We start from the raw sequence: 510,158 nt of genomic DNA, 5'->3' as shown, positions 1-510,158 counted from the left end.
CAAAGCCGCAGGGGATGGAGAACCCTAAGAAGTCAGACCAGGGGGAACCTTAGCAGTCTCCTGGACCAACCGCTCATTTTACAGTTAGGTAAAGTGAAATCCAGAAAAGGGCAGCTCATGAGTAGTTTACTTAACTCCACATGGCTTGACCACCCGAATGGGAAGATCCTTGGGATAACAAGAAGAATTTCCATTATAAGCCTGTGCAGTCAGCAGCCCAGTTTGGACAGTTGATACAGGATATCCATGTTCCAAGTGAACTTCACTTTCTCTCTCATGGTGACCCCCCCTTTATCTTGCCAGTCAGTCTGGAACTCTAAGAAATTCTCCCACTCTGAGCTTGAGCTCCCCACTTAGCCTGATGTAATCTAGCATCTCAGGAACTTTCCTTGGTGCCTTGAGAACCACAAGTTTACGATGATAGAGTCCCAGCTACAGGGCTAGTTGGTTCTGTGGCTGCATTGAATAAGCCCCAACTGGGGGCATTCCAACTCTGCCTCGTAGGCTCTGGGGTAAAATGTGATCCTAGGACTGTTTATAATGCATATCCGGACACTACCTACAGTTATTGAATTGCACTCTCTGGAGGTGCAGGCCAGGAATCTGGATTTTTTTAAGTTTATTTTTGAGGGAGACAGAGACAGAATGTGAGCAGGGGAAGGGCAGACACAGAAGGAGACACAGAATCCAAAGCAGGCTCCAGGCTCTGAGCTGTCATCAACACAGAGCCTGATGGGGGGCTCAAAACCATGAACTGTGAGATCATGACCTGAAGTCGGACACTTAACCGACTGAGCCACCCAGGCACTCCAGGAATCTGCATTTTAACAAGCACTCCAGAAGCTTGATAGGCACAATAAATTTTGAGAACCACTGTTCTGGGGCCAGACACCTAGGACTACTGGTATTTCTGTTTGCTCCCTCTCTCCTAGCAGTATCTTAGGAGAAATCTATTCAAATAAACCCAGAAGGGACCCTTCCCTCTTGCAAGGTCTCATGGATTTAACCTTTGAATCCTCAGTATCCGGAATGTTCAAACAGGGTAGGAGGGCAGCAGCCCCAGACTTTCTTAGGTCTGCAGAACTTTCCTCAGTCCTACCCCCCAGGGAGGGAACAACACAACCCAGTTATGAATAGGTCCTTTCTGAGGTCTGGCAGCCCTGAGAGGAGAGAGGGCCTTTTTGTTGGCTACAGCAGTTAGCGTAAAAGAAGGGCAGTGCTGGGTCTCAAAGCCAGACTTGTGAGAGCCAAGCAAATGTCAAGGTCTCAGGGCAGCCCCCTTGGCCTTCTGCACGGGGCCAGCTACTGCACTGTCTGCCATGTTATATAAAAAGCCCAACCCCAGCCCTGGCAATGAGAGCAGGGTGGGGTCACAAGACTCAGATGGCTTCTTTCTATTTCCCTGTGGGCCATCCTTCCGAGCCTGAGTGCAGAAAAGGCCTATGGAATAGGACCATTAACCAGCTGACAAGGCTCCCAGATTTCCATAGGTCCAGTTCCATTTTAAGTGACAGGATTTTTGAGGTTTGGAACAAGAGGACAGGAAGGAAGCTTCAGCTGGTCAGGTGTATTGTTAAAATGCCCTTAAGATGGCACCAAGAGCAGGCACATTAGACGGATTAGGTGAATCGAATCAAATACTTTAGGAACCTGGTGTTGGGGAGGGGTGGGTAGAGGGTGGCCGTGCCTGTGGGTGGGTGGCAGAATCAAGCCAGACTTCAGAACTAAGTAACTTTAACCCAGAAAAAAAAAAAAAAAAAAAAAAAAAAAAAAGGCTACAAAGCCAAGCCCTCTGAAGGAAATGGATTTGAAGTTCCCTGTTTTCATCATGACCATAAAAGGGTCTCAGTGTATCTGTGCAGAGCTCGAATAGACTTGTCCAGGACATACGTAGCCCCAGCAGCAAGAGCAATGTACAGCACTCCTTGCTTGCAAGTTCTCTCCTTTCTCAGGGCTGCCCTTGTGTCTGGTTATCCCTCCAAGGACTGTGAAAACGAGATGCATTGAAGATTAGGAGTTGGGAGTATTTACTCTGTCATTCTGGGGCTAAGGTCCCAGAGCCGTCACATGGCTTCTTGGTACTATGGAAAAAGCAAGGAATTTGAGGTCAGCAAGATCTGTTTAAGCCCCTGCATTATGCATCTTAGGCAATGAGGAGTCGTGTCTTAGCTCTATTTATCTCCTAAATGCAGCACAGCAGAGCTGGGCTGTATTCATCATCTTGAACTACTGTCTAAAGAGTAGAAGGGGAGTCGAGGGAGAGTGATTTTGACTGAGTGGGCAAACTTTCTGCCATAGATAGATCAGCCACTTTCCATTTCCTGGGCTTTCACCATTCCGCCTGGGAAATGTGAACAATAATACACGCAGGCCTTGCTTCTTGTTCCCTGTGGCCATGTGATAGAATCCACATTGGAGCTTTCCAGGAAATGAAGCTGGTCTTCAGTCAGGCTGCTGAAAACAAGAAGATAAAAAATTGATTAATTCAAATCTGTCTCCAAAGATCACTGATAAAAATGAGCCAGCTATCCTCCTATCTGAAGCGAGCTTGGGTCTCCAGCTACGAAATCAGAAGATGCAACTCAAGAACCTTTCCTCCTCTCTGGCTGTTATCTAATGATAACATGTGCAGCTACTCAGTCCTTATTCCATGTTGCTCTCAATAATAGAAAGGGTCCCTTCGCTTTACACTCTGGCTCACATACAGGCCAGCGCCCACAGCTTCTTGTGTTACCTCATGGGCCTCAGAGCCTTCACAAAGGCAGTTCTCTCATTCACAATACCTTTGTTCCCCTGAACCACTCTAGCTTTTTCTTCTAGCTTCACTTTTCCTATAAAAACTACCTTAATAATTCCATTTGGTTTCAATGAAATAATTCTAGAAAACGTTTCAAAAACTTTTCTAATAAGTATGTGTGGCATCTTTTTTTTTTTTTTTTCAAGTTTATTTACTTATTTTGAGAGAGGGAGCATCAGCAGGAGAGGGGAAGACAGAGGGAGAAAGGATCCCAAGCAGGCTCCACGCGGTCAGCGCAGAGCCTGACACAGGGCTCAAACCCACAAACCAGGAGATCATGACCTGAGCCAAAACCAAGAGGCAGATGCCCAACCCAGGTGCCCTTGTTTTTGTTAAGTGAATTTTGTTTGCCCTTATTTATCCCGAGCAAGAATAACATGCATTGTTTCTCACAAGCAGCAGCATGGTACCATTGAAAGAACAGGAAATGAGGTCAAAAGATTTGTATTCCAATTTCAATATTCACAGTTACCACCTAGATGACTATGAACAAATCACTCAATCTCCTATTCATTCATTCTTTCATTTATTCAATGCCCAGTTTGTACTAGTCACTAAGCTAGGTGCTGGGAACACGGATACTTTTCATAATCTAACAGTGTAGGCAATGAGGTAAGCATTTAATACAGAGTAAGTGCAATGATAAAAGATTTACACAAGGTATTATGGGAACTCAGAGAGACCTAGTACAATACAAACCAGAGCTGGCAATCAGGGAAATCAGAAAACAATCCAGGAGGTGTCCCTGAGGGGGTTCTTAAAAGATGAGTAGGAGCTAGCCCAGCAAAGGAATAGGAACAAATTCCAGACAAGGAGTCTCAACTTGAAGCAAAGTCATAGACTCAAAGTTCAATGCTATTGGCATGAAGGTTCAAAGTAAGGGGTGGGAGGATATGGACTGAAGAGGGTCAGGTCATGGGTAGCATTGGATACTAGATTTCATGGCTTGGACGATCAGCAGTTACTGACGAACATGCTGCAGTACTGATGTGTCACGAAGGTCAAAGCTTGATCAGAATGTAAAATGATTTTTGAGATCATAAAATAGCACAAAATCAGGCCAGAGTGGAAGACAGACTGTATGTTTATCAAAACATTGAGGATCTTTGCTTCATGGCAGTGTAAACATATGCAGCTAAGATTTCTCCCCTGCTGTGGCGGGAGAAAAGTAGACGGACTCTTCTTGCTGGTTTTGGCCAGTGTTTCCCCAAGTGCCTGCTGGTAAAGGAACCTTCCCTTCTACTCACTGCCGTCTCCTCCACTTGTCCTGGGCCACTGAAGAGGTTCACACAGAAGCCTCAGGACCTAGGCTGCCTTTACTGCTGCTCTGTGATCTAAGGGGAACCAGTGAGCAGCTGATAAAGGCAAAGACGGGTGGGGGCGGGGAGGACGGTGAAAGAGAGGAACTTGGTGTGATTAGATATGGGAGCAAAGGCAACTAGAAAGAAGTATCTCCGTTAGTATTCCATATTCTCTTCTCTTACAGGGGTAAACCATTTTAATCCAAGAGCATCACCGTGATTAAGAGTGATCAAAGAAATGATACAGAAACCATAGCAGCTTTGTACTGGCCTATCAATTTGCCGTAATTACTGCTGGTGTGGTCTGTGGCCAGTCATCAGGTTAGGCCCTCATGAGCTGGTGGCATAACTGACCTTTGTTCTAGCCTCATAGCTATAAAGAGGTTGTCCTTGGATCAGGCTTCTTTAGCCTGGGGAGGCAAAGGTGCTACATGAGAGTTGTGTCTACACTCCAGGCTCCTGTCGTGAATTCTGTGGTCACATCGTGACCTAGTGAGATTCATGCCACTCATCTGGTTGAGCTGAGGTGTGCAGCATACAACCAGACCAACCCACTTGCAGAAACAAACATTCCAGACTCCTGGGTGAGCGTGGACTGCAAAGGAGGCAGTCGTGCTTCCAGCAGGTCTGGTATGAATGAACCCTCGTTCAATGTTTTCACCTACAACTGTGGCCACTCCTCAGCGTATGGAAGCTAGTAACTTCCTCTTTTAGTTACCCTCTGCCATTTGTACTTACTTTCCTGTTTCCTTTAGATCTTAAATTTCATTTACCTGAGTGTCTTCCTATCAGTCTGAACTTACATGTCTTAATAAGCCAGGCAATCTTCAAATCCCTTCATGTGTACTACCAAAAACTCTTGCTCTGTAAACACTATTTCATTCTACTGCTGGTTTTAAGGTGGAAACCAAGATGGCCAGGTAATGCACCTTAGTTTTAATGTTTATTCATTTATTTTTGAGAGTGTGTGTGACTGGGGCGGGGGAAGGAAAGAGACACAAAATCCAAAGCAGGCTCTACGCTCTGAGCTGTCAGCACAGAGCCCGACGTGGGGCTCAAACCCACAAACCACGAGATCACGACCTGAGCCCAAGTTGGACGCTTAACCAACTGAGCTACCCAGGTGCCCTGGTAATTAACTTTAAATAAATTCTAGTAATTGTGTGACCATGTGGAAGATGGAACTGAAGAGGATTATACTGGCTGCAGGAAAGACTGAAGGAAGCTGCTGTCACTTAATTGCCAGGACCTTCAACTGGAAGGCAACTAGGGATGTATCTGTCATGAACCCAGTGAATCAGAATCTATAGCTCAAAAGATACCCCAGACTGAATGAGTAATGGCAAAGGCAAGGACTCTGAAATCACATAAAGCTGGATTCAAATCCCAGCTCAACCAATGAAATTACAGGACTCCTCAAATGGATATCATACATACCTCCCTGGGCCTCTCCATCAACAATAAAATGGGTTGGATACACCCTACGTATTAGATGTAGGATATAAATATTATCCTGAGGACCTTCTCCCTAGATGGCACAGGAGCTCAGAATAGTCCAATTAACCTGAAGCACTCAAGTTCATGCTGGGGGCAGTAGTGGAAAGAGATATTCTAAAGTGTAAACAAGAAAACTGAGGATTATTAGTATGAGGAATAGAGAGACAGTGGAAATTAGAAGTTTAATGTGAATAAACCCTAAAGATTGAAATTAGGAGAAATGACCAAAAGGTCAGTGTAACGGTTTAAGAATCAATTCTTTAACTGCCAGATACTCATAACCAATCGGAGACACTTCCTTTGACAATTTTCCCATGTATCTACTTAGAATTCCTCCTATCTGCTCAGCCCACCCTACCCTCCCACAGCCCTGAGATGTGATGATGGTCAGCTCAGTACATTCAGTTCCCCAGAAAAGCAGCAGATGATCTAAGTATCCAATGTGCTTGTGATAAGGTAGGGGGAAAAGGGATGCCTTTTTCCCCCTCCACTGGAATCCAAACTTTTGATAAAGGAGACAGAAAGACATGAGCAAGTTTGAGTGAAATGTTTACATTTATATTGAAATATGCACTAAAACAGAATGAGTTCTACTAGTCAATGAAACTTCGCCAAAGCAGAGTCACAAACTTCTGTTGGGGAGGCCCAGTCAGCTAGCAGCAGTGATCCCCAAGCAGGAACACCAAGGAGAAGCAGGAGACCCACTCCAAAAAGCCTCCTTTCCAGAGACCCCAACTCACTTCTCCCACATGCACCCACACGGATTTTGGAGCGTGGACATGCTCCTCATTTTCATATATTTTCAGTTTCTTCTTCACTGCAATAAATATAAAATTGGCAATGCTCATACACCACAGCACAGACAGTATTTCAGGCTTTTAGCATACAACTGTAAACAGCGACTAGGTTAAAAAAAAGTTTAAAAAAAAAAGTTGTGTTTTGTTTTGTTTTGAAACAACAAGAGACAGAATTATTAAGAGAAGGGCATGAGCTACTCAAGATTTGTTGTGTCGGATTAAGGTTTCTCACAGAAGATTCAGGTTTAGACAGATGCCCCCAACAGTCCAAAAAGACCCAAAGTGGGAGCTACACCACTGCCCATGGCAGTCCAGAAGACGTAGGCAGCAAAACAACATGCCTTAGGTCAGTGTTGGCAGTACATCCTCCACCTGCCACATTCACAATGTGACCGCAGAATCTACAATGCCATCACCGGCTGCCGGCTAGGATATCGGGAATGGGTGGGCAAAGGAATTAAAACTTGCTGGGGGGAGGATCAGAACACCTCTGCTAGCTGTCTGGAAAGTTGGCCCCTTAATCACAATGACAACTAAGACATTTCACTTGGACAGTGCATTAAGTTTACATATACATGAAAAGTGAGCAAGAAATCCAAAGGGTAAGCATTAAGTTCTGTCATTGTAGCAAACAGGGATGTCAAAGAAAAACAGATGAACACTTCCTGCCTAAAGCAGTGCAGAGAAAGCTGGCAAGAAATCAAAGTGGACTCAGTATCTGCACATTAGCAACGGGGCAGACTTTTATTTAAAAGGCTAGTGGTTCAAATACTATTGCTCGAATAGCTCTGGTAGGTATAAAATGTAGTAACACCCGAGGTTTACACACATAAGCAAAGGAGCTGAAGACCAGCTCACAAAGGGATATTTGATTCTTAGTCAAGAGGGAAACTAAAAGCGCATGCTGCAGGAATCACCTAAGGGATTTGTTTGGACGACACTCCCGCCCTCTGACAAACGGAAAAAGACCTGAAGAAATGGTCTTTTTACAGACAAACTTCTGGCTTTATTAAATCTCCTCCTTAGAACAATGCCTAACAACGCCTAGCTAAGAAAGAACCTGTCCTGAAAAACTCAAGAATCCGGGCTACTCAAAACAGAAGAGGGAACTTTAATGTGGGAAACGAGTCTAGTAAACATCACATGTACTTTCTGTCATTAGTGAAGACATGATACATTCAGAAATGTATTAAAAAAAAAAAAATAAAAAGACTAAAAATAAGACGGAAAAAATATTCCTAGAAAGAGGCTTTACAAGAAAACATCAGCCCAAGTTCTCTATCCTTCTCAATCACAAGTGGCTCCATGCTCAAATCGGCAACCCCCTCCAACTCACAAAAGCATTTGCCTTGCAAGCAGATCATCGAGCTTCAGCCTTAGTCACTGAACTTGAACGTTAAGCAGAATCTGTGCAGAGCACGTGTTAAAAGGTTACTCCAGTACCCACCTGGTCCAGTTTAAAGTATCTGTTTGTAGATCCAGTTTGTACATACTCCATAGGTATACCAAACAATAAACCATGTATCATCCCATTATTTTTTAAATGGCAGTTATTGTAGCTCAAGCAAACCAACAGGATTATAAAGAGCTCTCTTGGAAGAAATTTTCAGGTGAAAATACTCTAAGGAGAAAACCTGAAAGTTAAACAAACCTAGTTCTTTTTCACTAAAATGGTGGGATCAAGGCAGAAATGTCTGTTCTGAAAAGCAGCTCCGTTTGTTTGCCCATAAGGAAAGGCCAAATTTTTCTGGACTGATTATAATTTAAAAACTAAGCCAATGAAAAAATAAAATATACATCTTAAGATACTATAAAACTTGAAATAATGTCAAGGCTTATGGAATGGAAAATAGAGTTCTGGGTTTTTTTTTTTCCAAAAAAGGAAACTGTAACATATTTTACAGGAAAAAAAAAAAAAACAAAAAACAAACAGAACTCTGCACATGGATAGCACGACACAGACTCTATGCACAGAACACCTCACAAGGACGAGTTGCACATCAGTAACATCATGAGAGTGACTGACTGGGGACTTACACTTCCAGCAACAGAGCTCCTAGGTCGAAAATGTGTTAAAAGCTTGTAATGTCAACAAGGGCTCCCCCCCCCCAAAAAAAAAAGAGGGGATGAGGGGAAATAGGGAGGAAAGGCTGCATGCATGGGTCTATTATAGACATGATATTCAGCAGCATAAAAATAATACCCTCCGCAGAGTCCCCCAAATGGGGCAAAACCTATCTTCCACTGCTAAACACGGGAAAGATTAACAGAGTGGAACAAATTCACTTGTAACCATAGCATCTCCCATATTTGAGTGACAAGCACGTTCAATCTGATGCTGTAAGTTAAAAAAAATGTGGCAAATACATATGAGTAAAACAAACTAAAAACAAAAGGCTAAATTATGAACCTTAAAAACTGGAAAAAACATCTGTTTTAAAGCCAAGTAGGTGTGATCCTGATCATTAGTATATATGACATAATCCATAGAAAGAAAGGCCAAGAAAAAAATCTTCATTTTGTTCAGTACTTAGGCTTGATGTTGTCCTAGGAAAAACAGTGATAACTGAATGAAAATGTCACACATACAACTAAAAAGTCCCCTTCTGGTTTCAAACGAATTTAAACAACAATCTTCCTTGGCTAATTTTTCTCCTGTGTCAAACAAACCTTCTATGTACAGGACCAGTTTAAATCCCTCCTCCCTTCAAACACTAGATATGAACATCCAGGAACATTCTACAATGCAAAGTGCCTTAAGAAAGAGAAGGATTCTGTAGTGCCAGTGATATAACTGATCTGAGGAAGCTGGGTGCTATTAACACTGATGGGAGCCAGTCAGGCAATGGTGGTTTGTTTCTCCTCAGGTGTTTCCTCCAATAACTGCATGATCAGTTCATGCAGGGGTTTGCAGATCTTTGCGTAGCCCCCTCCCGTGAGATGCAGAAAATCAAACATGTCGTGGCAGGAGATGGCACCGTCCGAGTGCACGAAGCCCCCATCTGTATCCAGGAGCTGAACGTTGGCAAGCTTCGGCAGGGAAACCTTGAGGAGCTGGTTCACCTTGGCATTCTTTTGCCTCAAAGGGTTGGGCTTCTCACCTCGAGGTAACAAACCCTGGAGCAAAGCAGAGAAGAACAGAAGATGAGAAGAGTCACTGGTTTTTCCCTTCTTATTTATCTGTGATTTCAGTTACTCCTAGAAGAACCGTTCCATTTGGCACCTTTTGACACTCTGAGTTCTCAAACACTGGACTAGACTGCTGTTGGTGGAAGTTCTCTGACCATTCCTTCTCAGTTTTTTCACAAGTTCCTCTTCCTCCTCCTGTCCCTTAACTGTTGGTAGTCTTCAGGTCAGGGTCTTGTCCTTGGCCCACTACGAACACTCTAGCTCAAAACCGAACTTGAGCATTCCTGAGGCACTCCCAACTTGACATGTCCGAAAGCAATTCATCATCGTCTCCCCACAATATGCTCCTACTACATCCTCTGTATCAACTGTCATTCTAACATCCCTGAGTCTCTCATTCCACATACCTTCCCTATTTATCATTCAATTACTCAGCTTTTGCATTCTCAGTATTTTCAATTTTTTTTTTCTCCATTCTGATTATACATGCTGCTATGGCTAGGAAAGTTACCACTATTCACTCAGTTAACGTAAAGTCTCCTGACTGGTCTTCCCTTCAATTCATTTTCCCTACAGTCATCAGAATCATCTAGCTCAAATACACATGTATTTATTAATGTTACATGGAACCCATACTACTGCACATGAGAAACAGAGATGGGACAAATGTGGTCTTAAAAAATCAAAGTCACTTCATGTTTGCTAGAATAAAACAGATGTTTTCTAAAATTCATTTTTAACTTATGTGAATCATCTAACTTTTAGATAAATCACATGTCTGTCCTCCCATGGTCCATGAAAGTCTATGCTTATACCGCAAGAGCAAGGTTTTATCATCTCAAACTAGGAATGTCCTTTTATAGAAATTGATCCTATTATAAAATTATTGTCAGACAACCTTTTATTGGTTTATAGCCAATGATACCACATAGCAAGTTTTTGTTATTTAGGCAAAAAACTTTCCACTCATTTCTCCTAAGAGGGATTATTTCACAAAAATAGATTTTCTGTGGGTATTCTACTAAAAGAAAAAAAAAAAAACGCTTCATGCTAAAGTAAGTACTTGGTCATGTCTGCTATAATTTTTTTCACCAAATGTTGGCGCCGTGGTTACCAATTTATTGTGACTATATAGTTCCCTTGTTAAGCGCCTCAAAAATTTCACAGATGAAGTCAAGCCTAAACCCTAGTTTACAGAACTGTTAGAAGTATAAGGCTTTGCATCTGACAGTTAACAAAAAAAGAACTACCCTCAATGCTCACAATGAGCCAAATCTGGCTGAGATATGAGCAACCAAGAAGGATGACCAGTGAACAGCAAATACATACTTGTTCTGTCATTCAAAGAATATCATGGCAGTCAAAGCCGTAAGAAATGATTACACCTTAAGAACAGGGACCATACCTACTGGGATTTTCAAGCCAGGATGAGAAAAGCAGCTTATGTATTTGCATAGCATTTTCCTTAATATGAGAGTATCAAAGGTATGCCATGTGATTTTTTTCCCCTGTAATAATTAATAATTGCTACAATACTGGGGCACCTAGGCGGCTCAGTTGGTTAAGTGTCTCATTCTTGATTCTGGCTCAGGTCACAATCTCACGATTCAGGAGTTTGAGGCCCACGTGGGGCTCTGGGCTGACAGTGTGGAGCCTGCTTGCGATTCTTTCTCTTTCTTTTTCTCTCTTTCAAAATAAATAAATAAAAATTAAAAAAAAATTTTTTTTTAACTGCCAAAACATTATGTTAAAAGAAACAAAAAAGAAAAATATGCTCCCAATCTCTTCACCATGTGACAACTATAGCAGATCATGGAACAACAAGTTTGAAGTGCACAAGTCCACTTATTCACAAATTTTTTCTGATAGAGTACAGTACTGGAAATGTATTTTCTCTTAGGGTTTTCTTAGTAACATTTTCTTTCCACTAGTTTTCTTGTAAGCATACAGTATGTAATACACGTAACATACGAGTACGTGTTAAATGACTGCTTATCAGCAAGGCTTCTGATCAACAGACTGTTAGTAGCTAAGTTTTGAAGGAATCCAAAGTTACATGCGGATTTTGAACCGTATGGGGGTCAATGCTCCTAGCCCCCATGTTGTTCGAGGGTAAACCGTATTTTAAGTAACTCTAAATATAATGCACATATGGTTTAGCATTTGGAATTTTCACTTAAATACATCATAAATCCAATCTCCACACAGTTCTCCCAACTGTCACAGGATTAGTGCTATTATATTCAATGGCTTATACAATTATGGGCCCATTCAGTGATTCAGAGTATGGCCAATGTTTTAGTGTTGCAGACAACACCAGCGTACATCCAATTTAAAAGTCTGGCTGCAACAAAGACTATTTATTTATGGAGAATTCATTCAGCAACACTGATGCAACTAATACATCTTGAGCAACTATTATGTACCAGGCCCTGTACTTCAGAGGTGGACTCTTTAACCACAATGCAATCCTTTCTGGACTAGAGCAAGGATATAAAAAAGAATGTAATAAAAAAATAAAATAAGATATGGCTTCCCAGCACCAGGAAGATAAAATCTACACTCTTATCTAGCCATACAAATCACTACCTGACCTGGCTGTGGCCTCCTTCTGCTCACCAACCCAGTCTTAAACTTTAATCGAAGACAGCCCAAAATTCTTCAAGCACCCTCCTTCACTCACCCAACAAACACACACCTAGGTATATATGCCTTCCATCCTTTTTCCCCCGACCTGTAATGCCTTTTCTTTCCTTTCCCCATTTGTCTGGAGACGAATGAATTCTTTAAAACTAAAGTCAGATTTCAGCTTTTGTGTCTAGAATACACCTATTCTCCCCTTAGCATACAGTGTACTAATTCTCTCTTCATATTGCTACGTCCATCTACCACTAGACCAGACTGACAGCTCCCTGACAGGAACAAGGTCTTATTTATTTTTGTAGGCTCAAGACCCAGAACAGTGCCTTGTACATAGTGATCTTCACGTTTGTTGGATAAATATCTTAACATCATCTCATTAAAAAACTGAATACCTATGAGATTCCACAAAAACATACATTTTTAGTTTTGCTATTTTTAGTGTTGCTAAGAGTATCTACAGATAAACTTTTACACTGAAATAGACAGCTGTTTATCTCTGAGACCACGAAGATTTAATGCTTTAATCTCCACAAAGTGTAGCACTCTCTGATAGGGTAAGACTATAAAGTACCCATCTTCTTGCTAACAGAATCGCTGATGTTTTAGAGACCTCAGAGATTTTAATAAATACACCACATTTAACAGATAAAGGGATGAACAACACACCTAAACTAATCCAAACCCAAGTCTAACAAAAACAGATTTAGGACTAGGACTAGTTTCATATGCAATTTTGAACACTATCAGAATGTTGCTACCTGAGGCAACAAAGACAATTTCCACATCTAAACAAGGATGAGCAGGTAAGAGATGACCCCCACAGCTGGTCTGGGAAATGATGAAACTGGTAAGACAATGGGACATATCAAAGAAGAGCCCCCTCAGGACTATCATAAACTGCTTCCACCTAAACAGTCTCTCTTTCACGAGTGATCATATATCTAAAAACATTCCTCACCTGACTTAATGACATCAAAGACTCTACCCACCAAAGACTACATACCAATACAATGATCTTGGCCTGCGGCTGCCTTGTGTTGATAAGTTGTACAATGGCCTCGATTCCACCTGCTACTTCTTCGGCGGTATTTTCGTGGTTGTTTGTTCCTACCCAGACAACAATGACCTATAATTGAGGGGGAAAAAAGGGGGGAGGAGGGCAGGGATAAAGAGCCAGGAAAAGAGGAATGTTTAGATAAAAACCTAATATTTTGATAAAAATATTTATCAATATGTAGATAAAAATCTTATTTCAAAAATCAAAGGAAGGAAAGATGAACTTGTCAAATGGTAGTGGAGAACTTCAACTGAGCAGCCACCCTCAAATACTGATTTAAGGCCTCATATATCCCAGGATAAATTCCAAGCAGATCAATTCTGAAGCAGTACAACTGTACTAAGAAGAAATGAGAGAATTCTTTCATCATTGTGGAGTTGAGAGCTAACCTCTTAAACTCCAGAAACTGTACAAAAAAAGATAACAAATTCAACTGTATAAAAACACTGCATGTCTTAAAAAAATACTAAAATAAAGTGAAATCTAAGAAAGGCAGGGGAAAATATCTGTAACTCCTACCATACTAGAAGTATCTTCCAGAAAAAAATAACAAAAGTACCCAAGGGAGTGTAACTGGTAGAAGTAAATACACAGTTGTACTCAAGGAAAAAGAGTTGCTGGGCTGGAAGCTGGATGCAGTTTCAAGTTTTTCCTCTTTATTTAAAAAAAAAAAAAAAAAAGCTCAGGTCATGATCTCATCGTTCATGGGTTCAAGCTCCAGGTCGGGCTCTGTGCTGACACTTCAGAGCCTGGAGCCTGGAGCTTGCTTCAGATTCTGCGTCTCCCTCTCTCTCTAACCCACCCCTGCTTGTGCTCTGTCACTCTCTCTCTTTCTCAAAAATAAATATTAAAAAAAAAAAAATTTATAAAGTGGCCGTCACCTAGAGACATACATTTTACTATATGACCCAACGTAACTTTCCACCCTGTCACAAAAGACAGGAACATGGAGGAGTTTTTCTATTAGAAAGGCAAAAAGTAAAATATTTTCAACAAAGGCAACTGTTATCAGTTTTGAGTATTTTTTCTTTGTTTAGGACTGAAAAAAATATGCAGTGTGCCAACTCAGGACATTTATAATGTGTTCAGTTACTGGGAACATGTTTATGGTGAACATTTGTCCACATGTGCTTCAGATTTCCTTCAGAAAAACTTGGGAGGCCTCGACTACACATGTAATGTGTTTACATGGATAAACCAGATGCAAAATTCCTTCCTGAAGTGAATGGTGGCACAGCGGCCTTGGCCCCCTTCTGGGAAGTCTCCCACACACCCTGCTTTCAGGTCTACAGGAAAGCATTAAATCCCTTCCTACCGCTGAAAAAGGGCATTATTAACAATTACCAATACAACCTGAGCAAGCAATGCCCCAAATTCTTAGTAGGCATTTGGCACATTCTGAAGCAAGGACGATATTATTTATCTAAATGGGCACAAAGCAAAGACAATAGCAAAATAATGCTTTAAAAAAAAGTAATTTGTTTCTACTAGCAGTTTCAATTTAACTCATCTTGGGAAAAGACCCAAGATTAAAAGATAGTCTAAAAATTAAGTTTCACTTCACCTTAGGTTTAATGTTCTCCAGTTCTCCATTCTTGAGTCTCCACAAAACATGTCTGGTTGTATCTCCCCCAATTCCAAAATTCAGTGCATGAAGTGGGGAAAAAAGCTCTCGCCATATCTAAAAAGAGAAAAACTGGCTTTATTTCAACTGAGTGGGAAATAAAATCCCTCAACTACAATGTGTCGCGAGGTACCTAAAAGAACAATTTCCCTCTTGTGTGTTCAAATGTTATGTGTTCAAACTTGTGTTCGCAGGGCACCGCATCACTCACTTCTCGGGCAGCCTGCCACCTTGGCCGGAGAACTGCGTCCCAGTGCCCCCCGGTGCCCCTTAGGAGGTACCAGCATTATGCCCAAGGTGCCAGCTCAGTTAGCTCTCCCTTCCCTTTACTCAAGTATCTAAAGGAACAGGATGAAGTAGAAATACGGGAGGAAGAAATTTAGAGTGCTGGAGCCAGAAGGAAATTAAGCTATCTTTTCCTTTCAACTGCCCTTGGAAGAGTGAAAACCTTAAAAAAAAAAAAAAGACGTGGAACAGCTCCCCACAAAAACACACAAAATAAGGAAATGGTCAAACAAAAATCTTAACAATTGAGAATCACAACTAGGACAAATATAAATAGATAGATAGATAGATAGATAGATAGATAAATAAATAAATAAATAAATAAATAAATAAATAAATAAAATAGAGAAGGTTCTCGGAAGCCAAGGCAAAAACGAGAGCGGAGTTACAAACAATGCTAAATTCTGTCTCCTCACGCTTGGGGGCACAAAGAATCCCATTATGTAGGACTGACCTCCCTCATACTCTGAATTGGAGCTTTTCTAAACTGTCACGAAGAAGTCTTTCAGGTTCGGCTCAGAATGAAAGTTTGCTAGCAATGAACAGATTTACCTTCGTAGCCAAGATGCACCCTTGCCACGTCGGCCTTACCTCGTACTGCTGCATTAACTGCACCATGGAGTCCCCCACAAACAGCACATCAGGTTCCTTGTCTTTACAGTCCAGGACAAATCTGTTGTGCTGGTTCAACAAAGAGAGAAATTAGAAACTGGCATCTTCTCTGTGAGACGTCTTTGCCTAGACAGAACAGTTGTCCATCAAGTTACTGTGTTGTTAAACATTCTATTTAGCCTGTCTGTGATTAACTACTGGAACTTTCTTCCCACCCTTACCACACTGATTATTCTAATAGGCTCAAGAAAACTGCAATTCTACTCAAACCAGACTAAAAAAAATACATTTAACATGTTGTTTACAAGTTTATCTTTTCCTCAAACTTAAAATTTTTTAAAAAAAATATTTCAAGAGAGACGACAGACAGATACAGCATGAACAGGGGAGGGGCAGAGAGAGAGGGAGACACAGAATCCGAAGCAGGCTCCAGTCCCTGAGCTGACAGCACAGAGCCTGACACGGGGCTTGAACTCAAGAACCATGAGCCAAAGTGGGACACTTAACTGACTGAGCCACCCTGGCGCCCCTCCTCAAACTTTTTAAGACAGTTTCAAATATACAGAAAAGCCACAGTACAATAAACACCTGTACATCCTCCACCTATATTTGACAATAACATTTTTACTTTATCTGTTTGTTTGCTGAACCATCTGAAGGTAAGCTGCAAATGCTGTGATTCTTCACCTTTCAATATTTCAGCACGAGTAAGGAAAGTCTCCTATAAATCCACAAAAGTATTATCACCTCTAAGAAAATGAACAATAATCCTGTAACATCTAATATTCAGTCCATACTCAATCTTTCCAATTGTTCCAAGACTTGGATAAAGTATTACATCTCTTTTATTGAACTAGGACCCAATCTAGAATCATGTGTTTTATTGGGATTTTTCTTTAAGGGGGGTGGGGAGAGAATGTTTAACAGCCTCCACACTCAACACAAGAGCCTGACACAGGGCTCAGCCCCACAACCATGAGCTCCTGACCTGAGCCGAAATCGACGGTTAGATCTTAACCGACTGAGCCACCTAGAAGACCCTATTTGCATGTTTGTAATGTGCCCTTTGAAAATGTCTGTTAACCTCCAAATATGAGACAATGGCAAAGTGGGACTCAAGCCTTTCTCAGTCTGATCCAAGCCTGTAAGTAGTGGTGACTGTGGACCTAGTCCACTTCTCTCTGTTGCCAAGGCACAAGACGCTTTTATTTATTTATTTTTAATTTAAAAAAAAAAAACTTTTTTTTTAACGTTTATTTTTGAAAGACAGAGCGTGAGCAGGAGAGGGACAGAGAGAGAGGGAGACACAGAATCCAAAGCAGGTTCCAGGATCTGAGCTGTCAGCACAGAGCCCGACAGGGGACTCGAATCCATGAACTGTGAAATTGTGACCTGAGTTAAGGTCAGATGCTTAACCGATTAAGCCACCCAGGTGCCCCTGACAAGACACTTTTAAAATGGATTTTACTCACTGATGCTAAAGGACATAGTTTAAGTTTCTATATTCATCCCCAAAACAAATTTACATGATGCTTTAGGCAACAGACAGGTCTGAATGCTGTCCCTTTTTTTTCAAGCTCTACGTTCAACGATGCTTCCCTTAGTAATTAAGGTACAGTTATGTTGAAGTATTTCTGCTAATATCAGAACAGACAACAATGCAGTGAATCAGAGATACTCATCTGCTCTGGGTGAAAATACAAAAATACTTCTGGAAATAATTTTAACAATTTATTAAAGAGTTGCTCCTTAGGGTGATAGGATTTGAGACCGATTTTCCTTTTTTTGCATCCACGTCTTTGTACACAATTTTTGGGGGGCACCCGGGGGCTCAGTCGGTTTAGCGTCCGGCTTCAGGTCATGATCTCAAGGTTCGCAAGTTTGAGCCCTACATGGTGCTCTCTGCTGTCAGCACGGAGCCCGCTTGGGGTCCTCTGTTCCCCTGTCTCTCTGCCCCTCGCCCGCTTGTGTGCACTCTCACTCTCTCAAAAATAAACATTTTAAAAAATTAAAAAAGCTTTTTAAATGACTGTTGTTTCAATATTTTTTAGTTAAAAAAATTTTTTTTTAAATGTTTGAGACAGAGACAAAGCATGTGCAGGGGAGGGGCAGAGAGAGATGGAGACCCAGAATCTGAAGCAGGCTCCAGGCTCTGAGCTGTCAGCACAGAGCCCGACGTGGAGATCGAACCCACGACTGACATCACGACCTGAGCTGAAATCGGACGCTTAACCGACTGAGCCACCCAGGCGCCCCTCAGCAAGTCGTTTTAAACTGAAGGGATAAGATGGGCAAGAATAAAACTTCAGCTGGTGAGCAGGTACACTTCCACAACACATCACCTCTCCACTGAGGTACTACAGTACTAACTACCTCTCAATACCAATAAAATAGTTCATGCTTCTAGAAGGTCATGGAATTTAAGCTCTGTTGTTCTAAAGGTTCCGGTACTCTATATTTTCTTTTTAAGTACAAAAGTAGCTACAGTAAGTTTGGAAAAATAGAAAGATCAAAGCACTTCAAATTGTATCATCTTAACCCATAACTATTACTGTTTCGGGGTATTTTATTCTTGCTACTAAGAAAAATTATTTTATTTCTTTTTTAAAATAGGCTCCACACCCAATATGGGGCTCGAACCCACGACTCCAAGATCAAGAGTCACACGCCCCACTGACTGAGCCAGCTAGGCGCCCCTCTTCTTGCCATTTTTCCACGTGCCTCTAACATGTCTTTTTTTTTTTTAAGTTTTGTATGTGTTATGTATACCTCCTTCTAGCACAATAGCTTTGGAGACAGAACAGAATATGTTCAAATTCTACTTGTCTACGTTCTAGCCCAGAAAGCAATATAACCTGACACTTGTTTTCCACATATGCTCTTCTGCTGGTAACTTTTTTTTTTAATTAAAAAATAAAAAAGCCTCCATGCTCAGTATGGGCCTCAAACTCATGACCCTGAGATCAAGAGTCTCACGTCTTACTGACTGAACCAGCCAGGCATCCCACACCTGTTGCAGAGTATGGAGAGGAAAGGTTTAGGAAAGAGAGACAGCTTTTGGCTGACACCCAGCAGGTGCCCCATGAACCGTGGCCACTGTAGCTGCAGTTAACACTGCACTAGAAGCATTTTCCTACATAGCTACGTGACTTTCATGACCATAATTTTTAACAGCCACATAACATCCTACTCAACAAATCCACTGACACACCCATTTTTTATTTTTTTCAACTTTTAATTTTTTTATTTTTTTTTATTTTTGGGACAGAGAGAGACAGAGCATGAACGGGGGAGGGTCAGAGAGAGGGAGACACAGAATCGGAAACAGGCTCCAGGCTCCGAGCCGAGCCATCAGCCCAGAGCCCGACGCGGGGCTCGAACTCACGGACTGCGAGATCGTGACCTGGCTGAAGTCGGACGCTTAGCCGACTGCGCCACCCAGGCGCCCCTGACACACCCATTTTTTAAAGTTTTCCTACTGACAGACTTGCCAGTAGTGTCCTCTTTCCTGTGATGAGGAAATGTACACATATCCAATTTTGTACATGTTGGGAATTCCTAGGTGAAAGGAGATGAGCACATTTGTGGATCCCAGATACATTTCCAGGTCGTTAACAAAAAGGGCTGTATCTGTACTGACTCTAGCACTTTATCAGAACTAATTTTACCATCTTGCACCAACATTGGATATTAGTATATCTCCCTCCCTCTCCCTCCTTTCTCATTAATTTAATCTGTACTTTTTGGGAACAAAAAGTGAAACGCTTCCTGTCATGTATTGAGATACTACTTATCTAGTGGTACTTGGAGGATATTTTTGCTGATGATATAAGAAAAAATATCAACGCTTCTTCTGCATTACTTACTACAAATATTTTCCTCAGTCTGCTCCTGAGCCTTTTCCTGGTTAACATGTTTTGATACAATTTGTATTAAATTTGTCTACAGTCAAGTCTTTCAGTATCACCCTTAAATAAATCTTATTATGAAAAATACCAAACATCCACAAAAGCTGAGAAAATATAACAAGCCTCCATGTATTCATCACCAGCTACAGCAATCATCACATGGCCACTATTATTTCAGTCATCCCCTAAACTACTGACCCCTACCCTCAGATTATTTTAAGCAAACTCAGTATACAGCATTCTATATTTATTCTATTTATATTTAGTATACCATTTATATTACTAGTATAAATATTTCATTATATAACCCTTTTTTTAAAGTTTATTCAAGTAATCTCTACACCCAACATGGGGCTCGAACTCACGATCCCAAGATCAAGAGTCGCATACTCTTCCAACTGAGCCAGCCAGGCCCCCCTAGTGTCACTATGCAACTCTTAAAAAAAGTTTTGGGGGGGGATGCCTGGATTGCTCTGCCGGAAGCCTGCTTAAGATTCTTTCTCCCTCTGCCTCTCTCCTGCTCATGCATGCACACTCACTCTCAAATAAAATGGAAAAAAAAAAAAAAGTTTTTTGAGAGAGCGTGTACACAAGCAGGGAGGGGAGGGCAATGACGAGGGAAGATTTAAGCAGGATCCACTCTCAGGGCAGGGCTTGATCTGTTGAACCATGAGATCATGACCTGAGCCAAAATCAGAGAGTCAGACACTCAACCAACAAAGCCACTAAGGTGCCCCCGAGTTTTAAAAAATAACCACAATACCAATGCTACTCTCCCAAATTAACAGAGGTGTCTTTAATATCAACAAATAACCAGTGTTCAAATTCAAGTCATAAAAAAATTTTAGTTTTTTTAAAAGTCAGGATCCAACTTGTCTATTAAATCTTTTAATCTACAGGTTTCCCACTCCCCCTGCCACCTCCCAAATTTACTTTTATTTTTTAATTTTTTTAATGTTTATTTATTTTTGAGACGGGGGGGGGGACAGGGAGAGAGGAAGGGGGAGGGGGAGAGAGGGGGAGGGAGAGAGAGGGAGAGAGAGAGAGAGACAGCGAGACAGAGAGACAGACACAGAATCTCAAGCAGGCTCCAGGCTCCAAGCTGTCAGCACAGAGCCTGATGCAGGGCTTGAACTCACGAACTGTGACATCATGACCTGAGCCAAAGTCAGACGCTTAACCAACTGAGCCGCCCAGGCGCCCAAATTTATTTTTTAAATATTTTAAGAAATATGATCATTTGATCTATAACATCTCCCATAGTCTGGATTTTATTGACTGTATTCCTGGGAACATGTTCATCTGTTCCAGGTATTTCTTGATATGTGGTACACTAGTTTGGCAATACCTCACAGGAAGTACTGAATATCACATCAATACTTGTTTTAATCATGATTTTTTTTTTTTTTTAGAAAGAGTGTGAAAGCACGTGCAGGCAGGGGAGGTGGCAGGGGGAGGTGGGGAGAGAGTGAAAAAAGAGGATCTTAAGCAGGTTCCACACTCAGTGCAGAGCCCAGCACGTAGCTCAATCTCACGACCCTTAGATCATGACCTGGGCCAAAATCAAGAGTCAGACACTTAACCAACTGAGCCCCTTGTTTTTTTTTTTCTTTTAATGTTTTGCTTTGAAACAATTTTAGATCTACAGAAGAGTTGCAAAGATAATACAATATCCACTCAGCTTCTTCCAATGTTAACATCTTACCTAAGTATGGTACACTGGTCAGAACTAAGAGATTAACATTGGTAAATGGTATCAGCCAGAATAGTTTTACTCAGGGGCACCTGGCTGGCTCAGTCAGTAGAGTACCTGACTCTCCATCTCGGGGTTATGAGTTCGAGCCCTGCACTGGGTATAGTGATTACCTAAAAAAAAAAAAAAAAAAAAAGTTTACTCAGATCTCACCAATTTTTCCACTAATATCCTTTTTCTGTTCCCAGGACCAATTCAGGATATCACATGGCATTTACTATATATGTCTTCTTGGTGTCTTCCAAGATGGGACACCTTCTGGGTCTTTCCATGTATTTCATGTCCTTGACCTGTTTAGTATCAGGTGTTTTATAGAATGTCCCTCAATCAAGGTCTGATATTTTCTCATGAATAGAAGGCGATGGATTATTCTGGAAGACTACCACAGAGGTGATGTGCCCTTGTATCGTATCAGAAGGGAGTACACAATATCAACACGACTTATTAACTGGTGATGTTAACATTAATCATTTGGTTAAGGTGGTGGTTGCCAGATTTCTCCACTATACATTTATTATTTTTCCTTTCCATACTGTATTTGTTAGAAACAAGACATTAATCCGGCTCACAATGATGAGGAAATTGAGCTCTACCTTCTGGAGGGAGGGGATATCAAAAAATATGTAGTCAAATGTTAAAAACACCAAAGTAATTTCCAGGGAGATACTTCTGAAGCTAGGCAAATACACTGTTTCCCCTGGAAGTGGTACCTACTAGTATTCATTGATGGACCTTCCCTATAGTAATTACTACTGTGGTGTTGTAATGAGATATATCTTTTCCCTCTCTCCTTCCCTCCTTATTTATAAAATATTTTATTTAAAAAATTTAAGTTTATTTATTTGAGAGAGACACAGAGCACAAGCACAGGAGGGGCAGAGAGAGAGGGAGAGAGAGAATCCCAAGCAGGCTCTGCACTGCCAGCACAAAGCCCGACATAGGGCCTGAACTCAGAAACCATGAGATCATGACCTCAGCCGAAACCAAGAGCTGGACGCTTAACCGACTGAGCCACCAAGGCGCCCCTAAAAGATTTTATTTTTAAGTAACCTCTATACTCAACTTGGGGCTCAAACTCTTCAAGAGTCACATGCTCTATTGGATGAGCCAGCCAGGAGCCCCCACGTTTATGAACTCAAGTTATTTTCTAAGGAAGATGTGTCCCTTATTTCCTATTTATCTAATCACTTATTTATGGCAAAATGGACTCATACGTATTTTATCCTTGAGTTACAAACCAATAATACTATGTTGCTCAAGTTGTCCAACTTTGCACCTGAACGCTCTTTCAGGTGGCCTCAAGTGGTCAAAGTGACTATATCATTAAAACAGACCAGTATAGGGGCTCCTGGATGGCTCAGTCGGCTAAGCGTCCGACTTTGGCTCAGGTCATGATCTAGAGGTTCGTGGGTTTGAGCCCCGTGTCGGACTCTGTGCTCAGAGCCCGAAGCCTGCTTTGGATTGTGTGTCTTCCTCTCTCTCTGCCTCTACCCCACTCACACTCTGTCTCTCTCTCAAAAATAAATAAACATTAAAAAAATTTAAAAAACAAACAAAACAGACCAGTATCACAGGTCTTCCATGAGACATGCTGAGGACATGTCACTGCAGTGATATTCTTGCCACACATCTTTTTCCCCCCTCCTTTTCTGAATACTTGCTTTCTTGCACTACAAGACACTCCTGGTTCATCTTTCATTTTCTTTGCTCTGGCTGTAGAAGCAATCATTTCTCCACGGAGCTCTGGCTCCTTTCATTGGAGAATTAGAAACCAAGATCTGGGTGTGTGTCTGTGTGTGTATATTACATACATATATATTTTTTTAAGTTTATTTATTTTGAGAGAGAGAGTGAGAGAAAAGAAGGAGGGAGAGAGGGAGAGAGGGAGAGAGGGAAAGAATCCCAAGCAGGGTCTGAGCTGTCAGCACACAGCCCGACACAGGGCTTGATCCTACAAACCATGAGATCGTGACCTGAACCAAAACCCAGAGTCAGACACTTAAACCAACTGAGCCACCCATGCACCCCTGGGGATGTATTTTAATATTTAGTAAAATCATCCTTCCATACTATGTAAGCTTTTTTTTAAAGTTTATTAGTTTGAGACAGTGTCCCTAGTTACTACCTTTAATAAAGTTATAAATAACCTAAAAATACCTGAATGGTATTTTCATATATAGCAATGAAATACTACTTAAAGAGAGGAAAAAACTACAGCTCCACTTTTAACATGCACGATATACTGTAGAAAAATACATTAAAAAACATAAAAAGCTTAAAAATATGTAAAAATTCTATACACATATAATTAGAAATTTTATATATACACCATGTAAGCGCACGAAAAATCCCCACCAAATTTAGGATACTGGTTTGGGGATGGGAGGTGGGAAAAAGATTAAAATAAATGATCACTGAGGGGTATACAAAGAACATCAACTCTATTAGCAATATTTTATTTTTTTAGGGTGACTGATAAGCACACAGCCGGTCATAATACTGTTTTTAAAGACACAAACGAACTAGAAAAATTAAGAAAGAATAACCAAGCAATTGATCTATGTAAGAACAGTTGAAAAAATACTAACTACCAATCAAAATAAACTGGTTGACAGACTGATTTTTATGTCTAGGAAGACAAAAACATAAGAATATTATATAATTATCAAGAGTGTAAAAAGAATCATTAAATACTAAAATGTAAAACTTTGGGTACTTAAAATCATAATAGAACTTGTTATTTCAAAGAGGAAATATGGCAGCAAACCAATAAGTGAAGATTAAATATAGTTAAGGCTAAGTGGTGACAGTCTATTAGAAGTTAAGAATATGAAGACACAGTGCTAAAAAACAATGAAGGAGCACTTGGGTGGCTCAGCTGGTTGAGTGTCTGACTTTGGCTCAGGTCGTGACCTCAGGTTCGTGGGCTTGAGCCCCATGTGGGGCTTTGCACTGGTAGTGTGAAGCCTGCTTTGGATTCTGTCTCCTTCTCTCTGCCCCTCCCCTGCTCGCATGCTTGCACACACACACTCTCAAAAATAAATAAACATTAAAAAACAATGGAAAACATCAAGAAGACTCAGGAGTCAGCCTGACAGGATTCCCACTTGCTTTACCTGGGACAATGTGAGCTTCAAAACTGCACTGAAAAGAAGACCCAAGAGTCCATTCCATAATACATTCGGTTTAGGCCAACAATCTTAACCAACCAAGTGATCAAAGTCAGCATCATCAATGAAACAAACGAACGTCATGTACCTTCCATGTGATGCACCAAGGACACCACTTCACTGATATCCCTGCCAAAGATGCAAAACCTGAATCTTGATTATGAGGACAATGACAAATCCAAATTGAGGGATTCTCCACAAAATAAATGGCTTATGTTCCAAACTGTCAATGTCATGAAAAACGCAGGCTGAGAAATATTTCAGATTAAAGGAGAATAGAGAGATAGGACAACTGAATACAATGCGTGATCCCAGACTGGGAAGAAAACTGACAGAAAAACATCGAGACAAATGGAGAAATGTGAATATGGTGTAATACCAATGTCACATTTCCTGACTTTAATAACTATATGTAGTTACATAAGAAAATGTCCTTATTCTTAGAAAATACACTGAAATATTTAGGGGAGAACGGGCACAAAGACTGCAACATCTTCCCACATGGTTCAGAAAACACCGTATGTTGGCGTATACACATACAAATACAAATACAGACAGAACAGTTAGGCAGATGTGGCAAAATGATAACTGGCAGGTCTGGATGAAGGATATAAGAAATTCTTTCTAAAATTTTTGTGGTATTTGTATAATTTTGAAATTAGTTCAAAATAAAAAAAAGCTTAAAAAAAAGAATGCTGTGGAGACACCACTATCTTTCAAAATCAACAGAAAGCAGTTACTATGCTTTCAAAATACTCCTCTGTACCAACATCAGACTGGTGATTACATAGGACATTAGCGTAACATCAGATTTTCGTTTAAAATAATAAACCTTGGGGCACCCAGCGCTTTCAAAATACTCCTCCGTTCCAACATCAGACTGGTGATTACGTATGACATTAGCATAACATCAGATTTTCGTTTAAAATAATAATTCTTGGGGCACCTGGGTAGCTCAGTAGGTTAAGCATCCAACTTCAGCTTAGGTCACGATCTCACGGTTCCTGGATTCAAGCCCCACGTCGGGCTCTGTGCTGACAGATCAGAGCCTGGAACCTGCTTCATACTCTGTATCCCTCTCTCTCTGTGCCTCCCCCGTTCGCACACTGTCTCTCTCAAAAATAAATAAACATTAAAAAATTTTTTTAAATAATAATTCTTGAACACCTGGATGGCTCAGTCAGTTAAGCATCTGACTTAGACTCAGGTCATGATTTCACAGTTCGTGGGTTTGAGCTCACCGTCAGTGCAAAGCTCGCTTTGGATCCTCTGCCCTCTTCTTTCTCTGCCCCTTCTCAACTTGTGCTCACGCATGCACGCACACACGCTCACATGCTCGCTCGCTCGCTCGCTCCCTCCCTCCTTCAGGTCATGATCTCACGGGTAGTGAGTTCAAGCCCCGGGTAGTGAGTTCAAGCCCCGCAGCGGGCTCTGTGCTGGCAGCTTGGAGCCTGGAGCCTGCTTTGGATTCTGTGTCTCCCTCTTTCTCTGTTCTTTTCCCACTCATGCTCTGACTCTCTCTCAAAAATAAACATTTTTTTAAAAAATTAAAAATAAATAAATAAACATTAAAAAATTTTTTTACTTAATAATTCTCGGGGCGCCTGGGTGACTCAGTTAAGTGTCTGACTTCGGCTCCAGTCATGATCTCATGGTTCATGAGTTCTAACCCAACATCTGGCTCTGTGCTGACAGCTCAGAGCCTGGAGCCTGCTTCACATTCTGTGTCGCCCTCTTCTATGCCCCTCCTCCCACTTGAACTCTGTCTCTCTCTCAAAATTAAATAAATCTTTAAAAATTTTTAAATAATTCTTACTGACCATAAAAAATGCCCTTTTGCTGCTTTGGTCAAAAGACTTGGGAAAACTGAAAAGACTCATCTTGGGTGAATACACACGCATTTCCTTTTACCTGAGACATCCATCTGTCATCTCCTTGGATATCTTCTGCTGCATGTGGAATAGCTGCTGGGTTTGAGTCTCCTTGGCTCATTCTACACCTGAGGGGGAAAATGTCTGTGTCATGTTTCATTCATTAACAGGAGTGTTTATTTGTTACCACTTAAATATTACATGTCAGGTTTGAAATAATAATTTAAGTCTCACTGTGGTTTTGCCAAAAACAACTGGAGATTATTTTCAGCAGAGAGGAATTCAAGGACACGACTGCTTAAGTCCCATAAATATCTAGCATCATTAAACTTCTAGACAGGTTTGAATATCATTGAGGAACAGTGCATTAAGTGCACTGCATAGAAAAAAATCTGCTGCAAGTATACACTTTACATCTACAATAATTTTTCGTGATTACATGTTAATGTAAGTACCAAATGACACAAGGAATTAGACGCTTAAGAGTTCAATGAAACCTGCATTAGAACCTTTTAGGCTGCTCAAGTTAGACACCTGAGAATTACTACAGCCATGATTAGAATCCACTACTAAACATCACAGGTAACTACTACAGATTGTGACAAAACTAGTCATAGGCTTTGGTGGTGGTTTCTGACAATGTTTACAAGGTTTTTTATGTTTGTCAGGTCTCCACTAAGAAAATGTTATTAATGACTAACCCAAATACGGCATCTGATAGTGGAAAAGAAGCAATGAGTGAAATTTAGGAAAACTAGAAGTGCTAATCTTTCTAGAAAGACAAAAACACCTGTTTTCAATCAACTCTAAAGTATACATACTAGAGACATCAGGCTCCAGAAATCACTTGGTGCATGCAAAGGATGTGAAAGAAAAAACTGGGGTTTTGTAGCTTACAGAAAAGGGGGCCATTCTCTTTTTCTTTCCCTTGCCATCATCAAATACAGCTAAGCTTTCTCTGAAAGAAGATGGGAGATATATTCATTCAGTAAGTACTTACTGAGTAAACACACATACTGGATTGCCAAAGCAGCAATTTTTGAGAATTAGAAAGTAACAAACCTCTAAACATAAAAACATACCTTCATTCATGAAAAATACATTACAGAAGCAAACCAATTTTTTAGCACTATGCAAATAAATTAGCTCCACTCTAAATAACACTAGGTCTAAAAAAATTAGGCTCAGGGTTAAGCCCATATCTGATTGAAAATGTAAAATACCATCCACACCCTGTGTACAGATCTTCCTCAACTTACAATGGGATTATAATTGGATAAACCCATTGTAAGTTGAAAATATCCTAAGTCACAAATGCATTTGATACACCTAACCTACCAAGTACCACAACCTAGCATACCTGAGAGGTGCTCAAAACACTTACACTGGCCTACAGTTGGGCAATATCATGTAACACAAAACCTATTTTACAACAGAGTGTTGAATATCTCACGTAACTTACTGAATACTATACTGAATGTGATGAACAGAATGGGTGCATAGGTACAGAATGGTTGTTAGCATATGGGATGTTGACCCTCGGGGTCATGGGGCTGGCTGGGAGCTTTGGATCACTGCCACTGCCCAGTCACTGCCCAGCAGCATGAGAGGATCTTACTTACTGCATATCGCTAGCGCGGGGAAAGATCAAACTTCAAAACTGGAAGTACAGTTCTACTGAATGCATACCGCATTCACACCATTGTAAAGTCAAAAATCCTAAATAGAGTCATTATTGTATCAGGGACCATCTGTATGTACTTCTTTACTAAAATTTGCAACTATCAGAAAACAGCTATCTATGAAAAATTATATATGCCATGTTTTATATATACCACCTCCAACCTTTGCAAAATGAGATTTGTGAGTAGGTAATTTAGGTAATTTGTGCAGGGAGCAAATGAAAGTAGGTTTGCTTGACCCCAATAACGTCACATCTGGCCCACTAATCACAAACCAGTTCATGCTGACTCCCTAAAGAGGGCCTTATATCTATCTAACCACTTCACCCAAAAACCAGAAACTACTTGGAGCTAAAAACATCAACGTAAAATACAAGAATTAGATAGAACTGCCAGATGAATTTGTAAAGCTCCAGTCAGATTATGGTATCTATCTGTCTGAGGTTTCATTGTCCAAGATAAAGTATGGAAAAATTAAAAGATGCACAAAAGAAAAAGAAAAAAATGACTAAGGGGGTTAAAACAAATAGTCATATAGAAACATTTAATTGGGGGGGTGGGTTGCTTTTGTTTTTAAGCTAATAAAACATTCTATACCTTCTATACAAAAGTGTTTTTGGGTCTAAATTCAAGTCTAGATTGAACTTTGGCTACACAGGTTAAAATCTGACATGGTGTTTAACAGTAGTTTTAATTTTAAAAATACCTTTCCTGGGGTGCCTGCTTAAGCGTCCAACTTCGGCTCAGGTCATGATCTCACAGTTCGTGAGTTTGAGCCCCGCACCGGGCTCTGTGCTGACAGCACGGAGCCTGGAGCCCTCTTTGAGTTCTACGTCTCTCCCTCTCTCTCTGCCCCTCCCCCGCCCCTGCTCACACTCTTTCTCAAAAACAAATAAACATTAAAAAAATTTTTTTTTAAAAACAACAACAAACTTTTCTCCCCTGCTGATCAAACAGCTCTACTGGCCTTAAGACAGATAAGGTGCAATCAAGTTTTTGCATCTTATGGATTTCAAAATTACATATATAATGTAAAGTACCGCAACAAACAGCTTCATTTTCCACTAATCCAAAAAAACTATTTCCTAAGTTTTTAAATAGATTTTTAAAAACCCAACTATTTCATTAGTTTGTGCTCATTTACTTTCCCACCTGGAGAGACACTTAATACGTTAGGTATTTTGTGAGACAAAAGTTAACGGACACAGAATTAACTGAGAGACCACTACTCAAACGGAGAAGAATAATCTGTCCTACTTTCACTATATGATTATATAATTGAAACTATTGTTCCTGGGATTGCTTAAAGAACAAGGGTGACAAGCTGCAAATACAGGGTGACCACTTAAAAGACAATGCAGGCACTTCAACTTCATTTCAGTTCTTGGGATACCATGTTGAGATCTTGAAGAGCTTCACGAATTTTGACAAACTGGCAGGTGTCTAGAGGAAAGGAGCCAAGACGGTGAGAAATTTAAAAGCGTGTCATATTAGAAATAGTTGAAAGGAATAGCTATGTTTATAACGTGTAGAAAAACTCAATCGGGAAGAGGAAGACACAGGACACACATAACTGTCAAAGTATTTGAAGATTCCGAGGAGGTATCAAGCTTAATTTGTATGTCCCCAAATAGGAACACAGGGCCAGTGGATAGACTGTACAGTTAGACAAATTTCTAAAAAATATGATACAAAATGACATGGCCTGCCTCTAAGTAGACTCCTCCAATAAAGATTCATAGAGAGGCAAGCTGAGCACCTAACAAAAAAAGCATAAAGTGAATTAAAGCATGTGAGTAAAGATTGGTCCAGATTCATGGGGCCCAAACATTTTTAATATTTTAGAATCTTTTTGAAATGTGCCCTGACATATGTATATTTATAAATTAAATGTGAGTGGTTAATCTGTATATGAAATATTAATAAAGTCTATTTTCCCCCTTTCTAGGTAAAAAAATAAATGTAAAAAGAAGTTCTAAATTGTTTCCTGTATTCCAATGGATCATCTTCTGCAATCCCCAGGAGTGCACGTACTCTACATTCAAGACCAATGGTCTATTTAAGATATAAAACCTTTCGGTGACTCAGTCGATTGAGCAACCGACTTTGGCTCAGGGCATGATCTCATGGTTTTTGAGTTCAAGCCCCGCGTCGGGCTGTGTACTGACAGCTCAGGGCCTGATGCCTGCTTCAGATTCTGTGTCTCCCTCTCTCTCTGCCCCTCTCCCTCACATGCTTTTTCTCTGTCTCAGAAATAAATAAACATTAAAAAAATTTTTTAAATGATACAAAATCTTTCTAGATTTGATTTAATTTACTAACATGGATTTTCAGAGTTCCTCCAACAGGTAAACAACTGATGATGAAGAACTTACTATTTGCAACTCACTGTGCTAGGAGCTTTGTTATTTAAATAAAACTGAAGCTCAGTGAGATTTCAGGAACCTGCTCCACGACAGGGAGAGCTGGGATTGGAACTCTGGGTGACGTACCTCCAAAGCCTATTTATTATTCTTGAGCAAAGGACTTTTGGCTCTATATAGAAAAGATATGATAAATTCTCATTTACTAATTCAACTCACTTATATACCCTATTACTACTACCCAAATTTAGTGGCATCCTGATACTGTAAGCAAAATACTTTCATCTTGGTCCTAAAGTTCTTCTTGGGCAAAACGAAGAAACAGAGACAGAAACTGAAGGGGGTAAAATGTCACTTATCTGAGGCTACCAGGCAGGCAGACCTGAGAGAAGACTGCAAAATATTCCCAATTAGCAGTCTTTCCCCACCCCCCCGGCCCCTTAACTATGAATACAAGGTCATCCTTCCTACTCTACAAGGGCAAAGTATCTGAGCAAAAAAATTGTTTCTTTGTGCTTTCAGACACTCGGATTTTGAATTGTTTTGCAAAATCAAATTCTCACAGTGCAGAGTAGCTTTCCGTTTTATTGATGCCTATGGCTTAATAACCTCTTTAAAGAGCAGGTGAAGAAAAACTGAGCCAAAACCCCATGCAATCTCCTTTTTAAGAACCAGGTTGGAAATGTATAATCTAGGGGACTACGCATCTGGAAGATTTAAATAATTTGGGAGTCTGATAAAATAAGCTGTTGTTTTCTTTATAAGAGAAATGAAGAATGAATCAGGAACTATTCAGAACAGCCTATGGTAGGACACAAAAATTGAATGATTTTCGGTTTCCTGCCTCAGGTAGGACAGAGGTAGAACAATACTGTAACACAGCAGTATTCAGAATAGTGAAGCTGTACTCAGTAACCCAACAAAAAAAGTACCAACAGGGAGGGGCATCTGACTCCCATCTCACCTTCCTGATTAATAATAATCCCACTGGGGGGAATTAGAAGTCACTAACTTCTGATCAGAAACAGCAGGTTCAGTTAGAAAAACAAAGCAGAACGGAGATAAAGATGCCAAGAATGAAAGTTTTGTTAATTCAGACTCTATTCTGAATCTCTGATAGTCCATTAAAATGAGCTCTTTGGAAAAATGAAGAGTAAGCACAGCATTTCCGTTTTCTCTTCTTTCTACCTTAACTTGGACTATGACAGTGAACAGAATTTCCAGGTACAATACTTCTACCAGTACGTGGTGTAGCACGTTTAATCAGAAAGCAGTTCCAACAACAAAGAAATATAAATTCTCTAGCTGAGCTGGATCTTTAGTTTAACCAAGAAAGAGAGGGAGGAGAAAAGTTGCACTAAGAATTAAAAGATTTAGAATGTTTCCACTCTGACCTCAGACTCTTCATTTTGTTTCAGAGAGAATTAGCAGGGTTATTCTGAAAGGGAAGGAAAGCCTCATCCGGAATACCCTGCCTCAGTGGGCAGGTGGGTGGGTCCCAGGGTTCCAGCACATCCATAATTTATTATCAAATGCCCGCCCAAGCCAACAAATTAAAGCACAATGATTTCCTCCTCCTCCCCTGCTCCCCCACAAGGAGGCAACCTTTCCATCAGAACAATGTGCCCAGGACAAGCTAAAGACAAGCGTTTGGGAGGCCAAGGCATATGCAAATGCTCAGGAGAGACAATCCTCTGCATTTTCTTCCTCTCCCTCCACACCTTCATCTCCCCCAATTTAAAGCTGTGCGAAATGAAATCCTAGAGCGGGTGCAGATGGTCCTCCCTTTCTCTGCGGACACGCTCTTAAAAAGAGGCCAAAGCTTCAAGTGTTGCTTTTCTTAAGGTTTGTACATAAATCAAGAAAGGCAACGCTGGCCTGAGAGCTACCGAAAACAGAACAGTGAGTCACCGTGCAACGGGTACATCACAAACCTGGCCAGAGGTCCTGGTCGGGTAAATGGACACGGATGGACCAAGTAAAAAGCACCTGAGAAAATCTGTCCACTGGCATTTTAAGCAGCTGGTTGACCTTGGGCTGGGCCTCATCTCTAAAATGAGGTGGGCTACATAGCCTTTGGAGTCCTGACAGTCTGCGGGTTTCTGAATACATTGGAGAAAACCGAGAAGTTTGAAAAGAGTTGCAATTTTTCAACAAAAGGGAGAGGAAAAAGTGCTCGGTCAACATGCAACCGAGTAACGGGTCTGGGCCCGCGTTAAAGGCCTCTCCGACAGGAGGAAAGGGATGGGAAGGTCTGAGGTTCGAACGCGGGGATGGAGGGAAGAGGCCAACAGCTGAGGCCAGAGGCAGCAGAGTTGCTACAAATGAGGCTTGCGGCGGTTCCCCTCCGGCCCCAGAGAACTGGGGTGCCGGGAGGCCTGCGCCAGGGGGTGGGCCGGGGAGGGGCGGCCGCCCCGCCACCTCGTCCCCCCGCCCCATCCCGGGAAAGGCGGGTGGAGACGGCGGCCAGCGGCCTAGCCGAGTCGGCACATTCGGGGGTGGGGTGAGGGCGGGAGGCCCTCAGGGGGGCGGCGAGCTGTCCGAGGGTAGCGCGGGCGAGTAGGGTAGCCACGCCGAGCCGGAGAGAAGGCGCGCGCGCGAGGCCCCCCGAGGGGCGGCGGGAGGTGGCGGGGGAGGTAGTGGCGCGGAGGGGAGGGGCCCAGAGTGGGGGAGGGGAGGTCGCGAGCCTCTCACAATAACACATCGCCGGCCCTTCCGACCCCCGCCTCTAGGCCACCGGTTCCCCGCGACCCTGGCTGCACTCACTCAGGCAGAGGGTCCGTGCGGGCCCCAAGCGGCTGCGGCGTCGGCGGGTGGCGCGTCTGTCGCTCGCTCAGTCCCGGCGGCCCCGCTCCGGCGCGTCCCTCCTCGGGCCCCAGCACCAGCAGCAGCGCCCCCACTTCCGGTTCCCCTGCCACTCAAGCAAATGGATTCCGGAAGTCCCGCCTCATCCTGCGCGGCCCCGGCGTGGCTCCCTGGTCCTCGCTTTCACTCCCTGCGGGCGTTCGCTGCTGGCGCCCAGGTGTCCTGCCACACCCCGCGAGGTTCCCCGCAGTGTTTTCCGTCCTGCCGTCTTTTTGCTCGTAGTCTGCACGAGGTGGGCCCGTATCTTTCCTCCAGCTGCATCCCTCCATCCTGCGTTAATGTAGCCTCGGAGTGGAGATGGCATTCGGGACAATGTGGCGTGACCTCACACTGACGCCATTCCTTTCCCACCCTGCCAGCCTGGCTTCTTTCTCCACCCCGTGGAATAAACCAGATTGTTGCAAGAGAGAGGGAAATAGGGCCCCAAGGTTAATGAGAGAGTCTGCTACATTATGAGTGGAATTTCTATTTCTGTGCTGAATGTACGGATCTGGGGCGACCGCCTCTTAAGGTGATACCATAGGAGGATGGCGAGTTACAGCCTTTAGCTAAACAATCCCTCCAGTTTGGGGAAGACACACATATACAAAGTCAACACTGAAAAGAATATATGCTAAATGCTATATAAATGCGGGATCTAGAAGAGTAGAGAGAGCGAAAGGTGTACGCAGGCTTATGGCAGGGAAGCGTTTGGTAGAGGAGAGCCCTGACCTGGCCCTTTAAGGATGGAGAGGCTCCATTCAGACCTCTGCCAGGTAGTAGGTAGAGCCTTGCAGCGCTCTGAAAAGATAGGGGTGGGGTGGGTAATTTTGCCAGACAAAACCTGTTTTAAAAAATAGTATTCTTCTGGGGGCCTGAAGTCTCAAGATAAATCAAATTGTTTTTCAGATCACAGTGGTTTCAAATGGTTTCAGTGGTTTCAAACGATAGTAAAAATATCAGGCATGTATAATACAAAATAATTTTGTACTTGTACAGAAGGATTCTTACATTGCTAATTTATCTTTCTTGCGGATGTTCACGTACTGTAAGGCACACCAGTAGGTATTCAGTAAACGTTTGTTGTTTTAAATGTTTTATTGAAAAGAATTCATGTTTGGAGAACTCACGAGGCAGCCCAGAAATATATTTGTAACAGAAGAGAAACAGCTTGAATTTTTTCCCCAGGGATAAATCCATAGAATCTGGCATTTCCCCAGGTGTAACACTCAACACACTTGAATGTAATTACTACTGTGATACTCTGTCTTCAGCTGTAGTGTAAGCTCTGAGGGTGCAGGGACTGTATTCTGCTCATTCCCAGCACCTGGCATAGTACCTTATCCATATCAGACTTTAAATACTGCTGAATGAGGAATGAATGATCAAGGATTGAATTTGAGCCCATGTGGAACCCATGGCCTATCTTTCTACTTTTTTGTTTTCAACTTTTTAATTAAGAAACATAAACAAGGGAGGTGTACCCCTAGGAAATACCAGACCTAGTTTAAACTAGCTTCTGCAAATATTTAAATACCTTTATGGCTCAGGCAGTTTTTAGTCTTTTTTTTTTTTTTTTTTTTTTTTTATTTTTGAGACAGAGAGAGACAGAGCATGAATGGGGGAGGGGCAGAGAGAGAGGGAGACACAGAATCGGAAACAGGCTCCAGGCTCTGAGCCATCAGCCCAGAGCCTGACGCGGGGCTCGAACTCACGGACCGGACCGCGAGATCGTGACCTGGCTGAAGTCGGACGCTTAACCGACTGCGCCACCCAGGCGCCCCTAGTCTTTTGATAAAAATCTCACTGTCACTGGAACCCTGAAATCTATGAAGAGTTTGTCTCTTGCATTTGTCTGTTTTAGCTTTCTAAATAAATATTTTTTTTTTTTTTTTTTACCATTTGTTTATTTTTGAGAGACAGAAACAGAGCACAAGCCAGGGAGGGGCAGAGAGAGAGGAAGGCACAGAATCCAAAGCAGGCTCCAGGCTCTGAGCTGTCAGCACAGCCCAAGGCAGGGCTCCAACCCACTAACCATGAGATCATGACCTGAGCTGAAGTAGGACAGTCAACGGACTGAGCCACCCAGGTGCCCCTCTAAATAAATCATTTTCAAAAATAGACAGGGGATATAGTAGAAAGGACCATGAACTAGGCTTCAGGCTACTTCTTGCTCCTGGGTACTGCTATTTTACTTCTTTAAGCCTTTGTTTCTTAGTCTGTAAGATAAAAAATATGGAGTAGATGATTGCTAAGTTCCTTTCTAGCTCTAAATTTCCATCCTCCTCCCAGTTACGTGGAGGAACATAATTCTGGTGACATACACATCCTATCTCACTCCTCCTCACTTCCCCACACACAACCTCCCCTTCCCCCGGGGTCCCATTCAGAATCTGTGTTTCCACACAGTCCCAGTTGGTGACAGGTAAAAACAACTTTTCTGACTATGAGACAAACTGACTGAAAACTATCAGGAGAGCTTGCACTTCGAGTTGTTTTTCCATTGATTATGGGTTTTATGAATCCATCCAGATTCTTTTTTTTTTGAGAGAGAGAGAGTACACAAATGTGGGAGAGGAGCAGAGGGAGAGGGAGAGAGAATCCCATGCAGGCCCCATGCAACGTTCAGAGCCAGACACAGAGCTCAATCTCATGACTGTGCTTTCTGGACCTGAGCTGAAATCGAGTGGAACGCTCAACCCACTGAGCTACCCAGGCTCCCCCATTCAGATTCTTTGGTTTCCCTCGTGATTAAATGCCACCCTAAAGGGAGAAAATCTATAAATCCTGACAAAATGTCTGTGGACTGCTGGAGTCTTCAAGTGGGCAAAAGTAAAAGTGATCTAACATAAACCTAGGACTTCGAGAATGGGAAGTGTTAAGATACTACCCAAGTGGCCTGGAATTTAGGAGACTGCTTGGCATTTCATCACTTACAGTAATGAAACTGGGAGGTTTCAGAGGACCTGGCATTTCAGACGTGGAAAGAGGACAGAAAAGCCATGTGGACTGAATGGACACGTGGTATGAATTCAGGGAATTTCTGTGGATAGAACCCAAGATTAGATGGTTTATAAAAGAGTTTCAAAGTGTTGTTTATTGTTGACAACATTAAGACATGTTTTGACAGAAGAAAACAAGTTCCCTTACATCCTCACAAATAAACACAATCTCATTTGCCTTGATAACCATATATTTAATAAATATTTCATAATTTTCAAATCTCTGAGGTCAAGCCAAATGTTGTTAGAAATACAGTACAGAACATATAATATTATAACATTTCTGTTTCCACCACCGACAATTGTTTGTCATAGGCTTATTTTTGTAAACAATGTGTGTATGTATGTATGTTTTAATATCGTTACAAACTCATGGATTGAAACACATTTGATGTGCAATTCCATTGCAATTATTAAGCTTATTGATAACTAGATTTGTCCAGTCTTTAGGAGGTAGGATCCTATTCAAGTTGCCTGAGTCATTTTGACATGACCAAATGTTGATTTGCTTCCTGTCACTTTAGTTTTTGCCTTTTCTACAGTTTCATAGAAGTAGAATCATACAGTAGGCACTGGTTTGTTTCTGGCTTCTTCTGTTTAACATGTTATTTTTGAGATTCATCCATGTTGCTCTGTGTATCATTAGTTCATTCCTTTTTATTGCCAAATAGTATTTCCTTGCATGGATATTCCACAATTTGTTTATCCAGTTAATTGTTAAGGAACATTTGGTTTCTATTTTTGCTAACTATGAATAAAACTAATATGAAAGTACATATAGAAGTCTTTGTATGGATATGTGTTTTCACTTTTTTGGGGTAAACATCTAGGAGCGGAATTACTGGTTATATGGCAAGTGCATGTTTCCCATTTTAATAAACTGCCCAACTGCTTTGCAAGGTGGTTTACCAGAGTGCCTGGTTGGCTGAGCTGGTGGAGCATGTGACTCTTGACTCCTGGGGTTGTGAGTTTGAGCCCTATGTTGGGTATAGAAATTAGCAATAAATAAACTTTAAAAAAAGTGGTTTATCATTTTATACCCCCACAAACACTGTAAGAGAGTTCCAGTTGCTGTTCATCCTTGACAATACATGGTATGGTCAAATTTTTTTAATGTTCATTTATTTTTGAGAGCGTGCCTGCACAGGCAAGCGGGGGAGGGGCAGAGAGGGAGACAGAAGCAGGCTCTGTGTGGAGAGCAGACAGCCTCATATGGGGCTCAGGGGCTCAAACTCCCAAATTCCCAGATCATGACCTGAGCTGAAGTCGGACACTTAACTGACTGAGCTACCCAAGTGCCCCGGTATTGTCGATCTTTTTAATGTTAGCCATCCTGGTGGGTATGTTATGATATCTCATTGTGATTTTAATTTGTGTTTCCCTATTAACTATATTAAACATCTTTTCATATTCTTTTTGGCCATTTATATTTTTTCTTTTGCACAGTGTTCATTCAACTCTTTTGCTCATTAAAAAAAATTATGATGTCTTATTACTGAGCTGTACAAGTTCTTTTATGTTCTGAATACTGGTTCTTTGTCAAATATATCTATTTCAAACATTTTTCTCCCAATCTGGGGCTTAAGTTTTCTTTTCCATTATTATTTATGTTTATGTTAATTTCAGTATAGTTAATAGGCAGTGTTGTATTAGTTTCAGGTGTGCAATACGGTGATTCAACAATTCTGTACATTTCTCAGTGCTCATCAAGGTAAGTGTAGAGTTTTCATTTTTTTAAAACCCATTCATTTATTTATTTATTTAATTTATTTATTTAATTTATTTATTCATTCATTCATTCATTCATTCATTTCTGAGAGAGAGGGAGAATGCAGGAGAAACAGAAGAAGAGGGAGTGAGAGAGAATCCAAAACAGACTCTACTCTGTCAGCCCAGAGCCCGAGATGTGGGGCTCAAACTCACAAACTGTGAGATCATGACCTGAGCCGAAGTCTGGTACTTAACTGGCTGAGCTACCCAGTTGCCCCTAGAGTTTTCATTTTTTCAATAGTATCTTTCAAAGAACAAAGGTTTTTAACTTTAATAAAATACAATTTATCTTTTTTTTTAATTTATGGTTTCTGCTTTTTGTGTTTTATTTAAGAAATCTTTGCCTACCATTGGATACAATGAATTTCTTCTGTTTTCTTCTAGAAATTTTATAACTAACTTTTACATTTCAGATAGTAACCCTTTTAAGGGTAATTTTTGGGGGTGCCTGGGTGGCTTTTGGTTGGGCATTGAGCTCTGTGCTGACAGCTCTGAGCCTGGAGCCTGCTTCTGATTCTGTCTCCATCTCTCTCTGCCCCTCCCCTGTTCACAGTCTCTCTCTCTCGAATATAAACATTAAAAAAAAAATAAAAGTAATTTTTATGTGTGGTATGAAGTGAAGGACAAAACTGTTTTGCATATGGATGTGCCATTGTTCCAGCCCTATTTGTTGAAAAGACTTTTCTCCAATGAATTGTCTTGGCCCCTTGTTGAAAGACAATTGACTCTATATGTGTGGGTCAGTTTCAAACTGTATATTCTGTTCCATTGATCTCTGTATCTACCGTTACACCAATACCAAACTGTCTTAATTGCTGTAACTATATGGTAACTCCTGAAATCAGATAGTGTTCAGTCCTCCAACTATCTTCTTTTTCAAAATTGTTTTGACTGTTCTCAGTCTTTTGCATATCCGTATATATATGTGTGTGTGTGTATATATATATATATATATATATTTTTTTTTTTTTTTTTTTTTTTTTTTTTTTTTTTAAGTAGGCTCCATGCCCAACACAGGGCTCAAACTCACAACCTTGATATCAAGACCCCAGCTGAGATCATGAGTAGGACACTTGACAGACTGAACTACCCAGGTACCCAGGGGTCCATATACATTTTAGAATGAGATCATTGATTTCTACAAAAGGTCTTTTGAAATTCTGATGGAGGTGAATTGAATCTGTACATCAGTTTGGGGAGAATTCATTCCTTGACAACAATGGGCCTTATGATTGATTAATTTCTTTTTAAAGTTTATTTATTTATTTTGAGACAAAGAAAAAGAGTATGAGTCGGGGAGGAGCAGAGGGAGAGAGAGAGAGAGAAAGAGAATCCCAAGCAGGCTCCACACTGTCAGCGCAGAGCCCGATGCAGGGTTCAAATTCACGAACTGTGAGATCATGACCTGAGCCAAAGTCAGATGCTTAACCAACTGAGCCACCCAGGTGTCCCGATGAATTTTTTTTTTAATTTTATTTTTAAGTAGTCTCTACACCCAACATGGGCCTTGAACTCACGACCCTGAGATCAAGAGTTGCATGCTCCACCGACAGAGTCAGCCAGATGCCCCTGATTGATGAATATTGTTTACTTTGCCATTATTTTAGATCTTCTTAAATTTCTCTCAGCAATAATTTGTAGCTTGTAGGGTGCAGGTTCACATAGTTGATAATTTTACCCTTAAATATATAAAATATATCCTTGGCATTCCTGAGAAAATTTTCTTGGTCTTTGAGAACTCTCCATTTTTGAGAGCCCCGTAATAGCATATAATTTTCTGATGAAGTGTTCTTGAAGGTTTTTTCTAAGTTCTTATTTATTTATTTTGAGAGAGGGAGAAGAGCATGAGCAAGGGATGGGCAGAGAGAGAAGGGGGTGGGGGAGAGAGAGACAGAGAGAGTCCCAAGCAGAGTCCTGACATGAGCCAAAAGCAAGAGTCAGATGCTCAACCTACTGAGCCACCCAAGTGCCCCTCTTGAAGATTTTAAGCAATCACCTAATCTCTGTAGTGACTATGACAATATGCTTAAGGAGGTGTAAGGGACCCCAATGCCAGGCTGAAATGCACACCGTATCAAGGCATCTGGACCCAGCTTTCCGGCTAGGTGTTTTGTTTCATTGCTCACCAACCTTGAGGATAGCTCCATTCAAATATCCACCTTAGTAAAATTACAAATCCTTATATCATGGATTTTCTGCCTCTCTCCCAAGATAAAAGCCCAAATTCTGAATGCCAAGAGAACATGGATATTTCTGCTGTAGTGTGCATCTCCCTCTTTCAACCCTTTGTTTACAAGCCTCTTTCCTTAATTCAATACGAGTTCTAGGGCAGGAGCCTTGTCGCATTTCTCCTTGTAACCCCAGTGCCAGGAAGTGCCTGGCAGAATAAATATTTTTGGTAAGTGATGAATGAATAGAGCCAAGGTGGATTTTGAGGCCTCAAGAAAAGAGAGCATAAAAGCTGAGGGGAGCAAATGCAGGAATCAGTCAGGAATAGGACTCAGCAAGAGGAATCCTAAAAGACAGGCAATACAGTGGGAAATTAAAACTCAGGAGTTAGGGGCGCCTGGGTGGCTTGGTCGGTTGAGCGTCTGACTTCAGCTCAGGTCACGATCTCGCGGTCCGTGAGTTCGAGCCCCGTGTCGGACTCTGTGCTGACAGCTCGGAACTTGGAGCCTGTTTCGGATTCTGTGTCTCCCTCTCTCTGTGACCCTCCCCCGTTCATGCTCTGTCTCTCTCTGTCTCAAAAATAAATAAACGTTAAAAAAAAAAAAATTAAAACTCAGGAGTTAAGCTGGCATAATCCAGCTTAATTCTGGAGGACAGTTTCTTGCATCTTCTCATATGCTTTAAAAGCTGGATACTCTTATGGGTGCCTGAGTGGCTCAGTTGGTTGAGCGTCCGACTCTTGATTTTGACTCAGGTCACGATCCCAGGATCGTGAGGTTGGGCTCCAGGTTGAGTGTGGAGCCTGCTTAAGATTCACTCTCTGTCTCCATCTCTCTCTTTCTCCCCCTCTGCCCCTCTCCCCCACTCACTCTCTCTCTCTCCCTCTCTCAAAAAAAAAAATTTTTTTTTAAAGCGGGATACTTTTGTTTGTTTTTGAGAGAGCACACAAGTGAGTGAAGGCTAGAGAGAGAGAGAAGAGAGGCTCATTCAAAGCGGAGCTCATGTTTTTCCCAAAGCGAAGCTTGAGCTCACCCCATGTGGAACTCCAACTCAGGAACGTGTGATGATGAGTCGAGCCTAAGTCAGATGCTTAACGACTGAGCTCCCCAAGTGCCCCAAAAGCTGGATACTCTTTCTTTGTTTTTTTTTTTTTGTTTTAATTTATTTATTGTTTAATTTACATCCAAGTTAGCATCTAGTGCAACAATGATTTCAGGAGTAGATTCCTTAATGCCTCTTACCTGTTTAACCCATCTCCCCTGCCACAACCCCTCCAGCAACCCTCTGTTTGTTCTCCATATTTAAGAGTCTTTGATGTTTTGTCCCCCTCCCTGGTTTTATATTATTTTTGCTTCTCTTCTGTTATGTTCATCTGTTTTGTATGTTAAATTCCTCATATGAGTGAAGTCATATGATATCTGTCTTTCTCTGACTAATTTCACTTACCATAATACCCTTTAGTTCCACCCACATAGTTGCAAATGGCAAGATTTCATTCTTTTTGATTGCTGAGTAATACTCCATTGTATATATATACCATGTCTTCTTTATCCATTCTTCCATCGATGGACATTTGGGCTCTTTCCATACTTTGGCTCTTGTTGATAGTGCTGCTATAAACATGGGGGTGCGTGTGTCCCTTCGAAACAGCACACCTGTATCCCTTGGATAAATACCTAGTAGTGCAATTGCTGGGTCATAGGGTAGTTCTATTTTTAATTTTTTCAGGAACCTCCATACTGTCTTCCAGATTGGCTGTACCAGTTTGCATTCACAGCATCAGTGCAAAAGGGTTCTCTTTTGCCTCATCCTCGCCAACATCTGTTGTTGTCTGAGTTGTTAATGTTAGCTATTCTGACAGGTGTTAGGTGGTATCTCATTGTGGTTTTGATTTGTATTTCCCTGATGATGAGTGATGTTGAGCATTTTTTTCCTGTGTCGGTTGGCCATCTAGATGTCTTCTTTGGAGAAATGTCTATTCATGCCTTTTGCCCATTTCTTCACTGGATTATTTGGTTTTTGGGTGTTGAGTTTGATAAGTTCTTTATAGATTTTGAATACTAATCCTTTATCTGATATGTCGTTTCCAAATATCTTCTTCCATTCTGTTGTTTGCCTTTTAGTTTTGCTGACTGTTTCCTTTGCTGTGCCGAAGCTTTCTTTTTGATGAAGTCCCAATAGTTCATTTTTGCTGTTGTTTCCCTTGCCTCTGGAAATGTTTTGAGTAAGAAGTTGCTGCTGCCAAGGTCAAAGAGGTTTTTGCCTGCTTTCTCCTCAAGGATTTTGATGGCTTCCTGTCTTACATTGAGGTCTTTTATCCATTTTGAGTTTCTTTTTGTGTATGGTGTAAGAAAGTGGTCCAGGTTCATTTCTCTGCATGGTGCTGTCCAGTTTTCCCAGCACCATTTGCTGAAGAGACTGTCTTTATTCCATTGGATGTTCTTTCCTGCTTTGTCAAAGATTAGTTTGCCATATGTTTGTGGGTCCATATCTGGGCTCTCTATTCTATTCCATTGACCTGAGGGTCTGTTTTTGTGCCAGTACCATACTGTCTTCATGGTTACAGCTTTGTAATATATCTTAAAGTCCAGGATTTTGATGCCTCCAGCTTTGGTTTTCTTTTTCAGGATTGCTTTGGCTATTTGGGGTTGTTTCAGGTTCCATACAAATTTTAGGATTGTTTGTTCTAGCTCTGAATTATTTTGATAGGAATTGCCAAAAGCTGGATACTCTTAAAGGCAATGTCCAAGTAACTGACATTAAATTTCTTTTCATTTCAGGTTATATATTTATTGAATTCTTACTATGTGCCAGGCACTCTACTAAACCATGGGGAGAAAAGATGAGTAAGGTAATATCCCTTCTCTGAAGGAACTCACAGTTTAGTCATAGATACAGATATGAGGATAAGTGATTCTAATATAATATGCAATAGTAGAGGAAAGCATTGAATAATCTGAGAAATGAAAAGGAGGAGTATTTGCCCAACCTGGAGGTGAGGTAGTTAAAAAAAAAAAAAAAAAAAAAAAGAGACTTCTAGGAGAAAGTGAGGCCTGAACTGAATCTTTTTTTTTTTTTTTTTTAAGAGTAGTGTTAGTTTTACAGCAAAATTGAGATGGGGGAAACTACAGAGGTTTCCCATATACCTCCTGCTCCTACACATGCATAGCTTCCCCCATTACCAACACCCGCCACCAGAATGCTACATTTGTGACAATTGATGAAGCTGCACTGACACATCATCATCACTCAAAGTCCATAGTTTACATTAGGGTTCACTGATGGGGTTGAACATTGACAAATGTGTGATATGTATCTATCATTACAGTATCGTAGAGTATTTTCACTGACCTCAAAATCCTCCGTGCTCCTCCTATTCATCCCTCCCTCCATCCCCAAACCCTGGCAACCACTGATTTTTTTTTTTTTTACTGCCTCCATAGTTATGCATTTTCCAAATGTCATATCGTTGGGATCATACAGTATGTAGCCTTCTCAGATTAGTTTCTTTCACTTAGTAATGTGCATCTAAGTTTTCTCCAAGTTTTCATGGCTTAATAGCTCATTTCTTTTTAGTGCTGAATAACATTCCATTGTCTGGGTGGACCACGGGGGTTTTTTTGTTTGTTTGTTTGTTTTTTATTTAAAAAAATTTTTTTTAACGTTTTATTTATTTTTGAGACAGAGAGAGAGACAGAACATGAACGGGGGAGGGGCAGAGAGAGAGGGAGACACAAATTTTTTTTTTAACGTTTTATTTTTTTTTTTTTTTAATTTTTTTTTTTCAACGTTTTTTATTTATTTTTGGGACAGAGAGAGACAGAGCATGAACGGGGGAGGGGCAGAGAGAGAGGGAGACACAGAATCGGAAACAGGCTCCAGGCTCCGAGCCATCAGCCCAGAGCCTGACGCGGGGCTCGAACTCACAGACCGCGAGATCGTGACCTGGCTGAAGTCGGACGCTTAACCGACTGCGCCACCCAGGCGCCCCACGTTTTATTTATTTTTGAGACAGAGAGAGACAGAGCATGAACGGGGGAGGGGCAGAGAGAGAGGGAGACACAGAATCGGAAGCAGGCTCCAGGCTCTGAGCCGTCAGCCCAGAGCCCAACGTGGGGCTCAAACTCACGGACGGCGAGATCGTGACCTGAGCTGAAGTCAGACGCTTAACCGACTGAGCCACCCAGGCGCCCCGGACCATGGTTTTTTTTTTTATCCATTCACATACCAAAGGACATCTTGGTTGCTTGCAGGTTTTGGCAATGATGAATAAAACTGCTATAAACATCCATGTGCAGGTCTTCATGTGCACATAAGTTTTCAACTCATTTGGGTAAATATTAAAGAATGCAATGTATGCTGAGGTTTTGTGAAACAAAACGAAGCGTATGAACGCCCAAACCAAAAAAGACAACAAAAAACCCATCAAAGTGTCTTCCAACATGGCTGTACCATTTTGTGTTTCCACGAGCAACGGATGAAAGTTTCTGTTGTCCACATCCTTGCCAGCATGTGGCATTTGGCGATGTCTGTGTTCTGGATTTTTATTCTAATAGGTGTGTGGTAAAAGGTCATTGTTTTCATTTGCATTTCTCTGATGGCATATGACGGACCATTTTTCATATGCCTGTTTGCCTTCTGTTTCATGTCTCTGGTGTTGTACCTAATAAGTCATCAACATGCTCAAAGTCATCTGGGTTTGTTTCATATGTTACCTTCTAGCATTTTTCTTTTTCTTTTTTTTTTATTTATTTTGAGACAGAGAGAGTGAACAAGCAGGGGAAGGACAAAGAGAGGGAGAGAGAGAATCCCAGTAAGACTCTGCACTGTCAACGCAGAGCCCGATGCAGGACTCGATCTCACAAATCAAGAAATCATGACCTGAGCCAAAATCAAGAGCTGGATGCTTAACTGACTAAGCCACCCAGGCACTCCTAGCTTTGCATTTTTCTTTACCTCTGATTTTCTATAGTTTGAAATTAATATGCCTAGATGTAGTTTTTTTGGCATTTATCCTGCTTGCTGCTTTCCGAGTTTCTTGGATTTGTGGTTTGATGTCTGACACTAATTTGGAGAAATTCTCAGTCATTATTGTTTTAAACGTTTCTTCTGTTCCTTTGTCTTTCTTCTCCTTGTGGTACATTATGCATGTATTACACCTTTTGTAGTTGTCCCACAGACCTGGGGTATCCTGTTTTATTTTTTGTTTTCATTCTTTGTCCTCTTGCATTTTGGTTTTGGAGGTTATCAGTCAAAAAATCCTCAAGCTCAGAGAGTCTTTCCTTGGTTGTGTTCAGTCTATTAATAAGCCCATTGAAAGTAGTCTTCATTTTTGTTAAAGTGTTTTTTATCTCTAGTATTTCTTTTTGATTCTTTCTTAGGATTTCCATCTCTCTGCTTACATTACCTATCCGTTCTAGCACGGTGTTTACTTTATCCATTTGAGCCCTCAGCCTATGCTTGGGCTGTCTCTTGAAACTGTGTTTTTTGCCTTTCAGTATGCTTTGTGTTTTCTTGATAGCTGAACATGATGTGCTGAATAAAAGGACTAGTATCAGTAGGGCTTTAGTTATGTGATGGTAAGGCGTGGAGGAGGGAAGAAGGAAGCATTCTCCATCTGAACTGAATCTTAAAGAATGAAAAGGAGTTACCAAGTGTGAAGCGAGCCAGGTAAAGGGGAGAGGTAGGGAGTGTGCTACAATTAAAGGCTCGAGCAGAGAAGGCAGCAGGAGAAAAATCTCCCTTGCTTAAGATGTCTTAAGACTGGAATATTTTTGTAATGACCTCACAGTAGCTGACTCCGTCGCCAGATTGGGATCATGCCCAAATCAGCCTTACTTTCTTCACGTTGTCTACCCCAGAGCATGAGTTCTCTACACAGGTGTTGTAAAACTAATAAGTAATCATTTCCCAATGACATGGGACCTCTCTGCTATCAGAGAGAGTCACTCTGGACAAGCATAAGTTGGACCCGAGTCACCTAAGACCAGCCTCACTCTTACACTAAAGCTGAAAGAAGGCAGGTCAGTTACCCAACACCAGGCCACATAGTGGTGGAACTGGAATCCAGAGCCAGTTCTGTCTTAATTCAAAACCTATGTTATTTAAACTTCAAACTACCAAAGTAGAAGAGGCATGACCTCTGTGTGGGATGAGAAAAGCCTTTCAAAAGTACTGAGGGGGGGAAAAAAAAGAGTGCCATCAAACTAAGCAGAGGCTTGAAAAGAAGAAGGAAAGTGGGTTACTCAGGTAGGTAACCAGAAGCCTCTGTAGGTTCTCAAGTGGAAGCAGTAACACCATCATTATCAGGGAACTTTAGAGTTGGAGGGAATCTCAGCTTAGAAGTAATTTGTTATTTCTTCAACCTAGAGAACAAAACAGCTCAGGGACCATGGTCAGAGCTTTGTATTTCACTCCTGGAGATCTTCTAGGTTAACAGGAAGCCACGAATCCATACCTTTTCATCCACTCCTTTCGGAGATGCTTAGTGAATGCTTCCATATGTGCCCGTCACTTTCTAGGGCCTTGGGCTACAAGGATCCCTGCCGTTTTGGAGCTTACGTTCTAGTCGGGAGACTTAATAAACGTTAAGCATCATCAGCATCAAAACTAAATCAAGTTCCTCAGAAATACAAGAGAGCTATAAAGTGGTAGGTGGTACTGGGAGAGGAGGGCTGGTGGAGCTGGTAGAGTTCCATTTGTTCAGGCAAAGCACCATTTGAGAAGGCAACTCGAGAGAAGACTGGAAGGAAGGGAGTTATTTGAACTGATTTCTGGTGGAAGAACGTTTAGGGCAGAGGGAATAGCAGCTGACAAGGCCTTGAGGAAGGGTGCAGGTCTGCATATCTGATGAGTGGCAAGGAGGCTGGGGTGTCTGGAGTAGGAGGGGTACGGGAGGCATGGTTGGAAACAGGAACAGGAAGTGATGGGTCCAGAACACATGAAGGCTCTTGTAGACCAAGAGCAGGACTTTGAGACTGAGGACGTTGGGGAGCCATTGTAGGGTTTGGAGGAGAAGCATGAGCCTAGTTTAATTTAATTTATTGTTTATTTATTTTTAAATTTCCATCCAAGTTAGTTAGCATATAGTGCAATAATGATTTCAGGAATAGATTCCAATGATTCATCCCCTATGTATAGTGTAACACCCAGTGCTCATCCCAACAAGTGTCTTCCTTAATGCCCTTTACCCATTTAGCCCACACCCCCACCCATATCCTCTCCAGCAACCCTCAGTTTGTTCTCTGTATTTAAGAGTCTCTTATGTTTTGTCCCCCTTGTTTTTATATTATTTTTGCTTCCCTTCCCTTATGTTCATCTGTTTTGTATCTTAAATTCCTCCTGTGAGTGAAGTCATATGTTTGTCTTTTTCTGACTAATTTCACCTAACATAATACCCTCTAGTTCCATCCACATAGCTGCAAGTGGCAAGATTTCATTCTTTCTGATTGCCGAGTAATACCCCATTGTGTATGTGTATGTGTGTGTGTGTGTGTGTGTGTGTGTGTATATATATATATATATATATATATATATATATATATATATATACCACATCTTCTTTATTCATCCATCCATCCATCGATGGACATTTGGGCTCTTTCCATACTTTGAGCCTACTTTAATTTTAAAAGGATTCCTCAGGGGGCACCTGAGTGGCTCAGTTGGTTAGGCATCTGACTTTAGCTCAGGTCATGATGTCCTGGTTCGTGAGTTTGAGCCCCATGTCAGGCTCTGTGCTGACAGCTCAGAGCCTGGAGCCTGCTTCGGATTCTCTGTCTCCCTTTCACTCTCCCTCTCTCAGATAAAGAAACATTAAAAAAAATTTTTTTTAATTAAAATAAATAAGTAAATAAATAACTGAAAGGATTCTTCAAGCTTCTGGGCTGAGAGGTGACTGTGTGGGAGAGCAAGGGTGGGAACAGAGAGACCAGTCAGGGGGAGGGGAAGGTTATTGCTGAGGCCCAGGTGAGAGACGAGGAGGCTCAGACCAGGCTGGTGGCAATTTGAGGTTGTTTGTAGTTTGTTGCAATCTGCATCTCCCTGCATCAGCCCGAGCCAACACATCCAGAACGTGTTTTTGCATGTGGAACTTTGCCTACCACCGGTCACTCTCTCCTCGGGTTTATTTCCTCTCCCCAGACTCTGGAGGTGAACATGGTCAACCTGACTTTCCTTCCCTGTCACTTCCCAAGACAAGCCACAAGATCTTTCCACTGTATAGATGTCACTGCAAAACCGCTACCAGAAAACTGACAGGTAACAAAAACTAACATGGATGAAGAGGTTATAGAGATTAATTTCGTAGTTTGTGTATTAGCAGTGCCTGGTCTATAGTTTCTGACTGCCTCTATGATGGTTTGGGGAACTTCAAAGCCTTCTGCCTTTGCTTTTATTCTTTTTTTAAAAAATTTAAAAAATATTATTTATTTATTCTTGGGACGCCTGGGTGGCTCAGTGAGTTAAGCGTCCAACTTCAGCTCAGGTTATAATTTCATGTTTCACGAGTTCAAACTCCACGTCTGGCTCTGTGCTGATAGCTCAGAGGCTACAGCCTGTCAGATTCTGTGTCTCCCTCTCTCTGCCTCTCCCTCTCTCTCTCTCTCCCTTGCTCAAAAATAAATAAACATTTAAAAAATTATTTATTTGTTCTTGAGAGAGAGATAGAGCAGAGAGGGAGAGAGAGAATCCCAAGCAGGCTCCGCTCTGTCTGCGAGGACGCTGATGCGGGGCTTGAACCCACGAACCGTGAGATCATGATCTTAGCTGAAATCAAGAGTTGGATGCTTAACCAACTGATCCACCCAGGTGCCCCCATGTCTTTGTTTTTATTCTTGAAGAATGGGTCTCCCTAACATTGACTGTGACCTCTGCCTCCTATAGTATTTATCCTTTTGGGGGTGGCTTTTTCACTCAGCATAATATTTTTGAGGTTCATTTATGTTGTAGCAAGTGTCAGAATTTCCTTCATTTCAAGGCTGAGTAATGTTCTATTGTATGTATATACAATGCCACCCTCCTTATTTTGTCTGTCCATTAATGAATGAATTTGTTGTTTCCATCTTTTGACTATTGTGAATAATGCTGCTAGGAATGTACAAATACCCATTCAAGTTCCTGTTTTCAATTCTTTTGAATATATACCCAGAAGTGGAATTGATCACACGGCAATTCTTTAATTTGGGGGAAACTACCACAGTGTTTTCCAAAATGGCTGCATCATTTTACATTCCCACCTGCAATGCACGAGGGTTCCAATTTCTCAGCATCTTTGCCAACACAGAGAGACCCAGGGAGACAAAGAATCCGAAGCAGGCTCCAGGCTCTGAGCCGTCAGCACAGAGCCTGACACGGGGTTCGAACTTACAGACTGGCGAGATCATGACTTGAGCTGATGTCAGATGCCTAACCAACTGAGCCACTCAGGCGCCCCTCTTTTGATAATCATTCTAGTGAATGTGAAATGGTATCTCATAGAGGATGGCAGGCACAGTGAAACAGGAGGATGGAGTGACCGTTCACATACTGAATGCTAAACGCACAGACCTCCTACCCCTTTTTCCCACTTGGTTCCCTTTATTGTCCATGCAGGCAACTGAAAGAGATTTCTCTGGGGAATCTTGTTCCCAGCAAGTGACCAATGCAGATCACCCCTGTTGTGAGGCCCAAAGCCAACAAGCTCCACGGATGTGGTCAGAGATTTCAACAGCTCTTTAGTCCCCCACTTTTTTTTTTTAATGTTTATTTATTTTGAGAGAGAGAGAGAGAGCATGAGCAGGAGAGGGGAAGAGAGAGGGAGAGAGAATCCCAAGCTGACTCTGTGCTGTTAGCCTGGAGCCCAGTGCAGGGCTTGATCCCATGAACTGTGAGATCATGACCTGAGCCAAAACCAAGAGTCAGATGCTTAACCGAGTGAGCCACCCAGGCACCCTTAGTCCCCCCCTCTTAACCAAGAGCAGAGCAGACAGCCAATATTATCAGATATCTGAGAAAAGCCTCAAATCCTGAAGGCAGAGAACAAAACAAGAAAGCATCTTTTCATGGGAAAAATGTGAATTTCGTGATACCTGAAAAATAATATCATGAAGGGAAGAAGAGAATATATAAGGTAAAGACAATCAAGTACTGGGTGTCCTCACTGCTACTAGTGAGTGTCACTGCCTGGAAGCCTCTCAAAGGACAGAGCTAGGAAATAAACCTATCTATACTAACGTGTATATACACATAGGGTAATTATCTCTCCACGTTCTATCAGTATCTGTATTAAGCTAAACATAAGTTCACATGGATATTTCCTACTGTAACCCAGCACCATATGGTACACTTTCTTAGTGTTTATTGAGATTTCACAGTGCCAGGTTCTATTCTTTCTTATTTTTTTAAAAATTTTATTTATTTATTTGGGAGGGGGGCAAAGAGAGAGGGAGAGAGAGAATCCCAAGCAGGCCCCACACTGGCAGCGCAGAGCCCAATGCAGGACTCAAACGCGTGAACTGTGAGATCATGACCTGAGCTGAAATCAAGAGTCAGATACTTAAGTGACTGAGCCACCCAGGCGCTCCCGTATGCTATGTTCTAGTTTGCTCTCCTTTCTTCTCTGTAGCCGCTCACCAGCAGTGAGAAAACTGGCTCCCACCCTCTGCTAGCCACACACTTACCTGCTCGTTCCCAGTTTGCTTGTAGAGCAGTTTTAGAATTTAGAGTAGTGCAAAGCTTATGTCTAGTTCCTTTCGTCTTTAGTCTTATGGTCTAGAGTCCTGAAAGTGGCTTAAGTCATCACCTCTTTTTCCACACCCCGTTCAGTGAAGTTATGTCACTTATAATGCAGTTAGAGTCTTTTGTCACAGCCTGCATATCATCCCAGGATCTTCCATCCAACTAGTTAATTTTTCTTTTAATTTGCATACATTAAGATGCACTGTTTGTGTTATAAAGTCCTTTTGGTTTTGACAAGTGGATAGTGTCGTGAGCGATATGTTTCTTCACACATAAACGGTGTGAGAAAATGTAAGATGAGAGAGGGCAAGGAAAGAGGACAAGGAAGAAGCAAATAGATGTAAATTTTTGGCAAAGTTCCACTTTCTAAGTTAGGCAGTAAGTTCACTTATGTAAATAATAAATAAACAAATAAATAATAGATAAGACCCTACATGGACCAATGTTAGTAGTACATACGTACCAAGGATTGTGAGTTACTATTATGGTCAAATTGTATGGACTTTCTGTCTCCATTAGGGTGGAAAAGGGGCCATCTGGCTACCACAGAATTTTTTTTAAATGTTTTATTTTTTAGAGAAAGAGACAGAGCATGAGGAGGGGAGGGGCAGAGAGAGAGGGAGACACAGAATCCGAAGCAGACTCCAGGCTCTGAGCTGTCAGCACAGAGCCCGACATGGGCCTCTCGAACCATGAGATCATGACTTGATCCGAAGTCGGACGTTTAAACTACTGAGCCACCCAGGCATCCCCCCCCCTTTTTTTTATGCTATTTGAATTTATTGGAGAAAGGTAGTTTATTTAACAAATGGTGCTGGAACAATGGACTCCCCATCTCAAGAGAGAAGCCTTATTACCTCACATATGCAAAAAATTCATTGAAAGTGATTAACAACTTCAGTGTAAACAACAATAAAAACCATACACTTGGATCTTAGTCGAAAGGCCAATAAGTGGGCACCTGGGTGGCTCAGTCATGATCCGACTTCAGCTCGGGTCATGGTCTCACGGTTCACGGGTTCGAGCCCCATGTCAGGTGCTGACAGCTCAGAGCCTGGAGCCTGCTTCAGATTCTGTGTCTCCCTCTCTCTCTGCCCCTCCCCTGCTCATGCTGTCTCTCTCAAATATAAATAAACATTAAAAAATTTTTTTAAAAAAAGGCCAAAAAGTGATCGCAACAATAATAATTATAGAAGAAAATGTAGGCACCTATATATACAAGACAGGAGACTAAGAGTTATAAAAGAACAGGGTTAACAGTATTTATTTAAAAATGTTTTTGGGGGTGCCTGGGTGGCGCAGTCGGTTAAACATCCGACTTCAGCCAGGTCACGATCTTGCGGTCTGTGAGTTCGAGCCCCGCGTCGGGCTCTGGGCTGATGGCTCGGAGCCTGGAGCCTGTTTCCGATTCTGTGTCTCCCTCTCTCTCTGCCCCTCCCCCGTTCATGCTCTGTCTCTCTCTGTCCCAAAAATAAAATAAAAAACGTTGAAAAAAAAAATTAAAAAAAAAATGTTTTTGTGTGAAAATATTTCATAAACAAAGCCAACAGGCTATTAATATGTTGAGAAAAGTTTTCACAATGCAAAGGGCATATAGGGACTAAGAACTATAAAATGTAAAGAGCTTTAAAAGTTTGTAACAAAAAAAACGAACAACACATAGAAAGGGGACAGAAGGTATGAATGGACGATTCACAGAAGAAGAAATACAACTGACAAGAAAGCATATGAACAGACCCTCATCTTCCCAGCAGTCAGAGAAACACAGATCCAAGTACAATGCTATCATTTACGCCTATGAAATGGGCAAGAATTAAAAAGAATAATCATGCCTACTGCTGACAGTGACGTGGAAAAGAAGGACTCTCATGCTGGTGGAAATATGAACCTTGTTGACCTTTTGGAAGGCAATCCAAGAACATCTGTTAAAATTCAAAATGTACATACCCTTCACCCAGGCAATCCCACTGCTGGGAATCTATCTCATAATAATAAAGGGTAACAATTATGGAGTGCATATTTTGTGCCAGGCTTTGTTCCATGCACAATAAGATATTATCTCATTTAATCCTTGCAGTGACCCTGTGAGGTAAGAACTATTATTATCCTTATTTTATAGTAAGTAATGAGAAACCCCTGGCACAGAGAGATCAAGTGATTACAGATCACAGAGAATAAGTGAGGAACTGGATTTCAAATCTAGGCCGTCTGAATCCAAGGTTTGTACTCCTAACCACCAACTGAACCCTCTTTTCTTTTTTGTGTTGTTGTATTTTTATTTCAATTTTAGAAGCCTCCTTTCATAATAGAAATAAAAGACCAGTGTGTGAGACTAAAGCAGCAGGACATGCACTGCAGCAGGTTTGGCAATGGCACAAGCCAGATGCCAGGAGAATGACCAGCCACAGGAAATATTTGAATAAACCATGGACCGTTCGTGCTATGAAATACTATACAACTATGAAAAGCAATGTGTTAGATCCATACCAGTTGATTTGGAGGGATTTCCACAATGCACTAAGAAAAGCAAGGTAGAAAGAAACATGCATAATCTAATCAAGTTTTTTTTTCTTTTTAAGGCAAAAACAAACCCCTTTAGCAATATGAAAACAAACAACCCAATTAAAAAAATGGGCAGGGGGCGCCTGGGTGGCTCAGTCGATTAAGCATCCAGCTCTTGACTTCGGCTCAGGTCATGATCTCATGGTTCATGAGCTTGAGCCCCGCATTGGGCTCTGTACAGATAGCACGGAGCCTGCTTGGGATTCTGTCTCCTTCTCTTCTCTGCCCCTTTCTGTGCACTCTTTCTCTCTCTCTCAAAATATATTAAAAAAAAAAAAAAACTTAAAAAAAATGAGCAGGCACCTCGCCAAAGAAAATATACAGATTGCAGATATACCTAAGAAAACATGGTCCACATTGTACGTCCTTAGGAAATTGCAAGTTCAAACAGCAAGCTACCAGCACACGCCTATTAGAATGGTCAAAATCCCAAATACAGACAATGCCAAATGCTGTCAAGGACGCACAGCAACAGGAACTCTCACTCATTGCTGGTAGAAATGCAAAACCGTACAGCCACTTTGGAAGACAGTTTGGTGGGTTCTTACAAAATGAAACATACTGTTAAAAATCAAAACCGGAGCGCCTGGGTGGCTCAGTTGATTAAGTGTCCGACTCTTGGTTTTGGCTCAGGTCATGATCTCCTGGTTGGTGGGATCGAGCCCCACATCGGCTCTGTGCTGACAGTGTGGGACCTGCTTGGGATTCTCTCTCTCCTTCTCTGCCCCGCTTCCACTCTTGCATGCTATCTCTCAAAATAAATAAACTAACATTAAAAAAAAAACAGTGGATACAGGTCATTAAACATATGTTCAAACTCATAGAATGTCCATCATCAAGGGTGAACTCAGGATGCCTGGGCGGCTCAGTCAGTAAGTGTTTGACTTCAGCTCAGGTCATGATCTCACGGTTCGTGAGTTCGAGCCCCACATCATGCTCTGCTGTCAGTGCAAAGCCCACTGCAGATCCTCTGTCCCTTTCTCTCTGCCCCTCCCCTGCTCATGCGAGCTCTTTCTGTCTCTCAAAAATAAATAAACATTAAAAAAAAAGAGTGAACCCTAATATAAGCTATGGACCATACATACATGGGTTTTGGTTAATACTGCATCAATATAGGTTCATCAATTGCAACAAATGTACAGTAATGCAAGACGTTAATAATAGGGGGAATGTAGGGGTGAGAGTAGTATGGGGTATATGGGAACTGTGTACTTTCTGATCAATTTTTCTGTAAACCTGACTGCTCCAAAATATAAAGTCTATTAATTTAAAAACAAATCCCCTGATATGTGTCTTTCTGTGTGTTTATGTATGATAGCATTGTGCATTTTCTCTTTTTAAAGTTTATTTATTTATTTTGAGAGAGAGAGCGAGTGCGAGAGAGTACAAGTGGGGGAAGGGCGAGAGAGAAGGGGACAGAGGAACCTTAGCAGGCGCTGTGCTGAGAGTAGAGAGAGCCTGATGTGGGGCTTGAACTCATGAACCATGAAATCATGACCTGAGCTGAGTTCAGATGCTTAACAGGCTGAACCACCCAGGTGCCCCACATTGTGCACTTTCTTAGAAAGCTAGGACAATGTGCCCTGGTTTGGGTGATGAGTGATGGTGGGGACAGGAGGAGGGTGGAAACAGATGCAAATGCACAAACATAACATTCAGGATCCTGAGTCAAGAAAACATCCCAGCCAAACAGGGTGAAAACAAGGCCAGAATGGTCACGCAGACAATCTGGCACTGTATCCAAACTGGTTCATAAGCCACACTGGTTAAGGGTTATCAACAGTTTCTAAACTTGTAAGTGATATGGAGTTGGCACTAAAAACAAAGCAACAACCACCCAAACAAAAGGATGGCCATTAAGAAATGCCCTGTTTGGGGCACCTGGCTGTCTCAGTTGGTTAGGCATCCGACTTCGACTTAGGTCATGATCTCATAGTTCGTGAGTTTGAACCCTGCATCTGGCTCTGCACTGACAGCCCAGAGGCTGGTTGGGATTCTTTCTGCCTCTCTCTCTATTCCTCCCCACTCGCTGTCTCTCTCTCTCGAAATAAATAAGCTTCAGAAAAAAATGCCCTGTTCTGATCTCCCCTATGTGTCCGTGCCCTGCCCATATTTCAAGACCCAGTTGAAATTCTGGTTTCCACAAAGCTCTGATTCTATCAGCTGAAAGAAAACTGTCTCTTTCCTTTGAGCTTTCATAATACTTCACCCCTATCTTCTGTGGGTATCTTATATTGTACATATCTGTACATATGTCTACTATATGGTGCACACTCTGACCAAAATTAGCCTCCTTAAAGGCGTATTTAGTAAGGATGTATTGAGAATGAACTGACATCATGAAATGAGAGATACAATTTGCCACAGGGTTAACTTGAACAAAATTGCTTTCTTTTTTTTATTATTTTTTATTTTTTTTAAATTTACATCCAAGTTAATTAGCATATAGTGCAATAATGATTTCAGGAGTAGATTCCAGTGATTCATCCCCTCTGTATAACACCCAGTGCTCATCCCAGCAAGTGTCTTCCCTAATGCCCCTTACTTACTAAGTCCATCCCACTTAGCCCATCCCCCCACCTACAACCCCTCCAGTAACCCTCAGTGTGTTCTCTATATTTAAGAGCCTCTTATGTTTTGTCCCCCTCCTTGTTTTTATATTATTTTTGCTTCCCTTCCCTTATGTTCATCTGTTTTGTATCTTAAAGTCCACATATGAGTGAAGTCATATGATATTTGTCTTTCTCTAATTTTGTTTAGCATAATACACTCTAGTTCCATCCATGTTGTTGCAAACGACAAACTTTCATTCTTTTTGATTGCCAAGTAATGCTCCATTGTATCTATATACCACATCTTCTTTATCCCTTCATCCATAGATGGACATTTGGGCTCTTTCCATACTTTGGCTATTGTCGATAGGGCTGCTATAAACATGGGGGTGCATGTGTCCCTTCGAAACAGCACACCTGTATCCCGTGGATAAATGCCTAGTAGTGCAGTTGCTGGGTCGTAGGGTAGTTCTATTTTTAGTTTTTTCAGGAACCTCCATACTGTTTTCCGGAGTGGCTGCACCAGTTTGCATTCTCACCAACAGTGCCAAAGAGATCCTTTTTCTCCACATCCTCACCAACATCTGTTGTTGCCTGAGTTGTTCATGTTAGCCATTCTGACAGGTGTGAGGTGGTATCTCGTTGTGGTTTTGATTTGTATTTCCCTGATGATGAGTGATGTTAGCATTTTTTCATGTGCTAGTTGGCCATCTGGATGTCTTCTTTGGAGAAGTGTCTATTCATGTCTTTTGCCCATTTCTTCACTGGATTATTTGTTTTTTGGGTGTTGAGTTTGGTAAGTTCTTTATAGATTTTGGATGCTAACCCTTTATCTGATATGTCATTTGCATATATCTTCTCCCATTCTGTTGGTTGCCTTTTAGTTTTGCTGATTGTTTGCTTGGCTGTGCAGAAGCTTTTAATACATTTTTTAAATGTTTATTTATTTTGAGAGAGTGGCAGAGTGTGAGTGGGGGAGGGGCAGAGAGAGGGAGGCACAGAATCCAAAGCAGGCTCATGAGCTGTGAGATCATGACCTGAGCCGAAGTCAAACGAGAAGCTTTTTATCTTGATGAGGTCCCAATAGTTCCTTTCCGCTTTTGTTTCCCTTGCCTCTGGAGACATGTTGAGTAAGAAGTTGCTGTGGCCAAGGTTCAAGAGGTTTTTGCCTGCTTTCTCCTCTAGGATTTTGATGGCTTCCTGTCTTATATTTATCTCTTTCATCCATTTTGAGTTTATTTTTGTGTGTGGTGTAAGAAAGTGATTCAGGTTCGATCTTTTGCATGTTGCTGTTCAGTTTTCTCAACATCATTTGCTGAAGAGACTGTCTTTATTCCATTGGATATTTTTTCCTGCTTTGTCAAAGATTAGTTGGCCGTAAGTTTGTGGGTCCATTTCTGGTTTCTCTATTTGGTTCCATTGATCTGAGTGTCTGTTTTTGTGCCAGTACCATACTGTCCTGATGATTACAGCTTTTTAACACATCTTGAAGTCTGGGAGTGTGATGCCTCCAGCTTTGGTTTTCTTTTTCATGATTGGCTATTTGGGGTCTTTTCTGGTTCCATACGAATTTTAGGATTGTTCGTTCTAGCTCTATGAAGAATGCTGGTGTTATTTTGATAGGGATTGCATTGAATATGTAGATGGCTTTGGGTAGTATTGACATTTTAACAATATCTGTTTTTCCTATCCAGGAGCATGGAATCTTTTTCCATTTTTGTGTGTGTCTTCTTCAATTTCTTTCATAAGCTGTCTATAGTTTTCAGTGTATAGATTTTTCACCTCTTTGGTTATATTTATTCCTAGGTATTTTATGGGCTTTGGTGCAATTGTAATGGGGTCAATTCCTTGATTTCCCTTTTTGTTGCTTCATTGTTGGTGTATAGGAATGCAACAGATTTCCGTACATTGATTTTATATCCTGCCACTTTGCTGAATTTGTGGATTGGTTCTCGCGGTTTTTTGGTGGAATCTTTTGGGTTTTCCATATAGAGTGTCATGTCATATGTGAAGAGCGAAAGTTTAACTTTCTCCTTGCCTATTTGGATGCCTTTTATTTTGCTGTGTTGTCTGATTGTTGAGGCTAACACTTCCAATACTATGTTGAATAACACTGGTGATAGTGGACGTCCCTGTCATGTTCCTGACCTTAGGGGAAAGCCCTCAGTTTTTCTCCATTGAGGATGATATTAGTGGTGGGTCTTTCATATGTGGCTTTTATGAGCTTGAGGTATGCTCCTGCTATCCCTACTTCCTTGAGGGTTTTTATCAAGAAAGGATGCTGTATTTGTCAAATGCTTTCTCTGCATCTATTGAGAGGATCATATGGTTCTCGTCCTTTCTTTTATTGATGTGATGAATCACGTTAATTGTTTTGTGGATATTGAATCAGCCCTGCATCCCAGGTATAAATCCCACTTGGTCGTGGTGAATAATTCTTTTAATGTATTGTTGGATCCAGTTGGCTAATATCTTGTGGAGAATTTTTGCATCCATGTTCATCAGGGAAATTGGCCTAGTTCTCCTTTTTAGTGGGGGCTTTGTCTGGTTTTGGAATCAAAGTAATGCTGGCTTCATAGAATGAGTTTGGAAGTTGGACAAAATTGGTTTCAACATATTAAAAGCTAGTTCAAAGTAAGTTCTTATAAGTAATTTGTAATTTTTTCTTCCTCCTGGCTTAAAGACTTCTGGTCTTCTCTGCATATCTCTTCTTCCTGGTTCTCCTGCTTCACTTCCTCTCTGCCCCTGCTACGCCTGTCCTATCCATTCTGGACTAGGAAGTGACTTCTTTTATCAGGGTCCTTGTTATGACTGAGTAGTTCAGCTCCCCATCTGTAGCTGCCCAACACTCCTTTTTGATAGCCACCTTCTATCAGAAGAGCTTGGCAGACATTGACATTTTTTCATGAAACACCTATTTTCCAGGGAATGGGTTCTCCTTCCATTTGTCTGACCCTGCAGCTTTGTGTTCTTATCTCTTATCTAAGCCCTTTCTGTTCTGGCCAGGTGCCTCATGGAGATGAGCAGAATAAGAGTCTTTACCTGTGGTGGGAAAAGTAAGTCCTTGATTAGAGTCTGGCTGTGCTCCATTTCCTAGATACTTGTGTCAGAGTAGTCGGCATAACTTTGACTTGGCAGGTTCTGAGCTCCCTGGGGGCAGGAGCTAGTTCTCATTTATGTTGGTGTTTCCTGCAACAGCCTGCATGGTAGCACAGTGCCATCCGCATGGTGGGTTAATTTAGCAACAACTTATTAAGTGCCCATGAGCCAGGCATTTTACCTGATGCTAGGGATATTAAACAAATAACAGTTTCTGCCTTCATAGAAACTACTTGTCTTCTGTTGGAGGTTGGGATCCATGGAAAAACAATGGCAGAGGGTTGATAATTGAGTTGGGTGATAGGCAAATAGAGGATCACTGTATTATGTTCTCTTCATATTTTCGTGTTTGATATTTTTCATGATAAAAAGCCTAAAAAGGTATAGAATGGGGGGAAATGTCCTGGGCCGAATGGGACTCTGATAATTTTTTTTTCTTAAATATGGATGGGGTGCCTGGGTGGCTCAGTCGGTTGAACGTTGGACTCTTAATATCAGCTCGGGTCTTGATCTCACTGTTCTTGAGTTCAAGCCCCAAACTGGGCTCCACGCTGATAGCGTGGAGCCTGCTTGGAATTCTCCCTCTCTCTCTGCCTCTCCCCTGCTCCTGCTCTCAAAAATAAATAAACTTTGATAAAACAATGGATAAAGCAATCAGCCCATATTATGGACTGAATGTATCTCCCCAGTATTCATATGTTGAAGCCCTAAGCCCCAAATGTGATAGTATTTGGAAATTGGGCCTTTGGGAGGTAATTAGGTTTAGATGAGGTCATGAGGGTGGGGACCACGATTGGATTAGTGTACAGCCTCTAGAAGCCTGTAATTCACTTTATAGGCTTAGAAGAGGATTGGTACCTGGAGCTCAGATGGGACTCTATTTTTCTCTTCTTCACCATTTCTAGAATCTCTAGTCCAGAGTGTAGCTTTACCAGGACAAGAGGAAGGATGCGCTGGTAAAATCCTGCCAAGAGGTGCTTGTTCTAGAGATATTCAAGACTTGCCCCAATCTCAAAAGTGGTGGATGAGGGTGGCATCTTGGGATGGGGAAGGAGTTTATCAGTGAAAGGATCAGGGTCCAAGGAGGAAATCAAGTCTTCAGGTTTCTCTGTTTTATGAATATCTTAGCTTTCTCTCAATCATTTCATCAAGTCCAGTGAAGTCTCCAAAGTTTTAGTTGAATAAGTTACTTGCAAACTCTTGACAGTGTTAGAGAATAAAGCTGCTCTTGCCTTTGCCACAACCGAGACTTAATGAATTAGAATTTACTGGGGCAAATTCCCCAGGTGATTATTATAGACACGAAAGATTAAGAACCACTGATTACACCCTTTTCTCTGGTTACATTTAGGCAGCAATCTTAAAAACCTAGAAACTTTTATTTTCATTATGTTTTATTTGATTTGCTTGTCACTTACCTAGATTGCTAGTTATTGTCTCTCTCCCCACATGTAAGACTGAAATCCTTTCCACCTTGGGAAATCCTAAAGGAAATCCAGCTTCTACTTCAGTGAGGAGTCATTTTTAAAATGAATTCAGAATTAGGAATAGTCAATTTTTCTCGCTACCCTCATAACTTCACCCCCAATGTATTAAGGATGCAAAGAGAGCACCTGTCTCTTGTTTTCAGGCAAGATAGAATGTTGCCTATGGCAACCACCAGACCACTTGAGATTTACTGCCAGAGGTTCCCTAAGCAACCCTGGCAACCATCCTTGCAGGGACTTTTCAGGGGGCCAGGGCTATAGATAATCTAGATCCATTGCCTCCCCAGCTACCACCCATTTCTGACTTTTCTTGGGAGGCATTAAGATTCAGAAAACCTATTCACCAGGGAAAGAGCTAAGGATTCTCTGGCTCCTTTGGGTCCCTGGGGGCAAAGAGAGGCTTTTTTTTTTTTTTTTTTTTGGAAAAAGCAGAGACAGCAGCTGCTCTGAGTGAGTATAGGCAAATGGCAAGAATTACCTCCTAGGGAGACTGACTTCCCAGCTCTTAGTCTGGCACAGTGGCATTAAAAAGTCCCTTTTCAAACTCACAGTGGCATTTTGGGGTGTTGCAGAGTCAATAGTTGAATGTTTGCTCTCTGACTTGTGGAGTAAGAGGCACCTTTCAATCTGTTTTTAAAAAAAAATTTTTTTAAGGTTTATTTATTTTTGAAGGAGAGAGAGAGACAGAGTGTGAGTGGGGGAGGGGCAGAGAGAGGGAGAGAGACACACAGAATCTGAAGCAGGCCCCAGACTCTGAGCTGTCAGCACAGAGCCTGACAGCGGGGCTCGAACTCACAAACCGTGAGATCATGATCTGAGCCGAAGTCAGATGCTCAACCCCCTGAGCCACCCAGGTGCCCCTCAATCTGTTTTTTAAAAGATTTATTTTTTTAAAGCAATTTCTACACCCACCATGGGGCTCAAACTCACAACTCCAAGGTCAAGAGTCGCATTCATTACCATCAGAGCCAGCCAGGTGCTCCACCTTTCAATATTTGAACATGCATGGTGAGCAACTTCAAGGTCCAGTGGACACTTCCTCTGGGATGTCAGTGATTCCAGTCTACTACTTTTTAGTTATCTGAAATGACTCTGTATTATGTGAACCTTCGCTGGCTTTTTAGGGCTCACACGCTAACATAGGGGTCCCAGTTCTCTGCAAATCCCCCTCCCTCAATTTTCCTGACAGATCCATTGACTATCTAAATTGTCTCTCTTGGGGCGCCTGGGTGGCGCAGTCGGTTAAGCGTCCGACTTCAACCAGGTCACGATCTCGCGGTCCGTGAGTTCGAGCCCCGCGTCAGGCTCTGGGCTGATGGCTCAGAGCCTGGAGCCTGTTTCCGATTCTGTGTCTCCCTCTCTCTCTGCCCCTCCCCCGTTCATGCTCTGTCTCTCTCTGTCCCAAAAATAAATAAAAAACGTTGAAAAAAAAATTTAAAAAAAAAAAAAAAAATAAATTGTCTCTCTTTTTTAAATTTTTTAAAGTTTACTTATTTAGTTTAAGAGAAAGAGCACAAGCTGGGGAAGGCAGACAGAGAGGAAGAGAGAGAATCCCAAGTAGGTTCCACGCTGCCAGCACGGAGCCCAGTGTGGGGCTCGAAGTCACGAACTGAAAGATCATGACCTGAGCTGAAATCAAGAGTTGGACGCTTAACGACTGAGCCACCCAGGCACTCCTAAAAACTTTTTTTTTAATGTTTCACTTTTTGAGAGACAGAGAGTGAGCAGGGGAGGGACAGAGAGAGAAGGAGACAGAATCCAAAGAGCAGGCTCCAGGCTCCAAGCTGTCAGCACAGAGCCCGATGCAGGGCTCAAACCCAGGAACCGTGAGATCACTCACGACTTGAGCCGAAGTTGGACGCTTAAGTGACTGAGCCACCCAGGCGTCCCCTAAATCCTTCATTTCCAAAACATCCACAGTGCTCTGGCAAGAGTTGCTACTGCTCTGAACTGATCCATTAACACTGCCTCCCACTATGCTGCCTGGCACGGCAGTTTCTGCTAGGGATTGTCACTGCTCTGTTGCAAACAATGCACACTGCTGTCCACGCTGGAAATTGATGCCTCTGCAGGCTGGCACTGCCATGACTCTGCTCTTTCTCCTGGGTGACCTGGGTCTTTCCCATGGGGTTCCTCCTGGGTATCAAAGGAGCACCTACTGATTGGTAGCAGAGTAGGGAGTAATTTCTCTCTCTGTATTATACACTTGGTGGTGGGGGGAGGGGGTGGAATGTCCCAGAACAAGTTGTTTGAGCTCCAAGGTATTATAGAGCTAGGAAAATCCTTCTTTAAATGTCTGTATACGATTTGTCTCTCCGGAACGCCTGGGTGGCTCAGTCGGTTGAGCGTCTGACTTCGGCTCAGGTCATGCATGGTCTCACAGCTCGTGAGTTCGAGCCCTGTGTCGGGCTCTGTGCTGACAGCTCAGAGCCTGGACCCTGCTTTGGATTCTGTGTCTCCCTCTCTCTCTGCCCTTAACCCACTCGCATTCTGTTTCTGTCTCTCTCAAAAATAAATAAATGTCAAAAAAAATTAAAAAAAAAAAAGACTTGTCTTTCCTTTGAGGCCTGGATCTTCAGCTAAGGAGCTGTGGTAGGGTGTTTAACAAGATCAGACTTCATTCTGATGAACAAGGCACTAACTCTTGGTGAACCTATCATGCCTGGCTCTCTATTCCCCTGGGAGGAGGTCTCTCAAATGAAGGTTTCTTGCAAATGAACTCCCTTAATGCCACCCTACCAGCTAGCCAGGCACACCGAGCCATATCTGAGCCATTGGCAATGGGCAAGATGAGATCCCTGACCAACCCTGTGCGGCCATGTGCTAGCCTAAAGGTTCATGTATGCAAGCCTTATTTAATCTCATAGGATCTCATAGGAACTTGAGATCAGGGACTATGATTTCCACTTCTCTTGTGTTTGTAACACTAGCCTGTCCCCAGAACAACTAACAGGAAGCAAAACAAATGTACACGACCCTTTATAATTTACAAAGTACTTTTGTAAACATTATCTCCTTTATTTTTTTATTTATTAAAAAATTTTTTAATGTTTATTTTTGAGGGGGAGAGAGAAGAGAGAGAGACAGAGAGACAGAACACAAGCAGGGGAGGAGCAGAGAGAGGGGGAGACACAGAGTCTGAAGCAGGCTCCAGGCTCTGAGCTGTCAGTACAGAGCTCGATGCGGGACTCAAAGGCACGAACCGTGAACCGTGAGATCATGACCTGAGCCAGATGCTTAATCGACTGAGCTACCCACGTGCCCCAACATTATCTCCTTTAGTTTTTACAGCAAGCCTGTAGTTAGGTTATTACTATCCTCATTTTGCAGATGAGATATCCCAAACTGACCAAGGTCACCAAGATACTCAGTGGCAGAGCCGAGCCTTGAACTGCTATTAACTGCCTCGAGCAGAGGTCTCTGTTCCTCCACTAGAGCACATCGGGGAGCAGCTACAGAGCTTACACCTCAATCTATCTGCAACCTTCCCTCCATTTTAACCCCTGCTTATCCCCCAAACTTCAGCAGGAGGCATGAAAGAGGACTGAGGACAAACCATTTGTATCCCATCCTTTTTCTTTCCTTTTTCAACTTGCCCTCCTATATTTGGGATCCTCCTTGAACCTCTGAGGCCTTGTTATGGACTGAATATGTCCCCCCAAAATTGTCCCAAGTCCCAAACCCCATTGTGATGGTATTTGGAGGTGGGGGCTTTGGGAAGTAATTAGGTTCAGATGAGGTCATGAGAGGGAGTCCCCAGGATGGGATCAGTGCCCTCAGAAAGAGAAAGACAGACTAGAGCTCTCATACTCTCTTTCTGAGAGGTGAGGACACCACAGGATGGCAACTATCTGCAAGCCAGAAAGAACCCTTCTTCCTGGAACCAAATCAGCTAACACCTTGATCTCACACTTCTCAGCCTCCAGAGCTGCAAGAAATAAATTCCCGTTGTTTAAGCCACTCAGTGCATGTATTTTGTTAGGGCAGCCTGAGCTAATATGAACGTCATTGCCTAGTCTTTCTGTCTTTGTTTTTTGTTTCTTTAAAAAATTTTTTTAAAATGTTTTATTTATTTGAGAAAGACAGAGAGAGACAGAAACAGAGCATGAACAAGGGAGGGGCAGAGTGAGGAGGAGACATGGAATCCAAAGCAGGCTCCACGCTCCAAGCTGTGTGCACGGAGCCCGATGCAGGGCTCGAACTCACAGCCTCGACATCGTGACCTGAGCCAAAGTTGGATGCTAAACCGTCTGAGCCACCCAGGTGCCCCATATTCTTCCCGTCTTTGACTTCCAATTCTCTGGTCTGTCATAATCGTGGAAAGCAGAGTATTCTTTGCTGCTGCTTTGATCTTTTTGTTTCTTGGCTTTTCTTCACTTATTCCTGGGAAGAGAGAATATGAAGGCATGAGTGCTGGCTTCATAAGGAAAGAATCAGAAGATGTAGCTTCAGGGGGCGCCTGGGTGGCTCAGTCGGTTAAGCGTCCGACTTCGGCTCAGGTCATGATCTCACGGTCCGTGAGTTCGAGCCCCGCGTCGGGCTCTGTGCTGACAGCTCAGAGCCTGGAGCCTGTTTCAGATTCTGTGTCTCCCTCTCTCTCTGCCCCTCCCCCGTTCATGCTCTGTCTCTCTCTGTCTCAAAAGTAAATAAACATTAAAAAAAATTAAAAAAAAAAAGAAGATGTAGCTTCAGATTCCAAATCTGCTACTACCTGTGTGAACTCAGACAAGTCCATTAATATCTTCAGTGCTCAGACAGGTGGCTTCATCTCTCTGAGGCTCAATTTTCTTATCTGTACCATGAGAAGATTGGAAAAATAAGATCCAGGATTCTTTCTGGTATAGAATGTTCTGATTTTAATCGATTTGAATTAACATCCTAGGTTCTTCCTCTGTTGCTTTCAGTCCCTTGACAACCTAGCCTTCTTTTTTTCAGCAACCCACCAATTCATTCAGTCTGTCCCTCTTTCTAAGTCCTGATCACATATTTAATGTTATCAGATGCAATGCTAGGCACCCTCAAATACACCCAAGCTATTTCCCTGGGAAAGGGATTTTTTTGCCACAGAATCAGCTATAGCATAGTATGGTCTATATAAGCTGTTAATTTTCTAAGACCAGCTTATTCAAGACAAGGAATGTGTTTCAGTGAATCTAGTTCATGTACACAATGAGGAGGTGTTTGGGGCTTGTTGGTTTATATAACTTAAGGTCAAGTGGTCTGTTTGTTTTATTTTGTTCTAGATCATTCCTTTATCCCACTGCTTTTGGTGCTCTGTGTTCAGCCATGCTGTGCTGTCTTCTATGGAAACCCCACCAACCTCTTGCCATTATTTTTCTAGCTTGGCTTGGCTCTACTAGGGGTGAGGAAGTTAAGCAAAATAATGTCACTCCAGTTCTTTCCCCAACTCATACTTCAAATCCCATTCTGGAGGAGATGTAATTCACCATCTCCCCTTAGATCTGTTAGATACTCTGAACAGCTGATCTCATAGCTGCAACACTGATGCTGTGAAACAGCAGCTTTAGCCTCTGCATATTCAACTCTTTTCCAAGTCAACAGTGTTGGTTTGCAAATTGGCTCCCTTACACGGAGGGCAAGGAGAGACCAGAGAAAGAGGCAGACCACTCCAGATCGATAAACAAGGAGACTTATTTATGAGGTTTGTCTTGGGAGGCCACGAGATGAGGAGATATCCACACTCACCGGCCAGAACTGTAAAAGTTCCTAAAGAAGTCTTAGCTGGCTTCAATAGCACATACCATCCAGATGGCCTCAACAAAACCTTACCCTCTCAAGGCTATGTCCTTGGAACAGCTCCCACCATGGAACAGTGGGACAGCAGGCAGAGCATACGTGCCAAGGACAGGGGAAGGGATGAGGAGCCTCTGATTGCCAGGGTCCAGCTTGAGTGCCACCCGGTGGTCATGTCCTTTTGATTAACTCCTCCAACAAACAGAGTACTAAGTAAACACTGAAGATAATTCTGCCCCTGAGACTACCTCCAGAATGAGACTATAAATGACAGCCCTTGAGGTCTAGCAACAAGGGATAGACAGGAAGTAAGCAGACATTGCTACTGCCACAGAGCCGGCTGAGCTTTTTATAACTATGAGGGATTCTTCAGGAACCCCAGGGCAAGGCTGCTGGTTTTCCCAGGAATCAGTGGGATTGGCTCTATGGTCTATTTAAGTCACTGCATACAAAGTGGAGTTTGTTTCTTGTTCATTGAAACTGATGAACGTAAATGGGGAGAATTTTATTCTTTCCTCCTGTGAAAGGCTCCCTTCCAGAGATGTTTCTCATACACTCTCCCTTCCCTGTAGTATGTATTCTCTATAGAAAGAAAACTGATTTTGATTCTGGATCCTAGTCAAAAGTAGTGCAGACTTTAACCCTTCCCACTGTCTTCCCTGAAAGTGTTTCTTGTTACAAAGACCTTTAGTGCTTGGATGAAACACCTGATAATATGTTTTTTGCCCCTTTGTTATGGAACCCCTTCAACTGAGTCTCCATTGGTAGAGAATTTCTCCGTAATGAATTTTTCTTTAATTACAAAAAAACCTAACACCTTTATTGAGATACAGTTTTCATAGCATAAAAAGCAACCCGTTTAAAGTGTACAATGCAATGATTTTGGTATATTCCCACACTTGTGCGATCGTCACTACGATCTAAGTTTCAAATATGTTCATCATCCTAAAGGGAAATGCTTTCTCCATTAGTAATGACACCTCATTCTTTCCTACTGCCCAACCCTGCCAGCCTTAAGCAACCACGAGTTTCCTTTCCGTTTCTATGGATTTGCTCATTCTGGACATTTCATATATGTGGAATCCTACGATTTGTGACTTTCGTGTCTGGCTTCTTTCACTTAGCATACTATTTTGAAGAATCCTAAGCAGGCTCCAGGCTCTGAGCTGTCAGCACAGAGCCCAACGCGGGGCTCGAACTCGTGAACTGCGAGATCATGACCTGAGCCGAAGGCGGACGCTCAACCGACTGAGCCAGCCAGGCTCTCCAATACTTCATTTGTTTTTATTGCTGCATAACAATCCACTGTATGGGTGTCACATCTCATTTATCCACTTATCAGTTGAGTCACATTTGGGTTGTTTTTGCTTTTTCGACTATTATGAATAATGTGTCTGAACATTCATGTACAAATTTTTGTATGGACATGTTTATACCTAGGAGTGGAATTGCCAGGTCATATGGTAACTTTATGTTTGATTTTTTGAGAAGCTGCTAAACCATTTTTCCAAAGTGACTATACCATTTTACACTTTTTAAATTAGTTTATTATTTTTTTAATGTGTATTTATTTTTGAGAGACAGAGACACAGAGTGCAAGCAGGGGAGGGGCAGAGAGAGAGGGAGACACAGAATCCGAAGCAGGCTCCAGGCTCTGAGCTGTCAGCACAGAGCCCGACGCGGGGCTCGAACCCACGAGCCTTGAGGTCATGACCTGAACCAAAGTTGGACGCTTAACTGACTGAGCCACGCAGGCACCCCACCATTTTAATTTCTACCAGCAATCTACGGAGTTTCCAATTCGTCCACATGCTCACCAACTCTTGTCACTGGCTGTCTTTTTTATTTTTGCCATCCTAGTCGGTGTGAGGCAGTATGTCACTGTGGTTTTGATTTGCATTTCCTTAATGACTAATGGTGTTGAGGATATTTTCATGAGTTAACTGGCCATTTGTACACCTTCTTTGATGAAATATCGGTTCAGATCCTTTGCCTTCCTATAACTGGAGTGTCCATTTGTTACAAATTGGATACAGATCCTTATCAGATACATGATTTTTACTTTCTTGATGGTACCATTTGCAGCATAAAACTATTTCTTATTTATACTCTTAATTTTGATGTGGTCCCATTTATTTATTATTAATTTGATCTGTTGTGCTTTTGGTATTGTAGCTACAAAACCATTGCCCAACCCAAAGTCATGAAGATTTGCTCATGTATTTTCTTCTGAGTTTTATAGTTTTAGCTTAAAAATTTTTGTTTTAATGTTTTTATTTTTTTTTGAGATAGAGACAGAGCATGAGCAGGGGAGGGGCAGAGAGAGAGGGAGACACAGGATCTGAAGCAGGCTCCGGGCTCTGAGCTGTCAGCACAGAGCCTGACGCGGGGCTCGAACTCACGATCCGCAAGATCATGACCTGAGCTGAAGTCGGATGCCCAACCGACTGAGCCACCCAGGCGCCCTGTTTTAGCTTTTACATACAGGCCTATAGTCCATTTTGATTTAATTTTTGTGTACGGTGTGAGGTAGGAGCCCAGCTTTATTCTTTTGCATGTGGATATCCCGTGTCCTAGTACCATTTGTTGAAAAGACCATTATTTCCCCCATTGAATTGGTGTGAAGGAAATCACAATTTAATGAGAAGACATTCATTTATTTAAGTAATATTTGCTATGTCCCAGGCACAATGTTAAGTGTTGGATATGGGTTAATGAATTAAACAGATATGGCTCCTGCCTATTTGGGGATTACAATCTAATTAGACAGAGAGCCATAAATGTAATATAAGTTAGACTGTTAAACATGCTACAATGGATTTATAATCATAATAATAATTTTAACAATCATTTCTAGAGCACCAATTATGTGCCAGGCACTATCATTAGTAGTTTATTTATTTTTAATATTTCTTTATTTTGGGGAGAGCATAAGCGGGGGAGGGACAGCGAGAGGGGGACCAAGGATCTAAAGCAGGTTCTGCATGACAGGCTGATAGCAAACCCTGAGATCATGACCTGACAAAGTCAGAGGTTCAACCGACTGAGCCACCCAGGTGCCCCGTTAGTACTTTATATGTAGTAATTTCTTCAACTTCCAGACACTCCTATGAAATAGGTGTTATTATTATCCCTATTTTACAGTTGAAGAACTGAGGCCCAGAGACGCTCATTAATTTTTTAAAGACCACCCAGCTAGTAAGTTGTGAAGTCATTGTTTGAACCCAGTCCATCTGGCTCCGAAGCCTGTGCCCTGAATAGACAAAATGCTCGGGAGACCCAGACAAAAACTGTGACTGGTTTTTACAAGGACTGTGAAGATGCAGAGCTGAGCTGGGCTTAAAGGGAGTAGTAGAATTTCAAATAGCAGTTGGGTGAGCTTCAAGAGTATTCCAAACTCTTGGAATAAATAAGCAGGAGCAGAGGTTAAGGAGAAAATGAAGAATGCGTTTTGATCGTAAGGGAGACTGTAGTGGTTCTGGGTGGGGAAGAATAGAGTGGGAAAATACTTGACATTTCAAAAGCTGAAAAAGAGGTTGGGACCAGGTTGTAAAGGCATCCGAGGATGCTGCTCTGAGAGTCTGAACTTTACCAATGAATCCATAAATATTTGATGCTTGGAAGTCACAGGAAAAAAAAAAATCTCTAGAGAAATCAAAGCTCCTATTAGAGCTTGCATGAAATGGAAGGGGAGAGTATTTGACACCTGCTTTGGTTTCCACAATCAGCTTTTATCCGAATGCGAATGCGGCTCAACTTGGAGTTTGGAGTTGGGGCTAGGACTCTCAGAGCTGAAACCCTAATACCTCATCATATCCTGCCCCAATTTTTACCTTATTTTTGAACTCAGTGTAATAATCTTCACTAAGAGTAAAAAGAAATTAGGGCATTTAAACTTTATTTGGAAAAATAGGCTTAAAAATCACACATGGGTATTTGGAGTTTCTAAAAAGTAGATTATTGCAGAAAATAAAAACAATGGCATGAATATAATTCATAATGTTTTACATTTATGATTTTAAATGAATTTTTAAAATTTAAATGTTTTTATTTAGTTTTGAGAGAGAGACAGAGAGACAGAGAGACAGAGCGCCAGCAGGGGAGGGACAGAGAGGGAGACACAGAACCCCAAGCAGGCTCCAGGCCCTGAGCTGTCAGCACAGAGCCCGACGCTGGGCTCAAATACACGAACTGTGAGATCATGACCTGAGCCGAAGTCTGACGCTAAACTGTCTGAGCCACCCAGGCACCCTGGGAATGCACACAATTTCTTAAGCAGATTGTTGCATAGCAGCGATAGAAATATTTTCCTTACACATCTACTTTAAATAAATTTTAGAAGAAAGAAAAAACACTGGTATTATTATCTTTTTTAACAGACCACAGACACTGGTGTACTGTAAAGTTCAGAAAGACAACAAGCTTTGGAGATCGAAAGCCTGGATTTGCTTCTCAGAGTCGCTGCTTCCTGGCTGTGTGAGTCAGTCATCAGATGGGTCAAATAACCTGACCATCTGTAAGTGGGGGGAATAACTACTTTATGAGGTTATGAGAGCAGGAGGGATTTTACTGGACATCTATGTTTGTATCATGAACCCAAATCCATCCAACTTCCAAAGACTGAGAGATACGTGTTTAGTAAACCAAACTAAAACAGTTACAAGTATCGTTTTCCCCCTCTGACTCTGAAGTGAATTCATTTTCACAGCCCTAATCGTATTCTCCATCATTCCTCATCTTTTCAAGGTGACTTGAGTGATATGTCCTTGTTTACATGCTTTTAGAGGAAAGAAATTAATACTTGAGTGTGTACTATGTGCCAGACTTTAATATAAGCCCCTGTACGTCTTTATAACACCCAATTCTCCTCACAAGCCCATGAGGTAGGAGTGATTTTCCAGAAAAAGAAACCGAGGCTCAGAGAGGGCCTCGTAAATGGAAAAGCCCACTACAAAGTCTAGGCCTAACTGTCAAACCCTTGCTCTTTTTGCTTGTGCGCCGGGCTGCCCTTTAAATGTGCTAACAGGAGGAAATTACTTTTTTTTAATAAAAGTAAGTGGCAATTAACTTCATCCTTAATAATTCTTTTTAAAATGCCGCGAGAACTCTGGGGATAAACGGAGACATCCTTGGGTGGCACAAAGCCACGGCCGCAGACTGTTACCTAAGTCCAAAGTATGGCTGTAACTTCAGCTCAACCGTGCTTTCTGTTTAGCCATACAGACATCCAGTTTCCTGGAGCCGGCTTCCATTTGGATTCCAGCTTTCTGGCTCCTGATGTGGGTTTGTGGTTTCCAACTGCCTGGAGTTTAAACAGAAATGGAGAACAAACAGAGGGTTGCTGGAGGGGTTTTGGGAGGGGGGATGGGCTAAACGGGTAAGTGGAATTAAGGAATCTACTCCTGAAATCACTGTTGCACTATGTGCTAACTAACTTGGATGTAAATTTAAAAATAAATAAATTATTAAAAAAAATAATAAACAGAAAGGACTAGAGGGCCTTGACAGAATGGAAAAAGGAGTGCAGCTAGGCCTCCTGCAGTTTAGGACTTTGACCAGCAGGTGTCTCTGCAGACAAGGGAGAGGGCTCCTTTTCGCCTCAGCAGGGCGAGATGGATCGTCTAGTTTAACTGAGCAAAATTGTGGTGGAAATGAGGCAAACAAAGGTAGGTCGGCTACGTACAGGAGTCAATCCCAACTGCATAAATTTGTCTTAGCCAACAGCTGGAGAGGCTGGTAACAAATCTAAGCAAACCCCAATCTTAAGGTAAGAAAGCCGCTGTAAAGGCAGAGTCCCTATACTGTCTTCTGAACGTGCAAGGCTGTTTGAAGGTGAGCGCTTAAAACTCAGAGGCAATTCCCAAGGCAGGTGAGGCAGGGAAGATGGCTGTTTCATCAGGAGAGATGTGAAGATGAAGGAAAGAGGGGAAAGATGGTTCTGGAGTTTTAGAGCCAGTGAAATAAAGAGCTTCTGTTAGAGATACACCTTTGGAGTGCACCTTTATTTTCTGTGAAATATTGTGAATTCTCAGAATTTTAGGTACACTTATTTATAAGAGAAAGTAAAGGACCCAAACATACCAAAATTTTAATTAATATTTGTTCAGTACCACTGTTTTCATTTAGGAGAAAGAAGCCAAGAAAAAAACTTTAATTGGTATAAATATTAAGGAGTTGATCACAGGGTAACTAAGTGTACCTTTCCTTAAGGAGCAGAACCTTTTGTGAAAAAAAGTTGTTCTGAGTGGATTTTCTTCTGTAGCAAATGTATTTTTCCACATAAAACCAAAGGTGTATCTACCCATGGAAAACACTGATCCTAAAAGATGATAGATACAGTCACATCTAAGAGTGCAGAAAATCTTAAAAAAAAAAAAAAAATCATCCTAAAGATCTTTTGGATGATCTAAAGGGTAATTAATCTAAAAATGCTTAAACCATATCCTAGAACATATGGAAAGTAATAAGGATAATGTTTTTAAGTTTGGGGTCGTAGCTTGAATGGCCCTGTTAAGAAGAATACTATGAGCAAGCTGAACAGAAAATCCTTAGTTTAAATCCTTATTAAAAAGCTTATTTACCTTCTCTTAAGCCCCCTCCCCAAGATGCTTTATAGGAGGAGACTATGTTCTTACTTTGGCTGCCTACACCTGTTTCTAGACACCCAGGGGGAGCATTTGGACACGACTAGGTTGATCTGGGATAGGAGGGGGAAAGGCAACGGGCTCCTGGCGAGGTGGTAACGCAGAACACACAGTCCTCGTGAAGAGAAGGCGCACATTCAGCTCATCCCAAGAACCAGGGCATGCTGAGTGTTTGGACAATGTGATCAAACAGTGCCCTGATTTCTACGTGATGGCGGAATTTATAACTGGCTGATAATTCCCTCGTTTGGGAATATGGGACATGTAAATACGATATTGCCTTTGACATACAAAATTTTTTTTAAGTTACTTACAATGAATTTTATGAACTTTTAAAGTTTATTTATTTTGGGGAGAGAGAGAGAGCAAGCATACAAGCAGGGGAGGGGCAGAGAGAGAGGGGGGACACAGAATCCGAAGCAGGCTCCAGGCTCTGAGTTGTCAGCACAGAGCCCGACGCGGGGCTTGAACTCAGGGACTGCAAGGTCATGACCTGAGCCGAAGTCGGATGCTTAATTGACTGAGCCACCCAGGCGATCCAACGTATGAAATTTCTGAATAATGCCTCTGTGTCAACTGAATGTTCATATAATGTTGGCCTTTTTTTTTTTTTTTTTTTTTTTTTTTTTGCCAGAGCACTAATAAGTTGGGCCAACATAAAGTGAGGGTTGGACTATCTTCAAGGCCCCGACGGCTCTGAGAATCTGTGGAGCTGTGTTGTGAGGCTATAGTTTTCTCTCAGGTTGCTGGTAAACTGCCCTGCAGACAGGCTAAGAGAGCCTTTAAAATCGTAAAAGAGTTAACTTATTACCTCCTACTGCTTATATCACTTGCTGGTCAGACCTTAGCTCAGAACTTTCACATCATTTCTCGAAGTGTCTAAGAGCCTCTCGTATCCATCAGTAACGCCTTGGTTTGCCCTTTCCAAATTCTAGAAACAAGACACAATGACATTAAGGTAGGAAATGTCTCATTTTCATCTCTTCATCTAACTTTGCTTTTCTAGAAAAGAGTGAGTCGCTTATGGAGGCTGACTGGGAGCTGGGTGGGGGCTAGGTCTCGTCCTCCTAGCTGGACTGCGGGGGGCTCTGAGAACTCAGCCCCCAGGCCACTCCTCTGAGTTGACAGCAGGGTAGGAACACACCTACTTCCCTGTTTTCTAAAGTCAGCAGAAGCACATAATAACTAGTAAGGCTCTTTGTGGGGCTACTTACAAGCGAAGCCATCCTAGAGACTTCAGCCAGTTTGGTAGTGTGCTGTCTGTTGATATACTTTGGTGCCAGCTCTCTCGTGCTCTCAAGAACTCAAGTCCTCTTCCCTGGGTCTCTGCTGAGCTCAGTCACCTTGGGTTTCTGGAGAAACCATTTTTCTCACCAGCTCCTACCCTGACAGGGCTTGTAATCCAGTCGGGGAAGAACTCAGGTTCCAAAGGTACCCTGCCTGGGTGTGAATTTTAGTTCTACCGCTTTCTCGTTCTGTGGCCATGGCCAATTCCCTTAATCTCGCAGTGCCTCACTTCCCCTATTTGCAAAATGGCGATAGTGATATAATCTGCTCCATAAGGTTGTTTTGGGTTAGGTGAGTTCACTTACGTAAACTGCTTAGCGTAGCATCTGACAAATTGTTATTATTGACTGTGATTTTCTCCCCAAACCTACCTCAGTCTTGGTACTCAACAAATCCTTATTAAATGCATATGCCTAGGGGCGCCTGGGTGGCTCAGTTGGTGAAGCGGCCGACTTTGGCTCAGGTCATGATCTCGTGGTCTGTGAGTTCGAGCCCCGCGTCGGGCTCTGTGCTGACAGCTCAGAGCCCGGAGCCTGCTTCGGATCCTGTGTCTCCCTCTCTCTCTGCCCCTCCCCTGCTCATGCTCTGTCTCTATCTCAAAAAAAAAAAATAAAAACATTAAAACAAAAATTAAAAAAAATAAATGCATATGTCTAAACAGTTTTCCTTGTTTCTGATGATTTTTGTTGTTCACTGCCCTCCCCCAATTTTCCATGTTCTTCTCATCAAAGAGGATTCTTCAGGGAGCTTTCTAGCCAGGCTTTGTCCAAGTCTCAACAGGACACACACCATCTACTGGCTTCCATCCAGGGAGCATAAAAGATCTAACACACAGCATATGCATTATGGTCATGATTAGGGACAAGCACGATCTGCCTTTTTCTCTTCGGAAATTAGACCCGTGCTCCCCTTGCTCGTTTTTCCTCAGAGGCTTCTGGTTTTTGACACCCTCCAGAGATCACCAGAAGTTGTGGTGCTTGATATTACAATGATGTCTGTGAGTGGAGAAGAGGCTGTAAGGACACTAGTGAGCATGGTTTCGGTGCTGCTCCTGCAGCCTCCGGAATAAGAGCTCCTTTTCCCCTTGCCTTACCAGCTTGCTAAGGTTTCTGTTGCAACCCCCCCTCCCCAGAGAGATGGTGAAACTTCCACTCTGGGACCCAGCACTGAAGTTAATGTATAGCCCCTTATAGAGGCTGCTGAGTGAGGTCCTGAAGAGGTAAGAGAGGCTGGCCACACTCCATCATTTATCTGTGATTGAATGAGCTCAACCCAGGAAAGGGCTTAACTAGGGCAAGAAACTGAGGACCACTGCATCCTTATCCTTATGTGCTAATCAAGGAACCAATTACTGTTAATGGTGTTGGCAATTTGGAACCAGGGAACTGGTGCAAGACCATTGTGGGATGACCTCTCTGTCCCATCCCATCCCAGCCATTACTCACGATCAGACGGGGAACCATAGTGCTAGTAAACATCTACTGGTCAGAGAGAGCAAATATGTGCTCTCCTTCTCACACATTCAGGATGCCCTGAGTGTCCTGTGTTCAATATTGTGCATGCAGTGACCTGATGACACAGTTCTGCCACATAGAGAGACACAGAAGTGGCTAGATCAGGACCGCACTGAAGGAACACATTTAACTTTGGAGTGTTCAGTCTTGTCTCTTCCTACCCCCCCCCCCCCCCCCCCCCCCCCCCCCCCCCCCCGCCCCACCGCCAAGCCTGCCAAAGACCATCTTGTTTTCCATGGCCCAGAAGCCTATCCCTCCCATCCCCACCTAAAGCAGTTAAGTTAATCTACTTAATAAAAGCACTGGGACCAAGAAGGAAGGGAAACCTGGGAGCGAGTGAGGCACCTTGGAGGATGTGGAATGCCAGATAACAGAGGGAGGAAGAAAAAAGAATATGAGATTTATTGCCGGAATTATAAATTTGATCACCGTTAATGTCCTTGGAGAGTCACTGGAAGGATTTTACTATTTACTTATTTATTTTGCCCAACAGACGGTTTTGTCTTTACTCATGACGTGGCTCACTGGCCAACGTGCGCCTCTGCTCCATCAGGGTTATACAAGTGACAGAAATAGGACGCAGGCATCGGACAGTCATCTAGCTATAGAATTGTTCAGAGACGGGGTGGGAGGAAGGAAAATGACGTAGCTTCTCTGGCCCTCACCCACTCAGTGACTGGAATGCATGTTTGGGCTGGTTTCTCCACCCTTGAACACACAAATCCTCATTTCCCCATTCCCCTCTACTGGGTGACAGACGAGGTGGGTTTCGTTAGCAGAAGGAATTTTACTGAAGAATTCCCCTGCCTCGCTCCCAGCTTGGTTACAGTTTCTTCGGTGCTGTAGCTATTCCTGCCTTTGTGGCCTCAAGGGCTAAAGTGGGACAAGGCCGGTATTTTTGGTGATGAGGAAATATTTTGTTTTAAGGGACGCCGGCTGAGTGCTGAACTGGGACAAAGGTCAGAGCAGGGGTCAGGTCAGCCGTTCCAGGGGCGACCGGGGACTGGCCTCGGGCCCGGGCTCCCGGGCGCTGCGGCGGCGGCGGCGGCGGCTAGGAACCGGCGGGCGCGCTCGCGGTGCCCACTGGCTCATCCCCGGAGGGGGGCACCCGGGAGCCGGCGCCAGAGGAGCGGGGCCCACGCGGGAAGGTCGAGCTCTCCGGTGAGGTCACGGTTGCCATGGCTGCGGGCAGTGACGCGCGTCGGCACGTGACGCGCGGTTGCCATGGCGCCGGGCCCCGGCGGCGCGGGCGCCCCGCCTCCCCGAGTGACGTCCGTCAGGCCCCCCCTCTTTTTCCCGCCCCCCTGCCCCCTCTCCCCCCGCCCCCCCCTCCCCGCCGGCTCCCCGCGGGCCCGGGAGGTTTCACTGCACAACAAGATGGCGGCGGCGGCGGCGAGCGGAGCTGGCGGGGCTGCCGGGGCCGCAGCGGGGGGAGCCGGGCCGGCGGGCCGCCTGCTGCCTCCGCCCGCCCCGGGGCCCCCGGCCGCCCCAGCTGCCGTGCCCCCGGCGGCTGGCCCGCCGCGTCCCCCAGCCCCGGCCTCCCGCGGGCCGGTGCCTGCCCGCATCGGCTACTACGAGATCGACCGCACCATCGGCAAGGGCAACTTCGCTGTGGTCAAGCGGGCCACGCACCTCGTCACCAAGGCCAAGGTAGTGGCGCGGCGGGAGCGGGCGGCTGCGGGGCTGCGCGGCCCGGGACCGTGGGTCCGAGAGTGGCGGGGGCAGGAGCGACCCCGCGACAGGGAGGCTGAGGGGTCGGCGCGGGGAGCGGGGCTCGGGGTGGTGGCGGGGAGCGTTGGGGATCGGGGAGACGGACGCGGAGGGGAGTGAGGAGGGGGCGAGCCGAGAGAGGGGAAACTCCGCGGCCGAGGGGGTCGTGGGGCGGGGGGGAGACTTGAGCGCGGAGACCCTGGGGACCGAGAAGCCGGGGATGGGGAGGGGGGTGCCCAGGGCTTTGCGGAGGGTAGTGGAAGGGGCGATTGGAAGGAAGAGGTTTGGAACTCTCACGGAGCCAGAGACTATGAGCTGAGACGACTCTGGAAGCAGCAATTAGGAAATCCTAAGGGAATGAGGGCGGGGGGGGTGGGGGGATAGGAAATGTGGACAGGAGGATGGGGGGAAGACGAGGGTAAACTGGCAGCCGGGGGAGTTAGGAGGGGGACAAGGACATGGACTAGGGGTGTGTGGTGGGTGCAGGGTGCTGGGAGATACGAGGGACCTGAGACCTTATGACAGATGCCAATCGGCGTTTGATCGTCTGAGACTGATGGGTTGGTAGCAGTGGGAGCCCGAGGACAGACCACATTATCCGAGGAGGCGATGAAGAAAATGCGGAAATAAGGAGGAAAAAAATTACTTTGCTTTTCCGCAGGAAGGGGCTCAGGGAACAGAGGCCCAGGGCGCCCCAGGTTCATGGTTGGCACTAGGTAATCAGGGGTTAAACAATTTGGGAGAACTGGGTTGCTGGTTATTTTTAGTTGCTGGAGGGTCTGGAATCATGGGCTTTATAGAGCCCAGGGTGGGCTCTCAGTGGTGGGGGGGGGAAAGCCTGGTGGGCGAGTGAGGAGGTGTATGAGAAACCCAGACCCTGGAGGATTCCACTGGGCCCTTTGGTTCTCAAGGGATTTGTGGAGCTGTAGTAATGAAATTGGCCAAGGTCAATTAGGAAGCCATACAAGTATACATACACAGTTTTACATAGAAGATTTTTCTTTTTCTTTTTCTTTCTTTTTTTTTTTTTTGAGGAAACGGGTAGCACTTTCTTTCCTGTAGCTTTCTTCACTGGAAATACTGGAATCGAAGTCATCAGGAGAAATCTTTGGGTTTTGATAGGACCCACAAAGCCCATTTGTACTCCAGATTTCTTTCTTTGCTCAACCTCTCACTTGAATGAATACTTTCAGTGTAGTCATTCATTATATTTAAAACTGCACTTTGTGTTTCCCCTCAACCCCGGGCTAATGAAGAACCCTTACAGCTGCTGCTGCTTCCTACCAAAGCCACATCAATTCCTCACCTTCTCAGCCTAGCCCCTGCTTATCATCACCTACGTTGTTGCTTTTATGGCAATTGCTTGTTTTCAGAAGCCAGTAGCTCATCTAGGCCTTCTCTCCTGCTCGCTTACACCCTGAAGTTCCTTTTTCCCTCCTTTCTGTCAAAGCCTGCAGGGGGCCTTTTTTTTTTTTTTTTTTTAAACCAGGGTGGCAGGGTAGGTGGCTGTGGAAAATTGATTGGTCAGTTTCACTTCCTCTGGGGGGCCCCCTTCAGCTTTTTTGTCAGTTTTTATCAGAGGGCCTCAAGTCTGCAGGTCTGAGCTGAATGAGGTACCAAAGTCCAGGGTTCTCTGATGTCCCTGTCAGACCCTGAGGGGGACTAGACTCAGCCAAGCTTGGGTGCATCTCTGTCCAGCCCCCTCTCCCCCGCCCCCCCAGGTGTTTACAGTTCTGTTGACTGTTGGCTAAGCCAAAGTTGTGTTTATAAACAGCCCTAGTCGTTCCAGAGCTTTGTTCCTTGTTTCAGGATTTCCTTTTTTGATTTTATTTTTCTCCCTTTCCCCTCTCTTCTCAGTAATCACATTGAGGTCCTGTGATTATTTCGCTCTGACCTCTAGGGGATGGACTCCATGAATTTAATTGGTTGCCTGGTTTATGGTATCTGTGATTTAAAGAATTTTGTGTCCTCCAGCCCTTGGATACACCAAAATATTGATAAAATAGTCTGCGACAGACAGGGTTGTATGTTTTTGTAAACGTAATTGCAAACAGTTGATTCTTGGCTTTATGTATAAAAGAGACGTTTCTGTCTTCAGTAGTCAGCAAAGCCAGTGGCTAATTATGGCTGATCTGCTCGCTTTCTAATTTTCCTGTGTGTGTGTGTTTCTTGGTTTTTCTCTGAGGCCTTGGTATCCTTTAGGACTGCAGCATCTTAAACATTAGCTTGTTTATAAATGGGTGTCACTGTTTATGTCGGTTTTCATCTTTGATCATTTGTGGTATGCCGTTATGTAATTCCTATGTATGGAAATATTCGAAATCCTGAATGAGGCTGAATTGGCTCGGACAATGAGTTGCATGTGTGAGGGGACCACACCAGCACTCATTTGTGTTTCTGTAGCAGTGTGCAATTTCCTAGTTACAGTTACAAGCGCCCTATCTTTTGCTGCTTAAATTACTCTGACGAAGTGAGTGAAGCTTAATTCACAAGGAGTTGTCATGTGCTCTGGGTGAGCGATGAGCATATTTTGGCCTGCTCCATGGTTATCTGAATCCACTCTGGAAGGGATTCTTAAATGCTGACAGCTTAGATGTGCCTAACAGCTGTTGACATACAGTGCGATGGCCTAGTAAGGCCATGATTTGGTTATATAATGGCGAGGAAGGTGCCTAGGTACTAGGTAAATGCAGGAGCTGCTGTTTCAGTAACTCAGAGAAACAGATTTTTCTCTCCCCGTGCACTGCAGCGTTTATCTTACTCCTGCAGTAAGGTCACTTGGAGCCCAAGAGAGCTATTTTTTTTTCATGTCTTTCTAGAATCTATAATTTTCTTTTTTCATGTTTTAGAGGTGCATGATTTTTTTTTTTTTTTTTCTTTCTCCTTTTCCCCCTGTAAGCCACTGGATGGTCTGGGTTTTACATAAAACCATCTTGAACAATTAGACTCTGGTAATTCAGAAGGTATCTGTGTTGGTTGAAGGAGGGTAGGTCATACATGCTTTCTGAACTTCAGGGAAGTATTTATGATCTATTTTTTCTTCCACACACTGCCCATTCCAAGGACTAAGAGGCTAAAAAGTAAACTTCATTTATTGACTAAGCTGCCCTCCACTCAACAATAAGTGGTAAAGCTGGCTCTTTCCCAGGTTCTGTTAACTCTCAAACCTCCTGGAGTAGGGCCCCGGGCTGAATAAAATCAGTAGAGAAAAGGAGATGTTTTCCTGTTATGTTGTGGGTGACTTATGCAGCCCAGCAGTGGTGAGCTCAGACCGAGTACTGTTAGTACTGCGGTGCTTGGGGCATCACTGCGGTGCAGTTACCAGGAGAGAAGGTTCATCTGTGACATACTTTGGTCAGCAGCTCACCCTGGCTGTCTTTGTCCTATCTTCTTTTTAGTTTTCTTTTGGAGAAAGACATTTTTTCTTTTTTTTTCTCTTGTTGAAGGCTTGGTCTGAGATTCTCTGGCTCTCTTCTTTTGGTAGGACACTGTAAAGTATTAAAGACATTAAAAAAAGATTCTCTGCTTCCAATTTGCTTATAGGCTGTTCCCCGTGCCTGATTATACCTTCACTCGTTGGATGAGTGGGGACAAAGAGTAGATCTGTGTTGTGTGCGTTTTAAAAATGTATACGTGACTATAAAAGTCACTGGTCAAATACTTACAAAATGTCCTTTCAGCAAATGTGTATCACTTGCTTGTTACCGGATTGTAGTTAAGAGGTTGGGCTTTGGATAAGGCTGCCTGGGCTTGGATCCTCTTCTGCTTAGTGGCTGCATGATCTTGGGTAAATTGTGTAACCTCTCTGTGCTTGGATTTGCTCACCTGTAAAGATGAGATGATGGTAATACGTGCCTCACGGGTTGGGGTGCTGTGGAGATTACATAAGATAAGATAGGGGATGCTCCTGGAATATGCCTGGCACGCAGTAGGGATACGGGAACTATCATCGGCCGCTGCGGTAACAGAGATGCGTGGGGCATAGCCCCTCCTCTTCTGCCTTTTACCCATTTGGAACAGTTCATGAATGCACATGCTGTTCGTGCAGGTAGATGCTACCTTCATGATATGCTTTCAGGGCAAAACAGTTAGGTTGCTGTTATTTCAGATGCCACTTTGTGATACCGGGGTTGAGCTCCTGTGGACTGTGGGCTAATTTCATGAGATTGACATTTTAAAACACGATTTTCCATTAGTTTCCATTTTTTTAAACTAATCTCTATGCCCACTGTGGGGCTTGAACTCACAACCCCGAGATCAAGAGTCGCACACTCCACTGACTTGAGCCAGCCGGGCGCCCCTAAACTTTTTTTCTTTTAAAGCAATTGTGAGACTTGTCTGCCGAAAACTGACACTGGCTTTTGCTTTGGGCCGCCCCGGATTTTCAGTGTGTTTGTGTAACGACTCCTGGTTACATTGGTGATGGAACAGAGTTTCTTTGAGTATACTTTCCTCCCAGAGATTCACTTAAATTTGGTGGAGGGTATGAAGAAGTATTCCTGCAAGCTGAAGGATGCATTTGCATTTGGGTGCAGAGGGTGCTACTTAGAAGACCAAGGTCAGGATTCTTCACTTTAGATATTACACAGAGAAAACATTTTGCCCCATGACCCCATTCCAAATGTTGAACAGCCGTGACACATCTGTGTGCTGTGTGGTTTAGTGCAAACTCATTTCCATGAAAAGAGCAACTCAGAGTGGGAAGTGGTATTATTTTCACTTCTAAGGAGGAGTGTAATGAAGCGGAGTAGATGATGCTTACACTCATTAGATGGCCGAAAGCAAGACTCATTGGTAAATAGAAAAGAGAATTGTATCAAAAAGGAAATGAAAGCGAGGTTGCATTAGATACCTTTGAGGAGGATAGTTCCATCTTTAGATAATCTAAAAATGACTATTGAAAGATGACTGACTTCATTTTGATGCAGTTGTGATGGGGTTACTGACTTTGTTGAAATTTTGTGAAGAGCTAAGATTGATTTGGACTGGTTTCTCCAGAGTCAAAATACCAGTATTCCACTTTCAACATCAAAGCTGTTTATTTTAACATTCTGACTTTGGTGCCAGCTCCCTAGAAAGTCATAGATCTGGCTCAAGCCAGAGGTGCCCAGACTAGTTATTTCTGTGCCAGAAGTGCTGTTTTCATTTTCCAAGCATCAATCTGGCGAATGTTTTCTAGTTCACGGCATAAGAGAGAACAAAATGGATGCTTTGAAGAGAAGAAGAAATGCTCTCTGCTCACCAGAACCTCTATAATTCTAAAAAACGTCAAAAACATCTTTGCACAGGGATGGAGCCTTTGCCTTATCCATCCATTCACTTGACACATAATTGCTGAATCCGAATGTGGGGTCAGGTTCTATCCTAGGCTCTTGAGTACACCAATAACAAGAAAGAGAAAAAGCCCCTTGCCTTCTTCAAGCTTACTTTCTAATGCAAGGAAACAGACAAGAAAGATGGAAACACACACACAACTTCATACAGTAATGAATACAATGAGGAAAATTGTGCTGCCTCAGGTGTTCTCAAGGAAGGCCTTTCCAAGGTGATGATATTTGAGCTGACACCTGAATGACGAGAAAAAGCCAGCCTAGGAAGGTTTAGGAGACAGAATTTTCAGTGCAGAAGGAATGGCAAGGGCAACAGTCTTAGGATGGAAATGAACTTGGTTTATCCAAAGATTAGACCCAAGGTCGTGGTGACTAGAGCCTAGTGAACAAGGAGGAGGGTGGCCGTTTTATGGAATTGGATATGAAATGGGATTGGCATCAGAGGATATCAAAGTAGAGCTCTGGTATCATCTGATTAATGATTTTAAAAATCCATGCTGGTTATTTTATGGTTAAGGGTAAAAATGCTTTTTCTAATGCATTTCTTCAGATGGGGGCAGCGTTCAGTTTTAACAGCTTACATTCTTTTACACCTATAAGAGAATGACATACATTTTGCATATAAAGTAAACATAATCAGCCAACAATACTTGCTGATTTGGGGGGGGGGTGGCACACACACAAAATCTTAGACATGTTTCAACTCTTTCTTTTCCAGAGTCTAGAAAGGTGGACAGCATGAAATTTAGAATCTTAGGCTTTTAGGGACTATTAAACTAGTTCAGACCAATTATCTATTAGAATCTTGTTTTTCTGTGGTATACTTCTATCCCCCCACCGCACCATTTGCCCAGAATCTGACAGCTAGTTAATGGTGGAGTTGGAATTAGAATCCAGGCATCCCTATTCCTAGTTAACTCTACCCTGATTCACCCAATCATAGAAAACATTGTCTTTGCCCTCTTGATCTTTTATTAAGGAAATAAGATGTACCTACTAACTAAAGTCTAGGACATTTATCATTTCTAGTACAAAAAACTCCAAAATGAGATACCATGATAAGAGGAAAAATTTCCAAGTAGGGAGGAAGGGTAAGTATACCAACACTGTATTTCATCTGTCCTTTGGCATTATTTCACTCTGTGACTTCTGCCATGCACCAGTAGTCCTCCATGGGACTATTGCTTTGCCTTTGAATCCTACTGAGATACCACTTGGAGCCCCCTTGACTTGACTGAGGCATCAAAAAAGCCTTTCAGAAAAACCAAACCAAAACAAAAAACCCCCCAAAAACCCTTTCCAAATACTAAGGAAGTAAAAATGGAAAGCAGTGAACACAGAAAAGGCAATGACCATAAACACAGTCTGCCTTATATAGTTTTCTTTCACCACTATATCTAGCTTACTCCGAGGGAATATGAGTAATTATACTTCTGCTCTGTTGGTCTGGTCTGGTCTGGTCTGGTCTGTTTTTGAAAGTACCTTTCTGAGGTGGACTCCTTCCTTACCAGATCACTACCAATTTCTAGGGCATGGTGCCATCCTTTAACTCAGTAAGAGAACTGGTCACCAAGATACATACCCTTGATGACACAGGTGAGGGCCAAGAGAACCAGTTATCTAGGGCTCCTCTTACGTGGTTCTACTCTCTGGTCCACAAGCTATGCCTGTTCTGTAGGTGAATCACCTCAAGCATCAAATGAGTCCCTGACCTCTCTAATAGTGAGTACCTTGGTCCCTTTTGGCATAGAACAGTTATCCTGTCTCAGACCGATAACATCCAGAGAATGAAAATGATATACATCATGCACTTTTGTCCTAATGTAATAAATAATTGTTAAATAACTGACCCAGGCAATGTCTTTGAGAAGCCTCAGCAGTCTTGGATGAATTAGCTTGAAAGGGCTTGTTTTGGATATATTCAGAATAAAATTCCTTCAGCTACTACCAAACTGTTGGATGAGCTATGGTGAAATTACATTTAGGGATATACTTCTGTTTATGAGGTGTGTGATCCGTTGAAGACAAGAAGTCTCTGGCTGCTACGTATTTCATGTGAGAATTTGGTTTGTCAGAAAGGTAGGAATCAGATTATGAATACTCAGCTTCATTTCCTAGAAACTGAAAAGGAGGGAGAAATATACCCATTGCCTGTTTAAGCTTGTCCGTGTGGGCTGTGCTCACTCACTTGGATACTTTTGGTTCTTATCTTAAACTATATTTAGGTTCTGATTAGGAAGTTCTGAGAAATTTTCAAATTTCTGCTTAGTTTCAGCTCTAGTATTTCAGCTTTATTTGCCAGCAGTGTGCCTAACTTATTGCTCCCTACAGAAGAATTGGATGTGAAAATCGAGGTTGGCTAATCACATTTCTTTTTTTTTTTTTTTTTTTTTTTTTTTTTTTACTTTATTTACTTTGAGAGAGAGCTGGACTGAGCTGGGGAGGGGCAGAGAGAGAGAGAGAGAGAGAGAGAGAGAGAGAGAGAGAGAGAGAGAGAGAAATCCCATGCAGGCTTCAAACTCATGGACCTTGAGATCATGACCTGGGCTGAAATTAAGAGTCGGATGCTTAACTTACTGAGCCATCTAGGTGCCCCAGCTAATCACATTTGGTGAGACTGAATTTTTTTGGGAACAAATTTTTCCTTCCATCCATCCATCCATCCATCCTGCGAACTTTTGAAAAATTAATTGTCAAAAACCAGGAATGGATGATACATGGCACAAAATTCAAAAAGTACAAATTTATATATGATGAAGTTAAGTCTGCCTGCCACCCCAGTACTCAGCCACACAGTTTTTTAGTCTTGTTTCAGAAATCTTCATTAAGCACTTCTCTGTATCAGTCCAAATGCTGGATGCTGTTTGTGACATGCTCGAAATTTCTAAAAATAAATTTACTTAAAAAAAAAAAGAAAATATCTAACTTTTAAAGCATGTTAGGAGGCACAGTGTGATCATGCAAACTCACGAGGGAAGGGATTTTAATCTGTTTGTTGCTATATTCTCAGTGTCTCCTGCAATGCCCGTAAATACTCATGTAGTGAATGAGTATCAGGATTAAAAAAATGGAAGCTGAGTTTGTTTTATACTCATAACACTTTTTAGAGTACATCTTAGAATTTTACTACTGAAATCTCCCATCTCCAGTTAAGATGTTAAAGGAAAGTAATTGTCTATTTTTTTTTTTTTTTTTCTTCACAAATATCTGAGTGAGGAGATTTCACAAGCTTTCTGGGCAAGTAATTATTTTTGGCATATCTCAAACTTTCATTATTAGTATATCTAAAATAAATCCTGCAATTTAAGTTCCAGTCCCTTACTTTAAAGGGAACGTTCTTTTATATGCAGGCTCCCAATGGGTTATTTCCTTGAGAAGGCTCCATGGTAGTACATTCAGTGTAGTATAGTCAGCCAGGGCCTTGTTTTCTCTTCTGCCTCAGAGCAGACTCACCAAACTGTCTTGGGCTGTTAGCACTTTCTGACATAACTTTCAAGTATTTGTTGTTCTTTCTTTCTTTTTTTTTTTTTATCCTAAGTGATCTGATTTAAAAACAAAACAAAACTTTTCTGTCACTGGCTTTTAACTTGAATGGGTTACTTTTAATGGCCCTTTCCTTTAATGGACTAATTCAACTAGTATTTGTTGTGTCATCTGTATCCAAAAAGTAGCAGCTCCCGGTACTGGGAAGACAAGAGGATAAATTTTATTCTGGTCAGGGTAGACTGTAGGTGAAGTTAAAGGAGCAATTCAATGCTTATAGCCTAAACCTGATAGGGGAGGAAGAGGTGTTAAGCATAGATTCTCTTACTTCAGCCCAATTGCTTATTATTATTACTGGGTTTTCTTCTATCACTTGGCCCTGTTCCCCCCCCCCCCCCCATTATAAAAGTAATTTGTATCCATGGAAGACATTTGGGGGGAAAACTCAGGAAATTATAAAGAAGCAAAGGGAAAAAGATCACCCTAATCCTGTCACCTAGAGGCAGTAGTCATTAATATTTTAAGATATGTAATTGGGATCATATTGCTGTACTATTTTATTCCTTTTCTCATCATTAGAAACTGTAAACATCAATTTTAATGTGTGTATACTTTTCCATTATCAGACTACTGTCATTTTTTGAAATTCTTTTCATAATTGAAGGTTCTTCCCAGTTTTTCGCTACCAAATTTGCTGTGATGCCCCTTTTTGCCCACGAGTCTGATGCATTTCAGATTTTTTGCTCAGGATACATTGTTGGAAGTGAAATGACTGGGTCAGAGGATACACGTGTTTTCAAGACGCTTGATACCTGTGTTGCCACATTGCTTTCGTGAAAGGTTGTGCCAGGCTTAGCCTCCGCAGCATGTATGAGGAGGCCTTTTTCCTTTATCTTGTTTTTAATGTTTATTTACTTATGATGAGAGAGAGAGTGCAAGTGGGGGAGGGACAGAGAGAGGGAGAGAGAGAATTCCAAGCAGGCTCTGCACTGGTGTGGAGCCCACCGTGGGGCCCAATCCCACAAACTGTGAGATCGTGACCTGAGCCGAAATCAAGAGTTGGACGCTTAACCGACTGAGCCACCCAGTGGCCTCTGTAATTTTAGTATTTTCATTTAAGATATATATAGACATTCACTAATCTTTTTAAAAGTGTTTATTCTGGAAAATTTCAAACATAAACAAAAGTCGAGAGACTAGTATAATGAACCCCCGTGGACTCATCACCCAGCTTCTGCTGTTACCACTTCATGGCCAATCTTTCATCTGTACCCCTTCCCAATTCTTTCTAGTTTATTTTGAAACAAATTATAGAATCCTATAATTTTATCTGTAAATATTGGTATGTATCTGTAAACGAGGATTCTTTTTCAAAAAATATAACCTCAAGACCATTATCCTACCTAAAACAACAGTAATTCCTTAGTGTCATTAAATATCAAGTTAGTGTTAAGATTTCCCTGGTTGTCACATATACATATTTTTTTTTCTTTTTTTTAACCAGTTATTTGTTTGAATCAGGGTCTCCATGAGGTCCATACATTGTAATTGATGCTCCTTAAGTTTTTGTTTTTGTTTTTAATTTGTTTGTTTTACTCTATAGGTTTCCTCTCCTTCTCTTTCTCTTCGCAATTTAAGAAACACATTCACTAGCTAATCTTTTGATGTAGGGCCAAGGCCTTTCTTGGTGTGTTGATGTCTTGATTGGAGTTCCTTCATCTTGTTTGCGTTAAACGTACCCAGAGTTTATCATCTTTGATTTCCAGTTTGTTTTGCTTTTTTAAAGCAGAGCATTAATTGAAAGGCATTTGTGAAGCAGTATGAGCACAGGATCCCTCTTGAGTTTTATGATTCCCTCCCCCCGCCAGTTTTTTTTTTTTTTTTTTCTTCAACGTTTTTTATTTATTTTCGGGACAGAGAGAGACAGAGCATGAACGGGGGAGGGGCAGAGAGAGAGGGAGACACAGAATCGGAAACAGGCTCCAGGCTCCGAGCCATCAGCCCAGAGCCCGACGCGGGGCCCGACGCGGGGCCCGACGCGGGGCTCGAACTCACGGACCGCGAGATCGTGACCTGGCTGAAGTCGGACGCTTAACCGACTGCGCCACCCAGGCGCCCCACCCCGCCAGTCTTTTCCATCTGTTTCATCTACATCTAATTTGACCTCACCAAGTCTCTTTAAGCATTCAACTTAGTTTTCATAGAAACATGCCTTTCTTTCCTCCCTGATTTCACATGACTAGTAACAAGAGCACCTGGTATAAATAGGTTTGGGGGAAGAAACAACTCTTGGTAAGCATGCATCTCAATGGGTGGAAGCAGAAAGATGGAGAGTTAGAGTGGCTATTCATTGGGGCCAGTTTGCATGCTGGGGTACCAGTGGCTTCCCAGAGTGAAGGGGAAGCATTGGTTATTGGGGCAGGTTGGTTGAGTGGAGGTGGGTTAAGAGAGCTTCTGCACTAACATAAAATTATAAATAAGGGGAGGTTGTTAGCAATTTGGGGACAAGATATTTTATAGAATCTTTTATTTAAAGCGTATACTTCAGGGTGGTATTTTTGTCCACTTCTGTTAGAGTTTGCGTGAACTGAATTGAATTTGATCATGGGCCAGCGATGTTAAAATTTTGGTGAGGAAACAGCCAGACTCTCTAGTTTCAAAGGTTTATATGTGTTCACTGCCAGTGTAGTGTTCCATGGAACAAGTTGACATTTTCATGTAGTAAGTTGTTTTCTGTTCCTGGCAAAAGAAATCTTGGTTCCTATGCCACAAGAAACAGAATTGTTTTTATTGTGAAAGGCAGGAGCAGAGATGTGTGTTTCTTATTTGGATTAGATGAGCACCTGCAGGATTTCTTCTTTCTTTCTGCTTCCTGCCTCCTGTTGTCCTTCCTTCTGTCAAAATGTTCATTAGAATGTTGCATAAAGCAGCGTTCGGACAATAGATGAGTTTTTTTTTAGTAGCTCATTTTTCCAAATCCTCAAAATAATGTTTTTAGTGATTGCATGTTCTTGGCTTACTTTCCATTTCTACATCAACAGTGATATTGTTATTCTAGTCAAATGGGACAGTTGTATTCCAGCAATGATCTCTGTGTGTAAGTCAGCTGCAGAGACACCACGTTCATATATTAGACCTAAATATTTTATCTGTATAGAGTAGTTCTGGTACATAATCGAATTTGAGCGTGGTTCTTTCGGATCTCCTTAAAAGGTTTTACATCCCTTGAGAATAAAGTAACTAGTTTGAAGCGTGTCGTTCGTTGGCCCCTTGGACACATGCAGAAGGGTGGCCAGTGATTTCAGCCTGCTGCCTCTTCTGATCTCATTTTTCTTCTTCCTTTTCAGTCAGCAGCTGCATCCAGTGCCCTGATCTAATTGAGCTCTTAGTAAAAGGGGTACTGTTATACTGAGTCACAACGTCTTATATCAAGGGGGGGGGGGGCTAGATTTTTTTTTTTTTAGGTCAGGACTCCATCTTGGAGTTACATACAATTTTAAAACCATATTTCAGTTGTGTTACCTAAATTTCTCTTCCTTTTCTTATGCTAGTACTTGTGTTTTCTGCTTTTTCAGCTCTTTGGGGAACCTTATTGGCCCATCAAAATTGCCTGAGGCAGTCTTTAGCAATGAATTGAGCATTAGTGTGGAAGTCCAGGCACATGTTGGCAGATTTAATTTTTAATAGCTAGCAATTTTCTTTGGCCAAATCACTTAACCTCATGGAGCTTCCAGTTTTGTTTTTTTTTTTTTGTATATATATATTTTAAGAGCTTTACTGAGATATAATTCACATGCTATACAATTCACTCAATTCAGTGTTTTTAGTATACTCACAGAGTTGTGCAGCCATCAGCACAATTTTAGAACATTTTCATTCCCCTTAAAAAAAATGGCATATACCAGTTAGCAGTCATTACCCGTTTCCTCAGCCTCCTTCCCCCAGCCCTAAGCAACCACTAATCAGTTTTCTAGATTTGTGTCTTCTGGACATTTCATAGAAATAGAATCATACAAAATACGGCCTCTTGTGTCTGGCTTCTTTCACTTAGCATAGTGTCTTCAAGGTTCATATATGTGCTGGCAGAGATGCATGTCAGAATTCAGAATTTCATGACTTTTTATGGCCAAATAATAGTTTTCTGCACGGCTAGACTGCTCTTGGTTTATCCGTTCGTGAACTGATGGGCATTTGCATTGTTTCTACTCTTTGCCTGTTGTGAGCAACGCTGTTATGAACACTCACATACAAGTTTTCGTGTGGACAGATGTTTTTATTTCTCTCGGGTGTATACACTCAAGGGTGAAATTGCCCGATCATGTAGCTCCACGTGTAACTTTTTGAGGAATTGCCAAACTGTTTTCCAAAATGGCTGTTCCCATTCTACATTCCCACCAGGAATCAGTGAGGGTTGCAGTTTTTCTATATCCTCACCAGAACTTTTTTTTTTTTAATTTTTTTTTTTTCAACGTTTTTTATTTATTTTTGGGACAGAAAGAGACAGAGCATGAACGGGGGAGGGGCAGAGAGAGAGGGAGACACAGAATCGGAAACAGGCTCCAGGCTCCGAGCCATCAGCCCAGAGCCTGACGCGGGGCTCGAACTCACGGACCGCGAGATCGTGACCTGGCTGAAGTCGGACGCTTAACCGACTGCGCCACCCAGGCGCCCCTATATCCTCACCAGAACTTTTAATCCGGCCATCCTAGTGGATATGAAGTGGTATTTCATTGTGGTTTTGATTTGCATTTTCCTAATGACTGTTGGTGTTGAGCATCTTTTCATGCACTGATTGCCGATTTGTAGATCTTTGGAGAAGTGTCTATTTCGATTTTTGCCTGTATTTTTGTGGGGTTATTTGTCTTTTTGTTGTTGAGTTGTAAGAATTCTTTACGTATTCCGGGTACAAGTTCTTTATCAGATGATTTACAAATATTTTCTCCCGCTTTTTGGGGTGTCTTTTCACTTCCTTGATGGTTTTGTTAGTAGCACAAAAGTTTTTAATTTTGATGCGCTTGTTTCTTTCTTTTTTAATTTTTTAAAATGCTTTTATTTATTTTTGAGAGACAGAGAGAGAGTGAGCATGGGGGAGGGGCAGAGAGAGATGGAGACGTGGAATCCAAAGCAGGGTCCAAGCTCTGAGCTGTCAGCACAGAGCCTGACACGTGGCTCGAACTCATGAACCATGAGATCATGACCTGAGCTGAAATCGGACACTGAACTGACTGAGCCACCCAGGCGCCCCTGATGCACTCGTTTCTTAATTTGTAAGGTTATTCTAACTCTGAAATTATATGGTCTGTTGTGAATATTTTCTTCTATTTTTTCTCATTCTCTTCCTTTCTCCTACTTTCAAATAGTTCTCCCTTTTCCAGGACATTTTGTAGCCTCAAAGACTGTTTAAAAACATCCGTGTATCTATCTGATACATGTGTCTTATGAAATAATCAAACTTTACAAGTATATGACATAGGAAGTAGTAGTTCCCTTTCTTCAGAGAAAATAGAGAGAGAGAGAGAGAGAGAGAGAGAGCGCGCGCGCGCAGTGGAGAGGGGCAGAGGGACAGAGGGGGAAAGAGAGAATCTTAAACAGGCTCCATGCCTGCCTAGCGTGGAGCCTGATGTGGAGCTCGATCCCAAGACCCTGGGATCATGACCTGAGCTGGAATCAAGAGTCAGATGCTCAACTGACTGGGCCACCCGGGAACCCCATTGTTAACATTTTATAACCAGATTTTCCTATTCACGTGTTAACATTTTATGTTTTTTTTTTTTAATTAAAAAGGGATCATACCACACATCCAGTTTGTTACTTATTTTTTAATTTGAATAATATATCTCTGATCTTCTCCCATGTTAGTACATTTTGCTCTAGTTTCAATCTTTTTAATGGCTGCCGAGTATTCCATTTTATGGATACACTATAATTTATTTAAGTTATACCCTATTGATAGATTTAATGTTGTTCCCAGCTTTTATTATTTTTTATTACAAATTATATCTGTTAGCCTCTCTGCACATGTATATTTGCACGCTTATGTTAGTGTTTCTATTTCATTTATTGCTTTGCATTATTTAATACTCAAAAGACTCAGACTTAATTTTTTTTTTAATTTTTTTTTTTTAACCTTTATTTATTTTTGAGACAGAGAGAGACAGAGCATGAACAGGGGAGGGTCAGAGAGAGGGAGACACAGAATCCGAAACAGGCTCCAGGCTCTGAGCTGTCAGCACAGAGCCCGTCGCGGGGCTCGAACTCACGGACCGCGAGATCATGACCTGAGCCGAAGTCGGCCGCTTAACCGACTGAGCCACCCAGGTGCCCCCAGACTTAATTTTTAAAAATAAAAATGTTAAATGCATTTTTATCGGGTCCAGCTTAGAGTAGAGGTCCCAAAAGTTATGTTTTCTTTTCCATTTTGATACATACGGTGCTAGGATCTCCTTTTGAAACTAGGTTCTTCATTCTCCCAGTAATTTAATACAGTAATTCACTAGAAGAGGGATGCCTGCTTCGAAGTATGAATGCTTCAAGTTTTAAACGTTGCCAAACTGCCCTCCAAGAAAGGCCAAGCTAATTCACTGCACTCAAGAGTGTACCACAGTGCTCTCTCTGTTCTCTTTAATATTGGCAACCAGCCACCTTTTTAGAGAGCCAATCTGACAGGTAAAAAAATAATATTTTAGTTTATACTTATTTATTAGCAAATTATTTAATTTGCTGCTTGGCCATTTGTATTTTCTTATTGGAATTGTTTGTGTCCTTTGTCTACTTTTCTTTTCTTTTTTAAATGTTTATTTATTTTTGAGAGAGAGAGGGAGACTGAGAATCTGAAGCAGCCCGAGGCTTAAGCCTGAGGTGGGGCTTGAACTCATCCCTCAAACTCACAATCTGTGAGATCATGACCTGAACTGAAGTTGGATGCTTCACTGACTGAGCCACCTAGTTGCCCCTTTTGCCTACTTTTCTATTGGGCTTTATGGCCTTTCCTCAGTATTGTGCAATAGCTTTTTGAATATTAGGGAAATTAGTTATCCCTTAAAATTTTACAGATTATGTTTTTGGGTTTGTCATTTGAATTTATGTGTGTAGTCAGGTTTTCCTGTTTTTTTGCTTTATGGCTTCTCATACAGTTTCCGTTCTCATTCTAATGAAAAAAATTTTTTTACCCATTTTTTCATCGAGTACTTTGATGGCTTTATTTTATTTATTTATTTTTTTAATTTTAATTTTTTTTCAATATATGAAATTTATTGTCAGATTGGTTTCCATACAACACCCAGTGCTCATCCCAAAAGGTGCCCTCCTCAATACCCATCACCCACCCTCCCCTCCCTCCCACCCCCATCAACCCTCAGTTTGTTCTCAGGATGGCTTTATTTTTAAATTTAGATCTTTGCTTAACGTGGAATGTATTTTGGTGTGAACCGAATGAGAAGGGATCAGGGAATTTGCTGGAGTTGTGATTTTACATTTATTTTTGTGGTTATTAATAGCTTTCTTCTCTTGCCGGACTGTAAGCTCCTTGAGGGCAATGATTGTATAGTTTTTTTCTCCTCCCTTGTTCTTATTTTCAGTGTTGAGCACAGTGCCTGCCTCATGCCAGGCCTTCCATTTACTGAATGAATGAACCTTTTTCTCCAGATACCTAGCTTATTGTCTCATCACAGTTTCTTGAGTAATTATTTCTTTCCTGATGTCTTTCCTTTATCTATAAAATCTCCACATGCTGGTTATGTTTCTAAGCTCTTTTATTTTTTTTATTTTTTATTTTTAAGTTCTTTACTTATTTATAGAGAGAGTGTGCATGTGCGGGGGCAGGGCAGAGAGAGAAGGAGAGAGAGAACACCAAGCAGGCTCTGTACTGTCAGCATGGACCCCGACACGGGGCTCGATCCCATGAACCGTGAGAATCATGATCTGAGCTGAAATCAAGAATCAGATACCCAACCAGCTGAGCCACCCAGGCACCCCTTTAAGCCTCTTTTAAGTCTTTACTTGCTTTGATACCGGGTGGCTTTAATTATTATAGCTTTATACGACTTATAGCGTATTTGGAAGGTCAGGCTCAAATATTCTTAAATATACCAGTTTGGGAAGCACCATAATCTCCGTTGCTAGCCCTTAGAAAACATTCACTTAAATTACTGATTTAAATGTTCCATCTCTTCCAAGAGGCAGCCTGCAAAGTAGAATTGGTTTGGGGGTGTTACTTATTGGAGTTTTTCTAGGATATGACATCTTTAGCTCTGACTTGACATCCTAAGTCCTTTTTAAAAACTCATTTTATAATCTTGGGTATCTCTAAAAAAAAATAACATTTTTCTCACAATCTTTTAATGCAGAATATACAGGGAGAGGGTAGGTGGCAGAAAAGGCATCAAGAAATTGCGTTGGCACCCAGCTGACAGCAAAGGCAGATAGTGGAAAAATTATTGCTTACAAGTGGTGTACAGAATTCAGTTCAGTGACCTTGGTTTTCTCACCTTGTGCACGACGCATGTCTTTCCTGTGGCATGCAATATTAGATCAATTCATTGCATATGACTTGGGTGAAGTTCAGGTAACACTGCTCACGAGCCACTTTCTGTTTCTTTGGTGACTCTCCTTTTTTCTGTAAAACATTAGAAATTCTTACAGTCTGAAATAGAATATTCTCTTGGGATTTTCTGTCCCGTCGTCCTTATGCAGGAACCAACATGAGGGTCTTCTGAGTATTACAGAAGTTTAATGTCTGGGGAGTGGAGCTAATGGAACAGAGCGTACCTATTGCAAAAGAATCCTTGCTTACTTTTCTGTTGGAACATTATTCCAGAGCGCTTTGACAAAACTCTTGATTCTAAATAATTGCTAATTTACAAGTGTATTTTAGGTGATTACCCATATTCTTTGAAAAATAAAATAGTGGTTTTGTTACGCTTAGACTTTTCCTTAATAAGCCTAACCATGGATTCTAGAAGTATTAAAGCAGAAAAATAAAGTAGGTTTGTTTGGGACCCTTAGTCTCCACCCTAGAATTAAACACCACTGAAAATAACCCTGGAATGAAGGGTTTTTGTGTGGCAGGACTAGTTGACTTACACAATTCTTCCTTTTGCAAGTTTCTGTTGGTGGAAAATGGGCTTACTTTTCTTTTAGTTGTATTCCTGACTTTTCTCAATGCCAGTCTTAACTGCGAGATTTTTAGGCAGTTAACTGTTCCAGCACACCAGTGAGCAGCTTGTTAGTAGATGTTATCTCAGGTTGATTAGGTACTCTTGAGATTTACTGTGCTTGCAAAACACCTGTCTGTGTTTGAGCTTTGCTAGGTTGTTGGCTTTTGTGTTTGACTGAAGATTTGCTCCAAAGAAAGCAAATAGCTGTTGGAAAAAGGGAGAAGGGAAAAGGGAGTCAGCAATTTTCTATATGCTTTCATTGAAGAGATTTCCCAGTGAGAAAGCTCTTGTAGGCTTGACCTTTTTGTGCTGAAGTAACCCGGCATTTCATTATGTATTCCGTTGAGGTTTTGGAGCTCTGTGCCAGAAAGTGCAAACCAAGGTTGGATGTGAAAGGAATATTCAGAGGGTGACGCTCATAGTCAACAAAGTGCTATTTCATAGGCCAGGTCCAAAAATAACCTGCTTGCCATAGGAGAGCAGCACGGAGGTAGTGCTTTTGCTGTTCTGAGCAGTGTTTTAGGTCCAGTTATGTCATCCCGGCACCATTCAAGTCAGGTTTAAGGCCATACCATTTAAGACTTAGGTTTGGGAGAATGTTCTCGGTCACTCTTACCCCACGGAAGAGTTATTTTGCAAGGTTTAGAAGGAGTGCTTTTCTGCCACGTTGGAAGATATTAACATGATTTACTCTTCTCTAAATAGGGGGATGGTCTACGTCATAGCCTTCTAATCGTTGAGACTCAGATTAATGGTTTGCATGGATCCTGTGGTCGATCTGGAGTAAGTAAGAGACAGAATTTAGTTTTTGGTTCAGAAAAGCTAGCATCGGAATGGATCCCTGACCAACCCTGAAGGTTAGGAAATGTTACGGTCCAGAGGTCCCTTCTGGGGGCTTGCAGTAGGACTCTAAAGACAGTAAGTTTTCGGAATTTATAAATAATTTTGAGTGTGGAAATGCACAGCACACAGACTTAAAATAAGCAGGTCAGGAAGTTTGATGAGAAGGAATAAATGAACTCTAGTCACTTGATGGAATGAGACTGCAGAAGAGAACAGTCTGTTAGGTGGTGGTAATTGTGAAGTTGAGGCTGACCCCGGAAATGAGTTGTCAGGTGCACTGTCACCCTCATTAATGGTTCATATTATTGCTCAGGTTTATAGTTGTGTGAAGAGATGACTTTCCAACCCCATCCGGGGCACTAGAGGTTCAAAAATTTAAAAGCTACAGAAGAGTGAAATACAGAAAAGTTTCCTGCCCACACATACCCTATAACCATCCAGACCCCTTTCCCATAGGCAGTTGGTGTTATCAGTGTCTTACGCATCCTGAGATATTTTATGTGTATACAAGTAAATGTGTATCTCTATTTACTATACCCCTCTTTAAAAACAAATTGTAGTAAATTCTACATACTAGCCTGTGTCTTTTTTCACTATTGTATCTTGAGGGTTGTTACACATAACTATATGAGGAGCTTTCTAATTAAAAAGAAATGCTTTACGGTATTCCCATGAAAGAATGTATCTTTTTTTTTTTTTTTAAGTTGGTCTCCTTGTGGATGACTTTTTTTTTTTTTTTTTTTTTTTTTGAATCTTGCTAATGTAAATAATACTTGAGGGGTGCCTGGGTGGCTCATTCGGTTAAGCATCCAACTCTTGATTTCAGCTCAGGTGGTGATCCTAGGATTGTGGGACCGAGCCTTGCATTGGGCTCCATGGTAAATGTAAAGCCTGCTTGAGATTCATTCTTCCTCTCCCTCCCCTCCCCCTGCCCCTCCCCTCCCCCTCTCCCTCTTCCTTTTCTTCTCCCTCTCCCCCTCTCCCCCATTCATTTGCTTGTTGTCTCTCTCTTCCTCAAAACAACCCCCCCCAAAATTAGTGGTTTTAAAGAAATATATTAGGGTTTTATATTCAAAAGTAAATGTTTTAAGTCATAGTAGAAACTTGTTATAGTTATAATAATATCTCAGATCTGTATAACATGTTTATAGATGTCATATTTGAGTCTTAACGCAATCCTGTGAGGTAAGGCCACGATTTTATCCATGAGGAAGGGGCGCCTGGGTGGCTCAGTCGGTTGGGTGGCCGACTTCGGCTCAGGTCATGATCTCCCGGTCCGTGAGTTCGAGCCCCGCGTCGGGCTCTGTGCTGACAGCTCGGAGCCTGGAGCCTGTTTCGGATTCTGTGTCTCCCTCTCTCTGACCCTCCCCCGTTCATGCTCTGTTTCTCTCTGTCTCAAAAATAAATAAATGTTAAAAAAAAAAATTTATCCATGAGGAAGTAGATATCCCTTCTGAACAGTTTTGAGTGGCAGAGGTAGCGGTAGAAGAACCAAGGTCTTCGAACTCCCATTGGTACCTTGTCACTTTACCCAAAATGGGGATGTTCCGGTGGGGATGTAGGGAAGTGGTGGCAGGAGAATAATATGAAATAAACCTGGATGAGGCAAGCTTGAGAGAGAGAGAGAGAGATGGAGAGAGGAAGAGAGAGAGATGGAGATGTATCTGTCATTCTAAAATCAGGATCCCGTTTGCCAGGGCAGAGAGGAGCTGGGTCCGCCTCTGACAGAGACATAAAGGCGTTTAGGCACTGGCAGAACATCACGGGTTGACTGCCATCTTGGAGTGTGTTAGGAAGGTAAGCCGAAGTATGGTGGTTCTTGAGAAACTGGAGGCTTTCAGAGTTCCCTAGGATAGACTGGGGAAAAAAACAGTGTTCAATATCTGTTAAGGGAGTGCATTTGGCGTAGGCCATAAAACAGAAATAGGCGATAATGAAAACAGAGGATTGTCTCCAGACCTTAGAGTCAGGGAGGGGATGATAGTATGCTAATGGCAAGGAGATGGCTGTAAATGTTAGTCGTTTTTGGCCTCAAGACTGAGTACTGGGAGAGGGCCTTCTTCCAGAGATTAGATGAAAATACAGGAGGGCAGCTTAAGTCACCCCACAACTGGACTAGAGAGAGTGAGAATCATGGAGGACAACATCAGCATGATTTATGTTATTATCATATAGTTAATAGTATTTGGAAATGTGAGCATAAGCCTGGTTATCAGCCTCCCGTCATAATTTCCATGTGCTAAGTACTTTCCGTGTTCTTCATGCTTCATGTCATACAGGCTGACTTCTCAACAACTTTGCAAAGTGTCTGTTGTTACAGCTAGTTGAGGAAACTGAGGTACAGTTAGGCAACTTGTCCACGGTCACGTATCTTTTCTGTGGTAGAGCTAAAATTTCTAAGTAGGTCAGTAGGACTCCAAGAGTTTTGTTCTTTCTGCCATACCAGGTGGCACTAGGCACCAAAATTGAACAATGGAATTCTAAATAACCAGAATTCTATCACTGTCATTGTAACTGTTAATATGTAACCAGACACCTTGGCTGTTACAGATGATTTAGGCTGAAAGAGTAGAAGGAATGCCAAGGAAAAATGACCATTGGAGAGGCTAAGGACTGGCCAGACTCACTCTGAACAAGCACATAATTTAAATTGAAGTCATGCTCTTGCCGTGCATTAAGTAGCTTTAAAATTCTCCAGTGTCCCCTCCCCCATTACATTGCTCTTTCTGAAGTCCTTCTCTACAGAGATGATATAGCTGCCACTGAAGACCACAGCTGGTGGTAGCCAGGACCTAGAACTTCTTGGGGTGAAAAGTCTAGGGAATCCATATACAATAATGTAATTATGAACTCTCCTATTGCGAAGTTTGAGAGAGTAAGAATCTTCTTGACTTGACGGATTTTGAATGCTTATAAACTTTGGACTCAACTAGATTTTATTCCCCTCAAACCTTTAACATTATCCTGCAAAATATTGGAGAATACTTTCGATTTACTTGCAGCCACCATTGTAGGGGAGTGTTAGTTAATATGGGAGGTCGACAGTTTGGTGAAATCATCACCTGGAAGCTATGCTTCAGCATCAGTCACTGGCTTTTCTGCTAGGTCACCCCCCTCATTCTCCCCCCCCCCCCCCCGCCCCCAGTCTTTTGCCTTAATCGTGGTGCATCTCAGGCCTTTTTGATTGCACAACTATCAAAGAAACTGACCTTAGTGATAACCCAGGCACATTTCCAGATAGTAAAAATATTTGGGGAGAGAAATCATTCATCTGCATTAGCTAGTGGTATTAGTTCTCTGGAGAAGTGTTAGTACATTTTCCAGATTATGTCCTAGAACATCACCAAGATGAGTGATCATCTTAAGGAAAATGGCCATTTGTACTGCTAGTGTTCTTAAAAAGTGGAAGCACGACAGAATGTGCTTTCTGGATATGTTCATTTTAGTATTTAATATGGGATCAGTTTTATATCTCTCTTGACTGACTTTTAAAACCATGGGTGATTTGGGTTCATTCCACCTGTTTTACTTAATTTCTCACCATCCTGTGATTCTTCCCTGTTTCATGAAATCGCCACGTTTAATCTTTCATTTAAAAAAAGATTTTTTTCTGGAATGTCTATTCTTTGTTTCCTCCCTTCTTTCCTTTCTTCTATTTGTCCTTCTAATCATCTGCCAATATTTGAGTGGCTCCTGTGTTCCAGACACTGTAGCAGGTTTTGGGATGGAGTTGTGGACACGAGGAAGACATGGTCTCTGTCCATATGAGGTTACAGTCTGTCCTGGTGTTACTGCTTCCTAACCTGCCCTGCCTTCTGGGTTTCTTCTTCTTCTTTCTTCTTTCTTCTTTCTTCTTCCTTCTTCCTTCTTCCTTCTTCCTTCTTCCTTCTTCCTTCTTCCTTCTTTCTTCTTCTTCTTCTTCTTCTTCTTCTTCTTCTTCTTCTTCTTCCTCTTCCTCTTCTTCCTCCTCCTCCTCCTCTTCTTCTTCTTCTTTTTTATTCTTCTTCTTTAAAAAAAAACCCTTTTTTTAAAAAAAATGTTCATTTTTGAGAGAGAGAGAGAGAGAGAGAGCATTAGTGGGGGAGTGGCAGAGAGAGAGGGAGACACAGTCTGAAGCAGGCTCCATCCAGGCTCCAAGCTGTTGGCACAGAGCCCGACGTCGGGCTTGAACCCATGAACCGTGAGATCATGACCTGAGCAGAAATCAAGAGTCAGACGCTTAACCAATGGAATCACCCAGGCGCCCCTCTTCTGAGCTTTCTGTAACCCTCTTGGACTTCTTCAGCCCTTGCTGACCCGACTCTTCTGTGAGCTACACTACTTTAAATCTGATTCATGCAGTGGAGTGCTTAGTGACATCTCATACTGTGGGCTAATTGCTGAAGTGTCTTAGTCTCGTCTTACCAGCTAGAGTGTAAGTTCCTTAAAGGCAGAGCCTGTCATGTTCTTTTTTGTCGTCTACAATGCTGAGCCCAAGTCAGCAGGTGATAAAAGTGTTTTGATTCACCCTGCCCTGCTGAATGTCCAAGTTATATTAGAGGTCATTGTGAAGATTATGCTTTAAAAAAAAAATTTTTTTTTTAATTCTTCCCAGTTGTTTGCCTAAATTTGCTGTTTATCTTAATCGTGCTGCAAATGAATGAAGATGGCCCCACTGATTCACTGTGTGCATTTATATTGTTTGCCAGTAGAGAGTTTGTACTTGAGCTGATTATTGCACACCTTCTTGTCTGGTTCCCCTTGTGCTTAATGAGGGATGAAATTCATGGCTAAGGAATGGAGCTAACCTGTTGTTGATCTCTTAGCACTGTGCCTGTAATCTGTTAGGCTTAAATGTCCTACCAACTATTAACTCAGTTAAAATGGGAAGCTGACCATGTAGTAACTTAAAATTTAAAATTGAGCTCCTCCAAAAGATTAATAGGAATGGAAAGTAATCTTTTAATGGGGGCCTACAAAACTTACATTTATATGATATTAGAGCTCAAAACTTCCTGAGCAGTAAGTGAAATATGGCAACGTAACTGTGAAGGAAGGAGGCTGGACCACTGAATTAAATGCTTTTTTCTGAATGTGTCAAAAGCGCTGAGGTAATGGCACTTCAGTGCTGGGAATGAGAAGGAATATTTTCTTTTTTTTTTTTTTTTTTTTTTTGAGAAGGAATATTTTCTTATAGAGTGGGAGAGCAGAGGGTACTGGGAAAGGGAAATGCTCGTCTGCCTACACCTGAAAATGAAGAAGATGAGTGTATTAAATTGAAGGACCATGGAGCTGGAGAAAAGGAAACACTTTTACTCTTGAAGTAATCGTGGTTCCTGACTTGAACAAACCGCTGATAAAAGAATCACGTGACAATAGGGAGATTTGAACACTGACCGGATATTTGATGGTAAGGAATTACGATCTTTTCAGGTGAGATGAGGATTGTCGTGGTTTTATCGTGGTTCTCCCCATGGGTGCAAGCTCAGGGAATTCCTAAACTTATTCCCCACACTCCCCTTTTAGAAATATATATGGAAGTACAAAAGGATGAGATAATAATATAATATCTGGGGTCTGCTGGGGAGAGGAAGAAGTGGTCAGGAGTCTAGATTCCAGTGGCCTTTTATTTATAATTGTTGTGGCTAGCTGATGGGTCCAGCAGGATCATTATCCTGTTTCTCTCTACTTAAGAGTTTCCGTAATAAAAACAAAGAAAAAAGAACTCCACAAAAAACCAAAACACCTAGCAATTTAGAGGTAGAAGCATCAGACACACCCCTCTGCCTTCTTCCAGCTGGACTCCCCAGATTCCTGCCAGTGCTGCCCAAATGGGGTGCAGTGCAGATTTCTGCCCTCTCACATGTGAGCCCGTCTGTAATGCAGCACCACTGAGAGAGTGGCAAGTGTGGTGTGTTACGACAGAGGCCATTCTGTCCATGAGGCTCATCGCTTCTTATAGGGGAAGATACATATAAGGCTCCAAAAGCAAAATCTAATTAGAGAATAGGAAAATGTGGAGTAAAATCGAATGCTGTATTTCATAGTGCTGAGTGGGCACTGGAAATTCAGAGCATGGAAACGAACACTGGATTAAGGATAAGCAATTTTTTTTTTTTTTAAAGGACGAGCAAAGTTTGTATTAGGCCAGTGGACTTTGGGATCACCTTTAAACAAAGTGTAAGAGTTGGATTGCCTCCAGGAGTATGGAGGCAGCATGTCCAAGGAAGGAACATATTATGTTTGGGGAGAGTAGATGAATTTGGATTGGTATATTTAATTAATTAATTAATTAATTAATTTGAAAAATATTTATTTCTTATTTTTTTTTTTTTTTTTTAATTTATTTTTGGGACAGAGAGAGACAAAGCATGAACGGGGGAGGGGCAGAGAGAGAGGGAGACACAGAATCTGAAACAGGCTCCAGGCTCCGAGCTGTCAGCACAGAGCCCGACGCGGGGCTCGAACTCACGGACCGCGAGATCGTGACCTGGCTGAAGTCGGCCGCTTAACCGACTGCGCCACCCAGGCGCCCCAAAAAATACTTATTTCTTTAAGCAATGTCTACTCCCATTGTGGGATCTCATAACCTTGAGATCAAGAGTCACATGCTTTTGTGACTGAGCCAGCCAGGTGTCCCTTATTTTATTTTATTATATTATTTATTTATTTTTTTAAAGTTTATTTATTTTTGAGAGAGAGAGAGAGAGAGAGAGAGAGAGAGAGAGAACAAGCTGGGGAGAGACAGAGAGAGAGAGGGAGACAAAGAATCCGAAATGGGCTCCAGGCTCTGAGCTGTCAGCACAGGGCCCGATGTGGGGCTTGAACCCACGGACCACGAGATCACGACCAGAGCTGAAGTCATATGCTTAACCGACTGAGCACCCAGGCACCGTTATTTTTATTTTTTAAATAAATTTCTACACCCAATGTGGGGCTCGAACTTACAACCCCAAGATCAAGAGTCACATGTTCTACTGACTGAGGCAGCCAGGCACCCCTGGCTTGGTATATTTTAGATAAATGGGATGGGGTGGGTTCATAAAGGACATGATTTTTTAGCTGAGGCATATGGACTTGGTCTTATAGGCTATTTGGAGCCATTTGTGGGCTGGGGAGCCATTTTTAACTCTTAAGGTTAAAATTATTTGATTTGATGATAATGTAGTGTATTCTAAGTCACATGCTTTTGCACAGAGAATATAACTTGACTGTATAATTTAAAAATTCTTTTTCACAAAAGTTCTCTATTTTTGTAGTGCCCCAAAGGGCCATTCAGGGACCAGAATTAATATTTTTATTTTTAAAAAGGGAGGGACAGGGGCGCCTGGGTGGCGCAGTCGGTTAAGCGTCCGACTTCAGCCAGGTCACGATCTCGCGGTCCGTGAGTTCGAGCCCCGCGTCAGGCTCTGGGCTGATGGCTCGGAGCCTGGAGCCTGTTTCCGATTCTGTGTCTCCCTCTCTCTCTGACCCTCCCCCGTTCATGCTCTGTCTCTCTCTGTCCCAAAAATAAATAAAAAAAAAAAAAAAAAAAAAAAAAAAAAACGTTGAAAAAAAAAAAAATTTAAAAAAAAAAAAAAAAAAAAGGGAGGGACATTGAGGCCCTCAGAGTTAGTGACCTTCATAAAGTGTGAGTGAGTCAACAACAGAATTGGGTTCAGATCTGATATATTGGGTTCTGAGCTCCTTCTGTGTGCTTTACTTGTATTAAAGTAATTGTTTTCCATATGACTAAAGCCAGTCATGTTAGAAATTTTTTAATTTGAGATGTGTGGTACATATAGGTAATGTTGACTTTAGGCATTTCCTGCCTTTTCTTAACTACCTTCTTCCTGGGAATTTATATATTTTTTGGCTCTTTATTTTTTTATGTGGCTCAGCCAGTTTTTTCCAGCAGATCAAGACCCAGCACTTCATTTATCCCGTCCTGCCTGTTTGTCAGGTGGTAGTTTGATTGCCATTGATAAATCTGCTCTGTGTAATGTTCTGCTCTGAACTCATGCTTCTAATTGCTTCTACTGTATAGCCTGCTTCCCCTCCACCCTGTAGTTTATAAAATGGGATAATAATCCCAGCCTTTTTTGAGATTCTTTGTAAGAGTATCAAAGATGTGAAACTAATCTACCAGAAGGTACTATAAACATCTTAAGAAACAGTGTATTTCATGGATTTTTCCCCCTGAAATAATGTTTTAATATTTGTAATCAACTTGGTTAAGACATAATTTGCATACAAGGGAATTGAACCATTTTAAGTATTCAGTTTGCCTTTTGGCCAACCATGTAATGCCCACACCATCAGCATGTAGAAGTTCTCCGTTATCCCCAAAAGTTCTTTTAGTGCCCTTTGCATTCATTCCCACCTCCTCTAACCCCAGAAAACCCCTAATTTGCTGTCAGCATAGGTTGTCTTTGCCTATTCTGGAATTTCATGTAAGTGACTTTAACCAGGACACATCAGCATCCTGTGTTTAAGATTCATTCACTGCACATATCAGATAAAGGGTTAGTATCCGAAATATATAAAGAACTTATCAAACTCAACACCCAAAAACCAAATAATCCAGTGAAGAAATGGGCAAAAGACATGAATAGACACTTCTCCAAAGAAGACATCCAGATGGCCAACCGACACATGAAAAAATGCTCCGCATCACTCATCATCAGGGAAATACAAATCAAAACCACAATGAGATATCACCTTACACCTGTCAGAATGGCTAACATGAACAACTCAGGCAACAACAGATGTTGGCGAGGACGCGGAGAAAGAGGATCTCTTTTGCACTGGTGGTGGGAATGCAAGCTGGTGCAGCCACCCTGGAAAACAGTATGGAGGTTCCTCAAAAAAAACTAAAAATAGAACTACCTTATGACCCAGCAATTGCACTACTAGGCATTTATCCAAGGGATACAGGTGTGCTGTTTCGAAGGGACACATGCACCCCCATGTTTGTAGCAGCACTATCACCAATAGCCAAAGGATGGAAAGAGCCCAAATGTCCATCGATGGAGGAATGAATGGATAAAGAAGATGTGGTATATATATATATATATATATATATATGTATACACACACATACACAATGGAGTATTACTCAGCAATCAAAAAGGATGAAATCTTGCCATTTGCAACTACGTGGATGGAACTGGAGGGTATTATGCTAAGGGAAATTAGAGAAAGATAAAAATCCTATGACTTCACTCATATGAGGACTTTAAGAGACAAAATAGATGAACATAAGGGAAGGGAAACAAAAATAATATAAAACCAGGGAGGGGGACAAAACAGAAGAGACTCATAAATATGGAGAACAAACTGAGGGTTGCTGAAGGGAGTGGGGAGGGGGGATGGGCTAAATGGGTAAGGGGCATTAAGGACTCTACTCCTGAAATCATTGTTGCACTATATGCTAACTAATTTCGATGTAAATTAAAAAAAAAAAAAAAAGATTCATTCACTGTTGTTGTCTGTACATCTGTATGGTAGTTTGTTACTTTTCATTGCTGAGTGGTGTATCTGAGTAGTGTCACATTGTGTGGGCATAAGAGGATTAGGTTATGTATTTTTCTGTTGATGAACACCTGAATTGTTTCTAGTTTTTGGCCATTATGAATAAAGCTGCTGGAAACTTGATGTGGAACTTTGGGTAGACTTAGGTTTTCATTTCTCTTGGGTAAACACCTTGGAGCAGGACCACTGGGTCATATAACTATGTTATATGACCATAACCATATGATAGGTGTGTGTTTAGCATTTTAAGAAACTGCCAAATTATCTTCCAAAGTGGCTGTATAATGTTACGTTCTGTCTGGCAGTATCTGAGGGATCTAGTTAGCCATTCTCATAGCTGTATATGCTGTCTTGTGCTTTAAATTTACATTTTCCCAATGACTAAGGATATTGACATCTTTTCATGTGCTTGACAGCTGTGTATCTTTGGTGAAGTGCTTGTTCAAATCTTTTGTTTTTTTTAAGCTTATTTATTTATTTTTTGAGAGCGAGCGAGCAAGCGGGAAGGGCAGAGGGAGAGGGACAGAGAGAATCCTAAGTAGGCTCCATGCTGCCAGTACAGAGCCTGACATGGGACTTGAACCCACGAACCACGAGAGCATGAGCTGAGCCAAAATTAAGAGTCGGACACTTAACTGACTGAGCCACACAGGTGCCCCACTAGTTCAAATCTTTTGCCTGTTTTTAAAAATTGGGTTGTTTGTTTTTTTAATGTTGAGTTTTGAGAATTCTTTGTTCTGGACACACATCATTTATCAGATACATGCTTTGCAAAGATTTTCTTCCATTCTGTGGCTTATCTTTCCATCCCTTCAACAGTGTCTTGTATTTATTTCTGAAATGCTTTATTTATTTTTGAGAGTGAGAGAGTGTGAGTAGGGGAGGGGCAGAGAGAGAGGGGGACAGAGGGTCCAAAGTGGGCTCTATGCTGACAGCCACAAGCCCAATGTGGGCTTCGCAGTCAACTGACAGAGCCACCCAGGCACCCCAACAGTGTCTTTTAAAAGCAAGAGTTTTTATTTTGAATTCCAGTTGATCCATTTGTTCTTTTATGAATTGTGTTTTTGGAATTTAGTCCTTATCCTATCTTTTCATTTTTTAAAGTAATAAAGTCATTTGTCAGAGCAAGGCAAGAAGTCAAACCATATTTCATTTTTATGTCAGGTAATAATCACTAGAGACAAATTATTTTCTGTGGGATCGATTTTTGAATTTTCTCTAGAACAAGATTTCTAGCCATTAAAAGTCGAATGCAGTTCAGATACGTTACTTCATAATAGTTTGAGTGCTTCCAAGGAACTCAATTTGTAAGCTGTTTAGTTACTAATTACCCATCCTTTTCTGTGGAAAGAACTTAAGTTCTATTTTAAGGTGACCTTTTTTTCTGAAGGGGCTGTTGTTGGTAGAAGATGTGGGTTGTAGCTAATGATCATAAAGTTCATTGTGAGAACTTCCTCAATCATATTGTTAATCCTAATTTGTGGCAGTGTTTATCAGTAAAAAGAAATGTAAGCTATTGTTAAATACTGAACTACTACTGAGGGTAAAATGCCTTGTAGCTAAATTTCTTCAACAGTGAAGAAAAAGGAGTTAAGATCAGGACACAATAAATAGTATATTGTTTCCATTTAAAATACTTCAAGAGATAATTACAAAGGCATTGGGGTCTATGATTTTTGGTCTCTCTCTGATGATAATGAAGTGTGTTATAAATTGCATAAAACAAGCCCTCGGAGCTGTTTAAAAAATGTTTTTGGTAGTTACTGACAAATTACAAGAGGAAGGTTGCATCTCAGTGCAGAGGTGATTTCAACATTAAAAATAATAAAGGACTTTGACCTTAGTTTTGAGTCTTTCTCTTGACCTGTTTCTCTGTGAATTAAAAAAAAAATTTTTTAACGTTTATTTATGTTTGAGACAGAGTATGAGCAGGGGAGGGGCAGAGAGAGAGGGAGACAGAATCCGAAGCAGGCTTCAGGCTCCGAGCTGTCAGCACAGAGCCTGACGCAGGACGCAAACTCAGTAGCCAGGAGACCAGGACCTGAGCCAACGTCGGAAGCTCAACCGACTGAGCCACCCAGGCGCCCCTCTTTCCATGAATCCTTAACGCTGCACTCTTATCGCACACTTTTCCTGGACCTTCGTGTTACCATGCTCACTGGCAAAGTTATCAGTGCACCTGAAGAGGTGTTTTTGTTTTTGTTTTTGTTTTTGTTTTGACTGAATACAAGACACTGTGCAATTTCTAACATTACTGACAAGGCCTTTCTCTTAAAAGGTGAGGAATCTTAAGAACCTTAAGAATTTAAGATCTGGGTATGCTGTCCTCCTGAATATTTCTTTCTTGCTTGCTTTTTTTTTTTTTTAAACTTTATTTATTTTGAGAGAGGAAGAGAGAGAGAGAGAGAGAGAGAGAGAGAGAGAGAGGGAGAGAGAGAAAATGGGGCAGAGAGAGACAGAGAATCCCAAGCAGGCTCCGTGCTGTCAGCACAGAGCCCAAATGTGGGGCTCGAACTCACTGTGAGATCACGACCTGAGCCGAAACCAAGAGTCAGACGCTTAACTGACTGAACCCCCCCAGGTGCCTCCTGGTCATTTCTCTTTACTCACATCTTTATTAGTAAATCAGGCCAGAGGGATCGTTTACCTTTTGAAAAAAAGAAACCAGATGCCGCAGTTTGTTTTGGTTGCAAGTATCTGGACAGCTGAATTTCGATTGAGCAGTGATGCTGCCCTGAGTAGTGGGGTGCTCTAGAAACTGAGAGACCTTGCCTGCTACCTGTGTGGTGGGAGATAATGAATCTCTTCTTGCCTTTGTGGGGGAATGCCACCCCTCACTCGCTTATGGTTTCATTGTAGTTACATTCAGATCTTCTGAGATACGGCTACTGATGGTTTTAGCTTAAACGTGTTTGAGTGACAGTTTTAGGGAAAGGGGAGTGTGTTCTGTTCCAGGGACGGGCAGTTTTACTCTATGACTTTAATAAATTCATGTCCAGTGATGTGAAGAATAGTACTGGGGAGACCCACATATAATACATTTTGTTAAGTATAAGTAGTAAAAACAAACAAAAAACCCCAAAACCCTCTGAGTCGTGGTTCATTATAGCAGCTGAAAATTTTAAATACGTTGTAAGAAACCAGTGAAGCTCGTTTCTGATTCATCCAGAGTGAAATAATTTAATATTCTAACTTTAGCAAAGGCAACTAAAAAGCAAACTTGAACCACTTCATGTGCTTTCGATATGTAGGAATGTTTTTTTCATCTTTTCTCATATGTTTTACTTCTTAGTCATTTACTTCCAGTAGTTTCAAATTGGTTGAGGGAATTAAGGTGGTAACCGAGTCCCTACAGTACAAGATTTTCCTGCTGTGTACGTGAACCACTTTTTCTGGAAAAACCCTTCCACTGGCCGTCTTCTCAAGGGCATTTACTTCTCTACCCTTAGTGATTTGAGGGCTGAAGCCTGTGTTTAGTCAGAGATGACAAATGGCTCAATTTTTTTTTTTTTCCCTAGTTTGGTGACCGAGAAATGATTCAGAATTGAAACTGAAGCGAATATGGAGTTACTTGCAGTTACCCTTAAACAGTTGCTGTCTGTTACTATTAGGCGTATTTTGGACATGTGGTTTCCATTTCGATATTCTGTGTTACGTTGCTAAATTTCTTGCCCGGTTTAGACACTTTGCTTTTGAAATTAGGTTGGACGTAGCTTTGAACAGAGGGCCACTGGAAATTGAACATTGTGGTCCATTTGGGGAGGAGAAGTTGGCATAGTTTTACTTCAAGGATTCTTAGGAAACGTTTGATAACAAAAATATATTTTCCAAATGTTACAAGCTTAGGGAGTTAAGTACTTATTGAGAAAAACAGGAAGCTTGTGATTCCTATGAAAATATTGGCCTTTTAAGCTAAGACTATCACTCACTACTTTTTCCTTTCATAATTGAACGAAGATAAGTTTAAAAAAGAGCAGGTTCTTTGTTTGGAGTGCAGTTTATAGCAATTTATAAAGAAAAAAGCAAAGTGCTTTTTCCATTCCTGATTTTACACTCTAGAGATAAGCACTAGGATCAGTTTAGCATATGTTTTGTATCTTTGGCTGTGCACATGCACATATTTATAGGTAGATTTTAGGGGTTTATTTAATTTATTTATTTATTTATTTATTTTTTTAATTTATTTTTGGGACAGAGAGAGACAGAGCATGAACGGGGGAGGGGCAGAGACAGAGGGAGACACAGAAGCGGAAACAGGCTCCAGGCTCCGAGCCATCAGCCCAGAGCCCGATGCGGGGCTCGAACTCACGGACCGCGAGATCGTGACCTGGCTGAAGTCGGACGCTTAACCGACTGCGCCACCCAGGCGCCCCTATTTTATTTATTTTTAAAGCATATTGATTGACTGATCGATTGATTGAGTGAATGAGAGAGACTGCACAAGAGAGGACAGAGGGAAAGAGAGAGTCCCAGGCAGGCTCCACACTCAGCCCAGAGCCCAACATGAAGCTCGATCCCACAACCCTGGGATCATGACCTGAGCCGAAATCGAGAGTGGGCACTCAACAGACTGAGCCACAGGCACCCCTTTAGGGATTTATTTTATTTTGTGCTATTGCAGCTTTTGTAATTTAGTCTTTTTACATATGAGTCTATAAAATCTATTTTATTTCCCCACCTCCAGTTTTCTGTTAGCTTTTTCTTTTTAATGTTTATTTTTTGAGGGGCTGGGGAGGGTAAGAGAGCATGGGAGAGAGGCAATCCCAAGCAGGCTCTGCGTTGTCGATGTGGGGCTCCATCCCGTGAATCGTGAGATCATGGCCTGAGCCAAAATCAAGAGTCAGACAGATGGTTAATGGATCGAGCCACACAGACGCCCCTCTCTCAGTTCTTCTTCATGCCTCAGACCTTTGAAAAGTCATAAGGTGGAGCACGTGGGTGGCTCAGTTGTTTGAGCATCCAGCGCTCGATTTCGGCTCAGATCACGATTCCAGGGTCATGGGATTGAGCTCTGAGTAGGGCTCTTGCTGAGCTTGGAGCCTGCTGAAGATTTTCTCTCCCTCTCTCTCCCTCTGCCCCTCACCACTCACTCTCTCTCAAAACACAAAAAGAAAAAGAAAAAAGTCCTATAAGGTTATTAATGCTTTGCTCAGTATTTTCTTTCATAGCATTTGTCTTAACTTTTAACTTTTGTGCTTTTTCTTGTTATTTAAAAGATTTTATTTATTATTACCTGTCTTTATAAAAAATGCAGATTGCTTCATGAATTTGTGTGTCACCCCCATGCAGGGGCCGTGCTCATCCTCCGAATTGTTTCAGTTTTGGTATATGTGCTGCCGAGGTGAGCACTAAAAGGTTTTGTTTTTTTTTTAAACTGTAGTTTCAGTATGACTTCTGGGTTTTATAGTATCCTCAGGAGAGGTATACTTAGGAGTTTTATGGTATCCTATTTGAACATTAAAAATACTCTAGGGGCTCCTGGGTGGCTCAGTCAGTTAAGAGTCTGCTTTCAGCTCAGGTCATGATCTCATGGTTTGTGAGTTTGAGCCCCGTATCGGGCTGTCTGCTCCCAGCGTAGAACCTGCCTTAGGCCCTCTGTCCCCCTCTCTCTGCTCCTCCCCCACTTGCACTCTCTCTCTGTTTCTCTCAAAATAAATAAACTTAAAAAATATATCCCATATTTTCTCTTAGTGCTTTGTAAATTTATTTTTAATATTTAGGTTTTTAATCCACTTGGAATATATTTTCAGTATAATGTGAGATAAGGATCTGGATTTTCAAAAAAAAATATTGGTAGCCAGTTGTCCTAATAATTTGTTACTTATATACTTATTTGAAATTCTCTTGTTAACATATACCCTTTCTTATTTATTTAATTTATTTAAAAAGATTTTATTTGCAAGTAATCGCTATACCAGACATGGGGCTTGAACTCACATCCCTGAGATCAAGAGTCACATGCTCCACTGACTGAGCTAACCAGGCACCTCTCAACATATATTCTTGATAAAGAGTACTTATCTGTGTATGTGTACTACACGTTTTAATTACTGTCACTTTAGAGAATGTTTCAAAATTTCCTTTTACAGTTGATTCTCCCTCTCTTCTTAAAGGTAGACTAATCATAATCATCAGCGAATAATAATTTGAACTCTCCCAATGTTTGTGCTCTTTTTTTAGTGACAACGTTGAAGAATAGTTATGATGATAATAATACCACCTAATATAGTGCTTCTCAATTTTATATGCACAGAAGTTACCCAAGGGATCTTATTAAAATGCATATTTAAGCAATTGCGCTGCTAGGTGTTTACCGAAGAATACCAATTCAAAGGGATACATGCACCCTGATGTTTATTGCAGCATTATCTACAATAGTCAAATTATGCAAACAGCCCAAGTGTCCATTGACTGATAAATGGATAAAGAAGATGTGGCACACACACGTGCACAGATGGTCACACACACACACACACACACACACACACACACAATGGAATATTACTTGGGCATAAAAAAAGAATGACATCTTACCATTTGCAATGACATGGATGGAGCTAGAGAGTATGATGCTAAGTGAAATAAGTCAGAGAAAGACAACTACCATACGATTTCACTCATGTGGAATTTAAGAAGCAAAACAAACAAACAAAGGGGAAAAAGAAAGAGGGAGGGTGGCAAAGCAAGAAACAGACTCTTAACTATAGAGAACAAATTGCTGGTTACTGGAAGGGAGGTGGGTGGGCGGGATGGGTGAAATAGTGATGGGGATTAAGGAGTGTGCTGTCATGATGCGTCCTGGGTCTTGTCTGCGATTGTTGGATCACTATGGTGTACGCCTGAAATGAATATTACACTGTATGTTGACTGGAACTTCAATAAAAACTGAAAAAAAAGAAGATGTCAAAAAAATGCAGACTTGGTAGTTCTGTCCTTTTTATCACTGGATATTATCCTATTATCTGGATGTACCCTAGTTTATCCATTTACCTACTGGAGGACGTCTTGGTTGCTTCCAAGTTTTGGCAAATGTAAATAAAGCTACTCTGAACATTCACGTGTGGGCTTTCCTGTAGACCTGGGTTTTCAACTCATTCGGGTAAATATAAAGAGCGTGATTATTGGATCATATGGTAAGAGTAGATGCTTAGTTGTGTAAGAAACCACCAAAGTGGTTTTCCAAAGTGGTTGTACGGTTTTGCATTCTCACCAGCGATGAATGAGAGTTCCTGTTGCCGTATGTCCTTGCCAGCGTTCGGTGTTTTCATTGTTTTGGACTTTTGCCGTGCTAATAGGGATATACCCGTATTTCATTTTTTTAATTTGCAGTTCCCCAGTGACAGAAGAGGTGGGCATCTTTTCATATGCTCATTTGCTATTTGTGTGTATCTTCTTTGGTGAGGTTCAGATCTTTTGCCCATTTTTTAATTGCCTTCTGTTGTTTGTTTTTTTGTTGTTGCATTCTAAGAGTTCTTAGTGTATTGTGGATACCTGTCCTTAAGTCAGATGGATGTTTCGTAAAGATTTTCTCCCAGGTTTTGGGTTGTGTATGTCTTTAGTTTTTACCATTATTGATGATGCTTGCCCTTGAGTTGTGACACATAGTCATCAAGTTGAGAAAGTTTCCTTCCCTTTTTGTCTTTCTGAGAGCTTTTTTTCGGGAATGGTTTTCGGGGAATCTTTGAAAATTTTCTGGCTAAATGAATAGATGAAGCTTTGTTATTAGCAAGGCATCCCTGTTTTATTGTAGATACTTAAAAATACATTCCTTATGGCATTGTATTTAAAAACGTAACTGTATATTTAATTCCTAATCTTTGTAAGTAGTTTACTTTTACTCCTTCCATGATCTCTTGTCTCTTTAATGTTTATGTTGATTGCTTGTCCAACATTCTAATCTCGTTCTGGCTTGATCTTTGTGGCTATCTGTTCCTCTGCTTGTCTGTAGCAATCTATTCCTGCAGCAGGTCAGACTTCCACCTCTGAAATCACATATTTGGAAATTTTGCTCTCTGGACACAATTTCCTGTCTTTTTAGTTCTGCCGTTTGCTAAACTCAATTCTCTGATTTCACTGAGGCCTCCAGCCCCTTAAATCCTGCCGGTCTCCAAATTCGTGACATTCTTCCTGGCATCCCTTTTGTTCACGTGGACACAGTTGGTCACTTTCAGTGAGTCAGAAGTATCCTCAGTCCTGCACCTTTGTTCTTCTCTCCCATCTGCCACGCACATCTCCAGCTGTGGATTAACAATACTGCCCGTTTTCTGGGTTCCTGCTTTGGGGCCTGAAGAAATGATTGAATCGTGTTTATTTGTTCTATTGCTAATTCATGACTTCTACCCTCATCTGTGTTTGTGATTCTCTTTAGTAGTCTTCTTGTCTGTAGTTGATTTCTTTTCTCTTTCACCAGAATGACTGTTCTTTCTAAATCTTTACCCATTTTTGGTAAGCTCATGTTTACCTCCCTCTATCACAGACGACTCCATAGTCCAGTAAAGTGATCTTAAAAGAAAAAAGAAAAGAGAAGAAAAGAAAAACCAACAAATTTATTTTATAATACCTTCTGTTATTCAGATAAAGATAAAATTCCTAAGTTTAACATGCCCTTTCTGGTTGTCCAGCCTCTCACCTCTCTCCTCTCTCCTCTCTGAGCCCCAGCTCCCAGCTTCATTGGCCTTTTGTCAAATTCTTCACGTGCCAGACTCCTTCTTAGCATAGGGTCTTTGTGTATGTTTTTCCCTGTGCCAGAGAGTTTTTCTCTTGTGCTGTTTCACTCCTATTCATCTTTGGAAATTCATTTATATGTCGCTTCCTCAAGGAAGCTTTTCCTGACCTTCCATTTGCCTGAAGATAGGCATAGACTCCCCCTGAAATAATAGTGATGAGACTAACCACAACGATAATAGCAAACACATGATGTTTATTGTGTGCCGGGAACTGTTTTAGGCACTTTATATATACAGACTTTTTTTTTTTTTAAGTCTTCATAGCAACCCTATGGGTTAGATGGGTAAATAAATAGGACCTATAATTGTCCCCATTTTATAGGTGAGGAAACTGAAGTGCAGAGCGTTACGTCACTTGTCCAAAGTCACGTGACTGTTTGGCAGTGGAGCTGGGATTTGCATGCAGGCAGTCAGGCCTCGGAGCCCTTGTTCTAAACTGTGCTGTACTGTAATGATTATTATGATTGTGTCATTTTGGTTAATGTCCACCTTTCTCAGTGGCCTCTCAGTTCCTGAGTTCAGAGACTGCCCCTGTCTGGTTAAATTTTGATTTTCCAGTGCCTAGAACAGAGCCCAGCAGTGAGTAGTCTGTGACAGAACGAATCCCCCTTTCTGCTGACTTGAGTAAATAGAGGCTTTGGTGTGAGCGTCTTCAGTTTTCGTCCCTTCTCCTTCCACGCACCAAACCCCCTGGATCGAAAGAATAGGTGAAAAAAAAAAAAAAAAAAAAAAAAAAAAAAAAAAGAAAAGAAAGAATAGGTGCTCCCACTTATTTCAAAATTGAATCCCGCCACCTGTTTACTTCCTGTGTCCTGAAAGTAATATTTGCACTTTGTAATTAAGAACGATTGTAAATGTCCATAAAGTGTGCTGCCTTTTTTCCCTCTCGCACCTTTCTCACTTTCCAGAGGTGGTGAAATGATAATCTTTTCTTGAACATGCACAAACTGTATGGTCACTTAAAATACACAAAAGGGAGTGCGTGAAATATGCACATTAGTCTATGTTTGTTTTTATATTAAAAATTAACTTGCAGTATTGAACCATAGTTTTGCAAGCAGTCACCATTGAGGGCAACCAGGGCAAGGGTACGTGGGATCTCTCTGTATTCCTTTTTATGCTTGCAGGCGACTCTCCAATGATCTGAAAATAAAAGAAGAAAATTTAGGAAACTAGAGAAACCTTTCTACATCAGCATGTTTATCTCTTTCTTCCAAATGACCACATTCGACAGGTCACAGGTGTGCAGGTGTGCACCTTTTGGCCACCGACGGACTGTTACTTCATTTTTTCTTTTTACCAGCACTGCTGCAGGGGAACACTTGCATTCATAGCTTCATCCTTGCTCGGGTGGATATTATATGCACAGCCAAGTTTTAGAAAAGGAGAAGAGAAGGGATCTGAAGACGTGCGCACGTGACAGTTGGCAGACTGTTCCCTGAACCAGTTTATCCTTTCAGCTGCGGTTAGGATACGGAGCCTGTTCTCTGTGCGCTCACCTGTAGTGTCCTGATTCTGTCCCTCCGCTTCTTCTGTGGGACTTGAACAAAATTAATTAGTCCTTTTCCATTTGATATCCCCCTTCTCTTTTGGCTCTCTCCTGTCTGCCCATCCTCTGGCAAGTCCTTCACATCAATAAGACTTTTCTTTTTTTTTTTTTTTCAACGTTTTTTTTTTTTTTATTTTTTTATTTTTTTGGGACAGAGAGAGACAGAGCATGAACGGGGGAGGGGCAGAGAGAGAGGGAGACACAGAATCGGAAACAGGCTCCAGGCTCCGAGCCATCAGCCCAGAGCCTGACGCGGGGCTCGAACTCACGGACCGCGAGATCGTGACCTGGTTGAAGTCGGACGCTTAACCGACTGCGCCACCCAGGCGCCCCTCAATAAGACTTTTCTTAGCAACGGAGTACTTGATTTGGATTTACTTCTCCTGGTGACACCCTCAGACATAGCTCCTGTGGTTATCCCCATTTTACAGGTAAGGACACTGAGACACAGAGAAGCTAAGGGACTTGCCCAAGGTCACCCGGAGAGTGAGGGCTGGATAATGATGCGGTCAGTCTGACTGCAGTCTTTGCTGCTAACCACCACCCCCTGAGAAGGAGTCAGGAAACTACTGCCAGCTGTTCAAGCCTGTCCTGCGGCCCGTTTTCTGTGTAACTCAGCTAACACACTTATTATGTTTTTAAAGCATAGTTAAAAAAAAAAAAAAAAGAAAAAAGAAAAGAGGGGACAGTGTGTGACCCACAGGCCTAGAGAAAAAGTTGACTGATCTTATTACCATTAAATGAGATCGTTCTTGTAAAAGTATTTAGCATAGCGCTGCTATGTAATAATAGCTTTAGAAATATTAGAGGCATTATTACTTTTATTATCAGAACCTCTCTTTTACCACTAAGCTTCTATGTCATCTCTTTTTCTTCTGTGCCTACTGCAAGCTTAGGGCCGGCCCAGAGCTTTCCCTTAACTGCTCTGGGAAGGGTTTTCAGTGCCTTGTTGCTAATTCTATAACCTAACTTAAACACGACTTGTAAGTTCTGTGTCTCATTTGACACTAACTACCCTATTCCCTTACAGATTTCCTATTTGTTTTTGAAACAGGAATATTTTCTGTGTTTGCTTTTTCTTCACTGGTGTACTACTATTAAAAAAAAAAAGTGTTTTTATTCACGGGCATGAGCTGGGGGTGGGGAGGGGGCGGAGAGGGAGACAATCACAAGCAGGCTCCCCGCTGTCGGCACAGAGCTGGGCGCGGGCCTCGAACTCACGAACTGTGAGATCGTGACCTGAGCCAGAGTGGAGAGTTGAACACTTACCTAACCCAGGCGCCCCTGGCAAACTATTACTTCTTAAACCCCTTTCCTACTCTGCTCCTCTGCCTGGTTTGTAAGGGATTGTATTCTGAATTCAGTCCTTGGCACACCCTCCCTACCTGGCTTCTGCCCCACTTCTCTGCCCTCTTCTGAATCACAAAGACCTGCATTTGAGTGTGAGTTCATTATCTTCTGTCTGAGCAACCTGAACGGTTTATTTCATTTCTTGGTTTCTTTTTCTGTAAGAACAAGAGTAGTGGGACCCACTTTAGGATTATGTGGATTAGATGAAACCATGTATGTAAAACATCCAACAGTGTCTCATTTACAGCAAGGGCTTAATAAATAATAGCAATAGGAGTAATGATAGTAGTGTAGTCGTGTTGCCATTGTAACTCTACCTCTAGCCCTCCCCCTTTCCTCAAGTCCACATATTCGGTGGCCTGCTAGAGGTCCACCATTGGATACTTCTCCAGATCCTTTAAACTCTGAGTGCAAATCAAATAAATCACTTATTTTCTTCCAGTCTGTTTCTCCATTTTTGAAAGAACGTACCTTATTCACATTGAATGAGCTCGTTCTTGTACAAATGTTTAGCACAGCGCTGGTACATGATAATAGCTTAAGAAGTGTTAGGGAGATTCACCTGGCTGGCTAACTTGGTAGAGCAGGAGACTCTTGATCTTGGGGTCACGAGTTCGAGCCCCACTTCGAGGCTGGAGTTTACTTGAAAAACAAACAAACCAAAAAGAAATACTAGAGCCATTATTACTATTATTATCCATGTTATTATTCTTCCTCTTATAATTCAGTCTTCCTTTTGCTCAGAACGAGAGCCTCTGCTTTGCCTTCTCTTCTTGGTCCTCCACAGGCAGTTAGTCACCAAGTACTGTTGAGTCCACTTCAGAGGCATCTGCTCACATTCATCCACTCCTTATCGTTTCTTGACAGAGTTGTTGTGTAACCTCCTAATTGGTCTCCTGGCCTCTGGGCCACCTTCCACCTCTCATCCAGATTTATCTTTATCGAACGCAGATCTGCTCACACCACTCAGTGGTAAAGGCCTGAGACAGGCCCCTCTTACCTGAGATAGAAAGCCTGCAAGGCCCATAACACCTCAGTCTTTTATGGCCTCATCACTTGATCCTGGAACCCAGGCGTCCTCCAGGAGAAGATTATGCTTCTGACTATTCTTTGACTGCACCATATACTCTAGAATCTTATGCCTGGCCCCTCCTGTTATGGCTCCTCCTTCATTCTTGGTGCTCAGAGTGCTGTCTCCCCAGCCACTTCCTGCAAATAAACAACCCTCTCCCCCAAACGCCTTGTCCGTCTGGTGGATGCTTGGTTGCCCTTCAGTGGTGGGTCTCAAAGATGCCATCTACTGTCTTCTGCTCTCTCTTGTCTGAACTGCCCTTCCAGGCAACAGTAATTAGTCCTTCATCAGGAAACAGTATAGTGGGGTGGGTAGTTTGATCCCTGAGTTACAGGAGCCAGACTGGCTTGGTTAATAATGTGGCTGCAGAGAACTGAGATGCAGTTGTTCAGCCTATCTGTGCTTCAGTTTTCCAATCTGTAAAAAATGGATAATATTAGTCTTGTTGTGAGGATAGTGAATTAATATAGGAAAAATGCTCTGAATAGGGCCTGTACATACTAAGTACTTCATAAATATTGGCTGTTGTTATTATTATCATCATCACCAAAGCGTCGCTTCCATGCCTCTGTAATGGCATTAACTGCTCTGTGTTACACTGACTTTTTTATGTATGTTTCCCAGTAGACTGTTGCTTCTTTGAAGGCAGGACTGTTGCAATCATCTGGGTCATCAGTATCCAGTCCGCAGCGGGCCCTCAGTAAACACTCAATCAGTTGTGCTGTTTGCTCAGCCGATAATAAAACCCTGGATCCTCCTGGATTTCAGCAGTCAGTACCTCACATCTCTGGAAGTGATTGCTCTCTGAAACTATGGCATTAGAGACACAAAACTGTTAGTATAGGACCTCACTGGGCTCTTCAACCAGAAATTTACTATTACAGCGAAGCTTCCCACTGAAAGTGGGCAGAATGCAGCTGATAGCGTGCTGTCATTGGAGGAAGTTTCTCCCCAAGTAGAAGAGGGCCCCTAATGTCATTTGCTTAAAGGGACACAGTCCAAGGTTAGAAAGTCCACTTGCTATCAGACCTGATTTGTTTTGTTTTGTTTTGTTTTGTGTTTTTGGTTATGGGTAGAGCTGTTTCTGCCTTTTTAACTTTATTCTTATAAACCTGCTGAAGAATGAAATGTTAAAACTTTTCCCTTTTAGTGATTCAGAGAAAGATTTTTTCATTGTAAGCATGATCTCAATGGATGCCAGATATGGAATCTTTTATTAAATTTTTTCTTAAATGTTTACTTATTTTTGAGAGAGAGAGAGAGAGACAGACAGACAGAGTGTGAGTGAGGAAGGGGCAGAGAGAGAAGGAGACACAGAATCCAAAGCAGGCTCCATGCTGTCAGCACAGAGCCCGACATGGGGCTCGAACTCGTGAACCGCGAGATCATGACCTGAGCTGAAGTCGGATGCTTAACCGACTGAGCCACCCACGTGCCCCAGGTCTTTTTTTTTTTTTTTTTAATGTTCATTATTTCGAGAAAGAGTGCTTGTGAGAGCATCTGAGGGGCGGAGAGAGAGGGAGACAGAGGATCTGAAGTGGGCTCTGCCCTGACAGCAGAGAGCCCAGTGTGGGGCTTGAACTCCCAAACTGTGAGATCATGACCTGAGCTGAAGTCAGACGTTTAACCGACTGAGCCGCCCAGGTGCCCCCACAGATGAATCTTTACGGACAAGTCCAGAGCATCAAGTCATTAAGCTCCATATGGTCTGGTTCCACTGCCAACCCCTAGCACCTTGCCATGCCTGGGCTTTTGTAACGGTAACTGATCTTTCTGCCTTTGGGCTCTTCCCTCCAGTCTGTCCTCTCCACTGCTGCCATATTAATCTGGCAAAAGCCCTACTTTTATTTTTCTCATGCATTATGAAAAATCCTCCAAGAGTCCCTCGTTGTATACCCGGTAAGTTCCAAACTGTAGTTTGACATCCAGGATGCTCTATGGTCTGACTCCTGTTACGTTTTCTACCTTCTCTTCCACTGTGCCCTAGAATGCACTTTGTGGCTTCTCTGGGCTAGTGGTGATTCCTGTAATACGAATTGCGTTTTCTTCTCTTATCCCGTTTGGAGTAGTTTCCATTGTGTTCCATTCCCTTCCATGTTCCTTTTGAAATCTTGCCTCTCTTTTCAGATCTGTATTTTAAAAACTTTTTATTTTTAAATAATTACAGACTCACGGGAAATTGTGGAACAGTACATGGTGTTCTGTGTTCCTTTCCCTCAGCTTACCCCAGTGATGATATCTTGTGTAATTGTACTATAAGAAACATTTTAAAATTCCATTTTGAGTAATATTTTCAGTGGTAAGGAAAAAAAAAAACCATGTTTGTTCGTTCCTTTTTTTTTTAAGGCTGGATTGGATTTGTGGAAGTGGTCAGGAATCATTTGGACTCAGGTCTGTAAAACAAATTAGGTGGGTGATCAAGCTGAGTAGTATGGTGTCTGATCCTTAAAAGGAAAAGGGTATGGCCATATGGTATCAGAAGACCGATTTTATCTGCCTTTATGAACTGGCCTTGGAAGTAATTTCAAAAGAGACATTTCCAAAAGTAGAATGGGTATATAATCGTAGTATTCACTTACGAGATGTGAACAGTCTAGTGTGTTGGTTAAGTTTCAGTATTTTATAACCATGCCATTTGTATTCTCTTTTAATGCTCATGTTCTTCCTAGAGATCATGTTTTTATAAAACAGGCTAGTTGTTGAAACACACATTGGAATGTGAAATAAAGAAGTTTATTTTCCTCATATGCTCATTTTTTAAAGGAAGGCAGAAGGTTTGTAAAGAAGCTATTTTGGAAAATATATCCAGTTTCCAAACTGGAACTCTCGTACGCTGCTGGTCAGAATATAAAGTGGCCACTTTGGAAAAACAGTTTGGCTGTTCCTCACGAAGTCAAACACAGAGTCACCATATGACCCAGCTATTCTACTCCTAGGTATATGCCCAAGAAATCAAAAACATACGTTCACACAGAAACATGTATACAAATGTTCATAGCGGCATCATTCGTAACAGTCAAAAAGTGGAAACAACCTCAATGCCCATCAGCTGATGAACAGATAAACAAGATGTGGTATTTCTGTACAGTGGAATATATTTCAGCCATTAAAAGGAGTAAAGTACTGATCATGCAGCAATGCGGATAAACCTTGAAAACAGCATGCTAAACGAAAGAAGCCAGACACAGAGGGCCACACGTTGTGTGATTCCATGTAGGTGAAATGTGTGGAATCGGCACACCGGCACACACACCGTAGGGACAGAAAGTGGATTCGTGGTTGCCAGGGGCTACAGGGGAATTGAGAGGGGAGGGGAGGGAGGAGGGTGACTGCTAATGGGTACAGCATTTCTTTCTGGGGTGATGAAAATATTCTGTAATTAGACAGTGGTGGCGATTGCGCGGTCTTCCGAATATATTAAGAACCATTCAATTGTACGTTTTCAAAGGGTAAATTTTATAGTACGTGAATTACATTTCAAAAACGTTTATTCTCCAGTTGCCAGTATCGTGTTGTGTTTTGGAGTGGTACCTGTTTGCCTGGTGTGGTAGAACGTGTATTTGAGGTTTCCTATGTTTTGAGCTCCAAGTGAGGCAAGAGATTTTCGGGGACAGGGCATAACTCTGCTAGACTTGGGACTGGTAACTGCTCAGTGCCCTATAACCCTCGTGGGCAGAGTAAAGGTAGAAGCAGATCGGATAAGGATGGAATAAACTTCTCTTCAATTCCATGCAAATTTGTTAACACACAGAGAACTCAAGAAGTATTGTAAACAAAGCAGGTTCTGACCTGTTAAATACGATCGGCTGAAGTTCTTGCCATTCCGTCTTGGATGTGAACCTCCCGGATCTTTTTTCATAGATACTGGGAGAGAGAAGTCATGTCTCATTGATGAATTAAAAGGAGAATTTCAATAGGCTTTTTTTACCTGTGGAATTAGAGGTATTTTTGTTAATTTTTATTTTTTTAGTTTTTAAATTTTTATGTTATTTTTAATTTTTTTACGTTTCTTTATTGTTGATCTAGAGAGACAGAGCATAAGTGGGGGAGGGGCAGAGAGAGAAGGAGACACAGAATCCAAAGCAGGCTCCGGGCTCCGAGCTGTCAGCACAGAGCCTGACATGGGACTCGAAGTCACAAACTGCGAGATCATGACCCGAGCCGAAGTCGGACCTTAACTGACTGAGCCACTCAGGTGCCCCTATTTTTGTTAATTTTTAAAAGGTAAATTCAATCTGGTTTTTCATCTAGGTGTCAAATACATTTTTCACCATTGCCATACTTATTTTTGCCATGTTTGCATAAAAAACCTTTTGGTTTTTTTCTCAAATTAATACAGATTAATTACATATGTAATTAATCTCAAATTAATACAGACAGATTACATATGTCTATGGTGTAAAAGTCATGATATATATATAGAAATGGGTACCAAGATAAGATAGTAGCTGTCCTGAACCATTATTCTTTGGCAGACTGAGCTATATGTGCGTTTTAGAAATAAATCATACTGCCATATCTGAATAAGACTTTAATCTTACTTAAATAAAGGTATGACAGATGGGGAGAAAGTAACACAATTTGTCTAATGGTAGGTAACATCCACTGAGTCTTACTATCTGCCAGGCATTGTTGTCAGTGTCTTGCATTCATTATCTCACCTAATCCTCTGGGCCAACTTAATCATTTGACTTAAAAAAAAAGAAAAAAAAAAAAAAAAAAAAGAAAATCAGTACAACATAGATGTTCTTAGTGACTGACATTTTTTTCATTTTTTTTTCTCCCACTCCCTATTTTTTCTTAAACTATTTTTTTTTAATTTTTTAATATGAAATTTATTGTCAAATTGGTTTCCATACAACACCCAGTGCTCCTCCCAACAGGTGCCCTCCTCAATGCCCATCACCCACCCTCCCTACCTCCGCCTCCTCATCCGCCCTCAGTTTATTCTCAGTTTTTAAGAGTCTCTTATGCTTTGGCTCTCTCCCTTTCTAACTTTTTTTTTTCCCCCTTCCCCTCCCCCATGGTCTTCTGTTAAGTTTCTCAGGGTCCACATAAGAGTGAAAACATATGGTATCTGTCTTTCTCTGTATGACTTATTTCACTTAGCGTCGCACTCTCCATTTCCATCCACGTTGCTACAAAAGGCCAGATTTCATTCTTTCTCATTGCCAAGTAGTATTCCATTGTGTATATAAACCGCAGTTTCTTTATCCATTCATCAATTGGTGGACATTAAGGCTCTTTCCATAATTTGGCTATTGTTGAAAGTGCTGCTGTAAACGTTGGGGTACAAGTGCCCCTATGCATCAGCACTCATGTATCCCTTGGGTAAATTCCTAGCAGTGCTATTGCTGGGTCATAGGGTAGGTCTATTTTTAATTTTTTGAGCTGTTTTCCAGAGCGGCTGCACCAGTTTGCATTGCCACCAACAGTGCAAGAGGGTTCCCGTTTCTCCACATCCTCTCCAACATCTATAGTCTCCTGATTTGTTCATTTTAGCCACTCTGACTGGCATGAGGTGGTATCTCAGTGTGGTTTTGATTTGTATTTCCCTGATGAGGAGCGATGTTGAGCATCTTTTCATGTGCCTGTTGGCCATCTGGGTGTCTTCTTTACAGAAGTGTCTATTCATGTTTTCTGCCCATTTCTTACTGGATTATTTGTTTTTCGGGTGTGGAGTTTGGTGAGTTTTTTATAGATTTTGGATACTAGCCCTTTGTCTGATATGTCATTTGCAAATATCTTTTCCCATTCTGTTGGTTGCCTTTTAGTTTTGTTGATTGTTTCCTTTGTAGTGCAGAAGCTTTTTATCTTCATGTGGTCCCAGTAGTTCATTTTTGCTTTTCATTCCCTTGCCTTTGGAGATGTGTCAAGTAAGAAATTGCTGCGGCTGAGGTCAGAGAGGTTTTTTCCTGCTTTCTCCTCTAGGGTTTTGATGGTTTCCTGTCTCACATTCAGGTCCTTTATCCATTTTGAGTTTATGTTTGTGAATGGTATAAGAAAGTGGTCTAGTTTCATTCTTCTGCATGTTGCTGTCCAGTTCTCCCAGCACCATTTGTTAAAGAGACTGTTTTTTTCCCACTGGATATTCTTCCCTGCTTTGTCAAAGATTAGTTTGCCATACTTTTGTGGGTCCAATTCTGGAGTCTCTATTCTGTTCCCTTGGTCTATTTCTTAAACTATTTTGATGCAACAAACATTTACTGAGTTCCAATAAATGAACCCAGCAGTGTGCTTTAGAGCCCTGGTCTTCAAACTGCAGCGCATGTCAAGAGGTATCAAGGCTGGATAGTTTTAAGAGAATCAATTTTCTGGTTCTTAACATACACTTATGCTCTTTCCTGAAATTGATCTGTTTGAAGTCAACACTCACATCATCTTCCTTCTTTCCTACCCTCCCTTTAGTTGTGGCCCTTCTTCCAGTTGACAAGAGAAAAAGCCCTAGTTTTCTTTCATCTTGAATCTCACCATTGTATGTTTCTCTGAGGTATAAAATCCTCCAGGGTTCCCACAAAGGGATCGTGAGAACACTGGCATGAAGCGCGAAGCTTCCTTCTATCAAGGTGTAGACCTTCTTTCCTATGTCTTGTTAAGACCTGCGACTCCAAAAAGGGGAGTTACTTTTTATATTTTTATGTCTACTTACCAGAATTTGTAGCATAGTTGCATTGTTTTCATCAGTTGTATACTACTAATAACACTGACAGAATGTCAATCTAAAGGAAATACGTTAAGTAAATAAAAAATAATTAATTTGCGTATTTTTGTTACAGGATTCCTAAGTATGATAAAAGAAATTATGTTAAAAATATTGTGGAAGAAAAATAGAAATATAATTCAAGGAGAAAAAAGTAATATAACGTTTCACATAAGAAAGGAAGATGCTGTTCTTACAGTTTTAAAATGGAGGATAGTGGGTATCAGATTGCACAGGTGTTCAGATTTCATTGGATGCATTTATTTTTTTATTAAAAAAAGTTTTTTTTGACAGAGAGAACGGGTGTGAGCAGGGGAGGGGCAGGGGAGGATAGGGAGAGAGGCAGAGAGAAGAATCTCAAGCAGACTCTATCATACCCTAGCGCAGAGCCTGACGCGGGGCTCAATCTCACAACCATGAGATCATGGCCTGAGCTGAAATTGAGAGTCGGATGCTTAACTGACTGAGCCACCCAGGTGCCCCAATTTCATTGGATGCATTTAGTGACATAATTGTTTTATTTTTTAGATCTCAGTTTTCAGATTGGCATATATTAATCTATAAGGGAAAGTGCAGCCTCTGTAATGATTTGAAGTTTTAATGAAAAATTTTATGTACCAACTTCAACAATATTCAGGGAAGTGCTCCTCCTGCCCCCAGTTTGGTTTTAGGGAGTGTTTGAGCAAAACTTTTTGAAGAATAGTACTTCATAGGATACAGAGATCCAGAAGAAACCATTTCTGCCGTCAAGTGGCATCGTAGTTGAACGATGGAGTGGGGACATATATACATAATTTGGCTTAAATAAAGCCTCTATTGGGTCATATTTTGCTGCTTATTTAACATGGGCTTTGTGCCTCAGTATTGCATCATGCTTATTAAAATGACCTTTGAATAGTGATTTAGCTCATGTGTGCTCTGTTTCTACATAGGCTATTGTGTAGAACAGAGAGGAATTGTTTCTTGTAAAAGACAGAGGGATAGGAGAAGTGCCTGCTGCACTTACCACTGATGAATAGTAGGGCTTTCTGTTGTTGAGTTCCTGTGGTCATGAAGAAGAACATGAGACTGGGAACCAGGAGACCCTAGTTGTTGTCCTGACTCTACCATAGGCCGTGTGACCTTGCTCAAATCACTCAACATATTTGAACTCTAGTTTCCTCGCATAAAAAGCATTTAAACCAGATAAGCTATAGCTCCAAAATTTAGAAGCCGTCAGTTGATTTTATATATTTTTACACAGTGCGTTAGTTTTACAAGTGATAGCCGTAGCAAACTTTAAGAAAGAGCTGGCAAAATAACGTAGCCGATGGCTTGCTCGTTGTAAGTAATGCTGTGGAGAAGAATAGGGAGTTTTTATCTGAGGTGTGAAGACAGCCTGTCGGATAGCCCATCAGAAGCGTAGTGGTCTCACCACTGGCCTTCCTATTTACCATTTTAAACGGGGAGAATTTTCCTGCCTTTTTGGGAATGAGAACACATTCGACACAGGATTAGTCACCGAGAATCCCAGTTTTAGCTTCATGCCAGTGCCTTTAGTGAAAGTCACATTTTTGTACTGTTCTAGCAGAATGTTAAACTGGATTATAGATTATAGACAGCTCCAGGCTTCGCTCTTTATAGGTCAGAGGTGTAAACCAATACAGCAATTACTGTTCTCTCTTGTCATGGATGGGGGCCTCCTAGGTTCTTTGTGGAGCTAAAGTGAGCTTCTCTGGAACAGTTCCACTCGAATGGCTTTCCTGGGGGCTTATGAGGCTTACATTCTGAAACTGATACTCTTGTAGTACAAGAATAACTACAAACCGATGTGGAATTAGGAGGCCATGGAGGGGAGATGCCATATGTAGCTTTCATTCTCGAAAGTCCCTTGGCTGGTGAACAGAGATTTTTCCCGGCAGTAAGCAGATATTTCGTTATATATTGACAGATCCTCTCTAAACAACGTTTAGAATAGAAGACTCTGTTTCTGTTTTGTGCCTTTGGAGGCTAAGAAGAATATTGAAGTGTGCCGAATTAGCCGGTTGGACAGATACAAATATTATCTGTTGAAGTCCTGTCTGTAGTCTTAAATCTGTTTGTTCTTGAACATGATCTCCGTTGCTTGTGGCCAGGAGAGATAACTGAATCAGTGCTTAATGACTGATTTGCAGGTGTTGTTATCCTTTATTTATTATCCTCAATATTAGATAGTTTGACTGGTTTGCCTTGTTTAGGTGGAGATTTAGATTGGACCCTAAACTGTTTTAACTTTTTTTTTTTTTTTGGGCAGTACAAAATGTGGGGTGAAGAGGCAGGTCTGTCCTTAAAGTGACCAGGCCTGTGCCTTTTGATGCTGAATTGGGAAACCCTGTTTCCTGATAGAGTTTATTGTGTTTGTAGTATCACATCTCTAAGTCAGCAGTTTACTTTTTGTCTAGTAGTATGTCTTGGCTTGTCTGAATGAGTCATAATTAAACCATAGTCACTGGGACTCATAATCTTGTCTAAACAGGAATTATAGTACAGAGATACTATGCCTTGCCTTGTGTAGAACGAGGGTATTACAGGTCTGCTGTGATCACTGAGATAGGTTTTTATAAATATTAAACTCCTTTGGAAGAACTTTAATAGGTTTCTTTATCACCTACCAAAACAACAACAACAACAACAACAACAACAACAACAAAGAGTAGAAAGTGAAAATGAACAGAAAAGTACGTAAAAATAATGGTTACTGTAATTGAATTCTGAAAGTCTCTTTCACCTCCTTGAGTTTTTGTATTGTGTAAAAATGAAATGATTGTTTTGGTTTCCTTGAAAAGATTCAAGGAATCAAACAGTTTTAAAATCAGTTTTGGCATTCCTTTTTTCATTGACCAAAACATTGTCAGGAGTGACAGCTCAGGGCCTGTGGCTTATGATCCACATCCATGATTGGTATTGCTAAGGTTTGCCGTGGTCATTTGACAGAAGTATTTTATTGAGCGAGAGCGGCACTGGGACAGTAGCCTTAAAGCCAATAAACCTGAATTAGGAACTAAATGCAAAGGATACAAATGTGAATAAACATCATTTATATACTATGTTGCGTTCCACGAAGGATTTGAAGTGGCTGACAGGAAGTTAATGTAATAATATTGTAAATTATAACTAAAGTTCAAAACCAGGGAAAAATAGAAATTAGATTTGGAGGCCAAGATGTCAGATAAGAAGCCATGGGCCCCATGGCTGAGCAGCTCAGCTGAATGTCCGTCCTTGTGGTGCCATGGTGCAGAGGCTGACCATGTCATGTTCCAGCCATGGTGAGGCACAGTTGATACATTGAGCAGGATTATGAAGAGTGCAGGAGTTTTTTGGGAACTCCCACGAAAATGTCACCTAGAGTTGGTTTTGTGAGTGGTAGTACTTTTGTTGGGTAGTGTTATATGAGTTGAGTATCACCTGGATTTCAGTATTATTTTTAAATTTTATTTAAATCTCGCTGTGTTGTGTGTGTGTGTGTGGGGGGGGTGGATGGAGACAATCTAGGTATCTGGCTGAGGAGCAGAGGACTGAGGTTTCGCTTTATATGGTAATAGCTTTTGTTGACATGATAAACACGGATTTAATGTTGAGGTGGAAAAAGTGGAAGCGAATTGACGTTTGAAAATTGTTCTATTTCCCTTCTTTCTGTTTTTCTTTTAGTTACTAAGTGTTCTCTTTCCTTAGTTTCTAGACTGGTTTCGCGGCATCTTGGTGGGACGAGAGCAGGGTGTAATTTTTGCTGAGTCAAAAACTGTGTTTCTCCAATTGCGCAGGCTAGGGAAACTCTGATCAAGTACGTAATTTGTTACTTGAATATAGAGGGTGTTTTGGGGACTCTTGTGGGCATATCGTGGTTTTAAAAGGGAAAAATACACTGTTCTAAGGGGCTATATAACCACTACTTTATGACAGTAGCTTTAGATTTTATTGGTTCAACAAATAGCATTGTTGCACAATACGTCATCTTCCAGTGTGGTAGCTAATGAGATACAAAACTGCATAATTACACCAACAGTTATTTTCCTTATAGAGTTTGGCGGCTACTAACTAAACAATTTTTTTACTTATCTTAATTAGCTTAGTTATATGCCATCACGGGAGGAGTCTTCTATTTTCCTTCATGTTGTTGCGCTCCACATTTTTAGTTGAACAGAGAAAGATACTAATTATTTTAAAAGAGGGCTTACTCTTACAGTGTTTTAGTCCACTGGTTGCCCTTAATTAGGATGGTTACTCATATTTAGATGAAATCCAACTCAGAAAGAAATCACGATGAAATACTGACAATATTCAGGTAGCCCGTATGGAGGAAAGCCTTTTAGAAATTTAAAATATTTCAAGGCCGTTTTAAAGTTTATCCTCATTGTTTTTATTCTTCCTTCCACGCGTTAACTGTACGAAGGTTCCTGGTTGTGGGACTGATATTTTGGTGGCGGTCTGTGTTGTGTCTCAAGAGCTTTTGATGCGGGTTCTGACCGAAAAACCAGACACATGTAGATGTACAACAGGGACACCGCTCCAGCCTTCTGTTTCTTTTTTAACTTGTAAGTTAACGAACCATCTGTGTTTCTTTTTTAACTCCTAAATTGTGTTTGCTAGTGTATTTCACGTTTCAGCCAGTAGAATCTAAAGAACGCAAACGGGAGCATCCAGAACCTGTCTGGAAATAGGTTTTACTTTCAGGAGATTAGAAGACACTGTTCAGAGTGCGGTGTATTAGTGGGGAGGAGCGCTTCGGTGGCTGACGCTATCTACCCTGTGTGTCATACTTCGTGTCACTTACTAGCAGGAGAGCATGTTTTCTGGTCATCTTGAAAGTCCACAGGTGCAAGAGAGTGATTTGAGCATGGAGCTGGGAACATAGAGAGGACAGAGGCACACAGGATGAAAGTGGGCCCGTCAAGAGAAAAGCACATATGGATGGAAGAATAGAGAATGAATGGTACATTAGAAAAAGATTGAGGGGCGTCTGGGTGGCTCAGTCGGTTGGGCGTCCGACTTTGATCCGTCATGATCTCACGGTTTGTGGGTTCGAGCCCCACGTCGGGCTCTGTGCCGACAGCTCAGAGCCTGCAGCCTGCTTCCCATTCTGTGTCTCCCACTCTCTCTGCCCCTCTCCCACCCAAGCTCTGTCTCTTTCTCTCTCAAAAATAAATAAACATTAAAAAAAAAAAAAGAAAAAGATTGAAAAGACTTGAAAAAAAGAATGAGAATAAACAGGCTCTACCTGTTGTCTTTTTGGGATTAGGAAAGGAAAATACATTTGTAATTCCTAGGCCATTTGGGGCAAGGGAATTAAATGTTAATTCAAGCTGTATTGTGGTCAGAGTACAGTCTTAAAATTTTTGTTATTCTCAAGGTAGAAAACAAAGTATGATATTCACTCTTGACACTCCTCAATTGGGTGTTTTATTTTTGGGTTTGTTTTTTTTTTTTTCTTTCACTTTGCCACTTTGGGTAAAACAAAATAAGGGAGACTTCCAGAGTAGCCATGGGTTCTTGTAAAAGCCTTTCTGAAAAATGATCATAGGGCTATAAGGTATCTCCTCTCTCTTATGTGAGATCACACCCATCTTTTCAGATATTTTAGGATCAAAGTTTCCCAGAGTGAGTTCTCTAGAACACCAGTGCCCTTTAATGTTTAAATATATGTTGTAGGAGGAAAGGGACCATTAAGTAAGTTTGGGAACTGACAGGATTCCAAAACAAAAAACAAAATGGTAGACACCGTTAGTTTCTGTAGATGTCTGTACAACATCTGAGCTCTAAAATACAAGTGTGCCTTGTGAATCCCTGAAAAAGTCAGTGGGGGTGGAGCATGTAGCTTTTCTGATTTAGTTGCCTGGTATATCTGAGTTACCTGTAAACCTGGCTTTCTGTAAGAATTCTGATTTGCTTTGCTTTTTTTTCCCCCTTACTTTACTTTTCTTCCCCACGCCCTCCCAAATGGGGGGATTCTCTGCTTTCTCATTTCTATATGTGTATTTCATTTGGGGAAACTGTTACTACTAGTTTACAGTTATCTAGCCATGTAATAAATTCTAGCTGACTAAGGCCAGTTAGTGAGGGCTCAGGTGGGCCGTGGGAGTGTTAGAGATGAGTGTGTGGAGAGATGCAGGATGTTGTGTGTGGTCACAAAGGTTCATTGCTGTGCTGGAAACCGCTGACTTCCTTGTTGAGGGAATGATGGGGGGGTCCAAGCCTTGGAGACCTGATAGGTCTCTGAAGGCCTGGAGAGGAGTTTCAGCTTCCTCCCGTATTAGTAGTTTGGGCAAGTTTCTTAACTGTTCCACATCACTGTTTTCCCTTCTATAAAACAGTAGTAGCCACTTCATTGGTACCTTTCGGAGGATTAAGTCAGGTAACCACACGAAGCACTTAGCATAGTCCCTAGTACATAGTAAGTGCTTAACAAACGTTACTTAATGTAAGCTTAGTAGTCCAACATGCAGTTTATTCTCTATTTCATGGCAAGTATGTGAGCACTAGACTACGAGCTCAAAGCACTAGGTTCCAACATTCTTCTTATTCAGTCCACTCACTTTCTATAGGTGATGTTGGCTGTGTTACTCAGCTTGTGGCTGTAGTCACTGATCAGAGATTTGTAGTGCTTTTTTTTTTTAATGTTTATTTTTGAGAGAGAGAGAGTGTGCGCATGTGTGCATGAGCGGGGGAGGTGTAGGAAGAGAGGGAGACAGAGATTCCGAAGCAGACTCTAGACTGTCAGCGCAGACCCCACACAGGGATCAAACTCACAACCTGAGCTGAAATCCCATGCTTAACCGACTGAGCCTCCCAGGCGTCCCTTTTGCCTCTTTTGATAAATGAAAAAATCTCATGCTTTAATGCCTTTTGTAGTATTTTGAAATAATTACAAAATTGCTTTATTTTTTTAAATGATAATACAGTCTTAAAAAAATTTTTTTTTAATGTTTATTTTTGAAAGAGAAAGAGAGCATGAGTGGGGGAAGGGGCAGAGAGAGAGGGAGACACAGAATCCGAAGCAGGCTCCAGGCTCCGAGCTGTCAGCACAGAGCCTGGCATGGAGGTTGAACTCACGGACCGTGAGATCATGACCTGAGCCGAAGTCAGATGCTTAACCGACTGAGCCACCCAGGCGCCCCGAAAATATTATCTTTAAATAAAAAGCGATCTGAATAAAACTGTTACCTGAGGAGAAGAGAAAACATCTGTGTTTATGATAGGCCGTACGAATTGTGGTGTGTGTCCCACAAATATGCACCACAAACATCGTCTCTTAATAGCTGGGCTGTCATGAACCAAGTTTGTTCTGGGTGTTTTCTCTTTCTTGAGCTTTACTTGTGGTGCTGGAATATGAAGACAGTGGGCGTCTATTTATTTATCAAATAAGGTTTGTTACTTACGCTTTTTCCTTTGAACTGTACCCTCACGAAGCGGATTCCGACCTTCCTGTGCTGAGATCCCTGTAGTCTTGGTGGAGAGAGCTAAGGTGATTCTGATCTGGGAGGACCCCCGGATAAATGTAGTGAATGTGTGATTGCCAAGAATTTCAGCCTTGATTCATCTATAGGAAAGACGTACGAGATTATTAGCAAAGGTAAAAGGAGTGGGGAGTCATTGCAGATAAATAATTTTGTAGTAATTTATTCTAGACTGGAGCCAGGGGTGTGTTGATTTGGGTATAAATTACTAAAGTTGGTGTTCTGTGAAGTTTTCTTTGAGTGCTGCTTTGTTTGGTCACGCAGGTTCAGACGAGGCTGAGAAAACAGGAAGATTGTGTTTGGGAGAGGAGAAAGTTGTCTTCGGGCCAGGACAGGTCAATAATCTTATGAGCATCCCCAGACAGGATGTTTCTGCTTTCAAAAATACTGTCTGATATGTAAATTCACACATCTGGTACAAAGTATTCTGGCTAAGGTTTCTGTTTTCTTTTGATTCAGAAATAAGACCAAACAGACCTCTACCTCCGAACACATAACAAAAAGGAGAAATCGCGAAACTTTTCAGACCTTCTGAAGTGATAGGATTTCGGGATCCGTTCAGCATTTGAAAAGCCATGAGAGAACAGAGGAAAGGTGTTTGGCATGGGAATTAACTTGTTTCTTGGCAGGGAGGCCAGGCAGTATTTGAATTCCTGGCTCTGTGGTGGTTCTGTTGTTTTCTGTGCCTGTGTTTTTTTGTGTTTTGTTTTGTTTTGTTTTGTTTTGTTCTTTCTTCTTGATTGTCATCTCTTTTACAGTTTCTGCCTTGGATGATGTCTCCTTATCTAGGGCAATTACCCTGGTGACACAGGAGGCGAATTCATAGCAAGTGGTTGTTTTGTTTAACCAGAACTTGGATTTACAGCTGGTCCTAAGCTGAGCCGTTGACGTTTTGTGTCACCCAGGTTAGGTCTTGATGCTTGCTTGCTTGCTTGCTTGTTTGTTTGGGAGTGACAGGAACCTTCTTGTTGGTATTAGCAGCTTAATGCTGATAATAGGGGTCAGATGCATGTCGTCCTTCCAATGTCACCTCCTTCAACAGATTCAGGGCTGAACGGACGGGACCATAGGTGAGGGGCCGGTGTGCCCTTCCTTATCCCTCTACCATGCATCCCTAACAGCTCAGCTTCCCTCAGATGCTTCCCAGCCTCAGGGAAGCTTTCTCAGTTTATTCTGGCCCAGGTGATCATTCCCTCCATTGAACTCAGCCTGATTGTTTCTGAGTCTCGTGGTGGGTAATCTTGTTGTGCTTTGACTTATATTGTCAATGTTAAACTGCTTGAGAATCAAGGCTGTTGTTAATTTATCATTCCCTATACATTTGACATTGACTACAGATTTTTACCCCCCCCCCCCCCCCAGATTTACCTTGGAAAGTTTTCTTGCTTCTCAAATGGCAAGAGGACCCTTTAGAACTTGTCACAAAAACAGTCTTCACAGGCCGTGCTGTGTTTGTCTGTGGCCTTCCTAACAGACACAGCCAAGATTTTGGGCAAAGAGCAGGCACCACGGTCTTCCTAGATTAATACAACTTTGAGTAGTTTTTTTGCAGAGAAAAGAACAGTATCCTTTTAATTTTCACTACCAAATATTTTATTTTTCCAACTTTTTTTTTTTTTTTTTTTTTTTAATTTTTGGGACAGAGAGAGACAGAGCATGAACGGGGGAGGGGCAGAGAGAGAGGGAGACACAGAATCGGAAGCAGGCTCCCGGCTCCGCGCCATCAGCCCAGAGCCCGAAGCGGGGCTCGAACTCACGGACCGCGAGATCGTGACCTGGCTGAAGTCGGATGCTTCACCGACTGCGCCACCCAGGCGCCCATCACTACCAAATATTTTAAAGATAGAAGCAGATGATGCACAATACTTAGTTATTGGGGGCAGGTAAACAGGCTTACATTTAAAACTAAGATCTTGCATGACTAGTAAATACTGTATAAAACACGTTCTAATTTTGCCACAGCCACTCTGTAACTTTACAGATCAGTGACTTGATTGACACGGTGCTCACAATTTTCCTTTACAGGATTTCTTTCTTCATGAATCAGGGACTTCAAACGTAAAAGTAATTTGCATATTTTAATGTAATATCCCAATTTTCATCAGAGTTATTTTATGGTTTTCATGGCCCTGTGGGAAGCCCTAATTATATAGTGTATATATATAATATTTATAATATATAAATATAATAAGCATATAAATATATATAAATATATGAACACATATATATATACATATATATATATATGTATATATATATATATATAATATATTTTACACAGTGACGGGGCTTGGTGGCCTTTAACAATAATTCTGAAGGAACTAGTGATACCTTATTACAAGTTACCTGTGGTGGAATAATGACAATAATAATGTCAGTTTGAGGGGAAAAAGTCTAAAATTCTACTTCGAAGGAGCTGCTCTGAGCTATTGAGAGGACAGATTTAGATTTTTTTTTTCCCCCTCTAACACATTGTGGGGAAAGATAAAAACCTTTGGGTTATTTCCTAAAATATTTCCCATGATGATTACTATGTTAGGTCTTAAGGATCTTTTCTTCAGGAGCTCTGATTCTTCTACATGTATGTACAGTTGGCATGCTGGCCTTTCTTTAAGTAGAGTCAGAGTGGGCATCCAAAGCTTTGGATGAGTCTGTTAAATAACAAACATTCAACGAAGTAAATTTTTAAAATCAATTTGGCTTGATTGGATGATTCACAAATCAAGTAGCACCCTGTCTAGCAAGTAGAAAGAAGCTCCAAGGAGCTGAACAAATCCTGCTATACATAGAAAAGTCCTTGTAAACTGTAACAATTTCTTGAAACATCTTGCCTTTACACAACAGCGGTAATAAAGGCATCTAACATTTTTGGGCCCTTAAGCACTAGACTCTTGATAAGAGCTTTTGTGTTATTTACACAGCAACCCAGCAATGTAGGTAAGTTACTTTGATCTCTGTTTCACAAATGAAAGAATTGAGGCATAGTGAGTTAAGATAATGAAAACAATTTATAGATCGTAGGTGGCAGAGGCGGGCTCAGATTTGGTGCTGTTAACTGCCGTGCCGTATCTGTATTGCTCTGGAAACATGTCATCGAATCTGATCTAGAAGTTTTAAAATGGCGTTGCAGGAAATTCTAGTTCACAAATAGAATCACTAAATATTGCTTGATTCACACGTGTTCAATTTGTAGTGATTGTTGAGTAACTTTCTCAGCTAATTTAAATCTTCATTGTGTGTTTGAAAATATTATCAATGTCATTAAAAAAATCCCCATTGCCTGTCTTTGTCTTTTATTCAAAAATTTTTTAAAACAGATAAACACATTTTGGGGGCGCCTGGGTGGCGCAGTCGGTTAAGCGTCCGACTTCAGCCAGGTCACGATCTCGCGGTCCGTGAGTTCGAGCCCCGCGTCAGGCTCTGGGCTGATGGCTCAGAGCCTGGAGCCTGTTTCCGCTTCTGTGTCTCCCTCTCTCTCTGCCCCTCCCCCGTTCATGCTCTGTCTCTCTCTGTCCCAAAAATAAATAAAAAACGTTGAAAAAAAAAACCAAACAAACAGATAAACACATTTTGTTTTATATGTACAGTTGAAATTTTGTTTTAATTTTATCATTGACATCATTTCAGTCGTATGGTGTGCTAGCGTTACAACCTTGCTTTGCAAAATTGTTCAGAATATTGGCGGGATTCAGCAGCTGGTGCAGCTGTGTTATAGTTGAGAGATACTAAAGGAGTTTCTCGGGAACCAAAAGTAAAAAAAAAGTCAAGTTTTTGTTGTTGTTTTGTTTGAACTGTTTATAATAGAACTTGCCTTTAGAGAGTCAACACATTTAACAAATGAAAGAGCAGACTCTGGGACTTACATAATTACAAATAACTCTGTGAAGTCTGAAATTTAAATACCGTGCCTTAATCAGAGTGATAATTTGGATCATGCTGGCCTCTTCTTAACAGCTTGTGCTTGTCTGTGGAGCATGTCGTGCTTACTTAAACTACATTTGGGTAATAGCTGTTATGAAAGCTCTACTTCGACGGTTTCTCCTACCCTTTTTTTTTATTACCACCCATACAGATCTCATTGTGTTTGGGGCCACTTATTTGAGGGCATACCAAACATCAATCTAAATATTACTTAATTTTTTCCATCCTAGTGTACATGGTGTTTCTTAAATAAACTTTCCTTATCTTTACTTGCATGAACATATCATTAAAAATATTTTGCGATTTCCAACCTTCATGCCTTTGCCTTGTTGAAGTTTAAAAGTTTCACATAATTTTAGCCTTTGAATTGTTCTCTGGTCTCTGTTTTCAAATAATGGTTCTAATTTTCCTTAAGCAGCAGTGTGTTCACCCAATAAACTTGTTCACCATATACTAGTATAGGATTTAATAGAAGCCTTTCCTCCAGGGTAGACACTAGTCCTGAATGTTCTGTGTAATAACTTACCTTGAACGATGCTATGTTATTGTTATTGTCAGATGTAAATTTTGTTTGAACACTTTTCCCTGGTCCCCCTTAACATTTTACTTTCTTTTTATGCTTCCCAGTTTGTTATTTTTCCCCCAAAGCTCACGTAACTTGACAGGGATGATAAATCTATTTTTGTGAGATTTAACTTCATTAAACATATCCGAGAGTTGAGATCTATTTTGTTTCTCTCTATAAAAGGTGACCTCCAGTGATGAAATGGCTGTTACTTTATTTATATGTGATTCTTTCATTTCACATACTATTGTCAGTGCGTTTACTATTGGTTGAGGAGTTGGTTGGCGTTGGTTTCTATTACTAATTGTTAATTTGCCTCGAGTCCGACCAGTCTTGTTATATCCATCATAATATACTTTTGCCTAAGTCTCAGAATTTTAATCCTATTTTGCTATGGTTCACGGAGGGTAATCATTTTACCTTACAGACATGTAAGATATTGAAGAACTATTAAAAGCTTATGAGAATGGCATCATAAATATAAAAGTAGGGCGAGAAGGACCCAGATCTTCATATTACAGGTTCACTTACTTTGTGATAGTCGTGCTGGGTCACCTGTACGTGTGCTGAGGCGGTGGCCTGACACTAATGGGGTGCAGCATGTGTGTACGCTTTTACCATTTTTTTTGTGAACGGGATATATCTAGTCCTGAGTAAGAAGAAGAAACGCTAGTGTCCAGCTATAGTCTTCCTAATCGAGGACGCATTTTAAAGAATTTCACGCACAGCAGATGGACAGGGAAGGCTTATTTTGAGTCCTGCACAAAAGTAAATTCTCCTAGTGGGGGTAACTGCCTGGAACTTGTCTCCATTTTATGAAAACTGGCATGTAACACACATCCGTGTGCATTGGTGTTATTGAAGCCTTAAAAAATAGTTACAGTTTATTTTTTTTTTAACGTTTATTTATTTTTTGAGACAGAGAGAGAGACAGAGCATGAATGGGGGAGGGGCAGAGAGAGAGGGAGACACAGAATCTGAAACAGGCTCCAGGCTCTGAGCCATCAGCCCAGAGCCCGATGCGGGGCTCGAACTCACAGACCGCAAGATCGTGACCTGAGCTGAAGTCGGACGCTTAACCGACTGAGCCACCCAGGCGCCCCGTTACAGTTTATTTAAAAAGATGACAGTAACACAAGTGTTTGCAAATGCACTGATGCTTTTTGGACATTAGTTTGAAAACCAGCATCTTCAGATAACTAGTTGCGAGCCCGCTCGTCTAAATTCAGGAGGATAAATTCAGGATGTCTAAATTCAGGGAGGATGGAGTCCTCGCTAATGAGGCAGAATCTCTGCCCTGAGTTGGCTTGACTTACAGTGTATTTGTCTTGAGAGAAGTTGCACTATCATTATCAGCCAGAGCGTGGATTTTGGCAACACAGGTTTGTTAATTAATTAAGAATAACTAAAAAGTTGGGTGCCTCGGTGGCTCAGTCGGTTAAGTGTCCGACTTCGGCTCAGGTCATGATCTCAAGGTCTGTGAGTTTGAGCCCTGAGTCGGGCTCTGTGCTGACAGCTCAGCGCCTGGAGCCTGTTTCATATTCTGTGTCTCCCTCTCTCTGCCCATCCCCTGCTTGTCCTCTGTCTCTCTCTCCCTCACAATAAATAAACATTAAAAAAAAGAAAAGAATGACTAGAAAGAGGGGCGACTGGGTGGCTCAGTTGGTTGAGCTTGAGTGTCTGACTTTGGCTCAGGTCATGATCTTGCAGTTCGTGGCTTCAAGCCCTGCATCGGGCTCTCTGTTGTCAGTGTAGAGCCCACTTCGGGTCCTCTGTCTCCCTCTGTCTCCATGCCCCTCCCCTGTTGTGCTGTCTCTCTCTCATAATACTGGAATTTTATCTTCTGCAGAAATAAAAATATTCATCAGGTATAATAAAAGATTGTTTTATGAGTAAATGAAATCTCAATTAGACATTTATTGGTATGTGAAGACGGAATATTTAATCATTAAGAGGCCTTCACTAGGCTTTGAAATATCAACATTTTATATTATGGTAAGATATTCTCTATTGGGAAGAGTACTGATAAATGAGTTTTAATGATATACCCTGTTGTTTAAAAAAAAAGTTTGTGGATTGTAGCTCCAAACTGGAAACAGCCAGCAGATAAATAATTGGTGGTGTAGGCATACAGTGAAATACTATTCAAATAAAAAAGGACGAACTTGAAAGGAATCTCAAAAACATCATGTTGAAAAAAAGCCAGACGCAAACGGCTATATGCTATATGACTCCATTTATATGAATAATAGAACAGGTGAAACTGAGTGATGGTGACGGAAATCAGAACAATGCTTTTTTTCTGGGTAGAAGGATGGAATTGACTAGAAAAGAGTAGGAGGGAACTTCCTGGTGGAAATGACCTGTACCTGGACTAGAGTGATAGTTAACATGAGTACACACATTTGCCAAAATTCATTAAATTGTACCCTAATATGTATGTTTTATTATATATGTTATTTATTGAGGTATACACTTTGTACTATACTACATTTTATACTAGCAATAGAAATGACTAATAATTATTGATCTCTTGTGTACCAGACAACAAACCAATGAAGTAGGTTTTATTAGTGGCAAAGGAGATTGGGTCTTAGCGAATATAAGTAACTTGTACAAGGACACAGAGCCACATATCTCTATTAAGCCAGTGAGCTTAATAGTGACCCTTTGCTGGGTCTATGTATTTAACGTGTTCAGTATTTTCTTGTCTTCTTAAATAGAACATATGAGTATAATTCAAATTTATTGTATGGCTTAGGGTCATTATGATGAACAGTATTTTTGTTCTGAAATGTATAGGATTCTTTCCCATGAATTTAATGAACTAAATGTTTTGTTGATTCTTTTCTAACACTTAATGCCTCTTCCCTTACTGCTACTCTACGAATTTTTTCTCCCATGGTTCCCCTTTTCAGTTTTTTCCCTTTTTAATATGCTGTGGCTGGAAATGAAACTTAATAGTGATTTTTATATAAAACAAGATTGTAGTAAGGACCCAAGGGGCCCTTCTCTTCAATGTCATGCTCGAACCTTTTGATTTATTTATGTTGGCTGCTCAAGAGCCATGAGGGCTGTCCCCCCGTCCGTCTTTCCCCCTTTTAATTTACCTTCTGGTTTTTGGTTGTGTTTTAGTTAGATAATGAAATTAGAGACGTAAATAGCATTTTTGTGTGTGTGTGTGTGTGTGTGTGATGACTTACAACTAGTACTCACACAGTAGGCCCATTGTTTATTTAGCAAATTAGTGTAGGCCAACTGGTTTTGGGCTTAAAAGAAATCAAACTAGAAGTAAATGCTTACCAAATATTGATGCTGAGCTGGGAACTTGCAACTTCCATTCTACTTGAGATGACAGTGTTTTTTTTTTTTTAATTTATTTATCTATTTTTATTTTAATTCCAGTGTAGTTAACATACAGTGTTGTATTAGTTTCAAGTGTATGAGGTGACCTTCGGGTATAGTGACATAGAGGATGGGTGCTTTTTATATAAGGAAACATTTCTAAGTTAGTAGCTTGAAAATAAAATCTTTGAAAAATGTTTTAATTTGTGGTTTAGCCTGACTTATGGAATAAATAATGGCTCTACAGAGTTTTGCAAGGAAGACCTGACAGTGTGTGTACTATATCTATATCTTTACTGAGCGGAGGCCACTCTGCTCATTTTGAACTTTGCCCACCTGACTTTTTGGTAGCCATGGGAGAGAGACTATTTTAAATGTTCAGACTATTAATAGAATCTTAGTCAATGGAAAGATTCTAGAAGGACTCTACAAAAACCAGACAAGTAATTTTTATTATTTTTTATTATTTTATTATTTATATATTAGATGTTATAATTTGAAATCCCTCCTTTCATTTAGTCTTCTCCTACCTCATGTGAAAAAAAGAAGCCCATTTTTATTATTTGGATGAGGTATTTGAAAAGTGGGGAAAAAACTGTTTGTGGTTGTAAATATTCATCATACTTAAATGTTGACGTAGTCTATTCTAATTCGTACTCAAGGGATTGAAACTTCTGGCCTTTCCTTTTTTAAAAACCTGGTGGCACCTGGGTGGCTCAGTCGGTTAAGTGTCGGACTTTGGCTCAGGTTATGATCTCATGGTTTGTGGGTTTGAGCCCTGTGTTGGGCTCTGTGCTGACAACTCAGAGCCTGGAGCCTGCTTCAGAGTCTGTGTCTCCCTCTCTCTCTGCCCCTCCCCAGCTTGTGCTGTGTCTCTCTGTTTCTCAAAAATAAATAAACATTAAAAAAAGTTAAAAAAAAACCAAACTGTGTAATGATTCCATAAAATAGTGACTTAAATTAATAGTTTTATTTGTTACTTGCTGTGCTCAAGGCACAGTACTGAGGAGTATAAACAATGTGTGGCCTAGTCTCTGTCATTACTGTATTCAGTAGCCTAATTGCCCAGGTTAAACTGGGTTACCAGTTTAAAATAAAGTTATTGTCTTATCTTTATGACCAAGTTATTCTGGTAGGAAATGACCGCTAGGAAATATCATGGCTGAATTAACATTGTTAGAGAGTCATGTAGATAGCTTACCATAGAGCGAACTGCTTAATAAGACAGTATATGTTTTGCTTTGTGAGGTTTTGCCATGTGAGAAAGTGACAGTGAGAAACAGGTAATTGCTTTTCCGTTTGTGATACATAATCTTAGAAGGTCTCAACCGTTTTGAGCATAACTTCCCCAACTTGGTAAAGAGCATCTACAAAAACTCTACAGCTAACATTACGTTTAATGTTGAAAAACTGAATGCTTTACTTTTTTTTTTTTTTAAACCTTCTTTTATTTATTTATTTTTTTAATGTTTTTTTTTTTTTTAATTTATTTTTGAGACAGGGAGAGACAGAGCATGAACAGGGGAGGGTCAGAGAGAGGGAGACACAGAATCTGAACCAGGCTCCAGGCTCTGACCTGTCAGCACAGAGCCCGACGTGGGGCTCGAACTCATGGACCGAGAGATCATGACCTGAGCCGAAGTCAGACGCTCAACTGACTGAGCCACCCAGGCGCCCCAAACGTTCTTTTATTTTTGAGAGAGAGTGCATGTAGGGGGAAGGGCAGAGAGGGAGGGAGACACAGAATCCGAAGCAGCCTCCAGACTCTGAGCTGTCAGCACAGAGCCTGACGCGGGGCTCGAACCCACAAACCATGAGATCATGACCTGAGCTGAAGTTGGATGTTTAACTGATTGAGCCAACCAGGTGCTTCCTGAATGCTTTACTTTTAAGTTTGGGAATAAAGTGAACATAGTGCTGGAAGTTCTAGCTAGTGCAATAAGGCAAGAAAAAAAAGGCATATAGATCAGAAAGGAAGAAACAAAATTTCCCCTTTTACAGATGAGATAATTGTCAATATAGGAAGGAATCTACAGATAAACTCTTAGAAGTAATAATGTGTGTTAGAGAGGTTGCAGACTATAGGATGAACATACAAAAATTAAATACATTTCGGTATACTAACAAGACATGGAAATAAATGCAAGTATCATTTACAATCACTGAAATAAAAAGTGATGTTTAAGTGTATATCTAAGAAAACATGTGTAGGACTTATGCTGAAAACTACAAAATGTTGACAGAAGAAGTCAAGGTTAAAATCATTGGAGAGACGTATTGTGCTTATGGATTGGAAGACTCAGCATAGTAAAAAAAAGTCAGTTCATCTTAAATTGAAATACAAGTTTAGTGCAAATCCTATAAAAATTCCAGCAGGATTTTTTTTTTTTTTTACACACAGACAAGTTATAAAATATATGTGGAAATAAAAAGTATCTAGAATAACTAAATATAAGAAAAGTCGGAGGACTCATTCTCCCTGACTTCAAGAATTATATAGCTACGGTAATTAAGATTGTGTGATATTGGTGTAGGAATAGACACGTAGATCAATGGAACAGAACAGAGAACCCAGAATAACAGAATAGAGACCTACACAGATATCCCCAGTGGATTTTTTTCTTTTTTTGTGTGTGTTACAATTCACAAACCATAAAATTTACCCTGTAGGTTCAGTGGTGTTTAGTATATTCACACAGTCGTTCACCACTGTCTTAATTCCAAAACATTTTCTCTCATCTAAAACAGAAATGCCATGCTCATTACCCATTGTTCAATTGATGTTTGACCAAGGTGTAAAAGCCATTCAGTAGAGCAAGAGTAGCCTTTTCAGTAATCGTGCTGGAGCAGTTGGACGTCCACAGGCAAAAAAATTAACTTCGACCTCAACTTCACATATTATACAAAAATTAACTCAGAATGGATCACAGCCTTACATGCAAAACATAAAACTATAAAACTTTTAGAAAAAATAAAAAAATTTTGGAATCTAGAGCTAGGCAAAGAATTTTCAGACTTATCACCAATTACATGATCCATAAAAGGAAAAAATGATAAATTGGATTTCATAAAAACAAAAAACTTTTGCTCTGCCAGAGATTATATTAAAAGGATGAAAGACCAACTACAGACTGGGAGAAGATATTCAACAAAATACTAGCGTCTAGAATATATAAAGAACTCAGTAGTAAAAAAACAAATCACATAGTTAGAAGATCGCAAAAGACATGAAGACACATTTCACCAGATGCCACATACGTATGTGAAGGGATGTTCAAGGTCATTAGCCGTTAGGAATTACAAATTAAAACAACAATGAGATATCTCAAAATAAAAAGTCTAATTAAAAAAAAAAAAAAAAAAGGGAAAAGACACCTGGCTGGCTCAGGTTGTAGAGCATATGACTCTTGATCTCAGGGTTGAGAGTTCAAGCCCCACTTTGGGTGTGGAACCTACTAATAAATAAGCAGATAAATAAATAAGTAAATATTAAAAAAGGAAAAAATAAGCCACGAACATGATTAAGTTTGGTAAATACAAATGAGGCTAAAGAAGAAAACAAAAACAAGTAATTTCACTACCTGTATAAACTTCCACCAACATTCTCTTGTGTCTTATACTTTTTTTTTTTACTCTATGCATTTTTATTTTACACAGTTAACTGAACATGTGTGGTTGTATCCCCCTCTTTTCAATAAGCACTACCATGAGTATTTTTCCATATCACTTAATATTATCCATGAGTATAATTATTAGATGGTTTATCATATTCATTGTATGGATGTACTATAATTTATTCAACCATTCCTCTTTCATACATTGAAAGTATTTCCATCTTGTTGCTATTGCAAATCATACTGTGATGAACATTTTTGGATATAAACCACAGTCAGGATTTCTGATTGCTTTCTGAGAATAGATTCTTCGATGTGGATTACTGTCATTGGGTGTGGGCATCTTAGAAGCCTTTGGAAACTACACATTGCCAAAATGCCAGATTGTTTACAGAAATACCGTTTCAGTTTACGTCCTTTTACACTCCTCTCTTAAAAAAAAAAAAAGTATTTTTTTTATTGTGCTAACCCCCTGCTCTTGAATTTCTTTAGGTTTCCACACTTTATCTTGGCTTTCCTCCAACAACTCCATTCTCTTCTCAGCTTTCTGACATTGTTTGTCTCTGCCCCTTAAAAATTTGGCTTCCCTAAGCTTCTGTTCTCAATCTCTTCGCCCTCTATAGTTTTCTTGGGCTAACTAGAACCAGGCCCATGTCTTTCCCTACAGCTTACACCTTGATGACTTACACCCCATGTCCCTTCTGAGTTTCAGGGCTCAGTTTCTAACTGCACAGTGGATATCTTTCCCTGATGCCACAGCGTATTATCACAAACGTACCTCAGTGTCTAAAACTGAAGTCATTATTTATCTCAGCCAAACACCTTTTACACCTTCACCTTGTAGCAGAAGCCAGAGGTCTGAGAGTTGGCCTAGATGACTCCCTAAACCTTGTTTGCCACTTAGTGTCAGTCACTGAGTTTTAAGGTTCTGCTTCCAAAAGAACTCCCCCATTTGTTACCTCCCCTCCGTGCTTTTTCTCACTGCCTGAACTTAGGCACTCATTTTTCTTATCCTGCTTCAGTAGGTCTTAACTGATAGGCCTATTTTGGGCCTTGTATCTGCCGGTTACATCCTTCATACTAAAACGAGTTTGATCTTTTTAAACCTAGATTTCAGCATGTTACCACCTTAACTGTCTTCTGTCTTCTGTAGAACAAAGCCCATTTTCCTTCGCATGGCATGAGTGAGCCTGGTCTTGATTGCCAAGGCCCCTGCCTGTTTTCCAGCTTTATCTCTCACCATGCCTCCTATGGCTCCCTGTCATGCCGAGCTAGTTTCCTCAGTATATTACATGTATATATAAATTTTTTTTTCCCTGGCCTTTATGCCTTTGCCTATCTTGTTTTTTTCTTCCTGACATGTTTCCTTCCTGTCCTGTCCACTTGCTAGATTTTTTTTTTCATGTTCCAAGATTCAGATAATACTATACCTCCTATGGGAAGCTTTCTTGCCTTCCACAGGAAGAGTTAAGGGCTTCCTCATCTTTGTTCCTGTTGTGCCACATACCCATTTCTGTTTGCCACTTCCTACATTGTTGTTGTTGTTGTTGTTGTTGTTGTTGTTGTTGTTGTTGTTAATCTGCTCTTGGACGTTCTACTGGATTGCAGTATACCCTCTCTACTACTTAAAGCAGGAGTTGTGTGCTTTTTTGTTTCCTCATCATGAGAGAACAGTGACCGACATATAGTAGGTGTTTAATAGATACTTTTTGAGTAGATAAAGGAAGGAAGGAATGAAAGGTTCCATGAATGAAGTGTTTCATGCTGACGAATGCCCAAAAGTTTTAAGTTGAAGGAAAATTACAGAATTTGAGGTCCTAGGGATTTTGAGTTCTCCCATCATCCTGGAGTATCAGTAATCTCAGGCCAACCATTTCCTTTCTCTGAGCTTTGGTTCTTTTGCAAAATGGAGGCAGTAGCAGTAGTAATAGTAATAATAATAGTTACAATAATACAAATGCTTTTTAAACAGTAAATACACTAAATTTTAGGTAATACTGTTATCAGTAATAAAAAGTATCCTGTATGTTCCGCCTGGCACACGGGTAATGTACTGTCTTCATTGAAGTGAGTGGACAGTTACAACTTTGGGTATACATACCCCCAGTTACAAGATCAGTTGGCCTGGGTTTGCTATAATTTGGTTGCCTGATAGAAAACAATCTTGACTAAAAGTAGTCCGTGATGCTTATGGTCTACGATGTGAAATTTCCAGGTTGATGAAGTGTGTAGCTGTGCATAGAGTTCCACGCTACTTTCTAATGTGGTTTGACTTTTCTAACTGTTGTCAGTGACAAACTTGTGTACCATTAGTCTGCCCTGTTTTCCGTGTTTTCTATACGGAGATGTATAGTTAGTGCAGTGATGAGTAACATGTTTTCAAGAAAAGCTATCCTGTAACCTTTAAGTCTAGATGGGTAGATTGAGCATTTAAAGCTGGGGCTTTTTCACTGCTTCTGCATGACTGTATGTTCTTACCAAATGAATCACTTTATGAATATGCATGAGCTTATAAATGCTGCTTTTTAAAAGAAATTTTTGTGTTCTGAAATAAAATTGGTAGTATTTTCCAAGTTTTCTGTGAGAAGGTTTCCATTAGTCTTAGAAATTCTTTGGAAAAAAAAAAAAAGTGTGTGTGTCTGTATTTCCCCTTCCCTACTCATGCTACATTTTGTGATATCTCTGGCATTTTTTTCTCCATTCTTTTTTCCATCAAGTTTCTTTTCTTTTCTTTTCTTTTTTCTTTCTTTCTTTCTTTTTTAACATTTATTCATTTTTGAGAGACAGAGAGAGACCGAGCACAAGCAGGGGAGGGACAGAGAGAGAGGGAGACACAGAATCCGAAGCAGCCTCCAGGCTCTGAGCTGTCAGCACAGAGCCCGATGTGGGGCTCGAACTCAGTAACTGTGAGATCACAACCTGAGTCGGAGTTGGACGCTCAACCGACTGAGCCACCCAGGTGCCCCTCCATCAAGTTTCTTAATTTCACTGTTTCCTCCTTATCCTTTAAGCAGGTGAAATGGTAACAAGTCATTTTAGACTTTTGAGTTTGGGAGATCTGGTAGACACTGGAGCACCCTCTCTTTATTGTCCTTTCTTTATTGTCCACGTGGGGCTTGTGGCAGAGATAAGCCCATTCATGTTTTCACTATTGTATGACTTGTAGGTTAGGGCACATCATCAGAGTGTATTTACATTTGACCTGGAAGTTCAACCCAGTATTGCTTTGGGAAAGTTTTTTTTTTTTTAAGTTTATTTTAGAGAGAGAGCAAGCGAGCATGTGAGAGTATACATGTGTGAGCAGGTGAGGGGCAGAGAGAGAGGGAGAGAGAGAATCCCAAGTAGGCTCTATGATGTCAGCATAGACCTGATGTGGGGCTTGATCCCACCAACCATGAGATCATGACCTGAGCCAAAATCAAGAGTTAGACACTTCACTGACTGAGCCACTCAGGCGCCCTGGGAAATTTTTGATTGTCAAAAATCACCATTGGCAGGGGCACCTGGGTGGCTCATTGGGTTGAGCCAACTTTGGCTCAGGTCATAATCTCACAGTTTGTGAGGTTGAGCCCCGGTTGGGCTTGCTATCAACCTGCTTTTGGATTCTCTGTCTCCACTGTGTCTCTGCCCTTCTGCTTGCGCTTTCTGTCTCAAACATAAATAAACATAAAAAAAAAAAAATCACCGTTGGGTTGTGATCATTGTGTACACCCTCAAGTTAGTACTCAGCCACGTTACGGGCTTTTCTCTTAACTTCAGTACGTAACAGCAGACTGCAGCTCAAAAAAGTCACAGTGGTTTCATTCGTGCCTTAACAAGTATTCACAGTGTATCTTCTTGTAGAATGCCAATATATCCTTTATCTACAGTTCCCTCTTTTGGCTTGCATAGATTGAAAATTCCTTGCATTTACTTTTAGTTCATGTAATGTTAAAGATTTTGTTTCTTTTGCATGACACCATTTTGTTTTCCTTGATAAAGAGTTATTATAAAATCCAGATTTGAGGAGTTGATAGGAAGGGCTTAGCACTGATGAACACAAGTGTTGTGTGAAATAGTGGAAACAGCCTTGGAGAGGCAGTCAGGAAACTCGAGTTCCAGGTCTGGCTGTGCACTGAACTCACCCTTAGTCATCTTGGCTAATAATAACTGAACAATAAAAATAATAGCACCTTATGCAGTGCCCTGCTGTCTACAAAGCACTTTTATAGAGAGTATGTTGGGCAGAGAGATGATTATTCCCATTTTATGATGAGGATACTAAACCGCAAAGAGTAAGAGATTTTCTCAAGGTCACATACCAGGCAAGGGCTAGAACCACGATTGACTTTATTCCACTGTGTCCTTTTCAGTTACTCCATGCTGCCTCTCATTTTGCTTTTAATTGAGAAGTGAGGGGTTGGAGCACATCAGTGATTTTCAAGTCACTTTCACCCCGAGCCCTAGCATTCTGTAGGCTAGCTTCCTGGTTTGCTTGTGAACAAGGAGAGAAACACAGGGAAAGAGGTTTAAAGTGGGCACCAGCGTGACATGTTGGGGTACAGTGGTGGTTGTGCATTTCCAAATGACCTGCAGGTCTTTTTCAGTCTCTTTTATTATTGATGGATGGTTTTATGTCCTTTCAGTGTGAGGGGGGCAAAAGGAGGTGGAAAGGCATCTGGTGTTAACTTTTCTTTTTAATTTTATTTTTAAGTAATCTCTAAACCAAACATGGGGCTTGAACTGACTGAGCCATCCAGGCACCCCTATAAACTTTTTTTTTTTTTAATGGGTGAAGGGATTTCACAGTTCTGAACAAAAGTTTGAAAATGACTACATTAGATGATTTTGAAGGCCATGTTTTAGCCTAGGAGTCTGAAAAATATTGCATCCTTAACTTAGTTAGGTAGCATTACCAGATGGGCCCATGACGACTTTACAGACATTGCAACCTTCCATCAGTTTAATGTTGTGGGGCACTGTTGAAGCCCTGTTTATCCTCCAAAGATAGGCTATGATCAAGCCTCTGTCTTTAGGGAAGAGGCAAAATGTCTGAAATGAGTATGGGTAATTATGTATAAACAAAGAGCTAGATTTGGTAATGCGTTTTTTATTTTTTTTTAATTTTATTTATTTAAGAAAATTTTTTTTTAACGTTTATTTATTTTTGAGACAGAGACAGAGCATGAACGGGGGAGGGTCAGAGAGAGGGAGACACAGAATCTGAAACAGGCTTCGGGTTCTGAGCTGTCAGCACAGAGCCCGACGCGGGGCTCGAACTCACGGACCGCGAGATCATGACCTGAGCCGAAGTCGGCCGCTTAACCGACTGAGCCACCCAGGTGCCCCGGTAATGCGTTTTTTAAAAGACTGATAGTGAGAATCAAAGACTTTGGAGTTGCACTGGGGTTGTTTTAAAAAATGAACATGTTGGGGCACCTGGATGACTCAGTTAAGTGTCCGACTATGGCTCCAGTCATGATCTCCCAGTTTGTGGTTTGAGCCCCGCGTCGGGCTCTATGCTGACAGCTCAGAGCCTAGGGCCTGCTTCCGATTCTGTGTCTCCCTCTCTCTCTGCCCCTCCTCTGCTTGTGCTCTCTCTCTCTCTCTCTCTCTCTCTCTCTCTGTCTTTCTTACTCTGTCAAAAATGAATAGATGTTAAAAAATTAAAAATAAAAAAAGAACATGTCCGTTAACTTGGGTGTCGTGTGTTTCCTACAACCTGTGAATGGTTAAACCTGGCATTTCTATCAAGAAGGAGCTACTGCTGTTTTCTTTATTTGCTTCAGGAGTAAAGGTGTTTTTATTAACCCTTGAAACAGATAACCACTTCCATATTCATTTCTGTGTTTGAACAAAATAGACCTGGCCTTTTGGCTAAAATATTCTTTTAGCTCCTTAGAGATGAAAGTGGTAATTTCCATTTGTAATACTGATTATTTACATTTGCACCCTTTTGCATTCCTTACCTGTCCTCTACAGTCCAATAAGGATTGCACTGACAGGTATGACAGACTAGTTTGGGCCCTGGGGTTATTAAGGAAATTTCAATTCATTTCTTCTCAGTCTGCCTCAGAGGAGAGGTCTATGAAACATCCATGACTTTTTTGACGATACCTTTGACATAAGGGTGGTTTTTGTTACTTTGGCTGATGCATGAAGCAACTCTAGTTGATGTGTTTCTGAGCTTATAGGCACATGCGAATGTCTCCACTGCCCTGAGACCCTCTTCTTTCTACTTACACGAGGCTGTGAAAGCCCATGGCTTTTTGATTCTTTAAGAATTAATTAGTGCACGGAAGTTGGAAATACAGGCTGAAGGAAAAGAGAGCAAGTTTTTTTCCAGCTGGGATTTTTGTCTTACTGTGGAGTGATGTGGGGCTTCCTCTTTGGTGCTTCCTTACTCAGTCAAGCATTTGGCTATTATTAAATAATTACCTTTGCTTATATTTTTTTATGTGAAATTTGCCTACTGGGAAATGCACAGATCTCAAGTATATATGGTTTAATGAGGTTTGATAAATCCTATAACTCACGCCTGAATCAAGATAGAGAAAATTTCTATCATCCATGCGGTTCTCTTATGTTTTCTTTATAGATGGTCCCCAGACACATTCACTTGTGTGATAAAAGGATTCTGACATGCCCAAGTAGGAAACGATCACACCTTTTGTTCTATAGCAACTGGTAGTCTAAGTAATAAAAGGAAAACTTACTCAAGACGAATTTATTTTCTTTTCGTATTGGCAGAAGGTGCTCGAAAGCTACTTCCTTAACTAATTAACAGACTTTTTGAGAATACTTGACAAAGACAGTGATAAGCAGAGCAGCTCTGCTACCTTTGGTATAGAATGTATATCTTAAAACACAGTCTTATATGTGTGAAACTGAGAGCAGCTTTCTCTAGTCAAGTGGTAAACAGAGACCTCAAGCAGCTTTTTTGAGTAGTACGTAAACCAAATCAAAGGCAGAGGGGGTCAGGACCTGACCTTTTTTTTTTTGTATCCCCAGGATACATTCTCCCTATTTGTAAAACGTTAATTACCTCAAGGCTGCCATGGGCATCGGTTAATATCTGGAAAGTTCTGGGTAAAGAGTGAGGTTGTGTCCATGTTGTCTTACCAAAGACAGCGAACAAATTTGTACACGGCGATTGCCCTCTGATAAGCACCACAGCCTCCCATCCCAACTTCTGATTCCATTTTCCTTTTGCACAAACAGTTCTGGTGGTTTAGTGTTTAGTTTTCCACTGCACACGCAGCCTGCTTGCCCTTGTGTAGAAACTGTCCCAATGACCGTGGATGACCCAGGCTCCTCTCAAGGGTGTGTGCTCATGGGAACTGGCCAAGTTGGCTGTTACACTTACTTTTTCTGAACAAACAAATATATAGTTTCATCTGGCTCATGTAGTCAGACCTCTGGTCTGGGAGGTGGTTGTTTCTTTTTGTGTATTTGTTGTTTTTGTTTTAGGTAGTGGTAATTGATGTGGTAGAGGTGGAGCTTCTGGGGGGGGCGGGGGGAGGGTAGCACTTTGAACCCCCTTCCCTTTCCAGTAGACATAATATAGCCTCTTACGGTTCCGTCATATCAGTGAGTACTTAGTTTAGATCCTTTTCTTTTACTAAGGAAAATACAGGGGCAGAAAAGGATTTTGTTTTGTGGCCCTGATGTCAATTAACAGTGATTTCTGGAGATACCTCTTTTTCTGATATTGAACATAGTGTTTATTAGTGTTATTTGTCTACATTTTTAATTTTTTAAAAATAATATCTACATCTAATGTGGGGCTGGAACTCAACCCCAAGATCAAGGTCACCTGCTCTACTGACTGAGGCAAACAAGTACCCCAGTTATCTGTGTACATTTTGGAAAAATGACTTCAATTTCATGCAAAGGAAGGAAATATATCAGCCCTCCATTCTGCTAAGCCTAAAGTTCTATTAGCAGATTAGGTGTCTGGGGCTGGTAATATATGTCTCTGGAGAGCAAGGTCATAGCAAAATGATACAAACGAATGAGTACTGAGGAGTGGAAATGTGATATGAAATGCCTGCAGGCTTCCTAATCTACCCCCACTTTGTTTCGGGGGAGGGGTGGAATTTATGTCACTGTGCCTCATATAAGGCCACCAGTCTTTAGTGTCCCTATTCCTGAAATTGTGTGGGGCATTATGAGGCTTCCGTTTAATTGGTTCAACATGTGTCCCTTGACATGAATTGTCATAATATAAATACTCAAGTGCATAACATGCAGATCAAGAAATAAAACAATATTTCCAGCACACCCAGAAGCCAAGTTTTTATGTACTGCCTCAAGTCAACATATTAACTTAAAAAAATTTTTTTTAATGTTTATTTCTTTTTGAGGGTGAGAGAGATAGAGCTTAAGCAGGGGAGGGGCAGAGAGAGAGGGAGATACAGAATCCAAAGCAGGCTCCAGTCTCTGAGCTGTCAGCACAGAACCCGATGCGGGGGCTCGAACTCACGGACTACGAGATCATGACCTGAGCCGAAGCCTGGCGGTTAACCAACTGAGCCACCCAGGCTTCCCCAACATGTTAACTTTTTGATACTCATTTCTTTGCTTTTCTTTATGGTTTTTCCTCCTAAATATGCAACTTTAAACAATATAGTTTGTCTAGTGTTTGGCCTTATGTAATTGGAATTACACAATATGTATACTTTTTTCACCCAGTTTTGGGTTTTGTCCTATTGTTATGTATAGCTACATAATATTTTCATTGATATATAGTATTCCATTGCATGAATATACCACGATGTATTCATTCTACTATTAGTGAACATTTGAGGTTGTTTACAGTGGATAGCTATTATGCATTTGCCTGTATGAACACTCCTGTATTTGTATACTGGTATGTATCAGTGATAGTTTCTTTTGCGGATATACCCTCAGAAATGGAATTATTAGTAGGTTGTGGGATTTGTTCATTTTCAATTTTACTAAATACTGCCCAGCATTATCCCTAAGGTAGTGGTAACAGCTTATATTCTCACCAGCAGTGTAGGAGTGTTCTCATTGCTCCCCTGTCTTTAACACTTGTTATTGTCAGACTTTAAAATTTTTGGCCAGTGTACTAGGAGTGTAGCAGCATCTCATTGCGTTTTAGTTTGCATTTCCCTAGTTAATAATGGGAACTTGGGGTGCCTGGGTGGCTCAGTTGATTAAGTGTCTGACTCTTGATTTCAGCTCAGGTCTTAATCTCAGCTCATGAATTCAAGCCCCGTGTCGGGCTCTGCGCTGGGCACGAAGCCTACTTTAAAAAAAAAAAAAAAAAAAAAGGGAACACTTCTAAATGAGTTTATGGGCCATCTGTGATGCCCGGGTCTCTTGCAGATTTTTCGATTGTGTTGTCTTTTTTTTACTGACTTGTGATAGTTCTTTAGTATTTTGGATATGAGCCCTTCTTTTTTTGTGCTTGTTACAGATGTTTTTTTGTGACTTGCCGTTTCACTCTTGATGGTGTCTTTTGACACTATTTTGATAAACAAGTTCTTACTTTTAATGTAATGACATTTTATAGCATTTTTCAGTATGATTAGTGCTTTCTGTGTCTTGGTTATGACATAAAATCATGACGATAGCCTCTGATATTATCTTCTAAAATTTTTATTGCTTTCCCCTTAAAACATTTTACATTTAGATTTCTTAAGAGCAGAAATTATTAGGTCACTTACTATTAGTTGATTAAGTGTAATTAGTGAATGAGTATTTACTGTAACTTCAGCTGTGTTGAAGAGCCAGTGGAAAGTATAAAGAGATTAAGGCATGGCCCTTGCCCTAAAATAGTCTGCCTTCTACCTGTGTAGGTGAGGCCCTTAGCAATCGGCATTATATGTAACAACATTGGACTGAGAATCTAGAGACTTCTATTCCGTTCCAGAAGCCTGCTGTGACATTACCTTTGTGACTTTAGGTAAACTCTTTTCCCTCTTGAGGTCTAAATTTTAACTTACCTGTGAAGTAAGGGGCGTGGCCTAAGTCAGTGGTTCCTGATTTTGGTTCTTCAGATTTTGCTAAAGGTCTGGTGAAAAATAGCAAATGGAAGCTTTATTTTTATTTTTATTTTTGTTTTTTTTTTTTATTTTTTTATTTTTTTTTTTATTTATTTTTGGGACAGAGAGAGACATAGCATGAACGGGGGAGGGGCAGAGAGAGAGGGAGACACAGAATCGGAAACAGGCTCCAGGCTCTGAGCCATCAGCCCAGAGCCTGACGCGGGGCTCGAACTCACGGACCGCGAGATCGTGACCTGGCTGAAGTCGGATGCTTAACCGACTGCGCCACCCAGGCGCCCCCGAAGCTTTATTTTTAAAGGTGAGAGAAATTATGCAGTTTTAGCCATGATGAGGCTGCACAGGTTAACCAAAATACCAAGCGTCTTTGTGGGTTTTTTTGTTTGTTTGTTTGTTTGTGTTTTTTGCTTCTTCAAGTATCTTTGGGTTTTTTTTTTTTAATTTTTTTTTTTTAACGTTTATTTATTTTTGAGACTGAGAGAGACAGAGCATGAACAGGGGAGGGGCAGAGAGAGAGGGAGACACAGAATCTGAAACAGGCTCCAGGCTCTGAGCTGTCAGCACAGAGCCCGACGCGGGGCTTGAACTCACGGACCGTGAGATCATGACCTGAGCTGAAGTCGGACGCTTAACCGACCAAGCCACCCAGGCGCCCCTAAGTATCTTTGTTTTTAACTGGCGTCGGATATGCTTTCTGTTTGAGAATTGCATTGAACTGAAAGAAGCTCTGATTGACAACAAAAGTCTTTATTTTTTTTTAAATAATGTTTATTGGTAATTATAGTTTAGTAGATAGTTTTTATTTTTTTTATCTTTTTGTTTATTTATTTATTTTTGAGAGAGAGAGAGAGCACGAGCACGGGGGCGGGTGGGGGGGCAGAGAGAAGAGGGGCCAGAGGATCTGAAGCAGACTCCGACAGCAGAGAGCCAGCTTTCACAAACCGTGAGATCATGCCCCGAGCTGAAGTCAGATGCCCAACCAACTGAGCCACTCAGGCGCCCCTGTAGGCAGTTTTCAAAATGTGGCCTTCACATGTCAACCAAGAGGCCAAAGAGTGAGAAGCAGGGGTAGGGGGGAGGTGTTAATAACTAATGAAAAGTGTCCTTAGCGTTGAAAAAGTTGGGTACCTACTAGTCTATAATGACTTTTAAGGACCTTTCTAACTCCAAAATACTATGAATCAGTGAAAAGATGCTATTTACGGCTTTGCATCAGGAGGTACCCAAATGAGTTAATCTGGACAGCCACCATAACAGAGTGTGTGAAGAGGGACAGAGAACCTGTGGCTGACTGGGATAGTCAGGGGAGGAGGGCTTCCCGGACGAGCTACGATTGAGCCATGTGATTCTTTTACGAGTAGGGAGAGGCATGGAGAGGGAACTCTAGACGGAGCGATGAAAGACGGGACAGTACAAGTCATTGCTGGGCACAGAGAATGAATCAGTTTTGCATTGAAAGGTGATGAAAAGGTAGTTTGAGGTTAGGGCACCAAAGGCCTTCAAACATAAGGCTAAGCACAGACAGCTTTGGAAAAATTAACCATTACAAGTATGATTGTGTCAGGAGGATTCTATTCTGGCTTTTCTAGAACTGGAGGCTTGTGGATATAGGCCAATGACTTTAGGATGTCCTCCATGCTTTAGTATATAGTGCTGGCTGGCCCTGAACAACATTAAAAAAACATTTTTTTAAGTATCTGAGAGGTAACCAGGTAGCATGGCATTATATTGACAGCTGAACTACAAAGCAGGAAAGCTTATTTTATGGTAGCTGTCCATCTGTATCTTTCTGAATTTATGTGTAGAACGAATCCCTGGTAAATCCCAAGATGCTTCTCTCTATGCTAAAAAGTGGCTCATAAATGGTGTTGAATTCTTTGTAAAACTCACCAATCTCAACAGAATTTCTGGTTCTGGAAAAGAAGGATCTTCTCTGTTTATTTTCTGTAGAAAACGACCACTTAGGAATAGTCCACTCTCTATTATGTGTAACAATAGAAAGACATTCTTCTCTGGATGGTATAAAACAATGACTCATCCCAAGCCATCTCTTGGAATTAAGAATGTAATCATAATACACCCATAAATGCCCATGTATACATGCTTAGGCAGTCCCATTCTGCCTTCCTTTTTATTACTCCCTCTTACCCCATTGTGGTTTAGCTTGACTAACCTATTTGCAGCACATTAACATTCTTAGTACAAAACTTTTGCAGCCTCTGATAGGAAAAAAAAGAGGTGTGGAGATGTCAGATTTCATCTCTGACACTGTTTCTTAAACTATATTAGAGATGTATTTTTTAAAAAAAACATAGTAACCATTTTCGGTTGACTCCTCTAACATAATTTAATGAAGGGAGGTTATCTGCCTTGGGCTTCTTCCATAGAAACAGCATTTAAACACTTAAAGGAAAAATTAAAGAGCGCAGTGGCCTTGGGGACAGCGAGTGGGAGCATGGACAGCATAGGATTTAATAAGCTGACAGAGGAGAGAGGAATCCCACGCTAAGTGGAGACAGCCCTGGTGATGTCATAGGCAAGGACTGGGAAGAGGGGGGGTATAGGCGGAGAAAAGAGAAAAGTCAATAGGTCTTGCATACCTCACCCTCAACATCCCTGAGAACATGACAGGCAAGCCCTCTTGTCTCCGGTTTATCAGCTCTCTCCTCGTAGGGGTTCCTGTCACACAGCTTTTATCCCAGGACTGGAAAAGTTAGGCCATATGGGCTTCAGAGGTAAAGTTTTGTGGGATTGGTCAATGCTGATCTGGAAGTTGAGCAGCAAACGAAAATGGTACCATATCAGCATTAAAACAAAATCGCTGAAGTAAGTGTTCTTGAAGAGTAATTGAACACCCGGTTGGATGAAGATTTAGATCCAAAGAGAAAATTTTTAGGATGATGAGTAAATTATTGTTATTTTGAAAAGTTTTGATGTTTATTTTTGAGAGAGAGAGAGAGAGAGAGAGTTAGGGAGGGGCAGAGAGAGAGGGAGACACAGAATCCAAAGCGGGCTCCAGGCTCTGAGCTATCAGAACAGAGTCCGACGCGGGGCTCGAACTCACAAACCATGAGATCATGACCTGAGCTGAAGTCAGACCCTCAACCGGCTGAGCCACCCAGGTGCTCCAGGAGTAAATTATTAAGTGGGAATTTCTAAAAGATTCTGGTACAGATGTTAGAGCATGCTAAAAAGTATACTTAGATTGACAACCTGTAGAGCAACTGGGACTATTCTCGTAATTATGAAATGGTACATTTTAAATAATAAATCTCGACTTTGTACACCATAGGTTCTTAAAAATACCAGTTGATATCTTTGTCTTCCTACCTTTATTCCGTCTAATTTTGGAATAATTTATTTCTGGGTTGCCTTCTGTGGTCTTGGTAGAATTGCGGATTTTACAACATGTTTCAGGAAAGTAATTTCAACAAATGTAAGATTATCTGCAATTTAGTTTTCTGATTCAGCAGCCATAACTATTTGCCAGATTTTTGTTGTTGTCGTTTGTTTATTTAACCCTTACCAACAAGATTTTGAGTAGTTCTGGAATTTGAGATTAACATATTTGTAGTAAAGAAACCAGTGTCACTTTCTGCAGGAAGAGTGGTTTTTTTTTTTTTAATGTATGTAAATATACATATGTGTATTTAACTGAAAACAAGGTTTTTTGACTTCTCTCCATAGAGAACTTGAGTTGATTTTTTATTGTTTTGCCTTTCTCTCCTTCCTCCTTTGTTTCTGTATTAGCAGATTTAGAGTTTGCAAGGATCTAATAGAAAAAGCAAAGAATTTGGAGTCAGAAAGTACGAGGCTCCGGATTCTGGCTTGATGGTAGCTGGGCAAGTTACTTAGCCTTTCTGACCCTCAGAATCCTCACCTGTAAAATAGGATAGTATCACTCATCTCTTGCGGGTTTTTGTATGGATTAAACCAGGGGGAGAAAAGTGCTTAGCAATAAAGGTTAGTTTGTTTCCCTTTGGCAGTCTTTTAAGCTTCAGGGTCCAATTTTCTACTTGTTTTAGAATAAATCCGAATTTTATGGTTATATTTCCATATTTTTCTTCAAAGTCAGGCTTTTTTATGTGTCTTCCTCCCAATTTTTAAAGCTGGGTTTTCTGTCTGCTACTCTGTTTCTTTCTAACTTACGTTTTCTGTAAGGTATGTATTAGTTATTGAAGTATCTTTGAAAGAAAAATGGTGTGCATTTTTTAGTGGGGACCATTGAACAACTTCACAAAATGGTTAACTCACATTCTAAACTCTTAGAGTGTGCCTCATGTCAAATTTCTTAAAAAAAAAAAGTTATCTAAATCTATTTATTGTGATAAACCATATTGTGATATGTGATTATCATTATTGTGATACACCATAACATAATTGTGAGACGTGGGGGGGTGCTGTAAAGATACAACTTTGCTTAGGATCCTTACCACACAAGAGCCTGTGATTGAATGTACATTGGCATGGGCACCTATGGACATTCCCCCCCCCACCATATTCAGTATAGATCTGTTGGTTTGAATTGATGAGGAACAGGAGAAGGGTTTTGGTGAAGAGAAAGCAAATGGGCTTATATTTAAAATCTAAGGTTGTTGGGTTTTTTTTTTAATGTTTGTTTATTTTTGAGAGAGACAGAGTGTGAGCAGAGAAGGGGCAGAGAGAGGGAGAACAGAATCAGAAGCAGGCTGCAGGCTCCGAGCTGTCAGCATAGAGCCCGACGCAGGTCTCCAATTTATGAACCATGAGATCATGACCTGAGCCGAAGTCGGACCTTAACCGACTGAGCCACCCAGACACCCCTAAATTCTCAGTTTTATCATAGATACTTAATTCACCATATTATTATTTTTCATCCCTTTGCTTTCAGTAGGAAGCTATTGCTGCTGTGATAGAGCATGGGCCAGAGGGAAATACTATGGGATTGATGGCATTCTAGTGAATTGTGGATGAGCTCAAATTCTAGAGTTAGACTGAGCTCAAATTCTAGATCCATCATTTACTAGCTGTGTGACTTTGGGTGAGTTATTTAACCTCTGTCTACCTAAATTTCCTTATCTGTAAAAGGAGGCTAATAAATTGCACCCACCTTTGGGGTTGTTAAGAGGATTAAAGGAGATAATGCACTTAAGTGCTTAATAGAGTGCTTGGCACATAAGCTTTCAGTAAGTGTTAGCTATTAGTATTTTTTTATTTGTTCCCAGTGCTTCATCCTTTGTCTTATATTCTGGATATTATATAGTAAAAAAGGAGAGGAAGTCATTGTACAATCTTCTGAAAACTGATCTCAGCGACATAGTAGGAAAGATGTTGGATTGTGATCTAAGAGTTTTGGGTTCCAATCCTGGCTTTAACGGTAACTGGTTGCGTGAGACTTGGGCAACTCTTTCAGTTTCCTTACCAATGAAATTGTGGTAGCTATTCTATATGTCTCTAACATGCCTTCCATTGCCCAAGCCTTAGGACATTAAGTTTATCAACGTTTTTTTTTTTTTTTATTTTTATTTTTTGGGACAGAGAGAGACAGAGCTGAACGGGGGAGGGGCAGAGAGAGAGGGAGACACAGAATCGGAAACAGGCTCCAGGCTCCGAGCCATCAGCCCAGAGCCTGACGCGGGGCTCGAACTCACGGACCGCGAGATCGTGACCTGGCTGAAGTCGGACGCTTAACCGACTGCGCCACCCAGGCGCCCCAGGACATTAAGTTTAATTAGAAGTCTTTGGTTTGGGACCTCTTCATTACCTCATAGCCTGTGACCTTGTTTCCTTTCTCATTGTCCAGTAGGAATTGGACCAGAGCTGGTGGAAGGTGGGATGAGGAGAGGAGCTAAGAGTTTCACTGGTTGGAATGTTATTGCCAGGCGGGAAGAAGTGCTCTTGTGACTTTTAAGATTAGAAGGAAAGAATTGATTCAGGTCTTAATTAATAGTATTATTCTGTCATTTCCACCTTCCACCATTTTATTATTATATTTTGTCAGAATTGATTAGCAAAATGCATTTACCCAGGGGTTGTCAGGGTTCCTGTTTGTAAGGTCCAAACAACATTGTTAGTTACTTCAATCAATGTATGCCCCTAAGGGTAGATTCACCGAATTTACCTGTCAAAGCTTAATTAAGGACAAGCTCCAGGTTGAGTTCAGGCTACTCAAATTCAGGGTTACGTTCTGTCCGTTTTGCTTCTAATCAATGGGTGGTAGGATGTCATTTGGAGAGGATTTTGAATATTTGCAATTTCTGAGGTGGCATTTTGCTGCTTAATAAGTACCTTAGTGTGATTTCTTACTTCGTTTGGTTTTCTTTCTCCACAATTTCTGTAGATGCCCAGATGAAGGCAATAGCACCTGGATAATCAGAGCATATCCTTTGGAGCATTTGTTGCTAACGTGTAGTTTTTGAGCAATGCTTGGCAACTGAAATGGGAATCTTGTATTCCTCTTTCATAGATGAGTCTGTTAATAAGTAGGTTGCTCTGCCTTTCAATTCTGAGCTTGAGTTGTTTCTTTTTTGTATGTGGAATTCGTAACCCTCTTTGATGTCGACCTTCTGTAAAGCAAACAATAGCTGCAGGAGCAAAATCCAAGTAACAGTAATAATTGTTTGTGTTTATAATGTGCTTACCGTGTACCTGGCATTGTGTTGAATATATTATTTTATGAAATCCCAAGAACAACCCTGTGAGCTAGGTACTTCTGTCGTCTCTATATTACATGAAGGAAATTGTGATTGAAGATGTTAAACAAATTGTGCCAAGTGCAAGACTGATAGTAAGTCGTGGAGCTTGATTTCCAAGCCAGATCTGCCTGAGCCAAGGCTTTCTTTTATGTTGTCCTTCACTAAAGACTCACTGAACAGAAATGAAAGAGTGCTGGGCACATGCCACGCGGTTAATTCTATATAAATCCGGTCAGATTCTGAATAGTGTCGACCTGGTAGAGTCAGTGTGAATTTCTCATCATAACAAGAGACTTAACGTGGCAAAAGCCAATATCCTAAGAAAGGAGATGTTAATGCGCCGTGCAGACTGCCGTTTTTGGGGGGAGGGTTGTTGTTGTCGGTTATTGCTCTAGCAACTACCACAAAGGCAGCATTTACTTGACAAGCCACGTGTACTTAAGGCAGAACACTGACTGCTTTTCATGCTGGCAGATCCGTACTCTACCAGCACTGGCTACCTGTGAGGAATGTGAGCAAGTTGGATTTTAGGACAGGAAAAACACAACTTCCACCTCATTTCACAGTAGGGTTCACTTCGGGATACAGACTTTTTGGTGGCAGCGACTGTTACCTTCTGCTTATGATTTCTGATACTTGCAGAATACTTACCTGGCAGATACTGTCAGATGACAGGCCCTCCTCCTTCCTACATGTTCTTCATGAGAGAAGTGCTAGTTGCAAGCGTTTTATTACATTAGAATTCTACTTAATGCCGCTTTAGCTTAGAGTGTGTTTGTTATGAAGTCAGGATCGTGACATGTTCTTTTTTCCTCTTGTTCTTCCTGAGTCTGGTGTTCTTTCCCTCAGTAATGGACTAAGATGCAAGTGTGTTGTGAAGAAGGAGAATTTCTTGCCCAGATGGACCCCAGTGAAAGTAACTTCCGTAAAGAGACTCCGCTTCTGTTTGGGAAAATGATCTAAGATGCACGCAGTGCTTTTCTTTTTTAGAGACGAACACTTTATCCTAATATTTGGCCACTTACAATCAGTCTGTTGCAGAATCAGGAAGTGTTCTATATGTTAGCATGAAGTTCAAACCATAGCCTTTAAACACTGGGAAAGGGAATTGAGGGTAGATGCCAAGACGGGTTTGGAAAAGGCATGGTAAGTTCAGGAAAGTGTAAATGGTTTCATCCGGCCAAAGCACAGTAGCAGTGTGAGGAAGTGGTAGGAGGTGAGAAAGGATAGGTTGTGGGGACCAGACAACAGAGGAGCTTTGTATTTTATGCTAAGGAGTTTGGATTTTTTCCTGTAGATAGTGGGGAAACTTATAATACCTTTTTTATTTTTTATTTTTTGAGAGAGAGAGAGAAAAAGAGGGTATAAGTGAGCAAGGGGCAGAGAGAGAGAGAATCCCATGAGGGGCAGAGTGAGAGAGAGAGAGAGAGAGAGAGAGAGAGAGAGAGAGAGAGAGAGAGAGAGAGAAAGAAAGTGGGGCTTCTGAAGCAGGGCCTGTGCTCACCCGATGTGGGGCCCGTGCTCACCTGGAGTGGGGCTCGTGTTTATCCAATGCTTACCCATGCGGGACTCAAACTCCCGAACTGTGAGATCATGACCTGAGCTGAAGTCAGTTGCTTAATGACTGAGTCACCCAGGTGCCCTCTCATACCTTTTAAGAAGGGGACACATGGAATCAAGTTTGCATTGATGGATTCGTGTGGCAATATGGAGTGTGGATTGAAGGTAGAGAGACTGTTTGTTCGTCAGGAGAAACACTCTTCTAGAGTCTCCTAGTATTCAAGCAGGAAATAATGGCCTGAATTAGGAAACTGTTCTAGGCATGCAGAAAAGGGTGCCCTTTATTCATTCAGTGTTTGAGAAATGTTTATTAAGTTCCTGTTCTATGTCTGACACAGGATTAGTTATATATTGGGTTAACAAGGTGAACAAGGTACAGTTACTACCTCCAGGGAACTTATCATCTGGTGGGAGATTGGACAAGCAACAAAAACTGCCGTTACAAAGGCCAAGTGCTGCACCAGGGCATTTATGACAGCATGTAGACCCTAACCCAGTTCTGGGGGGCGGGAGGGCCTTTTTAGGAGACAGCCAAGTGAAGTTGTACAGCTTCACTTAGGGGTGGGGTTAGGGGTGTTGGAAAGAGCTGAGCTGCTTCACTTGAGGAAATAGTATCTGAAAATGGCTAGAGCAGATGAGAGAAAAACCCTGGTCCTTTTAGGGCCCTGCAAGTCAGTTAGTGTGGCAGGATTGTGTAGAGCAGGGAAGTGTAGAGACAAATGAGGCCAGGGGAATTAAACAGTCACCTGGTAACCCACATGAAAAGAGTTTGTCTAAAAACACATGAACTGTTTTAAGCCAGAGAGTGTCATGACCAAATTAGACCTTTAACAAATATCCTTCTGGCTGCTGTGGGGAGGATGGGAAGGGAGGGGGAGGAATAGGGTCAATAATAAAAGAGGTACCAGAGAGGTAGGGGAGGGTTTGTTGGGAGCAGAAGGAAGAGTTGAAGGAAGGGAGTGGTCAGTTCTGGAAAATATTGCTGGGAAGTCATTAAGATGGAGACTGGGAAGTATCTATCAGTAGGTCAGTTGGTGACCTTAGTGGGACGAGTTTCACTAGAGTCATAGGGTGGGAGGCCAATGCTAGGGGATTGAGGAGTGTTAGGTAAATAGGTAACACTAGTGATTAAAGGCTACTTGTCGTAGAAACTTGGTCGTGATAAGATAAGGAGCAATTTCAAGAAAAGGGAAGGAGAAGGGGTCAAGTGATGGAAGGTTCTAATGACGTTAAAGAGTGTTGATGTGGTTCTATAAGGCAATGAGAACAATGACAATAGACTAATCTATTGGGGGGGCGGGGATTAACATTATCTTGAATCCTTGTTAGTTGTTTCTTATAATTTTGCAGGACAAGTATTATGAATGTTGGAAATTGGAAAAAAATCTGTCTAGCTGATGCAGATATAGTACTTTAGGATTTCAAGACTGGACTAGCTATGGATTATGACTAATCTAGGAGAGGAGATAAAGGTCCTTGGCAGTAACATCTCCATAATGGGAGGTTGGCTAGAAGGATGGTTGTAACTAGGATGGAGAAGACTGAGCCAGTGCTTTGGAAGGTGGGCTGGAGATGAATCAGAACATTGACTTAGAGAGTCGTATGGTTGAGTGGCGTGAACTTCTGAGGAGAGGACGTTTTCCCCACTCACAGAAGGTGGGAGAACTTTGGGGAGAGAGATCACTGATCCCAGATTCTAGTTCCATGTATGAGGAGAATTTGCCAAGAAGGTAGACTTTTTTAGCTGAGCTTCTTTGCCGAGGGATCAGTGAGTACTGTTTTATGAATGCGTTCAGTCTGATTTTCTGTGGAGAAGATTACTGTCAGTTCTCTTCATATGAATGCATTTGGAAAAGTGCTGCTAAGCAACCTGTTGTCTTTTTGAGTGTTACTATAATCTGGTGTCAACGACTAAATGATCTCATTGGGCCAGCTTTCTCCCCTCCAGCTATGCTGGCATAAGTAAGTACATTAATAGTCTTTAAGAAATACATTCATCACAAACCAGGTAATCACTCTGGAGCTGGCCTTGGCAGTGTCTGAATGAGTCGGACAAGTTAGAGAAAATGTTGAGCCCAAAAGCTACTTAAGTCTTTTAGATTTGTTCGGGCAAAGTAACAACCAATGAATCAGCTGTAATTTAATGGGGTCTGATATTACTTTTTAAGATAGATCACTTTAATATGATGCTTTGTCATTAATGTTTTAGTAATCTGACAGCATTAAAGAGAGTTGATAGTCCCTGTTTCATTATTTCTTGGCTCCATGACAGAACTATGCATTAAAATGCACTTAAGATTTTAAAAGGGATGTCTAGGAAAGTAGTTAACAAACAAACCAATCCCAAGTGGGTTGATCTGACTTATAAATTCCAAACAATGTGTAGCTAATTGCAGATAGACTTTATTCCTCCAGGTGTTGTATCAGGTCTCCTGTGTATACCTTTTGTATCGGAGCCCAAGTAGCGGAGATGTTTTCTTGCCAACATTAGGTTTGAGGAAATAGTTTCCAGGACAGGAGTATCAGGATAGTTTTATTTTATGGTGTACTTTCTCTTTTTTTTTATAAGCCTGCTAAAATTCAGAGGTTGAGCAAGAGGCTTTTGAGCTAAAAATGAGCTGATAGAAATTTTTAGCAGCAATGAAAAAACCATACAATTATCCAATGTACATATCTAATATTAGATATACCTTATGTGTGTGTGTGTATATGTATATATATACACGTATATATATATATATATACGTGTATATATATATATCACCCAGTGTCAATTATGTAATGTCAATTATGATGTAATTCTTTTTTACTTGCCCAAACGGTGAGGTTTTATTTGGAAAAAAAAAAAAAACCAAAAAACCCATACTCAGTGTTGCTGTGGGGTGAGGGACTAGGTAGGTACAATTTGAGGAGTATCTTAAAAAGTGTATATTCGTTGGGGTGCCTGGGTGGCTCAGTCGGTTGAGCGTCTGACTTCGGCTCGGGTCATGATCCCGCGGTTCATGAGTTCGAGCCCCGCGTCGGGCTCTGTACTGATAACTCAGAGCCTGGAGCCTGCTTCTGCTTCTATGTCTCCCTCTCTCTCTCTCAAAAACAAATAAAAAAAAAAATTAAGAAAAAAAAGAAAGTGTGTATTCGTTGACTTAGCAGTTTTGGTTTTAGGAGTTTGTCTTGCAGAAATAAGCATAGGTCACAAGAATGTAGCCATAAGAATATTTACCATGACATTGTTGAGATTGATTAATTGCATATGATCTGAGGGTAACAATGAAAATGATTGTTTATTTTACTCATTTTGTACTCTTAGCATGGTCAATTGATGGGATTATTTTGGAAAGACTTTAAATTAAAGCCAAGTATAGAGAGATGATTTTTATTTAAAGTCACATTGCTAGATTGTGGAAAACTGAAGCATTTTACTGAATTGCTTCTTCAGATGAGGAATATTTTTCAATTAAAGGTCTTCTTACAGATCCAACCCCCTCCTGTGTCTCACAAGATTATACTCCTACTGGTATCATAAGCACACAAATATGCTGAACTTAAAGCTGATGTGAAGCCAGCGTTCATCTGGGTCGACTAGACAGCAGTTAGCATCATGAGTTGTTTGTCATTGCTGATCTACCCTGAGCTTGGAGGAATCACAGATTTTAAAGAATTTTAAAGGAATTGAAGTTACAGCTTTGGAGAAGTCATAGACATTTAAGTTTCCAAACTGTAACTAGAGTGCAGACATCTGTCTCTGGCTTAATTATCACACGCTTGCCCTGTTGTTAACAGCTTGGGGTAAAGAAGTGAAGAACCTACAGGTAAGCCATACCTGCCAATAAAAACATAAAAATGCTTTACACTTGGGCGCACCTGGGTGGCTCAGTCGGTTAAGTGTTCAACTTCAGCTCAGGTCATGATCTTGTGGTTCATGAGTTTGAGCGCTGTATCGGGCTCTGTGCTGACAGCTCGGAGCCTGGAGCCTGCTTTGGATTCTGTGTCTCCCTCTCTCTCTGCCCCCTCCCCTGCTTGTGCTCTGTCTCTCTCTCTTAAAAAAATAAATAAACGTTTAAAAAGTTAAAAAAAAAATGCTTTACACTTGGGACTTAAACCAGTTATTCCGGAACTGTTCTAATATTTTAAATTCTATGGCCAAACTCTAGGCATGTTTGGTTCCCCTCTATTTGTAAAAATGTATTTTGTTCGTAAGTCTTTTGAACTAAAAGCCAAGAAATATCATGGCTTGCATAAATCTGGAGTCTGATTTGAAATGTGCCTTTATTTCATATACCTTTGTTCTTGAGGGTTGCATACCTATAGTTGTCAATTTTCTCTTCGATTTGTTCAAAATGGATCACTTAGTAAAATTAGTTCTCTAGCTATACACTTTTAGTGTAATTCAAAGCAAGTTCTTTGGACTGGTTTGGGGTTATGGCTAACTTTTCATTTTTGTATGGCTGATAATTTATACCTTTACTGTATTAAGTAAAAAGCTCATGTAACTACACACTTAAAAATCGTGATTCTGTGAAAAACTTAGGTGATCTCGGAGGTGTGGGAAGAGTGCAAAGCACTAGATGAGATGAGACCTTTCTGTGCCAGGTGGGGGCTTCCTGAGGCATATGGTGCTCAGGTTTGGTGAGGAAATGGTGAAAGCCACAGCCTTGTCCTGCCGTTTCTCCATTTTGTTTCTTTACCTGTGAGATCATGGTCAAAGTCCCTGGCCATCATGGTGGGAATTGAGATTTTAAACATTTGTTTCTGTTTACATCCCAAATCCACCTTATAAAGAGGAAGGAGAATTACAAGTATTTTTTAAACTACAGTTGTCAGTCTGTTACTTACTTTCCTTTCTTTGAGCCCCTGAACATTAATGGAAGTGCCACTATCTCAACTTACTCTGTTTTCTAGGCATTTCTAAAACTGGTGAAAAGGGAAAAACTAATAATTAACTTTAGAGGCTAGTAGAACCATGAAAATAATTGGGTTGTTAAATGGATCCAAGAGACCTTTATTAAGCACCTACTATGTGCTTGATACATTGCTCTAGGCATTGGTTGTTTCCAAGATCGTGAAAGACCTGGGAGGGAGTAAAGAGATACACGAAGTACTAAAGGATGTAGGCGAAGAGATGATCAAACCTGTTCATGTGTTTTCTAGAAGAACTTCTTACACACTTTTTTTCTTTGAGCAACAGTATTCAATTTTGTCATTTAAAAAAGGAATCAACCTTCTTTGTCAACAATAGCCCTGTTGTGCTTTTTTAAGTCGCAGCCTTCCCTGATTGTCCTGATTGGCTGAGATCTGTTGTTCCTCCAAATTCATAGTATTCTGTTTTCTATACACTGTACATTCGTTGCTCTCTGGAAAAATGTTAAAGATCCCAGTGTTCTCATTTTAGTACACTAACATCTTTTTAAAATCTTGTATTCCTAATCTCATTTTCTCTTTTTCTTTCTTCATTTTATATTTAACCAGTGTGTATTTATGTAAGTATATGTATTTAGACATTTCCTGAATCAATGTGAAATATAAATATGTTAACAGTAAATGCTGTATTTGCCTTTTTAGTGGTGTATGTCTTACACCTTTTATTAAAAATGCAAGCCACTATGGAATGAGTCTTTAAGTACAATACCGAACAAAATGCCTTGCATATAGTATAGGGTGCATAGATGTAGATTTACATTTAGTGCCTTGTATGTTTGTTGAGTGAATAATTGATACCCATATGAGATACTCTGCTCCTGGGGTCTTTTGTTTGTCCGCGTCTTATTTGCCTCTGTAGCAGACTGCCTGCCCTGTTAGATCCAGATGAATTGGCTGAGTAAATAAGCGGTATTTTGCTCAGCACATCTCTGTTCATGTGCGTGGATTTATGTCCATCCTGAGACTAGTTGCTATGGAGTCAAGTGCCTGGCAAAACAAAGGAAGACTGGCAGTGAAAGTATCTCAAGATGGGTAATCTAATAATAATGGCCAGCGGTTCCTCTGAAGCTTGTTTCCTCCAGTTGTTAACTTCAGAGAGATGTAAAATTGCTTGTGTTAGAATAGACATGGGTGTTGTTTTTTGACAATGGAATAAAGTGGAAAGGTCCTGATATTGTTGCGGATGAACGTGATACTGGTCAGAAAACACGAGCCCGCCCACGTTAAGTCTGCGTGATCCCGTTGACAACTGAAGAATGGTAGACAGCTACCTGTTGTTTAGTTATTTCTTTTTTTTGTATCGAGGATAGAGAAATGCCATATTTTTCATTCTGTTGGAACTGCCCCTCCTCGTGTGACTGGATTTGGGCAAGTTTATGCGTTGATATTTTTCTGGTCATAAAATTGTGGCTACATTTAAGAGAATATTATTTACAGCCTCCTGACATAGTCAAAGCTATAATATGGAACGAAAGATTTATCATTCATTGTGTTTATTGAATAAAATTTTGTTCCTTGTTTTTAGTTGTAGAAACAAGTGAGTGGAGAGCTTATTACAGTGCACAGCATTTTGCTGGAAACCGTGGATGATGTTTAGGGAAGATCTTTAGGAGAAGAGTACTTTGTGGAGTTTGAACTAACAGACACGACTAGACAGCAGTGTACGTTATCCTCTGCAGCTAGGTTCTTGAGAGGATTAGGGGCAGTCACCAGGGGATCAAAATATCGGCAGCTTCTCAAAGAATCCGGACTGTTTTCTGGACGTGTGGATAACAGTCGCACAGGCAGAAGGTAGGGGTGAGAGGAGCCTGGAAAGCGGGCCTTTTAAAAAGACTGTACTTGCTGCAGAGGCAGAAACAAAAGAGGTAAGTTTTGTGTGAAGGTAAGTGGTAAGCAGTAGCAGGACAAAAAGTGATTGTCCGGGGGCAGATGTATATGGAAGATTGCGTGGGGACGGGTTTTAGAGGATCGTGAAAGCCGGACCCATAAGTCTGAGTTTGGTATGAGCAAACACAGGTTCTTGATGTACTACGGAAGGAAGTGTTTTAGGGAATTGAGGCTGACGGTGATATCACAGGAGGATAGTATATATATAACAGTGGTCAAGATGAAGAGATTAATTAGGTAATGTCAAAGGGATTTTATGGTCATTTATTGAATCCTGAACAAGCACTGTTTGTCCTAAGTAGTTTAATCATGATTTCGTTTAAGCCTCACAACTACCCTGTGAATTAAGTATATTATTGTCTTTACCTTAACAGATGAGGAAGCTGAAGCGCACAGCAAGGGCAAGCAGCTATCTTGAAGTCACACAGCTCAGAAAGAGTAGAGCAATCAGTCTGGCTTTGGAAGCTGAGGTCTTACCCTGTGTTCTGTTTCCCAGAGGAAATAAAACTAACATTCTTTCCTTCTATGTGATTTTTTTTCTGTATGAATTCCCCTTCTCCTTAACTACAACATGGTTTATTGGCCTTCCAACAAAGGTTTGGCTTCGGGATTTCAAGTAGTTTTGCTCATTTTGAACTCTTCAAAATCAGTGACTACTGGTTACTTATAAAAGATACTTTGTAATTTAACTTTTCCCCTCTAAACTGAGACAAATCGAAACAACTTTAGACTGGACTTTAAGGTTGGAGGGCCAGAGGTTAGCTAATGTCATAAATGTTTCCAGTTTGCTGAGTTTACCTAGGTGATATTGTAAACAGTAATGGTTTTTGTATTTATATCTGTTTAAAAATACAATTTACAACTATTAAAAAATTTTTTAAATGTTTATTTTTGAGAGAGAGTGTGAGTAGGGGAGGGGCAGAGAGAGGAGACAGAATCCAAAGCAGGCTCCGGACTCTGAGCTGTCAGCACAGAGCCCAATGCGGGGCTTGAACCCACGAACCATGAGATCATAACCTGAGGCTCAGTCAGATGCTTAACCAACTGAGCCACCCAGGCGCCCTACACCTACTTAAATGCTATAGCTGACGGGAGCTCTTTTTTAAAAGTAGCGTGCGCGCGTACACACACACACACACACACACACACACACACACAATTTGGGTTTCAGCAGGTCACAGGATTCATCACAGATTCCTAATTCGTCCGTGGCCACTCTGATATAGATGTACTGCGCAATTTAGAAAAGGAAGATGCTTGGCTGTTGGTATGCTCTGGGGTCCCTATGTCATTTGTGACCATTGGTCTCTTCGCTGCATGTCTTTTAGGACAAGGGATTAACCTCCTACAGAGGCATTTCAGAGATTTTCCAACTAATGATTTTTCCTCTTAGACTTTACTGTTTGGTTTCTTTGGCAACCAGACCTCCCTCAGCATCCTACGGCTCCTCTTCGTCTCCACTGCTTCTCCTGTTACTTGAGGGTGTTTTTCCCTTGCTCCTTTAGCACTGTACTAGAAGAATATGCATGTTTTCTTAAATCTCTGTTTCTCTTTGCTTCTGAGAATAATTAGAAGGATAGAGAAAGGAATCCCTTGTAGAAGCTAAATAACTTGTATTTTTGGGTTTTAGGGTTCCAGCCATAAAAGGCTAAGTTTATTCTTTTTCTGCATCTTCCTTCCTCCCTCCCTTCCACCCTTCCTTCCTTCCTTCCTGCCTCCCTCCTTCCTTCCCTGCCTCCCTCCTTCCTTCCCTCCCTCCCGCCCTCTTTTTGTTAAACAGTAATAAAGAAAATATTTTCCAGTTAAACCAAACATTTTACAATCAGAATATTTTAGGATGTAGGGTGTAGAGAGAAAAACAATCTGAAAATGACATGTAGTTTGATTATATAGAGTTATGCTGTGATTTGTCTATTTAAAAATCATCAACTGTGGGGGTGCCTGGGTGGCTCAGTCAGTTAAGCATCTGCCTTCAGCTCAGGTCATGATCTCACGGTTTGTGGGTTCGAGCCCCACATCGGGCTCTGTGCTGACAGCTCCCTCTCTCTCTGTGTCTCCCTCTCTCCCTGCCGCTCCCCTACTCACGCTCTGTGTCTCTCTGTCTCTCAATAATAAATAAATGTTAAAAAAAAATTTTTTTTTAAATAAAAATCAACCATGTCTATGGAAAGCACTTTTGTTACTTTGGGGTTCGGGGGAGGAAATAAAAATCTATCCCATTGTTCGTTCACATTTGGTCCTTAAATGATACTTTAAAATTTTTTTAAGTTTATTTATTTATTTGGGAGAGACAGAGATAGCGTGAGCAGGGGAGGGGCAGAGAGAGAGGGAGAGAGTGAGAATCCTCAGCAGGCTCTGCACTGTCAGCACAGAGCCCGATGTGGGGCTTGAATGCACAAACCGTGAGATCATGACCTGAGCCATAATCAAGAGTCAGATGCTCAACCGCCTGAGCCACCCAGGCGCCCCTTAAGTGATATGTTTTGAATCCCAATTCCTTGACCCTGTTTGTAGTAGCTTCACTATCCTGGGCAGAGGCGGCCGTTTCTACTACCTAGAGCACAGTGACAAGCCCTCCTTCTTTAAGTGTAAATGAGACCATTTGTACAGTACCATTGTACAATATATATTGGGTACCACATGGTTGATCCTAACTAGAGTCTTAGTAACCATGTCATTTACTTTGACATTTGGAAATACTCACTTTGGCATACACTCACTGTATTTATTTTTTTTAACATGCTGTGGAGTGAATATGGTGTAGGGAAAGAGTGGGTAAGAAAGGAAGAGGTAAGGGAACAGAAAGAGGAAAGATTGGTGCACAAATGTCTTCCCCTACAGGTACACAAATATATGGGGTTTCAGTATGTGTGTCCCCATATTTGAAAAGATAAGATGACTCCCTTTTCGGGATCTGTAATAAGTTTGATGATGTATGTGTATGAGTGTAATGTATATGTCTGTAGATATGTTTGCTGTAAGGTAGGAATGAATGAAAAGCCTGCTTATGGAAGCAAGAAGAAGGAGGAATTAATTCTGGCTGGAGAAGTCAGGGAGCGCTACATTGAAGAAATTGACCACAGACCTGGCCTTGAGGAGAGTGAATGAGAATTACTAGTTGCTACAGTGGTTAGCATCAAAAAGTGTGGATGGGGTGAAGGGGACTGTCACTGGGAATATGGGAAGATAACAGGTGGGAGGTAGGGTTGGAGCCAGATTGTGAAATACTCTTTGTCTTTATCATTTAAGACAAGGGACAAACACCAAAATATATTTTTGGTTTGGTCTTTTAGATCACTAGATTTGTGTTTTGAGAGTACCTCTAAGTATAAAATTATCTGGAGTCTGTGGCTAGAACTGTACAGTAAATAATGAATTTGTAACTTAGCTATTACAGTAATCAGATAATACCTGGTTTTTCCCTTCCCTCAGTCTTTAGAAAAGTGTTCTGTATAATGAGGCAGTTTTATACAGTGGTTAAGAGGTGGTATCTGATCTTGAACTCCTAGTCTCCCATTTACTAGCTATCTTTTTAACTTTGGATAAGCCTTAAGCTTGGTTTAGTTCGTCTGTAAAACAGGCATAATAATGCCCATCCCAAAGAATTGCTCTAAGATTGGATTGAATGAGATCATATATGTAAAGCCCAGCACTTAACACAGAAAACATACCTAATAAATAGTAGCGATTATTATTTTGTGGCACTGCTTTCATTATAGAAGAAATATTTTGGAATTTGAGGGATTAATGGTTTGGGGAGCCGGAGGAGGAGACCTTCGGTAAGTAGATTAATTAGGAAGTAGACTAATTATGGCTTTATCCCAACAGTGCTTTTAGGTGACAGGGGAATTCAAAGTAGAAGAGGAGGTTTGGCCAGAGAAGAGAAAATGTAATCATTTTAATTATGGATGGGCTGACTGTCGGGTAATGGAGTATATGAGGGTGATGCCCAGGAGGTGATGGTCGGAAATATTTGAGCCTGCAGGCACAGATGTGGAAGTAATCAGTGTCTGCTGGGAGGTACCTGAGTCAGGAAAGAGTGATCGAGTGAGTAGCAGTAAAGAAAACCGATGGTTAGACTTGGGAGCCCGACAGAGATTGTCCCTATTTGACTCTAGGGGTATAGTGCACTAGTCTTTTGTCTTACATTCTTGAAAAAACTAGGGACCAAGAGAAATTAATGATTTCTTTTTCTTAATGTACTGCCAATAAAATAATATCTACCATTATACTGAGGCTTTAGACTATACATTTAAATGGCCTGTGCGTTCAGATTTGCTGCTTTACTCATTCATGTGTACAGGATGGACCCAGCTTTGGTTAGCCTTCCGACCGTTGGGCCTCCCTCACGACATCGTCTCCCCTTCTCCCTCAAAGTGGGGGAAAAGTTACTTCTTTGAACTGGGGAAGCTGTCTGATGTTGGCAGGTGTCCTCCTTCCCAAGTCTAGGCACTTGGCCTCTGTAGTCGCTTTTTATTCGGGGAAGTTCCCACCTCTGAAGTGAGGACTTAGTGTAGCTTTGCTGGTAATGGGCTAGTCGTGATCACTATGGGGATTGGTATGGGGAGGTACCATGTTCCGTTGCTTCCAAGAAGCTGGCACAGTTAATGCGTTCAGTCACAGCCTTCTCTTTACGTGACCGCAACATTAAGAGACACATTGTCTTACTGCCTTCTCATGGGATGTCTGCTGTTTCTAATTAATTTTGTTTTTTTTTCTGAGTGAGAAGTCTTTTGCCATTGTCTTCAAACTGAAATTTAAATTTCAGCAGCTTTTGATGTGATACAATAAAATATTAAGAGACTCAGAAATTATTCTATTAGAACTTGACTCCTGAAACCAGCACTATGTATGTTAGCTAACTTGAATTTAAATAAATTCAAGTTAAAAAAAAAAAAAGTTTGAAATGTTTATTTCCCAGTTGATAGTAGGATTTAAACCTTAACCCCGAGGTGTGTTTTTAGTTACCTTTTTGAATTAAATTGTCAGAAACTCTCTTCCTTGGGTTGAAGATTTACGGCTGTTAATCGTCCTGCCTTATCCGACTTCATGTACCAAAATCTAGAGATGGGGTTATAATTGGAAGTCCACATTAATAGGAAGTTAACAATTCCACAGGGTCAAGTCTAATTTTTCATTTTAAATTACTCCATCCTTTCTTTACTTCTGGGGTACTAACTGAAAATAACTTGGGTTGCCTTTAGTTTTAATTTATAACTTTTTTAGGGTCTCACAGGGCTGACCTTGTTCTTGATTTTTAGGGACTTACGATAGTTTCTATTCGTGTTGAACTAGCAACATCCTGCCTGTTTTCAAGAAGCATAGTGGATGAATACTGAGGTGCAAGTTTGTGCAGACTTTAAATAAGTGTATGGTGAGCTATAAAGTTACAGTGTTAAATTAGCTTCTGGCCTGCCTACTTTGTTTCCAAAGTTCACTTTGCATTTTAAGAGCCCTTCCTGATTTTAAAAGCAGATACAAAGAATTGCATGGAAATACAGATAGATCATCATCTGAGGGACTTTTGAAGTTGGAAAAATAGTGAATGTAGCAAAAGCGAGGGTGCTGTTGGCTGGGCATTGTGGACTAGAAACCCGCATTTCAAGTTTAAACCGTTTGGGTAAGACGACACATTTTCCCTGGTTTATACTCAGATTTTCCCCTCCTTCTCCCCTTACCACTGTCACTCACAACACAGAAAAATCTCATTTACTGTGGTCTTATTTGGAAGAGAGACTAGAGTGTGGATTATTTAGGGGCAAAGAAGGAGCATCGAGGTCTTTTCAATATGAGGTATTTCTGTCTATGGACATAGCACAGGGCTTAGGTCCTTCACAAACGTTTTATAGTTTTCTCTATAAAGTTCTCACATATTTTTGGAATGTTTTTTCCAAGGCTTCTGATAGTCTGTGGCTACTGTGAATGTGTTCTTTGAAAAATTATCATCATCATCATCATCATCGCATCTTCTTACAAATTGATGTTAGTGTATTAAAAAGTTACTGCATTTTCATATGCTGGGATCTCACAATTTATTTCATACTTAGGTTTTATTTATCCCCTCAATACTTCATTTTCATCATCTGTCCATCCAAGGGGTTGGGTTAGAAAGATATTTCCAAGGATCTTTCTGGCGTCAACATTACGTGCATCTGTGATGAGCTAACATCCTTTACGTACTTTATGAGGTGAGTGGGAGTTGTACCAGCCAAACTGCAGATAAGTTCTGTGAATGCAGCCAAACTTAGCTTCGTTCATATATGTCTGCATGTGTTTAACACTCCTTGTATAATGATTCTTAAACATATTGAGGCAAAGAGTAAATACTTAGCATTTTATTATTTTTTTTTTAATTTTTTTTCAACGTTTTTTTTTTTTTTTTGGGGACAGAGAGAGACAGAGCATGAACGGGGGGAGGGGCAGAGAGAGAGGGAGACACAGAATCGGAAACAGGCTCCAGGCTCCGAGCCATCAGCCCAGAGCCTGATGCGGGGCTCGAACTCACGGACCGCGAGATTGTGACCTGGCTGAAGTCGGACGCTTAACCGACTGCGCCACCCAGGCGCCCCAATACTTAGCATTTTAAAAATAAACCTCAGAAGTACAGTTTCTTATTCTGCTTAAAATGGTTTACTGTTCTCACCCCACACTTTTGTTTGTTGCTGTGTTAGTTGTACTGCATATAGTTTTTCTCCTGAAAATACATGATCTTTAAACCATAGTTTTTATAAACATTTGCATCTCAAGTCAGATTTTTTCCTAGAACATGGATTTCATTTGGTGGGTTTCATTAGAACAGGTTATGTTAAGAACGCTTTCTCGCACATGTTTATTCTCTTCCATACCTCTGTTCCAAGGATCCTGTGTGCAGACGTCAGAAGATTCCATTGGGAGGGTGGGTGGTGTTCTTGAGGAACTATTTTAATATAATATTTATTTCTGCGGGGTGGAGGGAAGCAGAAGCTGTGCTTGTCATCTCTGAGAGTGTTCAATCCTGACCCCAAGTGTAAGTCAGCAACAGTCCATTTTTTTATACCTTTCAGAAAGACATAGGCTGTATAAGTTTCTGTCTAGATGCTAGCCAGGAACTTGAACAAATTGAAATGGCTAACTAAATTTAAGTCATGGTTTGAGGAGGGTTCCCCAAAACGAATTCAGGGCAAAGGTTGCTGGAGGTCGTATTGAGGTGGTACTGACTAGTACCAATATGCATGTAGGTACATATGTATGTATACATTTAAATTGTGCTAAAATTAGCATGTAACATAAAACTTACTCTCTTTACCATTTTTAAATATACAGTTAAGAATAGTGTGAAGTACACTTACATTGTTGTGCAACCAGTCTCGAAAACTCTTTTCATCTTGCAAAACTGAAACTCTATACCCATTAAATTAAATTGGACTAAATTAAACTCAAAAGTAATTTTTCATTTTGTATACTTCTTTAAAAAAAGTAACCTCTCCGTGCAGTGTGGGACTTGAACTCACGATCCCAAGATCAAGAGTCACATACTCTACCAACTGAGCCAGCCAGCCAAGTGCCCGTCTATATCCATTTCTAGAACTCTGTATTTTCCCCATCCCCCTGCCCTTGGCTACATTCTGTTTCTGTGAGTTTGAACTGGTAGTTATTTTTTGGAGAACTCGTCCTCCTTTATGCCAGCTAAATGGATTTTGAGGGTAAAGAGTAGAGTAATCTAGTAAAACCAGTAGCCGTTCTCCATAATCACATGAATGTTGGTAGTTGTCAGCCCTGAAATTAGAGCATCAGTAAGGCTTCTGCAACACAGAGTTTAGAAATTGCTACCACTTTTGTTTGTTTGAGGAGGAGGAAGAGGAGGAAGAGGAGGAGCATAGCTGGTGACTCTTTTGGGTACTTGTTACTTGCCTGAGGTTGGAGGAGAGACCTACTTCTTCTGGGATGAAACAAACAGGACAAGTTTGGGTGCATGCAGATGCACAGAGACATAAAAGAAATCGAAGGAATTTTTCATGTGTCTTTTCCATGTCAAGTATAAGATCCCATCATCTGTTGAAAGTTAGGGGTCTACAGTTGGTTAGAAGACTTTTAGGAAGTGACAAAGTTGGGGTTCCTAGGCAAGGGAGTAGAGACCTGGTCGAGGATAAGTAGAGTGATTGTAATTGTAACAACAACAACAACAACAACAACAACAGGAATAGCCAATACCTACTAGTTTCCTGTTCTGGGCCAGCTCTCGTTCTAGGTGGTTCTGTGCTTTAGCCTTCGTAGCAGCTTTATACAAGCAGTTGTTCTACAGGTAGGAAAGTAAGTGGTGAGAGTTAGGGTTCCAATGGCATTTGCTTGCCCCAAGCCCAGGCTCATTTCTCTCTCTGCACTGTTAATGACACTGGGAGTGTCTGTGTGGCATTGAGAGCCAGAAGTTTAGGGTGGAACTTAAAAGGTTGTTCTTCAGAGAAATCGGGAGAAGGGCGGACTGAAAACAATGGATCTGTCGAAAATAGAACAAACATATTGATGCCTTTTTCCCCACCAGAATGATTGGTACCCATGATGGGCCGCTTCACTGTCCGGAGTGAGCTGCCACACCCTTTTTCACTTTGTAGAGAAGAACTTGAATTTATCTGTGGATCCGGTTATGTGACTTCACAGAAATATCTGAAATTGCAAACTCATTTTCTCTTTAAAGCCCGTATGTCTGAAATACGGGGTTGAAGTTAATGCTAGTAAATGCTTTAATTTCTGTCTAGGGGGAAATGAGGGCCTTTTCATTTGTAATTGTTACATTTATTGAACAGGAGTTAGTTGTACTCCTATTTTGTATTAAGAGACTGTGTTGCAAAGTATAAAACACAGTATGCTCGGTTTTTTTTAAACAGTAGTATCCCTTTATTCATGTTCATTATTACTCTAAATAAGTTGTCAAATTTATAAAAAGAAAACCCCCATTTTTCTTAGAATCATAAATTTAAGCTTAAGTTTCTTGTTTGTTTTTTATCTGACATATGTGAAGGTAATTCCAAACAGCTAAAAGAACAAATGGAGGCCAGAAGAGTCTGTGGTACAGTAGGCCAAAATGAATTAAGTCATAACTGAGCTTCTGTGCCCACTTTACTGTCCACATGGACAGGCAGGCTCTTATTAATTTACGAGGGTAAACTCATCTGTAAGATCAATTAATTTCTAGGCTATAGCTAATTTATATGAATATACCCTTAGTACTCACATGCGAAAATTCGTTACTGTTATGGATTAGATTTACATTGTCTAAACCTGGGGAATGTAATTTCACATCCCCCCCCCCCGCGCATTGCATATGTCAAATTACTTGCAATTCAGACTGAGGATTTACCCCCTTCCAGGTTTAACCCTTTTAAACTTAGTAATACCTCCTAGGCTTGATGTATTCTGTGTGCTATCTACCTTGGTAAGAAGACTCTTTGATTTTGATGTTAGGAGAAAAACTAGCAATAAGGTATGAGATGAAATGTAACATAGATGGATTCTGTCAACTTGGTAAACACACTGCTATACAATAGGGGTTTGTTGCAGACTTTTTTCATAAGTAGAAAACTCTTCCAAAAGACATTTTTGAAGTTTTGCTGTGAAGAAAGATTGCTAGTGAATGAAAAGAACCTTTTGTAGACCCCTCTATCTGAGAGCTTGGTAACTGGCACTTTTGGATTCTGTACACAGAGATCCATGGCTGGGAGAATATCTCAGGGTAAAGCTATCTGAGTTTTGAATCCAAAGCCATTAATTTCTTCAATTATGCGAAGAAACCACAGATTGCATAATGGCCTTGGTATTTTGTTGGTATGGAGAGGGTGATCGCAGAAGGCTTGTAAGCCTGTGTTGAGATGTGTGTGACACGTGCCTTTTTTCTGATTTTTAAATTTCACCAGTCTTCGACACATTTTTGAAACTGTGGATATCCTAAGTTAGCAAATCCAAATCAGTGCACAAAGCAACCATTTTTGCCAGTGCCAAATGCATACTTTGCGGAGTTTTCTAATCTGGGCTCCAGAGTTTATACATAGCAAATTCTCACATCTGCCAAGTTCTGTTATGACCCAGAGGGGAGGAGAGCCACGTGGGACGAAGAATCTGGAAATGCATACTGCCCATAGGGGAAATGGCATTTTGGAATTTGTTTCCATGTGGATTTTCTCCTCCTAGACCACTGTGATGCTTAGCAGGCTGAGCTGGAAAGTTCATGTTGCACAAGATGAAGAACAATAACTTGTCTGTTCGGTGGCTTGCTGTTAAGTCTCTTGCCAGTGCCGACTAATAGTTGTGATAGCCATTTCTCCCCTGGGATGTAAGAGTTTGGCTGTCATCTTCTGGGGAATATGATAATTTGTTGCCATTGCTTTCAGCATGGTGGAGAGATCTAACATTTAAAGGCTCTTATCCCAGTGGCTTACAGCTTTTCCCCCTTCCCTGCCTCCCCCCCCCCCCCCCCCCCATAAACTGCTGCTGTTTCTTTTGAGCCTTGGCTGTAACTTAAAAAATATAGTAAGGGCATCTGTTTCATAAAATGCACATGAATATTAAATCTACTTGCATATGAATATTAAATCTAATTGATTCATTTTCATTTTGCCAAAGAGAACTTGAATTTATCTCTTACAAGACATGGGCCTCATTTTTTTTTTTTAACCTTAAGATATTGACACTAGAAATTGTTTGTTTTCTTTGCTTTTCTTTTAAATCAGTAAAATGTCCTTTTTCTTGGGTTGTGGTGCAGTTTTAAATCATGTTTAAAATATGCATAGGGGCACAGACCCCAATAGGGTTTAAAAGACATGAAAAATCTGGGATAGAAGTTAGTATGTCTAATAAATTTAAGTTCCCTCGGATGGCTTTATAGGAAGTGTATTAATATTTTCCAAAGCGTTTCCATTCAAGTGCTAGATTTTACATAGCTGCCTTTTAAAAATATAAATGTATTCCTGAAATTATTTATCAATTAAAAAAATTTTTTTAATGTTTATTTTTGAGAGAGAGATGGAGACAGAGAGACAGAACATGAGCAGGGGAGGGGCACAGAGAAGGAGACCCAGAATCCAAAGCAGGCTTCAGGCTCCAGGCTTCAGGCTCCAGGCTTCAAGCTGTCAGCACAGAGCCCAACATGGGGCTTGAACCCACAAACTGTGAGATCGTGACCTGAGCTGAAGTCGGACACTTAACCGACTGAGCCACCCAGGTGCCCCATTTATCAATTTTTAATAAGTAAAATAACTTAAAATGAGTGACGAGTAATTTCTTTTGCAGTAATGCAATAGATTAGATGTACAGAGAAGCCCCTTCTGGTCAGAACATTTTAATTTTTTTTTTTAACGTTTTTTCATTTTTGAGAGAGAGACAGAGCGTGAACGGGGGAAGGTCAGAGAGAGAGGGAGACACAGAATCTGAAACAGGCTCCAGGCTCTGAGCTGTCAGCACAGAGCCCGACGCGGGGCTTGAACTCACGGACCACGAGATCATGACCTGAGCCGAAGTCGGACGCCCAACCGACTGAGCCACCCAGGCGCCCCTGGTCAGAACATTTTAAAAAGAAGCTGGGGAAAGGAAAAAATATGTGAACACATATATATGTAAAATGCTGGAGCTTGTGTACAGTGAAACAGTAGAATGTCTCGAAAGGGCTAGAAAGCGTGATTTCATAAGGTAAAGTAAGCCCCGAAGATGGTGCTTATGCTGAGGGTTTCTTACAGGATTAGAGTAAAAGAGATGAGAAGAGAAAAAGAATAGTGTCCAAGCAGAGTAGTGGGAGGTCATACTGGAGACTGCCTGTCGAAAAATGGGACCTCAGAAAGGTGACGTCCTCGGCGGATAAAAGGTGCTCTGCATGCAGAGACTTGCTTTCTAATGTCTTGGATCTGGATGGAGGGGGGAGAGAGTCTTTAATGAAACTGCCTAAACAGAAGCTCACACTCACATGGATTTGCAGCCAGATTTCATACTATCCATGAGGCTTTGAAAATCCCATAAAGTGATAACTGAGTTGAAAGTACTCCCAGTTGCTGGGTCACCTGTGTGGCTCAGTCGGTTAAGCATCCGACTCTCCATTTCTGCTCGGGTCGTTATCTCGCGGTTTCGTGAGTTCAAGCCCCACATCGTGCTGTGCACTGATGGTGCAGAGCCTGCTTGGGATTCTCTCTCTCTCTGTCTCTCTGTCTCTCTGCCCTTCCCCTACTCGCGCTATCTCTGTCTCTCTCAAATAAATAAATACAATTAAAAACAAAACAAAACAAAAAAGGAAAATACTCGCAGCTGGTTATGATTCCCAAGTGTCTGGGAGAATAAAATTCAGATCCAACAAGGGAGCACCCAAATATATAAAATACTAATAAACATAAAGGAACTAATTGATAACAATACAGTAATAGTAGGGTACTTTAACACCCCACTTACATCAATGGGCAGATCATCTATGCAGAAAATTAACAAGGAAACAATGGCTTTAAAGGATACACTGGACCAGATGAACTTAACAGATATATTCAGAACATTCCATCCTAAAACGGCAGAATACACAAGTGCACATGGAACATTTCCAGAATAGATTACATATTAGGTCACAAATACAAAAAGATTGAAATCGTACCATGCACCGTTTCTGAACGTAACAAACACTGTGAAGCTAGAAGTCAACCACAAGAAAAAATTTGGAAAGACCACAAACAAACGCAAACACTGGAGGCTAAAGATGTGCTATGAAACAATGAGTGGGTCAACCAGGGAATCAAAGAAGAGATGAAAAAATATATATGGGAAAAAAATGAAAATGAAAACACAATGGTCCAAAACCTTCAGGATGCAGGAAAAGTGGTCCTAAGAGGGAAGTATATAGCAGTAGAGGCCTACCTTGAGAAGCAAGAAAAATCTCAACTAAACAACCTAACCTTACACCTGAAGGAGCTGGAAAGAGAACAACCAATGAAACCTAGAGCCAGGAGAAAGAAGGAAATAATAAAGATGAGAGCAGAAATAAATGACCTAGAAACTAAAAAAACAGTAGAACAGATCTTTGTAGAAACACATTTTATAGAGTGACCTCAACAAAATTTTATAAATAAAATGGCAAGAAGTGTGAGCTTGCACAAGAAAACAAGCAACTATGAGTTAGATTATTGTTTCCAAAGAGGCCTCAACAGTATTTCCTGACCAATGTCATGTGCTCTTCTAGAACCTTGCTATTCTACCATCAAGAACTAGTCTGCTCCTTTCCATTAAACCTGGGCAGGTTTTTGTGACTGCTTTTTTTTTTTTTTTTTCCTCCAGAAGAATCTGACAGAGCTGACATTATGTGATTTCTGAGGGTAAGCCATAAAAATGCCACACATTTGTTCCTTATTCTCTTGGGATATACATTTTAGGAACACATCCGCATGCTGTGAAGAAGCCCATGCAGTCCACGGGGAAACCCATATGAACAGGAACTAAGGAACTAAGGCCTCAGGCCCATGACCCCGGCTCAGCTCCCAGCTGACAGCCAGCATTAACTTGCCAGCCTTATAAGTAAACGTGTTGAAAGTGGATTCCCAGCCTCTGTCACGCTGCTTTAGGTGATGCCACATAGAGCAGGGACAAGTTGTCCTTTCTGAGCCCTGGACAGATGGCAAATTTGTGAGCAAAAGAAATGATTATTGTTTTGATCCCCTGAGTTCTGGGATGGTTTGTTGCACAGTGACAGGGAAAACTAGAACATCAGTAGTAACCATCAGTCTCATAGGCCGTAGGTTTTTGAAGAAATAAAAGAGGGAATTAAAAATATGATATCATGGGGGCGCCTGGGTGGCGCAGTCGGTTAAGCGTCCGACTTCAGCCAGGTCACGATCTCGCGGTCCGTGAGTTCGAGCCCCGCGTCAGGCTCTGGGCTGATGGCTCGGAGCCTGGAACCTGTTTCCGATTCTGTGTCTCCCTCTCTCTCTGCCCCTCCCCTGTTCATGCTCTGTCTCTCTCTGTCCCAAAAATAAATAAAAAACGTTGAAAAAAAAATTAAAAAAAAAATATCATGAAGAGACTCAAAATTGATGAGAAAGATACGAAAGAAGAGCTCAGTCTCAGTAGAACTTCTTAAAAATAAAAAACAAATGAAAAACACAATGGAAAGTTGATACAGTTTGGGTAAATTTGAAAAGTGAACTGGAAGATAGATCTGAAGATTTCCAGAACTGTATGAAGAGAGGAGCTGGGGCACATGACGTTTAGTGACAGAAGGATGAGAAGATACCACATATGTCTGACTAAGTGGTTCTCAAACGTTTTGATCTTAGGACCCTGTCCATTCATAAAAGTTGAGAACCCCAGCTTGCTTTTGTGTGTGTACGTACACTTATAATTTGTTCACGTTTCTGTATATACATTATGGTTCAATAAAAAACTTTTTTTTTTTTAATTTTTTTTTCAACGTTTTTTATTTATTTTTGGGACAGAGAGAGACAGAGCATGAACAGGGGAGGGGCAGAGAGAGAGAGGGAGACACAGAATCGGAAACAGGCTCCAGGCTCCGAGCCATCAGCCCAGAGCCTGACGCGGGGCTCGAACTCACGGACCGCGAGATCGTGACCTGGCTGAAGTCGGACGCTTAACCGACTGCGCCACCCAGGCGCCCCAAAAACTTACTTTTAAAAAAAGACAACATAGGGGCACCTGGGCGGCTCAGTCAGTTGAGTGTCTGACTTTGGCTCAGGTCATGATCTCACGGCTTGTGGGTTCAGGCCCTGTGTCGGGCTCTGTGCTGATAGCTCAGAGGCCTGGAGCCTGCTTCCGATTCTGTGTCTCCCTCTCTCTCTGCTCCTCCCCCACTCATTCTCTGTCTTTCTCTGTCTCTCAAAAATAAATAAAATGTAAAAAAAAAACAAAAAAAAGGACAACATGAAGAGTAAAAAAGTAAGGCACAACCTGAGAGAAGATGTACTGATAAGGTTATTCAGAATATAATATAATATAATATAATATAATATAATATAATATAATATAATATAAGTAAAGTATATATACAGAATATAATACATATAATATGTTATAATTATAGCATATATATGATATATTATATAATATATATATACAGAATATAATAGAATATATTCTGTTATTCAGAATATAAAAGAACTCCTCAAATTAAAAAGAATAAGATAGGGAAGAAAAGGAAATAGGAAAGTCCTGAATAAGTTGATTTCACTGGAGCAGGAACAAATGGTCTATGAATGTATGAAAAGATCCTCCATTCTTTTAGTAATCAAGGAAATGCAAACGAAAACAGCAAGGAACTCTTTGCCTCCTTATGCCCCATCAGACTGGGAAAAATTAAAAAATAGTAGTTGTTGCAGATGATAGAAAGCAGTGGGAACACTTAACACTGTTGGATACAACCATTTTGGAAAACAATTTGGCTTTACTTAGTGATTCCTAAGTATACACCCTAATGAAACTCTTACACTCATGGCCCAGGAGACACGTATAAGAATATTTAAAGTACTGTTCATAATAACTAAAAATGCAAACAACTCAAATGTCTAGCATCTGTAAAGCAATACATAAAGTTGGTGTATTCATAAAAGGATGACTGTTTAGCCCAAAGTGAATTAGATACCTCTTCATGCATTTCTTGCAGCAATTTTCTAAATATAATCAGTTTTATAAATTTAATCCAGATCAAAAAAGGTAGTAAAAAATAATAAGTATGATTCTATGTACATAAAGTTTAAAAACAGACATATCTAAGTAAATAATATGTTGTTCAATGATACGTATATGGTGAAATCGTAAAGAAAAGCAAAAGAATGATAGCATAAGTTTTAGGACAGTGGTTATTCTGGGGTAGGGATGGAAATGGAAAAGCACATAAAACACCATGGTTTGTATATGACCCATCTTGCAGTTAAAATTTCTATGAGTGTGTTGTTGAACCCCATGGTAATTCTTTTTCTAAGGGAGGAACTTTGGTAATGCAAACGCTAGTTCTTAATTAATTTCTTTGTAGGTGTTCTTGATTATAAAAGCCTCCAATAAATACATTTTGATTTTTTTTTTTCCACAGTTGATGTCAACCTTGCTAAGTAGGGAGTGTGCCCAGGAAGAAGATGAAACTGGGAGGATTTATCCCCAAGTTCAAGTTTAGTTGTTGTCTTACAATGAGAAACTAGGCCTCTTTTCCTACCTGTCTGAAAATCGGCTTACCGTTATTAAAAACAAGAGACTATTTCCCAGTTTATTATTATTATTATTGTTATTCGCAGCACCACCAGCAGCAGAGGCACTCTTTTGCCTCTACCCCTAGCCTGAGTCTGCTGTTGGTTAAAAATCTCCATGCATTGACATCTCTTCCTTTTTCTAAAGGAATGTGAAACCCAGTAATTACACACAGACCTGACCTAGTTTGGAGGAACCAGAGGACAAAGAAACCCTAGTTTTCTTCGTCCTTTTTTTGGTTAAAAAGCAGAGATTTGGGGAGGTGAGGGCCAGAACATCTTCTATCTATGCTTTGAAAAGTCTGACACATTTTGTCCCTGCTCCATATATTAGAAGTTTCCCCTTGTGTACATTGCTTATAGACTCACGGACTTGATGGTGTTGAGTTCTTTGCATGTCTGCTGACCTGGAGATGTTCGGCCATTTCCCAAGGAGACAGTGGCTGAAAGAATCTACTGATTTGTTTTTATTTTTGATTTTCTTATTTTATAGATTTGATTTTGTAAGCACTTCATCGGTCCCTTTTTGTTTGTTTGCTTTTGTTTTTGTGTTTTATAAAGAAGTAGTTGGCATCTAAACATACGCATTTGCGTGAATGAATGAATGAATTGAAATAATAGCTTGGATTAGGCACCCCATTTAAGCATCACTGTGTTTGCCTAGTGACTGTTACTCCACTTCTTAGTTACTTTATTTGTTATTTTGCTAAGTTGGTAGGCAATCTTTATCCCAACTTTTAATATTTGCTTTCTCAATTGATTTTTTCAGTAATAAAATCTGAGTTCCCCTTAAGCCATAGGCAAAAATGTTTTTGGTTTGGTTCTTTAACATTTGCTAAATTGCAACTGGGTTCTGGTCCTCCTAGGTCCTATTTCGGGTGCTTGATACTTTATTAAGCCCATTGTTTTGTTTCCTAAGTATCAGCCTTCACAGAGTAAGGTAAATGTGAATATCTGGAACATCAAGAACTAGGAGGCAAGACAGTGTGCACAAGGATAGACATACAGATCATTGGAGTAGATTCGATAGTCTAGAAATAACCCTTGTATTTATGGTCATTTGACTTTTGATCTAGAGTGCCAGGACGGTTAAATGGAGAAAGAATAGTTTTCTCAAGAAACAGTTCTGGGACAACTGGATATCCACTTGCGAAGTGATACTACCTTTGCAGGTGACAAAAGTAGGCATGCTTACTTTTAACAGTGAAGAATTTACCTGTGTTTTTACGGAAAGGGTTTGCCAGGATTGCTGTAAGTAGGGCCAGAGCTTTTGTCATGAAAGAGCTTTAGTTCTCTTTTTATGCTTGAATTCTTTTTGAAGCTCCTAGATTTCTATACCATAAATTATGGAAGAGATTTCCTTGGCCTAGAATTTCTTAGAGATGAGAGTTATGTACGTCATAAAGGACCGTGGTGTATTAGTTTTCCTTTGTTGTGTAACAACTTACCCAAAATTAACAGCCTTAAGAGAGCACACATTGATTATCCCCTGGTTTCTGTGGATCAGGAGGCCCGGCACAGCTCAGCCTAGTCCTCCACTCAGGGTCTCATAAAGTTGCAATCCAGTTACTGGGTAGATTGTGTTCTCATCTGGAAGCTCAAATGGGAAAGAACTCCCTTCTGAGATTGTTCAGGCTTTTGGTAGACCTGATTTCCTTGTGACTTTATGAGTGACTTTTTGCTGGCTGTTGGCTGGAGGCCACCGTCAGGTTCTAAGGATGTTGCCTATAGTTCTTTGAGATCATCCGCAGTTGCTTTTCCTATGGTCTTCTCAAACATGGCCACTTACTTCAAGACCTCCAACTCGAGTTGGATGTGAGGGAAGAGATGACACAAAGGTGTGAATCTGTGTATCATTGTATATGTGGTATCAGTGGAGTTTGGCCACCCTAGGGTCTCTCTGCTACATATTATATGACTTCTGTAGAGAATATTTAATTTTGAGTCTTACCCAGTGAGTCACAGATGACAGTCACAGATACCTTCTAAACAAATACCAGTTTGACAAGGTAGAGCTGGTTGTAGTGAAGAGAATAAACCTTATAGTAACTGGCATTATGTTAAGTGGAGGAAAGTTGAGGTGTTCATGAAGCATACCCACAGAAGTTGAAGAAAGCAGTCGGAGAAGAGGTGAGGTGCTCGAATAGATTTTCTCTGTTACAACTTTTGCTGACTTATTTTTTTAAAAAATTATTTATTTATTTATTTATTTATTTATCTATCTATCTATTTATTTATTTATTTAGAGAGTATGCAAACAGGGGAGGGGGCAGAGAGCCAGGGCGAGAGGGGGGCGGGGGGAGAGAATCCCAAGCAGGCTACTTGGTGTCAGCACAGAGCCCAACGTGGGACTTGGTCTCACAGACCATGAGATCATGACCTGAGCCGACATCAAGAGTCAGATGCTTAACCATCTGAGCCACCTAGGCGCCCCTAAACCTTTTCTGACTTCTGATGTTGTCTGTCATTAATTCCTTTATGAGCCAGTTTTCTTTGTTTATTTTCAAGAATAAAATAAACAAAATCTAGTTTTCAGAGGCGGGAAAACATAGTAGTTCAGGGCTTGGGTCTAGAGCTCCACTGCTTGGGTTCAAATCCCACCTCCACTGTCTAGTATTGTATTATCTGGGCAAATGACTTCACTGGTGTGTGCATTAGTGTTTTATGGGAATAATCATAGTACTTCATAGGGTTGTTGTGAGGAAGAAGAGCTAATGCCTGTAATTATTCATTTTTTCCCAGGGCAATGGTGATTCCATGGTTATATTTTTTAAAAGAGTGTGAATCCTTTTAAGATACATACTGAAATATTTCCAAATGAAATATGGTGATGAAGTCTTGGGTGAAATTGGTGGAGGTAGAGAGCAGGCAGAATTGGCGATGAATTAAGAATTATTGAAGCTGATTGAAGCTAATTATGTTACTCTGTCTACTTTTGTGAACATTTGAAGCTTTCCATAATAAAAAGTAAAAAGAAAGGAACAATACCATGGCACACATTAAGTGCTCAATATATGTTGTCTATTCTTATTATGTTTATGTTTAATATATTGGAATTAACTTGTCTAAAACACAAAGAAAAATGTAAAACTAAACTGGACACTTTAGTTTTTTAATTTCTAAGACTTTTGCTATAGATGGAAACTTTATCAAATTTGGATAGCATGTCCAAGATCTTAGACTTGGATTTTTGTTTTTGCTATTTGCTTCTTCCTAGTTAAGTTGTATTTTATGGTTTACTTAGTTTGACTTAATTGTGGCTGGCATCACACTTCGTTTATAAAGTCTACTGTGGTTTCTGTAAGTGGGATTGAAATTAATATCAGTATTATTGATTATTTAGTGTAATTAGTACCAATGGTAGGAGACATTGACTTCACCATTAGTGAAAATATTAGTAGCAAATGCCAGGGTTTTCCTAGGCAAACAGTGTTGTTACACTTTTTGTTTAGTGTAATGGCTGCTTAATTTAAGTGAGAAAGGTAATACTTTTTTTTTTTTTTTTTAATTTTTTTTTTTAACGTTTATTTATTTTTGAGACAGAGAGAGACAGAGCATGAATGGGGGAGGGTCAGAGAGAGGGAGACACAGAATCGGAAACAGGCTCCAGGCTCTGAGCTGTCAGCACAGAGCCCGACGCGGGGCTCAAACTCACTGACCGCGAGATCATGACCTGAGCCGAAGTCGGCCGCTTAACCGACTGAGCCACCCAGGCGCCCTGGTAATACTCTTTAAGAACTAATTCAGTGAGGTTATCTTAGCTGTAGTAAATGAAGCTTTTTTAATATGGTCTTACATTATAAAGCACTATAAGAGTAGGCTTGAAATATTTGTATTTTTTAATAAAGAATTTAAAAAAATTTTTAGAATTTACATCCACGTTAGTTAGGATATAGTGCAACAGTGATTTCAGGAGTAGATTCCTTTTTTTTTTTTTTTTTTTTTTTTAATTTTTTTTTTCAACGTTTTTTATTTATTTTTGGGACAGAGAGAGACAGAGCATGAACGGGGGAGGGGCAGAGAGAGAGGGAGACACAGAGTCGGAAACAGGCTCCAGGCTCTGAGCCATCAGCCCAGAGCCTGACGCGGGGCTCAAACTCACGGACCGCGAGATCGTGACCTGGCTGAAGTCGGACGCTTAACCGACTGCGCCACCCAGGCGCCCCAGGAGTAGATTCCTTAATGGCCCTTACCCATTTTGCCCATCCCCTCTCCCACAACCCCTCCAGTAACCCTCTGTTTGTTCTCCATATTTAAGAGTCTCTTATGTTTTGGCTCCCTCCCTGTTTTTATATTATTTTTGCTTCTCTTCCAATAAAGGAGAATTTTTAAAAAATTTATTTATTTTGAGAAAGAGCAAGCAGGGAGGGGCAGAGAGAGAGAGTAGAAGAGAGAGAATCTCAAGAAGGCTCTGCACTGACAGTGCAGAGCCCAACTCAGGGCTTGATCCCCTGAACTGTGAGATCATGACCTGGGCCGAAATCAGAGTCAGACAGTTCACCAACTGAGCCATCCAGGGGCCCCTTGAATATTTTAATCATTCAAGGTTGAGAGTTATCTAACTAGTGATTCTGATTTATTTTATATGAATGAAACTTAGAACTTAAAAACATTTTTTTGAAAGAAGCGAATTTGAAAGAAGAAGAAATGTTGGAGTTCTAATTGGGAACTGGCACAGCGAGAGCCTTTGTGTTGATAGCTCTGCTTTCATGTGCATGCAGGCACACACTTATGTCATTGACAAGTATGTCGAGGACTACAGAGTTGGTGACTTGCCCGAGATTTGCCACAAACATTTTTAGTGATAGAGTTGGGAATTGAACTCTACATCCCAGCTCTCCGTCCAATGCTCTTTGGCCATCCCATTTCCAGATTGTTGTCTAGAACCCAAGGGTTCTAAAAAGTTTTGTCTGTTTCTGAACCTTTTACCCAAAGTTAACCACAGTAGTTGTTTTCTTTTTTCTTTCTTTCTTACGTATTAGGGTTTCTTTTCTATTAGCAAGATTTTGTTCAAAGGGGAAAAGATTCTGCTCCTGTGTATTTTAGTTTTGATGTCTTTCCTGCCCTGAGCCCTTTATTCCGTACCATCTTCTCAGAAAAGTACATTTGATTTATTGGCGGGGTTTTGTTGGACTTTGTTTCAAAGAATGCCATTGTGTCCTCCATAGAAATCTGTGACCCAAAGACCTCTGGAAAATTCAAAAGGACTTTTAAACATGGAGGGATAATTATTTTTAGTATGAAATTATTATCAATGAACGTTTTATTTCCTTCCAGTTCTCTACATTCTCCCTTTGTTTTCTCATCTCCTAAATCTCAGTCCTTGTGATTTTCTGGATGGTGTTTCTCATGAGCTGGTGTTTTTAAAGCAGATATTTATGCACATATATCTATTTTAAATGAAACTATTTCTGATGTCTGGAGGTTTTTTTGGCTCTCTTTGATAGTAAGTTAGGGTCATATCAATTTGCTTAAAAATAGTCTTGTCAAGACCAAAAGAGGGCCCAAAAGATAGTGTAATGGGTTGGGCTTTGCTGAAATTGTGGATACTTTTAATGATTAAATAAGCCCCTCACTGTTACTAACTGTAGTCAGTGTTTGAGTCAATTAGTACACAATTATGATTACTTAAAATCTTTGATGATACTTTAGAAACTTGTCAGAATTTTAGACTTGTACCGTAATGTCAGATTAGGACTGTCGTAGAAGGCCAGAATTGAGGACGCATGTAGTCCTGCTAAGGGAAAGGATAAGCAATCTTATTATATGTCAAGTCTGTTATTTCAGGTACATGCTTCATGTAGTTGTGTTTTGACATTTAATGTGGATATAAAGATATTAACATATATGGGATATATATATAATAACAATACATATGATAATGAATTACATTTTAATAGAACATTTTTTCCTATTTTTCTCTGGCAGTGTTAGCAGTAGTCTTCTTCCTACCTTTAAATGTCAGAAATTTGAGAATTAATTAATGTTTACCATTAGGCTTTCCAGAGGAATGATTTAAGTTACTTTACTGTCCAGCACATGAAATACAAACATTAATTTTGGAAATGTAAGGTCTATCGATTTGAACATGTGATGACCATTAAATGCAAGGAGCTCGTTGAAGCCAGAAGCAGTGCGAAACACCATCACACGAAATATTCCCATTTTGATGGAATCCCAGGGGGGCATTTTTCTGCCAGCACTAAGGGTGAGCTGTGAAGGAAGCCCGTCAGAAGGTACTTGGTGCCGTGTTCCTAACGAGCACCGGGAAGCTGGCTCTTGAATTCTGGGCTGCCACAGGGAGGAGAGCGTGGCGTCATCAGTATTCAGGTTAGGAAGCGTGGTTGGACACAGATGTACATCCTGGACGCAGGACCAGTAAGTTTCAGAATCGGAGGATAAGCTAGATGCTCTCTGGTGATGGAGATGGCTTCCCGTGTTCCCTTCGTCTCCATTACCAAATAATCAGACGTAAGAGATGAGGAATTTAGGGTAGTTTTCCGGCTGTTATTGTGTTCCCTTGGTTCGCTCAACTTTTGCTACCACAGGCTATCTTACTAGGCCTTGGAGGCATATTAATATAGTTTAAAACAACTTAAAATATGAACTGTTGCTGACTTTGTTCACCAGGAACAACACCACCATTGTAAGGTTAGCAGGATGTTCAGTGTAATAAATCTCCATTGGGGAAGTTTAAGAAAGTTACGCCGTGCCAGTTGAATTCAACTTTCTTTCCAGCTGGTGCTTTAAAAAGCTCTGAGTGTTCTAGGTGCTACATCTAAATGTGCTTAACAGTACACAGGCTCCTTGACAAATGCCGTTCTTGGGAAGAGCACAATCCTTCTATGAGTGTGTGTTATTTTTACCTATGAGCTGGCACTCCAGGAAAGAGTGGCGTGTACTTCATTAAGAAGATTCATCTTGAAATTCATTCAGCTTTCTGCCTCCTTCTAACCTCACAGTTGAGGTCATTGCCAAGTTTCACCCACATGTCTCATCTTTCTTCTCTGGGACTAAAATTCCATCCTTCATAGCTTCATTCTCCACCATAGCTTTACGTTTTCCCTTGGACTACCCGCTGTTCCTTGTTTGTCTTTTATTTTAGAACATTCCTGTAACAATTCATATTTTTTCATAATACCATTTTCTTAGATCTTGTTCTTTGGTGGCCACTTTCAATCATCGGAAGTTGCTTATTAAACCACTGAGCTCTTACCCTTTTCTTCTCCATCTCTTGAATGCTTTTTTGCTCAATCCCTCTATGTTCAAAGCATCTTCTCTTTGCCCTGCATTCTTCAGTCCCACTCCCTCTTTCCTGCTTTTTCCCCTCCTGCCCTTTCTCATCCTTGTAAAATAGCTCCCTAACCTTGGAATGAAGCCATCAATCCCATTCTGAATCTCTCTTTTAAAGTTCGAAGCCATGGTCAACTGAAAATAGATACCCGAACATGGACGGGGCACTGATATTTGTAAAGAATTCTTCATTGCTGTGATCAGCTTCTCCTCTTCTCCACTCCTTTTTTCCCTTTTGAATATCTTTTTATTCAGTTCATTTAAATGGGAAACTTCAAGACCAGAAGTTGATTTAATGTTCTAGAAAGCATACAAAACGTTGGCACTATGTAAACGTTGAAATGACAACAGCGATGGTAATGCCAGTGTGGCTGAGAGAGTTGCCATTCCATTAGAGATAGTCTGAGGGCTTCTGCCCTCCAAGAGGGTAAATGTTAACCAGATGGGAATTATTGCAACTGAGAAATCATTTTCTTTTTGTTTGAAAAATTTCCCTTCTACTCCTTGAATTCCAAGTAATCACCAGAAAATTTCCATCGATCAATTATGTGCAATATAGCCATGTTCCACCTTAGGAATTTTTCCAAGAAGAATGCATGTTTCATGGTAGATTTTCTCGCTTCGCTAAGCTCGCAATTCTCTATCCTCCAGACATTGTAAATGCGCAAACGATTTCATTGTCACCATTTAGTACAGCCCAAACTGAGAAGTATAGAAAAATAAGTCACCTAAAGACCTGTTAGATACTGCGAACTATTTCCTCAGGGGTTCATTGAAAGCTGATTTACCCTCACTTTTGGTGGTCATGTGGCGGCCTCCTGTGTGGAGTTGGCTGGGATCCTAGCATCTCAGTCATTCTTTAGCCTTCACAGCTTTATATTTTTCCAGAAACAGTTGTGATTGGTATGTAAAATGGATAGAATAATCAGTTCCTCCCAAATATATGTCTTTGCTTTGCCTCTTTGAACTTGATTTGACTATTTGTTACAAAATAAAATATGTAGTCCTTCTTGCTTGGTTCCGGGGCAGAGGTCAGGATTTCCCAAGAATATGGCCAGCCTGCATCCTGACAACTGCCACATGGCACATCATTAATCATGGCCAGTTAGTGCCTGGCAGGTTTAGCTTTATAGTCCAGCTTGTATCTTGTGATGGTTTGGAGTTTCATTAAACCTGTTTCCTGATGACAGTTCTATTTTCCAGTATTTTAAAAGAAAGAAGTTTGTGTGTGTGTGTGTTTAAATCAAGGCTGATTGCAAAAGGCATTCACATTCCTTTTCTGGAAGCTGTTCGTAACTGGGAATGCATCAAGTCCTACAGAAAACAGTTTGAGTGACTATATTTTCAGCTTTCCCAAAGATATACGATTTAAGATAATAGGAAAGAAGTTAATTGATCACATACAATGATGCCTCATGGCAGTTGTTCTCAAAGTTTGATCCAGAGACCCCCAAAAAAGAGTCTCCAGAATTGTTTCAGTGAGTCTCAGAGGTCAAAATTGTTTTCCTAAATATTTAAACATTATTCTCATTTTTCACCGTCCTTCTCTCACAGTTATACAGTGGTGATTTCAAGAGATTATACATGATAGATGAGGTAATTACTCTGATGGCTGGTCAGATGTGTGCTGTGTGTTCTAGTGTTCTAAAATTTTCTGTTTTCATTTCTGATTTTAACCAATTTCTAAGTAAATCTTGACAGATATTACTCATGTTAACAAAACTTCTTTGAAGGTCTCAAAAATTTTATTTAAAAAATATTTTTTAATGTTTATTTATTTTTGAGAGAGAGAGAGAGAGACAGAGTGTGAGCAGGGGAGGGGCAGAGAAAGAGAGAGAGGGATACACAAAATCTGTAGCAGGCTCCAGGCTCCAAGCTGTCAGCACAGAGCCCGATGCAGGGCTTGAACTCCCAGACCATGAGATCATGACCTGAGCCGAAGTTGGAACCTTAACCGATTGAGCCACCCAGGCAGGCTTGGTCTCAACAATTTTTAAGAGAAGGAGTCCTGAGACCCAAAGTTTTGTGAACTGCTAGCTTAATAGTGGAAAACGTAATTCTCTCTCAGAACCCTGCTGAGAGTAGCCTCCAGCCGGCTGCACCAGGGCGCTGCCTTAAGCCAGTCAGTTGTTCAATAAACAGTTTTTAATGGAATTAAATTGAGTTCTTGGAATGTAACTTTTCAGACCTAATTTAAGATTCTCTCCCAAGGCAGCGTTTGAGCATTGAGTGCATTGCGCCCTGCCAAGTTTCTTCAATTAGCAATAATCGCGCCTCGGATAAACCTCATTGGCTACGATACTGCCACTGCGCAAAGCTTGCCAAGTTTCTTCGAGATCAGTAACTGGCAATCCTCAACACTGAGTCAAGTCTTTCAGAAGTCATTGTCATGTAATACCTGCTTTAACTGGCATCTTACTGGCATCGTCTAACATGTGGGCCACGTATATGATTTTAAATTTCCTAGCAGTCATATTTAAAAAAGTAAAAAGAAACAGGTGAAACTCATTTTTTTTCCAGCTTCAATGAGGTATAATTGACAAAATTGTAAGATATTTAAAGTGTACAATGTGTTGTTTTGATATGCTCATATGTTGTGTAGGATCCCCACCCCCCACCTCCCCACTGAGTTAATTAACATGTTCATCCTCACATATTTGCTATTTCTTTTCTGTTGGTTGTTTTTTTGTTTGTTTTTGGTGAGAACATTTAAGTTCTAGCCTCTTGGCAAATTTCAATAATACAATAGTGTTATCAGCTATAATCACCATGTTTTATATTAGATCCTCAGACCTTATTCATCTTTTAAATGAAAGTTTGTACCCTTTTACCAACTTGTCCATATTTCTTCCCCCAAGCCCCTGGCACCCACTTTTCTACTTTCTATTTCTGTGAGTTTGAATCTTTCTTTTTCTTTCTTTCTTTCTTTTTTTTAGATTCCACATATAGGTAATACCACGTGTATTGTGGTATTGTGGTTGTCTTTGTGTCTGTCTTACTTCACTTGGCATACTGCCCTCCAGGTTCATTTGTGCTGTCACAAATGACAGGCTTTCCTTCTTTTTTAAGGCTGGATAATATTTCATTGTATATATGTATGCTGCATTTTCTTCATCCATTCATCTGTTGACAGACACTTAGATTGTTTCCATACCTTGGCTATTGTGAATAATTCTGCTTAGGAATACGGAAGTACAGATATTTTTTGAGATCATGATTTCACTTCCTTTGAATAGACACCCAGAAGTGGGATTGCTGGGTCATACGGTAGTTCTGTTTGCAATTTCTTAAGGAACCTCCATATCGTTTTCCATAGTGATGGCACCAATTTATATTCCCGCCAGCAGTGCACAAGGCTTCCCTTTTCTCCACACCCTCACCAGCGTCTTTGGTAATAGACCCCCTAACAGGCATGAGGTGGTATCTCATTGTGGTTTTTTCATTTGCAGTTTCCTGATAAATTATAATGTTTTGGCCACTTGTATGTTTTCTTTGGGAAAATGCCTACTTAGGTCCTTTGTCCATCTTTGAATTGGGTTATTTGTGTTTTTTCTGTTGAGTTTTGTCAATTCCTAGTTTATTTTGGTTATTAACTGCTTATCAGATATGTTGTGGTCTGAAAATATTTTCTCCCATTCTATAGGTTTCAGTGAAATTAGTTTTAATAATATATTTTATTTAGCCTGGTATATCTAAAATGTTATTTCTTCATGTAATCAATATAAATTTATCGATGAGATCATTTATATTCTCATTTTAATATTAAGGCTTTGAGATCTGGTATATATTTTACATTCATAGCACATCAATTTGCACTGGACACATTAGTAAGAACTAAAAGGGGCAAATAGCTATTCCTCCCCCCCCCCCCCCGCTTCTAGAATGAATAATGAAGAACTGTGACTTTAAATTTGGCATGATCTGAGTTTAATTTTTTGTCATACCACATGCCAATGAAAAAAGGAGAGTTTGCTGAATGGAAATCTCTTGGGTAGAGACTCCCAGCAAGCTGTATCTGTTCAGCAACATATTTGATACGGTGCCATGTTTAATTAATATTAGTGTCAGTTCATAAAATCCTGCTCCTTGTAAGAGAAAAGAATTCTATGTAGAACAAGAAACTTTAAGAAATCTATGGTCCTTGGTAGTGTGTTGGAAGTTTCCTTTTTTCACTTGTTACGCTTTTTATATTTAAGTACAGGGATGTGATTCATAGATTTTTCAGCACTAAAATTTTTTTTTAAATGTTTATTTTATTTTTTTTTGAGAGAGAGAGAGAGAGAACGTGAGCAGGGGAGGGCAGAGAGAGAGGGAGACACAGAATCCGAAGCAGGCTCCAGGCTCTGAGCTGTCAGCACAGAGCCCGACGCAGGGCTCGAACTCACGAGCCTTCGAGCTGTGAGATCATGACCTGAGCCGAAGTCGGCCGCTCAACCGACTGAGCCACCCAGGCGCCCCTCAGCACCAAAATTTAAACACATTCTTTGAGAGTTTATCTTCTGTTTACCTAGCAGTTAACCTTTTGTTGTGGATGCATTTCATTTTTTAAGCAACTGGGGCTGAGTAGGGGAATGCGTGGGTGACTCAATCAGTTGAGCATCCGACTTCAGCTCAGGTCATGATCTCACGGTTCATGAGTTCGAGCTCCGCGTCAGGCTTTCTGCTGTCAGTGCAGAGCCTGCTTTGGGTCCTCTGTCTCCCTCTCCCTCTGCCCCTACCCCACTCACAAGCTCTCTCTCTCTCTCTCTCAAATATAAATTAAAAAAAAAATTCAAGCAACTGGCATGTACTTTAAAACGTTTATTATGTAGTCACCAGTAATCTGTAGCCATGAAAATTCATGATCATTGATCTCTTCAGGTATTCTTAAAATAATCATACCTGCTCGCCAGCTCCTTTCTCTCTGACTTGGTAGCTTCTCTGTTTCATCGGTATTTTTCCATTTTCTCGAAAATCTCCACTTTTCAGTTTGCAGCTAAAATTGGAGCCAAGTAACATGTGTGTCCTCCTCTCTGGTGTTAGTACTTAGTGTGGAGGGCGGGGAGCCCGGCCTGCCATGAAGAAGCAGAGCTCGCTGTCCCTGGCCCAGCCGTCAGGATCAGGTCTTGCTGTGGGTTCCATCTTATGGCTTGGTGTGACTTTCCCAAATGGAATGCATTTTCCCTGCTAGCTACATTCCTTCCATGTTCTTCCCACATCAGCTGGAAGTAACCAGTTGGTTCTGGATGCTGCCCACAAATTCTTAGCTCTTTTGCTTCTTGGTCCCCTCAACTTGCCCCTCGATTTAAGGGACTGATGTTTTTGAGATCCAGGATTATGTTGTTGAGTAAAGCAAATCTCATTTTTTCCAAGGAATGCCTGAAGTTTAAGGCTTGATTCCGGAAAACAAATCACGACAGCAGTCCCTATAATTAATGTGTATTGCGTGTTTACCACGTGCCAGGCGTTGTACTAAGCAGGTTGCATCCATTAGCTTAGTACATCCCCGGCAACCTTTAAAGCAGGTTCAGTAGTTGCCCACAGTTTTTAGGTAAGGGACATAGAAAAATTAAATAGTGGGGCGCCTGGGTGGCGCAGTCGGTTAAGCGTCCGACTTCAGCCAGGTCACGATCTCGCGGTCCGTGAGTTTGAGCCCCGCGTCAGGCTCTGGGCCGATGGCTCGGAGCCTGGATCCTGTTTCCGACTCTGTGTCTCCCTCTGTCTCTGCCCCTCCCCCGTTCATGCTCTGTCTCTCTCTGTCCCAAAAATAAATAAATAAAAAAAAAAGAAAAAAAAAAATTAAATAGTTTGCTCCAAGTTATACATTAAAGGGCAGCTCCAAGATTTCGAACCCAGGCAGCTTGACATCAGAGTCCTTCCCCTTGACACTGTATTCAGCTGGTAGGCAAAGCTTTGCCTATGTCTTGTTGAATCTTGAGTCTCATTGAAGAGTAGACAGGAATTTGATGTTTTAATGTATTAAAACCTCTCTGCTTCCGCCTTCTAAGAACAGATTATAGTTAATGCAATTTTCCCTCAAAAGACAGGGATACATTTCAGTACGTAGGACCGTATTCCCTTTATGTGAAGTCAGATTGCTTGTTATGAAATGTGAAACTACATCCATGCTATACCGTTATCTTTATTAAATTAAAAATATTTATTAGGTGCACAGAATATAAGATCTTAAAGCCAGTTTGTTCTCATAGGTGATTAGGTTTGGTTTTCTCTTTCCCTTTATGAAAATCTTACTGCTTCAGAGAGCCAATGAAATTCAGAATGAGTTCACGTGAATTAGGAGGCCCTACTATATGACTCCCCCAATTACAGTGTGACTCAGTATTCTCTTGGGTGTGAAGAAGTACAAAAATATGGTTAAATGCATTAAAAGCCCTCATTAACTGTCTTCATCCTCGCCCCCCATTACTTTTTCAATGCCATCCATTGGTAGGCATAGGCAGGTTAGGGGATTTGAGGCCCAGTCCTTGGACAGTTGGTGATCAGCAAAACTAGCATTGCTTCCCAACTTTTTGTGTGTTGTGGCATACGCAGAAAATGATCATATTTTCTCTGGGGTAGACAGATGAGGTTTCTTGAGGCCGGAGGTGATCCACTGCCCCTGACCCATGGCCTTGGGTACACTTGTAATCCATTTCTAGCACACCAGTTGGAAAGCTCTGCCACGGCATATGGCTGCAAGTTTATAAGCATGTTACGTATATGAAAGTAATCTGTAAAGTATAATGTGCTATTTTATTAATAATTAATTAAGACCCAGATACTTGTTATATAAAAAGACATTGTAAACTGTGATTTTTTTTTCCCCCCAGTTGTTTTGGGAGCCGTTCTTAGAGAACCAGGTGCAGATGCCAGACTAATTGCTGGAGTTAAGGTCCTGTGTGTGATATATGGCACAGTAATGAGGAGAAGTAGAAACGCTAACAGTCCAGGGTGATAGGCAGTCAGATGTTCTACCACTGAGCTATCCCCGCTAATCTGGGGTGATTTGGTGCAAGGCTTCTTTTTTTTTTTTTTTTTTTTTAATTTTTTTTTTTTTAATTTTTTTTCAACGTTTTTTATTTATTTTTGGGACAGAGAGAGAGACAGAGCATGAACGGGGGAGGGTCAGAGAGAGAGGGAGACACAGAATCGGAAACAGGCTCCAGGCTCCGAGCCATCAGCCCAGAGCCCGACGCGGGGCTCGAACTCACGGACCGCGAGATCGTGACCTGGCTGAAGTCGGACGCTTAACCGACTGCGCCACCCAGGCGCCCCTGTGCAAGGCTTCTTATAGGAGATCAGACAGCTGGTGAGATTTGTTAACGGTTTTACTATTTCTCCTGTAAGATTTCCTACCCTCTTTTCTGCCTGTCCCACTTCTTTCTTTTCTCAAGTTCCGCTTTGTTGGTAAAGTCTTTCTGTAGGTCAGCTTCTCCCGTAGGTGAAGGTCACACTCGATCCTCCTTTCTACCGTCATAACTTGTACTTGGCTTTGCCGATTGTGTTTCCAACGTTGTATTGTTGTCTGTTTCACACATGTCTTTCCCCAACTAGATTGTGAGTCCCCTGAAGTTAAGGCTGCATCTGATTTAATTGTAGTAGGCTGAGCTACATCCAGCTCACTTTATTACTTTCCATCATTAGGCAGGGCTTAAATGTTCTTTGAATTGAGCTGAAATTTGTCTCCCTGGGCCTTTCTCCCATTAGTCTTCATTCTGAAACAACTCCAGAGTTACTTTTATGTTAGTCATTCTTACATTTGAATCATCTCCCATGTATGGTTCTTTATAGTCTTTATTGCTCTGGACTGAACATTTTTATTGTTGAAATTTTGCTTCTCTGGTTTTTCTTTTCTTTTTCTTACTAGTAAACTTCCTTTCCCTCTCTCAGTGTGGGGAATCACAGAATTTTAGTATTGAAAGGAGCTAGAATTTACCTTGTCTTGGTCCTTCATCAAACTAATATTCTTTGCCTACTTGCTGATTGACTGGGATGGAGATACAGATATTTTGGGGCAACACAATATTTTGAGTATTTCATTCACTAGGAATGATGACAAAGTTTAGATACAATGGATTATAAACGTTCTTCATCTTTCATTCTGTTTTAAAATGTACCTGCTGCTGGATGTCTTAAGAATGATGAGCAAAATAGATGTTTGATGCTGAAGGAGTGTATCTGCAGTACAGAAAGAGCTTCAGATTTTTATAGCATTACCGTTAAGAATTTGACTCTAAAGTCCACCTTCCTGGGCTTTAATCCTGGATCTACCACATGCCAGTTTACATGACTTAATCTTGAGTAAATTACTTAATCTCTGTATGTCTCAGTTTCCGTACTTGTAAGATAAGGTTAACAATAATGTAGGGTACTGGGAGGTTTAAATGATTTAGTACTCGGAAAGCACGAAGAGCAATGCTCGGCGCCCAGCAGATGTTCAGTGTATAGTGACCGCTGCTGCTACCAGCCTGTTCCACCGCCAGGACTGTGGAGTTACGCAAGCATCTGGTGAGATGTGGGATGCATCCGTGTAATTTCTGGTCCAGTCTTACCGACTTATCATGTACTTGTGATCTAAGCCTCTTATCTTAATAAGAGGCCCAACATCTCATGGCCCGCATCAGAGCATGATTTTCCCAGAATGAGACCACATCTGTGGAGCACTGAAGTATTTTGTTTGCCATAAGGTTTTACTGTAGGAGTGGTTTAAGAAATGGCAGAAACACCCATTAGCTTTTGGAGTCTGTTCCTTTGAAACCAACTTGCTAGGAATACATTTCCTGACTTTTTAAAAAGTAAATTCGTTTTCTTCATTGACGTTCTGTAAACACAATACTGGCAACTTATATTTTGTGGAATATAATGTGTTCAAGTGGATTTAATTTTCCGTAGTAAACTGCTTTTAATAATGCATCAGAGTAAATTTTTTTCCTCTGTTCTCAGGTTGCTATCAAGATCATAGACAAGACCCAGCTGGACGAAGAAAACTTGAAGAAGATTTTCCGGGAAGTTCAAATTATGAAAATGCTTTGCCACCCCCACATCATCAGGCTCTACCAGGTAGGTTCCCTAGTGGGGTGGCGTATGGCAGCGAAGAATCCAGGATGGTCGTTTGATGTGTATAGGTGCCTTTGCGGAAAAGGTGTCTGGGTGAACACCTCCAGCTTTTCTTGGTTTCTGTGTTCATATGTTTATCCTCCTGTTTTCCCCACCCTTTTATCTCCACATTCAGCACTCATGTTTTACCTGGCTCTTTACTAATAAGCTCTACCTTACCCATGTAGGCCTTTTACATTTGTTCTTTAAAGCTTGGGGACCATTCTTTGTGAGAATTACACAAAAAGATTATTCAGAAGACGACAAGAACTGATTTATGTAGGTCCAAATCCTAAAACAGAATGGGAAAGCCAGAAGGAACAGAGAATTCTTAGGGATGAAAAGCTACAGGTGAATATAACATTATCTTCTTCTAACATCACTTAAATGCTCATTTCTGTGATCCTGGTATGACATATGATGGAAAAGGATATTTTAACTATGGCCTCTTTGGTCAGTCAGAACCCACCTCTTCTCTAGTAGGGTCCTAGATTACGTTTTCTGAGGTAGCATTTGATTATTTTGGTAACCGTGAGATTGATTTTGTGTAATGGAAGAGATTTCCCTTCTAGTTTTCTTACCTTCCCGAGAAGCATGCATATTTCATGCCACCCTCAACAATTCCCTTGCTTTACTGCAAAAGCAATAAGTCTAATGGCTGGAATTTCAAGCCAGATAGGAAGAGAGGACCTTGCCTTAGCAGGCTGGTGGAAGAGATATTTTGGGAGAGGTGGGGCTTTGGGGTGCTTCTCAAGTTGCAGTGTGTTGGCAGTCACAAGCTCTGCCTCTGCATAAGGCCAGCCCTGCTTGCTGCTTTCTACCAGAACAGCCATCACCTAGTTGTTCAGGAAGTGGCCACCCACTCGGTTCATTTGCTGCTGTTACTCTGCAGTAAAGGTTACTGGCCCAGACATGGCACCATGTGTAAGGGTGGAGGCACAATGGGCAGGCTTTCAGAGTCTATTAACTTTATGGAAAGGAAAGCATGTTGTGATGTTAGTGTGTGTGGTTAAGGCTACAGCTTTAGGGCTCTTTTCTGGCATCAGCTGTTCACATAATGAAATGAATTAGATCAGCAGGAGCCGACTTGTTGAAATTTATCAGACCAAATTCTGTTGAGCCACACCTACGTTGTGCCCCAGAAGCAAACTCGTGAAAGCTTCTTGGTGTTGCCTGAAGACTTAACGTCTGCAAACTCGGAGGTGTCTAACCTCTGTTTCCTTCCTATCCTGATCAACTGAGTCAACTTCTTGACCTCACTTTTTAAAATAAATCATCTTTAAATAATTGAAGGGTTATTAGGCCAACTTTCCTCAAGAGGTTAACTTGGAGGTATTAACCTTAGAACTGAATTCTCCAAGTTTATCTTTCTTACCCAAGATTTCATTAGCTTATAAAGAAGTCTCAGTTTCAGGCATGACTTTGAACAATGCGCTCTTTTAAGCTTTAATTTTGCTCTCTGGCAGCTAGTATTGTTAATAGGGGATTCTGAGCTGCCAGGGTGAATGGCTGTCAAATTGTCTTTATAAATAGTATCAAGGTAGTTTTCAGGTCATTTGCCAAATCGTCAATTTGTAGAGGAAGCCAAATACAGGTAACTGTATAGGAAAGTTTTTGAACTACTGAAAAATTTAAGAGTAAAAGAACATTTATAGTCAATAAAAGACCACCTGGGGGTACAAAGGAGATATACGATTTTTTTTTTTAATGTTTATTTATTTTTGAGACAGAGAGACAGAGCATGAACGGGGGAGGGGCAGAGAGAGAGAGAGGGAGACACAGAATCGGAAGCAGGCTCCAGGCTCTGAGCCATCAGCCCAGAGCCCGACACGGGGCTCGAACTCATGGAGCGCGAGATCGTGACCTGAGCTGAAGTCGGACACTTAGCCCACTGAGCCACCCAGGCGCCCCAGGAGATAGACGATTTTTTAAAATTTTCTTTTTTTTCTTACTCAACACCTGCATATATGTAGAGCATTGACATTTTGTTGTGTTAATCAACATACAGGAAGATCTTGGAAGCAATGCATGTAACAAACAATGAGCTAATACTACCAGTATATGGTTTTTAAAAATTAAAGAGAAAAAAAGTACAATACAGTTACTAAATTGAAGAAGTAATGTGCACTCATGTGACAGATTACCATGAAACCATACCGAAGAAGAGAAGAGATTTACTATTGTAACACATAATGCTGTTACATGATATTGATGTGTAAAGATATCAAAGGTCAAGTAACTGGGAAATAATTGAGCAAAATAATTACCAATGAATTATGGGGCAAGTCTAAAGCTGTATTGCCCGGTATGATAGCCACTGGCCACACATGGCTATTGAGTATGAAAGTGTAGCTACAGCAAATGAGGAACTGAAATGATAATGTTTTGGACTACTGGGATAAATAAAATACTAAATTTTAAAAATACTTTTTTAAAACTTATTAATATGGCTGTTAGAAAAGTTAAAATTATATATGAGGCCTACGTTGTATTTCTGTTGATCAGCATTGCTCTAGAATGATACGGAATAAATGACTTATGGACAGTGTTTCCTTTGGGGGAATAGGATGAGGGGGCTGGGAAGAGGAAAATCTTTGGCCTTTTGTTCATATACCGGCATTTAAAAAATTTATCATGAGCACATATACTCATACATTACCTTAAAAAATATTTAGTGATAAAGCTAAAAAAGGAAGAAAAGACTGCCAACACAATAAAACTAAATAAAAAAGGCAAAATAGAGACCAAAACAAAATACAGATGAGTAATTTATATTGCAGTGTTGAATATTTACATGATTCTTCCCAATTTTGAAGAAATGGATGGCAGGGAGGAAAGTTGTCCTGTCCCTTAAAAAAACATATCCATATGTGATTTCTATGCACTTCTTAAGTGATTCCCACCATTTTCCCTAGGCTTTTTTTGTTTTGATTGGGTCTTGGGGGGAACATTTTTGAACTTGGAAGTGATCAGTGTCGAATGTGAATTTTCTGGTTTTTGGCAGCTTCTTTGCTTCTCAGTTTTGTGGAGCTTACGAGATTGCAGAGGCCTCATGAAACAACAAAACGTCCGTCTCAAGTAGTAAATCCTTCCTACGTTTAAGAACGTGAAGGGATCCCTGTTTCCCCCCTTTCTTCTTGATAGCATTTATGTGTGTCTCCCCTCCAGTGTTTTAAGTTTCGTGTAAGCAGTAATGGTTATTAATATTTCAGACAACAAAAGAGGATTCATTAGTTTCTCTTCCCATGATATCAGCCTGTCATTTGTGTCACTGTCGCTTTCCTGCCTTTGTACCAGGTTATGGAGACAGAACGGATGATTTATCTGGTGACAGAATATGCTAGCGGAGGGGAAATATTTGGTAAGTACCTCTATTGCATTCTTTAAAGAGCTATTGAGCACACTGTTGCAAACCTAAAATAGCCATTCAATGAGTGGCTGTCACGTGATGCTGTCCTTTTCAATCAAGAATTTTCATTTATTTTGGTTTACCTGTTTAAGTCCCTTCACCCTCTTTGTTTCCGCAGCAGAGGTGTTCTGTTTATTTCCATCAGGTGGTAACAGTTGGGATTAAAGATCTGCAAAAACAAACCTCCCTACTGAACATACAGCAGGTGCCTGCAGCCAAGGGTCTTTGCTATTGCTACATCTGCCTGGGGTCACCTTGTGTGGCAGAACCCCCGCAGTGTATGGGTCTCCGTTTTGTGTGAAGGAGCCCCTTGGAGCCAACAGTCTCATTCTAATGCTTTCTTTAAATTTTGTTTACATATAACATGTAACTGTATTCCTTACTGCATGTTCCCGGCTCCCTTGATGATTCTTATAGTTTGGGAGGTTCCGTCTGCAGTAACTTTTTTTTTTTCTTAAACACTTAACACAACATCAGAATTAAACAGTGGGATTTGTTACCAGGAAATCAGACTTTTTGAGGTGGTAAAAACGGGCCAAAGGAAAAAAAAATTTTTTTTTTTTTTGTAACAGTGATAAATGGAGTCCAGTAGAGGTAAAGGCTAAACTTTTCACTTTTAGATTCACATATCTTGTTATTTTTAATTTTTTTTGTTTGTTTGGTAAGTAACTACAGAGAAATGTTTCTTCTTTAGGTTCATCTAGTTTATTTATTTTTTTGGATTATGTTTTAGTTTACATTGTGGTCAGATTTTTTTTTTTTTTAAGTTTTTAAGTGTATTTAAAAGTATGAGATAAAAAAAAATAAAAGTATGAGATAACTTTGAAAGTAGAATCTTCTTTTTTTTTTAATGTTTATTTTTGAGAGAGAGAGCATGCACGCAAGTGGGGGAGGGGCAGAGAGAGAGGGAGACAAAGAATCCGAACCAGCTCCAGGCTCTGAACTGTCAGCACAGAGCCTGATGCGGGGCTCAAAGTCAGACGCTTCACTGACTGAGCCACCCAGGGGCCCCTACAGTAGAATCTTTTTATTAGCGACTGGTCATTTGTGACTGTATGGATTTTGCATCTGTGTGTGTTAAAACTTTTCCTTGAAATTTAAAATTTGGGCCTAAAAATCTTCAGAGTCTTTTTTCAAGGGTGTATTTTCATTTCCTAATAATATTTTTAATTGACTTTGTGTATGTGCTTGTGTACAATAGTAGTCTTGGGAGAAAAGAGGCCATGTCATCTTAATATTTATAATAATCAAAGACTCAAATCCATTGCATATCAGATCTACCTTGCTCTTCAGAAAAACAGTTTTTAAAAGTACAGAAAGGTAATAATGCCCTGGTTAGAGATTCTTTGTGGAAATGTAGCTTAAGGCATGAACAAACAGAATAGTACTTCTCTTGGTATTATTATAAAAGACCTAGATGAAAAAGAAAATGATGTATTACCTAAATAAATCATTGTGACTGCACAGGGATATGACTATTGCATGAGCTCAGGTTTTTAAAAGGATGGAAAGGCTTATAAAAGATGAAAAGATGGGCATGATCAAGAACATGAACTTTGGAGGCAGTTCGACCTGGTTTTGAGTCAGCTACTTGCCCCCTATTTGCTGTTTTGATTGGAGCAAGTTATCAAATGCTTCTGGGACTCAGTTTCATGGTCTGTAAAAGTGAAGTCTTTAATATCTGCCTCACAGTTGTGAAGATTAAACGATATCACACAAATAGATCCCTAGCACTTTGCTTCCTTCACTTCCATGTCAAAGAACAACTGGGCAGTTGACATCTGTCATGACAGGATGAGGATCTCCGCTGACCCGCTTCCCAGTGAAACGTGAAAAGTGCTGAAAACCCCCAAAACCATGGTTCTAAGTGTGAACAGCAAATGAAGACATTTATTCAAGAGCATCTATGAAAATTTGGTAAGAAATGAGGCTGTGGTTTTTAAACCATTACTTCTCCCTCGTCAACTCAGGGGGAGATTCCAGTTCAGACTACAGCACCCTCCAACTCTAACCTAGACTAATGGCTCCTGGAGGAACAGGACATCAGCATTCTCTTCCAGTCCCCAGCTGCCTGTTACCGCTAAGTCCTGGGTGAATGTAGTTTAGGAGCAGGGACTCCCTTCTTCTGCCTAGCCTCTAGTTGTAGAGTTTGGTTGCAGCACACTGAGACTATTGGAGCCCAGACTGTTCTTGCCTCAGATTGTAAGTTGGTAGTTCCATCCCACGAGACGAAAACTGAGAGGACCCCAGACTGTGCCCTTCTCCTTCCAGTGAGCTCTCTGCTCCTATAGTGGGAGTGCCACTCGGAGGGAACTTTGCCTTTGTCCCCCACAGCTCACTTCAGACCCCTGGCTCAGAGATTTGCCTCAAGAGAGGCACAGACCTTAAGACATAACTCCTAATTTGTTCACAAAGGAACTGACTTCATTTGCAGCAGAATATGAAGAAGTTCAAGGCTAAAAGCATTCATAAGAACAGTGGAGGTTGTGGTAAAGGCATTTGAGAGGAGATTCAAGGTACAAGCTACCCCATAGGAGATCCAGGGAATAAAACATCGAATGAGCCTTCCAGAGGTCTGAACAAAAGTCAAACACTGATCTCAGAAACTATTCCTTCAAAGGAATCAGAATTTGATTGTTTAAAGACCAATTTATTCCCCAGGGCATTGTTGAAAACAATAGAGCAACCAGCCAGCAATTATTGGAGTTTAACAGCTGGGTGTGGTTAAGGAAAGACAGGAAGAGAGCCCTCCCCAACCATGGAGATCCCGGGAGCTGAGGGTAACTGTGGATATACCAAATCTGTGCTTCCCTGTGGAACAACAACAGAAGCCGAACACTATGGGAGAATAAACTTCACTGACACAGTCCACTAGTCACGAAACAAATAAACAAGCAGATAACAGTAACATGTGCTGGAAGGGGAGAAGTGTACCAGTACCCAGAGGTGCTATGATATATTATCTGAAATGTGTAGTTTCCAACAACAAAAAAAATATGAACCATGCAAAGAAACAGGAAAGTATGACCCATGCACTGGAAAAAAAGCAAGCCAAGAAACTGTCAGAGACACCAGACAGTTTCTTTAAGGTAGCCGTTATAGACGTGTTCACAGAAATAAAGGAACTCAGATTGAAGTGGTCAAGGAAGATATGGTGACAGTGTCACATCAAATTAGAGTTTCAATAAAGAAATAGAAATCATTTTTTAAAAAATGAACCAAATGGAAGTCATGGAATAGGAAGGTAAAATGACTGAAAGAAAGAATTTATTAGAGAGGCTTAACTGTAGATTTGAACTGGCAGAAGACGAAGCAAACGTGTAGTGTAGATAGATCGATGGAGAATATGTAATTTCAAGAAGAGGGAGAAAAACGAGGAACAGAACTTAAGAGAAACGTGGGCACTAGGAAGTGCAACTACATAAGCCTAATGGGAGGACCAGAAGGTGAGAGAGAAAGGAAAAGAAAAAATATGAGAGGAAACGATGGCTGTGAACTTCACAAATCGTAGAAAAATAATAACCTAAATATGCAGAAAGCTAAACAAAATCCAAGTAGTATTTTTAAAAATATTTTTATTTATTTTTGAGAGAGAGCACAAGAGGGGAGGGGCAGAGAGATTGGGAGACACAGAATCAGAAGCAGGCTCCAGGCTCTGAGCTGTCAGCACAGAGTCCAACGCGGGGCTTGAACTCATGAACTGCGAGATCATGACCTGAGCCTAAGTCGGGTGTGTAACCGACTGAGCCACCCAGGTGCCCCAAAATCCAAGTAGTATTAAACACAGAGATCTTGAAACAGTTACATAGTGAAAGAATAGTGAAAGTCAAAGACAAGGAGGAAATACTGAAAGCAATGAGAGATAAATGACATGTCACTTATAAGGAACCCCATTAGGTTAGCAATGACTTTTTAGCGCAAACAATGCAGGCCAGAAGGCAATAGGATAACATTTTCAAAGTGCTCAAAGGAAAAAACAAACAAACTATGAACCAAAATCTTACAGACACCCATTAGAGGTGTCTTTCAAAAACGAAGGCAAAATAAATACTTTCCCCGAAAATCAAAAGCTGGGAGATGGGGCGCCTGGGTGGCTCAATTGGTTGAACATCCGGCTTGGGCTCAGGTCATAATCTTAGGGTTCATAGGTTTGAACCCCCCGCCTGTGTCAGGCTCTGTGCTGTCAGTACAGAGCCTGCTTCAGGTTTCTCTCTCCCCCTCCCCAATTTGCGTGCATGTGTTCTCTCTCTCTCTGTCTCTCTCTCTTTCTCTCTCTCTCTCTCTCTCTCCCTCTTAAAAATAAAAAACTGGGAGAATTCCCAGATAATCAAAAACTGAGGGCTCCACTTTACAAGAAATACTGAAGGAAGTTCTTCAGGGTAGAAGCAGGTAACCCCATATGGTAGTTTGAGTCTACATAAAAAAATAAAAAGCACCAGTAAAGGTAATTATGTAATTGTAAAAGACAGGCGATGCATACTTTTCTCCTTTCTTCTCTTAACATATTTAAAAAGCAGTTTTATGAAATAATGTATATAAAAAATGCATTCCCTATAATGCAATATATATGTAATATATTTGCCAGTAACAGCCCAAAGGAGGTGTGTGATTAAAAACTACACTGGGCTAAGGAACTCACTACAGACGGTAAAGAAAAATTATAACAATGTATTGTTGGATCTGTACCATTAATTGATGTCATGTTTATTGAACAATTATTACAAAAGGGAGTAAAAGGAATAGAGCTATAAAGAAGTAATAGTTCCATATAGTCACTGCAAAATTAAGATAATATAAACTAGAAGCCATTTGGATAAGATAAAATATATAGGGTAAGCACTAGAGCATTCACTAAAAAAATGTTTTTTAAATTATAAAAAATTATTAAAGAAATTGAAATACTTCATTCGAAAATATTCACCAAATGGGGTGCCTGGGTGGCTCAGTCGGCTTAGCTTTTGACTTCAACTTAGATCATGATCTTGCAGGTCGTGAGTTTGAGCCCTGCATGGGGCTCTTGGCTGACAGCGCAGATCCTGGAGCCTGCTTCAGATTCTGTCTCTCTCTCTCTCTCTCTCTCTCTCTCTCTCTCTCTCTCTCTCCCCCTCCCCCTCCCCTGCTCATACTCTGTCTCTCTCTGTCTCTCAAAAATAAACGTTAAAAAAAATTAAAAAACGTTAAAATTTAAAAAAGAAAATATTCATTAAATGCAAAAGAAAGCAGTAATGGAGGAATAGAACAACAAAAATTACATGAAATACAAAGAAAATAAAAAATAAAACGGCAGGCATAAATCTGACTAGGGTTGACCCTTGAGGGTGAGGGACTGTGGACCCCCTTCCCCACCCCCACATGCAGTCGAAAATACATGTTTAACTTTTGATTTCTGAAAACTTAACTACTAATAGCCTACTGTTGACTTTACTGATAACCTAAACAGTTGAATACATATTTTGTATGATTGTATGTATCATATACTGTATTACTATATTATTACAATAAAGTCAGCTAAAGAAAATCTTACTAAAATCGTAAGAAAAAATACATTTACAGTACTGTATTGTATTCATTAAAAAAAAAATTCACCTATAAGTAGATCTATGCAGTTCAAACCCATGTTTTTCAAGGTCAACTATGCATTGGTAATTACATTAAGAGTAAATGGATTGAATAATCTAATGGAGAAGCAGTGATTGTTAATAAATAAATAAATAAATAAATAAATAAATAAATAAATAAAGTTAAAAACATATGATCTGAGGCACCTGGGTGGCTTAGTTCGTTAAGCATTTGACTCTTGGTTTCAACTCTGGTCATGATCTCAATTTCATGAGTTTGAGTCCCGTGTTGGGCTCTGTGCTGGCAATGAGGAGCCTGCGTGGGCTTTCCCTCATTCTGCCCCTCCCCCACTGACACTGTCTCTGTCTCTCTCAAAATAAATAAATAAACTTAAAAAAAAAAAAAACCCACATGATCCAACTGCGTGCTATTTACAGGAGACATACTTTAGATTAAAAAATACAAATAGAGTGAAAGTAAAAGGATGGAAAAAGACATATTATGCAAACAGCAACAACAAGAATGCTGGTTATGTTGATATAGACAAATTAGACTTTAAAACAAAAAAGACTTTATCTTTGCTTACTAGAGGTAAAGAGGAACATTCTATACTAATAGAAGGATCAACACATGAGGAAAACATAATGAGTTATAAACATTATATGTCCAATAAGGCTACCAAAATACAGGGAACAAAATCTGACAGAAATGATGAGAGAAATAGACAATGATAATGATGGTAGTTGGAGGTTTCAATACTCTGTTAGCTAGAGCTAGCACATCTTTAGAACAGGCCACCTAACAACAACAGAACGCATTCTTCACAGGTGAACCCAGAACGTTCTCAAGGATTGATCGTATACTTAGCCATAAAACAAACCTGAGTGAATTTAAAGAGTTAGCAATAATACAGTGTGTGTTTTCCAACCACAGTGGAATGAAACTAGAAATGAAGAGTGGGAAAACATTTGTGGATCTCACAAATATGTGAAAATTAATATAATTTGAAGTAAACAAAGTCAATGAAATCAAAAGCGAATTCAGAAAAAAATACTGTGGAGATGAATGAAAATGAAGATACAAGATAGTAAAACCTATGGGATGCAGCTAAAGCAGTGCTTAGAGGATGCTGATAGCCGTAAAATGCCTGTAAGGGCAAAGATCTTAAATCAGTAACTTAGTCTTCTACCTTAAGGTATTGCAAAAGGAAGAACATACCAAGCCTAAACCAAGCTGAAGGAAGAAGACAATAAATATTACAGCAGAAATTAATTAAATAGGAAAAATTCCTAGAAAGTCCCAAACTACTGAAACTGATTCAAGAAAAAGTAGACAATATGAATAGATACATCAAGTAAACAGATTGAAGCAGTAATCAAAAAACTACATGTAAAGAAAAGTCCAGGACCAGATGGCATCACTGGTGAATTCTACCAGGCATTTAAAGAAGAATTAGTAGCAATTCTTTACAAACTCTCCTAAAAGAAAAGAATAGGAATGGACACTTCCCAACACATTCTGTGAGGTCAGTCTGTATTACCCTGATACCAATACCAGACAAAGACATCACAAGACTACTGGGCAATATCTCTTATGACTGTGGATGCAAAAATCCTCAACAAAATAGTTAACATATAAAAGGAATTACACACTATGACCAAGTGGAACTTATCCCAGGAATGCAAGGTTGGTTAACCATAAAAAAATCCATTAATGTAATGCATCCTATCAAGAAAGAAAAAACAAACATGGCACAATCATATACGATGCAGAAAAAGCACTTGACAGAATCCAACATCTTTTCATGATAAAACCACTATCCTCAACAAATTAGAAATAGAAGGGAACTAACTTTTTATGTTTTCATGTTATTTTTTCATGTTTATTTATTTTGAGAGGGAGCACATGTATGAGCAGGGAAGGGGCAGAGAGAGAGAGAGAGAGAGAGAGAGAGAGAGAGAGAGAGAGAGAATCCCAAGCAGGCTCCGTGCTACCAGCACAGAGCCCGGTGTGGGGCTCCGTCCCATGAACTGTGAAATCATAACCAGAGCTAAGATCAAGATTCAGATGTTCAACCAACTGAGCCACCCAGCTGCCCCTCCCCGCCCCCCCCAAGGGAACTTTCCTAATCTGTTAAGAGCTCTACAAAACCCATAGCTAACATTATACTTAATGGTGAACAACTAGATGTTTTCCCCCGGCAGTCAAGAATAACACAAAGATTTCACCTCTCTCCACTTCTGTTTAAACATTGTACTGGAGATTCTAGTCACAGCAATTAGATAAGACAGACCTATAAAAGGCATCTAGATTGGAAAGGAAGAAGTAAAGCTAATTCTACTCACAGATGACATGATCTTGTATATAGAAGGTCCTAAAAAAATCCACTGAAAAACTATAAACTATATAAAAGTTCAGCACGGTTGCAGGATATAAGAGCAATATATCAATCGTATTTCTGTATTCTTACAATGAGTGATCTGAAAATGAAAGAAATAAAACCATTCAGTTTACAGTAGCATCAGTAAGAATAAAGTACTTAGGAATAAATTTAACAAAAGAGATGCAAATATTATAGTCTAAAAAGTACAAAACAGTGTTGAAGGAAACTCAAGAAGATCTTAATGATTGGAAAAACATCCCACGTTCATGGATTTTTAACATCGTTAAGATGGCAGCAGTGCTCAGACTGATGTGTAGGTTAAGTACAATCGCCATCAGACTCGGAGCTGACATTTTTGTAGAGATTGACAAGCAGATTATAAAATTTGGGTGGAATTATAAGGGACCCAGAATAGTCAAAGCAGTCTTGAAAAAGACCCAAGTAGATCAGAATTGTGCAGCCACAAGTCGAGAAAAGCTGACAGCTACCCGAAGCTAGAAGAGGCATAGAAAAGATTCTCCCCTAAAGCCTCGAGATGGAGTGAAGCCCTGGTGATACCTCAGGTTTGGACTTCTTGCTTCCAAAACTGTGAGTGAATAAATGATAATTCTTCTGTGTTATCTGTGGTAATTTGTTTCAGCACGCTGGGAAACTCATACTGAAGACCGGATTTGGGCATAATTTCACAATATCTCCTCATAAAATACCAGTCATCTATAAAGGAGAAAATCAATTACCAGGTGTAGTTGGTGGTTAATATTAGCATCATGTGTGATGAAGGTATTAAAGAAGGAATGCAAGAACTGCCCCTTCTGATTCTTGCTGGAATCAAGTAAGGGGAATGAGGTGTTTCAGAAATGCCCTAGCCTGTTCAGAAGATTTCAAGATGAGAGAAAGCATGGCATATTTCATATTCTTTAAGTTGTTGAGTATGGTTTAAATATAGGCCGTATCTGAGAAAATGCCCGGAAATGAGGCTGGTAAGATAGGAAAGGCTCAATAAATAATGAAGGGCTTTGAATGACATTTCTGACTTGGCCAGTTTCCCTATCGCACCTTCTCGTTGCACTGTATCCTTTCTTAGTAGGACTTATGTCACTTGTGGTTTTACATTTATTTTTGTCATTATTTAATGGTTTTTCTGTCTCTACCAGACACCGAATTCCAGAAAATCAGGGGTCCTGTCTGTTTTTGCTCACCATTGTATCTATCCCCATGTCTCTTCTAGCTCTCCAGTTCATACTGATGAACTCAAATATTTACTGAGGGAAATGATCAATCATTGTTTATTGAATGAATGAGTAAATGAGTGAATGGACACAGTTGAACTTTACCTTGAATTATTGCCATGTGAGGAAGAATTGGGATGGAACATGCCAATGCCAGTTAGGAAGGTATACGTTAATGTCTGAGAATGATGAGGGATTGAAGTAAGATAGTGACTTCATGTCTTTTATTTTAATCTTGAAATACAGGTATTTTTATCATTACTTCACAAAGAAACTGAGATTCAAGGAGGCTAAGTGATTTCCCTAAGGTGTAACTAATTGCCAATACAGCTGAGATTTAACCCAAGGGCTATCTGACTCCAGAGTACATGTTTTTCCCCATTTACCAGGCTGAAGAATCTGTTCGTCCATATAAAAAGACTTCAATTAAGTATTCTGGGAAGAATCTTTTATTACAAATACAAACCAAATTTCTGTTTTTAAAATTTGGGTCATGGACACAGCAGCAATAAATATGAAGTATTTTTTTACTCTCTTGTTATTAAATCCCCATTGAAAGAGATGGTGAGACAGATTTTTTTTTTTTTTAATGAGTATTATTACTGAGATTTAGGCTCAGGCAGTGGCTCATTTACAGAGCTAGTATTTATAAAGTAGCGGTCTCTCCTCTCCTTCCTTACATAATAACAACTCCATCTTCTCTTTTTAAGGTATTTGTTTTATCATTGTTAATATAAAAAAAAGTGGCCAGTATTCTAAATTTTACATTAATTAAACATATCAGGGGTTTACTAAATCTTTTGAAAATGACATTGTTAAAGGAGAAAATGAGTGAGAGTGTTTTAAGATGTTTAGATTTCTTACTGTGCTAGTGTGTGAGTGGCAGTGTCATTTAGTAAGAGGATACAAGAATGAAAGACAGATTGGATGAACTGTGCTACTTCGGACATGGAGTCTGAGGCACCAGTCTGCGGAAGTTGTGCATTGAGTCATTGGATACCACAGTCTGGAAATCAGGGATAAGGTGGAGCCTAGGATACCATTTCATCACCAGAGAGATAGTAGTTGTCCACTGATGTGGAATCATGCAGAAAAGAATAGGTTTAAGGGGCGCCTGGGTGGCTCAGTTGGTTAAGTATCTGACTTCGGCTCGGGTCATGTCATGATCTCACAGCTCGTGTGTTTGAGTCCCATGTCGGACCCTGTGCTGACAGCTCAGAGCCTGGAGCCTGCTTCCGATTCTGTGTCTCCCTCTCTCTCTCTGCCCCTCCCCTGCTTGCTTGTGGGTGCACATGCATGCACGCACTCTCTCCCCCCCCCCCCCCCCGCCTCTAACATTTAAACGTTAAAAAAAAATAGGTTTAAGGATAAGACCCTTAGTTAGTACCATCAGTATTTAAGTTGAAGGTAAGGCCATGAAGTACATGAAAAAATTGCTGTTGATGAAATAAGATTGAGGTATTATAAAAGACAAGGGGAATAGGAATTTCAAAAAGGATCATTACTGAATGGTGTAAAAGGTAAATTATGATAAGGACTGAGAGATAGCCTCTGGCTTTGTGATAGACATGTTCTCAGTGCTCTCTCTCTTTTTTTAATTAATAATTTATTTATTTTTAATTTACATCCAAGTTAGTTAGCATATGGTGCAAAAATGATTTCAGGAGTAGATTCCTTAATGCCCCTGACCCGTTTAGCCTATCTCCCCTCCCACAAACCCTCCAGCAACCCTGTTTGTTCTCTATATTTAAGAGTCTCTTATGTTTTGTCCCCCTTCCTGTTTTTATGTTATTTTTGCTTCCCTTCCCTTATGTTCATTTGGTTTGTATTTTAAAGTCCTCATATGAATGAAGTCATATATTTGTCTTCCTCCAACTAATTGTGCTTTGCATAATACCCTCTAGTTCCATGCAGGTACTTGCAAATAGCAAGATTTCATTCTTGATTGTTGAGTAATACTCTGTTGTGTATGTGTGTGTGTATATATATATACACATATATATACATATACGTATATGTATATATATGTGTATATATATGTGTGTGTGTGTGTGTGTATATATATATATGTATACACACACACACACACATATATATATATACCATATCTTTTTTATCCATTCATCTGTTGATGGACATTTGGGGTCTTTCCATACTTTGACTATTGTCGATAGTGCTGCTATAAACATTGGGGTGCATGTCCCCCTTCGAAACAGCTTACCTGTATCCCTTGGATAAATACCTACTAGTGCAATTGCTGGTTCGTAGGGTAGTTCTATTTTTAATTTTTTGAGGAACCTCCATACTGTTTTCCAGAGAGGCTGCACCAGCTTGCATTCCCAACAGCAGTGCAAAAGAGCTCCTCTTTCTCTGTATCCTTGCAAACATGTGTTGCCTGAGTTGTTGATGTTAGTCATTCTGACAGGTGTGAGGTGGTATTTCAGTGTGGGTTTGATTTGTATTTCCCTGGTGATGAGTGATGTGGAGCATTTTTTCCTGTGTCGGTTGGCCATCTGGATGTCTTCTTTGGAGAAGTGTCTATTCATGTCTTTTGCCCATTTCTTCCCTGGATTATTTCTTCACTGGATTATTCTCTTTCGGGTGTTGAGTTTGATAAGTTCTCTCTAGACTTTGGATACTAACCCTTTATCTGATCTGTCGTTTGCAAAGTCTTCTCCCATTCCGTCAGTTGCCTTTTTGTTTTGCTGATTGTTTCCTTTGCTGTGCAGAAGGTTTGTATTTTGATGAGGTCCCAATAATTCACTTTTGCTTTGGTTTCCCCTCCGTGCTCTTAAAGAGAGCTGTTGCACTAGTGAAGTAAGAATAGAAATCAAAATGTTATGGGCTGCAGTGTGAGTGCATAGTGAGGAAGGGGAAACTGAGAGTTTTTAAGAATGTTTTCTAAAGTTGATCATGTAACCTATTAATAACACCATTTAAATTGTGTACTGTAACTTATTCAAATATATGTATGTAAACATAAATGTCATATAATACATTAACTGTAACCTAAAGTATATACAGATTAGACATTGAAAATGATGAGATAATAGAAATCACAGGACTTCAGGCAATGACAGAGTGAAGACGTTGGCAAGTATTCCATCTAAGGAACAAATACAAAAGTGGCAGGATTGTCAAAAATAATTGTTAAGGCTTGGGGCTCCTGGGTGGCTCAGTCGGTAAGCGTCCGACTTCGCCTCAGGTCGTGATCTCACGGGTTCGTGAGTTTGATCCCCACGTCGGGCTCTGTGCTGACAGCTCACAGCCTGAAGCCTGCTTCGGATTCTGTGTCTCTCTCTGCTCCTCCCCCACTCACACTCTGTCTCTCTCTCAAAAATAAATAAACATTAAAAAAGAGTTAAAAAAATTGTTAGGGCTCTGAAAATGAATCAGTGGCAAACATTACATTGAGAAGCTTTAATTCATGAAAATCTTTTGAATTTGTGATGAGAATAGTGGGAGTCTTTGGCTTTGTTGCCTGAGCCCCTATATCCTTTCTCTTCCCTCCCCAGCTGAGCTGGCCTTAAAACGAGCAGCTTTGTTCTGATTTGATTTGGAAAAGAAGACAAAAACAAAAAATCAAAACCTACTCATGCCCAGTCGTGTTGTCAGTAAAAACAGCAAGTTTGGGACTTGCTAGCTAGCAGTTGTGATCTTTCTGGGGGCAGGCCACAGAATGGTCAACTAACCAGAAATTAAGTTGGGAGATCTTGTTAATGAGAGAGCCACAACGGGATAAGATAAATTCTTCATTCACATCTGGCTTACTGGGGGACTGGCATCTTCTGGGAAGTCCTGAGAAAGCCCAGCAAAGAGTAAAAGCTGAGGCTGACGTTGAAGCTTTCTGAACTTTGAAATGCACTGCTGAACTCACCAGTAGGTTTGTGGTGGAAGGTGGTTTGATCACTAATCAGTGTAGACATAGGGATGACGTCAAGGAAGCCATGCTAAAGAATAGAAATAAGGGAGGGAGGGTGCCTGAGTGTCTCAGTTGGTTAAGTGTGCAACTCTTGATTTTGGCTCAGGTCATGAGTTCATGGTTTGTGAGATAGGGCCCCATGTCGGGCTCCATGCTGACAGTGCAGAACCTACTTGGGATTCTCTCACTCCCTTTTTCTCTCAAAATAAAGAAATAAACATTTAAAAAATAAACATAAGATTTTTTTTTTTTTTAATTTAGCAGGAGGAATCAATGGCTACATACCACAGGGAGACAGATTCTCAAATTACTTCCAGCAAGGTTACTAAAAAAATAAAAACGAGTAAAACAAAAGCAGCAACAAAAACAACAATCCTCAAGAGGCAAAATCATAATCCAGAATTGGCTAAACGTATTAACTATAATATACAGTTTTATTAGAAAACACTGTAGATGTTGACCTGGGTGGCTTAGTCTGTTAAGCGTCCGACTTCGGCTCAGTTCACAGTCTTAGAGTTCATGGATTTGAACCCCGCATCGGGCTCTGTGCTGACAGCTCAGAGCCTGGAGCCTGCTTCAGATTCTTTGTCCCACTCTCTCTTTGCCCCTCCCGTGGTCACACTCTGTCTCTCTCTCTCAAAAATAAATAAACATTAAAAAAAAAAAACCCACTGTAGATGTTACAGAAAAAAACCTCAAACATGTGATCTGTATTCAGGAAGAAAAGTAGCCAGTAGAAAATTTCTCCGAGTAGGTCTAGATGTTATTTTTAGCAAAAACTTAATTATTATAAATTTGTTCAGACAATTAAACCATGTCTAAATGGAAAATATGATGACAATGACTCAACAAATAGGAAATCTCAGTAAGGAAACAGAAACTATAAAAACGAACAATATGAAAATCCTAGAGTTGAAAGTGTAGTAACTGAACTGAAAATGCACTAGATGTGTTTTGTAGTGGATTTGAAGTGGGAGAAGAACCAGCAAACTTGAAATACCAATAGAAAAAAAATCTAGTCTGAAGAACAGAGAGAAAAATCATTGAAGAAAAATAATCAGAGCCTCGGAGACTGGTGGGACAAGATTAAGTATACGAACATATTTGTAATGGGAATTCCGGAAGGAGATGAGAAAGAAAAAGGGACAGGAAAAAATACTTGAAGAAGTGATGACCAAGAACTTCCAAAACGTATAATAAAACATTAATTTACAGTTTTAAGAAGCTCAGTGAATCTCAGGTGGGATAAACCCAAAAGGCATCCACGTCTAGACACATATTGTCAATTTGCTGAAAGACAGAGAATCTTGAAAGCAGCAAGAGAAAAATGACTCATCACATACAGGGAAGCAACATGATTTACAGCTGAGTTCTTACCAGAAAAAAAAAAAAAAGAGGCTAAAGGCAATGGATTGACATATTTAAAAGGCTGAAATAAAAAACCCCCAAAACCTATGAACCATAAATGCTATATCTAGCAAAACTGTCCTTCAGAATGTAGGCAAAATAAACACATTCCCAAGTAACCAGGGCCTGAGAGACCTGCTGTACAAGGCATCCTAAGGAAGTGCTCCAGTTGAAAGGAAATGACACCAAATGGCAACTTATATCCATAGGAGGAACTAAAGAAAATCAGAAAAGATGAATAGATAGGAAATAAAAGATTACATAAATATATTCTTTCCCTGTTTCTTCTCCTAATTCTTTAAAAGACAGAAAAGGGCTTAAAGAAGTATTTATAACACTTTATTTCTGGATTTTGAAGATATATTGATGTAATACAAGTACCTAAAGGAAGGTTGAGGAAATGGAGCCATCTTGGAATAAAGTCGCTATATTTTACCAGAATCAAGTCAGTATTAATTGGAAGTAGATGCATAGTTATAATCCCTCGAGCAACCACTAAGATAATATCAGCACCCTAACTTTGAAAGACAGTGGTATAAATGACTCTTGAGAGAGTTGACTATGATGGGAAGTCAAGAGAGAGCATTGGTGACTAAAAGGGCCATTGGTTGAATATGTGTTGTCTTTTTATTATTTATAAAGTTAATTATAAATCTATAGTTAATTTGAGGGGAAAGAACCAGTAGAGCCAGAGGGAATGTAGATATAAGGGAGAGAGTGTGATTTAATGAAGCATTCCTCAAGGAGGAGTTGAAAGCTGGTGAGTTTGTAGAAGTATTTGTTTGAGACTGATGTTTGGGGGACTAAAGTTTAGAGTCTGACTTCCTAATACTAGTGTTTGAAAAGTAGGAAAAGAGTTTGTATGCTGAGATGAGATCACAGAATAGCATCTAAAGGAAATGAAAGAAGTAGATGATAAGGGGACAAGCTGAAGGACTCCTAGGCAGCATTGATAGGTTAGCATTGTTGGGGATCTTCATTTTGTTGGGACTCCACTTGTGGCTTTTTTAATGGGTTGTTTGTTAGCAGTAGTTGGCAGCTTAGGTATAGGATTGAAGAACATAGTTGGTTGGTTTGATCCAGAGTTTTTGCAAGGTTGCTTGAGGTGATGAATCATGGTGCTTGCAAGTTTCTGCTCTAGATGTAAAGATTATTAGCTGGGAACTTTATCCTGATGTTATTAGCAGATTATGACACCAAACTGTTTGGGACAGTAGTTGGCTGTTTGATTCCAACTCAGTTTCACATTTGCTGAAAGAGTTGTAGTGCCTTTCCCCTTTGTGGCAGTCATACTGTATCTAAAATATTATCTTCCGTTTTGAGTTATCATACTGCACGAGGGACACCAACCATAGGAATGTGATAAAGATAGCAGTGTTTGCAATGGTTGGCATAAGGAGAGGGATAGAAAAGTCTATGGAAGAAGTGATGGTTGAACAGAGTTTTCAAGTATGAGAAGTTTCCTGAGTGGAAATCGGCTTTCTGGACGAGTAATATAGTAAAGACTTGAAGGCATGAAACAACTTGGTATATTTAGGGAATTAGAACTAGTTTTTTAGAGGATTAAGTGATATGCTGGTGGTTTTTGAATTATTCCAGAAGTTCTAAAGCTTCTTTGGAAGTGTCTAAGATGCCTTCTCTGAGATGGTAGGTATGTAAGGCACAGTTTACAGGTCATGCTTTCCTCCAGATACTTTCAGCCACCTCCCATTTTTCCTTCCTGTTCGACAAAAGCATAGTATCTCCCCTTTTAAACCTAATATGCTTATTGGATTTCCACATAATATTTTTAAATAAATGAATCTTTGGCCACTATAATTTTGTCCACTCTTAGATGATGGCCATGGAAGGACTTTAAGCAAGGGTCAAGACACAGTCCAGCTTCTGTTTTAGAAAGGGTACATTGGTGCCAACATAAGGGTGTATTTGAGGGCGATGAGATTAGTGTCTGGGAGAGCACTTAGGCTACTGGCAATGAAACTGATGAGAGCTGTGGATTATCTGATAAGTAGTGGCGTTGGGGATAGAGAAAACGGATTAGAAGTAGAGTTAAACAGAGCAGCATGGTTAGTGGGTAAGAACATGGATAGAGTCAGACTGCTGTGATTCGAATCCTAATTCTTCCATTTAAAGCCTTGGTGAGCTTGGGCAAGTTTTTAAACCCCACTGCCTCTTAGTGTCTTCCTCTTTAAGATGAAAATAAGGATGTTGGTGCTGATGGTACCACTTATCTTAGAGGTTGTTGTAAGGATTGTGTGTGTGTGTGTGTGTGTGTGTGTGTGTGTGTGTGTGTGTTTTAAAGTTTATTTGATTTGAGAGAGAAGGAGACCGTGTGAGTGGGGGAGGGACAGAGAAAGAATCCCAAGCAGGTTCTATGCTGTCAGCCCAGACCCTGATGCAGGGCTTGACCTCAGGAATCACGAGATCATGACCTGAGCCAAAACCTTGGGTCGGATACTTAACCGACTGAGCCACCCAGGCGCCCTAGGATTGTGTGTTTTTAAAGTGCCTCATCTGTGCAAAGACTTGTACAGCATGTGCATAGCAGCATTATTTTTTTTTATTAAAAAAGTTTTTTTTTACATTTATTTTTGAGAGACAGAGAGTCAGAGCACAAGTGGGGGAGAGGCAGAGAGAGGAGACACAGAATCTGAAGCAGGCTCCAGGCTCTGAGCTGTCAGCACAGAGCCTGACTCAGGGCTCGAACTCACAAACCACAAGATCATGACTTGAGCCAAAGTCGGACACTCAACTGACTGAGCCACCAGGTGCCCCTGCATAGCAGCATTATTTATAATAGCTGCAAAGTTGAAGTAAGTCACATTTCCATCAACTGATGAATGGTTGAATAAAAGTGGTATACCCATACGATGGAATATCATTCTGTGGTAAAAAGGATCAAGTACTGATGTAAGCTACAGCATGGATAAACCTAGAAGACCTTGTTCCGTTAAAGAATCCAGACACTAAAGACCACGTGTTGTGTGAGTCCATTTATATGAAATGTCCAGAAGAGGCACATCTGTAGAGACAGAAAGTAGATTCGTGGTTACCATGGAACAGGGGTGTGGAGAAGTAGGACTAACTGCTTGTTGGTAGAGGGTTTCTGTTTGGGCTAATGGAAATATTCTAGAATTAGATAGTAGTGATGATTGCCCAACATAGTGAATATATTGAAACCACCAAAGTGTACACTTTGTTTGCTTGTTTGTTTGTTTGTTTGTTTTGAGAGGGGGGCAGAGAGAGAGAGAGAGAGAGAGAGAGAGAGAGAGAGAGAGAGAGAGAGAGAGAGGGAGGGAATCCAAAGCAGGATCTGCACTCTAAGTGCAGAGCCCAACGTGGGTCTCAAACTCACGAACTGTGAGATCATGACCTGAGCCAAAACCAAGAGTCAGACACTTGACTGAGCCATCCAGGTGCCTCCAAATTGTACACTTTTTAAAATAGTTAATTTTATGTCATACTAATTATATTTCAATTTCTAAGAAGTATTTTAAAAAATAAAAAGATTCTTACAGGGACCTGGGTGGCTTAGTTAGTTAAGTGTCTGACTTCGGCTCAGGTCACGATCTCATGACTTGTGAGTTCGAGCCCCACATCGAGCTCTGTGCAGGCAGCTCAGAGCCTGCAGCCTGCTTTGGATTCTGTGTCTCCCTCTCTCTCTGCTCTTCCCCTGCTTGTGTTCTGTCTCTCCCTCTTAAAAATAAATAAATAAATACATAAATACATAAATACATAAATAAATAAATAAATAAATAAATAAATAAATAAATAAATATTCTTAGACTATCACCTGGTACATAGTAAGCTCTCACTGGCAGATGTTATCATTGAATAATTGCAATGTTGCAGGTTCCTGTCTTGAATGCATCCAGCTGAATGTGTAGATGTCCCCTGGTCTCCATCCATCACTCTGTGGGAATTAGGATTGGGATAACTGAAGCAAATATGTTGATGCTTATGCTGCTTGCTCTGCCCTGTATACCACAGTCCTTTGTCTCTGACCTAGAGGGTCTCATGTCTTCTGCCAGCATTCATGCAGCTGTGGCATATTAACTTGTTAAATTCTGGTGAAATCTTAGATCCTCTCAGTACTCGACAAAGTGCAAGGGGGAGTTTTGTTTTGTTTAAATACAAGACTTGATCTTAGGGTGGAGTTAAGGAGACAGTAGTGAGCAGGATGAGTCTGAGTATAATCAATGTGGAAAAGATAACCTGCACAATTAGGTCCATGAGTAATAGGAGGAGCTTGAGCTGTGAACACGGGGATTGGCCCTGCTCAGAGACGGTGGAAGAAGGTAAAGGGCATATGTGGCTGTAGATGGTTTTGTAGGTAGAAGAATGTGAAGTAAGGTATACCTCCCACCTTCTGTCTAATTTTCTGCCTCAAGTAGGAGGCCAGATCAGCACCTGATGGTTAAGGGTGAAAGGATAGGAACCTGGATGCCTGTGGAGGAGGTGAAATTAGCTGCTCCTGGGAGTGACAGAAGGGTGTGATCAAGGACAGCTAGGAGTTGATGACAGGCCCTAGCAATGGGAAACCATGCACTTGTTGTTCCATTATATAGGATTGAATGATTTTTATCCTCAGCAGTACTCAACAGCCTGTGGGTAAAGGGGGTAAGAAAGACATTTGGATCGATCCAGGATTGGTGGTTTATAGAACATGTGCAGAAGAAGAGAGACATTTGGCAGAAGAGTTGAGGCCACTGACAATAAAGTAATTAATGTCTGGGTCATTGGGTGTGGGGTGAAAGGGGGATGAAGGCACCTGACATCAGGATGAATGATCTTAAATAGCAGGAACTGAAAAAAGCTAGAGGTTTAGATGAAATGGAGAAGGAAGTGTGTTGGGCATAAGAGGATCAGAGGGCTCACAGTCTGAAATTGCATTGCTTGATGCAGTAACCACTGGCCACATGTTGCTTAAAATAAATAAATAAATTGAAATTTTATTTCAACCGAACCGAATTTTGAATCTGACTTACTGTACATGTAAAACTGAAAAACTAAGGCAGTGTGCCAAGAGTTTTAGGCCAGCTGAGAGAGTTAGCTAATTACAAAGTTAGAGCACAGTCTCCAAGACCACCCTCACTTCTGACACCAACTGCAAGTTTGGAAATTTCCCAAAACCACCCTTACCTTTGATAATTTGCTATAAAGACTGATGGAATTCACTGAAAGCCATTATAGTCACAGTTGCAGTCTATTACAGGGAAAGGATACAAATTAAAATCAGCTAAGGGAAGAAGCACAGAGTCCGGTACTACATGAGCAGTCCTAAACACAGAACTTTTATTTTCTTCTCCCTGTAGAATCAGGATGTGTAGCGTCAGCGTCCTGACATTGTTGTGTAACAGGATGCACTGAGGACTGCCTGTAAGGAAGCTGACCTGAGCCTCTGTGTTCAGAGTTTCGTAGGCGTGATTGATTGATTGATTGATTGCCCATATGCTTCATCTGTGCTCCAGGTCGTCTGTTATTGCGTGACCCAAAACTCACACCCTCCATTACATTGTTGGTCTTCCTAGTGTGGTCAGCCTCTACCCTAAGACTAGATGAATATGACCACTTCCATGTTAAGTCATGTTGTAAGATTGGCATGAACCAAGCCCCCTAGGTAAACACGGATGCTCCTGTCACTCACATAACATTCTAGGGGCTCAGAGATGACCTCTCGGAAGCCAAGGGACAAGGCCAGATCTTCACTTGGGGCAGGACCTATTTCTTTATTACACACAGTGTAAAATACCTTTTCATTAAACACAACTCTTTTTTTGACAAAATTATATTTCACCTAGATTGTAGACAATTTAGTGTCTGAAATGTGATAGGCCGTAAAGTACACACTGGAATTTGAAGTAGCATCTCATTGCTAATATTTATGATTGGGTTGGGATTGATGTATTGGGTTGAATAAAATATAAAACTTTCAATATGAGTGATACTTTTTGCTTTTAAATTAAAATTTTTTTTAATGTTTATTTTTGCGAGACAGAGACATGGAATGAGTGGGGGAAGGGCACAGAGAGAGAGAGGGAGACACAGAATCTGAAGCAGGCTCCAGGCTCTGAGCTGTCAGCACAGAGCCTGACGCGGGGCTCGAACTCACAAACTGTGAGATCATGACCTGAGCCGAAGTCGGACGCTCAGCCAACTGAGCCACCCAGGTGCCCCAGATACTTTTTGCTTTTAAATGTGACTACTAGAAACTCTTAAATTATATTAAAATGGCTCACATTATATTTCTATTCAACATTGCTGATCTAGAAGGTTATGTTAAGAGAGAGGGAAGTATACTATTGAAATTTAAAATTTCAAAGGTAGAAAAATATTACGCAAAGGCAAGTTCAGGATGTGGCCAGAGGAACAGTTGCTGAACTTTGAGGGAGTTATAGGTCACTGGAGATGAAGAAGATTCAAGGAGTCATGACGCTAAATTGTCAAATAGATTATCCTCATGGCTGTTGACATTTCCTAAGTAACTGGCAGGATCTGGGTGGAGCAGTAGACTGTGATGTAGGTTTCTGTGTCTTTGATACATGTGAAGGCAAGAGAAGCAGAAAGGGGTTTACCAGATATCCTAGCATATACCTTGGTAGTGTGAAGGTAGTGGGGAGTTAGAAAACTTCCTGATTACTTGCTTCTTAATTCCTCATGGAATATTGTCCTTTCTTTCCTCCGGAAGCCTATAAAGGAATTTGTGGTCTCAGAACAATTGGTTGAAAGGCGATTTCAGTACGAAGTGTGAGAACACAAGATACAAAAGCCCAGCTATTCTCCTTTGCCCTTTAGTTGCTACTCAGCTTTCATGACCCTTCTCAAACGTTATACTTTCTGTGAACTCTGCCCTGATTTTGCTAGAGAGTTAATTGCCTATTTCCTTCTTCCTTTGAACATACCTCCACTATAAAACTGTTTGTAGTTTTTCTTTCTTTCTCCGTGTGTGTGTGTGTGTGTGTGTGTGTGTGTGTGTGTTTCTGTGTCTCTCACTTGCTGTAGGTAGTATCACTGAGGTACTGACACTAGATTGCTGACACTAGATTCGGTAATTTAAACAACAGTCTCTTAATTGATCACCTTTCTTGTGGTGGTTCCTTTGCCAGATCCTACTCATTTTCCTGATATCTAAATTTTGGAATACTCCTTGGCTCAATCCGTGGACCTCTTTTCTTTTCTGTGCCCATCTACTCACTAGTTAATTTTGTATGACCCATTAAACTTCTGGCTCCTGAATTTTAAATCTCCTGCTCTATCCTCTGAACTCTAGATTTATATATCCGAGTGTTTACTTGACATCTAGATTTCCGATAGGCCTCTCAGCCTTAACCTGTGCAAACTGATGTCCATTTACCAACTTTCTCTTCTCAGCGGTCTTCTCCATCTCCATAATGGCAACTCCATTCATCCAGTTGCTCACATCAAAAACTTCTAGAAAGTCACACTTAATTTTTCCTTGCTCACACTTCATGCCAAAACTATCAGTAAATCTTGGTGACTCAACCGTCAGAATATATGCCGAATTCAATCACCATTGCCACCAATACCAGCCTGGTCTAGGTCACAGTCCTAGGCTGCTAGGATTACTGTAGCAGCCTTCAACCAGTGTTCCCTGAATCTGCCCTGATTCCACTATTTCAGTGAGGGTGATTCTTTAAAACTGAAAGTGAAATCTTACCACTCAGCTACTTCTGTTGTCTTTCCCATCTGTTTGGAAGAAATGCATAGTCCTTTCTGTGGTTTATGAAACTATATCATCTGGTCTCCGGCTACCTCTCTGACCTCAGGCCCTAGTACTCTCCCTCTTTTTGCATTGGCATGTCTTTTTTGTTCCTTAAACTCTCCAGTATGTTCTCACTGTAAGTCCTTCATATATTCCATTCCTTCTTCCCGAAATACTCTTTTCCCAGATAGCTGCATAGCTCGCTGTTCCATTTCCTTCAGATATCTTATCAAACGTTACCTTATTAGAGAGATCTCTGCTAGCCATGCTGTCTACAGTCTCACTTTGTCTGCTGGCCCACCGCTCTGTATCTCCTTCCTTTATTTTCCTTCTTGGTTCTTATCAACAACTGACATATATGAGAGTAGAGACTGTACAGTTTTGAGCCTTGCTAGATCCCTAGCACTTAGAACAGTGTCTGCAGAGAACACATGCCCAGTAAATATTTATTGATCGGCTGGATGAAAGACTAAGTGAATGAAAGAATGTCACTAGACTGCAGAGCGTGGCATTTGAATTGTATGCGCGCGTGTCGCCGTTTGATGCGGGCTCTAACGCGTAGTAAGTAAAATTGTTTGATTGTGTTGCAGTGAAATATAACCAAGTCAGGCATGCAATTTTCATGTTGTTCCACAACAGGTATTTTAGTTAATGAGTTTGATGTGGGGGAAAACACCTTTTTGTTTTCCGGATAGCTGCAGAGAAAGATATTGAAGGTTATAAATTCTGAACAATTTAATAGGCTTCAATAAATGGTTATTGAATGAACATTTATGACTCATCCATTTGATTTGTTGAAATGAGTATTGCGTACTATTCAGAACCATATTACAAAGGGGCAGCCATGACAATGTGTGTCTGTTTAATTTTACAAACAAAATTGAGAAACTGGTTAGTTTGGCAAACCACTACGCTCATAATTTAAAACTTCCCCAGTATGATTTCTTTAGATATATATCCCCAAACTTCCTATCTGAGACCATGAGGTCATAAATCCAGCATTTTATCAAGAAAAGTTTCCTGAATACCAGGCAGAACTCGTGGGCATTTATAATAAATTATTAACAGCAGTTTGTTGAAGTGTGCATGATTTATCATAGACATTCTCGATGCTTTAAAAATAACATTTCCTAATGGTGCCAGCATGTATGGAACCTGGAACTTCTCATAAAGCCATTCATTTATGCTACTGACCAATTGGGCACAGAGTGGGAAAGCCTGAATTGCACAACCATGAATAGCAGATAATGTGATAAGTGTTTCATCTGGAACCTTGTGTTTGTTTGAAAACGCTACCACATTTATTTGGACAAACTGCTACATACCAGGTTTGCGATTTGTTTATAACATGCTTTTCCTATTTAATCCTTATAACCTTTGGTATATCTTTACAACTAAAACACTATTTTCCCACTAAATTATTTACTCCCTTTGGCTATAAAAGCTAGCTGTTTTCTCAGGCTTTACTGACAGAAGCAAATAACTGTATCACTGAGCTTCATTTTATCACTCTGAACTAAGACAGTTTCCTTCTGTCTCTTCCCCAATTAATTTCCCATTCATGAGTCTTCATTTTTTGTTTTATTTTCTTCATATCAGCTATGACTGTAGCATTTATGCTTGCAACCTGCCTAGGATATGTGAGGAAGCCACCTGTGTTTAGTGCTTAAAAACTTAGTTTGATGACCTTACTTTACTGCTAAACACCCATTCATAGTTGTGTGATCACACTGCCAGTTCTACCATTATGTGAAAATAAATGCCCCAGAGAATCATCAAAATATTTTTACTGCATTTAATATATACAAGTCCCAAGGGAATATGTTTGCCTGGCTTCTGTATTAATATTTTTCCTGAGGGTTCTCTGAACTGTTTCCTCCCCCTTAACCTTCTTTGGAAAATGTAGTTTCTCTGACAAAGCAAAACTGCTAGAAAAAATAAGGATATTTTAATCATAATACTTAGAAAGTTGACTTTATATAAAGAGATTTTTATCACATATTTGGAATTAGTGCTTTCAAGCTTTGATGTTTTTCAAAGATATTTTCTGGGCTGGTATGTGTGTGTGTGTATGTATGAATATTTTCTGGGCTGGTGTGTGTGTGTGTGTGTGTGTGTGTGTGTGTGTGTGTGTGTGTGTATGAAAGAGAGACTGAGATTGATCCCATTTTATCTTCTTTTTATTTCAAGTTTTATTTAAATTCTAGTTATTTAACGTATATGGCAAATTTGGTTACAGATGTAGAACCCACTGATTCATGACTTACATATAACACCCACTGTTCATCCTAACAAGTGCCCTCCTTAAATACCCATCACCCATTTAGCCCATCCCCAACCCACCAACCCCTCCAGCAACCCTCAATTTGTTCTCTATAGTTAAGAGTCTCTTATTGTTTGCCTCTCTCTCTTTTTCCCCCTTCCCCTATGTTCATCTGATTTGTTTCTTAACTTCCACATAGGAGTGAAATTGTGTGGTATTTGTCTTTCTCTGACTGACTTATTTCACTTGGCATAGTGTACTCTAGCTCCGTCTGCATCATTGCAAATGGCAAGAGTTCATCGCCCTTTTTGATGGCTGAGCAATATTCCACTATGTGCGCACACACGTGCACACACGCACACACACACAACGTATTGGCTATTGATAAAAGCTGCTATAAACATTGGGGTACACATGCCCCTTTGAATCAGTATTTTTGTATCCTTTGGGTAAATACCTCGTAGTGCATTTGCTGGGTCGTAGGGTAGTTCTATTTTTAACTTTCTGAGGAACCTCCATACTGTTTTTCAGAGTGGCTGCACCAGTTTGCATCCCTACCAACAGCGCAAGAGGGTTCCCCCTTCTCCACATCCTCACCAACATCTTTTGTTTCCTATAGTGTTAATTATAGCCATTCTGACTGGTGTGAGGTGGTATCTCATTGTGGCTTTGATTTGTATTTCCCTGTTGATGAGTGATGTTGAACGCCTTTTCATGTGGCTGTTAGCCATCTGTATGTCTTCTTTGGAAAAATGTTCATGTCTTCTACCCATTTCTTAATTGGATTATTTGTTGTTTTGGTGTTGAGTTTGCTAAGCTCTTTATAGATTTTAGATACTAACCCTTTATCAGATATGTCATTTGCAAATATCTTCTCCCATTCTGTAGATTGTCTTTTAGTTTTGTTGATTATTTCCTTCACTGTGCAGAGGCCTATAATACCAGCAAAGAAATTGAATCAGTAATCAAATATCTCCCAACAAACCAAAGTCCAGGGCCAGGTGGCTTCCCAGGGGAATTCTACCAGACATTTAAAGAAATGTTAATGCCTGTTCTTCTTACACCATTCCAAAAAATAGATATGCAAGGAAAACTTACAAACTCATTCTACGAGGACAGCATTACCTTGATTCCAAAACCAGACAGAGACCCTACTAAAAAGAACCACAGACCAGTATTCCTTATGAACGTGGATGTAGAAATTCTCAGTAAGATACTAGCAGATCAAATCCAACAGTGCATTAAAAAATTATTCACCACAATCAAGTGGTATTTATTCCTGGGCCGCAGGGTAGTTCAGTATTCACAAATCTATCAGCGTGATATGCCACATTAATAGAAGGAAGGATAAGAACCATACGATGGTTTCAATAGATGCAGAAAAAGCATTTGACAAAATACAGCATCCATTCTTGATAAAAACCCTCAACAAAGTAGGGATAGATGGAACATACCTCAGCATCCTAAAAGCCATTTACAAAAGATCAGCTAATATCATCCTCAGTGGGGAAAAACTGAACTTTTCCTCTGTAGCAAGGATGTCCACTCTGACCGTTGTTATTTAACGTAGTACTGGAAGGCCTAGCCTCGGCAGTCAGAACACAAAAAGAAATAAAAGGCATCCAAATCAGCAAGGAAGAAGTAAACCTTTCACTATTTGCAGACAATAGAAAAACCAAAAGATTCCACCAAAAAACTACTAGAACTGATAAATGAATTAAACAAAGTCGCAGGATATAAAATCAGTGTACAGAAATCTGTTGCTCTTCTATACACCAATAATGAAGCAGGAGAAAGAGAAATCAAGGAATTGATGCCATTTACAATTGTCCCCAAACCCATAAGATACGTAGGAATATACTTTAACCAAAGAGGTAAAGGATCTGTACTCTCAAAACTATAGAACACTTATGAAAGAAGCGGACGCAAATGGAAAAACATCCCATGCTCATGGATTGGAAGAACAAATATTGTTAAAATGTCTATAGTACCCAAAGCAATCTACGCATTTTATGTAATCCCTATTGTATTTTTCAGAGGCTAGAACAAACAATCCTAAAATTTATATGGAACCAGAAAAGACCTCAAATAGCCAAAGCAGTCTTGGAAAAAAAGAAAAAAAAGCAAAGCTGGTGGCATCCAATTCTGGACTTCAAGCTGTATTACAAAGCTGTCATCAAAACAGTGTGATAGACAAAAACAGACACGTAGATCAATGGAACAGAGTAGAAAACCCAGAAATGGACCCACAGCTATGTGGTCAGCTCATCTTCAACAAGGCAGGAAAGAGTATCCAGTGGGAAAAAGACAGTGTCTTCAACAAATGGTGTTGGAAAAACTGTACAGTGCAACAGGCAGAAGAATGAACCTGGATCGCTTTCCTACACCATACACAAAAATAAACTCGAAATGGATGAAAGACCTAAATGTGAGACAGGAAACCATCAAAATCCTGGGGGCAGCAACCTCTTTGACCTCAGCCATAGCAGCTTCTTACTAGACATGTTTCTGGAGGCAAGGGAAACAAAAGCAAAATTGAACTATTGAGAATTCAGCCAGATAAAAAGCTTATGCATAGCGAAGGAAACAATCAACAAAACTGAGATCATTGGTCCCATTTTATTTAAAAAAAATTTTTTTATCCTGTTAGCAAAGAGTTTTTTTTTATTTTATTTTTCATTTTTTTAAATTTACATCCAAATTAGTTAGCATATAGTGCAACAATGATTTCAGGAGTAGATTCCTTAGTGCCCTTACCCTTTTAGCCCATCCCCCCTCCCACAACCCCTCCAGTAACCTTCAGTTTGTTCTCCATATTTATGAGTCTCCTCTGTTTTGTCCCCCTCCCTGGTTTTATATTATTTTTGTTTCCCTTCCCTTATATTCATCTGTTTTGTGTCTTAAAGTCTTCATATGAGTGAAGTCATAGGATTTTTGTCTTTCTCTGACTAATTTCACTTAGCATAATACTCTCCAGTTCCATCCACATAGTTGCAAATGGCAAGATTTCATTCTTTTTGATTGCCAAGTAATACTCCATTGTGTGTGTGTGTGTGTGTGTGTGTGTGTGTGTGTGTGTGTATACATCACATCTTCTTTATCCATTCCTCCATTGATGGAAAAAGACATTTGGGCTCTTTCCATACTTTGGGTATTGTTGATAGTGCTGCTATAAACATGGGTGTGTGTCCCTTTGAAACAGCACACTGTATCCTGTGGATAAATGCCTAGTATTGCAATTGCTGGGTCGTAGGGTAGTTCTGTTTTGTTTTTTGAGGAACCTCCATACTGTTTTCCAGAGTGGCTGCACCAGCTTGCATTCCCATGGTCCCATTTTAAAAGCCATTATGTTAAAAGACACATCGCATACAGTTTTACCTTTATAACCATTTTAAGTAGATAGTTCGGCATTAGTTATATTCATGTTATTGTGCTACCATCACCAGTGTCCATTTACAGAACTCTTTTTGTCTTGCAAAACTCAAAGTCTGTGCCCATTAATCACTAACTTCACATTTACTTGTTTCCCATCCCTTGGCAGCCCCATTCTACATTGTCTCTATGAACTTGACTAACGGAGCCCCATTCTACATTGTCTCTATGAACTTGACTATTCTAGTTACCACTTAACAGTAGAATCATAGTATTTGTCCTTCTGTGACTGGCTTGTTATACTTCGCATTATGTCCTTAAGGCTCCTCCACGTTGTATGTATCAAACTTTCCTTCCTCTTTAAGGCTGAATATTATTCCGTTGTGTGTACAGACCACTTTTTGTTTATTTATCCACAGATGGATACATGGGTTGTTTCTACCTTTTGGCTGTTGGACAGAATGATGTTATGAATATAGGCATACAAATGTTAGATTCCATTTTTAAAAGCTTTTTAATATAAGCATTTTCAAATATATGTAAGAGGGAAGAGAATAGTACAATAAACTCTCATATGCTCATCATCCAGTTTTGACAGTTACCAACATTTTGCTGTTTTTGTTTCACCCTTTATCCCAACTTTTTTTTGGTTAAAGTATTTTAAAGCAAATTTGAGAAATCATATAATCTCACTCATAAATATTCATTTACTCACTCATAAATATTTAACATTTTCATATATATATTAATATATATTTTTTCATATGTATATATATATATATATATATATGTATATATATATATATGGAGAGAGAGCGAGAGACTTTAAAAAACTTTACCATAATACCTAACTCAAGGTCACCAATCCTGTCTTTTTCTTTGTTAGCTCTTAAAACCTATGCAATAAATTCTCTATTTCAAATGTTTTGCCATTTTAGAATATATGATTATAGATGATTTGTATTTAAATTTTTTTAATGTTTCTTTATTTTTTGAAGGAGAGAGACACAGAGTGAGAGCGGGGGAGGGGCAGAGGAGAGAGAGAGGGAGACACAGAATTCGAAGCAGGCTCCAGGTTCTGAGCCGTCAGTACAGAGCCCGACACGGGGCTTGATCTCACGAGCCATGAGATTATGACCTAAGCTAAAGTAAGATGCTCAACCGACTGAGCCACCCGGGCACCCCACGATTATATATATTTTAGATTCTAGTTCTCCCTTGACATATTCTGTCTTTTCATCTTTTTTGTATATCTTGTCCTATGTTTTCTTTAACATAATAATTGTCATTTTGAAGTCCTTGCCTGCTAACTCTGAGTCATCTTTGGTTTTGCTTTAATCTCTTGACTATTGACTTCAATCTCTTGACTATTGGTCACTTTTCCTGCTTCTTCCCATGTTTAGTAATTTTTTGTTGTTTGCTAGATATTAAGGGTGACATGTTGTAGAGACTCTGGATTATGTTATCTTCTGTGGTGTTGAGTTTGTTCAGGCAGGAAGTTAAGTTACATGTGGATCAACTTGATCATGCTGAGGGTTGGTTTTAGGCTTTGTTAGGGTGGTTTTATGAGTTTTACTTACTATTCCTTTGGCACGGTCCTTACTCCTAGGGCTTTGTCTAATGAGGCCTCAACTGAGTGCCTAGAATATTCACAGAGGTCTCTCCTTATAAGCTAAATCTGAACTCCATCTCCTGAATGCTATGGGACATCTAAAAATTTCTCTGTAGCTTTCATTCTCCCATCAGTTTTTTTCTGCTAGGCCTTCCATTGTCTTGCTTTGCATATGTGCAGTTTGGGAGTTGGCCACGTACCTGAGTGGAATTTCTATGCTAATTGTTGGTGTTCCTTTTCTGCTATCCCACCACTCAAATTCTAGCTGTGTTACTAGCCCCTAACTCTGATCTCTTTCCTCTACCCTAACCTACTTCTCTTTGCTTGACCTCTGTCTCCCTAGGTTGTGGTTTGGGGTGAATATGGGGTTTACCTCTTATGCTTTCTGTGAAGAATCATAGTCTTTTGCTGGTTATTGTCCGTTGTCTGCAAATAGTCCAACTTTTATAGATGGTTCAATATCAGCTACTCTTTCATAATCAAAACTAAAGTCTACAATACCATTCTTATACCCAACAAAATTAATAGTGTTTTCTTCTAATAAATAAAACAGGGCATGTTTAGCTCTCTCTACTTGTCCCAAAACATCTTATTATAGTTTGCTCAAATCATGATTGTAGCAAAGCCCATACATGCATTAAGTTGATAAGTGTCTCAAATTTTTTATCATTTGTAACAACCCTAACCCTCTCCGGCAGACGTCTACACACTTATTTCTATGCCATTTATTTGTTGAAGAAACCGGATCATCTTGTAAAATTTCCTGCATTATGGATTTGAATCCTTATCGTGTCAGTCCGCGTGTTCCTATAGGTCGCGATTTTGTGTAAAGTGGTTTGGTTAAATACAGGCCAACATGGGGGCGATGGGGACAAGACCACTTCGTCGTCTTCCTCTTGCATCATCTCAGGAGTCATGTAATGTCTGGTTTCCCCACTTTTAGTGATGTATAAAGTTTTATAAAGTTTTTATAAAGTTTCCCATCAGACCTTGACGTAATGGTTTAGCTACCCTTCTAATTTAGTTGCTTAGACACATATTTCATTAGAAATTGCAAAGTTGTCATTTTCTGATTCTCTCATTCCTTCTGTGTACTTGTGAATTCTAATTCTTTTGTGGAGAACTTTGCCTATAAACTGTTTAGAAAGTGTAGTAAAGGCAAAATAAGTGCTTGATTCTTTTCCTTTATGTATTAAATTTCAGAATGATGAATTGGTACCCTACCAATCTCCAGTGGTGACCAGAAAAGTTGATTTTATTTGTAATATCAATGTGAATTTATGACTCTTAATACATTTGATGTGTGTCAGTCCCTTGAGCCATTAGTCTTTTGATGTTTAAAGTTTTCCACTTGGGCCAGCAGGAGCCTCTTTAAGTTGACACCTGTGTCCTTTTGACATGTTCCCATGTCCTTTTGATGACTTCCTTGCTTTTAGCTAAGCTATCCCAGGCCCACCCTGAATATTTCTCATCTCAGACCTGGAATCAAACCTGTCTTCTAGGGGCTGTGGTCCTTTCAAGTGGAAAATAGCACATAGAGACCAGAATCTGTGCCCTAGGGATGCTTATTACTGCTGCCGGTCTGTCATTGCTTAGAGGCCTTTTCAGGGCACAGAGGTAGGAGATCTGTATCGTTTATATAGAGAAAAGTAAAACACGGGTTTGTACTAACATCCCAATTGAAATGTAAGATTTCAGTCTTTTTAACTTCTTGAATATTGTATATTTATATCTTGTTTTTCTTATGCTGAAAATTGTGGTTCCAAATGACTTTGCGTATTACATATTTGATATGAGTGAATGAGGGCAATATTGATTCAAAACAATCCCAGTATTATTACAAATACTAAGGAGACTGGTTCTTTTTTTCCTTAAGTTATATCCCATTAAGGCAAAATACTGTGTCACTTAAAAAAATTACTCTCTGATTGGTTATGTCACAATTTAACTTACAACTAGGTCCATTTTTTCCCAGTTAGGTTTCAGGTGTCAGAAATTACTTTTTCTTCTGTTTGATTAAACTGTGAATTGTTTGATTTATTTAAAACATTACGTGTTTCCAAGGTTAAAGCTATAAAACAGTACATTCACGAAAGTCAAGTTTCCATCCCTTTTTCATCCCCCTGTAAGTAACCATTTTTAGAAATATTTTACTTGACATTTCTTCTTTTAGAAAACATATACGCATGTATATACATGCACATTTGTATTTTCTCTTCCTTCTTGCAAACAGAGGCACACCATACATATTTTCTTACACCTTGCAGGGATTCAAGGATAGAAACTCATCGATGGACCATGAAACCTTAGTCTAAAAGGGAAGACACGCATGTTAAGAAATAATTGTAACACAGCTGTTCACTAATATTATAGAAATATCTAGAATAAAGGCCATTAGACACAGATTTTCTAATTTGTGCATTTTCTTCTAGGGTAGGTGAGTAGGTTAGGAAAAGCTTCAGATAAATGACCTTTCAGCTGGCTTCTAAAGAATGAGCTTGATTTGGAGCCTGTGAATTCTAAGAACCAGGGAATAGCCTCAGTATTACAAAGTTAGCCAACCCACGTTTGCTAGTATATTAGTGTAGCAAGTGAAACATTTGCATTACGTAAGAAATGTCTGAAGAGCATTCTTTTTTTTGAAATTTTTTAATGTTTATTTATTTTTGAGAGAGAGAGAAAGAGAGCACGCAGGGGAGGGGCAGAGAGAGAGGGAGATACAGAATCCAAAGTGGGCTCCAGCCTCTGAGCTGTCAGCACAGAGCCCATTGTGGGGCTCGAACCCACAAACTGTGAGATCATGACCTGAGCCAAAGTCGGACACTTAACTGACTGAGTCACCCAGGCACCCCTGTGTGAATAGCATTCTTGAAAGGCCTTTCAGAATATATGAGTTTCTGTTTCATAGGCTGCCTGGGCTTCACGCTTAGTCTAGAAGTATTTTTTTAAGGAGCTACAAGAAAACAAATCCTCCTTTATACATTAATGTGAAAGAACTTCATATCAAAAGAATAGCCTGTTTTTGTTTTAAAAACTTAACATAAATAGTACTTAGTTTACAAACTTTGTTTAGTGGCACAATGAAGAATTAAGGAAATATGTCTTTATAAGTTTATAGACTTTTCTGTCATTGATATTTCTTTTTTTTTTTTTTAATTTTTTTTTTTCAACGTTTTTTATTTATTTTTGGGACAGAGAGAGACAGAGCATGAACGGGGGAGGGACAGAGAGAGAGGGAGGCACAGAATCGGAAACAGGCTCCAGGCTCCGAGCCATCAGCCCAGAGCCTGACGCGGGGCTCGAACTCACAGACCGCGAGATCGTGACCTGGCTGAAGTCGGACGCTTAACCGACTGCGCCACCCAGGCGCTCCTGTCATTGATATTTCTTGAGGTAATCTGTAGTTATGAAGCATCGATCATCTGCAGAGCATTTTTTTTAATGTGTATTTATTTTTGAGAGAGAGAGAGAGAGAGAGAGAGAGAGAGAGAGAGAGAGAGAGAGAAAGAGAGAAAGTGCAAGCACAAACGGGGGAGGGGCAGAGAGAGGAAACAGAATCCAAAGCGTGTTCCAGGCTCTGAGCTGTCAGTGCAGAGCTAGACGCGGGGCTCGAACTCATGAACGTCAAGATCATGACCTGAGCCAAACTTGGACGCGTAACCAACTGAGCCACCCAGGCACCCTTGCAGAACATTATTTTGTATATAGTAAGGAGGCAGAGGGAAAGATAGAAACAGTTCTAGGCATATCTTATGACTGTCTCACAAAGAAATTGTGTTTCCTCAAGACCTTTAAGGAAGAAGTTTAATTTACTTGGGATAGACCGAAGAAAACATAGTGTGCTTTTTGTTTTTTTTTTTAAATTTTTTTTTCAACGTTTTTTTATTTATGTTTGGGACAGAGAGAGACAGAGCATGAACGGGGGAGGGGCAGAGAGAGAGGGAGACACAGAATCGGAAACAGGCTCCAGGCTCCGAGCTGTCAGCACAGAGCCCGACGTGGGGCTCGAACTCATGGACCGTGAGATCGTGACCTGAGCTGAAGTCGGACGCTTAACCGACTGAGCCACCCAGGCGCCCCTGTTTTTAAATCTGCAGGAGTATTCAGTAACGAGAAACTCCAAATAATTCTGTATCCCAGTTGCAGTGGTAGTTCATGAATGTACAGGTGTGACAAAATGAGATAGGGCTCTACTCACATTGTACCCGTGTCAGATTCTGGGTTTTTTCTATAATTATGTAAGATTTACCCACTGGAGGAAAGTGGGTGAAGGGTACATCGGACCTGTCCGTACAGTCTTTGCAACTTCCTGTGAATCTGTGATTATTTCAAAGTAAAAAGTTTTTTAGAAGCGTATTACTCTGGCAGTTGTTTTGAGAGTAGATCGCAGGGGGCCAAGGACTGAATCAGGGACACTCGTTAGGACCAATGTGACGAGCGATTACAGTGATCCAGGAGGGAGATAGTGGCTGTTGGCTAGGTTGCTGACACAAGGGTGGGGTGGAGGTGGCATGAGGGATTTTTGAATTCTGGGTATATTTTGAAGGTAGAGCTAATGAAATCTGCTGATGGATTGGATGTGGGTGTGGGAGAAAGAGAAGGGGGTGACAGCAAGGTTTTTGGCCTGGAAGCCTGGGAGCATGAAGAAAAGAGATAGCAGCTAGGAGTACTGGGGTAGCTCGGTCTGTTATGCGTACGACTCTTGATTTCATCTCAGATCGTGATCGCAATGTTCATGAGTTTGAGCCCTGTGTCAGACTCTGTGCTGACGGTCTGGAGCCTTCTTGAGATTTTCATTCCCCCCTCCCCCTTTCCCCTTTCTCTTTCTCTCTCTTCCTCTCTCCCTCCCCGCTTGTGCTCTCTGTCTCAAAATAAATAAATAACCTTAAAAAAAAATGATTGCAACTAGATGTAGGAGTAAGTAAAGCAGGCTGCTCTAAGGTAGTTGGACTCTTGGCAAGGAAAACAAAGTACCAAACCTCTGTCCCCCAGTCCTCGGCAGCTTGGGGCCTGCAAGAGTTAGGGACCTGTGATATTACAGTGAGTGCACTCTTGTTAACCTCCCCAGCAGCTGAGTTCTCTTGGCCTGGGCCTGGCTCTTCTGGAAAGGAGCATTTGTTTGATAAACAGGAAGTCGTTTCCATGGGTGTCGAAAGAAGAAATGATAGAGCTGAGTGGCAGAGCAAAGAACGGGCAGCTGTGGTTGGCTTGGAGTTGGCAGAGACGTTCTCAGGTAGCCACCTAAGCTGAGCACATGGGCCCCTTTCCCCCCATTCTAGACGGGGCTCTCTCTTTATCATGAAAAATGAAAAGTTTCTGCCCTGTTGTTTGACCTGCTGTCAGGGTACAGTCATTTTCAGCTAGTGTTTTGGGTCAGTTAGAGTCACAGACTTAGCAGACAGATGGAGACGCTCTCTGTTTATAGTGGAAAAGTGACTTATTTTAAGAAATGTTGGCTCCCCACCACCATCCCATTAGTGGCCTGCCTCTGATACTGCAGTGAGGCTGAGCAAGGGAAGTTAAGACCGCCTCGTGTGTATTTTTGCTCTTTGAAAGGTTAGAATCTAAATGTACCACAAGATATTTCTTCCTGAGTCAGATTAGGACAAAATTACAAGCAGTGAATTCTGAAGCAGACTTTCTATGCGTGCCTGCTCTCATGCCTTTAAACTTCAGAATTCATTCCCTCCACTTCTAAGAACTGTGCTCCTCGCGACGTGTGTGTATCACCCGGTGTCACTGACGTCTTCCCAGTTTGTGAGGAAGAGCAGATAAAAACGATGAAAGAAGTCCAGTGCCGCGTGTGATTTGTGGTGATTTACACTCCTGCCTTTTGATAAGAGCTTGAAACAGGAGGCCCATTTTCTCCTTTCAGCTGAGAGTCCCCTCGTCCTTGTCTCCGCTGCCGTGGTTGGAATGAAGCTGTGATAGACAAGAAACTTGAAATTGGCCCCGGAGGTAGAGTGGCAGCTAAGTAGACAAGTAGCGAATTGTCAACGAAGGACCCAAAGTGTGGCAGGGCTGGAGCGTGGCCCGGCTCTGGGCCGGGGGCCGGGGAGCCGGGGGCATGGCTGCCGTGTGGGAAGTTGGGGACTGAGGGTGGGGTTGTGTGTCGCCCAGTGTTTAGGAGAAGTAGCTCCCCGAACCGCCTGGAAGAAGCAGAATGATTCCTTAGCGCTCCTTGCCCCTGGGGTTTATCCCCACACAATTCAGAATGTGTTTTACTTTGAATACTGAGTGGTTCGGGAGCCACTTGGTTTCTTTCGCATTCTGAGGTCACCCCAGTATTCATCCAAATGCCGTGACTTTGTGGCAAGTCCAGGCTGGGCCGCGGCTCTGGGTTTCTTTGCTGGAAGTTAAACATCACACGTGAGCTTGCAGCATTTTCACTGCCTGCCCGTAGGGCACACTCCGACGTGAAGCAGCCATTTGCCCCCTGGCAGCCGAGAGGCGGTTTCAGCAGGGGCTGGAAACCACGGCAGGCTGCTGGCTTCCTGGCACACCCACCAGCTCCCGTGGCTTTGCTCTGAAAGCAGGCTAACAGGGATGGGAGGGGGGGTGGCCGTGGTGGTGGTAGCAAGACGGGCCAAAGTGAAAGCGGAGGCTGGAGTCTGAACGGTATAGAGCCGTTAAGATGATCCTGGATGGCGGAAGAGCCCAGTGCTCCCAAAGCTGAGAAAACCTGAACGTCAGACACAGCAGCTGGAAAAAAAACATCTGATGCTCGCAGCCTGCATGGTAGAAAGTGATTTGTTGATCTTTGCATTCGTAGCTGTAGGGATACCGTAGGTGTCTTTGGGAAAATACTATATAGTTGAAGCTCTTTCATCCAGCGTGCTGTCAAAAATACCTTTTAACCAGAAACACGTAACAGTGACGATTGATGTATATCAATGCCTTTAAGCTCTGCAGAATCCCGGCCCCCCGCCCCCCGAAGAAGCAAATGCTTAAATATTCTTTGTATGGTACTGAGTGGGCCTTCATAAAAACAGCTTTTTAGGGGCGCCTGCGTGGCGCAGTCGGTTAAGCGTCCAACTTCAGCCAGGTCACGATCTCGCGGTCCGTGAGTTCGAGCCCCGCGTCGGGCTCTGGGCTGATGGCTCGGAGCCTGGAGCCTGTTTCCGATTCTGTGTCTCCCTCTCTCTCTGCCCCTCCCCCGTTCATGCTCTGTCTCTCTCTGTCCCAAAATAAATAAAAAACGTTGAAAAAAAAATTAAAAAAAAAACAAAAAAAAAAACAAAAAAAACCCAGCTTTTTAAATGTCCTTGGAAGTTAGAGTTCTATCATATATGGTGACTCGTAATCATAGTACCAGTTTATTCCCAAACACGCTATCCTTTCTTTGGCCACAGCATGTAGCAGGGTTTATTTCCGTTCAGCAGATCAAGAGGTGGGGATATTGGCAGCATAACCGATTTGTCCAAGGACAACCAGCGTGTCATTGTGGAGAAAAAACGGGACTAGGCTGCATTCCACCAGCTCCTGGCCTGTGTAGCAATTTTGAGAGCTTTCCAATCGTTTTAGGAAAACAAAGTACTTAGAAAATATAAAGAGTCTTTTTTTTTTTAATAAAAGAAAATCACTTATTTTGGAAATCACGAAATTAATCGTTCTGTTGTATTTAAGAAGCTCTTTGATGTGTTCTGGTAATTAGTATTTACTGCCAGACGAATGTCTCTTGGGCATTTTAATTAATGGGTGGCTTGGCCAAATGAGCTTCTGATGGTAAACCTTCATAAGGGTTTATTTTTATGTTTCTCAAGAATAGCTGTCTCTTCAAAGCCCTTTAATTAGACAAAGTTTAGCAGCTAAAACATATTATTAGAATAATTAGGCCTTGGGTTAAGAGGAATAGGGGGTCAAAGGAGCAGGTACTGCTAGAGAGTGGCGTCCGAAAATAAAACCTAGCGTTTCACATGTGATGGATGTCCCGTTCTGTAACAGCTTACATTAAGTGACTCTCCCTAGTTAGGGACTTTGTGTTGTTTCAGGTTCATGTGACAGATCTCACCTGAAGTGTAAATACACCAGAGTGCACACCCGTTTATCACTACCTCTGAACTCCTGGAGAAAGTGGTGGTCTAGACCTTAACCCTCTAAGCTAAAGGCTTCCTGTTTTCTTTCTTGTCTTCTACTACCTTGGTCATCGTGGCTATAATAAGCGATTGCTTTTTTAGGAAAATGCTTCAAAGAACTGGCGTAGGAGCCACTTGATAATACTAACAATTACAATAATTCCATTGAAGGGTCTTTCTTAATAATTTAAGTGATGCTCTGAGACGCTGTTCTTAAAATTACTGTAGTATTTGATCTCCAATATTTTATGCTCTTTGTGGTCAGAATGCTCTTTGAATTATTTGAAAGTCTGCTGTATGGATGGATTGGCATTTGGCTCCCCTTCTTCACACTCCACCCCGTTCCTTGTCCTAAGCCCTCCATCTTGGTAAGCACTACGAGGGCGTATGTTTTATCTCAGACTTCCTCTTTGTGATGAAGAAAAGATCTATCCGACTGGTCCTGTGGGTGATCAAGATGGTGCCAAAGACAGTTGGGTAGGAAGATTGAAAGTACTATCATTGATGAGCAGACAATAATACACTTGTTTATATCGTCTGATTTTTTACTTTCCCAGTATCTCAGGATGCTTACGATGGCAAATGTGTCCTTCTCCCACCTAGATTGGTTAGTTTAAGGATAGTGCCAATGAGACTATTGGAGGTTTTAAGTAGAGCAAGCTGTCTTGCCAGTGTTTCTAATCTCATCAGCTGTTATGATCTGGGTATGTTGTTAGATGAAGAAATGGGTTGAGGATTCACTGGTTCAGAATAAACCTGCCACTATTAGAAAAAAAAGTACTTACTTTTCTGGTACTGGTAATTAGCACTGGTACTAATTGGTATTGGTACTGGTAATTAGTAATTCATGGTATTGGCTATGGGTCAACCAGCTCATTTTTAAATATAGAAGATAGTTTGATTTATAGTATTACAAAGTTTATCACATGTAAAATCTTTTGCTATTCCTTAGTTAGCCACATAGCCAATGAAATAATTTCACTGAGGTGGTAAAAGCTTCCTTTATTTTCAGTTGATGTTGTCTGTAAAAACTAACAGCAGTTTAATAAATACTTGAAAAGCACAATAAATGCAGACGGAAAGATACCGACATATTCCAGTATGATGCATTCCAGAGTATAGTCACCAAATAAGTACATTTTTATGTTAAACTTTAAAACTTTAAGTGGAAGAGATATTAGCATCGATGGGCTCCTATATAAAGCTTTTTTCCCCCTTAGCAGTGACTAACTTCTGTCTACTCTTCCCCCAAATGATTGATTATCGTGATTCTGCTTTTTGAGTCACGCGTTAGCACAGGAAATATTGCTGATTCTTATCTTCATGTATATGTTTGCTGTGTGTATGTAATCTTTTGCAATGGAGATAAGAAAAAGGAGGTGTTGAATGTTATGATTTTCCAAAAATACCATTAAAAGCCTCAGAACTTTTTTTTTCCTTCTTACAGTAGAGCATATGTATTCTTATGCATAGTTATGTATACTTAAAACGGTTTGGATACTGCTTGCCGATGGGTTTTTATAGATACAAACTAGAGCCACCAATGTTGCCATTTGTTTGTTTCACTTCTTCAACTGTTTATCTGGTAGGCCCCCTTGCATCCCTCCTGGAGTCTACCTTTTGAAATGATACCAGTGTGCAAAATGAGAACTGACTGTGCTCTTTTTCACCACAGACCACCTGGTGGCCCATGGCAGAATGGCAGAGAAGGAGGCCCGTCGGAAGTTCAAACAGATTGTGGCAGCTGTCTATTTTTGTCACTGTCGGAATATTGTTCATCGTGATCTAAAAGCTGAAAATTTGCTTCTGGATGCCAATCTGAATATTAAAATAGCAGGTGAGAAGTGTGTTGAGGATGTGAAATGGGAACAAAAGAACTTTTCCTTCAAGGTTCTTAAGCCAGGGATTGTCTATTTCCATCTCTTCAGAAAGAAGTAATGTGAAAATACAAGATTTGTGTGTTGGGGAGGGCTTGAAAATTGATAAGCTCTAAAAATACATTTATGTTATTTTTCATGCAGTATTAGATGGAACTAGGCCGGGGAGCAAGAAGGAAAAGAGTGATGTTTAAAGTTCTCTTATTTTGGGGGCGTCTGGCTGGCTCAGTCGGTTAAGCGTCCGACGTCAGCTCAGGTCATGGTCTCTTGGCTTGTGAGTCCGAGCCCCGCATCGGGCTCTGTGCTGACAGCTCGGAGCCTGGAGCCTGCTTTGGATTCTGTGTCTCCCAATCTCTCTCTCTGCCCCTCCCCCGCCTGCACTCTGTCTCTCTCTCTCTTAAAAATAAATACATATTGGGGCACCCGGTTGGCTCAGTCAGTTAAGTGTCCGACTTTGGCTCAGGTCATGATCTCACAGTTCATGGGTTCAAGCCCCGCGTCGGGCTCTGTGCTGACAACTCGGAGCCTGGAGTCTGCTTTGGATTCTGTGTCTCCCAGTCTCTCTCTCTGCCCCTCCCCCGCTTGCACTCTGTCTCTCTCTTAAAAATAAATACACATTGGGGCACCCAGGTGGCTCAGTCGGTTAAGTGTCCGACTTTGGCTCAGGTCATGATCTCACGGTTCATGGGTTCGAGCCCCGCGTCGGACTCTGTGCTGACAGCTCAGAGCCTGGAGCCTGCTTCAGATTCTGTGTCTCCCTGTCTCTCTGCTCCTCTCCCACTCACACACACACACACACACACACACACACTCTCTCTCTCTCTCTCTCCCTCTCTCCCTCCCTCCCTCCCTCCCTCCCTCCTTCCTTCAAAAATAAATAAACATTAAAAAAAAAGTACACTTAAAATTCTCTTATTTTCGGGGCGCCTGGGTGGCGCAGTCGGTTAAACGCCCGACTTCAGCCAGGTCACGATCTCGCGGTCCGTGAGTTCGAGCCCCGCGTCGGGCTCTGGGCTGATGGCTCGGAGCCTGGAGCCTGTTTCCGATTCTGTGTCTCCCTCTCTCTGCCCCTCCCCCGTTCATGCTCTGTCTGTCTCTCTCTGTCCCAAAAATAAATAAAAAACGTTGGAAAAAAAAATTAAAAAAAAAAAAAAATTCTCTTATTTTGGTTGACAGTCGTTTTTGAATAATAAGGAATAAAGTGTAGAATAAAGCGGTGAGAACAAGTGTTAAGCTTGTATACTCCATCAGCTTTACTTGAAGAGGTGGATTTATGGCACTGCTGGTATAGAGCATGCTTATTGTGCAGACTGCAGTTTTATGATAATTTAGGAAAAACAGATCTTCTATTGGTTTAAAGGCAGTCGATCTCTTTGTGTGCTCACATTTCACTCATCTGTTCATCTGAAGGTGCCTAAAAAGTACTTTTCACTGCCTCGATCTGCTCCTACTTCAGTTTTAATGAACGATCAGCATTTGCCTAGCCAATACAAGCTCACCACCTATTGATAAAAGAAAGTGGCTGCAGTCTAGACAGAAACTACAAACATGAGTAGAAACCAGTTTTTTTTTCCTGACAGTTTTCAGTATTGCATTGGGTGTCCCTCATCTCACGGGTCAAAAGGGAGGTGGTGGGGGGGGGTTCATATACAAAACGGTACAGCTAGAATGTAATTGCCCTGGAAGCCAAAGTAAAAAGCAGTTCTAGAGACTTCCCTCCTTAAAAGGGTGGGAGTGGAGAGTTGAGACAGTGTTCTATTACAGGTTAAAGTACCTGCGTTGTACCCTTTCAGGTTGGTGACTCTACAGACTGTTACGTGTAGATGAGTCTGTCCTCTTTCCAGGCTCTGCTTTCACATCTTTGGGATGTCACCTAACTTTTTATTTACCTATGTTATGCTGATAGATGCACGGTTGTTTAGTAATTTCACATGGTTGTAAACTCTTGGAGTCCTGCATTTGCCCAGTACGTAGTAGACAAGAAAGAGATGCTTTCTTTATCTTCTATAAAATTGCATTTTTCCTTTGTCCTTATGTCTGTTTTCTGTTCTCCAAAGCTCTCTAGACTCTAGCAGTTCCCACAGAAGTGGGTAGTATGGAAAGACCTGGCAACTTCAAACCCTCTTTTGTCATTTTTCACTGGAGCTTCAATTAAATTAATGGGAATAACATCTACTAAGCGTCGCAATCCTTAGAAGTATAATAAAATGTTGTGTTAGTTTCCTATTGTTGCTGTAATAAATGACCACAAACATCGTGGCTTGAAACAATATACATTTATTATCTTACAGTTCTAGAGGTCAGAAATTGGAAACGAGTCTTTTTTTCTTTTTTAAAAATGTTACTCCGTTTTTTTATTTTAATTTCAGTATAGTTTTTTTAATGTTTTTATCTATTTATTTATTTATTTAATTTATTTTTTTTTGAGAGAAAGAGAGCACGCAAGCCAGAGGGGCAGAGGTGCGGGGGGAGACAGAGGATCCAAAGTGGGCTCTGTGCTGACAGCAGTGAGCCCGATGTGGGGCTCAAACTCACGAAACGTGAAATCATGACCTAAGCCAGAGTGAGACACTTAACCGACTGAGCCACACAGGCGCCCCTTAATTCCAGGCTAGTTCATATACAGTGTATATTTAGTTTCAGGTGTGCCCTGCAGTGATTCAACAATTCTGTACATTACTCAGTGCTCATGAGAACACATGGCACGCTTCACGAATTTGCGTATGTCATCCTTGTGCAGAGGCTGTGCTAGTCTTCTCCGTATCGTTCCACTTTTAGTCTGTGTGCTGCTGAAATGAGCACCTGAAATGAGTCTTACGGGACTAAAATTATGGCGTTGGTAGGACCGAGTTCATCTGGCGTCTCTGGGGAGTCCATCTCCTTGCTTTTTTTAGCTTCTAGAGGTCCCTGTGCTCTTTGGTTCTGGAAGTTTCCTCACAGCACTCACGCTCCCATTGTCACATCTCCCACTCCTGCCCCGATCCCCTGCTTCCTCTGAACGGGACCCTTGTGGTTACAGTGAGCCCTCCTGGATAATCCAGGATGATCTCCCCATCACCCGTTCACATCAGCAGAGGCCCCTTTTTGCCGTAGGTAGCACACTCACAAATTCAACGGGGTAGGATGTGGCTGGCTTTTGAGGGGTTTTATTTAGCCTGCCACAGATGGGATGGTAGTGTTTTTTGGATTATTGATTTGGGTAGTGAGCTAAAGGAAGGCCCTCTTTTTCTTCTCCAGTTGTATTCTACCTTCACTGAACAGAGGTTGAAGAATTTTTATGCTTCCTTGGTTCTTGATTTTGACTTTCGAACTATTTTGATTTAGTTAAGGGAGATTAGTATGGCTCTTTGTTTTTGTTTGAGAAACCGAGTGTAAAAGCAGGGGTCAGTGATAACTGAAATTAGAAACTCCACGGACAAATACTTGGGTGGGAAGATTTTTAAATGCTTTTCTTTGTTAATAGTTCAAACAAATCCGCGTAGTCACCATCAGAGTCTCTACCTGCTGGTGTATAATTACAGACTCCTAGGAATGCTGGCAGCCAGCCGTGTGCTCTCTGTGTTAACACATACGGTGAGAGTTTTAAGTTTATTTAACCAGAGTCTGCATTTTCATTATTTGTTTTGCCAAGAATGCTGAGCTCCACTAGTTTTGTGCCCTGCTACAATATCTAACGTTGTCTTTGCTCGTCATGCCATCATTACATCGTCCCTTGCCTCCCCATCCACGGTTTTGCCTTCTCTGGTTTCACTTACCCATGGTCACCTGTGGTCCAGAAGCCGATGGTCTTCCTCATATGTCAGGTATGGTCAGAAGGTCGGTAGCAGCCCAGCACTATGTCACGATGCCTCGCTTCACTTCACGCCATTCACCTCACTTCATCTCGTCACATGGGCATTTTATCATCTCATATCATCATGAGAAGAGGAAGGGTGAGTGCAGTACCGGAGGATATTTTGAGAGAGACCAAATCACATAACTTTTAGTGCAGTATATTGTTGTAATTGTCCTATTTTATCGTTAGTGATTGTTACTCTCTTACTGTGCCTGATTCATCAATTAACTCTACTATAGGTATGTGTGTATAGGGAAGAACATAGCATATAGGGTTCAGTGCTATCCACAGTTTCAGGCGTGCACTGGGGGTCTTGTATCCCCTGTGGATAAGGGAGACTATTGTCCTCAGTTTCTCAATCATTGCTTGAACTCCCTTTCTTATACAGCAATTAGTGGAAATTCCACTTCTCCTCTGCTAGGTGGTCTCTGCTGTTAGTGGGCCAGTGGGAGAGACGCTTCTAGTTGAAGTTTACTACAGCCTGACGAATTTTGGAGAGGTAGATTGGGTGATTGTGACAGGTTAAGATCGGAGAAGTAATGAAATCAATTCTAAATGGGATTATTTTCTTTAATTAATTAAAAAAATCTTCGGAGCGCATGCGAGTGGGGGTGAGAGGCAGAGGGAAAGAGAGAATCTTTTTTTTTTTTTTTTCCAGTTTATTTTATTTTGAGAGAGGGAGAGACAGAGAGAAATCCAAGTGGGGGAGGGGCAGAAGAGAGGGAGAGAATCCCAAGCAGGCTCCATGCTCAGTGCAAGATCATGACCTGAGCCAACATCAGGAGTTGGCCGCTCAACTGACTGAGCCACCCAGCTGCTCCTCCTCCTGGGGTTTAGAATTAAAAAATTCTTCTTAATGACAGTAGCAAACCTGTCTTGTATAGAATTATTTAAAAGATGTTTCGGGGGGCGCCTGGGTGGCTCAGTCGGCTAAGCTTCCGACTTCGGCTCAGGTCACGATCTTGCGGTCCGTGAGTTCGAGCCCCGCGTCGGGCTCTGTGCTGACAGCCTGGAGCCCGTTTCGGATTCTGTGTCTCCCTCTCTCTGACCCTCCCCCGCTCATGCTCTGTCTCTCTCTGTCTCAAAAATAAACATTAAAAAAAAATTAAAAAAAAAAAAAAAAAGATGTTTCGGTAATTAGTAATCCAGAATAAACATTGGTGGTTTTCAGAACAAAGAATTGTATTTCTGAAAGGCAAACTTACCAAGTGTACAACTAAAAATGTGTAGTGGTCCTCTGAACACATACCTATTGTTAAAGGTTCTTTGTTCAGGTGTCATGGGCAGCAAATGCTTAGACCTCTGGAAAGTTAAATAAACCCAAATTACATTTATATATGTGTGTTTCACGTATATGTGTACATATGCACTATGTTATATGTGTATGTATGTATACAGCACTTTACAAAGCATTTTCACATGTATTATTTAATTTTGTCATATTTGGCACGCAAATACAGCTTATTTAGAAAACATTAGAGTCTCCAAAAGATACACCTTTAACTTTCCAAAATTTTGAATTTCTTGTAAAGAGCACTCATGCAAATCTCTTTCATGTGGAGAGTCTAGCACTGGGAAAGAATGGGATTCTTGGCCTCCGACCTTCCACTTTTCGTGTCTCGGACACGTGAGGATCCACAGAGGAGCCAATTAAATGGGGCGGGGGGAGCACAACACACCTCTCTCAGCCTATGGCCTGCATTGCTGAGTGACAGTGTGTTCACCAGCTACCAAATTATAGTCTGATACAATAGAAGAGATGTCACAAGGCACGCCATGATTCATTATCCCATTAATTGTACAGTCTAATTACCACAGAAGTTCAGAGGATGAAGAAACCACTTTAGTTTGTAAAGTTCCATTAGACTCTCAGTGCCACAGGGACTGTAACCACATCCTGTGTGTTGCCCTCCCCCCCCCACCAGCCCCCCGTGGACTAGCGTATGCCTGTCCTGTAGTAGGTACTCAAAACTTTGTTGACCTGAACTTTAGACTGGTGACAAGGACATAAATGTCCTATTGAGGACATAACATTTGAGGTGAGTGTAAAGGATGAATAGAACTCTTTAAGTGTAGGTGTAGAGGAGAGAATTCTAGTAGGATTAGTCAGTCAGCAAATGTTAATTAAGCACCTGCTATGTGCAGGCCCTGATCTACGCACTGGGGATACAGCTGCAGGTAGAGTAGTGCCTTGGAACTAGCATTCTGCTGGGGGGGTAGGCAGTGAACACATAAACAAATAAGCCCTCATAAGGACTGTGAAAATGGTGAAATCAACAGTGTGCTAGAATGACTTTGTGGGAGAGAGAGTGCTTTTAACCAGGATAGTCAGAGCTTTCCAAGCAGAAGGAAGAGCAGTACAAAGGCCCCAGAGAGGTGAATTTAAGTTTGACACGGTAGGAGAAAAGCTGATGTGGCTGGAGATGATCTCTAAGCGGGGTGTGGAAGGAGGCGGGATAAGAGAGCTGGCAGGGGCCAGTCCATGTGGAGCTTTACACTCGTGCTGAGGATTGGGGCTCATGCTTGGTTACGGTGGGAAGCGGAGCCGGAGAAGTACGGGCAGCGGTAGAATGGACGGGGCGTATTTGCAAGAAAGGTAAAGCAGCTTGGCTGGAGGGAAGGTTTAAGCAGGGGAGTCCCGCCTGAGAAGGCGGGAGAGAGGCCAGACTGTCAAATGGAAAAAAAAGGCGGGAGCGGGGTGAAAGGACAGGGAGAGCAAATGGGAAGATCCGTTCAGAGGCTAGGAAATGGTGAAATCCTGTACCGAGGTGGTGATGGTGGACGTGAAAAGGAAGACGACACAACAAATCCAAGAGCGAGCAAACGAAGACTTTCTGTGGATGGTTGACGACTCACGTATCTGGGCCAGGAAGAGGGAAGTTCCAGTCAAAGACGTGTGTGGAAATGGAGAAATCAGATTTTCTTATTGACGGAGTATATTAGGCTATCAAGGGAAAATGGTGTTGTCTTATATTTAATGCTATTTGAAAGCAATTTTAATACTTGTCCCCGAAGATAAAGTAGAGAAATTTCTATATAAGAGATTGCCTAAGAAAAGACCTAAATGTGGCTGGCTTACTCCCTGAAGCAGAATTATTTGAAATACTCAGACGTTTTGAGAATGTTTTGAAAATTGTGGAAACTTTTTTTTTTTTTTTTTAACCTAAGGAAGTTGGAAACTTTTCTCTTGAAATGTCGACTCCTAGAATGGTCTCCATGAGATAGTTTCCACTCGGGTGTTATTGTTTTAGTTGGCAGTCAGTAGACAGCAGAGATGCGGAGCACAGCTACAGCAAAGCCAGTGTTTTGGAAAGAATTTCCAGAGTGCACGGATTTAAGGTACTGTGGAAATTTTTGACCTTAATGCGGTTGAGATCTAGACTGTTTTATCTTTTAAAAGTGAGAAACTGTAACACTCCATGAATCCACTGACTCTTCCCCTTCAGTATGAATTTGCTGAGATACAGTCACATAGGGAACACAGGTTGTGAGCCTCGGGTTTCTGAGAACCCTTCCCCAGTGTGGTGGTTGGTGTCTCACAGCCCATGGAAAGTCGTTCCGGATATTCACCACGGCCGTCGCAGAGTTTGTATCATGGTCGTAACACCTTTATTTAGGGAATCTCTCAGTGCACCTCCCTGGCTACCGAGTAATAACTGGAGACCTCGAGAGGCCCTGTGACTTTCCTGAATTCCCGTCACACTAGAACCTGGGCGTCGCAATGCCTCAGAGCCTGCCCTCCCTCTGAAATGATGTGTGAGCCTCAACTAGAAGGTGCTAACGACTTTCATGTATGTTGACCCTTGGGAATACAGTTTGAAAAATGATCTCTTCTGGTTCCTGTTCCTGAGACTGGAGCTTACAAAAACGAAAAATTGACACACTCTCATTCGGAAGGTATTTTAGGGACACACGCGGTTGATTTATTTTGTATGAAAAAATTCTGAAGTGAAAATTCAAATGAACAGATTTTTGTCAGTCATGGTTCCAGGTTACAAGTGAGGTCTTACTGATCTTGAAAAGTGACTGCGTCCTGCTAAGATCAAGAAGGTTTTCTGTTTACAGGGCCTAGCTCACAAACAGCTATGCTACCAGTACAGAGGCGTTGCTTCTCAGATTCTCCCACTGTGGTTTCCCTAACGTGGAGGGGAATGAACTCACACAGGGTGGGGGTCAAGTGTGGGATTGATGACCTACCTAGCCTGGAATGGTTCACTTTTTTTTTTTTTTAATTTTTTTTTTTTTCAACATTTTTTATTTATTTTTGGGACAGAGAGAGACAGAGCATGAACGGGGGAGGGGCAGAGAGAGAGGGAGACACAGAATCGGAAACAGGCTCCAGGCTCCGAGCCATCAGCCCAGAGCCCGACGCGGGGCTCGAACTCACGGACCGCGAGATCGTGACCTGGCTGAAGTCGGACGCTTAACCGACTGCGCCACCCAGGCGCCCCTGGAATGGTTCACTTTTTAAATCACATGCTTTATTTTAAATTCATGCACGTTTTGTTTTCACCTCAATGTCCTACAACATTTGTTTTAATATTAAAATTATTCAACTTTATTTAACATAGAAAAAATTAATATTCCAGGAAGATGTGTTTTATTTAGCCTATGGTTTCACATAACTCTTGGCACACTGCAGCGTTATCCCTGGGGGTATATAAACATACACGAGTTCAAGAAACCTGAGAATAAAGATTTTCTTCCCCCAGCTACAAATTCCTCTTACACAGACTTTTGCACTTGCAAATCATTTGGGGGATAATTAGAAGTCTGTAAATCAAGTAATGATTTAGGCCTCCTCACCCTCCTTCAATGGAATAGTTTGAGAGCCTCTGAGGGTAAACCAGGCGGGTCTACCTGCTAGAGGGGAGTGAATGAGCACACTTATCACTCAGTCGGTCCCTTTACTGCTTGGGTGAAGCCGTTGGCTACCATGGTAGTTTTGACTAGGATGCAGTTTTTTATCATATTTTATTAAATGTACCTCCGTAATGGACCATTGGACAATACAAAGCATAAGGGACACGGATGTCAAAATTCAGTTAATGGAAATAAGAGTAGTAATTCAGCAGTGCTTCGAGACAAACTTCACCAAATGCAGGAATTGTCTTCATTTGATCACTGTTCTCTATAGCGCACACGGTCTTTGTAGGACTTCAGAAACCACAATTTGATACACACACGCAAATACACATACGCGTGCACAACACGATATCCAATTTGCTTTATTGGGAAGAGAGACTATCCCAATATAGAGATTATCCCAATATACAGAGACTATCATAATGTATTATTTGCACAGAGGTACTAAACTTGCTGACCCATTTTACCAGTTGCAACCAAAACATGAAAGTGACTCAGACAGGTTTGTTCTTTAGGTTCAAAATGTAAGCATTTCAAATACCAGGGCGTGAAAAGTTCTTGGCTGTTTCAGACATTATAATCTCAATATGTATGTGGCTTCCCAACTAAGTATGAGATAACAATTTTAAATTAATATAGTGAGTCACTTTTAAAATGGGAAACATTTCTCTTGTTATAATGACTTTTAAAAAAAATAGAGGTATGCTTGACATATAACATTATATTAGTTTCAGGTATACAACATAATGATTCAGTATTTGTATATATAGTGAAATGATCCCCACAATAAGTCTAGCTAATGTCCATCTTTACATAGTTACAAAATCAATTTTTCTTGCGATGAGGACTTTTAAGATCTACTTTGTCGCAACTTTCAAATATACAGTACAGTATTACTATAGTCACCATGCTGTCTGTATATTATATCCTCATGATTTATTTTATAACTGCAGGTTTGTACCTTTTGACCCCTGTCACCCATTTCACGCAACCCCACCCCCCTCCCCCCTGCTTCTGGTGACCACCAGTCTCTTCTCTATATCTATGAGCTTGTTGTTGGTTTTTTTAAGATTCCACATGTAAGTGAAATCATAAGATATTTGTCTTTCTCTGTCTGAGACTTACTTCACTTAGCACAATACTTTCCAGGTCCATCCATGTTGTTTTGAATGGCAAGATTTCATTCTTTGTTATGGCTGAGTAATATTCCGTTGTGTGTGTGTGCATGCCCTGCGTACATATACATACATACATATACATACACACACACACACACACACACACACACACACACATTCTTTATTCATCCATTGACAAGACAGGTTATTTCCTTGGCTATTGAAAATAATGCTGCAGTGAACACAAGGGTGTGTATATCTGTTCGAATTAATGTTTGCATTTTTTTTCAGGTAAATACCCAGAAGTGGACTAGCTGTGGACCATATAGTATTTCTGTTTTTAATTTTTTGAGGAACCTCCGTACTGTTTTCCATGGTGGCTGCACCAATTTACATTCCCCCCAGCAGTGTACTGGGGTTCCCTTTTCTCCACATCCTCGCCAACACCTGTTATTTCTTGTCTTTTTGCTACTAGCCATTCTAACAAGTGTGAAGTGATATCTCATTGTGGTTTTGATTTGCAGTTTCCTGACGATTGGTGATGTTGAGCATCTGTTGGCTGTCTGTATGTCTTCTTTGGAAAAATGTCTATTGAGGTCTTCTCATTTTTTTACTCTATTGTTTTTTTTTGTTGGATTTACTCAAGTTCTATGAGTTCTTTATCTATTTTAGATAAATATCATATATATTATCAGATATATGACTTGAAATATTTTCTCCCATTTAGTCGGTTACCATTTCCTTTTGTTGATTTTTTTTATAAATATAAATATTACTTAGAATGAACTTTTAAATCAAATTTTAATAATATACTAATATAAAATAAAATATCTTGCTTAAACTTATTTCTTTGTCATAAATCATGCAAAAATGAGAAAATTATTTTTTAAATGTCTTTTCTGGGATGTTTTTAAGATAACATATTCCTTTGAAGGGAGTTTGTGAGTCAAAAAGTTGGAAAATACCGGATACCTATATAGTGAAATAGGTTACAGTTTTCTTTACATTGTAGTTCACATGTAACTTATTGGGGTTTGGGGATCAAATTGAGAGATTCTGTGAACTCTTGATAGACTCTTCTTCAGGAAGGCCTCTCTTCTCTGTCTATTATTTACCACTTGCCCCTGAATTTTCCCCTAAAACTCGTTCTCTGCTTACAATTATATGGTTAGATGTGTAATTGTGTCATGTGTGCCTCCCCGCAGGACCGACTGCTCCATGAGGGCAATGGCCACGTATTTTGTTCACCTTGTGCCAAGAACTCATTAGTGGTTCTTCAGAAACTTGGGGAGTACCCTACTCCTGTTACATATTTGTACGTTACCCTTTAGGCAGGTTGTTTATATTTCCATTTGGTACCTTTAGTGTCTGTTGAGTATTTAAGGGGACTTTGATTCGTCATGGTCCATAAAAGGCACACCAAAATTTTGTATAGAATGCTCACCTGTCAGTGTTGGAAACTTACCTGATTGAATGATTGGACTTTCATTGTTCTGATAGAATTTAGAATTAGGACTATGTATGTATAGTATGTATTTAATGTATTCAGGAATTCCAGTGAATATTGTTTGCAGGTCTTAGAGACTAAGTATCTTATTACAGCCTTTCCCTTTATATATCTACTCAATACTGAGTTTGATGAAAAGATCCTGTGTTGGGGAGAGGTTTTGTTTGTTTGTTTTTTGTTTTTATGAGATGGGTTAGGGTAGTGTTATCTATAACAGAGTGGGGAGGATTGGTTTATTATCTCACTTAAAAATAGCCGAGTTCAGTGATTCTAACTGCTAAGGTATTTTAAAGCTTTGGGGGGAAATTCATAAGTCATTCATTGAAAATGCCAGTGTAATGCTGGTCCAGCCTTTTTGTTTTTAAACTTTCATCTTCCACAGAGATAGTGTTGTGCTATATAAATATATAGTGCTAAGAGTAGGGGAGGGTCAGAAGGTCGGTCAGATCAAGTGGCAGATACATACGGAGCAGTCCCATATATGACATAATAGCGGCACCGACAACAAAAGGGGACCGTACTGCTTCTGTAATACGTTTTCAATCCCATGAATATTGTCCTCTCCCGTCCTCTGATTCTGACCTTCCCTGGTCTCTTAAACTAAACGAAATATCCCCCTCCCACCACCAAAAAAAGCTGATTCCTTGATTTTTTTTTCCCTCTTAAAGGAATTTCTCTTGTGTATAAAATGCTCAGGCTGTGAGTCAGTAGTTTTTGGCATCATTTCTCTGTTAGCTCCTAGTCAGGAAGTTCAGCCAGGGGTTGGAGTGATTGCTAAACACTGAGGACTTCCCAAGACCCATTTTTAAGAGTGAACTAATAATGTGACTCCTGGGAACTTCGAAACTCATCCTTCCTCACTACTGTAATTCTGAGATTCACACAGTTGGCTTTTGTTTTGCGCAATTCCAAATAACGCTTTTGGGTCACATGATTTCTAGGCTAGTAGTATTGTATAGGAGAAGCAAGATCAGTTCCTTATCTGTGCTGTGTTCCATTTTCACAGTCCATATAACAGTCTAAATGTTGTTGATACAGTGTTCTTACTGTGGTGTTGATCTTCGGTCCTTTGAGTCATTTCTAGCGAGAATAAATACCTGACAGCTGTCTCCTCCACCCCTCCCCTCCCCTCAGTCCACTGGGAAATTAATCAAAGGCCAAAATAATTTCTCTTCTTGGTCTTTGTAATTCCACGTGGGGGATTAGGATTACGGGTCCTCAGCTTTCATATGTTACAACATGAAGAATTTTGTGTTTTCTGGTGAGGGTGTTTATTGAGGATCAATAAGTATTTTCCCATTTTACTTTGTCCCTCTCCCCCCTACTTCTGAGCAGTTTACTTAGGACGGCAAGGAAGTGAAGCACAAGTTACGCTTGGAGGGGTTGCCTGTCAGTTTTAGCTTCGCTGTGTTACTTTAGCAGACTGGCTGCAGGCTAATCTGTTTACATCTGTTTTGAGTTGCTCCTTGGTCAGCCAAAAAAGAAGTGGAGGGTATTGCTCTGAAGTGGTGGACCAAATAAGAAAATTTCCTGTTGCAGTTGTCCTGATTTTTAAATTAGTGCCACTCATTCTTTCCTGTTTCCCCCTTGCCACATAGACATACCCCGTTGATGATCTGCTTACTTTTAGGGATACACTATCACCACCCTGTATAGCCTCAGGCCCCTGATCTCGCCTAGAACAAAGAATTTCAAGTCTCAAAACTGATAGTAAAGCTCTGGTATTTAAACCATCTCTACAAGACAGACATATGGTTCAGATTAAAGTCTGCTGCTCTGTATTAAGAGAAAGGGATATGAGATACCATTTCAGCCTGCAGACAAATGCTGACCAACCAGGGTGTTGGGGGTTGGAAAGAGACTTAACAGATTACGATAGGAGCCACTTGTGAGTGGAGAAATAAATGACCGTGGGCCACATGAAGAGAGCAACTCCACCCATATGGCTTCTGTTGTGTGGGTGTGAGTATCCATCTTAACCAGTTTCTGCTGCTGTTTTCTTCGGTAACTCTTGAGACTAGTCATCATTTTAATGTTGAATCTGTAGATCATGGGGCTTTCCCGTTGCCAATAAACGATCGGGGACGTAAAGTATCGTTACGGGCATTTTTGTACCAGAGAATTTTCTGAAACTGTTACAAACTGGTCACCGCCATATGTGTGGTTACCATGTGATCATTCATACAAAGTCGTAACATCATTGACTGTGTTCCTTACGGTGTACTTTTCATCTCTGTGACTGACTTATTTTATATTTGGACATTGGTGCCTCTTAATCCTCTTCACCTATTTCGCCTATCCCTCTGCCCTCTTCCCCTCTGGCAACTACCAGTTCTCTGCACTTACCTGTGTGTTGCTGTTTTTATTGTTGTTGTTTGTTCATTTGTTTGTTTTGTTTTTTAGATTCCACATGTGAGTGAAATCATAGGGTATTTGTATTTTTCTGGCCGACTTATTTCACTTAGCACAATACCCTGTAGATCCATCCATGTTGTCACAAGTGGCAAGGTTTTGTTCTTTTTTATGGCTGAGTAATACTCCATTGTATTTATATACCACATTTTCTTTCATTCATCTATTGATGGACATTTACGTTGCTTCCATATCTTGGCTACTGTAAATAATGCTGCAATAAACATGGGGGTGCATATATCTTTTTGAGTTCATGTTTTTGTTTTCTTTATGTAAATACCCAGAAGTGGAATTGCTGGACTGCATGGTATTTCTATTTTTAGTTTTTTGAGGAACCTCCATGCTGTTTTCCAGATTTGGCTCTCCTGGTTTACATTCTCACAAAACAGTGCATAAGGATTCCCTTTATTCTACATCCTGGTTAACACTTGTTGTATCTGACTGGTGTAAGGTGATACCTCATTGTGGTTTTGATTTGTATTTCCCTGGTGATTAGTGATGTTGATTATCCTTTCCTGTGTCTGTTGGCCATCCACCTGTCTCTTCTTTGGAAAGTGTCTATTCAGGTCCCCTGCCCATTTTTAACGGCAAGAAAATATTACAAAGGCTGTTGCCCTTGAGGTTAGTGTCTATGTTTTCTTTTAGGAGTTTTATGGCTTCAGGTCTCACATGTAGGTCTTTAATCCACTTTGAGTTTATTTTTGTGTATGGTGTAAAAAAGTGGTCTAGTTTCATTCTTTTGTATGTAGCAGTTCCCATTGTGTGTTCTTGCTTTCTTTGTCATAGATTAATTGACCATATAAGTATGGGTTTATTTCTGGGCTCTGTTCTGTCCCATTGAGCTATGTGTCTATTTTTGTACTAGTACCATATTGTTGGATTACTGTAGCTTTGTAATATAGTTTAATATCTGGGATTATGACACCTCTAACTTTTTCCTTCTTTTTCAAGATTGCTTTGGCTGTTCAGGGTCTTTGTGGTTCCATACAAATCTTAGGATTTTTGTTCTAGTTCGGTAAAAAATACTGTTGGCATTTTTACAGGGATTGCACTGAATCTGTAGATTGCCTTGGATAGTATGGGCATTTTAATAATATTAATTCTTTCAATCCATGAGCATGATATATCTCTCCATTTATTTCTGTCCTTTTCCATTTCTCTCATTAATGTCTTACAGTTTTCAGAGTATACAAATTTCAGCTCCTTGGTTAAATTTATTCCTAGGTATTTTATTCTTTTTTGATGTAATTGTATATGGGATTGTTTTCTTAATTTCTCTTTCTGCTATTTTCTCATTAGTGTATAGAAACACAGTAGACTTCTCTATATTGATTTTGTATAGTGTGGCTTTACTAAATTCATTTATTAGTTGAAATAGTTTCTTGGTGGAGTCTTTTAGGGGTTTCTATATACGGTATCGTGTCATCTGCAAATAGTGCCGGTTTTACTTGTCTGATTGTGACTAAGCTTTTCAGTACTTTGCTGAATAAAAGTGGTGAGAGCATACATCCTTGTCTTGTTCTGACCTTAGAGAAAAAGCAAAGTTAGCTGTGGATTTGTCATAGATGGACTTTATTATGTTGAGATATGCTCCTTCTGTGCCCTCTTTGTTGAGTTTTTATAATGTATCGATGTTGAATTTTATCAGATTATTTTTCTGCATCTATTGAGATGATCATATGATTAAAAAAATTTTTTTAATGTTTATTATTGAGAGAGAGAGAGAGAGAGCGCGCGAGCAGGGGAGGAGCAGAGAGAGAGGGAGACACAGAATCTGAAGCAGGCTCCAGACTCCAAGCTGTCAACACAGAGCCCAATGTGGGGCTCAAACCCACGAACCATGAGATCATGACCTGAGCCGAAGTCAGATGCTTAACCGACTGAGCCATCCAGGTGCCCTAAGATGACCATATGATTTTTTACCTGCATTTTGTTAATGTGGTATATCGTGTTGGTTGATGAGTATATATTAAACCATCCTTGCATCCCTAAGATGAATCCCACTTGATCGTAGTGAATGATCCTTTTAATGAATTTTTCAATTCAGTTTGCTAATATTTTGTTGAGGATTTTTGCCTCTGTGTTCACCAGGGACCTTGATATGTAGTTTTCTTATTTTGTGGTGTCATTGTCTGGTTTTGGTATCAGGGTAATGCTGGCCTCTGAAGTGTTCCAAAACATTCTGAAGCATTCCTTCCTTTGCTATTTTATGGAATAGTTTGGTATTAATTGGTAATAATAGGTATTAACTTTTCTTTAAATGTTTTGTAGAATTCATCTGTGAAGCCATGTGGTCCTAGACTTTTGTTTGTGGGGAATTTTTGATTACTGATTCAATTTAATTACTAGTAGTTGATCTGTTCACATTTTTCATTTCTTCCTGACTCATTCTTAGAAGATTCTATGTTACTAGTAATGTATTCATTCATTATACATTGTCTGATCTGTTCGGCAGGTAATTTTTCATAGTAGTCTTTTATAATCCTTTATACATTTGTGGTGTTGGTTGGTACTTCTCTTTCATTTCTGATATTATTTATTTGAGCCCTCTCTTTTTCTTGATTAGTCCGTCTAAAGGTTCATCAATTATATTTTTGTCTCTATTTCATTTACGTCTGCTGTGATCTTTGTTATTTCTTTCCTTGTACTAAATTTGGGCTTCATTCTTCTTTGCCTGGTTCTTATAGGTGTGAAGTTAGATCGTTTACTTGAGATTCTTCTCGATTCTTGAGTGAGACCTGTGTTGCTATAAAATTCCCTTTCAGAAGTGCTTTTGCTGCATCCCAAAGATTTTGATCCCATGTGTTTCCACTTCCGTTTGTCTCCAGGTATTATCTTATTTCCCCTTTGATCTCTTTGTTGGCCCCTTGGTTGCTCAGTAGCATGCTTTTCTTATAATTGATTTCTTCTTTTGTAGCGTTGTGACGGGAAAAGATGTTTGATAGGACTTCAGTCTTCTTCAGTTTTTTGTGACTTGTTTTGTGATCTGCCCTGGACAGTGTTTCGCCTGCACTTAAAAAATACTGAGCACAGAAATTCTTTCTAGGGCTTCGGTTCAAAACGACAAAGAATCTATAGTTAATTTTTTGAATATACGTTGACTCTATTCCCTTTTTTGCCTTCAGTTTCTGTTATTTTGTTGTTGCTATTCTTGCATTTTACTTATATTGAAGTTGCCTCTCTTCAGTTTTTCCTGTATCCTGCACCAGTGTCTGGTCTAACAGCATTCTTCTTCCTGAGCCTTGTGAACTACACTTTAGCTTATGATAGTGTAGCTGATTTTACTTGTGCCCCCTAACTAGGATGGTCCACGGTTGACGTGAGCTGAGGAGACTGGGTATTCTGGTATATTCTCTAGGATGATGTAGTTCTAGAAAGCAAAGAAAAAAGATAGTTATTGAATACAAAGTGACTGTGATTTTAAAGAAATAGGCTCTGTCCATTCTCTGGCTTGTTACCTATGGGATTTGAATAATTAAAGGTTATAATCAGAAAATAAAATACATTCCACACTTAGGGGAGAGTGAAGATTAATTATCTGAAAGATTTGCCAAAATTATGTCAACTCTCAGTTGTCCAGTTTTGTCTGTTTGTTTCAACTGTTGTTTTTTTTTTTTTTTTTCTTTTTTCCCTTCTCTTCTGGTCATCCACGTTTTTTTGACTTGCTAGTATATCAAGTCTGTGTACCTTAGGTTGGACATATTGAAGGAAAGGAAGGGAGATCTAAATCTCCTTCCTGGTGTTGTTCTTTGTTAGTAACTCTTGTTAAATTAGGGGGAAAGGTAGCATTATAGAAAAAATGAATTTTTAAGTTATAAGAAATGTGTCTTAGTCCATTCTGGCTGCAGTAACAAAATACCACAACCTGGTTAGCATATAAATAACAGAAATTTATTGCTCACAGTTCTGAAGGGATTATATAGATCCTTCAAATATTTACTCCTTTTAAATTGTATTTGAGTACACTGTAAACTTTATGGTTGTATGTAAATTCTTCATAGTTTGTAGGATTATGGTTGTCTTCAAGAAAAACATCAGTGCAATCTCTGTTTTAACAAGTAGCTCCCAGGTCCTGTCTTCTTACCTGTTCACAAAGAGCTGCTTGGAGTCCTCACACATTTATGTCCCTTTTGATGCTTATCTCTATTTGCCTCTTTTTCTCCCTCCCTCTCTGTCCTTGGTTGATCAGTGAACCGTTTGTAATATATTTCTTGAGTGCCTTGTCTTCTGCCAGGCACTGTTCTAGGTGGTGTAAGAAATCAGTGGTGAGAAAAACAGCCTGATCTCTGCTCTTCTGAGCCCTGATGACGGTGGAGCTTAGATCCCAGTGAAATTGTCCTGCATGGCAAGAAATAGAAGTGGGGAAGAAAAAGGATCCTATTCTTTTCTCCATTTTCCTTTTCATTATGGAATACTACACATATAGACAGAAATGTCAATTAACCATATATATATACTTTAACGAACCACTATAAAAGGAAAGCCCTATGCAATTACCACTTAGATCAAGAAATGAATAATTTCATCAGCCTAGACTGTACCTTCCCATCCCGACTTCATCCTTGCTTCCAAGAGGTAATCACTGTGTCAATTTTTGTGTTTTACCACCTGTGTAATGCATCCCTCAGGAGTTTTGCTCCACGAAGTGCCATATTTATCGGATATAATGTGGAGTGGGCTCATTCATCATGCATTTTGCTTGTTCTTGAACTACGTATGAATGGAATCATACTGAATGTATTGCTTTGTGTCTTACTTCACTCGACACAATGTTTGTGAGATTTATCTGCGCTTGTATAGCTGAGATTTACTCACTTGTGTTTCTTTATAGTGTACCATGATACGAATACACCAGAAGTCATGTTTTCATCGTATCTTTTGATGCATATTTGGATTGTTTTCAGTTTGGACATTCTTAAGCATTTTTCCTTGTGCACTCTTAAACGTTCATGTGCATTCTTAAACATTTAAGAGTCTAAACCGAAGAGTAATGTTGCTGGGTCATACAGTGTGTCCATCTCCAGCTTTTGCTTGTGATGCCAGCTGGTGTCGCGTGTCCACGTGTGCTTCCACTCCTGTGTGTCCTCATCACTCCTGGGTGTTACTACACATCGTAAGTTTTGCAGTCTGCTGAGTATGTAAGTGAGTGTGTAATCTCATGTGGTTTTAGTTTTTTAATTTTTCTCTCCAGTAATAAGACTAGACTCTTTTCCATGTCTTTTGGCCTTTCTTTTGTCATGTGTCTGCTTCAATAAGTCTTTTGCCTGTTTTTCTAGTGGGTTTTCTTTGTTACTGAGTTACAGGAGTTTTTGTTTCAATAGTAAGTATATGAGTCTTTGTTGTATGTTACAAATATTTTCTTTCATTTTGTGGTATCTCATTTTACTCTTTTTAAAATGTCTTTCAGTGAGTTGACATTTTAGTGTAATTTTAATGTAACCAAATTTGCCATTTTTTCCTTTGTGATTAGTGCTTTTTGTTTCTTGTTTAAGAAATCTTTCCATCCCTCGAAGCTTTAAAGATCTTCACTTTTATTATTTCGTAAAACTCTTGTAGTTTTACCTTTTGCATTGAGTCTGTGATCCACCGGGAAGTGACTTAAGGATATAGTGTGAGGAAGGGGTCCTATTTAATTTTTTTTTTTTTTTTTTACACATGGAAAATCAGTTGTTCTTATGCCATTTATTGAAAAATTCAGTCTCGGGGCGCCGGGGTGGCTCAGTTGGTTAAACATCCAACTCCTGATTTCAGCTCAGATCATGATCTCACGGTTTATGGGTTTGAGCTCCGCATCAGGCTCTGCTCTCAGAGGGCAGAGCCTGCTTGGGATTCTCTCTCATGCACTCTCTTTAGCTCTCTTAAAATAAATAAATAAACTTAAAAAAAAAAAAGAAGAAAAATTCAACCTATATCTCAATCATATATAGTGCCTACCATTCTTTTCAATGTACTGTTTTTAAATTTTTTTTTTTTTTTACATTTATTTATTTTTGAGAGACGGAGTGAGACAGAGCATGAGTGGAGGAGGGGCAGAGAGAGAAGGAGGCACAGAATCTGAAGCAGGCTCCAGGCTCTGAGCAAGCGTTCAGCACAGCCCCATGCAGGGCTCGAACCCATGAACCATGGAACCATGACTTGAGCCGAAGTCCCTCAACCGACTGAACCACCCAGGCTCCCCTCAATGCACTGTTGTTAATGAAACATGCAGTTTGTATGCCTCAAGCCACTAGGTGACTTTGGGAATTACATACACAGAGCAAAGGGTTGATAGTCAAGAATAACATGAAAAACAGAATATAATAAATAAGGAATTTGGAATAGTTATGGGATGTACATTTACCTCAACATAAACATACATAAAATGATGAAAATGCAGTAGGGGTATGGTCTTTAAGGGCATGTAGACTGGCATTGTTGGCTCTGCCTTGTTCTTAGGAATTTTTTTTTTGTTTTTGAACTTTAAATTTGGGCATGTTGCTTAACAAACCTCACTTACCCAGACATAAAACAAAACTTGTGCTCATCTTAATGAGGTAATGGATACGTGGTAGTATATCACACAGCACTTGACAGAGTGTCCTTTACAGAATGTCTCCTGACTTTATTCTGTGTAACTGAGAGTGCTGCAGGGATGGGAAGGGTGCCGCTGTGACAGAGACCGGGCCAATCTGGTTCTAGGTCTCCCCAGGTGCCCGGCTCCCTCCAGGGTTCGCACCGCCCAGCTGCGTGGCCGGGTGGCTCATTTCCAAGTACCCTGAATGAATTTCCTAGTAGTTCAGAGCGATTATTTATTGGTTGTGATCAAACTTGGTAAGAAATGCCTTATTTTGTTCACCGTGTAACATCTGGTGATTCAGAATGAATCTGCATTGTGTCCGTAGTCCAGTTCTATGACTTAGCATTTGATTAAGACAAACTTAACAAATAGAAATCCTGAGGGGAACTGATCCCACTTCTGATCAAGAGTAATTATGTGCCCATACTTTTCCCCCAGGCACAGGTTGCAGACTACCGGGATGACGTTGTATGACTGCCGCAGGCCCCCCTTTTCCTTCTTTGAAAGGCTTTGCTCCTGTCTCAGCTTCCTTGTAATGATGTTTTTCTGGTTTTTGCCACATTCTCTCTCTTCCTGCACCTCAAGTGTAGGAAGTACTTAGGGGTGTGTTCTAAGCCTTAATTCCCAGCCATCCCTTTTACTTCACTTACTCTATCAAAAGATTCTTATTCATTCAATCCTATGGCTCGGTTCCTCAGAACATCTCAACTTGAATTTCTTCTCACCTCCTTTAATTCCAGGCATAACAAAATTTTTTTTTTTTCCTTCCCAAACCAACTACTACTGATGAGGTCTTACCCACCCAGATGTGTGTGGTCCTCCTCTGTACTTTCTCCTCCTGCTTGTCACATGTGTTTGTCCAGAGTCTGCCCTCAAGTCCGGTCCGGTCTTTTCTCAAAGTAGTCTTTGAACTGTCTTTCTCATTTCCATTACTTCTGCTTCATCATAGGCCTTCCTCTTCACCTCACATCTAATCTAGTCTTGCTTTTGGGTTAATTTTACTGCATCACCTGTCTGCTCTAAAAGTTCCAGTGACTTCTCATTGCCAGTGAGAGTGGTCCTCAAACTTCTTCAGAAATAATTTTGTTTTGTTCGTTTGCTTACATTCAGATGTCTAAATTATTTCCAGGAGATTGAATAGGGCTGAGGTAAGGTTTGTGGATCACTCTACATTTCTAAAAGTGCATTGGTGATTCTGATGTACAGATAGGATGAAAATCAGTGGTTGGGAGAGGACAAGGGGATGGAATGGGTGGTGCGTGTGATTGGATGTAAGTAATTATCAAGATAAAATTTTTTTATTGTGTGGTAGATTCATGGCTGCTTGTTGCATCCCAAAAATAACTATTTCTAGAAGAAAACACAGCGATGAATCTTTGCGACCTTGAGTTAGGCAGTGATTTCTTAGATATGACACCAAAGGCTTTAAGTGACCTTAGAAAATCTCAGTAAATTGAACTTCATAAAAATTAAAAACTTGTATGCATCAAGGACATCATCAAGAAAGTGGGAGAAAATTCTTGCAAATCGTATCAATGGACTTACATCCAGAGAATATAAGTAACTCTTACAACTCAATAATAAAAAGACAACCCAATTTAAAAATGGGCAGAGGAGGGGTGCCTGGGTGGCGCAGTTGGTTAAGCGTCCGACTTCAGCCAGGTCACGATCTCGCGGTCCTTGAGTTTGAGCCCCGCGTCGGGCTCTGGGCTGATGGCTCAGAGCCCGGAGCCTGCTTCCGATTCTGTGTCTCCCTCTCTCTCTGCCCCTCCCCTGTTCATGCTCTGTCTCTCTCTGTCCCAAAAATAAATAAATAAATAAATAAATAAATAAATAAATATAAATAAAAATGGGCAGAGGACTTGGATGGACATTTGTCCAAAGAAGGTATACCGATGGTCAAAAACATGTGAAACAGTGTTCAACATTATTAGCCATCAGGGAGATGCAAACCAAAATCATAGTGAGAATACCACATACCTCAGTAGAATGGCTGTAATTAAAAAAAAAAAAAAATGACAGTAATAAGTGTTGGCAAGGATATGGGGAAACTGGAGCCCTTGTACATTGCTGGTAGTAATGTGAAGTGTGGAGGCCACTTTGGATAAAAGTTTGGTCAATTCCTCAAAAGTTTAAAACCATACCAGTGATTCTGTTTCTAGATATATACCCAAGAGAAATGAAAATATACATTCTTCTTTTATATGTATGAAGTTTATTTTATTTATGTTGCAAAGGAGAGAGTGAGAGCAGGGGAGGGGCACAAGAGAGAGAATCCCAAGCAGGCTCCACGCTGTCTGCACAGAGCCAGTTTAGGGCTCCATCTCACGAATCCAGGGGTCATGACCCGAGCTGAAATCAAGAGTCGGACACTTAACCGATGAGCCACCCGGGCGCCCCAAAAACATACATTCGCAAAAAATGTTCAAGAAGGCTCATAGCAGCATTATTCATAATACTGAAAAGTGGAAATAACCTAAATGTACATCATCTGATGAGTGGAGACATAAAATGTGGTGTAACCGTATCATGGAATATTGTTCAGTGATAAAGAAAGGACCAGAGTACTGATTGATAGATGCTACAACATGGAGGAACCTTGAAAATGCTAACGAAAATGCTAACGAAAAGAAGCCAGACACGAAGTCTGTGTATTGTGTGGTTCCTTTTATTGGAAATGTTCAGAATAGGCAAATTCAGAGAGATGGAAAGCTGGTTAGTGATGGCCTGGGGCTGGGGTCATTGATGGGAGAGTTGGGGGGAAGTGGGGAGTGACTGCTGCTGGGTATTGGGTTTCTCTTTAGCATGGTGCAGATGTTCTAAGATTGAGGTGGGGGTTTTACAACTCCATGAATATACTTGAAGCCACTGAACAGTACACTTTAAATGGGCAAATTTTATGGGATATGAAGTTTATGTCAGTAAGGCTGTGGAACAAAAATCTGAGTGGAAACAGGCCATGTGTGTCCCCACCTGCCCCATGCGGCCTGCACAGCCCAGCAGCGGGGAGTTACTTCCCAAAACCCCCAGCAGCACCCGAAATACACTGGTTTGAGTTTTAACTGCTTTTATTTTTCCCCTCCGGTCTTCTTAAAATGTGTAGCAAAATGGGGGCACCTGGGTGGCGCAGTCGGTTAAGCATCCGACTTCAGCCGGGTCACGATCTCGCGGTCCGTGAGTTAGAGCCCCGCGTCGGGCTCTGGGCTGATGGCTCGGAGCCTGGAGCCTGTTTCGGATTCTGTGTCTCCCTCTCTCTCTGCCCCTCCCCCGTTCATGCTCTGTCTCTCTCTGTCCCAAAAATAAATAAAAAACGTTGAAAAAAAATTAAAAAAAAAAAATGTGTAGCAAAATGCCCCCAGAGGTAAGCAGCTGAGAGAATAAGGAGGAGGTTCTTTCCCTTCCGGTTCTTCAGTCCCTGGAGTGTAGGTTAGAAGGAACTAAACTTCCACAGTAAGTTCCAGATTTAGTATGTTAATGCCTCGCGGCTTCTCCCAGATCAGTAACTGAAATTTTCAGAAAATCTGTTGTAGCCGAAATGGACAGTGAACTAGCCAGAACTGTAACTTCCCAGCTGCACAGCAGTATTGAAGATGCCTGTGAAGTACTTGTGGGGAAGATCAGACGGCGGTGTGTGTTCAGCGAAGCTGTGAATTTATAGTCATGTGTGTATTGAAGAGGGAGGGTGGGTCACACTCGGTTAGGTTCGGTACATTAAAGAATGAATTGGGATACCTCGGGATCATTCACTAGAGGACTCTGGCTTTAGTGGGAAGAAAGAACGTGTCCCAGCAGGCACGGAGAGGTAGATTTTGCTTAAATGTGCAGTTAGGAGTGGGAACAGTACGTGGAATGGTTACAGGGAGACCCCTTGACAGGTTTGCGGGACGAGAGGATTTTTTGCCTGGTGTGGAATAGGAGGTGAGGGCAAGCAGATGGGGGGTTCATTGTTGCATCGTACTGAAGTCTTGCTGTCGGTCATTGGGTCCAGTTGTCGCAGCCAGCCATCTGGTAGTAACATGCCGTCGAAGCAGGTGCTTCCCCAGGTGTGGATCCCCGTGGTTGTCAGGCCCCGATCAGGTCGCTGGTTCTTGCCTGCTCGCTTCTCCCGTCAGTGCCTCCTGACAATCATGGCTGAAGCCATTGTTGAAGATGGTTCCCTTTGAGAGTGTTTCCTTTGTAAAGATTTCCAGTTTGATAGAATTAACAAGCTCATGCCATGAAGTTTGTGCTTTCCCCTCCCCAGCAGTGTAAATGGGTAAAAATGTCATTAATTTTAGAGCATTCATGGTTCATAATGTGAAATGTCCTATGTTTTGAGCTGCTTTTTAGGAAAAATTTAAACCTACTGCTTTTAATTAATTGCTTGGCGTATTGCATTTTGCATTCAAAATACAAAATACTCCATGATTCTGTCTTCTGGACTTTGCTGACCAGTCAGAGCAACATGAGAGCACACCGGTTATTACAGACTCCCATCTGCATCGTTCTTCCACATGGTACAGAGGAAGGCCAGTCATAGAAAAGGACCCGATGAAGGTGTATGGAAGCCAGTTGACAACAAGAACAATGGAGGGTCCTTTTCCTAGATGATTCCCAAAGACACCTGTTTGCTGAATCTCGTTTGTTAGGATTTTTAACAACGTATCCTCATGCTTGCAGAAAAAAAAAAAATCTTAATAGAGTTTAGCACATGTAGGCTTTAAGAAGTAAATTAAAACTTATTGGGTGTCAGAAGTTGTAGTTTAGTTGGTAGAGCTTTAAATGCAGTTGCGTTCATAGTCCACATTTCTTAAGTACCTATTGTGTTTAAACACTGTTAAATGAGGTAATTTGAGAGAGTCTGAGATGAATAAGTTTTTGAAAGGAACTAGAAAGAGAGGGTGTTTTTCAGGAGCTAGAAGAATAAGGTCTATATATATGACAATAACCCAAATAAGGGAGAAATACAAAGTAATAGGAGAGTACAGAGAAGGTAGAAGGTATTTCTTATAGGAGATCCAGGAATGCTTGGCAGTAGAGGCATTTATTTTCCATTGATGAATGAGAATATTGGATTTCTTATACCAGAAGTTGTAAATGTTTCTACGAAGCCCCTAGTGATCATTAAGTTAATTTTAGAACTGTAGACAGGATGCCTAGGAGGTAGAGGCTCTAGTGGCTGGCCAGCTGCCATTGTAAGGATGAGAAGGCTCCGGGAGCCAGAAAGTGACAGGAGGATTGGCCTAGTGATTTTATTGCCAGTTCATTCAGTGACCCTTTCTCGAGTCCCTGCTATGTAGGAAAGCACTGTGTGGAAATGGTTAATTAAGTAAAGCTGTATCCCTCCCATCCACGCACTGGCAGAGGGCTTAAACACATAATGCAACTAAGTATAATATAAGCAGAGTAATTGGGATGTAGAGGCACAAGTCAAGGGCTATGGAAGCACAGAGGAGGAAGCCATTGACCTTGTCTTTTGTGGGGGAAATCAGTTAAGGCTTCATACAGGAAGTAATATTTGACTGGGCCTTGGAAATAAGTGGTATTTCGAATGTGGAAAAGAAAGGAAAAGTCATGGCACAGAGAGGAAATAGCCAAAGGAAGGCACGTAGACACAGGATGTGAGTCGTCTAGCAATGCTAGAATGGCCAGGAGAAGTTGGAAGGGTGGGTGGGGCTGGGGACAATGCTAAGAGGGATAGACTATTCTGTGAGCTGATGGGAACCACCAGTGTTTTTGAGTGAGGAGTGATCTGGTTGACCACCACTGTGCTATGAATGGGTGGCCTAGAGGGAAATGAAATAGAGGTGGTAAGCTGTGCATGAGTCTCTGTCAGAATAGGGATATGAACTAAGGTGCTAGGAATGGAAATACAAGAAAATGGATTCAGGCCACACTTTATTACCAGTTTGAAATGGGAAATGAGAGGGAGAATGGGGACTCCAGTGCTCTTTGTAGCTGGGCTGGTAATGCCGTTAACAAACACTAATGGGAACATCACTGAAAGAACAGATTCGATTTCAGAAAATGGCCAGTTTGAGCTGTTTCTTCCCAGATAAGTATTAGAAGCTCATGTCAGGACCTTGAGAGTGGGTACCAGGACCAGAGATGTAAATTTGGAGCATTATTACCAAACAAATGATAACAGAAGCTGTGAGACCAGAAGAGTGGACCTTAGAGCAAGGAATAAGAGACAAAAATCAGTGCATGCCTTGTAAGAAAACACCTGCCCAGGTGGGAGGAAGAAAGGAGCAAAGCAGATAGCAAATGGAGACAGAGTTGTCAAGGGAAGTAAAACCAGGGAGGGGAGAGCAGGGGGTGCTCTGCATTTTCAGGTGCTGTGACCGTAGGGAGTGTGGCTGGCCCTGGGCGGGCAGTGTTCTAGGCTGGGCTCCATACAACTTGCTACCTAAACACGTGCACACAAGAAAGTGTCTGGACTCAATGGCTGTCTATCCTTTGGCCTGCCATCCTTGCCCATTTTCTCCAGTCCTCCTCCGCCCCCCATCTCTCTCATCTGCTCTCTCTTAAAACAGTGGGACGGGAAGAAAAGCAGGGGGCAGTTGAAGCACAAAAGGGCTTGGAGTTGAATTGTAAGCATTCCTGTTTCAGTTTGTAAATAAGTTGCCTACTCTTTCTTTTGAATAAGCCACCTTAATGATAATGACGTCACTTTGTCTAAGTTTTCAAGTCATTGAGTCTCTAGTGGTCATAAATGTGTTTGTCCTAAGAAGTAAAAATAACATGAAAATTCTGGGTCCGGGTGAGTGGGCTTACGTGTAGTTACGGGTTCTGATGCGGTCTTAACACCAGTCGCTACCCAGTATTGTTTTTGTTCTTAAAGGAACAGGTGTGCTTGCTTCACTCAGCATGGGTTATGAAAGGAACAGTGTTGGTTTTGCTGACATAAACCCATCATGTTTACTTGTAGTTAGCCAGATATCTTTCGCGTTCCAGCTCATCCGTATCTCCCTTTCACTGTGATTCGTGTTAAGTTCAAGTGACTGGTTGTATAATTTCTTTTCTATTTTATTATTTTTTTAATTTAAATCCAAGTTAGTTAACACATGGTTGTGTAATTTCTAAGAGTCCTCTTTTCTTTAAAAAAAATTTTTTTTTTTTTTAATTTAATGTGTGTTTATTTTGAGAAAGAGAGAGAGAGAGCATGAGCAGAGGAGGGGCAGAGAGAGAGGGAGACACGGAATCCGAAGCAGGTTCCAGGCTCCGAGCTGTCAGCACAGACCCCGACGTGGGGCTCGAACCCACGCGTTGTGAGATCATGACCTGAGCTGGAGTCAGATGCTTAACAGACTGAGCCACGCAGGCGCCCCTCTCAGGATCCTCTTTTCACATTTGATTCTCAAATTTCATGATCCAGAGCCTTTATTCAGTGACTAGAAGCTGGTATGTTCAGGGCTGAGATAACATGAGCTATTTGTCTTTGCAGATTTCGGCTTCAGTAACCTGTTCACTCCCGGGCAGCTGCTGAAGACCTGGTGTGGAAGCCCTCCCTATGCCGCGCCCGAACTCTTTGAAGGAAAGGAATATGATGGTCCCAAAGTGGACATCTGGGTATGTACTGTCTTCTCTTAGACCCCATGGTGGTCCTCACCCTCGCTTGCTAACAGCTGTCTTCCCCCCGGGTGACCCCTAATGCCACATGTGAATTGAGATCTTGACCCGTATTCTTTGAATTCCCGGTTCTTGGTGCAGAGTCTTTCCTCCAGCTCTTGTGTGGTGGACCCAGCCACAGAAAAAAGCTCTGCCTTTTGCATCTGCAAAAAAAAAAGCCCAAGAGAAGCTCGGATGGGTGCCCTCGCTAGGAACAGACATTTTCTCTGTTGGTGCCACTTGCCTGCTCCCCAGAGGTTGAGTACCGAGAGAAATTCTCGTTGTGTTACCCCAAATTAATGTCTGGAAGCGAGGAAGACCATTAGCTATCCTGAAGATGATTGGCCTGGCCAATGCCCGTATTATTTCTCACACAGACGGGGGGAAAAGGTGGCTCCATCATCTGGTGCACGACTCGCCGTCATCCTCACACGCGTGCCGTAATGGCCTCTTCCGTCTCCTCTGATGCGATTAACTGTGTGTCCTCTCTGTTTGGGATGCAGAGCCTTGGAGTCGTCCTGTATGTGCTTGTGTGCGGTGCCCTGCCGTTTGATGGGAGCACACTGCAGAATCTGCGGGCCCGGGTGTTGAGTGGAAAGTTCCGCATCCCATTTTTTATGTCCACAGGTAAGGGAGTGAGCAGCACACAGCAGTGACTGGGTTCACGGAAAGTTACACGTGCTGAGTTACGCAGGAATTGAGGGATAGACTACACATGGCCCGTCCGGCAACCTTTCTTCGCTCCAGTTGGCTGAACTGGCGTCTCCAGAAGCGAGGTTCTCTAACAACACAGTGTATAGACTGTGGCATCAGAGGGCCCTGCCGAGTTGGCCTGAGTTTGGCTCCGGGCTCCGCATGTAGCTGCTAGTGTTGTGTGGCCGATTGCTAAATCCGTCTGAGTTTTGGTTTCCTCATCTGTACGTGGCTGGCAGGTTCGTGAGGACGTTACTACGAAGACTAAGTTAAGTGACTTACGGAAAGAGTCAGTGGGCCCATCACATAGTTGCGAGGCAGTAAATACTCCTGTTTCACCCCTGTCCTTTTCTCCCCCTCTCCCACCCTTTTTTGGGATATTTCCATTTCCTGGGGCCCCATAGAGATGTGACAGTAAGGGACAAGGATAGAGCAGGCTTTTCGTTTCGGCCTTGCTGCGGCTGCATTTCCTACTCGCGTGACAGTTACCCACCAGACTCAAATAAAAAAGTATTTTTTAAATGAGTGGGCAGTAGGGTAAGTAGTTTTTGGAAAGATGTAACACTTTGAAAACAGACACCACACACCCAGAATGTGCAGTGTTTTATCACCATTTATATGCACATGAGAACAGTTTAGAAACAGTGCAGTCAACAACCTAGTTCGTTTTACTTCGTCATGTTTTCACTATAAGCAACAGCATACAGAGTGGATGGCCCGTGGTTGGTGATGCAGTAGAAGCACATGGGAATTGCATTTTTGAATAAACAGGAAACTTTTTCTAGATTTCACTTTAAGTCTCCTTAGAATTAATGGCCTAATATTCTGTGTGATAATGAGAAGTGCTGTGAGAAAAGGAAAATAGAGAAGGCTCAGGGCTGGTGGGGAGGGGAGGTTATTTGAAAAGGTACACCCAGGGGGCCCGTCACTGAGAAAGTGACATTTCAGCACAGACTTAAAGAAGGTGAGGGAGTGAGCTCTGCGGTCTGAAGTTGAGCTTTCCAAGCTGGGGGAGCAGCCCGGAGGCCGCTGGTGCAGAGGCCGCCCGGAGGGAGCATGCTGGTGTTTATGGAGCGGAGAGGGGCGGGGGGTCTGTGCTTGGAAGGAGTGACAGGGACAAGAGAGAGATGAGATCAGAGAGGCAAGGGGAGCTTACTTTGAGGGCCCAGTCACTTAGTGCAAAGACCTGAGTTTTTACTTAGAGTGAAATGCAGAGAATCAAAGCGTTTTAACAGCGGACTGATCTGATCTGATCTGACTTGTGTTTTTCCTAACTTTGATTATCAAAATTTTCAAACACAAAAAAATGTCAAAAGCTTTTGAGTGTGATATTGTTTTAAGAAAATCACTTTGACCGCTCTGCCTGGTTAAAAGGCTTAGGGGCTGAAGGCGGGAGACTTTTGCAATAATCCAAATGAGAGACACTGGCGGCTAGTTCCCAGACAGGGTGTGGAGGTGGAGATGGTAAGAAGCGGTCAGATTCAGGAGATAGTGCATATTGTGGCAGGCACCAGCCAGAGCATTTTACAAACATTGACTCATTTCGTTATTATACCAACGAGATGCGTAAGACTATCACCTCCATTTTACAAGTGATAAAACGGAAGCCAGGACACGTTTAGCAGTTTTGCAAAGATAACCCAGCTGCGAAGGGGTTGGACTAGAATTTGAACCTAGGCAAGTCCAGTTCCAACAACACTTGTGTCGGATTTGACGTGAGGGAAAGAATAATTAAAGGTAACTCCAGGGGTTTTGGCTTGAGCAGCTGCCAAGGATGGATTTCCTGCCAACAGAGGTGAGGATGGCTAGGGAAGAATACTTACTGTTTGGAGAAATGTTTTAGAGGAGGTCTTTTGAGATGCCTGTTACCCACCTAGGCTGAGATACTGTGTAAGCTGTTGGGATATAAGGCTGCAGGTTAGTTGAGAGTCACGGGCTAGGGATGTCCATTTGGGAACCATCAGTGTAGAGATAACATTCAGAGCTAGAGATGAGATCGCTTTATAGGCAGTGATTGTAGGGAAGAGGCCCAGGGATTGATCTCTGGAACGCACTAACAGAGATCAGGAAGACGAAGGATTGGCACAGGGATCGCTAGTGGAGGCAAGCCAGAGGGTCCGCGGTCCTGGAAAAGAAGTGAGGAAATGTTTCAGGGAGGAGAGAGTGAAGAATTGTGTGGGGTGCTGCTGACAGGTCAGAACAGATGAGTGAGAGCTCATTGGATTTAGGAACGCGGAGCTTAATCGATGACCTCGACATACAGTGTTGGCGGAGGGCCAGGAGCAAGAACTGAATTCATGTGGCTACAACAGAAAAGGAGTGGGAGGGAAATAGCAAGAAGAAATGGACACAGCCATTCCCAATTTTACTATAAAAGGAATCAGGGACGAGGTCCAGTGGACGGCTCTGGCCGGCCACCAGTGATCATGCCGTCATCCACTGGATGTCCTCCGTCTTTGTCTTAATGACTGGCCAGCAGTAGTTAGCACTTAACCCCTCCTCACTTTCTTTCTTCTGTACACGTAAACTGTATTATGTTCGCATAGTATTAGGTTCACAGCAGAAGTGAACACAAAGCGTAGCCAGTTGCCATCTACCCTCGTCCCCTCACACTCACGGCCTTCCCCACCTTCAGCATCTACACCAGAGAAGAGTATCTGTTACAGTCCATCAGCCTACATTGACACTACACCAGATGATCCTCCCAAATCCATAGTTTACATTAGGGCTCACCCTTGGTTTACGTCCTGTAAATTGGGACAAATACGTGGTGACGTGTATCTACCGTTGTGCTGTCATACAGAGCAGTTCCACTGCCCTAAAGCTCCTCGGTGCCTGTTTACCCCTCCCCCCAACCTCTGGTAGCCACTGATCATTTTACTGTCTCCATCGTTAACTTGAGCCTTTTCTAGAATGTCATGCATAGTAGTTGGAATCCCCAGTACTATGTATGTAAGGTTCCTCTCTTTCAATGGCCCGATCGCTCATTTCTTTTTAATGCCGAATAACATTCCATCGTGTGGCTATACCCCAGTTTATCTGTTTATCCAGTGGACGACTTGGTCGCTTCCAAGTTTGGGCAGTTGTGAATAAAGCTGCTCTAGACATCTTGGGCAGGTTTTGGTGTGGACACAAGTTTTCAACCCTTTGGGCAAATACGAGGAGGTGTGATTGTGGATAAAATGGAAGAATATGTTTGGTTTTGTAAGAAACCGCCAAACTGTCTGTTAAGGCGGCTGCGCCCTTCTGCCTTCCTCCCAGCAATGAGCGAGAGTTCCTGTTGCTGTACATCCCCCCAGCAGTTTGTGTTGTCAGGGTTGAGGTTTTGACAGGCTCATAGATAGATGAGTAGTAGTTTCTCATTATTTTCATTTGCAATTCCCTCGTGATGTATGATGAGGAGCACCTTTTCATATGGGTGTCTGCCATCAGCCTGTCTTCTTTGGTGACTTGTCTGCCCAAGTGTTTTGCCCATTTTTAAATCAGGTTGTGTATTTTCTTATAGGTGAGTCACTCCTTACTTTGTCAAACACTTTTTTCTCCCTGCTTCTCGGATGCCATGCCCTCCAGTGTTCCTCCCGTCTCTCTGGATGCACCTTCTTTGTCATCTCCCCCAGTTTTCTCTTTCTCTGTTCATCCTTTCAGGCTTTCTTCTTTTCCACCATCATTCTGAGCCATCTTATTTACCGCCATGGCTTCGGTGATGACCATGACTCTCAGTCCCCAGTTAATGTTCCATGAACTCTCTGGCCCAGACCTCTCCTTTGGGACGAAGGGTGACCCAACCAGCCTGTAGCCACTGATCAACTTCACTTTTATGTCTTGAATTCACATCAATAGAAACATTTTCAAAACCGACCTTAAGTCTCCCCCTCCCTATCCCTCGTTCCCTATCTCAGTGAATGGCATCACCATCTGAAGAAGGCAGGAACCAGCCTCATTCCCCCTCCTCTCTCACCATTGCCACAGCTGATCAGTTACTAGATCCTGTCCATTCAACCCTCCATACCTATCTTCTGCAGTGGCTCTTGCCTAGATTAAAAAATAGCCAACTAGGGGCGCCTGGGTGGCTCAGTCGGTTGAGCGTCCGACTTCAGCCCAGGTCGTGATCTCGCAGTCCGTGAGTTCGAGCCCCGCGTCGGACTCTGTGCTGACAGCTCGGACCCCGGAGCCTGTTTCAGATTCTGTGTCTCCCTCTCTCTCTGACCCTCCCCTGTTCATGCTCTGTCTCTCTCTGTCTCAAAAATAAATAAACATTAAAAAAAAATTTTTTAAAAAATAGCCAACTAAATGGATTTCTGGCTCCAGTCTTGCCCCTCCCTAATCCATTCTCCACACTGCTACAGGAGCACATGTATAGAAACAAGCAGTGAACATATACACGTACACAAGTCTGATCAATCCATTTTCCAGCTTAAACTTTCCAGTGGCTTGCCTCTAGGCTAAAGTTCACTGGTTAATGTGGCACGAGCATTGACTTTCAAACACTTTGACCATGACCTTAGTAAATAATGTGTTATACTCTGACCTGGAACACACAGATATCCATACTACTGAACAGAGGTTGTTTTTTTTTTTTTTAAAAAAAAAAAACAACACATGCCCTTACTATGATGTGCAGTACACCCCAGTATATTTTACATTAAAAAATGCCGATTATAACTTCCTAGATTGATCTCGTGACTGCTATTTGAAAAATAGTGGCCTAGAAATACCTTATGACCCAGTGCCTGCCTGTCTTTTCGACCCCAACTTCCTTTCTATACCTAATCAGCCCGACTTCCTTCTAGTTCCCAGGACAAATGATGTGCTTTAGAACAGTTCCCTCTGCCCAGAATGGTTCCTCCTCCCCTAGCCCTACTCCACCCACTCCTCTGTTCTAGAATAAGAAATTAGATGTGCTAGAAAAAGAAATGAGGTAATTTCTACCAGTCTTCGGATCTGGGCTTTTTTTTTTTTTCTTTTATCATGGGACTTACTAAACTTTATTGTAATTACTTCTTTCATTGCACATCTTCCACAGCAGACCAAGCTTAGAGAAAATAAAGATGAAGTGTGTTTTTTTCACAGTTGTCTACATCCTCCCATAGTATCTGGCATGTAACAGGACTTAGTAAATAGGAAATAGTAAATAGAGTCCTGTTTAAAATCCTCCCCTGGCCTGCATTTGCACTTAGAATAAAGTTCAAAAAGCCATTATCATGATGGCCAACGAGGTACAGCCGTGATTGGCCCTCCTCTTTAATCTTATTTCCTGCTACTGGTCACCATGGGTTCTGAGTGCCAGTCACTGAGGCATCCTTGCTGTTTGTCACACTCGCCAAGCATGAACATCCCCGTTCCTTCAAATATTCACACAGGCTTGCTTCCTCATTTCACATGAGGGTTCTGCTTAAAAGTCCCCTCTGAGAGGTGCTTTTTGACTACCCCTCATCATTCTCTTTCCAGAACTCTTCTTCATTTTTTTTTTTTAAATTCATTTTTTGATAGAGACAGAGCGTGCGTGGGAGAGGGGCAGAGAGAGAGGGAGACACAGAATCCAAAGCAGGCTCCAGGCTCCGCGCTCTCAGCACAGAGCCCGACACGGGGCTCGAACGCACGGACCGTGAGATCACGACCTGAGCCGAAGTCGGACGCCCAACCGACTGAGCCACCCAGGCGCCCCTCTGCTTCATTTTTTTTTTTTTACACGGCAAGGACCACTGCCTGACCTCACTTGTTCATTGTGTCCCTATCCCCACTGTCTCTTGACTGCAATAAAATTTTGTTCACTGCTGTATTCCTAAGGCTTAGGACAATGCCTGGGTCCTAGTAGGCACTCAGTAAATATTTGTTAAATGAATGGATGCCTACCTAGGTTCGTTAAAATGCTAACTATCACAACTCCTCCAGCATGTACACTTGTATTCAAATAATAATAATAGCAGTAATAGTGATTTACATTTCTTTAGGGCTTTTGAGTTTACAAAATATTTCTTATACTTGATCTGATTTGGGCTATATAACTTTGCTCTGGAATTGGTATTGATACATACTATTTTAGCATTTTGCCAGTGAGGTTTGAAGGCGGGGCTTGACTTGCCTGGAGTCACACAGGTAGTAAATGACTAACTTGGTCCTGTATTCGGTATTTGTTTGACCGCGCCACACTGTTGCAAAGAAAGGGCAAGGTAAACAAACCGCTTCCTCTGCTCTTCCAATGTCCCCAGTATTTCCTGCGAGCAGCTTGGATTCTCTCTGCCCTCTACCCCCACTCCTTTGCGTCAGAGCAGAAGATTTTTACTCCAGCCTCACCGGAGCTGGCTTCGGATAGTGGAGCTGGTAAAACTGACCATGCTGTCAACCACATTGTCTATTGGTGCTTAGAAATAAACTGTAGAGTATTTTAACGACTTAGAAAGAACTAATATTTGTAATATAGGTTAACATGAATGTGTAAAGGCTCAGAGAATGTCAATATTATTATCCTAAAGGTGGCCACTTTTTAATTCTGAACAAGTAATTCCCTAAGTAGGAGTAAACATTTTCATACAATTAAATACAGAAAACGAAAAACAACCCAGCCTAGGAAATGAGGAGACAATTGCTGTGTTACCAGGATGAGCTCTCCTGCCCTCAGGGACCTACATGTGCTTGGCCTTGCCTAATAGCATGGGCCTGAATCCCACGGCCCAGCAGACAACGCTGTCAAAAGGACAAGGCATAGGAGAAAATGAACTCATAGGCCGTTTAGTCTTTTCGTAGCTCAGACACGATAGTGCCGTAAAATTTCAAGATCACCTGAAGGAAGCCCAGCGTCTGTTCCCGAGCCCCGTTTCTGCTTACACCCCTAGGTTCTGGGTGCAGGGACACCTCACCACAGAGCCGGAGTTAACTCTTTGTCTAAGGCTGGAGCCAGCTACTTTCCAGCCTGTCAGCTTGGCTCTTACCATGCCACAGAAGATACCGTGGTCGAGGAAGGCCCTAAAGAGCCAGATCCTTTCTTTTCTCAGGCTGTTGTCATAGGCTTGAGCTGAGTTGATCCACTTTTCTGCCTGAAGGATTTGGACGCTCCGGCAGAGCCGCGATTGGTTTCTAAATTAGCACTCGGGAGGCCAAGTGGGTAAGGCCGCACCATCTAGCTTCTTCTAGCTAAGTCGAATTCCAGAATATCTGCAGCTGTGTGGTGTCCATGCTCTACAGATGGACACAGTTAGTTCAGGAATTCTAAGCGTCTCTTTATTGTCAGTAATGTGTGGAATGAAGTGTCCTCACAATTAGTGGATATTTCTATGCCTGGTCTCATATGTTGGATACAGGCTTCCTTCCGTGGTCATCCCAAGATCCACTGAAGACGTGCTTCCAAGTTGGAGCATAGCCGTATAAATTTAAAAGAGGGTTTATTTGAGGCTGAACAATTTTGTACCACCTCGTTTTACAATTATATGTGTGTCCTTTTCCCCTCTCCCCTAGAATATAATAAGCTTCTTTCTATCAGAACGGTGTTCCACACGTCATCATCTCCCATAAAACCTGTCAGCACCCAGTAGTGTATACACATTCAGTAAATATTTCCTAGTGAAAAACCGAATGATCACCACTTACCAGTAGAATCTTACAGCAGACTCTTGGGTTTTATTATTAAACAGATAGGTAATTCACTGATGATCCAAATCATTCACTGGTCTCACGCGCTTTTGTTACATAGGTTATTACGTGAATGACCAAGGCAAGCGACTTCTACTTTTAAAAATGTTTTGATCTATTACAGGGTTGGCTTCCTATGTCTCAAGTGAAATAAGGTTAGTCTAGACCAGTGTTTTTGGATTAAAGTTTTCAGAGCTTCCTGGAGAGTGGTCAGGGAAAAACCTTGAGCCGAAACTATGGAAGGATTAAAAGTTGAAACTTGCGGCTTCTCGAGCTGTCGCAGAAGATGAGCCGTTGCCTGGCCACATGTGTTGGCAGCTTCTCTGACACTCCCTCCCAACTGAGGGAAAGCCAGCAACTTAAATATCTCGAGCACCAAACTCATTAAGTGCCAGTATATTTTTTTAAACCATCAGAGGCCTACTTCCTAAAGCCTAGTTTGTCTTATTCACCAGTCATGCTACCTGCTAGCACATATTGTAAGATCAGTCATTTATTTAACTGAAGGAAAATTAATTTGCAGTGGAAAACCTGCCGTGACAGCAAGCGCAGAGAGATCTCTTGTGGACAATATTTTTGAGTCCTTATTGATTAGACTTCATTGTGCCGTAATTAATTGTAATACTGCATAAGCACTTCATCACTGGGAACGCAAGACCCAGGCTTACATAATGCTTCTGATGGAGACTGTATTGTACAGCCCCTGCCAAAAAGCTTGCACTTCAACGCAGCAGCTCTGCCCTGATTGGCTCCCTCATCAACATCCGCACAGCATCGTGCTTGGCTAAAAGCACTTTGCTTAGAGGGACCGGGCCAGGAGATTCAAGTCACTCACCCGCCAGTCTCCATATCCGAAGGGGCTCAGCATCCTCAAGGCGGCTCTCATACATTTTAGGGTATACTCCACTGCCGGTGAGAAAATCCGTGTGGCGCTTTCGTGTTCGTGAAAGCAGAAATCACAAATGGTGTCAGGGAGGAGGCTGGATCTACTCCAGAGTTAAGCAGGCGTCCCCTAATTTTACCTATCATAATGGGAAACCATGGGTAAAGACTGGTGCTGCCTTACTTATTATTCTCACTTTCAAGCAAACCGTCTCCGAGCTTATGTCAACCCCTTGGAGGAAAGTAGAGAAAGGGAGGAAGTTCTAAGTGGAAGGACTCCAGAGGTTTAGGTAATACCTAACATTCATTGAACGCTTTCTTTGGACCAGGCGCTGTTGCATTAACTCGTTTTATGTTCAGAACTACCCCCGTGAAGTAGGCTGACTACTGTCATTTGATAAGCAGGAAAATTGAAGCATGGTAAGGTTGAGTAACGTACCCCAAATCACACAGCTGGTAAGCGGCAGAGCCGAGATTTGAACACTTGCAGTCTGGCTTCGGAAACCACCTGACTGTCTTTGATGGTATTTGAATTCCCAAGAAGTACGCATCTGCCGAGTTATTCCAGGTGTCAAGAGAGTCCTGGGACGGATACCTTTGTCCATGTACATCTGGATTATGTATTGAAAAAAGAGTATCATGTACTCTACATTGAACTCTGGAGTAAAACTAAGGCAGAATTTTGTTCTTCTCTAAGCATTGACATTAGTACTCAAAAACCTCTTTGAATAATGCTATGACAGTACAAGCAACAAAAACTTTTTTACCGTGAACCTCAAACAGGACAGCCTCTAGTGAGACCCTCTAGCCGGCGGGGTGTCTCCCAGGTCGGGGCCGGAGATGATTGTCGGCCTCTCCAGCCTGTAAGCCAAAACCCCCTGATCTCTGAAGCTTCATTCTGCAGCATCCCAGCCACCTAGGAAAAGTAGCACCAAGGGAAAGTTCAAGAAAGAGGTGGTGGTTTTCTAATAAATGGAGATACATGGGCCACCCACTTGTTTTCCCATCAGTCTGGAAAAACTGCTGAAACCAAAGAGAAAAGTTTCTCCTCCTAAGCTTATTCATTCCCTCCAAGAAGATTTTCTGACCCGCCCCATCTCTGTTTGCTCACTTGTGCCAGGCTACCTTCCTTGGGCCTCTGTGTTCAGCCACAGAACGTGTCTCACAGGGTTTAGTTATAAGGAACTTAACATTTATTCCAGAACATTCTGATAACAATTTGCAGAAACTGGTGGTGCTGGGATCTGTATTCAGATCCGGCACTCTCCATTTTCTTGTCTGACCTCATACTGTTGGACTGTTCTCCTAGGAATTTTACTGAATACTTCAGTCCTGGGACTCCCAGTTTTCTTTCCCCAAAAGAATGGAAAGCAAATGATTTCAAAACAAGACATTTTTTTTTCCTCAATGCCATTCTAACACAAGAGGAGCTGATCTCAATGCTTGTTTTTTATGAGTCATCTAATTACAGCCAACACTGTTGTAGATTGGGTTCCATTACAGTTAATTTCAAGAACATGTATTTTCTTTGGTTATGTAAAACTGTGGTATTGCCTATTTCTTTAAATAAACCCCCTTAACTAATTTTCAGGTTGGGGATGTTTATATATTTCTGTTGTGACGGTAATGTTTCACAGTTGAATTTGTGGAATAAAAAGCCTTCCGATCCCTACAGCACCATTGTTCCAGCAATAGGCAGTATAACAAAATTTCACGGCAACAACACCAAAAACATGGGTTTTGCATGACTGTGTTTAACATTTATGCAGTCTCTGAATGCATCTATAGGGTAGCATATTCAGTGTATTTACACATAGAAATAAATGTCTTATTTCAAGACCATTTGTCTACTGTGTTTAGATTTTAAAATAGTCACCATATAAAGTAGGTTTGACCTTAGCTGACAGCTGACAAGGACAGGGTTTCCTTGGGTGTATTTAAAAAATGTCACTTCTAGGTCTTTGTCTTTGGGCAGAGCGAGGGTCCCTAACTCAGGCCAGCTTCTTAACCAAAAGAAGATGTCTTGGCAAAAACGCCTCTGATTTCTTTTTGATTTACTTTTTAATTATTTCTATAGGCTCATAATGTTATAAGACAGACACACTATTTTCGCTGTGATTAAGACAGGACTAGGACATGATGACAGACTCTCTTTTCTTTTCATTATGAAGAACAGTATGTTTTGTGCATGCTTTTCCTTTTGGGGAAAGGCAGATAGCATTAAAGAGGAGCTTGTGAGGCACAAACATGTGTCAGTCCAGAATATGTACAGTAAGGACTCTGGTCAAAGCCATATGGCTCCATCCAGAGACTGTCCTTGTGGACCATTCATCTGTCTTGTCCAATTTGTCTGCTATCATAGTATCTTTTCTCCCCCAGACTGGTACCCAAGCTAGGCAAGGCAAATGGCTAACAGAATCTGACAGTATATGACATAGTGTCCTTCTTCCAAAAAGCGTTAAGACTTCCGTGCCATTTAATTAAAAAAAAAAAAAAAAATTACAAGGTTATTCATTTTCCAGGCAGCAGACGTCTTAGAGACTTTAGTAGCCAATTTATTTGTGTTTCCGTTCCAGATTTTGAGATTTGAGAAAAATAGAGCCCTCTTTGCAATTGGAATTGTGCTGGGGAATTAAACATTTTATTAAGAAGTTTGTTACAATTATTGAAGATAAAGAACTCTCGGGCTGAGTGCTTTGGAATTACCTTTGAACACACCTGGTCTCGACCAGAATGTCCTCACGTGAGATGCCTTCTCGTGTCCCCTTCCTCCAAGCACCTGGAAGAAACAGGAATTTCCCGAGTAATTGCTTCTTCCTTGCATTCTTCCCATGCCTCCTGGCACACAGATGTCTTCTGTTCCCCCGGCTCAAAGCAGTTTTATGTGGTCAGAAAGAATCTATGACTCAATTTCTTTCAGACCACTCCTCTGCCCTCAGAGCTGAAAGTGATTGCCTTGCCCTGTCCCATACTTTGGCATCACATGAAGGGCTTTGGCGATGGTCGGCATTCCCTCCATCTGTAGGATCGGCCTGAAGATTCTGATGATTCAGTTCCGCAGATCCCTGCCCACCCCTTCTCCTTGTCTGTGGCGCCTGGGTTGAGGAACCCTATTGTTTCTGGCTTTCCAGCAGGCTCCATCAGCACCAGCAACAAGAGTGTGTACACGGAGTTCGCTCTTGGCTGGAGCAGTGAAATCATCACCATCCAACTCGCCATTCTCCCTCGATGTTGTTTGCCAGTTAGTTTGTAGCCTCCTGACCATGAATGTTTTATGAACTTGGCTTGTAGGTGCCTCTATCATGATGGAACCCGTGGTGATTACATGGCATTTGATTATCAGAAAAGGAAAATTGATTTGCTTTGCTTTTTTTAAGGATATGCTAGCTACTAGGTAGAACATCAAGCATCAATTTATTTTAGGTGCTATATGGGTTACAAACTCTGGCCTTGGAGTAAGACTGACCAGAATTTGTATCCTGGCTTTGCCTGTTATATTCAGGTCAAGTTTCTTAACTTCTGTGCTTTTTAATTTCTTTATCTGTAAATGGATATGATGGTAATAGGCGTTTGTGAATTAAATGCTTAATTAACTTCAAGTGTTTCTTACTCTGCCTAGCCTCTAAGTGCTCAGTAAATGTTAGTAATTATTATTAAATCGTATTTTTGAAGGAATTGGTCTATCAATCTTGCATTCTCTCTCTCCCTATGGTGGTTTTGACTCTTTTCTCTCACCCTCACCCTGTTAACGTGCAAAAGATACAGTGTTAATTCTTGCAGGCACATCCACAGGGTTTATGGAGAAGACTTAGCTGCTAGGTGTTGTTTTATTTCATTGCAACAGAACCTCGATGCTGAGGCCCCGCCTGCACGCAGATGTCTACTCGAGCGCCCGTCTGATTCACAGGTTATATTCTCAGAGAACATCAGTGAGTTAGGGACCCCGTAACTCAACTTTGTGTGAGACAAAGGACCCTAAAGCTGCAGGGGAAAGCCCTGGAAACCGTCTGAGCTAGGCTTTTGCCCCCAAACACTGCCACATCTCAGTCTGCTACAAAATGACAGTTGTCTGCTCTTTGTGGTGTGAAGCGTGGAGAAGGCCCGTTCTGTTGCGGTTTCTCAGAATCCGATGAGGAAGGTTGTTTGAAGGAGCGGTGGCCGGCTCGTCTAGCGTCTCGTAGTCCAGTATCGTGTCGGCATTCTGGGGGGCGTGTTCCGTGTCGGGTGTGGTAGGCGCTGCGGCCGCACAGCTCAGGCAGACCCTGGCTCTGTCCTCGCATCATGCTGGGAGCCCTTCTGATGACATCTCAGGTGCGCCGGCCTCTGATTAAACATGTCTGGTGATAATGATGCTATTTCACAGGACGCGGATCATTCCCTTTTCACAGTTACATGGTTTTCAGGCCTGGAGGGGGACTGAGGAGTTCATCCTACCTGGTTGCTTCTGGACTTAACTTTGCAAGCGAACTCCTACTCAGAACACTAACCTGAACGGTGGATATAACATCAGCCGTACTGCACGTGTGGCCCTGCTCACCTGACGGCCCTTCTCGCTCCCCTGAGAGGCCCCCTTCTCAGATCCCTAAGACCCTGGCCCAGGAGTTTGGATCAAGTCTCACAATTAGAAAGATGTGTCCCAAAGTGAACTTGCTACTTCCTGATTATCTCGATCCAGGCCCCTGGAGCAGCATGGTGTCAGTCCACTTTGTTTTCTTTATAAAAGCCCTTCCCATACTTGAGGGACACCCTGTACACCCCTGGCTGCTGCACACACACCTTCTCTTCTCCAGGGTAGATCAACCCCGTAGCCTTTCACCTGTCTTCAGGGGCCATGTTCTCAGACTTTGAGTCCAGAAATTGAGTTTTCATTTCTTCTCCTGGCCTCAAAATTCCCTTTAACTCTCTTTGGTGAATTTGACCTTGGTTTTTAATTCCCCTTCCTCATCCTTTACTTTAGCGCCCCCACCCCTCCACTCCCCAGGCCAAATACTTTCAACCCCTTAGAGAAAACTGTTTATTATCAAGTTTCAAAAAGAAGGAAGGTGTTCGAGACCCGGTCCTCTCCGGTGGAATTGCGCTGGCAGTCTCCACTAATTCCCATTTGAGGACCCAGCCCATCCAGCAGCTCTCTCTCCAGAGAGTCATCCAAACACCCGTCAGTGCTGCAGGGTAGGGCCTGAGCGGAGCATCCCTGTTAGCATTCTGTGGGCAGATCGAGGTTCAGGGCCCACGGCCATTCACACTGCCGGGGTCGGGGTCGGGGTCGGGGTCGGGGTTGGTGTCCTGCACGGGGCAGATTGAGCCGGCGGCTGCAGGGACCCCTCACTGGGCTGGCGCACACCAGCACTTCGCTTCGGTCTCCTTGCCTGTCCAAGGGAGGGATCCAGGGATGGGGCCGTTTTTAACATTAAACTAGAGCACTTTGGCAGCTGGAAAAGTTGATGTGTGTGCCCTCTGATCTGAGGCCCTGTCTTCTTTCCACTCATTTGAATCGACTGTCCCGTGGTTTATTGTGGAAGTAGGTTTGGGGCATTGATTGCCTTTGTCTTCACCCTCTGTCCATATTTTCTGTAGAATGGTGTGTTCAAATCTAGCTTGAATTGAATTTCACGAGCTGTGTAGGAAGTAGGAGTTGATGATAATATCTGGCTTTCTGCATTTTGTCATGTTTTACCATCTGTGCAACACATGGAAAGTGAGATTTCTGTTCCTTTGCACGCTGGATATTCTGGAGGGCACACGTGATAAAAACTCTGGTCTCTTAGGTATTTTCACTGTCACCAAGAAGCCTTAACCTGGGACCCGTAGACTTCAGAGAAACCCGTGGCATGATTTGGGGGCTCCTTGAACAGACCGAAATTACGTGCAATTTTTGTGTGTATAAATTCTTGTTCGCATTTTTCTGGGGAATTTCCAAGGCATCTGAAATCAAATAGTGATGAAGGATGGCTGAATTGTACAGCTTTCAGGATCCCGAAATGAGCTAGCTACATCTTCAAAGCAAGGCTGATTATATTGGTGTCGATTTCTTTTGTTTTTAAGGAAACTACCTTGGAAATCCTGTCTTAAAGCAAGCCTGTAACTGAACGTCTTTCTGACTCGGTCATCTGGTAGAGGACTCACCTTTCATGCACCACACACTGTGTGGAAACTGAAAGAAGACAGAAGAGTGCCATCTAGAGGCCCTAACCATAACTTCACCACTTTCGAATCCGGCACAGGCCTCCCCACTACCTGGGGGTCTTTACTTGTAGTAACTTTTTAAATTAAGAACATGTTTTCCCTCCCAGGTGATAGCAGATCATAAAGGTGTGTGTCAAAGATATTTATAATCTGTACCATTGCTGCACTTGTGGGGTATAGCCTGGCTCCCCTGGAAACATAATTTTAATACAAGTGTAATGTGGATGGCGTGTACTCTGTTTCCTAGGTTCTTTCCTAAACCTACAGGTTTTAGGGTCTACGCTGCGTTTGGCTATATTTTTAATTATAAGGCAAGAACAAGTTGGTGCCTGCTCTAAAATCATTTTGATATAGGGACCTTCCTTTTTGTATTTTCTTTCAAAGTTAGAGTAAATTTAAAATGGAATAAATTGTCTTAATTATTCTCTGTATTCCTTTTAAGATGGTGATTTAGAACAGTGTTTGCCAAATGGTGCAGAAACTGTGGGGCTGCAGAGTTGAATTCACTCCGGAAAAATACATCAAACAGAATTAATATCCACATGAAGGGTGGTCGAGAGCATATCTGTTTAGTCCCAGCCCTGCCGTTACTCTGCAGTGTTGAGCACGTTCCCGTGTTTCCTCTTTTATAAAGGGGGCTAATAATAGAAGCTAATTTAGGACTGTTGTGAAGATTCAATGAAATAAAGTTGGTAAGCACAGTGACTTGTATACAGAAAGTCTTAAAATCAGCACCGATTTGTCCTTGCTCTTACCACCGGCCAGTTTTATCCTTGGGACCGCTGTAATGAAATGGAAACAGACAGTTTTGAGACCTATATCTTACAGGGAATTTCACAGGTGTTTTTTTTTTTTTTTAAAGTATCTTTTTTGTAATTGAAGTGTCACTAACATATAATACCGTAGCAGTTTCAGGAGTACAACATAGTGATTCAGCATTTGTGTGCATTACCAGTGACCACAAGAAATCTAGCCGCCTACCATCTGTGACCCTGTGAAGTTGCTACGCTACGTTTTTGAAGTTTTTATTTATTTAAGTAATCTTCACACCCAGCATGGGGCTCGAACTACCAACCCCAAGATTAAGAGTCGCTCGCTCTTCTTCTGACTGAGCCAGCCAGGTGCCCCTAAAGTTGTAACACTATCATTACCTATACTCCCAATGCTGCATATTGCTTCTTTGCTTCCTACTTATTTTATAACTGGAAATTTGTACCTTTTATCCCCCTTCCTCTATTTCATCCACCTCCTCACCCTCCCTCCCCGGAACTATAGTTTTAAAAAGCATTTTCACGAACATAATCTTGTTTGATTAGGATTTCCGTAAATATTCATATACTCCATAGCTATTGATTCAGCTCCTTTTAGGTATGAAAACCATCTCTGCTCTTGGGGGTTTGATACTGGAAACATCGCTAAGAAAGACCTGGGCCTTACACTGTGGTCGGGGTAGCTGGACAACAAAGAAGTAAATAAGATGGTTTCCGAAGAAGTCATTTGTGTGGAGGGAATTAGTGTGGTGGGCTAGAGTGACCGGAGGCCCACTTTCGACTGAGTTGGTGGCCAGGGAAGAACTCTCTGAGCAAGGGGCATTTAAGTTCTCTCCTGAGTGGCAAGGAGCCAGCGGTGTGAAGGTCCAAGGAAGCAGCAAGTGCAAAGGCTACCGTGGGGAGTGTGCTAAGCACGGGCACGGCCCAGAGAGATTGCCGGTGCCGCTGGAGCTCCGTGAGCAGAGGGAGTGTGGCAGAATGTGAGGCCAGGGGCAGAGACGGTGGCCTCTGGGTCCAGGACTTTGGACTTCATTCTCTGGTTGTGGGAAGAGACTGGAAAGTTGTAGGCGAGGTCGTGCTAGCTCAGATTTATGTCTTAGACACAGGCCCTTTGCTTCTCCCTGGAGACCAAGTTGTCAGGGAGCAAGGGTGGAAGTGGAAAGACCAGCTAGGAGACTTTTGCAGGAGTCTAAGCAAGAGATGATGGTAGCCTGGACGAGGATGTTGAATGAATGGCTCAGGAGCTCGGGTCCCGTCCACAGCCATGCGCAGTCCAGAGGCAGCATGGCGCGTGGTTAAAGGGCGCCAGCCGAAGCATCGGACTGTCAGCTTTGGGATCTGACTCACTGTGTGATCTCGGCCACGTGTCTTGACTTCTCCGTGCCTGTGTTTTACCATCTCTAAAACGGCAGTGACGATAGTGCCTTCCTGCTTAGGACTGCTGTGGGGATGAGGTGAGAGAAGAGGAGTCGTTCCAGGCTCCAGAGACCGTGTGTTAGTACTGCTCTTCTTATCATCGCCGCCGTCTTCGACACAAGCACTACTCCCGCGTCGTCCTCAATACCCCCAGCTCGCAGATGACAAAACTTAGAGGGTGGTTTTGAAATCAGAATATAGGTTCCTTGATCGTGAGTCCATTGCACTTTCTGTAACATAATATGTAGTATGAGCCATCCAAGAAAATACTCATCTGAATCTCCGTAGTTCCGAGCCCAGTTGTGTGCCCTTGTGAGTGTTTAAGTAAACATCGAGAAGATGATAAGTAAGGCAAGCAACAGAGTCTCTGTGTGGGGTAGGGAGCGTCCTGTGCCTCTCCTCCGACACCTTGGACCACTGGAAATTTAGATTTTGAGGCTGGAAGAGCGCTCTGGACACCACGCCAGAAGCATTAGTATGCACGTAGTAATATATATAGGAAGGTAGAACTAAATGCTTTGAGAACTTCGTAAGATACTGTATCTCTTTAGAGGACACTCCATTATTCATTAATTGTGTTAAGTGGGGCTGTACATCATATAAACAAATGAAACTCATGGATTATCCCTAGACTGTCTGGTCAGACTTTTAACGAAGGTGTTAACCCCACTGCCTCTTTCCTCCACCTCTTCCTGCCTTTGCCCAGTCCCTTGTGGAGTAAGTGGTGAGGTGAGGAGCAAGAGAGACACATTGGAAGCAAGGAGCTGGAAAATCCATCTGCTTGCCTTGCCTCGAGCTCCTCGGCTGCATGGGTACCTCCCTTGTTGAGACTGAACAAGGGACTGAACAAGAGACTGAGCTCTTCTTGTCTGTTGCAGAGTGTGAGCACCTGATCCGCCACATGCTGGTGTTAGACCCCAGTAAACGCCTCTCGATGGAGCAGATCTGCAAGCACAAGTGGATGAAGCTAGGGGACGCCGATCCCAACTTTGACAGGGTGAGCTGGGTGCTGCTTGCCTCAGGAAGCTCCTCTTAGAGCTCCAGCCGTCCCTTTTGCCCGAGATCGTAATCAGGCCAGGACCCAAAAAGATGGGTGCTGGGAACAGACTGTTGTGTGTTACTCAAGCAGCAAGGGATGCATGCCAGCAAGAGGGAATTTTTAACCAGCTGAGTTGCTGGAGAAGAGAGATACCAGTCCCTCCTGCTTGTCCCCAAATCATAGTCCCTCCTTGGCTGTCGAAACAGCCCACATTTCTTGCTGCTCATCTACCATGGGGTATCTCCTTCCTCTTGTCTTTGTGTGTTCGGTTCGGTGGCTTCTGTAGCATACCTTTATTTAAACCATTATGGCCATCCCAAAGGACCTCAGGAAAATGGAGGTCTTGTCTGCCTGCAGCTGAGTGTCTAGGACTTGCTTGCTCAGGGTTGTCTGAGGCCAAAAATATCCCAAGCTAGGGGGCATGGAACAGCCTGTTTATTATATACGGTATGCCATCTTGACATGGTGAATTGGGGCTTTGATAGCTTGCCTTTTTTTAATGTTACAGTTAATAGCTGAATGCCAGCAATTAAAGGAAGAAAGACAGATTGATCCCCTGAACGAGGAAGTCCTGTTGGCCATGGAGGACATGGGACTGGACAAAGAACGGACACTCCAGGTATCTCTAAAGGAGTGGAGAACAAAGTAAAGTGTAGCCACTTTCCCTCTGTCCTGCCCTTTCCACGTTTTCTCCTTCCTGGGAACTTTAGTCTGTTTGTTTTCTTCCTGTTCTTCCTCTGCCCCTCAGTGAGCCTTGACCAGGAGATGCTTGGTCTTCTCCTGTACCATTGGAAGGGTTTTGGTTACTGACATGCCATTTCACCAGGGTTTTCTACTCTTTTCCCTTCTCTCTTGTTAGTCATTAAGATCGGATGCCTACGATCACTATAGTGCAATCTACAGCCTGCTATGTGATCGACATAAGAGACACAAAACCCTGCGTGTCGGAGCGCCTCCTAGCTTGCCCCGTGCCATGGCCTTTCAAGCACCAGTCAATGTCCAGGTGGGCAATAACTCCAGTGACCTGATTCAGGACAAGTAACACAGGGGAGGAGGGATGGGTACCCACTGCTCACTAAGTCTAAGAGAGTTACCTGTTCTTCCTTACCTCCATCCCCTCCCGTCTGTCATCTCTTCCTTGTCAAGCAGAGGTCAGAACCTTTCTTTGCCAGAGAGGATGGAAAGATATTCCAGTACTCAGGATGGGCAACAAGAGTTACTTTTTTTTTTTTTTTTTTTTTTTTTTTTTTTAAGAAACAGTCAATCATTGAGAGGGACTATTTTCTCTAAAGAATGCTTCCTTATTGTAGCTCCTAAGGGCAGAAGAGCCAAAGACTCAGAGGTAGAAACATAGACCTAAGCAATCAAGAATCCTTTGAAAGACCATTGTTGTTTCCCTCTAGCACTTGAGGTAAGGGTATATACATATGTTCCACTTTCCAGGCGGAGCAGGCCGGTGCCACCATGAACATCAGCGTTCCCCAGGTGCAGCTAATCAACCCTGAGAACCAGATTGTGGAGGCGAGTAGTGACCTCTGATGGGTGTCAGCCCAAACCATTTTCTTCCCCATATTTTTGCTGTTTTTCCTGGCTTCTTATTTAGAATTACCTTTCATTTCTTTTCTTTTTTTTTTTTTTAAATTAAAAAAATTTGTGTGTGGGGGGGGGGTGCGGTGCGTGTGGGTGGCTCAGTTGATTAAGCAACTGACTCTTGGTTTTGGCTCAGGTCACAATCTCACAGCCCCACATCGGGCTCCACACTGACAGTGCAGAACCTACTTGGGATTCTCTCTCTCCCTTTCTTTGCCCCTCCCTGCATGCGCTCTCTCTCTCTCTCTCTCTCTCTCTCTCTCTCTCTGTCCCTCCCTCCCTCAAAATAAATAAATAAGCTTAAAAAATTTTTTTAATTAATTATTTGTTTTGACTTACTTTTGATTCCTGATTTGATTGTATTTCTTTCCACCACAGCCGGATGGGACATTGAACTTGGACAGTGATGAGGGCGAAGAGCCCTCCCCTGAAGCGCTGGTCCGCTATTTGTCAATGAGGAGGCACACAGTGGGTGTGGCTGACCCACGGTGAGTATCCGGCCAACAGCCCTGACTCTGAGTGCCTATCGCGGTTCCTTTTTCCTGCTTTATTGTGTTTCCCAGATGAGATCGAATCCAGTGGCCACGACATGTGTGCACCCAGTTCAGTGGCCCTGGTAGATACGTGGTAGGCCGATGGCCGCCATCATGTCGGTTAATCCAACACCTTGGTGAAGAGCATGGTAGCATCTTGGCTCACAGATGGGCTGTGAGTCCCCGCAGTCATCACACTGACTTGGCTCTAAGTCACATAAAAGTACCCCTTAAAATTCATCTGAGACTGACATCTTTCAGACATGTTGTTTACCACGTGTTCTAACGTAAAACTCAACTAGGAAGGGATGACTAATGATAGGGCGTAATTTATGTAAGTTAAGAATTAAACTAAGTGAACAAGCATCCAAAACCGTACCAAATAAGTACCAGTTTCCCAAAACGTTTTCCCCAAACAGTCCCTTAGCACGATGCCCTCACAAGGGGAAATGTACCAAAGGCTGGCTGCGTCTGTGTTTGTTCTGCATTTGAAGACTTTCAACATTAAAAATAGCCTTACCTCTTTTCTGGATATTTCCTCTACTCTGTTGGGAAGAGGAGGTTAGAGCAAGAGTCCTCTTGAGAGTTCAGTTAGGGGCAAAGCTAGTGTTCTTATGAATTCCTCTTTCCTCTGAGCGATTTCCAAAAAAGCCTCCCGAGGCCTGCTGATTGCTTGCTTTACGTTCCTCATTCTCGGCCGGTGATCAAACAGGCAACAGGGGAACATTCTGGCTCCGAAGACTGTCAGCTGCAGAGGGGTGGAGTCCTGTGTCACTCTGTCAGTGGAAAGATCTCTTATTTGAAAGCATGCTGTAAACCTCACTGTTGGAGCATGAGAGCCCTGCACATCCACTACTTATCTGTCCCATCAGGCACTGACAGGAGTAATTACATTCTTTCCCTGGTGAATCAGTCGCTACTTCGGGAAGCCATTGTTTCAGTGGATGGTCTGTGTCCTCCAGAAACTTGCTGTTCACCTCCAGGCTTTGAAAACCCAAACTGGACCGGTGCCACTATTTCCTCTTGGCTCAGAGCTGTTGGTTGTACATGAGAGGTCAATGAAGAATAGCAAGCCCCAGTCCCAAACAGTAGAATGGCAGAGAGCCAGATTCCATACGCTAGGCTTCTCCTTGCTTTGGGGCCTTAGAAGTACAAATTGAGGAGGAAAGGAGACAAGTAAAATATGTTGTGCTGAACTTAGTAGTTTCATCAGTTTGGGGATCCGAGTAAGAGCATTAACCCACCTCCTCTGTCATCCTGTTTCCTTCCAGCACGGAAGTTATGGAAGACCTACAGAAGCTCCTGCCTGGTTTTCCTGGAGTCAACCCTCAGGCCCCATTCCTGCAGGTGGCCACTAACATGAACTTCATGCACAACCTGCTGCCCATGCAAAACTTGCAACCAACTGGACAGCTTGAGTACAAGGTACCTGGATGTGGGAGAGGACTTGCCCCGTGGAGAAACACATTTGAGCTTCCTCTGAGAGCCTTTGAGGGACCTCGCCCAGGATTTAAGGGTATCCTTATAGCGAAGGCTGATTTCTCTTGCACAGCAGCTTGGGTGACAGGGAGGATCAGTCTGTACATACTTGAAGGATCCCCTCATTTCAGTGGGCCAGAGTACTGGTCTTTTCTCCCTCCCCCTTTCCCCTCTCACCGCTCTGTCCTGCCCACTTGTACTTGCGACAGGAGCAGTCCCTCTTACAGCCTCCCACCCTACAGCTGCTGAATGGAATGGGCCCCCTCGGCCGGAGGGCATCGGATGGAGGAGCCAACATCCAGCTACATGCCCAGCAGCTGCTGAAGCGCCCACGAGGACCCTCCCCGCTTGTCACCATGACACCAGTGAGTAGCGGCACAGGGCCCGACCGACTTTCTCAGAGACTTTTGATAAAGAAGTTGCGGGCCTACGGCTGGGAACCCAAGGTCACCAACCTAAATATTGGAATGTCCTCTTCCTCTAACGTCTGATGCTCAGCGTATTCCCATTTTCTTCAGGCTTGTAGGATTTTCCAGACTTAACGTGTGGCGAACTCCTTTACTTAACCAAACAGTCGCTACACTGAAGCCTGTTTCCTCAGTGGGCCACTTACAGGCCCCCCCCCCCCCCACCTTGAGTGCTGCCACAGCCTCGCAGGCCACAGTGAGTCACAGTGGCCTGACTTACACAGCCCTCACCCCGTAACTCCTCCCTGCCAGAGGGCGGCGCCTAACAGTTTTCTCTAGAACGCACTGTCCTTTACACTGGCTTGCAAGATTATCTTGTCACCAGCCCTCTCTCCTTGATTAACACTACTTCACATTTTCGGTACAACCTGGATTAGTCGATTATTTGGCTTCCATAAACTCTAACCTAGTCAGTTGGCATCTCTCAGTCCCATCTTTTTTATTTTATATGTATATATAGAGATACACGCAAGCACACATAATGGTAACCTTCAAAGATTCTTTTCCTTCCCTGGGTTCTGGTTATTTTCCTGTCGTAGGTAAACTCATTCTTTCATTCATTCGTTCAGTCCTACAGCACCCCATGATTGGGTGCTAATTACATCCATAGCCCTTACTAGGTTTTTAGGGCTGTGCTTCTCAACATACCTCTTGTTGAGGACCTTTTTCCCCCTTCAGTCCATCATGGGATTAATACCTTTGTAAAATACAAAGAAGTGAATAATCAGAGAAATAACAATTTTAAAACATACAACATACAAGGCTAGATTGTCAACAGACAGAATTGCTCTGTTAAATTGCTATAAAGGTTTCTAAAAGCTTGCTCTGTATTTCTGTACTAACTTTACCATGGATTGGTAACAAAACACTTTGTGGACCAACACGGGTCCGTGGGCCACACTTCCAGTAACAGGGCTATCGGGAAAAGGAAGGATCGACATATGTGAAGTGCCAGAATGATAGTAAAAAGCCATGTGTCATTAAGTGCCAGAGTGAGTGTTGTGGACTAGGCGGTGGCAGAGGCATTCAGGGAAGGACAAGAACAATGTAGGTTATGAAGGATCGGGAACAGCTCTGTGGGAGGTAGAGTGACATACTCTGTCCACTGTAACTTTTTGCCAAGGTCACTAACAAACTTTTGTTGATAGATCTGGTGGGCATTTTTAATCTTTTTATCTTTTTGGATCTTCCAATCGTATTAGTCACTGCTGACCATTTTTTTCTCTTCAAAATACTGTCTTCTTTTGGCTTCTGTGATACTACATTCTCATTTTCCTCCTGCCTCCCCTTTTCCGGTTCCTTTTTCTGCTTGTTCCTTGAAGTCCGTGAAACCCACATTTTATCTTAGGCCCTCTTTCCATCTCATTTTACACACTCTCTCTGGATGATCTTGTCCACTCGCATAATCTCAGTTACCGAGTGATTCTTCAGCTCAGAACCCTCTTCTCTTCTGCATTCTCCACTTCGCACAGCTGACTGCCTCCGGCAGAGATTTAGTTGGCTATGCCAGAAGTCCTCACAATTTTAATTCGACATGTCCTCCAATGACTGCGTGTAACTTGTTTCTCCTCCTGGGTGACAGTGACTGACACTGTTGTTCTCCTGGTTACACAAGCTAGAAATGTGGGATCTGTCTTAACTCTTCCCTCTCCCTCATCCCTGTCTCAAGTCAATTATCCAGCACCTTACTTCCGTCCTCCACCGCTCCTTCCGGAAGCCGCCGTCATCCTTTGCCGAGATTGACACAGTGGCCTCCTAACTAGCTTCCTTGCCTCCGGTCTTGTCCCCTAATCCCCACCACCAGTCCTTCTCACAATGCAACTCGAGCAAGCTAGCTTTCTAGAGTACACATTTTATTAACATCATGTCCCTGCCTGAAATCCTTTAGTGATTCACCGCTGCTGCTCCTCAAAATATACTTCTTAATGTGGTATTCAAGGCCATTTATAACTGACCACCATATCCCTCTCCTGCCTCGTCCATGGCCACTTCCTGCCTAACCCTGTTCACTCCAGCCTCAAGGAACTATAGTAAGGGATCTGAACACCCTAGCAGTATTTAAACATTGGAATTACTCCCAAAGTTTTTGTTTTGTTTTATCGTGGTCGTCCATTAAGAAAAAAAAAAAGAAAAGCTCTTTTGTGATAGTGGAAGGATGACATTTTGCTCTAGTGCCTGAAGTATGGTGATTATGAGAGCCACCAGGCTGTGAGGAGCTATGAAGGGATGTTCAGCACGCCCATCCTCATGCAGATGAGGACGTCACAATAATGCGTGCATCATGGTGGCTCTCAGTGCACGTGTGTGTTTGGGTGGGTGACAGCTATTTTCAAGCATTGACTCGCAACTGCACAATTACATGTGTACTAAAATGTGCTGTTAAAAAACCTAATGCGTGCATCGTGGTGGCTCTCAGTGCACGTGTGTGTTTGGGTGGGTGACAGCTATTTTCAAGCATTGACTCGCAACTGCACAATTACATGTGTACTAAAATGTGCTGTTAAAAAACCATCGCGCTTTTCTGGCACTAGAGACATCTGAACACTGGTGATAACATTAATGTGAAACAACAGGTCAGTGCCTAGACATTCCAGGTAAACAAGCTTCTACTGTATTTTCAGGTCCTCAGACACCTGCAGGCCTGCTCTTTTCTCTCAGCCTAGAAACCCCGAAGGCTGTGGCCCTTTTCCTCCATGCGCGGCCAGCTCCTGTCTACCCTTCAGGTCTCAGATGAAGTGTTACATCCCCCCGAGATGCCGTTAGAGGACTTGGGCATGCTATTCTGTAATTATCTGTTTACTTGTCTCTGTCCTCCACTGGACTGTAAAATGAAGGCAAGAACTGTATTTGTGAATTCACATTTTATCCTGGAACATAGTAGGCATTCAGCTCTTTGTTGGATGAATAAATGAATGAATGAAGATGACTCAGAGGAAGAAATCCAAATTAAAACCACCTGAGCGAGGTAAAAATGGAACGCTAGAAGGGCCTGTCAAAGTCCTGTATAACCCAGGGGTCCTGGGAAAGTTTCGTAAATAAGAAAGTGAACAGAAAGGCCTGTCCCACGTCCGGTGTCTAGAATAAGAGCTCCTACGGAAGAAGCGCCACCTTGAGCTTTTCCTTCCTGTCTCTCTCCAGGCAGCGCCGGCAGTTACCCCTGTGGACGAGGAGAGCTCAGATGGGGAGCCAGACCAGGAAGCTGTGCAGAGGTAATGTGACATCCGGCAGTGCTCGCAGAGCGTCCTTGGGCAGGCTCCCCCTGCAACCAACGAAAGGTCGCTTCAACATTTGTGTGGTCTCTTTGCTCAAGCCAGATGGCATGTTCCTCCCCACATGGAAGTAACAGAAGACTACCCAGAAAATGTCATTTCTGTAAGCACCACTGGAAGTCCCCTAAGTGACAGCAATAACCATAAGAACTTTTTCTCTCCTCCCTCCTTCCTTACTTGCCCCCTGCCTTCATATTTGCAACTCCGATAGTATTCACCAGGCGCAAAGCCTGCTCCTACCTGCCAAGAACTGTTTACTGAAAAGGAATTGGCGATCTGGGATGACAGTGATCCTAGCTAGTCTGGCCATGGACCTCTGGCATGGACTCTTCCTTTCCAGGAGAATGAATGCCTCTCGTACTGTTTGCCGTGTGCTTCTTCCATCCCCTTGTACCAACAAAGAGATAATGACAAAAGAATATGGGATTCGGGCCAGGGACAGATGCAGATATCCATTGTTTGCAGAACCTTGTTGAGAGATACCTAACTCGCAGAGAACGGCAGTGACCATCAGGCATGCTGTACTGTTCACTTTACCTCAGCCCCCGTTAGCCGTGGTCTGCAGCCCCGTGCATGCCCCCCCACCCCCCCCGTGGGAATTGTCTTTCTTATTTCCCGGGAAGGGCCCGGGGCGGGGGTGGGGGCGGTTTGGACCAGAATCCAGCATGTATTTTCCCAGAAACACAGGTGTCCTTCAAGATTATATGTTTTTCCCTTGAGGGAAGTTGAAATAAAATGGTTTTCATGGGCTCTCGGGGAAACTTTGGGTGTCTTTATCAAATGGGTACGAAACCGCTGATGGCTTTCTCTTGGGCCAGTTGACATACCGCTAATTACTCTATAGTCCGTTAACTGTTTTTAGCTTAAATGGGCAAAGTAGTTAAGAATGAAGCAAGACCACTTTTTAAGAACCTGACGGCTGCTGGCCAGTACTCTCTTCTTACCCCCAGCAGCTCTGTATGTGAGAGCTGCTGTTCAAAAAGAACCTGGTCCCATTTGGAAAGAAGAGTGGAGAACAGGGTGTTGGCAGGCGGGTCAGCCAGTAGAAGAAAAATTGTGCTAACCTTTTTTTTTCTTTTCTTTTTTCCCCTCTTGATGCTGTCGTTTCTATAGTTTGCTGATGGGCCCTGCTGGTGTCCTGGAAAAAAAAAAAAAAAAAAAAAAAAAAAAAAACTAGGAAACTTCCTGCCTTTCTACCATAATTAATTAGATAGTTGCGTATCACTTTATCTTCTTTGTCTTGGATTTTACTTCCTCCGGCTCCACCTTCTTTTTTCTCGAGACCAACATTTGAAGGGTATTTAGATGGGGTACATCAGCCCGTCAGTGCTGATGTAATGGGGAGGGATAATGCTTCTTCTGTGCACACCCAGGAAGAGCAGCAGTGACAGGAGGAAGCCGTCAGCTAGATGAAGGGGGGCCCATAGCTTATGTTTGCTATTGACTAAGTAGTGGATCCAATAGATCATTAGAATAAAAGTCATTAGCTTGTCAATTCCTAAGCTTTTGAAACTTGAGTTTTTCTCGCCTTGCCTTTTTTTCCCCTAAAACCAATTCTGAACATTTCGTGTGGTTTCATTTCTTCATCCTCTAGAGAATGTGGTTCCCTCGGGACGATGCCCGTGTTTCTTCTCTGATGATTGACTTACAATCATGGGGCAGGAGGGAAGGGGGGTCTTGAAAGCGCTCAGCCACAGTTGGAAGGACTTACAAGTGAGGACAGTCTCAAAACCCAGGGGCCATTGGGATCTAAAGACTCCATGGAGCCCTTCTGAATATCTCTCTTGGCTCATCTCTAGGAATAACTCTTAGGGCTCATTTCCTCCAACTTGGATTTTGGAAATTTGGAGGGCAAAGAGGAATAAAATTAACAAGTGGGAAACAAATTCTTCTTTCAAATGGCATGCAGTAAGGAAAATCGATCTTCTTTGTGAGCTCCCATCTGTTTTCTCTCTTCTCTCGGTGGCTGCTCTCAGGTCCTGAATCCAGCCGCTGCAGCGGTAAGCCAGCTTTTGTTGGCCAGCTGAACGTGTCTCACTTCCATCCAGCCAGGGATCTGTTTGCCGCTGAGCCCTTTCTGAGCTCTGGCACGATTTCATTCTGAGTGCTTTGGATGAACTTCTGATGCTTCTTGCTGAGGAACATTCCTGTCTGTCTTTTTTACTATGAAATGTGTTCCTGCCTGTTGCAGGTACTTGGCAAATAGGTCCAAAAGGCACACACTGGCCATGACCAACCCTACAGCTGAGATCCCACCGGACCTACAGCGGCAGCTAGGACAGCAGCCTTTCCGTTCCCGGGTCTGGCCTCCTCACCTGGTACCTGATCAGCATCGGTGAGTAGCCACATGAGCTACGTGAGCTCCTCGAGGCTCATCGGGCAGGCACCCTCCTTGCTGTGCTTCCAGTGACGGTGACCCGCACCGAGGCTTTAAACAGCATCCTGAGCTCACATCTTCTCAGCTCCTTTCACTAAGCAGTGCGCAGGGCGGTACGAGATTCTTCTTTCCCTTTCCCTTGTAGACATGTTTATGGTCTGCAGTTGATTCTCGTGATTCTAGGTGTTGACTCAGAGATGAGATTGAACTTGAAACCTGCAAGGAGGCCAGCTGGAAACGGGAGGATTTGTAGCCATATCGTTAGACTGGACCCTTAGTAACCCGTCACCTTCCAAAGCCTGAGCATTTCTTACCATGTCACCACTGAACAGTGAGCTTGGACATGGAGGAAGGAGCATCCCTTTGTGAATGGTGGAGCAGAGATACTGCATTCTCTTGAGTGTTGTGCTCAAGAAGTCATTCTTGCAATAATATTCTGAAGGCTGAAATCTTTTGCTAGGTCTCTGTTACATTTGTAATTCATCCTCTTGAAGAAATAACAAGCTTAAGCTTCCTGGCCAAGGAAACGTCATAAAACTGAGTACAAGTAAGCCTGGGAGCACAGGGGAGTGACCCCTGCCTCTGGCTTAAGAAGGTGACTACCTTCTGCAGACACCTCGACGACTACAGTTCTTAGCTGTGTCCACCCCAAAGCTGTCCCCCGTCTCATGGGCCACACTTTCCAAGCCACCACCGATTGCTAGAGCTCATTTTATTTCCATCTCGTTGGGAGGATGGTGAAAGCAGCCTTACTTGGGAAAGTTGAAAAGCAGTCAGGTTCCAAGGAAAGGAAGTTTGTGAATGCGTTGTTATTAAATCTGGTCGCCAGCTCACACTGGCGAGTTTGACAACAGTGTTTTTATTGTGACTAGTTCCCCGTCAGGCGTCCACACAATCAGCAGGGACAGGTGGACTCTGTGCAGACTGAGACATAATCAGTGCTGCGTTGGCAACTCTGAGAGAAGGCAGATAAGCTCTTCTAGATGACCGTGAATAACAGTAAAAATGGTCCGGTAGGGACTAGCAGGAATGGCGGCTCTCAAATAAAACGGTGTCCCTGGCCCGGAGAGACAGTGTTGTTCCCAGGAGACTCTCCCAGGACCTGCGCTGTGAGGGCACTGCACGGAAAGGTCCTCGGAGTAGTTATTGGAGGGCTGCCTCTCCCCACCCCACCCCAACCCCCACCATAAATTTTCTGTGATTTCTCAACAGCTCTGAGCTCTCCACTGTTACCTAACAGAACCTCTGTCTCTTTGTTCCTCCTTGTTTCTGTCCTCCCTGCCTCCACAGCCTGACAGTTTTTTAGCCTTTGTCAGGGTCTGCAGTTGAGCTGAAGTCCGTCGGGTGTCCCGACTTGATTGAACGCACTCCTCAGGAGATAGTCTTCGTGGGGAAACGTGAAGATCGGCACCTGCCCCACAGTCAGCCTTTATCGCGGAGTCTCGGGCCTGTTTATGCTTGTTTAGTGAGGAGGGCCACGGTGGCAACAGCCCCGTTTGTGTCACGGCTCCCTGTCAGGGCCTGGCCCGCTGAAAAATCTGTCCGCCGTCTGCTTTCGTGTGGACGCTCTCGGTAGAGTGTTTCAGGGGTTTCCTGTGGTCAAGCGAGTTTGAATTGGAATGAACGTTCGATGAGTGGCACCTTGTGTGAGGTGGGGCACTGATACAAACTGGTGTGTGCGGAGGGGGTTACTATAAAAATATGGCAACACCAGAGACCGAAGTCAGTCTTCAGAGGAAAAGAGAAACTTCGCAAAGCCGTAAAACACTGGACATGGGCGGCCGAGACAGATTATTGAATCCCTCTCATTTTCTGGAGGAAATGGTTTAAAAACAGCATAGACATCTGTTCTTCCAGGGTATAATTCATGAAGTCCAGCGTGGGGACAGAAGAGGGGTCTCCTCAACCTTTTCAATCCTGAAAGTGTATAATTTAAAATTAAAAAAAAAAAAAAACTTATTTTAAGTGTAATTTAAAAAATGAACACAGAATGGATTTTTTTTTTTGAGGCGGGGAACCAAGTTCCTGTTCGAAAAGTGTGGTGGGAATATCAGCCTCATAGGAGGCTGTCCCGAGCTCAAACATGATTGCTGATAAACGTAAAACAAAAATCGGTCTTGTCAGTGCTTCCGAAATGAGCAACTACATCGGAACCGTCCCCCTCGAGTTTCTGTGCCCGACTGACCTGGGTCAGTCCTGAGCTTCTGGAAAAGTCATGAAACACCTGGGCCTGGGAGTTGCCACTCTGACAGAAGAGAGTGGGTTTTGTGCAGTCAGGTCGTATTCACCACCCGGAGAGCACAGCTTTCTGAGGGAATCTGAAACGGGTCCAGTGTCAGAAAATATTGAAAGCCTGAGGCTCTGATTTTAGGAGAAAACAGTATTCTTTGCCTGCTTTGACTCCAGACCCTCGAAGTAGAAACAAGACTAGGAAGTACTGAGGTGTTCCTGGAAAGAGGCTTTCGTGATTGCTGCCTCTGGAGTGTGTCTGCCAAAGTCACGTGTCTTTTGTGTGACATCTGTGTGTCCATGCTCCTGTCCTGCGCGCACCTCACGCACCTCCGTGCCGAGCTTCGGGTGGAGCCTGACCCCAAAGTCCTCCTTCGCGAAGGCAGGGCAGAGGGCTTTCCCCCGCGGCCAGGACCCCTGACTGCTCTGCACGCAGCCATCAGAGCCTCCGAGGCCCTCCCCATCTGCATTGTATTTGAGCTCGCTGCTCACCCTGCTTCCTTAGCCTTGTTCTGCTTCAGTCCAGAGCGAGCAGCTAGCCAGGCGGTACAGCATCTCACCCCTGGTTCAGTCTGATACCATCTCCGCCCTGGACCTGAAACCCTGATCCTCTCCATCAGCTGCTGGAATGCTGCCTGGGCAGTCTTTTATCTGCTTACCTCAACCCACAAACATCTCGTTCTGATTAGGTGACAAAGGTGTTAGCTTCTGACTCTGATGCTGTCATTCTTTCTCTCTGTGAGATACTGGCTGTGCTCTGACTGAGCAGTGGGGTTTTGTGGGCAGTCCCCACGATTCCTCTGTTGTTAGGGGGCTGCGGGGAGGCATGCCGCTCTGGGCAGTGAATTTTCACAGCGGGCAACCTTATTTGCATTGACCGGTTTCGTGTGCAGGATCTTGAGGCCCACATTCCTTAAGAATGTGCTGTCTCCATCTGGGGATCAGAAGCCCCCCCCTCCACTTTCCTCCCACATGAACCTCCACCCTCCACTTTCTGGCACAGAACCTATGACTTCCAAGCCAGGCCTTTGCCACAAAGCTGACTGTAGTTTCCTTTGGGTCATACAGAGAGTACTGCTCAGGGAAAACTGGGTCAGATGGTGAATTTTAGGTTTCGAAAGACGCTAGAGAGTCCCGAGTATGAAAACAAGAGCCCCCATACAGCTTGGCCTGAGGGCTACGGAGAGGCTCTTCTCTCTGACCTAGTGTATTTGTAAGAACTGGAAGTATTTGATTCCAGGACCTCACCGGGCTTGGAAATTAAGCCAGCTCAAGGTAAGTGGACATGGAAGATGTGCAGCTGGAGTTCTGTAAAGGGCAGCAGGCTAGGGAAATGGCTGGCCTCTGGAGATGGCCTGGCAATGGCGTAATACACAGACAGGGCTGCACGTGCAGCCAGCCATCTTTGCGTTCTTCTGGAACAGCAGTCCCTGGGTGATGTGGTCAAAGTCCACATCCCTCGCCCCTGACCTTCTCTTCCCATGTATTTAGCTCTACCTACAAGGACTCCAACACCCTGCACCTCCCCACGGAGCGTTTCTCCCCCGTGCGCCGGTTCTCAGATGGGGCTGCAAGCATCCAGGCCTTCAAAGCTCACTTGGAAAAGCTGGCCAACAGCAGCAGCATCAAACAGCTGCAGCAGGTAATGGGAGAGACGGCAGGCACCTCTGGAGAAGCGTGGGGAACGCAGAGCAATAGCGTGGAGGACCGGGGTGGCAAACCTCGGCCCTGTTCGTGTCAAGGTTCAGATCCGCGTAGCTTCCCAACGTTCTTTGCTTACTCCCTGGTATGTACAGCTTTCCCCAGGATCAAACTTGCTCAGCCCACGAGGGGTCTGGGTTTTTCTCCTGTCAGTGTAATGTTTAGAGAGGGACTTCCGGGCTTGGATTTCAGTGGGAAGCCCCAGAGAAGATACCTCTAAGCAAGCTTGGCATTCTGCTCCTGACTTCCGGGCACTGGCCGTTGCCGGAACCTGCTCAGTGCTGTCACCGCCCAGCACACCCTCTGGTGGGGAGGGAGTGGCGCTCCCAAAGGAAGGAAGTGTACCTCCAGGCTTGTGTGAAGGGCCACCGTCCTTCCTGCCTCTCTGATGACCAGGCTCCAGGCGACGTGTGCTTCGTATGCGGATTGCACACCGGACGCTCTCTCTCACACACGGGCCCTTCTTGGCCTTTTCCGTTCACTCACCCAACACGGAAGGTGAATATATCGAGTACACGAATACCCGCATACGTGCGTTAGTTGCTCTCTGAGGACCCCGGTCCTCTCTCGGGGCTCTTTCTGCCCACGAGACCTCGGGGGGCAGGTCTGCATCTGCTGACGTCGCTGCATGGGGTGGGGGGGGCCTGGTTGCAGCCCACCTGTATGAGCTGCCTTTCCCTTCAGGAGTGTGAGCAGCTGCAGAAGATGTACGGGGGGCAGGTTGACGAAAGAGCCCTGGAGAAGACCCAGCAGCAGCACGTGCTGTACCAGCAGGAGCAGCACCACCAGATCCTCCAGCAGCAGATCCAGGTGGGCCTCCGCTCTCCGCTGTCTCCAGCTTGTGTGGGGCGTGAGGCTTTTGGAGGAGGCCACGCAGGGCAGAGCGGACTTGTGTTTGTGGTTGACGCGTGTGAGGAGAGGTAACCAGACTTTCCGATGAACCGCCAGAGCATGAACCTCAGTCACAGACCGCTGTTTCTGTTTCTGGCCTTCCTGGGAACAGCTCCGATTCATCTGCAGGCTCACGGTCCTTCTTCTCCTTTCCCCCATATGTTTAGGATTCTATCTGTCCTCCTCAGCCTTCTCCACCTCTCCAGGCTGCATGTGAAAATCAGCCAGCCCTCCTCACCCACCAGCTCCAGAGGTAACGAAGCACTTGTTTCACGCCCAAGCCGCTGTCTCCGTGGCTCGCCGTCCTTGGCCCGACTCGTATGGGAGACTTGGACTGACTGTAGCGTTCGTCTCGGAAGAACATATATGAAAAGTGGAGAGGTCGACTTAAACGTTAGCTGCCTCCCTGAAATCCTGACTTTATTTGGTCCTTGTGCCACTTCATTTTCTTAGCCCCACAGGCATAGTAATCTGGCAGCAAGACAGGCCCGGACACAGGCCCACAGTGACCTGTGCCTCCCTTTGTGAAGTCTGGGAAGATAAGACGTGGGTGGGTCCTAAATACACTGTGGTGGGTGGTTTATGGATATTTTTCTAGCCCGGAGTCTTATCAAAACTAAAAAAAAAAAAAAAAGTTTCTGCTTATGCGTATCCTGTGACTGAAAGTAACATCAGGGGTTATATTGTCAGCTCAGGAAATTTACTTATTTATCTGGTTTCGTCTTTTGGTTTTGTTTTGTTTTGTTTTGTTTTGTTTTGTTTTGTTTTGTTTTTAAGGTTACGGATCCAGCCTTCAAGCCCACCCCCCAGCCACCCCAACAACCATCTCTTCAGACCACCCAGTAATAGTCCTCCCCCCATGAGTGGCGCCATGATCCAGTCTCACGGTGAGTGCAGGGGCTCAGACTGAGCCATGAAAAGCCACCTGGAGAAAATCAGTCCTCGTGTTGAGTGCGATAGGATTTAAGGGTATAGGCTCTGGAGTCAGACTGCCTTGGTTTGAATCCTGGTCCCAGCACCTCCTTAGCTGTGCAGCCTCAGATAGGTTACTTAACTCCTGCATGCCTGCACTTTTCCAAATGTAAAAGAGCGAACATAATAGCATTTAAAGAATAAATCTGAAAAGCACTTAGAAGTCTTTGGCACAAGATAGTTCTCGATAAAGGTTGTTATTAATATTTTCGATAAAACCCCCTCCGACCCTACCAAATAAAAAGCTGCTACCAGAACCTTCCCCATTGTCGTGCCTCCATTTGGTTCTCCGTTGCACGCGTGGGATCCTCTCTTGTGGGTGTTTAGGAGGAGGGAAAGATGAGTGTTCCCTAATTGGTATGGGTCTTCAGAGACCGGCGATCTGAGGATTTAGTGTTGCCCAAACTGATAGTCTCTTAAGTAACGCCCCACGGTGTAGATCCCCTGAAGAGTCTGAATTGGTCTCTGGGCCCTGCCTACTCAACGTGGGGTCCCCCGACCAACAATACCAGCAGGAAAAGTAGAGTCTCAGGTCCCATCTCGAGCCTGCTCAGTCACAGTCTGCATTTTAGCAAGATCGCTGGGCCATTTGCATGTACGTGTGAGTTTGATAAGCACTGCCCTAGATCAGAGCTACTCAAAGAGTAGTCTGGGACCAGCTCTCAGACAACTTACTTGAAAATACAGATTCTGGGGGTAGGACCCAGGAATCTGTGTTTTACCCAGCCCTCCAGATGAGTCTTCCACACGCTGAAGTTTGTGAAGCACCGATCTAGATGGCATCTGGTTTGAGTGTCCTCATTGGCTTCTGCTGCCTCCAGCTGGCACGCAGCCCAGGCTTTTGGTGACTCTAAGGTTCCTCTCTCTCCAGGTGCTGCGTCGCCCTCCCAGTTTCCGGGCTTACCCTCCCGCAGTGCTGTCTACCAGCAGCAGCCTGAGAACTGCTCCCCCCCTCCCAGCATGGCCCTCACCTGCCTGGGCATACAGCAGCCCGCCCAGTCACAGCAGGTGACCATCCAAGTACAGGAGCCTGTTGACATGCTCGGAGGCATGCCGGGGGCCACTGCAGGCTCTGCCGGGCGGGGCATGTCCATCAGCCCCAGTGCCAGTCAGATTCAGATGCAGCACCGTACCAACCTGATGGCCGCCTTCAGCTATGGGCACCGCCCCCTGTCCAAGCAGCTGAGTGCCGACAGCGCGGAGGCCCACAGGTGAGGCTGCCTGAAGTCGCCAGCCATCTGTCTAGGTGGTCCGGGTGGGAGGAAGCCCCTTAGCAGGGTGAGAGGGGAGAAGGGGAGGAGAACTCATCTGGCTGGGCTGTGCCCGTCTCCCCCTTTCTAACGTCAGGGCGGGTGGCTAGGGGGTGAATCTGAAACCCGTTTATTGACAGAGGAGGAAAATGACAAAGCTGCCTTCCTCTGTGTCTGCAAAGAAGAGAATGGCCCTATTAGAGGAATTTCTTAAAATTCCAGTTGTCCCTTGTCTGTTTCCTTAGGCTTCTTTCCCTCCCTGCCACTCTTACTCTAAGAGATTGGTGCTTTAGTCGCTCCGATAATGCTGTACAATAGGCCAAGTTGCCGTCTTCAAACGGGAGCTGGATCTGTTTCGCACACAGCACCCCGTGTCTCTTGAAGTTCCCGGAGAAGCGAATGAGCGGGGGTGGGGCCTGCACGCCCACCTCCCCTGCCGCACCCCACTTCTCTGTGGCACCCCAGTTCTCTGTGCCGGGGGCTCCCTGCTGAGGAAGAGTGGTAGCTGGCCCCGGGGGAGTCTAGCGCTCTCGCGACGTGGATGCCTGGTACTCACTCCCTTTTGTGTCTGCAGCTTGAACGTGAATCGGTTCTCCCCTGCTAACTACGACCAGGCGCATTTACACCCCCATCTGTTTTCGGACCAGTCCCGGGGTTCCCCCAGCAGCTACAGCCCTTCAACAGGAGTGGGGTTCCCTCCACCCCAAGCCCTGAAAGTCCCTCCACTTGACCAATCGCCCACCTTCCCTCCCAGCGCACATCAGCAGCCACCGCACTATACTACGTCGGCGCTGCAGCAAGCCCTGCTGTCCCCCACGCCGCCAGACTATACCCGACACCAGCAGGTACCCCACATCCTCCAAGGACTGCTCTCCCCCCGGCACTCACTCACCGGCCACTCGGACATTCGGCTGCCCCCGGCAGAGTTTGCACAGCTCGTTAAAAGGCAGCGGCAGCAGCAGCGGCAGCAGCAACAGCAGCAACAGCAGCAGCAAGAGTACCAGGAGCTGTTCAGGCACATGAGCCAGGGGGACGCTGGGAGTCTGGCTCCCGGTCTCGGGGGACAGAATATGACAGAGCGCCAGGCTTTATCGTATCAGAATGCTGACTCGTATCACCACCACCACACCAGCCCCCAGCACCTTCTCCAAATCAGGGCACAGGAACGCATGGCTCAGGCTTCCTCCCCCAGCCCGGCCCACGGGTACGCTCACCAGCCAGTGCTCACGCACTCGGAGAGCATGGAAGAGGAGGACCCCTGTGAGGCGGCCAAGGATGGCTTTCCAGACAGGACGAGCCCCAATACAGCGACCAGAGGTTGCCGTGACAGCACCCTACTCTTGAGTACTGGCGGACCCGGGGACCCCGAATCTTTACTGGGAACTGTGAGCCACGCACAGGAATTGGGGGTACATCCCTACCGGCATCAGCCACCTGCTGCATTCGGTAGAAACAAGGTGTCCAGCCGAGGTAAGAGTCCCTTCGATGTAAAAGTCCCAGGCCTGTCTGTCCTCATTCACCTAACTCAGTGATGGTATCTTTTCCCAGCCAGGGCTCTGTGTTCCTAGGAGGAAAAGAATTCCTGAGAAGGCCTTCGGGACCTTCCAGGGGAGAAATATACAGGGCGCAGTACCGTTTGCTTTCAGAAGAAAGAGGTAGCGATAGAAAACTAACACTTAGATAGCACGGCCAGTGGGAACAGTTCCCGTTTCCCCTAGTCACACCATGACTTCTAGGAATCCAGAATTTCCTGTCTTCAGGAACACAGTCAGCCAGCGCTAGGGGAAGTATGACTTCTTGTAAGTCGTTTGGACCAAGAGTCAAAAGAGCACCTCCGTTCTGGACTCACCTCTGTCACGAAGGCGATAACTTGTCGCTTAATCCCTTGGGTTCATATTTTTCTCATCTGTGAAAAATGGGCAGGAGGAATAATGGCGCACGAGAGAAGCGCGTGCTGCTCCGAAACACGATGTAAACGCGAGGCGTTGTTACTACTCCGCTCAGCTCATCCGTGAGCAGAATACAGAATATCACAGCATCGTAAGGGGCCCCATGTGCATCATCCTACTTCGCTTTATGTAACGGATGAGTGCATTCGTTTCCATCCTGAAGGAGATCAGGATAACCAGCCGTCGGTCATACTTGGAAAATCTGGTTCCGTTGGCATCCTAGACACAACCTGCCCCGATTCCGTCCCCTCCACACGGATCATGGGACATGAGTTAATCCAGGAAAGGTAGAGCCTGGAAACCGAGCGGATCCCCCATCCTTCCCCCTCGGAGCTACCTGCGTCTTCTGTCCTGTCCTTTAAGGTCAGTGCACAAACTCCTAGGGGAATTAGGCTCCATGGCACAGAGTCGGACCGAAGGCCTTGCTCCGAATCCGTTTATGAAGAGGACTTGGCGCTTCCCGGCTGTGCTTACTGATGCGCCGATAGGGGTGGCCATGTGGTTGCATAGGACAGTTTAAAAATCCTGGGCTTTGGACCAAATGGGTGCCATCCAGCTTAGAGGCCTGCATCAGGCAGGCATACTGGATTCAGTTGTGGCTGCTGTGTTTGTAGGTGGACAAAGGATTGTGGGAGATTCCGGAACCAGGTCCTATGTGGAATGGCTGACAGACCTGGTGGGGATGTTTGAGCTTAGGGGAAAAGAAGACTAAGGAGAACCATCGTATCTACCAGGGGGAAGGAGGGATTAGACTCTTTGGGGTCCATATCACGGGCCAGGACCAAGAACAGGATAGAAGTTGCAGCAAATAAATGTCAACTCCTGGGGAAGACTGTAATAAGAACTTTCCAGAATAAGCTACCCTAGCGCCTCGGAGCCTCTTGTCACTGGGAGTGTTCCAGCAGAGGCAGGGTGATAGTATCAGGAATAGTGTGGAAAGGCTTCCTGTGTGAAGGAAAGCTTTCACCAGCTTAGCATCCTATATTTGGCGTAAAAAAGAGAATGGCTAACATCTCTACGGTGTCATCCATGTGCCAGACACCCACTGCTATTCGTGCGGAAATTCATTTAATCCTCATAACAACCCCATGAGGCAGTAGCTCTTCCTGTCCCCATTTTACCAGTGAGACAAATGAGGCACAGGTTATGTAATTCGCCCCCAAGGTCAACTGCTGTTAAGTGGCACCGAACCCAAGAGTTACTCTCAGCTCACTGCAGCAGGTGCTGACCCAGCATGTCCCAGTGTGCGAGGCAATGAGGAAGGAGCGAAGCTGGAGCAAATAGTGTAAACCCCCTGCTCCCCCCAACCTGCGTTGCCATGTATGAAAACACCTTTGGAAATGTTTTTCTTCAAAGATGCTAACTTCTCTTCGGTTTTCCCTCCTGTGTGACTCCTGTGTACGGAAAGGCCAGGGGGGCTTATCACCTGTATCCCATCATTGTCAGAGTATCGCCCCCCCATTGCCGGGGGGGGGGGGCTGGTCTACTGGGTACCTAAAGCGAGGCAGAATGTAGCTGGTTGGTGCGAGAGCTTTGGGAACACCAGATGGGGGACAGAAGGTTCTCAGTCAGAGGAGTGGGGTTTCCAGCATTAAGTGCTCTTTGAGTTGGGTCTTGGTGGATGGAGAGGAATTTCCCATTTGGCTGGAGCGGAGATGCAGGGGGCGGGACCAGTGGGTGGGAAGGTCTCTGTGAGGTTTGCGGGGGTGGGGGGGGTGGGGGGGTGGGGGGGGCAAGCAGGCTTGACAAGTTGGTGGTGTAGTGCACATCAGGGAAATAGTAGAAGCTAAGGGCAGGAATTTTCTTTTTTTTTTTTTTCCACTTTTAAAATGCTAATTTATTATTTTTTAATTTTTTTAATTATTATTTTTAATGTTTATTTGTTTTTGAGGGAGAGAAAGAGCATGAGCAGGGGAGGGGCAGAGAGCAAGGGAGACACAGAATCCGAAGCAGTCTCCAGGCTCTGAGCGGTCAGCACAGAGCCCCACGCAGGGCTCGAACTCATGAACGGCGAGATCATGACCTGAGTCACAGTTGGACACTTAACCGACTAAGCCACCTACGTGCCTGTAAAATGTTAACTTATTAAAGTTTAAGACAATTACATATGGTATAATAGTATACAGTGTGTTCTTTTTTTTTTTTTTTTTTTTTTTTTTTAACATTTATTTTATTTTTGAGAGAGAGCGCACAGGGGAGGGAGGATCCAAAGCGGGCTCCGCGCTGACAGCAGAGAGCCCGACATGGGGCTTGAACCTGAGATCATGGCCTGAGCGGAATTAATAAGTCAGACGCTTAACCGACTGAGCCACCCAGGGTGCCCCTACTGTGTGTTATTTATGCAGACACAAAGGGAAACTGGCTATTAAGTGAAAACAGAAATTGTGTCCGATAATAAATAGAACCAAAGTTCACAGCACCAGTGAACATTAATTTGTCTTTAATCCACTTTACAAATTGTTGGTACCTGGGCAGAGGTTTTCTAAAATCCAGAGCATGGTCTAGATCCAGCAACAGGTGCCTTCCCTTCCGGCCAGAGCTTCATGGTTGTGATTCTTGTGACAGATCTCCCCTACCTCCTCTCCTGGCTGAGCGATCATCATCCCTTGCCTGCTCCCTCTTCCTTCTCCCTACCTTCTCCCATCCACCACCATCACCATTCTCCCCTACAGCCCTCTCTTCTTCTCTCTGGAGGAATCTAGCCAGAAGCATATGCCTCAAGCTCTTAGCTCAAGATTCCCCTGTACCTGTTGCCTCATTATCAGTCTTGCCAGCATCTCCCCCCCAGAGTCCTCTTTTTTCTTAAATGTACTTTTCCTGACCTTCGATGTGAGCTTTTCTGGAAGCTGTAATAGCTCTTGCCCTGCTTGCTAGTACATTGTGGAGATTATTCTCCCTTGTGTCTACCCAGTTGGCTCTAAACTTAACTCTTTAACTTAGCTACAAGGTATGCCCGTTCATGCTTAAGTACCATTCACTTTGCCTCTAGCATCTGTTCTTGTTTTGTGACTTCTGAAGCCGCATGTACAGTTATCTTTAACAAATGAAGCTGCAGGCTTATTACTGTGATTTTATAATCCAGTGTGGTGAGGCTAACGTGACAGGGAAACGCATAGCCTCAGAGAGGCCTGATGCTGCTCAAGAGTTAAAATCCCCATTGGGAATGTACACCTGTGTGTTTAAAATGGTGTCTTATCCTCAGGTGGCCCCATTGTCCTTGCCTTAGCCCGAGCTGCCTCTGTGGGCCTGCCATATAACCTCTCCTCCCTTTCTCTCCCTGCGTAATGAAGCTCATGCCCCCTGAGGGAAGAATGGAGTTCCCGTTTGTAGCCCTTCTGTCCCGCGCTCGAGGCTCAGGCTCGCAACTCACAGCCACCCTGGAATATACAGGTCACGACCCCTTTTACAGTAGCAACTGTGCCTCCACCATCTTTTGCTGCTTTAAGCTGCCATGATTCTATAATTTTAAGAACTTGAGAGCTTGGAGTATTACATTACCAAAGAACCATCAGATAATTTGCTGTCGCTTTTGCCAAGAAAGGTCATAATGCTATTCTCCCAGCTCACTACAGGCCAGAGGGGGAGGCTCAAGCTTGTTTATCTCTCTGGACAGAGAGGAATGCCTGCTATTTCCTTTAATGACCCTTCCACCTCTGTGTAGGTACACGCTAGTTCCCAAGCACTTCATCAGTTATTTCCACAACAACAGATGCAATCAAGTTCACTGAATGACAAGGTTGCACCAGACAGGATTGTAGGTGCTGTGGGGAGTGAGTGCAGGGATGAAAAGATAAAGACCCTACCCTCAGGAAGCTTTTACCCTGCCGGGGGAAGGCAGGCAGGTTCATAAACAGCGTTACCCTGAAGGGGTACAGGATGAGCGCCGTAAGAGGCATAATTATTAAAGAACGGAGCTAGAGCGACCTTCTGAAAATTTCTTCAGGGTAGATGAACAGTGATCACTGGTGTTAGTCAAGGAAAATTGAATGCCACAGATCAGCATCCACGGTCACCTCTTTCCTTTATGGCTGCTTCTACCCGTCATCGTGGGGCCAGGCCCTGCTGGGGCACTGGGCAGGCAACGTGCCCAAGGTGTGTTTCCAGCGTGCCTTCCAGGGCTTTCCGTGTACCCTGCTGCCTGTCATCTCCCTGTCTGTCACTCTGGAAGGAGAAATAAGCTTTGTCTTCCCTCTGTGGTATTACATACGCTTCATTTTTTCACCTGGCAAATAAGTAAGTACAACAGCATGACCGGTTTACACAGTGAGATTACCAGCTGGACTGGCAAAGAACCACATCCTCTCCCCCGAGCCTCGTCGGCTTCAGCAGCTTATCTGCGGACTCAGGCCCCACGGAGGGTGAAACAATGACAGACTGGGCCGGGTTCACCCCTCAGAACCTTTAAGAGGAATCTGTACCCAAGTCATTTCTCTTCTTTTCTCTTAAAGCCCAGTAAATGAGTAAGGGTGAGTCAACATTGACAGATTCAATAGAGTGTTGTGCAAGCCGCCCCGAAGTTCCCGGGCAGTGGGTGGTGCGCACCGCGTCCCTCTGTGTATTTGGCCCCTTGCGTGATCGGGTGCGCCCCCCCCCCCCCCCGCCCCCGGACACTCTTGGCTTCGACCCTGGTCAGCACCTGAGGACGCTGCTCCCGGCGGTCCTCTTTCCACCAGTATTGGTGTGTCCTTCGGTGAGCTTGACCGTGCCCCTAGCTGCTGAACTGGCACAAGGCACCGAAGACTCAAGCCTGGGTCTCCTGTCCCTCGGTCACTAGGCTAGTGGCCTTCCCTGCCCTGCACACACCCCCTCCCACTGGTCAGTAGAGTACTATGGAGGGTCACAAAGGTCTAGAGACTCAGGACTCAACATTCTTTTTTTTTTTTTTTTCAAAAAATTTTTAATGTTTTTATTTTTGAGAGAGAGCACAAGCAGAGGAGGGCCAGAGAAAGAGGGAGACACAGAATCCGAAGCAGGCTCTAGGCTTCCAGCTGTCAGCACAGATCCCGACGCGGAGCTCGAACTCACGGACCGCGAGATCATGACCTGAGCTGAAGTCGGACGCTTAACCGACTGAGCCACCCAGGCGCCCCATAGGACTCGACATTCTTCTTAAAAATAATACTTTACTCATGCAGTCCTTTACGATTTAAGAAAGGGCTTTTGGCCCTTGGTGTCTTCTGAGCCCCCTGACAACCCTCATTCTTCAGATCGGGAAATAGGTTAGATGGCATACACTGTCGGTGATGGGGTTGGACCCTGACTCCGAGTGTTCGGATTCTACCACCTTACGTTCTCCCATTTATGCCTCCTCCCCTCTCCTTTGGCACCTGGCATGCTCTCTCCCAAGCCAAAGAGGCCAGCCTTTCCGGATCTCTGATATGTGGATCAGACCGAAACTTTGTTGCCTAACTCCTATTAATCCGCTTTGTTTTCATCTAGTTTTAAACTTAACGTTAGTAAGTTTTCCTCCTAAAAAGAGGAAATTAAACCAAACTCGTAAACCAAACTCTGGAAATTAGAGTGTCAGTAACTCATTTGTTAGCTCACGTATGGGTAAATTGTGCCCACAATTCTGGACGCAGGGTATCCTCGTTTGTTTTCGTCAGCTGGCTCGGCACACCCTGTGCACTCAGAACCAACACCTCTGAAATGAGTGTAAATGACCCCAGGGTTTGCTGGGCTCTTTGAGCGCACCAAGCACTTTCACGCCTTTGGGTAAGTCCTGCTTTCCCGATAGACTGAGACCCAGGGAAGTCAGGGGGTCTTGCCCAAGCCCCCACTCCTCAGGAGTCCTGCGGAAGCCGGGATTCCAGCCTGGGCCTCTCTGACCCCCAAACATGTGCTCCTGAGCTCTAGGCTGGGGAGTCAGGAAGGCTCACTGAGGCATTTCTCGAGCGCTTTCTGGCTCTGTGTGCCGGTGCTTGTCAGGCATGCTGGGCCCAAACTTGAGGGCCAGGAGGAGAGCAGACAAGGAGAGCAGGATCCAGGCGACCTTCCCCACAGCAGGAAGACGAGGGTGGGTGTTTGGGTTTGGAGAAGCCTCATTCTCAGAAATAAAAATAAACTCAAAAAAAGAGAGAGAAAGGAGACTTAGCCTACTTAACAAATAAACTCTAGAGGAGGCCTCTAGAAGAGGTGGGAAGGAGCCGGATATCAAGAACCAGAACGTGTACATTTTGTTAGCTTTGCTGTTTCCTCATGTTTAAGGAAATCTTTAAACAGCAGAGCTCTTGTGTCATCTTTGGCAGAGCAGGGGGGGGGGGGGGGTGCAACCAGCTGTGTTATCCGGAAGGAAAGAACCCCAGGGAACTGAGTGTTTGGTGTTAGCTCTCAGAGAAGAGAAGACAGGCATTGGAAAATGCTCCGAAAAAGTAAGCAGCAGCTGTTTGTGTGGCTTCTTGGCGAAGCGGACCACAGAGCCAGTGTCGCACCACTTCCTGCCCATGGTTCTGTGGGCCCAGGGCGAGCACGTGAGCTGTGCCCAACGAGAGGAGGCGGGCCACGTGGGGAAGAGGAGTGAGGACTTGCCCACCCGGCAAGTCCTGCTATTGGCTTTCCTTTCTCTTCCTGTCTCTTCTGGCTTTTAGCTTCGATAGCAAAAGAATTCACTTCTTTTCTTTGGCCTCTTTGCTCAGAGAACTTCCAAAAGATTTCTCACTCGCCATCACCTTTGGCATTTGGGAAGCTTCCCTCCTCTCCTTTTCCTCCCCATGCGTCGCACTACCAGCAATGTGCACGTCAGCTGGTTCCACTCCCTTCCCCACCCACCGTAACCCCTGAGCCAGGCCTAACCTTGACTGTTGTAGGAGGCCATTTGAATCTGGAGACCTGAAACCCTGTACCCAACACTCACACAGCACATTTTACTTCCATTATTCAAATAAACATTGGAAGGGCATGGTTAGCATTAGGGCCGTGTTTCCTATTAAGAACTTTTTTAAAACCTGGTCTCGCCAAGGGGGAGTTCATCAGAAGATAAGCCCAATAGTTGCCAAGGAGCTTTGACCAGAAAAGATCAAGCAAGCAAACCACACATATGTTCAGGTGCCAGGCTCTTAAGGACCAGAGCCAAAAGTGTGACCAGGAGTATCTGATCAACTTAGCAGTGGGCCTGGTATTCTTCTTGACCACCTTTGGTCAAGAGGAAATACTCAGTCCTCTTGAATGCTTTTCTCTCCAATATCTAGTCCAGAGGGTGCATGACTCTGGCAGGATAGTAACCCATATTAAGAGAGTATATATTAATATCAGTTAAAGAGCTAACTATTAGATAACTCTTGGCTATAGGACACTGTTCTGGAATACTAAAGGCTCACACGTGCATAAGGTACACTTCTTGTTCTCAGAGAACTTACGGGCTAATAAGAACAACCAAGACAAATACACAATTGAAAATGACGTCAGGAATAGTGTTAGAGTAATAAGAGTCCTTTAAAATTTTCTGACATTTAAAGGAAGCTAAGATCTTTATCTGCTTGAAGAGAGAGTTTCATAAAGATGTTAACATTTGAGGGGTGCCTGGGTGGCTCAGTCGGATAAGCATCTGACTTCAGCTCAGGTCACGATCTTGTGGTTCATGAGTTCAATCCCCGCATCAGGCTCTATGCTGACAGCTTGGAGCCTGGAGCCTGACCTGCTTCGGATTCTCTCACTCTCTCTCTCTCTCTCTCTCTCTTTCTCAAAAATAAACATTAAAAAAAGATGGTAACATTTGAGATGGACCTAAGAAGATGAGTTGATTTAGATTGGCTGGAATGGAAGAAGCAGCAAGCCATTTCCAGAGAGAGGAACAGTGAGGGCACCTGCATGGAATCGAGAGTGGGTGGGGAAGAGTTAAGCGCTCCCATTTGCACATTGACGCATGGGGGAACGTAGTGTGTAGTACTCACTGGAAGGTAGGCTGGGACAGCGTTGTGACAAGGAGCTGTTTGGGCTACCCTACTTAAGAATTAATCTTTCTAGAGTAGCGGTAGAGGGATGGTTAGCGGGGGGATGATTGGTAATCCAGGCAAGAGGTGATGGGGCTTTGGCGGAAGCAGTGAGATTGGAAAGAGAGGGACTGAAGTGACCAACATTGCAGAGGTAGATTCTTCAGGCTTAAGGTGATGTGGAACCAGGAGTACGGAACCAACAGGCACCCTGCGAGCTCACACCCGGAAGGTTAGGAAAATAGGGAAACAAGTTTGTCTGAGACACGGCCTGGGGTCAGGGTGTTGATGAGTTTGGAACTGGGCATGGTAAGTGTTAGGTGTCTGTTATTTCTCCAGGGTAAGGTTAATACTTGGAATTATGGATCTGGAGCTTATTAAAAAAGCATTTCAATAATTCTTTATCTAGAGGCAATATAGTTGAAGCCCTGAAAATAGATGATATTACCAAAGTAAGTGTGAGGAGAGAGAAGAGGTCAGGGTGGAAATGTAAAGAGTGGAGGGGCCATGGAAGCAGTCGGGGACAGCAGTTCAAAAAGTAGAAGAGGGGACTGGGCCGATCCACTGAGGTGGAAGCCAAGGAAGGAGAGACAAGACATCCACAGGATGGAGGCCATCCTTCCAGGCTAGAGGTTCCTGAGAGCTCCACGGAAGATTCTTATGTGCACATAGGTTTGGGAAATAATACTGCCAGGCCAACAGAGGAGTGAAAAAAAGAAAGTTTCCAGTGTGACCCAGTCACCTGCCGTTCGTTGTATGGGCTTTTTCTCGTGAGGATTTGTGATCCCTCCATAAAGAGGCTCCTATTTGCTGTGGGACTTGGGGCTGGCAGGCGGGTCCAGGCTCCTCTAAGTACCCTGAGCAGCCAGCTGAGGGTTAGCAAATGGTATACACATGGTCCTCACCACTGCTGATTGCCTCTGGCAAGACAGTTCTTTGATGGGAGTGACAATATCGGGAGAAACTCTAGGTCCGCTGACCCTGTTTTGCTGTGTCTCCTCAGAGTCTGTGATAGGGAACTGCATGGATAGAAGTTCTCCGGGACAAGCAATGGAGCTGCCGGATCACAATGGACTTGGGTACCCAACACGCCCCTCTGTCAATGAGCACCACAGGCCCCGGACCCTCCAGAGACACCACACGATCCAGAACAGTGATGATGCTTATGTATGTTGGCCTCTCCTACTTCTCAGAAGTGGGATCCTACTGGTCCCAACCTTGCCAGCAGTCCTGTGGGGTCACCTGTGCCCTTCCATTCTTCCCAGCCAGAATCCAGCCTCTCTGGGAACGATGCAAGCATGGCTTTGAATCAACTTCAGAGACCAGTAGAATCTGTGCTCTAAACTTCAGACCAAGGAATCAAGAGTAGTTGCTATCTGTTCCTTCTGGTCTGAGTTATTGAACTTCTCCCCAGACAGTCTAAACTCCAGCCCAAGCAAGTGAACCCATAGACTTTTGGTTAGTTTTCCAACAGTTCCATTGAATGATTCAGATAAAGGGACCTAACCCAGATCAACCGAACTTTGCTTCCTCCCGTAGCAACTAGCCACATGTAGCCATTCAAACTTAAATGTATTTAAAATGAAATAAAAATTTAGTTCCTCAGTCACGCTAGTCCCATTTCAAGTACTCAGCCACTTGAGGCTCGTGGCTCTGTGCCAGCAGGACAGATGTAGCATGCCGCTGTTCTCTCGGAGAGCACTATTGGACCGTCCAGTCCTCAGACCCAGGTCCTCTTGGTGAAGGGGACAGGTCAGAAATCTGGTTTTGGAAGACCGTGTGGTTGTCAAGGGCATGTGACCATCTGCTGAGGTTCACCATGCATCCCTCACCCCACCCACCCCACGGGGAAGGTGGGGCAGCTTCCCGCACTGTGACCGCCGGATGGCACAGCTCGGGAGCAGTGCCTGAGGCTGCCCTGTGCCTGGGCTCTTTTAGAGGGAACGGCTGTCACTAAGGGTCACCTGAGAGTGGCACGTTCTCTGGTATCCTGACTTCTTTTCCTAATTGTTTTCTGTAGGTGCAGCTGGATAACTTGCCGGGAATGAGTCTCGTGGCTGGAAAAGCACTTAGTTCTGCCCGGATGTCAGATGCGGTTCTCAGTCAGTCCTCGCTCATGGGGAGCCAGCAGTTTCAAGATGGGGAAAATGAAGGTGAGGGGCCTTATGCATGGGGCACCCTGGGGAAGTTTCTGGAGGCACCCCCCCTGCCATCTTCACTAGGGACTGTTCTCCTCTTCTGTATATAGGGTTCAGGGGAAGATAGGAAGCCATAGCTTCCCCGAGGGGTGTGGACACAAAAGCCTTCCCCACTTGTCTCCATCGAGAATGGGTATACAAAGAAGCAGGCCTTCTGGTTGAGGGCAGGGGTATCACGTTTGTCTTTGTAAAGCTTTGATAAGATACTGCTTTAACAACTATCTTTCTACCTCTGATTAGAGGGCATTGTATCCTAAGGGACTATGTCTGCCTCTTCTTAGAACCAGTAAAGGAAGGTATCATAACAGATAGAAGCGTAGGCTTTGGAATGGACAGGTCAGCAGTAAATCCTGGCTTTGCGCTTTACAGGTTCCACGGACAAGGCGCTTAGCCTTTCGGAGCCTCAGGGTCCTCCTCTCTAAAGTGGCAGGAACAGTAGAGCCTATATCCTAGATTGTGCTGTGTGCTTAACGAGTTTACGGTGCTCAGAACAATGCTTGGAGCACGAAGAGTGCCCAGTGACCCGTGCCTGCTAGCACTAAAATGGTCTCCTCCCTTGGAGAGCTAAGTCTTTCTGAGGGCACTGCATGCTGTCTTCGTCCACACTGGAGTAGTGATAGCACTTGAGGTGGGAGACAGAAGGGGAATGGGGCCGAGTGGAGCCCTTAGTACGGGAAGAATCCTGGCCCAGCCCACAGCCTAGGACCTGCTGTGAGCTAGAATTCAGGGTGGGAGCCCCGCTCCAGGGTGCTCAGACTTCTCTTCCTGCCGCCACCCCCGCCACCTACCACCTCCCTGCCGCCCCCCTCCCCTGCCCCGCCCCAGCTCTCTGCTAAGCTCGCGTGTTCTTTCTGGTCTTGCAGAATGCAGGGAGAATCTAGTTGGTCACGAGCATCCGGACCTGGCTGACGGCAGCCAGCATTTAAATTCCTCTTGCTATCCATCCACGTGCATCACAGACATTCTGCTCAGCTACAAGCACCCCGAGGTCTCCTTCAGCATGGAGCAGGCAGGCGTGTAACAGGAAATGGAGAGTGAGTATCTCCCCGGCCAGGGCCAACCCAGCCCTCCGGCCGAGGGCCAGCCCCCGATCCTTCTGTGTGTGGTGGCCCGTGAACTAGGCCACCACTCCCCTCTCCGTCTTTGCATCTTCGTGTTCTGTCACGAAGCGCTGTGCTGGTTGTTCGGGGAGGGGGGGGGGGGGCGGCGGGCAGGTGGGGAGCATACAGGAGAAATGCTGGCCATAGTCCCTTGGTTTACTTACGGGGGTAAGACGCATGTGGAAGGTGCCGTAGCCTGCCCAGAGACAGGAAGTGAGCTGCGGCTTCGGAGGATGGGGCGCCTCTGGCCAGGGTAATAGGGGAAGGACAGTCCTGAACTCGGTCCTGAGGCAGGAACCCCGGCAAGAAAACCTGTCTAGCCATAAGTTTTCAAGGCCATACTGCAAGTGGAAGAATATTCCAGACAGCGGAGCTGTGTGATCAGAGGCCAGTGGCAGAAAGCAGGTAAACTGAGCAGCTGGGCTGGAGGTAGTATTGCTTTTGTCTTGGAAAACTCTGACAGAAACCAGTGATGAAGGTTAAGCCGTCTGGCAAACCCACCTTCGCGCCTCAGCATGGCAGATCCCTTAAACTACCTGAGGTAAAGGGAGCCAGTTGCGTTCCGTGAAAGTGTTCCAACGAATGTTTGAGCCTCTTGCTCCGAGCTGATTCTCCTGTGTGTGTGTGTCTGCTCTGTTGCAGGTTTGTGTACAGCTCGGGAGTGAAATGACTTCACACCAACAGTATCTAGCAGCATTGCGCCAAATTGCCATTGTGTTTCTGTCCACCTAGAGCGTCACGGCTCCTTCCCTCACTTTGGTTCATCAGTGTGCGGTTCTTTCGGGTTCTGAGGGGGTTTTGCCATGTTTGCTTGTATGACCGAGTCACCAAGGAAATAAACAGGATATTCGTGTTCGCCACCTTTTGTGAAAGTGTATTTGGTATATTTGAGTTGGAGGTTTGGTTTACTTTGTTTTTTTTTGTTTTTGTTTTTGTTTTTTTTGATATATTTTCTTTCGGAGGTGATTTTCTTTCTTTTTTATTTGTTTCTCTCTTCTTGTTTTTTTCTTTTTTCCTTTCCTTTGCTGAGACAGAAGAACAAAGCAGTTAAAATTATAGAGGCCAGGAGACCCAGAGCCACTCCCCTGCCCTGCGTCCCCCCCACAGAGCACCTCCATTTCTCCATTTCCCTGCATTGCTTGTCCACAGGAGCAACTACTCACAGATAACATCCTCTGGATTCTTAGTGGCTGGGGGAAGGGAGAGAGGAAGGGGTGATGGCCCCTGGCGCTTTGGAAAACAGGAAGGAGAGCAAAAACCAACAAAAAAGAACCGCCGAGTCTGGAACCTAAGAAGGTCTTGACCGCCCGGATCCCATGAAAAGCTTGTCTGGCCTGGCCAAGAGCGTATCGGAGCGTTAGTGTGGGGGCCGAGAGCGGCCTGGCCTGGAGGGGATGCCAGTTAGAGCATCTCCCTCCGTGTGAGCCTTCCCGCTGCGTAACTCAGCTCCCCTCTGACAACCTGGAAAGTTGGCTGCCTTTCCCGTCCTGCTGGTTCCACCCACAGACTGAACACCCAACAGTGGTTCACTGTGCTTTTCGTGTCCCCTTTGCTTCTCACTTTATATTGTGCTGTACAAGGATTGTTTCTTCACACGCACACACGCTTGTTCCCTTCAGCCTCTGACACAGACAAAGAAGAACAGGAGGTTGCCTTCGGCCCCGCCTCTCTCCTAACCTTCTCCTCCTCCCTGGGCATCCTCAGCCCCTATTTTAATTCTTGATCATGTAGGAATTGTTTTGGGTAAATGTTGATATTATTGTTATTATTATTATTATTATTATTATTATTAATAAGTAAAAACAAAAGGAATTTTTGTTTAAAAGAGACATGTTTAACCAGATTCTGTTCTATTTGAATTGTGACTTGCACCTTTTGTTCAAAGTGTTTTCTGTAGACCTTGTAATTGTGAGCAGCTCTCACTCGTGCCAGTGACAGGTGTAGTGGTCTCCTTCCCTCCCCCGGGGAGCGGTCATATGCAGTAGCTACCGTTTGTCATTCTCTTTGTGTTTCCTCACTGTTAGAAACCAAAGTCTTCTCTGCTGGCTGGGGGCTGACAGAGGATCTGATCTTCAAACCAAGAAAGACATGTTAAATGTTTTGACTCTCGATCCTTTTTCCTGGGAAAGGAGAATGAAGGGTCCCCAGGCCCCTCCCAGTCTTTCACCCTGAATTTGCACAGAAGAAAGCGGGTGCCCCGCGTGGCCGTCCTGATGTTGCTGACAGGATTCCCGTGCGGCTCGTCCGTCTCACTGATACCGGCAGCTCAGCTCCTGGACCCGATGTCCCTCGAGTGGATTTCCGCACTGCGAGAGAGAGCCTTTCTTGGGATCTGTCCCGTGTTTGCACGGTCCCCAGTGTCTCCTCCGCTTGGTGAGGCCACTGACTCCTCACCAGAAGGAGGCTGCCGAGGAGACCCGAACAGCCACCGTTGGACTTCTCTGGGCTCGTTCCAGCTCCCATGCCCCTAGCCGCCCCCTCACACACGTGCTCGGCCTGTTGCGTTTACATGGGACTGTGCCGATGGAAGAGTAGGCTGCCGTCCTCCAGCAGCCAGCCAGGTGAAAGCCAGTGAGCCTATTAACCGTGCCATCCCGCGAACTACACTTGTAAAAGATCATTGCTTTGTATTGTAGTAACCAATAAGCGCAGTATATGTTGAATGTATATGAACATAATTTCCTATTTCTGCTCTTTGAAAATGTCAGAAGTATTTTTTTCTTTCTCATTTATGTTGGACTAAAAATGGATTAAAAAGATCTCCAGACCCAAATTGTGGCAGTAAGACTTTTAGTCCTTTTTGTGACGGTGGTCGTGGGCAGCATACAGACTTATAACTTAATACCTTAGTTGGACAGTAGGGGATTGTGAAAATAAAAACCTGTTCATAATCTTATGTTGATAATGCTACTTGCCTTGTGGTTCAGAGTCTAGCTGAGAGAAGCATCCAGGCGGGTGGAAGCTGGAACCCGGGAGGCTGAGGAAGCCTACAGAGCGCTGGGCGGAGCTTTGAGCAATCCATTATCTCACCCTGCCTGGTAAAGCTAGCATTCTCTAGAAGCCTGGACTCAGCCCACACTGTGTCCCCACTTGGACCCTGTCCCGTCAGAAGGGAGCATTTGAGTTTGCTGAGTCAGATGGAAAACCGATTCCTTGAGAGGGTGCTTTTAAGGCAGTGGAAGGAGGTCCTCAAAGACCTGGGGCCTTTCTGAGGTGACCCCAACCAGCCCAGTGATGTGACTGCCCGGTAAGTGTTAGGACACGAAGGGGACTTTTCCTATAGCTTTCCTCTTTTTTCACACCTGCATTCCAGAGGGCAGGGTGGAATTTCCAGCCTGGTCCCAGGCATGGCTAAGAGCTAGCTGGTTGAGGTTCTTCTGTGAGGAAAGATCACTGAAGCTGGAAATACGAAGCTTGTAGAAAGAAGAGTAGGAAGAGGGCATTTACGAAAGCTTTTGCACCCACAGTGCACCAGAAAGTCACTGTGGGACTGTTGGGAATGGAAAGAGCCTTCCAAGAAGGATCTTCTAGAAATCCTCTGAGTGTGTACACACGTGTGGAAGCCTTGAGGGAGGGTATCTGGAAGCACTCGGTGACCCACCCGGATGCCTTCCACATCTTGTAATGACCTTTGCAGTTGCGTCCCCACCATGAAATCACCAGGGTGCCTTTGGGCCAGAGGTGCGATGAGCTTCCGGACGAAGTGGGCTGCTGCCCTCCTGGATAAAGACCAGAGATCTGAGCTCTAGAAAGCAGGAGCCGTGCCCACAGACCCTTCCTGGACTCTCCTCCTGACTTTGCGCCGTGCCCCACCCCACCCTAACCATGAGGCAGGGGTTCGGAGGGCTGGTGTGCCTGCCCCGGTGCCAGACCTCGGCCCCAGCCGCTCATACGTGAGCCACCTGCACCTTGGTCTCCTCCTGAGTAGGAGGGCAGGAAAGAATCGTGTGTGTGTGTGTGGGGGGGGGGTGACAGTGCCCTGCCCCGGGGCCTGGGTTGGGGCTCCGTCACCAGGAGCTGCGACAGAATTGCCAAAAAGGAATTACGGGCATGGGGGCTCCCTCCCCCCCGCTCGGTCTCAACCATCCCAATCCCAAGTCTCTGGTCCTGACCTGCAGCACCGTCCTCTCCGTTCGAGCACAGGGCTGGATGCTCGGAAGTTACTCCTGCATTTCCTCCCAAGGCCCGCTCCTTCAGATGCCCCTTTACCATCCCGGGGACCCTTTGCCGTGCCTGCTGTCACGCATCGAGTAAATGTTTGTTGAGTGTCTGTTATGTGCCAAGTCTAGCAGGGGACAGAGTCCTCCCAGTTCAGAGTGACCAGTACGATGTTGGGACACAAATTGTGAAATGAGTCGCTAATCATTCTGAGCAAAATCCACTCATGCAGCGAGTTAGCAGCACTCCCGGCTGGCCCCTTGGCGACACGCTCCACAAATGGTCACTCTGGAGGTGCCGGAGATCAAGGAAAAAGCACGCTGGGACGAAGGGCCTACATGGGTGGACCTTTACTACGCAGCTAGTGCAACCCGTGGGCACCTGATGCCTCCAGCAGGGACTGGCTGGACCCCTGTCTGACGCTGAGATGCAGAGGACTTGCTTCCTCTCCAGACTATGAGTAATGAGGGGCTTGGACTAGTTTGAGGCAAACCTCTTGCAATGAAATGGGGCAGACACACTAGTGAGCAAGGGCAGTAGAAAAGAAAACATCCCGCCTGTTAGGATGCCATCACCAGAACTCCCTAGCCTGACGCCTTGCGATCCCCGAGCTGGGAAACCGAGAAGCCCCTGATCAGAACACGAGGTGGCCAGCCAGGCCTCCTGAGTCCTGCTCCTGATGGCACCAGACACCAATGGCTGGAAGCCACGGGCAGCTCTGAGCTGCCATCTACTGCTAGGCGAGACAACAGCGAAAATATCTGACTGCCCAGCCTTCCAGGGACGATCGTGAAGGTGCTTTGGCCACTGGCGAACTACACAAATGTTGGAATTCGGGTTAGCCATCATGAGCACTTAAGTAATAAACCAAAGAGAAGGGTGGAACAGTGGCAGGTAGCTTGAAGTCCAGCCCGTAAGCTTCTGAGTCCCCCACATGCTGGCTGGGGCGAGCTGCATGCCCAAAAAGAAAGGAGCCTCTCTTGGCCTGAGACACCAGGAACTGCCCCCAGGAGGGGACCAGCCTCCCCCCCGGTGATCTTTAAGCCTCGGGCGGAAAGCTGGGCTGGCCAAGTGGCAGCCCAGGCCAGCTGCTCAGTGAGACTACCTCCCTCTCTGCAGGGCCCCGTGGATCCCTGGGGCTGGGTCAGCGCAGGAACAGAGGCCCCACATCTCGGCACCCGCAGGTCAGAACCACACAGAGAAAATGTGAGTACTTGCCACTTCTGCTTCTGGAAGCCGAGGTCTTAGCTCCGGCCTGACCGTGCAAGTTGTGTTCTGTGGGAGCCAGGGGATAGAATGCCAGAAACTGGGATTCTGGGACACAGAACTGTTACTGAATGCCAGCTACCTTTCAGTTTTGCCACGGATGTTCCGATGTGGTGCTTAAGACAACACACATTTATTACCTGAGTACAGTTCTAGAGGTCAAAAGTCCCAAGTGGGTCAGACCAAGTTAAACTCCTGGTGTCAGCAAAGGCTGTAAGGGAAAATATGTTTCTTCTTCTAGCTTCTGGAGGCCACCCACATTCCTTGGCTTGCAGCCCCTTTCCAGCAGTCACATTGCTCTGACTTGCGCTCCTGTCCTCTCTTCTGACTGCTTCTCCTACCTCCCTCCTGTATATTTAAGGACGCTTTTACTGATATTGGGCACACCTGGATAATCCAGGAAAACCACCCACCTCAAGGTCCTTATAATCACATCTACACGGCCCCTTTTACCATGTAAGAGTTACAGGCTCCAGGGATGAGGACCTGAACATCACTGGCCGGGGGCGGAGGTGGGGGGGGATTGGGGAGCATTATCCTGCCTGCCAGACATACTCCGCATACTGTGACTCCAGGAGATGGCATGTCCCATCATTTTCTTCATTCAGCAGATAAGGGACTGAGGTGTGCCGAGGTTGTGTAAGTTGCCCGGGGTCACACAGCTAACTCGTGGCAGAGCTGGGACTCCAACCTGGGGCTGTCCAGCTCCAAGCCGCCTTGTCTGAGGTGAAGGGCAGGAGACCCGCTACAGTGGCAGAGGCTTGGGGGCCCCGAAGCTCCGGGACCCGGCCAACAGCAGCACCAGGCAGGTGTTTAGAGTAATTTAGGGAGTGTCCTGGGTAGATGGTGCAGGGCACATTTCCATCCTGGGTCTACATCCAGAGAGAGCTGGGTGCGAAGTCCAGTCCTGCCTCTAATTTGCTGAGAGACCAGACACCTAGGGCAAATTCGTTCTACTCTCTCCAACTTCCTCATGTGTGAGATGGCAGGGAGGAGAGAGCCTGGAGGGGTTGATCCCAGTGTCCCTCTCAGCTTGGGTCCCGCACAGGCTCTATGACTCAGGGCCCATCGTCGGTGACCTGGTGTTGGAGGTCCCGGGCCTCCCGAGAGGACCCGTGGAGGACACTGCTGCCAATGCCAGTGAGCACACAGTTTGCATTCACAGGACTCCCCCGGGGTCCTCCGACGACCCCGGCCATTTCTGTCTCCATTTTACTGAGAGGAAACCGAGGCTCAGAGAGATTACATAACTGGCTTGCGATCCTTCTCCAGGATTTTGCAAGTTGGAGGAGGAAGGAAGTGAGAAACCAGGTCTCCTGCCGCCTCCTACTCCAGAGGTCTTTCCCCCTGCACCGGTGACCCCTGAAGGCTGGTATACATTCTCACCGTGTGTGATAGAACATAAGCTTGAACAACGCAAAGATATATATGGATTCAATCTAAGAGACTGTCCTTGGTTCTGACATTATGTCCTTTTGTGGGCTGTTAAAAAAAAAAAAAATCATTTCTTTTTTGCAGAGCTGGTCCTGGTAGACGGGGGTCTGGGTGGGTGGCTAAGGCAGTGGGTAACGTTTTTACATGACAAAAATCAAGAGCTGGCAACTCGCAGTTGGTCTCTAGAATTCATTTTGAAATGCCAGGGCTTCAAAATCTCAGTCTGGGAGCCACTGAGCCCTCCCTCTACACTCTCCCCAGGCCACTCCCTGGCTCCACGGGGTCCCCTTAGGCTAAGGGTTTGGGAGGTCTGGAAGAGCCTGGAGAGAGGTATGCTGACCTGCTGGGACAAAATAGAAAACAGGGTGTTGGTGGGAAGACCGTCTGCTGCCTTTGCAGGGGAAGGGCAGGGCGGGTGCAAAATAATCTCCTTGGAATGCAAGGGGACGGTGGGGAGGGCATCTCCTGAGTGGAGGAGTCCCGGCCATCCCTGGCCAGCTGGTGTCTCTTGCCTCCTTCCCTCCTCTCCCCGGCTGCACTGGCACGACAGACACTGGAGGGCACATATCCCCCTCCCCCTCAGGAGAAGGGATGGGTCCAGATGACCCCGACCCTGAGGACCTGCGAGCCTGCAACCACCCTGTGGCCCCCGCCTGAACCCTTGATCCCTGGCCCTGCAGCCCCCGCAGCTTCCTGTTTGCCCACTCTATTTGTCCGGCCCCAGGGACAGAGCTGATCCTTGAACTCTAAGTTCCACATCGCCAGGACCAGTGAGCAGCAGCAAGGCCTGGGCTGGGCTTATCAGCCTCCCAGCCCAGCCCCTGCCTGGAGACATAAATAGGCTAGGAGAGCTGGCAGCTTAGAGACGGCTGGAGCCCTTGAGGTAAGTGCTGCCATCGGAGGCTGGGGCATCCTGGCTCCAGAGTGTCCCCATGCTGGGACTCTGGGTTCTGAGACCCTCTCCCACTCTGTTCTGCCCCCACCCCTGGCTAAAATGAGCGGGAGAGCACTGGGCTCCTCCACGCTAGAGGCCTGCCCCGCTCAGCCGGGACCCTCTTCTCCTCCAGGTCACCCACGTCCCTTCAGGATGAAAGCCGTGGTGCTGACCTTGGCCGTGCTCTTCCTCACGGGTAGGTACCCCGTGCCCCCCAACTTAGGAAGCCAGCCTTTGGCAGAGGGCCCTTCTCCCTAAGTCCCTGTGGGCCACCCTCCTGGGCACAGGGAGCAGGATTTCTCACCCCCTCTTCCCTGCCTCCAAGCCTGGCATTTCAGCGCCGATCCTGGTCCAGAGCAGGCCTGATCTGGGTCTCCCCTCTCACCCGCAGGGAGCCAGGCTCGGCATTTCTGGCAGCAAGATGACCCCCAGTCACCTTGGGATCGAGTGAAGGATTTAGTTACCGTGTACGTGGATGCAGTCAAAGACGGCGGCAGAGAGTATGTGGCCCAGTTTGAAGCCTCCGCCTTGGGAAAACAGCTAAAGTAAGGACCCAGCCTGGGGCCATGGGCAGGGGCAGGGGTTGTGCTTTCTGGGGGACAGAGAGGCCTGTGGGAAGATGTAGCCACAATGGCCGGATCACCTATTTCATGGGCCCCATAGAAGGCATGGAACACAGGAATGGGATCCCCCAAATGACTGTCATCTCAGAACTCATTTTAGGGAGAATAATATGTGGTAGTGCCGTAGCAAGGGGCAGATCTGTGCTGCCGGCTCAGCAATCACAGCGCCTTTTGCCTGCAAGTGTAACCCAGCCCCTTCCCGTTCTTAGCTACCTGACCCGCTCCTGCCCAGCAACAGGGGTGGCCGTCTTCAGAGACGACGACGGCCTGGGAGTGTGGAGACGAGGTCCTTGGGGCCCAGCTTTGGGGCCAGGCAAGACTGGGCAGCAAGCCCGGCTTCGTCTCTTACTAACTCCTCAGTCCATCAGTACAACGGGACGCGATGGCGATGGGAGCACGGCAGGCTGCCGTGGCGGGGACCGTGTGTAGGGCAAGCTAGGCTGGGCTCTGGCCCCCGGGCTGCGGTACGTCGACAGGTGCCGCTCAGGGCTCACCGCAGGCGGCCCCGGGGCTGGCCCGGGGTGCCCCGGCAGGGAGGCCACCCCTGAGCCCCTCGCTCTCCCCGCCCCACCCCTTCAGCCTGAAACTCCTAGACAACTGGGACACCTTGGGCAGCACGATCACCAAGCTGCGCGAGCAGATCGGCCCGGTCACCCAGGAGTTCTGGGATAACCTGGAGAAGGAGACGGAGGTGCTGAGGCAGGAGATGAGCAAGGATCTGGAGGAGGTGAAGCAGAAGGTGCAGCCCTACCTGGACGACTTCCAGAAAAAGTGGCAAGAGGAGGTGGAGCTGTACCGCCAGAAGGTGGCGCCGCTGGGCACGGAGCTGCGCGAGGGCGCGCGCCAGAAGCTGCAGGAGCTGCACGAGAAGCTGAGCCCGCTGGGCGAGGAGCTGCGCGACCGCGCGCGCACCCACGTGGACGCGCTGCGCGCGCAGCTGGCCCCCTACAGCGACGAGCTGCGCGAGCGCCTGGCCGCGCGGCTGCAGGCGCTCAAGGAGAGCGGCGGCGCCAGCCTGGCCGAGTACCACGCCAAGGCCAGCGAGCACCTGAGCGCGCTCAGCGAGAAGGCCAAGCCCGCGCTGGAGGACCTCCGCCAGGGCCTGCTGCCCGTGCTGGAGAGCTTCAAGGTCGGCTTAATGGCCATCGTCGACGAGGCCACCAAGAAGCTGAACGCTCAGTGACGCGCCCGGGACCAGAGGGGGGCCGCCTCGGGCTCCCCTGGCCTTCGATCGGGTTCTTAGAATAAACGTTTTCAAAGCGGGACGCCCGTGTTGGGCTGCATTGTTTTGTTTTGTTTTTGTGTTTGTTGAGGCTTCAGTTGTGATTTTTAAACAATAAAATGTGCTCCAAAAAACTATAAATTCTTTTTTGGGGGGAGAATGGGAACGGGGTGCGGGCGGCGGAGGGGACGTCACCGTGCCAGGGCCTCTGACCAGGGGACAGGGAGCCGGAGCCCATCAGCTCGGAACCTGGGCCCCTCAGGGTCCTCATGCGAGGACCCGGCCGCTAGGAGTGAGGTAGTGGATGGAGTCCCCTTCCCGAGGAGGCCCAAACAGAGAGGAAATCATAGAGGACCATCAAGGTGACAGACAATCCAACGCGGAGTAACCTGAAAACTCCTCCTGCGGGAAGAACCGCAGCCCTGTTGGAGAAGGGTCAGGAAACAGGGCTGGCTTTGCTGGGAGAAGTGGGCTCTGGCTGGGTGGGGAGTGTCACCCCCCACCCCACCCCCCCCACACACACACAGGCCAGGCCAGGAGCCCCGCCAGCACTCTGGCTCTAGGTGGGCTGGGGTGGGCCTCAAGGAGCCCCTGGGGCTGGAAGGATTAGGGACGAGCTCAAACGAAGAGCTTAGCCTCTGCTCCTTCCTTCTTGATGAATTCCAAAAAAACGAGGAAACAGACGCTTCCCTTTTCTTTTTTTCACAAGGGCAGCATGCCGCTCCTCAGGGTCCCGCCCTTTCCAGAAGCAGCGGATGTTTCCTCCAGCACAGCTGTGTAAACCAGCCCTCCCCCGCCGCGGGGCTCCAAGCCTGAGTCAGAACAATAACCCCCACCTGATTACAGGTAATTAGCCCACTTTTATTTCTAAGATGTATTCACATCCGTCATCTCACTGCATCCTCCCCCAAATCCTGGGTAGACCGCCACTACATCCATGATACTGATGACAAAGCTGAACCCGGAAGTCACAGGCCAGGGCTGAAGAGCTGGATGGGTTCGGTAGCCCTTTTCAGACGCATTCTGGGTCGTTTTTTAAAAAAGCGTGTGGTCAGGCACTCGAGTTCACACGGCTGTGCACAGGCGCATGCACGTTCTCAAGCGCACACTCCTATGCGCAGCCGGCCCCCTCTTCACACTCAGGTACTTACCCCCATGTGCGTGCCCAGATTCACAGATCAGAGATCTGGGCAGTGCCCTGTTGGAACTTTCCCTGCCGTCTCCCCACGGGGCCTTTTGCCCCCTGCCTCTCCCCCCATCTCCAGCACGTCTTGCAAACTTCTGGATAAAGCAGTGGGCTTTTTAGTTCCTAGCCACCAAGAGCCATAATAGGTGTCAAGCCCAGATCTGGGTGAGAACACTTTCCAGGTGTGGGTGCTGGGATCCCTGGCCCGGTTGGGCCAGAAGAAAAGCCCAGGTGGATTTCCAAAGGGAGAGCAGATGTCTCCACATGGGGCCGGAGGTGCTGATGTCAGCCAGATGTGCCAAGGAGCCCCCTGACACCCAGCGTAGGAGTAACGGAGTGTTTTTCTGTGTCAGCTGAGCAGACTATGAGCAGCTGATCTGAGCTTCAGGTCCAGCTCTGCCATTTGCCGATTCTGTGACATTGGGCAAGTGCCTTCACCTTTCTGAACCGCGGTTTTTTCCTTGGAAGAGCGAGGGCCTGCCCAAGTAGTCTGTGGTTCTGGGACTCCCTGACGTGAACATCTGTTGGGGGGCGGGGACACAAGGGAAACAGCCTCTGTTGGGTAACTTTGGGTTCCTTCTTAGTTCCTGAGACGCCGGGTTCCCCCGGCTCCAATTCTGGTCCCAAGGGGAAATCAGCTCAGCCTAGAGCAACAAGGATGACCATTCACAAGGTACTTTGATGTGCCAGGTGCTCTGCGCAGCCTCACTCATTCATTCAACAAATCTACAGTGGAGGTGGCGTTGTTGCACCCACTTAACGGGTAAGAAACTAAGGCTGATATAAAATGATGGCCCCCAAGCCACAGCCTAGTTGTATCTTATTCCAGCCACTCCCCATCAGCCTCCTTCCCTCAAGTGTGGCTGAGAGGGCCAGGCGGCCTGGGTAGTGCGAGTCAGCTCCACAGAGCTCCACAGACAGCAGTGACAGCTCTGATGACGGATGGCACAAAGATGCCAGGCACCGTGCCTGGCACAGATCACACACTCAAGTCATGTTGCACAGCATCTGACAGTTTATCAAAGTGTTGTCGGACCTCTTACCCCATCTTCTCCTCCACACAAGCCTGTGGAAGCAGAGTTCTCCTGCCTCCGTGTGATGAGGAAACTTGGGCCCAGACACCACCCGACTGCTAACGGGTGCGTAGGGCACTGGCCCCAGGCCGGCTGAGTGGGACGCAGCCCAGCGCCCACCCACAGAAGAGCCCTGGCCCATTTCCACGCCCGAACACACATGGCATGCGTGGGACGTCCCACTCGCGGCAGCTTCTCATCCAGTTTTATTGGCAGGGCAGGAGGCTTGGGGGTGGGCCAGGTCTGGGGTGGGGCGGAAGGTGAGAATGCCGTCACTTTCAAGCGACTTTTGGGATGGCCCAAGGAGCCAGCGGGCTGGGTGGGCAGGAAGACGTGGTGCGTCAAGGTCTCACTTGGCTTCAGAGGCTGGCGTCGGTGTGACGGCAAAGGTCGAATCCCAGAACCCAGAGAACTTGCCTGTAAGCGTGCTCCAGTAGTCTTTCAGCGAGCTGAAGCGACCGGTCACCCAGTCCCTGAGGGTTAAATCAGTAAGGGGAAGCAATGGAAGTGGGGGTAAGAGCTCACGTGAAGGCGGCGGGGCCCCTGCCGTATCCCCACTGCCTCTCCACCCTCCCTCTCAACCTCCTCCAGCAACGCCCCTGACACCTCAGGCCAAGACCCTTTCTGCTGTCACCTCAGGCAGAAGAGATGCTGGAGGGGGTGATGGGACCCTAGCACAAGTCTAGCTTGTTTCTCCGAGGTGGGGCAGACCTCTGTGTCACCATGGGTCTGAGGCCAGCTGGAGGGGAGTGGTTGAGTGGGAGATTTGTAGAGCCTGGGCTGTCATTCTGTTCGAGGCAAATGATGCCCTCCAGGGTTGTACAACCTGGTGGCTCTGAGTGGGGTGGGGCAGAGGGAAGCAGTCTCTCTTTTGGAAAATCCTCAGAGGATGAATTAGCTGTGTGATCTGGGCGGCGGGGGGGGGGGGGGGGGGGCGGAGGGTGGGGGCGGTTCCCTTAACCTCTCTGAGCCTCCATTTTCTCATGTGCAAAATGGCACAAACAATACCCACTCCACAGCCGGTTCTGAGGACTATGAAATTCTGTGAGCGCCTCAGCTATGTGAATGCTGGCCAATTCGCAGTGGAGGTGCGGAAGGGAGCAGGGGAGAAGAGAGGACTAGAAGGCAGGGCAGGATGGGAGAGGAAGCACAGACTAGTTCACATGGGCCCCAAGTCTTGGCACAAGGCAGAAAGACACACACACACACACACACACACACACACACACACACCAGGCTGAAAATTGGATTGAGTGGGACCTCCCAGCCAACCTCCACCAGAAAAAGGGAGTGGGAGCAAGAGCTAACAGGGCCTTCCTTAGAGCCGTGCAGAGAGCCTGGAGAAGGGAGGGCCCACAAAGGGAGAAGAGGCCAGGAGGAGATGAGGGGAAGGAAGGCTACAGCCCGCCTCCATCTCTCCAGCCAGAGAAAGCCCTATGAGGGCCCCGTTCCACAGACCAGAGCACGGAGGCTCGGAGAGGCACAGGTCCCGGTGGGTGTGGCCAAGCCACGGCCCCACTGCCCGTGCTCTGCTGAGTCAGAGGCGGGAGGGAGCCCAGAGCCGGCGCTGAGCACCGAGACGTGAGGGTGTACCTGGCCTGCTGGGCCACCGGGAACTCCCGCATGGTGGTCAGCGTGTCCTGGGCGGTCTTGGTGGCATGCTGGACGTAACCCTGCATAAGGCCCAGAAGGGAGGGGTCCTCCCCCTCTATAGCTCCTGCCGGGAGAGCGGGGTGGAGTGAGATAGACTGGCCTCTGGGGAGCCCTTCGCCTCCGCCCAGCCACCAGCCAGGGTGTGGGATACTCAAGCCATTCCCAGGTCCTCCAGGCAGACGGCTGCCCGCCCCTCCCTATCCCTAGCCCTGTCCCCAAGAGCTGCTTACGGGCAGAGGCCAGGAGCACCAGGAGGGCAGTGACGAGAAGGACCCGGGACTGCATGGCACCTCTGTCCTGCAGGGAAGTGTCTTGAGAGGGGTACCCCAAGCCCCCCACCTCTGGTCCTCCCTGGGGAGGTGGTGTGGCTCCTGCCGTGGATCCTGAGCTGGGTCAAGCCAGGAGGAGAGAGGGCCTGGTGCCAGCTAACACGGCAGGTGAAGGGCTTCCAGCCAGAGGCCTCGGGCAGAGCCAGGCTGGGAGAGAGCGCGGGGCCAAGGGCCGGAGCAGAAAACCCACCAGACCAGGAACCAAGGCACCCGGGTTCCGGCCTGGTTCCTGCCACTAACACGTTGTGTGACTTGGGGTAGATTCCTGTCCCTCTCTGGGCCTCGGTTTTTCTGTCTGGGGTAGGACTGGGGTCTAAGGCTTCTTCCAGTCCTAAACACAGAGTGAGGGAAAGTGCACGGATTTGGAGCCAGTTCCGGTCGTGCTGTGAGCAAGTGCCCTGCCTTCCATGAGCCTCGGTATCCCCCAGTGTGCAACTGGAGGTGCTGGCCGCTTCTCTAGCCCCGGGGCTTCCTTGGCTCCAGTAAGCTCTTCTCCAGTTTGTGCTGGCCGCTCTGGGCAGGGACCGTCCTCTGCCCCTCGCCATCCTGCCTCTCCTTTCTCCCTCACCCTCCTCCTCCCCAGGGGGCATTACCTGGAGCAGCGGTTTCTTGGGATGAACTGAGCAGGCAGACCTGAGGGTTCTGACCTGGTTTATATTGTCTCCAGGACAGCGGGCACAGAGGGCCCAGTAAGCTGGGCAAAGGTCACCTGCTGATCAGTCTAGACCAGGGCCCGAGGCAGGGTGCCCAGATGCAGCCAGGTTTGCTGGGAGAGTTGGGAAATCTCTAGGTGCCGCGGTGACCACACTGGTCTCCTGCTACCCCTGCAGCCCAGAGGGGCTCAGGGACTAGGCATACCCCATTTCCTCCAAGCGGCCTGGCTCCCCAGGGAGAGGTAGGGGAAAGGCATTAGGGGAGAAGCCAGGGGTCTCTGGGCCACCGCAGCCCTTCACACATGCCTTTCAGGTCCCTCCCCGCACCCCGCCCCCTGGGCCCTGGAAACAGCCTGGAAGGGGTGGGGGCTGGATTGAGAAGGTGATGGGCTTCTTCAGGCTTGAGAACAACTCAGTATTGGGGTGGGGTGTCGGGAGTGAAGTCACCGAAGACCTATGGGCAGAGGCTTGTGTGGGGAGGGGAGACACAGTTGACTCCACACAGCCCCCTCCCCTGCATCGACGTCTCTTCTCCAGGAGCCTCTCCAGCTGAGCCCAGGGCAGGGGGTGGTGGGAGAACAGCACAGGCTGCTCTGAGCCCAAGGCCTTTCCCCCCCTCCTCCTCCCCTTGCCCTCTGGACCCACTGATAACATTTCCTGGGGCAGGAGCTGGGGTTCCAGGCTTGGGCCTTCCCCAGACAGCGACAACTGGGACTGATTGCCAGCGCTGAGCACCTCTCACCTCGGGCCTTGGTTTCCTCAGCTTTGAAATGGCAGCCCTCGGAGCCCCCTGGCTGGGAGGGGAGCTGGAACGAACCGAGGTTGTGGTGAGGCCAGTCCGGTGGGGAGAGGGGACAGAGGAGCTCTGCAGGGGCTGTCCAGGAGAGGACTCAGGCTTACCTTCCTCGGGGTAAGGTGGCCCTGGGCCCGCAACAGGAGCCATAACCTGGATAGCAGGATCAGGGAGGCTAATAAGACTTTGAAGCCAAGAAATCCCAGGTTCAAACGATGCCTGTGACTCTTAAGTCATATGACCTAGGAACAGAGACCTAATACCTCAGAGCCTCAATTTGCTCCTCTTGTAAAAGGGGATAGAATGCTGATACGCCAAGAGTTGTGGCACAAAGTAAATGAGGCATGTACAAAGCAACTGGTTCATGGAACAGGCTTGATAAATCTCTTTCTTCCTCCCAAACACCTTGTCTATCCCTAGACAGCATAGTCTGAAGGCAGGAGGAAATAGGGCTTTTGAAAGCAGGCAGCCATCTTCTCAGGAAGAAGCAACTAACTCCACGGTGTGAAATCAGAGGCCTGAGAAAGAGGCCTGGCTCCACCCTCAGAATTCTTTGTTTGCTAAGACTTGACCTTTCTCCATTAGAAGTTCATTCCTTTGACTTAGATCTTGTATTCTGTTAAAATGCATATAGATTTCTATGAAGTAGATATTAACGTCCCATTTGGTAGATGAGAGACCTAGGGCTCAAAGGGGTAGAGATGTCCCCGAGTACATACAGCACATCACTGGTAGAGCCGGAAACCAGAATCCGGGTCTTCAAATACCAATACTGGCAGTAGGCAGCTTGGAGCGATGAGACCCTTGGAGATTTATCATTCACTCAGACCTTAGAGTAAATCAGTTTCAGATCTCTTCCTGAGCACAGATTTTGGTGATGGGGTGGGGAGGAAAGGAAACTGATCAGGTCGCTGAAGGATCTGCGCACCGGGGAGGGTAGAGAGCAACTTGTGCCCGTGTCACTCTTCTGTTCTGGCCTGTCCCTCGGCCCCGGAGGTGAAGGCCACAGTGGGAATCCAGGGTCCAGGCTGGGTCAGAGTACAAAGTCCTCGGTCCCTGGGCCTGCTAGAATGGGCTGGCTGGATCCCTGGACCCTCCAACTCTCTTTCGCTGTGTGTGGAGGGTCTGGAGGAAACTGTCCTCTCTCTCACATGTAGCAATGGGCCCCCTGAGGCCAGGGAGGTCAGAAGATGGGGGCAGAGAGACCCAGCAGGGTCGGGCTGAGCTGGGCAGAGAACCCAGGTGTGTGGGCCCATGCAGCAGGGGTGTGGCATGCCATGAGTCCTGGGACTTTTCCTCTTTCAAAGGGCTTGGCACAATTGAGTGCCCTCCTGACAGCTCTGGCTTGGGTCTCAGTAGGGCTATCTCGGGAGGGGCCCTCTCAGGGGCCAGCCTAAGCTGCCTCTCTCTCCTTTCTCTCTCTCTCTCCATCCCACGCTGGCTCCCCTGGGATGAGGTGGCTGCTCTGGGCCTGGCCCGCAGACTGGCTGTAAGGAGTCACCAGTGGTGGTAAGGAGGGGGTGGGAGGGAGGCTTGAGCAGCTGGGGCCAAAACTGGTCCTCTAGGACCAGTCCTCTAGGACCGGCTAGGCTGACTCCTCACTAGCTTCCTTGCGTCTGGGCGAGGCTAGCACACAAGCCTCTGATCCATGCCCCTGCCATTAGGCTGGATGGGGAGCCCCGATTCAGCCCTGCCAGCCAGAGTATCTGGTTCCCCATGCCTCTCCATGCGGGAAGTTCCTCCTATTATCCCACCCAGATCCTTCCTGTAACAACAACAGGAGCTACCCCTCTTTAATTCTGCCCTGGGAAGAGGGCCAGAGTGGAGCATCTGTGGGGAATATGTCCATGTGACTTGCCTGTCTCTGGCTGGTCTTGAGCTCTCCCCTCCTGGCTCTGAGCTCTGGGCTGACCCCTGGTTTTGTCCCTGTGGGGTGGACAGGAGGGTGGCTGTAATGCTGGACTTTCAACCTCATTGTATTACCAACCATTAGGGCCATCTGTTGCACACACAAGGAGAGCGAGGCTCAGAGAGGCACATGATTTGCCCAGCATCACATGGGCCCCCTGTGTCCACCAATGGGGCCGTCTCTTGTCTCATAGGGTCAGGTCCTGCAGGAGAGGCCAGCATCTGTGCCCAAAGAGAACCAGAGGCCCAGCCGGAGGCCGAGCCCGTGGCTCGAACGCTGTAAGACTGGACACTCGTTCTTCCCCTGTTCCCGGTGCAAATCTGTTTACAGACTGATACAAAACGTGCCCACTGACTTGGGGAAACATATGCATTCAGTAATGGCATCCACCCACGACATGTCAGGAAGCAGCACACCCCCCTCGTGGTTGTGGCTGCTCGCACAGGCCGGCACCGGTCCCTTAGCGAGATGCCTTAGCTTTGTGCCCACAGACAGCTGAAGTATTTGCACACTTATGTGAATCTGTGCACGTCCTGGCAGATGCTCTCAGACATGCTCAGCGGGGTACAGACACTCCCAGTGTGTGTACGCCCAGGCAAGTGAGACAGGACCTGTCACATGCTGGTGGCACCTGTTGTTCACACTCCAAGTCCAAGAGGTCAGGCTGCAGCTGAGATGTTCTTGGTGACTCATTGCTCTTTTCATCTCTGGCTCCGGGGGAAGGGATGGGGGCACTGAGCACTGACCTTTGCACCCACCCGAGACTGGACTGTGCCTGACTGGGGAGCAGGAACAGGAGCAATAGGCCAGTGTGGCAGGGAGGTAAGGCTTGCAGGGTGAAATGTGACTAGTGCTGTTCCTAGACACTGTTCCCAGCGTGACACAGACTGTCTCACTGATTCCTCATTATTCTACGCCCAGCTGAGGCAGCTGAGACTCAGAGAGATTAGGAGATTTTCCCGAGGTCATGTAGACAGTAAGTGGGGAGCCCAGACGCAAACCCATGGAGTCCGAGTCCAGAATCTGAGCCCTTCACAACTACCGCGAGATAGGGACAGCTGTCCAGGAAGGCGGGGCTCCCTGAGACTGGAGGCGACCATGGGCAGTATGGGGACACGGCAGGGCACAAGAGGCTGAAAGGCCTTAGCTGTCTTTAATCCCATGAGACATCAAGCCACTTCTGGAGTATGAAACATGGAGGCCCGATAAATCAGGGTTAACACAACTGTGGGCTGTCGTGATGGCGGGTGGCCAGGAGTCCACCCGCGTGTCGGGCCCTGTGCTCTAGGATCAGAGCCAACAGTGCAGTGGGAATGAGTTTCCTCTCACAGTCACTGCAGGTGGCACGGTCTAGCAGAGGGGCCCATGCAGAGCAGGCCGCGTTGTCTTCTTGGTGGATGGCTTTCTGTAATCGTGTGTATGACCTCATTGTAGAGAACGATAGAAGTCTCCTAGAAGACCTCCTGACCCCATCCCCCGGCCCCCAGTGAGAAGTCCCCTAAGAGGCTCAGGTCCTGAGATTCAGCACAGGCTGACTGCTCCCACCCAGGGAGTGTGGCTAAGCTTGGGAGCCATTCCCCCTGCATCGTACCCCACCCTGGTGATCCCTAGAGGGCTGGGCCTGACTCTGCCCTCTCTCTGGAGGGATGAACATTCTACTGGACCCCCTGCCAGGGCCCCAATCAGGAAAACAAGGTTATTATTAATAACAACAACAATGACTGTGTAGTGCTTATTCTGAGCCAGGCGCTACACCCATTGCACGAGCAACAGCTCATTTATTATGCCCAGCAACTCCGTGTCCGAAGGAGAAACTGAGGCTCAGAATTTGGCCAAGTTGAGTCACTAGGCCAAGGTGGCACAGCTGGGCAGCAGCGGGACATGAAGCACACTTAAAATCAACCCCTTCAAGGGGTGCCTGGGTGGCTCAGTTGGTTGGGCGTCTGACTTCAGCTTAGATCATGACCTCGCGGTTTGTGAGTTTGAGCCCTGCATTGGGCTCTGCGCTGACAGCTCAGAGCCTGGAGCCTGCTTCAGATTCTGTGTCTCCCTCTCTCTCTGCCCTTCCCCTGTTCGTGTTCTCTCTCTCTCTCTCTCCCTCAAAAATGAATTAAAAAAAAATTTTTTTTAATTAACCCTTTCAATATGGGGTTCTGCCCACTCCACCGACCTGCTCACTCGCCCTCCTCCTGGGCACACCTTGACCAGAGCTCTGGATCTTAGCTTGCTGTCCCTGTGACCCTGGATGTCCTAGTCTAGTGTCTGGTGCTCTGAGATGGAGTCAGTTTGGGAAATGTGTGGGGCGGGGGGACTCTTTCCCCTGAGGCAGACAGAGGAGGTGTGAACTTTACTCCCCAAACCTGGCTCAGATCCAGAATTGTCAGCAGGGCCCCTGGGGCATCAGTCCCTCCCTGGCTCGGGGGTTCCCTGGGCCTCTTGCCTCCCACAGCTCATGGCTCCCCACCCTCCCTTCATACTGGGTGGGGCATGAGGACAGAACAGCTTCTTCTGACTGCTACCCAAGCCTCAGTCCACTGTCAGCTTCCACGTTGTCTTAGAGTCACAAAAGTCCAAGAGGCTTCCTGGGAATGTGTCATCTTCCAGCGTGGAGTCACATGGGGGAGGGAGGCAGGGAGGGCAGGCTGGTGGGAGTTTAAATGGCTGGCTGGCTCCGAGCTTTGGTCAGTTCGGACAGCAGCACAGGTGGAGCTGCCTGAGAGCCTCTCCCGTTGCGCCGTCTGATTCCAGAAAGGATCCAGTGCAGCCCGGCGAGAAGCCCAGGATGTTCCTGAGGGCTGTGGTCCTGACCCTGGCCCTAGTGGCTGTCACCGGTGAGTAAGAGCTTCCTCTGGATGGGGCTCTTGGGCAGGACCCTCTGCCACATCGAGTGGGCAGGATTGGAGAGTCTGAGGCCCAGGCAACAGGACGGTTCCAAATGCCTGTCATCCCCCAGTTGGACACAGAAGGCTGCCCACTTGCCACTCGGTTCACAGGAGGGCTGGCCTATTGAGAATGTTCTGCCCGCTGGCGTGAGTGCCAGCCCAGTTTCTAACTTCCCAGCTTCTAACTAGGGAAGCACAGAGGAGGAGATCAGCGGTCAGGCTCCCCCACCATCAGCTGGTCTGCAGCTCAGGGCTGGTGCAGAGGGGCAAGGAAGGAGATAGGTCCTCATGAATCACTGTCTGCTTCCTGCCCAGGTGCCCGGGCTGAGGTCGGTCCCGACCAGGTGGCCACCGTGGTGTGGGACTACTTCAGTCAGCTGAGCAACAATGCCAAGGAAGCCGTGGAACATCTCCAGCAGTCTGAGCTCACCCAGCAGCTCAAGTAAGAAAGACACAACTTGCGGGGTGGGGCTTCTTAAAGGCCATGCAATGCGGCAGCCAAGGGCTGAGCTCAGAGGCAGGAGACCTGGGCTTAGGATGCCCACTGCCCTGCCACTAACTCACCCAGTGGCCCTGAGACCTCTGGATCTGGGATCCACATGCAGACAGGGGGTTGGAGTGATAATCCCTAAGGAATCTTCTGCTTTAACCTTCTAGACTGTGCCAAATGGCCACGTCTTAGCATTGAGATGCATGGAAGAAAGGGAGGGAGGGAGATGTCACGGGAGCTGGGTCCTAACACATTCCAGAAAGACGGGCCCCTGGGACATCATGGGAAGGGACGTGGGGATATCTGGGGAGCCTGTGAGGACAGGCATGTGCAGGGAAACCAGTATTTTGAATCCGTAAAAGACACTGGAAGGGGTCCAGAGCCTAACATCCTATCAATGAATGTGATCTATGTCACAGTGCATCTGTGCTGGGAAGGACTTCAAAGTCTGCCCTTTCTAGTTCACAGATAGGGAGGGGAAAGCAAACCCCTGGAGGTCCCATGATAGGTGGGTATTGTGACTCAAGGTCAGGGGGAGACTCAGAGATAAAAGATAATAACTTAGTCTATTGCATCCACCCTCTCAAACCATGGTCTACCGCAGGGAAGGCCACAGAGCCGAGCTGGGTGAACTCAGTACCCTTGAACACTCACCTGTCTTAGGCAGGTACATAAGGAGACAAGGTCCTGGCACGGAATGCCAAGTGTAACGGTGGCCCTCTTGTGTCCTTCCTCTGTAGTGCCCTCTTCCAGGACAAGCTCGGGCAAGTGAACACCTATGCAGATAACCTGCAGAAGAAGCTCGTGCCCTTCGCCACTGAGCTGCACGAACGCCTGACCAAAGACTCCGAGAAGCTGAAGGAGGAGATTCGGAAGGAGCTGGAGGAGCTGCGGGCACGGCTGCTGCCCCACGCCAACGAGGTGAGCCAGAAAATCGGGGACAATGTGCGCGAGCTGCAGCAGCGCCTGGGGCCCTACGCGGACGAGCTGCGCACCCAGGTCAACACTCACGCCGAGCACCTGCGGCGCCACCTGACGTCCCACGCGCAGCGCATGGAGACCGTGCTGCGCGAGAACGTGGACAACCTGCAGTCCTCACTGACGCCCTACGCAGATGAGTTCAAGGCCAAGATCGACCAGAACATAGAAGAGCTCAAGGGGCATCTCACGCCCTACGCCGATGAGCTCAAGGTCAAGATCGACCAGAACGTGGAAGAGCTGCGCCGCAGCCTGGCTCCCTACGCGCAGGACGTCCAGGAGAAGCTCAACCACCAGCTCGAGGGGCTGGCCTTCCAGATGAAGAAGAATGCCGAGGAGCTGAAGGCCAAGATCACGGCCAATGCCGAGGAGCTGCGGCAGAGGCTGGCGCCGGTGGCCGAGGACGTGCGCGGCAAGCTGAGGGACAACGCCAAGGGACTGCAGGAGTCACTGGCCCAGCTCAACAGCCACCTGGACCGGCAGGTGGAGGAGTTCCGGCGCAACATGGGGCCCTACGGCGACACCTTCAACAGAGCCCTGGTGCAGCAGTTGGAGGAGCTCAGGCAGAAGCTGGGCCCCTACGCAGGCGGGATGGAAGACCACCTGAGCTTCCTGGAGAAGGACCTGAGAGACAAGGTCAACTCTTTCTTCAGCACCCTCAAGGAGAAGGAGAACCAGGACATGCCTCTGGCCCTCCCCGAGCAGGAGCGGGCGCCAGGCCCTTTGGAGAGCTGAGCTGTCCCTGGTGCTCCCCTGCTACCAGGAACACCTGCCCTGCCCGGCCACCGGTCTGTGTGTCTGTCCCAAGGCAGTTCTTGTACAAGCTTGAGGACACATGTCCAGTGGAAAAAGACACTGCCTCTCGCTACTCAATAAAGCTGCTGAGAAACTAGTCCAGTCTGGTCGCAGCGTGTCTTCTCGGTGTTGGTGGGCCTGAGCTGGGCGAAAATCACGGCTTGGCAAAGCTTGGCAGGGGCCGGCAGGGGATACTTTGAGGGACACCAAGGGCTGGGGGGATGAGATTGCAGGAGGGGTGAGGGCAGGGAGTGCTGAGAGGGCTTTCGAGGGTGTTCTAAGGAGAGGTGGAAAAAGATGTCACACGTTATCCAAAGACGAAATATTCACTTAGCCGGCTCTACCCACCCTTTTCATACATGTTCTGACAATGGGGCTCACTCTCTCGTGAGTTCCCAAGTACAAGAAGAATGCTCTGAGGTTTGGGGAACCTATCTTTTTATGAGAGGGGCTCACTCTCTCGTGAGTTCCCAAGTACAAGAAGAATGCTCTGATTTGGTTTGGGGAACCTATCTCTTTATGAGAGGATGTCCAAGATATTTTAAGCAAACGAAAGCCAGGTTCTGGATGTTATGCATTATACAACCCCGTTAAGAAACATATGTATATTTGTATGTGAATGTGTAAGGAGGTAAAAAAAAAAAAAAAAAAAAAAAAGTCCGTTAATTCAACAGCTAGACCTAAAATTCTTCTCAGAGAGAGAATTGTATTTGGTACTCCATGCTGGCTGCTCAAGAGGAAACGTTAAGGAATAGGCTGGAAAGAAATGGATTCTGTGCATTCCCCGTACAGGCATTTGAGGCGGTGGTAAATAGTAGGAAAGGAAGGGAGGTTACAGAAGGGAAAATAGGGAATGAGGAATGTCCAGTGGCAGAGTGTTATAATACAGGCATTGCAATAAAGCTGATACTCTGCGCTCCCTAGTGCTAGGTGCTTTTAAAAAACACAGTAGAGGGGTGCCTGGGTGGCTCAGTCAGTTAAGCATCTGACTTCAGCTCAGGTCATGATCTCACGGCTTGTCAGTTCAAGTCCCATGTTGGGCTCTGTGCGGACAGCTCAGAGCCTGGAACCTGTTTCAGATTCTGTCTCTCTCTGCCCCTTCCCTGCTTGTGCACCCTCCCACCCGCCCCCGCTCAAAAATAAATAAATATCAAAAAAACAAAAACAGGAGCACCTGGGTGGCTCAGTCAGCTAAGCATCTGACTGCGGCTCAGGTCATGATCTCGCGGTTCATGAGTTCGAGCCCCACGTCGGGCTCTGTGCTGACAACTCAGAGCCTGGAGCCTGTTTCCGATTCTGTGTCTCCCACTCTCTGCTCCTCCTCCACTCACCGTTCTGTCTGTCTGTATGTCTGTCTCTCTCTCTCAAAAATAAACATTGAAACAAAGCAACAATAACAACAACAAAATCCCCTAGCCCCCCATGGTATATGTACATTGACTCATACACTCCTCCCAACAAACTGTAACATTGAAGATACAGCAGATAAGGAAAAGGCAGTTCAGAATGGTAAGGTACATTAGGTAACAAGTGGTGGAACGGAGTTTCAAACCCAAGCAAGCCATCCAGCCCCCGAGAACCCCACAGAGCAGGGGCGATGCCCACCACACAAGGGGCAGATGGGTTCTGCCGGATCATATTCGATTCTTGATATCTGACTTCCACGGGAGAAAGAAATCTGAAAGCTTAGGTGGTAAATTCATCAGGGTTCATCTCAGAAAGGTGAGATATTGCTTTCCACTTCATATATTTTATATAGTATTGGGATTTTAAGATTCTATTTAGTATTACCTTTTTACTGTGGTAAAAAAAATACACACACACACACACACATATATATATAACATAAAATTTACCATTTTAACCATTATATAATTCAGAGACATTAATTACATTCACAATGTTGTACAGCCATCACTGCTATCTCCAAAATTTCTTTTTTTATTAAAAAATTTGTTTATGCTTAATTTATTTTTGAGAGAGAAAGAGAGAGACAGAGTGTGAGTGAGGGAGGGCCACAGAGAGAGGGAGACACAGAATCCGAAGCAGGCTCCAGGCTCTGACCTGCCAGCACAGAGCCTCATGCGGGGCTCAAACTCACGAACCATGAGATCATGACCTGAGCCGAAGTCAGATACTTAACCGACTGAGCCGCCCGGGTGCCCCTTTCCAAAATTTCTTTATCATCCCAAACAGGAAACTCTGTATCCATTAAGGAATTCCACATTATCACCCCCACGCCAGCTTCTGGTAACCTCTACTCTACTTTCTGTCTCTAGGAGTTGACCTGTTCTAGAGAATATGCATAAGGGAATCATACAATATTTATCCTTTTGTGCCTGGCTTCTTTCACCTTTCACTTACCATAATGTTTTCAATGTTCATCCATGTGGTAGCATGGACCGGAATATCCTCCTCCTCCTTCTCCTCCTCCTCCTCCTCCTCCTCCTTCTTTTTTTTTTTTTAAAGGCAGAATACTATTCCATTGTATGTATAGACCACATTCTGTTTAGGCACTCACCATTGATGGTGAGTCATCAATGGGTTGTTTCTACCCTTTGGCTATTGTGAATAATGCTTATTATGCTATTTTCAAGTCTCTGCTTTCAATTCTTCTGTGTATATATCCAGAATCAGAATTGCTGCATCATGTGGTAATTCTGTTTAATTCTTTTTGAGGAAACGCCATATTTTCATGCAAATGTTTTACATTACCATCAACAGGGAACTGGGGCTCTTTTCTCCTTACCCTCTCCAACACTTGTTATTTTCTATTGTTGTTTTAATAATAGCCATCCTAATAGTATTACTTTAAAAACTATAAACCATCAAACAAACAAATAAATTAATAAATATTCACCAGAGCTACTCCAGGATCCAGGCTTGACCACGTAGCAAGACTGAAACACTTAAACCCAGAAGACATGTACTTAGAGTCCTCTGCAAGTGCCGGGTAGGGGGTGTTTCCTGGACTTCTGCACAGCCCACATCAATATCGCCCAGTGCAGTTTGTCCTGAGCCCAGCACAATCTCAGGCCTGAAGCTCCCCCAACCACCTGTGGCCCCTCAGGTGACCCGGATGTGATGGACTCCTCTACAGACATGGGCTAGTGCCCCCAAAGAGTGTCAGCCAGCCCTGGTGTGGGCTGGGCTGAGACGCTAGCCACACACCTGCACCCATCCCCAAAGCTCAAAGGTCAGAGGTCATTTGAGAACGTCAGAGAGGTCACTAACCCTGAGGTGTCTGGTGATGGAACGGCCTTGATTAGGGAGAGGAGAGCACAACAAGGCAAAGGAAGGGTGTGGGGCCTGCTCTCCTCCTGAACCCACAGGGCCTTACTGCTATTGAGGGATTGTTCCAGCCCAGTCAAAAACAGCGGGGATGCTGTGTTCTTTTGGTGTTATCATAGAACACCCCGTGATCCCAGGATGGGGCACACAGGTGATGGCATGCTCTGGGGAGAGAAACCACAAGTGTGGGGTTATCTGGGACTTCTCTGTCTGAAAGCATGGAGGACAGAACCATGGTTATCTCACCGTGTGGCAATTAGCAGCTAATAATGGAGGGAAATAGAGACCCCAGCATTGCCCATGTCAGAAGAGTGATAATTTGAGGGGCACCTGCGGGGCTCAGTTGGTTGAGCATCTGACATCAACTCAGGTCACAATCTCACGGTTTGTGAGTTTGGGCCCGGCATCGGGCTTGCTGCTGTCAGCACGAAGTCTGCTTCGGATCTTCCGTTCCCCTCTCTCTGTGTCCCTCCTCCCACTACTGCTCACGCTCTCACTCTCAAAAATAAATAAAACATTGAAAAAAAAGAGGATTTGAGCAGCTGGTTCTGAGACGGTAGGCAAGTGATGCGGTAACTGAAAAACTAGGACCTATGCCCAAAATCATAGGACTTGAGGTTTGGAGGGAATCGCCTTGTCTCTCGGGCCAATTCCTTGACACTGTTTCTAGCAAATGAACACAACTCTACACAGACAGGTACCCCATTCCTCCACCGTTGTGTGTACAGACTATGGTGGCCAGGCTGCCACATGGCTCCGAGATTGATCCTCCTCTCTGGCTCATGCCCTGTGTGGTCTCTCTCATGGGTGGAGGGCTGACCTGTGTGATCAATAGGCTATTATGCAAGTCACGGTGTATGACTCCTGAGGCTAGATCAAAAGGGCCTTGTGGCTCGCACCTTACTCTCCTTTGGATCACTGACTCTGAGGGAAGACAGCTACTCTGTTGGGAGGACACTCAAGCTGCTCTGGGGAGGGGGCCACACAGAGAAGAACAGCAGCCCCTGCTCAACAGCCAGCACCAACTTGCCAGGCACGTGAGTGAGCCACCTTGGAAACAGATGTGTGGTCAAGCCTTCAGATGACTGTGGCCCCAGCCAACATCTTGCCTGCAACCTCATGATATATCCTGGACCAGAACCACACAGCCTAGCCACAGACCCACAGCAATTGTGAGAGATCATACGATGTTAAGTTTTGGGGTGATTTGTTATGCAGAATAGCTGACTAATACACATGCCTCACGCAGTGCCTGGCACACAGTCACCGCTCGGTTGAGTGAATCAATCCTGTTTAGCGTCGAACACCTCCACTGACAGCCAACTTGCCATCTGCCCAGACAATTGATTTTATGTTTGAACAACTCTGTTAAAGATTGTTTTCTTAAGTTTATTTTTATTTATTTTTGAGAGAAAGAAAGAGAGCAAGCAGGAGTGGGGCAGAGAGAGACGGAGACAGAATCCCAAGAAGGCTTCACATTGTCAGCACAGAGCCCGACGTGGGGCTCAGACTCACCATCTGGGAGATCATGGCCTGAACTGAAGTCAAGAGTTGGATGCTAAACCAACTGAGCCACCCAGGCACCCCCTCTGTTAAAGATTATTAGATTTAAACTTGTTCTGTCTCAATACAGCATTGGTGGTACTTTTGCTTCTCTTCTGAGCCACAGAATAATTATAATCCCCTTATATATATGTTCTGTCCACAGGAAGCCTACCCAGACACTCCTCGCATGGAGCCCCAAGCCTTGTAGACAAAATTGAGCCAGAGATGTGCCATACTTCACCTCTGCCTTGGGATGAACAATTTCGGTTGGTTTCTGAGAAGGGAGAGGTCTCGCCCATCTTGTTTATTCTCATATGATCAGTGCTTCGCACAATGGCTAGAACCTAGCAGGTGCACAATAGATATTTGTTGAATAAATTAACAAATTTAATGAATCTTTGTCTCATGCTCAGTGGTACAATACGTGTGTATTCATCTTTACCAGGTCATGCTGAATTGTTTTACAAGCTGATTGCACCATTTTTTTTTTTTTCAACATTTTTTATTTATTTTTGGGACAGAGAGAGACAGAGCATGAACGGGGGAGGGGCAGAGAGAGAGGGAGACACAGAATCGGAAACAGGCTCCAGGCTCCGAGCCATCAGCCCAGAGCCTGACGCGGGGCTCGAACTCACGGACCGCGAGATCGTGACCTGGCTGAAGTCGGACGCTTAACCGACTGCGCCACCCAGGCGCCCCTGATTGCACCATTTTTATTTATCTCTTCCAATACTAGGAAAGTTCTGGACAAGCCGTCTAATTTCCTTACTTTTTCTCTGATGTCTTCCTTCTCTGTATGCTCTCCTTTCTGGTGGACTTCCTCACCCTCTACTCAGGTTTTCGTTTCTGCATCCTTATTTTTAATTTGCAAGATCTTTTTTATTTTTATTTTTTATTATTATTTTTTTAACGTTTATTTATTTTTGAGACAGAGAGAGACAGAGCATGAACGGGGGAGGGTCAGAGAGAGAGGGAGACACAGAATCCGAAACAGGCTCTAGGATCTGAGCGGGTCAGCACAGAGCCCGATGCGGGGCTCGAACTCACAGACTGCGAGATCATGACCTGAGCCGAAGTCGGCCGCCCAACCGACTGAGCCACCCAGGCGCCCTGCAAGATCTTTTTTAAAAAAATCTGTGAATATCCTTTTATAATACCCTATTCCTATTTTGTCGATGTGATATATTTAACTCTCTGATGATATTCATGGTATTTTTTTTTAAGTAGGCTCCATGCCCAATGTGGGCCCAACACAGGCCCAACATGGGTCTTGAAATCACAACCCTGAGATCAAGACCCAAGCTGAGATCAAGAGTTGGACTCTTAACTGACTGAGCCACCCAGCTACCCAATATTCATGGTATTTTTAAGTGTTCTTTCTGTATAGCTTTGATTTTCTTCAAGTTCTTTTTGAAATGTTTGTTTTGGGTCTCTATCTTTCACATTAGGATCTGTCCTCAAATAACTGGTAATGTTTGCTTGTCTGCTTAAATTTAAGAGTCAGGATTTTAAAGCTGGTTTGAAGCTCCAAGTACATGAGTGGCACTCATTGGCTGTGAGCCTCACTGTTGGATGATCCTCTGGAATGTTTAGTTGGGGAACTCCTAATGTAGAAATATTTAGGTATTTCCTTTTGAGTTGGTCATGTGTCCTTAGGAAGTTTCTCTCACTTTCCTGCCTGGAGGGTAAAGGCCTGGATACCAGTGTTCTTGGGGCTCAGTGGAAGAAGCAGGATGGGGCTCAGCATTCAGAGGGCATCCTTTGATTTAATCCCTTTATTTCTAGCATAGCATCCCTGTTCTCAACTCTGCCTTTCTTTTTTAGTTTTTCCCTTTTTAGAAAATAAACCTCCAGTCTTTGCTAAGGTGAGATAAAGGAGCTAAAGTTTTACCCGCTCTTTAAATAATTTTAACCAATCTTTCCTATTTTACAACAGCCTCTTCATTCACCTCTAGTGGTAACTGGTGCCTTGCGTTCAGGGCTGTTATGTATGTCTGTACAAGCTGTGCACTGCCCAATTCTGAGGACACCTTTCTCACACTATGGACATTATTGAATTGTGTATTGTTTATGACAAGTTTCTGGCAGATGGCAGTAGTGTGTCTTGAGAAGGAGGAGGTTAGTTCTAATTCACACACAGGTGCAATGTAGGCTAGCTGCAGATCTACTATAAGTCCTTAAGCCTTTTGTTAATTCAGTGCAATAAAAAAAACGTGGGAACTCACCTTTCCCCACTGCCAACTTACGATCCGCTCTCTCAGGACTGCTGAATCAATTGCAAAGGGTCTGCCTATTTTCTACCTTTACTATCTTGCTGGCACCTTTTCGTCTATCCTTCCTGGTCCTATGGGTCTAAGTCTTTTCTTAAAAAAAAAATCTCTTTACCATAGTTTGAGGGAGGTTTCAGAAAAAAGTGAAATTAGATACATGCATTCATTTTTCCATGTTTATCTGAAAGTCCACAAAAGTAGCATAGATGGAAGATCATTGAGAGCTTTGTGGTGCATCTATGCCTCTGAAGTCTAAGCCACTGGTTCCAACCTACCTGGGAGGTCTTCAGAATTGTTGCAAAGGGTTTGTGAATAGGAATGTATCTGCTCAGAAAATGTTCTCCTATTTAAAAATTATGTTAAGGCAATAACCATGGAATGCATGCATTTAGCTATAAAGATGTCCACTGCAGTGCTGTTTTAAAAATCAAAAACAAAACAATGTAGAAGGGGGGGTTGTTAAATTATTGGTATGTCTGTATTCACCTCCACTGAAAATCATATTGTGAGTGAACATGTATTGACATGGATGTCTAAGTATGATATGCTCTTGAAAAGGTAAGTCGGGTTACTGAACAGCTTGATACTATAAAAGTGAATTGTCAAAAATGAATGTAAATATATGCCTAGATAAAAAAATATGGAAGAATATACAAGAGCCGATGGTGGAGTTATGGGTGATTATATATAATTGTGCTTCTCTGTATTTTAGACTTTTCTACATAGTACTAGTCTTTTACATATTAACAAAATAAAAAACTATTAATGTTAATATTTTAATAGACAGGACTTCCCACTTCAACATGCCAAGGCACTCTTGGTTCCAGCCATAGATCTTGTCAGGCCACCAGAAGCTTTGATACTTGGGCAACCTTACCTCGATCTTATGCAAAATTGCCAATGACCAGGGACTTTTTGCTACAATTCTAAGGTCCCTGTATATAAAGTCCCACGGGGATATTTAGTTAGCTATTCTGTGTTTGGAAAAGCTTTATTTTCTGTTTGAGTCTGGTGCGCTTCCTTCTTCTGAGTATGACAATAATGTAACTGATTGAATTTCTCGCTTCATGGGCTTCCAGAAAACCCAAACCAATATGAAGTCAACAATTACAATTTTCTCATACCTAATTGCCTCTGTGATTGTCTTTTAGATCTTGTGTCTTATCAGATTATGGTTTTGTGTTATTATTTTTATTTTCACTGGTCCTGTCACCACCACCACCATCATCATCATCATCATCATCATCATCTCAATTTTGACTGCCAGTAGCCTCAGATCTTTGGAGATGGAAAAGGGTATGTGTAAACAAAACCCAAACAAATAAACAATGAAAACCCTTATCTCTGTTGGCACACCAGCACTTTGTTGACTCAGAATGTGCCCAGTACATTTCATGGTATTAGAGTTCACGTCACTGGCCCCACCAAGCTGTTGCATCACCAGCAGGTGGGAATCTCTCAGACATGATAGATCATGGTCTGTGGAGGGTAAACAGGTCACAGTGACAAGGCTAAAGCCGTAAGGACTTGTTGTTTTGGCCGTAGCTAGAGCTGGTTCTATCTCTGCGAGGACAGGCAGGAGAGGAGGAGAACAGAGGGGGGCATGTTAAGTATGGGATAGGATAAGGAGGGAGAGGTGGACTCCACTCCCTGTGGTAACTTGACAGGTGTCCCTGGGCTTGGCTGTCCTTCCCCTGGCTGGCCCTGAGCCGCTGTTCCTGTGTCTACATCAGCTTACACACGGACCCTGGCTTCCCCGTGTTTCAACAGCCCTTTTGTCCCAAATTGTAAACCCCTTGGGATGAAGGGGCAGGATTTGGCTTTCTACTGAGCACAGTGGGTTCCTGGCTTCTCCCAGCAAGGAGTGTAGAGGCTGTTGTGGTTCCAGTCCCAGGAGCAGGGTTCTCTCATCCTGAGCGTGAGGTGGTGCATTGAGCATGGACTCCAAGGTCAGACAGACCTGGGATTGGTGCAGGGCAAGACCCTGAGCAAGTGACCGAATCTTTCTGAGCCTCAGTTTCTCTGTAAGTAAAACGAGGATAACAATACCTACCTTGGAGCGTTACAGGTAGTAAAGGTAAATGTTGGGCACATGGCAGGTGCTCAATAGAGGAGTCACTGTGATCAAGTTTTTCAAATCCTATTGGGCTCAGAGGGCAGGGACACTTGCAGGTGTTTCGTAGGCTTTCTTCCCAGGCTGTTCCGCTGCTGAGTGCTGGCCAGACTAAGCCCTCCCTCATTTCCCTGCCACCCCCCCACCCCCCACCATGCTACGATGGCATGGCTTCCTGCCTCCATGCCTTTACCCCTGCCATGCATATTGCTTCTTCCTTTCTTCACCCTCTGGAACAAACCCCTTTGTCTTCAGCCTCCACTTCTTGGCCTTTGCTGGAAGCTGGTCTTTGCTCAGGACACCTGGTTTCCCCTTAGCCTTCCTTTGTGTTCTTCAGGCCTGGCTGCTGTTTCCAGACCCCTAAATCTTTGAGGCTGGTTCTATCTGGCTACATTCCCTACTTGCGCTTAGTGCTGATTTCCACGTGCATGGAGACTGTGTGCCTGGCTCCTAGTTGAGCATCTATCTCTTCTCCTGGGAGCTTGCCTTCGTGCAAGGGATATTAAATCCATGTGGAAAATGCAGCCAAATGCTCCCCTCTCAGCTCCTTGACCTCAATTTTGGCATCCTTTTCCTCCATCTCATTTCAGGTGACCAAACACCTGAACTGCTCTGCCTCTAGCATGTTTCTCTCCAACATCCCCCTTGCCAGGCACATTACCAGCCCTCTGTTTTCTCGCTGCCTCCCTCACCCCCCCTCCTGGGCTCTGGCCTCACCCTCCACCCTGCCTAGTGCTTCAAGTCTCTTGCTGAGATTCCCTGAGATCCCCTGTCTTTCTCTTTCATTCCTCCAGCAAAACCTCATCCAGAATCAAGCCGGCTTCTGCTTTTCCAGCTTCACCTTGTGGAGCCCTGTTAGAGAAGATCCTGCTCCAATTTATACCATTGTGAAGTCAAGGCCTCCAGCTCTCAGTGGGCCCGTGGCTAGGGTCTGGTCAGCCTTCTGTGAGTTCCTGCTCAAGTCTCTGTCCCCTTCCCCAAAGCAGCTACCCCAGGGATGCTCAGGTCCCTTCCTTTCTTCCTTTCTGCTCAGGTCTCCATGGCCTGGAGCTTCTGCATCCACCGGCCCACCGCCTCTGCTTCTGCTGGGCTCATGGGAGCCTCTCATGTACAAAACCCAGGGAGACGCCTCACTCAGCCTTTACCTTCCTTTCTCTTTCCAGCCATTTGACGTGGAGGACTTCTTGCTTCTTTTTAAAATCTCCTAATGAACTATTTCAAGCACACAGGATAGTATGACTAATGCCCACGCCCTCTTTACCAAGATTTGACAAACACTAATGTTTTTGTCTTTAGAATTTTTTTTTTTTTTTTTTAAGAAACAAAATGTGGCAGAGCAAAAGTGCCTGTTGTTCCTCCCCCCATCCATTTCCGTTCCCTCAGAGCTCTCATGAGCCTGAGGCCGGTGAGTCTCCCTTCCATCCACGGTTTTATTCTTTCAAACCTAAGTGTGTATAAATGTGTACAAATCATGAGCAGTGCTATTTCACATGCATGTTTCACATGTTTCACATGTTCACATAAGAATTTATGTAAACAATATAAAATTGTTTGTATCGTCTTGCAATTAGCTTTCTTTCACTTTACATTGTTTTGGGGATATATCCCTGTCTCTCTCTATATAATGTATTCATTGTTACCAGCGAATATAGTACTCCATTCTGTGACTATACCAGAATTTATCCATCTGTCTACTGATGGACATTTAGGTTTTCTTTCCTTTAAAAATTTTTTTAAAATTTATTTTGTATTATTATATTATTATTATTTATTATATTATTATTATTATTTTCCTATTAAAAACAATACTTGGATTTCCCTTGAGGCCTAGTGTGTATGCAGTTATGGTAAGGATTCTGTATTTCCTGAGGTACAGGGAATCCACATCAAGTTTGTTGCCTGTTTTTCACATTTCTTATTTTTCTGTGATTCTATCCATTTTGAGAAAATGGTACTAAAATCTCTCAGCAAATGTGTTGAGTTCTCTTTGAGCCTCAGCAGTGTTTTGGTTTATGTTTTTTTTGTTTTTTTGTTTTTAATTTTTTTAACGTTTATTTTATTTTTGAGACAGAGAGAGATAGAGCATGAACAGGGGAGGGTCAGAGAGAGGGAGACACAGAATCCGAAACAGGCTCCAGGCTCTGAGCTGTCAGCACAGAGTCCGACGCGGGGCTCGAACTCACAGACTGCGAGATCATGACCTGAGCTGAAGTTGGCCGCTTAACCGACTCAGCCACCCAGGCACCCCTGGTTTATGTTTTTTGAGGGTATGATGTTAAGTTTTATGGTCCTGGTAAATGTTTTATCCTTGATACATTTTTTCTTTCTGTTAATCCTCTTTGCCCCCAAGCTTACATGTTCTGATATTATATTGTTATATATTCATTCTTTTCATTGTTTTTGTCTGGTATGTCTTTAAAAAAATTTTTTTTAACATTTATTTATTGTTGAGCAACAGAGACAGAGCATGAGCGGAGAGGGGCAGAGACAGAGGGAGACAGAATCTGAAGCAGGCTTCAGGCACAGAACCCGACGTGGGGCTCGAACCTACGAACTGCGAGATCAGGACCTGAGCCGAAGCAGGATGCTCAACTGACTGAACAACCCAGGCGCCCCATTGTCTCGTATGTCTTTTTAAAGTCCCTCTCCTCTGCCATATTTTTAGCTTTTCTTTGATGTTATAGTTTCATTATGCCCCTTTAAGTAGTAAATGACTGGAATTTTTTAACATCTAATTTTTATAAATCTAATTGTTACCAATAACAAGAGTAAACTCTTATGCAGCACCTACTATGTGCCAAGCTTTGCTCTCAGTATTTTTATTTCATTTGTTAATATATTAAAGTGCTTATTTCTCACAGAACCTATGTGGGAAGTACTATAATTATTCCCAGTTTGCTAATAAGGAAACTGAAGCACAGAGAAGTTAAGTAATTTGCCTAAGGTCACAGAGCTAATCCATATCAGCATTGTTACCCACAAATGTAGTTCCAGAGCTGATACTCTATGGACTGGTTTAATCTATCCCCTTCTATTGTGATTACTGATTTGTTTCTATCATATTATTTTGTATCTTCTATTTACCATGGGTTTTTTTTTTTTTGCACCTTTTATCTTTCTGCTCGTACTTCTACTGGTTTTGTTACGTTCCTTTAAAAAATAATCGTATGCACTTTTAAATTTAGTTTTTATTTTATCAAACTACACAGTTTAAAGAATCAAACAGTTCTCCAAGTTGGGATAAAAAAGTAAAAAATCCTGAAGCTCATCCCCGTTTTCCACTCTGCAAAAACCTCTTTGGGATCTTAGCAAATTCTATGTTATTACTCTCTGATTTTCCAGTTTTAGGTGTATCTTATCTTTAGGCTTATGATTGTCCACTATGGCCAAAGAAAATGGGGTTCTCTTTCACATATACACACCTTACAAACAACACACACACACACACACCACTTCCTGTCCCTGCCTTCCAATTTATTATATCATAGGTCTTTTTTTTTTTTTTTAAGTAGGTTCCACACTGGGCAGGACTTAAACTCACGACCCTGAGATCAAGACCTGAGCTGAGATCAAAACCTGAGCTGAGATCAAGAGTCAGATACTTAACCCACTGATCAACCCAGTTGCCTCTATTATATCATAGGTCTTATTCAAACTACAATATCATAGCCAGTATTTATATTATCATGATTATGTATATGCTGTTCATATGTGGTTTATAATGGTAATTTTTCCAGTACTTTTTTTCTACTTGCAGTTAATAATTGTCTTTTGTTGTGGTTTATTTGATTTTCTATACGTTTCAGTAATTTACCCCCAGATTCTTACCCAGTTGTGTAAATTTGGAATATAGGGAAGCAGGCTAGGGAGCAGAAATCAAGCATACATATGAAATACATATATATGGAGAGAGGAAGCAAACATAGCAAAATATTAATTACTATATTATTAATATACAATTAATAAACTCACCTAGGTGGTGAGTTTAAGGATGGTCACTGTACTTTCAACTCTTCTGTATGGTTGAAAATTTTCATAGTAAAATAGAAGAAAAAAAATGAAGGTGATATGAATCCGTGCATCCATGAGTCACATTAGGATGGACCATCTTGAACCACAAAGAACCCCCCAAAGTGTTTCTTTTTGCCTATTTTCTTGGTGTAGTCATATTTCTCAGGAGAATGTTCTAGTCTCCTTCCTGGAGGGTAAGGTCTAACTGACCAACATTTTGGCCAAAGAGAAAGGTGATGTGAAGGGAGGCATTTCATAATTTAGTATATAAAGTTTTACTTAAATCCTCTTTTTTTGGGGTATAAGAATGCTGGCCCCAATAACCTTGTTTTCTCCAGGCCAGAGACCCCTCTTACCCTCTCTGGGAATAAACATCTGGTTTCCTGCTGCTTTGGGGGAAGGTCAGTAATCCAGCTGAGTGAAGTTGGGGAGGACATCTGCTTTTCAGACAGACTTGCAGCCACTTGCCATATCTTTAGCTCCATTGTCATCCATGTTTCTAGAAAGACCTATCACCTCTTATGTCTGAACTTTTGGGGCATTCAGTGGTACAAATCAGGGGGTTTCTTGGGTTTCTCCAATGCTGCTGTAAAACTCATCTTTTTAGGTGTATCTAAAAAGATGCCCATTTGAGCACATGGAATCTTTCCAACTTCCAAAATATCCTGTCTCCTATTCTCTTTGTGAATTTATGCATTTTTTAAAGTGCCCTACAATGCGGCTTTATTGGGATTTCAAGAAAAGACGGCAGGCTAATGCATGCAATCAATCCACCATCCTTTACTAAAAGTCAATCTGATGTTCTTTAGTCTCATTCCCATATACTAGTTTGAAAGCTATACATCCTTTGTATTCTTTTAATGGGTTATCCTTAAAATTTTAATATTCTTGCTTGACCTAACAAAGTCTAAAAGATAATCAATATCCCTATCTTCTTGCTGAATAATGCAAAGACTGTAGAATGCTTTAACTTTGATCTCTGCTTTCCGATTTTCTAGGCTACTTTGGTCTGATATTTGAGATCCTCATTGTTTATATCACTTCCTCCAAAGTAATCCCTTCAGCAATACATATTTATTGAGGCCCCCTGCCATGTGACAAGCGATGTTCTAAGCACCGGAAACACAGCAGGGAATAAGACTAAACTACATTTAAAGGTATTTTATGTTAGTTTGGACTATATGAAGTTGCCAATACTGGACCAAATTTTAGTTGCAAAGAAGTAATTTTAAGTGTATGTATGTTTAAATAGATAACACACATTTATAGAAAGTCATTTAAAATCATGAACACATTTTCAATTTACCTAAACATTTAATAATTTCGTTCCTTCCTCTGTTTCTATTTGTACCCCCACTCCTCTCTGAGTTTTCTTTCATTTTTAGTGAGGATTTGTGAGTGATCAATGCTCTAGGCTCTTCTCGGAAGTTAACTTGTTACATTTAAATAATAATAGTTCACTTGAGTATAATTCTTGGTTGGCCATTAATTTACCTTTGGTTTTTTTGAAGATGTATTACTCACAGATCAGCTGTCGGTTTGGCCATTTTCATTTGTAGTCCTTTCTCTTTGGTTGATTTTAAGCTACTTGGTCTTTGATGTTCTTCACACTCATGACAATGTGCTTTGGTCTGGATTTTGTTTTCATTTATCCTACTCAAGACTCAAGGATGCTTCCTGCAGCTGAGAATTCAGGTCATATCTTTCTTCAATTTTGAAAATTTCTCAGCTGTCTTTTTTGGAATATTGCCTCTACCAAAGTCTCTCTATTGTCATTGCAGAAATCCTGGTAGGCATGTATTGGACCTTCTCATTCTGTCTTCCATGTCTCTTACCTTCCATTTCATATTTTCCTTCTCTTTATGGTTTTTTCTGGGTGATTTTTCTCACGTCAGCCTTCTAGTTTACTCATTCTTTCTCCAACTGTAGACACATGATTTTCTTTTCATTTTAATGACTATATTTTTCCACTTCTAGATGGCCCATTTAATTACTTTTCTTTTTGACAAATAATGCAAATACATCTTTCAAGACAAAGAAAAAAAAGATTGCACAGGTCACTACTAAACATGCTTGGCTATTTCAATGCCATGTTAAATACCTTTTGGGGTTTTTTTTTTAGTGCATGTGAGGTATATATTTGCTATTGTTTTTTAAACAGACTTCCATTTAGGCCTGGTGAGAGCACTATAAACCACATAAAATGGATCCATCATGAATGCTTACTCTGTTTTACCCCCGTCCCTGGTGTGTTCTGAGACGGAACCTGGGAACTGCGGTCACACTGAGTAACAACTGCTTTACCTCAGTTTACACCTGAGTTATTGGAAGACAAGACTGAAGGAGGACAGTTTGCAGCAAGTTTGACTTACCACAACCATTTTCAGTTTGGGATGCGTTTATTAAGAGGTAACTCCATAAGTCTGGAAATTCTGTATTTAGAGTAAGGAGTCACTAATGTCCCTTTAAATGACAGGTCACATGAGGAAGACTGCCCAAGAAATCTTCTCATTTGGTGCATGTTGAGATTTTATTTGAAATCCATATGCTTGTGTATTTCATGTGTTCATAGCAAAACTGCTAATACAGAACATTAAAGAATAAGGTACCTTTTAATATTTACAAATACACATTTTAAAATTATTTTTACTTGATACCCAGATTATGTTGGCAATTCCTGGATTAAAAAAAAACCCAAATGGGTAATTCTCTTCTAAAAATTCAGCTGAGAACATCGATACTAAGCAACAAAGAAACATGAAGAAAAAGGAAATGCAAACAAGTTCATGTGGAAATTATCTGGTTTAAAATATTTCATAGCTGGGCCCTTCTCATTTCACCACATCTGGGGGTATAAAACGTTAGGTTTTCCCACTATTTGGTGATGCCAAGTTTGATCACTTGGTTAAAATGATCCACCAGATTTCTTCATTGTAAAAGCACATCTTAGTAATTGGTGAGTCATCCATCTGTGGGGTGATACTTTGAAGGCATGTGAGCATCCCTTTGCCCAATAATTTTTCGCCTTATGGTTTTACCAGTCATTGATGATCCTTGCTTGAATCAATTATCTGAGATTGGCAAAAACCGTAATTTTTAAAAAAAGATTATATCATCCCATCTACATGTAGTAGCTGATTTCTTCCATAAGAAAGGGCTTGTAGGAAACTTGTTTTCACATCCAAAGATGCAAAACAAAAAATGTTTAACCTGAATGTAATGATAAGGAAACAGTCAGTCAAATCCAGAACATTTAATAAGACATCTCCCCTGGACTCTTTGAAAGAAGTGAATGTCAAGGGTTAGGGAGTACTGTTCTAAATGAAAAAAGACCATAGGGGCATGACAATCTGATATGATGTGCTGGATCCTGAATTTAAAAAGAAAAATAAAGAAGGAAAAAATAGATACAAATGGCATTTTGGGAGAATTGGGAAAATTTGAATATTCAGTATATGTTAGGTGACACTAAAGAATGTTAATTGTCATGGTGTGATAATAGTATTTATGTAAAATTGTCTTTATTCTTGGGGCGCCTGGGTGGTTCAGTCAGTTAAGCCTCTGACTTCGGCTCAGGTCGTGATCTCGCGGTGGTTCATGAGTTCGAGCCCCACGTTGGGCTCGGTGCTGACAGCTCAGAGCCTGGAACCTGCTTTGGATTCTGTGTTTCCCTCTCTCTCTGCCCTCCCCTGCTCACGTTCTGTCACTCTCTCTCAAAAATAAATAAACATTAAAAAATTTTAAAAATAAGGATAACTTCTTTAAAAAAAAAAAGAATTGTCTTTATTCTTAGGAGATGTTTGCTGTCTACCATTATTTCAAATGGTTCCACACACAAAGCTTGTAACACATACACATGTGCAAAGACCGCCAACCAACCCAAATGTTACAGAAACTAAAACCATATGATGGTAGCAAATAGGGAAGCACGAGTGTGTCTTGTATCCACCTATTGTATTAATGTAGATTCAGTCAGAAAAAAACAGAAGCCACTCTATGTATTTCAAGTATGAAAGGCTTTCATACAGAGAATTAAAGGTTGATAAAGCTGTTGGAAGTGCTGGAGGAGTGACCGTCTCAGCTTGTGCTTGAAGGAGAGACGCTCAAAAAAGTTCACCTGTTAGTAGCTACAAATGAGAAGCTCACCTAATTGTGTTAGTCTGTGAAACCAATGGGTGTGCTTCTTAACAAGGTCATCCCGAAGCTAAGACCCGTCTGTCTGCCTATGCATCTTCCGGCAACTACCAGTGAAGAGTAACAGTCTCTCCTCTTGCCTCTCACACTGACTCTAACCTAGGCCTATGGGAGAAAGGGGATTCTGGGAAATATGGTTCCAGGTGTCTCTTCTGCGTTACGGACAAGACCTTGGAAGGGGTGGTGATGATACTAACTTGCAAACAGAAACTATAGTGCAGCTATGTTTTATATCATAGCCTCTCCGAAAACCAATAGAGTACGAAAATGCTTTTTCAAAAAATATATGGGAGGATATGCATAACATGAAAATCATCATTAAAAAAATGTTCATTTATATTTGAGAATGGGGAAGGGCAGAGAGAGGGAGAGAGAATCCTAAGCAGGCTCCACGCTCAGCACAGAACCCTACACAGGGCTCCATCCCATGGCCGTGAGCTCATGAACTGAGCCAAAAGCAAGAGTCGGATGCTTAACCGACTGAGCCACCCAGCCACCCTGAAAGTTATCATTTTTAAGTGCACAACTATTCAATGGTATTAAGTACATTCACATTGTTGTGCAACGACCACCAGTAACTTTGGCATCTTCCCAAACAGAAGCTCTATGCCATTAAACAATTTATCTCTTTGTCCTCCCTCTCCCAGCCCCTGGTCACCTCTAATCTACTTTCGGCCTCTGCCTATTTTAAGTACTCCATTTAAGTGGACGCATACAAGATTTGTCCTTTTGTGTCTCGTTTATTACACTTAGCGTAATGTCATCAAGATTCATCCATGTTATAACATATATCAGAATTTCCTTCCCTTTTAAGGCTACATAATGCTCCATTGTGTATCTATGCCACGTTTTGCATATCCACTGATCTGCCAATGGACAGTTGGGGCTGTTTCCACCCTTTGACTGTTGTGAATAATGCTGCTATGAACATGGGCATACAGATATCTGCTCTAATTCCCGCTTGCAACTCTTTTGGGTGTATACCCAAAAGTGGGATTGTAATTCTAACTAATCCTAACTCATACAAACTAAGTCTGGAAAAAAAAAAGAGAGAGAGAGAGAGAGAGAGAGAGAACATAAGTTCACCAAGGGATAGGAAATTTCAAACTGAGGGAACAGCATGTATGAAGGCTGAGGGTCCTGAAAGAGACCGTGTGCTTGGAGAATGCCAAGGGTGTTGTGTGGTAGGAGATGAGACCAGACTGGGTTGGGATGAGCCACAGCAGAGAATACACTGAGTAGGCAGGACTTCGGCAGGGAGACTTGTCTGAGGCTATGGATGTGATCGAGGTGAGAGGCAAGAGGCGCTGTGATGTGACTGGTAGTAGAAATGGAGGAGAGGGAACTGATTCAAGGTACATTTAGGATAAAAAAATCAGGAGTTCAGGAATGTGTGGCTAAGTCTATGGAGTGGGAGTGACGTCAGACAAAGGTCTGGGCTCTCTGGCTTCCCCTCCTCCGAAGCCCTGTGGGTGGAGTATTCCTGTGGGAAGAATCCTCCTCTTGCTCTAATTCTTTGGACCCAGGTGCCTCTGACCATCTCATCTTCCCCCTGTCACATCTGACTTCCCAGCAGTTCCAGGATTATTTCATGGAGGATGGGAGTGTCCTTAACTCTATAAATCTGGCTCTCGCCAGGCTGCCTGAGTAGCCAGTGATGGAGCCGGCCAGAGCTGCTCAGGCTCTGCCGGGCCCCTGGACGTCGTCCCCGTCTAGCTGGGGCACAGGGCCTCGGGCAATTGAGTAAGAGCAGGGCCCTTAGCAGAGAGGCTCTTCTCTGTTGGTGGGCCAGCTGGCTGGTCAGTGGGACGGTTGAAGGTCACAGGGCTTGGGGGGAACTGGGTGAGGAGTTCGGCCTCACTCCTCACTCTTCTCCTGGAGAGCCCCCCTGATACCAGGGCACTCATTAACCCTCTGGGTGCCAGGGAAGGGCAGGAGGTGAGTGCTGGGAGGCAGCTGAGGTCATCCTTCTTTGAACCTCCACGTGGTATTTACTCAGGGCAACTGTTGCCAGAGGCCCAGGCCCCTGGAGTATAAAGCTGAATGTCTGCTCTCTGTGCCCAGAACCGAGCAGGTGAGCAGAGGCTGGGTGGAGGGATGTGGGTCAGAGTCCCAAGGGAGGGGACTGCAGGGGTCTCAGCAGAGAGCTGGGGGCAGAAAGTAAGGACCAAGGGCATCCTCTCGGAGCACTCTGGCAGGATTGCTTTTTCCCCCGTGGGGTACTCCATAAGGTGTACCCTACGGTGGGAGGCAGGAAGGTGGGTGAGCAAGGGGGTGGGCGGTGGCAGAAGCGGCTGAAGGGGCTGCTCCTGGGGGCTTGGGGGGTGGGGGTGGGGCTTTACAAAGCAGTTAGAGCTCCACACTCCATGCTGTGTGGCCCAGGTGATAAAGAAGTCCTCCTCCCCGAACCCCCCTTTCCTCTCCCAGCCATGCTCACCTAGATCAGCCCTCGTCAGCCCCAACAGCCTTGTGCTCCACACACCCCAGGGAATGGTTAACAGATGGGGCAGGTTGCCCCTGGAGCAGGGTCTCTGGTGCAAATCTGGGAGATGTCCCTTCCTTGGCTTACTTCATCCTAACCAGGCCTCGTTTCATCCTCCTTCTGAGTAGATAATGGCCAGCATGACTGCACTTCTGACCTGGGCTTTGGCTCTGCTCCCAGGTGGGTCTCGGCCCGACTTCGACGCGGAGCGGTGGGTGGAGACTGGACTGATGGTCCCCCATCCACCCTGGGGAAGGAAACACAGCCCCTAACTACCACATCCCTGTCCACAGCGCTTGCAAGTGCCCAGACACAGAAAGGCTTCTGGGACTACTTCAGCCAGAGCAGCGGGGACAAAGGCAAGGCCGAGCAGGTCCAGCGGCAGACGCTGGCATGGGAACCCACGTGAGTGGCTAGTAGGACAAGGGGTGTGGGTGCAGGGAGGAAACAGCTGAGCTGTGGTGTGCCGCCTCTGATTCCTCAACCTCCTTAGTCCTCACTGGCCCAGAGGAACCGAATTGTGCTAGTTTTATCCCGTCCAGACTTCCTGGGTTGTGCAGCCCCCTCTGCCAGCAGCAGCGCCCCCACGTCCGCCTTGCTCTCACTGATGGCTGCTGCCCCTGTCCGCTGAGGGGTGGGACCCGGGAGCTGCAAATACCCCCCCCCCCCCCCACGTGTTCCCAGAATGAAAGGAATACGCGAGAGTCCGGGTGCCTCTGTGTTTCCGGGCGCAGTTTTGGTCTGGATGTGCACGCGCCGTGTGTGTTCGTACTTCCGTGCGAGGGGTTGTGTGGTTGGCCCGCAGGTAGGACTAGAGCCACGGCCCTGCATCCTCGGTTTCCGCAGATGATCAGTGAGTGATGTGTCCGCAGTAAAGGCCTTGATGGGGCTAGAAGTCTGACGACTTGCGTGTCTGTCCCCTTCCCCAGGAGCCTGAAAGACAGCCTTGAGCAAGACCTCAGCAATATAGACAAGCTCCTGGAAAAGCTGGGCCCTCTCAGTGGGCAGGCGAGGGAGCCTCCTGCGCTCCCCCAGGACCCGGCGGACATGCGGCGGCAGCTGCAGGAGGAGCTGGTGGAGGTGAGGGCGCGCCTGGAGCCCTACATGGCAGAGGCGCACGAGCAAGTGGGCTGGAACCTGGAGGGCTTGCGGCGGCAGCTGAAGCCCTACACCGCGGAGCTGATGGAGCAGGTGGCGCTGCGCGTACAGGAGCTGCAGGAACAGTTGCGCGTGGTCGGAGAGGGCACCAAGGCCCAGCTGCTGGGCGGCGTGGACGAGGCGCGGGGCCTGCTGCGGGAGCTGCAGAACCTCGTGGCGCACCACACGGGCCGCGTCCAGGCGCTCTTCCACCCCTACGCCCAGCGCCTGGTGAGCGGCATCGGGCGCCACGTGCAGGAGCTGCACCGCAGCGTGGCCCCGCACGCCGTCGCCAGTCCCGCGCGCCTCAGCCGCTGCGTGCAGACGCTGTCGCGCAAACTCACGCTCAAGGCCAAGGCGCTGCACGCGCGCATCCAGCAGAACCTGGACCAGCTGCGGGAAGAGCTCAGCGCCTTTGCCGGCGCCCGCGCTGATGGCGCGGTTGAAGGGACCAGCCGGGACCCCCAGGTGCTGTCCCAGGAGGTGCGTCAGCGACTCCAGGCCTTTCGCCATGACACCTTCCTGCAGATCGCCGCCTTCACCCGTGCCATTGACCGGGAGACCGAGGAGGTCCAGCTGCAGCTGGCGCCGCCCCCTCCAAGTCACAGTGCCTTCGCCCCAGAGTTTCTCCAAGCGGACAGTGGCAAGGCCCTGAGCAAGCTGCAGGCCCGTCTCGAAGACCTGTGGGAAGACATCAACTACAGCCTTCACGACCATGGTCTCGGCCATCAAGAGGAGCCCTGATTGTCTACTTGTCCAGGCCCACTTCCAGGCTTCTTGTCAGAGCTCAGGATCTGAGCCCCCACCAGGTGTGGCTCAGTCCTTGACAGTGGCCTGTTGGGCAGAGGGTGGAGGGCCCTGCACAGGATAGGCGTGGCCACCAAAGGGACTGTTGTTCCTGGAATATTCAGCCTCTTGGCGATTCCCCCATCCGGATGCATTATACTCACCAGGCTTTGCAAACCCAGCTTCCCGTGTTCATTTGGGAATCCTCATAAGTTGCTCCATTCCAGGATGGTGGGAGTGGGGAGGGAGAGAGGCATTCTGTGTGCAGGTAATTTTGTGCAAGCCTGTTGCCATGGTGCCGGAAGCCTGTGCCTCTTCTTCCTGGGACTTGACTCCGATCACTTCTGGCCGCCTGGTGGCCGCCGCTACAGTTGGTGTACAGAGAGGAGCTCTTTTCTCGCCAGGGCTGCCATGACAGCTTCTGTTGGGGAATGGAAAGGGAAAAGGGAGGAAAATATGTAAGAGCATATGAAGGTGTGTCTATACCCCTGCTGGCTCTGGTGCCGGTGGGTACAGGTGCTGGGGGCTGTGATGAGAGGGAGCAGAGCCTGTATTTCCTTATATAGCTCTACATGGAAACAGCTGACCAAACCCTCCAGACTCTGTGGGCTTCTTTAACCCACAGGGAAGCCTACTCTGTGTCCTCTCCATCTGGGGCCCCTCACTTCTGACTCCCAGGCTGAAGCCTAGACTTCTGATTCAAATGAAATAGAGGTGTATGGTGGATGCATATTTGTCTGGTGTGACTCTTATTTGGGCTGTGTCTGAAAGCAGTGGCCTCGCACCCATCACTCATTCCAGTCCCTCAATGCTCTGTCTCATGGACCCCCTCCCAGTCCAGGTCTGTCGGAGGGTTCTGGCTTTAGCTAGGCCCTGCCTTAGATGACTGCTGTCTGTCATGCCTGGGTGTCGGCCTGGGTTACAGACCCTTCCTCTGCACCTGCATTGTTCGCCAACCTTATCACAGGATAGTGTGCATGAATTGCAGGCTCCTGAGATGGCCTGTCTCCCTTGCTTCTGCTGTTCCAGATTTGAATGGCTTTTTTATGATGGACCCTTTTCTTGGGACTTCCAAATCTTAAGCCCCCGTTCCCCATGTACACACTCACTCAGGGACAACAAATGTCCTCGTAGATCCTTCTGGGAACTTGAAATTAGGGATGGGTGAAGTGGGGGGAAGAGGAAAGGGTAAATACTCCCCGTCTGGCTCCTTTGGAAATGTCCTGTCCAACACCTTTTCCTCCCCATGCAGCCTGCCTGGCACAGGGTTCTCAGTACCCCATATGAATTTGGCCTAATCATACCCACAGGCTGGACCTCTTCCCTGACACCCTAGATTTAGCAACAGAACTGGAGGAGAGGTGCCCAGGGAGAGGAGATACCAGAAAGGAAAGTTTACCAAAAAAAGAGTTGTTTTTGTTGTTAATTAGGAAACTAGGAGGGGTGAGTCAGCCGGGGTTTGATGTGTTGGGGATGAGGGGGCGGGAGTAAAAATGAGGGCTGTGTGTTTGAGGTTGGAATTTGGGCAGGTGTTTATAAGGACAGAAATCGGGAGTGAGAACAGAAAGGGAGAGAGGGATTGAGGGACTGAGGGAGGGGGATCTATAGCCAAAGCAAATGTCTGGCCCAACAATGGAGTGGAGCCAGAGCCCAGGTTGGACCGCACCTCCTTGTGGGTACGGAGGGACAAGCCAAGCCTCTTGCCATCAAGGCTCTTGTATTTACGGACAATAGTTAGAACCCTGTAGGATGGAGCTATTGCGAAGGAGCCAAACAGTGCCCTGGGTCTGAGAGGACGTCCTGCGGGGAAGCAACGCCTGAACTGAGGTGGAGGCAAAGCCTGAATCCGGCTGGCTTTGGAAGTCTGGACCATAGAATCCCAGCAGTGAGGAAACCTTGCCAGACACTGTTCCCTAGGGTCCCAAATCTGCGGCCTCTTTAAGAAAAGACGGGGCGACAGCTAGCGGAAGTGACGGGAGGGGGTGGGGCCACGAAAAGAGCGGAAGGCGGAAGTGGGGGCGTGAGCTGCGCGTGGTGGCGATGGCGGCTAGCGGGGCTGTCGAGCTTGGGGCCGCGGCGGCTACTGCAGCCCCCTCACCGGCCCCGGCCCAGGCTCCAGCCCCCGAGCACTTGTTCCGGCCCATCAGCGCCGAGGATGAGGAGCAGCAGCCCACTGAGATCGAGTCGCTGTGCATGAACTGTTACCGCAACGTGAGGCGGGGGCGCGGCCCCGGGCGGCGGGAGGTTGAGCTGAAGCGGGGAAGGGCGGTGGGGTCGGCGACCCAGGTAGGCCCAGTTGGAGACCCGGAGGCGAGGCACGCCCGCGGGTCGCTAGACGGGGAACTGGAGCTTCGTTGGTTCTTTCTAGCTGCTTTCTGCTTTCTCAGGGCACGACGCGCCTCCTGCTCACCAAGGTCCCCTTCTTCAGAGAAATAATCGTGAGCTCCTTTTCCTGTGAGCACTGTGGCTGGAACAACACGGAGATCCACTCGGCAGGCAGGATCCAGGATCAGGGAGTGCGCTACGCTTTGACCGTCAGGACCCAGGAGGTGAGAGGAGCCTAGAGCAGGTAGCCTAGTGTCCAAGAGAGGGCTTGGGGACTGGAGTCACAGCTCTGGTCTAGTCGGCGCGGCCGCGAATGAATACCTCTAGGTGCCCAAGCCTGAGTTTCCTCCTTTGTAAAATGATGTTGGTGCTGTCAGATGTTCAGATAAGGCTTGTGAAAGTGCTTTGTCATTTTATTTTGTCAGAGGGAATGAAGTGAGTAGTAGTTGTTATGAATAGTATTCTCAGCATTTGGGCAGCTGGGCTCATGCATGGCCTATTTGGTGGGAGTCGTCCGGACCCCTGCTATGGACAGAGGAAGAAACTGCTGGGTATTTCCCGAGAAGCTGTACTGTTGACCTCTCTGGACTGAAAATTTTTCTGCCCAGGACATGAACAGAGAAGTGGTGAAAACGGACTCTGCCACCACAAGCATCCCGGAGCTGGATTTTGAAATTCCTGCCTTCACTCAGAAGGGAAGTAGGTATAAGATCAGGGTGGTTGGACTGTTCATTGTTCATGCCTAACTACAATCTTGCTTTCTTGCAAGAACCCTAGTGCTGGGCCTGGTGGCTAGTATATGGGTTTGGGTGTGGTATTGCTGTGGTCTTCGTTGGTTCAACATAAACTGAAAGCTAAGATAAAACAGCTTGAGACAGTAGAGTGTGATAGACTGTAATGTGCATATTACAGAATGTTAGCGTCACTGTTGTTACACATGAATAGAACCTTGTTCCAGGCCTCCTCATCTTACAGTTGAAATCAAAGCCCAGAGAGTTCAAGTGAATTGCTCAGAGTCATACAGGCATTTGATAGCATAGTCAAGACTCTCTTGTCTTTTTTTCTTATTTACTAGCCCTGACCACCGTTGAAGGGTTGATCAGCCGTGCTATCTCTGGCTTGGAGCAGGATCAGCCCACACGAAGGGTAAGCTGGGGCTTTCTGATTGCAGCAACTCAAGCAATAACGACATATATACATATATATACATATATACATACGTATGTATGTACGTATATATATATATATATATATGTATGTACGTGTATATGTATATATATATGTGTGTATACGTATATTTATGTATCCAAACAGAGTGTTCAGCTTCCCATGTAGCTGAACTGTCTCTGATTAAATGTTGGAGAACTTTTGGGGGAAGCACATGGTGATGCTGTAGCTGCCGGGATGTTGTCTATTTTGCATCTACTATCTTTTCTACTTCCCTTTTCCCAGTGTAGATTCAGACCTCATCTCAGACAGGTAGGATGATACTACCTCTGAAGAGCCTTTCCTAATCCCCTTGGGTTCATCTCTACTTCCTGAGCGTTCCACCGTACCTTATATTTATTGTAAAGGAAGTAATATAATTGCATATTTAGTCATGTGTCTTCCTAACTGGCTGAGGAGCCCCGTGAGAGGACTCTGGTTTATTTACTGTTGTATTTCTAAACTGGCGTGAGAGCCTGGGCTCTATACATGGTTGAATGAGCGAGAAATTGGATCTTGTTTGGCACAACCAAACTTACATGCTGTATCTTCTTGTGAAGTCTGAGTCTCTCTGTTAAGACAGGTGGTGACTTCCTGATGGAGGTGGTGTGGGATTGACAGGGAGTGGGGTCTGTCAGCAGGGCCAATGCTTTTTACCATCTGTTCATGTCAGGCAAACGAAGAAGCCGTAGCTGAAAGAATTGATGAGTTCATTGTCAGACTGAAAGAGCTAAAGCGAGTGGCCTCTCCTTTCACTCTGGTGAGTACTGAGGAACTCTGGGTTCCCTAAATTTAGGGGACGAGAGACCCTTAAGACTGGGATTTTTCCACTGGTGCCGGAAAGGTCTGATGGTAGGTGGAAGAGCATGTGTAATTTCTTGTTGCAATGACTCCCTCCATCAGATCATTGATGATCCCTCAGGAAACAGCTTTGTGGAAAACCCACATGCTCCCCAGAAAGATCATGCCCTGGTGATCACACACTATAACCGGACTGTACAACAGGAAGAGATGCTGGGGCTCCAGGTAAGTAGAAGGAAGAAGCCGGCAGAATGCTCTGGCATTATCTTCCTCTCGGGATTGCTTGGAATCAGTGGAATCTTCCTTTGTCATTGCTGCCCTGCGTACCCTATCTCCGCATGTCTGTGTGTCTCTTAGCTCATGTCAAGACTTAGGATAAACTAGGGGTGCTTGGGTGGCTCAGTCGGTTAAGCGTCCGACTTCGGCTCAGGTCATGATCTCCAAATTCATGAGTTCGAGCCCCGCATCAGGCTCTGTGCTGACAGCTCAGAGCCTGGAGCCTGCTTTGGACTCTATGTCTCCCTCTCTCCCTGCCCTTCCCCACTTGTGTTCTTATCTCTCTCTGTCTCTCAAAAATAAATAAATACAAAAAAAAAATTTTTTTTTAAAAAGACTTAGGATAAACTGTACAACAGAGGTTTCTGGTGACTGTGATCCTATCTTAAGCTCTGTTCTTCCGTGGACTGGGGCTTTGCTTCCTGGTTTCTCTGTTAAACGCATATGGCCAGCCGACATACACAGGCCAGAATATTTTCTCTCACTCCGAGGCAGGGTGTTGGGAAGCTGGGGTGTATGTGCCAGCGTGTGATTTGTATCTCTGCTACGCTAGGCTGAGGCACCAGAGGAGAAGCCAGAAGAGGAAGATCTCAGAAACGAAGTGAGTGCCATGGGCTGCTGCGGAGGAGGGAGCACAGCTGTGGGCGGAGACTGGTGCTGCTCAGTCCCTCACCACCAACGCAGGCGGTGACTGCGTGCTTGTTCACCTACTGCGTGGTTTTAGCCGGAGCTGGGCTCACCCTCCGTCCCCATGTTGTGTTCCAGGTGCTGCAGTTCAACACAAACTGTCCAGAATGCAATGCTCCAGCTCAGACCAACATGAAACTAGTTCGTATCTTTTGTCAGGCAGTTGGGCTGCTCCTCCTGTGACTCGGGCACCAAGAGCATATGCAGGCTGGGGAGGAGTCCTCCCTTCAGGGAAAGCATGTGTTTTATTCCAAGCGATGAGGAAGGTGTTGCCTTTGATGAGACTGTGCACCGTGGCTTTTGGGTTCAAAGAGAGCATGAGGCCATGGTTTTTAGGGTCCTGTGTTTGACCTGAGTCCTGTCTTCAATTATCTGTGAACAAGGATTGCCGTGGGTTGCAATGTTGCCTTCTTCTGTAGAACTGTCTGAGTTAAGCTACTGCTTGTGACCTATTTCCTACAGTCCTAGGACTAGCAACTGTGTTGAAGGTTTGGATTTGTTCTTCCCCAGAAGGTGCTCTTGCTATCCTGGAAGCAGACTTCCTTAACTCCCATCTTCCAGAAATCCCCCACTTTAAGGAGGTTATCATCATGGCTACCAATTGTGACAGCTGTGGCCATCGGACCAATGAGGTAACCCCTGTTTAACTTTGATCTGTCCTGAATCTGCTTTGGGATGAAGTGGGAGGAAGTTAGGTCTTTCTCTTGGATTTAAGGCAGGGTGAGGAGTCCTTGAAGGAACTGGGAATTAAGAAAAAAAGTTAGAGATACTGTAACTCATTTAAGACATTAAAGATTGGTTATATGGAAGACAGAGGTGTGCTTGCTCTTTTTTTTTTTTTTTTTGAGAGACCCTTTTTTTGACCCACCTCTTAAAGGATTGGAAGTGCAGGGAAACAGATTTTGACTCAATAATAAAAAACTTTCTAGCTCTTTCTGAAAACAGAATTGCCTGCTTTGGAGGGTTGTACATTACCTTTCCCTGAGTGTACCTAAGCATAAGCTGGTTAAATTCTTACTGTTTTTAAAGCTATTTAAATTCTGAACCCAGAATATTGTAAGGTGCATCCACATGTTACATGCAGTTGAAAGTCCCTTTCAACCTGAAGAGTCAGTTTTTTTTCAAAGGCAAATTTAGAGTTTGGTGGCAATTTGGGGTAAGTTTTGGCAGGCTCCTGGCCGGCTCTTGGTGGCTTCAGTTTGGGTGACTGCCACCCCTGCTAGTTTACAAGGCCCTGTCCTTGGTAGCTGTTAGTGGGCCTGATTGGAGGTCTAACCGCCCCCCCCCCCCCCCCCCCCGCCCTTCTGAGGTCTCCCAGGCCCCAGGGGAGGATCCCATCTTCTCTGCTGCTGTTCCTGACCGCTGTTGTCTGTGCAGGTGAAATCTGGAGGTGCAGTAGAACCCTTGGGCACCAGGATCACCTTCCACATCACACATCCCTCAGATTTGACCAGAGACGTGCTCAAGGTAACATCCTGCTTGGAAAAGTGTCTGTCTGCCTCGCATAGCTGTGTCTATCTAGGGGAAATTGTCTTTTTAAAATTACATCCTGGGATCGTGTGGTACCACCTAACTTCCCTGGGTTTCAGGATCCCTGAGTAGAGTTAATCCATGCTAGGAAGTACAGATTCAGAAGGTGACCCATAAACTCTCTCTGATGACTTGGCAGCTTTATGCCTCCAGTGTCTGTAAGGGCTCTTGTCTCTGGTCTTTAATGACAGGATACTTGGCAACTTGGAGCCATGACTCAGAATGTCGCTTTATTAGGGTGGTTCCATTTCTGTGGTTTACACGGAGAGGCATGAGCCTGGCTTTAACTGGAGAGTCGGAGAGAACGGAGCAGGTTTTTCCCCAGACTGTCACTGGCAGTATTAATTTGGCAGGAGGACTCTGGTTAGCTTTTTCTAAGAGGCTTCTGTTCTCAAGCCTAATTTGACTCTCATCTCCCAGTCTGAGACGTGTAGTGTGGAAATCCCAGAGCTGGAATTTGAACTGGGAATGGCCGTCCTCGGGGGCAAGTTCACCACACTGGAGGGGCTACTGAAAGACATCCGGGAACTGGTGAGTTGCCTGAGTATAGCGCAAGGCCGCTTCAGCAGTGTGGCTGTGAGGAGGGGGCTAGAAGGCTTCACATGCCCTGGTTTTTGGAGCTCTTAATTGGGGGTGTCTTTGCCTTAAAGCTGATTTTGAGAGACTTAAATATTAGTTTGGGTTGTGAAAATAAGTTGACGGGAAATTCTGAATGGAAACTCTCAGGCTTACCTCTGGAACAATGTAGGTATTTTGTAGTTTTGGGTAAGTCACTCATTTCACTGTAAAATGCGGGGAGGAGGGTCCTTCCAGAACCTGAAACTCCCCAACATGTATAGGCATGTGTGTTGATTTATCCCATATATTTATTCTCTTGAGTCATTTCACTTACCTGATTCTCAGTCATCAGGCATTTTGTTTTTATAAATTATACTTTGCATTTCTTTTTCAAACTGGAACGAGAGTTTGTGCCGTCAGGACATTTTATAGTTTGTGCTTCATATTGCCAGTTGTCATCTTGGCAGGTTAATCTCTGTATTCTTAGCAGTGGCCGCCTAGGTCAGGATGGTGGTGTGGAAACGTAGGCTTCCCCGACTGGGCCCCGTCCTGCCATTCCCCACGAGCTTAATGGTCAAACCTGGTATTCTAGCAGTTTGGATGCCGATTATTGCAGGTGACCAAGAACCCCTTCACACTGGGTGACAGTTCCAATCCTGACCAGATGGAGAAACTGCGGGAGTTCAGCCAGAAGTTAGACCAGGTGAGTTGATTCTGGCCCTTCGGTGCGTGTGGTCCTGGGGTGCCAGTGGGCAAGAGGCCGCATACCCTGTCCTGCCACCTTCTAAACATCTAACCAACTTGTTGGGGATTCTCCTGGTTTCCGATAGGCCGTGTCCTCTTCTTTCTTGGTTTTCTCCCTTGTTTCGTTGGAGCGCTTTAGTAGCTGCAGTTGGGTTTTTCATGTTTTTCATTTATACTACTTTTCCAAGAGTTGTTTTTTGTTTTTTTTTTCGGGTTTTGGAATACTCTCCCTCCTCCCTTTTCCAAGTAGCATCCTGTTGTTTTAAGGATGTAGTGTTTTTTTTTCTCATGAGAATGTTGATGTTGGTTTGTATTTTTTTGATGTTTTATTTTCCTTGCATAGTTTCCATTTCCTTTTAAGTTTTTTTTTTTTTTTCCATTTAACTTTCTGTCTTTCAAAGGTTGGGGCTTTGCTCGGGTAGCTGATAGTCCTTGTCAACTTAAAAGCAGAGGGCTGAAACACCAGCGTGGAGGTGAATCTCACTCACATCGGGCTCCTTGTAGGGGGAGTTAGCTTAGCCCTTTGTTGAGCTATAAAACCCCAGTGCCAGTGTCATGAGGTTTTCCCTCTTGGGCTTCTCACCCCATCAGTGGGTATTCCATTTCCTGGCCTGAGGAGGACAACTTGGCTGGCAGTGTTCTGAGAGCTGAGTGTGGGAAGAGGGCTGGGTATGTACGTCTGTTTCTAATAACAGCACGTTCTTAACCTCCCGGTCTTGCTTCCTGCCCCTCCATCCTTCAACTAGGCTGGCGCCCCCTAGGCCATAGTGTGAATCCTGCAGTTTTCTGATGGGGTGGAGGGAGAAGGGACCTATGTGGAATGGGAGATGAGATCCAGGATGTCACATTGCTTCTTAAGTAACTTTCATACAGCCTTTATTTTGGGTCTTCTCTGCTCCACTTTGAGAGGTACCTCATTTCAGCATTTCTAAAACTTGTGGGGATTCTGCCAAACCCAGTAAATTGGGTTAGTTCTTGTCTGGTAGACCAGCCCCTTCTTACTAGAAGGGATGTAAAGTTTATGTGCTGTATTCTCTTTCGTTTAGATCCTTGAGGGTAACGTGAAGGCCCACTTTATTATGAATGATCCAGCAGGAAACAGCTACTTGCAGGTACGGTCGACCTTCCCTGATAGTTAACAGAGAACTATTTTCTGACCTTCCTTGAATATGTATTATTTCTCCAGAAGCTGGAGACGTGATTCTAAATGAACTGCTTTTTATCAAGGAACCTCTTATATATTAGAATTTGAGACCTCTTAGAATTTGAGACCTAAGGAAGTGGGGGCAGGCAGGAGAGACTGTAAGTGTGTGTCAAGGGCGGGGGGGGGGGGGGAAGCTGCTCCTAGGCTCCTTCTTTCTCTAGTTTAGCTCTTGTCCCTAGCAATGGAGTTGTCATTTTGCTGCTAATCTAATGGAATTAGATTTTGCACAAATCTAATTGTGGAGTGAGGAGCAATGGTGCCTTCTCCAGAGGCTGAAATAGGACACCGGAGAGGCTTTAAACCGACTGGAGAGATATTCTGGTGATTTATAATAACTTTAACATTTATTGAGCAGTTTTTGTTGGTCAGGCAGAACTGTTTAAGTTCTCTCTATGGTTAAGACTGTTGCTATACTCTTCATAAGAAGGTGCAGATAGAAAGTTTTTTAGACAGACTGTTACCTAATTCTGCCTAGGGCTGGAGGGTCCCATTCTTGGGACTCTGTTGGGTTCTGTTGCTGCTCGCTAGTTGAGACTAGCTATGGGGAATTGGAGGCCTTTAGAATAAAAACACTCATTAAGTTTTTGGGAAGGCGGGAGTTGGAAGCCACCTGGTGGGGTGAGGGGGCAGATAGCTGGGTGGCACAGGCACTGATTGTCTGTCCTTGACCTTGCAGAATGTGTATGCACCTGAAGATGATCCTGAGATGAAGGTGGAGCATTATAAGCGCACGTTTGACCAAAACGAGGAGCTAGGGCTCAATGACATGAAGACAGAGGGCTATGAGACAGGCCTGGCCCCACAGCGGTAGTAGTGGATGGTTCCCGAGCCCACCTCCAGTGCTGCCCAGACCAAGGGGCTGTTTATTAGTATTGGGAAAGGCTGGGGGTGTCCTCCCCACCAGGCCTTGCCCATGTTGGGGGGAGGACACCTGGTCTGAGTCAGAGATGTGGGTGAACAGTTTGTCACAGAAGTGCAAGCCTGTTGGACCGTATTTTGGAGGTTTTGAATTGGCCTGGGAAGAAACCCAGAAATGAACCATGGGGCACGTCATCATCGCTTTTTTTCCTGTCGAGTCTTTACCCTCCCTCCACATAATGCTCTTGCTAGGGTTGGAACTCTGCAGATGGAAGACAGCAATATCTGGAGTTTGGGAGTTGGTTGGGGAATAGAAAATACTGGCTTTCAGCAGGAAAAGAGTCTTCTGAGGGGAGGGAGTCAGCACAGGAGAAGTTCTCATTAAAATGATGGCTTTCCAGCAGGATTGGCCTCTGAATTCACTCTGTCCTTGTTTGATACTATGCTGGTAGAATTCAATTTCCTGAGGAAAATTTTTCCCCAGGGTAGCCAATTTGGGGATTGGAGCTGACATTTCATTCATTCCTTCAGTAGATGTTTGAGTGCTTCCTTTGGGCCAGGCATACCACAGAACTGAACAAAATAAAGCCCTCCAGCCATGGGGCTTAAAGTGGACTTTTGAGGTCAAGTCCATAATTCCTGCATTTGCTTTACCAGATGCAGCTAATAAACTAGAGGGCAGAGCTCACACAGTGCCACTGGGCATAAATTTAATCCTGCTCAACTGCCCTTTGGGGTCGATAGGGTTGGGGTCTGAGCTTGGGACTTGGCAGGCCAAAGTGAGTAGGAAGGGAGTGCTAGAACTGGAGACATGGGCAGGAGATGGGTTGATGGGGTGGAGAGGGTGATACTGGTAATGCTTGTTGGAGCAGGAGGAGGAAGCATTCAGATGCCTGCTGACAGCAGGGCAGAGGCAGGGCTCTGCTGTTCAGTTAGATCCACCGAAGTGGACTAGAAGCCAGCACAGGGCTGTGTCTGGAGGGGGACCCATGGGGCCCTCCAGCTAATGAAGCCCTATATCTGTCCAGTATCCCCCTCCCACAAGCCCTCAGAGACATAGTCTGCCTTCCTTCCTGGGCCTGAACTGGACCTCTCGGGATAAGCCAGTGGCTAAAAGTTCATGCATGCACCTATTTTAATACATGTAAGTATTTTTGGAACATGTAGCCTGAATTCTGAGTACTTACAAAGTATAACAAGCCTTCTTGACTGATATACTGTCACAGACTGACAAAAATTTATCATAAGGAAAATACACGAGCTAATATTTTATTTCAAAAACTTTGGATTTACCTCTTGCACCTCACTTTCCTAGCCTCTCTTCCCAAGGGTCATGTTTTGGCTGTGTGAAGTTAGGGCAACTTCCTTAACCTCACCAGGCTTCTGTTTTCTCATTTGTGAAACATACTTGAGAATTAGAATTCAACCTCTCTAGCTTCCCTGGTTTGCTATGCTGAAAGTAGAAACAAGTCCTTTTCATTGGAAAGATTCTAGGCAAGCGACAGTTAGGGGCCACCTATGATACCAAACACGGGGAAGTTCACGGGTTGGAAACCATGTTTTTTCATAGTAATTACACTGGGTTTGAAATTCCTGACTTCCTCTCTTGAATCGTTCTTAGAAGCCTATTAGAGCTAAACCTATTAGAGCTAAACCCCTCCCACCTAAACCTATGCTAATACAAATAACTGGTAATGTGTACTGTGCGCTAGACACTTTTCTAAGCACTTCACGCAGTAATAGTATCTCGTTCCTCCCAACCATGCAGTTAGGTGCCATTCTCCCCATTTTGTTAAATGACTTGCCCAAGGTCCTACAGCTAGGAGGTCAACGGAGCCCCGGCTCCATACTCTGCCCCTCCAGGGCCCCTGTCCTTGACACTGGTGCTTCTGAAGTTGCCTTGGGCAGAGATCTTGTTCGGGTCGTGGTGGTGGCCTCGTGCTGGTGGACCACCTGTTGAAAGAGCAGATGGATAGACGCACGCAAAACCATCGTTGCGTTGGCGGAGGGACGCCGGACGTGGCTGCGCCCCTCGTCACCCCGCGGACGCGCTCTCGTGTCATCCCAGGCCGTTCTCACAGCTCCTCACCACTTCCGGTCCCGGCCCCGCCTCCTCAAGGCCTCTCCGTGCGGCTTGCGTTCAAGAATTTTGTCCCCAGCGTCGAGCCGTCTCTCCGCCCCCGCCGCTGCCATGGCGGCAGCTCCGCCGGTCTCCAAGGCCGAGTACCTGAAGCGTTATTTGTCTGGGGCGGGTGCCGGCGTCGATGGGGCCCCTGAGTCGGGTCGCCGGCGTCGCAGAAAGCGGCCGAAGCCTGGCGGGGCCGGCGGCAAGGGGTGAGTTGGCTCTGGCGGGGCGGGGCCTGAGGCGACTCGCCGCCCCTCTCCCCAACTCCGCCCTCGGCCGGCGCTTCCCCCTCTCCGGGCCGCCCGCCCCGCTCCTCGCAGGGCTCGTCCGGCCGGAGCCCGCAGCCCCGCTCTGGCGCCCCGCGCCCCCCTCGCGCCCCTGGGCGGTATCTTCGACGTCTCCAGCCCGGCTGTAACTTTCCTCTTTTCCCGCTCTCGTAGCGTTCCGTCCACTCCAGTAGAGAATGAGTATCTTGCCTTGAGAATAATGGTGGAGCTCATCCAAAGCCTCCGTGTTTGGGTATTTAGGGCCCAGAACCTGTCTGTGGGGTTCAGCAATCCCAGGGACTCCGGTTCTGAGTGAGAGACCTATGCTTACTTCCTGATGGTCTTCACAGTGTTGCTATTAACAGTTCTTGTCATGCACCAGATGCTGTTCTAAGTACTTTAGACGTAGATGAATTTATTTAAGCTTTATGATACTACCACGAAGTTGGTATTCTTAATATCCCCATTTTTCAAATGAGAAAACTTTGTAGCCCGCGGTGCTGGGTTGAATAGTGCCCTTCCCCCGTTCACGTCCCCTCAGAGCCTCGGAATGTGATATTCTTTGGAAATAGTGCCTTTACAGATGTAATTGGTTAAGATGTGCTCCTAGTGGATTACGACGGGTGCTAAATCCAGTATGACTGTGTCCCTTTAAGAGGAGGGAAACTCGGGCGTGGGGGGAGGCATAGGGAGAACACAGCCTTGTGAAGATGGAGGCTGAGGTTGGACTGGGTGTAGGCTGCCCCTAGCTAGAGTATGCCTGGGGCTATCCGACGTCAAGGAAATGTCCTCCCTTAGAGCCTTCCCAGTGGGCATTACCTTGCAGACGCCTTGGCTTTAGACTTCAAGCCTCCAGAACGGTGAGGGAATAGTTTCTGTTGTTTTGAGCCACCCACCTTGTGGTACTTTGTGAGGCAGCCCTAGGGAACCAATATGCCCAGTTCCAAAGAACAAATCCATTTCCTTTCCTGATCTGATTCTTGCCTACTCTCGCTCTCTGCCTTCCTGCCCTCCTGACTTGGGTGGATTCTTTGGAGACAGTGCCACGTAGCGAAACTAGCTTGGGCTTTGGAGTAACACCACAGTTTTGAGTCCGAGCTGTGCCACTTTGTGAGCCGTGTGGCTGTGGGCGGGACACGTCTTCTCTCTAAGCCTGTTTCCTCATCTTTAAAATAGAGTAATAACTGGAGCGTCTGGGTGGCTCAGCCGATTGAGCCTCCGACTTCAGCTCAGGTCGTGATCTCATGGTTCGCGGGTTTGAGCTCCACATCAGGCTCGCCGTTGTCAGCCTGTCCGCACAGAGCCCACTTCAGATCCTCTGTCTTCCTCTCTCTGCCCCTCCCCCGCTGTGCTACCCCATGATAAATAAAAGAGAGTAATAATGATAGCATTTTATGGTTATGATTAGAGGTGTATAAAGTAGAGGTGCCTGGATGTGTCAAGCGTCTGATTGTGGCTCAGGTCATGACCTCACAGTCGTGAGTTCGACCCCTGTCTCGGGCTCTGTGCTGACACCTCAGAGCCTGGAGCCTGTTTCAGCTTCTTTGTGTCTCTCTTTCTCTGCCCTTCCTCTGCTGGCACTCTGTCTCTCTCTCTCTCTCAAAAATAAATTAACATTAAACAAGATTTAGAGATGTATAAAGTGATACTGGCTTTTCAAACAGAACTGTTCACATTATGGCAGTCATTGTTATTTATTTGGACTCATCCATGGTTTGTGTGACTGACGTTTATTCAGTACGCACTTCCTATGCCAGTTACTTCAGAGCGTTGAGGATATCCCTGTGAATGAGAAGGCCTAGTCCCCATTCTGGTGGACCTTATTGTTTAATGGGGATACAGGCTTTAAACGTCTAATTACACAACGAATTGATTTATTTTGTTTGCATTAATGCAGTGAAAGTATTCCAAGGATGTGTAACACGGGTTCTTAGTTGAGGGAAATAAGGGGAGAAGTTAAGGAAGACATGCTCCGGGAAGTTAAATGTATGCTAGGATCTTAAGAATGAGTAAGAGTTTTCCAGTAAAGAACGAGAAGAGTAGGTCAGACAGAGGGAAGGAACTGCTTATGTGAAAACTGATGTGGTAAGGAATTTGGTTCATTCCAGGCACCAAAAGTGAGGTAGTGAACTTGTGGAGGCAGGGGTACCAGATGAAGTGGGCCGTATAGGCAAAGACTGGACCTTGCAGAATCTTGTAGGATTTTGAGCTCTATGCTACAATCGGTAGTGTTTGTAGGCTGTTATCCAAGATTGATTCTTCTTTTTTGATTTTTTTTTTTTAACATTTAGAATGCGGATCGTGGATGATGATGTGAGCTGGACATCTATTTCCACCACTAAACCGGAAAAGGAGGAAGAGGAAGATGATGGAGATTTGCCTGTGGTATGTATCTTTTGAGTCTGTGATGAGGACTTTGAAATGCAAGCCTGTCTCTCAATCTCCATTCCCGGTACAGGGTAGATTTATAAGGGGGAACGTTGAGGGCAGAAAAGGGGTGACACTTTTCAAAGAGCTATTTTTATTTATTTATTTTATTTATTTATTTTGAGAAAGTGAGAGAACACAGGAGGGTCAGAAAGAGAGGGATAGAGAGAGAATCCCACACAGGCTCTGCACTGTCAGCTTGGAGCCTGATGCAGGGCTCGAACCCATGAACCGTGAGATCATGAGCTGAGCTGAAGTCAAGAGTCAGACACTTAACTGACTGAGCCACCTAGATGCCCATCAAAGATGCTTTAAAGTAGTCTTCTTTGATGATGCCTGTGCACTGTTTTCTTTGTTTATGGAGGGCCCTGTTAGCCTGGGAATGGGAACTAATCCCAGAGTGGCAAAATTTCTCAACATCAGCAATAGAATATGTTTACGATTAGCCATAGTTCAATTTATTGGAATGTACCTTGCAAACAGTGTTCAGGTTCAGTTACAGGAAACTTATTTGCTCCTTGTTTTTCATTGATTCAACGAAGTTTAAAATTGTATACTTTGGTCGAAGTATTGCGGATACGTAGGTTAATAAAACCTAGTGTCTGTACTTTAGAGATGATACCCTAGATGGGAGACAGAATTTCAAATAATTTCAACAATGTGATAAATGGTGGAGAGACATTTCACATATGTACCAAGTGCTATTAGAGCACAGGGAAACTGGCACATTTTTTTATTCTCCTGGGAGATTCTATTAAGGAAATAAATAAATATCCAAACTGAGTTTTGAAGGATGAGTAAGAACCAAGTGGGCAAACGGATAGGAAAATAATCTTGAATTAGTACCGTCATGGAAACTTTGCTGAGAAACAAGGTGAAAAGGAGAGCTGTTCTTGGGCTGTATTGCACTGAAGTTGTAAAAATGAATTCCTGATGAGTATATTGAATGTTGATGTCTAGCATATTCTGTAGTACATCATCTAAGAAAAAATTTATCAGTAATTAGAAGGGAAATAGTGGGGTGCCTGGCTGGCTCAGCCAGTAGAGCGAGTGGCTTTTGATCTTAGGGTTTTGAGTTTGAGCCCCATGTTGGGTGTAGAGATTACTTTAAAAACAAAAGAAAAGGAAGAAGGGAAGTAGTGATCATAAGTGACCAATTTAGTTTCAGTCAGAACCAGTCAATTAATGTTTACAACATTTTTTTTATGTTATAAAAGCAATACATAATTTTTTAAATGTTTATTTTTATTTTTAAGTAATCTCTACACCCAGTGTGAGGCTCGAACTCACAACCCCCAGATCAAGAGTCACATGTTCTACTGACTGAGCCACCTAGGCACTCCAAAAGCAATACATATTAATTGTAGAATATTTGGAAATTATAAGAAAGTTTACAATTCTGAAAATAATACAATAATCACTTATACTGTGACTATCCAGAGATGGCAACTGCTCGCATTTGGATGCCCATCTCTTTACTCCATAGATAATACAGACTTCTGTTTTATTTATTTTTTTAAGATATAATTGAGATCATACTGAATTATGGTTTTGGAGCTTGCTCTTTCATTTAATAATATGTTGTGAATACTTTAGTAAGATTTTAAAATATTCTTTGAGAATGTGATTTTTAGTGGTTTCAGTGGTAGTTCATTGTATACATTAATTTAACCTGTCCTCTTACTGGACGTATGGATTGTTTTCTGTTTTGAAATATAGCGCTTTGAGAAACCTCTTGTGCATAAATCATTGTAGAAATCTGTTTATTTCTTTATCCCCACAAAGTGGAATTAATAGGTTAGGAAGTATGGTCCTTTTGAGCTGTATTCTCGTATTGTTTTCCAAAAGGTGGTACCAGTTTCTCCTTCCCCTACAGTTGTTTGAGAATGCCATTGTCCCCATTTCTTCATCAATACTGGAGCATTATTTACAACAGCAGAAATAATAGTGAACTTACGCCAGTTTGCAGGTGAACAATGGTATTGTTTCTTAGAAAAATAGTGAATACTTTTTTTCCTATGTTTATAGGGCATTCGTATTTTATGAATTTTTTGGTATTTTTTCCATTGTTTAGAAAATTGGACTTAAAATTTTCTTTCATTGATTTGGTGTTTATGTAATACAATATAGTGCCTGTCTTACCTGTTATAGATGTATTTTATTATTTGTTTTTTCATTTAAAGTAGTTTTGACATTTAAAAATTTTAATTTCTATAGTCAAGTCTGTTAATTTTCCTTTACGATACTGTCTTTTGCTCTTATGATTGCCTTAAAACCTGAACGAGGAAGGCTTTAGCTCCACTCCTCTCTACTCCGGTTAAAACAGGTCTTGATTATTGAATTCATTTTTGTTACTGCAAGACCATTGCCACCACCAGTAACAATGGCAAAATAATTAGGACAAGTACAATAGCAGTGGGAGCACAAGAATAATAGGTGTAATTTATTGAGCATTTACCATGTCCCAAGCTGCTTAGCTTACATGAATTAGCTCACTGAATCCTCATAGCAATCCTTTGAGTCCTTTCACAAATGAGGAAATCGAGGCTTAGAGAAAATAACTTGCCAAAGGCTGCACACATTTTCAGTGGCAGAGCTGGTGATTAGATCTCAATTCATCTTGCTTGAATTCAAGCCTGTGCTTTTATTACCTGGTGAGATATCTCAAAACCAGGTTACATGAGGAGTGATGCAGAGAAATAGAGGTGAATTATGACCTGGGTTTGGATTTCAGTTCTGCCACTTGCTGGCTTGTGACATTGAGAAATTTACTTAACTTCTCTGAGTCTTAGTTTGTTCTTTATTAGTGTGGAACCTTTCTTTGCAGGCCTGTTGTGAGGATTGAGTGAGATAATACAAGTAAACCCCAAACACAGTACCTGGCACATGGTTGCTACTCTTTAACTAGAATTTATTAACACCAGCCATCTTTGACAGTCTGTTTTGTGGAAAGGGCATCAGTTGCATCAGGGTCAGAACTAGGGTTACTGGAAAGAAGTTACAGGAAAGTCGGTACAGGTCCAATAAAACTAAGGACTTTCTAGCACTGCCCCCAAATACAATGCACTATCTTGTAATATAATGAGTTCCCTGTCTGTAAATTAATTGGGTCCCTGTCAGGGAGGGACTGGGTGAGTGATCATTTATCAAGGATACAATAATATTCCAGATTTGTTTGGGAATTTCGATGATCTGAAATGTTTTTATCCCTTAAAGATTCTGTGATTCTGTGTACTTCTTAATGATTTCTTTTGGTTGGATTTAAGAAGATCTGTCATTGTGACTACCTCTGACAACAAAGGTTTCATAAGGAGCCTGAAGCCCTTGATGAGTGATAGGAGTGCCAGGGAGCCGGCCTGTATTGTCACTCTGGATATAACATAAAAGTAGAAAGGTGAAAGGAATTTAGCTTTTAGCTTCCCTGGGGCAGTTGTGCACCTGACAGGTTGATAAAGAAGGTTTGTAATGAAGAAGTTCACATTTGGAGGAAAATTGATTAGTCAGAGAAAGATGTATAATTAAACTATCCAGTGTCAATCAGATAAACATCTCATAGGACAAACATAACTGAGGACCACTACATATTTCTACATGTTTCTTCATGGCTGTTTTGGACTCGTGTGTGCCGTGTGCATTGAGAATGGGAATGGTGATAGCTTTAGGTTCCTGAAACAGTAGTGCTCCTTGACTGGATCCTGTGGATTTTCTCAACGTAAGTTGTCCTAACTCTGACAGGTGGCTGAGTTTGTGGATGAGCGGCCAGAAGAGGTAAAGCAGATGGAAGCCTTTCGTTCCAGTGCCAAATGGAAGCTTCTAGGAGGTTAGTTTCAACAGTAGATAAATCTAAATTTCCCATTTATAGGGGAAGCCTTTTTTTTTTTTTCTCTACACTTTTTTTTTTAGAGGCATATATAGGTTGTTTTAGTGTGTGTCCTTAATCCTGAAAAATACAGTGCGAAAAAGAATTCAGAACTTCTTCGGAGGTAGCAAGACATGGGAATTGAGAGACCAGGTGTCCCATTTTCTCTTCTATTTCGGCATTAGTTAGGGTTACTAACTTAGGTTACACATAAGTCAGGAAGTGACTTATGTGGGGGCCTTGCAGTAACCACTGACCTCTGGCCCAAATAGGACAGCACTTAGTATATAGTTAAGTCTTTATTCGTTCTTCCTTTAAACATGGGTATTTTGCAGTGCATTATCCTCCACTTGCCCACTGTGTACCCTCTCCCTAGGCTAATAATTTAACTCCCTATTTAAAAAGTTTTTGAGTTCTTTGAGAATGGACAAATGACATTTGTTTGTCATGTCTTGAGTGGAGACAATACCTGTTCTTTTTAAAAAAAAATTTTTTTTAATGTTTATTTTTATTTTTGAGAGAGAGAGACAGAGAGACAGAGTGCAAGCAGGGGAGGGACAGAGAAAGAGGGAGACACAGAATCTGAAACAGGCTCCAGGCTCTGAGCTGTCAGCACAGAACCTGATGCGGGGCTCGGACTCACGAACCGTGGGATCGTGACCTGGGCTAAAGTCCGCCACTTAACCGACTGAGCCACCCAGGTGCCCTGACAAGACCTGTTCGTAATTGGTTTGGTCTTTCTCCCACCTAGCATAATCAGGAATCTTGCTTCTGTATAGCCATTTAACTCCAGTTTACTCTCAACACTTGCTCCTTTTTCACACATGCAGAGTAGTAGACGAATTAACTCCTAAACAAGATTTGTTCTTTCTGTTTTATATTTTGTGCTTATGTTAATTATCCTACAATTCTGATAAGAAAAACATGCATAACAAAAGTGACTGTTGGTTATAGGTTAGTGATCACTATTGCCTCAGTTACTTTTCAGTATATTATTATTATGTTCTGTGAATTAAAAGTTTATTATCAGTATGTATTCTTTTATCTGAATCTTGTTCACTCTTACTATTTTGTTTTTCTCTGTGGGTGTGTTTCTAATCTTTTCCATAATCCTTTTTTCTTTTTTCTTTGTTGTTATTTATTTTTTTTCCACAGTCCTTTTTTTCAGAGAATCTTCATGTCTCCATATTTATAGGTCTAGGAAGAGATACCGAACCCCCACCCCATCACCCTTGAATAGTTGTTTTTCTTCTGCTTAACTCTCACTGCTCCATCCCCATTTGTCCCTGGAAATATCCTCTTTGGTCTCTGATTCTTACTTCCTTTTTGTAAATATCATGGAATTTATCAACGCCGTGGATTAGATTTGCTGTCAGGTGTCCCACAGATATCAGTACTTTTCTCTGAGTGGTGATTGCAATCAGATAGGACTATTTCCCAAAGCAAAGGAGTTGACTTGGTTTAATTCATCCACTTAGCAAGTATTTATTGGGTCCTACCGAGCATTTATTTGAATTTGGGATGTGGAGCTCAATGATAAGAAATACTGGATTTTGGAAATGTCCTGAGTTGCTGTAAACATTTCATTCTCTTATACCTTTGAAAACTGGAAGTTTCAAACTCTTTCCTCAGCTGCCTAGTTTAAAAGATTGCACATGGACTCTACAGTCAAACAGATCTGGAATGGATCCTCTATCACTTATTAGCAGTGTGACTTTGGCAGTAGGACTTAGTGTTTCTGAGTATCAACTTCTTCATCTGTAAAATGGGATAACAGTATTTATCTTTCAGGCTTGTGAGAATTCAGTGAGGGAATCCATATAAACCATGGACTTGTAATACGTGATCAGGAAATGCTGATCCCTCTTTTTTTCTGGTGCTCTCCCCCCAGTAAAGAGCATGGTGACATTGATCAAATAGTTAATTACATTTCATTTTGATGCGGCACAGGCTTAGTCAGTCTGCATTTTGAAAGAAGAGTGAGTATAAACTGTGTGTTACCTAGTCTAAATATCAGTAGGAGCCTCTGACTGGGAGCTCTGCACAGGCACAGTTTTGGGAAGAGCATTGGATTGAGAGAGGATCAGGGTGTTAGCCTATCTCTTCGTCTTAGTGGCTGTGACCTTTGGTAAGAAATCACTCAGTTCCTTGGAGCCTCTGTTTCACATGTCTGTGAAACAAGGATACCTGCCCAGTGTACCTTAAAAGGTATAATATGAAAAATGCATTTAAATGGCTCGTTAGGCAGATAGGAGAGGTTATTTATTTTTTTCTTTAAAACATTTTTTTAAATGTTTATTTTTGAGACAGAGACAGAACATGAGTGGGGGAGGGGCAGAGAGAGAGGGAGACACAGAATCTGAATCAGGCTCCAGGCTCGGAACTGTCAGCACAGAGCCTGATGTGGGGTTCGAACTCCACGAACTGCGAGATCATGACCTGAGCCGAAGTCGGACACTTAACCGACTGAGCCACCCAGGCACCCCTAGGAGAGGTTATTTTTAAGGTATTCATGAGTGAATGCTGGTTTATTGCCCCTAAGCAGAAGATTTCTGAGTAGTTTTGAGATGTTTGCTCCTGGGCCATCTTTTGAAACTTTGCATATCAAGGGTGAATAGGGCATTTGTGGGGATCTTACTTTTGCTGTTTGTGTTTAGGTCACAGTGAAGATCTGCCCTCACACAGACACTTCCGTCGTGACTCCCTGGATTCATCTCCCCCAAGGAGGGTCCGTCACGACACCCCGGACCCATCTCCCCCAAGGAGGGTCCGTCACGACACCCCGGACCCATCTCCCCCCAGGAGGGTCCGTCACGACACCCCAGAGCCATCTCCCCCCAGGAGGGTCCGTCACGACACCCCGGACCCATCTCCCCCCAGGAGGGTCCGTCACGACACCCCGGACCCATCTCCCCCCAGGAGGGTCCGTCACGACACCCCGGACCCATCTCCCCCCAGGAGGGTCCGTCACGACACCCCAGAGCCATCTCCCCCCAGGAGGGTCCGTCACAACAGCCCGGACCCATCTCCCCCCGGGAGGGTCCGTCATACTTCTCTGGATCCTTCTCCCCTCAGGAAGCCTCATCGTCATTCTTCAGGCATGTCTCCTAGGAGAACCCATCATGACACACCAGATTCATCTCTTCCTAGGAGGGCCTGTCACAATTCCTCAGATAGCTCTGTTGCCAGAAGGGCTCAAAATAGCTCACCTGACACATCTCAACCTAGAAGGACTCATGACTCCTTGGACACATCGCAGCTCAGGAGGGCCCATCATAACTCCCCTGATTTGGCTGCTAGTGTCCCTCATTCACTGCCCAGACCCAAAAGCAGTAAAGGCCCAGAGAGAGCTTCTAGCAAAACTTCTCCACATTCGAAGGGGCGGGGACCATCTCACACATCAATCCCAAAGAACAGCAAATATGAGTATGACTCGGACCTCTCTCCTCCACGAAAAAAGCAAGCAAAATCCCATAAGCATGATTCTAAAGGTAAGCATTTGATTGTCCATAGAGGGACTTATTCTGAGTGCTTTCTTTTGGACCTTTTACTTCTTGTGGTCTTTAGAAATGAGAATGGCATTTCTTTGGAGAAGAAGTTTTAAAACTGTAGGGAAATAAGGAGAGGTTGGGCTGAGGGGAGTTAAAATTTACAGTGGCAAGGGGGACCTTTTTTTTTTTTTTTTAGTTTAGTTTTATTTTAAGGGGGAAAGGGGCAGAGAGAAAGAGCACACGTGCGAGAATCCCAAACAGGCTCTATGCTGTTAGCACAGAACCTGACATGGGACTTGAACTCATGAACCTTGAGGTCATGACCTGAGCCAAAACCAAGAGTGGGACGCTTAACCAACTGAGTCACTCAGGCACCCCAAGGAAGACATTTTTATATATTTTTTTGTTTTTTCTCCCCACCCCATGTGAAAATACAACATGTTTGATGTAGAAACTTCAGGGTGTATAGAAACGTACAAAGAAGAAAGGTACAAAATTCGTTGAAAGCCATTTGCTCTTAGTGTTGTGGCCAATGTTTTTTAAACCCTTTTTCTATTCATTTTTTATATAGTTGAGCCCTTTCTATGTAGTATATACATGTTATATGTGTAATCTTGCCTGGTTTATTCATTTAATGTTACCTTCGCTGTGTCATAAATTAACGTGGTCTTTATTGGTGTTCTGTTACATAAATGTACTTAACCATTTCCCTAATAGTGCATATTTTAGGTTATTTATAAATTTTGTTTTTATAATTTTAAAATGAACATCCTTGTAGAGAAATCATTGCTCTGTTCGGGATTATTTCCTTATCTACTTTTAGATAGATTTCCTGGAAATTTAAGTACTTCTAGGTATGTTTCCTGGGAAACGAAGTAGAAATTGATTTGTTAGTTAAGGGGCATGTGTGGTTTTAAGACTGTGGATATCCATTGCTTCTTTGGGAGGTGATTTGTGATGTTTCTGTCTACAACTCAGGCCTGTGCAGTGAGATTTGTTTACTCACTAGGTACTGTTTTCATTCATTTTTTTTTTAAATAGTTTTTACTGTTTTATTTATTCTTGAGAGAGAGAGACAGCATGAGTGAGGGAGGGGCAGAGCGAGAAAGGGACACAGAATCCGAAGCAGCCTCCAGTCTCTGAGCTGTCAGCACAGAGCCCGACGTGGGGCTTGAACTCACGAGCCGTGAGATCATGACCTGAGCCGAAGTTGGACACTCAACCGACTGAGCCACCCAGGCACCCCTGTTTTCATTCTTAAATAAAATATATCGTTATCTTTTAGTCTCTGACATCACAGTGTATTCTAGGCAGTTGTAACTTTTGCCACAGCCCTGAGATCTGAGTGTGATTGTTTCTCCCATTCTGTGCTCAGATAAATATGACATAGGTGAGTATGTTGAGGCCTCACATGCTAGTCACAGTCACTAGTAACTTGGGAATAGAAGCCCACATCCTGCCTGTTGGTTGTAAAAGTTGTGTCTGACTCTGCTCTTTTCCCATGTCATCTGTACTTGTGTTTAGGACAGTGATAGCTCTTTAGAGGAGGACCAAATGAATATTGGACATTAGCTTGATAAGTTCCATTTTTAAGATTCCACCAATGGGATTAAAGACTTTACTTTTTAATTTCTAGACTCTTCCCCCAGCCATAGGAAATTTCATACAAACTCTTCGCCTAGGAGATATCAGAGTCACATGTTGGACTCTTCCTCCTACCCAGATGATAGTCGGAAAGCCTCTGATTCAGATCTTTCTCCTCCACGGCAAAAGCAGAGTTCAGGGCACAAAGATTCTGATTCAGATCTGTCACCTCCACGGAATAGACCTACATACCGGAGCTCTGATTCTGACCTGTCTCCACCAAGGAGGAAACAGAGGGCCAAATCTTCTGATTCCGATCTGTCTCCACCTCGAAGGAGTCAGCCTCTAGGAAAGAAGGTAGGAATTTTCAGGAGCCATACCTTCTCTTAGAGTGACTGCGCTTTTCTATTTCTGTACAAGTTTCAGAGATACAAACCAGAGAGGGAGGGGGTAGCTCCTGGTAGAGTAAATCTAGTACAGAGTTACCTCTGGAGCTCTTTGCTCCTTCTGAAGGCAGGACTGCCTGTGACCCAGCCCGGATGAACTTGCAAATACCGGTTCCTAAGTAGCTTCTGACTTTATATCCTCTTTATTCCACAAATGTCATTTTTTAGTGGGTCTGGAAAAACTTCCTATTTTCTCATGAATAAACTGAGAACTATAGTTTACAGAGTAGAGTTTGGAACAAACTTTGTGTTAATTGGATGACATTCGAATCCTCCTGCTTCTGCTTACTGTCTATGATATTTGAGCAAGATATGTGAGATCTCTAAGCCCCAGCTGCTTCATCTGTAAAATGGGGATAATAGTAGTATATACTTCATGAGGTTCTTGTGAGAATTAAATTAGCTCGTATAAGTAAAACTCTTAGCACAGTGCCCAGAACAAAGTCAGACTTTAGTGTAAGCAGTTGATTATTATAAATTGGACTACCAGTCTCCATTTGCAGATCTTAAGAGGCATTTAGAATATAAAATTACTTTTACGAATCATACCACCTGGGAAGTCTGTGTTTTATTTTAAATCTGTGATGAAGCATGAATTGCCCAGAACATCTGCATGAACTTGGAGCATTTGTTTTGTAAAGCACCCCAGTGCTAGGAAAAGAATCTTATTCCAGTGAGTTGGTTAAGAAAGAGAATAATAGAGCCTGTAGTATGCACGTTTACCTCCAACCCAGACTTTTCAGGCAAGTCTCTGTAGTCCACATGGTCCTGGCAGCGTGTCCCTGGCCCAGGAAGTAGGGTTCTTCTTTTCTGGGAAACAGAGTGAGGTCTGTGTTGCAGCTGGACCCCTTGACATTTTAGGTATCTGTTTACTTCATGGATAGTTTCATATTAAATTGAGCACATTGCTTAAGGATACCACAATACACTGTATACTCCGTTTATGCATTGGTTGGTTATCTTGCTATGAAATAGGGTTTAGTAAGAGGGTTTGATTTGGTCACAACTTGTCATTATCCTGAAATATATCCACAACTGAGGGACCTTAGACTTGCTTGAGTTTGTAGTTTAAATGGAATATTTTATTAGTGTGGGTCTCTACTGAAGGGCTTAGAGCTTGATACAGGCTTCTGATCAGGTGACCTGAGAATGTGTCTTCATGTCTACAGTTTATATACTGAAAAGTCAGAACTATTTAGATGCTTAGCTTTTTCTTTAATATTTTGTTAGTTTGTGTTTGTGTTTATTCTTCAAACTTGGTAGTACTATTAATTTGCCATGAAGTTCAATTTTATTTCTTTTTTATTTTGTGAATCTTGTGGTCGATAATGAGAATACAAAGTTGGAGTCGTTTGGTTTGGTTATTGCTCATCGTCAGGCAAAAATGCACCTGTCTACCCTGGAGCCTGCTGCTACATCGTCTCATTAATGTTGGATGCTCCCTTTTCCGTTGCATAGGCTGCACACATGTATTCTGGGGCAAGAACTGGGCTGGTGTTAACTGACATACAGCGAGAGCAGCAAGAGCTCAAGAAACGGGACCAAGAAACTACGGCGTTTGAAGGTAAAAATGAAAATGCAGAGACCAGTCGAGGCTCATGTAGATTTTATTTTATTTTTTTAACGTAACTTCTTGTATCTGGTATTTTAAACTTTTAATTGAGATCAAATTTCAGCTCTGGTTTTATGCATTATTTTAACTTCTTAGTGGTCCCAAGTGGTTCTTTTCTTTCTTGACAAAGGTTAGTTAGACGTTGGTAGGAACTACTTGTAGTCTGGCTGCAAAAGTTTTTATTCAGCATCAGAATCCCACGTTGATTTCATCTGTTAGAATATTATTCCCAATTCTGATACCTGGGTGTTTATCTTTAAAAGTATAATTTTCCTTTGCAGCTGAATTCCAGTATGCCGAAACTGTATTTCGAGATAAGTCTGGTCGTAAGAGGAATTTGAAACTGGAACGTTTAGAGCAAAGGAGAAAAGCAGAGAAGGACTCGGAGAGAGAGGAGCTGTATGCTCAATGGGGAAAAGGGTAAGAGAACCACTGAAATGGAGAACAAGACTGTGCTGACTGGAGTAGGTCATTCTCTACTTTTCTGACCAGTGAGTTAGTTCGTTGCACCTTCACAGGTGTTTCAGGAATGGAAGGTTCAGTGTGCTCGGTCTCCCTCCTAAGATACTGGGGTACTCCATATTTGGCATTGGTATTCTAGTTTTGCTCTTTTCAATATTTGGCCGACGCTGCTGGGAAAAGGAAGTTCCCCAAATGTAGCAGTATGGTCCACTCAGTGTGAGTGCAAATGTTAAATGGGACAGCATACACTCTTGGTTCTTTTTGCCCAGGCTTGCCCAGAGCCGGCAGCAGCAACAAAATGTGGAGGATGCAGTGAAGGAAATGCAAAAGCCTCTGGCGCGCTACATTGATGATGAAGATCTTGATCGGATGCTGCGAGAACAGGAAAGAGAGGGGGACCCCATGGCCAACTTTATCAAGAAGAATAAGGCTAAGGAGAACAAGAATAAGAAAGGTGAGCCTTCTGGGACTCGTCAGAGATGAAGGTGACTTGTGTAAAGAGAGATAGTCTTTAGCTTGATGATACATAGTCAGGTGCAGAGAAGGCTCTCCCATACAGTTTTTTAGGTTCCTTGTATTTGGAAATTTGCGTTCAGCTCACTAGAGATTTCTGTATAAAATTTTTGTTCCCACTGCCACCTGACTCTGGATTGAGTTATATAGGTAACTAACTTCTCCCTCTCTCCTCTCACCAGTGAGACCTCGCTACAGTGGTCCTGCCCCTCCTCCCAACAGATTCAATATCTGGCCTGGATATCGCTGGGATGGAGTTGACAGGTAAGCCTGAGTATTTCCTACATTTTTGTTTTCTTTTCCATCTGACCCTAACCTTTCCTAGCCGTTCTTACATCACTCTACACTCTGCCTCATTCTCTGTTCTAACCACAAAGTTAATAATATGCAGTTTGCTTGCTTCTGTTTCTGAGGTCCCCAAATCCCATTTCCCATGCTTAAAATATTCTTCTTCCTTCTCCGTTTTTCCTTTTCAAAGTGTTTTTTTAAAGCTCTGGACAAACAGCTGTGCTGCTTCCGATAGGATACCCTTTGTTGTTGACATTGGTCACTTCTAGAGATGTTTTCTAAGGTTTAGAGGGGATGAGTGATGGGCGGTAGTCTGGAGTCTTTCATATGTTGTATCTTTAAAATGTAGCCCTTGAACCTTCTCTTCACTGACTTAGGAATGAGTTACTTACGATATCTTCCTGACCCCTACGGCCAGCATATGTACCCATTTACTCTAACTTACTGTCTGTTGTGTGCTTCTGTTCAAAGTCTGCCTCTCTGTTTACATGGTAGATCCCATCTCCTCTTGCTACGGAAGGACATTGTTCTAGCGTTTACCATAGTGGTTCTCAAACTTTTTGATCTCAAGACCCCTTTATACTTGAGAACGCCAAACAGCTTTTGTTTATATGGTTTATATGTATTAATATTTACCTTATTAGAAATTAAACTGAGAAGTTTAAAAAGTGTTTATTAATTAGTTCATTAAAAGCATAATAAAGCCATTATGTTAATATAATTACCATATTTTTTAAGAAAAATAACTATTTTCCAAACAAAGAAAGTAGAAGAATGGCATTGATTTACCTTTTTGCAAATCTCGTTAATGTTTGGCTTAATAGTCGATAGCAGGATTCTGCATTGAGTCCGTTGCAGTTTGTTTAGTTGGAGTATTGAAAGAAAGCTTAGCCTTAGAAAATTCAGCTGTGGGGCACCTGGGTGGCTCAGTCGGTTAAATGTCTGACTCTTGATCTCAGCTCAGGTTGTGATCTCAGGGTCATGAGCACAAGCCCTGCATTGGGCTCCGGGCTGGGCATGAAGCCTACTTAAAAAAAAAACACACAAAAAACCCAGCCTTATACATAGGTTGTTAGAAAAGGAAGGTGTATTATATTTTGTACTACACAGAAATTCAACAGGTGATAGTTTCTTAAAGGTGATTTATAACATGGAGTCTGAAACCATATCAAAGAACTTTTAATACTGTTACATTAAAATTCTTCTTTTTTTTTTTTTTTTTTTTTACTTTGTAGGGATCTTTTGCCAGTGCGTGATTTTATAACATCATGTGCTGGTCATTTGGAAAGTAGTGGCTTGCTGAGTTTTTCAGACCTGCCAAATGTTGACATTTTTCATTATACAACATCAGTGATTTGTACTTGTTAACGTTACCTCTGATCTCATCACCAAAATCTTAATAGGAAGCTAAAGTTCATGGTGGCGGATCCAAGTGTATTCAAATTCTAATTTATGCTTAAAGTCTTGAATTTTATCATTGGTGACAAGTGTCAGTTGTTACTGAAATTAAAGCTTTTTGTACAATAACTTTTTTGTAGAATCCATCAGATTTTGTACCTAGAGGATCAGGTCCTCTGTGAATATAGAGTTTTACTTCTTCCTTTCCAATCCAAATGCCCTTTGTTTCTTTTTCTTACCTTAATTGTACTAACTAGAGCTTCCAGTGCAGATGTTGAATAGAAGTAGTAAGAACAGACATCTTTGCCTTCTTCCTAAATCTTAGGAGAACAACAGTCAGTGTTTTACCATTAAATATGTTGTAAGCTATAGGTGTTTTGTAGATTCCCTTCGCTGAGTTGAGAAGGTTCCTTTCTATTCCTAGTTTGCTGACAGTTTTTTTTTTTTTTCCCGGAATGTGTGTTGGATTTTGGTTCATTCTTTGATCTATTAGTTAGTTATTTAGGAATGCATTGTTTAATTCCAAACATTTAGACTTCTGTAGTATCTCACCATTATTGATTTCCAGTTTAATTCTGATGAGGTCAGAGAATATACTCCATAATATTTTGATCTTTTGAAATGTATTAAGATGTGTTTTATGGCCCAGTATATGGTTGACCTTGGTGAATAGTCCATTTGCATATGAGGATAATATGTATCCTGCAGTTGTTTGGGGGAGTGTTTTGAAAATTAATTTTTGTATTTTTTTAAACATAAACTTTTTGTTTTGGAATAATTTTAGATTTATAGAAAATTTGCAGATAGTATAAAGAATTCCTATACACTCCTCATCCAGTTTTATTATCATTCATTGCATTTCCATGGTACATTTATTTATCAGAACAACATTGGTATGTTGCTATTAATGTACCAGATTTTACTTGGATTTCACTAGTTTTTTCCAGTAAAATCCTTTTCTGTTTAGGATCCCACATTGCACTTAGTTGTCATTTCTCCTTATTCTTCTCTGGTCTGTGACAGTTTCTCAGTCTTTCTTTGCTGTTTGTCACCATGACAATTTTTTGGAATATGGTCAGTTATTTTGTAGAATGTCCCTCAAAGTGGGTTCATTTGATGTTTTTCTCATGGTTAGACTGCGGTTATGGGTTTTTGGAAAGAATGCCACAGTGGTGGCATGCCCTTCTCATCACATCATTTAACCGGTACCTGGTAACAACAGGACATCCCTAGTGTTAACCTCAGTCACTTGGTTCAGCTGTAGTGAGTGTTTGCCAGGTATCTCCATTTTAGTTATTCTTTTTCCCCTTCCGTACATACTTAGTTCTCTAGAAGTGAGTCACTGAGTTTAGCTTGTACTCAAAAGGTGACCTGTAGGTGGCATAGCTACATTTATTATTTGGGCTTTTTCTATAGGGATTTGTTTTGTCACCCCATCTGCTTAGTCAGTTATTTATTTATATCAGTAATGATTCATGCATATTTTATACTGTGGATTGTAATCTAGTAATATGTTATTTATTTTGTTATTTATTTAAGTAAATTGTTCTGTTCTTTAGCTACTGGGAATTCTTTAAGGTGTCCCTTTTGCATGCCCTGTCCTTTTATTTTTTGAGTACTCTCTGACTTTCTGATACTGCAAGATGCTCCAGGCTCATCTTGTATGTTCCTTGTCCCAGCCCTAGAATCAGCCATTTCTCCAAGCAGCCCTGGCTGCTTTTAATGGATAATGGTATTTAGAAACCAAGATCTGACTGCTAGAAGTACTTGTTGCTGGGGTGTCATTGTTTCTAGGCTATGCCAGCAGACAGAGCTAGGTAGTACATGTCTAGTAATTCATGTACGCACACATATTTGTTATTATTTCTGTACCTACTTATCTGTACGTATGTGTCTATATATGTACATGTTTATGTATACAGATTCGTAAATATGAATTCATACTAATGTTGACTCTAGTGGAGTATTACCTTTTCTTCCGGCTTGTCTGTAACTTCCCTCTTCAGCATTGAGAAACCTAGCACCCGCATGTACCGTCCATTTTGCTCATCTCTGTATACATGTAAAACAGTTTCAGAATTGAGAGATTCAGAAGTCAGAAACAGATTTCCAACAAAAATATAGTGTAGTTACTTTTGTTACTACCCTTATAATTTCTAGTGAAAGAACCATTTTCCAACTGCCCTGCCCCAGTACTGTTATGTCATACATTTGTAATATAGATTCATTTGTCATAGTCCCCGTCTATCCTGGGATCTCCTGACTTCCTGGGTGATTTTTCCTTTTTATAGTTTGCTTATGTTAGTGTTTATTTTTTATTGTGTATAGTTCTGTGGGGTTTGACAAATGCATGGAGTCATTTATTCACCACCCTACTACTGTATGGAACAGCTACATCATCCAAAAATTTCCCCTGTAAGTCCTGTTTTAGTCAGTTACACTTTGTCCACCAAACCCTTGTGATGAGTGCTCTGCTTTCTGTTCCTATGTTTTGCCTTTTTCAGAGTGTCACAGGAATGGAATCATACAATATGGAGCCTTTTGAGTGACTTCTTGCACTTAGCAAAATGCATGTAAGGTTTATCCATGTTCTTGCATGAATATCCCATTATGTGGCTGTATCAGTTTGTTTATTCCCCAGTTGAAGGACATCTTCAGTTTTTAGCAACTCTGAATAAAGCCGCAGTAAACATTTGTGTATAGATTTTTATGTGGACATAGTTTTCAGTTCATTTGGGTAGATACCCAGTGATTGCTGGAATATATGGTGAGTCTATGTTGAACTTGATAAGAAACTGCCAGTTGTTTTCTAATGTGGCTATACCATTTTTTGTTACACCAGAGAATGAGGATTCCTGTTGCTCCATACCCTTGCCAGCCTTTGGTATTGTCAGTGTTTTGGATTTTAGGTGTGTACATTTAGTATTGAATTTTAATTGCTCTGTTATCTGTTTAGCTAAACCTCTCTGCAGTTTTCTTTTTTAGTGTTTGCTCTAAGGATTACAGTATGTATCCTTAACTCATTACAGCCTACTGGGAGTTTATAACTGTACTGTTTCACATGAAATACACAAACCTTGTATGTAACGCTGAGGTTCCACTTACCCTCTGTTCTATGTGCTATTGTTGTCATATATATTACATAAATGGTATAGACCCCACAATATAGTGTTCTAATTTTTTAAAAAAAGTTTATTTATTTTGAGAGATAGAGAAAGCATGGGTGCGGGTGGGTAGAGAAGGAGAGAGCGAATCCCAAGCAGGCTGTGCATTGTCAGTGCAGAGTCTGATGTGGGGCTTGAACTCACAAACCATAAGATCATAATTTGAGCCCAAGTTAGATGCTTAACCGACTGAGCCACCCAGGCACCCCTCCAGTGTTCTAATTTTTTATTTACAGTTATTTAAAAAGAAACCTGGAAAAACAACAAAATATATAAGTATTAATATTTAATATTTAACTCATGTATTTGCCATTTCTGGTGCTCTTTTTTTTTTTTTTTCTTTAAACAACTTTTAATATTCCTTTAGTGTAGGATTACTGGTGACAAATTCTCTGTTTTTGTTGATGTGAAGATGTCTTTATTTCACCTTTAATTTTTAAAAACTTTAGTTTTGAAATAATTTTAGATAAGAACTTGAAAAATTAGTACAGTGTGTTACAGCGTACCCTTTACCCAGCTTCCCCCAACGATAACCTAACATAACCATAGTACATTACCAAAATAAGGAGATTGACATTGGCACAATTCTATTAAATTAAAGACATTTTTCTCACCTTCATTTCTCAAGGATAGTTTTACTGACGTATTATTGGAGGAGGTCATCAAGATGACATTACCACTTGTTGACCCAGAAGCTGGACCCAGGGCAGTCAGAGGCCTCTTACCCGCTCTCTTATCCTTGGAATGTGTGTCCTGCCTACCCTTTTCAAGGTTGTAGCCTTGAAAGAGTAAGGTGTTATTGAGACCACCTGGGCCAAATATGTGGCTGAATCCAGTTAAGGCCTCTGTATAAGTTTTTGAGATTCGCCAGGTGGCTGCCCAAGAGAGGCTTCATATGTAAGTTCCCTTGCCTATTAAACTTGCCCCCTATCAATGTGGAGTGGCCTGCCTCTTTTTTATTTTTGTTCTCTCCTTGCCCTCCACGTACTGGGGCCAATTTCAGACTTCCCCCAGGAAGCTCACAAGGTTGTGAACCAACACATAGAACTCTGGATTGATAGTATCAGAATTCTGTGACAGTTTTGTCAACGCTTTAAGAAAGTTTCATCATTTTCTGGCCTCCACTGTTTCTAATTAGAAGTAAGTCCTTAGTCCTCATTTATTTTATTGTTACTCCCTGCCCCACATTGTAATATATTGTTTTTCTCTGGCAGATTTTTCTTCTTGTTTTAGGTTTTTAGCCAGTTTATCATGTACCTCAGTGTGGTTTTCTTTGTATTTATCCTGCTTTGGGTTTGTTATGCTCTCTGGATCTTTAAATTCATGTTATTCACCATTGGGAAGTATTTGGCTATTTTTTCATCAGTTATTTTTTCTGAACTACTGTTTCTTCTTCTCCAGTTACGTTATTTTCCACCACTTAATATTATTCCGCAGAGCCCTAAAGTCCTGTTCATTTTTCTAGCATCATTTTTTCTGTCTGTTCTTAAGGTCAGATAGTTTCTGTTGATCTGTTTTCCACTTCATTGACTTTCTGCCATCTCCAATCTATTAAGCCCACACAGTGAATTTTTTGTTTCAGCTAGTTTATTGTATTTTTCAACTCTAGAATTTCCGTTTGATAGTTTGTATTTCTCTGCTGAGATTTTCCATCTGCTCATTCATTATGAGACATTTCCCTCTTCCTTGAGAATATTTATAATTGGTGCTTTGAAGTCCTGTTTGCTCATTGTAACATTTAGGTCACCTCAGGATTGGTTTCTATTAATAGCCTTTTCCTTGAGTTTGATTACATTTTACTATTCCTTGACATATCTGGTCATTTTTTTTAACATATATTGGATACTGTAAGTGATACATTGTCAGAACTTGGAATTCTGTTATATTCCTGTGAAGTATGTTGATGTTTATTTCCAGTAGACTGTTAAGTGGGTGCATTTGAGCTCCAAAAGCTGTCTCCTTTGCAGTGGGCAGCAGCTACAATTTCTGCTCAGTTCTTTCAATTTCTAGCTGCTGCTTTTTCACTGGGCCCAGTGTGGTTCCCCTGTGCAAGCACAGTTTAGCAGTTAGCCAAGGATTTAGGTGCTGTTTGTGTGTACATTGCAGGGTTCATCTGTTTTGTAGCTTCCTCCCCTTCAGAGTTTCCTTCCTGATTTTCCAGCTGCTCTGCCTTCTTTGCACTGATACCTCAAGCTAATAAGCCTGTGACTTTCTGCCTCCATGAGCTGTGCAGACCGGGAAGTGCCCTCTGGCAAAAAGCTCACAAATCTTTTTACAAATGGACTCATCCAGGTTCTGCCTGCTTTTGGTCACTTTCCCATGCCTTCAAAGAATTTTAGATACTTGCACTTTCATATTTTGTCCAGAATTTATAATCGCTGTCTGCTCAAGTTCCTCTGCTGTGACTGAAATCCATTGCCCCACCTCCTATGGACCTGAGGCATTGTCTTCTGTCCCCCAAGCTGCCATCAAAATCTGAGGCTCTAGTTCCTGATACTGGGTATCCTCAGGGTGGCTGTGGTTTCAGGCTAGCTTACTACTTTGGTTTGCAGTTCACTGGATATAGGCTCTTTGGTAGCAGGACATTTTTCAGAATGCTGATTTGTCTTATAGCCAGAAGTGGATCTTTTTATAGCCACAACCCTAGAGATTTTCCCTGCTACACTGAGGCCATCCTTTTTTTTTTTTTTTCCTATTTAAAAAAAAATTTTTTTTGGACCCACACTCAGAACTCTCCCTGACCTAGTATTTTCTTGATATCTGATTTGTCTCCAGCTCTCCCAGGAGTTTTCTTCCACTTAGCATTTTTTCTTACATCTTTCCTTTTAGTTCCCTTTCTCATCTTTGTTTTCTTTCTCATTATTCACTCTTTCGTCACCTCTTTTAGTTTGTCTGGTTTTGGCCCATTGCAAGTGAACATTTCTAGAACATATCTGTAGTTGGAAAAACTCATAAGGTCAATTAATCTAATCCCATTATTATTTAAAAGAGAAGCAAGGCCCAGATAAATCTAACTACTTACCTCGAGTTATTTAGCTCACCTGAAAAAGCTGGAATTAGAATCCTGGGCTCCTGGTGCTCCTGGATGGCTCAGTCGGTGAAGTGTCCGACTTCGGCTCGGGTCATGATCTCACGGTTCGTGAGTTAGAGCCCTGCATCGGGCTGTGTGCTGACAGCTCAGAGCCTGGAGCCTACTTCAGATACTGTGTCTTCCCCTCTCTCTGCCCCTCCCCTGCTCGCACTCTGTCTCTCTCTCTCTCAAAAATAAATAAAAACATTAAAAAAAAATTAAGAATCATGGGCTCCTGATTCTATAGTCCAAGGCTTTTCTACTGTGCATTCTCTTGTGGTTTGTTTTTTGATTCTGTGGGGTTTGGTTTGTTATTCATATGTCCTTCGTCTGTATGATCATATTAGTGTTGGTTCTCTTAAGTACTTATTCCCCAGGGCAAAAAACAGTGGTTTCCTTGGTGCTCTAGAATACCCTGCATGCTTTTGAGGTTAGAGATGGAGCTGTTTGTAGTAAGCTTCCCTTCCTAAAACACTCTGTTATTCATCCTACTCATCCCTTAGGGAGGGTGTTAGGAAAGAGGGAAGGAAGCCTGTTCTCTCCATCAGTTCAGTAACACTTAGCAAAGATGTGATTACTTGAGGCAGCTGTGTACCAGCTGCTGAGCTCTCACAGGTAGTGATAGTCCCTAAGCTTAGGAACTTACTTTCCATCTAGAGCAGAAAGACAAGTAAATAATTTCAATACTACTTGCTAGTATTACTATAGAGGATTTTCAGGGTGCTTGGGAGCACAAAGGTAGAGTAAATTCAGCCTTGGGAGAGTGCGGTTAGGGGAAGCTTTCTAGAATATACATGAGCTTTGTCTTAAGGGGTATCAGTCGCCAGCCAACATAAGAAGAGGAAGGAGGTTGAAGTGCGAAGTCATGAGGGTATGGGACATCATAGTGTTATGGGGGGGCAGTCGTAAGCAGTTTGCTACTGTTGGAGAGCGTGAGGTGTGACGTGGAGTGTATGTGATAGATTGGAAAGGTAAGCAGGGGCCTGGTCACAGTAGGCTTTAGAAGCATTTGTGATGGGTGTGGCCTTCACCCTAAAGGCAAAGGAGGGCCCTTGAAGGAATAACAGCAGCTTTTTATATTAGATAGATGAATCACTAAGGCAGTAATGTGAAGCATTTGAAAGGCACACATCTGGAAGTGGAGAGACAAGGTAAAAGGCTATTGCAGTAGGTCAGGGTAAAGGAGGTGGAGTTCTGAACTGTAGGGAAGTGTTCAGGGATGAGGTGTCAGGACCTGGTGGCTGACTTGGGCAGAAGGAGAAATCACTGGATTTGACAATAGGGAAGGTCACTGGCGGCCTGAAAGAGAGCTAACTGTGCCATGGTGAGACAAATGCTAGGTTCCAATGTGTTAAGGAGTGAATGAAAAGTGAGGAGGTGTAGACAGTGAATACAAGCTCTTTTAAGAAGTTCAGTTTAAAGTCCCCAGCTGCATTAGCCCTTTAGCGAGAGAGTCGGCCTGTCCTCTGAAGCTTTGAATCCAGGCATTGACTTCCCCTCTGTAGCTATGAAAGTCCCAGGTGGCATCTTCTTCCAGTAGGGGGCCATTTCATCTATATTGAAAATCTGTTTAGTGTAACCACCTTCACTGACTGTCTTAGGTAGCTAGATCTGTTAGATAACTTGCTGCAGCTTTACACTGGCACTTGCTGTTTCACTCAAACTTTTATGTTATGGAGACAACTTCTTTGCTTAAGTCTCACGAACCAACCTCTGCCAGCTTCAAACTTTTCTTCTGCAGCTTCCCCACCTCTCTTAGTCTTCACAGAATTGAAGAGACTCAGGGCCCTGCTCTGGATTAAGCTTTGCCTCAAAGGAATGTTATAGCTGGTTTGATCCCCTATCGAGACCACTCAGACTTCCTCCATATCAGCAGTAAGGCTGTTTTGCTTCCTTATCATTTGTGTTTGTTGGAGTAGCACTTTTAATTTTCTTCAGTAACTTTTCCTTTGCATTTACAAGTTGACTGACTGGCGCAAGAGGCGTAGCTTTTAGCCCATCTTGGCTTGCAACTTGCCTTCTTCCCTGAACTTAGTCTTTTTTCTAGCTTTTGACTTAAAGCGAGACGTGTGATTCTTTCTTTTACTTGAACCCTTACAGGCCAATGTAGGGTCATTAATTGGCTTAATTTCAATATTGCTGTGTCTCAGAGAATAGGCTGGAGGAGAGGGAGAGAGATGGGGGAGTGGCCGGTCAGTGGAGCAGTCAGAACACACACAACATTTATCAACTGAGTTTGCTGTCTTACATGGATGCATTCGTGGCACCCCAAAACAGTTGACAATAGTTTCGTTAAAGATCACTGATTAAAGATCACCATAACAAATAATGAAAAAATGTGAAATATTGCAAGAGTTACCAAAATGTGACCCAGAGGCACGAAGTGAGCAAATGCTGTTGGAAAGTGGCACCAATAGACTTAATTGATGCATGGTTGCCACAGATCTTCAGTTGGTAAAAAATACATTCTGTGAAGTGTCGTAAAGTGAAGTGCAATTAGAGAGGTGCCTGTAATAAGAATTCACTAAATGTTGTGTAACGAATGGATAAATTATAAGATGTAGACATCAGCTGAGAGGGAGTTGGGCCTGTAGAGTAGTAAATGTTTGAAACAGTTGTCAAAAGAGTGGCAGAAGGGTCTGAATAAGAACTAATAAAAGGATGAATGATGTATTTTGGCTTTTTGATTCTATTGCATATGCCTTACATATTTTCACATGACTGCCTTACTTTCCTCCTTATCTATTAGGTTGTGAACTCTTCTCTTTTTTCAAAAATGAATGTCCAGTTCAGGATTCTGGCTGATCAGTGTCTCTTGATTGCAGATCCAATGGATTTGAACAGAAGCGCTTTGCCAGGCTTGCCAGCAAGAAGGCGGTGGAGGAACTTGCCTACAAGTGGAGTGTTGAGGATATGTAACTTTTCTGAGGCTGTGGGGCGGCTGTGGGTTGTGGTAGTGGACATAGGGCAGCCAGACATCCAGCTGTAACAGCTGTCTATGCTAGTAATCAGGGTCCACACAGACCAGCAACCTGAATGCCAGTTTTGACTACAGAAGAATATTTTGAGACCTGATGTTTGGACTGAGGCACCTGTACTTCTCAGGTGTTCCAACACTGGTGATTGCTGGCCTTCAGAGGAAGCATTGCATTTTCAGTGTCCCAGAGTTTGTTCTTGGTTAGGGTTTTTCTTTTTTAATAAACATACATTTATTTTTTCACAATCATGCTCTTAACTGAGTATTCTGTTTTTGGGAAGAACACAAGCTAATGTTGAACCTCCATGGATCTTGGAGGGTGATGGTTGGATTTTTCATTAATCTAGAAAGCAGTGGGAGTAAAAACTTTGGCAGTGATAGTTCCTTCCTTTTAGAAAATATGAATTAGTGCTAAACTAGACTTAGGAATAGAAGTAGCTGTTTAGAGGCATGGTGTATGTCAAAGGTAGTGTCACAAATTAGTGGAGAAGAAACAGATAATGGCGTTTAGAAAATTGACTTATATATGGACAACAATAAAGTTGGATCCCTACCTCACACCATATAAGACAAAGACATCCCAAAGTGATGAAAGACCTAAATGAAAGGTAAAATGTTTAAACCAGTAGGAAAAATCAGAGACTGTCTTTGCGACTTTGGGGTGAGGATAGATTTCTTAAATGAGATCCCCAAAGCACTATCCATGAGATTTGATACCTTTGACTACTTCGTAACTAAAGATTTCTGGTCAACAAAGCATCTCATAGTCAAAGTTAAAGATGTGTACAGATTAGGAAAAAATATTTGCGATGTTTAAAACTGACAAGGGATTGCATATATAAAAGACTGAATATAGAAAGTACTACTGCAAATCAGGAAGAGAAACAAAACACAAGATAAAAATGGGCAAAGAATATAAATAGGTAAAATCTAAAGGGAAAATCAGAATGACTAATAAGTATATTACCCCATTGGTAATTAGAGAAACGCAAATTAAAATGTTAATGTGCTTCTACTTTATATCTATTGGTTTGGCAAAAATAGGAGACTGAGCTCTCATGGGAAATGAAAACTCATGAGGAGTTTCAACTGGTACATCCATTCTGGAGACAAATGGGCAACACTTCACTGGAATGAAATAATACCTGACATGCAGTATTACGTAGTTTTTAAGAGTGTGGTTCTGGAGCTGTACTGCCTGAGTTTGAATCCCAGCTGTGTCTTTTACTAATAGTGTGACCTCGGTAAACCACTTAACTTTTTTGTGAAATGGAGATAATAATACCTACTTTGTAGGTTTATTGTGAGCTTAGAACAGTGCTTGGCACATAGTATGTGTCACAAAATTGTTAGCTATTATTATTATTATTGTCTTCCTAATCATCAGGTGTTGATAGCCAGCTTCCAAGATTGCCCCCGATGATCCTTGACCCCTGGTATTCAAGCCCTTTGTAGTCCCCTCCCATAATGAATAGGGCTGTCCTGTGTAACCAGTAGGATGTACCGGAAATGTGTTACTTCTGAGGCTAGGTCATAAAAGACATTGAAACCTCTGCCGTATACTTTCTTGGATCCCTTGCTGTGGAAGAAGCCAACTGCTATGTCATGAGGACACGCAGGCAGCCCTCTGGAGAGGTCCATGTGGAAAGGAACTAAGACCTCTCACCGATAGATGGCACCAAGTTACCCATCCCCGTGAGCAACCTTGGAAGTGGATATTCTAGCTCCATTCAGACCTTTAGATGAATGTGGCCCTGATCGACATGTTGACCACGGCCTCATGAGAGCTCCTGAGCTAGAATCACCTACCTCCGAATTTTTGACCCAAAGAAACAGTGAGGTAGTAGGTGTTCACTTTTTAAAAAGCTTTATTGAGTTATAACACACATAGTATACACTTAACTCATTTCCCATGAGGTACGCTTCAGTGGTTTTTAGATATCACAGAGTTGTGTACCTATCACCACAGTTTTTAAAACATTTTGATCACTCTGGATGTAAGAACTTTGAATCCATTAGCGGTCGCTGCTCACTTGTCCCCAGCTCTCTAATCCCCTGGCCACTACTGATCCACTCTCTGTCTCTTTGGATCTGCCTGTTCGAGACATTTCGTGTAGTATGTGAATGGGACTGCCCTACAACATGTGGCCTTTTGTGTCTAGCTCTTTTCACGGAGCGTATTGTTTTTAAGTTTCATCTGTGTTGTAGTACATCTCAGTCCTTCATTCCTTTTTATGGCTGAATAATATTCCCTTGTATGGATAGCACATTTTATTCACGCATTAGCTGATAGACATTTGAGTCATTTCTACTTTCTGTCTGTTACGAATGGTGCTGTTGTGAATATTTATGTACAAGTTTTTGTATGGACATACACTTTCATTTCTCTTGGAGTAGGTGTGCTAGGTCCTAAAGTCCATGTTTAACTTTTTGAGGAACTGCCAAACTTCCAAAGCAGTGTATGACACTTCCAGTTTCTCCACATCTTTGCCAACACCTATCAACTATCTGCCGTGATTCCAGCCATGTTGGTGGGTGTGAAGTGGTATCTCACTGTGGTTTTGATCTGCATTTTCCTAATGCCTAATGTTGTGTAACATTTGTATATATCTTCTTTGGAGAAATGTTCATTCAAATCCTTTGCCCATTTTTCAGTTGGGTTGTGTGTCACACTTACATATGTGCATGCACACGCACGCGGGCACACACACACACACACACACACACACACACTCTAATGTAGAGTTCTTGATATATTCTGGTTGCAAGTCTCTTATCAGATACATGATTTGCCAACGTGTCCTCTCATTCTGTGGCTGTTATTGTTTTAAGCTGCTAAGTTTTGAGGTAATTTGTTATACAGCAATAGGTACCTAATGCATTAAGTATGTATATACTCTACATCAGAGCAGCTCTACTTCTGGCTGTATCCTTCAGTGAAACTTGCAGATAGATCCACAAGGAGTTACATAAAAGGATGTTTATCTGTGTATAGTTTGGGTAGCAAGAAGCTAGAAGCAACTTAGATGTCTGTCCCTGAGGGAATTGATAAGTAAAATGTGGTATGTGCATAGGAGAGAATATAAAAGCAGTCAGACGCAAGCAGTTAGGAACTGCTGTGACATGACAGACTCCAGGTGAGGAAAATAAAGAAGAATTCGATTTACAGCAAAAACCAGCTAAGTAAATTAAAACACAGTAAGCAGCATTTTTTCTAAGGAGGATCTATACACCTTAACACCCTGGAATAGTCTGTAGGAGGGAACAGAATGGGACCGGGATGGCGGTGGATGGGAGGCAAAGGGAAACAAAAGCGAGGCCTTACGTGGATGAATGTGATCGTGTGTCCTGGGCTCTGACAGGTGGTCACCTCAGTCCTGTGCCCCTGAGGCCCTGAGCACAGATCCAGAAGCAAGGTCTTGCTCTACCAGAATTGACGTTTTGCACTGTGTTAGGCTAAACTGCCACGACAGCCACCGAAGGGGCTACCTACCACAATAGAAGTTTCTTCTCCTTCCTCACTCATGTAATGTGCAGGGTAGTTTGAGATTGGCATAGTGGGAGGAGCATTCTCTGTTTGGGGGCCATTTAGGGACCAAGCTGATGCTGATGCTAACACAGCCTCCAAGCTTGCTTTGGGTATTGTCATTTTAGTGAGTTGAGCAGAGCCAGGCAGATCGCTTGGGAGATGCAACAGGGCAGCTCTAGAAGCGGCACAGACTTCGACTCCTATTCTGACGGCTAGAACTTACTTACATGGTGCTCCTTAATGCAAGAGAGCCCCAGAAATGCAGTGCACACCCAGGAAGAAGGGGAGAATGGATTTTGTTGGACAGCTCTAGTGTGCACATCTCAGGCCCCAAAAGAAAGGCTGTCCGTCCTCCAGCCATTTGATACATATGTGGATTTTGAAGCAGTGTTGAAATCTAAAAATCCCAAAGGGACTCCATCCCTTCTCTTAACTGGAGAGCCTGAGCTGGAATCATTGCCAAGTTGGAGAGGTCTGTTCCCCCAGCTGTAGCCAGTGGCTGTCAGATGTGTAGGCAGAGAGGTGGAGGTATGTTAAATAGGAAACAAGCTCAGAAAACAAGTTCTACAGTTAGCATGATGCATAGTTGGGACTTGAACCCAGAGTCCTACTGGGTTGCGCTCTGCCTTGCTGGTCCTTTGGCTCCTTGATGTAAACATTTTGTGAAAAGGCCCAAGGTTAGAACGTTAGCGGTGAAACTGGTGAAATCTGAATAGAGTCCAGAGTTTAGTTCCTACAAAGGCGTGCAATGTTCATCTCTCAGTCTTGACAAATGTACTGTAGTCACGTAAGAGGTTTAACAGTCGAGAAATTGGGGTGAAGAGTAACAAAACGAAACTCTACATTATCTTTACAGTTCGCTAGAAGTTTAAATTTTTTCCAAAATAGAAAGCTTATTTTACAAAAAGTCCTCAGTGAATATAGGCCCCAGATCCTATTCTAACTTACTACTTCAGAGTTTATGCTTTTGTAAGCTGTTTTGTGAGCCATCCCCTTTCCTTGGCCAGAAGTGGCAGTGAGTACATTCAACTCCTAGCCGTTTGTCACAACTCTTATACACAGCTGGGTTTTATTTCCGTATGGGCCCAGGTTTTAACTTCATTTTAACGGGGCCCCACACTTTCTTAGGAACACCTTGCTTTAGGAGGCTGTTGTGGACTGAATGTTGTATCCTCCCGCCCCCCACATTCCCATGTTGAAATCCTAGCCCCAGTGTGATGATACTAGGAAGTAGGAATTTTAAGAGGTGATAAGGTCCTGAGGGTGGAGCCTCATGAATGAGATTAGTGCCCTTGTAAAAGAAACCCCAGAGAGCTCCCTTGTTTTCTTTCTGCCATGTGAGGACACAGCGAGAAGCTAGCTTCTGAACCAGGAAGAACCTCATCAGATACCAAATCAATCTGCTAATATCTTGATCTTGGACCCCCAGGCCTCCAGAACTGTGAGAAATAAATGCATGTTGTTTAAGCTCCCCAGTATAGGGTATTTTTGTTAACAGCATTTTGTTTTGAATGGACTAAGACAGGCTCAGATGTTTTAGAAACCTTAAACCACATTGTTTTTTCCTTAACAAAGGAAACTATCTGTTTTCTTTTTTTTTTTTTTTTTTAAATTTTTTTTTTTTCAACGTTTTTTATTTAAAAAATTTTTTTCAACGCTTTTTATTTATTTTTTTGGGACAGAGAGAGACAGAGCATGAACGGGGGAGGGGCAGAGAGAGAGGGACACACAGAATCGGAAACAGGCTCCAGGCTCCGAGCCATCAGCCCAGAGCCTGACGCGGGGCTCGAACTCACGGACCGCGAGATCGTGACCTGGCTGAAGTCGGACGCTTAACCGACTGCGCCACCCAGGCGCCCCTCAACGTTTTTTATTTTTTATTTTTGGGACAGAGAGAGACAGAGCATGAACGGGGGAGGAGCAGAGAGAGAGGGAGACACAGAATCGGAAACAGGCTCCAGGCTCCGAGCCATCAGCCCAGAGCCTGACGCGGGGCTCGAACTCACGGACCGCGAGATCGTGACCTGGCTGAAGTCGGACGCTTAACCGACTGCGCCACCCAGGCGCCCCGGAATCTATCTGTTTTCAAGCAGAGACTTAGGTGGAGGGGAAGTAGATAGATTTTATTGCAGGTGAGCTCTGTGTTTGGTAGGCACTGGTGAAAATTTACGAATTTCTTCTCCCTCCGATTTTTCTGCCTTAGTGTATGTGAGCACAGCACATCCTCCAGGGCAGAGACCTCCAAGTCTGTTCAGCAGGTGGCTGGCTGTCATTCCCTAGGCTGACTACTAGAGGGCAGTGTGATATACCTTTTCCTGACTGGGGAATGGAGGCCTCTGGGTCTTATCCGTGTTTTAGCATCTCTCAAGGATATAGGTGGCTAAATTCAGTTGCCTATTCCATGTCTTATCCCTCTTTTAAAACCAGAAACGTAATCCTGTTTTCAATATGGTAAGTATTTTTAAGAGAGAGACCTGGTGTTTAGACTTTGATGAGATTCTCCCTTAGGCTTTGGATACTTTCTCTACGTGGAAGATTTTGTTTGTTTGTTTTAATCAATCCAGACCCTCATGTTCTCCTTCCTTTCCTGTGCCACTTTCTCCACTCTGAAGTTTAGACTTACGCGGCAGTGAGCAATACTCAAACCCACTGGATTATACACTTTAAAAGGGTAAATTTTATGGTATGTGAATTATAATCTCAGAGAATATAAAGGGAAAAAAAGCAGCAGTGAGCAGACGCTGTAGCTCAAATAGAATGTCATTAATTGATGGCACTGACAAGAAAAGTTTTGATGCTTTGCCATTCATTCATTAGTTAGGGGGAAATAGTCTGACCTCTTTTTCCCTCAGGAGTCCTGGAACACACTGACCTTCTAAGACTCACAGTGCATCCTTCCTTTCTAAAAAGGTTACTCACCCTTGCTCAGTTAGTTTCAAAGAGTTGTATTAGGGTCAGGGTGTGACTGGGAAATCCCAGGGGGAAAACTGAGTCTGTGCTATGAGGTAGTTACGGTGGGACCTCAGTTTTAAGGTTCGATATGGGTGCCCAACTGTGCATTTTTGCATAGGTTATTTGGGCGGTTTCTTTCTCCCGATTATTATTATTTTTTTGGGATTTTGAGTCCTCTTGTCAAAAGTACTTCTGTTTTTTTTTTTTATTTTTTTATTTTTTTATTTTTTTTGGGACAGAGAGAGACAGAGCATGAACGGGGGAGGGGCAGAGAGAGAGGGAGACACAGAATCGGAAACAGGCTCCAGGCTCCGAGCCATCAGCCCAGAGCCCGACGCGGGGCTCGAACTCACGGACCGCGAGATCGTGACCTGGCTGAAGTCGGACGCTTAACCGACTGCGCCACCCAGGCGCTCAAAAGTACTTCTGGAGCCGGCTTTCAGGCAGCTGGACTGGTCTGTAAAAATAGGCAGAGAGATTATGGGGCCAGGCTGGAGCTGAATTATGTCTGCCCCACGACGCTGGCTTTTTTTTTTTTTTTTTTTGGCCGTATGCAAACATTATTGTATCTGGGAAGACAAATTTCCTTTGTACCTGAATGTTTTCCTTTGCTCAGTAGAGAAATTTTGTTTGGCTCCCATTTGCTGCTGTTGACCTTGAGCTTACAGAGGTTCAATCTTTCAGAAAACAAGGGCATGTAGGAGGTCCTGGTGGTAGTTTGTTCCTGAGGTGGTGCCTGCGAACCCACACTCTTGAGGGGACAGAGAGCAGTCAGCTGAAAAAGGAGTGTACCTTACCCTCCCTGCATGTTATGCTCCGAAGGGGTCACGGATAGAAATGCAGTGTCTAGTGCCTAGTAATCAAGGTTTGTTTTCTTTTCCTTTTGGCAGAGGAGAAAACATTTGTGCAGAGAGGTTAACTTGCTCGGAATTGCTCTAGGTTGGGAAAGATCCAGGGTTTAAACATCAGACTCCACTCCCTACAGTTCTCCCCCCACCCACCCTCACCCTGATAGCAAGGTGACAGGTGAAGGGGTAGTCCAGAGGTCTGTCCTCTGCCCACAACAGTTCTTACCAGGGGCTTGTCATAGCCTCTGTGATGAAGGTCTCCGTAGCATACTTGGGGCTGAGTTCTACAGTCCTGGAAGAATTGCTTGCTGGTAGTTTCAGTTTGTAACTTGGCTTTGAAGACCCTGAGTGTGCTAGAGGGGCACTTACCCTTGACTCTTTTTACCAGGGGTTTGGGAGGAGGTAGATAAGACATCTGGGAAGAGAGGAATGCATGTCTGGGGAAATAATAATAATGATGATTTTAATTGCTATCTTTTGTTAAGTACTTACCACGTGTCCAGCATATGCTAAGTGCATACGTACCTCACCTCTGTGGTCAGGGACAAATATCAGAGTCCGTAAGTGGCTGCAGATTCAGGAAAGTAAAATTTCTGGATTTCTCAAGACAAGTGGGGTTGGGGTGTCCTGGTCGGGTAAACGTTTTCCTTTGTTCCCTGTCTACCCCCATTCCCCTCCTTGGGTTGAGGGAGTAGTTAGGACCCTCATGCTGATTACCTCTAGACAGAGAGCTTGGGCACTTTACCCTGGTCACTGTGCCTCCGTCAAACTTGACAGTGCTCTTCCTACCCAGGATGGTCATCTCCTGCTTCACCCATCTCGGTTTCGGATGCTGATGCATAGTGGACTGCCAGCCAGGGGCATTGTCTTTCTGCACAGTCTGGGTGTATTTGCTGCAAGGGGTAAACACATTTCTAGAGGTCAGGACCTATACCTGGGAACCAATCCCGGCATGCCAAATAGAGGGGCACCGGGCCATCTACGTGGTTTTTTTTTTGCTTTTCCTATGTGTGTCTGCCTAAACTGTACAGAGTGTTTTCAGGTAATTTCAAATACACATTTATTTCTCCTCCGAAAATAAAATTTTAATTAATTTTATCTCTGTTTCTTTTTCATACTCCCTAGTTATCATGCTAAGACCCAGCAGAGATGATGCGACACCTGCAGCCAAAGGATAGGGTGATGGAGAGCATTCTAGAACGCCCTGCTAGGCAGCTAGAGGCTTGGCTTAGAGAATGTGGTCTTGGGAAGTGAGCTTGGAGGTATGTTTGTTAGGGAAGGGGGAAAAGAGCTTTCTTACTTGCTAGGCTCGCATCCCTGTTCACTTCCCAGTGAAGGTTATCCTTTCCTCTACCACTGTGGAATAGGACATTTCTGGAACATTTGTGTGGCACTGTGCGCATATGCCTGGCTCTGCGTTGGAGCTGGGCCTTCTAACCTTTCAGGGATGAGTCAGAGGGAAGTAGAGGGCCATGCTGGGCCCCCAAGGGAAGCAAGCTCTAATAGGGGAGAAGCCAGGACAAGGATGGGCAAGGGGAATGCCCGAATCTCTGTAATTTCGTGAGTACCAGATAAGCCTGGCTGCTCTACCTCCTGGCTTGCAGTTTGAGCTCCTGTCTCTCAGAGATGCACGGGGGAGGAGACTTACCCCCACTTATGAACAGCAGGCAGTTTGTCCTTGCCCAAAACTTAGGTGAGGACGAAATAAATCTGAACTAGTTGAAGATCCAGGATTCTAAAACAATTACTCCTTTGCTTTGTTGCCTTCTATAGCCATGTCTCTGAATTGGACAGAAGACTGAGTTCTAAATTATTACAGATCTTGCTTGACTTATAATGGGGATACATCTACATAAACCTGTCGTAAGTTGGAAATATCTTAAATGGAAAATGCATTTAATGCATCTGAAATACTGAACATCATAGCTTAGCCTAGCCTACCTTAAACGTGCTCAGAACCCTTATGTTAGCCCATAGTTGGGCAACAAAGCCTATTTTATAAGAAAGTGCTCATGTCACGTATTGAATACTGTACTGAAAGTGAAAACCAGAATGGCTGCATGGGTGCAGAAATGTTGTCAGGGAACCCTCGTGATCACAGGGCCGACTGGGAGCTGAGGGCCGCTGCCACCCCTCAGCGTCACCAGAGAGGATCGTACTGTGTCATACTAGTGTGGGGAAAGATCCAGATGCAAAATTTGAAGTACGGTTTCTACTGAATGTGCATCGCTTTTGCACCGTCAGAAAGTCGAAAAATTGTAAATGAAACCATTGTAAGTTGGGGACCATCAGTACCTTTCTCTTGGGCAATAGAGCCCTCCTCTGGCCCCTTCCCCCACAACCCTGCAGCTTGCCAACAGTTCTGGTTACTCACTTGATCCCCTGGCTTCTTTTGTCTGGGTCAGTTTTGAGGACTTGATTCCACCCTGAGGCTTGGAAGTCACTCTGGTATTGGCTGGTGTACTCCATGTGGCCTGGACGCACTATTGGTCCTATTTTTCTGCCCTGAATATGAACTGGGAACGTGGACTGACCAAGAAGAGGGCTCTGCAAGGAAATCTGATGAGTAGTGGTCATATAGTCGTCACCTGAAGGGAGCAAGAAAGTGTGCAGAGTCCCTCCTCTGTGTGGGAAAGTCTTGAGAGGGAAGATCTTGACAGTGGGACCTGGACCCCAGCCTTGGCTCCTGCACGGCTCATTCTATTTAAGCGAACCTTTCATAAGGGGAATAATAGACCCAATGTAAGAGCATTGCCTTTTCCTCCAATCTGACCTTTAGGGTTGTCTCCCCAAGACCAGAACTAAAGAATCCTTAGTGTGGAATCCAGAGTATTCTCCCACCCCTTTTTGGGTCACCAGAGCTTTGAAAACCTGGACTACAGAGCTGTCCACTGGTCTAGCCTAAATAGGGAGGAAGGTAGGCTAGGATGGGGTGGTTGGTGTGGTCTCCTCCCAGAGTGCTCCTAGCTGGCCTTGTAGTCAAATATTGCCTGAAGGGCTCTTGAAGAGACAGGGCTGGGGTCTTTACTGCTTACTGTATTCTCCTGCGCTGGTGGTTCCCACCCCTGGGATCAGCCTGGGAGATAGGAGTGCCCCGGGGGAAGGGTGAGGTAGGTGGATTTATACTGAGTGCCACTCATCTATCCTGTTACCCTTTTCGCCATGAAGCTAAGTCTCACCTGAATGGGAGGGTTTCTCCCCATGGTAAGTCACAGGCTGTATCCTCCCGGGCTTATAACATTCTCCATAGGTTGTACTGAAGGGGAGCCACTGAGGCTTGCTGTGCTGGTTGGAGTAGCTTGGGGGTTGCGTCTGGAGTGGAGCCTTGGGAAGGGGCTCCAGGCGGTATTTAATATCTCCTGGGGCTATTTCCTCCTGGGCTTCTGACTCCTGCAAAGCAACCCCCCCTGCTGCTGCTTTCCCAGAGTAGGGTCCTTCTTACCTCTCCATCTTAATTGTGGAAGTCATTGGGGGATGGGTCTCTTACAGTGAGAGGTCATCAAAGACGAGGCATGTGCTACTTTCCAGCAAGTTCCCTTACTTCGCTGAGCCACAATTTACCTATTTGTAAACTCACTTCCTGGGTTATTGGAGAAGATCTGAGATAAAGTATCCAGCATGGTGCCTGGCATGTAGGAGGCGCTTCATAAGTAATACCTTGTCTTAAAATGTGAACACTAAAATATTTCCAAGAGCGTTTCTGCCGTATCAGCGGCACATGTCCTTGTTGGGTCCACTCTCATCTCACTCCCCACCTTACCTGAACACTAGGATGGCTGTCCCCTGGCTGGGTTTGGAGAGCCAGCCTGTCTTGCTTGGGTGCGGTTGAGGGTGGTGCTGTTTGAGGAAGGGTGGTCAAGTGGGCCGGGTCTTCTGTTCCCAGGAGAGGGGGTATCTAGAGCAGGGGTAGGAGTAGTGATAGACCTATTCCAGTGAGTTTTCCCCATTTACCTCATGGCAGCCTTCCCTTACCCGCTACCCCTACCCCACCCCCCTGAGGGCAGAGCTGGGATGTTGCTGGTGGCCATGGTGTTCATATAGGACCCAAACTGAGTTTATTTGAGGCCCCAGCAGTAAGAACTGGGCAGGATGGGTGTGTGTGTGTGTGTGTGTGTGTGTGTGTGTGTGTGTGTGAGAGAAAGCATGTGCAGTGCTTTCTTTGCATGTAAGGGCATATGACATTTCAACAGCAGTTATTTTAAATGAGCATTTCAGGTCTTTTTTTCTTTTCCTTTTTTTGGCCTTGAAAGTAGTGGTGGTTGCAGGAGAGGTGGCTTATGATGACATTGGTTACTGGTGGGCTCACTGATTGATGGGCCGAACTCTGGATAGGGGGGTGCCCTACCCTAGGGCTTGGTACAGTTGCTGTGTCTATGTTTCCTAAGAGGCAGAGGAAAGAGTAGTCTCCAGGAGCATAAGAGGTTTAGACCTGAGTCAGGGGTTTGTTCCCTTGCTTGCTTCGAAGCCATAAGGATGTACCCCACAGGACCTGTAGAAGCCCCTCCGCAGGGATTTGCCAGCAGCTGACACTCTTTCAGGGAGAGAGAGGCAGGGTGGCCCTCTGCACGGGCTGCACTTAGACTCAGCACTTTTGGTTAAAGCGTGGGAGATTGGGAGAGAAGGGGTTGCTGCCCTTTTAGAAGCAGCTTTTCGGCAGGCGAGGAAAGAACCATTTTGGACTGGCCAATGTGAAGTGGAGAAAGCAGGGTAGGGTGTGTGGTGATCTGCAGGATGGAGAAAGGACCTGCCAAAGAGCCATTTTACCGATGGTTGATGTTGGCAGGCTACAGCTGTAGTGGGGAGCAGGTAAAAAGAACTCTGTGGGGAGGTCTGCCCTTGAGCCATTAAGGTATAAGCCGCCCTGGGTGAGAGCAGTACCCAGGACAGGAAGTGTCCTGTGTCTTCTGCCTGCCAACTCTGTACAGAGAACAGGAGCTTTGGGGACAGGTAGGGGAGTGAGAAGGGGGATGCTGGGTAGGGGGTGACCAGAGGACACTCAGCCACAGTCAGAGAGCTCACAGATATGGCCGAAGGTGGACACTGTGGCCTTCTGGCTTTCGGGGTTGTGATTGGAGTAGCATCCTTGCTTAGCCCTGCCGTCTGTCCCCAGCTCCTGAGTGAGTGCCCATACTTTGGCAGATTGGCATTGGTTCTGGGGTTTGGTGTCTTAGGTTTCCAGGGTCCTCCTCACTGAATATGAAAGCCACCCTACTGGCTTTGGGAGGGGAGGTGGAAGTGGCTATTTCCCTAACAACAGACTCCTGGGACCAGCAGCTAGGGGAGGGGGCGATTATGGAATTGGTCAGGTCTCAAGATTGTTGGATCTTACCTCTGCTACCATTTCTCAAGTCCACTTCTGGATCTCCACTGTGTGGGAGATGTGTGTGTGCATGTGCATGTGTCCTTCAGAAAACGTCTGTGGTTTCCTGCCCTTATGTCCGCTATGCGCACACACACACGCACGCACACACACACACACACATGCACATACATACATACTCACCAGTTGTCCTGAGACAGAAGGTTGACCTGCATCTTGTCAGCTGTATGGATTTGCCAGTAGCTGACACTCTTTCAGAACCTGGAATCATAAAACAGGAATGTCAGAGGTGGAGGATAACATAAAGAACTTCTATTCATGACACTTTCCCCACACCAATTAATTTAAAAGTATTTTCCATCAGTTTACTAGTTCAACTGCTATCCCAACCTTTGGTCCTATGGAAATACACTGCTAATTATATGAATCCTAGAATCAAAGTTAGGGTCTTAAAGAGACCTAATTCTCCCATCCACTCTACTGCTGGAGTCCCCTGGCAAGTCACATTTCAGGAAGTGCCACTCCTACCCATGTTTGAACACTTTCTCCCCTGTCACCACTTCCGGGGACATATGTAGCCCATTCTTGGACAACTCTAGCAGTTATGTTAACCCTGTGGCTTCACCATTTGCCTGAATTTTCCATCTTGGGGCTTACAAAAACAGATTGGTAACCCCTGTTCTACCTGACAGCATTTTAAATGTGTTGAAATAAGTTTTTCCTTCTCTTCCTAGAGTCATAAGTTTAAGGTAATAAGGAGAGTTTTGTACTGAAACTTACATCAGAAAGGAAGCAGACAATTTTTGCATAAAAGGTAGTAGGAAATTAATCTTTATACATAGGGTCTACTTGTGTCTGTACACTTCACATAGGGCCTCTTCCCTCCCCTCCATCCCTAATCCAGCAACAGAACGAAGCATGACAATTCAGCCAGAGGCTGACACAAGAGGAGGGGCGGGAGGAAAAGGATGAAGGACCATAGGGAAGGACTGAGGTGGTCAGTGCAGATGGTCTGGAGGCATGTTCACTGTGAACCTTTGAGGGTGGCCTCAAGGTGGGTCCTAGAGTCATAAATGAAGCCCAGGCACAGACTGAATAGACTAGAGAAACTATTCTTGAACATGCCATCCTGCAGGTGCTGTGTGGGTTGGGGAATATCACATGAACCTGAAGCAGGGACTGAGGGAGGAATCTCTGGAATTTATTGTGTTTGAGTAGCTGACAGTAAGACATTTTCCCCTTTAACTGTGGCACCTCCTTTATGATCGGGAAGTAATATCACAGTTATGTTGACATTGTAGGAAAGCTGCTGGGCCCATCTTACTTTTGTCTAATTTCTTCAACTGTGACTTTGAGTCCCATACTATCTTCTCTGAAGTCACTCTGGTTTGCTGCCCCTTTTAAAGTACAGCACCTGGCTTGGGTCCTAAGGCGCAGGGTATTCTTTTTTTTTTTTTTTAAATTTTTTTTTCAACGTTTTTAATTTATTTTTGGGACAGAGAGAGACAGAGGATGAACGGGGGAGGGGCAGAGACAGAGGGAGACACAGAAGTGGAAACAGGCTCCAGGCTCTGAGCCATCAGCCCAGAGCCTGACGCGGGGCTCGAACTCACGGACCGCGAGATCGTGACCTGGCTGAAGTCGGACGCTTAACTGACTGCGCCACCCAGGCGCCCCAAGCGCAGGGTATTCTGATCAGAGGACTGATCATAGGACTGTTACTTCTCTGCATCTAGATATTATATTGTAATCAATGTATTTAAGGTTGAGTTAGCTTCCATAGTGATCACATCCCACCAATGATTCCCACTGAGAAAACCATCGTCAGAAGTTCCCACTGCTCCTTTACACGTGTTGTGAGAGGAGATGGAGCCACATTACCCCCTTTGCCTACTTGTGCAGTTGGCATTTTGGGCCACTATAGTTAACTCCAGCCCCTAGAAATCTCACTGTCTTGCTCTTTGACACTTTCTCATCATGTAAGGTAATGGGATGGTGGACCTTGTCCTGGTTTTTCTTGGTGCAGGAGAGGAGGAGGCTGGAATGGGGCTTATCTGGGCCCATTCCTTCTCCTAAGGTTCAGCCAACATGGTCTCATGCTGGAGAGGACTTAACTTCTGAGTTACAAATTAGAAAGTCTTTCACTGTGGAGTTTAGAGAAACTTTTGACAAAGACAAACTCAAACAACCACTTGAGGTGCTGGGAGACCTCTAGGGGATATGGCAGGGGCTAGAAGGGCCTTGTCTTGCCCGGTTCTGCTTAGGGACTCACAATGCAAACTTGTGCTGCTGCTGTAAGTGCAGGGTCAGCTTACCAAGTCAGCCTTTTTTCTGAGTTTTCATGGCATTTTGTAGTCAACATTCATTATGCTGTTTTGTGGATCATGAGGTCCTCTGGCCAGGACTCTTAGTCATTTTCTTATTTTTATTCATATTCTTATTTTCTTAGGCCTTCTGCTCATTTTCAAATCCCAAGCTCCTAGACTAAGGAATTATACCTTAGAACTAATAGCTGTCCTTTATTTAGTGCTGCTATGGGCCAGGCACTCTCCTTTATACATTAATTTCATAAAAACTCAATAAATTTGATGCTAATGTTTCCATTTTGTAGACAAGGAAGCTGAGGCTACAGACCACAGAGCTTCTAAAGTCTATGCTATTTGTCTCAATGACTGAATGAATAAGTCTTGTGGTTACTCTGGGTAAGAGTAGGCCAAAATTGGTTCATTGCCTTCCGGTTGCTCCCCAAAACTTCTTAGTGGAGGTTTCTAATTAGCAGAGCTAATAATTGATTGTCATGTATGCAGCATTAGATGAATGCTTAATTAGTACATGGACCTCCTGTCAGATATTCATGGAGTGGCTCTGCCAACCAACCCAGTACCAGTGACAGGGAGTTTGTAGCTTTCATGGGAACAGGGTAAGGGAAGCATGATTATCCCAGTATTGATGGAGAGACTGAGGATAGGAATGCCTCCAGGGTCATGTGGGAGGCAAATTGAGGAGGAAGCCTTTATCTACAACATGTGTTGAGTCTGCTCAGCATTCTGTCAAAGTCCTTTGTGACCTGACCTATCAACCCTTTCCCTGGAATTTCTGGACTTCTCACTTGCCTGATCAAACACCACTGGTTCCGATCTCTGTGTTTTTCCAAGCTGCTTCTGCTATTCTGTTTTTTTCTCCCCATAGCAGAACCTTACTCATTCCAGATCAAGTGTTTCCTTTATGGAGTTTTCCCTGGCTTCCTTGCTATGGGCAGAATGGCTGAATTAAGTGCTTCCTATTTATGTAATATTTGTAAATATTTATACACTCAACATAGGATCACCTAAATCAATAAACAAATATTAAGAGACCCAAAGGGAGAAATAGATGGCAATACAATAATAGTGGGGTCCTTTAATACCCCATTTACACCAATGGATAGATCATCCAGACAGAAAATCAATAAGGAGGGGTGCCTGGGTGGCTCGGTTGAGCATCTGACTTCGGCCAGGTCATGACCTCATGGTTCACGAGTTCGAGTCCTGCGTCAGGCTCTGTGCTGACAGCTCAGAGCCTGGAGCCTGCTTCAGATTCTGCGTCTCCCTCCCTCTCTGTGCCTCTCTCACTCACACTCTTTCTCTCTGTCTCTCTGTCTCTCTCTCCCTCTCTCTCTCTCAAAAAATGAATAAACATTAAAAAAAATCAATTAGGCCTTAAATGACACATTAGACCAGATGGATTTAATAGTTATGTATACAGAACATCCCATCCAAAAGCAGCAGAATACACATTTTTCTCCAGGGCACATGGAACATTCTCCAGGATAAATCATATATTAGGCCACAAAACAAGTCTTAATAAATTTAAGAAGACTGAAATAATATCAAGGATCTTTTCTAACCACTATGGTATGAAACTAGAAATTAATTACAAGAGGAAATTGGAGAAAAGAAAACAAGAACACAAATATGGGGAGATTAAACAATATGCTACTGAACCAGTGGGTCAACAAAGAAGTCAAAGGAGAAATAAAAACTTACCTTGAGTCAAATGAAAATGGAAAAATACAACATACCAAAATTTATGGGATGCAGCAAAAGCAGTTCTAAGAGGAAAATCCATAGTGATACATGCCTACCTCAAGAAACAAAAATCTCAAACAATCTAACTTTACACTTTAAGGAACTAGAGAAAGAACAAATGAAGCCCAAAGTTAGTAGAAGGAAGGAAATAACAGATCAGGGTGGAAATAAATGAAATAGAGACTAAAAAGATCATACAAAAGATCAGTGAAACTAAGAGTTGGTTCTTTGAAAGGAAACAAAATTGATAAACTTTTAGCTAGGCTCACCAAGAAAAAAAAAAAAAGAGGGCTCAAATAAATAAAATTAGAAATGAAAGAGGAGACATTGCAACTGATACCACAAATACAAAGCATCATAAGAGCCTACTGTGAACAATTGAACATCAACAAACTGGACAACCTAGAAGAAGTGGATAAGTTGTAGAAACATACAAAATTCCAAGAGTAAATCATGAAGAAATAGAAAATATGAATTGATTGAAGAGGAGGGAGCACCTCCAAACTCATTTTATAAGGCTAGCATTGCTCTGATACCAAAAACTGACAAGGGCACACCAAGAAAAGAAACTTACAGGCCATTATCTCTGGTGAACATAGATGAAAAAAAAAATCCTCAACAAAATACTACCAAACTGAATTCAACAATACATTAAAAAAATTACACACAGTGTTCAAGTGGGATTTATCCCATCATTGCAAGATGGTTTGACATCTACAAATCAACATGGTACACAGTAACAAAATGAAGGATAAAAATCATATGATCATCTTAATAGAAACAGAAAAAGCATTTGACAAAATTCACCCTCGATTCATGATTAAAAACCCAACAAAATGGGTATAGATAGATGCCATGTACCTTGACATAATAAGGCCACACATGACAAGTCCACAGCCAACACCATATGCAATGATGAAAAGCTGAAAGCTTTTCCTCTAAGATGAGGTACAAGACAAGGAGGTCCAGTCTCACCATTTTTATTACACTAGTATTGGAAGTCTTAGCCAGAGCAGTTAGAGAAGAAAAATAAATAAAAGGGTTTCCAAATTGGTAAGGAAGAAGTAAAACTGTCACTATTTGAGGATGACATGATTTTGTAAAACCCTAAAGACTCTACCAAAACAGTGTTAGATCTAGTAGATAAATTCAGTAAAGTCACAGGATACAAAAATCAATTTATAAAAATCTGTTGGATTTCTACACACGAACAACAAGCTAGCAGAAAGAGATGTTAAGAAAATAATCCTATTTATAATTGCATCAGAGAGAATAAAGCACCTAGGAATAAGTTTAACCAAGGAGGTGAAAGACCTGTACAGTGAAAACTGTAAGACATTGATGAAAGAAAGTGAAGAGGATACCAATAAATGGAAAGATCTATAGTGCTCATGTTAGAAGAATTAATATTGTCATAATGTTCATCCTACCCCAATCTAAAGATTCAGTGCAATCCCTATCAAAATTCCAATGGCATTTTTCACAGAAACAGAACAAACTCATAAAATTTGTATGGAACCACAAAAGACTCCAAATAGCCAAAGCAATACTGAGAGAGAAAATCATCACATTCCCTGATTTCAAACTGTATCACAAAGCTATAGTAATCAAAACAGTATGGTATTGACATAAAAAAGAGACTCATAGGTCAATGGAACAGAATAGAGAGCCCAGAAATAAACCCACATATACATGGCGAATTGATTTATAATAAAGGGGGTAGAATATACAATGAGGAAAAGACGGTTTGTTCAATAACTAGTGTTGGGAAAATTGGACAGCCACATACAAAAGAATGAAACTAGACTACTACCTTATACCATTCACAGAATTTAACTCAAAAGGGATTAAAGACTTGAATGTGAGACCTAAAACCATAAATCTGGAGAAAACACGGGGAGTAAGCTCCTTGACTTAGGTCTTGGTGATGATTTTTTGATCTACCTCCAAAAGCAAAGGCAACAAAAGCAAAAATAAACAAGTGGGACTACATCAAACTAAATAGCATCTGTCCAGCAAAGGAAACCATCAACAAGGTGAAAAGGCCACCTACCTTTGCAAACCTTATATCTGAGAAAGGGTTAATATTCCAAATATATAAAGGACTCATACAACTCAATAGGAAAAAAAAAAACCCAATGAAGTAGTGGGCAGAAGATCCGAATAGCCTTTTTTCCAAGGAAGGCATACAGATGGCCAGCAGACACATAAAAAAATGCTCAATATCACTAATGATCAGGGAAATGCAAATCAAAAGCACAATGAGAAATGGAGTGGGGACTGTTGCTGCTGAGTCCCCAGAATGCATAACTACTGGTTCCTGATGTAGATTGTATGCATTTGTATATTACTTTGCAGCTAATTTACATTAACTTCGCTGGATGATAGGACATAGAAATTCCCCAATATCTGTAACCCCATTCCCATCCTACAAAGAAACACAGTGGTCTCTATACTTCTGAACTTAGGAATCCCAACTCAGATAGGTGGAGAGAAGGGGGATCCCTAAGAGCCTTGCATCAATCAGGTAACAGCACAAAAGGAAGGGATCCAAGAGTCCTGCTACCCTGGGGCTGACTGCTCCGATTTCTCTTCCTCATCTCTTAGGTTGGGGATGGGAGCTTGTGAAATGTCTGTACTGATTTTGCAATTCAGGCTAAGGAGTCATCTTGGGGAAAGCGGGTAAAGGAGAGAGGCTTTGCAATCTATGTGGGCCTTTCGGAAGGGCAAGAGGACACACGCCAGAGCAGTACGAGGCAGCCAGCTGGATGGGGCTGTCCCGCTGCAACGTGGACGGGCCGAGGCACGCTGCTCCCTGTTGCCATTTGCTGGACACATGTAAAGATAGCATCTTACTCCCCTCAGGCTTCTACCTTTTTGCTGAGCTGGCTCTTCTGTCTTCCTTTTTACTGTGCCTTTTGTCAGGTGTCTCCCCGCCTTGGGAAAGTCCTGCATCCCTTCTGTCCCCAGGCTAGACTGTTGACGTGCTGGTGCTCTGGCCCAGGACAGGGGCTCTGACTTTCGCTCTTGGTGCTGACTGAAAGGGCGTAGCTTCACCTCTGCTTGGGGACTGAGAGAATGTTGCTTGTCTCTATGCTCAGAGCATCTCCACTTTCTCCCCAGGCTCTCTGGGACCCTGTACTGGCCTGTGATTAGAGAAGCCATTTATTTTCTTGTCCAAACTAGGACACTTCTGAGAGTAAATGGTGTGTTTGTGTGTATGAGCACACATGTACTATTAATAGGTATGCCGAGACAACACTTGTAAACCAGGACTGTCCCCGGTAAGCTGGAATTCATGGTGAGCATGGTTCTGAGGGTCTGCTGGCCTTCCTCTCATCCCTAGGGGAGGTGTGGAAGGTGAAGGCAGCCAGCAGAGGCAACTGTGGCACCAGGTCTGTGTACAGGTCTCTGAGCCTGGAGAGCTCCCTTTGCCACTGAGGGGTTGCGGGAAGGAAAGGCTGGGGAGCAGAGGCTGGGTGTGGTGGGTGAAGCTGGTTGTGGTAAAGGGTGCATCCCCTGCTGATGAGGTAGGAGACAGTGAAGTCTGGGCTCATCTAGGCCTGATTTACAAACTAATAAGAAGGCTATGTGTTCCTTCTAGTGGAGCTGGGGACAAAGCCCAAGCCCCTGCGGGCCTGGTTTCTCAAAAGCTCCCTGTAATTCCTGGATTGGACCATGCCTCTCCTGAATCCCGGCAGTTTTTGTCCTGCCCCTTCAGACGATGACTGGGCAAGTGGGTTTGCGGCACTACCAGCTCCCGAGGCTGGCACCTGCCTAGGTGAATCAGCAAGAGGGCTCATGGGGTCAGCCCAGGGACATCCTGTGTCAGAGGGGACTGTAGGAATACCTAGAATCTTCCCTGCCTGACTTGCAGATGGAGAATGCAGACCAGCCATGGAGTCCTATGAAGGAGAAGGGCTCTCCTGGAAACTTCTAGCCCTCTCTCCTCATCTAGTTTTTAACTCTGGCAGCAAGACTCCATTTCTGTCTCCCTGTCCCCCCCTGTCCCCACCCCCCTACCCAACCTGCCCCGCCAGGAGGACTTCCCTCCCTTGACTCCTAAGTGCACAGTTGGGAGACCTTGTTGCTTGTGGGAGGAACGGATCTCTGTAGGCTGAGGTCCTTCCTTTACTCTGGCCTGGGGAAAGCCTTGGTGGCTGGAGTCTGATCCCCCGCTCCCCAGCCTGTGATGTCCTGTACTGGCTCACACCAGCTCCCGTGTCCCATCTCCTCTCCCTACTCACCTTAAGGGAAAAGTAGTATCTGACTTTGCAGACCATGTGTTGGTGATCATACCCTAGCTCCTCAACCTTTGGCCTCAGTGATGGTAAAAGGGGAGGTGTTCTAAGCAGGCTGTGGGTAGAGCTGCTCTGCCTAAGCAGAGAATTCTGGAGCCGCAATGGGTATCCAGGGTAGCCACAGGGATTACCATGGCAACACGAAAGGCAAGCCTAGTGGTGAGGAGGTGGGGCTGGAGCAGGATTCCTGGGATGGTCAGAGGGGGGCTTGAGGGTAAGAGAGATGAACCCACCCCTGCCCCTGACAGAGGCCAGTGTGCCCCCTCCTGTTGCCCCTGGTCAGCCGGAACCCCGCCCTCTCTTGCATGCTTCTGTGAAGTGCCCAGCCTGGGCAGAGGGTCTGCTGGTGTGTGGAGAGCTGGTGGCTCTAGAGGGGGGAGGGGAGCCCAACTCAACTGCAGAGATTTGTTTTCTCAGTCCGTCCAAAGAATGGCAATGGGTTTTGGACTGTTCCAGCTGCTTCTCTACCTGGGGGACCTTGAGCCATCAAAGTTAACTTAGACTAGTAACCAGGGATCAATTACTGGCCTGTAATGTGCTTTCCAACTTCCCTTGCAAAAAGCAGCCTGTTTGGACAGAAAATGAAAGTGCTTTTCTTGCTCTCTGGCGCCACTGAGACAGTCTGACGCCTGCCCTCCCCACTGCCGGCTGCCCACTCCTCACTCATTGCCTCCCTCCATTAGGCAAGGCTGAGTTAACCCCTTGGGCACCAGGTTCGGGGTGCCGGTGGGTTGCTGTTGCCCTCTCCAGACCTGCCCCTCCTCCCAGCTCAGTTCTCAGGAGCGAGGAGCAGGCCAAGTCCAGTGCCTGCCAGCCTCCTCCCCACCCTCCCTGTGGCTGCCAAATCTGACTTTGATTAGCGTGTGAGGGGGGAAGAAAGCAGGAAAATAGAATATTAAAATCTTAATTCAATTTAAAACACTGTCATTCACAGGCATGCCAAACAGTGAGATGACTAATTATTATGCAAATGAGGCAGATAGAAAAGTGATTAATAATTGCACAAATTAAAAATTATTGTAAACATCCTGTGACGAGCGATAAGTCCGATGGAGAGGCGAGGGCGGTGGGCCGGGGAGGCCGCGGCGGAGCCGGCTCCTGCATCCTTATTTCCTCATTAGGGGGATTTAATTAGTGCCTGATGATGGGGCTCAGTGCTGCCAGCGGTGGAGGAGTGGGCGGCCGGCACCGGGGCTGGCCGCGCTGGTGCTCAGTCCCTTTCCTGCTCCTCCTCACCGCCCCGTGGCCAGGCGGGAGCTGGCTGAGCATGAGGAAGGGCCGGGGTGGGGTGGGGCGGGGCGGTGGGGAGGCAGGCTGGCCACCCTGAAGGACTGGTGCAGTGCAAAGTTTCTCTGCTGCTTTCTGCTGGCCTGTACCAGCTGCTGCCTCCGATCTGGGCCGGGGGCAAGGGTGAGGAGGCTTATCCTGGTTCAGCCATGCAGATTCCTGAGGTCCAGTGAAGGGACACATGGAGCATCACTACAGTCCTGAGAGTGAGGGGCAGTCAGGTGCATGAAGTTGCCTGGGGGCTTGTGCTTACTCTGGGTTTGTTTTCCTGACTCTGGGGGGCACACAGGGACCAAGTCGGGGCCCTGGGCTCAGTGACCTGCCTTCTCCATGTCCAGCCTGCATGCAAGCTTCCTCCAGATTGGGCACGCTTAGCAGCTGCTTTGGCTCCGGTTGACTTTGTTGTTCTAGGCTGGGGGCAGAAGTGTCTGAGCTCCTCTGTCCCAACAGTGCCACTGGTGCTTTTCAGGGCACGGGCCATCCTGGGCCCCATCCGCTGAAGTAGGGCGACAGCTGACGCATTCTCCTTAACAAAACCTACCTGCTAGCTAGAGCACAGTGGCCTCCTGCCAGGCCCTGAGCCCTTAGCAGGAGCAGGGGGAGCTGGGGCCAGGCCTAAGGTGAGGTGGCTGATGTGGCCCGCTGCTCTGCCCCCATCACCATGGGCCTTAGGGAGAAGGCCTTCCATGTCCAGAGAAGACCACAGATCAAGGCAGAGGTCAAGACCTGCTGAAGAGCTATTGCCAATCAAAGGAGCAGGGTCTGCTGGACATGGGGAAAGCTTCTGGGGAGGACTAGGATGGGGAGCTGGTCTTTGAAGGATGGGGAGGACTCAGAAAAGCGGGTAGGAGATGGGGAACAGGGGAGTAGGTTATCCAAGCCTTTATTTTTTTCCCCAAGGAGTCCAGATTTCCTAACAGCTATTGCCATCCAGGGCTAAGAAACTGAGGTTTTCATAAGTCAAAGGTCCAGCCTGTGTGTCCCCCAGATTTCTCTTCCTGAGAGTGGGAACCAATTATATGCTGGGAGCCTTTGTTGTTGACAAGGTGCCTACTTAGCCCCACCGAGTCTTACTGCCTCAGTCCTGCCTCCCCTGTGCCCCAGATGTCCCTTCACCTTGGGGGTAGATGTAGGGCCTGGGGCCTGAGTTTGAGGGGACTGATGCCAGGCAGGGAGTTGCTCCCCTCTTTAGGGGTGATTTTCCAAACCAGGCTGCACATTCCCCTGAGGCAGCCACCACACCGGGAAAGCACAATTTGGTGGTTGCTGCTCAAAGAGTTGCTTACTCCCTCTTCCAGGGCAGGGTAGTCCTGCTGCGGCTCCCCTGGGGCAGGCTGCATCCCTACCCACCCATGCTCCTTTTCAAGAGAAGGGCAGCCTAGACTGTAGCACTTAGTGGAACCCATGCATGCCCCACAGGGAATGCCTCGTCATCTCCAAAGGTCCTTAGTTGGCATGATGCCCTCTGAAATCCCAGAGTGCCTAGGAATGCCCATGTGGCCTTTGCTCCCTGGGACACCCCAGAGTTTCCCAGTAACTTTCCAGTATGTCCCCAGCAACTCCTATTGCTTTCTTATCATGCCCCAGTATCTTTCTGATAGAATCCCTGTAAGGCCCCAGCGCTCATGAAATCCCAGAACACTCTAGTATCAACAGCCCAGTGTTCTTCAGGATTTCCAATAGAGTTCATCAGTTCCCAAAGTGCCCCTCCTCCCCACCACTGCCAGCTGGGAATAGTGGAAGGGGATCTGCTGCCCTCCACTCTCTGGGCCCTGCCACCAGGAAGGGAGAGAGGTTCTTTGCCCCCAGCCTCTGCAAGACACCTGGGCTTCCCTCCAGTGGGAAGTGGCGGGAAGGGGAAGGGAGAGGAAACTAACATCTGTTGAGTGCCAACTATGTCTTATGCATTTCATTTAGAGAAGTGAACTGATTTTTCCCAGTCATTAGGTGGCAGGAGCTACCTGAGGGCAGCTCTCTTGGGTCCTGCTGCACCCCTGCAGAGAACCAGAGGAGGCAAATCCCAGGGGGCGGGGATGCATAGGGTGGGGAGAGGTGGGTCAGTGGTCTCTGGCTTCCTTCCTTCCCCCTGCTAGTTGTTTCAGTTGTTTTCTCGGTTCCCAGGAAAGGAAGGAAAGGGGTTATGACTGGTTAGGCTTCTTTTGGAATGAAGCTCTGGTTCCTGGGAACGTTGTGGCTCTCAAGTGGCTGCAGGTGTCAGATCACACCCCTCTTCAGGTGTCAGGTGCTCTATCCGCAGCCCACCAGACCCGCAGACTGGTCCAGACATACCCAGTTCCAGGGACAGTCTGAGGTTCTGGGCTCACCCCAGCCCTTCCCTTAGCCCTGGCCATAGCCCCAGGCGCCAGGCTCCAGGTTAGCGCCAGCCCCCCCTACCCCCTCCCTCGTGCTAGCTGTAGATATGCTGCCCATGTCAGCCGCCCATCTGCTTCTCTTCCCCTGGCTGCCTTCCCGGGCATGGGAGACACTTGCAAGGTGACTTTGAACAGTGCAGACTCAGCAGGAAGGGGGATGGGAGCAGCTCTGCAGGTGGGGAAATGTGAACTAGACGGGTGGGGGCCTTTCCCTCCCCTGCCCTAGCTATGTCCCTCTACTCTGAGCATGGATGGAAGGGCAGAGAGGGCAGGGAGCACTGGATGAGGGAGTCTGTGCTGGTGGGCTGGCTTCACCCCACCAAGCACTCGGACGCCTTGCTCCCACCTGGGGGTGCAGAAGAGAGGAGTGACTCTGGTCCAGGGTTGGGCAGCAGCTGTCCTACCCATACAGGGTGGGGAGAAGAATGTTTTAGTATATCTTGGCTCCCCAGTCATCTCCTCCCCACCCCACTCCCACTTTGGTGGAACCTTTGAAAAACATGTACTGGAAGGTTTAGGATTTAGGCAGTTTAGAGACAGACAGACTGCCTAGGTTCATATTCTTCTCCATCATATAATAGCTGTGTGATCTTGGACATATAACTTAGGGTCTCTGAATCTCAGTTTCTCTCTTCATAAAATGTGGCTAATACTGTTACTTACCTGTCACATAGTAAATGCTCAATTAAAACATTTAATGATATATGCACTTTTCTGTGTGCATATGTGCATATCATATGTGAAGTATATCATACTTCATATAATTATACTTGCACACATATGTGATCATGTATGGGTTTTGTGTGTGCTCTGTTGTTCCCCACTTTGCTCTTTGTTGTTGCCTCCAGAAGGTTGGGTGGGAGGTCAGGGGTCTGCTCTTGACCACTCTGGCTACTACTCAGGGGGCTGAATTCTGCTCGGGAAAGTCGGGTCCAGAGGGGAGAGGGCTTAGCCTAGGGCAGGGGAGCTGGAGCTTTGCTGAGGGAAGGGAAGGGGGACAGGGAGTCTGGGGTGTGTCAGGAGTCCCAGGCTGTCTCAGGGCAGCAGAGGCTTGAAGCAGTTGGGAGGGTATCTTTCGCTCGAGCTCACCCCTCCATCCCGTTAGTGCCCACACCACGTTCTCCATATCAGAATCCACGGTGCCTCTGCCAATGCCCTGGCCAGTGAGGAGAGCCACTGACGCTTGCTGCTTGTGCCTGGGGGAGATCTTTTGGAGGTCAAGAGGGATTTTTAGCTCACAGGTTGGCTCCTTCTACTGGTTTACCCTAAACTGGGAACAATTTGGTGAGATTGGGGGTCTCCCATAGGCGGAGACTTCATGGAGTCTGTGGTCTGGGGCTCCTTCTATGAGGCCTGAGCGATGGGATGGCTTCTGGTGAGTTTTCTGCAGGAGATGGTCTGTCTGATAAGAATTGCAGGGTATGGGGTCTTCGCCTGAGGATCTAGTGAGTAGGTGCTGACGTCAGCATGAGGGAGGAGGCTTTGCCTTCTGTGTCCTCTTTATGCCCCTACTGCTCTGGGAAGCCTTTAGCCCTGGCAGGGGCTGGTGGAGGTGGGGAGGAAGGAAAAGGAGCTGATCCCTGACATAGTGGTGTCTCTGGTGGCAGTGAATTTGGGACTAAAAATCGATAATGCCGATGTATGCCAGCCGTGCTTAATTGCAGAATCACTGAGGACAATCTGAGATAAAAATCACTAAAAATATTGACTCCAGGCATCAGGTTTGTGCCTCCTTCCTGAACACCCCCAATGTAAAATAAATCTCTCTGCATCTTTATGGCTATGGCTGAGCGTTTCTCAGAGTCGTCAGTGAGGTGTAGGTCAGGTAGACAGTCTACTCTCCTTGAGTCTGGTTTCCCCTGCCAGATATCCCAGTGAAAACAGGTGGGAATGCATGGAGGGATACTGTGAGCAAGAAAAGTCAATGGTCTGTACACCCGGCATAGGGGACATTGTGGTTGTCCCCCTCACCCCAGCCGTAGTGACAGTGAGGAGGGAGAACGGGCAGCTGGAATGTTTATGAACCTCTTTTCTCTCTTTTTCTTTTCAATTACAATGATACCTCAGGTAATTAACTGCTAATAACCTTGTTAATTTAAAATGGATCCTCTCCCTTCTGGCCATCACAGGGGAAGACTCAAGTCACAAACAGTCAACAAGTTTGGAGGAAAGGGGACGGGAGTGAGCAGAAGAGAGGGGGACGAATCTGGGTGGGCAGGTAGAGCTGTGGCCGTTTGGTCCCACCTGGTTACCAGCAGTGCTTTGGAACTGTAGGAAACGTTCCTCGTAGGTAGAGGGCACTCCGATGGGCCATGGGGACGTAGAGGCAATGCAATCCCTTGCAGGCTCAGCGCATTCCCACACAACACTCCTTGTCACAACGCATCACTCAGCTTAGGAAGAGAGCTCTGGTTCCCCACACTAGGCTTTTACTGTGGCCTGGCCTTCAGCCTACGGTATCTGCCGATCAGGAACTGTTGCTTATCCTTGGGCTCATGATCCTGGGAGCCCTGCATGCTGAGTGAAGGGCACTTCTCCCATCTTCACCCCTTCCCAATCTCAGGGATTTGGGATAGCTCAGGAAGAAAATGAACTTGAGCTGGATGATTTAGACGTTTGCCTTGAGTCGGTGTGTAGATGAGGTACCTGTGATCTTTCCCAGTTCATGAAACTCATTCAATTGACAAATTTTAAACTGCAGCTGAGGTCTTTGTGCCACAAAGGTGAAGAAAGATGTAGTCTTTGTCCTCAAGGACCTTATTGTTTCATGGCCTGTCCGGTGAACAGATAATTACAACACAAATTATGTAGAGCACAGGGAAGAAGATACCTCATCTGGTAGAGTATGGGAGTCAGGGAAGACTTTACAGAGGAGGGGACATTTGAAGTGGGCATTGATAGATAAAGAGGAGTTCTCCAGGCAGGCAGCAAAGAGGAAAGTTCGCAAAGAGGAAACAGCATGGAAGTATGAGAGGCCATGGCTGCTGGGGAAATGGAAAGTGCCTTGATGTGGATGGAACACAGGCTGAATACAGGGACAAGAAGGTGGCTGGAAAACAGAGCCAGATCTTGAGGAGTTGGTAAGATTTCTTCTGAGGGTTGACCTCCCTGGCCCAGGACAACCGGGGCCACGCTCCACAGCTGGGTGCCTAGGGAGGCTCCAGCCTTGTGGCATTAGCTCCCAAAAGGCTTGACAAGGAGCTCCCCATTCCCTTGCCTTTCTCTTTCCATTTTTGAGTAACAGAAAAGGTGTTGGGGCATGGGAAAGGGGTAGGTGGAGATTTAGGGATCAGTAGGGCCCCAGGTTCGGATTCTCCAAGTGGCTGCTTCTTTCTGTCCCACAACTGCTTTGAGACCATTTAAGAGGCTTTGAGCTTTGAGTCCAGGGTGTGTATAGGGCATCTGTTCTCTCCCCTGGGAAGTCCCTGCTCCCAAGGTGGAAATCTATTCCCAGTAACCACCTTACTCTACTGCCCTGGGATGGTGCCTGAGCTCAGCCTGGAGGTGGCCCCCTTCCTTCCCCAAACTTTGGCTTCTGGAAGAGGCCTGAGTGGAGGTGCTTGGTGTGGTTCTTGGTGGGCTGACAGCTGGAGGGGCACCATCCCTGTCGGGGAGGGATATGATTACTTCCAGGGAGCCCATCAGCCTCCTCTCCTAGCAGATCTGTTCACCATCCCCAGACCCTTGGCCTCCCCTAGTGGGCAGAATCATTAGTTTCCGAGTTGGGCATAAATAGTTCAAGCCTCCCTTCTCCCTTCTCCTTCCTGCTGTTTCAGTATTTTTTTTTCCCCAAGACAAACAGCCACAAACCTCCATCTCTTAATGAAACTGTTTGATGATGATTAATTGTGCAGCCGCCTCATTTGCATGCACAGGCTGTGGCTTCCCGGCTTCTCTCCCACCCTCCTCCACCAGGAACCCTCTGTGTGCCTCCGGAAAAACAGAGACCTGGTAACTCCAGTGTCTGCCCACACTCAGGAGCCCTGCCAGCCACTTGCCACTTCTCGAGCGGGGGACAGGGGCTGGCCTGTGCAGCCACATTTGGGGCTACGGGACAGGGGCATGTGTCATGAACTCTGGACCCAACCCGAGAAGACAGGGTGCTTGGGTCTTACCTAGTTTCTCTCCTCTACTTGCCAACTGTTTGGTCTTAGACGAGCCATGATCCCTCTGGCTCCTGTCACCTCTTCCAAAAAATGGGAATTGCACAAATATATCATCTCAGTGGGCTGTGTCCATCTGTCCATCTCCAGTGTTGAGTCTGGCGAAGGTGCTACTGAAGTAGTTTTTTGAATGACTGGTTGCATCAAATGGCCTCTTACGATCTCTTAAGATGTTAACTCCAAGATTCTATGGGATTCTTACTTTTGCCAAGGTTCTAGTTCCATGGGCTGTCATGAAGCACCCACTGACCTCTCATGTAGCACCCACCGTGTGTATATCCTGTCCTCATCATGGAGACCCCCGGAGCCTTGCAGGCCTCACACCAGAAGGCTCTGTTTTGGAGGGGGCTAGGGTGGTGGCTGCCTGAGGCTTGCACATTGAGCCCCTGGTGGCACAAGGGGGCCAGGGCCAGGGGGAGGAGCTCAAAGTCTGTGGTGTTGATGTGCTTTCAGTGTCAAAGCCCAATGTCCCTGAAGTTCATGTAGGTGTCAGACCAGGCAGGAGGAATGTTATCGAGTGGGTTTTGAAAGGGCAAAGTTCACACCGAGTTACAAAGCACTGACCCTGAGCTATCTGTCATGCATAGGGTAGAAGGGGAAATGGGACTTCCAGGCAGTGAATCTTGAGTTTTCTGGGTCAGGGAATTCTCTAGCTGAGGACACTTTTCCTAGAAAATGAGCATATGTTCCTACTGACCCAAAAGTGTACTGAGGACCTTTTTAAGGTTCCTGGACCTGAGGTGAAGGACCGCTGTCTGGTCTGGGAGTTTTAGGACGCCAGAGGCATGTAGGGGTCAGCAGGTACCGTGGGAACCAAATGGCCTCCCCTGGGTCTATGAGGGAAGTCTGAGGGTGGCCTCCTGGGAAGGGACAGAACTCCCTGTGGGGAGAACTTTTACCTGGAGACTAAGAAGTGACCCTGGAACTAGAAGGCAAGTAGGCTCTGAAGCGAAGCACGGGAGCTGAAGGATAAAGGGCCTTGATTTGACCTTGGAGCAGAAGTCGGGATGGAGCCAGTGCGAAGGCAGGTGGCAGATCCTTAGGACAGCAGGTGAGGTCTGAGGTGGAGAGATGAGGCCACAGTGAGAAGACCTCTAGATTGGGGTGTGGAGGGGCTAGAGAGGAGTGTGTGTTGACGCTGGGGCTTGGGGGTTCCTGAGGGGAGAGGAGGCAGGGAGTGTAGGTAGAGGCAGGGGACTGTGACAGGGTAGGACTTCACCTTATCAGTGGTTCAACTTTCAGAGTCATATGTGTGATAGGTATTGCCCAGGAGACAGGCTTGGAGAGCTTAGAAGTCATGTTCATTGAGATTGAGAGGAGGGAGGGCATCACAGTCGGGGAGCAGATGCTTGCGGAAGGATGGGAGCTGGGATTTTAATGGTCTCTGTGACTCCCAGCCCTGCACTGTGCACCTTACACCATGGGTTCTCGGTTCCTCTGCAGGGGCTCATGCTCTGGATGCCCCTGTCTACCTTTCCCCCACTGGTTGCTTCAGTCAGGTTTTTCCAGAACCATGACCAGAGAGAGGCTCCCTGTCTCTAGTCCATGGTCAGTGGGCTTTGGGGGATCCTGCTCTTTGTGGAGCTGAGTTGGCAGTAGCTTGGCTTGTGACAAACTGCGAGAGGAAGGATTGGAATCAGAGCTTCAGAAGGGTGGCCTTTCTTGGCTGAGTATGTTCAAGAAACCAATGAAGAGAGAGCACTTTGGAGTGTTGGGAAGCGCGCTGGCTGAGGAGGCCAGTGCACTGGGGGCTTGGTGCTGATTGGCTGCTAGCAGTCAGATTGGTCTTGGGTAAGTCACGTTTTCCCTCTCTGTTCCTCAGTTTCTTTATTCATAAAATGGGATGATTTATCATCCATTCATCCATGTGTATGTGTGTCCATCCATTATCCCATCCATCCTTCCATCCGGCAATTATTTATTAGATGCCAATTCCATGCTGGGCACTGGGATGCACAGCAGTGATGAGGTTGACATGATCCCTTCCCTTGGGGACCTCAGAGTGGACCAAAGAACAAAGACATTACAAAAAATAATACCTGTCTCCCAGGGTTGTTTGGAGACTAAACTAATGAGACACTGTGGGAAAGGGCTTTGTACTACAAAGGAGGCTCAGTCGGAGGAGGAGCTAGGGAGACCTTCAGCTTGTCCAGCCTAATGACTCAATGTTTAGTTCCCAAACCCCTCCATTCCCTCCCTATTATCTGCCTCAGTCATCCCCCCAGAGCTGCTCCTTCCTTCTTTCTGCCCCTTGCCTCTGCCACCTGCTGTGCCTTCCCTGCAGGAGGGAGAGGAAGCCTCGGCATCTGGCAGGGGTGGGGCTGGGAGAGCTGAGCTGATTGCTGCTAATTAGCAGCACTGAACCTTGGCCAAGCTGGAGAGGCAGATAAGGGGAAGTGCAGGTGGTGAGGCAGACCATGGATGGTCCTGCTGAGGGTGTCACCGATTCTCCAGGGACAGGTCCCGAGGTAACCCCTCTCCCTTGCCACCCCTTGGCAGTGTCTAGGCACTGTCACCCATGACTGCACAGTGGAGAGGGTTGGGCTGCTGTAGAAGAAGAAGCAGATGGTCTAGAAGGGAGGACCCTTCCAGCGGGGCCTTCTCCAGATCCAGAGGAGGGAGCCTACCCACTCTTGGTATTCTTGTTTCCACACCTCCGCTTGGACCATCCCTTCTGCAGAAAATGCTCTGCCTTCCTCACTGCATGTCATCTGTCCTTCCAGATCAGAGTAGACATCTTCTCCTCTACCTGATCTGACCTCCCACCCCGTCCTCTTAAACGCCCATAGCCCTTGAGTCATCCCTGTCTCATGTTGTGTGCGTCCTTCTCCTTTGAATCACACACGGAGGACATGTATCTCCTCTCCCAGCATTCTCCCCGCCCAGAATGAAGTCCTGTCTTCATGCTCAGCACATCACACATTGCCTGACACTGAGTAAGTGCCCAACACAGTTTACCAAAAGGTGCCAGAATGTCTCGGGGCTGTCTGGGTGCTCAAGGACCATTTCCGAAGGTGCATTTTACAGATGAAGAAACTAGGTATCAGACAGGCCAAAGAATTTTGCTTAAAGCCAAACAGCCAGTAAGAAGTGTTTCTACTTCCAAGTTGGGTCTGTTTTAGGGCAGTTTATTATTATGAGGGACTTCTGGGGACAACAGGTTCAAAGAGCTAAATAATAAATGATAAAAATAACCAAGCAAACCAGAGTATGTCGTGATCATACTTCTGATCAACTAATTGGACAATCCATAGGTATGCTGAGTGTGGGGCTCAGGGAAAACCATTTTGCCTAGGAGCCAGACATCCTGGAAGTGTGTTTAAGCTGAGCTGACTGGGTTTCCATGAGATCTTTGGGCCCTGCAGAGTTCCTTCTGTAGAGAAATTGCTGCCTGCTGACTTGTCTTTTAAGAGACAAGTTTTTTTATGAAAGAGCAAGCGAGCGTGAGAGCATGCATGCATGTGCAGCAGGAGGCAGGGAGAGAATCCCAAGCAGGCTCTGTGCTGTCAGCATAGAACCCGACGCGGGGCTTGAACTCTTGATCTGTCAAACCATGAGATCATGACCTGAGCTGAAATCAAGAGTCGACTGAGCTGCCCAGGCCCCCCACTGCCTGCTGACTTTACACTCATAGCTCTGTGGCTGTGAGAACTTTCTAGACTTACACCTTGGTTTTCAGTGCAGAATACCTGAAGTGGGCTGGAGGAGTTGCCAATATGTCCTATGTCACAGATAGGCTTTCTGATATTCTTACAGTGGTCTCTTTACGAGTCAGGTTGCTAAGAGCCTACATTAGCACCTTGCCACTATGGTTAACGTAATGGAACTCTCTTCTGTGATTGACAGGGCCAAAGTGGTCTTTTGACATTTTCTGGTGGCTCAGTATTTGACTCTGTAGTTCCTGAGACTGTCAGAAAAACTTCTGCAGTGCGGGTGGAGGACCAGGTGTAGCAGATGTCTGTTTTCTCTGTCTGCATAGCACCCCTTGCCCAACTTTTTCAGTTACTGTATCCCTACTTCCTTTAGGGTATCGGCTATTCCCCTGTTCTGTGAGGCAACAGGATAGTACTATTAACTGGTCCTCAGGAGTAATCCCATGACTCAGGCCTGGCCATCGCTGGCCACAGTGATTGGCCTTAGAATATATACGTATCTGGCCCACAGTGGGACATTCACAGAGTCCGGACCTGGATTTCACATGTCGGGGCAGGGGGAGCATGAAGATCTCTTCCTCTGAGATCCTACACGAGGATAACACAAACCCAGAGGTCATTCCTCCTATGACCTCAACCCAGGGAGGAAGCTCAGATTTGGTAAGGGAGAAAAGGGCAATGCAAAGAGAGATGAAGAGAGACCCGACAGTGCCATCTGACCTTCTGGTTTTACCCCTGCTCTTCTTAGTTAACACGAGCCAGTGCATCTCCAGTTTTGCAATGTCATTTTAAATCCCTCCCTCGCAATGGAAAGAGTCCCGAGTAAGTGCCGAGCAAGGTTTTATAGATACCCTGTGCGTATTGCACGCACACACGTATATATGTGAAACCACAAACGAAATAGGAAGGACAACTTCAGAATTAAACTCAGTCCACTTAGTTTTATGAAAAACTATGTTACCCTCCTTTTTGCCAGGGGAACCTTCATCAAGGGGCAGCACCTGACTGTGTGCCTGTGTCTGGGGACCACAGATATAGCCAAACCTTTTTGGAGAATAGGTTCTGAGGGGCAAAGGGCTCCAGAGAAAACTGGGATGGACTTGGACCCCAGGGGCAAACTCAGCTTTATGCTTCATTTCTGGAGGGCCATCTCTGCCCTAGTGATTACACTGCAGGGTGTGTGTGTGTGTGTGTGTGTGTGTGTGTGTGTGAAATCCAGTGTCCCCCTGCCTCAGGCCAGGTGCTCCTGCCATCTCCCCTCCAGTGTTTGGCTCCTTCCAGGGGTTAGACCTCTGGATCCCTGGGGCCGCCCTGGGGAGGCCCCTCTCTGGACAGTGGGAGCAGGGAACCGGCAGTGGGTTCCCCAGGCTTGGCCTGGTGTGAGCCATGGGGGCTTTATCTTGCCATTAATGGTTTTCTAAATTGGTGGCAGTGGAGCAAAAAACCCAATTTGCGCCTGGAGCACGCATGATTACTATTGTAATAACCTCAGCTAATAAGAATATGATGTGGGGCTAGGCTGGGAGAGAAAACACATTTCTCATTAGCTTTTGATTAATTACTCTACATAATTTCTTAGTTGTGGTGGCCAAGGTGGGGGGTGGAGGGTTGGGTGTTTCCATCTCCTTACCTCACCTTAACCCTGGCGGGCTAGGGATATTCTGGGGATCGTGGTATTTCTCCAAGAGCCACTGAGGGACAAATGCCCGCCTCTCCTACCACTTGTCTCTCTCCTCCTCCCATCCTTTCCCTGTTTTCTCTCCCCCTTCCCTCTCCAGCCCTTCCTCTCCTTGCCCTCTTAATCTTTTTTCTCTTTTCTCTTTCTCCTCTCTTTTCAGCCTCTCCGGAGCCTTCCTGGATGTCTGATTGGCACTTGGTGACAGCCCATGCAGTCCCATCACACTGCCAGGTAGGTAGGTAATGACTGGTTTGCAGGTCCCGGCTGATCTGCCCTGAATCCTGAGCCCAGCTGCCCTTTTGGCTCACCTGCTCCTGACACATGATCATTTCTGGCCTGGCTTGAGAGTGGCCCGCCCTGCCTGCCCCCCCGGTTCTGGGCCATCTCAGGACTCTGTGTGGTTTGGAATTGTTCTTGCCCTCTCACCACCTCACCATATGCCCTCTCACCACCTCACCATATGCCCTCTCTCCTGGTCCCTGGCAGACAGGTCCAGGCTGGACGTTCCCTCTGTTCCTCACATCTGGGATCCAGTGCTCGATAGGACAGTGCCTGGAGACACTTTCATTTCATCTGTAACTCAGCAGGTTTCTGTTGACCCCTACTGTGTACCCTGAACTGTGCTGGACACAGTGGGAGATAGAAGGGAAATGATAGATGTGGGTCTTGCCATCACTTGGGAAGGTTGTCGATGAGGGACAGAACCTAACATGAGACAGCATATACTGAGCCCCCAGTGGGTGAGGCAGAGAGAGCAGGGCAGCGAGGCTTCTCAGGCTGGAGGTTCAGGGAGTCTTCGTGGAGGGGGAGAGCTCAGGTTCGGGTGGGCAGAAGGAGGGAACAGGAGAGACAGTTCCAGATGAGGGCATAGTGTGAGTAAAGACCCAGAGGTGGGAATGCTCAGAGCACTTTTGGAGGACGTGAAGGTGGCCACTGTGTTGTAAGTGGGGGGCTTTCTGTGGGATACGAGCTATAAAGGTAAGTTGGAGGCTCTTTCAGATGTCATGCTGAAGGTTTGGGACATACGTGCTGTCTGGTTGGGGGTTCTGAAAGGTGTGGGGGTGCAGGGATGATCTTACAGCAGTGATTTGCTAGGTGGACAATGGTGGGCTGTGTTAGTTTCCATCGCTACTGTAACAGATAACCACAAAATTAGTGGCTTAAAAGAACACAGATTTATTATCTCACAGTTCTGCAGGCCAGAAATGCAGGTTGATTTGACGATTTTCTCTGCTCTGGGTTTATACAAGACTGAAATCAAGATGTTGGCTGGTTGGACTCCTCTGGGGAGGCTGTGGGAAGGATCCACTTCCAGGCTCATTCAGGTGGTTGGCAGAATGCTATTCCTTGTGGTTGTAGGACCGAGACCCCCATTCCATTGCTGGCCGTAAACTGGGGCTGCCCTTTCCTCCTAGGGGCTGCTCCCCAGTTCTTGCACACAGGCCCCTATCTCAGGGCCGGTGACAGTGTAGGAAATCCATTTTTGCTCTTGGAAGCTCTCTGACCTCCCTTTCTGCTGCACCTCTCCCACGATTTTCTCTGATTCTCTCTGACCTCAGCTAGAGAAAGTTCTCTGCTTCTAAGGGCTCATTCGATTAGATGGGAGTCATCTGGGTAATCCAAGATACTCTATTTTAAGGTCCATATCTTTAATTTTAAACATCTGCAGTCCCATGTTCAACATATTCCCAGGCTCCAGGGATTAGGGCAGGGATATTCTGGGGGAGAGGCATTCTTCTGCCTACTATACAGGACCAGATAGATTAGGTGCTTCCTACAACAGTCCTGGTGAGCGGAAACGAGGGCAAGAACTTGAGACAAGAGCACCAAAAGGCTGGGCAGGTGCCAAGTCATTTCAAGGGCAATGACCGGATACTTGATGATTGGTTGCATGTGTGTGGCTTTGAGGGTGTGGTTAAGGAGAGGGGAGGATTAATCTTGGATCCAGCCTCGGAAACAAGAGAAACATGGTGAGTCACCGGTCACTCTCGGAGGAGGTGCTGGTTGTGGAGGGCAGATGAAGCACTTGTTTTGGGCAGGATGACTAACGGGTGATGGCAGAATTCTCACCAGCCCGAAACTGACTTCTGAGTGGTTGGGAACCCTCAACAGAAAAGTCAGATCTGGTCGTACTAACCTGTGAGCTATTCACGTGGAAGCAGTGGTTGAAGGCTTGGGGCGGGGATGGAGAGTGGGGTGTGGATCGCTGTGAACAAGTGAGGTAGGGCGGAAAGGAAATTGGGCTAGAACCTCCGCGGCTGACCAAAGAAGAGGCGGGAGGAGGAAGAAGAGCTAGAGAGAGTGAAAGAGCAAGCACAACCAGGCAACTGGAAAGGAAGGAGGGGAGCTAGGAGAGGTCCCACTTGTGAGGCCAGGCAACACCTGTGGGCAGGGTCAGGCAGGACAGAGGTCTGGTGCCGGAGTGGGACAGAAGCCACCAGGGGGTGATGGCATGGCCACGGGTGATGGGGACCTGCGTTTCCAAGTGAGGAGGCTGAGGAGAGACAGGGCAGCGTGGTGGGAGGGAGCGGGAACACACAATGGGCTCAGTAGGGCCCACAGGTGCTGTGTGTCGGTATGCGGGGAGGGATGGGAAAGGCCAGTGTGCTTGGAAACAGAGCAGGGGAGGAGACTGGTACTGCTGGGAGGAAGGAGAGGAATATGATTCGGGAGCAAGGTCCCCAGGTGGCAGGGGCTCATGAGGGTGAGCATGGAACTGGAAGCTTTCAGGAGGAGAGGCCACAGGTGGGTCCATCAACACGTGTGGGGAGGGCAGAGCTCACCTGGGGCCCACTGGCCCCACTGTGTGCTGGGGCTCTGCACGCAGGACAGAGGGGAGGCCAGGGCCTGGTACCTGCTAGGACTGGCGGGGCAGGGGCCCATGGCCCTCTTGGAACAGAAGCCTTCGGGGGTGGATGCTGGGTCTGCGGGAGGGGACAGAGGACAGGACCAGGCAGAGCAGCAGATGTAGCCACAGGTTCTTCCTATCCCACACCTATTTGCTATCTCCTGCTTATCGTGGGGGGCCCGGGGCTTTGCAGCACAAAAGGTCCTGGCTGAAAGGAGTTAATTTACTGAAGGAGGTTTGGGAAGAGGAGGCACGAAGATGTCTCTCCTGCAAAAGGCCCTTTGGGAGCAGGAGAGCACTGTTTCCAGGGCTCTGGCTCCATCAGTGTGTGGTCAACTACATGGCCTTCCACGTGCCCAATGTTCTTGTGAGTCCAGCCTCCCTGCTACTTCTGACATTTCACAGGCCTTTGTCTGAGGCCTAATTGCCTGCCACAGTGCACTGCCCCAAGACCCCGCCAGCCATTTTGCCGGCTGGTCTGCCGGGCCGCTCAGAGCCGCCGGAAGCCGTCTGGCATCGACAGGCAGGCCCAGAATAAAGCTGCATCCACAGGTGAGCGCAGCCCATCTCTGTGGGTGCTCGGTGGGGGCCCTCAACGTGTGTCCCTGTGCGGTCAGGTTGTACAAACACGTGGACATGGTCGGGGGCTTTAGCCTTGGGGGATCATGAAGCTGGTGGGCAGAGGGGCACCCGAGGGGCCAGTGCAGTGACAGAGACTTGGAGAGGACCAGGACTGGATGCCTGGGGATGGAGGAAGGCCTGAGGAGCCCAGGGCTCGGCACAGGCACTGTTGTTCTCTGCCTGAGCTGTGGCCTCCCTGGGCCAGCCCCTGGGCTGTGCACCGCCCCCATCCCCAGGCTACGGCCACTCCCTGCCCTCTGGCTCCCTCCACCAACTCCCACCCTGAGAAGGAAGAGGAAATCTCGCTAGAGATCCATGTAAAAATAGATGTATTTCTGGATAAGCAGCGAGCCTGAAAAACAGCTGAGCCGGAGTCTGCTCCGCTGACAGAAGATCTATGTACCAAATTCCTCTTCAAAATCTATTTCTCCAGAGATTTATTCTTGCAGGGCTCTGCCGAGCTGGGGGAGGTTCGTGGCACTGAGCGACTAGGGTCCACCGCTCCACCCTTTCCCGAGTGACTGTTGCCCAGTGTGAGCCGTGGTCAGGTTAGGTGGCATGGGCCAGAGCAGAACAAGAGGGATTTGAATGGCAAAAAGGTCCTTCTCATGCATTAGCCTGGCTGGGTCGGAAGCCAGCGTGATGCATCGTGACACCGTCCTGGCGGCTGAGAGAGGAAGTGATGGCTATATTTATGTTTCCATCTAAATGCATGGATCAAAGCAGACACTTTAATCTATTCAACAACAGCCCGAGGATTAAAAAGTTGCAGGCAAATCACACTCTTAAATTGGTAATATATTTTTGCTTGTCACTTGACAAATCATTTTAGAGAGCAACTCCAGCCCGGGTGGAGACCTGGAGACTTGAACCTGGTTCCATCCTGGAGAAGGCCCCAGTGATATAGGAGTGGCCTGAATCCCCCCACTGCTGCAGCTCCCGGGAGGCTGGCTGCACTGGGTCTCCTGTGGGGGGGACACTGGAGGCTAACACGGAATCTCAGGCCTCGGGGCACATCTCTAAATCTGTTCTCCTCCCCATAAAAGCCTAGCAGGTGGATCCCCATGTTACAGACCAGGTGACCCAGAGAGATGGCTGGCCTGGGTGGCACAGTAATACGTGGGAGAGTGGGATGCAAAGCCCAGTGCCCTTGTCTCTCTGCCAGAGCTGCTGGGTAAGATGACTGCTCTCCTTCCGGGGCCATTAGGCAGCAGGGAGGGTCAGAGACTGTGTAGCTCTTGCCATGTTCCTTTTCTTCCCAGTTTCCTCATCTGCCAAATGGGGACAATAATCTCATCTACTTCCTGGGGCTGTTGTCGGGAATAAATGAGACAGCACATGGAATGAGCTTCACACTGTGTCTGCCACATGATGAGAACACGTGTTTGTGCTGAGCGCTGAAGGACAGGACCCAACGAGAGTGTGTCTGGAGGCTGAGAGAGGAGCTCAGGCCTTCCAAGGGATGGTTGAAGGAACTGGGGCCTTAGAGTCAGGAAGACAGAAGGGTGTCTCCTAATCTCATCTGGGCTGTGAAAGAAAGGGAGATTTGATCTCTTGTGGTCCTACCAGGGATCATTAGAGCTGTAAGGAGACTCATGGACTTCAGCTGAAGAGAAACAAGAACTCTCTAATCACTAGAATTGGGTACAGAGGAAAGGATGAGCTGAGGGCTTGGGGAGGTGTGGGAGTTAAGGCTGGATGAGCACTTGGTGATGATGTTGCACCCACAGATATGCCTGCCCAGGGGTGGCATTTAGACCAGATCTCTTTAAAGGCTCTTTCCAAGCAGCAGGATCTAAAATTCTGTCGTAGTAGAATCAGCTCCCAATCATTTCCAGTAACCAAGGACAAGAACATTTGGGAACGCATCATCTATTTTTCTTAAAAAGACATTCTTTTGCGTGACTTAATCCGTTTACCGTTGCTTGGCTCGGATCCCCACTAACCTTTAGGTCTGTGGGGCGGCAGCGTGAGGATGGCAAAGTGGCTGGGCCGAGGGAGGCAAAGCTGGCTTTGGGTGGCAAAAGAATTCCTGTCCGTCACCCAGTGGTGGCCAAAGTGGTCTGTGGAACCAGAGCAGTACCAGCCCATGGAAGAGCAGTGGGTTGGAGTTGAGACTTGGATTTCCTCTGGCTCCGTTTCTCAGTATCTGTGTGTCTAGCCAAAAGTCACCTGATCTCTCTGGGCCTCAGTTTCTCCATGTGAGAAGCAGGGAGCAGATACCTTCTCCCCTCACCTGTCAGAGAGGATTTGAGAATCTCAGCGCGGCCTGGCTGCTCCCTTGGCCTTGGGAGAGGGGCTCTGTTTGTAGAAGGGAAGGGGTGCGCCATGGTCTTGCTGCGGTGGCGCTCAGCCCACATCTTCTTCCTCGGTGGCTGTTCCTGTGCCCCGGGGCCCCTCCCCGCCGCATCTGTCCCGCTGTATCTATCGCAGGGCGGTGGAGAGACGCGGGCAGGATTGTCCCTGGGCGGAGCCGACCCGGTGGCATGCGGCCAGACTGCACCATCTGCCTGTGCGCAAATGGAGCGCAGGTGTCGGGTTTGGGGCGCACGTAATTGCTAACGGCTGAGCCAGCTCTCCCTGCATATGGTCCCGGAGCAAGGCAGGCCCCCCAGCACCGGCTGCAGGGACCCACGTGTTCCCTGGCTTGGGCCGGTGCTCTGCACCTTCAGTCCATACCCTCTTGTGAGTCTCCCAACAGCTGAGCCAGGGAGGTCAGGGCATTATTGGATTCGTTTTACCAGCGTGGAAATCGAGAACCGGAGAGGTTAAATCTCCGGCCCGGGGTCCCGGAGTTGGTCAATAGTGGGCCTGAACCAGCCCTCTGGGTCACTGGACTCTTAATTCCATTTTCCTCGCGTGACCTGGCCACGGCGTGCAGTTCGGCAAACATTTATGGAGGGCCTGTTACGGGTCAGGCACCGAGCTACGTGCAGGCCTGCCGGCTGGGGCTTCAGCTCTGTTCATGATAGGGTGCAATTTCAACTGGGGTGTTCCGCCCCAAGACTCCGACATTCCTATCCCCTACCCCACATCCCCATGACCAGCACCCAGCTACCTGCAGTGGTTCTCCCCAGCACAGGTCTGACCCATTCATGCCTCTGATGATACCCTAGGGCCAAACTCCTTGGCTTGCCTTGCGAGGCCTTTTTGCATCTGGCTTCTTTGTCTTTGCTGCTCTCTTGTCCCCCACTCCTGCCCTCATGCTGCCCCTAGCTACACAGGTCGACCATCCACACGTTTCTGTCTGTGTCGTGCCTGGGAATCCAGTGCCCCTTTCAGGATTTGGCTTGCCTGAACCTACTTGTGCATTCGGCCCCAGCTCAATGTGACTTACTCCCTGCAGCTTTCTTTGATTCTCCACCCCTTCCTGATTCTTCCCCATTGGTGAATGGCTCCCTTCCCTGTGCAGAATGCCTTTTGCATTGGCCTTTGTGATAACAAGAGGCTAGGTATTACACATTTCCGGTGCTGCGCCCCCACCCCCTCCTGGCTAGATCTTGGGCTCTTCAAGGCCTGGGTCAGGGTCTTACTAATCTGTGACCACCCCCGTTCCCCCTAGCATGGTGCCTGGCACACAGAAGGGGCTAGAGATTCAACGAGATGGTATACATGAAAGTGTTTTGTAAAGTCCCACCCCATGCTAATACTGCTGTTGCTAAAGTTGGAAAGGGTTTTACCTAATAAAAATCCTATGGAATAAGGAGGCTCACTTCAACAACTCCCCATTTGTAAGGACTAGATTTTTTTCATTATCAATCTAAAATCACAATAATAACATTAGCTTAACATTTATCGACTTTCTGTGCCCAGTATTAGCTGTTATTGTTATTATAATAAGAATATACACATGTACATACATTTTTCAATTTCTACACATTGATTAGGTGATCAATAGGACAGTATTGAAATAATGTCATAAATCTTCAAATGTGCTTCGAGAGATTCTCAACAAAATGCCCCCGCCATCCCCACCAAGACTTTACTGCTGTGACCTCTGACTTTCAAGGGTCTGGGTGAATGGAATCTGTGGTCACCAGGTGTTCCCACCCGGTCAGGAGCTAACCCCTCAAGTTACTCCCTGCTCTGTGAATTTGTCCCTCCAGCAGGCTTCCCCTGCTTTTAGGGGGAAACTGGGCAGTGAACTTCCCAAGCATACCCAGGCACAGGCCAGCCTCCGTATGGAATGGGACACACATGGGTGTCTTAAAAGAGTGTGCATCTCTGTGAGTCTGTGCTCAAAGTTTTTATTTCAAGTCTGAGCGACACAAGATGGTTTGGTTTCTGTCCTTGGGGCATTTATGGAGGACACAAAAAAGAACTGCTCTGAGTAAATAGAAAAGATGAAAGACCTTCCTTGACGGTGGGCACTGTTGATGAGGCAGCAGGCCAGGAGGGTGGTTTCTGGGATTTTGTGATGCTGCTACAGCACTGTGTGGAACCACATCTCATTTCCGAGTCCTTTCAGAAAGCTTGGGCTCCTCAGTGTCTGAGTTTTAGCTTTCGTATCTTCCGATCTGTGTCTGCGTGTATGTGTGTGGCAGTGTCCCTGTGAGTACACGAGCGAGTGTGGGCCTGTAGTTGTCCCTGTAACGTGGGTCTGTGTGTCTCTGACGTGAGAGTATTGTGTGCAGTGTCTGTGAGCAAGGGAGTGTGTATAGAGGACTTGGGGTGAGCGGGGATGCTTCTGGGTCCACATCTTACATATTACTTATGAATGTGCAAGGGTCTGTATTTTTGACTGTGAAAATGGGCCAGGATGTAAAACTGGAGTGTGTTTGCTGTGAACACGTATCTGAGTTTGTGAGCGTGGGTCTTGTGTGTTCACGGTGGAGCATGGGTGTGCGTTTCTCTGCATGTGCCTCTGCCTGGGTGGGTGGGTGAAAGAGGGTTGTGGGTGAGTGTGGGTGCGTGAGTGTGCCCCCACAAATGTGCAAGCTGTGCAGACCGGTCCCTGCAGGCTTTGTATGCCCAGCTTTTGTGGCTCCTCCTGGCTTGGTTGCTGCCTCTGGTCCCTGGTGGTTCTGCCTTGCTGGTCCGCAGAGAGATCAACACCCTTCAAACCAGCTGCCTCGTTGGCTGCAGCTCACTCTGTTGGCCTCCCGATGCCTGCGGTTGCCATGGAAACCAAAGTAGGTCTGTTTCTGTCTGCCACTGGGTCCCTGGGCTAGGGCAGCTGTGGGCCAAAGCCACCGTTGTGAGGGCTGGCCCGAGGGAAGAGAGAAGGGGGCTGGGGAACCCTCCAAATCTGCTTCTCCTCATACCCTCCTGGGGCTTCTTTTCTGCCTGTAAACAGCAGGTCCCTGCTGTCAGACAACTGGGATCAAAACAGCCCTGTTAGACAAGGGCCTGAGCAGTTGACTTTTTCACACACATACAAAATCCTTTCCTGAAAAAAAAAAACTATCAAGACATATGCTAATTCCACATTACTGTGCATGTCATTTGTACACCATTAATTCAGTGCCTAAAATAAAGTGGCTTTTAGGAGAGAGCTGGTGCTGTCTGATGGGAGAACTCTGTACATGCTTTTGTGGCCTGGTTTTATAATAGGCATCTGCTCAGAGTTCACTGCATTGGGAAAACTTGAACATAACAGTGTTAAGCACTGAAGAGATCACAGATCCTATTTAGTTTTGAAAAACTGAGTAGCAAGCATAAACCTAGCTGTGTAAGCAAAGGGTAACACATGGTTACAGAGATGCATAAAAGAGGCACAACCATAAAGCAAAGCAAGGGGATGATTAATACGAGTGTTAGGATAGTGGTTAATGCCACTGGTTAATAGGGGAGTGTCGCAGTGGGGGAGGGGGCACTGGGGCACTAACAGTGTATGTCTATTTTTTTTATTTTTGAGAGAGAGAGAGAGAGAGAGAGAGCGAGCACACAAGCAGGGGAGGGGCAGAGAGAAAGGGAGACACGGAATCCGAAGCAGGTTCCAGGCTCTGAGCTGTCAATCCAAGGCCTCATGTGGAGCTCGAACTCACGAGCCGTGAGATCATGACCTGAGGCCAAAGTCGAACACTTAACTGACCGAGCCATCCAGGCACCCCACATTAACACCGTATGTCTTAATCTAGGTGCTGGACACTCAGACCGGTGACTATTCTTTTTACTGCACAGACAGATTATACTCTTCTGTATGAGTAATAGAAATGGCAATACTAGAATCATCCATCCTGAGCCTGTGACACCTGGCTTGATTCAGGGGCTAAGAGGCTGTTTGGGTCAGGGAAAGAGGACAGGGCTGGGGCTCACCTTTTGCTGGGTTCTGGAGCTGCCTCTACTACTCAACAGCTGTGGCCTTGAGGAGGCTACTCAACTCCTCCTGGCCGCAGTTTCCTCATCCGTAACACGATGAGTACGGTGGACGTCTTCATTCAGTTAAGAATTCGTTTTGGGATTTCTTTGTGCCGGGTGCTGTGCTAGGAAAAAACATCATGTGCAGCTGTCACCACAGCACATGATGGAATATTGTGAGCTCGCTGGAAAGGGCAGGGATGGGGTGGGGGGACTCTGGGGAAGTCAGAGCTGGGGGGAGAGTATCCCAGCAGAGGTGGCAGAGGAGGCAAGATTTGAGCTGGGTCTGAAAAGATGGGACAAGTTTCAAGTGGCTGAGAGAGGGAGGGAGGGAGTAAGGGCTCAGTGCTGTCAAGGGTAAGGGGTAGCTGGAGGAGAACACAATCCCATGTTCCTGGAACACGGAAGACTTGAAGGAGGGTATGGCTTCATTATTGGAAGGTTCCTTTCAACACTGAAAGGAAAAACTTCCCCAGTGTGGGCTGGAGAGGAAAACAATGGGCCCAGTGGGGGGCACAGGCAGGGGAGAGGGAGAGGGAAGGTCTCAGGTACTGTTGCTGGTGCCCCCATCCTGGGTGCTGGTGATGACTTGGTCCCCAGGACCCTGGTGCTCAAGACCGTGGGTCCCCTTGAGACAGTCTGGGTGCCCCACCCCCAACTTCTACATTGGCCAGGCTGTGAGAAGGGACCCTTGCTTTAGCTGAAGACCCTGAGGCCCCCATGCACATCCAGATGAATCCCATGGTAGCTTCCAGAATGGGTGTGTGTGGATGCAGCACGGGGGGCTAGGACGACATTGGCTACGATGTCTTGCCTGGCCATGAGGCCTGGCCTCACCCTGTCCTGCCCCCAGCATCAGCACTGACCTGTTCCCTGTAATTTTGGGTGCATGGTAATAAGGGAGGCATGGATTTTGGACCAGAGAAGCTGAGTCCACATCCTGACTCCATGGGACAAGTGTCCCGCCTTCTCCAACAGGGCTCAGGTGTCCTTGTTTCTAAAACAGGGTGGACTGGTAATGACATGGAACCCTTCGTGTAGAATCTTTTGCTCTTTCCGGGTGCAATGACTTGTTTGTCTTGTTTACCTGCTGGGCATTTTTCTTAGGAAACCATGCTGCTCTGTCCTGGTGGGGATGGTGTCTCACTGATGAAGTGTGCAAGGTGTTGCAGGAGTGTGTAGCATCATGGCTCCAAAACACCTCCCTGGGGAATGGGTGCCTGAGTGAGGACTCATCAGAGAGCACCCTGGGGAAGCACAGGTAGCCATGCCTGATTGTTCTTGGAGCACAGGACCTGTTGGGCCGTTGAGTTCTGTGAGCAAGCCAGGAGCTGCAGGCCACCTTAGGTGGGGGCCTGGAAGTTCAGATGAGAGGGGTTTCCCCAGACTGTCTGATGCTCAGAATCCAGCACTGGAAGGGCTCCAGTGAGGGGTCACACACCCTGGGCAAGGTGGTGCCCATCTCAAGGACCATGACAACTCAAGGGGAAGGGTCTGATGCCCATCATTCATGTGTCCACTGAACACATAGTAGGTTCATCAGCATGGAATGAGTTCCTTTGGGGTCAAGTTCATTGTCACTGATATTTTTGAGTCTGGTGATTGGTGAAGGTCTCAGGATGTAGCCTGGCAGTGTCAGAGGTTCCCCGTCACTACTTTCAGTGGCAGAGAGCATGAGTTTTGGAAACCCCGCTTGTGTGATGCTGGGCCTCTCTAATCCTCAGTTTCTTCATTGATTCAGGTACAGTGTTAGTACCTGTGTACAGCAAGGGTGAGTCGTGTAAGCCCCTGGCCTCTCCTTCCTCCTAGCTGAGAGGGATCTTCCAGGCTGGCGTAAGGATCACGGGTGATGTGGGTAGTGCCTCCAGCACCTGGCAAAGGATTTAACAGATGGCTGGATTCGGTGGCATTTTCTTATCTTTTTGGAAAAAAGGCAGAGTACGCAGACCTTATTTTAAATGTAGCTATTAAAAAGACCACCTCCTCCATGAAGCCTCCCAGGCCACCAGAGCCCTACTCCTCCACCCTTCCCAGCTCTTTGCTGCTCTGTAGGCCCCAGGCCTTGGTGGTATCTTCCTGGGAGGCCAACTCCTTTGTGTGTATGGAGGCAGGGAGTAGCGGTGGGGAGCATCTGTGACCTTGCTTCCCAGTTGTGGGGCACTTACGGAATGTGGAGAATAGTTGCTGATTGGTGGGCTGCCTGGAGGTGGGGGTAGGGGGAGTGTGAAGATTGGTCTGGTGGCCTTGGCCGCCAGGATCATATCCAGGCTGGCTGCCAGGTAGGGAATGAGGAGGGGCTGGCAGCCATCTTTCTGACATGGACCCCCCCCCCCCATCTCCACTTGGGGGCTCACATCCCCTCCTGCCTGACCTTGTTTCTCGTTGGCTCAGCCCTGTCCTGCTAACGAGCTGAGCCAGCCGCTTGGCACCCGCCCCTCCAATGTGCTGACTTAGTCCTGTGGCTCCCGCTTCCTCTGCCCTTGTTTGAAAATGCCAAGTTAATTGCTCTCCAGCTTCAGGCTGCACTGGTAGGGGGCATGGCCCCCCTTTTCTTCTCCTCTTGCACATGCCCTGGGAAGGGGACAGGACAGTGTTCTTAAGCTCTGGGTCTGCTGTCTATGGACAGGGCAGTGTGGGGTGGGGGGACTGGGGATAAGGGCAGGGGATCAGAGAGAAGAATGGGCTATCGCTGACCATTAGAGAGAAATGGGGGAGGGGGAGGTACTCTCAGAGCCTGGTCTCCATATATCCTGGTCCTCAGGATCCAGAAGATGCCAGACACTGTCAGGATGGCCCTGGGTGGGAGGAAGGGGGGCTGTGAGCACTGGTGGGTAGCTTCTCAGATCTGTGCCCAGAGCTGAGGGCTAGGAGAGGGAGCCCCTAGGCCTCAAACAAATGGGTAGGAAGGAAAGAAGAGAGGGAATGAGGGAAGGAAGGGAAGAAGGAAGGAGGGAAGGAAAGATGAAAGGAAGGAAGGGAGGAAGGAAGGAGGGAGGGAGAGAGGGAGACAGGGAGAGAGAATCCAAGGGTGATCCTTGCACAGAGAAGCTCTCATTTATTCCCCTCAGGATGATGCACTCTCCAGGGGTGAGAGACATCATATTTAACAGCCATGTAGCACCTGTCCTTACTAACCAGGACAGATGCCTGGCCAGTTGCTGGCCAGGGTCCTGCAGGTCCCTGCACTGTGCCGAAAGTTAACTGTGTGGTTGGTGGGTCATGGGGAGGTAGGGGAGGGCAGAGTGGGGTGGTGGTACACGTTTGCCACCTGGAGTGGACTATTTCCATATTAACAGCGTAGGCTCCACAGCAGCGTGGTTCATCATCTGTTTTGCTCACCGATGAATCCCGAGTGCCAAGAAGCAGACTCGCGTACTGCAGGGGTGTTAGCCTTTGTTGAATTAACGGGAAGAGGTGGAGGGTGAATCTCAGCCTGGAGCTACCAGCAGAGGGGGTTGACACCTCCGTGGAAAGTGGTGGAAAGGCCTGGGGACAGTGAGTCAGGTGCCACATGACACCTGAGAGGGAGCCAGGGACGATGCCCCATTAGGGACAGAGGGTGTGTGAGGTCTGGAGGTGGGCAGTCCTAGGGCGGGCATGTTGGGGACCCTTCCTTTGAGACTTGGAGTTTTGGGGTTCCCTCCTGGAGATTGGTCCTTGGTCGCTCCCAGGCTGGCTTAGAATGCAGGGACAGGCAGGCCTCCAGAGAACCACTGGGGAAGGCCTGGGTTGATGCACACTAATTCAATTTTTAAAATTACTACAACAAAGAGAGAGGAGGAAGGAAGAGCCGGGGTTTGAAAGGAAGCTCTAATCCCCTGGTGACTGCCAGGCGTACACAGATGAAAGAATGTTTTTCCTGTGAGGAGGTAGAGCCCCCTGGGGTAGTGCCATGTGTTTCCAGGTGGGGTTTCTGGCCTCAGGTCCTTGAAATGACCTGGTTAAGGGGGATGGGCCCTCTTGTGTTCTTTCTCTTTCCCTCCTTCTGCAGGGCCTAGGAAGACTGGGGCTGCATGGGAGTGTGTGGGACAGGGAGGGATGGGGGAAGAGAGGGACACACAGTGTGTGGAACAGGGGACCCAGGTAGGACCCACCCTCTTAGCTTTTAGCTCCTTGCTTTGTTCTACCAGGAGAGCAGATTCTGTTTATCTTCTCCTCTCCAAAAGGGGAGATATTTTCTGATCATCTTCCAACTTCTCGAATCAGAAGCTTTACACAGTCTTCACAGCAGGAAGAAAGAAAGAAAGAAAGAAAGAAAGGGAAGAGAGAAGGAACACATAAGAGAGCAGTGTGCTTCCCAAGTATGTGGGACATCTGTGGATTACAGATCCCAAAATGCACCTGGAGATCTGCGTTAGGGATCTGGGGGACCCCAGCGGACCGGACCGGTTTTAGTGCTTTCCGGGGCTCTGGCATGGGTCCAGCCTGAGAGGCCGACACTCCCCTCCCCACCCCAGCTGATTTGGGGCCTGCCCTGTCACGTGCTCCTTTTCTCTTCCCTTCTTGGGTCTCCAGCCAGCCCGCTGGCTTGATGAATTAGCCCCATAGATATTCCGTCGGGAAAGCAAACACATATCATATATATCTTTGACAAGTTATTATTCTCCCTTATCAGGATTCGGGTGCCTCCCGCGCCCGCCATTACTCACACTGCACACCCACCCCGCCTGGGACTGGGCACCGAGCCCGCTCCACGGCAGTACCCGGCCAGGCGCTGCCCTGTGTCTGGGTTGTGATGTGTGCCTGTACGTGTGTGAGTGTGTGTGGAGAGCTCCCACCGTCTCCTGGGCGGGAGCCATCGTGGCCCCTTTTTGGCCAATGGCCCGACTGGCCGTCGTTCCCCAGGCCGGGGCTGGGCGCAGCCCGAGATGAACCCGGCAGCTTTCTGAGCCTTCCTTCAGTTTTCTCGCCAGTAATAGAGGCAGAACTTTTGTCCCAGTGAATGTTTTGGTTTGGGCCTCACCCATGTCCACTTTGTGGGGCTGCGCCGGCTGGGGTGGGGGTGTGTGTGCCCTCTCTCCCTTCCCCTTCGCTGCTGGGCCCTCCGCGGCCCTGCTGGCAGGACAGAGGCCTCTGCCACCTCCCGACAACCCCACAGCTTCTTGGAGCCCTGCGGCCTCCAGAGCTGACCCCGGCGGCCCCTGAGATGGCTGAGACCCAGTGGCTGGCAAGGCCTGGAGAGACAGTGGACCTGATGAATGAGACGTAAGTGGATATTACTGATCTCAGTCTGGCCATCGGGGGCGATCTGTCACCTTTCACCCAGCGCCTTCCCGTTCCCCCAGTGGCAGGCTCCATATTAACAAGTCCTCTGCTTAGGAATATAAATGGGGCATTTGGAATTGCTCCTGACAGCCTGAAGGCCGCTAATGCACTCAGGCCTTGTTGGGGGTGGGGGCTGGGGGTTGGGGGGTGGGAGGGAGGGACTGGGTGTCAGGTTGCCCTTGGCCAGCCAGGGAGGCCCCACACCCTGGGTGTCAGCCTGCTTCTGAGGTAGGATGGCCCCTGCTACCTTCACCGGGGCTCAGCGGGGGCTGGGTGGCTCTCAGACTTCCACCCCACACCTCTCCGAGCTGAAGGGGAATGTGAGGGGACTGTCCCCTCCTCTTTGAGGCACAGCCCCCACCGTCTCAGTACAGAAAGAAGGTCCATAGAGGCCGTGGCTGCTGTCACCTGAGAGCCAGCCCTTCCTTCAGAGACGCTGCAGCGTCTGCTTCTTGTCCACCTTTACATTGTACATTCCCGGACACCTTCCCTTCTCTCCCTTGGGGCCAACTGCCTTGGCCCTTCGGGGCACACTGGACTGTGCAGAGGGTAGCAGAGGAAGGAGGGAGCCTTTCCCAGTGCGGATGTGACTCTGGCCCCTGTCGGATGCCTAGGGCTGAGTATTCAGGTGAACTTGGGGGCCAACAGAGCGGGATCTGGTGCCTAGACTCTGGCTCTGGGTGGGACTCCAGGTCTAGTAGGGGGATGCCTGGGGAAGGAGACAGATAGGTGGTCCTGAAACATATTCTGAGCCCGTGGAGAGGGATCTGTGGTATTCACTGCAGCAGATGAGGGTGGGGAGAGCACAGCCGCAGGGCGCAGAGGAGGGAGGCTCAGAGAAGGCTTCCTGAAGAGAGTGCATGGGTGGGCAAGGTTGGGGGAGGCTGTGGATCCTCACTCAGGGCTGCATCATGGCCCCAGGGCAGCCTTGCTCGGGAGGGCAGCCTGCTCCGGACTTCGAATGCCCCATCAGCCAGGGTGGCACGAGCGGCAGATGAGGTAAAAAGGGTGAATGGGTGTCTGGTGTGGTTTGGACTTTTGGGGCCGCAGAGCCCTGGCCTCCAAGCTACGGTACTGGGTAGAGTCTCAGGGGCCTGGTGCTGCCACCATGGGTGGGTCCATCATGGGGAGGTTCCTCCTTCACTGCTCAGTGCTCTGCCCCCGGCCTGGGTGGGTGTGAAATGTGTCGGTTGCAGTTAACTTTATGGCCACTAGAGGACAGTCCCAGCCCACGTTTCCCTCCATCCTCAAGCCGAGGGCCCCTGGGAGGGACTGGCAGTGGGGTGGGGGGTGCCGGTGCTGGTGCCAGGCTGACGTTCCTTGTGTCTGGAGTGCAGGCACCTGTTCTGCTGCCTCTACCATGCCTGAGCTCTTCTCAAGTTAGGGGAGAAAAATCTCTGGAAAATTTGAAGAAACAGGTTACAATCATTTCGTGTAAACATCTTAGTGTCTATGATACTTATCTTAGTGCCTTTTACAAAAAAGGGTTATGAACGTTAAAAGCCTTTGTAGAAGATCACGCAGCTGGTGGTCAATGTCTTGGGTTTTGGCAGTAGACCCCTAGTTGGAAGCCTAGCCCCACCACCTGATTGCTGGGCGACCTTGGGTGGGCGAGATAACATCTCAGTTGCCCCATCTGTAAAATGGGGACTGTGATTCCTCCTTCACAGGGTTATTGTGAGAACAGACTCCGTGAGGGGCACCTAGGACTGCCCAGCATGCAGTAAGGGCCCCAGTGCAACTGCTTTGTTTTCATGATAAGCACTTACTTTTGATTTACCCGGAAGAGCATAGGCCCCAAATTAAGGCAAAACCACTCTTTTTCCTTGCATTAATATTTCAAAGGACCCCTTCCCCCCCACACCCAATAAAGTAAAAGAACTAGAAAAACTTCCCCGGAACCCTGGCACTTTCTAGGCCTTTCTACAAATGAGTAAGCACTGATTTGCAGCTTCATTTATACCTTACATTTCCTGAGGACTAACTGCCCGCTGGGCACCCCCAGCACCCCTCTGGGATGGGGTGGGGGCACTTAGGCTCCCATCCCCCTTGCTGCATCATAGGTTGCCGGCACCGTGATGCTTCTGCACCCCGGCTGCATGGTAGAAATCACAGCAATTTGCTGGAAAAACTGTATCTGATCCCCACCCCCAGAGGTTCCCACTCACTTGGTCTGGGGTGGGGCCCAGGCATCAGGCTGCTGAAAAGGTGCCCAGGCAGTTCCCCAGTACACGCAGGGGAGGGGGGCACCGCCAAATAGGTCTTCCCTGACTGACGCCCCTGGTCCACAACCCCATGGCCTCATGGGCTTCTGTACCAATTTAGGAAGAGAAGTTGGGTTTGGTGTGGGAAGGTCCTCTGGGTTGTTTAGTGGGGAAGATTCGGTCCTAGCGCTGGCTTGGTGGTTAACGGAGCGTGGGCTTTTTGGTAAGCCCCCTGCCTCTGGGCCTCCGTTTCCTCATCTGTCAGATGGACTGAGTGACAAAGGAGTCATCTGATCTGACGCCACAATGAGAGTGAATGTGCTTGGAAAGAGTGACCCCAGATACCTACAAGCCGTTTTCTTTCTTTTTTTATTCTTTTTAAGGTAAGCTCTGTGCCCAACGTGGGGCTGCACAAGCAGTTTTCTGTCACCTCTCTTTCAGGGAGGGGGAGTGTATTCCTTTGCTGGGTAACAAAGTGCCATAGGCCGTGGGGCTCAAACAGCAGAAATTGGCTGCCTCACATTTCTGGAGGCTGGACGTCCAAGACCAAGGTATCGGTAGGGCTTCCTCTGAGGGAAGGGTCTGTCCCAGGCCTCTCTCCTTGGCCTGTAGATGGCCATCTTCTCCTGTGCCTTCACGCCATCTTCCCTCAATAGGTGTCTGTCTCAGTGTTCAAATCTCCCCCCTTTTATAAGGACACTGGACACACAGAATTAGGGCCCACCCTCATGATCTCATTTTAACTTGATTACACTTGGAAAGACCTTATCTCCAAACACCATCCGTGTCTGAGGTACTGGGGGCTGGATTTTATGTAGCACTTCTAGGTGACACAGGTCAGGCCATCACAGGGAGCCAGAGGGTGTGATTGCGCGAGTTAAAAATAGCAGCTGGAACAATAAACCAAAAACGCTGGAATAGGACAGAGTGGGGGGCGGAGACCAGGTTCAGCTCCTGTCCCTGAGCAGCCCTCCACACATACCCTTATCTTGTGTCCCCTCACCTGGGGACTGATCTGCCTTCCTGGTCATGGGATGTGTGGCTGTGGCAGGAGGGAAGGGGACAAAGTGTGGCCCAGCTCCAGGGGGCACCAGGCACATTGCCATCCATGTGGGTGACACCCCTTGAGTAGAGCCCTTGCACAGTGTATTGGTCTTAAGGGGGGGAAATAAGAGAGGAGAAAGGGGTCTGTATAGTGATGCCTTTCAGTTGCAAAGCAGGTGGGATGCTGGGGGCTTGGCAAGCTCCCCCTCCTGCCTTCATGTGGCTTGGGGAGAGAGGGAGGAGCAGGAATATTGGGCCTCGTGTAATATTTAGGCCAGGTGGCGTCCAGGGCCTTGTTCCCATAAATGACAAATATACCAGTCGCCTCCCTCCCTCCCTCCCTTCTCTAACTGTGCCCAGGGATTCACGAGCAGAGGGTAGGGGTGTGTGTGGCGTGCAGGCCTGCTGCTGGCCAGGTGTGCATCCATATTTATGAAGGGTGAATCCTTGGGAAGGAGCCAGATGCTGAGCATGCTGGGCGATCTGTTTGGGTCAGCTGCTCCTCTCCTGGCCAGCCACTGGAAGGAGGAGATTCTGGAATGTCAGCCCAAACAGTGGTACCCTGATTTGTAGTGTTTAGTGTAGATACTCCCACCATGGCTGATTTTACGCTACCAACATGAAGTCATTGGGCTCCCTTTGGCCCAGTCCCCTTGGTATTAAAAAGAAACTGAGGCCCAGAGGTGTAATAGCCTGTTGTCACATAGCAAGTTGATTAGGGGCTCAGCTGGACGGTGTGGCCAGACCGTGTTGGAGTATGTCTATTCATACTGGGTCCCATTGATAATGGGTCCTATGAGACACTGGGGGCAGGGAGATAGGGGTGGACTTGCTCTCCAGAGGGGTAGCTGTGGGAGCTCTGCTGCCCAGCCTGTGCCAATAATAACACTCAACATCAGAGTGCACTTTAACATTTGCCAAGTGCCTTTTCACCTATTATCTGTAAATTTAATTTCCATAGCAACCCAATATATGAACCCATAATATATTGATATTATGTTTTCCATCTGAGGAAACTGAGGCTCAGAGGGAGTGATTGTATGATTTCTAGGTCATGTGACTGGTAGGTGGCTGTGCATTCACCCAAACCTAGGTCTTCTGAGATGTCCCAGTTTCTCCTCCTCCCCAGGATGTCTTCCCATTAATGCAGCCTCTCCAGGGGCCCAACAGCCCTCTGCCTACAGGAGGCTTAGAGCCAGGCACAAGTGGGAGCCCCTGTGCCTTCCACTTGGTATCAGCCTAGAACATCAGGACCCTCTATAACTGCCTGCTGTGGGCTGGGCAGTGGGCAGGGTGCTAACTTTTACCCTTTACTACTCCCTAAGGATGGTGCCCTTTGGTGCCTGGGTGCTGCCCATGACCATCCCATAGGTTTTCTTCTTGTCCAGGACTGGGACTTCCAGTATGCTTCACCTGAGGCCTTTCCTGGGTCCTCCCCACCTCCCAGCCTCAGCTTCTCCACACCACCACTTCCCACCACACACAACATCCCAGGTGTTTCTTCCAAGGCCTTGCCTGGGACATGTGAGGAAGATGTTCACGTGTGTGAGTCTGTGGGTATATTGTGTACCTTTGCTGGAACAAGTTCCAAGTTCTCTTCCTGATCCAGGGCAAAACACAGATGGAAGTCTCAGCCCCAGCCCCATCTGAGTCTCTCGGACCAGGCCCATCATATTGAAGGGGACTGAAACTTGTTTGGGAGTTAGACTGATCAACAGGGGGAGGAAAAGAAAGTCACTGAGACAGGGGCACCTGGGTGGCTCAGAGAGTTGAGTGTCCGACTCTTGATTTGGGCTCAGGTCATGATCCCAGGGTTGTAGGATCAAGTCCCACATCAGGCTCCACACTGAGCATGGGGCCTGCTTAACATTCTGTCTCTTTCTCTCTTTCTCTTTCTCTCTCCCTCCCTTCCTCTCTCCCTCCCTTCCTCCCTCCCTCCCTTCCTCCCTCCCTCCATCCCTCCTTCTGTCTCTCTCCCTGCTTGTGTGCTCTCTCTCTCTCAAAAAATATTTTAAAAAATATTAAAGGCACTGAGGAAGAGAGTCATAAAGATACTATGTATTAGACAAACAGTGAATAGGAGATAACTAATTGATATGTGCCAGGCACTGTGTAGAGTCCTTATAATGACCTTCTGAGTGATCCCCATCTGAGAGTTGAGGAACCAGGGGCTCAGAGAGGTTAAGTGCTTGGCCCAAGATCACATATCCAATGAATTTAATTCAAACCCATTGTCTCTGTTCTCACCCATTACACTATGAGGCATTCTGGTTAAGGAGTGGGAGACCAGATTGAGTGACACAAGGAGACTGAAAGGTGAGAGAGTGAGAGACAGAGGCTGGTTGTTGAACCTAGCACCCTTATATCACTGGGTGGAGGGTAGCTTGTGGTGCCACAGTGGGGAAGCAGTGAGTGCACTGTACCAAGGGAAAAGAGCACCTGATGAGGAGTCAGGATAGCCTTTGCTCCAATGGTGTTGCCTTGGGAAAATCACCAATCTCTCTGGGCCTTGGTTCTTCATCTGCAAAAGAAAATAGCAGTTCTGCCCTGTTTGCCTCTCAGGGTGGTCCTGACAGTAATGAAAAACAATGGATGTAGAGAGGATTCTGGGAAGATGGCATAGTAGGAAGCACCAGGAATCTGTTTAGAAAACTATTGCACTGGCAGAATCTGTGTGATGGAACTATTTTGGAATTCTAGTCTATTGAAGGCTTGAAACTTCCAGGAGAAAACTTGGAAAGTAAATGGTGGCTAATTTTGGTCAGTTTCAGCTCTTAATACAACAGTGGCTACCTGTTGTGTGCCCCACCCCTCAAGTCCCTTGGGTGGCAGATGTGCACATGTTCCTGGAGCAGGTTGTACACAGCCTGCTGGAGCCAGGGTGGGCTCAAAGGACCCTGTCCTTCAAATAACAGGGATCTCTGTTCCCATTGCTAATTGCTGCTTCTGATCACAGAGGTGCATACAAAAAGTTGTTACACTTTCGGTTGTTAAAAGTCCCACCCACTATGGCTAAAGTGACTTCCAGGGCATTTAAAGGGCCAGCACACTTCCCTTCCAGTCTTCATTTTTTTTTTTTTTTCTTTTCCCCTTTTTGTGAGACAGGCACAAGAAAAAGTGATTAAAAACTATGACATTCAAAGACAACTTTATATATAGGGAAAATGAGAAAATGACCATACAACACCAGGGAAACTCTACAAAAAGACCAGAGAAGACATTAAGTTTACACCTGAGGCTGATCCTCAGTAGAGACAGACTACAACAATTAAAAAACCAAACAAAACAATAACAAAAACCCAGAAAACTCAGGGGTGGGACAAGAATCTGATTTCCAGATTTGCCACATTATTTGTTTCAAATGTCCAATGTTCAACAACAATAAAAAATCACAAGGCATACAAAGAAACAGAAAAGTATGATCCATTCAAAGGGAAAGATAAATCCACAGGAACTGTCCCTGAAAAAAGACTTGATGGTAAATATACCAAACAAATCCTTTATATAGTTTTTTTTTTTAATGTTTTTTATTTATTTTTGGGACAGACAGAGACAGAGCATGAACGGGGGAGGGGCAGAGAGAGAGGGAGACACAGAATTGGAAACAGGCTCCAGGCTCCGAGCCATCAGCCCAGAGCCTGACGCGGGGCTCGAACTCACGGACCGCGAGATCGTGACCTGGCTGAAGTCGGACGCTTAACCGACTGCGCCACCCAGGCGCCCCCAAACAAATCCTTTAAAGTAATTGTCTTAAAGATGCTAAAAGAGCTAAAAGAAATGTGGAGCAAGTGAAGAAAATAATGTGTGAATGAAGCGCAAATATAAATAAAGAGATAAAAAAACCTAAAAAGAAACCAAAAGAAAATTATGGAGCTGAAAGTTACAATAATTAAAATGAAAAATTCACCAGAGGGAATCAAAGATAGATTTGAACAGGTGGAAGAATCACTGAACATGCAGAGAGGACAATGGAAATTATTGAGTCTGAGGCCCAGAAAGTAAAAAGAGTGAAGAAAAGTAAACTCTTTAAATTAAAAAAAAAATGTTTATTTATTTTTGAGAGAGTGCAAGCAGGGGAGGGGCAGAGAGAGAGGGAGACAGAATCTGAAGTGGGCTCCAGGCTCTGAGCTGTCAGCACAGAGCCCAACACGGGGCTTGAACCCATGAACTGTGAGATCATGACCTGAGCTAAGTTGGGTGCTTAACTGACTGAGCCACCCAGGTGCCTTGAAAAGTAGACACTTTTAAGGAATCTGTGGGACATCATCAAACAGACCAACATATGCATTGTGGGAATCCTAGAAGGAGAGGAGGGAGGGATAGGGTCACAGAAAATAGTTAAAGAAATGATGGATGAAAAGTTTCCAAATTTGATGAAAGACATAAATATAAACATCCAAGATCAATTCATTCCAAGTAAGATGAACTCAAAGAGACCCACACTGGGATACATTATAAACAGACTTCTAAAAGACAAAGAGAATATTAAAAGCAGCAAGAAAGAAGCCAATTGCTACATACAAGGGATCTTTAATAAGATTATCAGCAGATTTCTCATCAGAAACTTTGGAGGCCAGAGGCACTGGGCTAGCTAATATATTCAAAGTGCTATCCTCTTTGAGGTTTCAAAGAGAAACCCTCCTTAACCAAGAATCCTGTATCTGAACAAACTGTCCTTCAAAACTGAGGGAGAAATTAAGACATCCCAGATGAGCAAAAGTGAGGGAATTCACAACCACTAGACCTTCATTACGAGGAACGCTCAAGGGAATCTTGCAAGATGAAATGAAAGGCCACTAAACAGTAACTCAAAGCCATATAGAGAAATGAAGATCTCAACAGATGGAAATACATCGACAGTTATAAAAACTGGCATTATTGTAACAATGGTTTGTAACTGCACTTTTTGTTTTCTGCTTGATTTAAGAGACTGATGTATTTAAAAGAATGATTGGTTTGTATTTTGGGGCACACAGCATATGAAAGATGTAATTGAGAACACCAGCAACTGAAAGGTGGGTAAAGAGCAGTAAAGGAGCAGAGTTTTTGTTGTTATTGAAGTTATGCTGGTGTAAATTCAAATTAGAGTGTTATAACTTTAGGATGTTAAATGTAATCCCTAGAATAGCCACAAAGAAAATAGCTATAGAATATACACAAAAGGAAATGAGAAAGGAATTTAAACATTTCATTACAAAAAATCAACTAGACACAAAAGAAGACAGTAGTACAGGAAATGAAGGACAAAAAAAATGCTATAAAGCATATAAAAAACAAATAGCAAAAAGACAGAAGAAATCCCTCTGTATCAGTAATTACTTTAACTGTGAGTTGATTAAACTCACCAACCGAAAGACAGAGATTTGCAGAATGGATTAAAAAAAAAAAAACAAAAACCACATGATCCAGTTATATGCTGTCTACAAGAGACTCACTTTACATCCAAAGACACAGGCAGCTTGAAAGTGAAAGGATGGAAAATGATATTCTATGCAAATAGTAACCAAAAGAGAGGCAGGGGTGGCTATACTATTATCAGACAAAATGGACTTTAAATAAAGGGTATAAGAAACAAGGACATTATATATTAATAAAAGTGTTTTTAATGTTTATTTATATTTGAGAGAGAGAAAGAGTGCAATCAGGGGAAGGTCAGAGAGAGAGGGAGAGACAGAATCCAAAGCAGGCTCCAGGCTCCAGCTGTCAGCACAGAGCCTGACACGAGGCTTGAACTCACAAACTGCAAGATCATGACCTGAGCCGAGGTTGGATGCTCAACTGACTGAGCCACTCAGGTGCCCCTTAATAAAAGTTTTATTACAGTAAGAAAATGTAACAGTTACAAACATTTACTCACCTAATGACAGATCATCAAAATATATGAAGCAAACTGACAATATTGAAGTGAGAAATACACAGGTACACATGAATAGCTGGAGACTTCAAAACCTTACAATAATAGATAGAACAACCAGACAGAAGATAAGTAAGGAAACAGAGGGCTTAACACAATGAAACACTATCTTTAACAGATAAATACAGTTTACCCAATGATAGCATACACATTCTTCTCAAGGGCACGTGGGACATTTTCCAAGATAGGTAATATGGTAAGCCACAAATTAAGTCTCAATAGATTTTAAACATTAGATATTACACAAAGTATCTTCTCTGACCACAGTGAGGTGAAGTTAGAATCAATAACAGAGGGAGAACTGGAAATCAAAGAATAAATCACAAGGGAAATTAGAAAATGCTTACAGATTAATGAAAACAAAAAGACAATGCACCCAAACTTATGGGACACAGCAAAAGGAATGCTAAGGGAGAAATTTATGGCTATAAATGCTTACATTAAAAAAATCTCAAACCAACAACCTAACTTTACAACTTAAGGAACTAGAAAAAGAAGAACAAACCAAATCCAAAGTGCAGAAGGAAGGAAATAATAAAGATTAGAACAGAAATAAAATAGAGAAGAGAAAAACAATAAAGAAAATCAATAAAACCAAAGGTTGGTTCTTTGATCAAAGTCAATGAAAATTGACAAACTTTTAGCTAGGTGGACTAAGAAAAAAGAAAGAAGACTCAAATTCCTAAAATAGAAATGAAAGTGGGGATTACCGGAGAGTACAATGAACAATTGCACACCAACATTGGATAGCCTAGATGAAATGGAAAAAGTACAAGAAGCACAAAGCCTGCCAAGACTAAATCACAAAGAAATAGAAAATCTGAATATACCTATAACTAGTAAGGAGATTGAACTAGTAATAAAAAATTCCCTGACAAAAGCCTGTACTCAATGGCTTCACTGGTGCAGTCTACCAAACATGTGAAGAAGAACTAATGCCAATCCTTCTCAAACTTTTTAAAAACAAATTCAAGAGGAAGGAACACTTTGTAACTCATTCTATGAGCCCCGCATTAACCTGATACCAAAGCCACAGAAACAAAGTACAAGAAAGCTACAGGCTATCCTTTATGAACATGTAAAAATCCTCAAAAAAAAAATGAAAGCAAATCAAATTCAGCAGCATATTAAAATGATTATACATCATGGACAAGTGGGACTTATGGAATGCAAGGATGGCTCAATATACAAAAATCAATCAATGTAATACAGCACATTAACATAATGAAGGAGAAAAACCCACAAGATTATTTCAATTGATGCAGAAAAGGCATTTAACAAAATTTAACACCTTTTTATGATAAAAACACTAAAAAAACCTAGGAATACAAGGAAAACTAGTTCAACATAATAAAAATGATACATGAACCCCCCCCCCCCCCCCCCCAGTAAGCATTATATTCAACTCTGAAAGTCTTTACTCTAAGATTGGGAACAATACAAGAATGCCTGCTTTCAATACTGCTGTTCAACATAGTATTTGAAATTCTAGCCAGAGCAATTGGGTAAGAAAAAGAATAAAAGCCATCCAAATTGGAAAAGAAGTAAAATGATCTCTGTTTGTAGATTATATGATCTTATTTGTAGAACACCCTAAAGATTCCATGAAATCACTGTTAGAAATAATAAATGAATTTAGCAAAGTAGCAATACAAATTCAACATGCAAAAATAAATTGGGGGCATGTGGCTGACTCAGTCGATGGAACACGCAACTCTTGATCTTAGGGTCATGAGTTCAAGCTCATGGTGAGGAGCCTACTTAAAAAAATGTGTTTCTATCCACTAACAATGAACAGTCTGGAAAAGAAAATCACAAAAAACAATTCCATTTACAATAACATTAAAAATAATAAAATACTTAACAAAGGAGGTGCAAGACTTGTACACTTAAAATTATAAAACATTGCTGAAAAATTAAAGAAGATATATAGATATATATAAAGATAAAGAAGATATAAATTAAAGAAGATAACACATCCCATGTTCATGGATTGGAAGACTTAATATTGTTAAAATGTTGATACTAACCAAAGTGATCTACAGATTCAATGCAATCTCTATCAAAGTTCCAATGATGTTTTTGTAGAAATAAAATTCATATGTAAACTCCAGGGACCCTGTATAGTTAAAACAATCCTGAAAAAGAAGAACAAAATGGGAGGACTCACATTTTCTGATTTCAGAAGTTACTACAAAGCTAGAGTGCAATCTACATTATCAAAACAGCGTGGTATTGGCGTAAAGACAGACATATAAACTAGTAGAATGGAATATAGAGTGCAGAAATAAACCTTTGAATATATGGTCAAATTATTTTTGTTAAGGGTGACGAGACCATTCATTTGGGAAAGGACAGTCTTTTCAACAAACAGTTCTGGGAGAACCAGATATCCACAGGCAAAATAAGTCCAAATAATGCCATATGCAAAAGTTAACTCATACATAATGCCATATACAAAAGTGTACACAATGGATTATTATTCAGCTTTAAAAAGGAAGGAGATTCTGTGATATGCTACAACATGGATGAAATTTGGAGTCATTATGCTTTGTAAAACAAGCCAGTCACAAAAAGACAAATAGTGTATGATTTCACTTATATGAGATACTTAGAGCTGCCAAAATCATGGAGACCATAGAGTGGTGGTTGCCAGGGGCTGGAGAAAATGGAGCGTTAGTGTTTAATGGATATTAGAGTTTCACTTTTACAAGATAAAAGGAGTTATGGAGATAGATGGTCATAAATAATGATTGTATTTACTACCACTGAACTGTGCACTTAAAAATGGTTAAGATGGTTAAATTTTGTATCAGGTGTATTTTATTGTGGTAAAAATATTGAAAAAAAAAGAGGACACAATCACACAATTTCTCATCCAGTAAAATATACTGATCATCTGCTATCTTCCAGGCACTGGGAAGAATAATGAGCAATTCAGACACCATCTCACTTCTCATGGGGCTTCCAATCTAGGGGCCATTACAATAGAGAGGGGTAAGTGCTAAGCTTAGGCAGTGATGGGAATCAAAGGAGAAGCCCTTGACCCAGTTTATGATGTCAGGAAACTCTTCCCGGAGCAAGTGGGAGTGAGGTGAGACAAGACAACAGTTAAGAATTGGTTATGCTAAGAATTTGGATTGGGGAAGAGGGAAAGTGTTCCAAGACAGAGTACGGAGGGACTGATATATTAAGACTACATTGTATAAAGAAACACTTTGCTTAATTTGTCTAAAGCATGCCTTGGTCAAATTTTAAAGTTGTCCTTGAGCACTAGTATTTAGATTTTGTGTCCTAAGAACTATTTGTCTAAGCTGACGTGGAAATGATTTTTTTTTCTATGTCTTCCAGAATTTTACAGATTTAGCTCTATATTTAAGTCTATGGTTCATTTCAAGTTAACTGCTTTATTTGGTGTAAGATCTATGTTGAGGTCCTTCCTTTGTTCATTCCCCCCCCCCCTTTTTTTTTGCCTCTTTGCCTCCCTCCCTCTCTCTGTTTCTCCTCAGCCTCCCACCTCAATATCCAATTGTTGAGCACAATTTGTGGAAAAGACTTTCCTTTTCCCACTGAATTACCTTGTTAGCTTTGTCACAATCAGTTGATCATATGTTGGATGTATTTCTGGACTCTTCTATTCCACTGATCTATATGTCTATGTTTACCCCAGTGCCCTCTCCATTCTAGATCTTTTGCATTTCTTTTAGAGTTAGATCATCAATTCCTTAAAAAGAAAACAACCTAGTGGACTTTTGATTAGGTATGTATTGAGAAACTATAGGTCATTTTGGGGACAATTAACATCTTAATAGTATTGAATATTCTGATCCACAGACATGTTGCATCTTTCTATTTTGGGGGGCTCACTTTATTTCTCTCAGCAATGTCACATAGTTTTCAGTGTATAAATATTACATATATTTTGCTCAATTTATATCTGAAGATTGTTTTTAGTATACTATTTTTCAATTTCATTTTCCAAATGTTTGTTGCTAATGTATAGATACACAATTGTTTTAAAAGTATATTGGCCTTCTCTTGTGTTTTTGTTAATCTCATTTATTAGCTCTAGAAGCTCTTTTGGAGATTCTTTTAAATTTGTCCACAGAGACCATTTTGCTCTATGATAAAGATAGTTTTACCATTCATTAAAAATCTGAGTGCCTTTTATTCCTTTTTATTGTCTTATTGCACTGGCTAGAACTGTCTGTATGATGTTGAAAAGAAGTGTTGAGAGCTGACATCCTTGCTTTGTTCCTGATCATAATGGGAAATCATTCCGTCTTTCACCACTAAGTTTGATGTTAGCTGCAGGAATTTTAAGGTGCCCTTTATTGGATTAAGGAAGTTTTCTTGTATTCTTAATTTGTGGAGAGTTTTAAAGAAAATTACAGTCAGGTGTTAAATTTTGTCAAATGACTTTTCTGCATCTGTTGAGATTACTTTTGTTTTTACTTTGTTAATATGGTGAATTACATTGATAGATATATGTTTTTGTTTCATATATTTTGATGTTCTGTTATTAGGTGCACACATACTTAGGATTGTTATGTTCTCTGGGTAATTAACCTCTCTATTGTTATGAAATGTCCCTCTTTATTCTGGTGGTATTCCTTGTTCTGAAAACGACTTTGTCTGATATTAATAGAGCCACTTCAGCTTTCTTTTGAATAGAGTTTACATGGTATACATTTTCCCATCCTTTTCACTTAATCTAGCTGTGTTTTTATGTTTTAAGTGTTGGCTCTTGCTTTTTAATTTAGTTTGATGATCTCTGTCTTTTATTTTTTTTTTTTTAAATTTTTTTTTTCAACGTTTTTAATTTATTTTTGGGACAGAGAGAGACAGAGCATGAGCGGGGGAGGGTCAGAGAGAGAGGGAGACACAGAATCAGAAACAGGCTCCGAGCTATCAGCCCAGAGCCCGACGCGGGGCTCGAACTCACAGACTGCAAGATCGTGACCTGGCTGAAGTCGGACGCTTAACCGACTGCGCCACCCAGGCGCCCCATGATCTCTGTCTTTTAATTTGGGTGTATAAACCATTAACATTTACTATAATTATCAACGTTGTTGGGTTTAAATTTATCTCTTTCCAATTTTGTTTTTAATTTATGTCATTTGTTCCTACTTTTCTGTCTTTTTTGGATTGAGTTTTTAAAATATAATTAATTTTATCTGTACTATTGAAAGCCAGTGCTTTTAATTACTATAATACCCTCTCTCTCACAAGGACCTTCCAACAGAGCTCCAGGGGATAGAGTGGGATACCTAGGTATATGATAAGGGAAATGATGCTTTCAAGATAGGTCTTGCATATTGAGATAAACAGCTACTCTCTGGACCCAAAAGCCTGGTATAGATCATAAGGCTCTTTTGCCCAGCTTCCTGTCTTTTTTTTTTTTTTAATGTTTATTTATTTACTTTTGAGGGAGAGAGAGAGAGAGAGAGGAGTGAGAGAGAGAGGAGAGAGAGATGCAGAGAAAGGGGGAGAGAGAGAATCCCAAACAGGCTCCACACTGTCAGTGCAGAGCCTGACACGGGGCTTGATCCCATGAACCATGAGGTCATGATATGAGCCAAAATCAAGAGTCAGATGGCCAACCAACTGAGCCACCAAGGTGCCCCCCAGCTTCCTGTCATCTGAGGCATCTCACCACCCCAATCTCTGGGAGTCTTCAGGATGGCATAAGCTGTGCCATCACTCAAAGCCAGAGGAGGAGACCTAAATACAAAATTCCTGGAGCTTCTAAACCCTTACCTCCATTCCCAGGGGTGAGTATCTTCCAAGTGATTTCCAAGGCAGTGGGTCCCAGCACAATGAACAGTCTCACCCTCTTAATATCCATTTAGTGCTGGAGGATTGAGACACATTCATTACGTCCCTAACTATTTACCTTCCTGGAAATGGATTGGGAAAGTACAGTTTCACAATACCTCTGTACTTTTACCATGCAATATCCCTAACTTATATACCCTAGGAATTAGAGCTGTAAAGAAGCAGGATGGACAGGTAGTGAATGATCCAGGTAGTGGAGATAGTCAAGTCAGAGTTGGACAACTACTTAGCAGGGATTGTTGCAGAGTTTTCAGTGTGGATGGGACAGTGTGTTGTCCTCATGGTTTCTAAATTTGCCTGAGTATCAGAATCACCTAGGAAGTTTTGTGTTTTTTTGCTTTAATTTTTATTTTCTTGAAGGTAGTGTATGCATGTAGTCAAATGACACCATCAGGCTTTTAATAAAGTACAGTGGTTTCCTTTCTCAGCCCTCTCCATTCTCCCCAGGCTCCTTCCCCAGACACATTATCTTTGTTTTAACTCTTCTACTATATGTACAAGTCTTCATTACTATAAATAACAAGTAAATAGTAATACAAAAGATATCTTTTAATTCATCATTTAAAAAATATAATTTATTGTCAGGTTAGCTAATATACAGCGCATACAGCATACTCTTGGCTTCAGGTCCCAACAAGTGCCCTCCTCAATGCCCATCACCCATTTTCCTCGCCCCCCCCATCCCATCAACCCTCAATTTGTTCTCTGTATTTAAGAGTCTCTTGGTTTGCTTCCCTCTCTATAACTATTTTTTTCTTTCCCTCCCCGCCATGGTCTTCTGTTAAGTTTCTCAAATTCCACATATGAGTGAAAACATATGATACCTGCCTTTCTCTGACTGACTTATTTTACTTAGCATAATACCCTCCTGTTCCATCCATGTTGTTGCAAATGGAAAGGTTTCATTTTTTTTTCATTGCCGAGTAGTAGTCCATTGTGTGTGTGTGTGTGTGTGTGTGTGTGTGTGTGTGTGTGTGTGTGTGTATACCACATCTTCTTTATCCATTCATTAGTTGATGGATATTTGGACTCTTTCCATAATTTGGCTATTGTTGATAGCACTGCTATAAACATTGGGGTACATGTGCCTCTATGAATCAGCACTCCTGTATTCTTTGGATATATTCCTAGTATTACTTTTAAACATCCATTAATTTCTTTTTATTATAGATGAGGATTTAGTTATCTTCTCTGCCCAATATAGCTATGTTATTTTAAACATACCAATATTTAATATTTATATTACACGCATGCAAATATTTATGACTGGATATTATAAATATTAGGGGTTATAATTGAATATTATAATTTTTTTTTAAGTTTTATTTATTTTTGAGACAGGGAGAGACAGAGCATGAACAGGGGAGGGTCAGAGAGAGGGAGACACAGAATCTGAAACAGGCTCCAGGCTCTGAGCTGTCAGCACAGGGCCCGACGTGGGGCTCGAACTCACGGACGGAGAGATCATGACCTGAGCTGAAGTCGGCTGCTTAACCAACTGAGCCACCCAGGTGCCCCTGAATATTATATTATAAAGTATACTTTATTTTCTGCCTTTTCATTTCCTCTGAAGTTCATAATTGCCTTTATTTTTAATTAGCTTAGTTTTATGTGTATCCATTGACAACTCTTCCTACACCTCCTAACAGCCTCATCTGTTAGTCTAGATGACATCCCTTCTGAAGGCCTTCATTTTTCTTCTTCCTCGGCTGATCACTTTCAAGGCTTGCTGCATCCCTGTTATCCTGGGTCTTTCCATTGCTGCCATTCTTGATTTACTTTGCCTCTCTCCTAAGCTAGGTTCCTTTGTTGCTAAATCTTGTTTTTTTCTATCTTGCTTTTCTTCCTTGTTTTGGTAAAGAACATCTTCAAGTAGTTTAATCAGATTGATGGTGCAAATGGAAACATATGGTTAGAACATTCATGTTAATTTATAGTTCTCTAGTCTATACTGATTGTTTTCTATGTGTTGTGAACAGTTGTCATTCTAGGATCTCTCTTCATCTCCATCTAGGAAATACCTTTGTTTCTGTCTGTGCCTTCCCCTTCCTTTGCCTACTCTCTTGTTTTGGTGGAAGACATGCTATGCAGCCTTATGAAAAAATATAGAACAGAGATGAACTTTGTGAGAGTTTGAAAAATTGAAATTTCTAATTATTGTACTTCATACCAGATGATAGTTTGGCTGGGTATAGCATTATGGTGGCCTTTAATGTCATTTACCAATATTTCTAGTTCTCCCTTTTCTAGCCACAAGACAGGATTATATAACTTTGTCCCTTGATGTTAGCATTGTGATATGACTTGTTTTAGACAACAAAATGTGATTAGAAGTAGAACGTATTCCTTGGACAGAAGACTCTAAGAGAAGGTGTGTAACTCACCATGTTTTCTCTCTGCTACTCTGACTGACACATTTGAGATGTTGGAGGCTCTGTGAGTCTAGGTCCCTGAATGAGAATGACTTGGGACATATGTTTCCCTACCATGTAGCTGGTCAAGAAATAAAACTTTCATTGATTTAAACTACTGAAATTTAGGCATTGTTTGTTGTCATACATCATAATCTAGCTCATTCTGACTGAGATCAAGATAGATTACTAGAAATGGGATATTAATAAAACAAAAAGGCTATTGTAGGTGGCCTAGCCTAGGGCTGTTTAGTGAACTGGAAGAAAAGTTTATTAGAAGTTGTAAAGATGGTAATTTACATTATGCAGTGGGAAATATTTAATAAAATAGTCTGGGAATCAGAACACATTCTTAAAGATATTTAAACTCAAGATGAAAGCATGGAAAAAGAGTATGTTAGCATATGTTTGGTTATTATTTTTATTTTAGACAGCATCTGAGCAGGGGAGAGGGGCAAAGGGGCAAATGGAGGGAGCGAGGGAGGGAGATAGAAAAAGAGAGAGAGAGAATCTTAAGCAGAAACCACACTCAGCATGGAGCCTGATGTGGGGCTTGATCCCATGACCCTGGGATCATGACCTGAGCCAAAATCAAGAGTTGGATGCTCAACCGACTGAACGACTCAGGCACTTCCTGTTTGGTTATTATTGACTGTACTTGCCAAAATTGTAAGAAAGAGTATGCTCACAAAAGAATCGGTGACTATGCAAACAGAAATAAAAGTGAATAGAGATTTTTCCAAAATTCAGAGCCTTGAAATATTTGGAAAAGCCACTTAATTTTAGACTCCAAATAGTAGGAGATAAAATTGAGAGAAAATCTGAGTGGCAAAGACTACTTAAAATTTATTTTTGTGGCATGGCCTTCACTCCCACTGTTAAAAACTGACTAGGTTAAGATGCTTCAGATAAAGATCCTTTGAGGATGTGGCACCTCGTTATTCTTTTCATAAGACAAATGTTTGAAGGAAGGAAAAGAAACTAAGGCTGTTGTTCTCCCACATACTCTCCTGATAAGCCTAAGGTACACTGATCTTTAGATGGAGAAGATATGGATATGAGAAATCAAATACATAACTGTGGGAACTATGTCTCTAAAATAAATGTGGGCTGGATTTTATTGCTGACAGAATCAAATAGGTAAGGAGAGAAGATATTGAGAGAGTTGTATAGCCAAAAGAGCCATCAGTCTGGATTGAGAAAGATTATTCAAAAACCTAAAATGACCCTATTTGTCAGTAGCAAGTGATCTGATAAAGAGGCTCAGCCCTCAATGATAACATATTCCTTTACATTTACTTCAGATATGGCTAAGGAGAATAATAGAAAGAGCCAAGGGAAATGAAATATAATGGACAAAGGAACTACTCCCAGAGAACATAATGAGAGCCTAATCTAGTAACATCCCTTTTCAGGAATGAGAATCTAAAAATGTCTGCCCAGCAGGATTTCAGAATTGCTATGGACCAGTGTCTTCTGTCTATTTTCATTCTTTTTCTTTCTGAATGGGACTGGCTTTTGTGGTTATCCTAACCGTTCCACCACTGTATATTAGGTGTGTGGAGCAGAAAACATATTTTTATTTTATATGTCTCCAGATTAAGAACATCCAGATTATTCTGGATCTAATGGAGACACTATGAAACATAATCCAGAGATATTGTACTTTGTGTTTGTTGCTATGACTAGATGGAACTTTTGGGTTCTTGCCTTTAGGGAGAGGATGTGTATGTTGCTTGGTGAGGAGAGTAAACCAAATATTTAGTGACTAAAGGATGGATTGGTAATTATATATATCTAGGTCTCTCTGGGTACATGGTAAGTTTGCACTTCTTTGACTATTTGAAGTTAAGCAAGTCCTTGTAACTAACTATGGTCAAGGAGATGTGAGCAGAAGTGATGTGTATCACTTTCTGATAGCATTTTTTTTTAATTTTTTTTTTTCAACGTTTTTTTTAAATTTATTTTTGGGACAGAGAGAGAGACAGAGCATGAACGGGGAAGGGGCAGAGAGAGAGGGAGACACACAGAATTGGAAACAGGCTCCAGGCTCCGAGCCATCAGCCCAGAGCCTGACGCGGGACTCGAACTCACAGACTGCGAGATCGTGACCTGGCTGAAGTCAGACGCTTAACCGACTGCGCCACCCAGGCGCCCCTCTGATAGCATTTTTTAAAGAGCTGCTAATTCACTTGTCATATTCCCTTTTCTACCATGGAAACAGGTGGAGACTTTAACAGCTGAGGTACCTGCTGAACTGAGTTACACAGGTAGCATCTGAGATTTTGGAGTTGTCTGTTAGTGCAGCATAATCAAGCCTATCTTGACTGATACAGAATTCTAAATTGTTTTCTTTCAGAACGTTAAACACAATGCTTCCTTGCCTTCTTGAATTTAGTATTGCTGTTGAAAAGTCTTAAGAGTATTCCAATTTCTGATATATTGATTGTGACTTATCCTTTTTTTTTCTTTTTGAATTTTCTCTTTAAAAAATATTTATTTTGAGAAAGAGGGAGAGAGAGAGAGAGAGGGAGGGAGGGAGGGAGGGAGGGAGGTATCAGGGGAGGGGCAGAGAGAGTGGGAGAAAGAAAATCCCAAGTAGGCTCTGCACTGTCAGCACAAAGCTCCACATGGGGCTCAATCTCACAAACTTGATATCATGACCTGAGCCAAAATCAAGAGTTGGATGCTTAACTGAGCCACGCTTGAATTTTCTTTTTTGTTTTAGTGTTCTGTAATTTCATAATATGTGTCTTAGTGTGAATTTATTTTCATCACTTGTACTTTGGCACATGGTGTGCCCTTTCAATCTGGAAATTCATGCTCTGATTTTGGGAAAATTTCATAAACTATTTTATCAAAGATTTCTTTTTCTGTTTTTTTCCTTGATCTCTTATAATTTGAGATCAAATCTCCTAAACTGGTGTCCTAATTTCCTTATTTTTTTCTCTTCTATTTTTCATTTATTTTGCTTTACTTTATGAGATATTTACTTAAATTTATCTTTCATATTTTCTATTGAGTTTTTCATTTTTGTTATTAGAAATGTCAAAAATTTCATTTTTGTTCTTATATTCTTTTCTTATATCATCCTATTCTTATTTTGTGGATGCAGTATCTTCCTTTATCTCTGAGGATATTAAAGATGCTTTTTCTTTTAGAAATTTTCTTCCTCTAGATAGTTTGTTTCCTCCCAGTTATGTTTTCTTTGTTTGATTTGGCCTCTCTCTTTTGTAGTAGAGGCTTTTCCCCCCTCAAATATCTGAGAATCGTTGACCATCAGCTAGTGACTCGAGTAGCAAATGAAAGAGGTGATTAGAAACTTTGAGCTTAAGGGAGGTACTTGTCAACTTCTGTGGGATGTTAGATCAACAATGTCAGTGTCTTAGGTCTCTCCTCTTGGACTGGTCATATTCCCCAGGTGGTCCTACCAAGCTCCTTCCTGAAGGATAAAGGTCTTGTTCCCAGCCTTCTAGAACCAAGTCGGTGATCAGCTCTGGAAGTCTCAGGATCCCATAGTTAGTATTACACAATAAGTGATTTCCATTGTTTGTGATCTGGTACTCATCCCTTCAATTGTGCTGGTTGACATGTAGTTCAGAGACCTGTGTTCTACCCTTTCTAGAGGATAAACCACCAGTCTTTTGCCACAGGTAGGGGAAGGGCAGTTTCTCAGCAGTCATGGATGGGAGAGGGAAGAATCAGGAAAGGGGTCTGAGAAGGAGTGACCTATGAAAGTGAAGGACAACCAGGAGAGTAGCCCTGAAGCAAGTGAAGAAGAGGTTTTAGGGAAGAGTGAGTGGTCATTTCTGTCAAAGAGTCTGATGAAAAAGATGAGGATACAGAACTAGCTGTTGGATCTGGCAATGCAGAAGTCACTGGTGACCTGGATGAGAGATGTCTCCTAGAGCTGTGTGGACAAAAGCCTGTTGGAGTGAGTTCTAGAGAGAATGGTAGAAGAGGAAGTGGTGTCAATGTGTGTGGACAATTCTTTCCATTTGATTTAATTCCTTTTCAAAACAATCATGTGAGATAGGCCACCATCCCCATTTTCTAGATTTGTAGTTGAGGAAATTAGTCCCAGAGAAGTTTAAGTGACTGTGCTCATGGCCTCAAGCTTCTCAGAACAGCTTTTGTCTAAGTTTTCTTATTTTATGTCCTTCCCACCCTGCCCTAGTTTCCAGAGATATCTGGTGCTGTCAGTACCTGAGTCTTTTATGGATTTTTGCTGTATATATTGCAGTGGGTTGATTATCAGCTTTTCCTGTTGCTAGCTGGGGATTCAACATTCCTGGGTCCACTAAGTCAGTCATCACTTGTCTTTCTCAGCTTCCAAAATGTGATTGTTGTCTGAGCTACCAAGAGGATTTAAGGCTCTAGTGAACCTCTTCTGGACCTCTGAATGCCTCTTCTCATCTTCCTTGCTGATTCTTCCTTATCTCTCCAAAGTTTAGGGCTCAGTCCTTGGACATCTTCTCTTCTCTGTCTTCCTAGGTGATTTCATTCAGTTTTCTGGCTTTAAATGCCATCTTCATGGCAGTGATTCCCACATTTATCTTTATTTCTAGCCTGAATCTGCTTTGAGCTCTGAGTTCCTATGTCCCATTGCTTACTGAACATCTCTGCTTGGATATCTACTAGGCATTGCTAATGTGACATGTCCATACCTCCACTTCTAGTTTTCTCCCCCAAACCTTCTCATTCCACAGGCTTCCCACTTCAGCAAAAAGCAGCTCTCAGGAAGAACCCTGAAGTCATCTTCGATTCCTCTCTTCTTCTCACACAACATACCCCATACATCAGCAATTCCTGTCAACTCAGTTTTCAAAATACACCCATGCCAACTTGAGTTGGAATCTTCACTCCCCCATAAACTGTGTGTGACTGTATCAGTTTTCTGTGGCTGCTATAACAAATTACTACCAATTTAGCAGCTCACATAACACAAGTTTATTATCTTATGGTTCTGTATGTCAGAAATCTGACACAAGTCTCATTGTGCTCAACATAATCAAAGTATTGGCAAGGCTGTATTCCTTTCTGTAGGATCTGGATAGGACCTGCTTCCTTGCATTTTTGAGTTTCTAGAGGCCACCCACATTCCTTGGCTTGTGGCCTCTTCTTACATCTTCAAAAGCAGCAAAAGAAAGTTGAATCCTTCTCATGGAATCATTCTGACTTCTTCTGCTTGCCTATTCTACTTTTAAAGATTCTTGTCATTACATTGGGCCAAATAATCCATAATGATCTCCCCATCTGAAGGTCCTTAACTTAATCAAATGTATGATGTTGTTTTTGCTGGGTAAGGTAACATATTTGCAGAGTTTGTGATTAGCATGTGGACATCTCAGATGTGGGGGACATTATATGGCCTACTACAGTGACCTTAGGGTCTTTTTAATCATTCTGATCCCCAGTTTCTTTACCTCAAGAATGGAGATAATCATATTTCCCTTTAATTCAACCCATAATAGATACTTAAACAGAAGTTAACAAACCCCTTCTTAGTTTCCCACCTAACTTTGGTCCCTGAGCTGGGGCTGAGGTGTCCCTCTTGATGTCTCAAGGTAAGTTAAGAAAGAGAGCAGGAACCCAATCCAGGCACCTTACCGCACCCAAGGGGTCCTTAGTGTAACAAGCCTTCACACCTTGGCCAGGCCCTCTGTGTAGACTCCTCTAGAATACTTGGGTGTGACTGTGGTTGTTTCACCTGGTCTGATGTACACAGATGAAAAAGTGGCCATAACGTGGAGGGAGAGAGGGTGAACAAAGCCCAGGGGTCTTCAAACCTAACACCTCTGGACTGAAGTTTCTCTACATTTATTTTGGTTCTCACTTAGGTATGCCGGGCACTGGCCAAGTGTTTACGAATATAATTGCATTTAATTTTCAAAACAACCCTGTAAGGAAGGTTCTATTTTACCTCCCTTTTATAGATGAGAACACTGTGACTCCAGAGATTGTCCTTTGCCTGGGGTAACGCAGTCAGTTAGTGGCACAGCTAGGCAACCGGTACAAATCTGTGGGCCCTCAAAGTTTCTGCTCCTCACTGCCCTGCAGTACTGCTCTGAGGCTGGCAAGGTCCTTCTCCTGTGCTGCTGGTCCTGGAAAATGTTTGCCAAGGTCAGGCTACAAAACAGGCCACCTGGGGCACCAGGGTGGCTCAGTCAGTTGAGTGTCTGACTCTTGACTTTGGTTCTAGTCATGATACCACAGTTGTGAGATTGAGCCTCTTGGGCTCTACACTGAGTGTGGAGCCTGCTTAAGATTCTCTCCCTCTCCCTCTGCCCCTCCCCTGCTCTCTATTTCTCTCTCTCTCTCTCAAAAAAAAAAAAAAGTAAATGAAATAGACCTTCTGTCCTCCCTCCCATTTCTGGGACCTCTCCACTGCTTCAGCCAACTTAGTCTCTCCCTTTCTGTTTCCTCAGAGCCAGGAAGGATGAGAATGTGCACTGAGGGACTGTTGTCCACATGTCCCCAGGGGCCCACTCTGATCCGCTCCCTGGGAATATCTTCACACTCAAGTCCTGAACCTGCGTGTGCATGCTCTTGAGTACTTAATGCACCTGCCTTGCAGGTGTCTATAGGCTGCACTTGACCCTCCCCTCTGGGGGCCAGAACCACACAGAATGTTCCTGCGTGTCCCCATCTTTCTCCCTCGAGCTCCTTGGATCCTTGCCCTCCTATGTATCTCATGGCAGGCATGGATCCTCTTCCCCAGAAAAGTGTTTGTATGTGTGTGAACTTGTTTCATATTTAATTTCCAAGAGTTCAAGGACTTTCTGCAACCCTTTCATGGACCCTCCTAGTGATCCACAGGTCTCTGATTAAGAACCCCTGAGCCAAGTGTGAGAGAAGCCTGGAGGGTGAGTGTGTCTGCTCTTTTCTCAGTGCCACTCTGGAGGCAGGAGCTGTAGTCAGGACATGTGTATCCTGAGCCTGCCACACGGTGGGTGTTACTCTCGCACTGTGGGTACAACAGTGGAGTGGCAGAGTCCTGGCCTGCAGTGGGCTTGCTTTCTCGCGGGGAGACAAGCAAGTGAAAATGTAACTTTGTTACGGTGTCAGGAGAGCCGAGAGGTGGGCAGTGGCCAGATCTCTTGGGAACTTGTAGATGGTGGGAAAGGGCTTCTGACTTTGCCCAGACTGATAAGAAGCCACTGCGCAGAAAGCGGGAAGATCAGATTCTAGAAGACCATTTTGGCTTCCATATACAGAAATGACCGTGGAGAGGACACAGTGGAAATAGTAAATATGCAGAGTTTAGACCATTCACCTGGGCTCAAAGGCTGGGCACCCCCAGTAAGAGGGCATCTCACCCAGGTGAGGGGCGTCCCGCTCTTTCTAGTTCCCAGGGTGCCTCCCACCTTCTCTCCTCTTACCGGCCTCCTCACTCCTCAGGCAGATGGCACCAGGTACCCAGGCTGGCCTTCTGCCCCTCTCCCTCTTGTCCTTCCCTTGTGGCCCTTGCTGCCCTGACATGGGGCTGCACTCTGTTTCCCCTGGACCTAGCTCTGTGCCAGGGGTGCAGCCAGGGCCTGGTCTGTGCTTCTTGGTGGGATGGTGGGCACAAGGAGTAACGTGAGCTGAGGGTGATGGTGTTTGCTCCATGACAGGTGCGTATCTACCTCTGTGCATGTTGCCTATACATGTGGTGGGGGTGTGTGCCCGTGTCTTGGAGTCAGTGTGCATGGGTGTGTGTGCGGCGGGGGATATGGAGGGTGATGCCCGTACCTGTTTGGCTCTTGTGGGTTAACCCTGATGGATCCCCGAGCCCCAGGTTGGGTAGGGGCATGCCCTCCAGCCTCTTGGCTGGGTGCCGGCTCTGGGCACCCTGGGCTGGGGAGGCAGTCTGGCAGCACTGTGGTGGTGGTGAGTCTGGCTTCCAAGTTCAGGCTGCTGCCACATGCGGGAGTGACATTCCTGGAAGCCGGTGGCATGGCAATCGTTGCGAGATTCCGATAAGCAGTTCTGAGAGAGGGCATGGATCAGGAGATGAAGGGGAAGGATTTCCTTTGTTTGTTGCCAGCCCCGTCTTGCTCTCTCCTCCCAGGAGGAGGAAGGGAGTGTGGGCCGCCTGCCCCTCCGCTGCCTCATCAGCATGCAGGGCCCGCTGCTGCAGAGAGGGTCCTTGCCGGCTTTGTGCCTTCAAGGTTATGGCCAAGGCGGCTTCAGCAGAGGAGCAAAGAGGGGTGTTGGCCAGGTTCCTCAAGGTCCCGCTGCAGAAGAGGGTCTGGCAGGAAACCTGTCCTTCCAGTGCCTCCTGGTACGTCCGTGTCTCCCTGCTGCACCCTGGCCTGAGCAGGAGAGTGAGGGGGACTTAATTCCTTCCAGAAGCTTCCTGTGCCCTTGTAAGTGCCAGCCCCTGTGCTTGGCCCTCAGGAGCTCCCTGCCCAGTGGGGGGCTTGGGGGGATTAGACCAGAAACACAGGAGTGTAACAGTGTGGTGAGAGAGGCTGCAGGGTAGAAAACAGTACTGGGAACCCCAGGGGTGGGGGTTCTTATTCCATTAGGGTGTGGGGGGGATCCTGCTCAGGGAAGATGTGTGGAATTGTCCAGGTGGAAAGGAGACACACACAGAGACCCAAGGGTGTGAGCACAGTCATGGGGCTTGGGTGGGCCTAGTGGGCAGGGGAAGCCGTGCCAGAGGCCACCCGGAGAGGACGGGGAGGAGCAGATGGAGGTAAGTGGGAATGGAGAGGGCGGAGGGTGCCCAGAAGGTGGCAGGCATTCTTGTGGGACTAAGGAGTTTGGTCTTGCCCCGAGGGCCCCACACCTTGCATGTTGGGAAGGAGTGGCTTGGTAAGAGTTGTGTTTTTAGAGAGAGCCCTTTGGCTTCTTTGAAGAGGATAGGTTGGAGTGGGAAGACTGGCAGGAAGGAGACCAGGCAGGAGTCTCTTGGGTGGTCTGGAGAGTGGAGGACAAGGGCCTGAGGAAAACAGTACCCAGAGGCACCAAGAGCTAGACCTGGGTGGGACCAGACAGCGGATGCTAGGGGCACCTGCAGGACTTTCCCTGTGCACTGGTGTGGATGGTGGGCCCATCAACCAGGAGAGGCAGGATGGAGGATTCCAGGAAGATTGGCAGTGAGCCCAGCTTTGCACATGACAAGTCAGAACATGTAGGCACGTGTGACCAGCAGGCAGTGGGAAATGTAGGTCCAGATTTTAGGAGAGAGGGCTGGGCAGACACATGGGTTTGGTGAAAGGCGGTGCCTGAGGTGGGATGCTCAGGGATGCCTGAGGTGAGCTCACCAGGGGAGGAGCCAGGGAGGGGGAGAAGGAAGGAAGAAAGCGTGGAAGTTGCTACCTGGGAACACTGTCATTTGAGGAGTAAGGAGAGAGGGGGCCCAGCGAGAGGCAGAGTTGAAGTCAGAGAAGCAGAAAGACAGGCTGGGGAGCACAGGCCATGCAGCCAAGAGAGAGTTTTAGAAGGTGCCGCTGGGGCCCAGCACTCAGTGAGAAAGACTGCAAGAAAGTCATCATTTCTGGCAGTGTTGTGGTCTTTGAGACCTCCAGGATTTCTCAGTGTTTGGGTTGTGAGGGACTGAGGGGTACATTCTGTCTGATCCTCAACAGGGTTTTGAGAGCCCTCTGTGTTCCCAGTATTCTCAGTGTTGCACCGCCCTTGGCTACTCACTCCCACTAGGACGAGTATGTGGGTCCTAGAGGAAATGGAGAAACTCTGGACAGCAATGGGGTGTGAGTCTGCACTGCTGGGATGCCCCCAAGAGGGTCACCCAGAAAGTGGGGACCGAGGAGGGACAGAGCCCGCTGTTGGTCACCAGTCCTTGGCCACTCCTCCCTGGGCTGCACATGGCTGGACTGCATTTCCCAGCCTCCCTTGCCATTAGATGTGGCTCCTTTCATTCCTGGGCTAATGAGTTATGAGCAGAGGTGATGAGCACTTCCAGCCACAGCCCTTTAGAACCTCTTCTTGTGCAAACCTCACCCCCCTCCTCCACTTACCATGGACAGGAGAGGACTCTGGGGTCCTAGGGGTAGGTAGAGCCGCACATGGAAAGAGACTCTGTATATGGATGACTACGGGGAGCTGACTTCCCATTGGGCTGTACTGTGGGCAAGAGATAAACTTTTATTGTATCCAGTCAATGAGATTTAGGTGCTTATCTGTACAGCAGCTAGTGTCACCTTAACAAATGCAGAGATTTTTCCCCCCTTGCTGCCTGCTGCCCTGCAGGTGTGGCTTCTCAAAGCTTGAGGGCAGTGCTGGCCCTGGAAGAAGTGGAGGGGAGCAGTGCAGGCCCCCCAGTGGGGAAGCAGCCTGGAGGAGGCTTGGTGCCACCTGGCGGAGGGGGTAGTGCGGGGTGGAGGCCCTGCGGCAGCTGACTACACCTGTTCTTTGTACTTGAGCTCACGTTGCATGCTTCTGGGGATGGCCAGAGGACTGTTGTCCTCTAGGGATGGCCCTGCAGTTACGGTGGGGCAGAAACGCAGGTTCCTACCTAGTAGCACGCCTTTGCATTAAGTGTGGAATAGAATCGTGCCCGGCATCCAGCGCAGGCCCCTTCAGCTTAGAGACTCCCAGCTCTGGGGCTGAGGGGACCGTGACCAGGGTACCCAAGTACCGCATGGTACAGTTGTGCCCAGGCTGTGGCTTCTAGTTTCCCGCCCCTCTTCCTCTCGCTGCGTGTGCAGCACAGGACGCACTGTAGAGCTCGAAAGTGGAATCGGGGTTTCTCTCACACCGTATGCACATCAGGAAATCTACACAGCATCATGTTCACGACTCCAGAGCCGGCTTTCAGTTAGGTCAGGAGCTGGCATTATACTAAGTTTCTGTTAGTATCACAACGAGTCACAACCCAGGAGTCCAGACTCCCCAGCCAGGGATCTCAAAATGAGAAAATTAATGAAATACTGATTATAAGAAAAGAAACAAAAGAGAGCTATCACTTATATTGCCAATACTTAGACAACTATTGGTTTCAGTCTGTAGCCTTCCAGCCTTTTCCTCTTACGTGTGCCCACCCACACATATTACATACCTCGAGTAATATACATACGATGCATTTATACTACACATAGGATATATTACATACATAAGAAACTAAAAGGAATGAATTCATGCTGGATATATTGCCATGTAACTTGCTTTTTCCACTAAAATCACAAGATTATTTTCTATGTATTAAATAGTACTCTGTAATATTTTGCACGGCTATGCCTACCATTGCTTATTTAACCAATTCCTTACTGTCGAGCAACAGATTGTTCCAAGTTTTTGCTGTTATAAACAGCTCTGAGGTAAACGTTTACCTAATGTATATATTAATGATTATTTTCTTTTGGGTAGCGTCCTACATGTGGAATTTTTGGATCCCAAAGTAAGAAGAACTCTAAAGCTTTTGTTATGCACAAACTGGCCTCCAGAAAGCCTGTGCTTCTGTCAGTGCTGGAGGAGAGACCCATTTACTCACATCCTTACTAGGACTGGGTGATGTCATTTTTGCTGGGGTTCCTTTCATTTCTGGGCTGTACCATGGGGAGGAAAGCAAGGCTTGTCCTAGGCCTCCGGGTGTGTTCTTCCCTGGGAACAGCTGAACTTTGGTGAGCTGGGCCAAGCTGAGGTGGGAGCATTGGCAGCGGGAGTGAGTGGCTGGGAGGTGGCAGTGCTCCAAAGACACAGGGCTGCGAGCTCTCACCTGAGCACCTGACCATCCTGGCCGTGGAGCCCGGGAGTTGTGGGCCCATGAGCCCTGTTGTGGGCATATGCGTTTGGCCATAAGAGTGCCAGAGAGATGGGTCTCGGTGACAAAGTGGATGAGGGTGGAGCAAAGGTGGACACCACCAGTCATTGGCTCCAGGAGCTGTAACAAAAGCAAATATTTGGGGGCTGGGATTGCTTAGCCTTCTCCTTGGAATCAGCAGACTCTCGGAGGCTGGGATTAATTTGAAGAAATTTACTAGCAGAGTTTGTGGCAGATAAAACAGTTTGCTTATTTCACACTTGTATGGCCACCTGCTAGGAACTGTTTGTTCAGTTTCGGATTCTTTAATTAAAATCAACATAAAACAGATTGAAAACATCCCAAGAAGGGGATGCTTGATTTGCTGGAGGATATTGCAGAAAGATGGAGCAAAGTGGTTCAAAAAGCGTTTCGTCACCAAGCAAGCAGGCGGGCGGGAACGTGCAGCCTGGGTACTCGCAAAGTTCGAGTATGCGCATGCGCGTGTGCAAGTGGCCATCAGGAGGTATGGGGCGCTCACTTAAGTCGTCTTCCCACTTGGGGCATTTTCTGTGATGGTGGTGGGCTGGGGTGGAAAAGGGAGGAGTCCTCCTTGCTTCCATCACTCGGGAAAGGTCAACTCCGTGTTTTTCCCTCTAACAAATAGTCCCTGAAACCCTCTGTGTCAGAGGGTGTGAATAACTTGCCATCTCTGGTCTCAGGAAGCTCCAAGTCCTGTGGGGGAGACAGGTACAACGAAATAGAACCCAGTGTGTGCTACGTGCTGCCCAAATGCTGGGTGCTAGGGGGGGCTAGAGAGGGAGCACTCACTCAGAACTGTGTAAGTGGTGAGGGACTTGAGTCAGACTCCTGAGAAGAAATGACATCAGCCTCAGCTGAGGACTGATGAACCGCTAGAAACGATTCAGGCTAAAATGATATATCCATCAGCTATTACTATAATATACTATAATGTCTCAGTGGCACAGAACCACGACGGCTTATTCAGTTCATGTTTCTGCGAGTTGCCTGAAGGCCGGCTGATCTCCGCTGGGCTTGGCTGGGTGGCTGTCCTGATCCAGCCTTTTCCCTCTTGTTGCCCCTGGGGGTCAGCTGGGCCTGATCAGGCAGCTCTGCCCCGTGAATCTTTTCTCCTCCTCCTGGGGCGGGCAGGTCTCTAATGGTGACTGGAAGAGCATGGGAGAGTAAGCCTAAGCACAGAAGCACTTTTCAAACCTTTAGTTATGACCTTCCCACCAAAGTTCCATGCGCCAAAGCAACTGGAATGTCCGAACACAAGGTAAGAGGTAGGTAAAGGTATTGTACCTGTTTAGTGGAGTCCTATCCTCCACCTTTTCAGAATGGTGGCCACGAGTGCAATTTACCACACATGGGGGGATGCATGGTAGAGGTGGGATGTTACAGGATAAGGGAACAGCAGGCACAGGATGGGGCTTGGCACACGGGGAGCTGTCTGGTAGGGACATTGAATATGAAGACTGGAGGTTCCTGGAAAGGCCTGCAGCAGGACATAAGGAAGGGTCTGATCTGCCAGCAAAACCTTTGCATTTTATCCCCAGGATGGTGAGGAAGCATTGATGGGTTCTGAGCAAGAGAGTGACATGGTTATGTTGTACCTGAGGGTTATCACTCTGGCTTCAGAGCAGAGAACAGAATGGAGGGAATGGAGCGGGAAGGACAGGGGACCAGTTAGGAGACTTTGAGTCACCCACTTTGAGCTTCCCTGGGAGTCGCTCTTTCATAATCAGAACACTCAGGTCAGTAGCCTTCTCTTGTTTTTATAAGAGTTTTTCTAAATGCTCTTGGCACGCAAAAAGCCCTGGCTGCTGTCAAGGCAGATGGAGTCGGCTGAGCTGGTTAAACAAGTAAGGAGGCTTGTGGGTCCTGATGCATCCCACCTTGGCCTTGATTCAGTGCAGGTGGCCCGCTGATCTTCATCATCGTCTTTCAGCAGATCCCACTCACTCGAGGGAAGGCAGAAGCTCGAGGTCACTACCCTTGTAGCAATCACTCAGCTCATCTTGACGTGGTCTGCCTGCACCTCATCCTTTCCTTTGGAGGCCAAGTGTCCCTGACACTCTGCAGACACAGCTGGGCACAGGTCCTGCCTGCTGGAGATTTTGAGCCCCAGGGAACTCTGGGCCGGCCAACCATGTAGGCTCAGCCCGGTGCCCATTTACCCCCCCTGGTGTGAAGTCCTGGTTTTACCTAGCCACTTTGTATTTTGCACCCCGTACCTAAATGCCTTGGAGTAGCGGGAAGAGTACTGTACTCAGGGTCCAGAGATCTGGGTTTGTATCCCATTTCGCTCCCAGCGAGGCCTGTGATCTTGAACAAGTCACTGGAGCTCTCTGGACCTTGGTGTCTTCTTTGTTGGCTTATCCCAGTGCGTGAAGTTATAAACTGAGTTCACGTGAAGGTGCAGAAGTTCCTGGTAAACCACTCACCTCCCAGTTCCTTCTCCAGCATACTCCTAACCCTAAACATCCTTGAAGTGGCAACTGAAAAGCTAACTCCTCTTCTCGGGGGCTCAGGCAGACCTCTGTTAAAGCCCTCTCTGCCTTACTCAAACATGGCTCTGCCTGGTGTGGACGCCTCTTGTCAATTCACCTTCATCTCTGAGCCCCAGACCCTGGCACGGAACTGGCAGATGCTAGGTAAGTAGTGTTGAAGGAATGAACATCAATTCTTGCTAGCTTGATCCGGCCTGGCAAGTTCAACTGCTCTCCTTGTTCTTGCTCCTCTGAAGATACTCCCAGCTCCCAGACCATCTCTCCCTTCTCTTCTAGCCTCTCTCCTCCCTGCCACTGTCTCTGTAGGTCTGTAGCTGTCCAGTGGCTGTAGATCTCTAGCCTCCCCTCCAAGGACCCTGAGGGTGAGGACTGTCATCACTTCTGTCCCTAGGACCAGGTGTCATACCCAGAGTACATGAATTGTGCTTTTGATGGCCCCACATCAATAGCTTGGGCTCGTTGGCTTGGATTGTCACAACAAAATACCACAGATTGGGCAGGAGTGGGGCGGCGTGCTTAAACAACAGACATTTGTTCGTCATGGTTCTGGAGGCTGGAAGTCTGAGATCAGTGTGCCCACAGATTTGGGGTCTCTTCTTCTACGGGCACCAATCCCATCACGAAGCTCCCACCCTCATGACCACACCTGAGCCTAGTCACCTCCTGAAGGCCCACCTCCCCATTGGGGTGGGGGGGGATAGGGCTTCCCCATATGAATTTAAGGAGGGGGGAGGACACAATTTAGTCCATAGCACCCAGGCAGCCCCATGTTTGGATTTCTCCTCCCTCCCTCCCACGTCAGACCTGATCAGCAGTGGCCTTTCCAAAGCCCTGGGTGACAGGAGTACAGCCAACTGGTCATGGGTTTGTGGCTGAAGCGTCTAATAAAGGCATCCCGACACTGGCCATCACTGGCCGTATGGCTTGGGGACTCATGGGCATCCTCTGAGTTCAGTTTCTGTACCTGGAAAATGGGGATTATTTGACTACTGCTGCTAAGTACGCCTTTTCAGGCAGCTCTTGTGTGGAAGGCACTGGACATACCCAGTGTAAAAACATCACATCGTTCTGGATGCTGGGCCTGCTGGTCCTTGAGAGCTTATCATGGTCCAGACAGGGTTGACTCTTTTTGGATGTTATCTCATTAACCCGCACACATTCCTGCAAGGCCTGTCTTCTTGTTTCTAGGTACCTCCTAGCTGCTTTGGAGGCTGCTGTGAGGAGCAAAGGAAATGATGCATGTGTGTGTCTGGATGTTAATCATTTCTAGGGTTAGTGGAGGGCAGGCAGGAAGGTAGGGAGGAAAGGCTGGCTGGGCCCTCCCACCTCATTTTAGGAGAAGCAGCTCAGATAAGAGGAAGCTGCTTGGATTCTGGATTTGAAGACAGGAGGTTTGAATCCCAACCCTGCCTCTTTTTTTTTTTTTTTTTTTTTTTAACGTTTATTTATTTTTGAGACAGAGAGAGACAGAGCATGAGCAGGGGAGGGTCAGAGAGAGAGGGAGACACAGAATCTGAAACAGGCTCCAGGCTCCGAGCTGTCAGCACAGAGCCCGACGCGGGGCTCGAACTCACGGACCGCGAGATCATGACCTGAGCCATGCTTACCGACTGAGCCACCCAGGCGCCCCCCAAACCTGCCTCTTTCTACTGTGAGGTTTTGGGCAAGATACTTAGCTTCTCCGAGCCTCAGTTTCCTCACCTGAGAAATGGGGTAAGACTCCCCACCTTGAAGATTAAACAAGATAAGCAATCTCAATAAATAATAATTTTCAATAAATATTAAATACAAAGCGGTCAGCAGAGTGCATCCCATGCCATATGGATTATAAAATGGCAGATACCCTGGCTCACCGGATACCCTCAAAACATGAAACTTGCTTTCCTGGATTTTATTTTTATTCGATCATCATCAAATGGGTTTTCAGGGTAGGTCACGAGGGTTCTCATCATCCAGAGGTTGAGGCTCCAAAATGTCAAGTGACTTGCCCAAGGCCACATGCTGAGCAAATCACAAGGTGGCTTGTCTGACCCTGGGCTCTGCTCACCTCCAGCATCAGTGGCCTACCTGACCTAGCTGCTTGCTTCCCTGATGACTTTGGGCCTGGCTCTGGGCCTGGGCAGTGACTGGGACTCTGTGGTGTCTGGTGGCTGGCCTGAGCCCTCTGTCCTCTCCCCTATCCCCCATCACTGTCTCCCCAGAGTCCGGTCCTCGGCTGAGGGGCCCACTGCAGTGAATCAGCCTCCTTTGTGGCGTTGATTAGAGGCCTCCTCCTACAAACATGAAAGCTTCAATTAACATGGGCCGCTTGCAACCCTCTTGCAAAACTCTGATAAGAATAGAATTTTCTCTTGGAAAATGGATTTTTATTTAGTTGTGTGTACTGTTGGTTAAATGACCTACTCTATACACTGGCGCTGAGATTCTGGGGACAATTAGGGGGCTCGTCAGGAACTGGTTATCTGAAGGAAACAGGCGCCGGGCTGTTTAGCTGTCTAATATCCTGACAGGGGGCGGGGGGCAGAGGCAAATTAAAAAAAGGCTTCTCTCCTTCTCTAGACAGGGGGTGCTGAGGGTGGTTTGCGGAGTTGGGGCTTGGTTGGGGGAGGCGGAGAAGCCCTAGCTCATGCTCTCCGGGGTGTGTGGCCCCCAGCCTTGTCACTGGACGGCCGTGTGTCTGTGTGTGTACATGTGCACAGGAGTTTCTGGATGCTGCTGAGAGTACAGCCTGGCCTCTTTCGGGGAGGATGGGGAGGCTGGCTGGCTGGGTAGGGAGGGATCAGGGCCTCAGGACCTCAGCAGGGCCGAGGGCACCCAATCTGGGGAGAATAGGAGGAAGGCTTATGGGCCCCTGACTTTTTCAATGACCACTCCTCCTATTAAACTTGGCCTTCTCCAAGAGAAGAGGGACAACTTTGGGGAGATGCCATCTCCTTAACCTCATTGCCTCTGGGAGAGGAAAAGAAACCCTTTTCCCCCAGCCCGGGATATACATGCCTCCTTCACTGGCCGAGACAAGGGTCACTGGGAGGTCATTGGGTTCATACCTCTGACTTAAGCCACCATCGTGCTAGGATCTTTTTGGTTCTGAAGACCTTTTGGAAAAGGATGTCCTCTTTTCTCTCCAACCCTTCTTGAGCTGCCATCCACCGCAAGAAAAGTTCTTCCTACTGTCTAACCATATCTCTCTACCTGTGGTCCAAGTTTCTCTTGAATCAGGTAGATAAATTGGATGGAGTCGGGGACTTACCATTGGGAAAGTGGCCTGGTTAGGAGAGGGAGTGTTTGGATGGGGCTGGGGGGTTGGCTGGGGACAGCAGAGGACAAGAATATGAACAGCTTGCCAACCAGCATCTCTTCTTTGAGTCAGGGAGGTCTGGCGTAGCATGACTGTATTGATTCAATTATTCCCTACAATGTAATACTCTGCATCTGTGTGATAGCAACAAACAGAGTTGAAAGACATACAAAAATAAATGATCTGAAAGTTAATATGGCTGAATGGGCATCTATGAATTCGGGGAGAGAGGTTTTGTTTTACATTGTAAAATCAATAGTGTGCAGAACAATGTCCTAACTTCCCCCGGGGACCCTAGCGAACCCGCCTGTATCGATCGCCATGCAAATTAATTGAATTCATGAAATCCACATTGCTGGGTAATTGATGCTTCTTATAATTACCTCCGAGTTATGAGCTTTTAGGGGATTGCATTGATTCCTGGGCAGCGGGGAGGGTAGGACAGGGCAGCGAAGAAGCTGAGTTCCTGGAACTGTCGGCAGAGGCTGCCCAGGTGGGTATGGGCAGGTGGGGGGTGGTCAAAGCTTAGGAGAGGGGTGTTTGCCTGGTGGTGGTGAGATCCTTATCCCCCAGAGTTTACTGACCCAGCCCATGAGAGGCTGGGAATTGGGGGACACCTGAGCAGCTACACTTGGACATTTGAAGAAACCCCCATAGGATGGCTGCCCTGGTACCAGGAGCTCCTGGGAAGCTGAGATATTATTCAGGGAGTGATAATAATAATAATGATAATAACAACAGAAAACTGTCATTTAGTGTTTATTATGTGCCAGGCATTGTCTCAAGTATTTTATACATCTAGAACTCATTAAATCCTCAAAACAACCTATGAGGTGTACTATTATTTTCCCCTTTGATTATTGAAGAAATAAGGCACAGAGAGGTTAAGTAAGTTGCCCAGGGTCACACAGTGGCAGAACCGGAATCCTTGACCACCAGCTAATCCATGGATGGACTTCACAAGTGAACTACCTTAGGTCACATGAGAAGTCTGCATGTCTGTGCCTAGGAGTATTTTTCAGAAGGAGGGTCTGTAACTTGGTTCAGATTACCACTGAGATATTCTGTAAGTATCCGTTATAGAAATATCATTTATGTTATTTGTACAATGATGAATGCTTGGATCCAGTCTAGCACAATATCCTCTGTGACCTTGCAGAAGTCCCCTAACTTATCTGAGCCTCTTCTACAACTGCGAAGCCAGGAGAGCATCTCTGATTGACATGGAGCGGTTACTCGTGTGGGCTTTCCAAGAACCTCTGAGCTGAGAGGGATCCCAGGCAGACATTGTGCCCATTTTGTAGACCAGGAAACCCACCCAGAGGGGCTAGGTCTTTTATGGAAGATCATGGGTCAGGTTAGTGGCAGGGACATGATGAAGAGGGGTGAACCCGTCTCCTTACCAGGCTTGCCTCAGGCCACCATCTGTCATCTGCCTAGAGACCCTCCTGTGTGGATCAGTGGGACCCACGGCCAGTCTAATTCTGGGTCCTGAAGCCTGCACCTTGGTCCTCTTCCTTAGCTGCATGCCAGCTTGGCCCCAAAGGTCCTTTCTTCCCACTGCTGCTCCTTCCTGGGCTCAGCCCTTTCTCTGTACACGAGCGGACTTTGGAAGCTGTGGCTGGAGCCAGGCAAGGGGTGTTCTTGGCCATGGGATGGGAAGGCTGCATCGGAGCCCAGAGGAGTATCCTAACAAATACTGTCTCCACACTTCCCAGAAGGGATGTGGGTGATGCCAGCCCCTTCTCTGGGCTTCACCAGAGAAGGTGAAAGCCCCCTGGACTTTGCTTGGGAGCAGTTGAGGCTGAGGTTCAGAGAGACCCCTCTCCTGATTGGTGGACTCTGGCCTGGTGGAGCTGAAGCACCCTGATGTGCCATCCGTGCTGGCGACCTGGCCTGGCTCCACACCCTTGCCAGGGCTGTCTGGGCTGACCAGGTGGCACTCGCGGCGGGGAGAAAGGGGCTCAGTTCAAGGTAGTGACTGGGGCAACATGGCACCTTGGCCTTCCCTGTGGCTGGAGCTTCTGCCTGGCTGTCGAGGACTAGGTGGGGGAGAACATGTCTAGGAGCTCCTCGTCAGACACGAGGCTGTGGTTCAGCTCTCCGCCTCCCAGGGGTTTGGGGGTGGGGGCACTGCTGCCCACAGGGCAGCTGCCTCTGTCAGGAAGATGGCATGGGTAGCATGTTTGGGAGCTCCTGTCACTGCCACAGCCTTCTTGCCAGCCCCCCCGCCCCCCATCCCATCCCCTTCCCTGCTGGTTTGGGGGTTCCAGGCTCTGCTTCAGTGCCCATCCCGGCACTGGCCACAGACTTGGAGAAGGCACCTGGGAGGCTGACTCATCCAGGCCCCCAGGCAGCTAGCCTGTAGGGGGAGCTCCCAGCTTCCTAGTGTCCAGATCATGTGCTCCTGAGAGACCTTGAAGCTTCCCTCCTGGACTCATGAGTCTTGAGAGATGGGAGAGATGTTATGGTATTCAGTTCAACCTCCTCACCAGAATGAGGCTCCACGAGGTAATGTGACTTCCCCAAGGCCTCCTAGCCAGTGGGCACGCATGCACGTGTCTGTGTATGTGTGTGTGTGTGTCTTTGGAGTCTTCAGTCCAAGACCTTTGACTCTTAAGTCCAGGCTCTTTTCATGACACCAAAAGTCTTCTAGCCACTAGCCAGCCTCATCTCCTCTCCTGGTGATTTCTGGACATCTCCGTGGGGGTAGGGAGCATCTAGTGAGGAGTCTCTGCTCCTCCCTTCCCCTGCCCTTACGGCAGAGAATCCGAAGACTTCAGAGAGACCGAGGACATAGGAGAGGCCTCCTTTCTTGCTGCCTGTGTCCCCCCTGGGTACCATGAAGGGCACAGACCCCCTTATCCCTCTCTTTCGGGTGTCTGGGATTGGGAGAGAACAGCCCTGCTTCCCTCAGCAGACCCTAGGGCAGAGTAGGGCTCTAGGACAGCCTAATTAGGTGACAGTGATGAACTCATTAAGAATGTGTGTAATTAAGATGAAGAATGAATTGTGGGATGGTCTCCTCTGTTCCTGCAGGAGAGGAATTTTCTGTGTCCACCCTGAGCTCCAAGACAGGCCTAGGGTACGGTCTGGCATGAAGGACACCCTCAAATCACCCTTAGGTCTGTCTGACCATCTGTCCATCCATCTTCCCACACACCCACCTATCCATGGATATGTCCTTACCCAGCCATGTGCGGGCACTGTGGCAGGAGGTACCCTCATGGGTGCAGAGATGAATGAGTGCTAGACAGAGTGGGGCGCTAGGCATGTAGCCAGGAGGACAGATTCTCACCCAGGTCAGAATCTCAAGGGGTTCCCAGCACTAATTACTTGAGGAGGAGGCCTCAGAAGAATGTACCTCTGTCTGTACAGGCAGTCAGGGCCCTGAGTTGTTTCATTTTGGTGCTGCAAGAACCTGGCCTTGATCAGCATGGCAGGCGCTGGTGAGTGTCTTCATGGTCACGGCCAGCCTGAACACTTAGTGGGGGGCCTGCCAGGCCTGCGCCCCTGGAACCTCATGTACTTCTTACTACAGTGCCATGGACCTGATGCTGTTTTTGTCCCCATTTCACAGATGAGGAGACTGAGGCTCTTAGAGGTTAGCAGAGCAGTGGAGCCTCAGTGAATAACCCAGGGGCTGTGAGGGGGATGACATGAGGTCCAGGCCACGAGGTGCTCTGCAAACAAGTTTTCAATGAGCTGAAGAGAGTGTTATGGGGCAGAAATGACCAGTGTCCTCTTTCCCCCTGCTGCCCTAAGCTTTCCTTTTAAGATCCCCCTGCAAATTAATTCAGACCCTAAAGTAAATGGGCAACGCGAGGATCCAAAGGTGATGGAAAACAGGAAATCCTCCCCCAGACATGCTCTCCTGGCTGTAGGGAGCACGTGCTCCAACATTCACGGAGCTTCAGTTTTGTCCTTGATGGTGTATGTTTTTTATCATATGATTCTCACATACGAGGCTTTCTGACACCCCATGAGGATAATACCCTGCAAAGCAGACTTATTGCCGCCATTTTGCAGACGAGGAACTGAGGCAGAGTCAGGGTCCCTTGTGCAAGATAACCCAGATAGCAAGTGATGGACTGAGGGTTGGGACTAGCTGAGTGGGTACCACCTTGTTCTCACTTCTGCCCCGGTCCGCCTGCTGGCCCAGGCCAGCCACACACAGCTGTGTCAGTGTGGGAAGAGCCAGGGAAGGTGAGGACCTAACCCATCCTCTGCCCTTCCTGGGAATGCAGGACATTCCAGACCCTGCCCACGCCCTCCACAGCTAGCCTGGGTGTCATTCAGAGCTCCAGCCTACCCTGCTGATGTCCTACCTTGGTGCCTCTGTATACCCTCCTCAGCTTCCATGCGGTGGGCACTGACTGAGCCCAGCTGTTTATAACCCAGGCCCAAGGGGCTCTAGACCCAACCACAAGTCCCTGTATCAGCTATCCACTGCTGTGTAACAAATCACCACGTAGTTAAGTTGCTTAAACCAATACTGAAGTTTTATTATCTCACGCAGTTTCTGTGGGTCAGGAATTCAGGAGTGGCTTAGCTGGATGTGTTGGCTTGAGGTCTGTCCTGAGGTTTCAGTCAAGATGTCAGCTGGGGCTGCATCATCTGGAGGCTTGACTGTGGCTGGAAGAGCCATTACTAAGGTGGTACACTTATGCGGCTCACAAGCTAGTTGGCCTGAGGCCTTGGTGCTTTGCCATGTGGACCTTGCCGTAGGACTATTTGAGTGTCTTCTCACAACATGACTACCCTCAGAGGGAGCCATCCAAGAGAGAGCAAAGGGGAAGCTGCAGCATCTCTTATGGCCTAGTATAGCAGGTTACATGGTCATTTCTGCTTCATTTTATATTGTTGATAGAAGCAAGTCACTATGTCTGGCCACACTCAGGTAGAGGGAGAGTTAGCTTCATTTTTTGAAGGTCAGAGTGTCAGAAAGGATTGTGGACATATTTTAAACTCACCATACTCTCAACTGCTCTTTTTTGCTAGTAAAGATAAGCCACCCAGCTCTTTATCAGGTAACAACCAGGGCCTCACCCACTGCTCTTTGGGGGAAGCTCCCTCACCTACTGTTCACAGCTTCTCCTGAGGGCTGGCTGGGTCTGCAGCCCCATCCTCTCTATGAACCTAGTCTCCTCATTCCTGGCATTGAAGGCCTCCGTGCCATGGCTTAACCCTGCCTTTCCAGCCCATCTCTACCCACTTGTTTGGATTCTGGCTCCATGTTTTTTTTTTCTTACGTCTTTACGACAATGCTAGGCTGCGCTTTATTGACCACCTACTCTGTGTCGGGCACTGTACAGATAGTGTCTATAATTCTTAAACAGTTCTGCCAGATGGGGAAAGAGAGGCTCAGGGAGGTTAGGGCACTTGCCCAAGAACACACAGCTAGTCAGTAGCAGGCCCAGGACTCAAGCCAGGCTTGCCTTTCCTTCCTCCTGCTGGGGGTCCTGCACTGTCCACCTGACAAGCCCTTCCTTCGCCTCCATTTCAGCCCTTCCCAGCCTTCTGGGCCTGGCTCAAGCCTAACTTCCAGGGGAGGCTTTCTTTGATGCCTCCAGCTGGCAGTGAGTGGTGAGTCCCTCCACGTCACTGTCATCTTGTTATTTGTGCACACACCTTATTTTCTCTATTAGCCTATGTGTGGCTTCAAGCCATTGTTCATCTAATGCTTCCTGTGTCCCCCAAGGCACCTGGCCCATAGTAGGAGCTCAGCAAGAATTGGGGACATGAGTGAATGCACTGGTCCCACAGCCAGCTGGGATTCAGAGACTCTGTCGCTGGTAAGACTACCCCACCAGTAGTGCAGGGAAAGGGTCAGAAACCAGAGCCCTGTTGCCCCTCCGCTCCGTGCCAACATCCCACCCCTCCTTGTTACAGCTGGACATCTGGGCTGGCTCCTTCCTCCTGGCCTCAGCTCCGCCCTTTCCTGTTATCTTTGCATCTCCAAACCCCCTGCTCTTTCTTCCCTAAATTGATTCTCAGTCAAACCTCTTTCTTTCTTTGACGTCTCAGTCCTCTTTAGGTTTGTTGGGGAATCTTTTGTGCCCCCTCCCCTAGCTCATCTGAGTCACAGTCCTTGGCCCCTCTCCCCGGCCCCCACCCCCTCCCCCAGAACGGACCTGTTGCTGGTCTCTAGCCCACCTGCCCTCCCTGTTTCCCTTCCTCTCCCCCTCCCTCCCTCCTGTGGGGCCCCTCCCTGCGCCCATCTCCCCCCCACCCCCTCGTCTCCAAGGTTACCCGGTGACTTTGTCTGTCTCTGCTTCCTCTTCCCGACTCCCATTTCTTAGCTATTCCTGCAGGGAGGGTGGGAGCAGGGTTGGGGGCTGCCTGGAGAGATGGCGCCGTCCCCCTCCTCCCTGCTCCTTCCACTGGGGGTCTGTCCCTTTGTCTCCTTCTTTCCTTCCTTCCTCTGCCTTGCAAGCTTTGCTGTCCCCTCTGCTTTCTCATCTTCTCTCCTGTTCCTCCATTTCTTTGTCTCTCTCCTTTTTTTCTACCTCTTTGTTTCTCCATCTTTCTTTTTCTCTCTGTCTCTCACTTTCTATTGAATTCAGAAACACTAAAGAATTCTCCCAGGCCCCAGTTTCCCAAAGGGGCCCTCACTGGTACCCCCTCTCTAGGGTTTGGTACTAAGGGGCTTTGTGGGAGGAAAATTAAGTCAGGCCAAGAGCGGGCTGGGCTGTCTTCAGGGCAGGTCAGGAGGTGCTTAGGAGAGGGGAGTGGGCAAGACCCCGGGGTAGCATGTGCACCCTGCTTTCCGAATCTGTGCTGGGTGTAAGGACAGACCGGTGCCCCTCCCACCCCTCCCTGTGGCTGGGACGGGCCTGGCAGAAGCAGAGGCGAAGGCTGAGGGAGGGACCCTGCCTCCCATGTGTTGGGCAAATGCTGTCAGTGTAGCTGAGGGTTGCTGCCTGCGCCTGTGATCTACAGGTTGCTGCTCCATGTTTATCACACACACACAGGCGCGTACATGATGAGCCTAGCACAGTGCCTGGTGCACAGCAGGTCTCGTTTAGTGTGTGTCTCTTTTCTGAGGAGAGGCTTGCACACAGCCACTCACCCCTGGTCAGATCAGCATTATGTAACATTTTAGGAGAAATAAAACTTTTTCCAAGAACCGTGCAGGGGGACTTTTCCAGAAAACTTAGAAGAAGGATTTTTTTCCTTTGGGAAATGTCCATTTCCTTCTGTTAAGAATTTCCCATTTTTTTCTCAGACTTTGATATCTGCACGGAAACACAGTAAATGGCTTCTGTATTTCAACATGATCATTACATCTTAATGCATTTTATGTTCCTAGACTAATAGTGATATCATAAGGGGCCCTAAAAACAAGACCTTGCATAAATTTGGACCCCCTTCATGTTTTCCCCTTGGCCTCAGCATTTCTGGACCCCTCCCCCCACCCCAGCCAGTATATCTCCAGACAAGGGCCCTGGGAGATCAGGCTGAAGTGACAGGTGCTAGGCACTGTTAACTACAGGAGCAGGGAGAAGGCAGCCAGCTCTGCCAGGCTCAGCCAGGCCCACCCACCCAGACTTGGCCAGACCTTGTCCAGTACAGCCAGGTCACCCAGGTCCAGCCAGATGCCCTCAGACATAGCTAGACTATGCGGAGGCTTCAGTTCTTAGTGGGTCCTTCCTGGTCCCAGAGAGGTGCCCTGTCTGGCTTCTGTCCCAGATTCCCAGGATGAGCAAAGAAATCCTAGCTCAGGCACATATATGTGTGGGGTTGGGTGTGCAATCCATGCTAATCTCCCTTCTCCCACAAGTATTTGGGAACACCTAGTTACTGTGCGCCAGTTCTAGGACATCCTCCAACTCCTGGGATGCTTCCTGTCTTCTTTGTTGATCTTCTACCATTGCCTTTTCAAAAATGTACCTATAACTCACCTCCTTCTGGAAGCCTTCCCTGATCAACTCCGTTCATTCATCCAACACGTATTTATGGGATGTCTGCTACATGCCAGGCACTATAATGGACCCTGGGAATACCTTACTGAACAACACGGGTGAGGTTCCTGCCCCCATGGAGCTGACATGGGATAGACAGACTGTGAGCAGAAGGAGAGGTGACTAGGGGATGCTACCCTGGCTAGAGGGTCAGGGAAGCCCAGCCCACTCTCAGAGGGGAAAATCCTGTCTGGACAGGGATGTTCTAGTTCATCCCTTCACTCACTGGTGGGTGTGATCTTGGGCAGGTCACCGATCTCTGGGCCCCTTTTCCTCACCCATGAAAGAAGAGTTTGGAGAAAGGTCCCTTTCTGCTCTAGAATTATTGCGTCTTTACTGAAAAGCAAATTTACTTGCAGATAAATTCATAAACATATTACATATTTCTTGAGTCTGAGTCATTGTGGAAAAAAATGTAAAATTCCAATTAAGAATAAAGAAAAAAAAGAAAAAATACAACAAAACAAATAGGAGAAGAAGCTAACAAAACGTACCACCCACAGCCCTCTCGGGGATGAGGCTCCTGGCACTTTGGGAATCTAGGCTCAGGCTGAAGCTGGCAGTGCACCCCTACCGGGTCGGGGAGGGGCGCTACCCCCCACTCACCCCTCCCACGTCCCTGCCTTGTGTTGCCAACGCTGGGCCAGGCAGGGGTAAGGTGGGGGCAACCTTGGGGCAGCTGGCCCTCTGCAAGGTCAAGGCGCCTCTCTTTGGCTGCCAGGGCTGGTCTGGGGTCTTGGGCCGTGTCCACTGATGAGAGGCTGGGCAGGACTCGCTGGCTGCGGCTTCCCCCCAGGGCTGAGGCTGAGGCTCCGGCTCCGGGGCTCACCCCACTGTGTGGATGAGGATGCAGTGCAGCATGTGGCCAAAAGATGGCAGCACTACACTGCCTCAGTCGGGCACTGCAGAGGGGCAGCTGGAGGAGGCAGGCAGGCTTGGTGTGCTGGGTCTGGGAAAGGGGGCTTATCCTTCGCCCTCCAGGTCTCTAGGTGGGGACGACCGCTTTGGCTGGGCTTCATAGAAGCTGAGGTTCACGCGGCCTCCACCCAGTGCGACAAGGAGGATCATTGCATTCTGGAGACCTTGGCCCAGGCCTCCATCCCTGAATTGCTTCCTAAACCTCTAGGGTCATTGCAGTTTCGGTACAGAACAATGTGGGAGTAGGACCTCAAGACCCTGGATAACTGTAGCCTGGCCCCCCCTGCTCCCCCACCTTCACAGCATATCTTCCCTGTAGATACCAGGACTGGGAAGGGACAGGAGAGGAGGAGCGGGGGCGTGGGGAGGGGCAAGGATGGTTAAGATCTCAATTGCAGTCTCACTGCCTGGCCTTCGAGCCCAGTCCCACCATTTGCTTGCTCGATTACCTTTGGTAAGGAACTTAACCTCTCTGAGGTTTCGTATCTCTAAAAGGGGGACAAGAAAAATGTTAGGTTTTATTATTATTAGCTATTTTAATCACAGCTCTAAAAAACCTGACCTCCTCTCCCCAATACTTCAGGCCAATTCAGAAGCATTTCCCAGTGGTCTTATTTCCTAATAGTCCCTGTGCTCGTCCCTGTCTCCCCCTCGGGACCCCTAATCTCTGTATTTCCCCTCAGTAATAGTCCATCAATACCTGCCATTTATTAGGTGTAGACACCATGTTGGACACTATGCGTACATTTCAATTAATCCTTGTAAGAAGCCTTTGAGGCACCACCTCAGACATGTGGGAAAACTGGGGCTCAGAAAGATGAAGTAACTTACTCAAGGTCACACAGCAGAGCCAGGATCCCAACCCAGGCATCCCAGTCCTGGACTGTCTTTCTTCAGACCCTTCGGCTTCACTCTCCCAATCCAGGCTGTTAGCTGCTGTTCAGACACCAGTCGGGTTCCAGAGCCCCTTTCTCTGGGGTTCTTGCCTTGCTCCCAGCCCTGGGTGTTGTTGGTGCGTCTGCTGAGCTCTTGAAAGCATGGGTGAAGGGGTGTGGGGAGGGCAAGACAGGCTGCCCTTGGGTGGGTGTCCTCTACACGGGGCAGGCAGGGGACGGAATAACTCCTGGAGGCTAGCACCCAACCCCGCCTGGTGCCCCCTCCTAGTGCTGACTTGTTAGGCCAAGGAAGCTGACACCCTAACAACACTTGTCAGACTCCAATGAGTTGATGATGTGGAAACTGGTTATTAAGTGTAATAACAGTGGTTTGGTTTTTCCACGGTTCTGCCTGTAAGTGCCTAAGTGACAGCTGGCTTGTGCCACGGTGCTGCATTCTAAATGGGGCACTGGGGAGGGGATGGGGGGGCCCTCTTGAAGCTTTGGATGGAGGGAGGTCAGAAGGTGCTTCCTGTGCCTCTTCTGTGGGCCCAGCCTTCCAGCTCAGGTGGGAGGATGGACCTTGACTTCCGGGCCAGGGCTTGGCGAGGTGGAGGGTGTGGATTCAGGACATCAAACCATGTAGTGATATGTCTCCATACCTACTGGGTCCTCATGTGCAGACATTCCTTCTTGACCTGGTCCCTGGGTCAACAGTTTGAGAACTGGATTAGAAATCTGGAGGCTTGGGGTCTAAGCTTTGCCCCTAAGTGTTTGTGACCTCAGGAACATGGCTTCACTCTTTGTGTTGCCCCATCTTCATGATGAAGTGTTTGAACAGAGTTACTTTATTCATTTAACTATGAGTGTCACACTGATGGACAATGGTGAGAAACTTACTGTTAGATATATTCTGTTGGGCCCACGCAGCGCTTTAAATTTAAATGCCAACATTTAAAATTCTAGACTTTCCAACGGAGATCCAGATTTCTGGCTTTTCTTCAAAAATTGGCGGATTTGGTAACACTGGGCCTGCATGCCCACATGGCAACAGTTGGCCGCAGTGATCCCTCCCCCCCTCCCCCACCGCAGAGACAGGGTTTATATTCTCCATCTTACCACACAGTCCCCACCGATCTCTGTCCATTCCCAACACTGAAGCTGAGCGCCAACAGAGGTTTGACATGTTACATCTGATCTACCTTACTCGTCCTCAGTGACTGACCTGCATTGGAATTCACTGGGTGCACTTTGTGCATGGCATCACGCCTCTCGTTTTAGAAATTATAATGATATGGGGCGCCTGGGTGGCTCAGTCGGTTAAGCGTCCAACTTTGGCTCAGGTCATGATCTCATGGTTCATGGGTTTGAGCCACGCGTCGGGCTCTGTGCTGACAGCTCGGAGCCTGGAGCCTGCTTCGGATTCTGTGTCTCCCTCTCTCTTTGACCCTCCCCTGCTCACGCTCTGTCTCTCTCTCCTTCAAAAATAAATAAACATTAAAAAAAAAAAAAGAAATTATGGGGCACCTGGGTGGCTCAGTTGGTTAAGCACCAACTTCAGCTCAGGTCATGATCTCACAGTTTGTGAGCTTGAGCCCCGTGTCAGACTCTGTGCTGACAGCTTGGAGCCTGGAGTCTGCTTCAGATTTTGCCTCCCTCTGTGTCTGCCCCTCCCCAGCTCATCCTCTGTCTCTTTCTCTCAAAAATAAATAAACATTGAAAAATCTTTTAAAAAATTAAATAAAAAAAAAGAAATTACAATGATAAACCAAAGAGTTTAGAATAGGGAACTGAGACCTGTATCAGTCTTAATATAAATCCTAATATAAAGAAATGGTAGACATCCCCATCATCCTTTCCAGCTTAGGATCCTAGGATTCTGTAATACCATGTTTCTCGGATTCTCTCTCCCTGAACTAGCATGATGAAACATTTCACTCAGGGTAATTTCCACCTCCATGCTAATCAGGAAGGGAGACTATCCTCTTCTCCTGGTTCCCATCATGCCTCACCCTGACCCTTCAAATAACATAGCCCCCCTGAGTATGTGTGTGGGGCTGTCATAATCTAGCCATGTACTCTCTGCCTCAGTTTCCTCATCTGCAAAACAGGCCATCGAGTTGTGGAAATTCTTTGAGTTTTGTGGTTGAGTGTTTCAGGCTACCTAGCCATGAGTGACCTTGGTGGACAGGTCATTACACCTCTCTGAGTCTCCTCTTCCGCAAAATGGGGATAAATCCTGGCATTCTTGTATAAGCAAGCATGCTCTGGAAACTGGAAAGTAGTGTTAAAATTCACAATTATTATTATTAATTTTGTAAGTATGAGCAGCACAAGATATTCCCCACGCCTGGTATCAAGGGGACGGCGGGAGAATAATGTGAGGTGATATGCATGGTGGTACTTTGGAAGGGAAACTGTTGCAGTCCACAAGGGATTCTTGTATCGTGGTTATTAATATAGTCTCACCAAATGGTCTTGGCTGGAAGCCCGAAGGGGTAGCAGCTGCTGAGACTTGGAGCTCTCCACCATTGTGGTTCCTGTCTTCCTTCTCAAGATGACATCCATCTTTCCTTCTTCTCCGGGCCAGCTTTGTTCTGTTCCCCTAGGACTCATCCCAGTGGCCCTCCTAACCCAGCTCTGTCTGTACCCTACCCCACCTCGCCCTTGCTTGACAGATGTCAAGGCCATGAGTGCCCATATCAGAGGTTTTAGTGAGGACTGATTGATTCATTCAATGGACAGAGCCCCTACCACGTGCCAGGTACATGTGGCAAATACAGAACAGGTACTGTTCTGGAAGTTGGTGTTCAAGTGATGAAATGGCAGGCAAAATCTTTGGTTTGTGGAGCTCACGCTGGGATAGAGATAATACACAAGCAGACAAATGGGTGCAAATGTAGAGATAATTTAGATAGTGATAAGTCCTCTGAAGAAGAAAAAGCATAGAAAATAGCGTGGTCCAGAATGGGTGGTCAGGAGACCTTATGGAGGGGAATGAAAGATGGAATGAAGCCTTCATGGGAAAACTGAAGGGGATGCTTTCCAGGCAGAGAGAATGATGTAGGCTTGTCCAGACTCCTTAATTCACGGATAAAGAACAGAGAGGGGCAGTGTCTTGCATAAGGTAGCACAGCCACTCAACAGAACCAGAGCAGGACTAAAATCCCATTCTCCAGACTCTCAGGCCAGTGCGTTGCCAATGTAGCCCTTATTATTATTATTATTATTATTATTATTATTGTTATTATTATTTACTGAAATACCAACTTGTCAAGGGCAAGGCTGGGCCTTCTCTGAGCTCCCCACCTGTCAATCATTTCTCTGCACCCCAGCCAGGGTCCTCCTGCTCATGGCTCTGCACCCAGGGCAGTCGCAATCCTGCTCTACCCATGCCCTCTGGAGGTAAAAGGGACAAGGCCAGAGCAGAGAGAAAGCAGAGTGGCCGAGTGGTTCCTGTCATTAATTGCTAAGCGCAATAAACCCAGTGGAATCCCAGCCTTATAATGGCCTCGTTTAATTAATGCTAAATGACTGTGGGACCCGTATGGATTTATACATTAGATCCACATTAACACCAAATCGTTTGATCACGAATAACTGTTAAAATAATGAACACAGCCGCTTTACAAACCAGATGAGAGGGATGTGATTCAGCCTCCTTCCCAGCCTGGGTGAGGGGGAGGGCAAAGCCCTCTTCTCAGGGTTCTGCCTCCTGGCCTCCCTTCCCTCCCTCTTTCTTTCTAAGTTGGTGTTTCCAAGAGGCATTTATTGAGCTGTCCACGTGCCAGGCACACTGTGCTCGTTGTGCTGGCACTGTGTGTGTGTGTAATAAAACTTCACTTCTGGAGCTCACAACTTCGATGAGGTTTGTGTGCTTCGATGTGTGCTTGAAAATGAAGCATATTGTAAAAGAAAAAAAAACATTTATCAAGCACCTAGTAAGTTCTGGGCTTAACAAATATCTTATTTAATCCTCTCAGCATTGGGAGGTAGGTACTATGATCACTTCTCACTCAGCAGATGAGAAAATTGTGCTTGTTAAGGATGAGTGAGTGCCTTGCCGAAGGTCACCCACCAAGCTGAGGCAGAATAATTGGAAATCAAACACAGATGCAGCCTCCCCAAGCCCTTGGTAATTCCATTGCACGGTCCCGCTTCCTGAGACAGTGGTCTAGAGGTAGTGGTCCTCAACCTTGCTTGTACTTCAGGCACTTGGAGCCATCAGGGAGGGCTCCATGGAGGAGGGGGGCTTTGAAGGGTGCCTGTAGGTGTGCGTTGGGGGTGAAGAGCTGGTGAGTAGATTTCCAAGACAGGGAGAGAAAAGGTACTTTTTGCCTCTGGCCTCCCTCACCTATCCCTGTGTGTCTGTCTTGTTCTTTGTGCTCACACATCGCCTCCATGGAGTATCCAGGTTCTCCTCCCAAATAACTTCCCTGAATCCGGAATCAGGTGATTTGAATCACTCACCGGGAAGGGGATGAGTTGAGTGTGGGTGTGCCCTGTCCCATGGCCTCAGGAGGCATTGCCTTTACTTTCTATCGTTTACTTCATCACACACCCCTCCCTGGGCTTAACCAATGAGAGAAGGCAGGAGGGGGCCCATGAGTGAGTTGGGGATGATGAGCTCCCCAGGAAGTAGGCTGTGCAGGACGGCTCGCTGGCCATTTCCATGGGAGAGGAATATGGTGGTCCCAGCTCATTCATGCTCTCGTTCCAGGACCTCTAGTCTCTAGAAATCTTACCTCCCTACTGCTTCACCTACTGCGATTTTCCCTGAGTGGGTCCACCCTGGACAGGGGATGTTAGGAATGTCCCTGAGAGAGGGTCTGACAGTTGTCCCTAGGGAGCTCCTGGAGCAAATTGTAAATGCCACCTGGTTGGGGAAGACAGAGGAAAGATTGCTGCCCGCATCCTGCCTCAAGCCTGCGAAATGAGGTCATGGTCTGGAGGACACACGGGCTGGCTCCCGGGGTTTTGAACTCTATCCGATGCTTGGTACCGAGTTCAGTCCTACCTACGTCCCTTGGCACAAGCGTCCCCTCCTCTTTCTGTTCTGCTGGGCCAGCTCTCCTCTTTTAAGACCCACCCCACTTACCTCCCCTAAGAAGCCGGCAATGCTTCACTGTGGAGAATTAGCCACCTCTGCTCTGTGTTTTCCTGGCACTCTGCCCAAGCAGAGTACACATCTCCTTGTATTACATTTCGATGTACCTGCCTTCTGGGTAGCTGCACGGAGGTGCTCGCCCAGAAGAGAGGAGGATAGGAGCGGGCTGGATTATCACTCACCAGAGAGTCCTGACTGTACTAGCTCAGGCTGAGCCCAGCCGTCGCCATGTTGGGTGAAAAGATGCTGGAAAAGAGGAAAAAAAGAGATACAGGGAGATACTAGGGAGATTTCCCAGTCAGTGAGTCATGCCCTACTGGGCCCGTGTGTGTGTGTGTGTGTGTGTGTGTGTGTGTGTGTGTGTGTGTGTGAGAGAGAGAGAGAGAGAGAGAGAGAGAGAGCACGAGCAAGCTTTGGTTTCAGAAAGCCCTGTGGACCAGTCCTGGGGGCCTCCAAGAAGAGGCCCTGGACTGACAATTCTGGGGGCTCCCAGGCTGGGCTTTGTCCTCTGAGCTTAGCTGCCAAATCCAGCTGTCTGTAGCAGGCACCAAAGGAGCCGCGAGGACCAGGCCAGTCAGCGGGCGAGAGATGATCCTGTGAAACCATCCACGGCTCAGACAAATGGGCACAATATTTTGGGTTCCTTTTCACTTAGCCGGAACATAGATCATTTCTCTGTAGGGAGTTCAGAACAATCTTTTGGAATTGGGTTTTGGACATGGAGATGAGCCCAGGGGGTACCCAAGGGCTGACCATCTCAAAGGGGACTCTGCCCGGGGAAAGCCCTGAGAGTCATGTGGCCGCATCTCAGCGTGGTGCTGCTGTCTCAGTTCACGTCAGCTTACTTCATCCTGAAACCCAGCTGAACATCTCAGACTGTATTCCCGAGAGAATGGGACCATTATGGATGATATGACTGGATTATGGAGGGCCTGGAATGTCAGGATAAAGAATTTGGCTTTAGTTACTTAAGGCAAATGCCTGGTATGTGTTTCAAGGCTGCCCTCTCTCTCACCCATGGGAAGGATTAGTAACTGATCATAGCATCTTTCTCCAGTGAATCTGAACTTGTCCTCAGTACCTTTCTCCACTCACTGCTGAAGATAACTTTACAACTGATTGGAGCTGGTACTGAAAGTAAATCTATTCGCCACCGCTGGGTCCAGTCTCCCCACTATATACATTGAAAACACAAAACAAAACAAAATACCGTGGCTAAGGGAGATGGTATGACCTGCCGGGGCCATCTTTAATTTGGTAGGCGAGGGGACAGTGTTAAGTCCTTGGGCAGGGGAGGGACATGATGAGAGCAGGAAGATTAACCCAGCATCATGGAGCAGGGACTAATGTGAGGCAAGATAGGTGCCTGGATACAGAATTTAAGAAAATATCACTCTGTGCTAGTCAACTCCATGCTTACAGGACCCTGACAGTGATGCCTTCTTAAAGTTTGCCCCCAGGTGCTCACTGGCCTCACCCTTGTCCCTGCCCTGGCTGGGAACTAGTTAGAAGCTAACTTTTGCCAAGTCCAGGCATCAAGTGGAGCTGTGACAAGAAGAACACAGGAAACTGATAGAAACTGGCAGATATTATAAAGAAAGAACCAGCAGGAGTTGGTGGCAGACTGGTCACAAGGGTAAGAGAAAGGGACATACTTGTGTGACAAAGTGACCGTGAGGTTGGTGGAGCCCTGACGGGAACAGGGAACAGGTTTAGAGCTTAGCAGTCGGCTTGTGATTTTGTCTTCCTGGTTGGTGTTGTTTAGCAAAGGCCTGCTCTTGTGTTTCTTAGTAAATATTTTTTTTTATCACAGTATAACATAGAGAAAAATGTACATATTGTATGTAATGAGCTCTCAAAAAGTCAGCCAAGCCATATCATAACTATCATCGAGGTCAAGACACAAAACATCACTAGCACCCCAGAAACCCTTGTGATGCCCTTTCCAGTCTCCACTCCTACCCCTGAGGAGCCACTGTCCTGACTTCTAACACCATAAATTCATTTGGCTTGGTGTCGTACTGTACATAAATGCAGTCTCACAGTCTGCACTCTTTCGTGTCTGGCTTCTTTCATTCAATATTATGTTTGTGAGATTCATTCATGTTGTGAGTAATTGTAGATTATTGGGTCTCCTTGCAGTATAATATTCTATTGTGTGAATCTACCAGGATTTATTTACCTATTTGACTGTTGACAGGCATTTGGGCAGTTTTGAGCTATTAGGAAGGGTGCTGCTGGGTCCACTAGGGTGCGTGCCTTTTGGTGACCATATGTGTGCACTTCTGTTGAGTGTGGTATGTGCGAGTTGTGTGCGAATTGCTAGGTCATGGGGCATGTGCATGTTCAGCTGTAAGAGGTACTGTGCTGGCCAACTCCTGATGGTCCCCGTGAGTGTGTTAGATTAAGACCTTGAGGAGGCAGAAGCCAAGATGGGCTTAGAGGGTGCAACAGCTTTGTTGGGGGAAAGCTGGTGAGGCACAAAGGGGAAGAAGCAGGAGTAGGCAGGGATAGGCTTCAGACCTCAGTATCAGTCTGACTCTGTGAAAGAAGACGGGGAATGATGGGGGATTGGATAGGGAGAATCTGGGGCCTAGCACAGGTCCGAGAAGGCAATGGCCAGGCTGATGGAGAGTCTCCAGGCAAAGTTACTGTTAGAAGAAGTCTGCACCAGTACCGGCTGCACTTAGTCATTGACTGGGAGCATCTGGGGAAGTGTGGCCTCGGTAATGACGTGGTTTTGGATCCAGAGGAATGACAGCTGTGTTCCCTGCAGCAGGCTATCTGAGCCATGTGTGTTCATGGCCTCCACCAGAGAGTTAGGAACTCTGTGGGTGATTGGGAGTGCTTGAGAGCCTGGGTTTAAAAATTTTCTTTTAATATTTATTTATTTTTGAGAGAGACAGAGATAGAATGTGAGTGGGTTGGGGCAGAGAGAGAGGGAGGCACAGAGTCTGAAGCAGGTTCCAGACTCCAAGCTGTCAGCACAGAGCCCGACGCGGGGCTTGGACTCACGAGCTGTGAGATCATGACCTGAGCTGAGGTTGGACGCTCAACTGACTGAGCCACCCAGGCGCCCCGAGAACCTGGGTTTTAGGAACAACCCGGCCAGGCTCAAGCCCCAGCTCAATCGTTTGCTGGCTGTGTGATCTCCCATAGGCTGGCTAACCCTCTGAGCCTCAGTCTGCAAGTCAGTAAAATGGAAGCAACAGCAACTAACTCATATGGTTGTCGTAAGCACTAAATGAGATAATTCAATGAAAGCACTTAATACATAGTAGTCACTCAATAAATATTAGGAGTTCATTGTTAATCCAACACATGTATTGAGCACCTAATATGCCAGGCACTCTTTTAGCCTTGGGGGATGCAGCAGTGAGCAAAACTGAGTATACATTCTAGTAGAGGGACATAGCTAGTAAATAGACAAACCAGTAAAATATAAAGCACATCAAAGAGTTGTAACTGTGGAGGAGAAAAATAAAGCAAGAAAAAGAGAAGGCTCTGTCCTGTGTTACCAGAGTAGTCAAGGAAGTCTCTCCCAAAAGATGAAATTTAACAGGGACTTCAAGAAATGAGGGACCAAGCTATTCTAGTGAATGGGGTAAATGTACCTCAGGCAGAAGAAACACATGCCAAGGCCCTGGGGTCTAAATGTGCTTGACCTGTTAGAGGAACAGCATGGAGGCTGCTTGGTGAGAGCAGAGAGAGGGAAGCAGAGGGTGGTTGGAGATGACATCAGAGAAGTAGTTGGACTGGGAAACACAGCACCCTGTGGGCTTTTCACAGAGCAAGATAGGAAATCAATATAGATTATGTAGGGTGCCCATTTCCCCATATTCTTCCAACACTTGATATTACCTAACTTAATTTTTCATGTCAGTATTATGGGCATAAGGTAGAATTTCCTTGTTTTAACTTGGATTTCTCATATTAGAAATGAGGCTGAATAGCACTATATGAAAGTTTTATTCATTTGGGTTTCTGCTTCTATGAATCACCTATTCATATCCTTTGCCTTTTTTCCATAGGATTTTCTGTCTTATTGATTTGCAGTTTTTAGACATGTTACAGATAGTAATCTTTAATGATTTTAGACTTTAAAATATTTTCTATCAGTTGTCCCTTGTTTGTTAATTTTGTCCATAGCATCTGTAGTCTATTGAATAGTGTTTTTCAACGATTCATGTCTATTTGGAACCTCAGAACGTGACCTTGTTGGGAAATAAGGTCTTTGCAGATGTAATTAGTTAAGGATCTCAGGATGAAATAACCCTGGATTTTGTACAAGCGGTAAATCCGATGACTGGTGAGGATGTAAATAAGGAGACAGAGGAAAGGATTGGAATTATGTTGCCATAAGCCAAGGGATGCCTGGAGCCTTCAGAAGCTCGAAAAGGCCAGGGAGAATTCCTTTCTAGAAGCTTTAGGGAGCAGGTAGCTACGGAAACCTTGACTTCAGGCTTCCAGCCTACAAAACTGGGAGGGAATAGATGTGTGTTTTTTAAAGCCTCCGAGTTTGTGTAACTATGTTATGACAGGCCTAGGAAAGTAGTGCAGACTTTGGTACTGGGTAATGGTATGCTGTTGTAACAAATACCCCAGAATGTGGAAATGGCTTTGGAATTGGGTAATGGACAGTGGCTGGAAGAATTTTGAAGTTTATTATAGAAAAAGCCTACACTGCATTGAGGAAGGAAGTTGTTGACAGAAATATCAATGTTAAAGGCAATTCTAGTGAGTGCTGCCATGGAAGTGACATGCACAGTTGAGAAAGCTTCTTTGTTTCTTTGTTTCTTAGAGAGAGACAGACAGGGAGTGGGGGAGTAGCAGATAGGGAGAGAGAGAATCCCAAGCAGGCTCCATGCTCTGTGTGGAGTCAGATGTGGGGCTCGATCCCAGGACCCTAGGGTCATGACCTGAGCCAAAATCAAGAGTCGGATGCTCAACCGACTGAGCCACTCGGGCGCCCCGAGAGAGCTTCTCTCCTGAACAGAACGCACTAGAGATGTGAACATTAAAGCTACTGCTCATGAGGCCTCAGAAGGAAATGAGGAACATGTTATTGGAAATGAAAGCAAAGGCAAATTTTCTTATAAAGTGGCAGAGAACTTGGCTGAGTTATGTCCTAGTGTTAGGTGAAACACAGAACTTGACCTGGATATTTAGCTGGGGAGATTTCTAAGCAAAGTGGGGCAAGGTGTGGCCTGTTTTCCCTTTACTGCTCATAGTCAAGTCCAAGAGGAAAGAGATGATTTGAGGAAGAAGTTGTCAAACATAAAGGAGCCAGCACTTGATGATTTGGAAGGTTCTTGGCTTATCTGGATTGCTGCAAGAAGGAAATTCTGCACTCAGGAGGAAGTATGAAGACTGGGGCTGGATAACATTTTGCAGAAGAGACTTGATAGGTGACAAATGCATCCAGCTAACCATCTGAGCAGAAGCCAGGGATAGAAGGGGGGTCATCCAAAAAACATCTGTGGATAACACTCATATCGAATGGCATAGATCCCCATGACACACACGGGAGACGCACAAGGTTTGTGAGAATGTTACACCAGCAGAAACACTGCTAGTTTGGACAGAAAGGGACAGAGGCTAGACAAAATGAAGGCAGGCTGGCAGATGTCTGGGATTCTGCAGGCAGGAAACTAGCCGGCAGGGATACTCCGCTAGAAATGTGTGCTACCCTTCTTGGAAAAAATGAATGAGTCTGAGGCAGACCTACAAACACAGAGGCAGAGGTCTGAAAGCCTGGGGACAGGCCATAAAGCCACAGAGGGGCATTCTCAGCCCTTGAAATTCATAGGAATTTGGGGGCTTCTGACTTGCTTGGGAATGGTGGCCCTTTTCTTCCTTCCAACCTTTCTCTTCTGGAAAGGGAATGTCCTGTGCCTGTCCCATCATTGTATTTGGAAGAAGAGAACTTGTCTTCTAGTGGTCCACAGATGGAGACGAATTTTGCCCCAGAATAGATTATACCCAGAGTCTCACGTACACCTGATTTACAGTTGCAGGTGATTGGATTTGGGACTTTTGAGATGATTATATTTAGGTAAGATTTTAGACCTAGAATCATTTCTAAAATGAGCGAAGAGTTCTGTGAATGTTGGAATGGGGGTGAATTTATTTGCAGGATGTGAATTTCAGGGAAGCTAGACCACAGAACGCAGTGGTGTCCCTCAAGACTATCTGCTGAAGTCCTAACCCTCGGTACCTGTGAATGTGACCTTATTTGGAAATGGGGTCTTTGTAGATGTAATCAAGTAATAAATGGAGTCTTCAGAGTGGACCCTAGTCCAACATGACTGGTGTTCTTTTAAGAAGAGGAAGATACCACGTGAAAGCAGAGACACACAGGGGGAAGACCTTCGCGCGATGATAGAAGCAGAGCTTGGGGTGACATGAGGCAGGCCAAGTTATGCTAAGGATTGTTGGCAAACACCAGAAGCCAGAAGGAGCAAGGAAGGATTCCCCCCTGCAGTTTCTGGAGGGACAGCCCTGCTGTCCCCGTGGCTCTAGACCCTCCAGAGGCCTCAGGGGAGCACGCTCTCGACATCCTGACTTTACATTTTTAGCTTCTAGAACTCTGAGACAGTACATTTCTATTATTTTGAGTTACCTAGTTGAACAGGTAGAGCATCCTTTCAATTAACAGAAATCTTAAAGTTTTTTTTGCAGTGTCACATAGCATTTATTTATTTATGTATTTATGTATGTATGTATGTATGTATGTATGTATGTATTTATTTATTTATTTATTTATTTATTTATTTATTTATTTATATTTTTTAAAAACCAAGGTTATAATGGACATGTAACGTATTAGTTTCAGGGATACAACATATCATTTCAGTGTTTGTATACACTGCAACATGATCACCATGTGAGTCTAGTTAACATCTGTCACCTTTCATAGCTACCAAAATATTTTGTTTTCTTGTGATAAGAACTTGCAAGATTTACTCTTAGCAACTCTCAAATATGCACTTAATAAGTATAGTGTCCAGGGTATACATTATATCCCCATGACTTATTTATTTTATAACTGGAAGTTTGTACATTTTGGTCCCCTTTACCCCTTTTTCCCAACCTCCCCACCCCTGACTCAGGCAAACACCAATCTCTTGTTTGTATCTGTGAGCTTTTGTTGTTGCGGTTTGTTTAGATTCTACGTATAAGTGGGATCATACGTTATTTGTCTTTGACTCATTTCACTTGGCATAATGCTTTAGAGGTCCATTCATGGTATTGCAAATGGCAAGAGAAATCTTTAATTTTGATGCAGTCAAATTCATCATTTTTTGCCTTATAGTTTTGCTATTTGGTTTTTGTTTATGAAGTTCTGTCCCTACCCAAGATCACAGGAGAGTTTTATTTATTTTTATTCTAGAAGATCTATTATTCTACCTATCTGGTTTAGGTCTTTAATCTGTTTGGAATTCACCATCTTTTATGGTATGATAGAGACTTTTTTGATGAACCACCAACCACGTCCTTTCCCACTTACTTTCAGTGCTGCTTTTATCATAGATCAAGTTTTTATATACACACACAGGTCTGTTTATGTAGTCTCTCCTCGGTTCCATTGAGTTTATGTGTCTGTTCTTGAGTTAGAACCAAACTTCATAAAATTACATGGCTCTGGACTGTGTCATGATACCTGATATTGCAAATCACCGTGCTTTCTTTTTTTTAAAACACCGACTTAGTTATTTGTGGATTTTGAAACTTCATTTTTTCTACATATTCTGGAATCAATTAGTTAACTTTCTAAAAAAAAAAGATCTGCTAGAATTTTGATTCAACTTTCATTGAATTTAGAGACAATTGAATTTTCATAGAATTTCCTGCAAATTTGCAGTTGGATCTAGAGCATTGATCAAATTCAGATAGAATCTCCATTTTTGTCAGTATTGTCTGTCAATATTGAGAGATGTAGGTGTACATTTTTTTTTTTGCATGACTACCTCATAAGTGGGTTTTGTTCTTTAAGAGGAACATGAT

The 510,158-nt window shown here is 44.1% G+C and overlaps 9 protein-coding genes, 2 long non-coding RNA genes, 2 other non-coding genes and 1 pseudogene across 45 annotated transcripts; 8 read left to right on the top strand and 6 right to left on the bottom strand.

Moving 5' to 3' along the window:
* Positions 1 to 5,028: 5,028 nt before the first annotated feature.
* On the bottom strand, positions 5,029 to 33,410 carry PAFAH1B2 (platelet activating factor acetylhydrolase 1b catalytic subunit 2). Of its 3 annotated transcripts, XM_058686838.1 has the most exons (6): positions 33,256 to 33,410; positions 26,485 to 26,572; positions 15,722 to 15,811; positions 14,786 to 14,902; positions 13,168 to 13,290; positions 5,029 to 9,509 (listed from the first exon to the last, which is right to left on the bottom strand). In XM_058686838.1, exons 2-6 carry the CDS (start codon positions 26,563 to 26,565, stop codon positions 9,231 to 9,233), a joined length of 690 nt encoding a protein of 229 aa, XP_058542821.1. In that variant the 5' UTR covers positions 26,566 to 26,572; positions 33,256 to 33,410; the 3' UTR covers positions 5,029 to 9,230. The 3 variants fall into 3 exon arrangements, with proteins under 3 accessions (XP_058542821.1, XP_058542823.1, XP_058542822.1); XM_058686840.1 differs by lacking the exon at positions 26,485 to 26,572 and having other exon boundaries at positions 33,256 to 33,398; XM_058686839.1 differs by lacking the exon at positions 33,256 to 33,410 and having other exon boundaries at positions 26,475 to 26,499.
* A 43,816-nt stretch (positions 33,411 to 77,226) lies between these two features.
* SIK3 (SIK family kinase 3) lies at positions 77,227 to 323,846 on the top strand. Of its 7 annotated transcripts, none has more exons than XM_058686820.1 (25): positions 77,242 to 77,539; positions 201,664 to 201,780; positions 205,114 to 205,177; positions 244,446 to 244,607; positions 272,368 to 272,492; positions 273,035 to 273,158; positions 290,980 to 291,098; positions 291,649 to 291,759; positions 292,000 to 292,143; positions 292,584 to 292,661; positions 293,109 to 293,218; positions 294,535 to 294,688; positions 294,985 to 295,107; positions 298,348 to 298,418; positions 300,670 to 300,813; positions 304,576 to 304,726; positions 305,470 to 305,595; positions 305,844 to 305,929; positions 306,454 to 306,563; positions 307,520 to 307,859; positions 308,473 to 309,368; positions 318,779 to 318,942; positions 319,796 to 319,928; positions 320,837 to 321,007; positions 321,716 to 323,846. In XM_058686820.1, the coding sequence occupies exons 1-24, from the start codon at positions 77,267 to 77,269 to the stop codon at positions 320,992 to 320,994; spliced, it is 4,083 nt and encodes a 1,360-aa protein (XP_058542803.1). In that variant the 5' UTR covers positions 77,242 to 77,266; the 3' UTR covers positions 320,995 to 321,007; positions 321,716 to 323,846. The 7 variants fall into 7 exon arrangements, with proteins under 7 accessions (XP_058542808.1, XP_058542807.1, XP_058542803.1 ...); XM_058686819.1 differs by having other exon boundaries at positions 294,952 to 295,107; positions 322,108 to 323,846; XM_058686818.1 differs by having other exon boundaries at positions 77,243 to 77,539; positions 294,952 to 295,107.
* On the top strand, positions 88,531 to 92,517 carry LOC131486857 (uncharacterized). The gene is made up of 2 exons (XR_009249502.1): positions 88,531 to 90,828; positions 91,078 to 92,517. It is a non-coding gene; the product is annotated as an uncharacterized LOC131486857 (long non-coding RNA).
* LOC131488926 (U6 spliceosomal RNA) lies at positions 111,147 to 111,251 on the bottom strand. The gene has a single exon (XR_009250312.1). It is a non-coding gene; the product is annotated as a U6 spliceosomal RNA (small nuclear RNA).
* Positions 155,099 to 162,374, top strand: LOC131486858 (uncharacterized). Its single transcript, XR_009249503.1, has 2 exons — positions 155,099 to 159,707; positions 159,941 to 162,374. It is a non-coding gene; the product is annotated as an uncharacterized LOC131486858 (long non-coding RNA).
* Positions 194,988 to 195,060, bottom strand: LOC131489008 (U4 spliceosomal RNA; annotated as a pseudogene).
* Positions 247,341 to 247,449, bottom strand: LOC131488915 (U6 spliceosomal RNA). The gene has a single exon (XR_009250303.1). It is a non-coding gene; the product is annotated as a U6 spliceosomal RNA (small nuclear RNA).
* Positions 323,847 to 328,746: 4,900 nt separating the features above from the next.
* Positions 328,747 to 330,753, top strand: APOA1 (apolipoprotein A1). The gene is made up of 4 exons (XM_058686826.1): positions 328,747 to 328,814; positions 328,999 to 329,061; positions 329,257 to 329,410; positions 330,068 to 330,753. Exons 2-4 carry the CDS (start codon positions 329,019 to 329,021, stop codon positions 330,669 to 330,671), a joined length of 801 nt encoding a protein of 266 aa, XP_058542809.1. The 5' UTR covers positions 328,747 to 328,814; positions 328,999 to 329,018; the 3' UTR covers positions 330,672 to 330,753.
* Positions 330,754 to 332,897: 2,144 nt separating this feature from the next.
* APOC3 (apolipoprotein C3) lies at positions 332,898 to 335,617 on the bottom strand. 2 transcript variants are annotated; one of them, XM_058686817.1, is made up of 5 exons: positions 335,545 to 335,598; positions 335,142 to 335,282; positions 334,853 to 334,919; positions 334,563 to 334,686; positions 332,898 to 333,442 (listed from the first exon to the last, which is right to left on the bottom strand). In XM_058686817.1, exons 3-5 carry the CDS (start codon positions 334,905 to 334,907, stop codon positions 333,319 to 333,321), a joined length of 303 nt encoding a protein of 100 aa, XP_058542800.1. In that variant the 5' UTR covers positions 334,908 to 334,919; positions 335,142 to 335,282; positions 335,545 to 335,598; the 3' UTR covers positions 332,898 to 333,318. The 2 variants fall into 2 exon arrangements, with proteins under 2 accessions (XP_058542800.1, XP_058542799.1); XM_058686816.1 differs by lacking the exon at positions 335,142 to 335,282 and having other exon boundaries at positions 335,545 to 335,617.
* A 5,362-nt stretch (positions 335,618 to 340,979) lies between these two features.
* Positions 340,980 to 343,548, top strand: APOA4 (apolipoprotein A4). Its single transcript, XM_058686815.1, has 3 exons — positions 340,980 to 341,137; positions 341,504 to 341,630; positions 342,419 to 343,548. Exons 1-3 carry the CDS (start codon positions 341,089 to 341,091, stop codon positions 343,389 to 343,391), a joined length of 1,149 nt encoding a protein of 382 aa, XP_058542798.1. The 5' UTR covers positions 340,980 to 341,088; the 3' UTR covers positions 343,392 to 343,548.
* A 15,416-nt stretch (positions 343,549 to 358,964) lies between these two features.
* On the top strand, positions 358,965 to 366,010 carry APOA5 (apolipoprotein A5). Of its 3 annotated transcripts, none has more exons than XM_058686801.1 (4): positions 362,912 to 362,949; positions 363,486 to 363,537; positions 363,651 to 363,762; positions 364,287 to 366,010. In XM_058686801.1, the coding sequence occupies exons 2-4, from the start codon at positions 363,489 to 363,491 to the stop codon at positions 365,236 to 365,238; spliced, it is 1,113 nt and encodes a 370-aa protein (XP_058542784.1). In that variant the 5' UTR covers positions 362,912 to 362,949; positions 363,486 to 363,488; the 3' UTR covers positions 365,239 to 366,010. The 3 variants fall into 3 exon arrangements, with proteins under 3 accessions (XP_058542787.1, XP_058542784.1, XP_058542786.1); XM_058686803.1 differs by lacking the exon at positions 362,912 to 362,949 and adding an exon at positions 363,084 to 363,133; XM_058686804.1 differs by lacking the exons at positions 362,912 to 362,949; positions 363,486 to 363,537 and adding an exon at positions 358,965 to 359,090.
* A 1,257-nt stretch (positions 366,011 to 367,267) lies between these two features.
* On the top strand, positions 367,268 to 375,875 carry ZPR1 (ZPR1 zinc finger). 2 transcript variants are annotated; one of them, XM_058686799.1, is made up of 14 exons: positions 367,269 to 367,491; positions 367,668 to 367,829; positions 368,214 to 368,304; positions 368,681 to 368,751; positions 369,485 to 369,571; positions 369,715 to 369,837; positions 370,442 to 370,489; positions 370,654 to 370,720; positions 371,137 to 371,207; positions 371,953 to 372,042; positions 372,526 to 372,636; positions 373,280 to 373,366; positions 374,454 to 374,519; positions 375,288 to 375,875. In XM_058686799.1, exons 1-14 carry the CDS (start codon positions 367,321 to 367,323, stop codon positions 375,420 to 375,422), a joined length of 1,380 nt encoding a protein of 459 aa, XP_058542782.1. In that variant the 5' UTR covers positions 367,269 to 367,320; the 3' UTR covers positions 375,423 to 375,875. The 2 variants fall into 2 exon arrangements, with proteins under 2 accessions (XP_058542783.1, XP_058542782.1); XM_058686800.1 differs by lacking the exon at positions 372,526 to 372,636 and having other exon boundaries at positions 367,268 to 367,491.
* Positions 375,876 to 376,742: 867 nt separating this feature from the next.
* Positions 376,743 to 437,524, top strand: BUD13 (BUD13 homolog). 2 transcript variants are annotated; one of them, XM_058686798.1, is made up of 10 exons: positions 376,743 to 377,803; positions 380,152 to 380,245; positions 384,023 to 384,107; positions 386,804 to 387,637; positions 389,274 to 389,578; positions 391,126 to 391,231; positions 391,561 to 391,699; positions 392,011 to 392,195; positions 392,437 to 392,518; positions 437,482 to 437,524. In XM_058686798.1, the coding sequence occupies exons 1-10, from the start codon at positions 377,661 to 377,663 to the stop codon at positions 437,507 to 437,509; spliced, it is 2,001 nt and encodes a 666-aa protein (XP_058542781.1). In that variant the 5' UTR covers positions 376,743 to 377,660; the 3' UTR covers positions 437,510 to 437,524. The 2 variants fall into 2 exon arrangements, with proteins under 2 accessions (XP_058542781.1, XP_058542780.1); XM_058686797.1 differs by lacking the exon at positions 437,482 to 437,524 and adding an exon at positions 403,000 to 403,397 and having other exon boundaries at positions 376,772 to 377,803.
* LOC131486851 (uncharacterized) lies at positions 409,470 to 424,300 on the bottom strand. Of its 20 annotated transcripts, XM_058686805.1 has the most exons (11): positions 424,115 to 424,300; positions 422,741 to 423,013; positions 415,984 to 416,061; positions 414,241 to 414,375; positions 413,660 to 413,870; positions 412,855 to 413,039; positions 411,226 to 411,373; positions 410,707 to 410,895; positions 410,227 to 410,407; positions 410,062 to 410,089; positions 409,470 to 409,827 (listed from the first exon to the last, which is right to left on the bottom strand). In XM_058686805.1, exons 5-11 carry the CDS (start codon positions 413,681 to 413,683, stop codon positions 409,752 to 409,754), a joined length of 831 nt encoding a protein of 276 aa, XP_058542788.1. In that variant the 5' UTR covers positions 413,684 to 413,870; positions 414,241 to 414,375; positions 415,984 to 416,061; positions 422,741 to 423,013; positions 424,115 to 424,300; the 3' UTR covers positions 409,470 to 409,751. The 20 variants fall into 20 exon arrangements, 9 of the variants coding, with proteins under 9 accessions (XP_058542788.1, XP_058542789.1, XP_058542790.1 ...); XM_058686806.1 differs by lacking the exon at positions 422,741 to 423,013; XR_009249496.1 differs by lacking the exons at positions 409,470 to 409,827; positions 422,741 to 423,013; positions 424,115 to 424,300 and adding an exon at positions 411,006 to 411,107 and having other exon boundaries at positions 410,056 to 410,089; positions 410,707 to 410,772; positions 410,850 to 410,917; ... (1 more) ...; positions 412,855 to 413,068; positions 415,984 to 416,074.
* Positions 437,525 to 510,158: the final 72,634 nt, after the last annotated feature.

This window comes from Neofelis nebulosa, chromosome 10, assembly GCF_028018385.1.
Source record: "Neofelis nebulosa isolate mNeoNeb1 chromosome 10, mNeoNeb1.pri, whole genome shotgun sequence".
Lineage (NCBI taxonomy): Eukaryota > Metazoa > Chordata > Mammalia > Carnivora > Felidae > Neofelis > Neofelis nebulosa.
Note: the sequence above shows the minus strand (reverse complement) of the source record. Positions and strands in the feature narration are given on the sequence as shown.

Bases quoted from the DNA above. Each gene is read 5' to 3' on its own strand.
- PAFAH1B2 (XM_058686838.1), bottom strand. From the start codon at position 26,565: ATGAGCCAAGGAGACTCAAACCCAGCAGCTATTCCACATGCAGCAGAA. The intron at 14,903-15,721 runs GTAAGGCCGACG...TTCTCTTTTTAG, and splicing joins AGTTAATGCAGCAGTACGAG to ATATGGCGAGAGCTTTTTTC. The intron at 13,291-14,785 runs GTGAAGTGAAAC...CCTCAATTATAG, and splicing joins TGGAGAACATTAAACCTAAG to GTCATTGTTGTCTGGGTAGG.
- APOA5 (XM_058686801.1), top strand. From the start codon at position 363,489: ATGGCCAGCATGACTGCACTTCTGACCTGGGCTTTGGCTCTGCTCCCA. The intron at 363,538-363,650 runs GTGGGTCTCGGC...CCCTGTCCACAG, and splicing joins GGCTTTGGCTCTGCTCCCAG to CGCTTGCAAGTGCCCAGACA. The intron at 363,763-364,286 runs GTGAGTGGCTAG...CCCCTTCCCCAG, and splicing joins ACGCTGGCATGGGAACCCAC to GAGCCTGAAAGACAGCCTTG.
- APOA1 (XM_058686826.1), top strand. From the start codon at position 329,019: ATGAAAGCCGTGGTGCTGACCTTGGCCGTGCTCTTCCTCACGG. The intron at 329,062-329,256 runs GTAGGTACCCCG...TCTCACCCGCAG, and splicing joins GGCCGTGCTCTTCCTCACGG to GGAGCCAGGCTCGGCATTTC. The intron at 329,411-330,067 runs GTAAGGACCCAG...CCACCCCTTCAG, and splicing joins GCCTTGGGAAAACAGCTAAA to CCTGAAACTCCTAGACAACT.
- BUD13 (XM_058686797.1), top strand. From the start codon at position 377,661: ATGGCGGCAGCTCCGCCGGTCTCCAAGGCCGAGTACCTGAAGCGTTAT. The intron at 387,638-389,273 runs GTAAGCATTTGA...TTTAATTTCTAG, and splicing joins CCATAAGCATGATTCTAAAG to ACTCTTCCCCCAGCCATAGG. The intron at 389,579-391,125 runs GTAGGAATTTTC...TCCGTTGCATAG, and splicing joins GTCAGCCTCTAGGAAAGAAG to GCTGCACACATGTATTCTGG.
- LOC131486851 (XM_058686805.1), bottom strand. From the start codon at position 413,683: ATGGGGAGAAACCCTCCCATTCAG. The intron at 411,374-412,854 runs GTGAGTAACCAG...TACCCCTTGCAG, and splicing joins AAAAGAAGCCAGGGGATCAA to CAAATACACCCAGACTGTGC. The intron at 409,828-410,061 runs CAGAAGTACTTT...AAAAAAAAAAAA, and splicing joins AGCTGCCTGAAAGCCGGCTC to CAGAAGTACTTTTGACAAGA.
- SIK3 (XM_058686819.1), top strand. From the start codon at position 77,267: ATGGCGGCGGCGGCGGCGAGCGGAGCTGGCGGGGCTGCCGGGGCCGCA. The intron at 305,596-305,843 runs GTGGGCCTCCGC...CCATATGTTTAG, and splicing joins TCCTCCAGCAGCAGATCCAG to GATTCTATCTGTCCTCCTCA. The intron at 318,943-319,795 runs GTATGTTGGCCT...TGTTTTCTGTAG, and splicing joins AGAACAGTGATGATGCTTAT to GTGCAGCTGGATAACTTGCC.
- ZPR1 (XM_058686799.1), top strand. From the start codon at position 367,321: ATGGCGGCTAGCGGGGCTGTCGAGCTTGGGGCCGCGGCGGCTACTGCA. The intron at 370,490-370,653 runs GTGAGTGCCATG...GTTGTGTTCCAG, and splicing joins AGGAAGATCTCAGAAACGAA to GTGCTGCAGTTCAACACAAA. The intron at 372,637-373,279 runs GTGAGTTGCCTG...CGATTATTGCAG, and splicing joins TGAAAGACATCCGGGAACTG to GTGACCAAGAACCCCTTCAC.
- APOA4 (XM_058686815.1), top strand. From the start codon at position 341,089: ATGTTCCTGAGGGCTGTGGTCCTGACCCTGGCCCTAGTGGCTGTCACC. The intron at 341,138-341,503 runs GTGAGTAAGAGC...CTTCCTGCCCAG, and splicing joins GGCCCTAGTGGCTGTCACCG to GTGCCCGGGCTGAGGTCGGT. The intron at 341,631-342,418 runs GTAAGAAAGACA...CTTCCTCTGTAG, and splicing joins GAGCTCACCCAGCAGCTCAA to TGCCCTCTTCCAGGACAAGC.
- APOC3 (XM_058686816.1), bottom strand. From the start codon at position 334,907: ATGCAGTCCCGGGTCCTTCTCGTCACTGCCCTCCTGGTGCTCCTGGCC. The intron at 334,687-334,852 runs GTAAGCAGCTCT...CTCTCCCGGCAG, and splicing joins GGTGCTCCTGGCCTCTGCCC to GAGCTATAGAGGGGGAGGAC. The intron at 333,443-334,562 runs GTACACCCTCAC...TTTAACCCTCAG, and splicing joins CCGGTGGCCCAGCAGGCCAG to GGACTGGGTGACCGGTCGCT.